Below are 549,097 nucleotides of genomic sequence, written 5' to 3' on the forward strand. Positions count from 1 at the left end.
TTTAATCCTTACAACTACCGCTCCCCTTGGAATTGGTGCTGTTAAGATCTTCATCTTCCAGGTGAGATAAACCGAAGCTTAGAAAGAAGGTGTTTAATTGCTGAAAGTCATGGAGCTGGCAAGTGGCAGAGCAAGGACTCAGATCCCGCCAAATCTGACGCTAGAACTTGCGCTCTTAACCACCAGACTACACCCAGACGTTAGTTAATGCTTCCCAAATTACAGATGGAAAAACTGAAGCTCAGGAGAGGTAGGCACCTTCCCAAGGTCACAGAGTGAAGGCTCCGCTGAACCCCGAGGTGGTGCCCACGTCCGAAGCTAGCATGTTGCTGGAGAGCCCTGCACCACTGAGATGTGTCCCCATTTTACAGGTGTACATTCAGGCTCCAGGAGGAGTGAGCAGCTGGGCTGGCAGTGGGGGTGGCTGCTTGGGACTCAAGTCCCAGCCAGCCTGCCAACCTGGCTCTGCTGCTCAACAGCTGTGTGGGCTTGAGCCCGCTTTGCTGGCCTTTTGTGAGGGTCCATTTATTTCTGCATCTGTAAAATGGGGAGGATGGCCTCTCTGCCTCTACCTTCACCTCCCTCTCCCCCTCCCCCCACAGCCTATTGCCCATGGGATCCTGTCAAACTTTATTCAGACTGTGCCCCTCCTCTGCTCCAAACCTTTCATGGCTCCTTCTCAGAGTAAAAGTGCAAGTCCTCACTATGGCCCACAAAGCCCTGCATGATGTGGTCCCCAGGGGCCCTGTGTGATACTGTTTCCCCTTCATTCAGCTCCAGTGATACAGGCCTTCTGGCTATTCCTCAATTCCACCAACACTCCCCAGGCATGGTGCTGCCTCAGAGCTTTTGCACTGGCTGTTCCTTTCACCAGGAATCTTTCTTCCCCCAGGTTTTGCATGGCTGCCTCCCTCTCACATCATCAGGTCAGATCCAATGTCACCTCCTTCAGGAGGTGTTTCCTAACCATTCTGTAGAAAACATTTCCCCTCATCACTGTCTCTCCCTTTGACTTTGCTTTTTTTTTTTTTTCCTCATAGCACTAGCAGAGGTTTGTTTGTTTGGTGTTTTTTTTTCTACTTGTTTACCTGTTTATCTTCTGTCTCCCCACTAGAACGTAAGCCCCACAAGGGTGAGGATCTTTGTTTTGCTCCATGCTGGCTCCTCTGGGCCTGGCACACAGTAGGCGCTCAATAAGTGTTTGTTGAATCAATAGTAACAAGTCCTTGTATTGTGTGAATTAAATGAGTTAATACATGCAAAGAACTTAGAGCAGTCCTGGCCTCGGGGAAAGACTAAATAAACAAATTATGATTATGATTACTGTTGTTATTTATTGCTCTACAAATGGCCTTCTGATAGCATGCAGGAGAGGAACAAGAGAGAGAAAGTCCAGAACAAGGGAAAGATGCCAGAGAAAGGGAAAAATAGACAGGTAAGAGATGGGAAATGAAGAGACAGAAGGAGAGAGCTGGAGTTGGGCTGAGAGCAGACACAAGTGAGAGCATCCAACTCCCAGCGCATTTGCTCAGCAATGGCAATGGTGAGTCCTTGTAGGCAAGAAGCTTTGAGATTGCCATGGCCACTGCCCATTTCTTTGCAGACAGGGAAACTGAGTTCCAAGGAGGGGAGGACCTTTCCTAGGACATCCTCAGTGATAACACAGCTCACGGGTATGAAGCCTGACTGTGTGCTGGGAACATGACCGTCATCATGTCAATGCCTCCTCATGCCAGTCCTATGAGTTGGCACTGTCATTACCTCACTTCACAGTCCCACAATGTGCCCAGGGTCTTCCACCTACTCCTGATGGCAGATCTGGGCTCAGACTGAAGTAGATCAGGCTCCTGAGTCTGTGCTGTTAACCAAGACAGAGAGGAGAGCACCTGTTACTCTGGCCAGAGTGTCTACCATGGAAGCTTCCTGCCGTGAGGCTAACAGGAGCTGCTGTTTATTGAGTGCCGCCTGTGTGCTTGACATTGTGCCCTTTGTATGTATTTAACTCATTGGATTCTCTCAACAATCCTATGACATTGATACTTTTATTATCTGCATTTGACTGATAGAAAACTGAGGCTCAGATAGATGAAAATCTCACGTGCCCCAGGGAAGAGTATGGCCTGGGACACAACAGAAGTTCAAACAGGAAGGAAGCCTCTGTCATGCACATTCTAACCATTTTCTGTCTTGTAACTGGTGATGTCATCAACACCCTCTGGGATTAAATCTACCTGGCAACTAGTGATGTCATCATTCCAACCGAGGGTCTAAACTGGAGATGTTATTCATTCTGCTCAATCTATAGGGTAACTGATGACATCACCAAAGGATAATATTGAGCTTCCTTTTGCTGAGGGTGTTCTATGAGCTGGATGCCTGTACTAAGCACATTAATAGTTGCTGATATTTACTGAGTGCCTACTGTGTGCCAGGCACAGTTCTAAGCTCTTTATATGTATTAAATCCCATAATCCTCCCAATAACTCTAGGTGGTAGGTACTAGTGTCATACTCATTTTATAGGTGAGGACACTGAGGGAAAACTGCCCAAGACTGCACAACTAGAAAGCATGAGAGCCTGGATTTGAACCCAAGCAGTCTGGCCCCAGAGCTTGGGTTGTGGATCCCTATGTGAAACCACCGGAATGTAGCTGAGACCCAGGAAACCAGGTCAGAAGGAGACACTCTGCTGCCTCAGAGCCCTCCATCTGGCCTCCATCCAAGTCTGCCAGAGAGGGTCCTCAGGATAAAACTTCAAACTCATTCCCTTGGCGGTCAAGGCATCCCCACCATGCATCCATCTCTTCACCCCAGGCACTGGGTTTGTCTCCACTAAATTGTGAGTCCTTGGCTATGAGGGACCAGGTCTGATTCCTCTCTGGGTCCCGAGGGTGCAGGATAAACTGCAGTAGAGAGGGAACTCGGAAAATGGGGATGGATAGAATACTGGGATAAATGTGTATAAGAAGAAAAGGAAATAGGAGTGTGGGAGCTTTCTCAGTTCCCAGCGGGATTCCTGCCAGCTGGAACAGCCCCATTATTCGTAACTCATAACTACCTTGTTATGCAGAATGTTACTAATGGGCAGCACAAGTGTGGGAAAAAACCCAGCAGGGAGCTAAGTTCATGTACAGAAACGAAACGTTGGAGCTGAGACGGGAGGAGACAGGAGAGTCAGGGAGGGGGCTTCTCTATGGAAGAGGGTTAGGGGGATTTTTTAAGTGAGAAAAAAATGGGGGAGCAGTTTCCATGCCTGGCAGGGGTTAAGGAGCCCCAAGTCTTAATAGAGAAAAAGAAAGGGACAAAGAGTGTGCCAAGTTTCTCTGTGGGTCCTGACTGTATTCCTGCCTGGGCAATTCCTCTGTGGCAAAGATGTGATTGGTTCCAGTATTTTATTTTTGGTCCCTGGGCTGTTGTTTTCCTGCATGTGACTGGAACTGGCTTTGAGACAAGAGTAATCTGGCAGCCTTGTGTGGGTCACAGATGAGTGACAGGCTCAGTTATGCGACAACAAATATTTACTGAGTGCCTACTATGTGCCAGGGCTTGTTCCTGACCAGGGGTCTGCACACTTTTTCTGTAAAAGCCAAACAGTAAATATTTTCAGCTTTGAGAGCCAGATGGTCTCTGCTATAACTACTCTACTCGGCAGCAGGGAAGGAAAGCAGCCATAGATAATATGTAAATGAATGGGTGTGGGTTTGTTTCAATAAAACTTTATTTACACAAACAGGAAGTGGGAGGATTTAGCCTGTGGGCTGTAGTTTGCAGACCCCTGTTCCGGAAGCCGAGGAGATGGAGTGAACAAAGATGTAGTCTCATCCCTCAGAGAACTCAGATATTAATCTACTCCTATGTGGCAGGCAGAAGAAAGCTGTTCACATCTAAGTTAGATCTTGTCCCTCCTCTGCTCAGGGTCTACCCCTGGGTCCAGTCTCAAAGTTAAAGCAAAGTCCTCACCAGGTCCCACAGGCCCTATACCAACAGGCCCTCTTTGTCCCCTCTCTACCCACAGCTCCCACCCTCTCCCCCTTGATTACTTTGCTCCAGCCATGCTGGCCTCCTCAATGCTTCTCAAACACACAGGGCTCAGCCCTGCCTCAGGACCTTTGCATATGCCATTCTCTCTCTACTGGAATGCACTTCCCTTAGAAAACCACTTGGCTCCCTCATCTCCTTCCAGTCTTTACTCAAATACCACCTCCTCCATGAGGACTTCTATGAGCAACCTCTCCTTTGGACCCCTGATACCCCTCACCTGTTCTGCATTTTCTTTGACCACAGCACTCAGCATTCTCCAACCTGCCAGTAATTTACTTATTACACTTATTGTTTATTGTCTGAAGCCCCCGACTAGAATGTCAGCTCTGTGTGGGTGGGGATTTTTGTCTGTCTTGTCCCCTGCTGTGTTCCCAGTGCCTACAACAGAGCCTGGCACTCAGGAGATCCTCAACAAATACTTTCTGGGTGGTGGACACAGACACCAAACAAGTGAACACATAATTACAGAGCACAGTGACAAGTCAGGGTAAGTGCTACAAAGAAATAGCAATGGAAAGTAAGAGAGGGAAGGGGTTGGGGATGTTCTTTCAGAAAGGGGGTCAGGGAAGGCTCCCTGAGGAGGTGACGTTTGGATTGGAAAGATCATATGACCGTGGACACTGATGAATAAACACATGAATGGATGGTTGTGTAACTGGTGGAATAAATGAATGAATGAGGGCATAGATGTTTGTTTGAATGGATGGATTAATAAATGAATGCATGGAGGTATACACAATGAATAAATAAGTGGGCAGATGGATGGAAGAATCAATTAATGCATAAATGGTGGAACAGCTGGACAAATGGACGGAAGGACTGACGTCCATGGATGGACGTCATGGATGGATGGATGGATGAATGGATGGATGGATAGATGGATGGATGGATGCCTCCGTACCTTTGCACATGCTGTGCCTTCCACTCATTACTCCTTCTCTCCATCTCTTCACCCCAGGAAACTCCAGGTCAACTTCTCAAGGCCCCCTCTGTGCTGAGTGTGTAGAGGGCTTCCTGGTCTCACTGCATCCTATGCCCCACAAGAGTTTGCTCACTCTCCTGTTGATGCTCTGATCACACTGGATGGGAATAATGTCTGCAGGTACCTTTATAGACCAGCATCCTCCAACTCATTTCCCTAGCCAGATGTACCCCTGGTAATATTTTGGTGTGTGTTCACAAAAAGTTTACTACGTAATTTTATGAGTTTCCTGACCCACAGAAACTATGAAATGATAAATATGTGTTATTTTAAGTCACTAAATTTTTTGTTATGCAGCAATATAAAACTGTCTTGGGTATTAGGCTCAGAGAGGTGAAGCAACTTGCCCCAGATCAAGGGGCAGTTCCTGCTCTGTCACCCAGCGCCTGGGGTCCTTCCAGTATAGCCTCTTCCCCAGGTGAGGGCACTCACCTGTCTATCTCCCCCGCTGAGCTGGGAACTCCTCAAGGACAGGGACCAGGGTCGGTTCCCCTCGGGTTCCTCAGAGCCCGACACAGTGGCCGGTGTCCCTCGGGCCTCCAGAACTATCTGCCCACCTGAACGAAATGCAGGTTGAGAGGGCAGATAAGGCAGGTGTATCATTAACGAATATATAGCAGGCTGTATATGATAATAGCCTGGTGACAGGGTGGAAACCATATATGCCAAGAGTCCCCATCTGGTTTCAACTTGCCTCCTGCCTCCTCGTCTCCCCCTCCTCTGCATTCCAGCCTCCTGGGGGCACACCTGTCCCAGGACCCACCTCTGAGCCCCAGCCTGAGCCCATGCAAGGACCTCTCCTTGGAATGTCCTTCTTTTCCCTTCTTCCATTCCCACTGTGACAGGTGATTCAGGCAATGACCACACCTCACCCACGTGAGCTCACCTTTCCACACCAGACAAGCCTTCCTTTGTCGTGGATCCCTTCAGCATCTGATAAAACCTACAGACTCTTTCTCAGAATAGTTAAGTTGGGTTTATGGAGGTATAATTTATAGACAAATGTACAATCATATCATAGATATACGTATAATTTTCCTAGGAAAATTCATTCTTTCTAGTGTATAGTCTGTGAAGTTTTGACAAATGCTGACAGTGGTGTAACCACCGCCACGATCAAAATACAGGGCAGATCCATCACCCCTGAAATTCCCTTGCCCCTTTTGTAGTTTCTGTTGCCTAGTTCTACAGGCAGCGCTACATTTGATCATATGTCCTAAAAATTTCTCTGTGTCAGTCCATTCATGTCTTTCTCATTCAAAAAAAAAAAGGCAGCACAGAATTCCATAACACAAATGCATCACGGCTTATTTTACACAATCCCCAGTTGATGGGGTTGATGGACATTTACATTGATAGACCTCCTTAGATTGTTTCCAGCGTTTTGCTATTATAAATAAGGAAATGGGAGAATGGTGAATGTTCTCATATATGTCTCCTTATGAATACAGAGCAATTGTTTCTCCCTAGTGGATACTAGTACTAGTACTGGTAGATCATAGGGCACGTGCGTTGTTCCCTAATTTTTTACTACGAAACATTTCAAGCATATAGAAACATTGAAAACAAGTATGCAATGAACACACAGTTAGATCCCACAGTTGTACCATTTTACTGTATGTGCTTTATTACAAATGTATCCCTTTTTCCTTCGCTCTATCTCAGTGGTTCTGAACCAGGAACAAATTGCCCCTGGGGGGACATTTGGCATTGTCTGGAAGCCTTTTTTATTGTCACAACCTGTGTGTGGTGGGGAGAATCTTATTAGCATCCTGCAGCCCACAGGACGGTCCCCCACAACAAAGCATCCTCTGGCCCCAAATGTTAATGACGCTGAAGTTGAGAAACATGGCAGTCTGCCCATTCGCTAAAATAATTTGCAGACATCAGTCCAGTTCATCCTACACACTTCATCACACACATTATCAGCTAGAGTTTGTTATTTCTTCAATGGTTCTTTCTTTGAGGTAAAATGTATATACAGCAAAATGCACAAGTCCTAAGGATACCATTTGATACGTTTTGACAAATATATACCCAACTATGAAAATATAGAGAACGTTTTCATGCCCCAGAAAGTTACCTCATGCTCCTTCCCTGTCAATCCCTGACTCCACCCCGCCCCTCACCCGACCCCAGGCAACTACTGTTCTGATTTTTATCACCATCGATTAAGTTTTATCTGTTCTAGACCTTTTCATAAACAGAAACCTACAGTTGGTAATGTTTTGTGTCTGGTTTCCTTCACTCTGCAAAGTACTTTTGATATTCATCCATGTTGTTGTATGAATCCGTAGTCTCTTCCTTTTTATCACTGTGTGGTGTCCCATTGCATGGACGTACCCATTTGTTGATCCCTTCTCCTGCTGTTGGACACATATTTCCAATTTGGGGTTATTATGAATAAAGCTACTATCAATACAGCTGCATAGCACTGGGAGATCAGCTCAGTGCTTTGTGACCACCTAGAGGGGTGGGATAGGGAGGGTGGGAGGGAGACACAAGAGGGAGGAGATATGGGGATATAGGTATATGTATAGCTGATTCACTTTGTTATAAAGCAGAAACTAACACACCATTGTAAAGCAATTATACTCCAATAAAGATGTTAAAAAAAAGATACCCATGGAAAAAAAAAATAAAATTATTATAGAATTTACCCCCCCCAAAAAAATATTCTTTTACCAGTCTTTTCTGTGGGTACATGTTTTTATTTCTCTAGAGTGGAATTTCTTAGTCACAGAGTGGATGTGGATTTAATGTCTAAGAAAATGCCACATCTTTTCCGGAGGTGGCTGTATTAGCTTCCTATTGCTGCTATAACAAATTGCCACAATCTTAGTAGCTTAAAACAGCACAAATTATATAGTTCTGGAGGTCAGATGTCTGAAATGGGTCTTACAGGTCTAAAATCAAGGTGTCAGCGGAAATGTGTCTCTTCTGGAGGCTCTAATCCATCCCTTAGACTGAGTTTTAGGATCATGCCGTGCAGTATGGTGGCCCACTAGTCACATGAGTCTGTTTAAGTTTAAAAGAATTAAAATTAAATAAGGGGCTTCCCTGGTGGCGCAGTGGTTGCGAATCTGCCTGCCAATGCAGGGCACACGGGTTCGAGCCCTGGTCTGGGAAGATCCCACATGCTGCGGAGCAACTAGGCCCGTGAGCCACAACTACTGAGCCTGCGCGTCTGGAGCCCGTGTTCCGCAACAAGAGAGGCCGCGATAGTGAGAGGCCCGCGCACCGCGATGAAGAGTGGCCCTTGCTTGCCGCAACTAGAGAAAGCCCTCGCACAGAAACAAAGACCCAACACAGCCATAAATAAATAAATATTTTTTTAAAAACAAAAACATATAATATATAAAATCATATTTAAAACAAAATTAAGATTGAAAATTCAGTTCCTTAGTGTCGTTAGCCGTATTGCAAATGCTCAATAGCCACACAAGGCTTGTGGCTACCACGTCAGCAGCACAGATCTGGAACTTTAATTTCCAGCCCTTCTCAAGGCTGCCTTTATTCCTTGGCTCCTGGCCTCATCACTCCGACCTCTGCTTCCATCTTCCTCTCTGACCCTGACCCTCCTGCCTCCCTCTTACTAAGTCCCTTGTGATGACTTTCAGGACCCACCTGGATAATCCAGGATAATCTCCCCAACTCAAGATCCCGAATTTAACCATATCTGCCAAGTTCCTTTTGCCACGTAAGGTAATGTTCACAGGTGCTGGGGATTAGGATGTGGACATCTTTGGGGGATATTACTCTGCCTGCCGTTTACATTTCCGCCATCAGTGAATGAGCATTCTGGTTGCTCCACCTCCTCATCAACATTTAACACTGTCAGTTATTTTAATATCAACCATCATGGCAGATGGGTTGTGTCTCATTACAGTTTCAATTTGTACTCTCCTGATGATGAATGATGTTGACCATTTTTCCATGAGCTTATTGGCCATTTGTATTTTCTCCTTCATGAAGTGTCTGTTCAGATCTTTTGCCCATATTTGAATTGGGTTTTTTTGTCTTTTTCTTTCTGAGTTCCAGGAGGGATGTGTGCTTTTTTATTTGACTGATTCAATTCACCCTCCTGTCATCCACTTAGAAAGTTCCCTATTTGTCCCTCTTTTTTATTCTTCTATCTCTCTTATCTCCCCTCCACTGCCACCTCAGAAGTCCTTGAGGCTTTCTGTGTCTTTGAGGAAAGCAGGGTACATTTTTACACTTCCTGGGGAATAGGTTTAGTTTTAGGACCACTTTGCCCAACATGGTCACCACTAGTCACATAAGTCTGTTTAAGTTTAAACGACTTAAAATTAAGTAAGATTGAAAATTCAGTTCCTCAGTCCTGCTAGCCATATTTCAAATGCTCAATAGTCACATGAGGCTGGTTGCTACCATGTTGGCAGCACAGACATGCAACATTTCCCTTTCGTGGAAAGTTCTAGAAGTATCTACAGGGAAACAACCTGTCTCTTGCAGAAGTGACTGCCTTTCTTAAGATTACACAAATGTGTTATTATGCCAGACAACTGCCTTCCCACTGGGGGTGAAGAGAAGAAGAAATAAAAAAGTGACAAGAATGAGAAAAAAATCCAACCATAATAATCATTGTCTGGCACTTTATAAGCACTCATTACGTTAAAAAAAATACACAATTACCATCTAATGAGTATTTACTGAGTGCCAGGTGCTTTCTTTTTTTTTTTTTTTTTAAGATACATTTTTTATTTTTTTAATTTTTATTTATTTATTTATGGCTGTGTTGGGTCTTCGTTTCTGTGCGAGGGCTTTCTCTAGCTGCGGCAAGCGGGGGCCATTCTTCATTGCGGTGCGCGGGCCTCTCACCATCGCGGCCTCTCTCGTTGCGGAGCACAGGCTCCAGACGCGCAGGCTCAGCAATTATGGCTCACGGGCCCAGCCGCTCCGCGGCACGTGGGATCTTCCCAGACCAGGGCTCGAACCCGTGTCCCCCGCATTGGCGGGCAGATTCTCAACCACTGCACCACCAGGGAAGCCCGCCAGGTGCTTTCTTGACTAAGTTATCTGACATATGTTTATTCCCAGAGACCTAAAGGAGGGGCAAGAGAGAAAGACACTCCAGCCAAGCCCTTTCTTTTCCAAATAGCAGAGGGATTAACTCTTTAAATTCCATACCTCTTGGGGCCAGACATCCTGGAAGGAAGTCTCTCATAAATGTTCTGTGCACTTACCCTAAAACAAGACTCATTATCTTTCCTGCCAAACCTGCTCTAATACCTGTATTTTCTCTCTTGGTAAATGGCTTCTCCATACATCCAGTTGTCTAGGTTAGATAACAGAGGCACCATCATCACTGCCTCTCTCCTCCTTGCACCTCCCCCACAGCTGGGCCCTCTTGCCCCCATCTCTTACCAAGCCTTTCTCTCCATCCCCATGGCTACAGCTTCAGTTCAGGCTCTTACCCTATCCTCCTCCCAGGCCTCCAGGTTTCCCCTCTGGCCTGTCCCCCATGTGGTCCCAGGTCTTTCTACACCCAGAACTCATCCTCTGCTCAGTCCTCCCAGGGCTCCCCAGTGCTTCTAGGACAACATCCCAGCCCTTCAATTTTCATCTCTGCACGAGCACTGCCCCCTTTACCCAGAATTCCCTCCCCCTCTCTCCCTGGTGAACTCCTATTCATCCTTCAACACCTAACTCAAATATCCCCTCTTCCAGGAGAAGAGACATGTGTCTGGAACTGAGAAGGAGGTTAAGTGTCCTAGAGATGCAAGGTTAAGATGTCTGGGTTAGGTGTCCTAGAGATGCAGCACCCTTTAATACTGCATGCCACAGCCCCATAAAACTAACCTGTGCTTTCTTCTCTGTGTAAGCCCAGTGGTTTCCTGCCTCCTTACATTTGCCCAGTCTGCTCCCTCACCTTGAATGCCCAACCTCTCTCTTCCACATATCTGAATTTTACACATCTGTAGTAGTTTGCTAGGGCTGCCTAGAACCAAGTTCTACAAACTGGGTGGCTTAAACAACAGATGTATTGTCCCACAGTTCTGGAATGTAGGAATTCAAAATCAAGGTGTAGTTTGGGTTGGTTCCTTGTGAGTGCTGCAAGAATCTGTCCCAGGCCTCTCTCCTAGCTTCTTGTAGTCTCATGCATTCCTTGCCTTGTAGATGATGTTCACCATGTCTTTACATCATCTGCCCTCTGTATGTGTCTGTCTGTGTCCAAGTTTCCCTTTTTTATAAAGACATCAGTCATATTGGATTAGTGTCCACTCTAATGATCACAACTTAACTTGAGCGTCTGCAAAGATCCTATTTCCAAATAAGATCACATTTACAGGTCCCTGGAGTCAGGACTCCAACATCTTTGGTGGGGCGGGGACATAATTCAACCTGTCAAGACTCAACTGAAATCCAGATTCCTCCTTAAAGTGTTCCCTCATTGCCTAACCCTCACTACTCTATCTCCTAAATCTCCAGAATCTTGTCCTCCAGACTCATTTCATGCAGACTTGTCTAGTTATTTTTGTCTGTATTTTGTAATTGTCCTCTTAGGATGGGAGCTCACCAAGGGCAGCATCAATGCCTTAGACACCCTCTCTGTCCACGCAGTGCATTGATACAAAGAAAGTGCTCGCTCTACGTTTTCAAAATTAATGAATTAATTAATTCAACAAATATTTATTGAGCACCTACTAATGACAATCTCTGTGCTAGTCCATGGTGATGCAGGAGTGGACAAGACAAACAAAAATCCTTACCTTCATGGATTTTACATCCCAGTGGGGAGAGAATAAACAAGGTAAATAAGTCAGATGGTGATGCACACTGTATTTGTTTTCTGGTGTGGCCATTAAAAAAAGGACCACAGTGGGCTTCCCTGGTGGCGCAGTGGTTGAGAATCTGCCTGCCAATGCAGGGGACACGGGTTCGAGACCTGGTCTGGGAAGATCCCATATGCCGCGGAGCAACTAGGCCCGTGAGCCACAACTACTGAGCCTGCGCGTCTGGAGCCTGTGCTCCGCAACAGGAGGGGCCGCGGCGGTGAGAGGCCCGCGCACCGCGATGTAGAGTGGCCCCCGCTTGCCACAGCTAGAGAAAGCCCTCGCACAGAAACGAAGACCCAACACAGCCAAAAATAAATAAATTAATTAATTAAATTAAAAAAAAAAAAAAAAAAAGGACCACAGGGACTTCCCTGGCGGTCCAGTGGTTAAGACTCTGCGCTTCCACTGCAGGGGGCATGAGTTTGATCCCTGGTTGGGGAACTAAGATCCCACATGCCATGTGTGCAGCCAATGAATAAATAAATAAATATTAAAAAATAAATAAAAGTACCACAAACTGGATGGCTTAGAACAATAGAAATTTACTGTCTCAGGACTTCACTGGTAGTCCAGTGAGTAAGACTTTGCAGGGGGCCCAGGTTTGATCCCTGGTCAGGGAACTAGATCCCGCATGCATGCCGCAACTAAGAGTTCACATGCCGCAACTAAGAGTTCACATGCCACAACCAAGACCTGATGCAGCTAAAATAAATTAAATAAATAAATAAATATTTTTTTTAAAAAAGAAGAAATTTACTGTCTCATGGTTCTGGAGGCCAGAAGCCTCAGATCAAATTGGCAGCAGGGCCATGTTCCCTCTGAAACCTGCAGGAAAGAATTCTTCCTTGTCTCTTCCTAGCCTCTGATGGCTGTCAGCAATCTTTGGCACTCCTTGGCTTGCAGTTGCACCCTTCCAATCTCTAATTTTGTCATCACATGGCATTATCCCTGTGCATCTCTGTCTATACATGGTGTTCTCTTTATAAGGACACCGATCACATTGGATTAGGGGTCCACCTTGCTCCAGTATGAGCTCATTTTAACTAATTACATCTGCAATGACCCTATTTCCAAATAAGGTCGCATTCTGACCTACTGGAAGCTAGGACTACAACATACCCTTTTGAGGGGCACACAATTCAACCCCTCACACTAAGGCAAAACACAAACAGAGAAGGGGGACAGGAAGTGGTGGGGTGAGGGGCTGCTCCCTTAGATAGAGTGGTCTGGGAAGGTCTCTCTGTCACTCGAGTCATAGCCTGAAGGAGAGGAGTTGACTGTGTTCTCCTATGAGTAACAAATACAAATTTCACCGCCTGGTGCTTATGACATTTCCCTTGGTATCTTGGAGGTGTTTAATTTGTTTTTTTTCCTGCTCATTTCCTGGTCTGAAACTGGTGAGATTAAGAGGGAGTAGACTCATGGGGGTGTGGTTCTCGTAAGAATCTGAGAATTTTTACACCGTGTCGAATTCACTCTGTCAGCGTTTCTGAGAAGCACCGACAGCTGTGAGCCTGCGAAGCCGTCAGATCTCTATTCCACCGAGAGGTCAGGGGGCCTCTAGTGAGTCCCAGCTGCTGTATCCCAGCCATCGCCCCTGCCAGCTTTATTTACAATAATACGCACACAAAAGGGGGGCTCACCCCATAGGTGTACAGCTCAATGAATTATCACAAAGCGAGCATGTCCAGGAAGCCAGATTAAAAAATCAGGATAGCCTTCCTTGTGCTCCTTCCCCCAAGGGTCACCTTTGTCCTCACTTCTATTGCCATAGATTAGTTCCTCTTGTTCTTTTTCTCTTTTCCTCTCTCTCTCTCTCTCTTTTTTTTCTTTCAGTTCTTCCTGTTCTTGAATTTCATATAAATGGAATTGGACAGTCTGTACCCCTTTCATTTAACATAATGTATCAAGGTTCTATGTTGTGGATTGTTTATTCTCATTGCTGTATGGTGGGTGTTGGCAAACTACAGCCTGGGGGCCAGAGCCAGCTTGTTGACTGTTTGTAAAAATAAAGTTTTATTGGAACACAGTCACTCCCATTCATCTACTGTTGTCAATAGCTGCTTGCATACCACAGTAGCTGTGCCAGAGCCCATATGGCCCAGAAAGCTGAAAATATTTACTATTTGGTCCTCAACAGAAAAAGTTTGTCAGCCCCTGCTGGATGACATTCCATTGTACGAATACAACACTGTCTATTTATTCATCCAACTGTGAATGGGTATTTGTGTAATTTCCAGTTGGGAGTATTACAATAAGGCTGCTAAGAACATTCTAGAACAAGAGTTGTCAAACTTTCTCTGATCTTTTTCTAATTAGATCAGTGATTCTCCACGGGGAGCAATTGTGTCACTCAGGAGACACTTGACAATGTCTGAAGACCATTTTGTTTGTTGTTAAGGTCTGAATGTTTGTGTACCTCCAAAATTCATATGTTGAAATCCTAATTCCCAAGGGATGGTATCAGGAGGTGGGACTTTGGGGCGGTGATTAAGTCATGAAGATGGAGCCTTCACAATCAGGATTAAGGCCCTTCTAAAAGGGACCCCAAGAACCCCCATATCCTTACAACCATGTTTGGATACAAAAAGAAGTCTGTGACCCTCACCCAACCGTGTTGATACTCTGATCTTCAACTTTAAGCCTCCAGAACTGTGATAAATAAATATCTGTTGTTTATAAGCTACCTGTCTATGGCATTTTGTTACAGCAGCCCGAACAGACTAAGACAATTGTCATGACTGGTAAGGAGCGCTGCTGGGTAGACCCCAGGGATGCTGCTACATCCTACAATGCACGGGGCTCCCCCACAACGAAGAATCATTGGCCCCAAATGTCAGTAGTGCAGAGGTGGAGAAACCCCACCCCAGAACCTTACTCTGGAAGTGCGATCCATGGACCGGCCGCATAGCAAACCTGAGAAGCTTGTTAGAAATGTAGACTCTCCAGCCCCATCTCAGACCTTGTAAATCAGAATCTGCCTTTGAACAACCTCCCCCCAGAGGAGTTATATGTTCATTAAAGTTTGAGACCCAGCCTACATAAAGAAGTAGCCAGGGCTTGCATGGTTAACAATGTATGGATAACAATCAACATGAAAGCAACAGCTATAAACCCAGCCTGACACAGGGATATGTATGAAGTCAAAAACCAGGAGATACTTTGCTGTCAGACGTGGGATTTTTTCCAAAATGGCGGTCAACTCTTCTGATGTTCCCAGTAAGTGGAGCAAAATCTCTCAATTTACATGCCAGCCACATCCCTGGAACAGTTGGTATAACTCAAACTGAGCAAGAAGTATTTTGTGTTTATGGGCAAAACAGAGTTAAGTTCCAGGGTCAGATCATTATAAACAGGTTTTCCATCTACCCAAATTCTCTTCCCCTTGGCTGCCAGGACCCAGGAAGCTGATGTTCCCTGACCGAAGCCACACCGCCAGGATTCTAACCCTCCATTCCTATCTTCAAAAGACAAGCACATGTCCTGGTTACTCCATTCCTGCATTTACTCATTCTTTCATGCATTCATTCATCATTCATCCAATAAATATATATACTGGGTATCTATTGTGTGCCAGGTGCTGGGGATACAGCACTGAACAAAACAGAAGTCCCTGTGATCCCAGGTGACCTCAGCCTGCAGTGGCTTGAAGCAGGATTTCGGTTCCCCAGCCAGAGATTGAAGTCAAGCCATGGCAGTGAGAATGCTGAATCCTAGCCACTAGACCACCAGGGACCAGTGGCCAGTGCCAAGGCCCTGGCCCATCAGCTTTGTAGAAATGAATTCCCACAAAGAGACAGAAAGTAGTGAAACAAGTGAATTGTTTATTAGGAGGAAAAAGGGTACGTGTGAATAGACTCACATGGGTGGGCTCAGAGAGGGAGTCGCGCCCTCATGGTAGTTTGAATCACTTATATGGGGCAATTCTTCTAGGTTTCCTTGGTCAATCATCTTGCTTTGCCTGGCTCTGAGTCCGTATTTGGTATATCTCAGGGTCCTCCCCTGCGTGCGCGCACATCTCTTAGCCAAGATGGATTCTAGCAAAGAGGCCTATGGGTAGGTTGACATCACCTACTAAGGGAAGGCGCTCCCTCCCTTTTTGACCTCCGAGGAGCCTTTCTGTGCATGTGTAGTTGGGAAGGTCTCCTTGACCTTGAGAATGAGAAATATGTGGTCTCTTTATCTCTTATCTGCGCAGGGCTCAGCTCCTCTCTCCTGCTATTATCTTCATCTTGGAGTATCTGTCCGCAGGGGACAAACTCCAGCTGCTTAGCCTGCAGCCCGGCCTCACCTGCGTGGTACGCCTTTCCTTATCTCGCCCCTGCCTTTGCCTAGAGCTGCAGCGTCGGAAGATACAGAATGCAAGCATCCATATATGATTTCAAATTTTCTAGTAGCCACACTAAAAAATAAGTAAAAGGAAACAAGTGCCATTCATTTCAATAATATATTTTATTTAACCAGATAGATCCAAAGCATTCCCATTACAACATGTGATCAGTATAACCAATTATAATGAGATATTTGACACATTTCTTTTTTCACGCTAAGTCTTCGAAATCTGGCGTGTTTCTTCACTCACAATCCACCTCAACTCGGACCAGCTGCGTTTCAAGTGCTCAAGAGTGACAGATAGCAGGACTTCCCTGGTGGCGCAGTGGTTGAGAATCCGCCCACCAATGCAGGGGACACGGGTTCGAGCCCTGATCTGGGAAGATCCTGCATGCCGCGGAGCAACTAAGCCCCAGTGCCACAACTATTGAGCCTGCTCTCTAGAGCCCGCGAGCCACAACTACTGAAGCCCTCGAGCCACAACTACTGAAGCCTGCGTGCCTAGAGCCCGTGCTTCACAACAAGAGAAGCCACCGCAATGAGAAGCCCACGCACCGCAATGAAGAGCAGCCCCCGCTCGCTGCAACTAGAAAAAGCCCGCGTGCAGCAACGAAGACCCAACACAGCAAAAAGTAAATAAATAAAAAATAATAAATTAAAAAAAAAAAGAGTGGGAGGTAGCAACTGGCTGCCACATTGGACAATGCAGCTTAAAAGTGGAGTCCTCTTAGGTCTGGACGAAGCTTCCACTCTCTTGGCTGGATTTCCTTCTCTTGGCCAAGGTTATTATCATTCTTTCTCTCCAAATCCGTCTCCTTCTCTCCCCTCACACCATCCCCAACCCATACTTCCTTTGCCAAAGGGCTTACATTTATCCCTTCCTCTCTGAGTCCATGGCTGTCAGTATGCATCCTTGTTATTTTTGTCATTCATACATTTGCTCATTCATTCACTCATCCAACAAATATTTATTGAGCGCCTACTGTGTACCAGGTGCTGGTCTAGATGCTGGGGGTACAACAGGCAGGAAGTTCTTGTCCTCATAGAGCTTCCTTCTTATGTAAAATCCCCTCCGTGCCGAGGGCTTCCATGGAAAAATGCATGATGCTCTGAGAATATATAACAGAGGGATCTGACCTTGTTGGGACCATCCAGAGTGCTTCCCTGAGGAGGTGTCCTCATTGAGCTTTGACTTGAAGAGTGAGTAGGAGTTATTAGGTAGAATGGGAGGGAAAGGTGGTCCAGGCAGAAGGAACAACATAGGCAATGGTCCTGTAACAGGAAGATACAAGGTTCACGCAGAAGACAGAAAGGTCAGTGCAGCTGGAGAGAAGCAAGCAGGATGGGCTGTGAGGTGAGGCTGGAGATGTGGGCACGGCTCAGTGGTGAGGAGTGTGGACTAAATCCTGAGCTCACAGGGAGCCTCCGGACACTTTAAGCAGAGAGGACAGGATGGGATTTTGTATCAGAAGGGTCCCTACAACAAAGAATGGAGAATAGGCTGGCGGGGGCGGGGTAGGGAGAACAGGTAGGGAGCCGTTGATCACTCTGGAGTGACCGAGATGACTTCATTCATTCATTTGTTCACAACAAGACCTCTCCTCTAAACCCCAGACTCACTTACCCACCTATCCCCCTGACATTTCCCCATGGGTGTCAAACAGACATTTCATCCTTGTCCCGAACCGAACTCCTAACCTCTCCCCCTCTGTCTTCGTTCCCTGTTGCTGCTGTAACCGATTCTCACACATTTCGTGGCTTCAAACAACACAAATTAATTTTCTTCCAGTTCTGGAGGCCAGAAGTCTGTCATCAGTCTCACTGGGCCAAAATCAAAGTGTCGACAGGGCTTGTTGGCTGGTTCCTCTGGAGGCTCTGAGGGGAGAATCTGTCTCCTGGCCTTTTCCCAGCTTCTAGAGGCTGCCTGCATACCTTGGCTCATGGCCCATTGCAACCTCTGTTTCCATGGTTACATCTCATACTACTTACTGCCTTTGGTCCTCCTGTGTCCCTCTTATAAGAACGCTTGTGATGATACTGGGCCCATTCAGGTCATCCAGAATCATCTTCCCGCCTCAAGATCCTTCATATAATCACCGCTGCAAAGTCCCTTTTATCATGTAAAGTCACATACTCACAGATTCTGGGGATTAGGCCCTGGCCATCTATGGGGGGGCGTGTCATTATTCAGCCTACCCCACCATCCTTAGACCTGCTGCTCTCTGTCTCCCTGTCTCAGGGGAAGGAAGGTCCATCCTTCCAGGCCAAAACCTTTGGAGTCATCCTGGATTCCTCACTTTCTCTCACATCTCATAACCAACTTTTCAATAGATTCTGTAGCCTGTACCTTCAAATATATGTTCCAGTTCCCACCACTCCCCATTACCCACCTGCCACCACCCTGGTCCAGCCCACCATCACTTCCTGATTTATCTATTGCCTCCTTGCTGGGCTCTCCGCTTCCATCCACAGCCTATTCCCCACCTGGCAGCCGGAAGAATCCTGTTAAAACCTCAGACAGATCTCATCCCTCCTCTGCTCAAAAGTCTCCCAATATGGACTGAATGTCTGTGTCCCTCCAAAACACCTCTGTTGAAGCCCAAAGCCCCCAGTGTGACAGTATTAGGAGGTGGGGTCTTTGGAGATAATTAGGTTTAACTGAGTTCATGAGGCTGGAGCCCCCAGGATGGGATTAGTGTTGTGCCCCTATAAGAAGAGCAAGAGAAACCAGAGCTCGTGTTCTCTCTGCCGTAGGACAGAGGGAGAAGCCACCGTCTGCAAGCCGGGGAGACAGCTTTTACTGGGGAAAGTGTCTGCTGACACCTTGATCTTGGACTTCCCAGCCTCCAGACTGTGAGAAATAAATTCCTGTTGTTGAGCCACCCAGTCTATGGTATTTTTTATGGCGGCCTGAGCAGACTAAGATACCACCCAGCTCCTACCTCACTCAGAGTAAAAGCAAACTTCTCACCATAAGGCTTGTACAACCCACCCCATCTCCCCTCTGACCCTGTCTCGGATCTTCCACTCTTTCCATCACGCACTCAGTTGCTATCACACTGGTTTCTTTACTGTTCATTGGAAATGCCAGGCACGTTCGCACCCCAGGGCCTTTGCACTTGCTGTTCCCGCTGCCCAGAAAGCTTTCCCCTGGGATATCCCCATGACTCACTCCCTCATCTCCATCCAGACTTCACCTTCATCAATGAGGCCTCCCCTGGCAGAACTATGGAAATTATCAACACCCCCCCCCCACACTCTCATTCTCTTTTCCTGCTTTATTTACTTCTCTGTGGTGCATAAGACCATCTAAAAGGTTACATGTTTTAAGTGTTTATTTTATTTATGGTCTGTCTCCCCGTTTAGAACATAAGCTCCAGGGGTTTGTGTCTGTGTTGGTCACTGTTATAGCCTCAGTGTCTAGAAGAGTGCCTGGCATGCTCTGTCTCTATGAATGAATGAATAAATGAATGAATGGATGAATTCAACAAATATTTCTGCTGTGCTCCTAGGACAGGGGTGGAGGCTGGTTCTGGAGACGCACAGAGCTCAGATAAGGCTCCTGCCCTGGGAGTTCAAGGTCTGGGCGTGGGGAGAGCTGGACCCCTAAAGGGAAAGAGAAACCAATATCACAATATTGTCTGATAAAGACTGTGAGGGAAATGAGTTTGGAGGCTGGAGGGGCATACAAAGCCTGTAAAAATAAACAGTTGCCTCTTCTTCAATGCTAATACATGGGTCAACTATGACCCACGGGCCAGCTGTCTGTTATATTAAATAAAGTTTTATTGGAACACAGCCTCGTCCATTCTTTGACGCATCGTGCTTTTGTACAATGATAACAGAGTTGAGTCATTGCAAGAGAGACCATATAGTCTGCAAAGCAAAAAATATTTACTAACTGACCCTTTACAGAAAAAGTTTGCCAACCTCTGCCCTAACGTTAAAAGTTCACATTTTCTGAATATTTATATTTATATATATGGTTCCCCCCCTCATGTTTTGTTATGTAATCTTCACCTCAACCTTTGAGATTATGAATATCCCATTTTATAGACGAGGAAATGGAGGTTCAGAGAGGTGAGATGATTTTCCCAAGCTCACACAGCAAGCGAGGGAGGGGCAGAGCACAGAATACGCTTGATTTTGCACCTTGTGTTTTTCCCTTAGTAACATATTTGAAGAGAATTCTGTCCGTAATTGTGGGAAGCTATCAAATTTGTTTATTTTACAGCCTCCTCCTGGAATCTATCTGAAGTCCCCTCCTGATGAACATTTAGGTTATTTCCCCTCTAATCTGCTAGGATTAGCAGTGCTGAGGTGAATATCCATGTGCTTGGTTCTTCAAGTTCATGTGTGACTGTTACCTGAAGGCTGAACTCCTAGACTGGAGTAGCTGGTCAAAGGGCATATGCCAGGCTGTGACTCGGGCATGGAGTTGAGTCCACTGGGCAGGTGGGGAAGGAGAGAATGGGGAGGGCATTCTGGGCAGAGGGACCTGCCTGGACAAAGTCTGGAGGTGTGAGTCAGACTATCCCCGAGTGCCCACATCTCGTGGGCATAGGTGATATAGACGTGCAAGAGAGGGTGATGCCAGGTGTCTCCAATGAAGGGCTGGGCGCTGTCCTGGGGCCACTGGGGAGTTATGAGAGGGCTGTGAGCAAAGGAGGGGCAGGATTAGCTCTGGGGTCCTGGAGGGAATGGGCTGGTTGGGGAGATTGGAGGCAGGGAGGCCAGGGAGGAAGCTAGGGGAGTGGACAGAGTCTGAGTCTTCCCCAATCAGAATTTCTGAATAGATCAATGGAATACCTCTCCTGCTGCTTTCAGCTTATGTTTATGGGGGTGATACTTGCATCTCGTGGATGGAGTCCAGAGATGTAGCTGAACATCCTACAGTGCACGGACGGCCCCCACAAGATGAATCATACAGCCCCAAATGTCAGTAGTACCTCAGAAATGCTGATATTTATTGATAAACATAACAGTTAATACCATAGAAGTCTCATAGCTCAGGGTTAGGGGTCAGGCCAGGTGACCTGCATTCAAATTCTGGCCCCACCACTTACTCACTGTTTGATTTTGGGCAAGTCTAGCCTGTAAACCTCAGTCTCCTCATCTGTAAACTGGGGGCAATACCTTACCTCCTTTATAGGGATACTGTGAGGGGCAAATGAGTCATTATGTCTTAAATCTTAGCCCAGGGCTTGGCGCAGAGTTGCCAGTGTTGGCTGTGATCTTGATTGAGCACCAGCTGTATACCAGATGCCCTTGGGACACGTGGTAACTCCCTCCAGCTTCACATCAGCCCTGCAAGTGCCATGGTACAGATGAGAAACTGAGGCACAGAGAGGCAAAGGCTCTTGCCCAAGGTCACACAGCAAGTGTGTGGCTCCCCGAACAGAGGTTAAAGGATGGCAGGAAGGAAAGAAAAGAAAAAGTAAGCCAAGAAAAAGGAGAGACACAGGAAGATGGAGATCCAGAGATGGAGGACAGAGACCAGACAAAGGGAAAGACAAAAAGAGAGAAAAACAGAGTGAGGGACAAAGCTTGAAGAACAGGAAGGACTTGGGGAGGGTGTGGGGCGCTCTGGCCCCAGGAGCAGCCTCGGAGCCAAAGTCTGAACAGAAATGTCATAGCCCCCCACCCAGCGTGGGTGACAAGAGTTGAGAGGAAGCTGGCCAGTGGGTGTGACAGTATTTGGAGCCTGGACCTTGTGGGTGTAACAGTGCCCCACCCCGTGGGTGTGAAACTCACTGAACCAGGGCAGAAGTGGCCCCAGAGATGCCCCAGGTGATGGGCCCCAGCTCTGCCTCGGGGCAACACCAAGGCCCAGGCCAGGGTGTGTGTGTGTGTGTGTGTGTGTGAGAGAGAGAGAGAGAGAGACAGTGTGTGCACTATTAATTCAGCAAATAGCACTGCACATTAATTTTAATTTTAATTTTTAAATTGAAGTTCAGTTGATTTATAATGTGTTAATTTCTACTGTACAGCAAAGTAATTCAGTTTTACCTATACATGTATACATTCTTTTTCATATTCTTTTCCACTATGGTTTATCACAGGATGTTGAATAGTGTTCCCTGTGCTATACAGTAGGACCTTGTTGTTTATCCCTTGTGCATATAATGGCTTGCATCTGCTAATCCCAAACTCCCAATCCTTCCCTCCCCCACCCCCTCCTCCTTGCCAACCACAAGTCTGTTCTCTATGTCTGTGAGTCTGTTTCTGTTTCATAGATAAGTTCATTTGTGTAATATTTTAGATTCCACATATAAGTGATATCATACGATATTTGTCTTTCTCTGTCTGACTTACTTCACTTAGTGTGATAATCTCTAGGTCCATCCATGTTGCTGCAAATGGCATCGTTTCATTCTTTTTTATGGCTCAGTTATATCCATATATATATGCCACATCTTCTTTATCCATTCATCTGTTGATGGACATTTAGGTTGTTTCCATGTCTTGGCTACTGTGAACAGTGCTGCTGTGAACATAGGGGTGCATGTATTTTTTTAATTGTACTTTTGTCTGGATATATGCCCAGGAGTGGGATTGCTGGATCATATGGCAACTCTACTTTTAGTGTTTTGATGGACATTATTTATTTATGAAGTTTTTTTATTGTGATATATAACACACATCCAGAAAAGGACATAACACATAATGTCAAAGCAATCCACGTTTGCTGATGGATGACTGGATACACAAAATATGGTCTATCCAACCAATGTAATATTAATCAGCCTTAAAAAGGAAGAAGGGACTTCCCCGGCGGTCCAGTGGTTAAGACTCCACGCTTCCACTGCAGGAGACATGGGTTTGATCCCTGGTAGGGGAACTAAGATACCACATGCTGCTGGGCACAGCCACAAAAGAAAAAAGAAAAACAAGGAAGGAAATTCTGACACACACTACAATGTGGATGAACCTTGAGGACATTAGTGAAATAAGCCAGTCCCAGAAATGCAAGTATTGCATGATTCCACTTATCTTAGATACTTAGAGTAGTTAAATTCATAGAGACAGAAAGTAGAATATTGGATATCAGCGGTTGAGGGGAGGGGGAAAGCGGAGTTAGTGTTTAATGGGTACTGAGTTTCAGTTTTGCAAGATGAAAAAAGTTCTGGAGACAGATGGTGGTGATGACTGCACAACAATGTGAACGTACTAGATGCCGCCACATTGTACACTTAAAAATGGTGAAAATGGTAACCGTTTGTGTTGCATGTATTTTACCACAATTTTTCAAAATGTAAGCAGATCACATCATTTACTTACCCTTACGCTCAGAATAAAGTATATAAATGAGTTTTTAACCATTTTCTAATTGAAGCATAGTTAATTTACAATGTTGTGTTAGTTTCAGGTGTACAGCAAAGTGATTCAGTTATACATAAATATATATATTCTTTTTCAGATTCTTTTCCATTATGGGTTATTACAAGATACTGAATATAGTTCCCTGTGATACACAGCAGGTCCTTGTTGTTTACTTATTAAAATAAAATATATAAATGATTTTGAAGATCATAATTTGCAGCTTCATTGATGACTATAAAATGAATCCCTGTAGTTGCTACCCAGTCAAGAAACATACTCCCACCAGCCCCTCCGTCACAGCCCCACCCTCCTCACTTCTCCATCACTTGCCCGCTTTTCTCATCAGTTTATCATCCAAGCAATCTGCCCGACCCTGTCATTTGCTTTGGCCTGTTTTGAGCTTTCTGTCAGTGGAATCGTAGATCACGTCTTCTTTTGCGTGTGACTTCTTGGGCTTAACGTCATGCGTAAGACATGCATTGGAGCCAGTGTGTGTGTCTGGAGATCATGCATCCCACTGCTGTGCGAAAATCAGCAGATCAATGTGCCAGTGGGTTTGTTTGTTTGTTTGTTTGTTTTAATGATTCAAGGATTAAGTCATACAACCAAAACAGACCGCTCCTGCTGTTCATTGCATTAGCAAAAGCTCAATGTAAAAACACCCCACATTTCTGCAACTGTCAATTTAAAAAATTGTGTTCTAACCGTTGAAAGGTCCAACCGTGTATTCTTGCTACTGGATAAGTGGTACGGAGCTCTGTTAGCAGCAGAAGGGGGTTGACATCACAGATCCAAATGAACATCATTAGGCAGAGCGAAGACAGGAAGCGTGTGTCCACGTGGGTCTTGTGAAGAGGAGGGTCAGTAACAGTCCCAGTACAGAGCTGGTGATCTGGCAACCAGTGATTTTTTTTTTTTTTTTTTTTTACATCTTTCGTTAGATTTATTCCTGGGATTTTTTTTTTTTAAACATCCTTATTGGAGTATAATTGCTTTACAATGGTGTGTTAGTTTCTGCTTTATAACAAAGTGAATCAGTTATACATATAAGACAGTGATGTTAACAAGGTTCATGGTTTAAGAATACGGTATCTAAAATATTTTATAAAGACAATGTCAATGAAAAAATAATAATAAAATTAAAAATTTTCAATTAAAAATATTAAAAAAAATTGTTTTTAAACCGTAAAGCTGCAACACCTGATTTTTACACCTAGTTACTAGAAAACAAAGGGAAGCACTTATTAGTTTTAAATGAAAACAAACAAACAAACATGAAAACAGCAATGCACTTTAATCTATCAATACAAAAAACCACAGTGGGTTTATCTAGTGAGTCTCCTGTTGACGGACATTTGGGTGGTTTCCGGCTTGGGATCCTCACAAAGAGTGGGGACTGTGGGCATTCGTGTCCCCTGGCGGCCGCGTGCACCCATTTCTCGCCGGTACACACAGAGGAGGGGACACGTGGACGGCCAGCTCTTGTAGATCCTGCCAAACAGTTTTCCAAAGAGCTTGTCCCAATTTCTCCTCCCACGGCAGCGCTAGGAAACAGGCCACTGTTTCTGCAGCCACGCGATGTGGACTGGGGAGGGGGCTGGGCACGGACAGTGGATGGTGGGAAACAGCCCCCCTCCCCCATCCCCACCCCAGGCGCTGGCACCGCCTCTTCTAATTCCACCTCGTCCTCCACTGGGCTCAAAGCCAAATCCCTCCAACCGTTTCCCTGGCATTCTTTTCTGCCTGCCTCACGCCAACGCCAAACACGGCCATTAGTGTTGCCCAGCGGGGCTCATGGTCAGGACCCCATCCTGGTTGCCCGGTCCGACTCCTGCTTCTGTCTCTACCTGCGCGACCCAGCGCAAGTGGCTTGACCCTGCTAAGCCTCAGTTTCCACATCTGTCAAATGGTGATTTTTTTTAAAAAAGAGGCATGCCCATTAAATGTGCTAAGTCATGCCTTCATTTGGGCAATACACTATTTTATGTCAATTACTTTACAAGGTTCATGGAGCACAGTAAAACCTCTGAAAATATCTGAGCAGCGGGCACCATTTTCACAATCACAGTGTGCGCATAAAGCGTAAAGTCTTTTCTTTATAATACAGAGTTGTGTTCTAGAGCCTGGACCCTGGAACCGGACTGCCCAGATTCAAAGCCCAGCCCTCCCACTAACTAGCTGTGCCACCTTAGAATAGTTACTTAACCTCTCTGATCCAGTTTCCTATTTATCAATGGGAGTCAAAACAGTACCTGTCTCACTGGAAATGAGTTGATACACGTAAAAAAATAAATGTAAGGTATTGTTCTATGACCTCGTGTGGTTGTCATGAGAATGACTTGAATTAACATATATGAGTAGCTAGGAAGATGTGTGGTACTTAACGCATGCTCAAGGGGAGATCAGATTTTGGTGGCAACCAGCAGCCTCTGCCCCATTTCCTTTGTGCCCCTGAGCCTATAGGACATTTATGGAGCCTCCTGATGGCCAAATGCACACACGACCACTCCACCATACGGCTGCCAGCGGTCGTTTTAGAACATATCCACAAATTCTTTGACCCTCATCCCTTCAAAAGGTGGAGACTGATTCCCCTTCCTTTGAATGTGAGCCAGACTCAATGGCTTGCTTCTAACAGAATATACTAGAAGTAATGGTGTGTGACTTCAGAGGCTAGGTCACAAAAGACATGACTACTTCCTCCTGGCTTTCTCTTGGAATGTTCACTCTGGGGGAAGCCAGATACTATACTGTGGACCTTTGAGAAGCCTGTGGGGAGGCCCACATAGCAAGGACACGAGGCTTTCTGCCAAGAGCCAGGGCCAACTTGCCAGTGAGCCATCTTCGAAGCAGATTCTCCAGCCTCAGTCTTGCCTTCTGATGGATGACTGCAGCCCAAGCTGACGTCATGAGACACTGAGCCAGAACAGTCCAGCTAAGCCACTTCCTAATTCCTGACCCACAGAAACTGTGAGATAACAAATGCTTATTGTTGTTTTTAGGCAGTGTTTTTTTTTGGGGGGGGGCAGTACTTTGTTACAGCAGTAGATGACTATTACACTACCCCACCCTGATGGCATGAGGGAACTTCTCTGACAGGTTTGTCTTCTTTCTGAGCAAGCCCCAGACTTTCAGGATGAGTTTTCTCAGCTCTCAGGTCCCTAAGTTTAAAGAGGGTTTTGAGCTGGTCATTCAAGCTGCTCGCAAATATTCCAACTCTCAATTCTTCTGGGCCCATAAAAGATCATTCTTCCTTACTCTTGTGAAGTGTGATGTGGCCTTGTGACTCAATTTGGCCAACAAGCAGGTGTCATTTGAGGGTGGAAGCATTTAAGAACAACTGTGGGTTCTCCTCTTTTTTCCCCGCCCCAGAGTTCTGACCAGCCAACCGTAATGACACAGCAAAAAAATAAGTTTGTTGTTTTAAGCCACTGAGATATTTGTGCTATTTGTTACAGCAGCATAACCCAGCCCACACTGAATAATACAGCATGCATCTCCCATGTCGTCTCACCTCTGCCAGACTCAGGAGACCCCACATTCACATCCAAATTTTTTATTTTCTCTCTTTCTCGCATCTCTCTCCCCTCCAGCTCAGAGGGCCTCCCTTTTCCCTTACATTTCTAACAACCTCAGGTGCAGAAGATTAAGTAAATAATCTTCAGTTCTTAAAATGTATAAAAAATAGCCAGCAGTTAATAGCACTTGCTATGTACTATGTAAACTCTTTATACATTTTATGTTATTTCATTCTTGTCGGGACGACCCCATAACGTAATGTCAGGACTCCTGTTATCCCATTTTATGGATGAGGCAGCTGAGGCACAGAGAAATTACCTAATTTCACCGAGGGCCCCCAGTAATTAAGAGGCAGAGCTTAATTTTAATTAATTAATTAAAGTGGGCAGTCTGACCCCAGAGGTACACTTAACCACCTGGTTTACACAAAAGCCAGTGTTAGTTTTATTTATTTCTTATTCATTTACTCCATTTTGCCCTCACCATCTGCTTCCTTTTCCTTCCTTTCACTATTTTATCATGTTTATTGTGTTCTTTCGTTTGTAGGTGCTCTTACACATTGTGTATTTTTGTTTGGGACATATGAATTTTACATTTATATCAACAGTACTGGGTTCTTTCTTACTATTTTCACTCAGATGCATTCTTGCTGTGTGCACAGCCTGGTCTGTTGCTTCCCACACACAGACTCCTCCGTCCTGGGCCCCCACCCTCCCCCGCACCTCCTCCTCCCCAGTGATGGACACCAGCTTGCCTTTCACCCTCTCACCCCCGCGCCCCCACTATAAACAGCACTGGGATGAACATCTTTGCCCCTGATGGGCGAGTGTGAGAACTTCTTCAGCCTCTACACCAAAGACAGTGGAATTGCCAGGTTGTGAAATCCGCAGGTAATCAAGTTAACGAAGTTTTACCAAATGGCCCTTTAGCGTGGCTACATCATCAGAGAAACAAAACCGGTTCTGCTTCCAGATTCTTCCTGCCTCCCACCTGGACCTGAGGCTTTGGGGCTTAGAAGCGGAGGAATTTGCAGCCTTTGTTTCCCCACATTTATTTTCGGTCCCATTCTGACAACTCCTTACCTTAGGGCAAATAGCCCCTTGACTCACTGCCTGCCTGCGGCGTGGTAATGGGGGAAGGGGAAAGGACGGGCAAGTTCATATCTCGGTTCGTATCTCAAAGTATGGTCTGCAGCGCATTAGCTATCATTATAAGTGGCTAATTCTGGGAAAGGTAGGCGAGGGCAGCAGGAAGCCAAGAGTGAGATTTCTCAGGTGGGAAAAAGAGAATTTCACTGGGGTGTGAGCACCCCCTTGTGGTCTAATCTCCCCATTACAACTTGAGTGATTCTCCCCATTAACCCCAATTACTTTAATCACACCTAATTCAATTCAAATGATACCTATTAGGCACCATCTATGTGCTAGACCAGCGATGTCCAATTTAAATATAATTCGAGCCCCACATGTGATTTCAAACTTTCTGCTAGCCAAATTAAAAAGGTAAAAAGAAACAGGTGACACTAATTATAATATTTTCTTTAACTCAATAGGCCCAAAAAACTATCACTTCAACGTGCAACCAATATAAAAATTATTGAGATTTTTTTTACCTTTTATTGTACTAAGCCTTCAAAATGTTCTCAGGACAGCCCAGGTCAATGCGGACACTAATTTTTTCACTAAAAACATTTGATCTCTATTTAGATTTTCATAACATTTACAGTAGAAGAGGTAGATCCCATACTTAAGTTGTTCCAAACACGTTTAAAGGGTTCGCAATAACTGAATTGAGGCTCCATTTTTTAAAATCTAAGTTTAAATCTATTACAAATTCCCTCCTAGGGGTTGGGGACATACTGGTGAACAAGATACATGTGGTTCCTCGCCTCAAGGGGTTTATTGGATGATATAGGAGAAAGACAAAAAAAGAATTATAAATTGTAATTAAAGCTACGGCAGAAACTAACAGGATAATTAGAGTTAATGGCAAACCATGACTCCTCAGCTGAAAATGGCTTTTACATCTCTAAAGGGTTGAAAAAAGTCAAAAGAAGAATATTTTTTGACACGTGAAAACTATATGCAATTCGAATTTCAGTGTCTATAAATAAAGTTTTATTGGAACACAGCTGCATCTATTCGTTACCATATTGTCGGTGGCTGCTTTCCTGTTACAGTAGCAAGAGAACTATGGACCACAAAGCCGAAAATATTTACAACCTGGCTCCTTACAGAAAGTGTTTGCTGATCCCTAAAATAGAGAATAAAGAGGCAGGCATGCTTTACAGGGAGGGCGTAATCTGGGAGGACGTCTCAGAGGAGGTGATATTGAAGCAGAGAAGAGTCAGGAGGCATTTACGAAAGTCTGAATATGGTTGAACCGATCAAGCCAGTGTTAAATATCCTGAGTGTGAATTTAACTACTCTAGATACTCTCAATACCTCATATGAGTGGAATCATCCAGTATTTACCTTTTGTGACTGGCTTTATTTCACTTAGCATAATGACCTCAAGGTTCATCCATGTTGTCGCATATGTCAGAATTTCCTTCCTTTTTAAGACTGAATAATATCCCATTGCATGTATATACCATTTTGTTTACCGATTTGTTAATTGATAGGTTGCTTCCACATTTCAGTTTTTGTGAATAATGCTGCTATGAACATGGGTGTACAAAGATCTCTTCCAGTCCCTGCTTTCAGTTCTTTTGGATATATATCCAGAAGTGGAATTGCTTCATCATATAGTAATTCTACTTTTAATTATTTGAGGAATGTCCATATTGTTTTCCATAACGGCAGTACCATTTTACATTTCCACCAACAGTGCACAAGGGTTCCAATTTCTCCACATCTTTGCCAACACATTATTTTCTGTTTTTTAGATAGTAGCCATCTTCATGGGTGTGAGGTGGTAGCTCATTATGGTTTTGACTTGCATTCCGCTAATGCTCAGTGATGTTGAACATCTTTTCACGTACTTATTAGCCATTCTTATACCTTCTTTGGAGAAATATCTATTCAAATCCTTTGCCCAATTTTAATCGAAATTAACAATCTCTATATAGTATATACATAGAGAGAGAGAGATACAGTGGATGCAAGTGTTAATAAGGCATATTCAAGTGTTTATTGTACTGTTCCTGCAACTTTTCTCTAGGTTTGAAGATTTTTCAAAAAAAAAAAAAAAAAATCCAGGGAAAAAACAGTGCGTTTTCCTCTTCTGTGGATTCACTGAATTCCATAAATATTTTTTGAGCACCTAGGACATGTCAGGCATTGGACAAGGGCAGGGAACACAAACCCTGATCTCTGGACACTAGCATACCGGGAACTCATGATATATCACATGGTTTATTTACTTCCCAGCACTTAATAAGGTTTGTCATGATCTTATTTACTAATCTGTTTACTAGGTTTTATATTTCTCTCCCGTGCCCATCCTTCCACTCCTGCTAGAAGGAACCCCATGAGCAGGAACTGTGTCCATCTTATTCAGTCTGTCTCCAGTGCTCCGCTGGAGATAGTGGTTGCTCCATTGACAGTCTTGAACTGTAAACTCCACGTGAGCAGAGACTGTGTCTGTTTGCCTCAGTGCTCCATCAGGCGCCTAGGACAAGGCCCGGTACACAGTAGGTGTTCAGTAAATATTTGTTGAATTAAAGAATGTAAGTTCTGAAAAGAGCAGGGATCTCCTGTTTTTCTCAGCTCTAATCCTAGCTTCTGGAGCAGACCTGGCACATAGTAGGTGCTCAATACACGTAAGTTTAAAGAATGAATGTAAGATCCAAGAAGGCAGGGCAGACCTCTGGTTTTTGAAATTCTCTCCTTAGCGCCCAGCTCCACGCCTGGCACAAAGTAGGTGCTCAGCAAACACGCGCCTGCGCACTCACGCACTCACGCACGGAGTGTTTCTCCCGCGGCCTCCTTGACTCAGCCCCTGCCTGGGGGCGGGGCCGACTGGGTTCTCTGTGAAGTCACAAAGGCCGTGCTATGCTTCTGGCCTTGGCTCTTCTGCTGCTCTTGGACCTGAGCGCCCGCCGAGGCTGGGGCTGCCTGCAGTGTGACCACTCGGTGCGGGAGGCCCTGAGCCAGCTGCGCGTCGCCCTCATCCCCGACCGCTTCCATCAGGAGCAGCTGCAGGCCCGCGCTCAGGCCCTGCTGCTGGGCATGGAGGGGCCTTTCTTCCGGGACTACGCGCTGAACGCCTTTGTGGGGAGAGTGGGTGAGTGCTGGGGAGGAGAGGGTGCCTAGCACGGTGGAGAAAGGGACCAGTGGGGCAGCCCAAGGCTGGGCCGGGAGACCGACGCTTTGGGGACCACGCCCCCAAGAGGGGGAGGGCGGGGCCACTCTCGGAGGGAGATGGAGGGGATCACGTGGCTCTCGCAGGGACCCACTGGAATTTCCTCCCCTCTCGCCCCCAGGGATAGAGCACCTGGACCTTGTGGCATCCTTTATCAAGAATCAAACAAACAACTTAATGGTTAATTCTCTTAGAGGTAGGAGCTAAGAGGGAAAGCCTTTTTCCAGCCCCCTTTCCCTTCCTCCCTTTCCACCGGTTCACCACGCCTTCTCTTGATGTAAAAACAAAAGCAAACACACTGTACAGCCTTTACTGTGTGTCTGACAGAGTTCTAGAAAAGTCTAGGACAGGTCATCAAGGTGGGCGGTATTGTGATCTGCCCTTTACAGAGGGGGAGGCTGAGGCTCAGAGAGGTTAGGCGACATGCCCAAAGTCACACAGCTAGGAGTAACAGAGCTGAGGATTTGAACCTGGGACATCCAGCTTAGACCATTATATTCCTAACCGTCACCCCACGAGGTGTCTCCTGGTTTTGTATTCAGCGGCTCCTGGGACGCCACTCTCACCCCACTTTGAGGGATGGAGCAGGGAGAAGGGCACCACGGAAGAGCCCACCATTTTTTTTTTTAAAAGATATGAAATGTTTGTGTGTGTGTGTGGTTTGTTTAAAGCGAGCCCTGAAAGAGGAATGGGGGTGGGGAGGTGGGTAGATTGCCAGAATACTGGTGTCGGTTGTCCTAGGATAAGGGAACAGAAGGTGATGTATGCTTTTCTTGCCTATGCTTGTCAAATTGCTGTGTATTTCAATTTCCTTTTCTTTTCCCCTCCCTCCCCTTTTTAATAACGAATATGTAGTAGTCATAGAATCAGGAGGAAATAACAATCATTTTAATTACATTAAAAAATTAAATTTTATCCTAATTTTTAGAGTTGCCCTACCATTTAGTGAATATGAAATTTTAAAAAACAATGCATACTAAGGAGTGCAGGGCTTTTGGTGGGGCAGGGAGAGGTAATGAATATTCTAAAATTGTGGCGATGGTTACATAACTCTGGGAATAATCTAAAAGCCATTAAATTGTGTACTTTAAATGGGTGAATTGTATAGTATGTGAGTTATGTCTCAGTAAAGCTGTCCAAAAAAAAAAATCCAAATGTGTATAGTCTCCTTTGACCAGGCCCCTTCCTGGGAACTTTAAACACTGGAAGTTCTGTTCTCAGCTGGCGGACAGGGAGGGAGGTTGTGTTCCCATTCTAGACCTTTGAGAGAGGTGTAGAAATTACAGTGGAGGTCCTGAGGGTAGACTGCCCTGGAATCAAAGCCTGGCTAACCTTCAGCAAGCTATTTAACATCTTTGTGCCTCGGTTTCCTCATCTGTAAAATGGGAATAATAGCACTCACCCCCATAGTCACTGAGAACCATAAAGAGGTTTGTGAATGTGCATTTAGCACACAGTAAGTGCTCAATAAATGTTAGTTATTAAGATGATTATGCTGCATCTTGCGTCTCTGTCTAGAGCAAGGATTGGCAAAATATAGCCTGGGGGCCAAATCTGCAAATAAAGTTTTATTGGAACACAGCCACACCCATTCATGTATGTACTGTCTCTGTTGCTTTTGCTCTCCAAGGCAGAGCTGAGTAGGAACAATGACCATATGGCCCTCGAAGCTGAAAATATTGACTGTCTGGACCTTCACAGAAAAAGCTTAGAGCAGGAGGTCTCAACTCAGGCTGCAGGTTGGAATCCCCTGGGGAACTTTTAAGACAATCCAGGAGCCCAGGCAGCAGCCCATGCCAATTAAATCAGAATATCAGGGGGCGGGGCCTGAACATCAGTAATTTTTAAACTCTCACCTTTTCAAATAAAGTGATTTTTATATTTTGAAAAAATTCAAATGGGTAGAAAAGTGGCAAGAGTAGTACAATAAACACCTATACACCATTCTTAACATTTCACTATATGGTAACCTATTGCCACATTTGCTGTGTGTGTGTGTGTGTGTGTGTGTACCATTTGAGACTTAGTGACACTTCAACCCTCAATTCTTCAGCAGGCAATCTCCTAAAAACAAGGAAAGACATTCTCTTACACAGTGAGTGTACCTAGGAATTTAACATCGATTCCATACTATCCTCTAATATTCAAACCTCATTAAAATGTCCCCAACTGTCTCAATCATGCCCTTCATGGCTAGTTTTCTTTCAATCCTGGATCTGTTCTGGGAGCACGCATTGCATTCAGTTGTCTTTTATGACGATGACACTTTTGAAGAGTCCAGGCCAATGATTTTACCAACTATTATTATATTATTGGGGTTGGTTACATAGGCAAGGAGCACCCAAGTGGCTGATCTCAGTTATTCTGTCTCCAGCCCCACCAGAGGTCAAGCTGCTACCATGTTGGCCCAAGGCCACCACCATGAATCACATTGTTAGCACAGACTATGTGGTGTGACCCAAGGCTTCCAAGTAAAGAAAGACACACTTAACAGGCAGGATATTCCAAGGACTTAGAGGTTACCTCCCAGGAGCTAGGCAAGAACCAAACCTTTTTTTTTTTTTTTTGGAATGTGCAGGATTTGGAAAACTCAGACCTGCTGAGTTAACCCTTTACTGTACAATATAACATGTCAAATGGGAACAAATACTACGGAGGAAAAAAAATAAAGCAGGGACCAGGGGATGGAGAGTGCTGGGAATAGGGGCAGGGCTTGCAGGTTAAAATAGGACAGCCAAGAAGGATGTCACTGAGAGGTCAGCACGTGAGAAAAGATGCGGAGGAGAGGGGGAAGCAGCTGTGAGAGGGTAGACGTCTAGGCTAGAAGGCTGTAGGCAGAAAGAACAGCAAGTGCAATGCCTGAGATGGGAGTGTGATTGGCATATTCACAGAACCTCGAAGAGGCCAGGGAGGCTGGAGTGGAGAGAGAGGGAGAGATGTAGAAGCTGAGGTCCTAGAGGTAAGGGGGAGGGGATGGGTAGGTTGGTACCCATCCACTGGAAGGGACTTATAATGGTAAGGACTTTTGGCTTCTGCTCTGGGTCACATGGGAGGGTTCTGAGCAGAAGTGTGAAGCTAGTGAGATGCCTGAAGTTTTATTGGGATCCCTCTGGCTGTGGAGAACAGATCTAGCAGGGCAGCAGGGAAGGCTGGGGGACCAATGAGAAGGTTGTAACAATGGCCCAGGCAAGAGATGATGATGGCTGGCACCAGGGAGTGGAGGGGGTAAGAAATGTTGGATTCCTGGATCTCTCTTGGCTATTCACGGACAGGATTTACTCATGCATGTGGACAAGTTGCATGTGAGATGTAAGGAAAGAAGAATCAAAGCACCAAGGATTTTGGCTTGAGGAACTAGAAACATGGCACCTCCATCTATGAAGATGGAGAAGACTTCTTCACTTTCTATGAAGATGGAGAAGACTTCACTTTCTATGAACATGGAGAAGACTTCACTTTCTATGAAGATGGAGAAGACTTCACTTTCTGTGAAGATGGAGAAGACTTCACTTTCATAGGACGTGAGTTTGGAGGAGGATATCAAGGTTCAGTCTTGGACTCACTGAGTTTCAGATGCTTATTAGACATCCAAGTGGAGATCCTGAGTGGATAGTTGGATATATGCATCTGGACTTCAGTGAGTGGTCTAGGTTAGTGATGCCAATGCAGGAGGCACCAGTGTGTATAGAACAGTGCTGTCCAGTGGAAATATGTGAGGCACAAATAGTCACATATGTAATTTAAAATTTTCTGGCAGTCACATTTTTAAAAAGGTAAACAGAAGCAGATGAAATTAATTTTAATAGATTTTATTTAACCCAATACCTAAAATATTACCATTTCAACAAGCGGTCAAAATAAAAATTATTGAGACATTGTACAGTTATTTTTTCATACCACGTCTTTGAAATCCAGCATACATTTTATACTAACAGCTGATCTCAATTCAGGCTAGCCCATTTCCAGTGTTCAATTGCCATGTGTGCCTAGTGGCTGCCATATTGGACAGTGCCTTTCTAGGTAATGTACAAAGCCATGAGGCTGGGTGAAATCATGGAGTGAGTGTAGACAGAATAGAAGAAAAGAGGAGAGCAGATCAGGGAAAAGGAGAGGAGAGGTGACCGAGTGTACCCTTCTACCACTTACCAGGTAAGGAAACTGAGGCCAAAGTCTGGTGGTTTAGCCTGGGTCCCTGCAGTGGATCAGAAGGTAGATGTAGGACCTCCCTGCCATAGATTCGCCTAGTGGACCCCGAGGAATAGCCAGTCTTGCTTAGAAAAGGACTTTCCTCATCACTTCTCTTTTTTTATTTTTTTTTATTTTTTGGCTGCACCGCAACCAGGGATTGAACCCATGCCCTCGGCAATGAAAGCGTGGAGTCCTAACCACTGGACCACCAGGGAATTGCCCCTCATCCCTTCTCTTTGAAGCTGCTGGCGGGGTGGGCTTGTTGGGTGCCTCCCACCCCAGGAGGATCCCTTTTTCTCCTCAGATGGGCCTCTGCTGGATGAACTGGTGACTCTTAGGGAGAGGGTGATCAAGGAACTCAAGAAAGTTTTAAGATCATATGAATTAAAAGGTGTGTCATCTCTCTCCACCAAGCCCCCTTCTCCCCTTCCCCATTATCACTTGATCCCCTTCTCCCACCCTTTCTTCTAAACTCCTCTCTCATCCCCCCCTGTGACTCAGCCTTCTCTGCCTCTCCCCAAAATTCCCTTCTCTCCTTTCCCAGACTCTTTCCTCCCTCTCCCGGTCCCTTCCCATTAAATTCTCAAATTGCTGGCCCAACTTAACTCACCTCCACTCTTTTCTCTTGCAGCCTGTGATCCCAAAATTTGCCGTGAGTCCTGGGTTTATTGTCTGTTCTTCCCTTTGCTACCCTCCTACCCCTTTTTACCTTGTCTCCCCCAAATCAAGCCCTGTTGTCACACCTACTCCATCTGGTGGTTCCCCCACCCCAAAGCTATGGCACCAAGGGATATCTGATTTTTGAGGGCTTATGAAAGTGATTTCAAACTGCAAAAAAAGATTTTGGGGGGATGTTAGTCAGGCTAGGATAGGCTATGTTGCAGTGACAAATAACCCCCCACATCTCAGTTGTTTAACAAACGAAAGGTTTATTTCTCTCTTGCCAAAATTCCACTGGGAGTTGAACAGATCTTCCAAGTGGTGACTCCAGGATCCAGGCTGCACCTGTGCGGTGGCTGCTAAGCTAACTTCAGAAGGGAAAGTGAATAGGGAATCCTACAGGGCCTTTTGTAGCTGGCCTGGGAGTGACATACATCGTTCTGTCCACCTTCTATTGGCCAGAACTTGGTCACATGGGTACAACCAACTACAAAGGAGCCTGGGAAATGTAGTCTTCCTGTGTGGCGGGAAGCCAGGGAGACAGATGAGGGAGCAGGCAGCCAGTCTATGCCACAAGGGGCAGCAAAATAGGAATAGAGAAGTGTAAACATTCTGTTGGTAGACATTAAATTTAAAATTAATTTAATGTAATCACATGTCTACCAACAAAATGTTGGGTCAAATGCACAACTGAATTCCACTTTTCAGTGATTATATACAAATTATTTTTAATGTGAATCATCAGTGCATTTTGCTCAGCTAGCTCTGCTGCACATGGACCTCCAAATTCAGGAGGGCCAAGGGACTCCCTCTCCTCTTTCCCCTTCTGCCTTCCTCCCCCTTGCCAGTCCTCTGATATATGCCCTCATCCCACTTCTCCCTTTCCTCTTGTCAAGGCTTGCTAAAAGAAGAAGTCTTGGATTGTTTACATTGCCAGAGGATCAGTCCCAAATGCATCAAAGAAAAGTACTGTTTTGGTAAGCTCCTGGCATGGGGGAAGGCATGGGACAGGTGCATGAGAGGTGAAGACAGCCATATCCCAGTGGATATGACTTTTGAGGTCTCCCACATGCAGCCTTAAACCCTGCCCTTTCCATTTGATTACACAGTGGCCCAGAAGTTGCTCCCACATTCTGAAATTCACTTCCCCCTACTAACTGGAAGACCCCTCTGTAACTTTACAATGCTTCTAAGGCCAGAATGGCAGGTGCTAGGAAAACATTTTATGTTTAGCCAGTGCCATACCAGGGGAGTCTGGAAGGATGTGCTGAATTCACTCATTCATTAAGAGGTTTTAAAAAACATACATCCTTATTGCACAGAGAATAATACAGTGAACCCCTATATATCCATCAAGATTGAATAGTCATGCTGAACATTTTCACATACTGTTCCCTCTCTCTGTCACACTGTTCCTCTCACTCCCTTACTTCAGTAAAGTCTTCAAGTCCCCCTCCTCAGAGAGAACTCCCTGATCATACTTTCTAAAGTATCACTTTCGGGGCTTCCCTGGTGGCGCAGTGGTTGAGAATCTGCCTGCCAATGCAGGGGACACGGGTTCGAGCCCTGGTCTGGGAAGATCCCACATGCCGCGGAGCAACTGGGCCCGTGAGCCACAACTACTGAGCCTGAGCATCTGGAGCCTCTGCTCCGCAACAAGAGAGGCCGCGATAGTGAGAGGCCCGTGCACCGCGATGAAGAGTGGCCCCCACTCGCCGCAACTGGAGAAAGCCCTCACACAGAAACGAAGACCCAACACAGCCAAAAATAAACATAATAAAGTATCACTTTCTTTTTTTTTATTTTTTATAAATTTATTTATTTATTTTTGGCTGCGTTGAGTCTTTGTTGCTGTGTGCGGGCTTTCTCTAGTTATGGCAAGCGGGAGCTACTCTTCATTGTGGTGCACGGGCTTCTCATTGTGGTGGCTTCTCTTGTTGCGGAGCACGGGCTCTAGGCGCGCGGGCTTCAGTAGTTGTGGCACAGGGGCTTTAGTAGTTGTGGCTCACGGGCTCTAGAGCACAGGCTCAGCAGTTGTGGCGCATGGGCTTAGTTGCTCCACAGCATGTGGGATCTTCACAGACCAGGGCTCGAACCTGTGTCCCCTGCATTGGCAGGCGGATTCTTAACCACTGCTGCCACCAGGGAAGCCCTCTAAAGTATCACCTTCTATCAAATTATGTTGACAATGAACATACCTCCACATTTGCTTCACTTTGTTTATTGCCGTCATATTTTAAAAGAAATCAGGCATCACGAGATTTCACCCATAGTGTGTACCTCTAAAAGGAACACTTCCTACATAACCACAATGCCCTTCCCAATGAACCTAACAATTCTTCAGTATCAAATAATTCCAAGTCCCTTTTCCAACTTCCCTAATTTCCCCCAGAATATCTTCACTGCTGATTTCATTCAAACCAGGATTCAATGAGAGGACTTCTCGTATCATTTAAGTGTTAGGTTTTTTTTCACTTTTTTTTAAAATCTAGAGGAATTTCTCTTACCAGTTGTTTTCCCCTATGACATTGACTAGTTGAAAAGGAAGGATTCATCTATTTGCTCTCTGAGGATGATGTTTAACTACAACAAATATTTTGAGCACCTTATAATGCCCCAAACTGAGGATCAGCAGAATGGGAGACAAATGTCTCATAGAGCCCACATTTTAATAGCGTGAAGGGTTAGCCTAGGTTTTCTCAACCTTGGCACTATTGACATTGGGGCTGGATAATTCTTTGTTCTGAGGCTGTCCTATGTGTTATAGGAATTTTAGCAGCCCCCCTGGCCTCTAACCGCTCAGCGCCAGTTAGTACCCTCCAACCAAAGTTATGACAATCATTTCCAGCCTCCAGACGTTTCCAAATGTCCCCTGGGAGGTAAAATTGTCCCCCGCTGAGAACCACTGTTAGATGATAATTACATGAACAAATAAATGGACTAATTCCAGACAGCGATAGTGCTCTAATGAAAACAGAACAGAACAATTTGATAAAAAGTGCCTGGGGGAGGGACGGTGCTACCCTAGAGAGTGCGGGTGGGGGGACCTCTCTGAAGAAGTGATGTTTGAGATCTAAAGGAAGTGAAGGCGTGAGGAACAGTGTGAACGACAAAGGGAACAGCAGGTGCGAAGATCCAACATGGTTGAGTAATAAGAGGGAAGCTAGTGTGGCCAGAGGCGAGTGAATGAAGAGGAGGGTAGTAGGGTGGCCACATAGTGACCAGATCGTGCAGGGCCTGGTGGACCATGGTGAGGACTTGGGCTTTGATTCTAAATGAAACGAGAGCCACTGGAAGGCTCTGAGCGGAAGAGGGACGTGAGCAGCCTTGGGTGTTATCGACGCCCCCTGGTGGCCAGATGGGGAACTGTAGGAGAAGCCGGGAGCCCCTTCCCTTGAAAGGAGTGGTGATGAGAGCTGGACCAGGTCCGCAACCCAGGAGGTGGATCAGATGCTGGTTTTGAAGGTCGAGCCAAGAGGCTTGGCTGACAGAATGAAAGAGTTAGGGGAGGGAGCAAATCGAAGTTGCAGAATGGGACTCCCCAGGCCACCTTCAGGGTCACCAGCTAAGATGCAGCCTGAGATCGTCAGCATTTTGCATCCCCCTCTCACGTTTGTGGGTAGTTACCAAGTCCTCCCCTCCATCCCCGCCGTCCCCGCTCCCATCCCCATCCAATGAGATGCATTTGGCGCTGGGCTCTTCGCTGTCACTGTGCTGTGCTATGTAGACTGCTCCTTCAGGGCAGGGAGGTTTGCCAGCGGAGTTCCCAGCGGTATCCCAAGCACCTAGAAAGGTGCCTGGGACACAGAATTTGAGGAACCGATGAAGGAAAAGTCAGACCCAGGAGAGGGCAGGGGCCAAGTAGAGAGAAGGGAGAGAGAGGCCCGACCCTGGCCGGGCTGCCGAGTGAGCAGGTGGGTGTGGGTACAAGCCCGGGGAAGGGTGATGACTTGGAAGTCGCGCTGGCTCCCACCCCCACTGTCCACTACCCAGTCGACGGGCAGCCCCGCATGGACCTGCAGTACCAGGACAGCGGATCCCCGCGGAATCGGGCCCTGTTCGGCAGCATCATTTCCGTGTGTCTGGCTGTCTTGGCCTTTGGTGTCATCGTGGCTTCGTGAGTCATCCCTGCCCCCTCCTGAGGTCCCCAAATGCCCCCCTGGGCCCCTGAAAAGTAGCATTGCCCTGGGTCCGTCACTGTGTCGTTTGGGAGTCTCCTCCCCAGTCACTTTATGCCTCTCTCTCTGTTTCCCTCTGTCTCTCTTTCTTTCTCCTTTTTTCTTGGTCTCTCCTTCCCTCTTGCCATCTCTTCTCTCTCTCTCTCTCTCTCTCTCTCTCTCTCTCTCTCTCTCTCTCTCATGTCTCTCCGTCCATCTGTCGCTCTCATCTCCTCTTCCCCCCACCCCCTGGGCCACATTATGTCTTTCCTGGGTCCTCATCACTTTTGCCTTCATGGGTCTCTTCCTCCACTGAAAAAACACTAAAAATTATATTTCATGTATGAAGACAGATATAATCCAATCTGGGCTCGTTATTATATATCCATCATCCTCATCATTGTTATATTAATTTATTTTCTCCTGATTTTCAAAGTGTTTATTTATTTACTTATTTTAATTGAAGTATAGTTGATTTACAATGTTGTGTTAGTTTCAGGTGTACAGTACAGTGATTCAGATACACATATATATATATACTTTTTCAGATTCTTTTCATTTATACGTTATTACAAAATATTGAGTATAGTCAAAGTATTTAAAATGAAAACATCTCCAGGGCCCCAAGCACTGAGCCCATGATGCTCCCACGAGGGGAGAAATCACCCCCACCCTCCTTTCTCCATCTTGAGCGCTCCCCCCGCCCCTGTCTGCTTGTCTCTGGTTCCGCCCCCTCTCAGCCCCTCTTCTCTTCTCTCTGCCTCCTCTATCTGCCCCTCACCCTCCTTTCCCAAATGCCTTGGTTTCTTCATATTCAACTGGGGATAATCCCAGTACCTCCCACTTAAGGGTGGTGGTGAGAAGTAAATCAGCCCTTAGCCTAAGGAATCTCCCCTTCTCTCCCCCTCTCAGCCTCTCCCACTGGACTTTCTCCTCCTTTCCTCTGTCCCGGTCCCAATTCTGCCATCTCCCTCTTCCCCTTCCCTGCCCGCCATGTTGAATCTGTGTGTCTCAGTCTCTGTGTCTGTCTCTGAATGTCTCTCCCCATCTCTGGGTCTCTGTTTCTGACTCCCGTCCCTCCCACTCCACAGACTCTGTCCCTATCTGTCAACCCCTCTCTGCTTCTTTAAATCTCTCCCTCTGTGACTCCCCTCTTTCCCCTCCCACCTTCCCACCGTTCCCTCTCCATCTTCTGGTCTTCATTTCTGTCTCTGTCTGTCTTCCCCTCTCCCATCTCTGGATTTCCCTTCCCCATCTTGATTTCTGTTTCTCTCTCCCTCAGCCTCTGTCTCCCGTCTTGATCTCTCTAGAGCAGAACTCTCTCCCTGTTCTCTCCCCACTGTCTCCCTGTGTATTAGTTTCCTCTTGCTGCTGTAGCAAATGACCACAAACTGGGCAGCTCAAGGCAACAGAAATTTATTCTCTCAGAGTTCTGGAGGCCAGAAGTCCAACATCCACGGGTTGGCAGGGTGAGTTCCTTTTGGAGGTTCTGAGAGAGAGTCCATTCCATACCTGTCTCCTACCTTCTGGTGGCGGCTGGCATCCGTGGTATCCCTTGGCTAGTGGCCTCCCTCCAGTCTCTGCCTCCGTCTTCAATGGCTTTGTCCTCAGTATCTGTGTCCCAAACCTCCCTCCCCTTTCTCTTGTAAGGACACCAGTCTTTGAATGTAAGGGCCAGCCTAAAACCAGAATAATCTCATTTTTACCTTAACATAATTATATCTGCAAAGACCCTATTTGCAAGTAAGGTCACATTCACAGGTACTGGGGTTTAGGACTTGGATATATCTTTGGAGTGGGGGGACACAGTTCAACCCAGTACACCTGCTTCTCTCTTTTCCTCATTTCTCTTTCTGTCTTTCTCATCTCTTTGAGTCTCTCTCCCCGTGTCTGTGTCTCTCAGAGTCTCCTGTCTTTTTCCATTCTTTCTGTTTCCACATTTCATACCCTCAGTCCCAGTCCCAACTTTTCTCTCCTCCCTCCGTATGTTCTGATTGGCTGAGAACTCTGGAGATCTTCCCAGAGACCCATGATGTCACTGGCTGAGCCAAATAAAGCCAGTGATTGGAGGGAAGGTTTTGGGTGGTCAGTTGACCTGGAGGGGTCTGAAGTTCTTTTTCTAACCTGCAGGCTTTTTCTCTCTGACCAGGGCTATTACATATAGGCGAAACCGAAAACTCCTGCTTCAGTAGGGCTCTGGTTTTGAGGTTTGTAAGGGGAAAGGAAAAGAAGTTTAATAAAGTCTGTGACAGATTCCTCAGTGTCTGCATCAGTTTCTGGAGGACCCTGCCCCAATTGGTGTCCCGGTCTGGACACCTGACTGGGTGCTCCTCAAGGGGTGGGGCCACGTCTCACTCATCTGTAGATTCCAAATACCCTAATTAAAAAGTAGAAGTCGGGCTTCCCTGGTGGCGCAGTGGTTGAGAATCTGCCTGCCAATGCAGGGAACACGGGTTCGAGCCCTGGTCTGGGAAGATCCCACATGCCGCGGAGCAACTAGGCCCGTGAGCCACAACTACTGAGCCTGCGCGTCTGGAGCCTGTGCTCTGCAACAAGAGAGGCCGCGATAATGAGAGGCCCGCGCACCGCGATGAAGAGTGGCCCCCACTTGCTCCAACTAGAGAAAACCCTCGCACAGAAACGAAGACCCAACACAGCCATAAATAATAAATAAATAAAATTTAAAATAAATAAATAAATAAATAAAAAGTAGAAGTCGCTGACGAGCCAGGAGGTGGGAGGCGGGGGCCGCGCGGCGGTTGCTGCTGCAGTGGGGCAGGTGGCAGTGACTGGCGGCGACCGAGGCGGCAGTGAGCGATTTAACCCAGAGACTGACTTCACTATAGAAACACCCACAGTTGTATCAATGACTGGGGAAAGATAGTGGCAACAGGCAAAGGAAAAACATCTCTGACATACTAAGGACAATGAGTATGCTAAAACCAAGTGGGCTTAAGGCGCCTACCAAGATCCTTAAGCCTGGAAGCACAGCCTTGAAGACACCTTCTCCTGGTAATGCTTTATGTTTCTCCTTAACAGCAAGTTTTTAATCCTATATGAAGACTTCTATTTGAAAAATTTAAAAAGACAATCTTATAAAACTTCATATTCTTGAAAATACTTGAGAAAGTTTCAATTAAAAGACATAGAATTTTAGAGGGGCGGAGTCAAGATGGCATACTAGGAGGACACAGAATTCGCGTCTCCTCACAACTAGGGCACCTACCAGGCACTGGTTGGGGACCACAGACACCTAAGGGGACAGGAGGAGCCCCCAGCAACTGGTTGTTTCAATTATAGTTTTATTTTTCCTAATATATTTTTTATCTTTCTAATTTTATTTTATTTTTTATTCTTTGATATTGTACTGCTCCTTTTTTTCTTTCTTTCTTTTCTTTTTTTTTTTAACTGTGCCACGAAGCTTGCAGGATTGCAAGTTCTTGGTTCCCAGGCCAGAGGTTGGGCCGAGCTCCTGTGGTGGGAGCTCTGAGTCCAAACCTCTGGACTAACAGAGAACCTCAAACCCCAGGGAATATTAATCGGAGTGAGGCCTCCCAGAGATCCTCATCTCAGCACCAAGACCCGGCTCTATCCAACTGCCTGCAAACTCCAGTGCTGTACATCTCAGGCCAAACAACAAGTAAGACAGGAATACAGCAACATCCATCAAAAAAAAAAAATGAAATGACAAAAAAATATGTTACAGACAAAGGAGCAAGGTAAAAACCTACAAGACCAAATAAATGAAGATGAAATAGGCAACCTACCTGAAAAAGAATTCAGAGTAATGATAGCAAAGATGATCCAAAATCTCAGAAACAGAATGGAGAAAATACAAGAAATATTCAACAAGGATCTAGAAGAACTAAAGAGCAAACAAACAATGATGAACAACACAATTACTGAAATTAAAAATACTCTAGAAGGAATCAATAGCAGAATAACTGAGGCAGAAGAACGGATAAGTGAGCTGGAAGATAAAATGGTGGAAATAACTGCCAGGGAGCAGAATAAAGAAAAAAGAAAAGAATTGAGGACAGACTCAGAGACCTCTGGGACAACATTAAACACACCAACATTCGAATTACAGGGGTCCAGAAAAAGAAGAGAAAAAGAAAGGGTCTGAGAATATATTTGAAAAGATTATAGTCAAAAACCTCCCTAACATGGGAAAGGAAATAGTCAATCAAATCCAGGAAGCACAGAGAATACCATACAGGATAAACCCAAAGAGAAACACACCAAGACACATATTAATCAAACTATCAAAAATTAAATACAAAGTGGGGCTTCCCTGGTGGTGCAGTGGTTGAGAATCTGCCTGCCAATGCAGGGGACACGGGTTTGAGCCCTACTCTGGGAAGATCCCACATGCCGCGGAGCAACTAGGCCCGTGAGCCACAACTACTGAGCCTGCATGACTGGAGTCTGTGCTCCGCAATAAGAGAGGCTGTGATAGTGAGAGGCCTGTGCACCGTGATGAAGAGTGGCCCCCGCTTGCCACAACTAGAGAAAGCCCTCGCACAGAAACGAAAACCCAACACAGCCAAAAATAAATAAATAAATAAATAATTAATTAATTAAATACAAAGAAAAAATACTAAAAGCAGCAAGGGAAAAGCAACAAATAACATACAAGGTTATATGTTAACCCCATAAGGTTAACAGCTGGTTTTTCAGCAGAAACTCTGCAAGCCAGAAGGGAGTGGCAGGACATATTTAAAGTGATGATAAGGAAGAACCTACAACCAAGATAACTCTACCTAGCAAGGATCTCATTCATATTCGCTGGAGAAATTAAAACCTTTACAGATAAGCAAAAGTTAAGAGAATTCAGCACCACCAAACCAGCTTTACAACAAATACTAAAGGAACTTCTCTAGGCAGGAAACACAGGAGAAGGAAAAGACCTACAAAAACAAACCAAAAACAATCAAGAAAATGGTAATAGTAACATACATATTGATAATTACCTTAAATGTAAATGGATTAAATGCTCCAACCAAAAGACATAGACTGGCTGAATGGATACGAAAACAAGACCCATATATGTGCTGTCTACAAGAGACCTACTTCAGACCTAGGGACACATACAGACTGAAAGTGAGGTGATAGAAAAAAAAAAAACATTCCATGCAAATGGAAATCTGAAGAAAGCTGGAATAGCAAGTCTCATATCAGACAAAATAGACTTTTAAATAAAGACTATTACAAGAGACAAAGAAGGACACTACATAATGGTGAAGGGATCAATCCAAGAAGAAGATATAACAATTGTAAATATTTATGCACCCAACATAGGAGCGCCTCAATACATAAGGAAATTGACAGTAACACAATAATAGTAGGGGACTTTAACACCCCACTTTCACCAATGGACAGATCATCCAAAATGAAAATAAATAAGGAAACACAAGCTTTAAATGACACATTAAACAAGATGGACTTAATTGATATTTATAAGACATTCCATCCAAAAACAACAGAATACACTTCTCAAGTGCTCATGGAACATTCTCCAGGATAGACCATATCTTGGGTCACAAATCAAGCCTTGGTATATTTAAGAAAACTGAAATCATATCAAGTATCTTTTCTGACCACAAAGCTATGAGACTAGATATCAATTACAGGGAAAAAAACTGTAAAATACAAACACATGGAGGCTAAACATTACCCTACTAAACAACCAAGAGATCACTGAAGAAATCAAAGAGGAAATCAAAAAATACCTAGAAACAAATGACAATGAAAACACGACGACCCAAAGCCTATGGGATGCAGCAAAAGCAGTTCTAAGAGGGAAGTTTATAACAACACAACCCTACCTCAAGAAACAAGAAAAATCTCAAATAAACAACCTAACCTTACACCTAAAACAATTAGAGGAAGAAGAACAAAAAAACCCCAAAGTTAGCAGAAGGAAAGAAATCATAGAGATCAGATCAGAAATAAATGAAAAAGAAATGAAGGAAACAACAGCAAAGATCAATAAAACTAAAAGCTGGTTCTTTGAGAAGATAAACAAAATTGATAAATCATTAGCCAGGCTCATCAAGAAAAAAAGAGAGAAGACAAATCAACAGAATTAGAAATGAAAAAGGAGAAGTAACAACTGACACTGCAGAAATACAAAGGATCATGAGAGATTACTACTAGTAACTATATGCCAATAAAATGGACAATCTGGAAGAAATGGACAAATTCTTAGAAAAGCACAATCTTCCGAGACTGAACCAGGAAGAAATGGAAAATATAAACAGACTAATCACAAGCACTGAAATCGAAACTGTGATTTGAAATCTTCCAACAAACAAAAGCCCAGGACCAGATGGCTTCACAGGTGAATTCTACCAAACATTTAGAGAAGAGCTAACACCTATCCTTCTCAAACTCTTCCAAAATATAGCACAGGGAGGAACACACCCAAACTCATTCTACAAGGCCATCATCACCCTCATACCAAAACCAGACAAAGATGTCACACAAAAAGAAAACTACAGGCCAATATCTCTGATGAACATAGATGCAAAAATCCTCAACAAAATACTAGCAAACAGAATCCAGCAGCACATTAAAAGGATCATACACCATGAGCAAGTGGGGTTTATCCCAGGAATGCAAGGATTCTTCAATATATGCAAATCAATCAATGTGATACACCATATTAACAAACTGAAGGATGAAAATCATATGATAATCTCAATAGATGCAGAAAAAGCTTTTGACAAAATTCAACACCCATTTATGATAAAAACTCTCCAGAAAGTAGGCATAGAGGGAACCCACCTCAACATAATAAAGGCCATATATGACAAACCCACAGCCAACATTGTTCTCAATGGTGAAAAACTGAAACCATTTCCTCTAAGATCAGGAACAAGACAAGGTTGCCCACTTTCACCACTATTACTCAATATAGTTTTGGAAGTTTTAGCCACAGCAATCACAGGAGAAAAAGAAACAAAAGGAATCCAAATCGGAAAAGAAGAAATAAAACTGTTACTGTTTGCAGATGACATGATGCTATACATAGATAATCCTAAAGATGCTACCAGAAAACTACTAGAGCTAATCAATGAATTTGGTAGAGTAGCAGGATACAAAATTCATGCACAGAAATCTCTTGCATTCCTATACACTAATGATGAAAAATCTGAAAGAGAAATTAAGGAAACACTCCCATTTACCACTGCAACAAAAAGAACCAAATACCTAGGAATAAACCTACCTAAGGAGACAGAAGACCTGTATGCAGAAAACTGTAAGACACTGATGAAAGAAATTAAAGATGATACAAACAGATGGAGAGATATACCATGTCCTTGGATTGGAAGAATCAACACTGTGAAAATGACTCTACTACCCAAAGCAATCTATAGATTCAATGCAATCCCTATCAAACTACCAATGGCATTTTTCACAGAACTAGAACAAAAAATTTCACAATTTGTATGGAAACACAAAAGACCCTGAATAGCCAAAGCAATCTTGAGGAAGAAAAACGGAGCTGGAGGAATCAGGCTCCCAGTCTTCAGACTATACTACAAAGCTACAGTAATCAAGACGGTATGGTACTGGCACAAAAACAGAAATATAGATCAATGGAACAGGATAGAAAGCCCAGAGGTAAACCCACGCACATATGGTCACTTTATCTTTGATAAAAGAGGCAAGAGTATACAATGGAGAAAAGACAACTTCTTCAATAAGTGGTGCTGGGAAAACTGGACAGCTACATGTAAAAGAATGAAATTAGAACACTTCCTAACACCACACACAAAAATAAACTCAAAATGGATTAAAGACCTAAATGTAAGGCCAGACACCATCAAACTCTTAGAGGAAAACATAGGCAGAACACTCTATGACATAAATTACAGCAAGATCCTTTTTGACCAACCTCCTAGAGAAATGGAAATAAAAACAAAAATAAACAAATGGGACCTAATGAAACTTAAAAGCTTTTGCACAGCAAACGAAGTAACTGACAAAGGATTAATCTCCAAAATATACAAGCAGCTCATGCAGCACAGTATCAAAAAAAAAAAAAAAACCCAATCCAAAAATGGTCAGAAGACCTAAATAGATATTTCTCCAAATAAGATATACAAACACATGAAAAGATGCTCAACATCACTAATCATTAGAGAAATGCAAATCAAAGCTACAATGAGGTATCACCTCACACCGGTCAGAATGGCCATCATGAAAAAATCTACAAACAGTAAATGCTGGAGAGGGTGTGGAAAAAAGGGAACCCTCTTGCACTGTTGGTGGGAATGTAAATTGATACAGCCACTACGGAGAACAGTATGGAGTTTCCTTAAAAAACTAAAAATAGAACTACCGTATGACCCAGCAATCCCACTACTGGGCATATACCCTGAGAAAACCATAATTCAAAAAGAGTCATGTACCACAATGTTCATTGCAGCACTATTTACAATAGCCAGGACATGGAAGCAACCTAAGTGTCCATCGACAGATGAATGGGTAAAGAAGATGTGGCGCATATATACAATGGAATGTTACTCAGCCATAAAAAGAAATGAAATTGAGTTATTTGTAGTGAGGTGGATGGACCTAGAGACTGTCATACAGAGTGAAGTAAGTCAGAAAGAGAAAAACAAATACCGTATGGTAACACATATATATGGAATCAAAAAAAAAAAGGTTCTAATGAACCTGGGGCAGGACATGAATAAAGACACAGACGTAGAGAATGAACTTGAGGACACGGGAAGGGGGAAGGGTAAGCTGGGACGAAGTGAGAGAGTAACATTGACATATATACACTACCAAATGTAAAATAGATAGCTAGTAGGAAGCAGCTGCATAGCACAGGGAGATCAGCTCGGTGCTTTGCGACCACCTAGAGGGGTGGCATCAGGAGGGTGGGAGGGAGATGCAAGAGGGAGGGGATATGGGAATATACGTATGCATATAGCTGATTCACTTTGTTATACAGCAGAAACTAACACAGCATTATAAAGCAATTATACTCCAATAAAGATGTTTAAAAAAAAAAGTAGAAGTAGACTTCCCTGGTGGCGCAGTGGGTAAGAATCCGCCTGCCAATGCAGGGGACATGGGTTTGATCCCTGGTCTGGGAAGATCCCACATGCTACGGAGCAACTAAGCCTGTGAGCCACAACTACTGAGCCCGCTTGCTGCAACTACTGAAGGCCACATGCCTAGAGAAGGTGCTTGGAAGCAAGAGAAGCCACCACAATGAGTAGCCCGCACACGGCAAGGAAGAGTAGCCCCTGCTCACCACAACTAGAGAAAGCCCGCTCACAGCAACGAAGACCCAACGCAGCCAAAAATAAATAAATAAATTTATTTTTTAAAAAAAGAACATAGAACCTAGACTGGTTGAAACCAGAAGATTGATGATGCTTGAAACTTCACCTTGATGCCAAGCAATCCGAGAATTGTCCACAAGCTGATCACGCCCTGCTCCTTGAACACTATAAAACTCCTCATTACCCCCTCCAGGGTGGGTCACACAGTCTTGAGGGCATTAGCCCCTTGTGGCCCCTTTGCCTGGCAAAGCAATAAAAGCTACTCTTTTCTACTTCACCCAAAACTCTGACTCCGCATTTCTATTCAGCACCGGTGAACGGAGTCCGAGTTTCGGCAACAAGATTTTATTATTTTGATATATTAACAGACGAATTTATAATAACCCAATGCATCCTTGCATTCCTGGCCATCTCCAGCTCCCAGTATAGGGGTCTGTTTCCTTTACCACGCTGCCCCTTAAGAGGTGATGGATGAAACTGAGCCAAACAGGAAGGCGGTTGCCCAGGGAAATTGAATAATTAAGTAACAGAGGCTCGATTCATTCACCATCAGTTTAGGTGGTGTCTTGAAAACTTTTGCTTTGGTAGGAGAAATTTGAGTTAGATGGGCTAACTGGACTATGACGTCGCCTCCTGTGGAGGGCAGTGAAAAACTTTGGCTATAATGGAAATATTCACGGTGCCAGTACAGCCATACAGTTGCCAAATACCATGTTTCGGCCAGCTGCGAAGTAGCTGTTTACAGCACTTTTTCTCCCGCCCCACTTTCTACTCGTGGACTCCATTTCCCAGCATTCCCCTGCCCTCAGAGACCTTAGGCCTAGAGGAGCGTGAGCCGCAGTGGTTTCTGGGAAATGCAGTCCAGCTGCGGAGCGCAGTTTAAAGTACCAGGACTTGAGGTTCCGAGACAGCGACCGCGCAGGCGCTTTCCGGGGCCCGAAGGAGGGCGGGAAGGCCTGGCCGCCGTGCACCACCCGCGGGGGCGCACAGGTGAGTTCCGAACTGGCGGACACGAGAGGTTGCTGTTGGGTGTGGGCTGACCGAGGCAGGCGCGCAGGAGGCGGGCCGAGTCTGCCTGGGTGGGAGGGGAAGGGCGCTGTGGGCGGCTCCCCGCCCCCTCCTGTCACTCGTGAGGCTGCCTCAGAGCCCCAGTGCCCCAGTGCCATCGACTCAGCGCACAGGAATTGGGCACCCGCTGTTTTCCAGGAGTCTAGCCGAGTGCGGATCTGCGGCCATTTCCCAGGAGGGAGAATGTACCTTTTCCTCACTTAGCAGGTGAAGAAGAAACAGGCAAGGGAGATTCCATGGCTTCTTCCAGATCACAATGCCGATGAGTTGTCGACATGGTGTGAACCCAGGGATGTCTGACCCGAAAGCCCTAGCCCCTCTCTCTGGGTCTCATCTCCCCTCTCTAATCTCCCACCACCACCCCAACCCCCATTCTGCCTCTCTCTCCCTGGGTCTCTGCTTCTCTTTCTCTGTGTCTGTCCCCTTCTCTCTGGGCCTCTGCGTGCCCCCAGCCTCCATAAGTCTCTGTGTTTTTTCTAAAAACAGTCATTTTCTTCCAAAACCATTGCACTATGCTCACATCAGGAAATGAACATCCATACAATACTATTGATTAGCTACTCTGCAGGCCTTTTTCAGATTTTGCTAATTGTCCCAATAATGTCCTTAATGGCAAAAGAAAATCCCGTGTCATGCACTGCATTCGTTGTCGTCACTTTAGTCTCCGTTAACCTGGAACAGTTGTTCAGTCTTTCTTTGACCTTCATGATCTTAGCAATTCTGAAGATTGCAGACCACGTACTTTTAGAATGTCCCTCAGTTTGGATATGTTGGTTGTTCCCTTGTGATTAGATTTAGGCTACATGCTTTTGGCAGGAATACCTTAGGAGTGAGATGTGTCCTTAACAGAGCAGGAGCCTGTGATGTCCGCTTGCCCATCACTGGTCACATTGGCCTCAATCACTTGGCTAAGGTGGCATCTGCCAAGTTTCTCCACTTTAAAAAGTTATCCTCTTCGTTTTGTAATTACAGTAGATCCCATTATCCTCGGAGGGTACATTCCAAGACCCCCAGTGGGTGGCTGAAATCTTGGATGGTACTGAACCCTCTATATACTGTTGTTAACCTAAAGAATAAAGCAGCGGGTTATTTTACCAGCAAAATGGGCTTATTCAGGAACAGCAAAGAATTGCAATTCGGGACAAGCAGGCTATAGCAAAAGCCATAGGAAGTCCAACAAACAAGAGAGGAACTTTATCTTATGGAGAAAAAAAACCCAGGAAATTGAGAGGAGTTCTTTTGAATGAAAGTCCATTGGAGAAAAGTGAGAATTCAGAGTGGTGATGGTTTCTCATTGGCCTAGTTGCTGCGGTAGTTGATTTCTTGTAGGGGATGCAATGTACATCTTTTCTGGTTGGGGCCTATAATAGATGGTTCTTTCCTGCTGAAGCTTCTTCCATTAGGGCCTGTGATGGATGTGGAGTGGTGCTGCTTGAGAACTCCCCCTCCTGGCCTCCCAACTCCACTTTTTAAATAATCTAATCTAATTTAATTTAATTTAATTTTTGGCTGCGCCACGCGGCATATGGGATCTTACTTCCCTGAACAGGGATCGAACCCGTGCCCCCTGCATTGGAAGCATGGAGTCTTAACCACTGGACCGCCAGGGAAGTCCCCCAACTCCACTTTAAATGAGGTTCGCCTTTATTAATCTTCACACTGTTTTCTTCTAAACACTCGTACCTACGATAAAATTTCATTTACAAATTAGACACAGTAAGAGATTAACAATAATAACTAATAATAAAATAGAACAATTTTAAGAATATACAGTAATAAAAGTTATGTGAATGTGGACTCTCTCAAAAAATCTCATTGTACAAATTTAATGCCTCTTCTGTAAAGCACTTATGCTTATGCGCTGTGGCTGTAACTTTTGCAGTTTGTTGGGGGTTTTTCGTTTTTTTGTTTTTTTGGCCACGCGGCTTGTGGGACCTTCCCCGACCTGGGATTGGACCCGGGGCCATGGCAGTGAAAGCGCTGAATCCTAACCACTGGACCGCCAGCAAAGTCCTGAATTTCTTTTTCTTTCGTCGCAATTTCACAGACAGACGATGCATTCTTACCATAGATCTTAGCAACCTCAGCATATGATTTTTTTTCTTTTGTTTTTTTAATTTTATTTATTTTTGGCTGTGTTGGGTCTTCGTTGCTGTGCGCAGGCTTTCTCTAGTTGCGGCGAGCGGGGGCTACTCTTCATTGCGGTGCGCGGGCCTCTCACTATGGCGGCCTCTCTTGTTGCAGAGCACAGGCTCCAGACGCGCAGGCTCAGTAGTTGTGGCGCTGGGGCTTAGTTGCTCCGCGGCATGTGGGATCTTCCCGGACCAGGGCTCGAACCCGTGTCCTCTGCATTGGCAGGCGGATTCTTAACCACTGTGCCACCAGGGAAGTCCCGGCAGGCAGATTCTTGACCACTGCGCCACCAGGGAAGTCTGATATTGTTTTCTTTCTTTATTGAGGACTTTTACCTTTTCACTTAAAGGAAGCACTTTACAGCTTCTCTTTGGCATATTCGAATTACCAGCATCGCTACTCTTGCACTTTGGGGCCATTACTAAGTAAAATAAGGGTTACTTGAACACAAGCACTGTGATACCGCGACAGTCCATCGAGACAACTACTGACTATTGGGCAGGATACGCTGGACAAGGGGATGATTCATGCCCCAGGTGGGATAGAGTGGGACGGCGCAAGATTTTATCACGATACTCAGAATGGTGTGTGATTTAAAACTTGTGAATTGTTTCTTTCTGGAACTTTCCATTCAGTGTTTTTGGACCACAGTTGACCTCAGGTAACTGAAACCGTGGAAAGTGAAGCCGCGGATAAGGGGGCGCTACCGTAGTTAGTGACTCATGAGGAGGTGGTTAAGCCTCTGTTCCTCATCAAAATTTCACCCACTGGTTTCAGCCCTCAGGTGGGTGCGTTCCTGTGTAGCTGGGTGTACGTGCAGCTGTTTGCCTGGAGGCACGTGAGGCTCTGAGTCTTTATTTCTGGACTGTGTTAGTTTCCCATTTCTGCTCTAACAAATTACCAGAAACTTAGTGGCTTCAAACAACACAGATGTAGTATTCTCTTACAGTTCTGGAGGCCAGAAGTCTGAACTGGTTTTCACTGGGCAGCAATCAAGGTGTCATCAGAGCCATGCTTCCTTCAGAGGCTCTAGGGGAGAATCCGTTTCCTGGCCTTTTCCAGCTTCTAGAGGCTGCTTGCCTCCCTTGGGTCGTGGCCCCTTCCTTCAGCTTCAAAGCCAGAGGCGTAGTGCCTTGTCTCTCTGACTCTGCTCCTCTTTACTTCTGTCACATGGGCTTCTCCTCCGTGTCAGATCTCCCTCTGCCTCCCTCTTCTAATGACACTTGTCATTGCATTTGGGGTCCACCCAGACAATGCAGGATCATCTTCCCATCTCAGGATGCGTAACTTGAGAGGCAGTGTTCCAGGCTGGGATTACAGTCCTGCCCAAAGACTCAAACCTAGTGTTTTTTATCTACCTTGCAGTGTATGGGGCTTTCCAGAGCCCACAAACACCAATCCCTGCAGGCAGCCTGTGGAAAGCTCACATATTTAACTTGGTTTTTCTAAGAACTTGCTGGGGCTCTGAGCTCACAGCCTGGCTCTGTTACAAATGTTACAAGTGGTTGTGGTCTGCACACAGCCCGCTCTGCTCTGAGTCAGGAGAGGCTGGCTGCATTCAGGAACTCACCACCCCCCCAAAAAAGGAAAAAAAAGATGCTTAACTTAATCACATCAAAAGTTCACCCCAGGGCTTCCCTATGGCGCAGTGGTTAAGAATCCGCCCGCTAATGCAGGGGACACGGGTTGGAACTCTGGTCCGGGAAGATCCCACATGCTGCAGAGCAACTAAGCCCGTGCGCCACAACTACTGAGCCTGTGCTCTAGAGCCTGTGAGTCACACGTACTGAGCCTGCGCGCTTAGAGCCCGTACTCCACAACAAGAGAAGCCACCACAATGAGAAGCCCGCGCATGCAACAAAGAGTAGCCCCCGCTCACCGCAACTAGAGGAAGCCTGCGCGCAGCAAAGAAGACCCAACAGCAGCCAAAAATTTTAAAATTAATTAATTAATTAATTTTTAACAAAAGTTCATCCCAAGGATATCTTTTGGGACTATTATTCAGCCCACCACCTGGTCTATGTCCAGGCCTGTCTCCCTCACAGGCAGGAAGTCCCTCGAGGGCAGGATCACATCTCACTCATCTCTCTGCCCTCAGAACCCCAAATGGAGCCTGTTACTCACATGGGGCACAGAGCCCGTTTGACGAATGAATGGGGGTGACCACAGTCTAAGCACCAACTTCTCTTTGTAAAGGATTCTTCAACTTCATCTCAACAACTGGAATCCTTTAAATGACATCTTAAGCAGGAGTCCAGGATCCTTGGATACTGCTTGGATTTTAGGACAGATAGAAGGAGCTCTGCAAAATGTGGTCCATCCACACAATGGAATATTATTCAGCCATAAAAAGGAATGAGACACTGATTACATGCTGTAGCACGGATGATCCTTGAACACATTGTGCTGAATGAAAGAAGCCAGACACAAAATGTCACATATGGTATGGTTCCATTGATATGAAATGTCCAGAATAGGCAAATCCATTGAGACAGAAAGGTTAGTGGTTATGAGGGGGGCTGGCGTGGGGGAAGGGAGATTCAGGGGTGACTGATTAAGTACAAGGTTTCCTTTTAGGGCGATGATGAAAATGTCCTGCAACTAGATAGCAGTGATGGTTGCACACCGTTGTGACTGTATTAAATGCCACTGAATTGTATATATTCACATGGTTAAAATGGTATATTTTCTGTGTTTTACCACAATTTAAAAATTATAAGACACTACTGTATATAAGATAGATAACCAAGAAGGACCTACTGTATAGTACAGGGAACTCTACTCAATATTCTGTAATGACCTATAAGAGAAAAGAATCTAAAAAAGAATGAATATATGTATATGTGTAACTGATTCACTTTGCTGTACACCTGAAACTGACACAACACTGCAAATCAATTCTACTCCAATAAAATTAAAATTATTAAAAATAAATAAAAATTATAAGAAAAAAAGGGGTTGGCTCTGGAGGCAGACTTCTGGGTTTGAATCTCACTCTGACACTTGATGTCTCTATGACCTTGAGCAATGGCCATGGCCTCCTGTGCTTGGATTTCCTCATCTGGGGATAACTGTAGTTACTTCTCTGAGAGCTGCTGTTTGGGTGCAGTGAGCTGAACCCCTTGATTGCTAGTGGTGATCGCTACAGAATGGGGGCCTCGGGACTTCCCTGGTGGCGCAGTGGTTAAGAATCCCCCTGCCAATGCAGGGGACGTGGGTTCGAGCCCTGGTCCGAGAAGATCCCACGTGCTGCGGAGCAACTAAGCCCGTGCGCCACACCTGCTGAGCCTGCACTCTGGAGCCCGCGAGCCACAACTACTGAGCCTGCGTGCCTCAACTACCGAAGCCCACGCACCTAGAGCCCGTGCTCTGCAACAAGAGAAGCCACCGCAATGAGAAGCCCGCTCACCGCAACGAGGAGTAGCCCCTGCTCGCCCCAACTAGAGAAAAGACCGCGCACAGCAACAAAGACCCAATGCAGCCAAAAATAAATAAAATAAATTTATTAAAAAAAAAAAAAAGAAGGGGGGCCTCAGGCACCCTGCCCTGATCCTTTGCTTTGTCTCTCAGGAGATCAGGGTACCCTCTGTTATGAGGCATCTTTGGCAAAGTGTCTGTCTGTCTAGGCCAGAACTGACCCCCTCTCTGCTCCGTCTTCCTCCTGTAGCTTTGCGGACTTAGGCCTGGTCCTTTCTTCTGGAGGTGCATGCCTGGGACCGAGCAATGGCCATCAGGACCCTGACGGGCAAGGGCCAGGTGAGTCTGGGCTCCCTCTTCCCCAAGATGACTTTTTGGACCCCAGACGGCTTTCCCCGTCTCTGCCTGTGCCCTCAAGATCTTCTGCCCCTCCCAATACTGGGAGAGATGCGGTGATGGGAGTTTCTCTGGGACTGGGAGGTGCGGGGTCTGGGGGCAGGATGCTCTGAGATGGGACATGATGACACGGTCTAAAAATCAATCATCTAACGCTCAGCAGCCTTTTGGTTACCAGGTGAAGTGGGCAGTGGATGGTTTTGCTTCATCCTGAGCCTTATTCTTGGAGTCAGGAGTGGGGGATGGGATCAGAGTTGGAGTCTGGGATGGAGTGCGACTTACGAATAGCTCCGACACACAGTGACTTGGTAGTTTTTTTTTTTTTATGGCCGCGCCGCACAGCATGCAGAACTTCCCCAACTAGGGATTGAACCTGTGCCCCACTGCACTGGAAAAGTGGAGTCTTAACCACTGGACCACCGGGGAAGTCCACTAGTTTTTAAAAAGTGTTTCTCAGGGCTTCATGTACAGGTGTGTAGGTTACGTACTGCACAAGGGTGCCTCATCTCAGTGGCATGATTTGCATCTTCCACCTCCTACATCGGTATATTGATTATAGCAATTTAAACGCAGATGGCAGTCAACTGTCACATGCTAGAAATAATTGGTGTATTATAACAATTTTCTGACAGATGGCAGTAAAGAGTCATGTGAATGCGGGGAGGGGGGCTTGTTCTACTTTCTACCAAGGTGCCTGTGGGCTAACAGCTGCCCTACCTAGACTTTTTACATTCCCATGGGCCGGTTTAATTCAGTCGTCCCAAATCTGCCAAGTCAGAACGTTCCAGCGCAGGGAACAAGTGGTAGGCTCTTGACCCATGACCTGTCCCACCCCAGAGTTCTGGAAAGACGTGCCTGTCCATGATATAAAATTGGCCCTTGCAGGAATCGGTGACCTTCAAAGACGTGGCTGTGGACTTCACCCTGGAGGAGTGGGGCCAGCTGGGGCCTGGCCAGAGAGAGCTGTATCGGGATGTGATGCTGGAGAACTACCAGAACCTTCTCTCGCTGGGTGAGGCCCTGCCCCCTGCCCTCCCAGGAAGAGGCAGGATGCCCCCTTCAGCCCTCATCTCCTCCGTGCCCACTCACTGCTTAACTGTGGGCATTCACAGGGGTCCTCTCTGCTCCTCTCACCAGACCCTCCTGGGCGGCCCCTGTCCATCTCTCTGTCTCTCCGCTGGCTTCTCCCAGAGTTCCAGCACCCCCGAGGGCCCCAAGTCCTCTGCCTGTCCCACAGAATCTTCAGCCTGTGCCCGTGCCCTCTTCTTTTTTTTTTTAAATTTTATTGAAGTATAGTTGATTTACAATGTTGTGTTAATTTCTTTTGTATAGCAAAGTAACTCAGGTATACATACATATATATTCTTTTTCATGTTCTTTTCCATTATGATTTATCACAGGATATAAATATATTATTGAATATATTTCCCTGTGCTATACAGTAGGACCTTGTTTATCCATCCTATATATAATAGTTCGCCTCTGCTAATCCCAAACTCCCAATCCTTCCCTTCCCCACCCCTCCCCCTTGGCAACCACAAGTCTGTTCTCTATGTCTGTGAGTCTGTTTCTGTTTCGTAGATATGTTGATTTGTGTCATATTTTAGATTCCACATATAAGTGATATCATATGGTATTTGTCTTTCTCTTTCTGACTTACTTCGCTTAGTATGAAAAACTCTAGGTCCATCCATGTTGCTGCAGATGGCATTATTTCATTCTTTTTTATGGCCGAGTAGTATTCCATTGTATATATGTACCGCATCTTCTTTATCCATTCATCTATTGATGGACACTTAGGTTGCTTCCACGTCTTGGCTATTGTGAATAGTGCTGCTATGCACATACAGGTGCATCTTTTTTTTTTTAATTTTTATTGGAGTGTAATTGCTTTACAATGTTGTGTTAGTTTCTGCTGTACAGCAAAGTGAATCAGTTATACGTATACATACATCTACTCTTTTTTAGATTTCCTTCCCATTTAGGTCACCACAGAGCACTGGGTAGAGTTCCTTGTGCTAAACAATAGGTTCTCATTAGTTATCTATTTTATACATAGTAGGGTATGCGTGTATCTTTTTGAATTAGAGTTTTCTCTGGATATATGCCCAGGAGAGAAACCACATTGTTTTGAACAAACAGTTCAGGCACAGGGAGCCCCTCTTATCAGTTAGAGAGTTCTGGAACCCTCCTGAAACCCAGGTTCCCAGATGCCAGCAAGGGCAACCTTGCAAGCAGGCCTTGCCAAGGAGAGCAGTCAGCCTGCTGTGTTAAACCCTTTTCTGCACAATCTGCACATGCAGATGAGGTCCCTTCAGTCTGTCCCCTGAGCTTCAATCTGTGCAGCTGGTGGCCTGCAGAATGACTCCCTGGGGAGATCCCGGCCCCCATGTTCCCTGTCCCCACTGAGCTCACCATATCCCCCTGGACCCACTCCTTCTCCGGTTCCCGCATCTCAGGGACAGTTTCCGCCCATCCAGTCACCAGGCCAGTCCTGGGCATGGCCTGTACCCACTCCTTCATACCCTTATGTGACCTGGCCCCTGCCAACCTCCTCAATGTTATCCCCTTCCATTCTCTTCCTCCTCCCACTTCTCCATTTAAGGTGGGAGCGATTTTTCAGCATGTTTGCTCACAGGAATGATCATTAGGGAGTATGTTTGTTTCCTAGGGCGGCTGTACCAAATTATCACAAACCTGGGGGCTCACAACAGCAGAAATGTATTCTCTCACAGTTCAGGAGGCCAGGTGTGCAAAATCAAGGTGCAAGCAGGGCCGGGCTCCTTCTGAAGACTCCTGGGGAGAGTCCTTCCTGGCTTTCTCCAGCGTCTGAAGACTCGCGGCATCCTTGGTGTTCTTTGCCCTGTACCCGCATCACCCCAATCTTTGCCTCCATCTTCACCTGGCCTTTTGCCCTCCAAATGTGTCTGTGTGTCTCTCCTCTTCTTATAAGGACACCAGTCATTGGATTTAGGGCCTACCCGAATCCAGTAGGACCTCATCTTAACCATTTACATCTGCAAAGCCCCTCTTTCCAAATCAGGCCACGTGCTGAGGTTCCTGGGAGCGTGATAGTCCCCCACTGCAGGAAGAGAGGAATTAGTGATCTCAAAGACAGCAGGCCTGAAAAAGTCAAAAGAAACCGATGAGATGAATCTTAGTAATCTATTTTGTTGCACCCAGCCTAGCCAAAATATGATCATTTAGGCACATGTTGACATCATAATCAATCTATGAATTATTAGTGAGATTGTTTCCTTTTTTCTCCATATCAAGTCTTTGAAATGCTATGTGTATTTTTCACTCAACTTGAACACAGAGCTGGAGCCTTAAACAGTGATGTCAGGGCTCAGGTTCTCTCTAGAATGTAGTAGGCACTCAATAAACGAGTCTTGCAGATCTTCTAATCATTAGGTGTCCAATGTATGCATCTCCCCTGCAGACCCAGGGCTTGAGGCCCAGCCCCGAGGCCTCCCTGTGACTGCGGCACCCATGGCCAAGTCTCGCATCTTTTTCAGGGGCAGGGCTTCCTGAGTCCAAACCCGACGTGATCTCCCGTCTGGAGCGGGGGGAAGAGCCTAGGATGGAGAGGAGAGAAGCCCGGCGAGTTACCTGTTCAGGTGGGTGAGGCTGTCCAGCAGGTGCGAGCTGTCTTCCTACCCTCCATCTGTCATGATCAGTTATGGTCGTTCGAGAGTGAGGGAGTGTACCATACAGGCCATCACTGTGGGTACTGGGTTCAAATCCCATCTCCACCGCTTCCTGGCTGTGTGACCTTCAGGCGAGTCATTTAGCTCCTCTGTGCCTCAATTTCCTCATCTGCAAAATGGGGTCAATAATAGCACCTGGGGTTGGGAAGAATAAGTGAGTTAATACATACAGAGGGCACCCAGAACCCCCTGCTCAGAATAGGCTATGATGGGGAGTTCCCTGGCAGACTCTGGGCTTTCACTGCTGTGGGCCCAGGTTCAATCCCTGGTCGGGTAACTAAGATCCCGCAAACCGCGCAACGTGGCCAAAAAAAAAGAAGAGGCTACAATGGTTATCGTTATGATTATTTATTGGAAATCACTTGTGTAAGAGACCCAGAAGTGGGATCTGGCCTGACATGTTGGGGGACAGGAAGAGGCCAGATTTCTGCCCCTACTGGCCCGTGACCTCATCAGAGGAGGGAACTGAGGCATCCTTTTTTCCGTCACTTGTCCATCCTGTTGTGGGGCCAGTACTTACCCCCTCCTACCCCCTCACTCACCATAGCCCATCAGGCTCCAGTCTTGTCCCTCCTGCCCCCTCTCTTTGCCCGTCCCCCCCACCCCGCCCCGCCAACAGCCCTGGCTCAGCCCTCAGCGACCCTCACCTGGACCCTCACCCCAGCCTCCTCCCTGGCCTCCCAGCCTCCAGTCTTCTGGTTCATCTCACACACAGCCCCAGATCCCGTCCCTCCCCTGCTCGTAGCCCTCCTGTGTCTCCCCAGTGCCCCTGAGACAAAGTCCTAGCTGCACACCTGGCACTCAAGGCCCTGCGTGATCCAGCCTACTCTGTCTCTGGCCTCATCTCTCATCACCATCCACCCGTGTTGGTACCCCACGCCCTGACCTCACTCCCTGAAGTGCCTGTTCCTCCCTGAACTTGAATGTGTGTTCCCACCTTTGGGCTTGTGCACATGCTGTTCCCTCTGCCTGGAACACCCTTCCCTGCTTTGTCTGCCTGGCAGACACCTTCTTGATCCTCAAGGCTACAGGTCATCTCTTCCAGGAGGCCTTCCCTGACTTCCAGGCTGAGTGACCTGCCCCTTCTCGGTGCTTTCACGGCTCCTTGCTTGAGCTGCTATTACTGCACTTGTTCCTGTGGCAGTTAAGAGTGTGGGCTCTGGAGCCAGACTCTCTGAGTTCAAATCCCAGCTCTGCCACTGTCAGGCCATGTGACTGTGGGTAAGTGACTTAAGCTCTTGGTGCTTATCTGTAAAGTGGGGACATTGACTGGGGACACTGATAGTACCCACTTCACTGAATTTCTTTTGGGGACTGAATTAGAGAACTCTGGACTCTAAGACTCAAGTGGATTTCCCTGGGTGAACACCTCTCCCATGTGTCTCCGAAGTTCACATCAGTAGAGAAAAGCACATCCAAGTGACCCTTGCAGAGAAAGGCTGACATGGAAGCCCGCACATGATCTCTCTAACCTTCACCTACACACATATTTGTTATATACTTTGCTGTAAGAAATTTTAGCTGTGCGTACAACTTGTTGTTGAGTCATGTAGATCCTTCCAGAAAAATCACCAAACTAGTGGATGGTTGTGGGATCACTCCAAACAGAGACATAACAACTAAATGCTCTGCGGGATTTTGAAAATAATTCTGTTGTCATTGGATTAGGCAATGGTTTCTTAGATATGACATCAAAGGAACAAACAAGAAAAGAAAAAATAAATTGGACATCATCAAAATTTAAAACTTTTGTGCTTCAAAGGACAATATAAAGAAAATGAAAAGGCAACCCACAGAAAGCAAGAAAAATTTTGTAAATTATATGTCTGATAAGGGACTGATCCTTCTTACAACTCAATTATAAAAAGACAAATAATCCAGTTAAAACTGGGCCAAAGATCTCAATAGCCGTTTCTTCAAAGACACACAAATGATCAGTAAGCATATGAAAAGATGCTCAATATCATTAGCACATACCTGCTACATGACCAGCCGTGGTGAAGAACCCAAATCAGGCACCAGACGGGCATCATGAATCTTCCATTTACAGTAAACAATGCTGGGACTTCTCGGGCAGTCCACTGGTTAAGACTCCGTGCTTCCAATGCAAGGGGCACGGGTTCAATCCCTGCGCGGGGAGCTAAGATCACACATGCCATGTGGCCAAGAAAATATTGATTTTTTTTTTTAAAATCCCAGCAAATTATACAGTAAACAATGCTGACAGCCTAGTACATTTTGACCCATGGTCTTGAGCACACCGAAAAAGATCATTAACCAGTAATTATGTAAAATACCAGGAGTTCAATTCTCAGAGCTTAGCTAAGGGTCATTGCCATGGTTACAGAGATAAACAAAAACTGAGTAAAGTGGACCTTTCTGTGTTAACTCTTTCCCTGCACATGTCCACCAACATAGTGTGAGAATGCTTCTACCATGCTCGTTTGCCAACATTGGATATTTTTAATATTTTCCAATGTAAAAAGTGTCAAATGGCATCTGAGAAATTTGACTTTTTAGACTATTACTGATGTTGAGCATCTTTTTCACATGTTTATCAGCCACTTGTTTTTCTTCTGCAAAATGTCTATTCACATTCCTGCTTCACTATTTCATTAGATTGTTTCTCTTTTTTTATCGATTTGTGAAAATGTATTACACATATGGCTAAGAAACCACTGTGCATATAAACTGCTTTGCAACTCATTTATTTGCATGTTTAGAATATACTGAGACCATTCTTCCGTGTCACAACATGAATCTTTCTACCTCATGCCTTTAGAACTAGCAATATAAACTTTGAAATCTTTCTTTTTAACATTACAATGTCAGGGAATTCCCTGGCGGTCCAGTGGTTAGGACCCTGCGCTTCCACTGCAGGGGACACGGGTTCAATCCCTGGTTGGGGAACTAAGATTCCACAAGCCGCGCGGCCAAAAAAAAAAAAAAAAAAAAAAGATTACAATGCCAGATCTAAATAACCAGCTTCTTTTGTCCTGGGACAGATGAAGTTCATATTTTCCATTTCTTTCAGACTTGGAGACAAGCTCTGAAACTACTCAGGAGACACTTCCAAAAAAGAGTATTTCCGAAGAGGTGGCTTCCCCAATGGGAAAGATGGAGGGCATTTTAAGGGCAGTGCTTGGAGACACCAAGCTGGGGGACTCCTGGACATGCAGCCGTCAACTGGAAGACCAGGGAAAGCAGGAGAGGCGTTTGAGGTGGTTGTTTGCTACTCCTGAGGAAAACACCCATGGCGAGCTGAGACACTTCAGGCGGACCTCAGCTTTCGTTGGGAAGCAAAGAGTGCCTGGGGGAGAGGATCCTCAGAAGTGGACCAGGTCAAGAAAGAACCTGAAACACCAAAGGAAACCATTTAACTGCAGGGAGTGTGGGAAAGCCTTCATCTACCATTCGGACTATGTCCTACACCAGAGAATTCACACTGGAGAGAAGCCCTACAAGTGTAACGAGTGCGGGAAAGCATTCAGCAACAGTTCATATTTCATCCAGCACTACATCATCCACACAGGAGAGAAGCCCTATGCCTGCAACGAATGCGGCAAGACCTTTACCCAGAGCTCATCGCTCACCGAGCATCAGAGGATCCACACTGGAGAGAAACCCTACAAATGCAAGGAATGTGGGAAAGCCTTCACCCAGAGCTCCTCCCTCATCAAACACCAGCGATGCCATACCGGGGAGAAACCCTATAAATGCAACCAGTGTGGGAAGTTCTACTCCCAGGTGTCCCACCTCACCCGCCACCAGAAAATCCACACAGGGGAGAAGCCCTACAAATGCAGTGAGTGTGGCAAGGCTTTCTGTCACACCTCCTCCCTGACTCAGCACCAAACAATCCACACTGGTGAGAAACCCTACAAGTGTAACGAGTGTGGGAAAACCTTCAGCCACAGCTCGTCACTGACCCAGCACCAGCGAGTCCACACTGGAGAGAAACCTTACGAGTGCCCCGAGTGTGGCAAAGCCTTTAGCCACAGTTCGTCCCTGACTCAGCATCAGAGAATTCATACTGGTGAGAAGCCCTATGAGTGTCATGAGTGCGGGAAGGCTTACACGCAGATCTCCCACCTCATGAGGCACCAGAGCGTTCACGTGGGGGAGAAACCCTATATATGTAATGAGTGTGGAAAGGCTTTCAGTCATACCTCCTCCTTTACTCAACACCAGACGATCCACACCGGTGAGAAACCCTACAAGTGTAATGAATGCGGGAAAACCTTCAGCCAGAACTCCTCGCTTATGCGCCACCAGAGAATTCACACCGGGGAGAAGCCCTATGAGTGTACAGTTTGCAGGAGAGCCTACACCCAGATTTCCCACCTCATCCAACACCAGAGGACTCACACTGGAGAGAAACCTTATGAGTGCGGTGAGTGTGGGAAAGCCTTCAGCCGGAGCGCCCATCTCATTGAGCATCAGAAGATCCACACGGGTGAGAAACCCTATAAGTGTAAGGAGTGTGGGAAAACATTCAGTCACAACTCATCCCTAACTCAACATCAGAGGATTCACACTGGCGAGAAACCCTACACCTGTAAGGAATGTGGAAAAGCCTTCAATCAAAGTATCCACCTTATTCAGCATCAGAGGATTCATACCGGGGAGAGGCCCTACAAATGTAAGAACTGTGGGAAAACCTATGCCCAGATTTCACACCTCATTCAACACCAGAAAGTTCATATGGGTGGCAAGCGCTATGCGTGTAAAGAATGCGGAGAGGATTTCAGCTGGGGTTCACACCTGGCCGAACATCAGAGACTTCACACTGTGCACGACGGCTACATCCGCGGTAATTTTGAGAAAGCCTTTGCTTGGAACATGCAGCTTAGTGATCATCAGAGAACTCATGCTGACTAGAGAGCCTGAGAATGAAACAAACTGGTGATACTGCTGCTGGGTTCCGTTCAGCCTTCATCAACAGTAGAAGCTTCTTCCCAGAGAGGAGCCGTAACACTATATATTGAGAGAGTTGGTTCCTTTTTTGCCTCCTAGAAGGAAGATGGCACTGTTTATCACCAGCGGAGACAGCTTCTGATCATTTAAAGGGCTCCCCCCTAAAATCTAAGCTTCCCCCCCATCTCTCAACCCTACAATGTCCCTGGATGGTGGTAGGTATGGGGTGGTCTACATAGGATGCAACTTCATCTGGAATCTTTAATAAGGTCTCTCTGAGCTTTTAAAATTTATTCATTATGTGTTAAATTGGAGCCTGGAAATTCAAGAAAAAACAAACACAGCTGGAAAGATTCATCTGTTAGAGTAAAAGTCACAAATATATGTAACTAAAGATAAATGCCAGGTGATTTTAGTTTCCTTTAAAACTTTAAGCTACAAATTTCACTGAAAAATCTGCAGTTGGCTTAAACATGGAATATGTTTCACATATTTCCAGCCATTTTTTATGCCCTATTGTTTCTGTCTTTTCCACTTCCAGGGATTCTGCTTTACAAAGTAATTGCCCTGTTAGACATCATTTTCTGATTTTATTCATGCCCAAAAGGAGGTTTTTATTTCCTCATATTTTTGAAACAGTATTTTCTATTAGAAAAATAATACATACACTTTTTTTTTAAAGAAATTCACGTTCTTTTTTATTTATTTATTTATTTATTTATTTATGACTGTGTTGAGTCTTCGTTTCTGTGCGAGGGCTTTCTCTAGTTGCGGCAAGTGGGGACCACTCTTCATCGCGGTGCGCGGGCCTCTCACCATCGCGGCCTCTCTTGTTGCGGAGCACAGGCTCCAGACGCGCAGGCTCAGTAATTGTGGCTCACGGGCCCACTTGCTCTGTGGCATGTGGGATCTTCCCAGACCAGGGCTCGAACCCGTGTCCCCTGCATTGGCAGGCAGATTCTCAACCACTGCGCCACCAGGGAAGCCCCCATACACTTTTATAACAGGAAAATTTTTTAAGTAGAATAAGATAAGCTTATTGTAAAGGATAATTTGAAAAGTGTAGAGAAGTATGAACTAAAATACCAGTTCCCCATAATCCCACAGCCCAGAGAGACCCACTAGTCATTTTTGGGTGTATGTCTTTCTGGTTTCGTTTCACTCTGTATTCCATATCCATATATTTTAATGCTGAAAATTTTGGATCATAATACAAAAAGCTATATACTGACCTACAACTTGGCCACCCTCAGAAGTCAGGTTGTTTTGATTTTTTTCATCTTTCCTTCTGAATATCATTTTAAAATAAGTGTTACTTTATTTAATTGTAATCAGAAACAATTTTGGCTTCTCTGTTTTGCCCTCATTATACCATGACATTGTCCTTTGTCACCACGTAAACTCCATCCTTATCATTATTAGGGCTAATGATGTTTCACTGGTGGGCATAGAATAATCTACAAATCCATGCCCCCATTTAGACTTTGCTCTAAGCCCCCGATTGACACAGGTTATTCACCAATTTTCCCAATTATGAATCATGTAATAATGAGCATTTCCATGCTAACTTCCTCTCTCCTTTTGGGGGGATTATTTCTCTAAGTCAAATTCCCAGGATGGGAATAACAGAATCAAGACTCTAACCATTTTCTTGGTTCCTGGAACATATTGTTAAATTGCTTTCTAAAGGGGCTGGACCTAATCTACCTGGAACAAGCTGGGAAGTGAGGACTACAGTTCTGTTACATTATAACCAGCACTGAACATCAATCATATAATGTTTTCCCATGTCAAACATATAAAATGGCTAGTGATTTCAGTAACTTACTGTGTGCCAATTTTGTGCTAAGTCCTTGGTACGTGTGAACTCCTTTCATTCTTCAAACAGCCACATATGTTCAGGGCTGTATTATCCCATTTCACAGATGAGGACACCGAGGCGTGCTGATGATGTAGACAAAGCCCCACAGCTATGAGGTCATGGAGCCTGAACTCAAGTTCAAGTAGTCAAGCTCCAGGAGCTATGCACTGAACTTCTATTGGGATTGAACACATTCCACATATAACATTTCCTTCTTAAAATAATGTTTATTATCTTATTATAAAAACCAATACATGCTTTTTATAAAAAATTTACAAGATCCAAGAAATCCAGAAGATTTTACACAAAGTCCAGTGCTACCCAGAGATAACATTTTGGTATACTTCTGCTATTTTTAAAACTTAATCACAGTATTATAACGCTTTAATAAATCTGGGACATAGTTAATATACAGTTTAGCATACTTCTATGTTTACTTAACTTTATATCACAGGCCCCTATCATTAAATATGATTTACTGATATCATTAAATACCCACGTCATTAAATAATCTTTAACAACCTGATGTTTGGGGGCTTTGCATAGTTTGTGTTTAGTAGTAGCCCTTCCCCTGTTGGATATTTTGGTTGCTTCCAGTTTTTGACTTTTATAAACATCCCTTCTGCTGAAGTCTTAGGCTGAGCACCCCACCAGTTCCCAAGTAAAATCCTGCCAGGGAGTCTGTGGGGTCAAAGAGAGAACATTTTAATGACCCCGTGCACGTAGCTAATGGCTTCCTGAAATTTCTGCATCTGATTGGCAGTGGATGGGACTGCATCTCACCAACATCATCACTGGTAGTTACCATGTTTAAAAGTCTTTGCTCAGGTATTTCTTCTTATCTCCTGTGACTTCCTTCATGGTTGACGAAATACTCGTTTATTGTGAATAATTCAAACAACACAAAAATGAAGAACACTATGGCTCTCTATAAATCTTCATTCCAAAGATTCTAGACTCTTTTCAAAGATTCTAGACTGCTTTCTGTTGTTTCTCCCTTTCTGTTGGTATGAAATATATATGTACATAAAATATTATTTATATGGCATAATCACAGACGTGATTTTAAAAGTGACTTTTTTCACTTGATATAATATGAATATTTTCCCATGACAATCCAAAATATATATATAGTACATATTGTACAAAAATATGTACACATGTATATATGTATATATATATATATGTATCATCATTTGCCACTTTTAACAGCTGCATAATAGTTCATGCTAGAGTTTCTTGAATTTACTTAACCAAATTCTATTAATGGGCATTTGGGTTGTTTTATTTTCTTTTCCACCATTGGACATATATTATTTGACACTTGTGCAAATTATCTCCATAAGATGAATTCCTAGAAGTAAGCTTGTGGGATCATAGAATGTCCATGTTTAAAATTTTGATAGTTATTGCTAAATAATCCTCCAAAAAAGGATGACCCAATTTACACAACTCCTGAGAGTTGTTTATCCTAGTGCTTCAGGATGCCTTCAGTGGCAAGTAAGAGAAAACCCCAACTCAACCTCACAAACACTAGGAAGAAGAAATCTACAGGTAAGGCAAGCTCCACCTGCTATACATTAATATTTCCCTACAATTCACTTGAGATTTATAGGGTTTTTATTTCACAATTATCTTCTCAAATAATTATATTTCCTGATCACCTTTTCATTCCTATCTCAGCCCCTTCCCTGTTTACTTCATAGTACTTATCATAATTTCCTACTATAGGTCCCCTATTTACTGCCTGCTCTGACTCCCTGAAGGCAGGTCCTTTGTGTCTGTCACCACTATATCTCCAGCGCCTAGAGCACTGCCTGGAACATGGTAGGTTCTCAGAAAATAGTCACCGACTGATTGACTGATTTATTTGAAAGCTGAGCCATTCCCATCCCCACTTGCACTGTAAGAGAATGTTAGTTTCCCCACTCCCTCAAGATAGTATATCATACAGCTTTAAATTTTGGCCAGATATATAAATAAAGATAGCATTTTTCTTTTTTCTCTTCCTGGCGCTCTCCTACACATCCCTCAAAGCCTTATTCAAGACCCCTCCCCTGAGAAACCTTTCTCACATCAACTCTTTCAGTCCCACCCTACCCAGTTTTTCTCCCTTTTTTGTGCTGTAACACGTTTTTCATTAAGTTTTATAAGCAAAGCACGCTGTTTTGTTGAGCATCCCTACTACTTAGAAACGCCTTTAAAGAGGACCCCTTGGGACTTCCCTGATGGTGCAGTGGTTAAGAATCTGCCTGCCAATGCAGGGGACACGGGTTCGAGCCCTGGTCTGGGAAGATCCCACATGCCGCGGAGCCCGTGCACAACAACTACTGAGCCTGCGCTCTATACCCCGCGAGCCACAACTACTGAGTCCGCGTGCCACAACTACTGCAGCCCACGCGCCTAGAGCCCAAGCTCTGCAACAAGAGAAGCCACCGCAATGAGAAGCCCGCGCACCGCAAGGAAGAGTAGCCTCCACTCGCCGCAACTAGAGAAAGCCTGTGCAGCAACGAAGACCCTATGCAACCAAAAATAAATAAATAAATTTATTTATTTTATAAAATAAATAAAGAGGGCCCCTCGCCTAGCGTCAGTGCTTAGACAGTTGCCATGGAGACAGGCTTCCGGGATTGACGGTTGCCCTGACAACGGACGCGCGGTGGTTAGCTTTCAGAACGCAGCCTGTGATGGGTCGAGAGGAAACAAACTGTGTAACCACCTTCTCCTTCTCCACTCCGCCTACGGAAGATAGAAGCCTTTGACACCGCTGTACCCAAAGCGGAGGCCGCCCCGGAACTCCAGGGTTTCCTCCGCCTTTGCCCTCAGAGGACCGTCGCCCTGAGGAGCCGGAATCCCGCGGGGACCTGGGAAATGTAGTTAGGGAGTCTGCGCAGGCGCAGAGGCATGCATCGCACAGGGGCTGCGCACTGCGCGGCGCCGCCTTTGTGGGGGACTGTCTGTGGGGGACCCACTCGAAGTCCAAGACCCAATTGCCAGGTACTTCAGGATACGAGTGTTCATGACACTCATTGTGTCCTCCCCGTCTTTGGCCAGAAGAGAGGCTCGGAGCGGTCTCGGAGTCTTAGGCCATCTATAGCAGCGGTCCCTAACCCTCTGGCCGGTGGACCCACCAGTCCGTGGCCTGTTAGGAACCGGGTGGCACAACAGGAGGTGAACAGCGAGCGAGCAAAGCTTCATCTGGGGCTCTCATTACCGCCTGAACCATACCCCACAGCCCGCCACAGGTCAGTAGAAAACTTGTCTTCCACGAAACCGGTCGGTCCCTGGTGCCAAAAAGGTTAGGGACCGCTGCTCTAGAGGATAGAGAGGAATGAGAAGCTGGGCGAGGCTGGGGCATGCCGTCAAGGAGCCTGAGGCTGGACGGGGGGCGGGCTTAGAGGCGAGGCGGTTGTAGGGGCGGGGTTATGAGGCGTGGTTATGAGTAGGACTAGAGCGGGAATTGGCTGGAATGGGCGTGGACGGGAGGGCGACCCTGGAGAAGGGGCGGGACCTCAGGTGCGATTGGGCCAATGAAGCTGGAGCAGGCGGAACTCGCTGACTGTCCTGAGAATCCTCCTATCCAATATCCTTCTTGAGTCCACTGGCGAAAGTGAGGCTCAGAGAAGAGTGGAGATTCGTCCAGGCCTGTTCACTGATCTTTCATTCTTGGTTTAGGGACTCATTGGCTGAATTAAATGGTGTTGAACTAGTTCAGTTTCTCAGTTTCAGTTTCTAAGCTAACTTTCTAAGGAAGGTAATTAGTAAATGTTTTGTAATAAGAAATTTATCGTTATTATTGTTTTTTGAGTAATACAAGACTGAAGCATGTGTCACTTTTTGGCTCTCACTCCTTGTCGTAACGGTGTAAATGATCTCTCAGGAGTGGAATGGCCCAAGCCTTGTGACGCCGTGTTTTCCTGGTGAGTTTATCAGGTCTTTCTGTCTCTCTGTAACAGCTGAAATTTATCAAGCACGGAAGTTTTCTGACTCAGTGGAGATCTGCTTTTATGCAGCTTATGGTACAAAGGGAACAACTCTTTTCTATCTTGTTGGGATTTCTTTCACCAGCAGATAGGTAGGCCTACCCATAATTTTCAAAGCCAAGCGACGAAATGCTATTAGACAAAAAAAAAAGTCCTCATGTAATAAAGAGTGACTCCATTATTTTTTTTACTTTTTTTAAAAGATTTTTTTGATGTGGACCATTTATTTTTAAGTCTGTATTGGATTTGTTACAATATTGCTTCTGTTTTATGTTTTGGTTTTTTGGCCACAAGGCACATGGGATCTTAGCTCCTCGACCAGGGATCAAGCCCTCACTCCGTGCATTGGAAGGCAAAGTCTTAAGCACTGGACCGCCAGGGAGGTCCCTTTTTTCTTTCTTTCTTTCTTTTTTTTTTTTTTTTTTTTGTATTTTTTGCCCACACCACGCAGCTTGCGGGATCTTAGCTCCCCGACAAGGGACTGAACCTGGGACCACAGGCAGTGAAAGCACCAAGTCCTAACCACTGGACCGCCAGGGAATTCCCAACTCCATTTTTTTCTATGTTTGCTGAAAGCATTGAGCCTCACCCCTCCCTTTTCCCGTGTCCCACATCTGGGGAAGCAGATTGGAAAGCCTGGCTGTGCCCTCTTTTGGTGCCAGTGGGAAGTTCAAGCCAAATGCAGGAACCCTCACCCTGGCCCCACCCATTAACCACTATACTAACCCCAAGCCGGTCCTTGCTCTCTTTCAAGCCATTTTCGAACCAGCTTGGGAAGCCTGCCTGCTCCCTAAAGAAAGTCACATTGTGTGACTAGTAAGTCGTTTCATACCTTCTTGCTGTGTGTGTGTGTGTGTGCCGACAACACTCTGGATGTTCAAAGCAAATTTGTGGGGGGGGCATCCTGTCTGGCCATAGTTCTTCAGAAGCTCCATACTTGTAACATGGTCCAGGAACAGAGAGCCTAAGATCATTATCAGATGGAGCACAGAAGTGTCATGTCCTGCATCCTCATGGGTTAGAGCTCAGGAAAGCTGAGCTGAATGACAGGTTGGATTATTGCTCACGTGGTGCTCATTTACTTAATGGGTTCCCAGCCCTCTTTGCAGATGCTTGAGCAACCGAGGCTGTTATGTCCCACCTGCTGGCCCCAGCCCTGACCTGACCCTTGTGAATTGGGTTCAGACACAGTTCAGACAGTTGAAAGTTCAAAACGTGGGGCAAGATCTCCCACTTTGGAAGGGCTTCCTGGGGAAGATGACCCCCAGAGGCTGCCTCCAGGGTAACAAGCCTTCAGTGATGGAGGGTGAAGCACATTTCTTCATTCACAGCACAGATAATTAGTATATTCGCAGAGTTGTGAAACCATCACCACAAACAAGTTTAGAACTTTTTTCTTTTTTTTTTAACCACGCCACGCGGCATGCGGGATCTTTAGTTCCCTGACCAGGGATCGAACCCATACCCTCTGCAGTGAAAGCATTGAGTCTTAACCACTGGACCGCCAGGGAAGTCCCAAGTGTAGAACATTTTCATCACCCTAAAAAAGAAATCCCTTAGCCGGCCTCTCTCGATCCTCCCGTTCCCCAGCCCCTGGCAACCACTAATCTACTTCCTGTGTCTTGTGGATTTGCCTATTCCGGACATTTCATTTAAATAGAATCATACAATATGTGGCCTCTTATATCTGATCTTTTTACTTAGCATAATGTTTTCAAGGTTCATTCTTGTTTTAGCATCTATCAGTACTGGATTCCTTTTTATTGCAAAACAGTATTCCATTTTATGGATTATACCACATTTTATTTATCAGTTCATCAGTTGATAGACATTAGTTGTTTCCACTTGGGGGCTATTATAAATGATGGTGATATGAGCAATCATGTACACGTTTTTGTGTGAACATGTGTTTTCTTTTCTCTTGGGAAATACCTAGGAGTATAGTTGCTGGGTCACAGGGTAAGTCTAGGTTTAACCTTTTGAGGAACTGCCAGACTGTTTTCCAAAGTGGCTGCACCATTTTACAAGTCCACCAGCAGGGTATGAAGTTCCAGTTTCTCTACATCCTCACCAATACTTGTCTTTTTGATTATAGCCATCCTAGTGGGTAGTATTTCATTGTGGTTTGGATTGTATTTCCCTAATGACGAATGATGTTGAACAACTTTTCACGTGTTCATTGGCCATTTGTGTATTTTCTTTGAAGAAATCTATATTCAGATCCTTTGCCATTTTTAAGTGGGTTATTTGTCTTAGTATTGAGCCGTAAGTGTTCCTTATATAGCCCAGCTACAGGTGCTATATCAGATATATGCTTTGCAACAATTTGTCCTCATTCTTTGTGTTGTCTTTTCACTTTCTCCATGTTGTCCTTTGAAGCAAAAAAGTTTTTAATTTTGATGAAGTACAATTTATCTTTTTTGTCTTTTTTTGCTTGTGCTTTTGGTGTCATATCTAAGAATCTATTACCTAATTTAAGGTTATTAAAATTTACACCTATGTTTTCTTCTAAGAGTTTTATAGTTTTAGCTCTTACATTTAGATATATCTCTGATCCATTTAATTTTGTCAATTTTTTATTGTGGTTAAATACACATAAAATTTACCATCTTAACTATTTGTAAGTGTACAGTTCAATGGTATTAAATACATTCATCACTTTGTGTGGCCATCACCACCACTCATCCCCACAACTATTTTCAGCTTGTAAAACTGCCCCTTTCGCCAGCTCCTTGCAACCACCATTCCTAGGTACGATTTTCCTAGAATGGTATCTTCTCAACATTAGGCATCCACATCCCACCTCCTTGGTTTATGCAGAGCTGCCCCTTTCCATCCTCCTAAGACGCCACTGCCTGTCCCAGGATTCTCCTATTTATTTTAGTCCATGCCCTTTGAAACTTTCAACCGCGACTGCGACTGAACAATCGGTATCACTTGCCATGAATGGAAGTTTGCTGTAAAAGTAAATGCAACGAAAACTGCTATTTGCACACTTTCAGTGGATAGCATTGCCCACCCAAAGGGCAGAGTTTGGGGTCCTGGGGAGAGGCTAAGTGTTAAAGCTACTTTCTCATTGGGGTGACCAAGAGGGATCAACAGACTCAAAAAGGGAACACTGGTCTCTCGGGTTGGACAGAGTAAGATGCCAGCCCCACCCCATTCCCCACCTCTGCCAACCCACAGTGGACATGTAGCATGACATGAGGGAAATAAACAGCTGCCGAAATCTGACACACAACTGTGTGGCCATAGCATAATCTAGTTCATCCTCATGGATACAATTAAGAGTCCATTGGCAGGATGCTAGGCCTTAGCCGAGTGTTCCCCAACCTCATTCGATGACATACCACTGTCAATTTGTTTTGCTGTAGTTGTGTGCCATGCATTTTCCTTTAAATCAGCTTTAAAACAAAACTTAAATCAATTTATTTTTAAAGAGGACTTCCTACCACTACCATGAGTGGGAAACTGGTATCTCTTGTCAGTAGAGGAAAAAGGGGGAGAGGGGAAGTAAAATAAGTATCAGGAGAGCAAAACAATATTAAATTCTAGCAACAACTCTTGCCTGAGCCTGAGGCCTACTGTGTCTATGTAACTAGAGAGGAATAAACATGCCGTCCACGCTTCCTCCTTGATCAAGTAGGATTGCATGAGAATGGAAAAGTGCCGGTTGATGACGTGCTAAGGACCAACTGAAATTGAGTGTTTCCCTGGTGGTCCTTGCCCCTCCCAGACTTTGGGAAAACAGATTTAACCATCTCATCGTGGGGTGGTTTTCACCATTAGGAGCCCTCCCGTCCTAGAATGTGAGCACTTGGCAGGTAGTGACTGCACATGCCCAGCCTCTGGCCGGGTGTGTGGCACTGAGCTGAGAAAAGCAACCAACGCTTAGAAACTCAAAACTTTAATCAGAGAACCAACACGCAAACATGAGGGCAGGTGTTTCTACACTGGCCCGCAGAACACAGGTCATTAGTTACATAGATCCTCCACCCCCGCCCCCCCCGCCCACACACACAATGGCTGCCAACTTTCTACAAGGCCTCTGACCTCTATCTGTGGTGTCAAAACTCTCAGTTGAACATACTTATCAAGTTGAGTTCCCACCCCTGCCCTGCCCTGCCCCTTAGGTATATATCAGGCCTGTTGCCCAGATACAACAGGTGGGGAGTTGGACGTTTCCGCCATTTGAAAACCAGTACACTCCCCACTGTGGTGTGAACGGTCAGCCAACAAGGTCTCAGTTTCAACGACAAAACCAACCAGCACAACTCAAGGTGCAAGGTTTGAAAATCCTAAGGGCCCAGAGCACAGACTCCTGAAATTTTTTTAGTACCAAAAATATGAAAGAATATTTAAAGTGTCAAGAGTCCAGTGTCTTTGTAAGACTGTGCTTCAGCAAAGAGGTGACTGGGTCACTTAGCAGGTGGGACACAAAAGCTCAGGGCCGAGGAGGTGCCATCAAGAGAGCTGGTGGTGTGGTTCCATGAGGTGAGACTCAGCTGTAGAACAAGCCTGGCCAAGGTGAGCAGTGAACTCTGGGGCTCCAACAGGAAGGACTGTGTCCTCACCGGGCTCGCCAACAATCCTCGGGGGACTTGCTGTGACATGAGAGAATGTGTATTTTAAGACGTCACTTGGCAATGGAAACGAGGCCATCCATTTCCCTTTGATTCTAGAAGCTTCAAGGCAAGGGCAGGGCTTACCGTATTGGTGTTCCCCACCCTGGAGCCTAGGGAAGCGCCTGGTGAGTGGCCAACTTGGACAACTGGTAAAGGAGGAACATTCCAGCAGTCGTTTCTGTACATCACAGTTTTTGCTACCAAGCACATCTTCTGTATAAATGGTGTGAACCGTGTGGAGACAGCAACATCCAATGCAGCTTTCCTAACTGAATCCAGCTGTTTATGGTATTAACTCTCACGATAAATTGGGTCTCATCATTTAACCAACAACTTTAAATGGGAGGAGATTATGGGAAGGGGTGGCATGTGGATATGGGAGGGGGTCCTTTTGAGTGAGAGGTTTGGGAGGTTAGGAGTGGAAAGTTCTTGCCATGCGATGTTAGTTTACGTGTTCTTCTTGGCTTTTTGCGGGTTAAGAAAGTACTAGGACAGGGCTTCCCTGGTGGCACAGTGGCTAAGAATCCGCCTGCTAATGCAAGGGACACGGGTTCGAGCCCTGGTCCAGGAAGATCCCACATGCCGCGGAGCAACTAATCCTGTGCACCACAACTACTGAGCCTGTGCTCTAGAGCCCGCGAGCCACAACTACTGAGCCTGTGTGCCACAACTACTGAAGCCCATGCGCCTAGAGCTGGTGCTCTGCAACAAGAGAAGTCACCGCAATGAGAAGCCTGTGCATCGCAACAAGAAGTAGCCCACACTCGCCGCAACCAGAGAAGAGCCTGTGTGCAGCAACGAAGACCCAACGTAGCCAAATAAATAAATAAATAAAATAATTTTTTAAAAAAAGAAAGAAAGAAAGTACTAGGACAGAGCTGAGAAATGGAGGGAAGAAAAAGGCTAGGCTTTTTTTTTTTTTTTTAAGAGCAAAGTACTGGGTTTTTGGATCCAACGAAGCCAAGGATATTTTGGTGGAAAACTTTAAAAATAAAAGCCATGCACATTATTAGTAATAATGTTAACTGCAGTGAAATAAAGATAGAGGGTTGCTTAGTTTTCTCTTCCTTTTAATGTAAAAGAGTATATTTGTTATATCTGATGCACGTTTGTAGCTCACACTTGGTGAGTACTTACTATGTGCTGGGCACTTAGTTCTAAAGTGCTTTACATCTCTTTATCCTCACAACAGCCCTATGAAGTAGGTAGCTATTATTTTGCCTATCTTACAGATGAGGACACTGAAGCCCTGAAAGGTTTCATGACTTTCCCTAGGTCACTTAGGTGGCAGATGGCAGAGCTGGGATTTAACTCAGCAGACTGGCTCCAGTCTACCTCTGACTTCCAAAGCTCCACAGCTTCTCAATGTTTGTGTTTTCATTGTTTTAATGAAACTCATGCGTGCAAACTTTCTAATCAATCTTTATTAATAAAGAGATTTATTACTCTTGGGGGGGAGGGGCTTACACTGGGATGGTTTCAACTTTAGGCCTCGGATGAACACATTCTCAGATGTCTGGGATCCGCTGCCACCCAGCAGCCATGGGCAGAATTGCTACCTGTTACTTTGGAGTGTGAACTCACTGATGTCGGCTGAGACCTGAGCAGCAGCACAAGGCTTTCTGACAATGTGGACACTGATGTGGTTTCTCCTTGGTGTGAATTCTCTGATGCTGACTGAGATGGGCTCTAAGGCCAAAGGCTTTCCCACACACATCACAAGCATAAGGCTTCTCCCCAGTGTGAGTTCTCTGATGCTGCATCAGATTTGCTTTCTGGGCGAAGGCTTTCCCACATACGGCACACACATAAGGCTTCTCCCCACTGTGAACTCTCTGATGCTTAGAAAGGCATGAGCTCTGGCTGAAGGCTTTCCCACATTCCTGACAAACATAAGGCTTTTCTCCAGTATGAATCCTCCGGTGTCGGATGAGTGCAGCACCCAGGCTGAAGGTTTTCCCACAGTCGCCACATTTGTAGGGTTTCTCACCTGTGTGAACTCTCTGATGCTTAGAAAAGCACGAGCTCTGGCTGAAGGCTTTCCCGCATTCCTGACAAACGTAAGGCTTTTCTCCGGTGTGAACTCTCTGGTGTCGGATGAGTTGAGCGCCCAGGTTGAAGGTTTTCCCACAGTCACCACATTCATAGGGCTTCTCGCCTGTGTGAATTCTCTGATGCTTGGAAAGGCACGAGCTCTGCTGCGATGTTTTCCCACATTCATTTTGCTCAAAGGGCTTCTTTCCTGCCTGAGTTCCCTGATGCTGAACAAGGTGGTTACTGTAGGCAAAGACTTCGTCACACTTGTTAGGTTTAAAGGGCTTCTCTGCAGTTTGGATTAACTGATGTTCTGAGAGACATGCACTTTGGCTGAAGGTCATTCCACATTTGTTACATTGAAAGGGGTGCTCACTCTTATGGGTGGACTGATGTTTGGCAAGGGAGGCACTACGAACGAAGGCCTTTCCACAGTCCCCACATTCATACGGCTTCACTCCAGAGTGGATCCTCTGGTGGCGGATGAGCTGTGAACTTTGGCCAAAGGCCTTCCCACACTGGTTACACTCAAAGGGCTTCACCCTGGCGTGAATCCGCTCGTGCTGAGTCAGGTATTTGCTGCAGCTGAAGGTTTTCTCACATTTGTTACACTTAAAGCGCTTCTCGCTGACCCTTGGAGGCTCTCTCTGCTCTGGGTTCTCATTCAAGATCTTCCCGCTCTTGTCAAGTCCTTGTTTTTCTCTGGTGTGAATGCTCTGGTGGCAAGTTAGGGTCGAGTGGCAAATAAAGCGCTCACCACACTCCTGACATTCGTAGGGGGTTTCCACAGCATGGATTTTCTGGTGCTGAACAAGGTGTTCGTTGTGGCTGAAGGTCTCCTTGCATTCGGCACAGCTGTAGGGCTTTTCTGTGGCGTGAACGGACAGGTGTCGATTTAGGTGGGAGGGCCGGGTGAAACTCTTGATGCATTTGTGGCACTTGTGGGGCCTGTAGCCCGTGTGAACCCTCTGGTGTTCATTAAGGTGAGTGTTCCGGTAAAAGGCTTTCCCACATTTGTTGCATTTGTAAGGCTTCTCGCCCCTGTGAACCCTCTGGTGGGTCTTTAGGGTCAGGATATGGCTGAAGAGTTTCCCACACTCATCGCACTTATAAGGTTTTTCTCCAGTGTGAACAGACTGGTGTTTGACAAGCAAGGAGCTTCGCCTGAAGGCCTTCCCGCACTCCTGACACACAGCGGTCGTTTTTGCAGCATGAATTTTCTGATGTTGGAGGAGGTATTTGTTAAACTTGAAGATCGCCTTGCATCTGGCACATTCATAGCGTTTCCGAGTGTGGGTTTTCTGATGCCGGGTGAGATGAAAGGTTTGGCTGAAACTCTCGCCACATTCATTACATTTGTAGGATTTACCACCTGGGGGGCTTTTGTGACGCTCAACAGGCTGTGAGTCGTGACCTGCTGGACCATCACTGTCTTGACTCTTACATGGTTTTTCTTCACTGTGAATGTTCTGATGCCACAGGAGGTGTGTATTCTGACTAGAAGTCTTCCCGCACTTGTTACCCACATAGGACTTGGAGCCTGTGTGAGTCACTGACTGCACAAAAAGGCAAGAACTCTGGTTGACATCTTTCTCATACTCTTGAAGCACAGTGGGGTCCTCCCTAGTGTGAAGAATCCAGTGCTGGATCAGACGGTAGCTCTGGCTGAAGCTCTGCTCACACTGACTACATTTATATGGTTTCTCCCCTCCCTGGATGTTATCCTGCTGGCTCTGGTCTGAGTAGCACCCAAAGTCATTCCCACTTTCCTGAGACTTAGCTGGTGTCAGGCTCCTTTCAGGAAGATCAAGAGTCACAGAACCTGCTCCTGGGAAAAGGAGGGACTTGGGACCAAGGCCTCTCTTGAGTTTATGGCTCTCGAGTTCATGGCTCTTGCATTCTGTGGGACTTTCCTTGCTGGTAACAATATTGGACTTCAGAAGACTTTCCGGATCTCCGAGCAAACTATCTAACCAGCTCTGGCCTATGCAGGCTTCTTCCAGATGGGAGTTCCAGAGGCCATCCTTGGAAAACATCTCGGTAACCTCCTGGGAGAGTCCTTCTTCCAAGAAGTCCTGTGGCAGAGGAGAGGTCTTGCCCTCAGCAGTGTCTGAAAGAGAGGGCAAGTGCAAATGTCTCCTGTGCCCTGGGGGTTAAAGACGGGAGCTGTATGCTGAGAGCAGACAAAAGGGAGAACAGGTGATGGGTCCTGAGTCAGGCCTATCTGGCAAGGGGATGAAGGAGACGGGGCCAGAGTGGTGATCCAGCTGGAACTGGCATCACAGGAAACAGAGCCCATTTCCAGGAGGATTAAGAGGGAAGGTGGGCAACCTCGAGGGTTCCACAGAGAAGTGGAGGCTCTCAGTGGATATCTCCACCATCACCCCCATCAGCTAAGGCCCACTTCCTAGAGAAGTGCACTCAATGGAAAAGAGGTATAAATGATAACAATGCAATACGATTGTTACCACGTGGTTATCATTGTAACCACATCCAAAGGTGGTTTGCACGTGGTTACACATGCTTGGAACCAGCCTGGATGTTAAGGTGGCAGAAACAGAAATCCACAGTTGTAGGAGGCTGGGCCTACGTGAAAACACCTGTGCGCTCAACAGGAGGCTACAGAAGGTCGATGTTCACAAGCTCACGAGAGGTGAGCGGAGAATAGAGCTCCAGGCTGATGGCTGGGGTGCAGGCTGAGACTGAGCCGTGCAGCCTCCACTCCGTGGCCTCTGGTTCAGGGGTCCTTCTCCTCATGTTAACAGCCTAACAATGAGAAAAGCCTCCAGTACCCCAGGCAGGGCCCTGCCTCTGCTTTTTCCTCCTGGGGATGTCTCAACCAGTGTAACACCTGGGAATCCTCACTGCTTGACTGGATCCCCTGGAGAAACCATGGCCTGGAAGAGGGCAGACCTAAGGCTCTTGGCAGCATTTAGGCCCAGGCTTGAGTTACTAACAGATGGGCCATCTGCTAGGCCCTGTGGACCAGGAAGGAAGGATGGGCCTGAACGAAAGGGGGGTGAAACAGGTAGACAGGGGGTCCACAGTGCTCAAGGGGCACAAGGCAGGAAGGTGGAGAGACCAACTCAGGGAATGTAAGGCCAACCCCTGCTGAGTCTGGAAGGATGTGGAGGGGACAGAGGAAAGGCACCAGGACAACCACGTGCTGAACACAGCGGCAGGCGGAGATAAGGCATGCAGGGTGAGGGTCCTGGACCTAAAGCCAGTGCGAGGCAGAGTGAAGCCCAGAAGCAGGGAATCAAGCTGTCTGGGTAGACAAACTGGGTGGGATGGAGGTCCCAAAGATGGAGGGCCCACAAAGGGCCATGCCCCACGATCCCTCCACCCTCCCGCTCGCTGGGTGCTGGTGGGCCCTCTCTGCCCACTCACCAGGTCCTGTTGACTCTGGGCTTCCTTTTGCCAGGGCTGCCAGCTCTTCCCCATCATCTGGATGGTAGGTCAGGTTGGGTCTGGGGGGATCTGAAGGGAGAGAAGAGCACTGTCACCAACCAGATGACAGCAGCATGGAGGGCCAACTGGCCGCTGAGTGGGAACCTCCCGGCTCTCCTGACTATTCAGCACCTTATCCAGCGCACGGCTCCCAAGGGCCAGATGCAGCCCTGGGTGACTCCAGGGACACCTGCCCTACAGGGTTCCCAGTCCAGTGGAGGAGAGGGACCCGGACAGTCACAATCCAGAGTGATCAGAGCTGTGACAACTGGGCCTGGGAACACAAAGGATCTGTAACAGCTCTTGAGGAATGAGCAGAGTGGCCGGGGAGAGGCAGGTACTTCCTCGGCCATCTGCGATTCGTTCATTCACCCATGGACCACACACGGCCAGAGGCCTCCATGGGCCAGGCCCCGTGATGAAGTGTGTTGGGGTCCCAGAGCTCAATCCCACACTCTGCCCCCTGCAAACTTCCTCAAGGAAGGGAGCGCAGAGTTATAATCCCTGGGGAAATGTGCTACAGTGGGGAGAAAGCCACTGCTAACTTCAAAGATGAGAGGCCATGAGCCCAGCAAGTAGGCTTCATCTTTTAGCTGAAAGAGGGCAAGGAAAGAGATTCTCCCCTACAGCCTCCAGAAGGAACCAGCCGTGCCCACACCTGGATTTCAGCCAAGGCAGACCCACTTCAAACTTCTGACCTCCACGGGGCTTCCCTGGTGGTGCAGTGGTTAAGAATCCGCCTGCCAATGCAGGGGACACAGGTTCGAGCCCTTGTCTGGGAAGATCCCACATGCCACGGAGCAACTAAGCCCATGCACCACAGCTACTGAGCCTGCCCTCTAGAGCCCGCAAGGCACAACTACTGAGCCCGTGCACCACAACTACTGAAGCCCACGCGCCTAGAGCCCGTGCTCTGCAACAAGAGAAACCACTGCAATGAGAAGCCCGCGCACCACAATGAAGAGTAGCCCCGCTCGCTGCAACTAGAGAAAGCCCGTGCTCAGCAATGAAGACCCAACTCAGCCAAAAATAAAATAAATAAAATAAATAAATTAAAAACAACCACAAAAAACAAAAAACTTCTGACCTCCAGAACCATCAGTCAGTGTGTGCTGTTTTCAGCCACGTTTGTGGCATCTGCAAGAGCAGCCCTAGCAAACGATTACACCACTCATATATATACACACACAAACGTGTGCCAGGGAGTCAAGGGAAACACATTTCTACCATGGATTGTAATTTAAAAATTGCAGACACTGAGATTTGACCTCCCACAAGCTGCTTCTGTAGCACATTAAGCAGTTTGGAGAAAATCTGCCCCAATGCAATAAAATTACATGAAATGATAGTTTTCAGTGTGTAATCCTTCTTTTCCTTTCTAAAAATCTTTTGGAATAAATTATTTTTTCTGCTTTTGGAAAAGAAAGAAGCAAGGAACTTGAGAAGGGGAAATGAGCTGATCAGGATGAGGTGACACGGATGAGGAGCAGCAAGGCTCCACCTAATGTCTCAGCCCTGCCGTTCCCTCCCTGTGTGACACTGCTGTTCACAGCCCAGGGAAAACGGTTAGCACTGCAGGCTGCCTGCTCTCATTGGAAAGGCCTGCTCGCAAGGCTGGCCCTTGGCTGGTGTCTGGGAACCTGGATTTCGGGGGTGGAGGGTTCCAGCCTTCCTTAACCAATAAGAGGGGCTCCCTGTGCCCAAACGCCTGCTTCCCTTCGGGGAGTCTAGGATTTGGGTACGTGGCAGGCAGAGGGTGCCTATGCGACCAGCCCCCGGTAAAGAACCTGGGTGCTGGGTCTCTAATGAGCATCCTCGTAGGCATTTCATATGTGTTGGCGCACCTGGTCGCTGGGGGAATTAAGCATGTCCCATGTGACTCCATGGGGCGAGGACTCTGGAAGCTGGCGCCGGCCCCCCTGTACTTGGCCCCCCGAGCCTTCCCCTTTTGCTGGCTGTGCTCGCACCCCTTCTCCGTGGTAAGTCATGGCCGTGAGTAGGACCATGCGCTGAGTCCCAAGAGTCCTCCTAGTCAATCACCAAATGTCGGGGTGCTCCTGGGGACTCCCACAGAGCTGGGAAGGTGACTTCCCCTCTTTGAACCTCGATTTCAGGAGGATCAAGAAAACAGGGAGTCAGACTTCCTTGCAGGGTGACTGGAAGATGGGAGGAGAGCATTGTAAGCGCTTGGCCAGCACGAGACCCAGCGCATGACACAGCGGCTCTTGCTGCTCACTCATCTATTCGGTGAGTCCCCATAGCGGGTACTGGCCGTTCCGGACACGGGGGCTCCACCAGGGAGCAGCACGAGTCCCTGTCCGCAGGAAGCTCCCATCCTGGCAGAGGGAGACAGACCACAAAACGAGCGGTCAGAACATGAAGGAGCAGTGGGCAAGCCAGGCAGGGGAAAAGCAGGGTGTGCTCCTGGGGTTGCAGTTTGTCTTAAAAAAGGGAAGCCCCATGGTGGTGCAGTGGTTAAGAATCTGCCTGCCAAAGTGGGATCCCAATGTCAGCTCCTCCTGGACCAGGGATCGAACCTGGTCCGGGAAGATCCCACGTGCCACGGAGCAACTGAGCCTGTACGCCACAACTACTGAGCCCGCGAGACACAACTACTGAGCCCACGTGCCACAACTACTGAAGCCCACGCACCTAGAGCCCGTGCTCCACAAGAGAAGTCACCACAATGAGAAGCCTGTGCACAGCAACGAAGAGTAGCCCCCACTCGCCACAACTAGAGAAAGCCCGCACACAGCAACAAAGTCCCAACGCAGCCAGAAATAAATAAATTTTTTTTTTTAAGGGAAAAAAAAAAAGGGGGAAGCCCTGAGTCAGGGAGGGGACAGAGGAGAGCAAATGCAAAGATTCCTAAGTGTCAGCTGGAGGAATTCCTCTACCATGATGAAGAGGAAAGGCAGGGGCCGGATCAGGGTTTCTCAACCTGGGCACTACTGCCATTTGGGGTCGGATAATCCCTGCATTCTGGGATATGTGGCAGCACCTCTGGGCTCCACCTACTGGATTCCAGGAGCACACCCACCACTGCCAACTGGTGACAATCAAAAAGGTCGCCAGGCATTGCCAATGTTGCAGAATCGGCCAGCTGAGTACGCTGGTCTGAGGTGCTCAGGAGGCAGGGGCTCATTCCACGGGTGACAAGAGAGCCACGGGTGATCACCGAGCAGGGCAGTGACAGGCCCTTGGGGCTGGGGTGGGCACTCACTCAGCAGGAAGAGGTCCTGGTAGTTGTCCAGTGCCGTGTCCCAGAACAGGTCCCCCTGGTCCAGCCCCAGCTGCTCCCAGTCCTCCAAGGTGAAGTCCATGGCTACGTCCTTGAGGGTCGCAAATTCCTGGAATGCAACACACTGTCAGTGATGACTGCAGGGCTGGGGTCAGGGAGGGGCCAACGGCTCACTCAGCACCCCCAGCCCCCCATGCACCAGGCCTTTGGCAAAAGTCGTCTTGTGAGAACCTTCAGATATAAGAGACTGGGCATCCCCGTATTTTCTAGGCAAGGACAAGGAGTTTTGAAGAGGAGACGTGAGGTTCCCTCAAGGTCACAGAGGTGGGTCTCCCTGATCCTGACATCCATCTACCTTGGCTTTTGGTTTTTTCAGTGTTTGTTCAAGATTTTAAGTTTTCTTTTTTTTATTTTATTTTATTTATTTATTTATTTATTATTTATATATTTTATTTATTTATTGATTTTATTTGGGTCTTCGTTGCTCCACGTGGGCTTTCTCTAGTTGCGGAGAGCAGGGGCTACTCTTCGTTACGGTGCACAGGTTTCTCATTGCAGTGGCTTCTCTTGTTGCAGAGCACGGGCTCTAGGTGCGCAGGCTTCAGTAGTTGTGACACGGGTTCTAGAGCGCAGGCTCAGTAGTTGCAGCGCGTGGGCTTAGTTGCTCTGCAGCACGTGGGATCTCCCTGGACCAGGGCTTGAACCCGTGTCCCCTGCATTGGCAGGCGGATTCTTAACCACTGCGCCACCAGGGAAGCCCAAGATTTTAAGTTTTTTAAATTAAAAAAAAATTTTTTTAAATTATAGTTGATTTACAATGTTGTGTTAATTTCTGCTGTACAACAAAGTGATTCAGTTATACATATACATTCTTTTTCACATTCTTTTCCCTTATGGTTTATCAGAGGATACTGAATATAGCTCCCTGTAGGGCCTTGTTGTTTATCCATTCTATATATAATAGTTTGCATCTGCTAATCCCAAACTCCCAACCCTTCCCTCCCCCACCCCCTCCCACTTGGCAACCACAAGTCTGTTCTGTGTCTGTGAGCCTGTTTCTGTTTCATTTACTCATTCCACAAACACCTGGAGGAACTTCCCTGGTGGCGCAGTGGATAAGACTCTGCACTCCCAGTGCAGGGGGCCCAGGTTCCATCCCTGGTCAGGGAACTAGATCCCACATGCATGCCACAACTAAGGAGCTGGCAAGCAGCAACTAAGAAGCCCATCTACCACAACTCAGACCCAGCGCAAACAAATAAATATTAAAATACAAACAAACAAACAAAAAATATCTTGAGGCTTCCTGTGTGCCAGACCGGTGATGGTCCCTGGGGACCCAGAGATGAGTCCCAATCAGTACCTGTCCCCGTGGAGCGCCAAGTCTGGTGGGGCTGACAGATATGGTCAGGGACACCCCATCCGGGTGGATTTGTGCTACAGCGGAGGCAGCAGGGGTGATATGGGAGACCAGAGCGGGGAGGAGCTGACGCTGCCCAGGGAAGGTGGGGGGAATGAGCTGGGTCTTGAAGGCTGTGGAAGACTCACCAGCCAGAGATGGTGGGCGGGGTATATTCTAGCAGAGGGAGGAGCCTGACCAAAGGCGGGAAGCTGGAAAGTACAGAGTAACATTTTACCACCAGGCCAAGAAGGGAGTACGGCGTGTGTGGGGACACGGAGAAGACAGGGTGGAGGGGGGCAGGACCCAGGTCACGCAGGGATGGGCTCAGAAACCTGGATTTTATCCTATAGGCAATAAGGATTCCTGGAAGGATACTGAGCAGCAGAGCGACAGTGTGAGGGCTTTCCTTTAAGAAGATCGAGTTGGGGGACCTCCCTGGTGGTGCAGTGGTTAAGAATCCACCTGCCAATGCAGGGGATACGGGTTCGAGCCCTGGTCCAGGAAGATCCCACACGCCGCGGAGCAACTAAGCCCGTGCACCACAACTACTGAGCCTGCGCTCTAGAGCCCTTGAGCCACAACTACTGAAGCCTGCGCGCCTAGAGCCCGTGCTCCGCAACAAAGAGAAGCCACCACAATGAGAAGCCCGCGCACCGCATCGAAGAGTAGCCTCCACTCGCTGCAACTAGAGAAAGCCTGCGCACAGCAATGAAGACCCAAGGCAGCCAAAAATAAATAATTAATTGATTTTTTAAAAAAAAGATCGAGTTGGGGACCATGATAAGACAGTGAGCCAGAACAAGGCAGGCCAGCTGTGCAGCCTTTGGGGATGATGGGTTAGGATAGGGAGGGACCCTCGACTCACCTCAGCCATAGCCAGTGGGGGCCCAGCAGCCCAGTCCTCCTTTAAGCTCCCCGTCCTGGGAGAAACTGTCCTTTCCTCCTAGGGCTGACTCTGGCCATGCTGGAGGAGCCCCCAAAACGTCCAGAAGCAGGAGGAGGAGGAGTCAGAACATAAGTCTTCCTGCAGGAATCACAACAATTGTATTTATTGAAACCACCCCAGCCCCACGTTTCTCCTGTGCTTCAGAGCCTGCAAGGCCACTTCACAACCCTTCTTAGCACTCACAGTCAGTAAATACAGCCAGTAAATACCCACTTGGGAGAGGTGGAGATTCAGATCTATCACCGTGGCGGAACCTTCTGTCTTGCTCCCCACTGTGTGCACAGTGCCTGGCACACAGTAGGGATTTTTAAAATATTTGTTGACAGAACACATGTGTCTCTAACTGAACCCCTGGGACGATGCTTCTGATATTTCTGATTATCATCTCTACGACTTGAGTCCAGGTGAGCCTCCAAGACTGTTGCTGTTTCTTCAACCTTTTTTTTTAAACCATGACCCACAGTAACACAGACAATATATACCATGACTACTCATTTGCATACATAACTGAACAAAAGCTTCATGAAACAATACTTCATCTTACAAAGTAGGATGGCCTGGGATGTTTACCATTCTGGTTGCTTTTATTTTACTTCATTACAAAAAATTATGGTCACTGCCCCCCGAGTTATTTTCATGACCCATAGTATGCAAAACACTGTACCACTGGTGCGGCCACTGTGTATTTCCTAAGTAGCATATATCTATGGGGTGTCGAAAGCATTCCATATCATGAATCAGCAACGACACAGGTCCACAATTCTTAAGTCTCTGGGGCCAGGTATGCTTTGAATTCAGAAATTTTCAGATTTTAAAAAGATGATCCAGGGACTTCCCTGGCGGTCCAATGGTTAAGACTTCACCTTCCAATGCAGGGGTTGTGGGTTCGATCCCTGGTTGGGGAGCTAAGATCCCACGTGCCTCATGGCCAAAAAACCAAAACATAAAACGGAAGCAATATGGTAACAAATTCAATAAAAACTTTTAAAAATGGTCCACATAAAAAAAAAAAAACTCTTAAAAAAAAAAAAAAGGTGATCCACCATATATATGGTGTATTTCATTAGAATCCCAATGCAGTGGGGCGGGGGGAGGGCGCTGGCGGGAGCATTTCATAATTGAATACTTTGATATTTCTAGAACAGAGGTATCAATATTCACTCTAGGTAGAATAATTAAAAGTAATAGATCACAGCAGTTCTAGTCAGTTGTGGGCACCAAATCCATGGAAGAAAATGTTTGGTTTTCAGAGCATTCTAGATTTTGTGACTGCAGATAAGGGAATGTGGAAAACCTATAATAAGTGCTAACATTTTACCCAACGAGGATTTCCCTCACGACAGAGGTTAAGCCGTGACTTTTTAAAATTTTTTAATTTTTAAAATCTTTTTAAAACAGATTTTTAAAATTTTATTTTATTGAAGTAAAGTTGATTTACAATGTTGTGTTACTTTCTGGTACACAGCAAAGTGATTCAGTTATTTATATATATGTACATACAGTATATGTGTGTATATATATATATTCTTTTTCATATTCTTTTCTATTATGGTTTACTACAGGATATTGAATGTCGTTCCCTGTGCTACATAGTAGGACCTTGTTGTTTATCCAGTCTATATATAATAGTTCGCATCTGCTAATCCCAAACTCCCAATGTGTCCCTCCCCCAGCCCCCCTCCCCCTTAACAACCACAAGTCTGTTCCCCATGTCCAATCCACAGATGTTTTATCTGGTCTGAGTTGGCATAGAGTGTTTTGACAGAAAATTCTTTTAAGTAATCCCAAACTTAAAAGCTGGGAGATTTCACCTAAAAATTTGATTTCCAGCTTCTGAAAAATCCTAGGATTTGGCCACATGGGGTCTGCATTCCCACGAAGCTAGTTTGTTGGAGGCTGTTTAGAGCTACCCCCGCACCCCGCTTTAGATGGGGTGAGCCCTCCCAGATGCCCCACAGCCCTCACCCAGACCTCTTCTCTCCTTTTCCTTATCTACCTGACGCTCATAGACATCTGAGTTTGAGAACTCTACGTACAGTTTCCAGATCCCGTTCTGTCCACATCTCATACACTCTCAGCCCTGGGAGGGAAGAAACTGGAGCCCTGATGCAAAGCTCAAGGTCACCCAGCCTGTCATAATAACTTGAGACAAATGGGACTGGAAAGCCTTAGGCCCTAAGTCAGGGAGTCTTGCCTCTTCCTGGTGTGGGGCCATGGCCAGATCATTCACCCTTTCTGTGCCTGTTTCTACATGTACAAAATGGGGCAGATACAACTCATCCACAATCTCTTGTCTACAATTCTGAAAACGTAAGGCTCTGAAAACCAGAACTTTATTCAAAAATTGGCAGCCAAACTGAACCCGAATTGCCACAGGCTATGTATACTCTTTATTCCCCTCCAGTGTGAATATTCATGCCTTTTCCGGCAGAAATACTCGATTTCCAAGAATTGCCCCAGATCTCGCTTGGGGGTGTTGCCTAATTATGAAACATGCACCCTATTAACTCTCTAAATTCTGAAAAATTCTGATTCCCGAGATGATCCTGGTGGCTGCGGAGCTGACAAGAGAAAATGCGAGGACAGAGCGGCGCCTGGCACACAGAAAACGCCCAAATAAATGGTAAATATCTTGACTTTCTAAGGAACTCCCATTCATTCATCCCTCAAGATCCGACCCAGCTCTGCCAAAGACTTCAGGCAACTCACCCCCTCCTTCAGCCTCAGTTTGCTCACCCAAGAATAAAATAAAATAGAATCGATCCTCTCAGGGCTGCTGGTGAGAGATGGAAACCACTTCAGCAAGATCCTGGCTCGTAACTCCGAACAAGGACTAAAGACTCCACCTAGATACCCACAGCCCAAGGCGACTCGCCCAGTGCCGAAGTCGCCCCAAAAGCATTCCGTCACCTCTCGTCTTCAGCGATCCCAGCCCCGGCGTCTCCTCACCTCGAGACTGCGGTCAGCCGGGTTAAAAGACTCGACCCCAAACGGGTGGGAGCGGAAGACCCAACTCCTCTGACACGCGCCTCCCCGCAGCCACTTCCGGTGCCGGGAGAATCTCTTCAGAGCTACTCCCCACCCAGGAGCCTCCGCGCCAGCCCCAGGACCCCGTTTCCCAGAGAGCTATGAGGACTCCTTATCTTGTCTTCCCATCTCCACCCGCTTCTTCGTCTTTAGAGGCCCTGCTGAGCACACTGGGAAATAAGAGTAGAAAGAGACTCGGCATCAGGTGGCATCTGGGTATTTAGTTCATCCCTCCTTACGATTGGCTCCACGTTGGCATATGCGCAGTAGAACCAGGAAGCGTTCCACAGAAAGTGGAATGGGGTTGGGCGATGAGGGAATAATCCCTCCCCCAGCCCTGAGTCAGAGGGCTGGTCTGCCGCGAAGGTGCCTGGGAAACGGAGTTCTCAGGCAGGCACAGCCCGCGGGCAGTCCGGAGGTCTGCGTAGGCTGCGCCGGCGCAGTCCTCCCGCGAGGGAGAGGATGCGCGCGCAGCGCCCTCCGCCCAAGCGGAAGTTTTCGCAGAGCAACTGAGAAGGTGAGTCGCAGTTCTGGAGGGTCCGAGAGTCTGGCTGTAAGTATGTGCTTCCGCACTACGCTCACCAAATCTAGAGGTGAGGGGAAGGAGAAGCGGAGCAGGGGGAGGTCTCCTGATACTCTAGCCAGAGTTCGGTCGTGGTGCCTGTGACGTCAGCGCGACTTTTTGTGGGAGGCGGAGCCCCTGGGAGCGGGGGTCGGGGGTCGGGATGAGAGAAGCTTCTGGTCTCCGAAATAACCTGACGGCTCCAAGTGTCCCCAGCTTCTTCGGGCTCTTGGTGACAGGCGTAGCTACGACGGAGACGGGCGGAGCTAATGGGGAGTTCGACAGACGCCCCGCCGTGGTACTACGTCATCCCTGGTTTCCGCGGAGGACGGGGCCGAGGCGAATCCCGTCACCTAGATGATTAGCCCTCCTGCCCTAAGTTAGAGTATAATCTTTAGCTCTTCCAGGAAGGGCACAGTAATTAACACATAGCAGATATTCAGTAAATGTTTGTTGAGTAAATAAAGAAAATGGGTGAATGAATGATAAAGACTGGCCTGAGTGTTGGAGCTTTGGCTTTGAGTCCTGAGCTAGCTATATGACCTTGGACCGGTGACTTCAACACTGAGACGCCCTTCTTTCTTCCATACATATTTATGGAGAGTTTAGTATAGCTCTACTTCCACGTGACGTATTAAACAGTGGCTTGCTTATTTGATTATTAAACTTGCCTTCCCCCACTAGAATGAGCTTTGTCGGGTCAGGAGGCTTGTTTGTTTCCTTTGCTGCTGTATCCCCAGTAGCAGGCACATATTAGGAGTTCAGTGAATAATTATTGAGCGAATGAATGAATGAACAAACTTAGGACATGTTGGCTACATAGCCAATGCTCAATAAACATTAACCATTATCTTTTTAAAAAATAAATATTTATTTATTTATTTGCCTGCGTTGGGTCTTCGTTGCTGCGCTCAGGCTTTCTCTAGTTGTGGCGAGCAGGGGCTACTCTTCTTTGCGGTGCGCGGGCTTCTCATTGGGTGGCTTCTCTTGTTGCGGAGCACGGGCTCTAGGCGCGCGGGCTTCAGTAGTTGTGGCACGTGGGCTCAGTAGTCGTGGCTTGTGGGCTCTAGAGCACAGTCTCAGTAGTTGCAGCACATGGGCTTAGTTGCTCCGTGGCATGTGGGATCTTCCCGGATCAGGGCTCGAACCCACGTCCCCTGCATTGGCAGGCGGATTCTTAACCACTGCGCCACCAGGGAAGTCCCAACCGTTATCTTTTACTTACATGTGCAGCAAACCTGAGTCAGCCTCTCCATCTCTTTTCACTTACAGGACACAGTTAAGATGGAGTTTCCAGCCCAGTGAGTCTGAGGGCCAGACCGTGACCCCATAAAGGTACCATCCCCTGGGGCATATGCCCCTTAAGTCCTATTCCCCACCAACGGCCTGCTCCTGCTCCATTTCCTGTGTGTTACTGCTCGCAGACTTCACTCCCAGGAGAAAGGTTATCAGCGGCGTGGCAGTGGTCCAGGCACTTGCCCATTCCTAGAGGCCATCTTTATCCAACGGCACTTGGCACCTGGGGAAATTCCACTGAAACCGCCTCAAATTTTCAAACTTTTATTTACATAAGTAACCTAGCACAGTCTTAAGTGTATTAGTCAGACTAGGCTAGACCATGCTGCAGTAACAATGACCCCCAAATCTCAGTAGCTTAACCCAGAGAACAGTTTCTCACTCATACAAGATCTGGAGCAACTCTCCAGGGTAGCTGTCCTCTAGACAGTTTTTTTTGTTTGTTTGTTTTGTTTTGTTTATTCTATTTTAGAAAGTTACTACTTGTTAAAAAAAACACCCACCTGAGGAAAAGTTTGGATATAGAAACCAAACAGATCAGGATTTGACTTCTGATTCTGCCTTTTCCTGTTTTCCTGTCCTGCAAGCTATTGAATTTCTTTGCATTTCCTCATATGTAAAATAAAGGTAATAATAAAGAATTGCAGAACTTTTGTACTGATTAGAAATAATATGTGTTAGAAGGTAGACGTTGATGAAGTGCCAGTTACGTAACTAGATCATGAACTGCCAGGTGTGGAGGCTAATGGAGATTCCTATTTGACTGGGGCTATCACAGTTCGCCCAATTATCCCATGGTAATTACTATTAGCACCGCTTATCATTCTCAAATCCTTTGAGTTGGATGATAAATTACATGATGGCCTATTATAAGCCATGCTAAGGACTTTGGACTTTGTGCCAAAACTGGTAGGATGATACTGAGGGTGAATAGTGTGCCCCGGGGTAGTACGGCTTCTGAAATTTTCACCGACCACAGGGAATGTCTGCATATGTAGTTACGTGTGCCTGTTTCAAGAGTAAACAGTGGTACAAACCTAGAAGAAAGAGACTCAAATGGTCTAAGGAAGCACTGAAAGATGAGTCTGGTAATGAAGGGAGACAGGTATGAAGTGAGGCCACCATGGAGCTGAGCTTTGTACAGCTGCCTGCCTCTCTTCTGTTGCTGATTTGTTTGCTTTTTAAATTTCAGTACTGACAAGTATAAAACTGTTTGAATATTCCCAAGAATTCAGATTAAATTGGATTCACTAGCTAATACAGTGTTATTATTAGGGACTGAATCATTCACTCTGAAACCATTATCTGATGCATTTCAGAAATAAACATTTAGTAGATGTGCCACTTTTCCTGTTTTTATTTGCTGGATGAATTTCAAACTTCAAAAGGTCCTACTGCATGTGAAATAGAGGGCAGGATCATCCCTATGCACATAGGCAGACAAGAAAGGGCATCCCCAGGTAAAGATTTATTTCCTCTTTGATTTCTTCAGTGATCTCTTGGTTATTTAGTAACGTATTGTTTAGCCTCCATGTGTTTGTCTTTTTTACGTTTTTTTCCCTGTAATTCATTTCTAATCTCATAGCGTTGTGGTCAGAAAAGTTGCTTGATATGATTTCAATTTTCTTAAATTTACTGAGGCTTGATTTGTGACCCAAGATGTGATCTATCCTGGAGAATGTTCCGTGCACACTTGAGAAGAACGTGTAATCTGCTGTTTTTGGATGGAATGTCCTATATATATCAATTAAATCTACCTGGTCTATTGTGTCATTTAAAGCTTCTGTTTCCTTATTTATTTTCATTTTGGATGATCTGTCCATTGGTGTAAGTGAGGTGTTAAAGTCCCCCACTATTATTGTGTTACTGTCGATTTCCTCTTTTATAGCTGTTAGCAGTTGCCTTATGTATTGAGGTGCTCCTATGTTGGGTGCATATATATTTATAATTGTTATATCTTCTTCTTGGATTGATCCCTGGATCATATGTAGTGTCCTTCCTTGTCTCTTGTAACATTCTTTATTTTAAAGTCTATTTTATCTGATATGAGTATAGCTACTCCAGCTTTCTTTTGATTTCCATTTGCATGGAATATCTTTTTCCATCCCCTCACTTTCAGTCTGTATGTGTCCCTAGGTCTAAAGTGGGTCTCTTGTAGGCAGCATATATATGGGTCTTGTTTTTGTATCCATTCAGCCAGTCTATGTCTTTTGGTTGGGGCATTTAATCCATTCACGTTTAAGGTAATGATCGATATGTATGTTCCTATGACCATTTTCTTAATTGTTTTGGGTTTGTTTTTGTAGGTCCTTTTCTTCTCTTGTGTTTCCCACTTAGAGAAGTTCCTTTAGCATTTGTTGTAGAGCTGGTTTGGTGGTGCTGAATTCTCTTAGCTTTTGCTTGTCTGTAAAGCTTTTGATTTCTCCATCAAATCTAAATGAGATCCTTGCCGGGTAGAGTAATCTTGGTTGTAGGTTCTTCCCTTCATCACTTTAAGTATATCATGCCACTCCCTTCTGGCTTGCAGAGTTTCTGCTGAGAAATCAGCTGTTAACCTTATGGGAGTTCCCTTGTATGTTATTTGTCGTTTTTCCCTTGCTGCTTTCAATAATTTTTCTTTGTCTTTAATTTTTGCCACTTTGATTACTATGTGTCTCGGCGTGTTTCTCCTTGGGTTTATCCTGTATGGGACTCTCTGCGCTTCCTGGACTTGGGTGGCTATTTCCTTTCCCATGTTAGGGGAGTTTTCGACTATAATCTCTTCAAATATTTTCTCTGGTCCTTTCTCTCTCTCTTCTCCTTCTGGGACCCCTCTAATGCGAATGTTGTTGCGTTTAATGTTGTCCCAGAGGTCTCTTAGGCTGTCTTCATTTCTTTTCATTCTTTTTTCTTTAGTCTGTTCTGCAGCAGTGAATTCCACCATTCTGTCTTCCAGGTCACTTATCCGTTCTTCTGCCTCAGTTATTCTGCTATTGATTCCTTCTAGTGTAGTTTTCATTTCAGTTATTGTATTGGTCATCTCTGTTTGTTTGTTCTTTAATTCTTCCAGGTCTTTGTTAATCATTTCTTGCATCTTCTCCATCTTTGCCTCCATTCTTATTCCGAGGTCCTGGATCATCTTCACTATCATTATTCTGAATTCTTTTTCTGGAAGGTTGCCTATCTCCACTTCATTTAGTTGTTTTTCTGGGGTTTTTTCTTGTTCCTTCATCTGGTACATAGCCCTCTGCCTTTTCATCTTCTCTATCTTTCTGTAACTGTGGTTTTTGGTCCACAGGCTGCAGGATTGTAGTTTTTCTTGCTTCTGCTGTCTGCCCTCTGGTGGTTGAGGCTATCTAAGAGGCTTGATGGGAGGCTCTGGTGGTGGGTAGAGCTGACTGTTCTCTAGACAGTTTTGATCTTGTGGCTGTAACATCACACAAGGGTTTCTGGTTTGTCATGGCCTGAAGGGAGAAGTGATGGTGACTCTTCTAACTTAAAAAAATGCTCACCAGTATTTATATCTTTGAAAAGCTAGAGATGTCCGTTTAAGTGTTATTACCAGGAGAGCAAATGATTAAGTCACACGACCGATCAGGATTACAACCTTAGAGGCTAAAGAACACTTGGCGACAGTTTTGAAATCATATGTCTTACACAACTTGTGTAAAATAACAGAAGGGCAGTTTTATGCCACAGCATGGTTTGTGCTCTTCTGCAGGCCAAGGGGAAGAGAACCCTTTTCTCCTCTGGTTGAGATTTCTTTCATGGGCTGTTTGGACGGCCTGTGTGTTTCAAGGGCAAGCACTGGAATTCCATGAGTTAGCACCAAGAGGAAATGGAGAGACCTGAGAGGCTCAGAACTTAGGATGTGGAAAGAGAAAAGGGAGGAATAGAAACATTAACAAATGGAAGATGATAAGTGGGATACAGGGCATGATAGGGTAATAACAACCACTAACATAAAAGGCTTTCTGTGGGCCAGGCCCCTGTTCTTAGCAATTGATAGAAATGTATTGCATTTAGGCCACCAGCCACTCTGTCAGACAGGAATTGTTAAAAGCCCCGTTTTACCATTGGGCAGACTGAAGCATAGAGAGGTTAAGTAACATGCCCAGCAAGGAGCACATCTGGAGTTCAAATCCAGGCAGCCTGGGACCAGAGCCTGTAATTTTAAGGACTCTACTGTTTGCAGTCGCAACAGAAACCAGTCTTTACAGTGAATAAAGGAAAAGGTTTTAATTAGACTGAGCCAGACACAGAAAGATAAATATGGCATGATCTCACATATATGTGGAATCTAAAAAAAAAGTGTCAAACTCATAGTAGCAGTGAGTGGAGTGGTGCTTACCAGAAGCTGTGGGGGAAAAGAGATATTGATCAAAGGGTATAAACTTCCCATTATAAGATGAATAAATTCTGGAGACCTAATGTATAGCATGGCAGCTATAGTAAATAATAACTAATTGTATACTTGAAATTTGCTGAGAGAGTAGATCTCAAGTGTCCTTACCACACACACACACACACACACACACACACACACACACACAAATTGGAACTATAAGAGGTGATGGATATGTTAATTAGTTTGATTGTGGTGATAGTTTCATAATGTATACTGTTAACCAGACTTTCAGAAACGGAGACTGACTGAAATAAAGAGGCATTCATTTGGGGTTTGTTGGGACTGCAGCCCAGGAGGCCCAGATTCAAGAAGTACTTGAGGGCATCCTAGTAAAGAAATACATATATACGTATTACAATTAAAAAAAGAAGAAGAAGAAGAAGCAACTTGAATTGTGTTCCACTGGACTACAAATGAAGGAAGCTTCCAAAGGCAAAAACTGCAAAGCCACAATTAGTTACATTAGTTGTTTATCAAGAATTATAATTAGATGATACAGCCACTATGGAGAACAGCATGGAGGTTCCTTAAAAAACTAAAAACAGAACTACCATACGACCCAGCAATCCCGCTACTGGGCATATACCCTGAGAAAACCATAATTCAAAAGGAGTCATGTACCACAATGTTCATTGCAGCACTATTTACAATAGCCAGGATATGGAAGCAACCTAAGTGTCCATCGACAGTTGAATGGATAAAGAAGATGTGGCACGTATATGCAATGGAATATTACTCGGCCATAAAAAGAAACAAAATTGAGTTATTTGTAGTGAGGTGGATGGACCTAGAGTCTGTCATACAGAGTGAAGTAAGTCAGAAAGAGAAAAATAAATACCGTCTGCTAATGCATATGTATGGAATCTAAAAAAAAAAGGGTTCTGAAGGGGCAGGACAGGAATAAAGATGCAGACGTAGAGAATGAAATTGAGGACACGGGGAGTGGGAAGGGTAAGCTGGGACGAAGAGAGTGGCATGGACATATATATATACACTACCAAATGTAAAATAGACAGGTAGTGGAAAGCAGCCGCATAGCACAGGGATATCAGCTTTGTGATCACCTAGAGGGGTGGGATAAGGAGGGTGGGAGGGAGACGCAAGAGGGAAGAGATACGGGGATATATGTATATGTATAGCTGATTCACTTTGTTATAAAGCAGAAACTAACACACCATTGTAAAGCAATTATACTCCAATAAAGATGTTAAAAAAAAATCAAGCTGGCAAGAAGTAGGGTGTTTGTTAAGCAAGGATTGGTTGGGGTCAGAATGGTTGCATCTTTACAAGGGGGAACAACCCTGAGACACAAGGTTCCAGGTAGCAGATGTTGTTTTAAAAATGGTGGGTGTCCTTGGGTTAGGTCTAGTTCACAGAAAGTTCAAGTTCTCAGTGTTGCAGGGAAGTCCTGAGACCAGATCCTCAATGGCTGCCCAGTTCCATTTTTGTATGTCTGAACTGTGATCACTCCGTTATAATTTTAATTTGTCATATATACATATATGGCAAATTAGAATTATTTATATATATATATACACACACATATATAGACAAGTTGTACACTTTAAACATAGACGGTTGTTAATTGTCAAAGATAAATAAAAGTAAAAAGAAAAGAACTTTGTCTTGCAAGGCAAAATGAAGTCACGAGCACAAGTTTATTTTGACTTCGATTTTGATATCCCAGCTTATAACTGGGACTGTACACTGAATCTTAGAATAAAAAACAAATAAAATAATTTTGCTTTTTTCTTTCGCTATTTAAAATATATTCATTGGAAATGCCTATTGCACTGTCATCCCTGTTGAGCTTCTCTGCTTCATTTATGAACTAGTTTCATCCTGCTCTTATGGGCTAAGTTGTATCCCGCAAAAATTCATATTTTTAGGAAACCCTAACCCTGAGTATCTCAGAATGCGTCTGTATTTGGAGATAGGGCCTTTAAAGAGGTCATTAAAGCGAGGTCTTTAGGGTGGGCCTGCTGTGGTCTGAACGTTTGTGTCCCCCCCCAAAATTCATACGTTGAAATGAAATGCCCAATGTGATGGTATTAGGAGGTGGGGCCTTTGGGAAGTGGGTAGGTCGTAAGGGTGGAGCTCTCATGAATGGGATTAGTGCCCTTATAAAAGAGACCCAGAGAGCTCCCCAGCCCCTTCCTCCATGTGGGGACACAGGGTGAAGTTGTCAGTCTGTAGCCCAGAAGAGGGCCTTTACCAGAACCCAGCCACAGTGGCACCTTGATCTTGGACATCCCGGTCTCCAGAACTGTGAGAAATAAATTTCTGTTGATTGTAAGCCACCCAGTAGTCTGTGATATTTTATTATAGCCACTCAAACAGACTACGATGGGCCCTAATCCAATAAGAAGAGGGGATTAGAACACAGACCGAGGGACAACCGTGTGAGGACACAGTGAGAAGGCAGCCATCTGCAAGTCAAGGAGAGAGGCCTCAGAAGAAGCCAGACTTGCTGACACCTCGATCTCGGACTTCTAGCCTCCAAAGTTGTGAGAAAATAAATTCCTGTTGTTTAAGCCACCTAGTCTGTGGTATTGAGTTGTGGCTGCCCAAGCAAATGAATACACCTGCTGTATCCTCATTTGTTGTAGGTCTATGTGTGATTTTGCCTTTGATTTTTTAAAGTATTAGGAAGTATTCCAGAAATACACAAGGCTTAGAGGATAATGTAGTGAACACCCGTTATCCCTCTAAGTTAGTCAGGATAGGGTAGGATGTGCTGCAGTAACAAGTAAACCCTGAAATCTTAGTGGCTTAATACAACGTTAAGTTTATTTGCCCATCATGAGATTGCGACGTGGACCAGGCAGCCCTGCTTCATCTTGTACCTATGCCATCTGGAGTATGGACCATCTGGGCCATCCCTGCAGAGGACGGGTGGACAGAGGAGGTACTCAGGCTCTTAACTGCCTCAGCCGGGAAGTGACTTCCATTCACACCCTATTGGCCAGAAGTAGCCAAAACTAGTGGCCCCAATCTCACTGCAAAGGATCCTGGGAAGTGAAGGGGAGGATGTGGATATCTGGTGAGCACTAACGGTCTCTACCTTCCCCATAATGTGGTTCAAGAAATGAGCATCACAATTACAGTTGAAGACCCTCAGTGCTTCCGTGATTGGAGCAGTTCTGCAGAACTTTTATTGACCTCGAGGCATTCTCATATCTTTTGTGAGCCCTGCAGTTTCATTCTGCATTTGTTCTGCTTTGTACCTTCCCTGGGCCATTAGGGAGAGACAGGTGGCTAGAGGCTGGACACGGGCCGAGAACTCATTTTATTTTATTTTTTTCCCCTTGGCCACGCCATGCGGCATGTGGGATCTTAGTTCCCTGACCAGGGATCAGACCCGCGCCCTCTGGAGTGGAAGTGCAGAGTCTTAACCTCTGGACCGCCAGAAAGTCCCTGAGAACTCATTTTACAAGTGGCCACTTTCTGGGACTTCCCTGGCGGTCCAGTGGTTAGGATGCTGCACTTCCACTGCATGGGGCACGGGTTCGATCCCTGGCCAGGGAACTAAGATCCCACATGCCGTGTGGTGCAGCCAAAAAAGAAAAAAAAAGAAGTGACCACTTTCCGAGAGACGGTATTCCAGGTATGCTAACTTTTCTTCTTTCTGTAATCTCATCATCGTGGGGAACTCAGGTGACTACTCATCGGCAGTGGATTAAGTTTTTCTTTCAGCTTCCTGTCCCCCCACCCCACTTCTGTTTTCTAGCATGGTCTTCTGTCCAGACTGTGGCAAAGGTGTTGAAGCAACTTTCAAATTCTGCCCCTACTGCGGAAAACCTTTGCCTACAGAGGAGCATGAGGGGTCCCAGACCTTTGTCAAGCCGTCTCTGTCATCCTCCCAAGGTAAGAACCAGGGCTTTATGCTTCTCCCTTTAGGAGGGGTGATGTGTGTGCGTTTGGGAAGGAAGGACAGACACCTTTGCAGTCTGCCTGACCCTGCGTGGATACCGGAGAAGCCCAGAGCTCAGGCTCTCCCTATACAGAGTTTCTTGGCGTTTTATCGGGCTCCTGGCTCTGAAGTTGACAACTCATGCATTTCTGTCTCCAGCTTGGACTCCTCCCCTGAAATCTACGTTCATATATATCAGACTGCCTGCTTGACATCTATTGGATGTCCCTTAAGTGTCTCCGCAAGCCCAGAACTAAGCTCCTGATATGACTGCCACCCCCCACCTGCCCCTTCCATAGACTATCCCATCGAGGTAACAGCAGTTCAGCTTATTCAGTTTCTCAGACCATGGAGTCATCCTCAAGTCCTCTTTCTCTCCCACCCCATGACTGCAGCCCTCCAGCAGATCTCATCAGCTCTCCCTTTAAAAGTCAATGCCGAGGACTTCCCTGATGGCACAGTGGTTAAGAATCCACCTGCCAATGCAGGGGACACAGGTTCGATCCCTGGTCCGGGAAGATCCCACATGCCGCGGAGCAACTAAGCCCGTGTGTCACAACTACTGAGCCTGCGCTCTAGAGCCCACAAGCCACAACTGCTGAGCCCACGTGCCACAACTACTGAAGCCTGTGCGCCTAGAGCCCGTGCACCACAATGAAGGGTAGCCCCCACTCGCCTCAACTAGAGAAAGCCTGTGAGCAGCAACGAAGACCCAATGCAGCCAAAAATAAATAAATAAATAAATTTATTTATTTAAAAAAAACTCAACGCCGAATCGGACCACTTCCTGCCACGCCCTGATCCATCTCACCCTCACCTCACTGATATTGTAGAAGCTTCTTCCATGGTCTCCCTGCTTGCTCTGTTCCCTACAGCTCTCTTCAAGTGGCAGCCTGATGGACCCTGTTAAAACAAAGTCAGACCCTGTCATTCCCCTGCTCACCACCTTCCAGGTAAGCCTGACATGATCAGCTCCCTGTTGTCTTTCAGAGCTCATCTCCTAACCCTGGACCTCTAAGCTGTTGCACTTGCTGTTCTCTCTCTCTGGGTGGTTCTTCCCTCATCTGGTGCATGACCCCCTCTCTCACTTTCTTCAGGTCTTTATGCAATTGTTGCCTGCCCAGAGAGGCCTTCCCTGACACCTCTAATTAAATTGCATCCTCCTACATGTGACAGCCCCTGTCCCCTGCCCCTGCTTTATCTTGCCTTTCGGTACTTGTAAGTATCAACTGTATTAAATGTATTATTTTACTCATTTATATTTTAAATAAATTTATTTATTTTATTTTATTTTTGGCTGTGTTGGGTCTTCACTGCTGCACACGGGCTTTTCTCTGGTTGAGGCGAGCAGGGGCTACTCTTTGTTGCCATGAGCAGGCTTCTCATTGCCGTGGCTTCTCTTGTTGCAGAGCATGGGCTCTAGAGCACAGTCTCAGTAGTTGTGGCACAGGGGCTTAGTTGCTCCGCGGCATGTGGGATCTTCCCGGATCAGGGCTCGAACCCGTGTCCCCTGCATTGGAAGGCAGATTCTTAACCGCTACGCCACCAGGGAAGCCCTACTCATTTATATTGCTCCTCATCTTTAAGCTCTGTAAGGATAGGAGTTTATCGTGGTTTGTAAGCTCTGTTGATTGTGGTTTGTAACCTGCTGTTTGCACAGCATCCAGGACTGTGCCTGACACAGAGTTGGGTGCTGAGAAATCTTATTGATTGGTTGACTGAATGAATGAAATATCAGCAGTAGGTCCCGGCCAATGGAAAGCCCAAGCACAGATCCTACATTGGTAAATCGAAGTGGATTTGCTTATCTGAAGGCCACAGAAGGAAGTTGGCATATGTGGCAGAAAGTTCAGCAACATTCGTTTTATTCATTTGGATTGGTGTTTGGCTGCAAGTAACAGAAAACACTACTACTTAAGAGTTAAAACAATGAATGGGTTTGTTTTTCTTCTAACAAAAAGTCTGGAGGGGACAGTTCAGTGTAGGGATGTGTCCCCATGATGCCACAAGGGACCCAGGCTCCTCCTGTCTTTCTCCTCATCCTTAGTGTATGGTTTGGTTCCCATTTCATTTCATATTGGAGTATAGTTGATTTACAATGTTGTGTTAGTTTCAGGTGTACAGCAAAGTAATTCAGTTATACATATATATATATCCATTCTTTTTCAGATTCTTTTCCCATATAGGTTATTACAGAATATTGAATAGCGTTCCCTGTGCTGTACAGTAGGTCCTTGTTGATTATCTATTTTATATACAGTAGTGTGTGTATGTTAATCCCAAACTCCTAATTTATCCCTCCCCCACACAATTTCCCCTTTGGTAACATAAATTTGTTTTTGAAGACTGTGAGTCTGTTTCTGTTTTGTAAATAAGTTCATTTGTATCATTTTTTTATATAAATTTATTTATTTATTTTTGGCCGCGTTGGGTCTTCGTTGCTGCGCGCAGGCTTTCTCTAGTTGCGGCGAGTGGGGGCTACTCTTCCTGTGGTGTGCGGGCTTCTCATTTGGCTTGTCTGTGGAGCTCGGGCTCTAGGCGCACAGGCTTCCGTAGTTGTGGCACACGGCTCAGTATTGTGGCGCACAGGCTTAGTTGCTCTGTGGCATGTGGGATCTTCCCGGACCAGGGCTCAAACCGTGTCCCATGCATTGGCAGGTGATTCTTAACCGCTGCGCCACCAGGAAGTCCTGTATCATTTTTTTTTTAGATTTCCACATGTCTGTTATCATATGATATTTGTTTTTCTCTGTCTGACTTACTTTATTTAGTATGATAATCTCTAGGTCAATCCATCAGAGCCTGAGTCCTTAACCCCCAGCCTCCCTAATGCCAGCCTTGGGGCCTCATTCATTGTTCATTCACCCAGTCATCAGGCAACAAACATACCTGGACTGCCTATTGTGTACTTAGGTGCTGTGTTTGTCTCCAGGGATGTAGTAACAGGTGAGATGGACCTGGTTTTCTGGTTCTCTCAGAGATTTTGGTGGCTGGTAAGGCAAACAGACATTGAATAAACAATTGTTAGTTGAGTGCATGATAACAGAAGGCAATGGATGGACCCAGAACACACAAGGGAGATGTGTTTCTGGGAGGGTCAGGGAAGGCCTCCCTAGGTGGGTAGTGTTTGAGCCGAGATCTAGGGATGACAAGAGTTAGCCAAGTGAAGACTGGGGGCAAGGTGAGGGGGTTGGAACAGGAATTCCAGGCATCGAGGCATGGTATGGGAAAGAGCCATACCTGTTGGAGAAGTAAAGAAGGACAGCTGTACTGGGGGCAGACACGTGGGGCCTTGTAGACCATGGGTGAGGAGTTTAGTAATCACTGATGTGGTGAGGAGCCGTGGAAGAATTTCCGCCAAATGGGAGACACAGTATGATTTGCATTTTGAAGAGACCTCTCTGAATGCTACGTGCGGAAAGTAGATTGGAGGCATGGAAACCAGTTGGGAGGCCATTCCAGGAGTCCAGAGACCAAGTATGCTGGCTGAGGTAGTGTCAACTGAAAGAAGACTTCTGGTTTTAGTAATACGGCAGACTAGATGATAAGGAAAAGTCCCTTATGGCTCAGCACACCACAAAATGCTGGATAAAATATAAAGAATATCTTTATATTCATAGGGCTGAATGGTAGGAAAGTAAGGTAGTTACATGGAAGTGAGCAACAATAAGAAAACACAGGCACTTCCCTGGTGGTCTAGTGGTTAACAATCCGTCTTGCAATGCAGGGGATGCTGGTTCGATCCCTGGTCAGGGAACTAAGATCCCACATGCCACGGGGCAACTAAGCCCACGCGCCCCAACTACAGAGCCCATGTGCTCTGGAGCCCTTACGCCACAACTAGAGAGAAGCCCACGCGCTGCAACAAAGAGGCTGCGTGCTGCAACGAAAGATCCTGCTTACCACAACTAAGACCCAATGCAGGCCAAAAAATAATTAATTAAAAAGAAAGAAAACACAGACCCACAGGGCTGAGCAAATGCTATAGGTGGTACTGGTCCTGGGCTGTGTGCTGGTCATTGGTGGCCTTGAGCCTGGGTCTTAATGGGGTACAGGAGACAAAGCCCAGGGCCTGAGCAGCACAGGGGTGAGATTGGAAACCTCCTCTAAAATCTGGGACTTTTCAGTGGTAAAAAAAATTGCTCACAGAGAAAATATGTGAGACATTTGTCTGTCTCAGCCTTGATTGTGAGTGAAAAAATGTCCTCTCTGAGAATTCCTAACCAAGAACTCACATCCTTACCAGTTAGGGGCCAGAATTCATACTGATCTGTGTGGCCCCCCAAAAATCCAAGCAGAAAAGTTAGTATAAAGTGATGAGATGTGGCGCCCGCCGCCCCAGCAGAGGCAAAATCTTTTCTAGTGGAACATCCTTAAAGAAGCAGAACTTAGACTTCAAAACGGCCCATCAGCTCCCAACCAATTAACAAAGATACTAGGAAACAAGCCACCGCCGGGAGAAACACAAACTAGAGAATCAGACCTGCAATGACCAGAGACCTTGGAATTAACAGATGAGAATATGTACAAAGCACATTTATTATGTTTACGGAAATAAAAGCAGTAACTGAAGGTACAGTGAAGGAACAAAAGCTAGTTAGAATTGATTAGGCAGGTTTTAAAAGAACCAAATAAAATCTTTGATGATAAAAATAAATATCATCATAGCAATCAGAAACTCACCGGATGGTTTAAACTGCAGACTAGACACAGCTGAAGGAGAACAGTGAACTGGAAGACAGATCTGAAGAAATTACCTAAAGGAGACCACACTGTGATAAAGTGCTGAGGATATAAAGAGAGGCTAAGCCTCTCTTAGGAAAGACTGACTAAAACAAAGGAAGTGTGCTTAGATTATTTAGTAAAACTTGGCTGTGAGGGTCAAAGGAAGAGAGTGTTGAATATGACCTCAGGGTTTCTGGTTTAATGGTTCCTGGAAAGGACTTCTGTAACTCCAGTCTGCATTCGGTCTTCCTTTCTCTAGCTCAAGGAGAAAGACGAACACCAGTTCTGAAATATCTCCAAGAAAGTGAAATGGCCTCAGCTGTACTTCCTCTCCCCCATCATCCCTTCTCTCAGAAGGTAACAGTTCTGAATCTGAAGTTACCTTGAGTCCCTGTGAGGAAAACCCAAAGGTGAGAGTTACGCTCAATATGGGAAGAGGAGGGGTCATCTGACAATGTTTGAGGCACCATGCTGTGCTCAGGCGTCACATACGCCTGCTTGGACCCTCCTCCCAGGATCCTCCCCCACCTTCCAGCCGCAGGCTCCCCGTCCAGCCCATCTCTGCGTGGCCAGAGGTGACCTCACCCCTCCCTGCTCACAGCTCCCTCCCGTCCCCATCGCCCCACTGTCTGGGCTCTTCAGCCTGACCACTGAGACTGTGGTCTGGTTCCTCCTTTAGCTCTCACCACAACCCTGTACACAGAAACTCACTTTTGGAAACACTTTCTAGGGGTTTTCAGCTTCTGGTCTTGGCTAAGTCTGTTCCTTCAGCCAAGGGGCCTCTCTTCTTTCCAGCACTCAGGGTCAGATCTCTAGGAAGCCTTTCCCTGAATGCCATAGGCTGGATCAAGTCCACCTCGTCTCCCTCCAGAGCCTCTTTGTCTGGGCTCCCACAGTGCCAGTGATGTCCTCACTTGAGTTCATGTCTCCTCCAGGCTCCATGTCCCTTCTGCCTCACTTGCTGGACTGAGGGTCCCTCGTGGGACTCATTTGTGTGTGCCCTGTGCAAGCCAGTGAAGCAGGGAGCGTGAGGACCATGTGCCCGTCTCCTTCCCACCAGGTCTTTGGATCTGAGGTCACAGCCCTTCGGTGTCTCCTCTTTCTCCCTGTTTTTCTCTGGGTCCCACGGCCTCTTCCCATCTGTGCCTTGGTGGGTGGCGGGTGGGAGGAGTGAAGCAGGGAATATCTTTTCCTGTGTCCCTCTCTCACCACACCGCCCACATTGTCTTGCCAGTCTAGGAGCCCCTCAAGGGCAGGGCCTCAGTCTAACAAATGTCTGGTCCCTCTTCATGCTCAGCACAAAGCCAGGTCCTGTTTAGGATGTTTTGGGTTGAATGTCTGGAATGGTTTTTTTTTTTCCTCCCTGGCAAACTTCTGCTCGTCCAGTAGGACCCAACTCAAATGTCCCCTCCTCCAGAAGCCTCCCCTGACTTTGCAGGCACAGTCAATCTCTTTCTCATATTCCTCTGCACTGCCCTGTCTCAGACTCAGTTCTGACCAGCTGTGTCCAGGTCAGTTCTCCCCCACCAAATTAGAGGCTCCGAGGGAAGGTCCAGATCCGACTCATGTCTGGGTCCCCAGCTTCAGCACACAGGATCCGTGAAAGGTCCCAGGAAGCTTTTGTTGAATGGACAAATGAATAAATGAACAGTATTATGAGCACCGTCTGATTACCCACCCAACTTTTCTCTCCCGGATGCCGCCTTCTCTTTCTTCTGACCATCCTCCTGCAGGGTGCTGGAGCAGATCCCCAACCTCCCAGAGCAGCCCTCAGACAACCAGGCAGAGCCCTCAGACGCTGAAGCGGAGCCGGATGACCACCTCGCTCAAGGCTTTGCCAGTGGGGACGGTGCTGATAGACAAGAGTGGGCAGCACTGGAAGCTGAGATGCCTCCAGAGCAGGGATGGCCAGGGCATTCTCTATGAAGGTACACTCTGTCCACAGGTGGGCAGGTGCTGGGCTGGGCTGGGCTGGGTCGGGCCATCTTGGAGCCAAGGCAAAGGGGGAGGGAACCACTTTCTGAGAATGGAGATGGAGCCGTATCCCAACTGCAGACCTGCCTCGAGGCAGCTTTCTCTTAGAGCTGGGACTACAAACCTATGCACCTACAGCGGCTGGGAAGGTAGAGTAGATGAGTGCAGGATGCTGGGAGTCAGGCGATTGGGAGTGGTGGGGACTGTGGCCAACCAGAGCACATGTGCCCTGGATAAAGAGGACACTCTTCTCCACTGCCACCTACTGTTGTCACGTGGGAGTGCAGGCCCAGTGTGGCCGGAAGATAAGGACAGTGATGACTGTTCTGTCTGTCCTGCAGAGATAGGATGGACCCTTCCTCCAAATTTGGTTTGAATGTTGAGACCGATGAGGATACGAAAGGTTTACTGCTTGCGTGATTGAGATCGCTGGTGAGGGGAGAAGCTCTGCGAGAACAAGGAAGAGCACCTGGCCCCGGTTTTTACTGTGGTTAAGGGGTGGGGCTGGGGTGAGGGTTCTGCCTGGGCCAGGGCCTCATGTGGTTTGAATCTCTGCCGTCACCAAAAGAGGAAGCTCCAGGCTTTCTTATCAGTGGGACGGGAAGAAGCCAGGCTGGGCTTAAAAGTTAAACAAGACAATAGTTAAACAAGAAATGCAGCAAGACAACTTGTTACAATGAAGGAAAAAATAGCTGCACTGGAAATGTTAGTATTAATCAAACTAGCATTAACTGAGTGCTTACTCCAGGCCAGGCCTTGTTCTCAGCACTTCATGTGGTTTTATGAGTCACCACCATCTGGTTCCAGAGTATTTCTGTCACCCCAAAAGGAAACCCTGTACCTTTACCAGTTACTCTCACCCCTCTCCCCCCAGCCCCTGGCAACCACTACTCTACTCTGTGTCTCTATGGCGTTGCCTGTTCTGGACGTTTCAGGTCACTGGAGCGACACTCTCTCTGGCCTTTCGTGCCTGGCTTCTTCCCCTCAGCACGATGGTTTCAAGGTCCAGCCATGTTGTCACCTTCGTCAGAACTTCCTTGTTTTATGGCTGAATAAGATTCCAGGGTGTGTATATATCACATCTGGTGGATCAGTTTATCAGCTGGTGGATGTTTGGACTATGTCCACTTTGGGCCATGATGAGTAATGCTTCTGTGATCGTGCATGTACAGGTTTTCACGTGGACATATGTTTGCTTTATACTTCTTAACCCGTTTAATTCTCACGACAGCCTCATGACGTCAGCAAGGTCATTATCCCCATTTTCTAGATAAGGAAAACGAAGCCCAGGGGTGTTAATGACTAGACAGAGATGTGGCTCCAGAGAGCTTCCAAGCTTGCAGGAGAAGCCAGAGATCGGGATTTTGAGAGGAAATCTCTGATTTGGAAGCACCGGCCGGCCAGACACGGGTGCAGGCAATTTCGAGCCTCAGGTTGGCCATCCTGCGTTAGAGCCCGGGCAGGAGGGCAGGGCAGCCACATTTGAGACAGACCCAGGCGGGGACTTCCCTGGAGGTCCAGTGGTTAGGACTCTGCACTTCCACTGCAGAGGACCTGGGTTCGATCCCTGGTCAGGGAGGTAAGATCGCACGTGCTGTGCGGTAAGGCCAAAAAAAAAAAAAAAAAGAAACAGGCCCAGGTGGAGTCGTGACTTGGCTCTGGCACACTGAGTGAGCCTGGGTGAGCAGCTCTGCCTTGATGTCCCTGTTGGAAAAGTGAGAGATGGTGTCCTGCCCACCTCCTGGGGCTGTTGGTCCCAAATGGTGAGAAGGGACAGAGGCAGTGAGCTTGGAAAATGGTAGAGGGATCTTCTCAGGCGGAGGTAGGTAGCATTAGTCATGGAGGGACAGAGGGCGAGGGAGGGAGAGAGGAGAGCATAAAGCGACACTAGGGAGCACTCACTCCATGCCAGGCGCTGTTCCGGGGCCCGTTTAATGCTCCCAGCCACGCTAGGAGGGAGGCACTCATGTTACTTCATCTTACAGCTGGAGCACAGAGAGGGGAAGCCACTCGCCCAAGGTCACACAGCCTCAAAAGTGACAGAGCTGGGATTTGAACCTAGGTGTAATTCGTAACCATTACACCACAAGAGAGGGAGGAGGAGGGAATCGGGGTGAGAAGGAATGAGAGGAAGAGAAAGGATAGAGGGGCAGAACCAACAACAAGAAAGGCTGGGGAGAGAGAAGGATAGGGAGAGGCCCAGAGGGCCGGGAAGGAAGAGGGAGAAGAAAGGCAAACAGGGCAGGAGGCATCTGAAGGAAAAAAACCAGCCGTGTCCTCACATCAGAAACCCACAGTGCAAGGTTAGGAAGGAAATGCTCTGGGCCGTGTGTCTTCACCTTTTGTGTCTCGGGTTGTTTGATGAGACCCCTTCCCAGCGTGCCAGCATCATTCACTCTCCCGCAGATACCTGCCCGGTGCGAGGCCCGGGCGCTGGCTCGGGCACAGTGGGGAGGGGCTGCATGTGGATGTGCCTCAGGGCGGCGTTACCCCAGGACGGGTTGCCTTTGGCTTCTGCCAGTTTGCACCAGTCGGGAAGATGTAGTTGAAAACAGTGAGAGTAAAACAGCAGCAACCAGAATGGTGATTTTTATTATAGCAGCTGACACTTCCAGCCCACTCTGGGCCTCCCTCCACTCCCCGCTAAGTTCTTTTTGTCTGTTAACTCACCTGATTCCCATTACAGCCCTGTGAGTTGGCACTCTCTCTTCCTCTGTGAAACACTGAATTATAACGTCACCCTCCCTGGTCTCCCTGGCCCAGTTTGGGAGACCTGTCACCGAGGCAACCATGTAAATTCCTGCAGCTGCGGTGTGCGTGGAGAGTTGTTTCTGAGAAGCAACGGGGATTCAAGTCCAGGCCTTCCCCCCTGTGGATGGAGGTTCGGGGCTTGTATTCATTGCCTGTGGCCACCATCACAAATCACCACAAACTTAATAGCTGAAGACAGCACACATTTATTCTCTTCTAGTTGTGGAGGTCACAAGACTGAAATCAGTCTCACGGGGCTAAAGTTAAGGTATGGGCAAAGGGACTTCCCTGGTGGTCCAGTGGTTAAGACTCCACACTTCCACTGCGGGGGACACGGGTTCGATCCCTGGTGAGGGAACTAAGATCCCACCCACCGCACGGCGCAACCAAAAAAATAAAATTTAAAAAAAAGAGAGAGATGGGTAGGGCTAGTCCTTCCAAGAGGCTCCAGAGGCAAATCCGTTTCCTTGCCTGTTCAGCTCCCAGAGGCCGCCTGCATCCCTCGGCTTGTGGCCCCTTCCTCCATCCTCAAAGCACGTCACCCCAGGCTCTGCTTCCACCATCACATCGCCTTCTCCTCTTCTGTGGTCAAATCTCCCTCTGCCTCCCTCTTTATTAGGACCTTTGTAGGATTACATTAGGTCCCCCTGGATCATCCAAGACAGTCCCCACAGCACAGGACCCTTAATTTAATCACACCTACAAAGACCTGCCATTGGTCCTCTCCACCTGCAGCCCCTTAACACGACGTATTTCTCCCAGCGGCAGCCCTGAGCCTCTCCCTGGTCCTCGGTTTCAGCTGCTCTGGGAGAATGGTTGCCTCCCTTTTCGAGGGGTCCCCCAGGGGTCCTTTAGGGCTTGTTTTAAGTACACAGTTAACTCTCGGCCCCGACACCCTTGGCGTTCATTGTGGGGGCCGTCCTGTGCACAATAGGGTGTTTGGCGCCATCCTCGACCTTTACCCATCCCCTCTCCCAGTCGTGACGACCAAAACTGTCTCCAGACATGGCCAGATGCCCACTGGGGGGGCAGAACCGCCCACGGTTGAGAACCACTGAGTCAGGCCGTCCCAGACGTGCCCTCCAAAGATGGAGAGACCCTGTCAGCTGGTAACTGTCAGGTGGAATCACTGTTCTTTTATTAAGTGCCTTTCAGCTGTGCCCACAACAAAGGTTGGGCCAGAGAAGGGCAGGCCAGACAGAGGCACGGCACAGGCAAAGACTCGGAGGCTGGAAACACGCGCAGGAAGCGTCAGGATCCTGGTGTTGCTGACGGTGGGGCGTGGGATGCCCGGGGTCCCCAGCCGGGTTTGGGGAGGTGGGAAAGCATAGGCAGACCAGTTGAGTTAGGCTTCTGCCTCTGCCGGCAGCTCGGCAGCTCGTTGTCTGATCTTCCTCGAGGGATGTCATGACCTTGCGCCTCAGTTTCCTCACCTGCAAAATGGAGAGTGTAAAAGCACCGACCTCACGGGGTTGTCGTTGAGAGAGTTAAATGAGTAGAACGATGAGCAGGAAAATAGCAAAAGCACCGTATCAACGCTTCCTGTTATTCTGGTTATGATGGCTCCCAGCACAGCATTGTTGCTCCAAGTTCAATGTCGCCTGTCTCTTGGCCATCAGAGGCTCCCACCTGCCTGCCTGCCACACCCCTGTCTGCGTTTGTCACACGCAGGGACTTGCCGCACACGTCTCAGGTCTGCATCAAGCAGGGGTCTCCCAGGTCGCAGGGTCTGGAGCCACGTGTACAGCCCGGCTCTGCTGAGGCCCTCGGCCAAGCCCACTGCCCTTCCTCCTCTGTCGATTCCTCTCTGTAATGGGAATTGCCCAGCTGACTCCCCGGCAGTCGGTGGGAGGGCCAATGAGAAGAGTGGAGGGGAAAAGCCCTTCATAATCTGCAGAGCAGTGCAGGAAAAGCATATTTAAATTGCCAGCTGTTCTGCCTGCCTCTGAGTGTCAGGCATGTGGTTCTTTGGTGCTTTTCCTCGGACCTTGAGGTAACTCTGTGAGGCAGGTACTGTTTTTATGCCTGAGAGGTGCCCCGGCCATTTCCTGCATGCCCCTCAAAGATCCCCCCAAACCCCCTCCCCACAGGTGGGAAGGACGCCTGTCTCCCACAAGATCCATGATCTTTCCACATTTCCCTCCTTTAGGCCAGGCTCAGGTCACCTTTGGCCTTAAATCTGTAAGCCCTGGTTCCTGCCCGGCTCCAGCTGGAGCTTCTTGAAGGCAAGGGTGGCTTCTAGGTAACTTTGTCACCTCCCTGCCCCTGAGCTCCGTGTCTCAGACAACACCAACCTGGATGGTTAGGAAGGGTGGGAAAGAAGAGAGAAAAGGAAGGAAGACGCAGAGAGCCGGCTGGGATGGATGGCGATGGTTCGGTTCATGAGCTCCTGGGAGTGAGCTAGGAGACCTAGGCCAGTGCCGCACTGCCACTTACCAGCTGTGGGCCCTCGGCTGATTATATTTTAAAAGCTGCCACACACTGGGCGCTCCCGGGGCGCCCAGTGTGATGCTGGGCTGTGGTGGGGGCGTCATTGAGCAGCTCATACAAAGGGTGAAGCTGGGGACTTCCCTGGCGGTCCAGTGGTTAGGGCTCCACGCTTTCACTGCCAAGGGCCCAGGGTCAGTCACTGGTCCGGGAACTAAGATCCCACAAGCCACGCAGCATGGCCAAAAACAAAAACGGGTGAAGCTGGCTGTGATTCCTGCTCAGCTGGTACTATTGTTATTCCTACTGACCCCTCTGAATCCTTGCATCCAATCTCAGGGGTGGGCTTCATTAGTCCTACTTTACTGACATGGAGCGGAGGCCCAGAGAGGTTTAGCACCTCACACCAAGTCACGGAGTTGATGGAGGGGCTGGGCTTGAGCCCAGATCTACGTGGCACAAAGCCTCCCGTGTCACTTGGCCTCACTAAGCTTCAGCTTTCTCGTCTCATCCGTCAAGTGGAGCTAACAGGGAACAGTTCTCAGAGCTTTCTGAGATGCTTTTCCCAGGTTATAATCCTCAAATTTGGCTCAAATAAAATTTTCCATTTCTCTCTTAAAAAAAAAAAAAAATGGAGCTAACAACCACAGCCACCGTAATAGTAATAACAATAACACTGTATTAGACCTTCCTCGGGCTGTCCTGAGCATTAGAGGAAACAATGTGTGTAAAGCCCACACTTAGCACGGGGCAGCAGACTTTGCAGGGTTTGTGATTAAGCAGAATGGGGCAAGCATGCAGGGTGTTCATGAGGAAGTGCCCCAGGGATCAGCACCTGCAGAGGGGAGGGGAAGGGAGTGGTGGGGCGGGCGGAGAAACAGAGCCGTGCAGCCCAGGGAGCGCCTCGGCTGGCGCCGTGGGGGCTCTGGAGCTGAAGTGGTCCTTCAGTGTGGTTCTGAGTTAGGCCCACACGGCTGGGCCTTTATATCCCCCTCCATCAGCCTTTGGATATGGGCCTCCCTGGGACTTAAAGCTGAGGGCATCCCTGAGGGTCTGAAGGCTGCTGCAGTGGCCTCCCCGGGTTGCGTGGGGCTAGCGGAACAGGTCCTCCTGCAAGGGGATCTGCGTCCATCACACGGTACTTAGGCATTGTTCGAAGACGGGGATATTGAATAGTATCCCCTGAGCTGAGAAGGAACTTTGAGATCGAAGAAAACGAAGTGGACAGCCCCATAAAAAAGTACAGTTACGAAGTTTATTGTGGGTACCTTACATATGGGTAGGATCCGGCGGACAGCAATCTGGAAGCATTTGCAACTGCACTCTGTGCTGCCAGAAGGGGTACGGGGGGGATTTAAAGGGGCCAGAGCTAAAGATAGAATCTGACTTCTAAGGGAGAACCACGTCTGCGCCAACAGGAACCGGGTTTTTCCTCCCCCTGGGGGGGTCTCATAACCATTATTCCTTGTGGACCGTGAACCATCTGCGTCAGCAAAAGTCATTCTTCCAGTTTTCAGAGGAAGGCTTAAAGTTAATCAGGAACTTATCTGGCTTGGGTGCGTTCCTCATGAGTAGGCTAGAGCTCTGTCACGCAGAAAGGGGAGGGGGTAGGACAGTGGGCCTGAGATGACCCTGACGAGGTGGAGTCAGTGTGGTTCAGCCACACACCCCTATATGCAGACAAATGCATACAGCTGCTGAGTCAGGGGCCCCAGGACCACCCCCGGGCTCAGTGATTCACTGGAGAGACCCACAGGCTTCAGCCTATAGTCATACTCATGTCATAATTTATTACAGCAGAAGGACACAGCACAGTCAGCAAAGGGATAAGGCACATGGGGTAAGTCCGGGGGAAGCAGCGCCAGCTTCCAGAGTCCCCCTCCCCTTGGAGTCACACGGGATGCGTAACAAGGTGTGACATCACACATGAAATGCTCGTTAGAGGGACGCTCATTAGAGACTCAGTGCCCAGGGTTTTTATTGGATGCTGGTCACACAGGCACCCTCTGCCTGGAAGGTACCAAAATTCTACTCTCAGAAGGAAAGCAGGTGTTCAGCATAATAGTTTGGGCACCGGGAGCCCCTTCTATTGGTTAGGAATCCTAGAACCTTCCCAGCTGATTCGCAGACACCAGCCGAGTTTCAGCCTTGCGCGCAGGCCTTTCCGAGGAGAGCAGTCTCAGGGTTGATTACTCTTTGTGCACAGTTGTGTATTAACAGAGAGAGAAAGAAAGAAGCTGTTTGACAATAGGAAGGAGCAGGTCATGAAAGTGGAGAATGCACTTGACACTGTGGGAACCCGTTGACCGCAGCTGCTGCTTGTCACTCTGAGGACAGTGACCCTCACCTGCCCTCTAGGTGATAACCTTGTTCTCATTTCATCTGTCCACAGCTGAGCCCAGCTCCGCCTTTGCCTGCGAGTCAAGTCCCCAGAAACAAAGATTCTCACTGAAACTAGTGAGTGGCCCCCAGGGGGCAGCACTGAGGGGAGGGCCTGGGGCGTTAGCAAATGCACCATTGACCTCCGAGCCCCTCCGTGGGCTGGGCAAGCCAGAGAGCACGGCCGTGGCCCGCAAGGAGCGGTGGGACCTTGGGGGGGGGCGCGTCCCCCTCTGGGCCTTGGGTTCTTCTACATGGGGCCCCTCAGAAACCGCAGTCGGGTCCACCCATGAGCCCTGGCTCTGATGCTTTCTGGCTGTGTGTCTGGGCAAGCGCCGGAAACCTGGGACGGCTGGGTCGGGTGCCCTCCCTTGGCCCTAGATGGAGGCCGTGTGAGTGGTTCGGAGCGAGTGCTCCTGAACCAGGCTCTCAGATGAGTGATAGCACCTGCTTGCTGAGAGCCTGTCCTGCGCCCAGCCCTGGGCTAAGAGTTTCATAATCAAACCTGTGGGGTGGTTACCTCGTTTCCCATTTAACAGATGAGGAGATAAAGGCTCGGTCGCTTGCCCAGGGATGCCCATTATGCAAATTGCTTTGTTCACTGCTGTATTGACAATGCCCAGAACAATACTAGGCACATAATAGGTGCTTTATAGAAAGAATGAATGAAGGGCAGAGCTGAGATTTGAACCCAGTTCTCTTTGACCCTGTGCTCTTAAGAACCCAGCTGTACTAGTTATGTTTAATTAAAATATTTGGTTTGACTGCTTGGAAAAAATGACCCAATGTTAGTTATGGCTTAAACAAGTATATTTTATTGCTTTTCCATGTAACAGCCTGGAGCAGTGGTCCAGGGCTGATATGATGGTTCCATAAGCCAGGGGCTTACTTTCCTTCTCTCTTGTTGCTCCAGGCCCCTCAATCTGTAACGTCCATCTCATGGGCTGAGATGGCTGCTCCACCTCCTACCATCTCATCTGCATTCCAGCCAATTGGAACAAGAAAAGAGGAAGGGGAGAGCCTGCCCTAGCCCTTTACGGGCGTAAACCGGAAGTCGCCCGTATCTCTTCTGCTCACATCCCCATTGGCCAGAACTGGGTCATTTGGGCATTCCTCACTGCAAGGGAGACCGGGAAATGTAGTTTTTAGCTGAAGGGTGTGTGTCCAGGGAAAACTTGTAGATCCTATTGTAAAAGAAAAGGAACCCGGGCAGTGACTCAAAGTCTCTGATATGTGTTCACATGGAGCACCCTAGGGAATTTGGTTCTGATGTGCAGGACGTGGGGAGCCTGAGTTATTGCTGGCATTACCCTGGGGTAATCCATGGCCAGTGATGACCTTGGAGCCCTTGCCTAAGAGATTCCAGTGTGACAGCTTTTCCCCCTCTCCTCCTCCACTAGGATGCCAAGAATGGGCGCTTGTTCATTGAGCAGAACTTCTTCCAGCGGGCCGCCAAGCCTTTGCAAGGTATTCCTCAGGGAAGTGGGCAAGTGGGGGAAGAGTTGGGGGTACCAGCTTGGTCAAAACAACTGGCTTCTCCCTGAAGGTGTGGGAAGGGTGGGGATTAAATTAAAGTCCCATGTTTGCTCCCATCACCCCTCGGGCCTCAGGCTCCAGAGGACAGACAGTGGACAGTGGGCTGAGGCTGGCTTGTCGAACCAGCTCTTGAGCACCAAGTATTAAATTTTCACAAATACTGCAAGCCAGTTATTAAAACAGCCATCGGACTTCCCTGGTGGTCCAGTGGTTAAGACTCCGCGCTCCCAATGCAGGGGGCCTGGGTTCAGTCCCTGATCAGAGAACTAGATCCTGCATGCCACAACTAAAGATCCCACATGCCACAACGAAGATCCTGCGTGCTGCAACTAAGACCCAGCACAGCCAAATAAATAAATATTTTTTAAAAAAATAAAATTGCCCTCCAAGCTTTCAGTCATAGCCATCTTAAATAAATAAATAAATGAATGAATGAATAAAACATAGCCATCATAAATTAATTTTATCAATTTACAGTCAAATTAAGAGCAAGGGTAATAAATACTCAAAGCTCATCCCTTCCTAATTATTTGTCTACATTTTCTATCAGCTAGACTTTTTTTTTTTTTTTTTTGGCCATGCCTCTTGGCGTGTGGGAGCTTAGTTCCCCGACCAGGAATTAAACCCACGCCCCCTGCAGCGGAAGCGCGGAGTCCTAACCACTGGACCGCCAGGGACGTCCCTATTATCTATATTCTTGAGGTTGTTTACATTCACCGTGTCTGTGTGGTGGAAATACCATGTAAGGGCACGCTACTGCCTCTCTTTCCAACTCCGTCTTCCATGATACCACATTGGTAGCTTGAAATTGGCCATACTGGGAAGCATTTACACCACAGAAATCGGCAAACGTGACAAATCAGGGCTATCTTTCCCCAGACAACCAGCTGTTAAACTTTTATCAGCACACCGCTGGATCTGTACCATCCAACTGAGATCCTGGAAGGTGGGCAGACATGTAGTGACACTGTGACCAGTTTAGACACTCCCCGATCTCATTAGCTCTACATGGGAATTCAGAGGTTACGCTGTCGCTCTTACCCCTTCCGCTCACTCCAGATTTGTCAGTGCTTTCTCCCATGTTCACAACCCCTGTCGTCACCCCCCTCGCCGTCACGCACCCACAGAGGCGACGTCACCAACCAGGAGACCCAGTGTGTGGCCTGGGCTTGGGCGCGCTCTGCTTCTGCTCTGAGAACGGGCTGCTGTCCATTGTGGGTGCAGGGCCAGGTGGGCCCTAACCTCTCAGGCCCCTGCCTCCCACAGTGAACAAGTGGAAAAAGCGGTACTCGACCCCCCATCTGGCCATCCCCACCTGCGTCGGTTTTGGCGTTCACCAGGACAAGTACAGGTAAGTCACTTCACTTGCCACTCGCCTCACTGGCCCCTTCCTTTCTCTCCCTGTCACATGCCCAGGCATGGCTGGGACCCTGGAGCCATTGGCTGGATAGTTGCTTCCTTCCTTCCCCCAGCCTTGAGCCAGGCTGGTCCCCCACCAATCTGAACCCTCCATCTCACCCAGGACCGGGATCTGGTAGCCCCCAGCCACACCCCATCCTTGGTGGCCTGTATTCCATCCCCTCCCCTGTCATCTCTCCCACTTGCTGGGACACTCATGTCTTCCAGGTTCTTGGTGTTCCCCATCCTGGGGAGGAGCCTTCAGTCGATCCTGGATGACAACCCGAAGCATGTGATGTCAGTGAGGTCTGTGTTCCAGATGGCCTGCCGGCTGGTAAGCACCTGCGGGTTGCAGGCTCCCGTCCGGAGCATGGCCCCCCGGCTCCTAGTTCATCGGTCTGTTTGCTCATTGACACGTTCAGCCCGCACCTCCCTCTGCTGGGCACTGGGCAAGCACGGTGACCAACACAGCTGAACACCAGGCTGTTAGAACCAGAGTGACAAGTGGGACTTCCCTGGCAGTCCTGTGGTTAAGACTCCGCGCTTCCAGTGCAGGGGGCGCGGGTTCGATCCCTGGTTGGGGAGCTAAGATCCCGCATGCCGTGCAACACGGCAAAAAAAAAAAAAAAAAACAACAGAGTGATAAGTATTGTCATGAGGGATGTTCAGGAGACAGTAGCAGTTGGAGGAAGGGGCCCAGCCTAAATTGAGGGGTTCAGTTGAACTTCCTGGTAGAGGTCATTTCTAAATCAAGAGTGGGAAATAGCAAGGTGCTGGGTAGAGTAGGAGTGGAGATGCATGGGGAGAACATTCCAGGCCAAGGATATAGCTTAGGCAAAGGCTGGTGTGGGAGAGAGAGCACAAGACTTTCGTTCATTCATTCCTTCCTTCATCCATCGTTTCATTAAATATTTATCAGGTCCCTGCTGGGAATCAGACACTGTCCCAGGGGCTGGGAGTACCATGGGGGGCAGCACAATCATGGTTTTTATGTCTAGTGGGAGAGGATGATATTAAGTCACAGTTGCACAAATTGTGAAAAGTGCTTTGACTAGAAGTGACGAAGAATAAGAGGACCCAGTGTAAATTGCTGGAGGGATGGAAGTGGCAAGGGAGTGACACATCAGGTGAGTCCCGAAGGTCATTACGCTCAGTGTCTGCAGCGTGACGTGAGGAGGGGAAAGGTAACAGCTGAGGTTGGTGTGGAGAGCTCAGCAGTGACCAGATCACGCAGGACCTTGAACACCAGCCTGGGGGGCCGAGGGCGCCTCTGTCCCGAGGGCGCCGGGGAGCCATGCGAGAATTGGGAATACGGGAAGGACAGGGTCAGCTCTGGGTGTAGAAAGACCCTGTGGGCCGTGTGGGGACGGGCTGGAGGGGGTAGATGGAGGCTGGGTGAGGTCAGCACAGAGAGGACCAGGCCTGAGGAGGAGCTGGGCTGTGGGGATGGAGAGTTTGAACAAGCAGAACTTGGTGGGCAGTAGAGCCTTGGAGTCGACGGGGGCTTGGGTTGTAATCAAGATGTAAGAATACGTGGGCAGTTCAATATATGAGCTCAATGGAAAAGTCAGAGCTAGAGATCAAAATATAAATTACTTAACTAAATGTATTTCTGCTCCCTAGGGCGAATGAGACAAAACCTCTTTGATGTACATGAGTGCTGGGTTTTCTTTCTTGCAGGGGGTCAATAACTAACCCGCTTCTTCCCCTCCTGAGATCAGCTAAGAGATAGACAGAAGAGGTCAATGGAAAACCAAATATCAGCTTTAATGCTGAATTTTTCAAAGGCTTAATTAGAAGACATGCTTAGGTGTGCTGTCAGGGTGGGCTTCCTGATGCTTCACTTAGGAGTAGTCAGGCTTGAACCACCACCCCACCCCCATCACAAGTAGCACCACGTGACCCCAGGCCCAACAGTGGGGGTTCCCTCCGGAGCTTTGTGTTAGCCTGCTGCTCATGGAGATGCTTGCTTTCTTCCCCCCAGCTGGATGCGCTGAAGTTCCTCCATGAGAATGAGTACGTTCATGGCAATGTGACAGCTGAGAATATCTTTGTGAATCCAGAGGACTTGTGCCAGGTAATAGCCAGGTCCTCCCCCATCCTGGGGGCTCTCTGGGCTCAGGAGCTCACCTGTCTCAAAACCTGCATTTATTTCACAATGCTTACTGCAGACAAAGAATTGCTATCCATCACGTATAAAGAGTTCCTTCAAATAAATAAGAAGAGATAAGTAACTTAGTAGAAAAATAGACAAAGGATAGGAAAAGCAGTTCGTAGAAAAAGAAATCCACAGGTTAGTTAAATGTATGAAAAGATGCTCAACCTCCCTAATAGTCATAGCAATTAAACTTAAAATACGCTATTTTTGCCCTTTGGGTGGACAAAATTAAAAATAATATCTCTTGCTGATAAGGATGTAAGGAACTAGGAATTCTTTATATACTATTGGAAGTATGAAATGGGCAACCTTTTTGGAAGGTAATTTGAACATAGCAGTCAAAATTTAAATGCATATGTTTTTTGATCCACCGGGTCCTCTTTTAGGAACGTATCTTATCCATATATTCGGAGATACATGTACAGAATGTTCCTGACAACATTGATCGTGACAGTAAAATTGGAAAACCTCAAATATATACTCCCAGCAGAGTACTAATTAGTATTTTAAAGTAAATTCTAATTACTCCTGCTAATGACAGAAACCCAATTTAACATGCCTTAAGCAAAAAAGAAAAAGGAAAAAAAAAAGTTTAAAAAGGGCCAAGTGCAATTTATTGCTCCATGGAGTGGAAAAATCTAGGACTTCACTGGCTTCAAGCATGGCTGAATCTAAGAACTCAGGCCCTGTCATTGGGAAGCTGGCTCTTCCATTCCTGGGCTCTTCTTGTGTTTGCATTGCTCATAATCAGGCAAACTGTCTTCCCTATGGTAACAAAATAAATACCAGCAAATGAGGCTCAAATCCCCTCAGTTTAGCAACCCCAGTGGAAATAAATCAGGTGAACCCCACCTCAAACACATGGACTGAGAATTGGAGAGGGGTGATCCCAGAGAAAAATCCTGGAACCATATTAGTCAGAGCTCTCTAAAGAAACAGAACCAATAGAATGTGTATGTGTGTGTGTGTGCGTATATATGTAAGAGAGAGAAAGAGGTTTATTATAAGGAGTTGACTCAGACAATTATGGAAGCTGATCTAGGGACCTAGATGTGCAGTCGCCAAGCTGGAGACCAGGAGAGCTGCTAATGTGGTCTAGTCAGAGCCCAAAGGCCTGAAAGCCAGGAGAGTTGATTGTGTGATTTCCAGTCTGAAAGCTGGCAGGCTCGAGACCCGAGAAGAGCCAATATTTCTGTTCACATCTAAAGGCAGGAAAAGGCTGATGTTCGGCTCAAGTGGTCAGGCAGGAGGCATTCCCTTTCACTCAGCCTGTGTGTTCTGCTCAACTGATCGGATGAGGCCCGTGCACACTAGAGAGGGCGGTCTGTTTTATTCAGTCTCCTGATACCAGTATTCATCTCATCCAGATACACCCTCACAGACACACCCAGAATAACCTTTGGCTACATGTCTGGGTACCCTGGGGCCCAGTCAGGCTGACACATAAAATTAGCCATCACAAACTGTGACCAGCAGAAAAAGATGCAGGTCTCACATGGCCAAAGCCAACAGTTGTCTACTCTCCATTCGACAGAATAAGATGCAGCCATTAGGGACTTCCCTGGTGGCTCAGTGGTTAAGAATCCACCTGCCAATGCAGGGGACACGGGTTTGAGCCCTGGTCCAGGAAGATCCCACATGCCGCAGAGCAACTAAGCCTGTGCGTCACAACTACTGAAGCCCACGCGCCTAGAGCCCATGCTCTGCAACAAGAGAAGCCACTGCAATGAGAAGCCGCTCACTGCAGTGAAGAGTAGCCCCCGCTCGCCGCAACTAGAGAAAGCCCGCGCACAGCAACGAAGACCCAACGCAGCCATAAATAAATTAATTAATTAATTAAATCTTTTTTTAAAATGCAGCCATTAAAAAGCTGATGTGGCTAATTTTGTGTGTCTAGTAGATACGGACTTTTTGTTTTAAACTCAGGTAAGCCTCCTAACAACCCTGCAAGGTGAGGACTATCATTATCTTCATTTTCCAAATGGAGAAATCAAAGCACAGAGAAGTTTCATAATTTAACCAAAGTTTATGGCCACTAAAGGGCCAAGCTGGCATTGGAACCTGGTCTGTCTGGCTCTAGAGTTAATACACTATTAAAGTGCAGTGAGCTGTGTGCCCAGCAGGAGGTAGAGTGTGATCCATGTGTGGAAAACTAGAGCCCCCTCCCCGTCCACATGTGTTTACTGATTATTTAAAGAAAATGATGTGAAATAACACATAAGCATCTATATTAGTGGTTGCTTCTGGACAGTGGGTTTAGGGGGGCTGAGCAGTGATGGGGGACAGTTGGTTTGTGTTCTTTTCACACCTTTCTGTACTGCTCGGCATTATGTTTCAAACTGCACCCACGATTGAAATCTCTGACTCCAGAATCCGAGCTCCTAACCTTCAAACTGTATGGCTTCTCCCCACGTCCACACAGGTGACCCTGGCAGGCTACGGCTTCACCTTCCGCTATTCGCCAGATGGCACACACGTGGCGTACACCGAAGGCAGCAGGAACCCACATGAGGGGGACCTTGAGTTCATTAGCATGGACCTGCACAAGGGATGTGGTAAGAGGCCAGAGAAGGGGTTCAGGACCATGGAGACATGCTTCTCGGACAAGGGCAGCTGTAGGTTTTCACAGCCACGGACAGCAGATGGCCAAACACGGGAGTCAGGCTGAGTGGGGGAGCCACAGTAGGGACTCAGGACCATGGATAGCGCCCCCACACATTAGGGCACTGTGGGGCAGTAGCCCAGCACCAAGGACACTGAGCGGTTGGCTGCAAGGAAGCCCTGCAGGTCCAGAGGTTCACGTTCAGGATCTGTGTAGACTTGGAACATCAGAGTTGCCCAAGAGTCATCTAGGAGGGGCTGTTGAGTAAGCAATTGGCTATCCACGTCTGCAGCACAGGAGTGAGGTCTGGATGGAGACTCAGATGTCAGCAGTATCTCAGGAGTTGTCAGTTGAAGCCCAGGGATGGGAATGAAATTATCCAAGGAAGGTGTATGGGGAGAGAGCACTTTGAGAAGAAGATTCCTGGAGGAGGTCTCGGCCTCTCTTTCCCAAACCCCTTGATATCATGACCATCCATGTGCCTGCCCGCATCCTCCCACTACACTAAGCTCCCCCAGGGAAGCGATGGTACCTGTGCCTCCAGCACCAGAAGGCGAAGGTCTGGCACAGTCAACTCTCCGTGTTTGTTGAATGCTTATATGGAGTGTTGTCTACATCATGTGATTTAGGAAGCATAAGAAAAATCAAACCCTGCTGTCTCCTTTCCCCTCCCCTACTGAGTGAGGCTGAGTTCAGTGCCCATCCTTCTGCGTTCCCTCATGCCCTGTTCTGTCTCCTCTATAACCCAGGTGATCCCACACTATAACTGTCTCTCCACTGGACTGTCAAGGACTGTCAAGGGCTGGGACCCAACCAAACTCTTACCTGTGTTTTAAGAATGTGGGAGGGGGCCTGGCACACAGGGCTCTGAGGACTCATTGAACAAATAGGTGCATGAATGAAAGACAAGTAGATGAGGGAGTGAGCTAGTGAAAGCGAGGATGAAGGGATGGCTGAGGGAGTGAATGAGTAATTGAGAGACGCTTGAGGGACTGAGAGTAGGTGAGTGAAAAGTGAATGAACAGACGAGAGCCTGTATGTTTGGGTGGTTGAGTGTGTGAGCCCGTGCTTGAGTCCATGAGAGAAAGGAAGGGGGGGGGGTGTCAGTGAGCGGAACATCTGGACTGAGCCGCCACCTCCTCCCCTCCCTCCCCAGGGCCCTCCCGCCGCAGTGACCTCCAGACCCTGGGCTACTGTCTGCTGAAGTGGCTCTATGGGACCCTGCCATGGACGAAGTGCCTTCCCAACACCGAGGATATCATGGAGCTGAAACAGAAGTGAGTCTGGGGGTCAGCAGAGCCCAGCACTGGCCCAGCACCCCTGCAGGTGGGGCTGAAGCCGAGAACCCAACAGGGAACAGAAAAGAGGGGGAGGTGGCATCTGGCAGAGTCAAGGCCTCTGCAGTTCTCGGGAATCTGCTCTACCGTCCATTCCAGCAGACAGGAGCGTGGGCTCTGGAGCCACACTGCCTGGGGTCAGACTCCAGCCCCATTGCTGCAGGGTGTTGGGTGGGCAGCTTAACCTCCACAAGCCTCAGTGCCCTCCATCAGGTGGGATCCTATTAGCACCCACCTCAGGGGGCTGTGGAAGGATTCGGGGGAGTCAGGTACACAGCACTCAGCACAGAGCCTGGCCTGTAGAAAATGCTCACAGTGTACAGGACACCATGATTCATTCACTCCCACGGGGACACACGGGCAACCGGAACAATTTGGCCTGGGCCCTGCCTCAGCATCTGGCAACACTGGCCTCTTTTACATGCTTCCCTCACCTCTGCATGTAAAAGCGCCCGGTCCTGCTAGTTCTGTTTTAGACGTTCAGCACCAGGGACGGCGGGGTAAAACCGGAAGAGCTGGGTGGTGTGGTTCAGCACCAAGGACAGGGCACCTCGGTGCTAAGGGAGGTGCTGCTCAGCACCAAGGACAGAGGGCAGCTGGGCGCAGAGGGAAGCGAGCACAGGGGCTTTGGTCTTCAGCACCAAGGACAGAGGGCAGCTGGGCGCAGAGGGAAGCGAGCACAGGGGCTTTGGTCTTCAGCACCAAGGACAGTAGACAGCTAGACACAGGGAAGCTCTGCAGGTCCACATGTTGGGATTCAAGATCTGGTATAGCCTTGGGGCGTGAGAGTTGCCCCAAGAGGAGTCATCCAGGAGGGGCCATCCAGGAGATGGTTGGCTCTCCCATCTGAAGTGCAGGAATGAAGTCCAAACGGAGCCTTAGACCCCAGCAGTGTCTCAGGAATTGTCAGCAGAAGCCCTGGGAGAGGGTGAGAGATTATCCAGGAAAAGTGTGCAGAGTGGGAAGAGGGAAAACTCTCCAGTGAACAGCATTGAGTCTGTCGTACTTTTCAGTTCTCAGTTGTTGGTTCGTGTTGAGCCTCTCTCTCATTTTATTTTGCCCCCTTTATTATCCCCCAACTTCCGATCTCTCAACTGTGGACACACATACTTGCTGAATATATGTCCTACCGATATGCTTGTGTAAATGTACTTGTATCCTTAAACTTGCATGACGGTGGTGGCACTGTGTGTATTTGACTTGCATAAATGGTATTCTGTTCTGAATCTCACCTGTTTCTGGCTTTTTTCACTCAGCACTTTAACCCCATCATTACACGTGCATCAACTTTACTGCTTCTGACTCCTGCTTTCAAATAAGTTTGTATAGACACGTGTATGTCCTTATACAACATATGATGAGTGTATTTAACTTGCATAAATGGTACTGTGCTCTAAATTTCATTCTCTTTCTTTCTTTCACTCAATGCTGTATTTTTTTAACTTTACATTGTTAAAGAAGCTCAGTGCTTCTCCTCAATTAATTTTAGATGTAGCTGTGTCCTTGAAGAATATGTTGTGTTTGAAATATGTTATGTTTGATTTATGCCGATGGAACACACACCCAGATGCCATGCCCCAAATCTCAACCTCCTTCAGGTTTCAGCTTAGTCGTCACTCCCCAGGGAGCCCTTCCCTCGCCCCCACTGCATCAGGTCTCCTGCTTGTTCACGCTCAGAGGAAGGGACGCCCGTCACATTGGCCTGCCCGTAATGACCTGTTCAAGGCTGACCTTTATTGTACACTTTCCTGTGCCGGGCAGTGAGGGCAGTGCTCCCCTGTGTCATCCTCAGAGCAGCTCTGAGCTAAGTGTGCTCATGATCTGAAAGCACAGAGACCTTAGGTAATCAGCCCAGGTCACACAGCTGATTAGAGTTGCTCCCAGGTCATTTGACTCCAGAGGAGGCCCTTTCACCTGGAAGCTAGTATCTCCCAAGTACGGGAGGCGTATCGCACGTGGATTGGTGGTGTTTGGGTGCAGCCGTCCTCCACTCACCAAATACTCGTGGAGCACCTCCCATGCACCAGGCTCTATTCCAGGGCCTGGAGATACAGGAGTAACTAGGACAAACATCCCTGCCCTCAGGGAACTCGCTTTCTAATGGGGGAGATAGACAGTACAGAGATAGTGAAACACACAGCATGGCAGAGGTCAGACGGTGGGGGCCATCGGGTCGGAAGCCTGGGTAGCCATCAGGGGGGCTGTCGGTGTGGGCATGCCTGCTGTTTTACGTTTAAAGGCCAGGGCAGGTCTCATGGCAGTGGTGACAGATGAATCACCTCCAGAAAGGCAGGGAGGCAAGTAGGAGGTCCCACTTCGGTGCTGATATGCCCCGACACCTCTGCTGAAGGACGAAGAGACGACAGAGAAAGAGCAGCTTTCAGCTCCCAGGTTTCCTCTGCATCAGAACCTGCCAGAACATGAGCCCACTTCCCTGCTTTCTTAATTTCTTTCTGCACTTATTGTCTAGTTTTCCAGTAGTTTTCCATTTTTGCATTGAAGCCAGGTGAAAACGAGTCACAGAATTAGCAACACAAGTAGTCGGAGGCCACAGCCCAGCCGCTAAAGCGGTTAAGTGAGGCTGAAGTTTGTGAACTGGTCCTTGAAGCGCTCTGCTGTGTTAGTGAGGAGGCTGAGTTGCTCTTACGAGGAGACCCCGAAAGACTGCGGCTCAAAGGAGGTAGATCTTTACTTCCTTCTCACTAACAGTCCCGAGGTAGGAGACCAAGGGTTGTGGAGCACCTCGGCCCCCCTCATACTGGGTGCGAGCTCTAGTGCCACTGACTCCCGTTGCTTTTAGAGGGCAGGACCGGAAATGACATGTCTCTTGGTCCCGTGGCCACCCCAAGCTGCAGTGGGGGCTGGGAAATGTCTCCAGCCCGTGGCTGCCGACCCCTGGGATTCTGCCATCGCAGGGGAGGAGTGACACGGGGTGCCAGGTAGCGGACTCCTCCGCAGTGCCCCCTTTAGTCGGATTTCTCTGAAGGCAGGGACCGCGTCAGCTCTCTTGTCACTGTGTTGTTCGCAGTACAGCGCTTGGCACGTTGTGGGTGCTCATGAGATAGTTGCAGGATGGATGAACGACTAAGGAAAGAAGGCGTGAACCTTCTTCACACCCAGGCCTGGGCTTCCGCGTGGGCACACGGGTCGGGCAGATGCAGCCCCAGGTTTGGAGGTTCCCAGGCCCGGGAGGAGACACGCAGGCAGGAAGTGGGCGGTGCCTGTGAGGGAGGAGGCAGCCCCGGGGCATTGTGGGAGCAGGGGGGAGGCACGTGACCTGCCTCGGGGCTGCTGGGAGCCCTTACCCAAGAGGCGCCTGACCCGGTCTGCCGAGGAGCTTCCCAGGCAGGCAAAGGGGAGGCAAGATTTCTGGGCAGACAGCGTGTCACATATGTGAACCCTCTGTTCGTTCATTCGTACATTCTGAACCTGCTTCCTGAGGCTCCACTGGGTTGGATCCTCCCTCCCTCTACCTCCTCGAACTCCTAAGAACAGTCTTATCTCCCTTTTCACCTCTCTCCCACCTTCCCCTTCACAGGATTTAATCAAATGTGACTGTGAAATGCTTCACTAAGAGGCTCTGCTCTTGCCAAGTCGGACGCAGAGTAAATAAAATAGGTCTTAGTAATCATTTTCATATCAGTGACTTCAGAATAAGTAAGAGTTCCTTCCAGAACCCCAGATCCCAGTCACGATCACAGAGGGAGGGCGGGGAACATGAAGATGCTCCACAGGGAGCATCAGTGGTGATGTGGGACTCATTCTAGACACCCCCAGCCCAGCCTCTGTCGGTTGACTTGAGGCAGTAACCAAAGGGCCCACAAGGGGGCAGTGTTGCCACATGCACGTTTTCCGGAGCCCTAACCTGTCCTCTCCGAAGTCTTACTGGTGTGCGTGGCTTTTTTCCATTCACTCAGCAAATATGTATTCATTTTTTTGAAAGTTCTAGTTCATGACAATGAATGAATAAAAGAAAGAGGAAGGCAATTTGATTCCCCATGGCTTACTGTTGTGCAAGGCTCCCAGCTGGGAAAGCACAGACTACGGTCTGAGTTGGGTCCCTGCTCTCAAGGCTGCCGCTGAGCGGGGAGGTCCCACGAACACAGTGACAGCCTGTGATGGGAGAATTGCTCACACAATTTACAACGTCCTGAGGCTGGCACAGCTCTTTTCTGCCATCACTCGCTCGCTCAGTCATTTACCACATACATCCTGAGGCTGCTAGGGAGAGACAAGGGTCAGACCCAGCCCTTCTTGTGCACATATGACAGTAGCTGTAGGGGATCCGTGGACCTATGCGCAGGGTGTGCAAACACTCGGCAGGGATCCGTTTCCTGCACCTGCAGGGGTCCAGGGGAAGCTTCCAGGGGACCAGCCCTCAAGCCATGTCCAGAAGGGAGAGCAGGCCACGTACTGGGGGTCAAGGTGGGGAAAGGCTGCCAAAGGCAGAGGAGCAGTATGTACAGAGGCCAGGAGATGTGGCTGGATGTGTGACCTGGTTGGGGGACTAGAAGGAGTTTGGTGTGACTGGAGCATGAGACGGGAGGGAGGAAGTCAGGGAGACAAAGCCACAGGGGCTGGTGGCTTTGGTGCCAGAGGTTTCCCAGCAGGGCACTGGGGAACCACAGGAGGGCTGTGAGCAGGGAGGGGCAGGGTCCACTTGGGCATAGAAAGACTCTCTGGGGCTGTGGGGGGGGAGGTGCATGGAAAGCTGGGGAGGAGGCTGGGGTCCAGGGAGAAAGGGTGAGGCCTGAGTTGGGCTTAGAGTCGTGGACAGAGAGGGGGATGGGGCAGAGAGTGTTGGGGAGCAGGAGGGTGGGGCTTGGGGACTTCTGGGCTGTAGGGGAAGGGAAGGGGAATAAATTTATTTTATTTATTTATTTTTGGCTGCATTGGGTCTTTGTTGCCGCATGCAGGCTTTCTCTAGTTGCGGAGAGCAGGGCTACTCTTTGTTGCGGTGGGCGTGCTTCTCATTGCGGTGGCTTCTCTTGTTGCAGAGCACGGGCTCTAGGCGTGCGGGCTTCAGTAGTTGTGGCACGAGGGCTCAGCTGTCGTGGCTCACGGGCTCTAGAGCGCAGGCTCAATAGTTGTGGCGCACGGGCTTAGTTGCTCCACGGCATGTGTAATCTTCCCGGACCAGGGATCAAACCCGTGTCCCCTGCATTGGCAGGCGGGTTCTTAACCACTGCACCACCAGGAAAGTCCCCAGCATGTTAGTTTCATTATACAGCACAGTGATTCAGTTATATATATATGAATATATATATATGAATATATATGTGAACATATATATATTCTATTTCAGATTCTTTTCCCTTATAGATTATTACAAAATATTGAGTAGAGTTTCCTGTGCTATACAGTAGGTCCTTAACCTCCTCGTTTATCCCTCCCCCCCCCAACTTTCATTTTTCTTGAGTGGTCCAAGAGGGGGTGTGTGTGTATGTGTGTCTGTGTGTCTGTGTATTTATACATGTATATGTATACAAATGTGTGTGGATAGACAGTTGATCCTCATTATTAACAGATTCTGTATTTGTGAATTGACCTCTTCCCTAAAATGTATTTGTAACCCCAAAATCAATACTTTGAATGGCTTTCAAAGTCATTCTCAGACACGCAGAGTGGAGAAAATTTTGAGTTGCCCGATGCACATGATCCTAGCCGAGGTTGAACAAGGCAACACTCTGCCTTCTTGTTTCAGCTCACAAGTGTCCTTCATGTGGTCTGTTTAGTGCCACATTTTCCACACTTTTATGCTTTTTGGGGGGGATTTTGCTGTTTAAAATGGCCCCAAGCATAGTGATGAAGTGCTAAGCGCAAGGAAATACGTGTGTGAGATAAGCCTCCTTCAGGTGTGAACTATAGTGCTGTTGGGCCAGAGATCCATGTGAATGACTCAACATTATATTAAATAAGATGTCTTTAGGCACACAGGTAAAACCAGGTGATGTATTGATCAGTTGGTAAAAATGTTGCAATTGGAAGCTGTGCTTCTGGTAAACTCCTGGCTCAGAATTTGCTCCTTCAGTGTCCAAGGCATAACTACCGTGAATAATGAGAACTAGGGCACATCTACCAGACATCCAGTTTCAGAAGGTTGCTGTCCTTCCCTAAAAGGCCTTTCACATGTACCTCTGCCCTCTCAGGTTTCTTGACAACCCAGAAGGCCTCGTGGGACAGCGCAGTCACTGGATCAATACCTCAGGTATGTCCCAAGAGGAGGGAGCCGGCGGGGGCCATGGAGGGGCCGGGGCTCAGGCCCATCCCAGATGCCTCTCTTTACCACCCCTCTATTTTCCTTCTTTGAGTTTTCCAAATCACACATGTATTTGTGCCCCTTGTAGAAAAACAAAAATCTTCTCCCAAATTTCAGAAGTGTGTCTGAACAGTAATAACAGCAACACACACACACATGCAACCATACACACATAATGTGTGGGTTTTTTTAATGGAATCATATTACGTATATTGGTCTCTGACTTACTTTTTCATTTAAGACGGTGATACCTTAGAGATTTCTGTGTCAATACTTGTAGAATTTTATGGGTATTTTTTAAAATTGTGGTATAATACACTTAACGTCAGTTAAAACTACAGTTCTGACTCATTAGTCAGTCCTGAAATCCGTTTAACGGGTCAAAAACAGGATTTTTTTTTTTTAATTAATTAATTAATTTATTTATTTATGGCTGTGTTGGGTCTTCGTTTCTGTGCGAGGGCTTTCTCTAGTTGTGGCAAGCGGGGGCCACTCTTCATCACGGTGCGCGGGCCTCTCACTATCGCGGCCTCTCTTGTTGCGGAGCACAGGCTCCAGACGCGCAAGCTCAGTAATTGTGGCTCACGGGCCCAGTTGCTCCGCGGCATGTGGGATCTTCCCAGACCAGGGCTCGAACCCGTGTCCCCTGCGTTGGCAGGCAGATTCTCAACCACTGCGCCACCAGGGAAGCCCCCGAAAACAGGATTTTTAAAAATTAAAAAACAGACAAAAAAATATGAATGCCTTACAGAAGTTAAGGAAATGCCATATCTTCAGTGATACATATTTATACTCATATATATGTATGTGAGTAATGGGTTATAATTAGAAATACATCTTATATTTATATTTTATATTATAAAATGTATTTCTAATTATATCTCTATTTCTGTTTTGTTTATAATTTCATTTGTATCTTTTTTTTTTTTAGATTCCACATATAAGCAATATCATATGATATTTGTCTTTCTCTGTCTGGCTTACTTCACTTAGTTTGATAACCCATGTTGCTGCAAATGGCATTATTTCACTCTTTTTTTTGGCTGAGTAATATTCCACTGTATATATATGTATATATATATATGTGTGTGTGTGTGTGTATATGTGTATATATATATATATATATATATATATATATATATATATGCCACGGCTTCTTTATTCATTCATCTGTCAATGGTCATTTACGTTGCTTCCCTGTCTTGCCTACTTCAAATAGTGATGCTATGAATATTGGTGTGTGTGTATGTTTGTGAATTAGAGGTTTCTCCAGATACATGCCCAGAAGTGGGATTGCTGGTTCATATGGTAATTCTATTTTTAGTTTTTTAAGGAACATCCATACTGTTCTCCATAGTGGCTGCACCACTTTACATTCCCACCAACAGTGTAGGAGGGTTCCCTTTTCTCCACACCCTTTCCAGAATTTATTATTTGTAGACTTTTCGCTGATGGCCATTCTGACCGGAGTGAGGCGATACCTCATTGTAGCTTCAATTTGCATTTCTCTAATAATTAGCGATGGTGAGCATCTTTTCATGTAAACCATCATTTTTAAAGCCAATCCCTATTATTGAAGATTGAGGCTGTTTCTGTTTTGTTTGGGGGAGTGGTTTTTTCCAGCGTCCCTGCTATAGGACGTCTACATTGCTCTCTAAACATGAGGCAGAAAGACAGCCGGAAAAGTATAGTTTATCCCCTCCAGCTCTGTAAGGACTCATTTTTAAATTACCTGACATCCCTGGATTCAAATCATGTCTCTGCTGCTCAGGTCACTCTCCCCTCCAGCCTCGGGCTCTTGCTCCGTAAGAATGAGCTCCATTGGGAGTTCCCTGGTGGTCTAGTGGTTAGGATGCCAGGCTTTTACTGCCCAGGGCCCGGCCAGGTTCAATCCCTGGTCGGGGAACTGAGATTACGCAAGCTGCGCCAGCATGGCCAAAAAAACAAAAACAAAAACAAGGAGCCCCCCGGTTAGTTTATTGCAGCTTTGAGATTCTAAGCCAGTCACGGGGAAGCGGAGCCAGTGGCGCCAGTGGGGCTGGTGGGTCCGGGCTTGGGGTGGGCGGGGCCAGAAGGAAGTTCAGCCCCAGGTTTACAGCCTCTCTGAGCCTCCGCTTCCCCACGTGTAAAATGGGGCCAATAATAGCCCTCACCTCCCGAGGTTTGTCCCGAGAATTCAGCGTAGAACTGGGCCCAGGGGTGCTGCCTTAGCTTCTGCTGCAGCCCTAATTAAACGTGCTCAGAGCCAGCCTGAGACAGACATTGCTCAAGTGGGAGCTCTTATGATTATTGGTTTCATAATTGGCACTTTTAAAAAGTGTAATAATGGCATTGTGCTATTTAGGGAAAACAGACAACAAAAAGGCTTTATCTTTCAAAACAGCCTCTATCTTTTAAACTCCGTCCCTGGGGCAGCCAGCCTGGTTTTGTAAGCCAGTGAACTAAGTTTTTGTGGGGGTTTTTTTGGCCGCGTACCCTGACTTGCGGGATCTTCGTTCCCTGACCAGGGATCCAACCCGTGCCCCCTGCAGTGGAATCACGGAGTCACAACCACAGGACTGCAAGGGAATTCCCCTAAGAATTGTTTTACCTTTTTTTTTTTTAATTTATTTATTTATTTATTTATTTTTGGCTGTGTTCGGTCTTCATTTCTGTGCGAGGGCTTTCTCTAGTTGCGGCAAGCGGGGGCCACTCTTCATCGCGGTGCGCGGGCCTCTCACTATCGCAGACTCTCTTGTTGTGGAGCACAGGCTCCAGACGCGCAGGCTCAGTAGTTGTGGCTCACGGGCCTAGTTGCTCTGCGGCATGTGGGATCTTCCCAGACCAGGGCTCGAACCCGTGTCCCCTGCATTGGCAGGCAGATTCTCAACCACTGTGCCACCAGGGAAGCCCTGTTTTACCTTTTGAAATGGCTGGGGAAAAAAGTCAAGAGAAGAACATTTTGTGACACATGAAACCTGTCTGAAGTTGAAGCTGCAGAGTCCATAAATAAAGTAGTCTTGGTGCATAGCTACGCCCATTGGCTTCCTGCCTTCTGTGGGCCTTTTGTGGGAGAACAGCTGAGTTGGGTCCTGGCCACACAGACTCCCGGCGTACAAAGCCAAAACTATTTATTCTCTGGCACTTTACAGTAAAAGCTTGCTGGCTCCCATTTAGAGATACCCACCAAATAGTTAGAGATAAAATCGTATAATCAGCCTGGATTTGCTTTAAAACAACACAGGAGGGGGAAGGGGTAGGGGTTTTGATGAAACAAGATGGGCATGAGTTGACAGCTGATGAGACTGGGTGACGGGTATGCTGCTGTTCATGGTACCGCTCTCCTGTTGCTTATGTTTCACGTTTTCCAAAAAAAAAACCAATTTAAATCTAAGTGGCCGTGGCCATGGCAGTGCCAGGCACAGAGGAAGCACTGAGCAAATGGGCACCATTGTTGAGACCCTCTAGGCAGAGCCCCTCAGGCTCTGGGTTGGGTACCCCTCTCAGGCTCCTCCCGTGTCTTGACCACAGAGACCCTGCGGGAGTACCTGAAGGTGGTGATGGCCCTCAAGTACGAGGAGAAGCCGCCCTACACCGCCCTGAGGAACAATCTGGAAGCCCTGCTGCAGGATCTGCGGGTGTCGGCCTACGACCCCTTGGACCTCCAGGTGGTACCCTAGGTGGGTTCCATTGGGAAGAGTTTGTGAGGCTTAACCCTCTCCCCAGCTCCCACCGCTGTTTCCACCCATGCCATTTGATGTTTATACTCCAGGAGCCAACTTCCCAGTGAGCTGCTGCCTTTTTCCACAGGATTCTTGAACCTTCCAGCCCCCAGGCATCACAAGTAGCAGGAACTCGACTCAAACTGGCTTTAAGGAGAAGGGCAATTGATTGGCCCTTGTCACTAGAACATTCCGAGGGGGAAGCTTTAGGTGTGACTGGATTCGGGGCCTGGAAGTTAGCACCGAGATGTTGGCAGTCTCTGTCTTTCTCTGTCCCTCTTCTCTTCCCTCCATCCCTCTACCCATCCACCTGCAGTCTCTGCTTTCCTTTGGGTCACTCCCCCCAAAACCCCATCTCTCCCCCACCGAAACCCCTGGCTCTGTGTCCAGTGCCTCACCTTGCTCGTGTGTGTGTGTGTGTGTGTGTGTGTGTGTGTGTGTGTGATGACTGTTTGACTACAGTAAGCATACACATACAGGAAGTAGGGGAGCTAACGCCCAGGAAGTAGAAAGGCCACACCGTACAACACGTGGACGAACACATTGACAAAACATTCCACATCTTTATAAAAGGGGCTGTATTGGTCCTTTTGCCTTTTTCGTGGTTGTTCCACTGAGCCCATATGGCCGTTCCTTGGGATAATGGGGAAGGGCAGCTCATACTGTTTGGTTCCTTCCCCCGCAGTCTTGCAGCGCCCCCATGGCGGGGATGAAGGATGCTCTTTATAACGCCAGTGGCTGGGTGTTTGCTTGCTTTGCCAGGCTTTTGTTTTCCAGACAAAACACCTTGAACACCCGTCTGCATACAGGCCTGAGGATGGATTTCTTTTGAAGGAGATAAGCAGATTGCTCCACCTGGGGGCTGTACTCACTCATTTACACTCCCCTTAGCACTGAGTGAGAGCGTACAGGAATCTGTGGAAGGTCAAAATTATAAACTCAGTTCACCTGACGGTTCATTTTGGCGAGGCGGCATGGATGGGTTCTGAGGAGAAGCTTCCCCAAGGCCCTCCCCTGTCCATGGGGTTGTCATTTCTCTCACATGTCTGTCTGGATTCAAAGCTCAGTGTCTGTCCAACTCAGCGGTTCTCAGACAGAGGCAGTGTTCCCCCAGGGGCAATTTGGCAGCGTCTGGAGACATTTCTGGTGGTCACGCCTGGGGAGAGGTGCTGCTGGCACCTCAGGGGTCAAGGCCGGGGACGCTGCTCCCTGTCGTGCGACACACAGGCCGCCCTGCTCTCAGCAGTGCCATGGCCGAGGAAGCAGGCCCACGTGCGTCTAGAGGAGCATCTTTGTGGGTGGCAGCCTGTCTCCCACAGTGGTCTTCTTCCGTTGGCACCTTGACGACAGGTGCTTCTTCAGCCCTGCCACCCTTGCTCACATCCCAGAGCTGAAGACACGAGATAACATGTGTATCCAGCTCTTCACACAGTGCCTGGGTGCAGAGCGCTCCAAAAATGCCAGGTTGTTTGTTTGTTTGTTTGTTCAGTAACCTAGCAGGCTCCCTGCCTTAATCACAGACACCCTCCAAAAGTGAAGGCGTGAAGTCTTTGTGTCCCTCCAACCCCCAGCTGTCCCGAGAGACCTCTGGGTCCTCCCACACCCCTCTCTGACCCCAGCCCTGTCCCTCCAGGCGGTTGCTAAGTCTCTTCTAGCCCTCTCCTCCAGGGCTCTGCCTCTGCCTCTGCCCAGTTCCCCCGAGTGTGGTCACCTGCTGGCGGTGAGCTCCGGGAGGGCCGGGTCACGTCTGTCTCTGCATCTCTGTGTTTCCCACTCACGTCACTGGCCTGGCTCATAAATATTCCGCCCATATTTACCGAGTGGGTGAGTCCAGCCTTCCCGTCAGTGCTGGCCTGTCTTACAGCATCTCCCTGTCCCCCACCCTCCGGTACCATGGAAATTTAAAAGCTAAAGACCGAACGGCCCCTTTCAGGATCATTACAGCTCACTCTCTGGGGACCACTTCCTCAGTGGCAAGTTTGTCCCTTGGTTAGGAACTTAACGAAGAGATGCTCCTTAAGGAGCCCAGGGACTTTGGAGTACCTTGAGGATCATCTTGCCTCTGCCTTGGCCCGAGTGCCCAACCACCCCTCAGATTCTAGGCCAGGCCGAGCGCAGTCCTACCTCAGGACCTTTGCACTTGCCATTCGCATGGTCTGTGACGATTTTCCCCTTCTTTTTTAATTAATTTATTTATTTATTTTTTTATTATTTTTGGCTGCGTTGGGTCTTCGTTGCTATGCACGGGCTTTCTCTAGTTGAGGTGAGCGGGGGCTACTCTTCCTTGCAGTGCGCGGGCTTCTCATTGTGGTGGCTTTTCTTGTTGCGGAGCAGGGGCTCTAGGCGCACGGGCTCAGTAGTTGTGGCTCACGGGCTCAGTAGTTGTGGCTCGCAGGCTCTAGACCACAGGCTCAGTAGTTATGGTGCATGGGCTTAGTTGCTCCGCAGCATGTGGGATCTTCCCAGACCAGGGCTCGAACCCGTGTCCCCTGCGTTGGCACGTGGTTTCCTAACCACTGTGCCACCAGGGAAGTCCCTCCCCTTCGTTTTTGCATGACCGGCTGCTTCTCATCACTGCCTCTCAGATCCCGAGGCCTCCCCTTATCGCCTTCTGGAGGGAACATGTGTTTAATCTGTCGTGTCTCCACGCTTCTCTTCCAGATTGTAAGCCCAGCAAAGCCTTCTTGTTCCTCTTGTTCGTGGTGGTATCTCCTGTCCCTAGAAAGTAGAAAGCCCCTATCACACAGTAGGGCTTAAGGGTGCTCTTTGAATGAATGACACTGACAGCCACTTTTATCGTCTTCCAGAACTTTCAGCCTGCAGTTTGAAATAGAAAAAAAAAGAAGACATGTGATTCAAGGCCTGCTGTAGAATCACAGACAAGCTTCTAGAAAGATCCCTCGAATGTGTATCCTGCCACTTCTTTAGATCATCCGTCTAGATCAGCCTCAGGGAGCCCGTAAGTTAGGCTCAGACACTGTGAACTCCCTCCTTTGACCTTCCCTCCCTTCAGCCGTTGTCTCCCACCAGCCACTGGCGTTTTGGACGGAGAAGACCCCCCAATTCACAGACGGGGGTTGGGCTGGTCCTCTCAGTGAGGACGCTGCCATTGGCACCACTATGCTTTAACAATAAATTGTTTCATTGGAGCTTGGAGGGTTGAGTGTCTGCAAAAGAAGTTCCTTTTGGAAAAATTTAGCTCATGTTTTTTCTCCCACCTACCCATCCCTTCAACCTTTCACCCAGCCATCCACTCTTTCATACATCTATTCACACTTTCAGGCAGACACTCATCCATCCATTCTTTCACTTATCTATCCATCCATCCCTCCATCCATCCCTCCATATACTTGTCTGTCCATCCCTCCATCCATTCACCCTTCGTCCATCCATTCATTTCCTACTCATTCTCCCATCCACTTACCCTTCTTCTCTTCCATACATTGACCCTTCCTTTCATTCGAGAAATACTCAGCAGGCGTTTCTTGAGTACATGCCATGTGACATGCTTCATGCTGCGCAGAGGATCCCGACGAACCACATATACATGCCAAGGTCCTTGAGCTGATGGAGCCTACAGTCGAGCAGGAGGAGACGGTGTTAAAGGAGACGACTTCAGGTGGTGATCGGCACTCTGAAGACAGAGCTCGGGCTGTGATGGAGAGGGAGAGGCCTCGGGACAGGAGGGCACCTTTGGGGAGAGCCTGGACTCAGAGGGACCGGGAGGAAGCTGTAGGATGGTAGTTAGAGGAAAGGAGGGCCTGGGGAGAGATGTCAAAGGCAGGCTGGCCAGCAGCATGTGGCAAATGATTAGACTGGGAGAGGTTAAGAAGGAGGAGGAGATAAACCCGCCTCCCGCATCTGACCTTGGATATCTTAAACCATCCACCCTGCTTTGAGATGGGGAGAATCAGAGGCCGGACGGGGGAGGAAACTGCTCTGAGACGCCCTGATTCTCTCCCTGCTCAGGAGAGGAAAGGAGATTAGCAGACTGATGATCATTTCCTGGCTGAAAGGAAGTGTGTATAATTCTTTCCAGAAGGAGGTATTCCTTAAGGAGAGAGAAAACCCATCAGAAAATCTCCTACTTACAGCCCCTCTGTGTTTATGAGGCCACAAAAGAAGAGGGACGTCAGCCACGCTTCAGGGCCCCAGATCAGGCAAGAGGGATGGTCACAGTCAACACCTGCCCCTCCCGTCATCCTGCCCTCGGTGCCCTTGGCCAGTCCAGCGTCGAGGTCCGGCAGCCCCCTGTCCTCCACCCTCCTCTCTGAGCGAGCAAAGGCAGCGAGACCCAGCGCTGCTGAGACAGTGGGAGAACCCCACGTCCGGGCGGAGCAGCGAGAACGTGGGCAGTTTCCCTCCCTGTCAGTGAGCTGGCTTTAATCTGTCTCCAGAGCCCAGGTTTTGGCAGCTCATTCCCCAGCCTCTGAAAGAGGAGGGTGTGGTCATGGGCATTAGATGAGAATCCCAGGGCCCAGGGGAGTGGAAGTGACTCACGGGCCGCCATGTGGCCGACAGTGGCTGGAACCTGCCCTCTGTCCCCTCCACCCCACCTCTGCCCCAAAGTGAAACCCTGGCTCAATGTTAGTCAGACATTTGTGGTGCTGGGGGTGTGGGTTTTTAAATAATTTTTACTGTAGGGCACCTCTGAGCCTTCAGTAAACTCAAGTTGTTACCGGAAGGGGGACCTCTTCCAGGGCCCGAGAGTGAGGTCTTGTCTAACACTCAGAAATGAATTGTCCAAGGAGACACATTTGCTGACAAAGCAAGAGACTTTATTGGGAAGGGGCACCCTGGCGGAGAGCAGCAGGGTAAGGGAACCCAGGAGAACTGCTCCGCCACGTGGTTCGCAGTCTCAGGGTTTATGGTGATGGGGTTAGTTTCCGGGTTGTTTCTGGCCAAGCGTCTTGCTTGTGCCCATATTTGGTCTGACTCAGGGTCCTTCCTGGTGGTGCACGCATCTCTCAGCCAAGATGGATTCTAGCATGAGGATTTCTGGGAGGTTGGCAGGACATATTACCAACTGGCGTCTCCTCCCTCGTTTTGGCCCCTCCTGAATTCTCCCGCAAGGACCGTGTTGTTTATCAGGACCTCCTGTCGTGAGACAACTCATGCAAGCGGTTATTATCGTGCTTGGCCAAGGCGGGCAGTTTCGGTCAGTGGTTCCCTAACAAGGTGTGGGGTTTCATCTCCAAGAGGGGCCGCCCAGTAGGCAGCTGGGAAGGACAAATCACTTCCCTTCCCTTGTGAAATATTTTTCTTGTGAAAAAGGATTGCTTCTAAGGCTATTGCAAGTAAAATTCCTTCCGGATGAGACCTCAGAAACAATAGCAAATGTTTGCAGAGACTTTCTTATGGATGTTAAACAGAATTCAGCTGAGTGCCTTTTGCAGATCTAATTATCTCTGTTCAGTGATTCCTGAACTAAGCAGCATCCTGTCGAGCAGATAGAACGGATCTTGAAAGACTTTTAGAGGCAGAAGGAAGCAAGAACAAGGAAGTTCTACTAGGCAAAAAAATCAGGTTGGCTATTGCAAACTTGCTCTTCTTCAGGGGACGGCAGGGGTCTGTCAGGCACATGGCTTAACTAATTCTGATCAGACAATTCCTGATTGGTGGTTTAAGATGCCATTTCCGGAAGAGCCGACACTGTCATGGAGTCTCTGTTTGGTGACGTGGGGCGTAGCATAAGCAACTCCATTTTGGGCCTGTTGTCTTATTTTTAACACCCAGTTGGAAGTTAATGGGGAAATTTTTACTGCATTGGTGGAGAGTCTACAAATGCAAATTATGATGGGTGTTTGTGAAAAACGTAAATGATATTTTTTTTAACTGAGTTGCTATTAGTTTATTTATTTTTTAAATTTATTTTATTTATTTATTTTTGGCTGCGTTGGGTCTTCGTTGCTGGGTGGGCTTTCTCTAGTTGCGGCGGCTACTGAGGCCGCGTGCTGCAACTTCTGAAGCCCCCGTGCCTAGAGCCCGTGCTCCACAACAAGAGAAGCCACTGCAATGAGAAGCTCGCGCACCACAACAAAGAGTAGCCCCCGCTCACCACAACTAGTGAAAGCCTGTGCACAGCAACGAAGACCCAGTGCAGCCATAAATAAATAAATAAATAAATAAAATTTATAGAAGAAGATAACAATAATCCATGGGAATTCCCTGGCAGTCCCGTGGTTAGGAATCGGTGCTTTCACTGTTGAGAGTGTGGGTTCAATCCCTGGTCGGGGAACTAAGATCCCACAAGCCACATGGCACATCCAAAATAAAAATAAAAATTAAAAAAATAAAATAATCCATGGGGGGAAGCATATTTTATTGCTTACTTATGATTTCCAGGGTCTGTTTAGCCATAGAATTATGCAAATTAAAAGAACAGAGGGCTTCCCTGGTGGCGAAGCAGTTAAGAATCCGCCTGCCAATGCAGGGGACATGGGTTCAAGCCCTGGCCTGGGAAGATCCCACATGCCGCGGAGCAACTAAGCCCATGCGCCACAACTACTGAGCCTGCACTGTAGAGCCGGTGAGCCACAACTACTGAGCCCGCGTGCTGCAACTACTGAAGCCCAAGCGCCTAGAGCCCATGCTCTGCAACAAGAGAAGCCACCTCAATGAGAAGCCGTCACACCACAATGAAGAGTAGCCCCCGTGGGCTTCCCTGGTGGTGCAGTGGTTGAGAATCTGCCTGCCAATGCAGAGGACACGGGTTCAAGCCCTGGTCTGGGAAGATCCCACATGCCGCGGAGCAACTAGGCCCGTGAGCCACAACTACTGAGCCTGCGCGTCTGGAGCCTGTGCTCCGCAACAAGAGAGGCCGCAATAGTGAGAGGCCCGCGCACCGCGATGAAGAGTGAGAGGCACGCGCACCGCGATGAAGAGTGGCTCCCACTCTCTGCAACTAGAGAAACCCCTCGCACAGAAACGAAGACCCAACACAGCCAAAAATAAATAAATAAAATTTAAAAAAAAAAAAAAAAAAAAAAGAGTAGCCCCCGCTCGCCGCAACTAGAGAAAGCCTGTGCGCAGCAACCAAGACCCAAGACAGCCAAAAATAAATAAATAAATAAAAAGAACAGAAAAGAATGTTAAGTGCTCTGTTGTTTATAAGAACTTGTTGAATGTGTTAAAGAATTGATGGAAAATTTCTTTAAGTGTCAAGGCTATTCTTAAAAGAGACATGACTTAGAACAGGAAAAGAAATTCTTTTTTTTAATTTGAAGTATAGTTGATTTACAATGTTGTGTTAGTTTCAGGTGTACAGCAAAGTAATTCAGTTATGCATATATACATATAGATTCTTTTTCAGATTTTTTTCCCTTATTAGTTATTACAAGATAATGAATATGGTTCCCTGAGCTATGCAGTAGGTCCTTGTTGTTTATCTCTTTTATATATAGTAGTGTGTATCTGTTAATCCCAAACTCCTAATTTATCCCTCCCTGCCTCCTTTCCTCTTTGGTAACCATCTGTTTGTTTTCAATGTCTGTGAGAAGAAATGCTGACTTGAAGTGGATAATTACTGTGGCATTCCCATGATGATATTTTCAAAAAGATTTCATCCCTTGGAGAATGTGATTCTTTTACACAGATGTTACCAAATACTCTGCCAGCATGAGAACACATGGAAGCATCTTGTGTCATGTTGAGGAAGGGGATAAAAAGTGGCAACCATGCTCTTGTTTTGTCGGTGGACACCATTTTTAAAGGTCATTGATCAAGAGATGCAACACGATCCTGAAAAATGGCAAAGCAAAATCTGCTGTGAAAGATGGAATTACATGCTTCAACACCTCCAATTTGAAGAACAGTTCTCAGCATGAAGTTATTAACTTTATGCCAAAAACACATTCCCTATCTTGGCTCATAATGCTATTGTTGGGCGTGTTTCCTCGTGAATGGAAACAATGGAAAAAATTAAATGGACACGCAATGGAAAAAAGAACAAAATCAGTTGGATGTGACCCCCGTAAAAACTATGTTACAATGTAAATGGACGCACACTGGAACTGCAAGGAATTTTTTTTTTTAAGTTTACTTCCTTTTTATTTATTTATTTGTTTGTTTGTTTATTTATTTATTTATTTATGGCTGTGTTGGGTCTTTGTTTCTGTGCGAGGGCTTTCTCTAGTTGTGGCGAGTGGGGGCCACTCTTCATCGCGGTGCGCGGGCCTCTCTCACGGCCTCTCTTGTTGCGGAGCACAGGCTCCAGACGCGCAGGCTCAGTAGTTGTGGCTCACGGGCCCAGTCGCTCCGCGGCATGTGGGATCTTCCCAGACCAGGGCTCGAACCCGTGTCCCCTGCATTGGCAGGCAGATTCTCAACCACTGCGCCACCAGGGAAGCCCTGCAAGGAATTTTATAAGCAGATTCTGCAAAACAAGAAACTTAAGGAGAACCAAAATATCAAGGACACAGAATTCCAGAGGTACCCTTGAATCATTGATTTCAGATAATCAGTGAATGATTTTTTTTTGTCTGAGAAAATACACAAATTGAGTTTCCAGGAAGCAGGCTCAGAGAGAGGCCAGTATGCAATGTGTTGGGAGGAGGAAGTGCCCCAGGGGTGGGTCCCTGTGGAGGGGAGGGGGAGGGGGCTGGTGGGGCAGAGGGATGCGATGCAGCCCAACGACAGCCTCAGCCGAGTCTTTGGGGAGCTCTGGAGCTAGACAGCCCTGCAGAGTGGTCCCCATTTGGGCCAGGATGCCGGACCCTTATCCCAGGTGGGCTGCCCTGGGAAGAGGTTTGACCTTGGGCACAATGCCCTCTGCACATTCACTGGTGTGGGACACTTTACGTCAATTACTGCCTTAACACCCCACGACAACCCTGTGAGTTAGGTTTATTGTGTCCGTTTTCCAGGGGGGGTGACTGAGAAAGAAAATGCTTTGACTCATTCTCATCATTGGTGTTGGGGGTGACATTTGAGCCCAGTTCTGCCCATCACTCCACCAGCGGAACCCCCAGACACTAGTTTCCAACTGGAAAACTATTCTCTGATGTCTCCCTTCCCCGAGAAGCCCTGGGCCCTCCAGCCGGAGGTCTCCAGAGCTGGGGGTCGTCATTTATGGATCTTGATCTCAGCATATTCGGTGGTGCTGGCGGCCTCCTGGTCCTGAGGCTCCCAGGGCCTCAGCGCGTAGAAACTGAGGGAGGCGTAATGGAGCTCCTGTTCCTCCCAAGAGGTGGGGGGCGGCCACCACTGGTGGGGGGAGGTCCAGGGGGCTGCCTGGAGGACACTCACGCTGGTAACCCTGAGTGGAGGGAAAGAAGGGGGTCAGATTAGGATAACAGGGCTGGAAGAGAGCAAGGGGGGTCCACAAGTAAACCTGAAAACTGAACATTCAGTCTTTTGTCTGTTCATTCCAGACATTGGCTGAGGCCCCCATTCATTCATTCATTCATTCATTCATTCAACAAATGCTTGAGAGTAATCATGCCTGGCCCTTGGTAATTAGCTGCCAGTCTCCTAGATTCCTCACAACAATCTACTTGGGAGACACTATTATCCCCATTTATCAGGTGGAGAAATCGAAGCTAAGTAAATATCCCCAAATCACACATTTAGTCATTGGTAAGGCCAAGATTTATGCTAGATCTTTCTGACTCCAGTGCTGCCTTATGGAACAGCTCCCCTGGTGCCAGGTTCTGGATATTCAGTGAGGAACAAAGAAGACACCATTCCTGACCTGCAGCTTGCGGGGAGGGGTGGCGGGGGGTGGGGGAGACGGCGGGGAGCAGGCGTTAAAGCAATAGTCAATTATGTTACTATATAATTGCACATTAAGATGGGACAAAAATGGGATGGATGGTGTGAGGACAGGGATTTGCTCAGACCTGGATGGCCCTTCAGGGACCACTCAGCATTTCAGAGGTTCAGGCCAACACAATCACCCAATTGCATTATGAACCCTAAAATCAAAGGATCTTGTTGTGCCGGAAAGGGTTAACCTTGCCCAAAGAAAATTTGACCCTTTGCCCCAGCACCTGGGAGGGAACCTCTAAGCCCTTGAAATGTCTTGCCTGATTAGAGTGTCTTTGTTCACCTGGGTCTTGGCCCACACTAGGTGGTGTAACAATGTGACAGATGGTGGGGGCCTTGGGTCACACAGTATCGCACCTCTGCAGAGACTGGACACTAAGTTAAGCCATGCGGGCAGTCAGCCATGCCAACGTAACCAACTCCCAATAAAAATGCTGGGTATGGGAGAATTCCTTGGCTGTCCAGTGGTTAGGGCTCCTCACTCCCGCTGCAGGGACACGAGTTTGAAGCCTGGTCGGGGAACTAAGATCACACAAGCTGCTCAGTGTGGCCAAAAAAAAAGAAGAAAAAAAAACAAAACTCTGGATGTGAAGGCTCAGGTGTGCTTCCCTGTCTGGCAATAGCCCATACATGTTATCACACATCGTTGCTGGGAGAATTAAGCACTTTCTGCACAATTCCACTTGAAAGAGGCAACTGGATACTCACGCCTGGTCTCCCCCGGACTCTGCCCCACGTGCCTTTTCCCTTGGCTGATTTTAATCTCTATCTTTGTCCTGTAATATACTATAACCATGAGTATAAAAGCTTTCAGTGAGTTTTGTGAGTCCTTCTGGTGAGTTATTGAAATTGAGCTTGTCTTGGGGACCCCCAAACTTGGTAGTAGACAATAATTATTTTGGGGAGAGCCTTGTGGCATCCTGTCTTGGGGAGGTGAGGTAGGAAGTGGGGGGAAAGTGGGTCAGCGGTCCAGAGAGGAACGAGGAGGTGGGGGTAGGGAAGGCCCAGTTGGAACTGAATACAATCAGTAAGATGGCTGGGTGGTGGTCCTTGGCTCTGAGAGAGGAGACAGAGAGCAGAGGGGAGAGCACTCCCAGGTCACTGGGCTGGGTGACTGTGTTGATAGGGTCCATGAGGAAAAGCCTATGTGGGTCATGATGATCGTCTAAGTCATCGAGAGGCAGTCAGCACTGCCCAGGGGCTGGGTTGATGAGCATCTGTCCCTCTCCTGAGGGTTGGGACAACATAGGAATGAAGGACACATATCTGGGACCACTCTGCTGGCATCCAACCCAACTCCTCAAGTGACTGGCAATGCATGTAGTAAAGAATTAACCTCATCCAAAGAGAGGCGTGGGCTTTACCCAGCTCCTGGGAGGGAATCCTAAGCCCTTGGCATGTGTGTCTCAGTGTCCACATTTCCTTTTTATTTTTTAATAAGAATACCGGTCATATTGGATTAGGCCCACCCTAATGACCTCACCTTAACTTCATCACCTGCAAAGACCCTGTTTCCAAATAAGGTGACATTCACAGGTACTGGGGGTTAGGTCTTGAACATCTTTTTTGGGGGGACACAATTCAACCCATAACAGGCCCCCAATAAAAACGCTGGACCCCAAGGTTTATACTCCACAAATGCCGTCACACATCATCGCTGGGTGTATTGGTCAGCTCTGAGTTGCCATAAGATACCACACACTGGGCAGCTTAAACAACAGAAATGTATCAACACTTTCTCACAGTTCTGGAGGCCAGAAGTCCAAGATCCAGGTGTTAGCTTGGCAAGGGTCTGCTTCCTGGCTGGCAGATAGCTGCCTTCTCACTGTGCCCTCACATGTCAGAGACAGAGAGAGGGAGAGAGAGAGAACTCTGGTGTCTCTGTGTCTCTTCCTATAAGGGCACAAATCCTATTGCATAAGGGTCCCACCCTTATGACCTCATTTAACCTTAATTACCCCCCTTGTTTCTATCTCCAAATACAGTCACATTGAAGGGGTTAGGGCTTCAACATATGAATTGAGGATGGGGGGATTCAGTCCTTAGCACTCAGACAATTAAGCACTGTCCACATGACTCCATTGGGAGAGGCCACTGGAACCTTGTGCCTGGTCTCCCTTGGGCCCTGTCCTATGAACTTTGCAGATTTTATTTTATTCTATTCTATTCTAAATTTTTTCCTTTGGCCGTGCAGCGTGGCTTACGGTATCTTTGTTCCTCCACCAGGGATGGAAGCCAGGGCCCCAGCAGTGAGAGTGCGGATTCCTAACCACTGGACAGCCAGGGAATTCCTTCCTTGGCAAATTGTAATGTGTATCCTTTTGTTGTAACAAATCCTGAGTATAACAGTTTCTCTGAATTCTTTAAGTCCTTCCAATGAATCATCAAACTTCAGGGTGGTCTTGGGCATCCCCAGAACAGTCTGTTTCCCTCCTCCTCCTCAGACTGTGGTGCAGAAAGCCACTGTTTACCTAAGTGGGGGCGACGGTACCCACCTGCCTGGGTCTGCCCATCCTGGGGACCAGCGCTTGCGTTTTCGAGCGCCCTCTGGTGGACCTGCAGTGGTCAGCTCTCAAAGAGCCCAGAACTTGTCTAGGATGGGAAGTTGCTGACCGGGAAATTTGCTGAGTTTATCACAAATACATAAAAAGGAAATGGGATAAATGCAGCCTGAAAAGCACAGAAAATGCACAGAGGAAACCCTCAGTTCCTTTTCATCTACAACCAGTTTCTCACTTTACTTCCCTATCGCTTGTCTCTCAAACAGGAGGCAACATCCCTTTTTTTTTTTTTTAATATTTACTTTTTTTATTTGGCTGCTTGGGGTCTTAGTTGTGGTACACGGATCTTCGATCTTAGTTGTGACATTTTGTTTTGTTTTGTTTTTAATTGAGGCACGCAGGATCTTCAATCTTCCTTGTGACATTTTTGTTTTGTTTTGTTTTGTTTTTAGTTGCAAGATGCAAACTCCTAGTTGAAGCATATGGGATCCAGCTCCCTGATCAGGGATCAAACCAGGGCCCCCTGCACTGGGAGTGCAGAGTCTTAGCCACTGGACCACCATGGAAGTCCCTGGAGGCAACATCACTTTTAACTAAATGGTCCCAGCTGGTACCAAGGTGCCCATCCCTCCTCTTGCACTTGCTACACTGTCGTCTACAGCCCAGCCTGAACCCCACGGAGAGCAGGCCTTGGGGGCAGGGTCTGAGGAGAAGGGAAACCAGGATCTCTGTCTCTGACTCAGTCGCTCTGCCTTGTCTTGGTTTGAGTCAGTTTTCCAGTTTCTACAGAATTGCAAAACAGGCCCCGAAAACTTCCCTTCTTTCAAATCAAGTAGACTATTCATTGCTTTTCCAATAGATGGCCAGAAAGAATGGGGGTGGGGAGGTTAGCCACTGGTAGGATTTCTGGGAGACCCAGGACCACACGGCATGGACACTTAGTGCTGAGGACCAAGGTGTCACCCAAAGTCAGGAACACTATTCTTTCTCTTCCATGGGAGATGTCATTGCCTCTGGGCCTCCTTGGCCTGAAAACTAGGTCCAGTTGCCTGGATATAGCGCTCCACCATTCCCGGGAGAAATAGTAGGGTGGAGAGTTTACCCCAGGACTCACAATGAATAACACCCAAATGTGTGTGTGTCAGCTTGTGTATGTGTGCAAGTGTGTTTGGGGCTCAGAGCAGGCCATCTCAAAATGTGCTTCAATGGCATATTGATTATGTCGCATTATAGTTACTCAAGAAACTGCCAGGACTTCCCTGATGGTGCAGTGGTTAAGAATCTGCCTGCCAATGCAGGGGACACCGGTTCGAGCCCTGTTCCGGGAAAAATGGAGCAACTAAGCCTGTGCACCACAACTACTTAGCCTGTGCTCTAGAGCCCGCGAGCCATAGCTACTGAGCCCGCACACCACAACTACTGAAGCCCATGCACCTAGAGCCCGTGCTCCGCAACAAGAGAAGCCTCTGTAGTGAGAAGCCCGCGCACTGCAACGAAGAGTAGCCCCCCGCTCACCACAACTAGAGAAAGCCTGTGCGCAGCAACAAAGACCCAGCGCAGCCAAAAATAAATAAACAAATAAATAAATAAATACAAACGGCCAACTCAAGAGGACACTGACCCTCCTTTCTGCTTCCCTGAGAGCAGGACATAAATCTCTCACGTGAAAGGTGCCCTCCCCACATCTGGAGGGAGAAGGACACCCTTATCAGCAGACCTAGGGAATTCGAGGCGAGAAGCCTGTGTAAACAAACCTCGTTACTTCTTTAATTTACTACCCCAAGCCTAAATTCTCACTAGATTCTTCACTAATTGGGCACCCAAAGCCTAAGTCTCTTTGTCCTGTCAATTCCTCACAGATTTGTTTCTTTGCCTAAAACGCATAAAACCTGCCCGATTTGGCCACTTCTTAGGTCCCATTCCAGGTGGAGGATTCCAGAAGACAGTGTATGTGATCGGCTGAATAATGGCCCCCAGAGACATCCCCGTCTTAATCCCCGGAACGTGTGAATACGTGTTACCTTGCAGGGCAAAAGGCCTTTGCAGGTGTGATCACATTAAAGGTCTTGGGGTGGAGAGGTTCTCCAGGTGGATCCTCATTGTGATCACAGGTTTATAAGACAAAGGCAGAGGGAGCATGGACCACAGCAGGGGTAAATGATAGATGATGATCAAAGAGATTGTAGTGATGCCGTCGCCAAAACCTGCAAGAAGCAAGAAAGAGATTCACCTCGAGATTCTCCAGAAGGAACCAACCCTGCTGACACCTTGATTTATCTCCTTGAGACTCTGTTTGGACTTTTGGACTCCAGAACCGTAAGAGAATGCATTTGGGTTGTTTTAAGTTGAAACTGAAGCCCTACTCCCTTGAGAGGCTCTAGGGGAGAATCCATCCCCTTGCCTCAAGGCCCCTTCCGCCATCTGCAAAGCCAATGGCACAACATCTCTGTCTGCCTCTGCTTTCATCTGCTTTTCCATCACACAGGCTTCTCTTCTGTGTTCAAATCTCCCTCCACCTCCCTCTTAGGAGAATGCTTGTGGTTACATTTAGGGCCAGTGCAGGGAATCCAGGATAATTGTCCCATCTCAAAATGCTTAATTTAATCACATAGGCTAAGTCATTTCTGCCATAGAAATTAACATTCACAGGTTTCCAAAGATTAGGAACTGGATATCTTTGAGGGCTTTGTTCTTGCACATAAATATTGCATGATTCCCTTTACATGAAGTATTCAGACTGGGCAAAGCCACAGGGACAGAAAGCAGATTAGTGGTTTCCAGGAGCTGAGGGGAGAGTGGTTTTGGGGGTGATTGCTTAACAGGTCCAGGCTTCCTGTTTGGGAGTGGGGGAGGGGATGAAAAAGTTCTGGAATGAGATAGTGGTGACGGTTGCACAACACTGTGAATGTGATAAATGCCACTGAATTATACAGTTTAAGATGGTTAAAATTGTAAATTTCATGTTATGTATGTTTTTATTGAAGTATAGTTGATTTACAATGTTCTGTTAGTTTCAGGTATACAGCAAAGTGATTCAGTTATACATATATATCTATCCTTTATCAGATTCTTTTCCATTATAGGTTACTACAAGATATTGAATATAGTTCCCTGTGCTATACAGTAGGTCCTACTTTATATATAGTAGTGTATATCTGCTAATTACCAATTCCAAATTTATCCCTACCCCGCTTTCCCCTTTGGTAACCATAAATTTGTTTTCCATGTCTGTGAGTCTACTTCTGGTTTGTAAATAAGGTCATTTGTATCATTTTTTTAGATTCTACAAATAAGTGATATCGTATGATATCTTTCTCTGTCTGACTTACTTCACTTAGTATGATAATCTCTAGGTCCATCCATGTTGCTGCAAATGGCATTATTTCATTCTTTTTTATGGATGAGTAATATTCCATTGTGTGTGTGTATATATATATCACATCTTCTTTACCCATTCATCTGTCGATGGACATTTAGGTTGCTTCCCTGTCTTGCTGCTGTAAACAGTGCTGCTATATATTTTGTATTTTTAACACAAATTTTTTAAGTCCTCAGGGCCACTAATACAGAAACAGCACATTTCTGGCTATTGTCAACATAGTAAGTCAAACTAGCTATGAAACAGACTGAGTCATTTACCCCCTAGTGGATTATTTTCCTAGCACTACTGTAATAAAGCACCACAAACTGTGGTGCTTAAAATAACAGAAATGTATTTTCTCACAGTTCTGGAGGCTAGAAGTCCAAAGTCATGGTGTTGGCAGGGCTCTCCTCTCTCTGAAGTCTCTAGGGAAGGACCCTTCCTTGCCTCCTCCAGCTTCTGGTGGCTGCTGGCAATCTCTGGCATCCCTTGGCTTGTGGATGCATCCCTGCCTCTGTCTTCACTTGGCCTTCTCCCTGCATGTCTGTCTCTGTGTTTCTTTTCTTCTTGTAAGGACATCAGTTATATGGGATGAATGACCCACCCTACAGTAATGTGACCTCATCTTAACCAATTACATCTGCAATGACACTATTTCCAAACAAAGTCACATTCTGGGGCTCTGGGAAGAACATAAATGTGGAGGAGACACTATCCAACCCAGTACACTTGGTCAGATGGTCATTGGGAACTCCAAGTGGAACTTGAACATGGTTGAACATTCAGGGCAAGACCACAGAGCCGCATACGTAGGTGATACAGGAATCTTGGGACCTGTTAATGTAACTGGCCTTTGCCTTCTGGCCCTGTTAGATCCCTTCTCCTGAAGGAGGGCTAATGCCACGCCCAACCTTACTTCATAATTCATCACAGTTCAGTACTGAAGAGGCAGTGTAGCTCCATAACACTTATTGACCAGCTCACATTACTTTCTCTTTATGTCTTTACTGCAATCTGGATGTCGTTCATTGTAAGAAAATGATTTATTTACTTGTCTGGCTGTTCCACTGACCCAGAGACAGGGCCCAATGCTAGATTCAGCTGTGACTCCAGTACTAACTGTTGTCTAGTTGGACCCTGGGATCCTTTGGAGTATTTCACTGGCTTTGGCAGCTCCCCCCTCCCCGCCCCCACCAACTATGCCAAGGGAACTGGGTTTACTTCTACCCCAAGCACAATGCCGAGGAAAACCTCTGGGCATGGAATCAAGATCACTGGACTCAACTCAGAGATCTCCCTAGGTGGGGAAATGTGGCTTTGGTGATTCACTCCCCTACTCTGATCCTCAGTTTTCTCTTCTGTAAAGTGGGAATTTTTAGCAATTGGTTTAACAAACACACCAGGCCCTTCAACGTGATTTACAAATATTAACTAATTTAATGCTCAGACAGCTCTATCAAGTAGGTGCTATTAGTCCCATTTTAGAGCAGAGGAAATTGAGGCACAGAGAGGCTAAGCAAGCTGCCCAAGGTCACACAGCCGCCTGGGTTCCACCCCGGGTTGTCCCGCACCAGACTAGGCGGGGAGGCCTTCCTGTACCGGCAGGGTGGTGAATTTGAGGTCTCGCCCGTCCTCCCATACCGGGATGTGAGCTCTGGGAGGTGCACAGAGGCATTTAACAAACATTGTGGAATGAAGAGATGAGTGGATATTTGAGGATGGCCACACCCCTTCGTGACCACCTGCGCCCTCCTGCCGCTCTCTGTTCTGGGAATTCTATTCGTGGTCAGGGCTTCTAGTCCCAGTAAACCGGATCCTCGGGGCGAGAGGGGACCCCAAGGCTTGGGCTGAATCGAGGTTGGAGGTTAACCCCCTCACAGCGTGGCACGGGCGCCACCTGGCGGCGGCGTCCTGCTAAGACAGAGCCGCCGGGAGACCAGGACCCTTTGCTTTGGGCGTGGTGGAATCGGCATCTTTGAAAGGGAGTTGATAGCGGGTGGGCAGTTGTCTGAAAATCAGTATTTGATACTGAGTGCTTCATAACTTTGGCTTCCAAACTTTTCTGACCGTGATTCAAAGTAAGATATGATTTCACATCAACATAGTTTCACCAAATACCACTCTGTGATACATGGTATTTTATATTCTGTTCTATTCATATCTTTAAACACTGGTCAGAATCCTTTAAATTGATATCCAACTCTATAATGGGTGCCCATCTGCACCATTTTTTTCAGCTCACAAAGAAAGATTATGATGGAGAAAGGGTTAGTTCCCAGATCCAACTCTTTCCAAATTCCTCGTGATTTCTCTCCACATTTGTACTACCTCTCAGGTCCAGCATTGCCATGCCTGACTTCAAGATAAGGAACCTAAGCTCAGAGAGGCAAAGACGCCTGTTCAAGGCCACACAGCTTGGATGTGCAGTGCCACCTTCTGCCTCATTTCTGGAGGAGAAAAAGCACTAAGTTCTCCTAATTTCACTGTTATTAAGTCAAGTTTAATTTAGTTCTTTCTCCTTGTTTACTGGTAAGATTGAGCTGCACTGGCCTGTGGTTTTCTTGTCATGTACAATGTAAATTATTGACATTCCAGAGCTCGGGCTTTTTTTTTTTTTTTTTTTCTGGCCTTAAAATTGCAAGTCTTCATAGGTAACAAAACGAATTAGAGATGGAGTTCAAAAGTCTGTGCCTATTCTAGATTGTTCAAACAAACCATCCTTCTTAAATCTGCATAAAGGTGACAGATAGAATATGAAAATCATCTTCTGAGCAACAATTGTCAAGGACCGCCCAAGCCAAAATCCACAGGAATGCCAGAGGGGAGTTAGCACTAAAGATAATTTGTCTTGAGGGCCTTGGCTGCTCCAAGCAAACTTGAACTTGGGCTTTTTTTTTTTTAATTGATTCCTCATTTTATTTATTTATTTATTTATTTATTTATTTTGGCTGTGCTGGGTCTTCGTTTCTGTGCGAGGGCTTTCTCTAGTTGTGGCAAGGGGGGGCCACTCTTCATCGCGGTGCACGGGCCTCTCACTATAGCGGCCTCTCTTGTTGCGGAGCACAGGCTCCAGACGCGCAGGCTCAGTAGTTGTGGCTCACGGGCCTAGTTGCTCTGCGGCATGTGGGATCTTCCCAGACCAGGGCTCGAACCCGTGTCCCCTGCATTAGCAGGCAGATTCTCAACCACTGCGCCACCAGGGAAGCCCCGAACTTGGGCTTTGACATTTGCGTTTACTTCTGCTAGGTAGCAACACCAGTCAGGAATGCTTTAAACTAAGTTCGAGCTCTGAGGGTCCCTGTCCCCCCAACTACGAGTACCCAGGGTGAATATCCACAGTAAGTCTGGGCTGTGGCCACAGCTTCTCAGAGATGTATTTTTCCTACTCTTTTTTTTTTAATCTTGCTGTGCTCAGCACCAAGAGATGAAGGATAATGAAGTAAAAGAGGTCCCCAAGTGGGGCATCTAAAAGATGACCCTTGGGACTTCCCTGGTGGCGCAGTGGTTAAGAATCTGCCTGCCAATGCAGCGGACATCGGTTCGAGCCCTGGTCTGGGAAGATCGCACATGCCGCGGAGCAATTAAGCCCTTGCGCCACAAGGAAGAGTAGCCCCCGCTCGCCGCAACTACAGAAAGCCCGCAAGCACTAACGAAGACTCAACGCAGCCAAAAATAAATAAATAAATAAATAAATAAATAACTTTAAAAAAAAAAATTGGAGGGAGAGCGTGCATGTAAAGTAACTGCTTAAAGGGCATGGGGCTATATTTTGGCATGATGGAAATGTTTTGGAACTAGATAGAGGTGGTGGTTGTGCAACATTGTGTGAACTAAATGTCACTGAATTGTTCACTTTTAAATGGTTAATTACATGTTATGTGAATTTCACCTCAATGAAAAACAATTCAGACTTGGTAAAGAAAGACTTTCTTCGAACGGATTACTGCAAAGCAGAGGAGGGGCTATTGCAATGGGAGAGGCATTATTATAATCAGGAAAACCGCCGTAAGATTTGCAAGCTGCACAAGGGTCAGGCAACAGAGTTTTTCTTTTATAGAGAGGAGTAAACAAGGCTAGAAAGAACGAGATGTGGGGAAGTGGGATGACAAGATAGCTTGCTAGAACAGTAGATCAGAGAGAATGGTTTATCCTGAGGCCACCCTATTCAGAGGTTGTATTAGGGCTCAGGCTAAGGATGGACCAAAATTCTGGAAGGGATGTGGTGGGAGACTTAACTTAGGTTTGGTTAACAAGCATTTTGTGCCGACTGATCCATGGCGGGCAAAACAGCTAATTGTTTATGAGTCCAAAAAATGGAAATTTGGAGGATCTGTGTGTTGCCTTGTCTTAGGTCAACAAGGGGCTCATCCATGGGTCTTATCTAAGTCATATGGGGAAGGGTGCTTCTTTGCAGTAAGCCACTTCTTGGAAAACAAAAGTTGGGGGGGGTGGTGCAGGGCAGGGGATTTCTTCTGTGTTGTCCAGACGCATAAGGCTCAGGTAAATGTCAGCACTGTCACAAATAAATATGCTTTACTGTCGGGTGGAGAAGGGTAAAACCTGCCCCATAGGACAGGTCAGCCCTCAGGTGGAATTTCAGCCCCAATTCACAACACTTGGCTGGCCCAAGTGTCGAGACTCGAATTTAAGTAGAAATAAATACGAACACAGCAGTTCTCATGCTTTTTGGTCTCAGGGACACCTTTGCACTCTTAAATAAATAACAGAGACCCTAAAGAACTTTTGTCTGCATGGGTTATATCTATCAATATTTATAGTCCCACGTGCCAGCACTCAAACCCGGCCAAAATCCAGAGTGGGACTTGAAACCACAGTCTTTTTTTTTTTTTTTTTTTTTTTGGCTGTGTTGGGTCTTCGTTTCTGTGCGAGGGCTTTCTCTAGTTGCGGCGAGCGGGGGCCACTCTTCCTTACGGTGCACGGGCCTCTCACTGTCATGGCTTCTCTTGTTGCGGAGCACAGGCTCCAGACACGCAGGCTCAGTAGTTGTGGCTCACGGGCCCAGTTGCTCCGTGGCATGTGGGATCTTCCCAGACCAGGGCTCGAACCCGTGTCCCCTGCATTGGCAGGCAGATTCTCAACCACTGCGCAACCAGGGAAGCCCCCCACAATCTTTTATTTGAGATCACACACCTGGTCTCAGAGGACTTAATGAAGCTCAGGTTCTTGATGTCTCGTTTCAGAAAAAATTCAGTGAGAGACAAAGTGATAGGTAAGAAGTGGATTTATTTAGAGAGAAACACAGTCCGCAGACAGAGTGTGGACCATCTCAGAAGGCAAGAAGCCCTGAAATATGGGGTGGTTAGTTTTTATGGGCTGGGTAATTTCACAGGCTAATGAGTGGCAGGATTATTCCAAGTATTTTGGGGAAGAGGCGGAGATTTCCAGGAGTTGGGCCACTCCCCACTTTTTGGCCTTTTATGGTCAGCCTCTGAACTGTCATGGCCCTGGTGGGTGTGTCATTTAGCATATGCTAATGTATTACAATGAGCATATAATAAGGCCCAAGGTCCACTGAAAGTCAAATCTTCTGCCATCTTGGACCTGGTTAGTTCTAACCAGTTTTTGTCATGTCCTATGGTTATGTCATCCTTTTAAAGGTTGTGCCCTGTTCCTTTCCTTCCTGTTTCAGTTTTATCAATTAAAATTGCAAAACTTTTAAATCGAGAATACACAAACACATATTCCATTAGCCGTCAGAGTAACGATGTCATACATCACATAACCTCTGGAAAATTCCAGAGAGAGAGAGAGAGAGAGAGAGGGAGAGGGAGAGAGGGAGGCAAATAACACCTTACAGTTACTATGAAAATAGTTTTAACTTTGTAAAATACCTGAAAGTGCCTTGGGGACCCTGAGGTCCCCAGACAGCATTGGGAACTGCTGGCCTAGAAGCCCCTGTATCCCTGTATTCCTGACCCTGGCTGACTCTCCTAGTTCTATCTTAATGACCAGACTCCCTAACATCCATTTTCCCCTTTTCCTTTTGGTAATAGGACCACCTAGGCTCTGGCTGAGAAAATGACCACCCATCTAGACACTACATTTCCCAGGCTCCTTTGCAGGTGGGTGTTCCCACGTGACAAATTTCCAGCCAAAGGAAAGGAGCAGAAAAGATGTGGAAAGCTCCCAGCTCACATCCTTAAAAGGAGGGTCCTTAAAAGGAGGCTGCTTGCTCTCCACTATCTCTTTGCCCTTTCCTGCTTGCCGTAACAAAGTTATAGTGATGATGACTTGGGTTCAACCGTCTTGAAGAGGCTGACACTTTAGGAAAATGGTTCCCAAATTGTGGTCCCCAGACCAACTGTAGCTGCAGCCGTGGCACCCGGGGCTTTGTGAGAGAGGCAGATTCTCAGGCCCCATCCAAGACCTGCTGAATCAGAAACTCTGGGGCATGGGGCCCAGGACTGTGTTTCCATAAACCCTCCAGGGGATTCTGATGCACAATCAAGTTTGAGGACCAGAGCTGGGAGATGTGGAGCAACAAGATAGAAGGAACCTGGGTCCATGGATCACCTCAGCAGGTAGGGCCGACCTACTCCCTGCCCCATCTACCAGTGTGGATATTTACATGAGAAAATCAATCCATCTCACTAAAGCCTCTGTTATGTGGTCTTTGGTAAATCAAGTCAATACCTTAATCGACAGTATATTTGAATACACTCCTTGGTTCTTTTTGAATTAAAAATTTTAGGCGTACACCACACAACCATCAGGAATGGCTACTATTGGTTTGGCCAAAAAGTTCGTTTGGGTTTTTTCCATGATGAACCTTTTGGCCAACTCAATATTAAAAAAAAAAAAAAAAGGAAAAGAATAAGTTGGCAAGGATTGGAGAAACTGGAACCCTTGTGTACTGTTGGTGAGAATGTAAAATGGTGTAGCCACTGTGGAACACAGCTGGGCATTTCCTCAAAAAATTAAAAATAGAATTACCATTTGATTCAACAATTCTACTTCTGGTTGAAACTTGAGGACCTTGAATAGTACCTCATATAAGTGGAATCATACACTATCTTTTGTGACTGGCTTATTTCATTTAGCATAATGTCCTCAAGGTTCATCCATGTTGTAGCATGTGTTAAAATTTCCTTCCTTTTTAAGGCTGAATCATATTCCATTCTTACAGCTAGGAGTACCCATGTAACATAGCTCTAGACAATGAGATGTAAGCAGAAATCTACCAGAGTCAGCTAGGAAAGATCTGACCTCCTGTCTCAAATTTAGATACAATGCCTGGAGCTGCGGCCTCCATCCTGTGACCATGATGTAAAAGCCAAGAGAATCAGAGAGACCTCGGTAACAGCAGCACCCTCCCTCTAGAATTCTGTGGAAAAAACTTACGTGCGCACCACTGATGGGTAGGTCTGCTGTTACTTGCAGCCAAAAGCATTTATAACTAATACACTTGGTCAAGTTATATCACCTCTGTCTCCCCAACCGGAATGTAGGTTCCACAGTGGCAGAAAACATGACTTTGTTCACCACTATGTGACCAGCCCTTCCTCTCCCAGCCAGCGCCCGGCAGGGACCACACAGATGGAATGAGTGTTTGTGGTTATTCATCCAAAACCTAACAATACCTTCCTTTTGGGTGGACTGAAATAATCATGCAAAATGCTTAAAATAGCACTTGGTACACAATAAGCCTTCAAAAAACAGATGTAGGGCTTCCCTGGTGGTGCAGTGGTTGAGAATCTGCCTGCCAATGCAGGGGACACGGGTTCGAGCCCTGGTCTGGGAAGATCCCACATGCCACGGAGCAACTGGGCCCGTGAGCCACAACTACTGAGCCCGCGCGTCTGGAGCCTGTGCTCCGCAACAAGAGAGGCCGCGATGGTGAGAGGCCCGCGCACCGCGATGAAGAGTGGTCCCCGCTTGCCGCAACTAGAGAAAGCCCTCGCACAGAAACGAAGACTCAACACAGTCATAAATAAATAAATAAATAAATAAAAGAACGTGAATTTCTTAAAAAAAAAACCAGATGTAGCTGAATGTCTCCGCCATGGCTACCAGGCCACCTGCCACTTCCTCCCGACCTCCCCGGGAAGCTTTGCTCAGACAGCTGGCTCTTCATCACAGGGACCCCACAACTGTGCTGCAGCCATTCAGCCCCTTTTCGTGTCACCCTTTTTGGTGACAAGGACCACGGGGAGCTCGCACCTTTGGCTATTCTCTCTTTTCCCTGTCTACGTAAGTAACAAATGGAAGCTAAAAGTGGGTCTTGTACCTTTACCACTCAATCAGTCCCATCTTGGCCTTGACCGTGTGTTGGTGTGTGTGCTTGACCGTAAGTATTATGTTATTTCCATTACTATCATTATCGTCTTTGGTCTAAGACTGCCCTCCCCGAGCAACTTCTCCTCTCAAAGACAAGACGCACAGCCAGAGGAAATTCTTCATTTTATTTCCACTCACAACCCCCAGAAAGGATCAGTCCCTGCCCTCCCTCACCTAGATGCAGCCCCTCCCCCAGCACCTTCACAAAACACTGATTTCCTCCCAGAGCTAAAATGAACACCCAGTCACCCATTATGGCCATTCCCCTCACCCGCCCACCTCCCCAGCTGCCCACTTATCCACCTGCTCTGTGAACTCGGCCACCTTTTGGTTCCACCCCCAAATGTAGTTCCCCAAGGTCACTTGGCTTATTTTGCTTGTATTCTACGGACACCTTTCTTAAAGCCCTCCCTGACTTAGTCTCCAGATGGCTTCCCTGTCCTCCTTTGCATAGACGTTCTGCAGAGATTCCTGGCCTCACTTCCCTGCTTGAGAGACCACGTTTCCAAGCTCTCCCCTGCCCCCCCCTATCCCCCATGGGCCTCTGTTCCTCAGCTGTTAGTTGAAGGGTATAGATGTTGACTAAGGCCAAACATTCCATGATTCTGGGGAGGGAGGAGGGGAGCAAATTCAGAATGGACAGGAAAGGAGGCAAGGATAAAAGGGGAGGGGGGGAGGGAGAGGGAGAAGGAGGAGGAAGGGGGGAGGAGCGGGAGGGGGAGGGAGAGGGAGAAGGAGGGGGAAGGCGGGAGGATGGAGAGGGGGAGGGGGAGGTTTGGAAGGCAGCCAGAGGCAGGGGGATGACTGGGGACCTCCCACCTCAGCCCCAGAAACAGAAGTGAGCCACAGCTGAAGACCAGCACCCCCGCTATGGCCTGAAGACCCCGCCCAGCTAGCTGCTCCGGGTCCTCTGGCTTCGAGCCTTGTACACTTCGATGAGCAGATCCTTGACGTACTGGATCTCCCGCTCCACCGACTCAGCCCTCTCCCTCAGCTCCCGGTTCCGGGCCTCCAGCCCCTGGCACTCGCCCTCCAGGGCCTCGCCCTCTGCACGCTTCCTCTGGCGGTACCTCAGAGCTGCTGACTTGTTCTGGTCTCTCTTCTTTTGCTTGCGGTCCCCTCGGGTGGCGGCAGGATTGGGGTAGGGGGTGGGGCGGGAGGGTTGAGGGGGAGGAGGAGGGGGTTGCGGTGGGGGGGACAGGGGCGCCAACCCCGAGTCCCCCTGCGCGGCCTCACTGCCGCAGTAGATGGCCAGCAAGTCGAGGGTGTCCGGGGCAGGGGGCGGGGGGAGGTCAAAGGTGGGCAGGGGGAGGGGGAGGGAGAGGGAGGCTGCCGGTGCTGGCTGTGTCGGGGGTGGGGAGGACGGTGGGAGGAGTGGGGCACCAAGGAAGAAGTCTTCCATTTGCTCCAGCTCCTTCTTGAGGAGGGAGGCCATAGCTTCCAGGTCAGGTGGGGGTGGGGAAGGTGGGGGGAGGGCACCTGAGGGCAAGGGGGGCTCCAGAGGGAGGAGGGCTGTAAAGTCGACCCGCTCGGTCATCCAGTCAGAGAAGCCGTCGCCTGGAGGATTGGAGAGGGACAGAAAGCTCCTTGAGTTCCTAATCCTCCACCCAGCCAGGTCCCACTCACAACTACCTCATTCGTCCCATTCGTTGAGTAAAACCACCAACCAGCCAATCAGTCAACCAACCGATCAACGAATCATCAAACCAGTCAACAGACCAACAGACCAGCCAACTAACCGACCAATTAGCCAAACAATCAATGAACCAGTCAACCAACCAATGACCCAAACAACAAAACAGTCAACCAGCCATTTCTTCAACCATTCCAACATCCTCTTTACTGATTAGCCTGCATCTGTGGTTTCTTGATTTACCCTCTAGTTTACTCGTAAACGGCAAACTAAATCACACATAAACACACCCTGTTTCATCTTTAATTAATTATTGAAAACCCACTATGTACCAAGCATTTGGGATACACTAATGAATAAAACACTTCCTGCCTCAGGAGCTCTGCCTATGCTGTTTCCTCCACCTGAAAAGCTCTTCCCTTTTCATGGCTCATTCCTTACCATTCTTTAGGTCTCAGCCAAAATGTTACTGCCTTGGAGAGGGTTTCCTGGCTCCCCGCTCTAAACGTGTCCTTGTTGTCATTTTTAAGCTCAGCTACTAAGTGTTTCCCACGTATCCCCATGCATCATCATTTAATATGTCTCTTGTCTGTCTCCCCAGTAGAGTGTGAGCTCCAAGAGGGCAGGGATCATGTCAGTCTTGTTTCCAGCTGTATCCCCAGCACCTAAGACAGTGCCTGACATATTATACATGCTCAATAGATACTTACTGAATGAATGAAAAGTGAATGAATGAATTCTTCTCCCCTGCCCCCCACAGCCCAGCTCACCCCACCTCCATTCTTTGCCTGCCCTTACCTGCCAGGGGCTCTCCCCCCCCTGGAAGCCCGCCCTCCAGGGCTCCCCCAAGGACCTCATAGGGGCCCAGGGGGGCAGGGGCCAGGGGGAGTTTCCCATAGTCTACGAGCCAGCCCAGCCCGCTAGCTGGGAGCAGGGTCCTGTCCAGCTCCAGCCCCAGGGTCGCCAGGAGTGACATGGCTGCAGCACGGGCGTTGGGCACGGATGGCAATGGAGAAGGCTGCACCAACAACTGGGAGGAGGCTCTGGAGGTTACTCAGCTGGACGAAGACAGGCACCAAGACACAAGTGGAGTACCTACGAGTGTGACACAAAAGTGAGTGGGTCGGGGCCAGCCTCACCTACTGCCAAAGCCACGGGGAAACCAAGCCATACCCCCAGGGCCCCGGGATTCCTTGTCCTTTCAGAATTCTAAATCTGCCCTTTCTTTCCCCAAATCTGAGCCCCACCCACTCCCAAGGGAATTCTCTTTAGGCCCGACTTACTTTTCTTCAGAATTCCCCAGACCCAATTCTTCCAATACAGAAAACTTATGGTCTCCCAGGGGAATTTCCTTAAGTCCCTCCCACCTACTGCATAATATTCCGTTTCATTTAAAAAAAACCTCAATCCCAGGGGAATTTTCTTGCAGCCACACCTCTTCCTCTAAAATACAACCTTTAGGCCCCACCTCCTCCCTAGAGTCCATCTCAAATCTCTTCCCAGGGGAATTCCCCCCTGTCCCGCCCCTTCATCAATGTCATCCATTCGAATCCCACCCTTCCCTTTGAATTTTGCGGTGATCGCCACTGTCCCTCCAAGTCCCGCCCCCATCCCCTCAGCTAATGGTTTTCTTAGTCCCGCCCCTTCTCACGGTGGGTTACCCGCCCCCCCCCCAGCCCCACCCTCCGTGACGCCTCTTATCCTAGCTCCATCCCCTTAAACGGGTCGTTTCTAAGTCCCGCCTTCTCCCCTGTCAATCTAAACCAGCCCCCCCACCCCCAGCAGGTGCCTGAATGAAACTGAGGGAAGATGAGCAAAGTGGAGGCGGCGGGTGGAGCCTGCAGGCGGAGAACAGCTCCCCACTCTCCACCATCCACACGCGGCTCTCTCGCCGAGGGCTAAAGCGCATGCTCCACCGCCGGAGCGGCCCCATTGCTCCCTCAGGCCTCCGCCCTCCTGGGGGTCAGTGCGCACGTGCGGCTGCTTACTGCCCGCCCTTTGCATAGAAATACTACCGCTGGTGGACAGATGCGCATGAGCAATCGCTCGCAGACTCATTCAGGGCGGGGGGGAACCACCACCCTCTCTGGGAACTAGTGCGCAGGCGCAAACGCACAGGGGCTGTCTTTAAACACCAACATTGTCTGGAAGAACGCACCCTCCCCCCCCATCGGGCCGAGTGCGCATGCTCGATCGCGCGCGAACGGCCCGTCTTCCCTCTTCTGCGCCTGCGCGACCGTGATTCCTCAGTCTCGTCTCCCTACCCCCCAGGTCCGGTCGTGAGGGCCGCGAGCTTCGAAAGGGCGGGAAAGGCCGTTGGAGAGGGAGAGGCGAGCGGTTACTCACTCCATGGCTGCGCAAAGGAGAGGCGGCGGCGGCCTCGGCTGAAGAAAGAAGGCAGGAGCGGAGAGCGCAGGCGCAGTGAGCGGGGAGACTGGCCGGGGGCACAGAGGGGTCGCGGCTACAGAGCCATGGCCGGGGCTACGCGGGCTGAGGTGGCGTCGCGGTAGTGTGAGGAGAGATCATGATCTGAGGATGGGGAATGAGGCGACCCCGGGGACTGGGGACAGATATACCGGGGGTGGCGCAGCACGGCCTGCCCGGATCCTTCCGCGCCCCGCCCCGCGCGGCCTCAACCGTGCGGCGGGCCTCACCGCCCGCCCTCGGGGATCCCGGGATCCGGCCCCCTCCTCCTTCCGACCCCGGGAGTTCGCGCCTCTCCCTTCTCTGACCTGTGGATCTAGCCCCGCTTTCTTCCCGACCTCGGGGGTTCCGACCCTTCTTTCCCTCTGACTCTGGGGTCCGTCCCCATCCTCCCTGTGGTCCGGGGTCCGGTTCTCTGCTCCCTCTGATTTGGTAACTCGGCCCTTCCTCTTCCCTGAGACCCGCACTAGTTTATTTCTCCTTTCCTTTCCCCTGCTTCGCGAATTTCCGGTCAGCCACATGTTGATCTCTTTATCCTTAACTGCCGTCCCACGCTGAGAACAACACTTTTTGTGGCTTAGAATCTGGCGTGAGTCACAGAGCACGCTCCGTTCAAATCAGAGACCGGCGAGGGTGGCCTTGGGCAAATAACTTAAATTCTCTAGCCTCTTAGATAGGGGATTATTTGTAAAGTAAGAAGAATAATCAAGTGTACCTGGTGGGGTCGTTTGTGAGAAATAAGTCCATTCCTGTGAAACCCAGATCCCACCACCTACATGCTCGCTCAGCCTCTTTTATGTTAAGTAGGAGGGAACTCTGGGCCCCAGCGTCAACCGTTCCGAACCCCGTGGCCGGAGCCCCAGACACTTAAACATGCAACACTTGCTAATAGGTCGTTCTTGTGTTTCCTTCACCCCTCCAAGGTGATTTCCAGCCATCCCCGCCCTCTCCCATTCAAATGATGGACGCTCAGCCCCATCTTGGTGCAGGGAGTCTGTCATCGCCCTCAGTCTTATCTTTTCTCCATCCCCTGCCTACCTCTCCTCAGCCCTTATCCTTAGCACTCCTTTCAGGCCCGTTGGTTCATTCTTCTGTCCCTGCCCCTCCCCTAGACTTCCTTTCGAAGGATCCTCTACCTCGGCTGCCCCCCCCCACCCCGCCCGCTGCCACTAGATCAGTCTTCACACTCTGCCAGAAAGAGGGAGATCTGTACTTCCATTGCTTAAAGAGATGGGGCTTCCTAGCCATCCCCTCCCCCTGCACTGGACCCTCCACCAGCCCCAAGTGGATGTGGGTCTTTCCTGTGCAGCAGAAACCCCTCCTTTTCCCACCCTGCATTCATCCACATCAGGACCTTACACCTGGAGTTCAGCTTTTCATCACTTTTGTGGTGCTTATGAGACTGAATCAAGATCCAAAGAAGGTGGGGGACCCTGATCTTGAGCGTTATCTGGGAGTGAAGACGCACAGGTTTTTTTTTTTCCTTCCAAACGCGTGTGCTCTTTTTTACGCATGTCCCAGTTTTATTGAGATATAATTGACATGTAGCACTGTATAAGTTTAAGGTGTGCAACATAATGATTTGACTTACATACCTCGTGAATTTATTACCACAATAAGTTTAGTGAACATCCGTCACCTCCTACAGTTACAACACTAAAGAAATAGAAAAAATACATACGTTTTTCCTTGTGATGAGAACTTTAGGATTTACATTCTTAACAACTTTCATATACAGCATATAGCAGTGTTGATTATATTTATCGTATTGTACATTATATCCCTCGTGCAGGCTGCTGTTGCGTACAGGAAGTCTTCCACGGGATCTGACCGTGTTCCCTTAGGATACTTACTGTCCACTCTGCCAACTCTTGCCCTATAGGGGCTACGTTATTACCAAGGCAGCATAGAGTAGTGGTGAAGAGCACAGTCTCTGGAGCCAAGTTGTTGGGTTCAAACGCTGAGTACACCCCACTTACTAGCTAACTGGCAATTTCCCTTCCCTGTGCCTCGGTTACCATTAACAGTACCAGAATAAAGCATGGAGTTGAGTTAATAGAAACATACTGATATACGTGGCCGTTAATAGTACCTGCTTCTTAGTACTGTTTTGAGGATTAAATGAGTTAATCCAGGTCAAGTGCGCTTAGACTAGTGCTTGGCACACAGTAGGTGCTACATAAGGGGTTTTTATTATTACTGTTACTGAGGTGGGTATGTTTTATCTCCATTGCTAAGCAGTAGTGCTTTTTTTTTTTTTTAGAGGAGAGTTTTCCCTTTCCTTTGGTTTTTTTTTTTTTTTAATTAATTAATTTATTTATTTATGGCTGTGTTGGGTCTTCGTTTCTGTGCGAGGGCTTTCTCTAGTTGTGGCGAGCGGGGGCCACTCTTCATCGCGGTGTGCGGGCCTCTCACTGTTGCGGCCTCTCCCGTTGCAGAGCACAGGCTCCAGATGCGCAGGCTCAGTAGTTGTGGCTCACAGGCCTAGTCGCTTCACGGCATGTGGGATCTTCCCAGACCAGGGCTCGAACCCGTGTCTCCTGCATTAGCAGGCAGATTCTCAACCACTGCGCCACCAGGGAAGCCCAGCAGTAGTGCTTTTAAAGTTCTTTTAAGTAAGAAGTAAGGACCGACTTCCACTCCTCAGCGTAGATATTTGAGCGATAGCAGGTGGGATTAGGGGAGTCTTGGACAGGCCGCTGGCAGTGAGGGGGCACAGTCACTCCCCAGTCTTCTTCGAAAAGACCTTCTAGATTACAACAGGTGGACTAGGTAGAGTATTTTTCTTTAAATAAACTTTTCAGTTTGGAATAATTGTAGATGCACTGAAAGGCTGCAAAGACAGCGCAGAGTCCCCTTGCGCCCCTCGCCCACTCTGTCCCTGGACGCCCTGCATTACGCTCGCACATCTGTCACAGCCCAGGAGCCGACATCAGTACGTTTCTACTACCTAGACGCCGCCTTGTCTTCTGATTTCACCAGTTGTTCCCTAACTCCCGTCCTTTGTTCCAGGATCCCCTCCAGGATGCCGTCTTGTCTTACACTTAGTCGTCGCGTCTCTTTAGCCACCCTTGGTCTGCGAAGGCTTTTTAGACTTTCCTTGTCTCTCATGACCCTGACACTTTTGAAGAGTGCAGGTTGGATATTCTATGGAATGTCCCTCCATTTGGTTTTGTCTCATAGACGGGGATTATGGGGTTTTGAGAGGATGACCAGGTAAGATAATTTTTTAATACCTGGGAATGAACTTAGTGTGGGAATCTTGCTGCCAGTAGATTGCAGTGTTTGCTGACTGAGAAGACCCTGGTCCCCCTGTCCCAGCCCCTTGTGGCTTTTTCTCTCTCCATTTGTTGGGTCCCATAGAGTTGAGTTCTGGTGCCAATTACCCCACCCACGCGGCCTGACTCAGTCCTGCAGAGCTGGTGCCAGCTTGCACACTGAGCTCCCTAGCCCTTCAGGGCATATTCGAATTTATGGGCGGTGGGTCATCAGTGGTGCCTGTGAGCCCAGGTCTTGGCACCCTGAGCCCTCTCCCCACGCCCACCTCTGGACCTATTTGCCCATCCAGGACTCAGATGCCTTGGCCTCCCCCAGCTTCACAAAGTCCTCTGGGGTCCAGCTGCCCCAGGCCCTTCAGCTCCTGAGCTGGGGCTGGGAGCATGGGTGGGGCTGCTGGGGACTCTTTTTCAGTGCGGAGGAGCCAGGCTTGGGGAGTGAGGTGGCAATTGCAGGCAGGTTGCATCACCCTGGCTGTTTGATGGGGAGGGGGAGTGGGGGGATTCTCTGGGGGCCCCCCTGCGCACCTGGCAACGGTTCCTGGTTAGTGGAGCCCTGGATTGGAGAGAGGCCCCAGCACAGCAAGGGAGGGGTTTGGGGAGGGAGAGAGAGAGCAACCTGTGCAGGACCCTGAGAATCAGGCTCGATGCCAAGAACTACCAAGAACAGACTCAGATCACAGAGGCTGACCCGCTCAGCTTGCAGGGGGCAAGGTGTCGTGTGCAGTCACACTGCTGGTTAGAGCCCGGGCCTCCGCCATACAGCTTCCAAGGCCCTGCTGGTCCCAGGGAGAGCCTGTCCGCTCTCAGATGTGTGGGGTCCCTGACCCCCAGCTCAGGATGTAGCCTGCTGGGAGGCCACCAAGCCTGGACCTTCACCTCGGGTCTGCTGCTGCTCACAATTGCCAAATTGTATTGATTGTGACCTGCCCCTCCCCATCCCCTGTCCCAGAGGAGGCCCTCCTCACCTGTCCTATCGCAGAACCTCAAACTGGTCTCCCAGTCAAGATGACAGGCCTGCCATGATGGCAGAGGCACCGAGTTTTCCATCAGATGGACCCAGGTTTCAATCCCAAGCCCATACCACCTAGTTCTGGCCAAGGGTGCACACGAGGCCCTTACTCTGCCTTGGCCTCAGCTGCCTTCTGAAAAGTGGCTCAGATCACTTCTCAACCTTTTGGCTAAGATCAAGTGAAAAGTGGCTCAGATCACTTCTCAACCTTTTGGCTAAGATCAAGTGAAAAGTGGCTCAGATCACTTCTCAACCTTTTGGCTAAGATCAAGTGAAAAGTGGCTCAGAGCCTTGACTCTGGAGCCAGCCTGCTGGGTTCATATTCCCAACGCCACTTATTTGACCCTCGGCAAGTGACATCTTCTCTCTGTGATTTAGTTTCCTCATCCATAAAATGGGGATAAGATGACCCACCTCCTGGGATTATTGTGAGGATTAAATAGGTAAATGTATGTAAAATTCCTAGAACGGAGCCTGCCTAATTATGAGCATTAATTATTTCTCTTTAAGGCTTAGGTGCTGAGGGGATTATATGAAATGATGTAGGTAAAGCCCAGCACTTACTAAGAACTCAAGGTCAACCCATGTTTGTTTCTCTTCGTATTCCTACCCCACTTTGTTCTGCTTTCAGAGCCGCCTCGAAGGCAGATGTCTGTGTATGTGACTGTTTCCCTGAGCACTTAGAGGGTAAGTCAGGACCCTCCTCATTCCCAAGAATCATTCCTCACAGCCCCCAGCCCTGTGCTGTAGCCTCACTAGGCATCAGTTCTTTTTTTTTGGCCGTGCTGTGGGGCATGCAAGGATCTCAATTCCCCGACCAGGGATCAAACCCGTGCCCCCTGCAGTGAAGCACGGAGTCCCAACTGCTGGACCACCAGGGAAGTCCCGCATCAGTTTATTTTTAAATGAGTTGCTCAGGCACAGAGACTGGGGAATTCAATCCTGTGGCCTCTGAGGGGGCACTAGGGCAGGTGTCTGCGTCATGCAGGCCAGGAGGGCAGAGGTTGGGGGTGGGCGTCTTGGCAAACAAGGGCCGGAAGGCCAAGGCCAGTTCAGCTGGGGAAAGGGCAGTGCAGGGGCCAGGCACACAGAACACAGGTCTGCCACGTGGCCCAGCAGCTCAGAGTCCTCCAGAGTCCCTTCCCTCCCCTCGCTCCTGCTACATCTTCCTCAGCAGAGGTAGCCACAGCTCTCAGAGCCTGGCGAGGCCCCATACTGCTGCACCAGCTCCAGCACCCTCGATGGTCATCTTCTGTTTTCATTTCCTGTGGCCACTGTAACAAATTGCTGCAAACTTAGTGGCTTAAAACAACATGCATTTATTCCCTTTCAGTTCTGGAGACCAGAAGTCTAAAAGGGGTCCTTCTCGAGGCTCTAGGGGAGAATCCATTTCCTGGCCTTTTCCAGCTTCGAGAGGCTGCCTGCATTCCTTGGCTCGTGGCCCCTTCCTTGAATCACTTCTACCTCTGCTTCCATCATCATGTCCCCTATCTCCTCCTTTGATACTCTTGCCCTCCCTCTTATAAAGACCCTTGTGATTACGTCAGGGCACACCCCAAAAATCCAGGATAGTGTCTCCATCTCAAGATCCTTAATTTAACCACGTCTGTAAAGTCCCTTTTGCCATATAGGGTAACGTTCACAGATTCTAAGGACTAGGATGTGGACATCTTTGGGAGTGTTGTCCATCCTACCACGCCTCCTCTCTCGGAGCCTCAGTTTCCTCATCTGGGAGCTAAAGGCTAGCGCCAGCCCTGGCATACCCCTCCCTCATGTGCCCACAGGGAGTGGACAGGGTAAACTGAAGGTAATTGACAGCATAGTGTCCTGGAGCTCAGGACACATCACTTACCACCGTGTGGCCTTCAGCAAGGTGCTGTGCCCCCACGTGCTGCACCAGAAGAGCAGGGACAATAGCAGAGGGCAGTGGTGAGGACCAGAGATAACGTGTGAAAAGGCCTAGAACGGTGCCTGGCTCCGCGAGCGAGCTGTCCCCGCAGGCACGGGTGCTGCTCAGGGTCGGCCCATGTGCCCTGCAACGATGCCGGCCTGGCAGCACAGAGCTTCAGGTTTTATAGAAGTGAGAAATCCAGACTCTTCCATGAGATCCAAGTTTTAAAAGGTTGGTGAGTCACTCAGAGAAACCTCAACAAACCATGAGTGTGGATAGGCTGGGGCCGAGGGCCCTCCCTGACCTTTGTGTGCAGTGACTCCCACCCCCCTACTCCCAACCCCACATCTGGCACCCTCTGCTCAGAGCAGAGAACTAAAGGAACTGAGGACTCCTCGGGGCAGGGCCACACACACCCCCGAGCTGCTCCCCCCACCCCCCACCGGACTGACCCAGCTGGAAAGGGTGCCGGCCTCACTTAGACTCTGCCCAGCCTATGTGCAGTTGGGGAGGGCAGTGTTTGTGGGGAGCAGGGAAGGGGGTCTCTAGGGAACCATCCGGGAAGGTTGGGTTCCTGCTGAAGGGGGGCTGGTGTCCTTCATCAGCCATCCATGCCCCCAGGACCACCAGTACATGTAGTCAAACCATTTGGGTTTCTTGCTTGTTGCAGCTGCGGGACCACCCACCTTGGGGGCCCATGGGGCAGCTCAGGAAGGGGGTGTCAGAGAGGACTTCTAGGGGCTGGGCTGGGTTAGGTGACTGGGGAGGGTTCAGGGAAGAGGGGTTTTGCTCTGGATTGGAGGCCGGCAGGGAGCAGGGGCAAGTCTGACCAGCATCCTTTATCAGTGGAGTTGATGCTGTGCTTAGTTAAGAAGCAGCCGTCAGCTCTGAGCCAGGAGAGTGATGTTTGGTCACCTTTGTGCTTTGGACAGTGTGTTTCTGTCTGTGTTGAGACGTGTCAAGATCCATCACAGTCACGGTGGCCTTGCCTGATGTGTTCTGTTAAGTTGTTTATGCCCAGCAGGAGAGTAGCAGGGCCAGCTGTCAGGGCTGCTCTTCCCTTTCTCACAGCAAACCTGCTCCTCGTGCCCAGTGGGGGATGGGAGGTGGAGGGCAGCCGCAGCGCAGCCTGTACCCCTGCCTTGAGGTGGGCCTTGGATGCACCGTACCCCCAGGTTTGCTTGGGCACAAAGGGAAGTTGCAGGGCCTGAATGAACGCGGTTGGCACCCATTGGGATGGCCAGTCATAGGGGGAGCCGAGGGAGCAAGAGAGGGGGTTTGAGGCAGAGGCAGGGAACCACAGCGGGAACACGTCACAGGCCTGAGAGGTCCCCCAGGACTGCCCCACGGGGGGCTTTGAGGGCCAGCAGCCAGCAGGGCCCCAGGCCTCAGAGCTGTTAGGTTTGTTCAGTAGCCCTTTGCCCGTCTTCTCCTGCCCGCCCCCACCCAGAGCAGGAACAGATTCCGGCAGGGGCCGGGGGGGACGCGGGGCAGGAAGGAGCAGCTGAGGCCCCCGCTTCACTCCAAGCCGTCAGGAGCCTAGCCTGCAGTGGGGGAAAGCAGACGGCACCAAATTGGATTTGAGAGTGAAACCTGCACCACTAAACTAGTCTGGAAGGTGACAGAGATGGCCTGGGATGTCATTAGGGAACAGGAAGGGGGTGCTGGACGTGGCACGCGATGGGGGGGCGTAGTGGTGAAGAGGGTCACACTGGAGGGGCTCCTGATGCCCCAGCTTAGCTCTGGGGCCAGACAGCCTCGGTCAGTCCACCCACCTGGGGGACTTTGGGCAGGTTACTGAAGTTCTCTTGACTTCAGTTTGCTCATCTGTAAAATGGGAACGCTGGTAGTTCCTGCCTCTTTGGGTTGTAGTCAGTACAGGTAAAGCACTACAAACAGGGCACGGCACATAATAAATGTCCAGAAGTGTTAGTGCGGTGGTTGATACCCAGGGATAGGTAGGGGCTGTGATTGGTTCTAATCTCAGAGTCAAAGCCACCCTGCCCCCCACCTCTGATGGTTTTCACCTGGTTCCCAGAGAAGCCATCTCCATGGCAACTGCCTCTGCCACAACCTGGACCTTTGCCTCCCTCCCCCACTGACATCACTGCCTCTCCCCTGGGACACTGGTGTTGATTACAAGAGAGAGGCTGGGGAGGGAGCACAGGTGGTGTGGTTCTGTCTACAGAACACGTGTCCACCTGTGGTGCTCTTAAAGTCCCTTGGCCCTGGTGCTTCAGCCCCTCACTCAGTCTTGTATCTGTGGTGTATCTGTGCCAAGCTGCGTTTCCACTGGAGCCCCTTGTTGGCCTCAGCTGACTGGAGCATTTCAACTACAGTCTCCTCCCCAACCCATTCTCAACCAGCTGTACTCATCCCCGCAAGAAAGTGTGATCCTACCTTCAGAAACAGCTCTGCCCAGCCCCTGCCTTCTCAGCCCCTCCCTGGCATCCCATGCTTGGTTGGTTGGTTTAATGGCTTTGTTGAAATACTGCAAAAAAAAAAAGCATAATTCACATCCGTTTATTAAAGTGTAAAATTCAGTGGTTTTTATACATTCAGAGTTGTGTACTCATTACCACAATCTAATTTTAGAGCATATTTATCACTCCAGAAAGAAACCCCGTACCTCTTAGTGGTCGTTCTCCATGCTCCCATCCCTAGGCAACCACTAACCTGCTTTCTCTCTCTGTAGATTTGCCTATTCTGGACATTTCTTATGAATGGAATCATACAATAGGTGGCCCTTTGTGTCTAGTTTTCTAGGTTCATCTGTTTTGTAGCATATGTCGATACTTTATTCCTTTTTAAAGCTGCATAATATTTCATTTTATCCATTCATCAATTGATGGACATTTGGGTTGTTTCTGCTTTTTGGCTGTTACGGAATATGTGTGTACTAGTTTTGTATGGACATATGTTTTCATTTCTCTTGGGAGATACCTAGGAGTAGAATTGCTGGATCATAGGATAACTCTGTGTTTAACCTTTTGAGGAACTGCCGTACTGTTTTCCAAAGTGGCTGCACTATCTTACGTTCCCACTAGCGATGAGGGTTCGAGTTTCTCCACATCCTAACCAACGCTTGATATTGTCCACCTTTTTTGTTATTGTCATCCTAGCGGCACCAGTGAACTGGTATCTCATTGTGGTTTTGATTTGCATTTCCCGACGGCTAACAGTGCTTTTCCCATGCTTATCACCCATTTGTGTATCTTCTTTGGCATCTTGTGGTTTTCACACAGGGCATTTAACACTGTTCTTCAAGGCAGCCCTTGCCCATCTGAGCTTTTGCCTGGAATGACCTATTGATCTAACCCCTTCCCACCCTGACTAACTCCTCCACATCCTTCAAAACAGGCTGAAACATCCCTTCCTTCTCTAGGACAGTGTCCTTGCCCCTCCCCTGGGCTTCCAGTAGGTTCTAACCAAAGCTCTTTCATAGTGTCTACCTGTCGTCCAACAATTTATCTCTTTGTTACCCTCAGTAAGCTCTGAATTATTTAAGGGCAGGAACCTTGTCATATCCTGACTTTGACATTTATGTTGACATTGAGCATGTTACTTAACTCTAAAAGGGAGATGCTAATGGCACCTACCCTGTGGTAGAAGCAGTGAGAAGTAAACCAATTAGTATATGGAAAGCACTTAGAATAGTACCTGGCACAAAGCAACCTGGATCTGTTTATTGGGTTAACAAGCATTTGCTGAGTGCCCCCAGTGACCAGCAACTGTCACAGACATTGGGGTACAGCAGTGGAGATCACGGACCAAAATCCTGCCCTTCATGGAGCCGTCGTTCTAATGGGGAGACAGACAACAAACGAGGTCTGTAAATGGAATATATTGTATTTCAGATGATGCTGGGTCCTAAGGATAGCTGGGGAAGACCTCACTGAGTAGGTGACATTTTAGCAAAGACCTGAAGGAGGTAAGGGAGTGAGCTCTGGGGCCATCAGAGTGTTCCAGAGAGAAAACAGCAAGTGCAAAGACCCTGAGGCAGGAGTGCTTTAGGCGTGTGTGAAGAACAGCAAGAAGGCCTGTGGGGCTGGAGTGGAGTGATGGAGGCAAAGGGTGGTTAGAGATGGGGGCACCTTTTGGCTGTTGGGAATAATGCTGCTGTGAATGTTTGTGCACAGGTTTTTGTTTGACTACCTGTTTTCAATTCTGGTAGCTTTTCCTTCATCACATTTATAACACTGGGTTTTTGAGGACGGGTGGCCATGCCATATTGTCTTTGTTTGCCCAGCCCAAGGCCTGTCCTGTCCTAAGTCTCAGTGGATGTTTGTTGACTGAATGAATGAGGTATATTTGTGAATTACCCAACACATGCTGACATACAGTGGTGCTGAATGGTTGGTGCTTTTATCATTATTATTTTTTTAATGCAGTTCATACATCAGGTTGGCAATACCTTCCTAATTTCAGGTGCTGGCAGGTTGTAGGGAAATGGTTGTCTCAGGCACTGCCAGTTAGAATAAAAGCACATACAGGCAAGTTGGAGGGCAGTTTGGTTGTCCCTAGCAAAACCAGAATGCGGGTACCTGTGGCCAGCAGTTCTTCTGGGATCTGCCCTGGAAAAGTGTCTGTGCCTGTGCCCGAGAAAGCATGAGTGAGCGTGCTTGTTGCAGTATTGTTTATAATAAAGAAAAAATCAGGAGCATTCTAAATGTCCATCAGTAGAGGCACGGATAAATAAAATGTGGTCTAGTCACACTGTGGACTGGTTTACAGCAGCTAGAAGGAGAGGAAAACCTGTTGAAAACGCTACAAATTGTGGAGTGACACATGCAGTATGATCCCCTGTGTAGTAGAGAAAACATATGAATAAAATCATTTCCTCTGGCTATGAATGTACGCACAAGTACGTAGATAAGAGATACACAGCGGCTTTTAACAGGGGTACCTCATGGGTGTGGGGACCAGGATCAAGGATAGTGACCAGGGGATGCTTAGCTTTGTTGGTGGTGGCCAAAACAATATTTTAAAGAGAGGACTGATGTATTGATTGTGTAGTTAAAATTTAAATGTTAAAAATGCAGTTAGGGGGACTTCATTGGTGGTCCAGTGGTAAAGACTCTGCTGCGCTTTCACTGCAGGGGGCACGGGTTCCATCCCTGGTCAGAGAACTAAGATCTCACATGCAGCACGGCCACACACGCACACACACACACACACACACACACACACACACACACACACACACACACACACACACACACACACACACACACACACACACACACAAAATGCGGTTAGGTAGAGGGGGAAAAATATCTTTCAGTACAAGAGAAGGAAACAAAACAGTTCTTGGCAAAAAAGGTAAGGGACCCAGTACCTGAGTAATCCTCAGATCTCGTCCAGTCCTATTATTTTATATTAAGAGTGCTTCTAGAATCTTCCTTAAAAATCTACTCCTCTGGTTGTTTCCTGACTTTTCCACATACGTCTAACCTGATTCGTTTTCCCCATGGGGAAATTTGCTGTTTGTCCCACCACCTGAGCTCCTTCAGGTGCAGGTTTGGGCCTCAGGAGTGAGAAGGAGAATGTAATTGCTCTTTAGCCGTGAGGTGACTTCTTGGGGTAGAGAGAGTATTTTCCAGTGAAAGAAGGAAGAAGAGGGATGACTGAGAACCTCTGAGACCAAGAAGTATTTAGGTACCAGCTGGAGGCAACCCCGAGGAGCAAACAGCCGAGGGGTGCAAGGCAGTTCCCCTGTGAGAGCGTTTCCTCCTCCATCCAATGAGGATGATAAGCCTGCTTAACATGACTTCTAAGGTATAGTCAGTGAAGAAGGAGAGTGCAGAATAGTGCTCCTGGCATATGCAGCCTTTTGTGTACAGCGGGGGAGAGTGCAAACTGCATTTACTTAAACGCATTGAAAATCTCTGGAAAGGGACTTTCCTGGTGGCACAGTGGTTTAGAATCCGCCTGCCAATGCAGGGGACACGGGTTTGAGCCCTGGTCTGGGAAGATCCCACAGGCCGCGGAGCTACTAAGTCCGTGCGCCACAGCTACTAAGCCTGCGCTCCAGAGCCTGCGAGCCACAACTACTGAGCCTGTGCGCCTAGAGCCCTTGCTCTGCAACAAGAGAAGCCACAACAATGAGAAGCCCGCGCACCGCAACGGAGAGTAGCCCCCGCTCACCGCAACTAGAGAAAACCCACGCGCAGCAATGAAGACCCAACACAGCCAAAAATAAATAAATAAATAAATTTATTTATTTATTTATTTATTTTTAAAAAGAAAAAAAGAAAATCTCTGGAAAGAGGCAAAAGAAACTTAAAAGCTTGTCTGCAGGGAAGAAAGATAGCTGTGTGGGGCAGGGGAGGATCACAGAGACCGTGGAAGTCCCTCTTATACCTTTGGAACATAGAACCATGTGAACAAACTATCTCTTCACAAAAAGAATTTAATTTTCATTTTAAAAAATGACCAGTATGTCATTGGGTGGGTTGGGAAATGGAACACATGTGACAGTGTCTCTTGGTCAGTTAGTATGCAGGGACATTTAGGGATCAGTTCATGTGACCAGGACAGGCAGTGAGGCTTTCCACATCCCCTCCCCTCCCCACAGCAGACAGACAGACACACCTCCTGTTTGTCCAGACAGGTCTCTAATGCTTAACATGGGTTCGTTATATTGATACCTGGGAGGGTGAGAAACCTGCAGTGTGCCCATCCACAGGGAGGAACAGGCCCGAGGAAATTAGGGCCGGAACCCCAGGCAGCTTAAGGAGGTGAGAGGGCAGTTGAAAGCTGCATCTGCCTGGTCTCTGTCCCACCCTCGCAGCTGGGGAGCCTTGTGCTGGGGAAGAGAGATGGCCTTTACATGGAGGGGAGCGCTGAGGTTTCCCTGCTGCAGACTGGCTTAGAAAAGCCTCTCTGCCCCTCTCGGGGGCTCCGTTTCCTGTGCCTGGGGTTGGCCGGGCCCACCAGGCAGGGTGGTTGTGTAAGAGCCAGACAGAGTGGCCCAGGTCACCACCGGCCCCCGCCAGGCGACTGCTGGCGTCTTGCCCCACCCCACCTCCCAGCAACCTGGGCAAGTCTTTCAAAACGTAAATCAGATCCTGGAACTTCAGAACTCTCTCGAGGCTTCACACCGTGCTCTGGTCTGGCCACACTGGCCTCCTCGCCGCTCTGGAGCCTGAGACTCTGCCTTGTCTAAGGTCTGGTTGGCAAGCTGCTCGTCGCTGATCAGTTGATTTCCATTCTTGAAGGGCAGGCTCTCTGGGCTCATCCGTTCCCTGAGGTTTAGAGGGGTTTTCTTTGACTCAAGGGAGAGTAGGGGATCCGATTCAAGAGAGATCTAAGAAGCAAGAGTCAGTGTCTCACATGTTGGTGAGACAACCCAGAGGAGATGATGGTGGGGGGCAGGGGACAGGGAGTCCCTGCACTAACACAGCAAAGGTACCGGCCGGGCCGGGCCTTTGAGCCTCAACGGGCATCACATTTCCCCAGGCAGGGCCGCGCCCAGCAGCGCCGGGCTGGGCTGATGACGACCAGGGGCAGCGGTTCCCTCAGTCTCTGATTTCCTGCCTTGTCTCTCCCATGTCTTCTCCCCTCCTCTGGTCTCTCTGAGCCCGTGGCCACACTTCCTCCAAGTCTTAAATAAATAGCTAATTCCAAAGGGAAAATGTAGTTGGTACAGACAGCTCCTGTCCTGCCTGGGCACTGTCTGGGCTCAGCGTTGTTGGCGCCACCAGGTGGCTGTGGGCAGAATGCCAGGAGCGGTTGCTCCCGTCACTTCCCAGAACCGCATTAATTTAACATTTCCTGGGTCCCGAGGATACACCAGACACGGTGCTAAGTGCTTGACACGGATTAGACCATTTCATCTTCACAGAGACTGTATGATTCTGGAGCCGTCATCCCCTTTTTTCAGATGAGGAAACTGAGGCCTGGGGGATGAACTTAGAACTAAGATCCCAGGGCTAGGAGTGGAGGAGCAGGCGCTCGGGCCGACAGGCTGCAGCGCCCACTTGTCGTTGCTGGGCTGTGTCCTGCCGGGCGACTGGCAGAAGAGGATGGGCGAAGTCCTCTGTCCGCAGAGCTCACGGAAGTGCACGGCTGGCCTTCTCATGACCGCTGCAGGCCTGCTGCCCTCCTCCCGGCCCATCAGTGGACTAGACAGACCTGGGCCCCATTAAGGAGCCGTGGCACATGGAGTCCTTTGGCTGGACTCGTTGCTGCCCCCAGTGAAAGAGAGTTTCTGTTATGAAGGAAGGGGGTGGATGTGGGGCAGCTGCCTCTGCCCCGGTGGATGAGCCTCGTGGTGGGAGAGTCACTTCTGAGGTGAGGAGGTGACGGGCTGCGGTGGGGCAGGGAGGGAAGCGGGGTCCCGGCTTTGTGTCCAGTGTGTGGACTGGCTGCCAGTCTGCTTCTGTGACCCGGCCCTCGACCCCACTCCCCCTCAGCCTGCTGCTCCAGCCGTAGCTGTGCAGAAGCTGCCCTGGAGCTGTGTCACTCCCTCGGCTGCTCAGCCGCGTGTCCGCCCAGAGCACCCCACTCCTCCATTAAGACTTAATTCTGACATCTCCCCCTCCCCTGCCCCAGAAGGAGCTCGATTCCCTTCTTGGGACTACTGTTCGCCGCTGTGTGACCTTGAAGAAGTGACTTCACCTCTCTGAGCTTCTTTCCCATCCAGGAAGGGTTCAGTGTGCTGCTTGCTCCCTAGTGCTCCTGGCTGGGTACCGCTTACATAGGTGGCACTCAGTAAATGTAGTTAGTATCAGTTCTCAGGCCGTCGGTCAGTCACAATTATTTATTGGGTGCCTGCTGCATGCCAGGCACTGCTCTACGTGCTGGGGGTACAGCCATAAACAAAACAGAGGGAAATCCTGCCCTGTGGGGCTGACACCGTCACAACCGCAAGCCCTCCTTGCTGCTCCCAGGCCACCCTGGCCCTCCCCTCCGTCATACGTGGCCTGTCGTTGCTGGGTGTCACATCCACGCCCCGAAGAGGTCGCCCCAGTGGCCGGGGATGTCTGGATTTTCAGGATCACAGCTGTTCTTTCCCCACTAGCTCCGCAGCTGCTAGGGTCCCGCGATCGCAACACCCCTGTGTCCTCGGCCCCGACGCACAGAGGCAGGCCTGCCCTGGCCCCGTCGCCCCTCCCTCCTGCCCCTTTCTCAACCCCAACTCCAGGATGTGTTTCCCATCCATTTCTCTTTATTGAGTTCCACCCTGTTCTTTATTTGTCCCCCACCCCTGTATTAGTTTCCTATTGCTGTTGTAACAGGTTACCACGAACTTAGCGGTTTAAGACAACACAAATATTTCCTCTTACAGTTCTGGAGGTCAGAAGTCTGAAATGGGTGCACAGGGCTGTGTTTCTTCTGGACACTGGGGGAGACCCTGGGTGTTGCCTTTTCCAGCTCCTAGAGGCCACCTGCTTTCCTTGGTTCATGGCCCCTTCCTCTGTCTTCAGAGCAGCAATGTAGCAGCTCTCGGAACATTCTTCCATGGTCACGGTCCCTCTGGCTGTCCTCTTCTGCCTCCTGATTCCACTAAGAACCCTCGTGATTACATTGAAAGCCCACGCAGATAATTCAGGATCATTTCCCCATCTCAGGATCCTTAATCACATCTGTGAAGTCCCTTTTTGCCATGTGAGGTCACATATTCACAGGTTCTGGGATTAGGGTGTGGACATGTCTCAGGGCTGTTATTCTGTCCACCACACACAACCCCTCCCCCATACCCTTCTTAATCTTTCTTTTCCTCTTGGTCCAAGGCTGAGGTCCCCCCATATTCATTCCCAAACACCCCTGTTCCTGGTGTCTAAGAAAAGGGGCTGGGGTAGGGAGGGAGGGAAAGGAGAGCCCAGGGCTCAGTAACAGTGCCGCCTGCCTGCCCTCCAGCCACATTGGCCTCCTGCTGTCTTGGTCCCACCCCAGGACTTTGTTCTGGCTCCTCCCTCTGGTCTCAGATGCTCTTCCCTCTGGCCGCCTCTGTTAATCCCCTCACCCCTGCGCCGGGCCCCCTCTTCCCCTTCCCTTGCCCCACTTGGTCTTTTCTCCGTGACACTGATCCTCTTCTAACACGCCATGTAATTTCTCTGTTGTGTCTTGTTTTCCTGTTTGTCTCCCCCGCTGGAATGTAGCTCCACGAGAGCAGAGACTCCTCTGTCTCATCTACAGCCATATTTTCGGGGCCTTGAATAGTGTCTGTACATAGCAGGTGATCAACAATACCTGTTGTATGAACGACTGTTGTACTGCAAAGAATTTGTGTGCTCTCTGTGACTCCCCCCTCGGGGGACGGACCATTTTTCCTCTCTGTGTTGTCGTCACTGTACACAGGGTAGGACTGAGTAAATGCTAGAGTGAATAAAGTAGATGAAGTTCGGGTTTGGAGAGGCAGAAGAACTAAAGGTTAGTGGACATGAGCGAAGGTGGAGGTGATGGCAGAGAACCCTGGTGCTCGAAGCTGGGGGTGAGTTGTGTCTGTAGGTGGGAATCCCAGACGCCCCAGGGCCATGCAGGTGGCCGGATGTGGTTTGGAAAACGAGGGCAAATGCGGGGCTGGTGGCTCTGCCAGTAACACCCTCAGTGACCTCAAGGCAGCCACTTCTCACTCGGGGCCTGGGTCCTACGTGGACCAACTACCCCAGCCGCAGCTGCCCAGTTCCAAGCACCTGGCCCGGGCACACCCTCCCCTCTTCCCAGGAAAAGGCACCACTTCTCCAGTTTTTGTACCTCCCCGCTTGCCCTCAAGCAGCATCAGCTTCTCTTTTAGGAAAGCTCACCCCTTTGGTAAAAGTAGAAAAGCCCTCACAGAGGGCAGAGGGCTTTTTTTCCTTCTCTTTTTTTCACAGCTCACAATAGTGTGTATTTGTTCAGCCATGTTTTATGAGAAACTCCCAAAGTTCTGGTCGTCGGTGGCTTTGTTAACTGGGACAGACCCTGCAGAACTATCACTTTGTCTCATTTTGGTGCAGATATATACATGTCCCAACCTGGGATTCTCTCTTCTCCATCCACAGGGTCCTGGCTCAGGCCTTGGGCTCTTGGCCTAGACCGTCCCCCAGCCTCCTCCCAGCTGCCCCACCTCCAGCCTCTACTGCTCCAGTCCATCCCCCACCATGTTAGTCCCCCCTCCCCCCGCCTTAAAGTCCCTCTGTGGCTCCCTCAGGATAAAGCCTGGCCATTATCGTGACATCGGTGGCTCTGCCAGCTTCTCCCATCACATCACGTGGCACCATACATGAATGTGGTCACGGGTCCCCAAGACCACCCTCAGCTTCTGTGATTTGCTGGAAGGACAGATCACAACTCAGCAAAGCTGTTATAGTTATGGTTTATTACAGCAAAACCAAAACAGGTTAAAATCAGCAAGGGGAAAAGGTATTCGGGGCAGAGTCCGGGAGAGACCAGGTGGAAGCTTCCAGTTGTCTTCTCCCAGGGGAGTCACACAGACAGGGCTAATCCTCCAGCAGCAATGTGAGCACACGTGGGACATTGCCCACCAGAGAAGCCTTGCTGTCCGGGGTGGTTTTAGCTACAGTCACGCAGGCACCTTGTCACCTTCGTTATGCAGTCTCTAGCCCCCTCACGGGGCAAGCTGATGCCGTGTGGCCCAAGGCCCACCTTAGAGAGACTCTGTCAGGCAGGATGGTCCAAGGGCTTGGAGGTTCCCTCCCCAGAGCCGGGCAAGGGCCAGCCCTCTCTTTGGAACGTGCAGGGTTCAGCCCTGCCCTGTGCACGTTCTCCCTCCAGCCCATGCTGACAGCGCACTCAGGCCCCAGAGCCACACCTGCTGGTCAGCCTCTCTCTGCCTCCACCCGGGCCCTCCTCCCTGTCTCCGGGCTGACCCCTCGTCCTTCAGCGCTCAGCTCAGGCATCCGCTCCCACTACCTGTGACCCAGCCTTGCCCCTGCCTGCAGCCCTGGTACTGAAACCGACGTTTGCTGCGTCTCTGGCTGCCTTCAGGGTTTAGGTCATCTTCCTGGGCCTCACTCTCCCCATTCGTCAAGTGGACTTGCTTTCAGGAATAAGTGAGCCGTAACACACAGGGTGGGCTGGATCAGTATGTGTTCACCACTCTCAGTAGGTCCCTGGCATCCGAGGTGTTGGAAACAGATGAGGCGTTTAATAAATAGAGAACCGTCAAACCAGACAAGGCCCCACGGGAGATTGTTTTTCTTGTGGTATAAAAAGCAAAGAGCTTTCTATAAATGCTTTTCTGAAAAATTTTAGCTGCAGCTTATAAATAGCAGAAGCTCTCTCGAGTGAGGTCTTGAGAACTGAGGCACGTGGGTGTAGCAGTTCGGATGCTCCTGGCTGCTGGCAGCAGACCCAGCTCGAGGTGGCTCTGCAGTGAGCCGGGGGGTGTGGGCGTCTCTGAGCAAGAAGGGAACTGGTGCAGGGCCGGGCGCCGGTGGTCCCGGAGGCTTAGGCACTTGCGGTGGCGAGAGTGAGAGGCCTTTCTCGGAAGCCCCCAGAAGAGCTTTGTAAAAAGGCCAAGGTCATGATCCCGCCCCTGGAGAGAGACTGGTGTTGGTGGTCTGATCAGCTTACATTTTGAGTGTATGTCCCAGGAGGTGGTGGGTCGGAGGAAGCCAGTTGAGGTCTGCTGGCTCAGGGCGGGCGGCCCCGGGCGCCTCTCCCCAGAAGCACATGGCTGTGTGGAGGAGACCGAACAAAACCGGGGGTCTGCGGTGGAAGGTGGAGGGGCAGCTACGTAGGCACAGGGAAGAGGAGACAGGACTGGCGGATGCCTTCTCTGGGCCAGGCACGCGGCCCCTCAGTCATGACCTTGTTTATTCTTCAGCGTGTGAGGGGAGTATCCTCATTACAGGTGGGAAAGCTGAGGCACAGAGCGGTTCAGGAGCAACCTGCGCCGGGACCCACAGCTAGTAGTGGCAGGAGCAGAGCTCCAGCCGGGTCTCTTCTTCAGGCTTAGAGACCAGCTTCGTGCCTGAAAGCAGGGAGCCGTCTTGCAGCTGCTTTTAAATGAAAGGAAAAGAAGCACATGAGGGTGTGGGGTGGAAGCTAGGGTGCAGAATAGCGGCCGTGCCCCCAAAGCAGGGCTGCTTGCCCTGTAACCGGGATGGCGGGGGGTGCGCATTTGATGAAGTAGAAGTGCAGAGGGCTTTTCAGTGCAGGGGCGGGGCTCTAGGGCCCACCGTGGGGTGGAATTGCAGGCTACTTCCGTCTGAGCCTCTCCTCCCCAATCTGTGCGCTGGGGCCATCGTCCCGGCCTCCTCGTAGCACAGGTGTGAAGTTGGCTGAGGAGGGGGTACGCAGCACAGTGCTGTCGGGGCCGGGGTCGGCTGCCCCAGAACCATGCTCATTTCGACGCTGGAATGGGTCATGCAGCCTGAGGCCCGCTGAAGAGTGGCAGCTGACCGTGAGTTCGTGTTAAACTTGAGGTCAGCCACAACCTCCAGGTCTTTTTCCTGAGCACTTCACAGCTGGATTCACGCCCACCTCCACCCCCCCCACCCACCCCCGGCCTCCCTTCCTTCCTCACCAGCTTCGCCCCAGAGTGACAGTGCAGTGCGTGCCTGTGCGCAGCGACCGAGGTCATCAACACCATACCCAGCTCCCTCCCGACTCGGCCATGCTTCAGTGTCGTAGGCGCCACTCCCACTTTCCTGATGAGGGAGCTGAGTCTCAGGGAGCCCTAGGGAATCACGGGGTCCCCCTTCGTATCCGTCAGACACTTTCTACTCCCCAACTGTATTCGTGTCCTATGGCTGTTCTCACAAATTATCACAAACTTATTAGCACCTTAAAACAATGCACGTTTATTCTCTGTATTTACGGAGATCAGAGTCCAAAATCATTCTCACTGGGCTGAAATCAAGGAGAGCTGGTTCCTACTGGAGACTCCAGGGGAGATTCTATTTCCTTGCCTTTTCCAGCTTCTAAAGGCCACCTGCATTCCTTGGCTTATGGCACCTTCCTGTATCTCCAAGTTAAAAATGCGTTACTCCAGTCTCTGCTTCCATCTTCAGGTGGTCTCTTCTCTAGTCAAATCTTTCTCTGCCTCCATTTTATAAGGACACTCATGGTGACATTTAGGGCCCACTGTTTAACCCAGGATTATCTCCCCGTTTCAAGATCCTTAATTTAATCACATCAGAAAATTCCTTCTGCCGCATACGGTAGTATATTCCCGGGTTCCAGGGAGTAGGACATGGGTGCCTTTTTGTTATATATTAAATTTTTTTTTTTTTTTTTTTAATTTATGGCTGTGTTGGGTCTTCGTTTCTATGCGAGGGCTTTCTCTAGTTGCGGCAAGCGGGGGCCACTCTTCATCGTGGTGTGAGGGCCTCTCACTATCGTGGCCTCTCTTGTTGCGGAGCACAGGCTCCAGACGCGCAAGCTCAGCAATTGTGGCTCACGGGCCTAGTCGCTCCGCGGCATGTGGGATCTTCCCAGACCAGGGCTTGAACCCGTGTCCGCTGCATTGGCAGGCAGATTCTCAACCACTGCGCCACCAGGGAAGCCCCCTATTATATATAAATTTATTTATTTATTTGTTTTTGGCTGCGTTGGGTCTTCGTTGCAGTGCGCGGGCTTCTCATTGCAGTGGCTTCTCTTGTTGCGGAGCACGGGCTCTAGGTGCGCGAGCTTCAGTAGTTGTGGCACATGGGCTCAGTAGTTGTGGCTCGCGGACTCCATAGCGCAGGCTCAGTAGTTGTGGCGCACGGGCTTAGTTGCTCCGTGGCATGTGGGATCTTCCCAGACCGGGGCTTGAACTCGTGTTCCCTGCATTGGCAGGCGGATTCTTAACCACTGTGCCACCAGGGAAGTCCGACATGGGTGTCTCTAGAGGACCACATCTTTGGTCCTGACCTGGCATGGTGGTATTTACACATGCCGGCTCCCCTGCTTCCTTGAGCCCAGCCTGTGGTGTCCAGCCCCTCCCCACACCCAAGGCACCTTTGGGGCAAGACAAGGTGTGATTGAGCACCAGCCTAGGGGAGGTTTGTTTAATTCAGTCTCCCCATCTGTCCCGCTCAAACTGTGATTCTAGAATCTGGCTACACAAGTTCTCTGGTTCTTCAGAGTATATTTACACCCTGTAATAAGAAGGTCTCTTTCAAAAACCAAGCTTATCAATTATGTGTCTATTATACAGATGGAATGAACATTTGGAAGCTACTGCAAATTAGCAAGGAGACCATCCACCTGTAGTCCCACCAGCCAAAGACAGCCCCCAGTCACATGTCAGTGTATTTCTTTCCAACCCTCTTTGTTCAGAGTAGTTCTGTTTTTCCACAGCTAAGATCACACTGAACTAGTAAATTTGCATTCTGCTTCCCTTTGTTGTCATTTCCTGCATTTCTTGAATATAGTTAGAGGCCGTGTCAGTGGGTATAATGCAGATCTTCCCTTATATTTGATACCTAATTGATCCCCTAGTTCGGTGCAGGGAAACGCCCTGTCATCTGGTGCCCGCGCTGGGTGAGGAGCTTCGTGGATCAGGCCCATGGCCTGGGGTCAACTCCTGGTAGGTCACCACAGCCCTCTGAGCCCAGTTTCCTCATCTTGGACGTGGGGACATAACCCCTGCCGCCAGACAGTAGTGAGAGATCGTGTCCGTGAGCAGCCCGCCTGAGGGTTGGTGCTCAGCGTGCGATCACTCACGCCCACTGACCTTTTCCTCTCTGAGTCACCTTTGACTTTCCAGCTAACAGGTGGCTCTGCTCAGGGCTTTTTCAGTTAGAAATTACGGAACTCAGTCAGCTTAAACTGAACAGGGGCGTGCTGGCTCATGGCGCTTCTGAGGAGGACGGAGTGGGGCAGGTGAGCAGGACTGGACTTCCTGGGGCTCTCGCGCTCTCTCCCCCGCCCTCTCTCCTGTGCGCTCTCTGGTGGCAACTCATCATCTCCCGGTGCTCATCCTCTGTGCCCTGCACCTGCAGGTGGAGGAGGCCCCTCTGTAGCACCTGGAGAGACACCCGGGGGAGATCTCTTGGCCGACTCGCGTCTCCATGTCCCCTTGAACCAGTCTCTGCGGCCGGGGGTGCCAAGCGCTCTGATTGAGCACTCGGGTCTCATGCCCACCCCTGAGTTAGAAGGAGGGCGAGGGACTGCGCCAACATTCCCTCCATCCTCCGAAATGGTGTGGGGTGTGCGCAGAGGGGGCCTTTGGCACCCAAGGCCCTGGCGTGCGGCTCAGCTTCCCGGGGCCCGTCTCTCTGTGAGGTCCAGAAGGGCACGTGGGGTGGCACTGTGCCGAATCAGCCTACCCCCACCCACTTGCAGTCAGCAGGGAGGCCTGCGGAGCAGGTCCCAAAGGTGCTTGTGTGCCTCTAGCCCCGCTCGCCAGAAGCGCCTCGAATCCGACCTCCTCCTCAGGGGCTGAGGTCGGTTCAGGCGCCCGCTCTTCGGCCTTCCCCTCCTTGGCAGCAGGGCTCCCACTGGTGCTGGCTGTGGCCATGAGCGGCCCAAGCACCTCCAGCTCCTAGTGCCTGACCCCCGGGACGGGCTGTGCACCCCGGTCCTTCTTTCCTAGTTCAGCAGGGCCCGGTTAGGCTACACGTTGAGAAGAGGAAGGGTGGCTGTTTAATCAGAATTATCGAGTCCTGCCACCCTGCAGACGGCTCCGTCGTGCCGCCGAGGTTGCCTTTCCAAAACCGCCATCTGATCATGTCACTTCCTCTGCTTTAAAAAATCTCTCCAAGGTTGCAGACACCGGTGGATTTGCTTTGGGAGCCGGAGTAGCTGCTGCCACAAGAGTCTGGAGCCATGAGCGGATTTAATTTTGGAGGCACTGGGGCCCCCACAGGCGGGTTCACCTTTGGCGCTGCAAAGACAGCAACAACCACGCCTGCTACGGGGTTTTCCTTCTCCACGTCTGGCACCGGCGGGTTTAATTTTGGGACTCCCTCCCAGCCAGCCGCGAGCACCCCTTCCACCAGCCTGTTCTCACTCACCACCCAGGCTCCGGCGACACAGACCCCAGGATTCAGTTTTGGAACCACAACTCCTACAGCAGCAGCAACCGGATTTTCCTTAGGGATCAACAGCCCAAAGCTAAACTTGAGCGGCGCGGCTGCCACCCCGGCCACGACGCAGCCCAGCGGCTTTGGGCTCGGCGGCAGCACCCTCACCAATGCCATCTCGAGCGCCGTCACGTCAGCCCAGGGCACGGCGCCCACCGGCTTTGTGTTTGGCTCCACCACCACGTCTGCTGCCCCGTCCACCACACCTGGGGGCTTCTCGTTCACGGGTGGAAGCACGTCCCAGACCGGGGCCTCCGGCTTCAACATTGGCTCCATGGGGAGTTCGGCCCAGCCCACGGCCCTCACCGGGCTGCCCTTCACGCCGGCCACGCCAGCGGCCACTGGGGCAGGGGCCACACAGCCAGCTGCTTCCGCACCCGCCGCCGCTACCACCAGTGCTGGGCCCTCGCTCTTTGCCTCACTGGCAACCGCTCCAACTTCGTCTGCTGCCACCGGGCTCTCCCTTTGTGCCCCAGCCACCACGGCGGGGATGCCCGGAGTGGGGACGTTGGGCTTCAGCCTGAAGGCCCCTGGAGCAGCTTCCACCGCCTCCACGGCGACGACCACCACCGCCACCACTGCCGCCACCGGCTTCTCCTTGAATATAAAACCACTGGCTCCAGCTGGGATCCCTAGCAACACAGCGGCCTCCGGGACCGCCCCAGCCGGCCCCAGTGCAGCCACCGGGGTGTCCGCCAGCCCCGCGATGACCTACGCCCAGCTGGAGAGTCTGATCAACAAGTGGAGCCTGGAGCTGGAGGACCAGGAACGGCACTTCTTACAGCAGGCCACGCAGGTCAACGCCTGGGACCGCACGCTGATCGAGAACGGGGAGAAGATCACCACCCTCCACCGCGAGGTCGAGAAGGTGAAGCTGGACCAGAAGAGGCTGGACCAGGAGCTCGACTTCATCCTGTCTCAGCAGAAGGAGCTGGAGGACTTGCTGAGCCCGCTGGAGGAGTCGGTCAAGGAGCAGAGCGGGACGGTGTACCTGCAGCACGCCGACGAGGAGCGAGAGAAGACCTACAAGCTGGCCGAGAACATCGACGCACAGCTGAAGCGCATGGCCCAGGACCTCAAGGACATCATCGAGCACCTGAACACGTCGGGGGGCCCCGCCGACACCAGCGACCCGCTGCAGCAGATCTGCAAGATCCTCAACGCGCACATGGACTCGCTGCAGTGGATCGACCAGAACTCGGCCCTGCTGCAGAGGAAGGTGGAGGAGGTGACCAAGGTGTGCGAGGGCCGCCGCAAGGAGCAGGAGCGCAGCTTCCGCATCACCTTCGACTGAGCCGGCTGCCCCGAGGGTGCACAGCGGGGCTGGGGACGTGCAGTCTGTCCCGTTGGGGGTTGCAATGAAATACGTGTTTGTTTCTTTCTTTCTTTCAAACAGTCGTGCTGTTGAGAGAACTGTTCTGCAGTTTGACTTTCCACCTTAGCGAATAGAAAGGATTCTCAGCGCTCCGGTCCAGGCAGCAGCCTCGCAGGTGTGGTTTCTGTGTGTATCGCCTGTGTGTCCTAGACTCTCTCCATCTACTACAACCACCCGCCTCCAAGAGCTGGAGAAGCACTGAGCCACCTGAGAACCACCTGTCTCCCAGCCGGGGTGCCACGCGGCCACTCTGTCCAACACACAGTCATAGGTGCAGGGAGAAAAGACTACGGTTGAAGAATCTCCATCCTCAAGGAGCCAGCAGCCTGGTATAAGTGTAACCAGTATAGAGCAGTGACTTGTGAATGGAACGGACAGTGGGACATAGCATTTCAAAGGAGGAAAGATAGGTCAGATGAGGGACTTGAATGAGGTGTTGAGAAAAGAGGTCTCACCTTGCCTGGCTGACACACCTCGTCCTCGTCTCCTTACCTCAGGCTCCACCTCCTCCGGGAAGCCCTCTCAGCCACCCTGAAGCTGGGTCAGGTGGCCGTCCTGCATCCTGCGGGCCCCACACCACACTGAGCTTGCGAGCTCACATCTTTGGTTACACTCGTCACACTGTATTGTGCCGACTGTTTATTTCTCTGCCTCGCCGTTAGGTCGTGAGCCCCTGTGGGCAGGGACTGTTTCTTGTTCCCCTTGTGTCCTCGGCACAATTCCTGTCACACTTGTCAAACAGATGAACAGAGATGAAACCAGCATAAAACATTAGTCCACAGGATGCCTGTTGACGTGGCCGGGGTGCCAGAGGCGGCCGCAGACTTGATTCTGAACCTCCCAAAGCCAAAGCAAACCTAGTCAGGTGCAGTGAGATCCACGGTGTCCAGAAGGCAGAATCCAGCCAGCTGTATCCCAGGTGTCTTTTGTATTTGTCTTTACACTCTGCTGCACTCTCTGAAATACCTACGGCTGTCTTTTGCTTTTCTAAATAAAATAAAGTTTATAGTGGAATAAAAAAGCTGCTGTTAATGTGGATAACTTAGAAGAAGGTTGGGAAAAGAGCAGGTTCCAGATCAAATGGGATGCCAGTTGTCTGAAACTCAGAAGCAAGCACACCTAAATGCACTGCCGAGGCGTGCATACACACATACACATGTTCACAACGTGGGTTCCTCTGGTGCTGATGGCAGGAGAGGAGCAGGTGGGGAAACCCGTTATAGCTGGGTCATATCTTCCAGTACACATAAATATCCAGTCATCTGTCACCATCCCCAAGGCGTGTCAGCAGCAGCATTCCTCTCCCTGTTACCTGGGGCTGGCCGGAGGGTTCTAGTTGTGCTTCAACAGTGGGCAGCAGGTAAAGCTGGGCTGCAGCTTTGTATCGAGTGATTTCCAGATACTGGCCTGACGTTCTCCCTCTGACCCTGGCCCCTGTAGGCGCCAGTGATGCCGAGCGCTCAGGTCTTGCTCCTGGCGCAGGGCATTGGAAGTCTGCCCTCCACCCTCCCTCAGCCTGTGCCACACTAAGCCGTGTTTTGGCTAAGGAGGGCCCAAGGACACTGGACATGTATGGGCCAGTTCCCCAAAGTCATGATCATGAGTCATTTCCTCAGGCCATCTTGGGCTTCTAAGAACCACTGTCCCATCCAAGCAGAAGCCATGGAAGAGGGAGGGGAACGAGCTAGAAGAGGGAGACCCCGGCAACCCCAGTTGCTTCTCTCCAAAGGCTCCAGCCCCTGCGACAGTGGCCCTTTGTGCCATCTGTGAGCCGTGACTTCATCCGGGACCTGTATCTGACTCCCTCACCTGAGGTGAGGAGAGATGGGGAGGCCTTGAGTCCTCTTAGAAAGTAGGAAGTAGTGTTTTACCTACATGTATTCATTCAGCACCCTTCTTTGGAGCACCTGCTACCTACCAGATCCTGATCTAGCATTGGGGTTTCAAAAATGGAACGATAATTCTCTGCACATGAGGTCACTGGCAGGGGCCACACAATCTCGATAAGAAAAAAAAAATTCCTTGAGCTTGCATTTCCAATGCATATACCTATTACTTTGCATATTAAACGTTAGTGGAGCTTAATTGCTTTCTCATAGTTGTATTTTTTAAATAAAAACAAATTGAAGTTCTAATATTTTCCTCCCACACCCCAAGGGATCTCGGGCACCCCACTTTGAAAGACACAAGCGATTATAATAAATCGACACAACATCCGTGCCAGAGTGGGGGCTCCAGTGCTTGGGCACCATTGGGGGAATGGCTTCAGTGGCTTCCTGGGGGAGCCAGAGGCATTCCCAAGATTGCAACAGGGTCAGCAGCTGACTGGGTACCACCCCGCGGATGCTGGCTTCATTGTAATTGCAGTTTCCCTTTCTAGGAAGAAAACAGATGCATTTCCTTGTCAGTCCAGACAAATGGCCTCTCCTTAAGTTCCTCTTCATTAATTAACATGAAGACAAGCGTGGTGACTAAATTCAGAGTCAGAGGCTTTTAAAGGTGAATCTCTCTCTCAGTAAGCTGTTACGGCATTTCTTCTCCCTGTTTAGGGGTAAGAGTGGCAACTGTGGGTTTATGGTTACGGCTCGCTTTTCATCTCCAAGACACCCTCAAACAACTGCCTCCGTTATGGCCCGGCCCTTTCCCCAGGCTGATGCCCCAGCCTCATCTGGCACAGCTGGGCATCAGAGAGTCAGATGTTTGAAACAGCCAGAGATTTCCAGAGGTCGAGCAGCCTTGATCTCCAAAGGGAAGTTGAAACAAATGAGTCTCAAGCAGTGGTGTGCTGGTAGCAGTCGGCCCTCCAGGGTCAGGGAAAGCCCTGACTGATAGCATATGCCCATCCCCATGGTGTAAATTCTCCCACTGTGGCTGATTTCAAGCCACCAAGGTGAAGTCACCAAACACAAATTTGGGAAATTGACACACACTGTGTAGATGCAACTAATTCACCTCGGGAGTATATATGTAATAGTAAAACGTAATCAGATAATTAAGGGATGAATTTTGAGTATTATCTTTGTTTTTAATAAAATTAATTGTAAAGATTTTAATTTTTTAATAATGGCTCGCAAAGCAAAACCAAAAAAGAGATCCGAAAATTAAATGGTCGGCTCTCAAGAATAGGTGTGAGCCAGCTCCAGCACACCACTGCTCCCAAGGTTTTCAGTCAACCTCAAAATTGCCTTGGTGCTTTAAAAGTCTGCCCTCAGACCAGCAGCTCTCTGCAGAACTTCCCAGGAACAAAATCCCTCACCCTCTGAAGTCAGGTCTGCTTGTAGACACCAGCCAACCCCCAGCCAGACCTAACTGTCCTGAGCCACCCCTGGGCCTGTCCCACAGCCCTCACACACCTTGGCACTGGTCACTTCACACTCCAGAGACCCATCTGGGCACTGCCCACACCTCACCTCCAGACACCATCCTGGTTCAACCCCATGACCTGCTGAGATTTCCCCGAGGCAGAGCCCAGGTGTGCTGCTCTGCTAGGCTCAGGCCTAGCCTGGGGCCATGGGGCCACATCAGACCCCACCCCTGGGTTCTAAGAACATAGACCCCCAAATCCACTGAACTGAAAGTGACACTTCCTGACAAAGATACTCAGTATCACTCAGATGCAGTGTGGGCTCTGAATGTTGATTCAAACCAACTGTTAAAAGAAAAAAAAGTTTTGATGGGACTTCCCTGGTGGTCCAGTGGTTGAGACTACGCGCTCCCAGTGCAGGGGACACAGGTTCGATCCCTGGTCGGGGAACTAAGATCCTGCATGCTGCATGGCGTGGCCCAAAGGAAAAAAAAAAACCACGTTTTGAGATAATCAGGGAAGTGTAAGCATTGATTTAATATCATTTTTAAATGTGATAATGGTATTGGAGTTTTATTTTTGAAAAAGCAAATAAGTTCTTTTTTTTTTTTTTTTTTTTTAAGCTGGTGGAAGGTAAGCTTGCCAGCCGTGAGCCATTTTTTTTTTTTTTTTTTAATTTTATTTATTTATTTATTTATTTTTGGCTGTGTTGGGTTGTAGTTTCTGTGCGAGGGCTTTCTCTAGTTGTGGCAAGTGGGGGCCCCTCTTCATCGCGGAGCGCGGGCCTCTCACTATCGTGGCCTCTCTTGTTGCGGAGCACAGGCTCCAGATGCGCAGGCTCAGTAGTTGTGGCTCACGGGCCTAGTTGCTCCACGGCATGTGGGATCCTCCCAGACCAGGGCTCGAACCCGTGTCCCCTGCATTAGCAGGCAGATTCTCAACCACTGTGCCACCAGGAAAGCCCAGTTCTTATCTTTTTTAATTAATTTTTATTGGAGTAGAGTTGATTTACAATGTTGTGTTATTTTCTGCTATACAGCAAAGTGAATCAGTTATACATATACATAAATCCACTCTTTTTTAGATTCTATTCACATATATGTCATTACAGAGTACTGAGTAGAGTTCCCTGTGCCGTACAGTAGGTCCTTATTAGTTATCTATTTTATATATAGCAGTGTATATATGTCAGTCCCAAGCTCCCAATTTATCCCTCCCACCAAGTTCTGTTCTTTTAGCGCAGAGGTTGGCAAACTGACCCCACTTCCCGTTTTTGTAAGTAAAGTTTTATTGGAACACAGCCACACCCATCCATTTACATGCTGTGACTGCTGGGAGGACAGAGTTGAGTAGGCGAGGTGGAGACCACGTGGCCCCAAAAGCCTCAAATGTTTATAGAAAAAGTTTGCCAACTTCTGTCTTACGGAAACATCCTCAGGTATTCACCTACAAAAATGATAATATGTCTGGGGTTTGCTGTAAAATAATCAGTGGGGGAGGGAGAAAGTGTAAATGAAACAAGATAGGCTATGAGGCGATGAATGCACCTGGCTTCATCATCCTAGTCTGTTTTTATATGTGTTTGAAATTTTCCGTAATAAAAAGCTTTCGAGAAGGGGGCATCTGCGCTCCACGGCCTCCCAACTGCTCTGACCCCACACCAGGACCCTGGCATCTCTGGTCTAACAAGGGAATCGGGACAGAGCCAGCACCACTCAGCCCGGTTTCGCACACACCCAACGATGACTTCTGTCCCGGGCTAACCAGAAAGGCCATGGGCGCTGAGAGAGCCCACCAGAGCCAGCCATGCAGTGAGTGCCCCCATCAGAGCCCTGGGATTCTGGAAACTGGGGAAGGAGGGGCAAGGGGGCTCTGAGGGAAGGGGGCCCCTGTCTAGGGGTCAGGCCAGAGATCAGGGCCTCAAGTAGGTCTGTCCTCTGCCCTCTGCACCCCTCCCCATCCAGTTCTGGACCCCCAACTTCTGCCTGGGGCCCTTGGCATGCCCTGGGTAGGCCCTGCCCTCCTCTGAGACTTGGTGAAAGTTTTAATACTGACCACTCAGGGTCTTTGGACTGACTCAGAGGAAAGAATATATATAAGGCACTAGCCCTGTCCGTTGCCCATCTCTGTGGCCACCATCACTAGTAGCTGCCCTGAGGGGCCACAGAGGCCCCCCCGGGGTGGAGGGGGAGCGGGGCCAGGTCTCTGGCTGCTTCGGATGTGACCTAACCCCATTAGAACTGTCATTGTGGTTCTAGAAGCCAGGCAAATAAGGTAGGGTTTTCTCCCTAGAGACAATTTTTACCTGAAAGGGTTGAAAAAGCCCCAGGTCTTTCCCACCATCTGCCCCCACCGTCAGTTCTCGCTGTGTGTCCTATATCTCCTACTCACAAGCTTAGGAAACCTAACCTAATCCAAACCACTCTTTCTCATGACCCTAATTCATACCCTAATACCCTAAATTCAACCCTAACACCAATCTCTGATTTTATCAGGAATGAGTCTGGAAGATCCAGTTATTTCTACCAAAGCAACCCCCAAATTACTCATAATCTCTTGACCCCAAAACAATCTTTGGTGTATGGCCTTCCAGCATTTCTTTTCCTGCCAACTGTACCATGGACCATATCTGGCCACTCTTGGGCGTTCCACCCAACATCAACCAAACCCTAGCCCCGTGCTTCTCAACCGGGGCGAGTCTGCCTCCCCTTCCCCTGGGAATGGTTGGCGATGTCTAGAGACATTGGTAGCTGTTAAGCCTTGAGGGGCAAGTGCTACTGGCATCTGGTGGGTAGAGGCCAGTGATGCTACTCAACATCCTACAATGCACAGGACCTTCCTCACAAAAATGGTCCCAACTGCATAGCACCGAGACGGGGAGCCCCTGCCCGGGCCCCATCCCCGGTCCACGAGCCTGAGCTAACCAAGTGTTAACCATCCTGGAGCCGGGCCGCTGGGATCAAACACAGGTTCTGCCCCTTCTTAGCCGGTGCCTGATCTGGGCCCCAGTTTTCTCCACTGTAAAATGGGGACAGCTCAACCCACCCTGTGAGACTTGTCACTGGAGTCAGTGAAGTAGAACGTGTAGCGTGTCGGGCACGCGGTACTCAGCAGGACCCACCGTCACTTTATCAGCATCAAGGAGACCGAGCAGGCCTTGCCCTCGTAGCCTCCGTGAGTCCTGCTCGCCTCCCCACCTGACTCCTTGCATGGGGTCACTGGGGTAAGGCTGCACGCCTTCCATAGAGTCCAGGGGGTGAACTGGGGGTGTGCCCGGAGCCAGGAGAACTGTGAACAGAGACCTTGTGCAGGAGAGACCAGGGGGTCAACCCAGATGCTCTGCGGACCAACACTCCTTGCCCAGACGTGCCCTGGGAGCCCCTTGGCTCTGCCGCCTCCATCCCTTTCTGCTTCCATGTTCTTGCTGCTCCCTTTCTCTGTGTGGGACGTTGCCATGAGGCCGTAGGGCAGAGGGGCCTCCGGGAAGGGGACGGGGTGGGGGTAGGGACCTGGGATCCGGTGGACTCCCAGCTCTGCTGTGTCCCACTGTGGGACCCGGGGCAAGTGCCTTCCCCGCCGCGGGCCAGGTTCCCCCTCCCTCACAAGGTGTGTAAGGTCCCGACGAGATGGCACGCCAACCCTCCACGTCATTGTGAATGAAGCAGGCGGGGTCTGCGATGGGAAGGCCTGCCAGCTCTGAGGCCTGTGCCAGTCCTGGGGTCCGCCCCTGCCCGGCCCCTGGCCACCTCTGGGCCTCAGATTCCTCCTCTACCCAGGGCAGAGCCCTGAGCACAGGCCACCTCAGAGAGCAGCAAGCCTCTCGCTGCTGGTTTTTGCTGACTCTCGCCCTTGGCTTTCTCTCAGTGTCCAGCTCACTGATTTTGTTCCCTTCTTGGCCACCGCCTCCCCACCCGCATCAGATGTTTTCTGACTCACTGGTATGCACCCCCTCCAACCCCATACCTCCGTCAAACCACATCCCTCTTTCATTTACTGTTTGGATTTTCCCAACTGGTTGCTGCAGAGGACCTGCCGCCCTCTGGCTTTCCTCCTCACCACTCGCCTGGTGCTCTCTCCTCCAACCCCAAGAAAAATCCCCAAGATGCCTCTCCCCACCCCCTTCAAGGGACCCACCATGTGTCCCCTTGGCTAAAGCCCCAAAGCCATGAGCCACGCAGGGTCTCCTTGGAGCCGGGTCACCCTGTTCTCACTGCCTGCCCCTCGCCCCTCAGGAGAAAAGGGCCCACGGACAGCGGGTGGTGATGGCCACAGCCAGGGAGAGAGACAGAAGCACTGGACAGTTTCTCCGAGGTGCCCCCCCCTGCCGCCGAAGCCCTAGCCTGAGCCGAGCGCCACAGGGGTTCTCAGCGCAGGGGGGACGGGCTCCTTGCGCAGGGCTGGGGTTGAGGGGGCCTTCACTGAATCCCTCTAGCACCCGCGCGGCGGCAGCAGCTGGCATTTCCTAAGAAGCAGCTCCTAGTACTGACCCGGCTGCTGTTCCCAGGGCCCCGACCTGGATTCACTGCCTACTCCCGCCAGCACAGGAGCGACCCCCCTTGACAGATGACACCGGAGCCAAAGAGAGGGGAAGGCCTGCTCCAAGTCCCCCGCCGGCAGGTGCCAGACTCAGGACCCAGGCAGGCTGGCCCAGAGCTCGTGCCACCGACCACGAGCTGCGGCCTGCGAGTCCCCTGCTGTGCCCGTTTCACTGAGCTCAGAGCGGCCATGTGGCGGGGGCCGGCGAGGGCCCTCCAGCGCACAGGGACGCCTGACACAGAGAAGGACTCAGAGGCTGTCGCAGGGCACACGCAGCCCCAAGGCCAGAGGCCGCCTCTCCCCCTGCTCTGAGAATGAAAGAGGCAGAGAGGGCAGAGGAGAGGGCAGACACAGGGGCCCTGCGATCAGACCAGGGGGACCAAGGGCTCGGGGCAGGCCAGACTGATTTGCTTCCTCCCGACCCCTTCCCCCTCCGCCGCGCCCCCTCTGGCCTCAACTAGACTCTGAGCATCTGACCCGCCGCCCAGGAAAGGAGTTTCATTTCCCACAGCTCGATTTCCCAAAAGGGAGGGGAGGGCGGGGCTCGGCTCGGTTTAAGGACCAAGAGGGGGGACTCGGCAGACAGGCGGAGGGGACAGAGGAGAGAGGAGGTGCTGCTGCGTGCGGAGGCCGAGGTAGCGAGGAGGCTGCAGAGAGACTGGGCCCCACGGAAATAGACGGGGAGACAGGGCTGAGCAGGGCAGATAAGGGAGACACAGGGAGACCCAGAGGAGGTGAGAGAAAGAGGGGACAGAGAAGAGAGACAGGAGAGGAGAGGAGACAGGCGAGCAGAGACCAGGAGCCGGCTAGCCCGGGATCAGGGGACACACACGTCTAGAGAGACCGGAGCCATAGTGGGGAGGGCTGAGGTGGGCGCGGGGCAGCCCACAGCGGGCCAGGCTGGGGGGGACACAGGCTCCTGTCACAGTGGCCCTGCTTCCCCTCCAACCCAGACACGTCTCCCCCCAGAGAGACATGCACTCCTTGGGTAAGTAAGCAGGGGAGGGGGCAGAACCCGCTTTTCTCTCCCCACATACCCGCTGACCTGCCCGCTGACCCTGTCCTTCTTCCCCCCAGCCTGGCGCCTCCTCGCCCTGGTCCCCTTCCTCCTCAGCCTGGCGGCCTCCCTGGACTGGCAAACTGCCCAGAGCCACGACCCCTTCGAGAAGTGCATGCAGGATCCCGACTATGAGCAGCTGCTCAGAGTCGTGACCTTGGGCCTCAACCGGACCTCGAAGCCCCGGAGGGTGGCTGTGGTTGGTGCGGGCGTGGCTGGGTTGTTGGCCGCAAAGGTGCTCAGCGATGCTGGACACAAGGTGAGAAGTGCTGCTTGCTGTCTACCTTGAGTCTTTCCTGCTGCGGCTGGGAGTCCTGGGTAGAGGGACCTGGCTACGTCCCTGTTGAGGGGTGGGGGTGATGGGAGGCGGAGAGAGGGAGCTATGCTTTCCTTGTGGTCTGGGGAGCGAGGCCTGGAACCCTCTGCTCTAACATGAAACCCAGAGGGAACGTGTGTCTGTGCTGAGGGGGCTTTGACTTTCCCTGCCCCACTCTCATCCTGGAGGAAAGTCCCTTGAAACCTCCTCCAACCTCCTGGGGGGAACGTGTGTTGGTGGAGATGGAAACTCCACACAAGGGGAAGTGCCCCCTGAAGTCTAACCCCTGTCGCTCTCGCTGAAATCCAAGAATGAGTATGGGCCAGGCCAGTGGCTTCAGTACACACGAGAAATCTCCCCACTCCCTGAGCTGGGAAGTCCCTCTGAAATCTGGCCAGCGGCCTTCCTGCTGCAGTCTGGAAATTGTCACATTGTACATGTTCACTATGACTTTCTGTTCTCCCACCAGCCCCTCCCACCTCCCCATAAAAAAAGATCCTTCCTTCATCTTCATCTGTGCTGCTGTGGGGTTGGAAGGTTGGGTGGGTGCCCGGGGCGGGGGCTGCAACAGGGTTGAGATGGGGGGTCAGTGGGAGGAGCTAAAGCATCTGCTTGCTGCCCATCGTCCCTCAGGTCACCATCCTGGAGGCAGACAACAGGATTGGGGGCCGAATCTTCACCTACCGGGACCGGAAGACCGGCTGGACTGGGGAGCTGGGAGCCATGCGCATGCCCAGCTCGCACAGGTGGGGCCTGACCTGGGGGCCAGGCAGGCGCGGGGCCACCCCAGCCCCCACCTCTGAGCCCAGACTCAGCCAGATTCCCAACTCAATCACTGCTCCAGTGCCAGCACGAACCTCAACTCTGACCCCAGACCTGGCGCCCCAGTCAAGTCAGGCCTAGACCCAGCCTCCAGCTCCGTCCTTTTCCTGACACTTCCAGGCCTCCTGGCTCCAGCCCCACCACTGAACCCCTGAAGTGCTCAGGCCACTGCGTCCAGCCCTTCCAGACCCCCAGCTCTATCTTCCCCGACCCTGGTCCTTTCCCCATCCCCAGCTCCCACCCCCATCCAACACAACTCTGTCCCCATTCCTACTTGATCCCCAGTGAAAGCGACCTCCCCCTCCAAAGCCAGTCCTGAAGTGCTGCCGCCCTCAGCCTTCCAGCCTTGTTCCCCTTTCATTCCCATCCCTGGCACTGACGACCCCTAATCTAGCCCGGCTCCAGCCTCATGCCCAGCCCCAAGCCCCGTCCCCAGCTGCCCCACCCGCCCCCTTCCCTTCTCCAAGCCCCACTGGGGAGAGGGGCCCCCACCTCCCCCGCCCGACCCTCACCAGCGGCTCTCACTCCCTCAGGATCCTCCATGAGCTCTGCAAGAGCCTGGGACTCAATCTGACCAAATTCACCCAGTACGACGAGAACACGTGGACGGAGGTGAATGAGGTGAAGCTGCGGAACTACGTGGTGGAGAAGATGCCTGAGAAGCTGGGCTACAAGCTGCATCCCAAGGAGAAGGGCCACTCTCCCGAAGAAATCTACCAGATGGCTCTCAACAGGGTAGGTGCGTCCGCGAGCCCTGCAGCCCTGTCCCCCTGCCCCCGTCCTCCACGCTGTTGTGTCCCATGCCCTTTCCTCCTCCTGGCCTAGCTTTCCTTTTCCCATTCCTTCTGGTCTCCCATCACTGGCTCTTCCATCTTTAGTTTCCCCATAAGCCCTGCTGATCCCCATCTCCCATCCCCTTCTCACTCACACACTGGCCGGGACAACCTCACCTTTCTACACCTTTGGGGTTTTTTGTTGGTTTGTTTTGGGGTTTTTTAGGCTGCGTCATTCGGCACGTGGGATGTGGGATCTTAGTTCCCTGACTAGGGATTGACTCCATGCCCCCTGCATTGGGAGCTCGGAGTCTTAACCACTGGACCGCCAGGGAAGTCCCTCTACACCTTTGGTTTAAACTATGATCTGTGGGCTTATGTTTTCCAAGTCCATCTCCTGAGACCCAGACCTATGTCTGTCTCCCCCTGGCCATCCCCCAGCACCCTCCAGCTCCCACTGAGCTCGGCGGCAGCTTCCCTGAACCTACTCAGATTCCTGGGTTCCCCATCTCACAACAGTGCCATCATCACCACCCCCAGTCACGAAGCGGAACTCCAGGGGCCATCCTCGCTTCCTGCCTTCCCTGTCAGGCCCCAGCTCCATCCGTCCTGCCCTCAACTGTCTCACACTGTTCCTACCTCTCTGTCCCCCCAGCTCCAGCCCCAGCTCAGGCCTGGACCGCTCCCTGCATCCTCACCCTGGCCCACCCTGCTCACAACCCCCTGTGCTCCCTAGCGCCTCAGCCTCAGGTTCAAGCCCTGAGCAGTCTGGTTTCTCCCACTCCTTTAGCCCCATCTTCTCTCCAAGAAATTTTTATTGCCCACCCCAAACTCTCATGGTGGCCCAAACACCTTCGGCTCTGTACTCCTTTGTATGCACTATGCTTGTCCGCCGTCCCACACCCATGCCACTGACCCTGCCTGGAAGGCCTTTTCCTTTTCCCACCCAGGGAACCCTTTTCATCCCTCAAGAACCAGCTTCAGTGTCCCCTCCTCCAGGCAGCCTCCCCTGATGCCCTCAGGGAGGAGCCAGCCTAAGCCTCCTATGGGAGCTCCTAATTGTCCATCTCCTCTTGTGGACAAGGGTGGGCACTTAGTCCAGGCCATTTCTGTGCCCTGCCAGTGCCCAGTTTAAGGAGCCTAGGGAAATGTGAGGGGAAGGGTGAGTGAGTGAGTGAGTGAGTGAAGGGACACCTCCTTCAGGGAGTTCCCCGGCCACAAGAGAGAAGCCAGGTGGACAAAGGAGAGGGCTGAAAACAGAGGGCAGCGAGTCTTCTGGGAGGGGATGAGACTTGAACAAAGCAGTGAAGGATGACCACTTGGATGCCCGGCAGAGATGAGGGCGATGAGCAAGTGCAGGGGCATGGAGGGGGGGGAGACTCAAGGGTGGTCTGGGCACTGGACACTGTGCTGTAGACCTGAAGCTGCCCTAAGAGATGGTGACCGAGGGGCTGGCAGCGGCCTTGAACGGCAGGCTGAGGGCTGGAACTCTGCGGCTCCAGGCACTGGGGAGCCACAGAAGCCTGTGGGCAGGGAAGGTGCCGTGAATAAACCCCCGTGAGCAGTCATGCCCTGTCAGGGCTGATGGGTGGGTGGCAGAAGGGACTCCACTTCCGTCTGCGCCCACAACGATCCAGGCGACAGATAATTACCGTCCATAAGGACACAGCGCTGACTGAGACAAATAATTACCGTCCATAAGGACACAGCGCTGACTGAGACAAATAATTACCATCCATAAGGACACAGCGCTGACTGAGACAAATAATTACTGTCCATAAGGACACAGCGCGTGGAGCGCACAGGCTGGGACAGAGGCAGGCAAAATAACACCCAACCAGGATGAGTGTGACATTGTCTGGGTGGACCGAGCGCCCGGGGAATGAGGGGTAGGAACGACTCAGGAAGACTTCCCAGGGTGGCGATGTAGTTGCAGTGGAGGGCAAGGCTGAGGGCCGAGCGTGGGCAACATCCTGGCAGCTTGAACAAGAGAGGTAAATGGCCGGCCATGGGCAGGAGCAGGAAGAGAAACCAGGTTTGGACCCCGGGTGGGGCCTCCCCGGTCCTGTCCCCACAGCTCAGCGCCATCTGCTTGTCCCGCCACAGGCCATCAAAGATCTCAGGACACTGGGCTGCAGAAAGGCAATGATGAAGTTTGAAAGGCACACGCTCCTGGTGAGTGAGGGCCTCGCTGTCGCTGTCTGAGAAATGACGACAAGGAGGGTGCCCATGGGGCCTTGGGCGGGGAGTCAGAGGGCAGGAAACTGGGACCCCAGGCCTGCCACCTCCTCCCTGCCTGACGGGGCTGGACACGCCCCTCTTTGGGCTTCGTTTTCCCTCATCTGTCACAAGGGCGGGGGGTGGGCGGGGGGGGCGCCATATCGCTGAGGTGCAGGGAACCGCACTAAGCGCGGTCGTGTCACTGAACTAAGTAAGAGGCTCCGCGGGGAGAGGCCCCGTGGGAGGGGGTACGGAGCCGGCAGGTGCAGCCTGCCTGGGCCCTGACCTGGGCCCCGCCGTCCCCCAGGAATACCTCCTCGGGGAGGGGAACCTGAGCCAGCCTGCCGTTCAGCTCCTGGGAGACGTGATGTCCAAGGACGGCTTCTTCTATCTCAGCTTCGCCGAGGCCCTGCGGGCTCACAGCTGCCTCAGCGACCGGCTCCGGTGAGGCAGCGGCTGGACAGACGGAGTGGGCGGGGCTGGCGGGGTGGGCGCGGCCTGGAGAGGTGGGGGCAGGGGCCCAGGGGGCGGAGAGGCGCGCTCGGTCCCGCCACACTCGCCCCCGCATCCTGGGTCCTCCAGGGGAAGAAAGGTACCTGGAGAGTGGCGTGGCCCTGAGGGGACGAGGCGGGGTCCCCGGGTCACACCGCTCTGCTCCCGGTCCTCGGGGGCCATCGGGGACTGACGAGGGCGGGGGTAGATGAAGGGGTGGGATTAGAGGGAGGGAGCGGGGAGTGTCTGGGCAGGGGCGGCTGTGGAGATGCAGGGCCCGAGAGCCCGTCACGCACCCGCCCCGCCGCAGGTACAGCCGCATCGTGGGCGGCTGGGACCTGTTGCCGCGCGCGCTGCTGAGCTCGCTGTCGGGGCCTGTGCTGCTGCACTCGCCCGTCGTGGCGATTAAGCAGGGGACGCACGAGGTGAGCGTGCACATCGAGGCCTCGCGCCGGGCCCGGAATCTGACGTCCCTGACGGCCGACGTGGTGCTGCTGACGGTGAGCGGGCCTGCGGTGCAGCGCATCACCTTCACGCCGCCGCTGACGCGCAAGCGGCAAGAGGCGGTGCGCGCGCTGCACTACATGCCGGCCACCAAGGTGTTCCTGAGCTTCCGCCGGCCCTTCTGGCACGACGAGCACATCGAAGGCGGCCACTCGAACACCGACCGCCCGTCGCGCGTGATATTCTACCCGCCGCCTGGCGAGGGCGCGCTGCTGCTCGCCTCGTACACGTGGTCGGACGCGGCTGCCACGTTCGCTGGCCTGAGCCTGTCCGAAGCCCTGCGCTTGGCGCTCGACGACGTGGCGGCGCTTCACGGGCCCATCGTGTACCGGCTCTGGGACGGCAGCGGCATCGTCAAGCGCTGGGCGGAGGACCCGCACAGCCAGGGCGGCTTCGTGGTGCAGCCCCCGATGCTCTGGCGAACCGACAAGGACGCGGGGCAGGAGCACGATTGGGCGGCCCCCTACGGCTGCATCTACTTCGCTGGAGAGCACACGGCCTACCCGCATGGCTGGGTGGAGACGGCCGTCAAGTCGGCACTGCGGGCCGCGGTCTTGATCAACGGCCGGACCAGCAGCTGGAACGACCCCCGGACCATCAACAGCATGGGGCGTGTGCACGTGGCGCCCGCCCACCACCACCCGTGCAGCCTCGAAAGGGGGCGGGGCACCCACTCTCCAGCCTTACATGCGGTCACCGCTCCGCACACGACCTAAAAGAGGACCCAATATTAAAGTATTTTTGGAAACAGCAGTGTGGTCCCGCCCCCTCCCTGGCTCAGTTGCTTCCCCAGTTTGCAGGGAGCAAAACCATTAGCCCTCTTGGTAGAAGGGGCTGCGCCTGTCCTGGAGCCCCAGAAGCTGTCCTACTTCTTCCTGGGCCGTGGGCTCCGTTTGGGGGAGTAGGAGGTACAAGATGGACACCGCTTTGCGCCACTGGTAAACGTTAATCACAGTGCCCACCACGGCTGTCACGACACAGCGGGATCCTTATGTAAGTAACAAAAAGCCCAGCCGACATTGGGTTAAACACGAGTTTATTTTTCTCATAACAAGAAGCTGGTAGGCAGGGCCCCAGAGGGAACAGCCCCGCAGGCCCTTCCATCTCGGTTATGTCCGGGATGTGCCCCTGCACCCCAGCACCCCATCCTAACTCCTCCAAAAGCCCCAGACTCAGGCAGGTAAGGGAGCCCTGCCTCCACAAACCGCCACCACTCACCCCCAAGGGGCCTCCTCTTAGGCCTCATTGGCCAGATCAGGGTCACAGTGGTCAGACATCGACTCTGCACAGTGGTCAGAGGAGACCACGAGCCACCACCCCCTCTCCATCCAGAGTCAAGCCAACATGGTGGCCTCCCTCCTCCACCTACTCGAGGCCAACTAGATAGGAAAGTGTCAGTTTCAAGAAACCAGCTAAGAGAAGGGAGGCCTGGTGGAGAGCCCCGCCCCTCTTTGCGCCTCCCCTCCCCAGCCTCCGGGAGGGGCGGGGTCGTGGGGGGGGAGCTGGATAAAGTGTCTGGTACTGAGCAGGCCGCCTCGCCCACCACAGTTAAGAGTCCGCACATTCCTCCTCTTCCTCCTCCTCCGGCAGGATCTCCAGGCTGCTGTCAGGCTGCGGGACTGTGTCCGCGGGGGGCGGCGGAGCCGGTGGGGCGCGGGTGGGCGACAGCGGCAGTGGGGAGGCAGGTGGCGAGGGGCTCTGGGGCTCTGCGGGGGGCGCCAGGCCTAGGATCTCCTGCACGTTGTGGGGCAGCTCCTGGAGGGTTGGCGGGTAGGAAGCGAGAAGTCAGAGGTTTGCTGGGGGTTGGGGGGCCATCGGGAGGGGTCAGGGACTCACCGGGCAGGAGGTCAGCTGCCGGTAGAGGGCCTCGGCCCGCGTCAGCACGTCCTCCACGCTCAGCTTCATGGTCAGCTCGTTGACGTGCTGCGGGCGGGGGTGGGTCAGGCCTGCCTGCCTGCAAGCACCCAGCCACCACCGCCCGAGCGCCCACTCTGTGCCTGTGCCGGGATACGACTGAGGGAAGGCAGACCGGGCTGGCCCTCGTGGGGCTCACAGTGGAGCTGGGGGATCAGCAGAGGTCATGTTCTCTCCGGCTGCTTGCCAGGCGCAGTATTCAAGGGAGGAAAAGGGCACCGAGCCCCACCGCCGCGGCCCCGCCCCACATTAATGCACTGGGGCAGGGGCAGGTGGCCCACTCATGCATGGGCCACATGCTCTGTGAGGACACTGCAGGGAGCCAGGGATAAGATGGGGTAGGAGACAGACAGACCCCGTCTCCTGGCCACCGTGCTCACAGCTTAGCCAATCATACTTTCAACAATCCTATTTTGAGTACCTACTACCGAAAGGTACTGTGGCACAGGGGCAAGGCCAGCCTCCATGGAGTTCACACCCAGGTGATGTGTCTTCTCCACACAGGTCAGGATGGGCAGGGGGAGGGAGCGGACTGGGAGGGAGCCAGGGTCTCACCTTGAGGATCTCATTGGACCCGAAGCCTGAAAGCATGAGCGTGTCCCGCTCCATGTCCAGGATGGCGCAGGCCACCAGCAGGTGCAGGCTGGGGCCAGGGAGCCCCGTCCACAGCACCTAGCGGTGCCCAGGGGAGGGGTCACTGCAAAGCCTCTGCCTCAGGTCCCACCCAGGTCTGCCCCACGCCCTGCCCACCTCCCACCAACCTCCCTGCCCCACCCACTGGCAGTACAGCCAATCCATTTCTCCTTCTCAGCCCTCCCACCCAAACTGGCTGGCTCACCTCCCACAGCCGAAGGACATCCGGGAAGGGGAATTCCCTCTTGAACCAGATGAGCAGCCACCGGAAGCAGAAGCAGAGAGAGCCAGAGTCCTGGGAGTCTAGGGGAGGACAGCGGTGGGAGGGGCAGCACTCAGCTGAAAGCAAGCTCAAAATCGACTCCAACCCCGCTCTAATTCACAGGGCGCCCGGTGGTCGGACTGGACTCTAAGAAGTCACCCTGGCTGTAAGAACCCGCACCAGTCCGGGCAAGTGGAGGGGGCGCTTCAGAGCGGGCGCAGGGATGCTCGGCGTCAGCAGGAACCTTTCCCATCCTGCCTTCCAGGCTCCAGATGAAGTGAGCTAGCCCCGTGGTCCCCACCCTCACGTGGAAGGGAGGCAGTAAGACCAGTCCACTCAGGGAAAAAAATCTACTCAACATCCAAAGCTGGGGGAGGTGTGAGGAAACTGGCCCTCGTGTACACTGCTAGCAAAAACGTAAGCTGGTAGAACTTTCTGGGAAAGCAGTGATGGAGACAAATGTTTCAAAAGATGTAAAAATATGTACTGCACTGGATACAATATCACTTCTTGGAATTTAACCTAAAAAAATAATCCACGAATATAGATTCATCATGGTGAAGAACTACAAATAACCTAAAAGTCCAGCAGATCAGGTTAAATCTATTCTTATACATCATTAAGATGGACAGAACACCATGTAGTCGATAAGACTGATGATGTAGGGCTTCCCTGGTGGCTCAGTGGTTGGGAACCTGCCTGCCAATGCAGGGGACACGGGTTCGAGCCCTGGTCCAGGAAGATCCCACATGCTGCGGAGCAACTAAACCCGTGCGCCACAACTACTGAGCCTGCGCTCTAGAGCCCACATGCCACAACTACTGAGCCCACGTGCCACAACTACTGAAGCCCACGCACCTAGAGCCCGTGCTCTGCAACAAGAGAAGCCACCACAATGAGAGGCCCGCGCACCACAATGAAGAGTAGCCCCCGCTCGCCGCAACTAGAGAAAGACCGCGCGCAGCAACGAACACCCAACACAGCCAAAAATAATAAATAAATAAATAAATAAATTAGCTTATCATTATCTGCATTCAAAAAAAATAGTACGAGCAACAGCAACTTTAACTTTCTTTTCTTTACGTGAATTCCCTGCATTTCTTACATTGAACAAGCAATGCAGTCAAATTTTAAAGCCGAAATGCAGCAGTCCCCGCCCCAGGAGCCCAGAGAGCCAGTTTCCAATCCCAGCTCAGGGGTGATTGGAGATAAGAGCTGGTTGGAGATGAGGAGTGTGAGGAGCTGCACCCAGGTCCCTTCATCTGAAAAGTCTGACAGGACACGAAGGAGCCACCTCAGCCGGCAGCAGGGGCGCGTCTGGCAGGGGTAGGGGACCCACATCTGCATTCGCTGAGGTTTTGCTCCAAACCGCAGTCCTGCTTTTACATATCAATTCTGGGTTCTGTGGGGATGTTTCTCTTGTTTGCACTATGTCCAAACATCCTGGACATTGTCTGTGGCCACTCCCAGAGACTCTGCAGCAAGGTCTGTGGTCCCACCATCATCCCCTGCCTACCCGCCGAGACACGTACCCAGGAAGTCGCAGAGTGGAGGGTCCAGCACCCTCAGGAGGAGCAGGAGTTGCCCGAGTTGCCGCTTCATTGTCTCCTGACTCTCCTCAAAGTTCCCATGCTGTGGGAGGGAGGGCCACGTGAGGAGCCAGACCCCAGCTTTTGAGGGGGCCTGTCTCCCACCCCTGCCGAGCCTCACCACGAGCTCCATGAAGCCACAGAAACACCAGAAGGCATCCACCTCGTTCTGAGTGACGTAGAGGATCGGGGAGAGAAGGTCACTCATGCCCTGGACGTAGCCTGGGGGGACATGGGGTCAGGTCCCAGCCGAGGCCTGCAGTGCGCTCCCCCCGCAAGGCCAGCCCCCAGCAACTCCCCCGGGCTGTGCCGCACCGAGGTCAAAGTGGTACATGCAGTAGGTAAGGAGAATGTCGTTCAGCAGGCCCAGCCCCGGGTTCTCGGGGCCCTCGTAGAATTTGTTGGTCCTGTCGGTGCGGCTCACATCTCTCTCTGTGGGGACAGGGGGCAAAGTGCAAAGGCGTGAAAGGTGCGCCCTGTCCCTGCCGGCCGGCCGCCAGCACACCTAGGCAGGTGTGGGTCGTCCAGAGACCATCTCCAACGCTCTCACGTGAAGTGCTGTGCTTCACGCTCACCAGCTCGCCACACCCTCCCAGCAGCTGACAGTTACTAAACCATCAACAGATGGGGAGACTGCGGCCCAGGGAGGCAGAATCACTTGCCAAGATCTCACAGTGAGTAGGTGGTAGATCTGAACCCACGGGGCCTGGCTCCCCTCCCGTGCTCCCCCCATCCCCGACCCCAGGGCCACTCATCCCTGCTCACCCCCGTCTCACTCCCCCTCCATCCCTACAGATGGCCTCGCTCCTGCTCTCAGGGAGACAGGGGGCTCCCTCGGGTCCCTCCCGGCTGTTCCTGGTCTCACCATCCCACCCTTGCCCCCCCACCAACCAATGAGGCTGCGGTATCCGTGCAGCAGTGAGTTCCTCCGTTCCTGCTCTGGGCTCACAGATTTCCACTGCAGCTTCATGCGGAAATACTCGTCCCTGAGGGGAGGGGAGGGGTGAGATGTAGGGACACCCCCCCCCTTCATCCTACAGGGCTCAGCCTAGGTCACCGCCCCTGTGCTTCCCCTTCCCCACATCTCTCATGACACAGAACACCCTATGGGATTTTTTTGTTGTTGTTGTTCAAAGTCTGTCACCCCCATTGGACAGAGAGCACCAGGGGCAGGGACCGGGACACACGGCAGAGGCACAAGATACACCAGGAACGACGAGAGGTGGCCCCATGGGGTTAGGAAGCCCGCTGCAAAGCAGTGACCACTGAAACGGCACGGCGCCCGAATGAAAACGGCATCGGAGGTGGGCTACGGGCCCTACAGGGGCGGGGCCTGGCCCACTGCCTCTGTCCCCGCTGTGCTCAGGTCGACGGCCCGTCTGTGCACGCGTAGCGCGCCGGTGCCGGGCCGCCCACTGGGATATGCTGTTGATCAAAAACCTCCAGTCGACTCAGGAGGCCAGAGGCTGGAGCTCAGCAGGGCAGGAGCCACGGCGTCTCACTCACGTTTTCTTGCGCACGTGGGCCTTGTGCTCCTCGGCTGAGCCCTCCCAGCTCAGGTACCCCAGGAGGAACTTCCAGGCCTCGCGTCGCAGGCTGGGGCTCAGACCCTGGAGGGCAGAGGGCAGCTCAGATGGGCCTCCTCTTGGCTGCCCGCCAACCCTGCCCAGGCCTGCCCGCCCACTCGGCTCCTCACCCCCGAGAAGATGCGAGCTTTCAGCTCAGGGACCTGCTGCAGGCGGCCCTCGGGGCCCACGTGGCGGGCCCACTCCTCCTCTGTGACCGGAGGCGCCCGCTCCACAGCCGGCCTCGGCCCTAGCTCCACCTGCGGGACACAGGACGAGTGAGCCCAGGGCCTCGGCCCAGCAGCGCTCCCCAGCCCCACCGCGGGCCACTCCGAGTCAGCTCAGAGCCCTTCTTAGCTGCACGGACGGACAGAACGTTCGGGGCGGGAAGCATCTCCTTGGGTGGGTCAGTGAAAAAGTCACCCCCCAAGTCAGGAAAGCCCCCCCAGTAATAACAGGCACCAGGTGCACAGGCTACAGGCACCTTCCACCAAGTCACTCATGAAACCCGATGAGGGCGGTGCTGTTATTATCCCCCTCTCACTGGGGAAACAGAGGCCCAGGGAAATGCAGTCCCATGCCCATGGTGACAGCCAAAGAGCAGCAGCATCCACCCTGATACTCACACAGGAAATGACCTCGAACCCAGGCTCGGGTTCGTCATCGGGGCCCGGAGGCAGGTCAGGGGAGGCCCCCTCCTGGTGCGGCTGCAGGGCTCCCCGGAAGAAGTTGGTCACACGGGAGAAGCTGCTGAAGGTGGTGGAGTAGGGGTCCTGGAGGAAGCGCTGGGGACAGGGCCGAGGGGCGGTCACCGTCCACCCTCCCCGCCTGGCCTGCACGGCCCGCCCTTCCCTGCCCACGCCGGCCAGCCCGGCGCCGGGGACTCACAGACACCACGTTGGAGCTGTCCTGGTCAAACAGCTGGAGGTGGTGGAAGGAGCTGGAGAGGGCCGAGGAGTCGTGCGGGAAGACGAGGTAGAGGCGGGAGTCCTGCGGGGAGCTGCGGGCAGGGCGTCTGGGTGACACACGCGCGGCGTGCCCCGCTTTTTTTTTTTTTTCTTCTCAGTGTCCCGACTGCCCTTGGGGAATCCCTCATCTCAGGCCTGAGACCACAGCTGGACCCCAGGGATGGCACAGGGCCCAGGGCTGGTCAACGAGGGCCTTCCACCTCCCTGGCCGGGGTGACTGACTCAGGGACAGGCCAACGAGAAGCAGGCCCAGGGTGCTGCTGGAACGTGGGAAAGAGGCGCTTTCTACCCACCGGGGCCCCCAGAGAGCGACAGCAAACTCAGAAGGAAAAAGGGCAACTCCTTCTGCGTTCTGGGACCCGGGTCCCGCCTGATGTCAAACTGCCCTTCGATTTCACGGTGACACGCGCCTCTCAAGTCTCTTTTTCCCGCCTTTCAATCAGTCTGGGTTGTATTCCTTTCACAGCCGTGAGGGAGTCAGGCTGCAGCCCTAGAGGGGTGGGGCCTGGGACAAGGCTCACCTGGCCAACAGCAGGTAACGGCTGAGGACGCGGAGCAGGGCGCGGGTGCCCCCGCGGTGGAAGTGCAGGGCGGGCAGGGAGCCTCCGGCCTGCGTGACCAGGACGAGGTATGCCCAGCTGAGGCCCGGCTTGGAACGGCGGATGGACTTGAGCTCCCCCAGACTCACGGAGAAGGCCCAGGAGCCCCGGGGGGAGCTGGGCTCTGCACCTAGGGGGACAGCAGCGTCGGGAGCAGGCGGGGGGCGGGGGGCGGGGGCGGGGAGCCAGAGGCGGCTCAGGCATCTCCTCAGAGCCCACTGCGAGCCAGCCCCAGGCCCTCTGGGAAAGGAACCCAGTAAAACTGGAGGGGAGCCTGGGGGACGTGTGCCTGCCCCCAAATCTCCCCAGGCTCCCCACATCTGTCCCCTGCCCCCCCCAACCCTGCCTGTCTCACCTCTGACCCTCTCTTCACTCTAGACCCCTCTCAAGCCACAACAAAAAGGCTGTGGTTTCCTAAACACACCTAGTGCCCCACACCTCTGGCCTTGCCCCCGCTGCTCTCTGCAGGGAGAGAAAACTCTCAAGCAGCCTTCAGAGCTAGGCTGTGGCACCACCTCTTCCTGGAAGACTTCTCTGCCCCCTAGGGGGCTAGATACCTCCTCTGGTGCCCCCAGCACCCTGTGCGACTCCAGGATGGCCCGAATTACCCTGTCACCCTGCAACCGTCACCGCCACAGCCTGGAAAATTCCATGGGCAGGACTTACGTGGAGGTGCCCACAGCCAATCAGGGAGCCCGGCCTGATGAGCAAAGCTGCAAACCCCAGAGACGCCGGCCACGCTGGACCTGGGCTGGGGACCGCCCTGCACCCCTCACCCACTCTCCTGGGACTGGAGGCCAGTGTGGGCTGCCATCTTGACCGTGGGCAGCAAAGCCCATGGAGCCATGACCACTGAGGGTAAGTCGTGTCTCCACCTGCCCCCCCAGGGGCACCAGCTTAGTCTACCTCTCGTGGGCTCTGAGTGGCGGGGCCGTGGCCGCACGGTGCTGATGACGGCCCAGTCGGGTTCATAGCCGGGGTCAAAGGTTGGTTCCTCCTCAGAGGTGCAGGAGTCTCCCCCACTGGTGTCCTTGGGGGAAGACAGGAAAAGAGACTGAGGGACTGTGGATTCAGAGTTTCCAGATCTGAGCCTCGAGGCCACCCTGGGAGATAGCCCCATTGAACAAAGAGGGAAACTGAGGCACAAAGAGGGCACAGCACTTGCTGTCAGGGTCGGTCACCCAGTGCAGCCAGGGAATGTGCCAGGACTTGAAGCCAAGTCTCATGGTGGCTCTAACCAAAGCACCCCCACGTGGAAAGCAGACAGCTAGGCAGGGGTTGGGGTGCTTTGCAGTCAGACTGCCGGAGGTCGCTGTCCTTAAAATAAGTAGGTAGTAGTTACTAGAGTAACGCAAATCAGGACCACAATCAGATACCACTTCACACCCACTAGAATGGCTAGAATAAAAAAAGACAGGCAATAGCAAGTGTTGGTGAGGATGTGGAGAAACTGGAACCTCTTACACTGCTGGTAGGATTGTAAGATGGTGCAGCCACTGTAGAAAACAGTCTGGCAGGTGCTCAAAAAGTTAAACATGGAATTACTATATGACCCAGCAATTCCGCTCCTAGGTATACACCCCAGAGAAATAAACACGAACACCCACACAAAAACCGACACATGAATGTTCACAGCAGCATTATTCATGACTGCCAAGAAGTGGAAACAACCCACTGTCCATCAAACTGATGAATTAACAAAATGGGTAGATCCATACAATAGAATTTTATTCAGCAATAAAAAGGAAGGACGTTCCAATTGATGCTACAATACGGATGAACCTTGAAAGCAACCTAAATAAAAGAAGCCAGTCACAAAGAACCACACAGAGTATGATTCCATTTATATGAAATATCCAGAATAGGCAAATTTATAGAGACAGAAAGTAGATTAGTGGTTGCCAGGAGCTGGAGAAGGGGAGTACAGGTACAGGGTTTCTCTCAGGGATGATAAAATGTTCCGGAATTAAACGGTGGTGATGGTTGCAAACGTGTGTGAATACTAAAAACCACTGAATTATGCACTTTGACAATTTTAAGTTTTCATAAAGCTTGAATTTTTTTGAGTCTGATGGTAAGTGAATTCTATCTGAATAAAAGAAAAAAATAGCTGGCTCGCATTTTGTTATGAAAATAACATGAAGTGCCCAGCATGGGGCCAGCTGGTGGCTGCTTTTATTGACATGAGCTCAGGGGCCTGTTGGGCAGATTCAGGGAAACCATGCAGAGCAGGGCCATGCTGAGGGTCAGAGTGCAGTAAAAGCCGATGATGCTGGCCATGAGCCATGGAGGAGGGCAGGGAGGGGACAAAATGTGTGAGGATTGCAGCAACTGTGAAAGAATTCACAGCTCATGTATCTTCTTCCTCTATGGGAAAGGCTAGAAAGGTAAAAATTTCCCAGGCTCCCCTGAAGTTGCGTTCCAGGCACAAGAGCCTACCAATCGCATGCACTCAGATCTACAAAGTGGCAATTAGATAAGGGCAACTTCCTGCCACTCTGGCTGGTGTTTGGCTGACAAGGAAAAAGGAGGAGTCTTATCTCTGTCTTCATCTTCCTGCACACAGAGCGGTAACTGGGGCAGCAGTGGGGCCGACTAGCAGCTCTGATGGTAGTATTCTCGAATTTGACAACTCTAGTGACAGTCCCATTCCCTACAGCCCTGCCCTCACCGGATGGCAGCTCCCCTGGCAGGTCAGTTCTGCAGCGTCAGTTCTATTCCTCCAGCTTTTGTAAAAATTCTGTAAGCCTCCACGTCTTTGCATTTAACCCCTTGCTGCTTAAAGTAACTGGAGTGTTTTGTGACTCCTGCAATAAAACCCTGCATGATTAGAAAGACTCAAGACTGTGAGTCTACCCAACAGCCATTTCTGCTGGATATTCCAGACTGACAAGCCACTCCCGCAACAGAAGCTGAAATATCCCAATATCCACTTTCCCAGCCTTCCCTGCATTTCTGAGTGGCCTAGGGACCCAACTCTGGCCAGTGGAAGCTGAGGGCATATCTGCAGGGAGTTTGCAGAAGGGAATTCCTGATAAAAAGGCACCTACAGGAGTGAACACCCTATTCAGGTTAGCCTCTATGTGCTGTCAAGGGAGGACATGGTGTTTGGAACTGTGGCAGCCAACCAGGGCCATGAAAGGAAGGCCAAGGAATGGCAGGGACACCTGTCCACAAGCTGCCAAACCAGCCCCTGGCAAAGCCATCTGTGCCCTCCCTGTTTTGTGACATGAAGAATTTGATAACTTTGCCAATGTTTACACAAAATAATGATAATTAGTAGTGTTGTTTGTCAAATATTTGCAGCTCTCCGCCCCTCGGCATACAGTAGGATTACAGCTCATTGAACTCTACTGGCTGAGTGGAGACATGCAACTCGTTCTGGCCAAAGGGCTGGGATATATCACTTCCAAGATGGACTGTTTAACTGCCAGGGAAAGACTTCTAGAGATCTCTTTTCCTCTGCCACAAGGAATGAGACCTTTAAGATGCTGGCTGCTCTAGCAGCATGCTTCCTTGAGTAATCATGATGAGCAGAGCTCTTTTGCCAACCTGAGATGCACAGGTAGAGTGAACAAAAACAGTTAAAAAGGCTGGAGCTCCAGCAGCCCTTCTGGACCAGAAGGCAGCCTTAAGGACAGATGCCACATGTTGAGGATGGATGCCACATGCTGAGGATCACAGAGCAACGTTGGAAGGAAGCTGAGTCATTGATAACATATGAACCTATACTGCTGACTTCTGGGCTTTGTAAAAAGAGAGAAATGAGCTGTTATCTTGTTTAGGTCGCTGGTATTCCTGTTTCTATTACGTACAACCAAATGCAACTCCTAACTCATGAGAAGGTTTCTGGGAAATCTCTTGTTTTTCCTGATAAAAAGGACAGATACGATTGGTACCCTGCTGGCCCCTTTTTCCTGCCTTAAAAGGCAGACGCAATGGCTGCAGCTGAAGTGGTCATTTAAACACCACTAGAGCAAGCACAGTAGGTTCTCAGCAATCCAGGCCCTGATATCACTAACCAAGGACAGCAGCCTCATACCTTTTGGAGTCTTATGAGGTGAAAGAAACAAACTTGTTTGCTCACTGTGTTGTCAGCTCAGTTTTGTGTTCCTTGGAGCTGAATGTATCCTGAATTCATATGTGCCCTTCCCATTGATGCCCATCTCAGTGGGTTTCTGTTATTTGAAAATAAGAGCGCCAAGGAGAACAGCAATATTCTCAAGAAAGGCACTCAGACTGCCTGTGAGGTTGGTGAAAATGCAAAATCCTGGTTGCTGCTGCTTCACCTTCCATAGGGGAGGCTCTGGAATCTCCATTTGAAACCCCAGGGCCCCAGCTGAGGCTTCATCCTTTCTTCCTGGTCCATCACACTGGCCTCCTCCCCGACCTCCCAGCCCCCAATCTCCCTCCATTTGGTCCTTCCATCCATCTCCTACATGACCCCCCAGATGGGGCTTTCCATACCCATACCTTTCCCCTCCCAAGGCTCACCTTGGTCCCCAGAACAGAGTCCAAGCTTCTCAGCCAGGCATTTCAGGCCCAACCATCTTTCCAGCAAAACCCTCTACAGAGATGTCCCACGTTCCGTTGTGCCCTGAAACACCCTTCTTCCTGCTGTCCCTGAAACATATTGTTTTTTTGGCCGTGCTGTGTGGCATGTGGGATCTTAGTTCCCCAACCAGGGATCAAACCCGTGCCCCATGCAGTAGAAGCACAGAGTCTTAACCACTAGACCACCAGGGAAGTCCCCGCTGAAATATATTCTTGCCTGCTTCTCAACTTTAGAGTCCCAGCCCAAATGTCTGCTCCCCAGAAAGAGACGTGCTCTGGAATCAGTATGTTTGGGTTCAAATCCAAGTTCCAGTACTTCCCAGCTTTTCTGACCTCAGGAGAGGATGAGAGGATGAGGCTTCCTCTCATCGTGCCTCAATTTCTCAAAAACAGAATGAGAGGTGAGGGAGGACTTAGGCAGTGTCTGGGTTGGATTCATCTCTGGGTCCCAGCACCATCCAGCACAAGGGCCTGACAAGGAGACATCTGGAAATGAGAAGGGCGAGGTCTTGTACCCGGGGAAAGAAGGAATCTTGGCGAAGTGGATGAGTAGCCTCTGTTGGGTCTTGTTCCCTCTCTGGACATGATGGCAGGACTGCCCAAGAGAAAATGCCACACTCCGTCAAGTCCTTATGGGCTGAGAGCCCGTGGAACCTGAATCCACAGGCTGAGTTGTCCTCTTGCACCCTGGCAGAGCTCTCCCAAGAAGCAAAGGGGGTGAGGAGGCAGGCAGCTACCCCCATGGCCACAAATCTCATAGCGTCTACTTTCTTTCCGTGAATGGGCATCTTCAGCCCCATTTCACAGAGAAAAGGAAAGTGAGGAACAGAGAGAATTTAGGTGCCAACCAGGACCACACATGCTCCTAGGGTTGGTCTGGAATTGTATTCAAGTCCTTCAAATGCTTTCCACTGCCCCGACCTAGAAAAAAGCAAGTGGAGAAAGGGGAAGCAAGAGTAGCCTACCTTCTTGGAGAAGAAGATTTGGGTGGAATCTCCAGCCTCCTCTACAGGAGCCCAGTGCAGGAGGACGTCATTGTCCTGAGTGAAAAAAAGAGGGGTTGGGGGGGGCGGCTTCCCTCCAAACTCCCCAAACCGTATTTCCAAACTTCCTCCCAGTTCTGGACCCTCAGCCTTAGAAAGCCACCTCTCCTTCCTAATGTCTCATTGCTGACCTCCACACTATACTCCTACAGATGTCGCCTCCATCCTGCTCTGGGCCTGCTCGAGCCCTGCTCTCTCCTGGCCTACCTTCTCCACAACACGGATGACGCCGGCGATGAGGGAGTCCGGGTCTTGGTGCTTCTTGGCACTGGTGTGCAGGTACACGCCTCCTTTCTCAAATACCACCTAGGAACGGGACCATTGAGGGGCAGGGCCCAAGCGTGGGAAGACACTCAAGGGGGCGGGGCCCTAAAGAGAGCCAATGGGAGCAGACTCGGGGGAGGAGCTATTCACCAGGGGGCGGGGCCCGGGTACATTTACCTAGGGGATGGGGCCCGGAGTGAAGCCTGTATAGATCCAGGCTTCTCTGGCACTCCGGAGGATGGGGAGGGGAGAAAGGGGGAGTGCATTCCAAACTGGGCGAGGCCCAGGGGGCGGGGCTAAATGATATGGGTCTCCCTAGGGCAGTGGAAGGAAGGGTGACAGCGCGTTTATTAAGGGAATGGTGTGCTTGTTAAGGAGGTGCTGGGCTCCCAGAGTCCCTGCAAGGCCTGAGAAAGAAGCAGACCACCGGAGGGCGGCGTTTCGCATAGACAGAAGCGAAAGAATGCGTCTTCAGTGCTTACCCTGTAACCGGCGCCCTCCATAGCCGCGGCCGAGGCCTCACTGCCCCGGCTCCCTCCTTTTCCGGGTCAGCGTGCTGTCACATCCGGATAGGAGACTCCCCTCAAGCCCAGACAGTGGTGGCGTCCCCATCTGTTCTGGAATAGGAATGGGTGTAACCATTTTTCAGAATGGGGTGGTTAAACTTGAACCACGAGGTTTCAAGTCACGTCACAGACGTTAAAGGTGGAGCGGCCAGTGCGCAGGCACAGTAAAACAGTCCTAAAGGAGAAGTAAACAAGGGGGCGGGTCCAAGAGCTCCACCCCCTCGCTCAAACTGGCTCCGAAAGGCCTACTCCTTTCTCCATATTGTGTACTGGCATCGAAGCCAAAGAGATGCCATTTTGCTCGAGGGCACGGACAAGGCCGGTCAGCTGCGGCCATGTTAATGCGGGGCAGTCCCATCTCTCTGCGGGGCGCGAAAGCAAGGTCCTGGAAGAGAGAAACAGTTAAAGAAAAAGGTGAGAGGAGCTGTACATCCCACGAGGCCCCGAAGGACTCGGGTTAACGGGATGAAGCCGTCAGTATCCTCGGGGACGAAGCGGTCCCAGACGAATTCCTGAGTCACCGGCAAGAGAAAGCGTTCTGAGCCGCCATATTGAAGCTGGGCAAACCGAAGCAAGAAAGGATGCCATGTTGGATCTTTGCCAGCCTTGGTGCTGAGGGGGATAGGCTGGAGAGAGAGCCCGTATATACATTATGGGCAAATGATGCCAGGCTGGTTGCCATGTCATTAACGGGCCCTGCTTTCCACCAGTTCTGTGGAAGAGGTTATTATGGGGGAGGGACGTTAGGTCGCTTGCATTAGTATACTGTGGTCCTGAGTGTGCGTGCGCATTTTCCCCGTATTTATTGGGGAAATGTTTCCGAGCAAGCTGAAGCTTTTCTTTCACCATCTTTCTTATGGGCACCCTGCCGTCGCTATTGCCCCACTGTGATCTGGCGAAGCCCCCGTGGCCGCCATGTTGGTCTCGGGCGGCCGGGATAAGGGAGGCGGAGTGTGCAGATTGGAGGTGGGCCAACCACGCGGAAGTGACGCAAGGCGCCGCCATGTCTTTTGAGGGCGACGACGGTGCCGGGCCGGCCATGCTGGCTACGGGCACGTGAGTGGAGGCGGCGTTGTGAACCGCGGTGTGGGGAGAATTTGGCAGTCCGGAGGAGAGGGGCGCTGGGAGGGCGAGCCGCTCGCGGGAGGGGTATAGCCAGCGTAGATCAGAGGGCAGAAATCGCCCAGTGACCCTACGCTGAGCGCTGGAAAGGTGTCGCCCGCGGGAACCGTCGTGTCTGACCCGAGGCAACGCTTAGACAGCCTTATCCTCCGGTCTCTAGACCCACTAGGATCTTTACTTTGGCCGTGGACCATGTCCACAGGGTCGGGGGGTTACTCGGTGGGGCCTCGGGGCGCCCCTCACCCGTCCAAAGGAGGGACTTCCGGTCCTGGCCCCCACCTGGGCGGGCTTTCCTGTTTTCTTCCTAGAGAAGTGGGTCTTTCCCTGGACCCCCGGGTGAAGCGGGGACTCTGAGCGGTAGAGAAAGACCCCAGACATTAACCTGCCCCCGGCCACTGGGTGCATCCTCGAGTTCCTCCCACCTTGGGGCGGGGGAGGGGTTTACTTTCAGTTTGACAGGTGGTTGGAGGGGACTTCGCTAGCATCCCTCATTCCTTGGGGGGCTTTTCCTCTTTCCTCGTCTCTTCCTGGAGTCACTTTCCTCACTTCATCTCCTCACCTCATCCTAAAAGGCCAGTCACCTTACCTGTCCCTTCCTCCTCCTGTGGAGGACAGGTCTTACCTCCCTCTCTCCCTAATCTTGAACACCTCCATTTGGGGGGAGGGGGGATCTTCCATCTCTAAGCTCCTTGGAAGATACAGGACTTCCTCCGGAAGCTGAAGGGGTGGGAGACTCTCCTGTGGGGTACTTGGCTTGGCTACTCTCCTGTTGGGTAACCGACGCCAGAGAGCTCCCAAGCCTAGGCAGAGAGGTCTGAGTGAATCACCCTTCTCCTCTTTGAGGAGTGTGGGACCCTCATGACCCACTCACTCCCACTTCACTCTTTTCAGCTATTCTAAGCTATAGGAGTTTGATCTGCTCTTAGAGATGTCGTCTAAGAGAGGAGTTGAATCTTGGTGTCCCAAGGGAGTGAGAGCCCCCTGGCCTAGCACTACAAGGCTTTGTGACATTGGACCAGTCATTTCCCTGCCCTGAGCCTCAGTTTCCTCCATCAGATGGGGATGACCCAAGGAGTGGCTGTGAGACCCTGTGCAGCTCCCAGTTCTGTTGGGTTTTGGAGTCAGGCAGACAGCAGTTTCACCCCACTTCTGCCCTTTCTAGCTGTGTGCCTTCTGACCAGTGCCTTAAGCTCTCTGAGCCTCACTTTTCCCATCTGGACTAGGAGATCATAAATCTTTCCTCATAAGGTAGGCAGGATGGCATTTGGGATTAAGAACAGGTTGCCAGATCCAGGTCCCAGCCGTCCATCTCTCTAGCTGAATGACCCCAGGCAAGATATTGAATCTCCCCGGGCCTCCATTTGCAACTGTAAAGTGGGGTGATCATAGCTCCTCCCTCATAGGGCTGGTGGGAGGGTGGAATGAGATTGTTGATGACACACTCGGGTCCCTGCATAGCCTGTGGGAGGTGTGGTATAAACTTGCTTCAGGGTCTGTCAGGACTGGTACTGGTTGTGCCTCACTGCAAGGGCTTTGTACTCAGTGAGCTTCAACTGCCTCATATGTAAGGTAACAGCTCCCACCTTTGTGGGTCAGGTAGGAGGGGAGATGACAGGTACAGAGTTCCTGCACAGAGTAGGTGCTCAGCAAACACTGGCTTCTATGATCTTGAGTCACAAAGGGCCTGCGAATTGAAATCAAACTTCTACAGCCCTGGAGGGCTAGATCACAGCCCTGCTTGAATCCCTCCAGTGACGGGGAGCTTGCTGCCTCTCTGCGGAGGCTCCTCAGCAGCCCAGCAGGCCTAGCTCAACCACTGGTTTACAGGGAGAAGACAGGCACAGAGAAGGCCATTCAGTGGTGCAAGGTCACACAGCAGTCAGGGCAGGAAGCCAGGCCCCTTGTCCCTTGTTCTTCTCACCTTGTAAGGAGATGCATCCAAGCCGATTATCTGCTTAGGGCAGACCTGTCCTGGGGCCACGGATCACTGACCTCGGGTTGCTCATACTCTGATGGAGGAGGCAGCCAGAGGTACAGCTGTCACAAGCTCGTGTGACATGAGCTATAGTGGAGGTAGCCCAGGGCATTGTGGGTCTAGGGAAGGCAACTGATCCATCCTGCGGGTCAGGGAAGACTTCCAGAGGACCTGCCGGACAGTCTTGTAGGAAGTGCAAGAGCTTTGTGGGCAGAGGACAGCCAGCACCCCATTTTCTGCTCAACCCCCGCTCTCTGAGACCTGGCATGTGCTGGGCAAGGCTGGTGTCTCAGAGATGAATCTGACAGGGGACGCCCACACTGGCTGGGGAAATGGATGTGGATCTAGGCAGTGCTCCCAGAGGGATATGTGCTAGAACGGGGGTCACTCAGACATTGTGGGAGCCCACAGGTGGGGAGGGGCCAACCTGAGCTAGGGGTGAGTGCAGGAGTGACAAGTACATGGACGACAAGTGGTCCAGGTAGAGGGGGTCCACCTTGACTGAAGGAGCGTGTAAGGATGTGAGGCCGGGGGCAGGCCCTCCAGTGTCGGGCTAAGGGGCTGTGACCTTGTCCTGGGGATGCGGGGGAGGAGCTGAGGCAGCTCCAGGGGTAGAAGGACCCCCTGGGGGGCTGTGTGCCAGCTGGACTGGAGGCTGGGGCGATGGTCCAGGGCAGCACCGTCCATCAGAAATATGATCTGAGCCACCTGTATAATTTCAAATCTTGTTTGAGGCACATTAAAAAAGTGGAAAGAAAACAGATGAAATTCACTTTCACCCTATATTTTATTTAGCCAGCATAAATAAATGTGATCATTTCAACATTTAATCAACTTCAGATTGCTCATGAGATATCTTACATCCTACCTTTTTGTGCTAAGTCTTGAAAACCCCGTGTGGATTTCACACTCGTGGCACCTCTCACTTTGGATCAGTTACATCTCAAGTGCTCCCTAGTCACATGTAGCTGATGGCTCCCGTATTGGACAGGGCAGGGCCAAGAGGAGAGAGCGGGGCTGTGGGGACGAGGGATGGGGCTGGGGGCTGAGGACAGGGCCTGGAGGGCTGGACGGGGAGGAGCCCTGGGGGAGTAGGGGGCTGGGGGAAAGATGCGGAGCTCTGCTGGGATCAGGTGGAGAGGAGGGATGGGGGTGGAGTCCAGGGGCTGGTGGACACACGGGGCTGGGTGTGGACGGCGAAGTCAGCGAAGCCTCAGCCCACTGTGTCGTGCTCTGCCCCGCAGGGCGCGGATGGCGTCGGGGCGCCCCGAGGAGCTGTGGGAGGCGGTGGTGGGGGCTGCCGAGCGCTTCCGGGCCCGGACGGGCACGGAGCTGGTGCTGCTGACGGCTGCGCCCCCCCCGCCCCCTCGCCCGGGCCCCTGCGCCTATGCAGCCCACGGTCGAGGGGCCCTGGCCGAGGCTGCCCGCCGATGCCTCCACGACATCGCCCTGGCCCACCGGGCTGCCGCCGCCGCCCGGCCCCCCGTGCCCCCGCCAGCACCGCAGCCGCCCAGCCCTGCACGGAGCCCACCCCGGCCTACCCTAGCCAGGGAAGAAGATGAGGAGGACGAGGACGAGCCAACGGAGACAGAGACCTCTGGGGAGCGGCTGGGCGTCAGCGATAATGGAGGTGAGAAGGGCAGGGGCAGGGGCCGGGGTGGTTCTTGGTAAGTTGCCTCCTCAGTGGGTTTTTCTGGAGGGGTACAGCTTGCTTGTCTCTGAGCCCTAATGTTCATGGAAGCTGCAGGCTTGCCTGTGACTCACTCTGTGACCTTGAGCGAATCATTTCTCTTCTCTGAGCTTCAGTTTCCTTCCAACACGTCCGGGGGCCAGCTCTGTGCTGGGAGATGCTGGGCACAGAGAAAGCCAACTTGGGGTCTTTTCTCTAGGGACTCTGGGTCTGGCCAAGGAATTGGAGTCCTGACATGAAGCAGTGCCCTGTGGAGGCCATGGCGGGGGAGGGAGCCTCCTGAGCCGGGTGCATGAGTAGAACAGAACTTGTTTCCAAATCTGGGGTGCCTAATGCCTGTGAGAGCAAAGACAGGAGTTAAAGAGGAGTCAGGGATACAAGCAACAGCTGAAGAAGCAACTAGCTGCATTGGGGGAAACGTGGAGGTTGGATGCTTCCCAGAGACTGCACTGTAACATTAGGGCTTTGAAGAGTGAGTAGGAGTTCTCCGGCAGTGGGTGGGTGGGGGATCCAGTAAGTAGTTACTCATTTGTTACTGCTACTACCAATGGCTGACTTCCTCACTGTTGCTGGAGAAACCCTCATAGAGTTAAGGGCACAGACTCTGGAGCCAGGTGGCCTGGGTTCAAATCCTGGTGACACCACTTATTAGATGTGTGACTAAGGGCAAGTGAGTGAATCTCTCTGTGCCTCCAGGTCCCCATTTGTCAAACAGGGATCATAATCATCTCATATTTCTCTCAGCCTGTATTTTGAGTCAGTTCACCCCAAACAGATCTTACAGATTTCATGTTCGTCCAGCCAGTTGCTTTCACCTGGGGATGTACCACATAGAGAGAAACTGGATTTATTTCTGCCGAAGGCCAGTCAGATAACCAGGGGAAAGGTGTTCGTGGCAGAGGGAATAATTATTCCAGAAGCCCCGAGGCTTGCAAGGGCCTGGCCAGTGCAGGGAACGGGGAGGCGGTGGCAGTGGCTGGAGTCTAGAGCGCATGGAGTCCAGCGGGACTCAACTGGCCTGGGCCTCTAATGCCATCCACAGGACTCTTTGTGATGGACGAGGATACCACGCTCCAGGACCTGCCCCCCTTCTGCGAGTCAGACCCTGAGAGCACGGATGGTGAGTGTCACAGGCTGTCCCCATCCCTGGAGAGGGGGGTGGGGAGCTGGGAGGAAGGCAGGGACAGAGGCTGAAGTCCACCTTCTCTCCCAGATGGCAGCCTGAGCGAGGAGACCCCCGCTGGGCCCCCAGCCTACTCAGTGCCCCCGGCCTCAGCCCTGCCCACACAGCAGTACGCCAAGTCCCTGCCCGTGTCCGTGCCCGTCTGGGCCTTCAAGGAGAAGAGGACAGAAGCTCGGTCATCCGATGAGGAGAACGGGCCGGTGAGGGGCAAATGGGAGGTGGGGAGGAGGATGTCAGGAAGGGCTCAGAGCTGTCTCCTCCAGGAAGCCCTCGGACGTGGATGCCACGTTTCTCAGGATTGATCCTCCCCTCCTACTCATAAGGCTGGCTCTTGGGCTAGAGCCCTGCAGTTTTAACTATCGCAGCCTTGTAATGTGCCCCAGTGCCTTGTAGAGAAAGCAGCCTCTCCTTTCCAGGAACAGCTCCACTTATAGAATACATGGTCTGCACAGGGCACAAGTATTTTAGTATCCCCTCCGGATGGGGAAACTGAGGCTCAGAGGGGTCAGATCACCTTCCACCCCCACCCCACATATTCCTGGCCCCTCCTGGAATTTGTGCCACCTCCCTTGTCCTCTGTTCCTCCCTCCCACACTGTCCTACACATGGAGTTCCTGGGCTGGCCTGGGTGGGTCCTTATCTCCCATCACTAAAGCTCCCTGAAGCAGAGGGGAAACTGAGGCACTGAGAATACACATGACTTCCTGAGACTCAGCCCGTAAGGGGCAGCGCTGGGATTGGAACCTAGCTTACTTTTGGAAAAGAGCTATGGACTTGCAGGGAGGAGGCCTTGCATCCCATGGTTCCTCCTCCCTGTGACACCTCTCAGTGTCCTCATTTACAGACTAGCAGGGCCCATCAGCTGCTGCTGTCCTTGTTTGTCATTGGTGGAAACACAGTTAATTAACTGAACCTTTGAGGCCTGAGTGCTGGGTCCTGGGCTGGCCTCCGAGAGGGCCCGGGTCCAGCTTCTGTTCGTGGCCTCTCCCATTCCGCTGGACGTCAGGCCCAGCTCAGGGTGACAGGGGCCCTAAGGGAGGTAGTACTAGGTGCTGGGGCTGCAGGCAGAATGACAGGACCCCTCCCCAGTGGAGACTGACAGGGAGAGGGCTCCTTTCTCTACGGCGCTGGTGACATGGTCGTTCACCCTTCTTTAGCAATCACTATGCTGATTATCTCAGACCCTGTTATCAGCCCCGTTTTTCGAAGGGGAGACTGAAACCTAGGGAGGTAAAATCCCTGTTGACAGCTAGTGGGTGGCAGAAGCCTGATTAGAACCTGACTGAATCCCGAACCCGGATCCTTAGATGTGAGACCCTCTGGGTGCACACAGCTGTGATGGTCAGCAGACAGGCAGCACTTCCACTATGTGGAAGGACGGCGGTGAGACAGGCCTCTGTGTGTGCACATAGGAGGCCGAGAATGGGGGGAGAGGAGCAGGAAGGCTCTTGGAGGAGGTGGTGTTTTGAGTTGGGTGGCAGAGCCCTAAATGGAGCAGGACAGGGTGAAGGGCCTTCCTGGCCGTAGGCATCGCAGGGGCAAAAGTGCTAGGACGGGACCTGGAGCCCAGGGTGTAGGCTCTGACCCCGTCCGTGTCGCCGTTCCCGCAGCCCTCCTCGCCGGACCTGGACCGTATCGCGGCGAGCATGCGCGCGCTGGTGTTGCGGGAGGCCGAGGACACTCAGGTCTTCGGGGACCTGCCGCGGCCACGGCTCAACACCAGCGACTTCCAGAAGCTGAAGCGGAAATACTGAGGCCCAGGGAGCTTCCCGGCCCGGCGTCCGCCCCACCCCCACACTACACCCCTGCCCCGCCCCCGGGGCCCGCCAATCCGAGTCAGATCCGGGACCGGCCTCCCGGGCCACCAGGATTGACCAGCCCCTGCCAACCCCCGCCGCCCTTCCAGCCCACGACCGCTCCCGCGCGGATGAGCGAGGCCTGTCCAGTTTCCCGATTGGGTCTGTTTTCTCTCTGCCCAGCGACAGATTCTTTCTATCAAGGGATTGTCTCGCTCCCCGATCGGGGCGTGGCTAGTTGGCCAACTCCGTCGTTTTCTGCCTAGCAACAAGGGCTTTGGTCGCACGGCATTGGCTCCATTCCTGAAAGAGCACAGTCAAGCTCCAGGATTGGGTAGTGGCCCTCGACTTCAGCACAGTGAACGGGCAGCTCCTTCACTTGATTGGCTCGAACACTGTAAAGGGCTTGACCAATCTCCCGAGAGAGCCATCACCCTTCCTGAGTTCCCCCACCTGATTGGCTCCACTTCTGGGGGCGTGGCCAACCCTCTTCCTGTGCCCAGGATTGGCCTGTGGCCTTAAATTTACGTTCTTTACACTACTGGGGCTGGGGTCGTCTTTTGCCGAAGTCCAGACAATTGTCCCCTCTGGCTCCCTCAGGGATGGCCCGATCCTGTTCCTGCGTCTGGCACCCTCTCATTGGTTCCATCCCACAACAGCCTGCCAATCAAACCCGTCCTTGCATCCAGGACGTTACCAGCTCCCGCCCCTCTCCCCCCACCCCCACAGGTGCCTTAAAGGGCCCTCGTCCACCCAAGGTGGGGGGCAGGGGGCCTCACTCTCCGGCCCTGGTGTGGGGGAGAGAGTGGAGGGTCGGGATCGGGAGTTGGGAGGGGCGCTCTGAGATTAAAGAGCTTTACCTCTGACAAATGAGTATGAGGTGTGTTGTGGGTATTCATTTAACATTTTCTGGAGCCAAATTAGCAGCGTCTCATTGCTTCTCAGTGCAACGCTGGGAATGGGACTCGTCCCCATTTTACGGACAAGAAAAGAGAGATTCACGGGGTGGGAGGAAGGATTCCATTCCTGTATGATCGTGGAGTCCCAATCTTCAGGGCTTTGAGTGTTGGGATCGGAATAGTTTAATGAGTCAGTCTCCTGAGCTCACATAGTGCCCAGGAAAGCCAGGAACCTCCAGCTGAGGCCGGGAGTTTTCTGACTAACGTAAGACAGCTGGAGGTTAGAGAACAAGTGGCGCCTGGTCCGAAGATGTAAACGCGGAATCCCCATGTCCCATCAGACCACCACCGATGGAATGCTAACAACAGACAAAACGTAGGGCAAACTATCACCTAGACACTTTTATAAGTTATTTACATGTACTAACTCATTTAATCTTCCTAGTAACCCCACAAAGTGGAAACGATTATCCCCACACTGTAGATGAGAAAACTGCAGCATCCAGGGTAGGGTTGCTGTCGGGGCGGGGTTTCTTCGACTGACAATAATCGTAACGAGAATTTCCTCCCGCTATAACTGTCTCCGGCAAAGGGAATGAAAATTAGAGTTCAACGTGGAAAGAGGAAAAAAATGTGTGAACAGGGAATCTACCCCCCCCTACTGGCCTGCGTCTCATACTGCATCAGGAGAGATGAAGGTCAGAGCAGCGGAGGGACCTTAGGGGCACTGTGTCTGGGAAGGGGCGGGGCTTATGGCCAGGCGGAGCCAATGCCCCGCCCACTTTGGTAGGACGAGTCATTTCCGTCCGCGGAGAAACAGAGGCAGCCGCCGGCCGAGTTGCGAGCAGAGCGCCTCCGGCAGGCCCTCCCTGGTCGGAAGCGGCGAGTGAGCCAAGCGGCGGGCAAGGGTGAGTGTGGGGCCGAGGCGAGAGCGCTAGAGTTTCTCAGCCTTTGCCGTGGGAAGTTGGAGTCCGGGGTCCCGGAGGGAAGGAGTGGGGCGTCGTCGCCTGGGAAACGGCGCGAGCCCCAGGCCGGCGAGTGGGTGGGATTTCCGGAGCCTTTAGCGGATGAAGGGAATTCCTGGTGTAGAGGGTGAGAGGAGGCGGGACTTCCTTTAGCAACTGAGGGCTGCCGCTCAAACCTATTAACCTACTTTCCTTTAGGCCGGCTCCCAGGATGGCCAAGGTGGAGGCCCAGGGCCGCCTGTGGCTGGAGAGCCCCCCTGGGGGAGCGCCTCCCATCTTCCTGCCCTTGGGTGGGCAAGCCCTGGTGCTGGGTCGGGGACCCTTGACGCAGGTTACCGACCGGAAGTGCTCCAGAAACCAAGGTGGGCAGGGAGGAGCCTGAGCTGGAGGGGGTGTGGTCCGCTTCAGGAGCGGGAACACAATCAATGGGAAAGATAGTCCAGGAATTGCGTGGTGCAGCCAGTCCTGAAGTTGGTAGGTGGCATGTGGGGAGCACAGGAAGAAAAAGGTTGTGCCTGACCTGGAACTAGCCAGACACCTTGGGCGGGAGCGGATGGAGTCAATCCCGAGACACTTTGTCACTGGGAAGACGACACTCACAGGCCACCGGGAAGGCTTGAATCAGGCCACGACCCTTGTCAAGGAGAGAGACGATCCTATGGAGAAAAGTGCATATTGCTAAGCAGAGATGGGTGGTAGCGGGCCAAGCCCAGAACCTGCATCTTGCCAAGGTCTGCGTTGTCAAGGAGAAGCCAATTCTATACGGAAAAATACCTGCCCTGCCCCTAGGCGAGGACCAGTGACACAGGCAATCGTTAAGGCCTTTATCTGGGTACTGCATGTCAAGGAGTGAGCCAATTCTACTTAGAAATAAACTGCTTCCTCCTGCCGGATGGGTGCTGTAGCCCCATACTGTGGTCTGAAGTTGGCCATGCTCCCCAGTAAGGAGGGAAGCAGTCACACAAGGATTCAAATCCTGACTCCACCCCCTCAATCCTCAGTGGAGCTGGTCGCTGACCCTGAGACTCGGACGGTGGCAGTGAAACAGGTACCAGTTCGTTAGGAAGAGGCCTGGGGGTGGAGTGGCGGTGGGGGGTGTGGAGAATCGCCACCCAGCGGGGAACAGGCCCAATTGGGAAAATCTGATTCTGGGAGGGGAACAGGTGTGCCTGTTTCAATGTGGTAAACATCCATCCCCGTTTAAATTGGGTAAGACTGGATGCTTATAACCTTCCCAGAGCCCTGATTGGTGGTACAAGGTGAAGAGGCGGGACTTAAGGATCTGATTGGCTGGTGGAGAAAGGCGAGTCCTTTCCCGGGTTATTTGATTGGAGGAGGTTGCCGCTGGGGGTGGAGCCAGTTTGAGTCCTCCCTCTCTCTCTACAGCTGGGAGTTAACCCCTCAACTGCCGGGACTCAGGAGCTGAGAACAGGGTTGGAGGGTTCTCTGGGGGTGGGGGACACGCTGTATTTGGTCAATGGCCTCCACCCGCTGACCCTGCGCTGGGAAGAGGCTCGCACGCCAGAATCCCAGCCAGACACTCCACCAGGCACCCCTCCTGTGGCCCCGGAGGAGGAGGAGGAGGAGGAGGAGGAGGATGAACAGCAGAAAAAGCGGATAAGGAAGTCATCCCCTGGCTGGGAGAGCTTCCAGAAGCTGCTAGTGTTCACGGCACCTGGTGTGAAGCCCCGGGGCAAGGTGAGGCCCAAGCTGGGGACTGAGGGAACACAGCCCCTTATATGCAGTTAACACCCAAACAAGACTTAGCTCCTGTTTGGATTTTTATGGCTATTAGCCCTCCAAGGTGAAAAAGGCCAGGGGAAGAGGCTGGGTCGGATATGAAACCCATTTTATTTATTTATTTTAAAGAGGAAGGCTTGCCTTTTTTTTTTTTTTTTAAGTATTTGTTTATTTATTTATTTATGGCTGTGTTGGGTCTTCGTTTCTGTGCGAGGGCTTTCTCTAGTTGCGGCAAGCCGGGGCCACTCTTCATCGCGGTGCGCGGGCCTCTCACTATCGCGGCCTCTCTTGTTGCGGAGCACAGGCTCCAGACGCGCAGGCTCAGTAATTGTGGCTCACGGGCCCAGCTGCTCCGCGGCATGTGGGATCTTCCCAGACCAGGGCTCGAACCCGTGTCCCCTGCATTGGCAGGCAGATTCTCAACCACTGCGCCACCAGGGAAGCCCTGAAACCCATTTTAAAGATTGGAATACTGAGGGGCTCAGGAGGAATAGGAGGTAGTAGAGTGAAGATTTCACTCTCTGAACTCAGTGTCCGAGATGCATCTTTGCTGTGCCTTGTCCTTACATAAGATGTGTAGGCCCGCTGTGACTCAGTTTCTGCATCTGTAAGGGGTGGGTGGTAATAGTCCCCAGCTTGCAGGGTTGATGTGAACCAGCCTGTGAGTGAGGGGGATCAGAGGTGTAACAGTGCTGTTCTTCCTCTTTTGTGGGTAACGCCAGGTGGCCGGTTTTGATCTGGATGGGACCCTCATCACCACACGTTCTGGGAAGGTCTTTCCCACTGGCCCCAGTGACTGGAGGTGATAAGAGACAGGAGGAGGGGGTGGGTGAGGTGCACTCCGGGCTCCATGTCACGTTGCTCTTCCACACCCGCCCTAGGATCTTGTACCGAGAGATTACACAGAAGCTCTGGGAACTGGCCGCCGAAGGTTACAAGGTGTGTGTGCACGTGTGCGCGTGGTGGCGGGTTCACAGGGCAGGTCCGGGCCTGATGAGGAGGGCGCCGGCTGACACCCGTCCGCTTCCCAGCTGGTGATCTTCACCAACCAGATGGGCATTGGGCGCGGGAAGCTGCCAGCGGAGGAGTTCAAGGCCAAGGTGGAGGCTGTGGTGGAGAAGCTGGGGGTCCCCTTTCAGGTATGGCTGTAAGGGAGGCTGAAGGGCTATGTGGAGGGACAGAGACTCTGAGACAGGGGTGGTGGGGGGGACAGGGACCCAGAGAGAGGGGAACAGAGACAGCGAGATGGGACAGAGGGAACAGAGACCCAGGGAGAAGGTATGACATGGTGAGCAAGTTGGAGAGGTGGGGGGAACAGAGACCCTGGGTGAGTGGGGTGTGGGCCCCGGGTGGGGTTATGCTGACAAACCCATTGTAAGTAGCAAGTTCCAGGGCACCGGGCGCTCTTCTTGGATTGGTGAGGGTCAGGGTAGCATCCTTGGGACCCATGTGCCCTTGAAGGACTCTGGGTGCTGGAGGAGGAGCTAAGGATGGTGTCTAACCTCTGCCCCACCCACAGGTCCTGGTGGCCACGCATGCAGGCTTGTACCGGAAGCCGGTGATCGGCATGTGGGACCACCTGCAGGAGCAGGTGAGCTTCGGACTCCCAATGGCTCTCCTTTTCCCTCTGTGGCCCCTTGCTCTCTGCCCTGCCTCCCCACTCTGGGTCTCTGGTGCATGACCTTCCTCTCATCCCCTACCCTGGCCTGGCCTTCTCAGTTTCTTTGCTATCATGTCCTAGTGTTGGTATGTGAGGCCGGTGCTCACAAACTGTGAAAAACAGTGGTGGAGAGAGAAGTCACTCATGGATCCCTTCATTCGTTTGGGTGTGCGTTTGTTCTGAAGTTCAACAGCTTCTTGAGCTGAAAATATTAGTGAACAAGACAAGCCTGCCTGCTGCCAAATCAGGGAGGGTGCAGACTATAAATGCATTGACGGATGTGTAAAATAGCAGAGTGAGGATGAGGCAGGGTGTTGGTTTACCTACGGAGCTCAGCGAAAGCCTCTCTGAGGTGCCCTTGAGTAAAGATATAAAGCTGCTGAGGGAGAGAGCCATGTGTGTATCTGAGGAAGAGTGGTCCAGGTAGGAGTAACGCCAAGAGCAAGGGTCCTGAGGTGGGACCGAGCCTGGTGTGCTCATGGGCAGTGAGGAGGCCCGTGTGGCTGTACCTGAGTGGGTGAGGGGGAAAGTGAGGGGTATGAGGTCAGAGAGCAGGGGTCAGGCTCTCAGGCTTCGTGGGCCACAGCGAGGTGGCCACCGGGAGGATTGGGAGGAGAGCGTCCGGAGCCGCGGTAAGTGGGAACTTGCGCCCTCTGGCGGCCGTTTGGGGAACAGACGGGCGAAAGTGGAAGCCAGGAGACCAGGAAGGAGTGACCAAATATTCCAGAGACGTGCTGGTGGCCAGGATGGCCAGGATCGAGTTGGTGGTGCCGGCAAAGGCGGTGAGAAGTGGCCGGAGGGCGGGGCCGACAGGATTCGCTGATGGATTGGGTGTGGAGCATGAGAGGTTAGAGATAGGCCTCATGTGGGGCACAGACCAAGCTGAGCATCCCGGCAGGACCCGTTAGTGCTCTGGGGGGGATAGATGTGTGAATAGGTTCCTTACTGCCTGTCGTCTATCACCTGTCCCTCCCCAGGCCAACGAGGGCGTGCCCATCTCCATCGGGGACAGCGTCTTTGTGGGAGGTAAGGGCCTGGGGGTGGGGAAATGTGTGGGTCCGCAGGGCTGATGCAGGTGGGCTGGGGACCCCCGTCCCCAAGATTCCTGGTGGAGACGGGTTTGTATCCTCCCATGTGTTCCAGATGCAGCTGGACGCCCAGCCAACTGGGCCCCTGGGCGCAAGAAGAAAGACTTCTCTTGCGCTGACCGCCTGGTGAGGCCCGCTCTATCCAGTCCCTGCCCCCCCGAGCCCAGCCACTACCCAGTCTGACGTGTGCCCTTGCCCCCAGTTTGCCCTCAACCTGGGCCTGCCCTTCGCCACGCCAGAGGAGTTCTTTCTGAAATGGCCCATGGCCCGCTTCGAGCTCCCAGCCTTTGACCCGGTGAGGCCCAAGGGGCGGGCTGGGGGCAGAGTGGGGGGCATGCAGGGATGGGGAGGGGGTCTCGCTCATCATGTCTGCCCCTCCCAGAGGACCGTCTCCTGCTCTGGGCCTCTCTGCCTCCCTGAGTCCAGCTCCCTCTTAAGCTCAGACCCCGAGGTGGTTGTCGCCGTGGGATTTCCTGGGGGTGAGACTCCTGCCCCCCAGAAGCCCCAGCCCTGCTCCGACTTCTCAGGCCCCCACTAATGCTGCGCCCTTCACAGCTGGGAAGTCCACCTTCCTCCAGGAGCATCTCGTGTCGGCCGGATACATCCACGTGAACAGGGTAGGACCTCATCCGCAGCCCCTCCATTGGTCTTGAGTCCCTCCCCTCCGCCCCCCCCCCCCCCCCCCGAGAGCTGTCCTCTAGGTCTCTGCTCCCCCGGCATCTGTCCTTCTTTCCGGCTCTGCCCCCTGCCCCCAGGTCCTCTCTCCAGGTCCCTGCCCCCCTCTCTCTGCCTTTCACCCCTACCCTGGATCCCTAATCCTGTATCTCTGGGTCTTCCTCTCTGGTGCTGTCCCCCTGGGTCTCCTGGCCCCCATCTGTGACCTACTCTTTCTGGGTCCCCCAGGACACTCTGGGCTCGTGGCAGCGCTGTGTGACCATGTGCGAGGCGGCTCTGAAGCAAAGGAAACGGGTCGTGATTGACAACACAAACCCGGACGTCCAGAGCCGGGCCAGGTACTGGGGTCCCAGGGGAGGCCTCTGTAGGGTGGGCCCCGGGCCCTTTGCCAGCTCCCCACTTCCCCGGCCCCCACAGGTACATCAAGTGTGCCCGAGACGCAGGCGTCCCGTGCCGCTGCTTCCTCTTCAGCGCCACCCTGGAGCAGGCACGCCACAACAACCGGGTGAGCCGGCCCCTGCCTCCCCAGCCCCCCCACATGCCCCGTCCCCCCGCCCCGGCCTGGCCAGCCTGACCTCCACCCCCCGCAGTTCCGGGACATGACGGACTCCTCTCACATCCCCGTGACCGACATCGTCATTTACGGCTACAGGTAGGCGCCGCGGGCAGGGAGGGACGCCAGGTCGAGCCTGTACGTTGGGCCTCACCTCCACCCACCACCCTCTGCCGCCAGGAAGCAGCTCGAGGCCCCCACGCTGGCCGAAGGCTTCGCCGCCGTCCTGGAGATCCCGTTCCGGCTCCACGTGGCGCCGCAGCTCGAGCGGCTGTACCGCCAGTTCTCAGAGGGTTGAGCCGAGGCCCACCCCCCGCCTGCTCCCCACCCCACAATAAATGCTCTTTTTCTTCATGCTTGACCAGCATTTTGCTCCCAGCCGGGCTGGGAGCACAGGCCCACCAGCCCGGTCTCCCAGGAAGGCACTGCTGGGAACTTTGCCTCAAGCTAAACACTCAGCCCACCTTGGGGACAACTGCCTCTTGTGGACGGGGGTTTCGGCTTCTCCAGGCTGCGGCTGCTGGCGCTCCAGGTGGGCCCAGGGCATCCTGGCTGGCAGGGCCCGAGTGGAGTTTGCTGCACGCGGCTGCCAGCTGAGAGCAAGCCCAGAGTTTTAGCAAAGACGTGACCCGAGGCCAAGAGTTGTTGGAGCTCAGATTCCGTGAGAAGCGAGGTGCTCTGCACGCTGGACTTGAACCCCGGGGCTATGGCCTGGACCTGCAGCAGCAAAGGGCGCCTGAGAGCCCGGCCAGGCCTGCGGCACGCCACCAACAGCACGGGCCTGGAACCGGCCTAGCACTGCCTTGTGTTTGCTTCCAGCTAAGTGAGGTTTGCGGAACCCACAGGGCAAGGAGGGCAGCCTGGCAATGCCGGGAGTCGGGGGCTGCACCCCAGGAGCAGCCGGCCAGCTGTGCAAAGACCCTGGAAGACACGGCCCAGCAAGCCCCATGCAGACCTGGCAGCTCCGTGAACTGCAGCGTCCCCTCCTGGCTCAGGTGACAGTGATCTCAGAGGTGACCCCTCTCCTGCGAATGGTAGAAATGCACACTCCCAGGCCTCAGCCGTGTCCACACTCAGGGGTGGGCTGGGGACGGCACTTGGGTCTGAGGACAGTTGCTGTTGGGAGGGGCCTGGCCTCTCCCGAGCCAGGGTGTCTGGACAGAGCGCAGTGGCCAAAGGGCTTTTAAAAGATTTTATTGGGGAAACGTACGAGGGTGGGGACTGTCCTTGGAGATATCTCAGGACGCTGTCCTCCATCTCACTGGGCAGGTGCAGCCCCCACGGGCCTCTGCTCAGAAGCATCTGACCTGGGGGCAGGGGGCATAGTGGGAGGGACTGGGCAGGTGAGGCTCCAGGGCCCCGGGGACGAGAAGAGCCTCTCCCTGCCCTCCCTGCCCCTGGCTGGAAACCCCTGCTCCTGTCGCCGCCTGGTGGGGAGCGGGGCTGGCGTTTCCCAGGAGGCCTGGGACCGTGGGGGACGCGCGTGCCTCTCTCTCTCTCTCTGCTCTGGTCTTCTCAAGGCCAGGGTCACACCACTTCCCGAACCCCAGGCAATTCCCAGGGTCCATCCTGTCCTTGGCCCAGCTGCCACTCACCAGTCTCGGCGGGGGCCTCGTCTGTGGCTCCCGGAGAGGCCCAGCCCGGGGGGGTGGCCACTACCCCCCCATCTGTGCGGAAGGAAGCCAGGGAGGAGTCAGCCGTGGGGTGGGGGGCGGGGGGCGAGGGGCGGGGACAGGCTCAGGTAGGCCAAGGCCACGGCCACGGCCGCCTCACCCCTCGCTGCTGCTGCTCCTGCTCCAGGTTCCGCTGTAGGACCTGCTGCTGGTTGGCAATGACGCGCCGGATGCCGTTGACGAAGTTGCTCTGGTCGTGGGGGATGAGGCCGATGAAGATCTTCTTCTCGGAGGAGTACAGGAGCATGAGCACACGCACCTCGCATGAGGCCTTGTAGGAAAAGTGCACGCAGCCCGCCTGGCGGCGCAGAGCGCGGGGTCACGGGCGGGCCCTCGGCGCAGACGCTCCTCCCCATCGAGACACGGGCGGAAACCACGCGGGTCAGCGCCCTGGCAGACGGGCGCCACGGAGCACGCCGGGCCTTCCCAGCCGCCATCCTCAGCCCCGTCACCACTCCCACAGGACACCAGAGGCGCCTGCGCAAGCACCAGCGGGCTCTAGAGCCGAGCCCAGGAGGCTGCTCAACGAGCTCCAGCGAGACGGCGGCCCCCACGCCAGCCAGCCAGCCAGCCAGCCAGCCAGCCAGCCAGCCAGCACCCGGGACGCCCACAGGACCAGCCACGGCCGTGACCGCGACTGCGCACGAGGGCCATGGCGGGGGACAAACACCAGGGGCCAATCTGGCCCCAGGAAGCCGGGCACCAGGGCTCCGTCCACTCTGCGACCCCCAGGGCAGCCGAGGGCGGGGAGGCTGGGCGGTGCTGGCCCACGGCGATGCCGTCACCGCGGCTTGGGACGTGGCTCAGCGTCACAGCGACCGCAGCACCGACAGGCACCAAGCGCTCCCTGACGCCTTTCACAGGATCCTCTCTCTCCAGGGCCCAGGGGTCACCGTCCCCATCTTACAGGTGAGCAAACCCAGACTCGCAGGACTCGCAGGCCCCCAGAGCCAGAAGGGGCTATGCCTGCCCTCGGGCCTCTGTGCCACTGCAGGGGACAGTGGTGACAGGCAGCGAGGAGGAAGCCCCTCACAGCACCCCGAGCTGACAGCATGAGGGGAGCCCGAGTGGGCCGAGGGAGGACCGGCCACGGTCCTCGAGGCCTCAGTTTCCCTGAGGGAATCCCACTTTTAAACTCTTTAACGCAAAAAAAAATACACAACCAGCCCCTCAAACGCACAATGGCACAGCTATGATGACTTCGGCTGACTTAGAAACATTAAGCTAATTCGGGGACAGCTATGACCCGGTACAGCGAACACCCACAAAGCGGACACAGCTGCGCTTCAGAAGCACGAGGCCCGACCTCCGCACTTCACAGATGGAGAGACCGAGGCCCGGAGAGAGGGGAGAACTGGCCAAGGCCCACCAGCAGATGAGCACCGGGGGCTTTCAGAGCTCGCTCAGGCTGGAGGCAGACAAATGGCCCTGCCTGGTGAGGACCTTGGGAGCCTCAGGTTTTCCACCCTGTCCCAGGGGAAGGGAGCAAGAGGAAGGCGGCAGGTAAGAACCTGGCAGCACAGAGTCGGCGCTCGGGGTGATGTCAGCCTCCTCAGCTGAGTAAACCCAGACAGCAGCGGGGAACAGCCCCGGGGGCCCGAACCAGACTTGGTCCAAGTTCCGCCCAGCACTTGCCGGCACAGCCTCCGAGCCTCAGTTTCCCCATCTGTAAAATGGGGTCAGGACCGCCCAGAGCCCCAGGGGAGCCAGTGTCCAGGCACAGAGCAAACACGCTTTCCCACGGCTACCATCACGCCCGGCCAGTTTTGGGGAATCGTCCACTCTTAATCTCATTTCAGTTTTTAAACACCGAGCGGCTCTAGCTCTGTCTGTCCCACCATCAGCCTGGCCCTGGGCCCCGCCAGCCCACTCACAAAGCCGTTGTCCATGATCCGGCACAGGCTCTTCAGCGTCTCCAGGTCCTTGGTGAAGTGGAACTGCACCAGGCGGGAGTTCCGGAAGAGCGGCACCAGGGTGGTCTGCGGGGAGGCCCCGAGGTGGCTCGGCCGGGTGCCAGGGCCACGCCGCCTCTCACGCCCACATGGCAGTAGGCCCCGCCCCGCTGCCCCGCCTACCTCCACTTGCTGGACAGGCAGCCTCCCCCAGGGCCCCAAGGCCGAGGCGAGCCGAGTGCCCCCTTCCCCACTCACCAGCAGCTGCTGCGGGATGAGCTGCATGTACAGCTTCCGCGGCCACTGCTCGGTCCTCCTGCAGGGATGCGGGACGAGGGTCAGGAGGCCAGGCCACACCGAGTGCCGCCCCCGGGCCCTGCCCGACACTCACAGGATCTCCCCTTGGTTCACGTAGATGTGCGACGGCAGCCACCTCTTCGACCGACTGTTAGGCTCAGGCCTGGGCTTTTGGGGAGAAGAAGAGGGGAGACGTCAGGAGTGGGAGGGGCCCCACATCGGCGAGGATGCCCTGGTCCCGAGGTCACCCGGGCCCGCCCAGGGCTCACCTCCTGCCACTCCATGACTCCACTCCATGCCAGGAACTTGTTGTTAACCATCTGGACGGGGCCCGCGACACCACCGGGTCCCACTGCCTGGGGGAGGAGACAGGTGGGCTGGCGCCCCAGCAGTTCCCCAGAGCAGGCTGCCCAGAGCCCTCCATGCCCCCAGTCCGTCCGTCCCAAGCTTATCTACCTGCTGCCCCCGGGGCCCGGCCTGGCCCGGCCTCCTGCCTGGCTTCCGGCCTCCAGTCTGCCCAAAGGCCCAGAGGATTCCCCAGAGCGGGCCCTGCCCCTCACAGACCACCACCCCCCCCATGCCCTGGGCCAAGCCCCCGCCCTCAGCCTGGGGGACATGGCTCACAGGGTCTGCCTCTAAGAACTGGGCAGCTGTATAACTTGCCGCACAAGCTGGGACACTTTCCGGTGAAGGGGACACTGTGAACAGCCGGTGGGGCGTGAGCCAGGATTTGAGGTCACCCTCCTGCCATGAGTGCACCCGCCTGCCCATCTGCCTCCCTGCTCCCCAGGGGCACCCCTCCTGCCGGGAACCACCCTGTCGGACCCCTCAAGCCCCTCGTCCTTTAAAGCCTCAGACACATGCGGCGGCCGGGCCCAAGGGCACACCTGTTTGCGGGTGGTGATGACCTGCCGGATGGCGTTGACGAAGCCGCTCTGGTCGTAGGGGATGAGGCCCATGAAGATCTTCTTCTTGGACGAGTACAGGAGCATGAGCACGCGCACCTCGCAGGGGGAGATGTGGGGGAAGAGCATGCAGCCTGCCTGTGGGCGGGGGGAACGACGGGACAGAAGTCCTCAAGGTTAACACCAGGACCCTAAAGGAGCGGCGTGCAGCCAAAACGCGTCGCTCTGGGAGCCTGTGAACGTGCACCTCGGTGTCCCCCGCACCGTGACTCTGGGGTCAGGGCTGGGGCCCCATGTGCCGGGTGAGGGTCCTGAGAGGGCTCCACCTCCCGCCCACGTGCCCCGAGGTCAGCCCTGTCCTGGGGAGTTTGCTGCTGGGCCCCTCTGACAGAGGCCACCAGGCCCGGGGGTTAAGAGCACAGACGCAGGACCAGACTGCCTGGGCATAAACCTGGCTCTGCTACCTCCTAGCTGTGTGACCTCAGGCAGGTCACCTGTGGACCTCAGTTTCCCCGTGTGTAAAACGGCACAACAACGGCGCACAGAGTAAGTTCCACATAAACGCTCATTACACAAGCTGCTAACTGCCTCCTTGGTGGGACTGCGGGAGAACCTGAGCCTCACACACGTCCCCACCCGGGGTGTCTAGACAGAGGGGCATGCGCGTTCTCAGCCCTGGGGTCCGCTGGCTCAGGGACCCCACCCCTGGCCTTCCTGGACCCATGTGTGGTCGGCTCTCCCAGAGCTACTAGCCGGACCCGGAGCATAACCGGACAGGCCATGGAGGACGCGTGCTGACGTCCACCTTCCCTGCAGCCTGGGAGCCCCAGGCCCTAAGCAGACGGTGCTGAATGAAGGGGTGACCGAGCAGACAAGAGACCCCACACCAGTCACAACCCAGAAGAAAAGGGGATCCGCCCAGGCATCGAACGGTGGCACACAGCGCCCCCCGGAGGCAGCAGCCAGGAGCTGGAGGGGGGTCTGTCCCAAAGGGGACCAGGAAAGGGAGAGGACCCCAGAGCTGAGTCCTCCAGGCAGACGACCTCCTCCCACCTCAACCCAACCCTTTCCCAGCACCTGCCATCCCACAGCCCGAGCCCTGGGGGGTGTGGGCAGCAGCTGAATCCTGGTCCCAGACACGTGGGTGCTGTGGCCCAGACCTGAGAGGCTTGCAGGGACCACGCCCACTGCGTCCTGTGTCTGAATCCCCAACTCTAACAATCTCACCAGCTGCATTTACTGAGCACTCACAACGCCCCCAAATCACCGCCTCGAGTGCTTTACTCACTCCTCCCAGTGGCCCCAGGACCGCAGGTGAGGAAACTGAGTCCCAGCAGGCCATCTCCACTGCTGGCTCCCTCTTTCCCCCTGGCCGCCCCCAAATGCCAAGTCCCTGCCACGTGCTATGGCCCCAACAAGCTCCTGGGTCCCAGGAGGGCTGGCCCAGGCCCCTTCCTTCGCTCCCGTGCCCGGGGGCGGCTCCAGCTTGGCCGGGAGGCGGGCTGGGTTCCTCTGCTCTCCAGGGACGGGGATGCCCCCCAGGAGAGGTCACCCGGACCCTGCCACCTGCCTTGGGTTGTCCCAGCAGAGCTCTGCCTCCCGCCGTACTTGGTCACCACGGTGCTTCCAAGGGGCCCTTCTCGCCCTGTCCCCGCCCGCCCGCCCCCAGCGCCCCCGCCCCACTCACAAAGCCGTTGCCCATGACGCGGCAGAGCCCCTTGAGAGAGTCGCAGTCTCTGTTGGTGAAGTGGAACTGCGCCAGCTGGGAGTTGCGGAACAGGGGGCCCAGGGTGGTCTGGGGGCGACAAGGGGACAGCTGGGTCAGGGCCAGGTGGGTGCTCTGGGGCCAGGGTGGGCAGCAGAGGGTGGGGCCTCACCAGCAGCTGCTGCGGGATCAGCTGCATGATCAGCTTCTGTGGCCACTGGTCGGTCTCCCTGCGGGAAGAAGAGGGTCAGGGGAGCGCCCCCGCCGCCCGCCCGCCCGCCCCCTGCCCACCACTCACAGGTTCTCGCCCTGGTTCACGTAGGCCTGGCAGGGGAGGGCCCGCTTCAGCTTCGCCGTGGAGTCCGAGTAGGGCCTGCGCTTCTGTGGTGGGAGCGGAGGGGTCACTGGACACAGCCCGGGTGCCCAGGCCTGCCCCCCACCTGCAGGGGCAGAAGGGACCCCTGGGGCCAGCCCCCAGCCCCCCGCAGACTCACAAGGGGGCCTGACGCGGACGCTCACCTCCTGCCACTCGAGGACGCCGCTCCAGGCCAGCAGCTTGTTGCTGAGCCGGTGCTCACCTACGGCCAGGCCCCCGAGGGCGAGCCCGGGCGAGGAGGGCCCGATGGGACCCAGGGCCCCGAAGACCCGAGCACCTTGCTGTGGCAGAGGGGGTAGGGAAACTGAGGCTGAGGGGCCCGCTAGGGGAGCTGTCCCCCACATACCCCAGAAGGGACATCCCAACGATGAGACCCCGACCCCCAGCTGCAAAACCCCCAAGGCCATCTCCAAACCCTTTCTCCCAGGGTCGAGACCCTGAGTGGCTGACCCCCCATGTCCTTTTCCTGCTGCCACCCCAGGACCCTTCCCCGCCCCAAGGCTACTTGTCACCTCAACACTGGCCCACGCAGGGTCCCTTCCAGCCTTTGCTCCAGCTGTGCTCGCATCCTAGTGGGCCATTCCCCCCTACCTTCTTCAGGAGATGCTCCCCACTCATCCTCCCGAGCTGATCAATTTTTGATTCCTCTATTGAGACAACTCAGAAGCAGCTCTCTGGGGGTCCAGAGCCTCCCTGAAGCTCCCCCCCTCGACGCACAAGCCAGCCTGGGTTGTATCTGTCTGTCTGGCACACTGGTTTGCCCCATCCCATCCAAGCTCAAAACCCTTCCAAAGCTCCCCCAGGCCCTCAAGAGAAAATCCAGGGACTCCCCTGGTGGTCCCGTGGTAAAGAATCCGCCTTCCAATGCAGGGGACGCGGGTTCGATCCCTGGTCGGCAAACTAAGATCCTACATGCTGCGGGGCAACTAAACCCACGTGCCACAACTACCGCGCTTGCGTGCCTCAAACTACAGAGCCCATGTGCTCTGGAGCCCGCAACTAGAGAAGCCCACGTGCCACAACAAAAGATCCCGCATGCTGCGACTAAGACCCGATGCAGCCGTAAAAATAAATAATTTAATTAATTTAAAAAAAAAAAAAAAGGAGAAAGAAAATCCAGACTCTCCTCTCTGGCTCCCGCCAACCTCCCCAGGCAGTTGCCAGCCTTCCCTAGCACAGCCCAGGCTGCAGCCACATGAGGCTGACCATGGGGAGGCGGGAAGGAACCAGAAGCACACACAGAACAGAACTCTCCAGGGAGGTGGGGACACATTTACAACAGGGAATCTGACAACACCTGGAAGGGTCTCTCAAACACAACGTCTTGAGAGCATCTGCAAACCACCAGAAGTTCCATCAATAAAGCCAAGGAAAGCTACACAATTTACTCACAAGGCACTCCCCAGTTGTCTTTTTTTTAAACCCAAAACATCTCAAAGCAAACAAGGCTTTGAAACAGCCTGACAGCAGGAAACCCTGAAAACCTCCCTAGTAGGTGCTTCCAGGCAGCAGAAATAAATAATAGTTGTTACTTTTCATCTCATTACTAATGAGTATTTTCCAAATTTCCTATAAAGCACACAGGTGTCTTCTACCCCAGAATAATAACAGGCAGGAAAAACTGTATTTTGTAGAAGCTTAAAAAGCAAAAAAAAAAAACCTGAGCAAGCATACTCTCCACCTGGGCAGGAGGTTCTGGGATTCAGGCAATCGTAAGAGATCAGGAAGAAAAGCAGAGAGCATCCTGGTGTAAGAACATGGTTGGAGCGTCTGAGACGGAGAAAGACTGTTGTAGCCCTGGGTGTGCAGGTACCACAGCCAGAGCCCATAACGTCTGAGAAAACCCAGTTAAATCACACACCTGGAGGAGACTTTGGGATCCAGGTGAACTCACTTTAGGGCCCAGTTAATGTGAGCACCAGAGACACCTGTTTAAACTCTGCTTGTGTCTGGAGACCAGGTTGACCACGTTTTAACCTGGGTGTAAAAACCAGCGATGCTTAAGCTCAGGTCTTCCCGAAAGCAGGATGCATGTCAAGGTGGAGGACCATGTTTAAGGGCTAGACCTACGTGCAATCCTAAAGGAAATCTCACATCTGGGCAGGCGTGTATAAAATGCCTCCCACACCTGTTCTGTTGCTCACTGCATAGGAAGCCTATTTAGTACCTGGAAGAAGAATGAAAGCTTTAAGATGTACGTTTAAGGACCCAGGAGGCGCTTCTGAACAAGCAGACATGAACGCTAAGGAACGGAGAAGGCAATGGAGTGAAGGATGATGTTTAAGTTTAGAGAGATGTTCAGAGTCCGGGTACCTGAATACAAGATCCGAGAAAACCTGGTTAAGGCTAGTGTGGAGCTGCCACAGCTCCCCGCCACGCACAATGTTGGGACAGGGTATTTAAGAAGGGAGCTTGAGCGCCAGGTTAGGGTAAAACGCGCATCTGGGCAAGCGTGTCACGGCTTGGCTGTGCGTGAAACGTCGGGATATGTAGATTTACAGCTCTAGAAAAACCTTAAGATTTTTGACAAGTATGTGCATCTTTCAGGTCTCGGGAAGCATGTGTAACTTAGCATACCTGCAAAGCTAGATGTTTATGTTTAAGATCTAGACTTACTTGGCCTACTGCCATCAGTAGGGGCATCCAACATCTGGGCGAGCGTGCAAATAAACCCTGGGCGCACACGCCACGGGCGCCGTGCAGACGCGTGCGGGCCCAGGAAGAACGCCCCCGGGGGCAACACCTGGGCGCGCCAGTGCGCGATGCGGGGCCCTCTCGCCGCCGTCCCCCCAGCCCCCTCCCCCATTTCCAGATTTCCTGCCCGGAAAGAGAGCAACTTTCCAATTGGAAAAACAACAACACACGCCGGCCGCCCGCCCGCCCGCCCCCCACCCCGCGTTTAAATCGGGTCGCGGAGTCAGCAGTAATTTGAGCCCTTCCCGCCCCCGTACCCCACCCCCGCCACCCCATCCCGAATACGAAACAAAGGGGAAAGCCCGGCGCGTACCACCCAGGGGGTTCCACGGGGAAGCCGGCCCCAGGCGGGACCACCCTTCGGGTCACCGGAGAGACCCCCGAGGTGGGAGGCCGCGGACAAAGACGCCAGTCCGGGAAAGGGGCCGGCGGGGGCGGGGCCGTGGAAAGCTCTGGAAAAAGGGCGGGGGGCTCACCATGGGAGGGGCCGAGCGAGCCCGGATCCGCGGCGGCTGCGGGCCCCGGGGGCTGGCCGGCCAGGAGCGCGAGCGGGCGGCGCGCACCATGAGGTGCCGCAGGGGGCGGCCGCGACCCCCGAGGGGGCCCCCAGCGCCGGAGCGGTGCGGGGCACGGCGCGGACGGACCATGGCTGGCGCGGACCGAGCGAGCTGGGGGCTCCACCGACTGAGTGACGCGGGCGCGCGGCTTCGGGGGGAGACAGGCTGGGCTGTACCAAGCGCGGGGGACGCACCGCCGGAGAGGGTCGCCGCGGCCAAACCACTGCAGCGAGCAGGGGAGTGCGGCGCGTACCAACAGCGTCCGCGAGGGGGCGTGGCCGGGGTGTACCAAAATAGGGCTGGGGGAGCCCCGGGAAAAGGGTGTGTGGGGCGGGGAATACGGCAATTGGAAGATACTATGGGCCGCTCGAGCACGGAGGGGAGGAACTGAGAGGACGTGAGAGAAACCACTTCAGGGGGGCGTGGCTGGAAACACCAGACCGAAGGGTCACCGGAGGAGATGAACGTAGAGGGTGATACCAAGTGGGCTGGAGGGTGGCAGGGGAGACCGTGCCCTGAGACCCAGACCTGTGGAGCCGGGAGACTACATCAAGACATGTAAGCAAAAGGAGGAATAACAGGCCTAGGGGCCAGGGAACCTACCTAGAGGTTCGGGAATACGGGTCGTACGAAGCCTAAGGAGAGGACTTCGGCTTTGAAGGCAGTGACGTGGCTAGGTGGGCAGGGGACCACAACTCCCAGCGGCCGCCGCGCGGCCTGGGCGGAGCCAGATACCCCAGGAGACGCCGCCAGTCACAGCTGCGTGCCCATTGGCCCCCGGGACCTAGGCTCCGCCCGCCTCCCTCTGCATCTCCTTGCCATTCGCCTCTCGGGGCCATTCATTGATTCGCGCACTCACTCAACGATTAAAGGACTGTGTATTCACTTACTAGTAGTTGTGTAAGATTTCCTGCTTCAATTTCCTTGTTTCTTAAATGTGGATAATAGCTAACTCTAAAATGGTTATGAGGATCATATGAGTTAATAAAGTATTAGTATCGATATTTGGCACAGTAACGACCTAAATGGTAGTTTTTCTCCTTTTAAAATCATTATTAGTACCATTTCCAGTTCTGTGCTGGGCAACGAGTATACCGTGGTGACCAAACAGACCAGGTCCACTGGAAAAAATAAATAATCGCAGTTTGTGACAAGTGTTATAGAGAAAATGCACAGAAGGGTGGGATGGTGACCATGAGAAGTCAGGAAAGTGACCTTTAGGCAGCCTGCAACTCCACGTAGGCTGGAAGAGTGTGCTAAGATGAGGGAACAGCCAGGGCACAAATCCTGAAAGTGGAAGGAAAACAAGGGGGGCCAGTATGGTTGGAGCAGAGTGAGAGTGGAGGAGAGCTGTGGAAGTGTAGAGTGGCCAGGTGCCACAAGCAGGGTCCTATAGCCTTGGGATGCAATTTGGATTTTAGTCTCACTTTGCTGGGGAACCAGCAAAAGGTTTTTACCAAGGAAGGGACATAGTCTCATTTACATTTTAAACAAATCATTCACAGAATGCATAGAGTCATGCACACAATGTCTCTACAAGTCTACAGAAGAAGCTGGGATCCAGAGTCACCTCTGAGGAGAGAAGGCAGCAGATGGAGTGGGGAAGGTGTCACAGGAGTGGAAAGGAGACTCAGTTTATTCTTTTAGACTATTTGGAATTCTTACCATATACAAATGTTGCCTATTGGAAAATAATTTTTGATATATTAACATCTTTAAGGATCCCTCTGGCTGTGCTGAATATAAGATTGTATGGGATAGTGGAGCAGGAGGGCAGAGAAGAGACTATGGCAATAATCCAGGTGAGAGGCACAGGTGGGCTGGATCGCAGGCAGGGTGGCCGCGGTGGAAGTGGTCACTTTCACAACTTATTTTCAAGCTGGAGCCGAAAGGACTTGTGCAGAGAGTGAATGAAAGAGAGGGGTGAAGAGATGCCAAGGTTTTTGCTTGTACAGAAGTGTCATTTTGTGAAAGGGAAATGACTATGGGAGGAGACAGTGGGAGTGGGGGGGAGATGGAAATATCACTTCTGTTTCTATGTGGTACATTTAAGATGTTGACTAAACAATGTAGATAGGGGAGTCTGGAGATAGAATTTCGGGAGCCTTCAGTGTTGGAATTGATGAGAATGAATGAGAGATCACGCGGAGGTGTGTGTGGACAAAGACTGGACACTCCATCCCTTTAGAGGTCAGATCTATGAGGGGCAACCAGCAAATGAGAGGAGAGACGCGTGAAATTTGAGAAGCCCCAGGCAAGGTCATATTTCTCATCCTTGCTTGCCTGACCCACTAAGCTGCCTGCCCAAGGGTTTCCCAGGGCTGATGGTGCCCCAGCCTGAGCCCCAAATCTGGCCTGGATTGTGGCCAAATAGGGAACCAGTGCTCACTGGACCCAGACTGCAAGTTTGATATCAACAGTTACCTCCAGAGCCCTGACAATGTCAGGACACCCCACCGCTGGCAGCAGGAAGGAGAAAGAATTGTAGGGACAGAAGCCTCCTTCTCTTCCTTAATCTCCCTAAATCCTCAGTTCTCACCATTCTTAGCGGTCCAAGCCATTGTGATCTCTTGCCTGGATAACAGCCTCCTAATTCTTGCCACCTTGACTCTCATTCCGCGAATCAAAACACTCCAATGGCTTCCCAATGCCCTTAGAATTAAATACAAACTCTTTCTCTAAGGCCCTGCATGGTGGGACCCCTACTGCTCTCTCCAGGCTGATCTCTTCTGTGCCCTTTCTGTTCTCCACCTACTTGATGCCTTCCCATCCCTCAGATCCCATCAGGACACATGTGTTGGTATGAATTCCTAGGATTGTCTAAGCATGGAGAAAGGTGTGCCAGGATACACTCCAGCATGAGCAAAATGGCAACACATCAGAATGTGAAATGAAAACATAGGCTGAAATTCCATTAGTAATATTACAGTACAGCTCTCTGAAACCATCTAGCTTACCCAAGTTGCCAGTTTGCAAGCCACTGTTCATTTATCTGTAAAACCTACCCAGCCTAGCTGGCTACTATTATGACAAAGCAATTCTGCTCCCATCTGTTAAGCTGTACACTTCCTGAGGAGTAGCTGTTACCAAACCTGTTTATGCCCGCTATGCTTAAGTTAATAACTTAACCCTATCAGATAAATGAAATATTAATGCAAGAGAGTTGTTTGTATGCAAAGCAGGTTGCCTGCATTGGAAAGAATAAAAGTGAGCTACTTAAAAAAAAAAAAATGCTGCCAAATTAGATGCAAGCAAAGCAACCGTAAATGATTAAACAGAAAAGCTCATAAAAACCTAGGAAGGTCCAGCCTTCAGTTTGCTTGATAAGTGTTTTTAGGTTCTCAAGTCACTTTTTTTAAAAAATAAATTTATTTATTTTTGGCTGCAGTGCATGGGCTTTCTTCGTTGCAGTGCATGCGCTTTCTCTAGTTGCAGCGAGCGGGGGCTACTCTTCGTTGCAGTGCGCAGGCTTCTCATTGTGGTGGCTTCTCTTGTTGCAGAGCTCGGGCTCTAGGCACGCGGGCTCAGTAGCTGTGGTGCACGGGCTTAGTTGCTCCGCGGCATGTAGGTTCTTCCCGGAACAGGGATCGAACCCTTGTCCCCTGCATTGGCAGGCAGATTCTTAACCACTGCACCACCAGGGAAGTCCCTCTCAGGTCACTTTTTAAAAAGAACTGGAAATGATAAATGACTTTGTGGTTTATGGGTGCAGTTTATACAAGCATGTGACGTTGTATGAGAACTGGGAGACTTACACTTAAAGAAAAGGTCTTGGGTACTTCCCTGGTGGCACAGTGGTTAAGAATCCGCCTGCCAATGCAGGGGACACGGGTTCGATCCCTGGTCCGGGAAGATCCCACATGCCGCGGAGCAACTAAGCCCATGTGCGACAACTACTAAAGCCCACGCGCTCTAGGGCCCGTGTGCTGCAACTACTGAGCCTGCGTGCTGCAACTACTGAAGCCCACGCGCCTAGAGCCTGTGCTCCGCAACGAGAAGCCACCGCAATGAGAAGCCCGCACACCTCAACGAAGAGTAGCCCCTACTGGCCGCAACTAGAGAAAGCCCACACACAGCAACGAAGATCCAGTGCAGCGAAAAAACAACAACAACAAGAAGGTCTTGGTTCTACATAGAGGGAAGAGACGAATGTCTTTCTAAAATGTTCTTGATGAAAATAAAACATTTAAAGTGTTTAGATGTTCATTAATGCTATTTGCCCTATTTTTCTAACTCCCCACTGGCCCAGCAATTGAAAGGATTGCACTTCCTGACCCCACTACATTTGAGTGGGGCCATGTAATTAATTCTGGCTAACGAGGTATGGGCGAAAATGACACACGTGAATTCAGTCTGGAGCATTTAATTACTGGGGCCACACCAGAGCACTCTACGCCTTTCCCATGCCACTTGGCGATGTTTACGATCTCTCAGCATAGGCTCCGAGCCGATCCTCCATGTAGCGCGAGTGAGAATATCCGCCCTTTCTATTTTAAGTCGCTGCAGTTTGGGGGTTGTTTGTTATTGCAGCGTAACCTAGCCTATCCTGACATAGAAATGTCCTTTTCAAATAATCCTGTTTAACCAATCTGATTGTTTTTACTGAAAGGGCAAGCTGGGAGTACGAATAGATGCGTATGTGGCATAGACAAGGACATGAAGACAACATGGACAAATAACACTTTATACTACAAAGTGGGAGTAAGGTGATCTCTACCTTGAAGTTTCTCTTTTGTTTTTGCAATTACAAAATAATGTTCTTAAAAAAAAAAAGGGTCTGCCTAATACACACTCTTCAAGCTCTATACATTCTTCCTTAAACTTTCTCATCATGATTTGTAATTCTTTGTGTCTCCCACATTAGACTGGGAGCTTCTTAAGGACAAAGACCATGTCTGGCGTACTCACAGCTATATCCCAAGAACCCAGCACACAGCTCTCTGGGTCTAAGTGTACAACCCCCTAGAACACCCTCCACACCTCTAGAGAGGTTCTGTAATGTGTTCACTCTTCCGTTTCCCCTTCCGGGGCACACCAGGAAACCACCTGTCCCAGCTTTCCCTGCAGTAGGAGGGGAAGATTGAGTTCTCACCCGTGGAAGCGTATGCATGAGCGTCATGACGTCACGAGCGAGCGTCACTTCCGGTCCCAGGCTGGTAAGAGCCAGTGTACGCTCCACGTGCCGTCGCTCTATTGCTCTTTCCAGTGTTGGAGACTAAAGGAGGGTTTGGTTATTGGATGGAAGCAGCAGGACCCCCGAGTCACTGCTGGAGAAGAGCCGCCAGAGGGAACAGCCTGACCCAGGCTATCATGGTGGGGCAGCGCCGGAGGGAGGTAAACCCTCTGTTAAACCAGTGAGATTTAGGGATTTGTTAACATAACATAGTCTGATCTGACCACACACACACACACACACACACACACACACACACACGGCTCTTTAATCCTATTTGTCTACCCACCCCATGTGCTCTGTAGTCTGTAGCCTCCAGGCCTTCGTTTAAACTGTCCCCTCTACCTACTGCGCCCTTCCCTTTGGTTGTACCTATCAAAGGATGACCCACAATAGCATGTACTTTTCATTAAGCATGAAACTGGGAGTTCTCATTTAATTCCCACAAGGACCCTTCAAGGTTGGCTTATGAGAGCCTCAACTTACAGATATGAGAGAACAGGGTCTGCAAGGTGAGCTCCCTGATTTCTTCCAGCCAACTCCAGGAAGGCAGGGACCACACCTTTTCACTGCCACAGCCCTACCCCCTACCAGGCATCCAATAAATATTTCCCAAACAAATGAACTGCAGATTTTCGACCTCCAATACCAACTGGCCCCTGCTTCCCGCTTCGCATCGTATAAAGTTCCCTGATTACCTCCTAGAGTTTGGTTGATCCTCAGCCATACACACCAGGGTGGGTCAGACTGGTTGCTAGAGCTGGTGCCAGCCTGTATCACTTAACTTAAAAACATATCATTCTTGGAGGGACTTCCCTGGCGGTCCAGTGGTTAAGACTCTGCACTTCCACTGCAGGGGGCGCGGCTTCTATCCCTGGTCAGGGAACTAAGATCCTGCAAGCCACGCAGTGCGGCCAAAAAAATAAAATTACAAATAAATAAATAAAAATATATCACTCTTGGAAAAGCAATAATAATAAACATGTCTTAGACACTGCTAAGCACTTCATGTCTGAGCTCACCGAAGACTTACACACCAGGCCATGAGGGTGACAATCTTATTATCCCATTCTACAGAGAGGGAAACCAAGGACCAGTGAGGCAGGAGCCTGTGGTCACAGGCCGAGGAGAGGCAGAGAGAGATCACAAGCCCAGGTTTGTTCTTTTTTTTTTTTTTTTTAAGATTTTTTTGATGTGGACCATTTTAAAAGTCTTCATTGAATTTGTTACAATATTGCTTCTGTTTTATGTTTTGGTTCTTTGGCCGTGAGGCATGTGGGATCTTAGCTCCCCGACCAGGGATCAAACCTGCACTCCCTGCATTGGAAGGCAAAGTCTTAACCACTGGACTGCCAGGGAAGTCCCCCAGGTTCGTTCTTAATCTCAGCAGAAGCCCTTGGACCCTAGTTGGTGGAAAAAATGAGGGGCATTAGGCGTGACCACCTCAACTTTCTGTTGCTCCTGCCCAAGGTCCACCCAGGGCCATCAGCTAGGGGCTGGGACCCTCCCATCCTCGTCACTGCGACCCTCCCGTCCTCGTCACTGCGACACCTCTCACATCTGCCTCTCAGCCACCACCTACCCCCCCAACGTGCACTGTTCCAAACACTCCCAGATTGGAAAAACCCGGACCTCGCCCACCTCTAAGCCCAGAGGCCTTTCTCCTCGCCTTCAGACGCAAGGTGCCTTGAGATGGCCGTGTCCTGCCCAGCCTCTTCCGATACAGTATGATCCACACTGGTGAACTGGCAAGATACGAGTTGGTACAACCACTGATGTGCCAGATATTTTTTGGAGGGAGCAATTTGGCAGTTCTGTTGCAGTTTAAAATGGGCACCCCACTAAAAAATAAATAGAAATAAAATAAAATGGGTACCCCAAAAGATCAGAAACATTCTACATGGCCAACAATAGGGGACTGATTGAGACAGCTGTGGCATTCCATGGGGGAATACCATGCGGCCATAAAAAGAGGGGGACTTGGGGCTTCCCTGGTGGCGCAGTGGTTGAGAATCTGCCTGCTAATGCAGGGGACACGGGTTCGAGCCCTGGTCTGGGAAGATCCCACATGCCACGGAGCGGCTGGGCCCGTGAGCCACAACTACTGAGCCTGAGCGTCTGGAGCCTGTGCTCCGCAACAAGAGAGGCCGCGATAGTAAGAGGCCCGCGCACCGCGATGAAGAGCGGTCCCCGCACCGCGACGAAGAGTGGCCCCCACTTGCCGCAACTAGAGAAAGCCCTCGCACGAACCGAAGACCCAGCACAGCCAAAAATAAATAAATAAAATTAAATAGCCTACTTTAAAAAAAAAAAAAAAAAAAAAAGAGGGGGACTTCCCTGGCGGTCCAGTGGTTGACTCCTCACTTCCAATGCAGTGGGCGTGGGTTCGATCCCTGGTCGGGGAACTAAGATCCCACATGCCGTGGGGCATGGCAAAAAAAAAAAGGGACAGAGAGGGCTTTTTGCCCTGGTATAACCTGCAAGATACTCTGTCAGATGATAAAAGTAATCTACAGAATAAAGCAGACTAAGTTCTAGAGATCTTCTGTAGAACAAAGTGCCCATAATTACTGACACTCTACTGTGCACTTAAATTTAAGAGGATACATCTGTTAAGTGTCCTTACTACCCACCCCCCACAAACACACACAAAACCAAAGAGACACAAGGAAACTTTCAGAGGTGATGGATGCCTACTACCTTAATTGTAGTGATGCTTTCATGAGTGTATACATATATCCAAACTCAATCATACCTCAATAAAGCTGCTTACAAAAATATAAAGCAGGCTGCCACTGGATAGAAGAGCCAGAAAATGAATATATTTCTCTGTTTGCTTCTACCTGCTCGTTCAGATCTCTGAAAGAATACACAAGAAATTGGTTACTGGTCTCCAGAGGGGGCTGCGAGAGACCATGCATTGGGTTGATTTTGGAGCCTCTAAGAGTGTGAACCATAGAAGTTTTTTTATGCAAAAAATAAGTTCAATCTTTAAAAAGGCAAATAAATAGAAATAGAACTGGCATACTCCTCAATTTTGAAATTTTCCAGCTGAGACTGTATCACTCAGGAATCCCTGCACAAATGAGGGGTTAAAGATGTATGTATATGCTGATTCTCTGTGGCATTTTTGATAATAGTGGAAAACTACACAGCTACCCAAAGACAGCCCCCATGACCTCCACCTCCTGGTATTATAATCCTTGTATTATCCTCTCAGCCTCAGCGTGGGCTGGACCTAGCGATAGCTGTAATGAACAGAATACGGCAAAAGTGATAGGCCATCACTTCCACCACTGAGTTACAAAAAGACTGTGGGTTCCATCTTGGGTGCCCTATGAAGAGGCCCACATGGCGAGAAACCAAGGGAGACCTCCAGCCAAGAGCAAGCAAGGAACTGAGGCTCTGTGTCCAGGGACCTGCAAGGAACCAGATCCGGCCAGCAGGCATGTGAGTGATCTTGGAAGTGGGCCTTCCCCCAGTGGAGCCTTCAGATGAGACCACAGCCCCAGCCCACTTGACGGCAACCTTGAGAGACCTTGGGCCAGAGGCACGAGCTAAGCTGGGCCTGGATTCCTGACCCAGAGCAACTGCAGGACAATAAACGCTTATTGTTTTAAGCCACTGAGGGATGGGGTTTGTTACATATCGACAGACAGACAGCTTATGCAGCCGAGATGGTCTGTGGGATTGGAATTTGTCCACTTAATGGACTAGGGAAAGCAACCGTTTAATAACAGGACATAAAGCCTCATGTAACGAATGATGTGGACAAATGGTCATGACTCAAGTGAAAAAAAAGCAAGATAAAGAACATACAGAAACTGACCTCATTTACATAAAACATTTAAGAAACTATAAACGTGTCTACAACCACATGCATGTAAACCCAACACCAAACTGATGTATCTGCCTCTGGGGAGGATGCTGGTTCGCTCAGTGTTTGGGGTGAGAGGGGACAATGAGGTGTGAAAGGGTACTTCACTTTTTATTCTACACACTTCAGTGGTTTTTCACCTTTATGAAACTAGAATCCTGTATATCGCAATACATTTTTAAGGTTAACTTTTTAAAAACCCAAGATGGTGGGAAAATATATATTAGTGAGTATTGTGTACCTTGAAACAAATATACCTTGTTTAGAAGGTGTCGTTTTTCTCACACATTTTCTTTATAGAGGTAGTAGGTGGGCATGCTCTCACCCAAGACAGGTTTCCAACCATTTATGTGTCAGTGTTCCAGCTTTTTTTTTTTTTTTTTCAGTTATGTTCTGCCACTTTTGCCAGATCTGTTCCTGTGGAAGAATTCTCAATTCCCAGTTTTGCTTCCAGCTCTAAATGCATGGTCCAAAAGCAAATTGGTCAGAAATGAAATGTTTCCAACCAGTCACTCATCCAATTACAACCTTCATGGATGCCCTGGTGGTACTGACAAACTGGCATGCATTTTTAGAAGCAGTTTTGCCCTCTAAGAGTGCGTTTTGGCCAGTGATAACAACCATGGCTAATAGCAGCTCTCCTGAGGGGAGGGCTGTGCTCAGCCCGCCAGGTACTCAATCCTACGAGGAAGTCACTACTTGCCACGTGGGGAGACTGAGGCTCACAGAGGCCTGGGGACCTGCCCAAAGCCACACAGCTCATTGGTTCAGAAGCTGGAGTCTCAACACTGAGGTGCTAAGGTCTGCACCATTTCTTCTACACTTCAGCAGCTTTAACAGTACCTCGTGCTCAGGGAAAAATGTTCCAGAAAGATTTGCTCTATTGGCGTTGGCCGGTTCTCGGGGGTACTTTAAAGGCTATTGTCTACACCCCGGCTGTGAAACGTGGAGGTGAGTTCTCCGTGTCTAGACCTCCACTCTCCGGGCCCGCCCGTAACCAAGGGCTTTCTTCTGCCCTCACCCTGTGTATGATATGCACCCGTGATGACACTGTGACAGTCCCTTTGGTTCCTCTAATGGGGCGCTGAGGTCAAGAGGGCCTCATAGGCCCACAACGGCCAAACCAGTGACTGGAAACATTTCTTTGTCTGATCAATTTGTCCCAGATGGACTCGAGCCTGTGTTTCCCTGCAGGGCAACGTCCACCCTGGTGGGAACGGCACGGGCTGCTCCCCGCTAGTCTTCTTCCCTTTTAGCGGCTTTGGACACAGTCGATCACCCTCTCCTCAAAAACTCGGCTTCCAGAACACACGTGCCTGCCTGCTCCTCCTGCCCCCGGCCCCCACCCAACCCTCACGCGTGGGTCCTCCTCTGGCCTCTGTCCTTTGTCCTCGCGTCTTCTTCTTCCAGAGGTCACAAAATGGCGGCCCGGCGGCCTCGTGAGACCCACCAGCGGATTTTGTTTGGTCCTCACAGTGTTTTTTGGTTTTAATTTGAATGCAGTTAGGCGGGGCAAGCAGTCCCCAAGTTCGCCACAGTCCCCATCAATCCTTGTCGTCTTACACCCGTCCGCGTCACACATTTCCATCACCTGCCTGGTCCCTGGAGCCATGTGAGTTTTCAAAAACCCCTGCTACACACGCTGCCTGGGAAACCTCACCCGCTTTTCCCTCCTTCGACCGCCACTGGGATCTCCTGCTCCATCTCTCATCTGCGTCAAAATCGCCGAGGGAGCTTGTTCCAAATGCCGACGCCCAGCCTCCCTCCCGCCCCCGGATGGATCTGCTTCGACAGTTCTAGATGGTTCTAGATGGTTCTAGGGCAGAGATCATAAACTCATAAATGCCGGCAGGAGCCAGGTGGGCCACATAAATGAGTGAACTTGACAGGTATAAGAAAAGTCGACGGCCAGAAATATAATCAAATGGAATCTTTACTGAACTCTGGTGAATGCATGGAACATAATACAAACATGTATGATACTGGAGTTTATATTTCAAATCCAAAATTGAAAAAATACAAATTGAAAAATAGAAATATTTAATTACTAAAATTTTTTTTCTCTGTCATAATTCTTCTGCTCCCTGACTTGAAGCCGGCAGGCGGACATCATCCCTGCCACCCCCAGATGTCAACGTCAGGCCTTGGCTGTCATGGTGGGATGGGTGGTTGAGAATTCAACCTGGACTCCTGAAGCTGGGAGCGATATTGAACTTGATTCAGTTTTGTAACGGAAAACGGCTGTTCACAAGCGTGGCCGCTTCCAAACACGGAGGTTCAGGACAACCACTGGAGAGTGGTGTAGGGCTGTCATCTTCCGACGGAACCCACTTAGGAACCAGCAGCTTACTGCCCTGTAGTTCGTTCAATAACTACTATTTGCGGTCTGCATTCACATGATCGACATTAACCAACAAAGGCAAACTGGACAGTGTTAGTTTGTTTTCATGAAGTCTGGATGCAGAGAGCCCTTGGGGGAATTTGGTCTTTAACCCCGCGAGTTGGGTGAACATGGTCTGGGCCATGTTTTTCGTTTCTGGAAACCAACTGCAGCAACGAAAGGGAGTCAGAATATTCCCTGCCAACGACTTCCCCATTTTTTGCCAGGACTAGGTGAACACAATCATACATTCAAGTAGCTGTTTGTGTACGTCTTTGCGGAGAAAAGAGAGTGTTCAGAAGGGTTGGAACCTCGATCAAAAGTCTCTGACTGACCTTCTCAGGGGAACCAAGGTGTGGCTTCTGCCTCATCTGAAATGAACCAAGTGGATGGACTGCAACGGTTCAGACTGCTTCCACACATCCTGTGACGACCAGGTCACAGAGCTTCTATAAAATACATCGGGTCAAGTTCATCACCAGCCTGCCCATGGTTAAGGTACACGAGTCTGTCACGGACATCGTGTCGTGTGTTCCATTGACTTTCTTAGTAAGGTCAGTGCCTGGTGATTGATGCAACGACCTGACTTGAGTGCTTGGATCAAGGCGTCCCCTGTCGGTCCCCTGTGACACTGATCATTTGATCACCACCACGGTCTGTAGCTGTGCTCAGGCATTTTGACCAGTCTCCATGAAACTGTGCATTTCTCTCAACACACAGAAAACAGGTCACTTCCCAGTATCGGGCCTGCCTTGGCACCGTGTCACAGATTTCTTCGGTCACATCGAGATTCTCCACACCACAAATAAATAAAGCTAACTGGGTGGCAACAGTTCATGAGCAGCGATAGAAAAGGCCACGATTGATTTGACTCGTTCAAGCAACCGGACTTGTCAGTCTTCGGATTTCTCTTCACCTCCCCATGGGATGCAGACGCCTGCTAGACTTAGAGGATGGTCCAGACAGACATGAGTTTCTGTTCAGGAGGCGTCATTTCTGCTCGCTTTTAAACTCGCTGTCGGTAGGCTGGAATGCCCAGGTGACTCTTTTCACATGATTCCGGAACCGTGCGTGGCAGCCGTGCCACTGCTCCCGTCCGCTTCCCAAAACCAGCCCTACTGACACTTGAGGCCCTTTTTCAGTTCATTGAGTATCGCGTCTCGCGTCTGCTCTGTGTACTGGTCGAAGCTCTTACTGTGCTTGGATTCATAGTGACGCCTCAGGTTGTATTCTTTCAACACAGACACGATTTTTTTGCATATTAAGCAGGTAGGCATGCTCTTCACCTCCACAAAGAAATAGGCTCGCTCCCATTTCTCTCGAAACACGTGGCCCTCTCGTTCTCTCTTTCGTTTTGCCACTTTTGGTAGAGACATGGGTACAAGAAAGATTTCACTGTCTCCGAACGCTACCACAGGAACAACAACAGTGCAAGCCCCGTGCCAAAGGCAACAGCCTCCTGCCTCGTGGTGGGGGAGTCAAGAGGGAGTGGTGGGGACTGTGGCGAACCAGAGAGCACACGCCCCATGGAAAGGGGCAGCTCCAGCCCGTTGTTTGCTAGGCAGAAGGGCGGGCCCAGGGGTGCCAGATCTTCTGACTTGTCAAGAGAAGCCAAGACTGCAGATTTTGTGTGTGTGTGTGTGTGTGTGTGTGTGTGTGTGAATCATCCTGATTTTTACAACTAACTTGTTAGGAAAAAAAATGCCACATATGCTAACACAGGGAAGGCCAAACAAAACTCATCTGTAGAGTGGCCCACGGGCCACCAGATTGCAACCTCTCTCCTGGGACGCCGCCCGGGAATCTGATGTTAACCGGCGTCTCAAACAATGCGGATGCTGGTGGTCCAGCCGTGGACCACGCTCTGAGCAACACTGCTCTAGGGTCTGACAACGGACAACTAATTTTCTGCCCCCAGGCCAGAGCACCCCTGTGCTCCAGCCACGTGTCTGTATCCAGCCGTCCCCTGGACGTCTCTCTAAGGACGATCTGAGGCCCTTTGCCTCATTACATCCCAAACCTGTACATCCTCCTTACATTCCTGCCGGGTTTCCCATCACCAGGACGGCTCCACCGTCCACCCTGTCCAAAGCCCTGGAAGGTAGGTCTCTGCCTGGGACCTGGAGCCTGCCCTCTCCACATGAGACCTCATCCATTCTGGTGTCTTCAACCACCAAACATATACTGTCGCTAAGGACACACATCCTGTGCTCCCAACACGGCCTTGGTCACTCGGGTGTCCCTGGACCATCAGCACTCACTACTGGCTCCTTCTCCCAGCTCCCTGCCTCAGGGAGGCCCACTGTCTACCACACACCCAGGCCAGGCCCTGGGCACCACCCTCGACCCCACCCGTACACCCCCAGCTTTCTTCACACAGCACACTAGTCTCTAGCCTCACCCCTCCTGCCCCCCGACTCGGCCCAGCCCCTCCTCTGGCCTCTCCTCTCCCCAGGGAAATTGCCCCGGACCCCTACCTGCCTTCCGTCCTGCCCTGTCGCATCCCACAGCCCAGAGGGGGCCTTCTGAGAGCCAGCCGACCCAGGCCTGGCCCCTGCTCGTGGCCTCCTGCAGCTCTTCTGCATCCCCTGGACAAGCCTCCAGCTGCTTGGCTTGGAATCCGAGCCCCGTCCCCGCCTGGCGCTCGCCCACCTCTCTAGGCCCTCCCTCCCTTATGCTCATGCTCCAGGAGCATGGACTGACTTGCTCCTCTGACCACCCCAAGCTTCCTCCTGCCCCCACACGTTCATTTCTGTGGTCTCCGCACCTAGGCCGCCACCGCCTTCCTTCCCAGCCTCCCTGAGTCCTGCTTCTCACAGACGCTGCCAAGCCCAGCTGGCTCAGAGGCCTCCTCCGGGCCCAGCTGGTACCCTCTCTAGCTCCACGAGCGCACGTGGTCCTGGGAGCCCTGCCTGCTGCCTCCACATCTCCCTGGAGCCAGGCTGCACCCGCTGCCTGACTCGCCGCCAAGCCCTGGCCTCACCAGCCCGGGGCCTCAGGGACGTCTGCTGAAGCGAGAACAAGGACAGAGGTGCCTCCCCCCGTCTCCTCCTGCCCAGTCCTGGGGGATGTCAGTGACGGGAGCCGGGGCGTGTGTTAAAAGGAACTTTATTGGGTGTCGGGGGTTCAGATGAGGTCCATGAGGATGTCGTCCTCCATGACGCTGGGCTGCAGGCCCGGCTGGGGGACCGGGCCCCGGGGACCCCCGCTGAGCAGCATCTGACCTGGGGGGCAGTGGGGAAGGGACTGCATCTCCCAGTAGTCCCTGGGGCCCTGGAGGGCCCTGGGCCTGCTTCCTCCCTCCTCCTCTGGGAGCCCAAGGCACTGAGTGGTCTAGGAAGCCCTGGGGGGACCCACAGAGGCGCCTTCTGACGCCATGGGACCACAGATAGTCCTTTTCCCGTTAAGCCTTTGGGAGCCCATCCCCCAACATACCTCTCTGGCCCTAAGACGTTTCTCAGCAACCCCAGGAAGACACACAGGAAGGGAATGGTGGGGAGAGGTCCTGCCTCCTTGGTCCCCTGGGCTGTATTTCCCAGGAGCCCTTAGAGCCCCAAGAGCCACGGGCGACCCGCTAGTCTTCAATCCCAGAACTTTACTTCCCAGAAGTCACTGGTCTTGGGGCTCCGGTCCCGGGGCTGTTGGGATACTCAGTCCAGGACCTGGCCTCCCCCGAACCCCCTTACCTGGCAGTGGAGCCCTCGGGGGAAGCTGTGCAGTCCAAGACTGGGTCGGCGGCGGTGGGTGCAGGAGCGGGGGCCCCAGCTGGGGCTGCCCCAGGCCCTGGTGCGGTGGGGGCAGCAGTGCAGGGGCCCCTGGTGGCTGGAGGTGGTGGAGGGAGGCCTGAGGCGGGGGCACCCCAGTCTGGGGCTGGGAGAACAAGGAAAGCAGTTCAGAGGCCCCTGGTGGGGAGCCCCCACCTCCCCCAGCCCCTCGGGTAGCTTCTGGTCTTTCTCCCAAGGAATCTTAGCAGAAGCCCACGTAAGACACGTGGGGAGGAGCCAGGCGGGTTGCCAGTCACACCCTTCGATCAAACCAACCTCCCGCCTCCAAGATGAAAGGAATCAAACTGTCAAGGCCCAGGACCGCCAGCTCCCATCTGCCGCCCGCCCCCAAAGCTCACCGGTGGTGGGTTGAGGAGGAGGCTCCGCAGTTGGGGGTTGGCCCCGGGGTTCTGGGGCCGAAGGATGGGTCCGGGAGGGGGCGGGCCAGGGGCCGCTCCAGGAGGGCCTTGCGGGGCGCCCGGGGGCGCCTGGGCAGCACCCTGGGGCTGCGGCTGCCCCGTGGCCGTAGAGGCCCCCACGGTACCCTGTGGCTGGGGCTGCGGCGGGCGGAGCTGGAGCTGACGGGAAGAGACGGGGGTGAGGACAGAGCCCCCAGACACCCTGACCTCTGCGGTGGGGTCAGAATCACAGCCTCCTCCGGGGCCTCCCCCGCCCGGGCCCTGACCCCACTGGCCCTGTCCTCACCAGGTTCTGCGAGGGCCTTGCCTGGTCCTCCAGAATGGGGCCCAGCCCCGGGGGTGCCTGCTGTGCCCCCATCTGTGTGGGGAGAGAGGGAGCAGATCAGTGGCTGGGCGGGGTGTCCCCATGTCGGGGAGGGTCTGCGCCCTGAGAGGGAACCTGTCAGGAGCTGGGGACCTTTTCTGTGGCGGGTGGGCGGGTCTGGGAGGTAAACCTTACGTTCCCAGGTCCCCAAGAGGGGGCTGTGCCTTGGAGATTCAACGAGAACACTAAAAAAGGAGAGAAATGGTGCACGGCAACATGGGGATAGGACTGAATTTGGCAGGAGGAAGCGCCCAGCACTGGCGCCCCAGGAGGGCTCCGCGGGGTCTGCCGCGAGCTCAGGGCCGGGGGGCCGCGGCGCTCACCCCGCGCTGCTGCTCCAGCTTCTGCTGCTGGACTTGCTTGTGGTTGGTGATGACCTGCCGGATGCCGTTGACGAAGCCGCTCTGGTCGTAGGGGATGAGGCCCATGAAGATCTTCTTCTTGGACGAGTACAGGAGCATGAGCACGCGCACCTCGCAGGGGGCCGTGTGCGGGAAGTGCACACAGCCCGCCTGTGGGAGAGCGTCGCAACTGGTCACCCCAGTGACCAGGAGGAGGCCTCCCACCCACCCCCCGCGTTTCAGATGGTTCTAGAGGCCCCACAGGCCAGGAGTGGCAAGCTTTCTGCTCCAAAAGGTTGAGGAGACTCAAGGTTTGGTTTGAGGCTGCTCCAGAGAGCTGGGTGGCCAAAGGAACAGGGCGAGGCTGGGATTCTTGCTGACCACTGGGCAGGAGAGCAGAGAGGAAGTCCCCCCAACTTTGCCACACCGCGGGAGGCTGCCCTCCTCAAAGCCCCACTGGGAGGGCCCACGGCTGAGAGGGAGGGGCTTCAACACAGAGCTGATGCTGGAATCACGTGATCAATGTTGGTGGCGGATACATGACTGACTGGGAATCCAAGAGGCCCTTGGGGGCGCCACACCCTCTCGGCCTCAGTACCTGCAGTGAGAACCTCGGGTAGCAGCACTAACATCCCAAGGGATGTGACTCTGGGACGTGCCGATACACATCAGGCATCCTGCCCATGGCTGGACGCACAGGAAGTACCCGGGAAACATTAGCGAACGTCAGGTGAGGCCGTTAATACGCGGGGTGTTCAGGAGGTGGGCTCTTGGGGGAGGAGGGGCTGATAAGATTGAGGTCCCCGCTGTAGAACCCTGGCCAAGTCAGCCTTGCTTTCTCACGCGAGGAAGACCCTGCTAGTTGCCTACCATCTGCCCTTCTCCCCTGCGTAGAGAACCCCGATTCCGTTTGGGTAGCAACACGTCCGGGTCCCAGTGCACTCATGGGTGCCTGTTCCCCGATGCTCTCCTATGCAGCCAAGGGTGGCCCAGTGGCCTGGGTCTGGCCCAGGACGTGAAGGGAAGCCTGCCTGAGAGTGTGGGAAAGTGCTTTCCTAAAGAAAGGGAAATACACAGCTGATGCCACGCCTCCTTCTTGCCTTCCTACAGCAAGTCAAACAAGAGTCCTCGAGCTTCGAAAGCCATCTTACAACCACGAGAGAGAAGCCAAGAGAACCCCAGAGATCCTGGCCCTGACGTCATGGGGCTACATAACTAACCCCGAGAGCTGCTCACCTCTGGATGTCCTGTTACGTGTCACAAATGAATGCCTGCTTGTACAATGCTCGCTTTGGGGACATCCCTCTCAGAACCCAGCTGCCATGCTGTGAAGAAGCCCAAGCCGCACGGGGCGGCCACATGTGGGCACCCGATGGCCAGGCCCAGCTGAACCCCGCTGACAGCACCATGTGAGTGGGCCATCTTGCACCTCCAGCCCAGGTGAGCTTTCAGATGACCACAGTCTCAGCCGCCACCTGGCAGTAACCCCCACAAGAGTCCCCAAGCAAGACTAGCCCAGCTGAGCCCAGCTGACACACACAGGACTAGGAGAAAGAGTAAGCTGTTGTTTTAAGCCTCCACCCCAATCATCTATCTGTTCTAAAAACTCTGCTGGTTGGGTGTATTGCTATTTGCAGTTGGAGGTATTCCCAACTCTCAGGATCACCTTCTTTGTAGAATTTTCCTGAGGATTCCATGAGGTAATCCACCAAAAGTCCCCTCTCCTAGAAAAGTGCCAGGTCCACAGGATGTACTCATTAACTGGTTCTGCTCTATTTAGAGAGCCTCCCTCAGTGTTATGAGTTGAACTGTATCCTCCAAAAAGACACGCTGAAGTTCCAAACCCCAGCACCTGTCAATGTGACCTTATTTGGAAATAGGGTGTTTGCAGATGTAACAAGTTAGGATGAGATCATTAAAGCAGACCCCAATCCAAATGACTGGTGTCCTCATAAGATGACAGAGACACACACACAGGGAAGAAACACACAGAGGGAAGACAGCCATGTGACAATGGAAACAGAGACTGGAGTTTTGCTGTCTAAAGCCAACCCCGCCGGGGGCTACCAGCTGTAGGAGGCAAGGAAGGGTCTTCCCCTAGAGGCTTCAGAGAGCACGGCCCTGCTGACACCCTGATTTCATTCAGACTTCTCTTTTCCGGAAGTGCGAGAGAATGCATTTCTGTTGTTCTTGGCCCCAGGAAGCCAACCCAGCAAACCCCCGTCAGAGCCAAGGGTTTTAACGTGGAACGGACCTCAATCTGGTGCATGTTGTAATTATAAAAAAAAAAAGCTAAGGCTGAGGAACCCGAGGTCACAAAGGCAGCCCCACCATCAAAAATGGCTCCCTTGGGCCCAGGAGGATGGGGAGTGGCCACCTGCCTGCCCACCCGCCCACCCCACTCACAAAGCCGTTGCCCATGATGCGGTAGAGGCCTTTGAGAGAGTCCAGGTCCTTGTTGGTGAAGTGGAACTGGACCATCCTTGAGTTCCGGAACAAAGGGCCCAGGGTGGTCTGCGGGAGACACTGACGTCAGCCAGCGTGCGAAGCAGGGACGTGAGGAGGGGAGGACAGAGGCGGGAGGGGGTGGGTGGCTGTCCTCTCCCGCCACTCACCAGCAGCTGCTGGGGGATGAGCTGCATGATCAGCTTCTGGGGCCACTGCTCTGTTTTCCTGGGGCAACAACGGGAGGGGCGTCAGGAAGACGCACACCCCAGCTCACCGCCCACCCCACCCCCAGCAGGCACCTACAGGTTCTCGCCGTGATTCACGTAGACCTGACAAGGCAGTGACCGAGTCAGCTTAGTGTTGGCGTCCACGGAGGCAGGTTTGGGCTTCTGAGGAGAAGAAGGGCATGTCACGGTGAGAAAGGTCCCGAGCCTCCATCCCCTTGACCTCTCCTGCCCTACCCTGGGAGCCCCGAAGCTCAGGACCCCCACCCCAGTTTAAGTCCCACGAGCCCTGGGCCCCTCCGCCAGACCATCAATCCCACAATCCTCTAGCCTTCAAATTCCACAAACGCTGGGGCTCCTCCTCTTGCCCCCGAATCCCACAGCCCTCTGTCCCCTAGATGCCACCATCTCCTGGACCTTCCCTGGACCGAGAATCCAAGACCTCTCTTAATCCTGAATTCCGGGCTATAAATCCCACGTGTCCTTGGGACTATCCTCAGGACCACAAGTCCCACGACCCCACGGGGGCCCCGGCCTAACCCTGCACCCCACCAGGCCTGGCCCTATGGATCTCCTCACCTCCTGCCACTCCAGGACCCCACTCCAGGCCAGAAGTTTGTTGGAGACTGACTGCTGCCCGCCGAGGGCCGGGGCCCCAAGCTGGGCCGGAGAAGGGCCACTCACCCCGCCTGGGGCCACGGTGCCCGCCTGACAGAGGGGAGGAAGGAGGGCCATGGGGCAGGCTCAGACCATCTCCTGGGAGGGAGTGTCCTGAGAGAGGGACAAACCAACAAGCAGAACGGGACGGAGGTCCCTTCCTCTGCACCCCCAGGGCCAGAACACCAACCACGGGGCCGTGCCTGGGACCATAAATGCTCTGACCCTGGAGGATTCAAAGACTCTCAAGCCCCTGATGTCCTGCACCCCCAGGACCCCTCGGGCTCCTCAGAACAGTCTTCACCCACCCGGAGCCACAAACCCCATGATTCTGCTCCCGGACCCGCTACTCAGTGTCGCCTCAGCACAAGCTCCATGAGCCCCTGAGGACCCTGAACAACAAGACCCATGTGCCCTTGGGCCCTCCTCAGAAAGGCCAGCTGCTCCTCCCCTGCACTGTGTTAGCAGCCAGAAGGCAGGTACCTACCATGGATGGTGCCCCGGGCTGTGCAGGGGGTGCCAGGCCCGGGCCAGGGGCCACAGTGGAGACCAGGCTGGGCTGGGAAGCAGGAGGTGGCTTGGGGGCGCCAGGGGGCCCTGGGGGCAGCGGGGGGGCCTGGGCCTGGCTGTAGGGGGGACCCACTCCTGGAGCGGCTTGCTGAAGGGGGTTGATGGGCGAGACTGCGGGAGAGACCAAGGGAAGCGGTGGGGGCAGGTGTGTGGAGAGTGGCCCGGCTGCCCACCGGCCCCGCCACACCCCCGCCCGGGACTCACAGCGAGGGCCCAGCCCAGCCTTCTGGTTCTTGGCGGCCTCCACTGCGTTCTGGGCAGCCACCTGGGCTGCACTCAGGTTCCCGGGCACCTGGTGATAGAGGGGAGGGGCTGGTGAGGACCACCCTCCCCAGCTCCAATATCGCAGGAGCTCGTGACTCCCATCACCCCACAGGGACGTGATTCCCCAGCCCTAAAACTTCTACCCTCCAGGTGTCTCAAGGGAGATGCCCATCACCCCCAAGGCCCAACATCCAACTAGGTCTCTCCCAAGGGACCAGGGCTCCCGCAAGGCCCCAGGAGCATGTCCCTTCCCTGGTGATGTTCGCACCTGGTACTGCTGGGGCACAGGGGGCAGAGGCTGCTGGGGGGCTGCTGAGAGCGTGGCCCCCGAGGGTGGTGCTGGAGGCAGGGGCACAGGCTGCTTCGGCTGCAGGGGGCCGGGGGCCGAGCCACCTCCGACTGAGAGCCAAGGATGGACGATAGAGCCCCACGAGAAGGGGATTGAGAGACAGGAAGAAAATCCGAGTCAGAGGGAGCCTGGGAGGACGCCCCTCCCGCGCCCGTCCCCCCAGCAGCACCCGCGCCTCACCTGGCAGCACAAGCCCCCGCACCAGCACCATGTGCCGCGGGTCCTGGCTCACGTCTGCTGGCGGCTGCAGCGGCTCCAGCATGGCCGGGGGAGCCGCCTTCTCGAACAGAAGCCGCAAGGCAGGCAGCTTCCGGGGAGACACGATGGAGAAGTATATTCCTCGCTACCGGAGAGGGGACAAGCAGTCAGGACAAAGCCACCAGGCCAAGCCCTGGCTGTCACACCTGCTTGGCCCTAAAACCAAATCCCATCAGGCTCTGGGACAGGAGACCCCAAGACCTGTATTAGCTGCCCCAGAGAATTCTGGGTTATAGTTCTTCCAACAGGAGCCAGCAGCGCTGGCCACGGAGTCTGTGACGATCCTGGGACCCAGCACGGCAGGCCCCAGCCCTCCCGCCTCAGACCCAGGAGTCCTCACCTCCCCAATCTTCTGCACGAGAGTCTCCGTCGTGCACCCAGAGTATGTGGTGCTCTCGACAGCAGGCAGCAGGTACGGGGGTGAGTTACAGATGAGGAGGCAGACTCGGTGTGTCTGGCCGCTGCCGAGGACAAGGAAAGATGTGGAGCGCGTGGCAACAGGGGCCCTGAGAAAAGACCCAGAGCCAGCACCAGCAGAGGTGCAAGTCCTCCGCCCCACAGGAAGTCAGGAGTCAGGCCCCTATTTCACAGCTGAGAACACTGAGGCCCGGAAGAGGCTCCTGACTCACTCTAAGATACCCGGCAAGCAGGGAAGGCAGAAGCAGACCCAGAGCTGGCTCCCCTTTGATGAGGATGCCGAGACTGGGCACAGGCCAGGTGTCCTCATCAGAACACCGCCTGGACACCGCCTGCTTCCTGGCCCCAAGTGTCCGGCACGCAGAGCCCACCCACCTCCCCACAGAGAGGCTGGGGGTGGAGCCCCAAGACAGGCAAAGCAGGTTACGTGCCAGGTGGACCGAGACCGACGTGGGCACACTCACATCTGCTCCCGCATCTTCTTGAAGTCATCGAACAGCTGCAGGGCTGTGCTGAGGCCTTCTGCGATGAGGCTGCAGCTCTCGCCACCCCCGCCCATGAACCTGCAGGGGGCCAGGCGGTCAGCCCCCGGGGGGCCCTGTGGCTCCCCAGCCCCTGGGCCACCCTGGAAGGGCCCGAACCTGTGCCATCCCTCTTCGTAGACTGTGCACCTTGGGACGGGGACACTGCAGAGTTCCCTGCTATATCCCCAGTGCTGGCATGAGGACAGGGGACATTTGTCATCTCCTGCAAGGCAGTCCCTCTGGCAAGAGGCCCCATCAGAGGACAGAACAGAGAAAGGGCCCAGGACTCTAAGCCCAGGATCCTGTGCTGGGCCCCAGTGCCTGTGCACCTTGCCCTCTCTGGGCCATCCGCCCTGGCCTCACCCCAGCTTCCCAGCCTGGTGCACGGGCCTCCTCTGTCTTCCCACAGTGTTATGGGTTGAATTGGGTCCCCCAAAACAGGTATGCTGAAGTCCTAACCCTCCACCACACCTTAGGATGTGACCTGATTTGGAAACAGAGTCTTTACAGAGGTAAACAGGCTACAGTGAGGTCCTTAGGATGGCCTTAATCCAATATGACCGGTGTCCTTATAAGAAGGGGAACTTGGGACACAGAGACAGACACACTCAGAGGAAAGGCGACGTGGATGTGATGAGACACAGGGAGAATGCCACGTGGAGATCAGAATGACACTGCCACAGGCCAAGGAATGTCTGGGGCGACCAGAAGCTGAAAGAGGCAAGGAAAGAACCCTCCCTTTAAGTTCCAGAGGGAGCACGGCCCTGCCCCCACCCCCCCCGCAATCTCAGACTCCTGGACCCAGAACTGCGAGACAATAACTTTCTGTTGCTGTAAGCCACCTTGTTTCTAGTACTGTTACAGCAGCCCCAGGAAACTACTACACACAGATCTGGGTTTCTCCCCCAGCTGATCTACAGAGGGGTCACCAGTGTCCATCCCCGTGTGGCCTGTGGCAGGCCTCCGTTAGACTGCAGCTGTTGTCACCATGATTCTTCGGGTCACGTGGTCGCAAGGCTGACCCTTTGCCGCAGGGGACATCTGTGCAGACTGGGCCCCGCTCTGCGAGCCCTAACGGCCCTGTTGCTCTGAACCGTGGCCCCTGTGTCTGTGTCAGCACCTGTCTCCCTGACGAGGCAGGGACGGGGTCTGAGACCTCCCTTGTCGCCAGCCTCACCAACCCCACCCCGCCAAGCCTGGCACAAGGGAGGCCTTGGGAACTGTGTGTTACATAAACAAATGGCTTCAAATCCAACCCTGGCCATCAAGGCCAGAATAGAGCCAAGCCCTCAGCTGGGCATCTGGGGCCCTGCCCACCTTCCACTCCATCCTCTCTGGGTGCAAGTCCTCCAGAGCTTCTTGGCTGTCCCTGGACTCCGTGATCAGCCACGCGCCCAGGCCTCTGCCTGTGCTGTCCGCCCCAAGACCACATACCACTGCCCCTTCTGGCGCAGGTGGAAACCCTGCGTACCTAACCAGACACCCAGCCCAGTGTCATCCTCCTCCAGGAAGCCTTCCTCACCTGCCACCTGATCTCAGGGCCCACCCTCAATCACATCACGTGTCCCCCAATACTGCGAATGTCAAGCTTCCTTCCACAGCCCACCTCCCCTCCAGACGGTGCAGCCCTCAGTGAGGGAGACCCAGTGGTCTGAGCCAGCTCTACAAGTACACACAGAGTCCCGGGAAATGCCTGCTGAGTAAGTGAGCCACCGGAGCATGACCCCTCTGTGCCGTACCTGAATTCTTTCCCGGTGTAGACTTCTGCCCTCTGCTCCCACTCTCAGGGTGCTCAGGCCACACCACTGTTCCTCCCCATGACCCACTCCCCAGCCCTCCTCTTCCTCACCATCGAGACTCCGGTTTGCACAGGAATTTTAATGCCACAGAGTTGGGGGAGACCCCGATAAATGAACCAACTCTGGATCCACCCTACTGCCAGCTTCCTGTGCTGGAAGAAATCAAGCCATCTTCATGGCTGGGGCTAAGGAGACAGGGGTGAGGGGGTAGGGGAAGAGACAGGAAGCAACTGCTTCAGGCATTCGGGGTCTCCTTCTAGGGTGATGAAAATGTTCCAGAACTAAATAGAGAAGGTGGCTGCACAACATTTTCAATGTACTAAACGCCACTGAATTGTTCACTTTAAAATGACTGCGAGTTGGACTTCCCTGGTGGCGCAGTGGTTAAGAATACGCCTGCCAATGCAGGGGACATGGGTTCGAGCCCTGGTCCGGGAAGATCCCACATGCCGCGAAGCAACTAAGCCTGTGCACCACAACTACTGAGCCCGCGTGCCACAACTACTGAAGCCCACGTACCTAGAGCCCCTGCTCCGCAACAAGAGAAGCCACCGCAGTGAGAATCCTGCGCACTGCAACGGAGAGTAGCCCCCGCTCGCCGCAACTAGAGAAAGCCCGCACGCAGCAATGAAGACCCAACGCAGCGAAAAATAAATAAATATTAAAAAATAAATAAAATAAAATGACTGTGTGTTATGTGAATTTCACCTCAATTTCTAAAAAATAATTTATGAGGGAAAGTGCGATTGACCACTTTGAGATCCCAAAGCTGGCTTCTTTTCTTATTGAACAGTAAGCATAAGCCACCTTTTGCCAGCTCAGAGAGAGACACATAACAAATATTTTGTCCAAGAAATGAGAAAAACTTAAAAATGGGCAGTGGGAGAGGGAATTCCCTGGCGGTCCAGTGGCTAGGACCCCGCGCTCTCACTGCCGAGGGCTCAGGTTCCATCCCTGGTCGGGGAACTAAGATCCCACAAGCTGTGTGGCGAGGCCAAAAAAAAAAAAATGGGGAATGGGAGAAGGCATGACCAGTTGCAAAATATGTTTTAAATATCATAAAGTTTTAAATAAACCCCTCAAGTAATAAACATAAAGTAAAAATGAAATGACTCCTCATCCTCATGCCTCTGCCCCCAATTGCTCTGCCCGATGTCACAGCACTGAGTCCTCACCACCCACTTTCACGGGCTAACAGGCCCCGGGAGCCCCCCAGAGGGACTGAAGGAACACGAACAGCAGCCAGCTCCAACCAAGGACTTCCTACAGCCAGACCCCCGCCCAGCCCGTCACCCCAGGGAAACGCTGGCTCCAAGAGGGCCAGGACTTTGCCTGCCTCATACCCCCTGACTCCTCGGTGCCTGGAACAATTTGCCCCACAAACATCTGTTGAATGAATGAACGCACAGATGAATGAATGAATGCACAAACGCACTGTCACAACGCCATGGGGAAGACACTTGGGCTATTTTCCTTCTACCCTAGCCTTTCTTTTTTCTTTTGATTATTAATTTATTTATTGGCTGCAATTGGTCTTCATTGCTGCGTGGGGGCTTTCTCTAGTTGTGGCGAGCGGGGGCTACTCTTTGTTGCGGTGCGCAGGCTTCTCGTTGCAGTGGCTTCTCTTGTTGTGGAGCACAGGCTCTAGGCCCGCAGGCTTCAGTAGTTGTGGCACACGGGCTCAGTAGTTGTGGCGCACGGGCTTAGTTGCTCCGTGGCATGTGGGATCTTCCCGGACCAGGGCTTGAACCCGTGTCCCCTGCGTTGGCAGGCGGATTCTTCACCACCGAGCCACCAGGGAAGTCCCTACCCTAGCCTTTCTGATGCTGGGTCACTAGCTGTAGGCGGGAGGGGGAACCGCCCCTCTTGTCAGAAAGGAAAATGTTAACATCAGAAATGAACCTCTCCAAAGCAAGGACGTTTCAAAAATCACACTGCCTGCTTTGTTCCATAAGTGATGGATGTTCCAGGAAAAGATAAGATTTCTCCAAGCGTGAACAAAACTTGCTGACTTTCTTCGTGATCTCTGTTACAGACCGGCCCTGAATGCCACAGAAACTGAATTTAGATGGTTACATAGGACTTGATAAAACAGTGACGACTGTGAATATTAAATAATGGCTTAAAATGTTTATCAGCTGATTGGGAGGATTCCGGTGAGCATACAGCACACAAAGCTTTTTTATTTGGTTATAGGTGCAGTGTATTCTAGGTTGGTTAAAGGGGAGGGTGAATACGGGATGAAAGTATTCCGAAAGCATTTCCCTCTTATCTTCCCAGTGCCCTTGACATTTTTAAGTAAAGGGGTTTAACTGCTTTTCCTGACACCCACCAGAAGGTTTGGTTTCCTGGTGATTATCTTCCCCACAGCTTTCACTCGTTCATTTATTCAGCAAAGGTCTCCTAAGGCCTCTTGGGTCCCAGGCCCCAGCTGGAAGCAAACAGCAGGGGAAACACCCAAGTCCTGGACATTCACAGTCCAGAGGTGTAGAGCTGTGACAGGGAAACACCTGGGGGCAATGGGGGCAGAGGAGAGAGCAACTGGCTGCTTGCCAGAATCAGGGAAAGGACATTTGAGTCGGGTCTTGATGTTTATATAGGAGTTTACCAGGGGGAACCAGAGTATGAAGTGCATTCTGGGCATTCATTCATTTACTCACTTGTTCAACAAAGTTTTCCTTAGGCCTCCTTTGTGCCAGGCCCTGTGCTGGGTGCTAGAGACTTGAGGGACATTAGACTTGGACTTGGGCCTCAAGGAGCCCCCATTCAACATTATTCAAGTCTTACCACAATCTAGTCCAGAGGTTCTTAAATGGGGTGGATTCTGCCCCCAAGGAGATATCTGACAACGTCTGGGGACATTTTTGTTTGTCAGACTGGGGGAGGGAAGTAGCCACTGGCATCTGGGGGGTAGGGGCCAGAGATGCTACTGAACACCTTACAATGCACAGTACGGCCCCCCAATAACAAAGAATCATATGGCCCAAAGGGTCAACAGTGCTGACGTTGAGAAACCCTGCTCTACCCTGACCATGAATTCTAAAGACCATGAGGGGGAAACTTTGCAGTGTTCAACTTTGCAGTGAACGTGCAGCACCCAGTCCAGCGCATACAGCCTGGAACAAAGCAGGTGTTCAACAAACATTTGCTGCAGGGACGTACAAAGAAAACAGCGAACTGGTGTTATTTAATGAACTCTGACCAGACCCTGAGCTGAACACAGTATGAAAATCAGGTCCTGTCATCCTTCCAGGAGTCCTGAGGCATGGACTACCATTATCCATCTGCAATCCAAGAAACCGAAACACGAAACAACGGCAACAGCTTAGGTAGCACTTAATACGTGTCAGGCACTGTTTTAAATAGTCATCAACTCGTTTAATTCACGAAGTATCCCTACAAAGTCACGGTAACCATGTCTCCAATGATCCTCATCTCCTAGTATTCACGCCCCCCTCAAACACTGGACAGGACTGACTTGTGTACTAAACAGAATGTGATATAAGTGATGATGTGTGACTTCCAAGATTTGATCATAAAAAGCTCTGTGGTTTCCTCTTTGCTCTTTCTGTTGGATTGCTCAGGCTGAGGAAAGCCAGCTGTTGGAGGACACTCAAGCAGCCCCATGGAGACACCTTGTGGCTAACATCTGGCAAGGAATCGAGGCCTCTAGCCAATAGCCATAGGGTGAGCCAGCCTGTAAATGGATCCTCCGGTCGCAATCACACTGTTGGATGACTGCAGCCCAAAGTCATGGTGACTGCAATCCCACAAGAGACCCTGAGCTAGAACAACCCATCGAAGCCACCCCTGAATTCCTTACTTACAGAAACCACATGAGATAATAAATGTCTGTTGTCTTAGACCGGTTAAGTTTTTTTTTTTCCTTTGGCCACGCCTCCAGGCATGTGGGATCTTAGTTCCCAACCAGATATCAACCTGTGCCCCCTGCAGGGGCAGTGTGGAGTCCCAACCACTGGACCGCCAGGGAAGTCCCAAGCTGCTAAGTTTTAATCTGTTACCCAATAGTGAATAAGTAACACGATAACTATAAGTACCATTAACCTTCCCGTTTTAGAGACAAATTATATTAGACACAGGGGACAGAGAGTTCTGTTGTGGTGGAGCCGTGCTGTGGCCCCAGTCTGTCTGCACCTGCAAGAGCCTGCAATGTGAACTATCACAATTCACTCCAAAGCACAGAGGCCTAGCTTATCTTGGCCTAGCCCCACCCCTCTTGCACTCAGGCTTCAATGCCTCCATCTGAAAATGGAGAACTAGAGTAGAAATGAGAAGCAACAGGCAGAAAAGGGAGGAATCACACGTGGGTGCTGGAGTTCCACAGGCCTCCTTGACTGGGAAGTTCTTTCTACTTCCGAGCCAGACAGCAACATCAGCTAAGCACACAGAACCGACCACAGAAGTGACTTCGGGATAAAACCACAATCCCCATCACAGCCCTTTTCAGCCAACTAATGTGAGGGGATGGATCCTGCAGCTCAAATCCAAGCCACCATTCCTCCGCGGTCCGTCACAGGGTCCCCCAACCCTTCCCAAAGCCCAGAAAAGAGCTCACTTAATGCCATCGAGCCAGGTGACAAACTCATAGGCGCTGCTGGTGGGAGCGTGACATTGTACGTAGGACTCTGGGGCGCAGTCCACCGTGTTGAACACCACGAGGCTGTACTGGGTCCCCCCATACTGGAAGGGGAGGACAGAGAAATTTTTCATCTGGGACCCCCAGCTCCCTTTTCCCTCAGGGGAGTTGGGGCTCCCAGCTCCCCGTCCCTTAGACCCAGGAGTCCAGACCCCAGCCCCTCCCCCCTCAGACCCAGGAGTCCAGGTCCCCGCCCCCTCCTCTCTCAGACCCAGGAGTCCGGATTCCCAGCTTCCCTCTTCCCTCAAACTCAAGAGTCCCAAGACTCACGTCTCCCCCGAAGTCCGTCTCGGCAGGAGGACCACCATTAAAATACCTGTGAAGGTCGGAGGTGAAAGGTCGGGGTGAGACAAGAGACTGGGGAAAACTAAAGTCGGAGGGCGGGGTTGGAGTCGCGGAAACGGCACTCACTCGATGGCCGGGAGCAGGTAGTGCTTGCGGAGCCCCTCGAAGTAGGGCCCCAGGTTGGCCGTGCCCTCAATTACAAACACCACGTCAGCTACGAGGCCCCCGGCGCGGGCCGGGCCCTCCGACCCGGGGACCATGCCCCGCGCCGCAACCACCGCCGCCGCCGTAGCCACCGCGGGATGAGCGGAAGTGCGCCTGCGCTGCGCGCGCACCCGCGCCGGACGGCCTTGCGTCGCTGTTGACGCTCTAGTGGCCATGTTTGTGCGGGGCACCCAGGGCTGGTGGGTTTATCTCCATCCTCTTTCGCACCCAGTGTGTGCAAGACTCAAAAAGGACCTAGCGAACCCCTTCGGGGGCCTGATGTGGAAGACTGAATTATTGGCAGAACTGTCGAGAGAGAAATATATTGAAAGCGGTGCGCAGCCGCCATTTTTGAGCGGGGCGACCATTCCGACACTAGTTTCAATGGGAGGGTCTGGAGACCTGGTTGCTGTGCAACGCGTACGCCGCCCTTGTTTTCTAAAAGAGAGATTAGGTGTCTAGTTAAGTTCTTTCTGGCTTGGGGGGATGGGGGGGGTGGGTCGTGCGAAGGGTCCAATCACATCATCCGAAACGGGGTTACTAGGCAACGCTTTAAGGTTGCAATCAACTCTGAAGGGAGTGCAGCTGTTTTTCCCACCCCGAAAAGAAACCAAACTCCAACCCAAGTGGAGGTTGCTGAGCAACACTTGCTAGTTGTTTTCTGGGAGAAGAGCCAGAAACTGGCCTAGAACATAAATACGTTCCAGGTGGATTAAAAATGTAAATGTAACAAATGAAAGCATAACACTGTATAATCCTAAAGACTGGAAAAAGAGTTTCTTATCATTACAGCGAAGCCAGAGAGCGTAAAATATTGAACTGTTTGCATAAGACTCCATGAACCAAGTTGAAAACGATACTGTAAACTGGGAAAGTCATTGTAACTACATAAATACATGTTACTAATCAATAAAAACTAAGGAAAATAGAAATACTTTATTTTTTTAATGGGGAAGGAAACTAAGCAGGCTTTTCTCACACGCAAAAAATATTAAAAATAGCAAATATCTGAAAGCCGCTCATCTTCAACAATTAAAAAGTGCTAACAGAGGGTCCAATGACATAGCATTTTACCTTTGTCATGTTAATTAAAGTTGGAAATAATAAGTCCATGAGGGTGGGAGGGTTTGGGTGAAATGAGCCGGCTCAGAGGTGATCTAGTGGGGGTGGAAACCAAAACGACTTGCTGCAATGCAGTTTGTCAATATATTTCAAGGTAAAGAGTGCATTGCTTTGCACTCAGCAGTATCACCATTTTGTCACATGAACTTTATCGATCCCTTTTTTCTTTTTTCTTTGATGAACCCTTTTAAAGCAAATCCCAACATATCATTTTACCTCTACATTCTTGACAGGCGTCTCTAAAAAGGTGGATATTTTTGCACGTAACCACTATGCCATTAACACCCCTAACAAAATTGTGTTATTTCTTGGTATCATTGAACACTTAAATCCATAATCAAATTTTCCCAATTCTCTCAAAATGCCTTTTTACAATTGTTTTATTTGTATCAGGATCCAAACAACGACCAAACACATATTAAGATGGCTTAAATTTCTTTTAATCTAAAGCAGCTCCCTTCTTTTTTATACTAGTGTAATTAAATTTTTAAAAAATTATAAGGAAGATAAAAGTAAGTTGGAGAAAGGCAAAATGATAAATTGGTAAGGAGATTAAAATGGTACCTAAAATTCCCTCCTAACCATAAGGAAACTTTTCTTTAGATAAGCTGAATGCGTGATTGGCTCCATTAACTGATATTTAACCATTTCCATTAATGTATTACAAACGGTAAGTTAAACAATGAGATATTTTAGCCTGGACTTCAGCTTCTGGCATTATGATACATTAGGTGATATGACATTGTTTTTGTGACATTGGTGGTTTCATAAGAGGCAGGGGTAGTCTTCAAGTATCTTCCCTCCCCCACAGAGGAAACAAATTTTAAAAAAGATGCAGTTGGAATCGAACTTCCTGCCCCAGATGGGACTGCACTGGCATTACCAAGAGCCTGAAGGCAGCTGTGATTTGTAAAACTTAAGTTTAGTTCCCCAGCTAAGCAAGAGCCATCCAGGGCAGCTGATCTAGTTCCAGGATAGTAACATTGCTGACAACCTACGGAAGTAGAAGTGAATCCTCCCTAGAGGACTCTGATTAACATCACAAAGACCACCAGCACAGAGGCAAAGATTGAAATTAGAGTCCACAGAAACAACAGTTAACAGATGTAGGTCCCCCACCTCCAGGTACTGGAATTGTCAGGTTCGTAATGAACCACACTATGCAAAATAATAGGAGAAATAAAGGACATTAAGTTATCTCGTGCTGTGTAACAAATTACCCCAAAACTTAGTGGATTGAAACAACAACATTGTTACTTCGCAGTTTCTGTAGATCAGGAATCCAGGCATGGCTTAGCTGGGTCCCCTGCTTCAGAGACTATAATCAAAGTGTCAGCCAGGGCTGTAATCACCTCGAGGCACAACTAGAAAGGATCTGCTCCCATACTCATTCTTGCCATTGTTACCAGGGTTCAGTTCTTCACAGGCTATTGGCCAGAGGTTCCACGTGTCACCCACCAGGGTCCTTGGACTCTTTTTTTTAATAATTTAAAATTTTTTATTTTATTTATTTTATTTTTAGCTGCATTGGGTCTTCATTGCTGTGCGCGGGCTTTCTCTAGTTGCGGCGAGCAGGGGCTACTCTTCATTTCGGTGCGCGGGCTTCTCATTGCAGTGGCTTCTCTTGTTGTGGAGCACAGGCTCTCGGCGTGCGGGCTTCAGTAATTGTAGCACATGGGCTCAGTAGTTGTGGCTCGCGGGTTCTAGAGTGCAGGCTCAGTAGTTGTGGCGCACGGGCTTAGTTGCTCCACGGCATGTGGGATCTTCCCGGACCAGGGCTCGAACCCATGTCCCCTGCGTTGGCAGGCAGATTCTTAACCACTGCGCCACCAGGGAAGCCCCCTTGGACTCTTTAATCAATAAAAATTGATAAGAGGCCAGACAAGAAATTCAGGCAAGCCTTTATTTGGACTCTTGCTGCAGCAGGAGGGAGTGAACACAAGAAAGAGGTGCCCTTGTTTGCTCCGTGACGGGGAGCAAGCCGGTTCCTTAAATGGGGTGAGGGGGGAAACAGTTTTTCGGTAGGCAGTACTTCAGGAAGTAGGAAAATTTTAAATTAACCTGGAAAGATGATCTGAGAGACAAGAAGGAAGAGGGAGAGCAACATGAATCATAAACATTTACGTAATTACAAATAAATATTGCCTGCATAAAATAAGAAATATATTCAACGAGGGCATTAAAAAAGTCAAACTAAAATGCTGACAACACTAGTTGGTTAGTCTGGGAGGGAGTTTAACGGAGTTAAGCTGTTATATTCTCTTTGTATTATTTGAGAGAGGGTTTAAGATCTTTAACTTTTTGCTGAATTAAATATATAAGGTAAAGTTTCAAGGATAACCAATAAAAATAAAAGAGAATTCGTGTATAAATTTGAAACCAGAAGAAAGAGAAAATAATGGACTGAGGAAACAAACAAAAAAAAATCCAGTAAAAGATAAGAATGGAGGAAAAAAGCATTGAAAAGGCAGAACAAGAAATATAAAAATAAAATGATAGAAATAAATCTAAATATATCAGTAGAAAATAAATATAAGTGGACTAAAGAAAAAATTCATAGAACTACAGGGAGAAATTGATATTTTAGTTCATTTGTTATTTATTGCAGCTTATTCCTCTAGTTTAATGTAATTTAATGTGCAGGGTAAATGTCTTAATATTTCCTATCAGCTATTAGAAATCAAATCCAGAGTGCAGACAAAACATGCTTAAAAGAAACAAATGTGGGCTTCCCTGGTGGCACAGTGGTTAAGAATCTGCCTGCCAATGCAGGGGACACAGGTTCCATTCCTGGTCCGGGAGGATCCCACATGCGGAGTAGCTAAGCCCGTGCGCCACAACTACTGAGCCTGAGCTCTAGAGCCTGCAAGCCACAACTACTGAGCCCACGTGCCACAACTACTGAAGACTGCGTGCCTAGAGCCTGTGTTCCGCAACAAGAGAAGGCACAACAATGAGAAGCCCGCGCACCGCAACGAGGAGTAGCCCCCGCTCACCGCAACTAGAGAAAGCCCGCGCACAGCAATGAAGACCCAACACAGCCAAAAATAAATAAATAAATAAATAAATTTATAAAAATAAATAAATAAAAAATAAAAGAAACAAATGTTTTTTAATATTACTATATATTTTGTAAATATATTTGGATAAATGAGGGCAACTGTTCTCACAAAAGAGAAAAGATCTAGAAAACCATAATTCAAAAAGAGTCATGTGCCACAATGTTCATTGCAGCACTATTTACAATAACCAGAACATGGAAGCAACCTAAGTGTCCATCGACAGACGAATGGATAAAGAAGATGTGGCACATTTATACAATGGAATATCACTCAGCCATAAAAAGAAACGAAATTGAGTTATTTGTAGTGAGGTGGATGGACCTAGAGTCTGTCATACAGAGTGAAGTAAGTCAGAAAGAGAAAAACAAATACGGTATGCTAACACATACATATGGAATCTAAATGGTTCTGTTGAACCTAGGGGCAGGACAGGAATAAAGACACAGACGTACAGAATGGATTTGAGGATGCGGGGAGGGGGAAGGGTAAGCTGGGACGAAGTGACAGAGTAACACTGACATATATACACTACCAAATGTAAAATAGATAGCTAATGGGAAGCAGCTGCATAGTACAGGGAGATCAGCTCGGTGCTTTGCGACCACCTAGAGGGGTGGGATAAGGAGGGTGGGAGGGAGACGCAAGAGGGAGGGGATATGGGGATGTAGCTATGCATGTAGCTGATTCACTTCGTTATACAGCAGAAACTAACACAACATTGTAAAGTAATTATACTCCAATAAAGATGTTAAAAAAAAGACAGAGGGCTTCCCTGGTGGCGCAGTGGTTAAGAATCCGCCTGCCAATGCAGGGGACACGGGTTCGAGCCCTGGTCCGGGAAGATCCCACATGCCGCAGAGCAACTAAGCTCGTGCGCCACAGCTACTGAGCCTGTGCTCTAGAGCCCGTGAGCCACAACTACTGAGCCCAAGTGCCACAACTACTGAAGCCCATGCGCCTAGAACCCGTGCTCCACAGCAAGAGAAGCCACCGCAATGAGAAGCCCGCGCACCGCAATGAAGAGTAGCCCCTGCTCGCCGCAACTAGAGAAAGCCCGCACACAGCAATGAAGACCCAACAGCCAAAAATAAATAAATAAAATAAATAAATTAAAAAAAAAAAAAAAAGACAGAGAAAAGATCTAGCTGACTAAATTGATAACTTAATGAAGATTTACTTCATCACTTTAAACACACAGAGGTGAGAACCTAACGCATGTCAGCATAGGATAGGCTAAATCTATTTTGTTACATCCATAATATAGGTTAGAATAGGACATTTTAAAAAGACGAAGTGTATTTATACGGTTTCATGAGAAGAAGAAAGTTTGAAAACAACATTAACACAATAATCATATTTGTGAAAACGTGAATATTCTGTTAAACTGTAAAGCTTTTATTTTAGGGAAAGGATTTTGGGAGGAGTATTTTCACATTCTGCACAATACACTATCATGTATAAATTCATTACAAATATTATTTTCCGATTCTGGAAAATAAAGGATTTCATCTTTCTTTTTCTAACAGCAAAAACAACCAAGCCATTTGTGGGTTACTAGGCAACGCTCGCCGGACCAAACCATCCTCGAGGGTGAGGGGGGAGATTTTGCTCTAAGGAAGTGCTCGGGATTCGTCATGCGGCCATCTTTGAGAGGGGCACAGCTGTTTCCAGCCTTAGAAGGGAACTAGGACTGAATGGTGGTTGCTAGGCAACGCCTAGGCACTGTCGCCATCGTTGAGCGTGGCACAGTGTTTGCCACTACAAAACGGAAAGCCAAGCCAAAGCGGTTGCTAGGCAACACCTCGGCACCGTCGCCATCTTTGAGTGTGGCACGGCTCTTTCTCAATTTAGAATGTGAAACGTACTAGTTTACGTGATGGTTACTAGGCAACGCCTTGGCGCAGTCACTACCTTCAAGTCGGGCTCTTCATTCTCTTAGTTAAATAGAGTCAAACCGCTTCAAGGAGCGACTAGGAAGCTTCGCAAATACAATTAGCCGCCATCTTTGTTAGGGGTATTGTGACTTCCGGCTGGGGCGGAAGAGAGCGTAACGGGGCTTGGGGGAGGTGCTGGAATAAGAGTTGATGGGGGTTTGAGTTGGATGAAGAAGGCGGGAATCCAGTCCTCTTCCAGTCAGCTCCCCATCTCGCCCTCTGTCGGCTTCGGACCGCAGCCTGACTTAGTGTGACTACCGGCATGCTCCAAGGCGGGCATTGACTGTCCCCACGAAGGGACTGGGAAGCGGGGGTTCCAAATGGGGGAGGAGGGGACCGAAGGCACCGTACATCTGCTGTGCCTCGCGGCATCCAGCGGGGTCCCTCTGTTTTGCAGGAGCAGCCGTGGCGGCGCCCCTGCCCGCCAACAGGTGGGGCCCCGGGCGCCTGGATCTCCGAAATAGAAGGGGTTTAGATGCTTGCACTCTGGGTCTTCAAGGGAGTAGGGGCTGGGGAAGTTTCAGAATTAGGTTTGGAGGGTCAAGGGTGCAATTGACCAGTGATCCTGGTTCCCCGAAGAGGAGGGGCCAGGAGATCTAGAGAGAGGAGGGGGTTGGGGACCTGAGTCATTTGTTCCCATAGAGGACGGGATTTGAGGGCTCCTGTCTAAAGTCCCCAATCTTTCCCCAGCTCCCATTCTCTGTCATCGGCTCCCTCAATGGCGTCCACATGTTTGGGCAGAATCTCGAGGTGCAGCTGAGCTCTGCGAAGACGGAGGACACAACCGTGGTGTGGAAGAGCTTCCACGACAGGTCTCCAAGGGTAGCTTGGGGGCAGGGCCAGGGTGATAGCCCCTGTTGAAGACGACCCCGAGGCCATCCAGGTCTCCAACGCCAGCTGTTTACCTGGCTGTGGGATCTTTGACAAGTCAGTTACCCTCTCTGATCCCTGAGTTTCTCTGAATGAAAAGCGGGTTGTGCTCGGGCATGGATGTAGCTGGCATCCAGGATCAAGGGCAGACCCTACTCTCCTCCCTGCCTTGTTTCCTTGGCCTGGACTCATTCTTCCTTCTCACCTTCCTTTCTCACAGCATCACCCTCATTGTTCTGTCATCTGAGGAGGGCACCTCGGAGCTGAGGCTGGAGAGACTACTCCAGATGGTGTTTGGGGCCATGGTGAGACTCCCCAACCCTCTTTTCCAATCCCAGGAATCTGAACTCTCAGCAACCTTCTCCCTCAGGACCCAGAAATCCTGGAGCTCAGTCCCTCCTGCCTTGGACTAAGGAGTCCAGATCCCCAGTTTCCTCCTCCTGCAGACACAGGAGTCTGAGTCCCAGCCCCTCCTGTCTTATGACCAGTTATCCAGGTCCCCTGCTCTCCTATATGGTTGTTCTAGGTTCTTCTTGTGGGACTTGAAGAGCTGACCAATATCCGCAACGTAGAGAGACTGAAGAAGGAGCTGAGGGTGAGGCTGCAGGAAGTGAGGATGGGAAGTTAGGATACCTGGTTACTGATATTTGGGAACTACAGTTCCCAGAAGCCCCTGGGGCAGCCTAACCCAGTGGGTTCAGGGGGCAGCTTGGTTGTATGACACCCCTCAGCAAGGCCCAGTAGGGCCAGTTTTCTGAGGAGGAGGCAGCAGATCTGGGTACCACCTGGGTCCTAGGCATCTTCATTTTCCCTCTGCTAGGCCAGTTACCGCCTCATCGACAGCTTCCTTGGGGACTCAGAGCTCATCGGGGACCTGACCCAGTGTGTGGACTGTGTGGTTCCTCCAGAGGGGTCCCTGCTGCAGGTACTGGGAACGCCTTGTAAACTCTTAAAACTGTCCCTCTGGCCCTGGCTCAGTCCGCATCCTCTTACTCTTGGACCATTGCCTCAACCTCTTCCTATCCTTTTGGCTTCTAGTCCAACACCCCCCCCTCCCTTGACCCCGGAAGGATCTTTCTACACCGAGAGCTGCCCCTGCCCCTCCCCTGGTCACGGCCCTCCCGTGGCTTTCCATCACCCCCAGGACAAGGTCTCAGGCCCTCAGCCTGGTGTTGAGGACCTGAGGAATCTGACGCCCGCCAGCCTGCTCGCCCTAATCTCTACTAACTCCACAGTCCACCCTCTCCCAGCTGCCTCATGAGTCTCACAAATCCCCACAACTTCCCAGCTTCCCTGCCCTGGCACATCCTGTTCCTTCTGCCTCGGGGATCTCTATCTCCCCTTCCTTAAATATTGCTCTGGATTCATCTGGCATGGCTTGCCTCCCAGCATTGTGACTCTCGGCAGGTGACTTGACCTCTCTGAGCTTCAGTAGGTTGTAGATTGCGACTACCTGGCATATAATACAAGGCGATAAACCATAGCTGCTGCTGTTACAAGTATTAGCTTCAGTAGGACGTGTCAGGCTATGAAGCAATCACCCTACCTGTTTAATTTCACACTGTGACTTCGTATGGTACCTGCACGTGAAGGTGAAGGAACTCAGGCCCAGGGAGGGTGAGACACATGAGCATGGCCACCAGGCAAGCTTTGAATTGTATGGCCGTCTCTTCCCACCCCTTACGCACCTGGGAAGTCACTGTCGGCCCTGCTCAGGTCTCCTGACTCGCAGCCGGCCTGCCTCCCTTACCCAGGAAGCCCTCTCTGGGTTCGCGGAGGCTGCGGGCACGGCCTTCGTCAGCCTGGTCGTGTCGGGCCGGGTGGTGGCAGCGACAGAGAGCTGGTGGCGACTGGGGATGCCGGAAGCCGTGCTGCTCCCCTGGCTGGTGGGATCCCTGCCGCCGCAGGCCGCTCGCGACTACCCGGTGTACCTGCCTCACGGGAGTCCCACGGTGAGTGAGTGGATGGGGCGGGCAGGGGGAAGGTGGGGGCGGGGAGGAGCGCGCAAGGGGTGGGACCTGGAGGCTGTCTGGAGGAGGCGGGGCTTGCGATGAGAAGGGGAGGAGCTCCGGCCAGCCCACCCTGCGGGCTGCCTCAGGTGCCGCACCGGCTTCTGACCCTGACGCTCCTGCCGGGCTTGGAGCTGTGTCTGCTCTGCGGGCCGCGCCCTCCCCTCAGCCAGCTGGATGCACAGGTGAATCTGGGCTACGTCCCGCTCTTCCCCTATTTCACCAGCTACCCGCGAGCCCCGGCCCTTCTCTGAGCACCCTGACCCGCGAGTGCGCTCTTTACGCTTGACTCGCCCTTGGCCCCGCCCCCGCCCCTTAGGCCCCGCCCCCTTCGGGCTGTGCTCCTATCACCGTCCCCCCAGCTCGGCCCCTCTTTCCCTCTTACAGCATCCTTCCAGGCCTCGCCCCTTCCACGGTCCCCTCTGCCCTCTGCCCTTGTGGTCTCCTCCCCTGCTCTAGCCAAACCGCCTTCTCTTGGTATCCCCCCGACCTCACCCACCGGCCCCGCCTCTCTCGCTGACCACGCCCCCTGCAGCTTCTGGAGCGCTGGTGGCAGCCACTGCTGGACCCGCTGCGGGCCTGCCTGCCGCTGGGATCCCGAGCGCTGCCCGCGGGCTTCCCCCTGCACACGGACATCCTCGGGTAGGGCTCAGACCGGGGAGTGGGTTGGGGGTCCTCATCCCCTGTTTTCTGGCCGTGACACCTCTTTTCCCACAGGCTGCTGCTCCTCCACCTGGAACTGAAACGTTGCCTCTTCACGGTGGAGCCCTCGGGGGATAAAGGTGACTGAGAGGAGGGCGGGGCCGGGAGGGGCGTGGGCTGGGGAGGGGCTCTCTGTTACCCTGTCCCTCTTCCCCCTTCAGAACCGTCTTCTGAGCAGCGTCGGCGCCTCTTCCGCTCCTTCTACACCCTGGTCACCGCCACGCACTTTGCACCAGGTCAGCGGCGGGCACAGCGCCCCGTTTGCACAGGCTGGGACACTGAGTCCCAGCTCTCACAAGGTGGTGGTGGGGAAACTGGTAGAAGCCAGCTGTGAAGTGGGCGTGGCTGTCTGTGAGGACTGGGCAGTGCACGCTGACAGGAAGGCAAGGGAGGGGCAGGGAGGTCCCAATCTGCAGGTTTCAGGACCTCCTGGCTAATCCTAATAGTTAACACTGAGGCCTCATGTCCTGCCAAGTGCTTTTCTGTGTACTGACTCACTTCATCCTCATAGGTGAGGGCTATCTCCTGTTATGTCATCATTCCCATATTATGGATGAGGAAACAGGCTCAGCTAATAAGCAGCAGAGCCACGATTCAGCCAGGCAAGCCTGGCTCCCACATCCACACACTCCTGCTCTAGTGCTGCAAGTACACGCTTTGCCGATAGTCTTGGGTGGAGGAGGGGTGGTAGATTCCACAGAGCCCAGGTCCGGAAGGAAAAGTTGTCATATACGACCTGTGAGGCCCAGAGAGACAAAGGAAGGGACCTAGAGCGACACTACCACACCAGCAAAGACTCTGATGAATGTAACAAAATGGTAAAAAGCTCCACCTGGAAGGAGCAGATGACTGTCTCTTCCTAGCTATGCGACTCCACCTCCCAACCTGCTTCCCACCTGTAAGTGGGGCAGGGTCCTCAGAAGGGTTACGGGAGGTCTTCCCTGGAGCCAAGCGCCCGGCACCTGGGAAACATCTCCTGCGTGTTTATGATCTGTATTGCTAAGCAGATTACCTAGGGCTGCACACGCAGTGTCCCCAGGAAAGTAGGGGACTGAGGCTGGGTGGGAAGAGGGGGAGAAAGTCCGTGATCTTCTCAGGTCCTGACAGCTGGCTGGAGCTGAAAGGCTCTCCTCTGTCAGGAGTCAAACTTAGGCCCAGGATGGGGGGTGGCTCCCGGAGGTCGGCATCCTAGTTGTCCAGGCCCCACTGGTCACCTCGGCCCTCCCTGTCCTTCCTTCAGAGCCGGGGCAGCCAGAGGAGAAGGCGGAGGAGGTGGTCCATCGGGCCCAGGTACCGAGAGCCTGCTACCTGGTGTTGGGGGCTGAGGAGCCAGGCACAGGATGGCGACTGGTGGCCCTGCAGTTGGGGCCACGGCGGTTGCTGCTGCTGCTGTCTGCTCAGAGCCCCACGCATGGGCTGCGGGGCCTAGCCACCCACACTCTGCATGCCCTCACCCCACTCCTCTGACCGCTGGGCGTGAGCGCCAGAGACAGACAAGGACGTGGGGCTGTTAGCGTCTCTCTGTTTATTCGCTCACAATAATACACAGCCCCTGGACAGGGAGGGGGCAGGAGGGGCTACGACAGGGTGGGGTGGGAGGGGAGGAGGTTCCCACTGCCCTGGCCCCTCTCCCCTCTGTGCTTCGGGGGGGAAAGGGAGGGAGGGGGCTCCCCCTTACCCCCCAGAATGTAAACAGCAGCAGATGAACAAAAATAAAAATACAAAAGGCTGGAGGAAGGTCCTAGGCACCCCTCGACCCCGGGGTCTTCCCTGTCACCAGCGGAGGTCCCCTCGCTGCCCCATCCACCACGGCTGCCTCAGTCCTGGCGGCTGCCCAGTGCCGGCCACATCCCCGGGGGCAGAGTCCAGGGCTCAGAACTGCTGGGCCAGCAGCTCACACAGGTGACGGGAGACGGGCTCCTTGCTGGTGCGCAGGGTCAGCCGGTACATCTGGGGGGACACGGGGACTCAGGGAGGAGGCACAGAGGATGGCGAGCCCGGGGGATACAGGGCAGATAAACGATGAGAGGAGAGAAAAAGGATCAAGGGATCAGAAAGGTGATAGAAGGGACAGGGGAGACAGAGGTAAAGGATGGAAGATAAAAAAGAGGCCACAAAGGGTGGAAGGGATATGGAGAGATGAAAATCAGGGAGGAAAAGGGAGAGGAAGACCAGAGGATGGAGAGACAGGAGGGAGACAGGAGAGGGAGGAGACAGGGACACAGAGCAGAGGCACGTGATTAAAAGAACACAGTGAGGCAGGAGGGGGCCGGGTGCAGAGAATGCACACAAAGCAGGGAGCCTCGCAGACCACCACTCACCTGAGCCTGGGCATTGGGCTCCAGCCGGAGCAGACAGCCCACCTGCAGGGCTTTAGTCTGGATGATTCCAGCCCCCACGAAGTTCTCTGGGTTGGGGTCCACATTGTCCAGGAGAGCAGAGCCAAACCCCAGGAGCTGAGGAGGAAGGGGGGTAGCCGTCAGAGGGTGCCCGATCTCTGTTAACTCCCAGACAGTGGCACACCAGTTCCCCCAAACCCTTTGGAGTGGAAATTGGCCCCACTTTACAGATGGGAAAACAGAGGCTCAGAAGTTGAGCAGCCACTGCTCCCCAAATCCCAGAGCTGGAGAGAGAGGCAGGGCTGGGAAGCTAGCCCCGGTGCCTCTCCTGTCTAGCCTGTCTCTCACCTTGGCCTTAGTGACTTCCGCGTCCATGGGGTGGTTGGCTTTGAAGATTTTCTGCGCCTCCTGTTGGGGGCTGGGGGCCGGGAAAGGTTCAAGTCAGGGATCTGGAAGCCCCAGCCCCGCCCACCCTGAGGGCGGCTTTGGCTCCGCCCCCCCGCGGCTCACAGGCTCAGCTGCTTCCAACGCTGGAAGAAGTCCTGGGCCGCCATCTCCGTCGGCTGGAAGAACTTGTTGATGGTCACCGGGAGCTTCAGGGTGAGGGATTGGGGGGCGCCCCCGTACCTGGCGGGAGAGGAGGGAGGGCTCTGTCAGACCACACCCTCGCCCCGGAATCCCCGCCCACCCGGCAGCGCCCCGCCTCCTGACTCACCGGAAGCGCACGGACAGGAGCGGGGGCGTCAGGAAGTCCCGCAGACACTCGATGTTGAGCACCTGCTGTACCTGCGCCCCACCGTCCACCTGCGAGGCCACTCGCTTGGTCTGCACGGCCAGCTGTGCCCGCTCGTGGTCAAGGAAGCCAGAAACAGGAGCGACCCGTGGTGGGGGTGGTGGTGATGGGGAAGGGACTTGACCATCATCACCTGATGGTTCAGAACTTTCCTGGAACCCCAGCCTGCCGGCCCTTCAGGGACCCGGCGCTGCCGTCCAGGGCTCATCGTACATGGCCTAGCTCCAAAGTCCTTCCTAAGCCAAACCTCTGACCTAGGTGCCTCCTCTAGCCTTCCATAGTGGGCTCAGCCACCTCCATTATGGTACAGGTCACACCGTGGCTCTGAAGGCTGACCTGGGTTTGAATCCCAGCTCTTAGCACCTCGGTGACTATGGGCAAGTCACTTAACCTCTCTTAGCCTCATCCAGCACAAGTGCTCTCATCCAGCACAAGTACTTGTCAGTGTGTGTGGCACAAGGTAGGTTCACCAAAATGGTGGCAGTTAGTGTTGTCACCATCTACCTTTGTGTCAACAACCCATTGGCAAGGACGGGGTCTTATGTCTCTCTCCCCCGGGCCCTGCCCAGCACAGAGCTGAGCCTACAGGAGGCCTCTGGAAATGTTGAATGAACCAAAGAACTGAAAAGGTCATCAGGTTTTGGGGTCTAATCGCTCTAATTTCCAAGTTGTGCAAACTGAGGCCCAGAGAAGGGGGACAGGGGACTGATGACACTGCTCAAGCAGTTCCTTTATGCCAGCCACCCTTCCAGGGTCTTCGAACCAAACTGATCTTCAAAACAAGCCTGTGAAAAGGAGGAGGAGGATCTACACTTCACAGAAGGGATAGCAAGGCTCAGAGAGGCCAAGTGACTGGCCCAGGTCACACAGGAGAAGGCCGTGGTTGGCAACAAGACCCCCAGGCCTGGCTTTCGGGGGCAGGAAGCACTGGGATCATGGGTGTGGAGCCCGATGGAAGACGAGGTCAGGACACGGGAGGGGCCTGACAGGGACCAACTGAGGCCCAGAGCAGCTGTGATTCCAGAAGTAACACCTCCTGCATCCCTATCACCTGTCACTGTCATCTCCTGTCCTGTTAAAGAGGCCCACCCCATCTTACAGATGACACTAAATCTCAGAGGAGTACCATGGGCTCAGGCTTCCAAGTAAGAGGGCCAAACAGGGGTCTGGACCTGGGTCCATCTCCTTCCCAGCTGCCAGGAAGGTGGACCTGGAGGGGCAGGGCTGGAGCCAGGGGGCTGAGCCAGGCCGACAGGATATGAGTCTGGAGGTCTCCAGGGTGGACCACGGTGGGAGAGAAGTTCTGGAACTGCACTGAAGTCTTGTTGCCATAGAAGAGATACATGCGGCCTGTGGAGGGTGAGGAGAGGTAGGGCTCCATCTGAGTTCCTTCCACGCCCTCCCGAAGCCAAGATCTCCCCGAGACTTCACCCCATCGCCCCCTGGACGCACCCAAGTTCTGCCGGAACTCTGACTTGACTCCAATCTGCAGCAGCTGGTTCTCAAACAGGACCCCGTTGTTCCTGCACACGAACCTGGGTGGGGGCGGTGGGAGCTCAAGATGACGGGTGCCCGCCTGGCTCCTGCTCTGTGCTTCCCACTTGTCCCCACTGCCCTCCCCAACCTCACCCACGACTCACTTATTCAGCAGCTCATCGGCTTCTGGGATGGGCGGGCCAATGTCCTCAGGACCTGGGCTGCAGGTGGGAAAGGAGAGAGATGGGAAGGGGCTTGGGGGGCTAGAGGTAAAGGCCCAGAGCTAGTGGTGGGACATTGCAAGCCCTGAAGGAACAGAAGCCCAGAATCCATATACCCAGATTCCCCAAAGAGCCCCAGAATCAGACTGGCAATTGCCTCTAGTGGGAATAGGACCCTGGCAGGTACCGTCAGCACCCCCCTACCCTGTATTAGACGGCCCTGATTTTCACTCCCTTCCAATTCCTTGCAGCTCATCAGGAGAGCTTGATGAGAGCTCCCAGTCCCCTAACCCTCCCTGGGGACACGGGAGTCTGCCCCCCCAACCCCCTGAGGCCACCCCTTACTCAGCAGCTGGAGCTGGGTCAGCCAGCAAAGCCATGGGGCTCTCAGGGGCAGGCGGCTCCAGCTCGCTGGGCCATCCAATCCCAGAGCAGACAAGAGAAGACAGGCGTGGCAGGCAGCCAATCCCAGAGAGGCAGCAAGAGGGCGAAGAGAGAGGGAGGGGGGAGGAGGGAAGGAGAGAAGGAAGAGCAGGCTGAGACATGGTGATGGGAAAGGACAACACAGGGTGGCCAGGGTCAGCCGAGAGTCCAGAGTGGCCCAGAGGGAGGCAGGAGGCCGGGGGAGGCGGCAGCCAGGGCGGACAGAGGCTCAGGGACAGGGAGGGAGGGGGGAGTTGGGAGAGGGCAGATGGAAAGGGGGCAGCCCTGGGCCCAAGGCGGGCGGTACCTGAGGAAGGCCTCCTCGGGGGTGGGTCCCAGGCTAGGCTGGGCGGCCGGGCCATCGGAGAATACGTCCACCAGGAGGTTGCCCGCACCCGAGGGAGCTGGGGGTGCCGCTGGGGGAGGGGCTGCCCGCAGCCCCAGGAGGTCGGCGGAGGGTGAGGGCGTGGACTGCAGGGAATGCAGGCACAGGTGAAAAGAGAGGACGGCGTGGCTGGGCCCAGCCCCCGCAGCCCAGCCCCACGGGACTCACCACGGTGCTGGGGGTGGGCTCCACGCCCCCATTGATGTCATGGCTGCTGGGCTCCCTCCGGCCGTCATCCAGGGCACTGCCGGCCCCCGGCCCTTTCTTGCGTTTCAGCTTGGCCAGGATGGACGACTCGCGCTCGGGGAAGGGTGGCATCTCCTCCAGCACCGTGGCCTGCGGGGTCGGGGTGGGGGGGTTGGGGGGGCAGGAGCAGGTCAGGGACGGGCGTCCCGGGGAGGAGGAGGGGACAGAGGTGCAGAGGAGGGGCGCGTGGGGGCTGGGGCTCTGACCAGAACGTCCGTGCTGGCCACCGAGCTAAGGGTGAGGTACTCGACGGCGCGCTGCTGCAGCTCCACATCGGCGTTGCGCAGCTGGGAGCCGGCCCGCAGGACACCCTGGATGGTGGCCTTGGTCTCCGGGAAGAGGTTGATGAACTTGATGTAGGTGGACAGCAGCAGGGCCCGGGTGGCCACGCTGCACAGGTGGAACTTGGAGTGCAGCAGGGAGAACTGCACCGGGGGGCTGCAGGGGGCGGAGCCGGGGGTGCGCGTCAGCAAGTGGCCAGCTCCACCACCCTCTCCCAGAAGCCCCCACGAGAGGTGCCGCCTCCCTCAGAGGGACCTTTCCCGGGATCGCAGGCGGACCCCAGGGCCCCAGACCCCTCAGGAGTTTGTGTGCGTTCACTGCCTCACCTGGAGCGAGGGTCCCCAGCAATCAGGTTCCCAAACTCCCCAAGGATGTAGCCGCCAACTTTCACCATGTTCTCATGGCAGGCGGGGGCCTGGAGCGCCTGGGGGGCGGGGACAGCGGTGAGTGGCACCATCCTGACTCAGGAGCGCTCAGCATGTGCCAGGCGCAGCGCTGAGCCCTCGACTCCTATTAACTGCAGAAGCCTCGTGACTCTGCTGTGCGTGGGTTTATAGATGGGGAAAGTGAGGCACAGAGCAGTTAAGTGACTGGCCGGAGCTCACACAGGGAGTAAAATGGGGCAGAATGGGCCCTCTTTGCTGGGGCAGAGGGAGTGAGGAACTGCCGGGACCTGGGGACGGGGGGCTACACGCTAGGCACCCCACGCCCTGCTGACCCTCATACATATGAGCCCGTGGAGGCCCCAGGAGGCCAAGGCCCCTCTGAGGAGGAGGAAGCAGCACGGAGGCCCGGGCCGTCTGGCCCACCGCCCCAGCTGTCCTTGCTCTGCCTTGCCCCTCTGTGGGGGTGAGACGGGGGCGCTGACCTCGAAAACGGTCTTGGCAGCGTAGCCCTGGACGTCGTCACGGTTGGTGACAATCTGTAGCACGCGGTACCACACCTCCTCGCTCACGTAGTCGCCCGCGATGCGGATGAGGTTGAGGATGGTGTCCACGTACCAGCTGTAATCCACGGCGTACTTCTCCGCCAGGATGGCCACCTTCAGGACCTGCCAGCCAGGAGGGAGGTCGGGCGTGCGAGTGTGCCCACGGCGGGGAGGCGGGGTGTGGACTCACCCCATCTGGGCTCAGCGCAGCCCGATCTGGAGACCCAGGAGTCTGGGCGTCCTGCCCCTGCCAGGACTCACGATCTCTTCGCGGATGGCGTAGTCGGCCGTCTCCAGGTACCGCAGCATCTCTGACACAATCTGCTTGGCGTTGCTCCGGTCGCACATGGCATAGAGGAGGTCGGCCGCCCGCTGTCGCACGCTGACGTCCCGCTCCGTCTGAGGGAGGAGAGCAGGCAGGGTGTGTTCTAGGCTCCCTCCTGGCATGGCCCGGCCACCCCAGGGCCTCTGACCCCCCGAGCCTCTCTGAGGGAGCAGAGGAGACACAGGCCAGGTCAGTGTGGCCGGGGGCAGGCTCCCAAAGGTCACACCTTGAGGGCGTTGATGACGGTGTCAATGTGGGTCTTGACCGCCTCGTGGGAGAACTCGGAGCTGGCCAGCGTGCACATGCTCTCCAGGGCCAGGTAGCGCAGGTTGGTCTCCCGGTGCTGCAGGAACTGGCCCAGCTGGTTACAGGCCCGGACCAAGAGGTTGGGCTCACTGCCGGCAAAAGAGGAAGAGACCGGGGTGGGGGCAGGGAAGACACCCAGATGACGTGAGGAGATGGAGGACCGGGCCTCAGCTGATCCAGCTCACATCCGCCTCAGGATCCAGCTCTTAACTCCTGCCCTCTGTCCCAGTCATGACCACTCCCGGGGACCCAGACACCTGGGCATCCGGCCCAAATACAGATATTTGGGAATTCTGCCCCTCAAGAGGGGCCCAGTGCCAATCTGGCAGGGCAGCGTTTCACACTTCCATCATCCTCCTAGCTAGAAGTCACATTCCCAGGCCCCCTCCCCTAGGACCCAGGAACCCAGGTCCCCAGCCCCTCCTCCCTCAGACCCAGCATCCGGGCCCCAGGCCCCTCCTCCCTCAGGCCCAGGAGTCAGCCCCTGGCCCCCTCCTCTCTCAGACCCAGGAATCCAGGCCCTCAGCCCTCCTTTCCCAGGCCAGGCTCCCTGCCCCCCAGCAGGCAGGCACCTGTCGTAGTGGATGATGAGACTGATGGTCTCGAAGAGGATGGCATTCTTGGCGTTGGAGTGCTGGACCTTCTTGGACTTGGGCGGCTCCTGGGCCTTGTTGAGCACGGTCTCCAGACACTCCACCAGCCGCCCCTTCACGGCCGCGTCCTCTGGGAAACCAGAGGGCACGCCCTGGGCTGAGCTCTCTGCCGGCCCGGCCCGCGTGCCAGGGGCAGGGGCCACGCCATGGCTCCCACCCTCCAGAGGAAGAGTGCGGGCCCTGCAGCTTCAGGCTGGGGCCTCTACTCCCTCAAGTCCTTCCTGGGTCCCCAGGTGACCAGGGGAGGCTGACAGAGGACATGACTCCAGACCTGAGCTCTCGTCCTGCTCTGTTCTAACTCCGCTGGGCCAGAGGCTCCACCCTTGGGAGCTCCTGTTTCCCCTTCCGCAGCACGCATGCACTTTAGGAGTCTCACAGAGCAAAGAAAGCTGCAGGAACCTTCCCCAGAGACACCCCCAAACCCGGCTCTTCCCAAGGAGGGGTCTGAGTGCCTGAGACAGGTGCCAACTAGGAGCTCACACAAACCCCGGGAACTGCCATTCCCTCACCTGTGAGGCAACTCCAAGTGGACAGAACAACTGTCAAGTGTTCTAGCAAAGAATGTTGTACCCAAATCTATCGGGAAATTCACGAGATAGAGAACCAGCTAAAGGACACAGGCAGCGATCAGCCAAATCCAAAACATGGGACACACCGCAACCCAAAACTCTCCCGTTTCTTCAAAAACTGGGAGTGGGGGTGGGACTATTCCAGATGGAAAAAAAAAAATGACAAAGACGTAATCAGTTAATTTGTGGTCCTAGACTGTATTTTTTAAGCCATAAAAATATGCTATGGACAATTAGGGCAGTTTGCTGCCTGGGTAGCTGATGACCCCAAGGTTATTCTAAATCTTCTTAGGTGTGATAAGAGCATTGTGGTTTTGTAGTGTTCTTGATTGTAAGAAACGTTTGCGGAAATATCTTGGGGTGAGGGGGAGTGTTATGATGTCTGCCACTTTTTTTTTTTTAAATAAATTTATTTATTTTATGCATTTATTTTTGGCTGCGTTGGGTCTTTGTTGCTGCACGCGGGCTTTCTCTAGTTGCAGCAAGCGGGGGCTACTCTTCGTTGCAGTGACAGGCTTCTCATTGTGGTGGATTCTCTTGTTGTGGAGCACGGGCTCTAGGTGCACGGGCTTCAGTAGCTGTGGCATGTGGGCTCAGTAGTGTGGCTCGCGGGCTCTAGAGCGCAGGCTCAGTAGTTGTGGCGCACGGGCTTAGTTGCTCCGCGGCCTGTGGGGTCTTCCCAGACCAGGGCTCGAACCCGTGTCCCCTGCTTTGGCAGGAGGATTCTCAACCACTGCGCCACCAGGGAAGTCCCTGCCACTTACTTTCAAGTAATTCAGCAGCTGGGTGTCCGAGACAGTGAGGGAACAAGGGAGCAAATCCAGCAAAGTGGTAAAGCTCCGCTGAGTCTGGGTCGGGGGGCATCTGGGTGTGGTCATTTTACTGTTGTTCTCCCAAGTTATCCTTATGTCCAAAATTTTTCTTAACCAAAGGTTGCAGTGAAAGCCAGTGTCATGGAATGAAGGGGGAATTCTTCGAGATTAAAAGAGACTTATGGGACTTCCCTGGTGGCACAGTGGCTAGGACTCTGCGCTCCCAATGCAGGGGGCCCGGGTTCGATCCCTGGTCAGGGAACTAGATCCCACACGCATGCCGCAACTAAGAGTTTGCATGCCACACCTAAGGAGCCCACTAGCTGCAACTAAGAAGCCCGCCTGCTGCAACTAAGACCTGGTGCAACTGAATAAAAAAAAACTTACTTGGAAATAAATTGGAGCAGCCCCTCCCTGCCCAGCACTGGGTGGGGGTGGGGTGGGGGAATGGCTGCAGTTCTCACAGGGCAGGGGATCAGAGTTGGTGAGGTGCTTGCCCAGGGCACACCCCAAAATTATGAGGCGGGGCTTCTAGATGCAAGAGGGCTTAGGTTCTAACTATGCCCTTCCTTACAGGATGAGAAAAGAGCCCCAGAGTGGGGACGAGGCTTCCCCAGGGCCTCATGACAAAATTCACCTCTGCCTTTCACCGGCTGGGAGGGGCCTTGGGTGTCACCTACATCATACACTCCATTACAGTGTGTGCGTGCGTGCACGTGCACGCACACACACACACACACACATACGCTCGCACCCAGCTGGCTGTGAAGATTTGGGGCTACACACCAGCTCCCTGGCCCCCAGCAGGTGCTTAGCACCCTGGCTGAATCGAAGGGCACTAGTTTATCAAGCGCCTACTGTGTGCTGAGCACCTCAGCACAGGGTCCCTCAAAACTGCTCTGCGAGGTCAGACAGCCGAGGATACAGAGGCTCAGGGGGAGCCACGGCCCACGTGGTAGAGGGAAAGGGTTTAGAGCATAGATTCGGGAGTCAGGCTCTCCGCTTCCTTTGCTGCCCTGGAAAGGCAATGTCTTCTCTCCAAGCCTCAGTTGCCCGGTGTGTCTATTTCAGGGACGGCTGCCCCTCGCCAGCTCTGCTGGGGGCACCTGGACACCCCGGTGCAGTACCAGCTCACTGCAGTACCCTCCGTCCACGCCGGTGGTCATGACCATGAGCAACGAGGGCAAGAAAACCCCTAGCAGAGCTATGCTAACTCCCACTGCATGGCCTGGAATCGCCCCTTGACCTGCTGGGTGACCTTGGGCAAGGCCCTCCCCTCTCCAAGCCCTGGTTTCCTCATCTGTAACAGATGAGATGACAGCCCCGACATTCCAGGGCTGGAGCATTCCAGGGCTGGAGCGTGAGTCTAGTTTTGCAGGGACCCAGGCCCACAGCAGGGGAGTCAACAAACAAGCAATCTGTCCCATTCTCTGTGCTGAGCCGGGAGGACGCCCTGCTCTCTGCTGCCCACCCTCCCCCAACCCGTCTCCAACAGCCTCATACAGCATTCTCATCCCGGGGCCTCCCAGCGTGGGCCCTGGGCTCAGCGCTGCCCCCACTGCAGCCTCGGAACAGGGGCTAGAGGCACCAGCCCAGCCTCAGAGGACTCCTGACACAGACCCCCAGCACCCGGCCCCCCTGCCCAGCCATGGGGTCGGAGGCCCCCGGACCCCAGCCCGGGTGGGCTCGGCAGTACCTGGCGGCGGGTAGCACTGCAGCAGCCGCAGGAGCTTCACCGAGAGCCAGGGCGCCGGGACGAAGTAGTAGGTGTAGTCCTGGAGGTCGGTGGAGGCCGAGGAGACGATCTGGGGGCAGAGGAGGCGGGTGAGGCATGGGTGGGGGGACGGGGAGGGGTGGCTGTGACGTGACAGTTTTATGGCGCAGAAACCTGAGGCTCAGGGAGGGTGGTGAGGAAGCCTCGGGCACACAGCGAGTGACGGGCTGGATCTGGGACTGGTCGGTTTTTCCACGTAAAGCTGGCGTTGGGTGGGCAGGAACTCTCGGCCAACCCAATCCCCTTCTGTGAAGGCGACTCCAACTCTGCGCCTCACAATGCCCTGGGCTGCCTTCACTAGCACCTGGACCCCACGGCTCCCTGGAGAGTGCTTCCTTGTGGCCCTCCCCCAACACCCGAAGCTACCCAGGGGCAGGAACTGGGTCTGACCCATTCCTGGGTCCCCGGGCCTACTACGAGGTCAGACACGAGAAGGGATCAGGGAAGAGGTGGGGGAATTAGTAAAAGAGCAGGCAACTTTTTTTCCTCACGGCAAACTCCTACGCCACCTTGAAAACCCCTTCTCCAGGAAGCAAGCCCCATCCTGCTCTGAGCCACCTCCATGACAGTAGGTGCCCCGCCCCCGCTGTCACTGTCTGTGTCTCCCCCACCAAGCCTGGCCCATGAGAGAATTCGGATGCGTGGTGAATGAATGAAAATACGAATGAATAAGCTGGTGTGTTGTTCTCTTTGGTTGAGAACACAGGCCTCTCTTGACCTGCTCAGGAAACATTTATATTTATTCCAAGTCTCAACTCAGGCAAGGATCACCTCCACCAGGAAGCCTTCCCGGACTTCTAGGCTGGGTGAAGTGCCTCCTTTGGGGGGCCTGCAATGTCCTTGCTACCTCCACGACTGCACACACTGCCCCTTTTATGATAATCTGTGCCTGAGTTGGCCCTGCTGTACATCCCTCCCCTCAACAGGACAGGGAGCTCCTTGAGGGCAGGCTCGGGTCTGACTCATCCGTGTCCCCAAGTGTCAGCCCGCACAGAGCTGGGCCCACAGGAGGCCTCAAGGCATGTTCCCAGGACAGGGGCGAAGGTGGTGAGAGGAGCAGAAAAGGAGGGAAGGAAAAGCAGGAGAAGCAGGAAGAAGAGAGGGGGGTGAGAGGGAGACAGGAGAGCAACCTCACTTCCTGGGTGCTCATCGTGTGCCCGGCCCTGTGCTCTTTATACAGATTAATTCACAGCAGCTATGCTGTGAGGCAGGCACTGGAATAATCCCCTTTGAACACATGAGGCAAACGAGGCCCAGAGGGGTGAAGCCACTTGCCTAGGGCCACACAGCCAGGAAGTGACGGAGCTGGGATGAACCCAGCTCTGAGCCTGAGTCCTTAACCACTGAGCGAGATGGCCTCTCTGGGACAGTGAGGACCAAAGAGGTGCTCAGGGGACAGGGACACCGCAGCTGGCACTGATACCACACCCACCCGGCTCAGGCGAGACACGGCCAGGGAGATGCATGTCTTGAAGTCATCTGGGTTCTTCTTGCAGAGACAGGTGATGAGGCTGACAGCGGCTGTGACCACGCCCTGTAGGGGCAGACGAGTGGCAGGTTAGGGCCCTCGGGGGAGGGTCAGACTGGGGACAAGTGTCCAGGCTGTGGTTCTGAGAGTAGAGGCGCAGGAGTACTTGGGGCTGGGGTGGCCTGAGGGGTGCGCTTGGGTATGTACAGGTGTCCTGGTGGCTGTTTCACGGCTTGGGGACCATGAGGGACTGGAGCACTGGGGGTAGCGACAGAGGTCAGTGTCTCTGCGCTGGTTGGGCAGGCGATGGGGGAATCTCTGGGTGTCGGAAACAGAGGCTGGGATCTTTCTGAGGGGCTGGGTGAGTGATGGGTGTTGGGGACACTGGACAGGATCCCCGGGCATCCAGGTGGGTGTCAGTGACAGAAGTGGGGGGCCCTGGGCATTCAGGTAAGAATCAGGGCAGAGGAGGGGTCCCCAGGCATCCAGGTGGGAAGCAGGGCAGAGGTGGGGGGCCCCAGGCATCAGCTGGCTGCCAAGGGCGGTGGGTCTTGGGGGCAGTGGTCCAGGGTCCCTGGGCACCAGGCAGGGGTCTCACCATGTGCTGGTCGTTGAGCAGGTGCACCACGCGGGCCGTCCACTCGCCCATGGGCACCAGGTCGGGCGAGGCCTTGTAGAGCCGCAGCAGGCACAGGGCCGCACTCTGCTTCACGCTGTCCATGCTGTCCCTGCCGGGACACAATGTGGGGTGGGAGTGGGGGGTCAGCGTGACCACGGCCCTGCACACCTCCCCCCTCCTCTCTCGCTCCTCCCAGGAAGGGTGTCCAACAAGAGGCGGAAAAAGCCCGGCAGACCCAGGAACCCATCTGGCGCTGCCCTCACTGCCCATCGGGCCTCAGTTTCTTCATCTGCAAAATGGGTTGCATCCCAGTAACCTCATGGGGTCATGGGCAGGGCCGAGCAAAATGTCAAGCGTGGCTCTGCACCTTCATTCAGTTACCGTTCACTTATTGAGCGCCTACTGGGAGCCAGGCACTGCTGTCGGCTCTGTGGACAGAGTGGTGGACAAACTGGTCCAAAGTGTGTCCTCACAGGGACTTCCCTGGTTGTCCAGTGGTTAAGAATCCGCCTTCCAATGCAGGGTATATGGGTTCGATCCCTGCTTGGGGAACTAAGATCCCACGCTGCAACTACTAAGCCCACGTGCTCTGGAACCCATGTGTCACAACTAGAGAGAAGCCCTTGCGCCGCAACGAAGAGTCTGCGCACTGCAACGAAAGATCCCGCATACTGCAACTAAGACTTGATGCCGCCAAAATAAATAAATAAATAAATAAATAAATAATCCACAGAGTATCAGATAAAGTTGTTCTTTCTTTAAAAAAAAAACAAAAACAGTGTGTCCTCACAGAGCTTACATTCTCACCAGGGCAGCCGGCATCCTACAACAGATACTGTCCAGGTTCAGTGCTACAGAGCAAACTAGGGCAGGCACTCTGGGTTTTTGTTTTTGTTTTTTTAACTTTTTATTTTAATTAATTAATTAATTTTTTGGCTGCGTTGGGTCTTCGTTGCTGCGCGCAGGCTTTCTCTAGTTGTGGCGAGCGGGGGCTACTCTTTGTTGCGGTGCACAGGCTTCTCATTGCGGTGGCTTCTTTTCTTGCGGAGCACTGGCTCTAGGTGCGCGGGCTTCGGTAGTTGCAGCACGTGGGCTCAGTAGTTGTGGCTCGAGGGCTCCAGAGCTCAGGCTCAGTAGTTGTGGCGCGCGGGCTTAGTTGCTCCGCAGCATGTGGGATCTTCCCAGACCAGGGCTCGAATCCGTGTCCCTTACATTGGCAGGCGGATTCTTAACCACTGCACCACCAGGGAAGTCCCTGGGGATGCTATTTTGGATGAAGGTCTCACTAACAAGGCGCCAGGTTAACAGAAAACTGAGAGAAAAGACTAAAAATCTGCACAGAATGTTCCCAGCAGAGAGAAGAGGCTGTGGAGGCCTCGAGGCAGGCAGGCCTGTGTGTGGAAGGAGCTTGGAGGAGTCTTGTGTGGCTGGAGACAGGACAGAGCGGGGGCTGAGGGCCAGACCATGCGGGGCCTTGCAGGCCACGGCGAGGACTATGCTTTTACCCAGCAGGAGATGGAGCCGCTGCAGGTGACAAGCAGGGAAGCTATGATACTAAGGCGACAGCGGTAAAAGCTACCACCCAGGGCCCTTCCGATCTGCTCGGCCCTGGTACAGGCACTGGCTCATTCATTTTATCTCCACAACAAACTGAGAAAACAGGTACTACTATGGACCACTGTCCCCAGATCTGACTTATGTTTTTAAAAGGTCCCTCTGCTGCTGTGTGGAGAAGAGACTGTGGGAGGCTGGGGTGGGGGCGGGAGGTGACAGCAATAGTCCAGGCAGGAGATGACAGGAGATGACAGTGCTTCAGACCCCGCTGCAGCCGTGCAGGTGAGAAGTGGCTCTGTTCTGATACATTTTTACTATGAGGTGGTGCGGACAGAAGAGGGGACAAGGTGACCCTCAAGTTTCTGACCTGAGGGACCTGGCAAGTGGTGAGACCATTTGTTGCGTGGGGACCTGGGGCAAGATGGCGGGTGGGGCGCTGAGTGGGACCCAAGTTTGATACCGAACAGATACGAAATTGAAATGCTAACGAGACACCCAGTGGGGCCCTGGACCCATGGGGCTGCGTGGCCTCTGGCAAGTGCCCTTCCCTCTCTGAGCCTCCATAATGTCCTTCATAAAATGGGAACCCTACTCCCCTCTTCAGAGGAGAGGAAGCCTGTCAAACACTGTGGTGGGCTGAATAATGCCCCCCACCCCCGACACGTCCACATCCTAATGTCCAGACCCTGTGAATGTGTTCCCTTACATTCAAAGGGGACTTTGCAGATATGATGAAATCAGGGATCCTGAGATGATCCTGGATTACCCAGGTGAGCCCTAAATGTAATCACAAGGTCCGTAGAAGAGAGAAGGAGGAGGATCAGAGTCAGAGAGATGCAAGGACAGATACAGAGATCAGAGAGAAGATGCTACCCTGCTGATTAAAGATGGAAGGGGCCATGAGCCACGGGATGCAGGCGGCCTCTAGAAGCTGGAAAAGACCTGGAAACAGATTCTCTCCGAGAGCCTCCAGAGGGCACCAGTCCTGCTGACACCTTGATTTCAGCCCAGTGAGCCTCACTGTGGACTTCTGACCTCCAGAACTGTGGGAGAATCAATGTGTGTTTTAAGCCCCTAACTTGTGGTCGTGGGTTACAGTGGCCACAGGAGACTGAACAGGCACTGGGTTAGCACAGAGCCTGGCAGCCAGCAGTGTCCCATCCCAGAGCGCTGAGTTCATGGCCCGGTCAGTACCCAGGTCCCAGCATCACAAAGAGTGTGAAGCGTTAACAGTGTTCTAGAAGGCACTCCCCGGTCTCTGGGGTCAGACACGCCAGCTTGTGGGGAGTGATTTGGGGATAAGGCATTGACCCTCTCTGACTGGCAATTTCCTCCTGGGGAAAATGAGGACCCCCACAGACTGGGGGTGAAGAAGTGAACCTCGGTATCGCGGCCTCAAGCACAGAATGGGTCCTAGGAGTTGTCTCGACCGCCCAGACTGGGCCTTACAGTGACGTTTTCCCAGAAAGGACCCAACAGAAGCACAGGGGAGGGTCCCAGGAAGGGTGGGTGAAACTGCAGGAGTCAAAGGCCAGGTGAAAAGATGTTTTACTGGACGTGCAGGAGAAACCTGAATTGCGTGGACATGGCAGCTCCGTTTTCTCCCGTCAGCTAGGCAGACTCGTGTGTGTCGGCCAGGCTGGGGAGACGGGAGCCCTCGGATGCCGTGGCCACGGGTAGACACGGACACAGGCCGTCAGAAAAGGAGCTGGGCTGCCCCTGGTCAGGTAGCTTCTGTAAGGGATGCAGACCTAGACCAGCAATTCTGCTCCCAGACACCTGCCCTGGGGAAAGGCACACACACGTGCTCAAGGTCATGGCATAGGAAAGATCATATTAAAACCAGAAACCAGCAGAAGGTCTGCCCACAGCGGAGCTCCATGAATGGTGGTCTTTCCACCATCATCATCATAGCTCACACCCCATGAGGCTTGCCTCTGGCCCAGGCTCTAAGAGCTTCTACATATTAACACGTTTAATCCTCAGGACAGCCCTCTGAGGAGGTGGATTCTATTATCGTCTCCGTGACAGGTAAGGAAACATCCAGGAGAATCCCAAATAAAAGAATAAGAGTGGGGACTTCCCTGGTGGTCCAGTGGTTGAGAATCCGTCTTCCAATGCAGGGGACGCGGGTTCGATCCCTGGCCAGGGAACTAGGATCCTACATGCCGTGGGGCAACTGGGCCCATGCAGCAACTGAGCCCGCGCACCACAACTAGAGAGAAACCCGCGTGCTGCAACGAAAGACCCCGCGTGCCGCAACGATGATCCCGCGTGCTGCAACTAAGACCCAATGCAGCCAAATAAATTAAATAAGTAAATAAATATTAAAAAAAAAAAAAAGAATAAGAGCGATTGACCAACTTGGTTAAGTTACACAGAGATTGTGATACTTCGTAGGTAAAGTTGAAAGCTACATAATATAGGGGGGTGTGCCTGGGTGTAAAAGGACAAAACGTACATTGGAATAAGCACCACCAGACTCAGGGCACCGGGAGGAAGTCCAGATGGAGAGATGATATGAGGGACCCGAAGGGGAAATTCAACCGCAGTTGTTTTCTTTCTTTCTTTCTTTTTTTTTTTTTTTGAAACAAGGCGTAATACATTATGACCCAGCAATTTCATGCCCAGGCAGCTCCGCAACAGAACCGAAAACAGAGTTCACACAAATGCGTGCATTATTCATCACAGCCGAAAGGTGGAACCTTGGTGACGAACGGAGAAATAAATTGTGGTCCATCCATACAGTGGAATGTTCTTATTGGCTCATAAAAAAGGAATGAAGCCCTGACACATACTACAACAGGGATGAACCTCAAAAACATTATGCCAAGAGAAAAGCCAGACACAAAGGCCGCATACTGTGTGATTCCATTTATCTGAAATGTCCAGAATAGGCAAATCTTTAGAGACAGAGAGCATATTAGAGATTGCCTGGGGCTGGGGAGAGAAGGTCTGGGGAATGACTGCTGATGGGCACAGGGCTTCTTTTTCGGGTGATGGAAATGTTCTGCAATTAGGTAGTGGGGATGCTTGAACAACACTGCGAATGGCCTAAAGACCACCGAACTGTACACTTCAAAGTGCTTAAAATGGTGAGCTTTATGTTATGTGAATTTTACCTCAAATTAAAAAAAAAAAAAACTACCTAAAAAAACAGTAACCCAGAGTTCCCCTGGTGGCCTAGTGGTTAGGATTCTGGGCTTTCACTGCCGTGGCCCAGGTTCAGTCCCCGGCCGGGGAATATCCACAAGCCACGCGGTGCAGCCCAAACCAGAACAAAACAAAACAAAACAACAAAAACATAAAAACAGTTCCTCTGTGCCCCAGTCACTGTCAAGGTCAAGTTTCCAGTGCTGAGAGCCCAGCCTATAGTCAGACAAGCCCAGCGTGGCCTGTGACTTTGGCAGGGCGGGGCCCCTTGTGTGAAACGGGGACATCACCTGTGCTCATATATGTTTGTCACACTGGCTTCTTTCTCAGCCCTCAGAGGTGCCAAGTTCTCCCCAATCAGGGTGACTGGCCACCTGACTCACCCAAGCCAATGCCAGCTGCCTGTCCTGATCTTAAAGAAACTGTCAGCAGCATTCACCATGGCTGACCACTCCCTCCTCCGTGAAAGTTTCTTCTCCAAGCTCCGCGCCACAGCCCATTCTGCATTTTCCTCCCTCTCCCTGGCCAGACTTCCACACGCTGGATCACCCCAGCCCTCAGCCTTTGGTCTCTTCTCTTCTCTGGTCACATCCTGCCTGAGGGACCTCATCCGGCTGTGGCTTTAATTACCATCCACCCTGCGCTGTCCCATCTGATGGCCTCCAGCGACACAAAGCTACCGAGCACTTGAATGGAGTGAGTCCAGACTGAGATGCCATGTGTGTAAATTACACAGTGGTTTCAAAGACTTAACGCAAAAAATATTGGATAATGTGTATGTTGATGTCAAAATGATTCTGGATGGATCAGGTGAGATTAAAATATTAAAATTAGATGGGGAATTCCCCTGGCAGTCCAGTGGTTAGGACCCTGAGCTTCCACTGCAGGGGGCACAGGTTTGATGCCTGGTGGGGAAACTAAGATCCTGCGTGCCACACGGTGCAACCAAAAATTAAAAAAAAAAAAATGAAATTAGTTTTACTTTTTTTTTTTAAATTAATCAATTCATTTATTTTTGGCTGCACTGGGTCTTCATCGCTGCACGCGGGCTTTTCTCTGGTTGCGTTGAGCGGGGGCTACTCTTTGTTGCGGTGGGCGGGCTTCTCATTGCGGTGGTTTCTCTCGTTGCAGAGCACGGGCTCTAGGCGTGCAGGCTTCAGTAGTTGTGGCGCACAGGCTCTAGAGCACGGGCTCAGTAGTTGTGGTGCACGGGGTTAGCTGCTCTGCAGCATGTGGGATCTTCCCGGACCAGGGCTCGAACCCGTGTCCCCTGCATTGGCAGGTGGATTCTTAACCACTGCACCATCAGGGAAGTCCCTACTTATCTGTTTTTACTTTGTCTACTAGGCATCTCAGATTCAACATGGCCAAACCCAACTCTGGATCCTCCCCCTCCTTCACTTGGTTCTCCCCCACTCCCTCCTTCATCATTCATCCACCTGTTCAACTTCACTCCTCTCTCTCTCTTACACCATATACAATCGGTACTGTGGTCTTTCCTTCCAAAACATACAGCTCTAGTAACTATTTTCTGCAACAACCTTGGTCCCAGCCACCGTCAGCTCTGCCCAGGACGGCAACAGACATCTCAATGGTCTCCCTGCTACCATGCTTGGCGCCCCCGACAGTCTCTAGGCTACTTGAATCTAAGGATCATGTTCTTTCATTGGTTCTGATATATTCTTAGCTATAATCTGTTCAAACACTGCATCTGTTACGATTCTCTCCCTTCTCTTTTTCTAGAACTCTAAACAGTGTTGTTAGATTTTATCTCCCTTGACTCTTAACCTCTCTTTAAAATTTTTCTGTCTCTTTGTTTCTCTGGGCTGCACTCTGATTAATTTCTCCAGTTCTTCTGCCTATTTACAATCCTTGCTTTGGTTCTGTCTACTCTGCTGCTAAACTAGACCACTTAATTTTTTTTTTAATTTAAATGTTGTCCATTTCTTTTTAAACAATGCTTACACTTCATTCCATTTTTAAATTGTTCTCTTTTTTCTTGAAACATATTAAGCATACTCATCTTACATTCTGTATGAAAACTCCAATCCAACTGTTATTTTCCATTTTCTTTCTGCTGGTTCTCCCTCATGGTGCCTTGCGTCTTGTGTTTAGTGATTTTCGACTGTGAGCTACTCATGTAACTTGGAGCTTCATCTGTGGAAATCATTGAGGCCTATGATGAAAGTGGGTTTCTCCCAAAAAGACTTGTTTACTTCTGTCAGGCACTGGGGTACTAGCAGTTTGTGTCACTTAAGCTAAAGTTTGGCTTAAGGTTCTACGGATGACCCAGGAAGGGGAAAATCGGACTGAACACCAGTGTGTGGGCTGTTCCACGCCAAAGTTCAAAAAGGATAATTTTGCTTATAGACCCTAAGGGGATTTATTTCTAGGTCACCCTCACTTTGAAGTGTGGCCTCTGGAGCCCCTGCTTGAACCAGCTTGTCTTCTGTTCCCAGAGGCTACAGGGCCCCAAAACCAATACCTAAGTTCATCCAGGTCAGCAAATGCCCTGAGCAAAATCCAGCTTAGGCACTCTGCTCATCTCCCTGGGTGTCAGGCTCCTCTCGGCTTGTGGCCTGTGTGCCTCCTTATTTTCTTGCTAGCTCATGAATACATTGAAAAATATTTCCTTTCCTCTTTTAACCCACATTGATAACTGGGTTTTGGGGAGACCCTCAGGCAGGAATCTAGCCCACAAGCTGCCAGAAATACAAGTCCTACTTTTTCCCACACCAGGTTGAGTGATCTTTTAAAAATACAGGGGCTTCATAAATAAATAAATAAATAAATAAAAAATAAAGTAGCCAGAAAAAAAAAAAAAAAAAATACAGGGGCTTCCCTGGTGGCACAGTGGTTAAGAACCCACCTGCCAATGCAGGGGACACGGGTTAGAGCCCTGGTCCAGGAAGATCCCACATGCTGCAGAGCAACTATAAGCCCGTGCGCCACAACTACTGAGCCTGCACTTTAGAGCCCGCGAGCCACAACTACTGAGCCCATGTGCCTAGAGCCCATGCTCTGCAACAAGAGAAGCCACAACAATGAGAAGCCCGAGCCCTGCAACGAAGGGTAGTCCCTGCTCGCCGCAACTAGAGAAAGCCCATGTGCAGCAACAAAAACCCAACTCAGCCAAAAATAAAAAATAAATAAATAAATAATAAATAAATAAATAAAATAAAATAAAATAACAAAGCCAAGCATGTCATTTACCTGCTCAAAACACACCTATTGCCTCCCAATTTCAATTAGAATAAATCCATACTCCCCCTATTCTCTCACTTGTTCACCACAGTCAAGCCAGAGACACTATCTCTTGGTTCCTTGAATGTACAAAGCTCACGCCTACCTCAGGGCCTTTGCACTTGCTGCTCCTTTTAGTTGGAGCACTACTCCAACCTTTTTTTTTTAAAACATCTTTATTGGAGTATAATTGCTCTACATTGTTGTGTTAGTTGCTGCTGTATAACAAAGTGAACCAGATATACGTATACATATATCCCTATATCCCCTCCCTCTTGCGTCTCCCTCCCACCCTCCCTATCCCACCCTTCTAGGTGGTCACAAAGCACCGAGCTGATCTCCCTGTGCTATGCGGCTGCTTCCCACTAGCTATCTATTTTACATTTGGTAGTGTATATATGTCAATGTCACTCTCTCACTTCGTCCCAGCTTACCCTTCCCCCTCCCCGTGTCCTCAAGTCCATTCTCTGCGTCTGCGTCTTTATTCCTGTCCCGTCCCTAGGTTCTTCAGACCCATTTTTTTTTTTTTTTTAGATTCCATATATATGTGTTAGCATATGGTATTTGTTTTTCTCTTTCTGACTTACTTCACTCTGTAGGACAGACTCTAAGTCCATCCACCTCACTACAAATAACTCAGTTTCATTTCTTTTTATGGCTGAGTGATATTCCATTGTATATATGTGCCACATGTTCTTTATCCATTCATCTGTCGATGGACACTTAGGTTGCTTCCATATCCTGGCTATTGTAAATAGTGCTGCAGTGAACATTGTGGTACATGACCCTTTTTGAATTATGGTTTTCTGGGCATAGGGTATATGCCCAGTAGTGGGATTGCTGGGTCATATGGTAGTTTTATTTTTAGTTCTTTAAGGAACCGCCATACTGTTCTCCATAGTGGCTGTATCAATTTACATTCCCACCAACAGTGCAAGAGGGTTCCCTTTTCTCCACACCCTCTTCAGCACTTATTGTTTGTAGATTTTTTGGTGATGGCCATTCTGACCGGTATGAGGTGATACCTTCCAACATTTCTGAATGACTGTCTTCTCCTCATCACTCCAGTCTCAAATTACATGTCACCTTTCCTGATGAGTCTGACTTAAGTAGCCTTCCCCACCATCCCTGATGAGACCCTCCCTGATGAGTCTGACTTAAGTAGCCTTCCCCACCATCTCTGCTGCCCCCCACTGCCCTGTTTTGTTTTCTTCAGAGGAATTGTCACTATCCGAACTCAACTCACTTCTTTGCCTATGTGTTTGCTCTTTGGATTCCCCCCGAGGTGTAAGCTCCCCGAGGATGGGCATGACTGTCTCCGCTGCTCCCTCCTGCCTTCCCACGCCCGGAACAGTGCCCAGCCCATTGCAGGTGCTCAAGAAGTGTTTGCTGAAAGATCACACAGGCTGATCCACCACCCTTCACGCCTTTCCCTTTTCCACAGCCAACTCCTCCTCCTCACCCAGGTCTCAGCCTGATCCCACTTCCTCTGAGAAGCCCTCCCTGATCCCCCAGGCTAGGTCAGGCATGTCTACTACGTGCCCTATGGGCTTCTGCACCCCACAGCATGGTTCTGAGAGGAAATATATGTTTCATCCTGAAATTATTCAATCGATGCTTATCCCCCACGCTAGACCGTGAACGCTGGGAGGAGGAAGACCATGTCCATTTCTGGTCATGGCTACGTCCCCAGCAACCAGCATGGCGCCTCGCACATATATGCTCAATAGATGTTTGTTGAATGAATGAATGGAGAAGAGGCAGAAGTTCTGGAGGGCTGTCACCGACATAACTTAAGGTTATCACCTCTTCTTTACTAGATGTTAAAGGTCAATCAGATAGACATCCCACTGGCTTTGTTGGGAAGCTGCCTTACACGGTCGAGTCACTTTGGTGAGATGACGAGAGACAACCATGGGGCTGCCACTGGAATCACGGCGGTGCCAAGCCTGGCTGGGAGACCTTGGGCAGGTGACAGAGCCTCTCTGACCCTCAAACTGGGTTGGGTCTTGTCTACCCCATCCCCCAACCTGGGTCCCCAATGCCTCACCCAGCCACCAAGATGCGAGGGATGTCAGCGGCAAAGGCCTCGCCCATCTCACGGCTGCCCACATTGGCGATGCAGTGCAGGGCCAGGCACATGAAGGTGGGGTTGCGGCTGGCCAGGTCGTTCTTGATGGCGTTGTTGATGAGCCGGATCAGCTCCGAGTTGGAGTTCACCAGCACCGAGATGAACAGGTAACCCTGGGTTGGGGAGGGAGGTGGGGGGCTTGGAGCCTTGTGGCTAACTGGCCCTAGACCCCAACCCTCAATCCTGGAGTCTGCACTTCCGGCCCCTCCTTCCTCAGACCCAGGAGTCCAGACCCCTGGCCCCTCCCCCCTCAGACCCAGGATCCAGACCCCCCGCCCCTCCCCCCTCAGACTCACTATCTGCTTCTCCGTGTACTTGTTGGAGCTCAGCAGGTTCACGGCCTCCATGTGCCCAAAGTCGATGTCATGGCCGAGCAGGAAAATGAAGAGCAGTTTACACACATACTTTTTCTTGCTGTAGCCGTCCAAGGCTTTGTCCCCTGGGGCCAGAGGAAGGAAGAAAGGGGAGGCAAAAATGAGGAAGGATCATACCTACAAGTCCCAGGTATCCCAGCCCCAGCACACAGCCCGCTCCTCCCACAGACCCAGGAGCCTGGGCCCCCAGCATACCCTTGAACTTGGAGCGGATGTTGGCCAGTTCCTTGTTGATTCTCTTAATCTCCGCCTCCTTGCTCTTACCTGGAAGGGAGAAGGCAGGACAGGTCAGGAGGGTCCCAGAGAGTTGAGCTGCCTGCCCTCACTTTCCTGGGCAAGGTCCCTCCCGGCTGGAAGGGCAGAGTCTCCCCAGCCTGGGGCTCCAGGCCCAGGGGGCTGAGGCAAGGCCTGGGCCCTGTCTCTAGCTGGGAGCTTCCGGGAGGTGGGAACCTCGGCTCTTTGGTCCCCACCACCCAGAGGAGAAGCCCAGCACACACTGTGGGGTGCTCCCTGCCTCCCTCCCTCCTCCAGCCCACCCATGGCTCCGGTTACCACTGCACCAGCCCCCAGCTGAAATACGCCCCTGGCAGGAAATATGTACTGAATGAATGAATGAAGAGATCGGCTGCCTTCGAGCTGGCCCCCTGGGCCCTCACGCTGACCACACCCCCAGAGCTCAGTGTCTCCTGAAAACTGCTCAGCCCCCACCTTCCCAATTCTAGCCAGTTGCCAGGCGTTGGGTCCTGAGCTCCCGGCTGCCCACCTCTGCCCCACCCCCACCCCATCCCTGCTCACAACCTGCAGTTCTCGCCATCCACCCGCCTCCAGCCTGGCCCACAGACTCACTTCCTCCCTCTCCCCTACACGTCTGTCTGTGACATCCCTGCGCTTCTGACAAGATCCACCCAGGGAGGACTCGAGAGGGCCTTCCGGGGTCCCACAGGCCAGGTCCCACGCTTCCTCTGTGCTCCCGGATGCCCAGGTGTCCCCATCAGAGCGAGATCCAACTAGATGGTGATCGGGTCTCGGCCGCCCTCACCACTGGCTATGTCCCTCCTCACGCCCCCCAGTTCGAGCCAGACTTCACCATCTCTCCCTTGACAGGCTCCACTGTTCACACAGCTCCTCCAAACAGAAACCTGGGTGTGCTCACCCCGTCACTCAAGCCGTCGCCATGTCCTCTTGGCTCGACCTTCAGAACATGTAACCACACACCTCCACCACGACCCCCTCATCCAGACCCCATGCCCGCCCACCCAGATCACTGTGGCGGCCTCCCTCCTGGCATCCCTGCTTCCCACTGGGGGGATTCCACCCCGTGGCTACCAAGCCCTCTGGCCCTGCCCTGGCCACCCCACCAGTGTCACCCCTCACCATCTTGCTGTGTGTCCCCACCTCGCAGGCCTCCGTCAGTTCCAGGGACAACTCATACTCCTTCCCACCTCCAGGGCCTTTGTACGTGCTGTGCCCTCCACCTGCCCATCTATCCAGTTATCTTCTCATCACTTGGGCCTCAGCTCTTGTCACCTCCTCCAAGAGGCCTTTCTTGGCCAGTTCTCTATTTATTTATTATTATTATTTTTTGGCCGTGCCGCACAGCTTGCGGGATCTTAGTTCCCCAACCAGATATCAAACCAGGGGCCCTGGCAGTGGAAGTGCGGAGTCCTAACCACTGGACTGCCAGGAAATTCCCTCTTGGCCAGTTCTTTAAAGTCAATGCCTTCTTCTTCTGTTTCCATCATTTAAAAAAAATGTCCTGGGACTTACCTGGTGGTCCAGCGGTTAAGACTCCGGGCTCCCAGGCTTCCCTGGTGGCACAGTGGTTAAGAATCCGCCTGCCAATGCAGGGGACATGGGTTCGATCCCTGGTCCAGGAAGATCCCACATGCTGCGGAGCAACTAAGCCCGTGTGCCGCAACTACTGAGCCTGTGCTCTAGAGCCTGCGAGCCACAACTACTGAGCCCGAGTGCCTAGAGCCCGTGCTCCACAACAAGAGAGGCCACTGCCATGAGAAGCTCCCGCTCACCGCAACTAGAGAAAGCCCACGCACAGAAACGAAGACCACAATGCAGCCAAAAATAAAATAAATAAAATAAATTTCTAAAACATAAATTAAAAAAAAAAAAAGAAAAAAAAGACTCCATGCTCCCAATGCAGGGCGCCCGGGTTTGATCCCTGGTAAGGGAACTAGACCCTGCATGCCACAACTAAAGACCCAGTGCAGCCAAATAAATAAATATTAAAAAAAAAAAAAGTCTTCCCTGGCTCATTTCATACCATGTAACTATTTTATTTATCTTTACTGTCAAACCTCAGCTCCCCCTTCAGATTATAAGCATCACAGGGGAACTTGTAGAACGGTGCCCAGCATACAGCAGGTGCTTAATAAATGTCTGGTCACCTGAATGGTGGAGCCTGCTCTGACCCATGGCTGTGTCATCCACATGTGGCCAGGCAACTGGGAGGTTCAAATGAATGAATGAATGAAGGAGAAAGCGAGGGTATGTGCTCTCTTTCTCTTTAGAAATCCTGCCTCACCACCTACTCCCAACTTCCGGGGAAGCTCCCATAAGCCTCACTTCAGCTATCACCTCCTCCAGGAAGCCCCTTCTGATTAGCACCTCCTGATCAGTTCCAAATAGACGCTAGAGCTGCCGTGTCCTGGCAGCCATCAGCCAGGTGGTTCTCAAGCACCTAAAACGTGGCTGTTCCCAACTGAGATGGGCAGTAAGTGGCAAAGACACACGGGATTTAGAAGATTGTGTGTTGAAAAAAAAAAAAGAAATGTAGGGACTTCCCTGGTGGCACAGTGGTTAAGACTTTGTGCTCCCAATGCAGGGGGCCCGGGTTCAATCCCTGGTCAGGGAACTAGATCCCACATGCATGCCACAACTGCGGAGCCTGCCTGCTGCAAATAAGACCCGGCACAACCAAATTAATTAATTTTAAAAAAGAAATGTAAACTATCTCATTACAAAGTTAAAAATATAATTAATTGTTTAAAAATTTTTTAATCAAAAAAATTTTTAAATATTGAATACATGTTGAAATGAGAATATTTAGTTGCCTGCATGCCGCAGCTAAAAAGATCCCATGTGCCACAACTAAGACTTGGGGCAGCCAAAATAAATAAAATAATAAATAAATAAATAAATAAATATTAAAAACAGAATATTGGGGGTGTATCAGATTATACAAATATATTATTAAAATTAATTTGGTCCATTCCGTTCTACTTTCTACTAACAAAAAAGTGGTTCCTGAAGAAGTTAAAAACCACATTTGCGGCTTGCACTCTGGGTAGCGCTGCTCTTGGGCCTTTCCTGGGCTCCCACACTGCCCGGGTCACCTCCCTCAGCGCTGCTGTGCGTGTCTGGGTCTGCTGCTGTCCCCAGACCACACCAGAGCCCCCTGAGGGTAGGGCCAGCGTCTGCCACTTTTCTGGGTAGTAACTCCACTTTCCACAGGCTTACTGAGTGCCTGAGCTCAGGAAAGGCATGAAAATGTGGGGAAAAAAAAAAAGGGTCTGAAGAGGTACAGAGTGACCCACTCCCAGGCCTCAGGGAGGGTGGGAGGTCTCTGGGACCCAGGCGATGAAGGGCCAGTACCTCAGTGATGAGGCTGAATTGGCCTCTGTGGCCCAGAGGCCATCTGATGCGTCATTTATTAATTACACGTTTCCTAAGCCCTGTGGGCCAGGCCTGAGTGGGGCGACGCTGGGCACCCAGGACCCACGCAGATCTGGCACTTTTGATCCTCCCCCAGGGACTCCTGGCTTGGTGGGGCACAGGCAGCGGGGCCCTGTCCCCACACCTGAGCGAGATGGGCGCGATTGGAGGTCACCCAGACACCCCCGGGGGCCTTGCTGGTGGCTGCCAAGAATAGGGGACATTTGAGGAGGACCGTGAAAGATGAGGAGGGTTCAGGAGCAGTTCACCAGCGAGAACTGAGCCAGAACTACGTCACACTGTTGAGGTGTGCCCACCGGAGGGTGGCCAGGGGGTCAGGACAGCGCCTCCCTCTGGGGGCAGGGCAGGGGCAGTGACCAGCATGGCAGCTCCGCAAAACTGGTGCGCATGTTCCGTTCTCCTCCTAACCTGAGGATGACCACACAATTGCTCTAATCAGTTGCCTTAAAGCTATTCTGTAGGGACGAGAAAAAAAAAAAAAAACCAAACAGCTTTTATAAATGGACCATATAGCACACAGCGGCTGCCTAACTTTTACCACAGATAGACGGATATCTGAACGGCAATTAAATTACTGAGCCTAGAGCCCTCTCTGGCCTTCGTTTACCTCTATTAAAAGCTTCAAGAAGCAGGCAAAACTAACTGATGGTGTTGGATGACTGAGCAGTGGGGAGGGGGGTGCCAGGGAGCTAGGGATGTTGTTTCCGCCCCTGTGGGCCAGTTAGGCAGCTGTGTTCAGTCAGGGAAAATTCATCAGATTTTGATGACGAATTCATCAAAATTCATCACTTCTGATCTGTGAGCTTTTTTTATAGATATACTATATATGTATATGTGAATATACAAGTTAATACATTTTTATAGTGAAGTATATCAATGATATAGAAGAGAATATAAAACAGATATGGACAACTTAAAGAATATGCAGGAATTCCCTGGCGGTTCAGTGGTTAGGACTCGGCACTTTGGCTCTGGTTCAATCCCTGGTGGCAGAACTAAGATCCTGCAAGCCGCGCGGTGTGGCCAACAAAAAAAAATTCAAAGATAACATAAGCACATGACAGAGAATATGGAAAAGAAAAATAATGGCCATAGTTCATAAATTTTGGCTAATTGGAAGTGTTCTTCAATACACCTCTTTATAGCTAAATGATAACACATATGTAATTTTTTTTTAGAATAAAGTCCTGGAAATAAAGTTCTTAGAGCAACGAGTATGCCCATTTTCAAATTTTTCTGATATATGAAGGCAAATGGCTCTCCCATAATGAACCAGTTTATATCCCACCATCATGGTATGAGAATCTGTTTCCTAATAAAAGAATTTATGATAGTCGGCTGAGTGAATTATCCAGTAATTTATTTAATTATTATGCTATAGTTGGACGTTTCGCTCACTTAATAAAAAAATATTATTAGTGCCTGCTATGTGTAAAAATTAAAAATAAATTTTTAGGGCTTCCCTGGTGGTGCAGTGGTTAAGAATCCGCCTGCCAGTGCAGGGGACACAGGGTTCGAGTCCTGGTCTGGGAAGAGCCCACATGCTGTGAAGCAATGAAGCCTGCACACCACAACTACTGAGCCTGCACTCTAGAGCCCGTGAGCCACAACTACTTAAGCCCGTGCACCTAAAGCCCGTGCTCCCAAAAATAAACTCCAAATGGATTAAAGACCTAAGTGTAAGGCCAGACACTATCAAACTCTTAGAGGAAAACATAGGCAGAACACTCTATGACATACATCACAGCAAGATTCTTTTTGACCCAGCTCCCAGAGAAATGGAAATAAGAACACAAATAAACAAATGGGACCTAATGAAACTTAAAAGCTTTTGCACAGCAAAGGAAACCATAAACAAGACCAAAAGACAACCATCAGAATGGGAGAAAATATTTGCAAATGAAGCAACTGACAAAGGATTAATCTCCAAGATTTACAAGCAGCTCATGCAGCTCAATAACAAAAAAACGAACGACCCAATCCAAAAATGGGCAGAAGACCTAAATAGACATTTCTCCAAAGAAGATATACAGATGGCCTATAGACACATGAAAGAATGCTCAACATCATTAATCATTAGAGAAATGCAAATCAAAACTACAATGAGATATCATCTCACACCGGTCAGAATGGCCATCATCAAAAAATCTAGAAACAATAAATGCTGGAGAGGGTGTGGAGGAAAGGGAACACTCTTGCACTGTTGGTGGGAATGTAAATTGATACAGCCACTATGGAGAACAGTATGGAGGTTCCTTAAAAAACTACAAATAGAACTACCATACGACCCAGCAATCCCACTACTGGGTATATACCCTGAGAAAACCATAGGTCAAAAAGTGTCATGTACCACAATGTTCATTGCAGCTCTATTTACAATAGCCAGGACCTGGAAGCAACCTAAATGTCCATCGACAGATGAATGGATAAAGAAGATGTGGCACATATATACAATGGAATATTACTCAGCCATAAAAAGAAATGAAATGGAGGTATTTGTAATGAGGTGGATGGAGTTAGAGTCTGTCATACAGAGTGAAGTAAGTCAGAAAGAGAAAAACAAATACAGTATGCTAACACATATATACGGAATCTAAGGAAAAAAAAAAAAGGCCATGAAGAACCTAGTGGCAAGACGGGAATAAAGACACAGACCTACTAGAGAATGGACTTGAGGATATGGGGAGGGGGTGGGGTGAGATGGGACAGGGTAAGAGAGTGTCATGGACATATATACACTACCAAATGTAAAATAGATAGCTAGTGGGAAGCAGCCGCATAGCACAGGGAGATCAGCTCGGTGCTTTGTGACCACCTAGAGGGGGGGGATGGGGAGGGTGGGAGGGAGGGAGATGCAAGAGGGAAGAGTAATGGGAACCTATTGTATATGTATAACTGATTCACTTTGTTATAAAGCAGAAGCTAACACACTATTGTAAGGCAATTATACTTTAATAAAGATGTTTAAAGAAAAAAAAAAAAAAAAAAAAAAAAAAAAATAAAGCCCGTGCTCCGCAACAAGAGAAGCCACCGCAAGGAGAAGCCCGGGCACCGCAAAGGAGAGTAGCCCCCGCTCGCCGCAACTAGAGAAAGCCCGCGCGCGGCAACGAAGACCCAACGCAGCAAGCAAGCAAGCAATCAATCAATCAATCAATCAATCAATCAATCAATTTAAAGTAAGGAATATTCAAAGAATATATGCTTGTGTGTGTATATGTTTTTTCCTTACAATTCCTTTAAATTGTCCACGTCTGTTTGATATTGTCTTCTGTACCACCAATATACTTTGCTACAAAAAAGAATTCACAGAAAGAACAAAGCATCAGGTCTCCAAAAGAGAATGCTCTGTGGCCCTAGAGGAAGTGCATCCCGGCAGAGCACATAACCTCTGCAAATATCTAGAGCCTGGGTGCCCAGAGACAGCACCTGGGTGCTGCTGAGGGTAACGCATGGGAGAAAGGGGCTGAAGGCAGCTGTGACAGAACTGGGCTCATGGAAGAAACTTTCCATCACTCGGCCAGCCTGCGACAGGGGGACCAGCTCCCCGTCACAGGAGGCATGCAAGCATTTCAGGGTGTTTTAAAGAGATTCCTTTATCTTCAAACATTCCCTGGGCCAAGCTCAGGGATGAGTCACACCTGCTCTGCCCTGGGGGTGCTCCTTGATTGGAGGAGAGGCTGACAGGGACAATGGGGAAAACTTTCACAGAGGCAAACACAGTGGGGGCTGGGAGGCTGGAATCAGATGCAGGGAGGAAGGCTTCCTGGTACCCAATTCCCGGGACTTTTTTTTTTTTTGGCCAGCTCCTGGGACTTGTTTTGTTTTTTTTTTCCTTTTTGGCCACGCTGCAGCATGTGGGATCTTAGTTCCGCAACAGCGATCGAACCCATGCCCTCTACAGTGGAAGCATGGAGCCCTAACCACTGGACCGCCAGGGAATTCCCCACTCCTGGGATTTCAGGCTCAAAAGACGAGGCTGAAATGGACCAAGCAGAAATAAGGGGAGGTGTGCTCTGGGCATGAGGACCAGCTTGTGCAAAGGCCTGGGGGCTAGCACAGCAGGCGGGGACAGACCGAGCAAACTCCTGGCTTTTCTGAGGGTGCCGGGGAGCCATGGGAGGGCAGGGGGCCCCATTCTGCCTGCAACTGTTGCTGTGAGGGCTGTGCAGGTGGAAAAGAGGCCACCCCCTTGCTACAGGCCAGGGCAGGTTACTGCTGACCGCTCCAGAGGGACCTTGGGGCTTCTGGGTAGGGGAGATAAGCCTTCCCTAAGCATTTAACCTGGGGCATCGGGGTGGGGCTGTCACTGCCACAAAAGGCAGCCTAACAAACCTGGACTACCATGAAGGGACTGACATGCTTTTATGGCGGTAACCCAGGCACTGGCTGGCACCTCACTGCAAGACCCTTCACTGCCTTCCAGACAACTACTGTTTACAATACAAAGCAACAAAAGTTCCTCTCTACTAGGATGTGCTCTGATGTCTCCCACACAAGTCCCAACAGCCCTGAGTCCTCAAAGAGGGTTCTGGGAGATAATGCTTGTTGACTCTGGACCCCTATAAAGTTCAGAACATGTTGGCCCACGCGGTCCACCACCGGAGCCACTGGCCACATGTGGCCACTGGACATTTGAAAACTGGCTGGTGCTACTGAGGGACTGAATTCCTAATTTTATTTAAGTGTAATAAGTTAAAAATTAAAAACCAATCCTCCACTCAGTCACTGGAAAAGTATGTTTGGAACGACTTGGACCCTTTGTGAATCTTCTTTTTTAACCATAAGTTTTATGAACTCTTAAGACAGAGAAAATATTTCCAAAGAAACTGTAGCCTCCGAGTTGAGAAAGGAACATAAACTGTCTTGTTAATCATTGAAAAAATATCGATTACACATTCAGATAATATTTGGGGCATACTGAGGTAAAGGAAATAAATCATATTAAAGTTAATTTCCCTGGTTTTACTTTTATAATGTGACTACTGGAAAATTTAAATGTACATATGTGGATGGACCTAGAGATTATCATATTAAGTGAAGTAACAAATATCACATGAGAAAGACAAATATCATATGATATCACTTATCTGTGGAATCTAAAAAAAAGATACAAATAAACTGACTTAACAAAACAGAAATAGACTCACGGACACAGAAAATAAACTTACGGTTACCAAAGGGGAAACTGCAGGGGTGGGGGGGAGGGTGGGAGATAAATTTGGAGTTTGCGATTAACATACACACACTACTATACATAAAAGAGATAAACAACAAGGATCTACTGTATAGCACAGGGAACTATACTCAATATCTTGCAATAACCTCGAATGGAAAAGAACCTGAAAAAGGATATATATACACACGTATATGTATTCAATATATATATGTATAACGGAATCACTTTGCTGTATATTTGAAACTAACATAACACGGTAAATTAACTGTACCTCAATTCTAAAAAAACGTACGTATGTGGATCACCGCATGACAACCCTGGGTTGGATGTTATCAAAGTTGTCAACATCTCTGAGAGAAAATATTCTCCTTGAGCAACCAAGTCACACCCTGTCATTCCCCTGCTTGAACGGAGCTGCAAAGACCTCCCTGAGCTCTGTAAGCCCTTGGCTTCTGGCTGGGAATGCCAGCTCCCCAAGGGCAGGGGTGGGTGGCTGCGTTCCGTGTAGCATCCTGACACAGGGTCCAGAGCAGTCCTGACGCAGGGGAGGTGCTGAATGCGACTGTGGACCGAGGTCACAGATGACACACAGGTAGAAAGGGATGGGGCTCAGGCCTGGATCTGTGTGTTGCCAGCATCTGGATGCCACTCATGACCTAAAGCCGGTTCCTTTAAGTGCCCTGGGCAGGGGCGTGGGGGGAGGGGCGCTGTCCCCAACGGCACACTGATGTTGGAGCACCACCAACGTGGGACTCATTCCTTCTCTCTCCACAGCGGCCAGAGGGATTCTGTGAAAACCTGAGTCAAATCCTGTCCCTTCTCTGCACTGAATCTCTCCCTGGCTTCCATCTGGCTCAGTGTAAAAACAAGTCGTCACTGGATCCACTAGTTCCCTCTCTGACCACAACTCCCACCCTCTCCCCGCATTCCTCCTATACCTCAAGCACAGTCCTGCCTCAGGGCCTTTGCACAGGCTGTCTGCGCTGCCAAAAATGTCTTCTCCCAGATTCTGCAGGCCAATTCACCCACCCAATTTTTCTTTGCTCCAATGTCACCTTCTCAGTGAGAGACGCTCCGAGCAGCCTATATAAGAGCGCCTTCCCTACACCCCTACACCCCTTCCCTGCTTTATTTCCTCCCAACACTCACTGCTACCTGTCTGAACACCTGAACACTATATATTTACCTGTATACTGGTCCATCTCCCCCCTAGAGTGTGAGCACCATTGGGAGGGGACTTTTGCTCACTGTTTTAGTCTCATCACCTAGAAAGTGTCTGGCACTCAGTCAGTGCTCAGTAAAGATTGATTTGCCCATTCATTCACTCACTCAATCAGCAAACACCTCCCAAGGACTCTTGTGGGCCAGGCCCTGCAGAAGGTGGAACTGGGGACCCGGGGAGGGATCAGACCAGGGCCTGTGCTCCAGGGGCTCGGGGAGATGCCACAAACAGAATGGGTCACAGTTTGGAGTGGGATGTGCCCTCATGGAGAGCTCGGGGCACTGTGGCAGCCCAGCAACCCCCTTCCCATTCATTCACTCACACTGTCCTCGGGCTTGCGGGGAGGTGGGCCCTAGAGAGGAGGCAACCCCAGCTCCTGCCTTAGGGAGCTCCCAGTCAGATAAGTGTCTGGGAGGCTGACTCCCCTCCAGACAGGACAGGACTACGCCCTCAGGCTGGGCCCAGCCTCACCTCTCCCTTTCTTATCTGCAGAATTTGCCCTTCCTGGCTCTCCTTCTCAAAGCCTGCCTTTCATCTCCTTCTAGTTCCTTCCCCCTGAACTCCACTATGCCCTTCAGATCCTCCAGCAGGATGGCTCCACACTCCTCCCCGTCCTCCACCTGCTCAGCTCTGAGCACGGCCTCATCCATGTCCCTCATCCCTTCTTTTGCCCTCACTCCAGCTTGAAACCCTCTCCGGTGCTCTCAGGACAAACACCAGCCTGGCCTCTGCCCACCTCCCCAATGTCAGATCCCACCCCTCTCTGCACCAGCCACATAGGCCTTAGCACAGAGTCTCGATGGGGCCTCAGGACCTTTGCACTTGCTGTTCCTCTGCCTTCACAGCTCTTCTCCCCTTCCCTTGGCCTGGCTAACCCCTCCCCATTGTCTGGGCAACGCAAGCAGACAGAGCCCCCGTCCTCTCATCATCGTGGCTCTCTCCCTCACTGGACTTAGGACAGCTACAATTTTTTTCCACTTTAAAAAAAACTTGATGCAAACAAGAAAGGAGCCAGGATAGGGCTTTTAAACAAGCAGATCTAATTTTGAAAGTAAATTTCAGGTAATTTTCTGGGGGGCAACAAAACATACCTCCCTGAATGTCTTGTAATATATTTAGATCTGATTTTAGGTTTCTTCCTCAATTTAGGTAAAGAAAATAAAATTAATATATCATCTAACAGTGGCATATATGAAATAGATAAACAACCAGGATTTGCACAGGAAACTGTATTCAACATCCTGTAATAAACCATGATGGAAAAGAATGAGAAAAAAAATATATATATATGTATAACAGAATCACTTTGCTGTACACCTGAAACTAACACAATATTGTAAATCAACTATACTTCAATTTAAAAAAAAAACTGAGATACAATTCACATACCACACAGCTCATCATTTGATAGTACGATTCTGTGGTCTTTAGCAGATCCAGTGTGGTTCAGCTATCACCACCATCTAATTCCAGAACATTCTCATTACCCCCCAAAGAAACCCTGTTCTCATTAGCAGTCACTCCACATTCCACCACCCCCTAGCCCTAGGCAACCACTCAACTACTTTCTGTTTCTCTGGATTTGCCTATTCTGGACATCTCATAGAAATGGAATCCTACAATACGTAGCCTTTTGTGTCTGTCTTCTTTCACTTAAAATGATGTTTTCGAGCTTCATCCGTGTTGTAGCCTCTACGGTACTTCACTCCTTTTTTTTTTTAAATTATTTATTTATTTATTTTTGGCTGTGTTGGGTCGTTGCTGTGCGTGGGCTTTCTCTAGTTGCGGCGAGTGGGGTCTACTCTTTCATTATGGTGTGCAGGCTTCTCATTGCAGTGGCTTCTCTTGTTGCGGAGCACGGGCTCTAGATGCACAGGCTTCAGTAGTTGTGGCACGGGGGCTCAGTAGTTGTGGCTCATGGGCTTAGTTGCTCCACGGCATGTGGGATCTTCCCAGATCAGGGATCGAACCCAAGTCCCCCGCATTGGCAGGCAGATTCTTAACCACTGCACCACCAGGGAAGTCCCTTCATGCCTTTTCAATGGCTGAATACTATTCCATCATATGGGTGTCCACACTGTGTTTCTCCATCCATCCACTGGCAGACATTTGGGTTTGTTTCCGCTCTTTGGCTATCTATTATGAATGCTGCTGTATGAACATCCGTATACAAGTGCTTGGGAGATGGACAGCTGCAATTTTTATGCAGCACCTGTCTCCCTCAGAGGCTGGGAGTTTCATGGGGGTACAGACAAGTCTATCCTATTTACCACTGTTTCCCCAGTGCCCATGATAAGGCTTGAAACATACCAGTCATTCAACCTACACTTGATGAGAAAACCAAGGACAAGGGGAAGCCCTGATTCTCCAGCCCTGGTTCATTTGGCTAAACTACTTCCACTGCCCCCAAGTTGGAGCCTCCCCTCCGTCCTCTGGCTTCCTTCTGGGGTCCTGCAGTGACACCCACTTGTTTTCTCTTTCCTGCCCTGTCCCCATCATCCAATCCCTTTGCAGATCCTTCAAAATCTATCTCCAACCAAACACTTCTCATCGCTTCCTTCTCACCCCAGTCGAGCCAACACCGTCTCTCACTGGGATGCCTGCAAGGGCCCTCTAATTCCTTCCCTGTTTCTGTTCGTACCTCCTTGGTTCTGTTCTCTTCCCAGCAGCCAGAGGAACTATTTTAATACATCAATCAGCTCCTGTCCCTCCTGTGCTCAAAACCTTCCCGCTGCTCTTGCTTCACTCAAAGAAAGGCCAAAGTGCTCCTAGTGGCCCACAAAGCCCTGTCCCCTCTCTGTCCTTATCTCCCACCACTCTCCCTCCCTCCCTCTCTTGGCTCCAGCCACACAAGCCCCCTCGCATTTATCTGAACCCACACCAAGCGTGCTACAACCTCAGGACCTTTGAATGCACCATTCTCCTGCCTGGACCCCTCTTTCCTCCAAAATCCGCAGGGCTCGATCCCTCTCAATCCTGGTCCCTCCCCTCCCCCACTTGCCTGCCTTATTTTTCTTCACAGCACTAGTCATCGTCTGACCCTGCGGTTCTCTGTGTTTACTTGTTAATCTCCCTCCTGGCATGGGTGCTCCCAGGGGCAGGAATTTTTGTTCACTGTTATAGCCCCAGTCTCCGGAACAGCGTCTGGCACACTGGAGTGATCAAAAAGCTTTTGTCAAATGAATAAACAAATGAACGAACCTTCAGAGGCAAGATGTTCTGATCAATGGGAGTCAGCCGACAAGAAAAGGGAGCCTCCAAGAGGTTGAATGACTTGCCAAGGGTCACAAGGTAGGTGTCAGAGGCAATGCCCACCTGCTGCTAACAGCTGGCCCCCACAACCCACAAATCCTCAAAGCTCCACCCCTTTCATAACAGACTTAACCTCTCTCCACCACTTGAGACCCAACAGTTTCCACCCCTCTTGCTCGCTGAGCACCTACTACATGCCAGATCCTTCCATACCTACTAAATTCTAAAATCATCACTGGGCACCCAGCAGAGGCCGCTCCTCAGATCCGGCCAAATAACAAGAACAGCAGTCAGGCTATCTAGTGCCTGGAGCGTGTGAAAGGCCTCACTCACATTCGGTATCATAACAACCCCATCAGGAAGGTGTGATCAGCAGTCCCTCCTGACAGATGAGGAAACTGAGAGGCGAAGTCTCTCATTCAAGGTCACACGGCTAGGGAGTGAGAGCGCTCAGACTCAAACCCAAGTCTGGCTGACCCCAAAGCCCGTGCGGACGCAGCCTGTGAAGCTTTTGGCAGCTCCAAACACCAACACCCGCTCGCAGGAGCTGGGAGCTGACTTGGCGCCAGGCCTCCCACAGTCACGACCATTCTTCCTGCTGGTGATGGCTGCCCCCATGTTGATGTGGTCAGATGGGAGAGCGCTCCAGATTCAGGGCTGTCCTGCTCCCTGACCCATGACCCCTCTCTGGGGCCAGGCTTCCCCCACCCCCCAGCTTTCCAGATCTCTTCCCCACAAATTCCTAAGGCCCCCTGGCCCCTTCTTTGAGATCTGAGCTCTCCCCATTCTGGCACATCCCCCAAGACCCCGCGTTATAATGTCCTCTCCTTTGCAGGCCCCCCAGCTCCCTATTTCAGGTTCTCCCAAGACTCTCCACCTGCAGCGCCTCTCCTCTGTGCTCCTCTCAGTACCCCCTCTAGCCCCTTCTCCACTGCCCTCCATGTCTCCTAAGCAATCCTCCATCCTGGAGCCCCTCTATCCCTCACCAGGGGCCCACTACAGTCCCCCACCTTCCCGTCTCTCCTCCCCAAACCCCTGGGACTTTCTATCATTCTCAAGTCCTCCCTATGAACTAGCTGGGAGCCTCGGTAACCTACCTAGCCCCTTCCCCTCTATGACACCCCCTCACCCAGGCCCTCAAGCCCAGTCCCTTTAGGCTTCCTGTGTTTCACGTCCTCCCAGTCCTCTCTGGCCTCCTCCCACTTTATCTCTCCACAGGGTACCCCCACCCACCCACCCATGCACCCTTTTCCCTTTCTATCTACATCAGGGATTTCTCTAACCCCATCTCTAACACGATCCCCCAACCTTTCTTCCATTCCCAGGGACAACTCTATGCCCCATCCCCGGGACTTTACTAGCCTCCTCTCTCTTAAGACCCTCCCGGACGCCTCTAGCCACTCCGTGTCGTCACCTCAAGAGGCACACTATGACACCCTAAGCCCTCCCATCCCCCCCACCCTAAAGTACCCCCGGGGCCTCTCTATCCTCTCACTCTAAGACCGCAATGGATTTCTATCCCCTGGGCCCCTCTGTAACCCCCGAACCCCTCAATCCCACGCTCCCCCTCGCCCGGTGTCCCCCCGGCCGCGCTCTCACAGTTCCGGATGTCGGAGATGAACACGGCGAGCCCCCGCATCCCATCGCCCTTGGACACGGCCGGCATGATGGCGGTGGTGTCGGCTCCAGGCCTGGCCGGGCAGGGCACAGCACAGCGGGGGCTGGCAGGCGGGGACCGGGAGGGAAGGACCCCAGGCAGCGCCGAGGAGCCGAGCCGGCCAAGAGGGGAGGGCGGGCTGGCGAGCGGGCTGGCAGGCAGGCGGGCTGGCAGGCCGCGGCTCCGCCCCCGGCCCCTCCCCTCCCCTCCGCCATCCTGAGCTCTCAGCCGCCTATTGGCTTGGATTACTGCCGCTCAGACTCGGGCTCATCCCCACTCCCTCTCTCATTGGTCTCTGGACAAAGGCACGCCGCTACGATTGGCCCAGAGCCCGGCTATTTCCGTTCGGGTGGGGGTGGGGGCGTTGCCTGAGAGACGGGCGGAGTTCGGATACGTACAGTGGGACCGCCCCCTCCGCTCGGCCGGCTCCGATACTGATTGGATCCGGTCGCTCTCTTAGAAGGGAGGGATTGACGTGAAGGAAGGAGGGGGAGCGGGCTCGAGCAGGCGGGACTTACGTTGATTGAGGCCCATGGGCGGGTAGACCGCCCCCGCAGGCGTCGCGGATTCGCCGGGCCGGTCCTACTCCCATCCCCGATTGGGCTGTTGTGGGGGCGGGAGGAGGGCGACGATCCGTAGAGAAGGAAGGAGCAGGAGGTTGTCCGTCGGCTGGGCTAGGATAGGCGGAGTGGCGCCTGCAATTCCTTGCTGCAGAGAAGGGGTTGGGAGGGGCAGGAGAGCGTGAGGTATTTACTGCGCAAGCGTCTTTCTGTTCCCCTTTCTCTCTTTCCTTCACCCCCGAATCCTTAAATCTTCTTCCAGGAAGACATCCCTTCCCCCTTCCCCTCCCTTCTCTAGAGGCCAAGATGTTGGGACCTAACTTGTCCGGAGACCAAGTATCCCAGAGCGGAGGACCCAGTAATTCAAGTCTGTTCCCATTAAGCAGAGGTTAAAACTGAGGTCCAAAGAGGACCCGAATGACATGCCCAAGGTCACACAGCTCAGAAGTGGTAGAGCCTGGATGTAAACTATATTTTGGCTTTTAACCACTTTTCAATAAACAATGGCTTTTTTTTTTTCAACCATAATACCATTAAACAGATATCGAATAAAAAATTGGGCTTGGAGCTCCTCCTGAACAAGAAGGGGACCTGGTACTGAATGAAGAACGTTGGTTAAAGGGAAGGAATCGGTGAATCCGCTTTGTTTCGCCCAACCACTACCCCTTGGCGCCCCAGAGACGTTTGGGTGACTGGCTTTGGGGAAGGCAAAGCCTCCGGAACTCCAACGACCAGGGCTAAAAAGAAATTTGGGGCAAAAGGAACGGGGAGAGTCCTTCTGTCACCTCGAGGAACTAAGCCCCACCCGCCAGCCTTTTCCAATGTCAGAAGCCTAGTATTTTTGGAATGAGCCTTGGGGGAGTGTCACGGGTGCTGGGAACATCCACTCTGAATCCTGGGGGTATGGATAACGCCATTAAAAATATATATATTAGTAGTGGGGTTGGTACTAGTCTGCTTTTCAAGGGATGCAAAGAGAGACATCCAGAGTCTGAAGAACAGGAAAATTCTGTCCCTAAGGAAGAGGGAAAAGCGACCCTCTTCCCAGCTTTAACTATCCACCTCCCTCTCACCCACCACCTTCAACCCTTCACCCAGAGCCCACCAGGAGCCAGATAGAGTAAACTCTGGGTTTTTGTTGTGTGGGGTGAAAGATGTCCTGATTCTAAGTCCTGTCATGGGTAGGTGGGGGAACTCAGTCCTCTCCCAACCCCCTCTAGAGCTCATAAATTAGCCAAAAGTTAATTTTTAAGACTGGCTGTAAAGCAAAGGCATTCTGGGCACACATGAGGAGTCAGATTGGGAAGAGCCACCCTAACCTGAAAAACCCCGAGACTGTCCCATCCTGCGTGGGGGGTGGATGTGGCGCCACCCACAGGAGCTCATGGACTCATCCCTGCCCAGTTAGAGCAGCACTTTCCAGAAGATGTACAGTGGGAGCCACAAATACAGTTTTCAGTATACTCCTGCCACGTTAAAAAGAAAAAAAAAGTAAAAAGAAAAGGTGAAATGAATTTTAATAATATATTTCGTTTAACCCCGTATACCCAAATATTATCATTTCAACATAGTTGACATTCTTATCTTCCTAAGTCTTTGAAATCTGGTGTTTATACATATAGCACAGCTCAGCTGAGACATGCCACGTCACAAGCGCTCAGCAGCCACAAGGCCATTATTGGAAAGATAAAATTACAGGACCGGATTTGAGTAAGACCATTCTGGGGTTCAGGGGCTGAGGAGGTGACCCATTGCTAAGTTTTAAGACCAGGTCATGAACAAGTTCATATATGGGGGTACAGATGAGGCTTAGACAAGTCCTTTTTGGTTTCAAGATGGAGCATTGGGACTTACCTGGTGGCTCAGTGGTTAAGAATCCGCCTGCCAATGCAGGGGACACGGGTTCGAGCCCTGGTCCGGGAAGATCCCACATGCCGCGGAGCAACTAAGCCCATGCGCCACAACTACTGAGCCTGTGCTCTAGAACCCACGTGCCAAAACTACTGAGCCCGCGTGCCACAACTACTGAAGCCTGCGCACCTAGAGCCCATGCGCCACAGCGTGGGAAGCCACCGCAGTGAGAAGCCCGCGCAGTGCAATGAAGAGTAGCCCCCACTAGAGAAAGCCCGCACACAGCAACGAAGACCCAACACAGCCAAAAAAATAAAAATAAAAATAAAAATAAAAATCAAATCAAATCTTTAAAAAAAAAAAAAAGATGGAGCATTAAGAGGGAACCCCAGGAGCTCCTCGAATTGCTCAGGGGTTGAACCACAATAGCTTTTAAGATTTTGACCTGAACAAATTAACTCCTGATTTTCTCCAGAAAAACTGGACTCATCCCCAGTCTTCCCATTTTGGCAGCTGGGCCCGCCATCAATCACCCAGGCACTCTTGCCAGGACAGACCCCCTCCTGTCCTTCACCCCAAACCAAAGCCAGAACACACCCCAAAGCCAGTCACCTCCTCCCATCACCACTGCCTCACCTGGTGCAGGCCACCATCACCATCATCTTTTGCCTGGAACCTTGTAGTGACATCCCTGGCCATTCTCCCTGCTTCCATCCTGGCCATTCTCCCTGCTTCCATCCTGGCCACTCAGGGTGCTTTTTGCAACATCAGTCAGCTGTGTCCTTCCGCAGCTTAAATGCACCAGACACACTGGCCTCCTCTTGGCCATTAAGACCCTCCAGACTCATTCCTGCCCCCTGCCCACCTCAGCTTTCCCCATGGCTGGCTCATCCTTCAGGTCTCAATGCAATGTCCCCTCTTAGGAGAGAACTTCTGGATTTAGGGATTTAAAGTGACCTCTCGGGACTTCCCTGACGGTCCAGTGATTAAGATTCTGTGCTTTCACCCCAAGGGGCATGGGTTCAATCCCTGGTCAGGGAACTAAAATCCCACATGCCGTGCATCGTGGCCAATAAATAAAGAAATAAAGAAATAAAGTGACCTATCCGTGTCGTACTTGAACACATTATCCAGTATTAAAAAAAAAAAAATGTGTTACAGCAATCCCACTCCTGGGCATACATCTGGGAAAGACGAAACTCTAATTTGAAAAGATACATGCACCCCAACGTTCATAGCAGCACTATTTACAATAGCCAAGACATGGAAGCAACCTAAATGTCCATCAACAGATGAATGGCTAAGGAAGATGAGGTACATATATACAATGGAATACTGCTCAGCCATGAAAAAGAATGAAATAATGCCATTTGCAGCAACATGGATGGACCTAGAGATTATTACACTAAGTGAAGTAAGTCAGAGAAAGACAAATATAATGTGATATCACTTATATGGGGAATCTAAAAAAATGATACAAAGAACTTACAAAATAGACTCACAGACATAGAAAACAAACTTATGGTTACCAAAGGGGAAGGGGGGAGGGATAAATTGGGAATTTGAAATTAACAGATACACACTACTTTACATAAAATAGATAAACAACAAGGACCTACTATATAGTACAGGGAACTATATTCACTATCTTGTAATAACCTAGAATGGAAAAGAATCTGAAAAAGAATATATATACACATATACATACATATATATATATATATAAAACTGAATTACTTTGCTGTATACCTGAAACATTGTAAATCAACTATACTTCAATTAAAAAAAATTTCAAGGGACTTCCCTGGTGGTCCAGTGGTTTAGACTCTGCACTCCCAATGCAGAGGGCTTGGATTCAAACCCTGGTTGTGGAACTAAGATCCCACATGCCACGCGGCGCAGCCAAAAAATAAAAACAAAAAAAAATTTTTTTAATGTGTTATAGAAATTTTCAAATATACCCCTGCAAAGCAGAAGAGTATAATGCACCCCCATAAACCCAGCTCCAACAGTTATCAACATATGACCTTTATTCTTTCATTTATGATCCCCTGCATTTGACTTCCTTACCCCCCACTGGATTATTTTAAAGCAAGCCCCCCCCCATGATATCATTTCATCCCCATCACCCAGTTTCTTCTCCAACATTTCACAATGAAAATTTCTAAATATTCAGAAAGTTGAAACAACTGTACAGCAAACACCCATATACCCCATCGCCCCAATGCTGGCATTAACATTTTACTCCACTCACTTTATCACAAGTCCATCTGGCCTTCCCTTCCTCCAACCATCATCCATCATGTGTTTTTTTTTTTTAATTTTTAAAAAATTTATTTATTTTATTTGGTTGCGCCGGGTCTCAGTTGCAGCAGGTGGGCTCCTTAGTTGCGGCTCGCCGGCTCCTTAGTTGCAGCACGTGAACTCTTAGTTGCCGCATGCATGCAGGATCTAGTTCCCTGACCAGGGATCGAACCCAAGCCCCCTGCACTGGGAGCGCAGGAGTCTCTTTTTTTTTTTTTTTCAAGTTATCCTAATTTATTTATTTCTTTATTTTAATTTTATTTATTTATTTATGGCTGCGTTGGGTCTTTGTTGCTGCACGCGGGCTTTCTCTAGTTGCGGCAAGCAGGGGCTACTCTTCGTTGCCGTGCACGGGCTTCTCACTGCGGTGGCTTCTCTTGTTGTGGAGCACAGGCTCTAGGCGAGTGGACTCAGTAGTTGTGGCTTGCGGGCTCTAGAGCACAGGCTCAGTAGCTATGGCCCACGGGCTTAGTTGCTCCGCAGTGTGTGGGATCTTCCCGGACCAGGGCTTGAACCCATGTCCCCTGCGTTGGCAGGCAGATTCTTAACCACTGTGCCACCAGGGAAGTCCCAATCCATCATGTATTTTTAATGCATTCAAAGTAAGTTGCAAATAGCACTATTCACAATAGCCAAGATATGGAAACAACCAGGTGGTATATACACACAATGGAATATTATCTGGCCATGAGAAAAGAGGATATTCTGCCATTTTCAGCCACGCGGACAGACCCTGAGCACATTATGCTAAGCTAGATAAACCAGACAGAGAAAGACAAGTACTGTATGATTTCACTTATATGTGGAATCTTAAAAAGTCTAACCTGTAAAAAAAGATTAAAATGGTGGTTACCAGCAGGTAGGGTGTGGGAGATAAGATTGATGTTGTTTAAGGGTACAAACTTGCAACAAATAATAAATAAGCCATAGAGATCTAATACACAGTATAGTGAATACAGATAACAATATTGTACTATAATGATGTGATAATATAGCTACAACGGCAATCATATTATAATATATAAATGTATCAAAGTAAGACACACTTTAAATTTATAAACACTATATGTCTGGGAATTCCCTGGCAGTCCAGTGGTTAGGACTTGGCCCAGGTTCGATCCCTGGTCAGGGAACTAAGATCCCACAAGCCGTGCAGCATAGCAAAAAACAAAACAACAACAACAACAAAAAAGTCAAATTTATTCAATAAAAAAAACAATTAAAAAACAGAATAAAACAAAGTTGCAGATATCAGTACTCATCAACCCTGTTACGGGTTGAATTATGTCCTGCAAAAGATGCTCAAGTCCTAACCTGCAGTAGCTGTGAATTTGGCCTTATTTGGAAATAGGGTCTTTGCAGATGATCAAGTTAAGACATGGTCATTTGTGTGGGCCCTAATCCAATATGTGCAGTTTCTTAAAAGGGGGGAAATTTGGACACAGAGATAAACAGTTCCACAGAGAAGATAGTGTGAAGACACAGGGAGAAGATGGCCATCTACAAACCAAGGAACACCTAAGGATACCAGATACTAGGGGAGAGGCACAGATTCTCCCTCACAGCCTCAGAAGGAACCAACCCTGCTGACGCCTTGACCTTGGACTTCTGGCCTCCAGAACTTCCAGACAATAACTATCTATAGTTTAAGACGCTCAGTCTGCAGGACTTTGTTACAGCAGTCCCGGGGTCTAACACAACTCCAAATATTCAACATGCACATCATGAACTATAGTTCAGTGCTTGTTTAGATTCTTTAATCGGTAGAATTCACACACAGTAAAAGGCTCAAATCCCAGGTGCACAAATCGACAAGCTTTGACAGACGTCCACATGGCCATCACCCAGTTTTGATTCCCTTTATATCACGTTCGGACATCTGGTGTTTTTGGTTTGTTTCTATTGCCCGCCTGTCCCCTTCCAACCCCCCATAGAATGTAAGATCCTCCAGCGCTGGTATTCAATCCCCGTCGTCCCCCAGATCCTGGGAAAGTGACAAATCCAATGTATTACATGATGAATCAAGTCTGAATGGAGGGGCTGGGTGACCCCACAGTGAGTTTCAGGGAAAGGTAATTTGGACCCCTCCCAAGAACCAGTGGGTCCGTCCACTGTAAGTTCTGGACTAGAATGAATTTCACTGTGTTTCTGAAGGGGAGGGACAGATCAGGGTAGAACTAGAATCCTGAACAAGAGTTCACTGAGGCCCCCGGGGGAACGTGCCAAGTCACGTTTCCCCACCCTTGTGCCCCCCCCTTACTGGGGCCCAGTGGTTGGGTCCTTTATGAGGCAGGCTTGTGGGGACAGGGGACCTTGAGGGTCAGTGGTCAGTGTAGGTGGAAAGCCTCAGAGGAAGGAGCCCCTGGGAGCCGGGCCCTCCACAGGCCATGGCAAGCGTGGTGGTGAAGACGATCTGGCAGTCCAAAGAGATCCATGAGGCCGGGGACCCCCCCGCGGGGGTCGAGAGTCGCTCCCAGCTGGTTCCCGAGGCTCCTGGGGGAGTGACCAGCCCAGTCAAAGGGGTCGCGAAGAAAAAGAAGGCCGTGTCCTTCCACGGGTGGGTTTGTAGCACCCTGTCGGGGCGGTTCCACCACCCAGCCCTTGCCTCTGACAGAGCACAAGTCCCCCTGTGGGTGCTGTTGGAAAGGGAGGAAAACAGGCAGCAGGGATGGAGGAGAAAGAAGAAAGCAGGCGGCGAGGTTGAAGTCAGAGAGAGTAGGGAATGTGCAGACAGGGAGGCGCGGTTGGGGGGGCCGTACCCTGCTGGGGTGGCATCTTGACCCTCCTGCCTGTTTCTCCTCCCCAGGGTGGAGCCTCGGATGTCCCATGAGCCAATGCACTGGTGCCTGAACCTCAAACGGTCCTCAGCCTGCACCAATGTGTCCCTGCTCAACCTGGCCGCCATGGAGCCCACCGACTCCTCGGGGACAGACTCAACCGTGGAAGACAGCGGCCTGCTGGCATTGCCCGTGCCCATCCCACCCTGGGCTCCAGATGACCCAGACATCACGGAAATACTGGTGAGAGGGCCCTCGGCCGGGCTGGGGAATACGAGGGTTCTCACCCTGGTGGTAGGCAAATACTGAGGATGGGTTTGGGGGGGTGTCTTCTTGATTTGGAATGAGAAGGTTCTTGTCACCCTTTGAGGCCCTACAGTCAGCCATGAATCTGCTCCATCCAGGGTGAATGCTGCCTGCTGCCTGCGAGTTGGTCTTTTGTTCATTCAGTCACTTCCAAATGTCCTGGGTGAAGCTGGAGTCACAGATAGGAATCAGGCCAGGTCCCTGCCCCAGGAAAGCCCCCAGTCTGGTGGGAGTGACAGATACAGACTGGGGTGACAAATTCCATAATGGAGGTAACACTGGGGATCCAAGAAAAGGGCCCCTCAAACCAGGCTAGGGGTATCAGGGAAAACTTCTGGAGGAGGCAGTGTTGGAACTGGGCTTTGACGGATGAGTAGGAGTTCTCTGAGCAGACCACCTCAGACTGTGGGGAAAAACTGGGAGGTGAACAAGATCTAGGAGAATTTAGAGAATTCCTGACTAGAGCATAGAATGCTACAGCTTGGTCCTTTAACTCTCCCACCAACCTCCACCCCCTGCCAGGCTTCTCCTGGGTCAGACCCTGAACTTGGCTTGACATGGACACTGAGAATTACACTAACAATAATCACGGCCATAATGATACTAATAAGATTCACTAGCGGGAATTCCCTGGCGGTCCAGCGGTTAGGACTCCAAGCTTCCACTGCAGGGGACATGGGTTCAATCCCAGCTCAGGGAACTAAGATCCCGCATGTCACACGGCATGGTCAAAAAAAAAAAAAAAAAAAAAAAAAGATTCACTAGCATATACTGAGCACTTTCTGTGTTCCAGGAGCCTCAGTGTCCTCATCTGTAAAATGGAGATGCATGTGTTTGTTCTTTCAAGAAATATTTCTTGAACACCTACAATGTGCCAGGCACTGCTCTAGGAACAGGAAATATAGCAGCACCCAAGACAGAGTTCTGGAGAGAATTGCACCCATCTCATGAGGTTGTCATGACAATGAAATGAAATTCATTCATGTAAAATGTTTAGCACAATAGTCAGCTGTATGCACAGAATAGTTAGTCATTATTTTTATCCTCATTTCACAGATGAAGATATTGAGGGACTAGAAGGTTAATTAGCATATCCAAAGTCATACGGCTTCTAAGTAGTGGAGCCGGGCTTAGGAGTCAGCACCTGCATTGCGGGGGGCAGTAGAGGTCACTGTGGGAGCCCTGAAGAAGGCCTTGGCCCAGCTGACCATGGTCAAGGAAGGCTTTCTGGAAAAGGCAGCACACAAGCTGGATCTTGAAGATAAGGAAGGCAGAATACAGGGAAGGGTATTCCACCTAGCTGGAACAGCATATGCAAAAGGGCAGGAGTTGAAAAGAGCCTGGGGAACATGTCCTTGTGGCTAGATTGTGGTGTGTGGGAGAGGTGAGGCTGGCGGGTGGTGGGCACAGGACACAGAGGCTGAGAAATGTGGGCATTCTCCATTCTCTTGAGGACCATGGGGAGCCATTGAGGGTTCCTGGGGAGGGGGAGAGGAACAACTCGGCATTTGGGCTCCATATCCATTTACTGAGCATCTACTATGTTCCAGGCACTGTGCTACATCCCTATGGTGGTGGTGGGGTGTCTCATTTTCCCCTCTTAGAGGTTCTGCAAGGAAGATGAAAACAAAAATAAGTGAGGTAGAGAGAGGTGGAGTGACCCCATGCAAGGTTAGAGAGCTTGTAAGAAGCAGGGTCAGGACCAGAAGCTTAGCGAGTGTGATGCTTTCTTTCCCTAGAAGATGCCTCTGGCCCCGGGTGGGAGACGTTTGGAGGGGAGAGACTGGAGGCAGGCAGGCCGGAGAGGAGGTCAGGCGAGGGTCCAGGGTAAGAGGACCAGGTGGAGAGAAGCCAGCAGGCAGAGAGAGAGAGTCCAGGTGGGATGGATGGCCTGGGAGGCATCCCCTCCCACCAGAACACTTTCCTCCCCTTCTCTTCCAGCATCGCTCAGGCAGCACTTGCAGAGGTCCGCCTCCCACTGGAGCTATTTCTGAGTCACATCCTCCAGAGGATTGTGATGCCTGAGAAAGAGCCCTGGGCGGCCAAGATCAAGGTCTGATGCAGCTGCGGCTCACTGTGGGGCTGCAGGGGAGAATCAGCCTCTATGGGGCTTCTCCATAAAATGGAAAAAGTGCTGTCAGTCAACACCTTAGGGTATAGGCAGGAACCGTGAGGAGGTGGTCGGGAAGAACACAGGCTGACACACAGCATCTGAGCTGCATCGGGAGAGAAAGCTGGAGATGGGCAGAGAGGAGGGGGAGGAAACCCAGAGAGAAAGGAGGACAGAGACCCAGAGAGAGGAGGACGGGGACCTGGGGAGGGGGACAGAGACAGAAAACCAGAGATAGAGGAGGGGGCCAGAGACCCAGAGAAGGAAGGAACGGACACCAGAGAGAGAGGTGGGACAGAGAACTAGAGAGGAAAGGAAGAGAACACGGGAGCGATGGAGACCTTGGGTGAGAGAGTGATAATTCCCAGACTGGATGGAGGGTCAGCAGAAGAATGGTGAAGCAGACAGCTTTGGCTCCTGGCTTTTTTTTTTTTTTTTTTTGCCGCGCTGTGCAGCTTGTGGGATTTTAGTTCCCTGACCAGGAATCGAACCCAGGCCCCTGGCAGTGAGAGCATGGAGTCCTAACCACGGGACCACCAGGGAATTCCCTGGCTCCTGTCTTAAGCTCTGACATCTTTATGAGGCCAAAGGATGTAACTGAGGAGGTAGTATTGCTTTGGGGGAAGGTCAGTGCCTCCATGTGGAAATGGCCAGAGCAGGTGTTCTGAGCCCTGCTTGGAACTTGTCCTGCTGTCTACAGATTTCCCTGAGGCTGCTGTAGGGTCTTGGTGCTAAGCCCTTTCCTGGTAGGTCCTGTCGTGTTGTCTTTATGTTTAACGATGCTGACACTAATCACTGCGCTTGGCTTATGGATCCTATCATCTTCTTGACCTTTCCTCACCACCATCCGAGCAAGGTATCCTCATTCCCATTTGACAAGAAGGGAAACCGAGGCAGGCTGGGAGTGGGGAATTGGATTGCCCAGTTGCATGGCATGTGGACGGCCAAGGAGACGTTTATCCCCAGGTTTGGCTCCCCACCACCACCGTGCCATTCGCTTTTTTAGCCAAGGCTAGCAGCCTCTGCCTTCACCATTCCCGAAATCTGCTCTCAGTGAAGCTAAAACTCACCTCCAGTGACCCCAGCTGCACTTTCTCTTTTCCCAAGTATTGACCAAGGGCCTTTCTGGATTAGCCTGTGTTCCTCCCAACAGCAGCCCTGTGAAGGTCGTTATTAGTCCCTCCCCATTTTACAGGTAGGGAAACAGAGGCTTAGAGAGGTGAAGTCCCCTCCCTGAGGTCATACAGCTAGTAAGTGGAAGAACTGAGTTGACTCCAGAACCCGCTCCCCTAGTTTCCCAGAGCAGCTACCCATGGGAAATCCAAGACCGTTGGGTCTTCAGTTTAAAAATATCACAGCTATTGCTGTGAAACAAATGATTCCCAACCTTAAAACAACAAACCTGGAGTGGCTTAATTGGGTGGTTCTGGCTTAGGGTCTCTCATGAGGTTGTAGTCAAGATTTTGGCAGGGGCTGCAGTCATCTGAAGGCTTGACTGGAGCTAGAGGTTGGGCTTCCAAGATGGCACATTCACATGGCTCTTGGTTGGAGGCCTCAGTTCCTTGCCACACGGGCCTCTCCATAGGTAGCTGTTTAGAACATGGCAACTATCATTCTCCAGAGTAAGAGTGAGCAAGAAGGAAGACATGGTTCCTCTTATGAACTCATTTCTTAAGTCACATACCATCACTTCTGCCTTATTCTATTTACTAGGTATGAGTCACTAAGTCCAGCTGACACTCAAGTGACGGGAATAAGGCTCCACATTTTAAAAGAGCCTCAAAAAATTTGTGGGCATATTTTAAACCACCATGGTTTTGTGTGGGTTTTATTGCTTTTTAATTTTTTTTTTTTTTGTAGGTGCCCTTCACCAGGATGAGGAAGTTCCCTTGTGCTTCTAGTTTGTTGAGTGTTTTTATCATGAAAGGGCATTGGATTTTGTCAAATGCTATTTCTCTATTCATTGACATGATTGTATTTTTCCCCCCGATATTTTACTAATATGGAATGTTACATGGGTTAATTTTCACGTTGAACCAATTTTGCATTCCTGGGATAAATCCTACTTGGCATGGTGTATAATCCTTTTTATATGCTGCTGGACTTGGTTTGCTAGTATTTTGTTGAAAATTTTGTGGCTGCTTTCAGAAGGAATATTGATCTGTAGTTTTATTATCTGGTGATGTCTTTGGTTTTGGTATCAGGGTAACATTGGCCTCATAGAATGAGTTAGTTCCCTCCTCTTCTGTTTTGTTTGTTTTTTGTTTTTTTGGTGAAGGGTTTGAGATGAATTGGCAACAACTCTTTTTTAAATGATTGGTAGAATTCACCAGTGAAGCCATCTGGGCTTTTTTTGTTGGAAGTTTTAAAATTACTAACTCAACCTCTTTACTTATTACAGGTCTATTCAGATGTCCTAGCTCTTCTTGAGTTAGTGTTTGCTAGGAATTTTTCCATTTCATCTAGGTTATCAAGTTTGATGACATACAATTGTTCATAGTGTTCCCTTGTAATCTTTCTCTTTCCGTAAGATTGGTAGTATGTCTCCTCTTTCCTTCCTGATTTAGCAATTTGAGTCTTCTTCCTCTTTCTCATGGTCAGCCTAGCTTAAAATTTGTCAATTTTGTTGACCTTTTCAAAAACCCAACTTCTGGTTTTGTTGATTTTTCTCTACTGTTTTCTATTCTCTATTTCATTTTTTTCACTCTAATCTTTATTATTTCCTTCATTCTGCTAGCTTTGGGTTAAGTTGTCTCTTCTTTTCTAGTTTCTTAAGGTGGAAGATTAGGTTACTGATTTTAAGTTCTTTTTTGATGTAGGTGTTTACAGCTCTAAATTTCCCTCAAAGTATTGCCTCTGCTGCATCCCACAAGTTTTGGTATGTTGTGTTTTCATTTTCCCTCATTCCTAAGTATAATTTCTCTTGTGATTTCTTCTTCTACCCATTGGCTGTCTATGAGTGTGTTGTTTAATTTCCATATATTTGTGAGTTTCTCAAATTTCTTTCTGCTATTGATTCCTGATTTCATTCTACTGAGGTCATTGAGGTCAGAAAACATACTTTGTTTTCAAATTCTTTTAAATTTATTGAGACTTGCTTTGTGACTTAATATATGGTCTGTTCTCGACTATATGAACAATGTTTAATTTCACTTGAGAAGAATGTGTATTCTCTTGTTGGGTGGAATGTTCTGTAGATGCCTGTTAGGTCTGGTTGGTTTATAGTGTTGTCCAAGTCTTCTATCTCCTTCTTGATCTACTCTCTAGTTGTTCAATCCATTCTTGAAAGTGAGGTATTGTAGTCTCCAACCATTACTGTTAAATCGTCAATTTCTCCCTTCAATTCTGTCAGTGTCTTTTTTTTCTTTTTGGCCATGCCATGGGGCTTGCAGATCTTAGTTCCCTGACCAGGGATTGAACCTGGGACCTCAGCAGTGAAAGCGTGGAGTCCTAACCACTGGACTGCCAGGGAATTCCCAATTCTATCAGTTTTTGATTCATGTGCTTTGAAACTCTATTAGGTACCTATATATTTATGATTGTTACAATCCCCTCAATGACTTGACTCATAGTTTTGGCCAGTTTGGAGGGGTGGAATTTGGGGGTTTCTGACTCCACCATTTTGCTGATGTCACCTTAATACAGTATTTCTTATCACACTTGTTCTCCAGAGCAGTTATGCAAGAAATGTGAAGTTGTTCCCATTTTACAATGAAGGAAGCTTGTTCTCTCTTTTCTCTTTGTGTATTAGTTCAGCAGCTGTGAAAGAAACCAAAATATCTGGTTGAAGCAGGATAGTTTGTTGCTCCCATAAATGTCTCAAGTACAGCAGGTCTCTTCAAATGCAGTAGGTCAGAGGCTCCAGTGTTCTGGGGGCTCAGCTATTAAGTCACAAGTTTGGCTGCTGTAACAAAAAGGCACAAAGTAGCATAAACAAGACGGAAAATGTTCTCTTGGTCACGTGTATAAAAGTATTCATAAGTGGTTGGAATTGAGTATGGCGGCGTCACAGGGTTGAGGATTCAGTCTTCTTTTATATTGTCCTCCATCTCATGGTCCAAGATGGCTGCTCTGGCTTTAGCCATCAACATTGTAGGGAGAGAGAAAGGGAGGTGTGCTCCCTACTTTCCTTTATTAAAAGGCATGACTTGGAAATTGCCTACATCATTTCCACTCATATTCCATTGGCCAGAACTTAGTCACATGGCCACACCTGGCTGTAAGGGCACCTGGGAATTGTAGTCTTTGGCTGAGCAGTGATGTACCAGGCTAACTCTTCTATAAATGTGGAAATGGGAGGGTGGAGATCCTGTCACATGCATCCCTCCTGAGCCAGTTTGTTTTGACAGGAGTCACAAAGCATTTTATGGTGACATAAGGTAGCAATGAACAGAGGCCATATGGCATCATGGTTTGAAACAAAGGCTCTGAGCATAAATTCTGACAAGGCCACCTCCTGTCTCATGTACCCAGGAGTACAAGGGACATCACCTCTCGGGGCCTCATTTGCCTCACTTGCAAAATGGGGCAAATAACCTCAAGAGGTGTGGTTGTGAAGAATAAAAAGGAAAATGTGGGTAAGGGCTTGGCTTGGTGCATAGTGAGTGCTTATATCTGGAAAGTGGGTTATCTTTAGAATTCTCCACTGCCTGGAGAGAAAGACAAGGCATGTGTTTCAACAGTTTATCTTATTTATTTATGTCTGTGGACCCCAAAGGCATTTATCTCAGGTTAAGACCATCCTCCTTCTCCCACATGTCTGAGCTTCCCACCCCCCACTCCCTCCTGGATCCTACTTATTTTTCTTGCCATCCGCTAAGCAGAAAACAAGGCTGCCCCCTGGTTTTTCTTGTTTTTTTGGTTTTTAATTTATTTATTTTTATTTTTGGCTGTGTTGGGTCTTCGTTTCTGTGCGAGGGCTTTCTCTAGTTGCGGCGAGCAGGGGCCACTCTTCATCGCGGTGCGCGGGCCTCTCACTGTCGCGGCCTCTTTTGTTGCGGAGCACAAGCTCCAGACGCGCAGGCTCAGTAGTTGTGGCTCACGGGCCCAGTTGCTCCGCAGCATGTGGGATCTTCCCAGACCAGGGCTCGAACCTGTGTCCCCTGCATTAGCAGGCAGATTCTCAACCACTGCGCCACCAGGGAAGCCCCTGCCCCCTAGTTTTATACCAAGAATCAAAGAGGCGCAGCCCTGGCCCCAAATTCCACAGCTATTCCAGGGCAGAATCAAGGTGTAAACCTAGTTCTAGACTTTCTCTTGGGGTTGGGGTTTGCTACCATGCACCCACTGACCCACCTGTCTCCCGTTCTTCCCCAGAGTTGGGTTAACAGTGGATTGGTCCACGCCAAAGATTCCATCACCAGCTTGAAGGAAAAGACCACCCGGGTTAACCAGCACGTGCAGACGCTGCAGGTCGTGAGGACCACCCGCCCCCTCCCGCAACATCTCCTCTTCCTCCAGGGTCACATTGCCCTCTTAGAGCTAACCTCCAACTCAATGCACCCATAGCCCAGTTGGGGAGACTTAGGCTCAGGAGGGAAAGGAAGCTTCCCGCCTCTCCTCCCCACGGGGTGTCTCCTTGAGGCCCCGGCTAACCCCTCCTCCCTTCCATGCTCCAGAGTGAGTGTTCTGTGCTGAGTGAGAACCTAGAGAGAAGGCGGCAAGAGGCGGAAGAACTAGAAGGGTACTGTAGTCAACTCAAGGTGAGCTGCTGTGGGGCAGGAGCGGGGCGGGAGTAGGAAGCGGAAGTAGGAAGAGGGTGAGAGGAAGTGGGGAGGAATGGAGTGGTGGACAGGAGAGAGGTGGGGTGAAGTGGAAAAGGAGCATGGGAGAGGTCCGAGGAAGAACCATTTCTTTAGCCAAGGGAACCGAGCCGGGAAAGGGCAGACCAATAACCAGAAGGCAGACCTTGCGGAAGGAGGGGGCGTGCCTTAAACGCGGGGGGTGGAAGCTGTATGGAAAATAGCGAGGGTAACGGCTGGGAGGCGGAACTGGAATGGGAAGTCAGGGCCCCCGTCCTGGTGTCCTGACCCAGGAGAACTGCTGGAAGGTGACCCGGTCGGTGGAAGATGCTGAAATAAAAACCAACGTCCTGAAGCAGAACTCTGCCCTGCTGGAGGTAAGGGGGAGGGGTCTAAGGGCTTGAGGAAGGTACTCAAGTAACCGAGGTACTTGAGGTAGACTTCAGGTGGGACTTCCCGCCCTGCCACCACCACCACCACACTGCCCCTTCATGTTCATGGTCATACTTTTCCATGCACAGTCATATTCAAGTCCCGGAGAGAGAGATTCGTATCGGACTTGGAGTGGGAATGCCTGTCCTGCCCACATACCCACTCATTTCCCACCAAAATGTTGGAAAAGCTTCAGCTGTTCTTCCTAAACAGGAGGGACTGGAATTGGATACCTTCGAGGATTAGAGTGAGGGTGGAGGGCTAGATGGAGACACAGAGGCAGGCATTCAGTCCAAGGTGAGTTGGACTCCAGCTGGGCTTCGAATGGGGCATCCCTCCCTAGTAACAGCAAGCGGGAGTCCATTAAGACTTCAGGTGGGACTTCCCGATATCCCGTCCCCACATCCATTCACTTTCTAGCCTCAGGAATTTACTGGGCGGATTTGGTGGTGGAGGGGGTGGTAGTGGTGGGAGGCAAGGGGCCGGACGCAGTAACCCTGCTCTCCTTCCCCACCCAGGAGAAGCTGCGCTACCTCCAGATGCAGGATGAGACGCCCAGGAGGCAGGAGGCTGAGCTGCAGGAGCTGGAGCAGAAACTGGAGGCTGGCCTCTCCCGCCACGGCCTGGGCCTCGCCACCCAGCCCCCAGGCTGCTCCAGCCCGCCGGGGAGCCCCGACGAACCCCCGCGACGGCGAGGCGTGGCCCCAGGCGGCTGGGGAATGGGGCCCCGGGCAGGGGAGGGCCCCGTCGTGAGCGAGCAGGAGTTGCAGAAGGTCTCTGCCGCCCTTGATGAGCTGAGGTGAGTGGGATCCTGGGATGGGCCCAGGGGGTGGAGCCTCGAAGAGGAGTGTTCTGGGGGCGGTGACCCGGAAGGGCAGGACTTCGAAGAACCGAGTTTTGAATATAGGGCAGGTGGCAGGGAGGTCCGCGTCGGGTGAAAATGAGGTGGGCGGGTTTTGGGACGTGGCAGGTCTTTGGAGGCTCCAACTCCCTGGCGCGAGCGGTATCTTGAGGAGGCAGTGTCTGGAGGAGCTGATGTGGGGCTGGGAGGCAGGCCGAGAGAAGGCCAGGATACCTGATAAGGGGATAGAGGCAGGGTTCTGGAGGACATGAGAGGATCCCAATAAATGAACAGGACAGGAGAATTCGGGGACAGGGTGGGTCCGGAGCCACGGGCGTGGTCTTGGCGGGGCGCGGCGGACGGGGGCGTGTCCAAACCTAGCCCTGACGCGTTCCTTACCTCTACGCCTACAGGAGGGAGGTGTCCTCCCTGACCGCCCGGTGGCATCAGGAGGAGGGGGCCGTGCAGGAGGCCCTACGGCTGCTCGGGGGCCTGGGCGGCAGGCTCGACGGCTTCCTGGGCCAGTGGGAGCGGGCGCAGCGCGAGCAGGCTCAGGCCGCGCGGGGCCTGCAAGAGCTGCGGGGCCGGACGGACGAGCTGTACACCATGTAAGGGCCCAGATGCGCGCACGGGGCGGGGACGTGGGAGGGCGGAGCCTTGAGGGAAAGGGGTGGGCCAATCAGCTGGAGCCAATCGGGTGGGAGCGCATATACTGACAGGTGGAAGCCCCAATTAGAGAGTAGGGAGGGGCGTGTTATACCTAAGAAGGACTGAGGGGCGGAGCCACTTAGAGAAGAGGTGAGTTCCACACCTTAAAAGCAAGGGACGGAGCCAAGTAGGAACAGGGGAAACCAGTTAGAGAACAGGGAGGTGCGTTCCCGACAATAAAACGCAAAAGGAGGTACCAATCAGAGCAGAGGGGGCAAGGCAGAGCGGGGTATTGCAAACTGGATGGAGACAGAGGTGCTGGGCTAATTTTGGGTGGAGCCTTGCTGGGACTACAGGTTTCCCTGCCATCCAAAAGTAGAGCAGTTCCTGTGAAACCTTCTGTAAGCCAAAATAGCATAAAGCGAAGAAGCAATTACCTTAGAATACATCTTGCTAACAGATGCACAAAATAAATTGAGATAAAGCACAGGTGCCCATAGACAACACAATTCAAAGCTATGGTGGCTTGGTGCTGAGATACTGAGTGTAGTTCTCAGAGAAGGGGCTTGGTGGCGCCACTCTCGCTGCTTGGAGTGTGTCCTGCTTCGGTAACAGCTTGCTACAAAACAAATGCTTTGCGCTTTTTTTCATAAAAGGGAAAATCCTCTTCGGACTTCTTTTGGTTAGTGAAAACAGGTACTAATGTAGGCCTTTGGTAAAAATGAAGTGGGGTAAAGCGAACTTTCAAAAACCGGAGGATGCCTGTATACTGTTGGAGAGGCGACCTCACTGTACTGCTTACTCTCACACCGCAGGGTGGAGCGGTCAGCAGTGTCTGTGGCTTCACTGAGGAGCGAACTGGAGGCGCTGGGCCCAGTGAAACCGATTCTGGAGGAGCTTGGGCGGCAATTTCAGAGCTCTCGTAGAGGGTCTGACCTCTCTATGAACCTGGATCGGGCTCCCCAAGGCTCCTGTGCCCGCTGTGCCAGGTAAGGGGGCAGCGCCTGGCTCCAGGTGCATTCTGCATCGTATTGAGGACCAAGCATTGAAGGAGATGAGACTTTAGCAAGAGTGGAGAGGGAAATTCATTGTGGGAGACAGGGCATCCCCACGTATTGTAGGATGGGCCAGTCTCGCGGCATTATGGGAGTCACATTTCTTCCCTCCCCACAAGGTGAAGTCAGTGTCTTGTGGAACGCAAGAAAGACTTGTTATGTTTCGAGCATCTTGGATTTCCAGTGCACTGTGGGAAGGCTGGGCAGTGGTACTGGGTGGGAGGCAGGTTTTCTCAGTGCATCGTAGGAAAATGAGACCTTGGGGTGTTGGAAGCCGACAGATACCATGCTTGATCTGTATTGGGAAGGGTGCAGGGCACTTCCAATACAACATGGGATCGGTTTTAACTAGTGCATTGTGGGAAATGTGAGTTTCTGATGAACCGAGGACCGTGTGGTGGAAATCCCCAGGCACTGTGGTAACTCCCCACGCTGTGGAAACCAGAGCATACCGGATGAACTATAGTTTGGCCCCAGTGCATGGTGGGAAGGTTGCCTGGGTGCATAGTGGAAACGGGACCTGGGTGGAGGCTGGGCAGATGGGCATGGTGTATCCTGGGAATGGAGTTGGTCCGAGGCCTCTTTCACCTGGTGACTACCCCTCCCCCAGCCAGGGACAGCAGTTGTCCACGGAGTCCTTGCAGCAGCTGCTGGAGCGAGCGCTGACCCCGCTAGTGGACGAGGTGAAGCAGAGGGGCCTGGCTCCTGCCTGCCCCAGCTGCCAGAGGCTGCACAAGAAGATTCTGGTACCAAGGACCATGGGCCACCATGCCCCACTTTTTGGTCAGGGCAGGGCGGGGGAGCCCCAGGCACAAGGATACTGCTGGTGTGTGGCAGGATGGGAAGGATGAGCTGTGGGCAGCAGGTGTTGGGGGAACACTTGGCTCTAATACGTCGGGACAGGGTGAGAGGGGAGCTGTTTGGTGTTTAGTGAGTCATAGGTCAATCATTAGGGAAGCTTGGGTGATGGATATGGGCCCAAAGCATGAAGGGACATGGATCTGGTGCACTGTGGGACAGAGGAGACAAACACCAGTCTATAGCGTCATGGAATATAAGCCTGATTTTCAATGAGCCTTAAGAGAGGCAGTGCATTATATGGGATCACCGAGATCAGACAGTGGACCCAGCGAGTAGCAGGTCACAGTAAGCTAATGCATTATGGGAAATGGAACCGCAGCTCTTCGTGAGGCATTGCACACAGACTCAGGCCCAATAACTGATGGAACTTGAGGCTGGTGTATATTCTGAAACATAGAGATCTAGTATATTATGGGATATTGGCTTAATGTATGATGGGATATGAGTTGTAGTGGGTGAAACAGACAAATGAGGCAGTAACGGACAGTCATGTGGCAGACCTAGAGGACTAAGACATGATAGGACATGGGGGCTGGTACATTGTGGGATATAGGGAACCAGAGCACTGAGGACTATTATTGTGACCGAGAGGCTGGCCTAATAGATAGGATGTGGGGGTCACATCCCATAATGTGAATTATGGGATGTAGATGATCACCATGTGATGGGATACCGGGGCCCAGACATCAAATGCATGATGGCTCATGGGCATTAGGGGACAATGTGATAGATGCTGATTTAGTGCTTACAGGGACAAAGAAGGCCAGTGCAATAGGGGACAGACAGTGGGACAGACACAAGTCTAGTGCACAATGGGACTTGGGAGGCCCAGTGCACCGTGGGATGCTGGGGTCAGCCTCAGGCTCAAGGTATGATGGGATACTCTGGGGGAGGAATGCGGGCCCTAGGGGACCCTGCCCCTTGCCCTCCGCGATCCAGATCCCCCTCCACTCCCAGCCCGGTCCAGCAAGCCCAGCAGCACCTACACTCCTCTCCCCAGGAGCTGGAGCGCCAGGCCTTGGCCAAACATGTCAGGGCAGAGGCCCTGAGCTCCACCCTTCGGCTGGCCCAAGACGAAGCCTTGCGGGCCAAGAACCTGCTGCTGACGGACAAGATGAAGCCGGAGTGAGGAAGGAGGCTGAGGGCATGGGAGGAGGGTGAGGTCTTGGGGAAAGGGCTTGAGTTACCCCCGGCTTCCACACCAGCCCCGAGGCATCGGGCCTCCCGAGCACTAACTGCCCACCCTCTCGTTACAGGGAGAAGGTGGCCGCTCTGGACTATCTACACTTGAAGATGTGCTCCCTCCACGATCAACTCAGCAACCTACCACTTGAGGGGTCCACGGGGACAATGGGGGGAGGGGGTGGTGGGGGAACTCCCCCAAAACGTGGGGGCCCAACCCCTGAGCAATAAATGGCCCCTCATGCTGGAATGAATTCCATCTCCTTTTTGGCACCAAAAGAGGGCTAGTAAAATTGCACACACACCGTGCACCAGCCTCTGTGCTCACTATGACTTGATCCTCAGCCAACAGGGTGTCGATGGTGGTACAGTTCTTTAATTTCTTGGGGGTTTTTTTTGTTTTTTAATATTTATTTATTTGTTTACTTTTTTTATTTGGCTGCACCGGATCTTAATTGCTGCTCACAGGATCTTTTAGTTGTGGCATGTGGGATCTTCGTTGTGGCATGCGGGATCTAGTTCCCTGACCAGGGATCGAACCCAGGCCCCCTGCATTGGGAGCTCAGAGTCTTAACCACTGGACCACCAGGGAAGTCCAGTACAGTTCTTTGAAAAGGAGGCAGAGGGTAGAAATAAGGTTCTGTGGTGCAGTTTGAGCCTGTCAAGCCAACATTTTTTAGGATGACTTTTACTAGATAATGATATTGTCTACCACTGTGTAAAAAAAGTACCCTCCCCTCCAAAAAACTTAGCTGCTTATAACATATTATCTCACATAATTCCTGAGGGTCAGGAATCTGGGAGTGGCGTAGCTAGATGGTACTGGCTCAGGGTCCTCATGAGTTTGCAGTCAGGATGTCAGCTGGGGCTGCTGTCACCTGAAGACTTGCCTGGGGCTGGATGTTACACTTCCAAGATGGCGCATTCACATGGCTTTTGGCTGGAGGCCTCAGTTTCTCATGGCAGCTAACTTCCCCCAGGGCAAGCAGTCTAAGAACAAGCAGGAAGCTAAGGTGCCTTTAATGACCTAGTCTTTGAAGTTGCATACCATCATTTTCTCTTTTTATATTGACTAGAACTGAGTCACTAAGTCCAGATCATACTCACATGGTGTGTCAAAGAATTTGCAGACATATTTTGAAGAGAATGTCAATTTGTGGAGATATTTTAAACCACCACACTAATACTATTTTTTTTTTTTTTTTTTACTAATACTATTTTTAAATGTACAGTTGAAATATAATATAAACAGAAAAGTTCACAAGTTAAAAGTGAACAGCTTGGACTTCCCTGGTGGCGCAGTGGTTAAGAATCTGCCTGCCAATGCAGGGGACACGGGTTCAAGCCCTGGTCGGGGAAGATCCCACATGCCACGGAGCAACTAAGCCCGTGCACCACAACTACTGAGCCTGTGCTCTAGAGCCCACAAGCCACAACTACTGAGCCCGTGTGCCACAACTACTGAAGCCCGCGGGCCTAGAGCCTGTGCTCCGCAACAAGAGAAGCCACCGCAATGAGAAGCCTGTGCGCAGCAACAAAGACCAAATGCAGCCAAAAATAAATTTTTTTAAAAAGCCAGTCGTTTAAAAAAAAGTGAACAGCTCAATGAATTATCATGAAATGGACGTGTTTGTGTAACCACCACCGAGATTTAGAAACTACACCTGACCAGCATTCCCTGAATCTCAATCACTACCCTTTCCTTCTACCCCAAAGGTAACCCCTATTCTTCTAACACCATTGCAATAAGGTAAGAAAAGAGAGACTATAGGATAGGAAAGGAAGAAAACTATCATTATTCTGAGATGGCATAACTGTACATATAATCATAGAGAATCCAATAGAATCTATAAATTTCTAAAAATCAGTGAGCTTAGCAAGGAAGCTGAATAAAAGGTGACATAAAAAAATTATCTCTGTATGCCAGTGATGAAAGTTTAGAAAATGAAAAACTTTCAAAGGTGCTAGTTCTAAGTAGCATAAAACTAAAAAATGTCTAGGAATCCAACAAAAGATAAGTTATGATCTCTACATCAAACTTTAAAATATTATTGCGAGAAGTTAAAGACCTTAACAATGGGGAGTTATACCATATTCATGGTTTATAAGATATCATTATAAAGATGTTACTTCTCTCCAATTGATTTGTAGATTCGAAGATAGCAGATACGAGATTTATTAATGTGGTTTTGTTTGTACCAACATGACAATGGGAACTGTGGGATCTAAAATCTCTCAGAGGATGAATAATTATTCTCATTTTATATAGTGCTGTGGACTCTATGTGTCCCTCAAAATTCATATGTTCAAGCCCTAATCCCCAATGTGGTGGTATTTAGAGATGGGGCCGTTGGGAGGTAATCAGATGAGGTCATGAGGGTGGAGCCTCATGATGGGATTAGTGCCTTTTTAAGAAGAGACAATCTCTCTCCCTACCATATGAGGATACAGCAAGAAGGCAGCCACCTGCAAACAAGGAAGCAAGCTTTTCACCAGGCACTAAATCTGCCAGCTTTTCACCAGGCACTAAATCTGCCAGCTTTTCACCAGGCACTAAATCTGCCAGCTTTTCACCAGGCACTAAATCTGCCAGCACTTTGCCCTGGGATTTCCCAGCCTCCAGAACTGTGAGAAATAAATTGTTTAAACTACCCAGTCTCTGGAATTTTGTTATAGCAGCCTGAACTGAGGAAGCTACAGAGGAGGAACTAGGTCCAGAGAGGATAAATTATTTACACAAGGATACATAGTTAGTGGGTGAAAGAACCAGAATTACAACACATTTTATATTCCTCCTAGAGACAATGTATTCTAGGGATAACTGTAATCCCATTTACCCCCTACATAGATATCATTTCTTTGAAGTTCAAGCAGATGAACACCTAATCCCAGAATCCCATTTTGGGGATCTGTTTCCTGAGGTCACTCTTGGCACCAAGAACCACAGCAGTCAAGACTCAACTGAGGGACTTCCCTGGCAGTCCAGTGGTTAAGACTCCATGCTTCCACTGCAGGGGGCACAGGTTAGATCCCTGGTCGTGGAACTAAGATCCTGCAATCCACATGGCGCAGCCAAAAAATAGAAAATTTTAAAAATTAAAAAAAAGGTGGGCTTCCCTGGTGGCGCAGTGGTTGAGAATCTGCCTGCTAATGCAGGGGACACGGGTTCGAGCCCTGGTCTGGGAAGATCCCACATGCCACGGAGCAGCTAGGCCCGTGAGCCACAACTACTGAGCCTGCGCGTCTGGAGCCTGTGCTCCGCAACAAGAGAGGCCACGATAGTGAGAGGCCCGCGCACCACGATGAAGAGTGGCCCCCGCTTGCCGCAACTAGAGAAAGCCCTCGCACAGAAACGAAGACCCAACACAGCCAAAAATAAACAAATAAATAAATAAATAAATATTTTTTAAAAAAAGGTAAACACGGTAAAAGACTCAACTGAATATCACTATCCTTGTGGCCATTTTTAGTGCCCTAAAGGTTAATTGCAGTAGCTACTTGATCCCCCAAGTCACTTATTTCAGTTGGAACCTCATCACAGTCAACACGGATGCTAATATATGATTTACCATGATGCCACCGCAGAGTATGGATTACTAGCATCCCATTTTTTGGCAAGGAGCTCATCACTACGTTCAAATCCTAAAAAACAACTAAACCACCTCCAAACCCCATCTTTTGACAATTTGCTTCTTCTTGCCAATATTGAGGTCAGTCAAGATATATTCAGGAGACAGAAGTCACACCAGTTATTTTCACAGAGATGATTTCATATAAAGAAATGTTACTTAGGTATGAAGTGTTGGTAACCAGGTAACTGAAAAGGCAAAAAGAGAGCCCTATGCTATCATGGTCATAGTAACTATGGGAAGCAGCTAACACCACTGGTGCAGGAAAAACAAAGGATATAGGTTAGAATTATGAAAACTAGGGCTTCCCTGGTGGCGCAGCGGTTGAGAATCTGCCTGCTAATGCAGGGGACACGGGTTCGAGCCCTGGTCTGGGAAGATCCCACATGCCGCAGAGCAACTAGGCCCGTGAGCCACAACTACTGAGCCTGCGCGTCTGGAGCCTGTGCTCCGCAACAAGAGAGGCCGCGATAGTGAGAGGCCCGCGCACCGCGATGAAGAGTGGCCCCGCTTGCCGCAACTAGAGAAAGCCCTCGCACAGAAGCGAAGACCCAACACAGCCAAAAATAAATAAATAAATTAATTAATTTAAAAAAAAAAAGAATTATGAAAACTAAACACTTGGATGAGAGGCTCACTGAAGATGGAACTCAGACCACGAGGAGGAGGGGATTGTTCAGATGGTGCAGGTGTATCTGACCTCAGAGGACCACCAGGGACTAGGACCTTCCTTGGAAGCACCCTGAAATGGTGCTGGCATCTGTGAGGGTGTGCAAGATTTGGAAAAACTGCAAACTAGATTTAGCAGCTGCTACAGGAAGGAACTGCCTCAGCTGGGGTAAAGAAGCTGTGCTGGGTGATGCTGATGAGAACAAGAAACTGACAGGAAATAAGCAGAGAGCAAACGGGAAAAGCCCAGTCCCATTGCTTCCTCCAGGCTTCTTCAGTCCCTTTGGCGCCCCCTGTTGGCAGAGTCGAACACAGCCAGTCGGCAAAGAAGAAGTGCGGTTTGCAGAGTCCCAGAGTCCCAGATTCACAAGGGAGTGAATTTGAAACCAAGAGATAATAGCTTAATAACTGTGCCCACATAACTGTAGTGTGTGCCAAGGACCAGCGGCTATGAGTAATCCAATTCCGTACCCCTGAGGCCCAAATATATCTTTTAAAGCATGCTTGAATACCTGAGAGTAATTATTTTCCTGGATAGCTAGTCTGAATGTTGTGCTGATGCTAATTCTATCCAAGTTCCATTGTGGTTTTAATGCAAATTCAATCAAAATCCCAATGAGATTATTTTTTAAAGAATTTGATCCAATTATTCTAAAGGTCTTCTGAAGAAATAAGATGAGAGAAGCAAAGTTTTTTTTTTCTACAGAAGAGTAATAAGATGGGTCTAAAGCCAATATATTAAAATATAAGGTAACGCTAATCATGTGGTTCTGAAGGAAGATTAAAAGGATGATAAAATGGACTTCCCTGGTGGCGCAGTGGTTAAGGCTCCGCCTGCCAAGGCGGGGGACACGGGTTCAAGCCTTGGTCAGGAAGATCCCACATGTTGCAGAGCAACTAAGCCCGTGTGCCGCAACTACTGAGCCTGCGCTCTAGAGCTCATGAGCCACAACTGCTGAAGCCCGTGCACCTAAAGCCTGTGCACCACAACAAGAGAAGCCACCACAATGAGAAGCCTGTGCACCACAGCAAAGAGTAGCCTCCGCTCGCCGCAACTAGAGAAAGCCCACGTGTAGCAATGAAGACCCAATGTGGCCAAAAATAAAAAATATAAGTATAGAAATTTATTTAAAAAGATTTAAAAAGATAAATATTAAAGTTTCATATACAATAATATCTGAAAAATGTTATTGTAAAGCAACCAAGAATAGTGAAATTATTCAAAATATTATTGGGGGGGGGGTGAAAGTTTTTTTCCTACCCTGACATCAAATAGTTTTTCCACACTAACTAATTCTCTGATTCTCCAACACCAGCTAGGTGTCTAGCAACTCAATTCAATTCTGACACTAACCCTCCAGAGTTAGCCCGAACCCCGCAGGTTAAGACCTCAGATGCTGGCTGCAAATGGGGTGCCCAGTCTTCCCCCACTGCTGCCCAGCCAACTACAAATTCAGGAGTTCCCATGATCCATGCCTCCCAGGTTCAATAATTTGCTAGAAGAACTCACAAAATTCAGGAAAGCACTTCAGTTACTATTACTGGCTTATTATAAAGAATACAACCCAGGAAGGGCCAAAGGGGAAAGACGCATAGATAGGGCGAAGCATGGGGGAAGAGATGCAGAGCTTCCGTGCCCCCTCTGGGCATGCCACCCTCCCAGCACCTCCATATGTTCACCAACTGAGAAGCTCAACAATTCAGGGGTTTTATGAAGGTTCCATTACCTAGACATGATTGAGTCAATCACTGGCCATTGGTGATTGAACTCAATCTCCAGTCCCTCTCCCATCCCCAAGAGGCCAGAAGGTGGGGCTGACGATCCCAACACTCTAATCACTGCTTGGTCTTTTTGGAGACCAGGCCCCCTCCTGAAGCTACCTAGAGGCCCCTCAGCCAAGAGCCATCTCACCAGCATACCAAAAACACTTTTATCACTCCGAAACATTCCAAGGTATATTGTCTTTTAGGAATTTTTAGGACCTCTGTGGCAATGAAGGGGCAAAATACACCACTTTGGCATAAGGATTATGTTGAACTGGAGGCAAATGAGAATCAACAGATGCGGAAAGAAGCCTTCTCAGAGCTACTCTTATCTGACTAAAAGCAGAAATTTCTGAGAAATGGAGACTTTCATAAATCCCCTCTCCCAGGGCAGTTTTTAAAAATTAATTAATTAATTTTTTGGCTGCGTTGGGTCTTTGTTGCGGTGCGCGGGCTTTCTCTAGTTGCAGCAAGCGGGGGCTACTCTTCGTTGCGGTTTGCGGGCTTCTCATTGCGGTGGCTTCTCTTGTTGAGGAGCATGGGCTCTAGGCACGCAGGCTTCAGTAATTGTGGCTCGTGGGCTCTAGAGCACAGGCCCAGTAGTTGTGGCGCTTGGGCTTAGTTGCTCCGCGGCATGTGGGATCTTCCCGGACCAGGGCTTGAACCCGTGTCCCCTGCATTGGCAGATGGATTTTTAACCACTGCACCACCAGGGAAGTCCCCCCAGGGCAGTTTTATGACCATGAAGAAGATGGAAAGTTGACACCAAGATGGGTCTTATCTTCCATTAGTTTTGCCCATATATATATCCTAGTCACTTTCCCACAACTTATCACCCCTAGTCTAAAATATTTTCTTTTGTCACATAGCATCTCCACAATTTATTGTTCTTTGTTAAAAAGGTATATAAGCTCTCAGTCCTATCCACTTCTTTGGGTCTTCACTTTTCTATGAAGGCCTCCATATGCATACTTAATATTAAAACTTTTTCCCTGTTACTCTCTCTTTATCAGTCTAATTTGCAGGGCCCCATGTACTGAACATAAGAGGGTAGAGGAAAAAAAGGTGTTGTGTTTTTTTCCCTCTCCTACACCAGGCATTAATGACAAAGACCAAATACTTTTTATCAACCACAGTGTTATCGCTTAAAATATATAAAATTTAGATCCTTTTCTGATATATTACTGTAAAATAAATTCCAAATATATCTTAGGAAAAATAGAAGAAAATTGAAATGAACTTATTTGAGTAAGCCCTCTTGGGGTAGATCTGTGAAACTCATCAAACTTTTCCCCTGAAAAGTGTTATTCCATGTTATAAATTGAATTGTGTCCCCCCAAAAATATATTTTGGTGTCCTAACCCCTACTCCCGTATCTCAGAATGTGACTGAATGGGAAGACAGAGTCTTTACAAAGGTAATCAAGTTAAAATCAGGTAGGGACTTCCCTGGTGGTGCAGTGGTTAAGAATCTGCCTGCCAGTGCAGGGGACACGGGTTCGATCCCTGGTCTGGGAAGATCCCACATGCCGCTGAGCAGCTAAGCCGGTGCACCACAACTACTGAGCCTGCGCTCTAGAGCCTGCAAGCCACAACTACTGAGCCCACGTGCCACAACTACTGAAGCCCGCGCGCCTAGAGCCCGTGCTCCACAACAAGAGAAGCCATTGCAAGGAGAAGCCTGCAAACCGCAACGAAGAGTAGCCCCTGCTTGCTGCAACTAGAGAAAGCTCGCGTGCAGCAATGAAGGCCCAACGCAGCCAAAAATAAATAAATAAAAATTTTTTTAAAAGTGAGGTAATGAGAATGGGCCCTAATCCATTATGACTGGTGTCCTTATAATAAAAGGGGAAGTTTGGACAAAGACACACAGGGAGAACGCCATGTGGACATAAAGGCATAGATTGGGGTGATGTTTCTACAAATCAGGGAACACCAAAAGTTGCCAGACAGCCACCAGAAGCTAGGAGAGAGGCCTGGAACAGAGTCACCCTCACAGCCCCCAGAAAGAACCAACCTTGCCTTTACCCTGATCTTGGACTTCTGGCCTCCAGAACTGTGAGATGATCAAGGCCTATTGTTTAAGCCACCCAGTGTGTAGTATTTTGCTACGAAAGCCCCAGGAAACTAATATACTCCCCTGCCTCTGGCAGTAAGCCCTCGTGGCAACGTTTACAAGTTAGTCAAAATTTAAGGGAAGGTAACAGAAGCTACCCTAGTCCTTTTAAGCAGAATAGATTGAATACAAGGAAATAAAGACAGAAACTGTCAGGAAGGGTTGTAGGAGAGGACCCTGGGCTACATCTCTGGGAAAGTCTCTCAGAACAGCACTGCCAAAGCACCCTTACAAGGTAGCTATTATCTCCTACAATCGTGAAAGCAGGAACTAGGGAGCTCCCACACCCCAGCCCACAGCATGTGGCTGCAGGAGCATAATAACACAGACATAACTGCTGGGGTAGTCAGTTTCATTAGAGGCTCAGTGAGCCATAAATCCTAGTGTTCATACTCTCTGTAGGTCCCTCCCTTTCAGTCTGGCCTAGTGACGTGCTTTAACCAGAAGAATACAGTGGAAATGATGCTAGGATGGTTCCAGACCTAAGCTTAAGAAGGCCTGGCTCCTCCATTTTTGTACCCTGGGGAACCTTGGGCTGCCATAGAACAAGTCAGGCTGCCCTGTTGGAGAGAAGCTTGTGAAATAGACCCCATGGAGAGAGAGAGTCCTGCCATCCCATTTCCCAGCTGACACTTCAGCTTGATGCAGTGACCAATGCCCAACGACCACAGCAAGGCCAGTGAGTCCAACTCAATCCAGGCATGAGCAAATGCAATGGCTGGCTTTGAAAACTGTGGCAAAAGACATGGAAACAACTTAAATGTCCATCGACAGATGAATGGATAAAGAAGATGTGGCATATATATATACAATGGAATACTACTCAGCCATAAAAAAGGATGAAATGCCATTTGCAGCAACACGGATGGACCTAGAGATTATCATACTAAGTGAAGTAAGCCAGAAAGAGAAAGACAAATACCATATGATATCACTTACATGTGGAATCTAAAATACAACACAAATCAACACGACTGTGAAACAAAACCAGACTCACAGATACAGAGAACAGACTTGTGGTTACCAAGGGGGCGGGTAGCGGAGGGAAGGATTGGGCGTTTGGGATTAGCAGATGAAAACTATTATATATAGTATGGATAAACAACAAGGCCCTGCTGTACAGCACAGGGACCTATATTCAATATCCTGTGACAAACCAAAATGGAAAAGAATATGAAAAAGAATATATATATATGGGGACTTCCCTGGTGGTGTAGTGGTTAAGAATCCACCTGCCAATGCAGGGGACACGGGTTTGATCCCTGGTCTGGGAAGATCTCACATGCCGCGGAGCAACTAAGCCCATGCGCCACAACTACTGAGCCTGCACTCTAGAGCCCGCGTGCCTCAACTACTGAGCCAATGCACCACAACTACTGAAGCCCAAGCGCTCTAGGGCCCGTGCTCCGCAACAAGAGAAGCCACCGCAATGGGAAGCCTGCGCACCGCAATGAAGAGTAGTCCCCGCTTGCTGCAACTAGAGAAAGCCCGCGTGCAGCAACAAAGACCCAACACAGACAAAAATGAATACAATTAAAAAAATAGAAGTAAACTGACATGCTGATATTCAGCCAGTAGACCATGGTAAGGAAAAAAAAAAAAAGAATGTATATATGTATAACTGAGTCACTTTGATACAGAGCAGAAATTAACATAAATCAATGATACTTCAAATAAATAAATTGTGGCAAAATACGCATAATATAAAATTTACAGTTTTAACCTTTTTTTTTTCTTTTTAATTTGTCTGCGTTGGGTCTTCATTGCTGTGCGCGGACTTTCTCTAGTTGTGGCGAGCGGGGTCTACTCTTCGTTGCGGTGTGAGGGCTTCTCCTTGCGAGGGCTTCTCTTTGTTGCAGAGCGCAGGCTATAGGCGCGCAAGCTTCAGTAGTTGTGGCGCACGGGCTTAGTTGCTCGGCAGCATGTGGGATCTTCCCAGACCAGGGATCGAACCCCTGTACCCTGCATTGGCAGGCGGATTCTTAACCACTGCGCCACCAGGGAAGTGCCTGCCCCCTGTTTTCTTTTACGACTTTAATAAGAGTGCGCTCTGCGGCCCCCCGATCTGTCTCTTGCTTCAACAGTGTTTGAATTCAACAGACCCAGGGACGCCCCTTTGCTCCAGCCTCCCACCAGCCTCCAACCTTTTTTCCAGTCGCAACCTTCGAATCAGCCACTCAGCTATCCTCGCTCAATGGGACCAGCCAGCACCACTTTTCGGGCTTAACTCCTTATTACCAATCAACCATGAGCTCCCAGATCGTCAGAATTATTCCACCGAGGTGGAGGCCGCCGTCAACCGCCTGGTCAACATGCATCTGCGGGCCTCCTACACCTACCTCTCTCTGGTGTGGGTCCCCAGGACGCCCCCAGCCCAAGTTCCCCTCAGCTGCGCACCTCCGGCCCTCTGCGCACGCGCTGGCCTTCTTTGTCCTGTTGGATAGTCAGAAGGCGGAGTCCGCATGCCTGGCCCCGCCTCCTGCTAACCGTTATTCCCGCCATCTCTTCCCGCAGGGCTTCTCTTTCCACCGGGAGGATTTGACTCTGGAGGGCGTGGGTCACTTTTTCTGCGAATTGGCCGAAGAGAAGCTCGAGGGCGCCTAGCGTCTCTTGAAAATGCAAAACCAGCATGGCGGCTGCGCCCTCTTCCAGGACGTGCAGAAGCTGTCCCAAGATGAGTAGGGTAAAACCCAGGACCTGGTGGTAGGGTAAAACCCAGGACGCTGTGGAAGCCGCTGTGTTCACGGAGAAGAACCTGAACCAGGCCCTTGTGGATCTGCATGTCCTGGGTTCTGCCCATGCAGACCCCCATCTCTGCGACTTCCTGGAGCCACTTCCTAGATGAGCAGGTGAAATTCATCCAGAAGATGGGCGATCACCTGCTCGACCTCCGCAAGCTGGCTGGTCCCCAGGCTAGGCTGGGCGAGCATTTCTTTGAAAGGCTCACCCTCAAGCACGACTAGGAGCCTGCAGAGCCCAGCAGACTTTGAGGAGACCCCCTGATGTCAGGGCTTCTGCCTGAAGCCCCTCTCTGCAGCCAGTAGGCAGCTTGTTAACCACCCTGGAGCCCTCTCCCCAGCCATGGACCATATGGAAACAATAAAGCTTTTTGCAGAAAAAAAAAAAAAAAAGAGTTTTATAGTTCTAGCTCTTACATTTAGGTCTTTAATATTGAGTCCATTTTTGTATATGGTGTCAGATAAGGCTCCAACTTTGTTCTTTTGCACATGGATATCCAGTTTTCCTAACACCATTTGTTGAAAAGACTGTCCTTTCCCCCACTGAACGGTCTTGGCAACGTTTCATACCAGGGTTTATTTCTGGGCTCTCTATTCTATTCCATTGTTCCATATGTCTGCCTTTATGCCACTACCACACTGTTTCGATTACTGTAGATTTATAATAACTTTTGGAATCTGGAAGTGTGAGATCTCAAACTTTGTTCCTCTTTTTCAAGATTGTTTTGGCTATTCAGTGTCCCTTGAGATTCCATATGAATTTTAGGTTGGATTTTTTTCTATTTTGATAAAAAAAATCACTGGATTTTGACAGGAATTGCATCAAGTCTGTAGATCGCTTTGGATAGTACGGACATCTTAACATTATTGTCCTCCAAGCCAAGTTTACGAGATGTTAACAAATTTTAATTACACGTGTGGCTCACAGTACTGGCTTAAACGTTCCTCAGAACACCACATTAGTTCACCCTATCAATAATATCACGTTAATCAGACTGGATAAACAAGAAGCAGGAAGTGCACTGGAGGTATTGATAAGACACATGCTGCCCAGGGGACGGGAAATAAACTTTACAAAGTTTCAGGGACCTATCACATCAGTGAAGGTTTTAGGAGCCCGGCCATCTGAGGAGTGGGCAGTACCTACTGGAAAGGGAAGGACAAATACTGCATCTTACCACTAAGAAAGAAGCCCACGCTCTTCATCCTACAGGCTCAGGCATCTTCAGGTTCTGGAGGAAGCATATTCTACACTGGGAAATACTGCTCTGATCCATTTTTTGGGTGACACGGAAGACTTCTAGCTTTGAGTGACTCCCAGGCCAGGAAAAGACCTGCAGTACGTACAAGCTGCAATGCAAGCAGCACTGCCGATTGGGTCATGGGGCCCAGAAATATCTGTAGATTGGCAAAGATGTCACACACAGTTTCTGCCAAGGATTCTGCCGACAGAGAAAGCACAGTGTCGACCCCAGGGTTGTGAAGCAAGGCCATGCACCGTGTTCCAGAGGAACTCCTGGTGTGCTACTGAGCCGATAGAGATGGAGGATCAGAACACAGGCTATCACATGCCATGCAGCCAGCGTGGCCCATCGTGAGTTTATTCTGTTGGAACCCCCAAGTATTTCAGGGTGGGCGGATCCAACAGTGATCCGTCGGGAGGTGGATCCTAGATCAGGCATTAGCAGGACCAGAAGACACAAATAAGCTGCATAAGCAGGTGGGTCAGACCCCCGTGACATTCACCGCCCCCCCCCCCCCGCTTATGATTGCCCCCGCTTATGACTATATTGGACAGGCTGGAGTGGGGAGGTGTTCCTTATAATCAGCAGACAAAGGAGGGAAAAAGCTGAGCAGTATTTTCACTCATTTAATTCTTTTTTTTTTAAAGCTCAATAACCTTGAATTTAACTTTTTTTTGGGCCCCCCCCCGCCCAGCACAGCATGTGGGATCTTAGTTCCCCAACCAGGGATTGAACCCGTGCTCCCTGCAGTGGAAGTGCGGCGTCTTAACCACTGGACCGCCAGGAAGCCCCCTCATTTAACTCTTTGTCATGGAATTTTTAGGCATCTACAAAAGTAGGACAATCTCTAACGAACATTGTAAATCAACTATACGTCAATTTTTTAAAATGACAAAAAAAAAGTAAGATAATATGATGAACCATCCCCATCCCAATGACCTTTCCCCTAGTTTCACTACTTATCAACTCGTGGCCAGTCTGGTTTCATCTATGCCCCTGTGGTACGCAGAACAATGGTTCCCCCAAAGATGCCCACCTCCTAGTCCCTGGACCCTGTGCATGTGTTATGCTACATGGCAAAGGGGAATTAGGTCGCAGATGGAATTAAGGTTGCTAATCAGTTGGTTTTAAGATTAGGAGCTAATCCTGGATTATCTGGGTGGGCTCAGTCTAACTACAAGGGTCCTAAGGACCACAAGGGTCCTTAGAAGAAAGATGATGGCAGGAGTCAGTCACAGGAGGTATGACTAGAGGAGAAAGCACAGAGGGATGCAGCAATGCTAGTTGTGAAGATGGAAGATGGGGTCATAACCTAGGAATGTGGGCAGCCTCTAGAAGTAATAAGAATCCTGGGGGATTCATTTAGGAGATGTCAACCTTTAAGTTTAGGGTGGACAGGGACTTCCCTGGTGGTCTAGTGGTTGAGACTCTGTGCTTCCAATGCAAGGGGCGCAGGTTCGATCCCTGGTCGGGGAACTAAGCACCCACATGCCCTGCAGCCTGGCCAAGAAAATATTAAAAAAAAAAAAGAAAAAAGTTTAGGGTGGGCAGTTGGTGTTGCACCTGAGCTCATGAGAGCTCGTGGGGTTGTCTGACTGGGATGGGCCTTGAATGGTTGGGTTTGGTGTGACTGGGGCTGGGAAGGCAGTAAACTGGGCAGGTGTTGGGGGTTATAGCTGATGTGGTGATTGTAACCGGGAATTCGTGGTGGGGCCCGGAGATGGATGGGAACTTTTCTCCTCCTCCACCCTGACCCTCACCTCTCCCATCCCTGCCCAGCTCGAGAGCACGGCGGACACCACATCCCCAGCGCACACATTTTTATTAGACCAGATGTGGGATTCCCAAACCCAAACAGGCTGCTTCTGTCCTGCACCAGCCCAGCCATAGAGACCTTCCCCCTAGTTCCTGGGGAGACCAGCTCCCCTCTGGAAGGTGTCAAAAGTTAGTGGCTGTCGTGGGTGCCCTGGAGCCCCTGGTATGGCAAGGGAGAGAGTCACGGCTGTGCTCCGAGCCCTTCTCCGCTAACCCTCTGCACTTAAGACGCTGCCCCTCCTGGAAAAGGGCGGCCACGTCCAACAATGCATCCTCGATGTGCTGCCCCAGCCGGTGGGAGTCCTGGAAGGAGAGATGTGTCACGTCCAGGAGAAGCTGGGAGAGGAGCTCCCAGGGGCTGAGAAACAAGAGGGCTGGGGTCCCTGCTCCTGGGTCTGAGGGATGAGGGGTTTGGGTATTAGGACTCCTGGATCATGGGATGGTCGGGAGCTGGGAGTCTGCACTCCTAGGCTGTAGGAGAGCAGGGAGGTGGGAGTCCTGAGGGAGGAAGGGGCGGGGGTGGGTTAGTCTCACCGTTCTTGTGCTTGATTTTTTGCTGGAGATGTGGAAGGTGATCACATCATCCCCCATGAAGATGTAGGAAACACCATAACCATGGTCATCAGCCTTGACAGGGACAGAGTGAGGGCAACAACATAGCCCCCGGTCCCCCTCCCCACCCCCACTAGGTAGGAGTGCGGACGCCCAGCCCCCTCCTCCCTCCCTCAGGGCCCAGTTCCACTCACAGGCCCGAATCCACCACCAGAGGAAACATAGTCGGGGTAACTGTGGACGTCGAACAGGTGGATTTGCTGAACAGGAATCTGGCTGGTGGCCAGCTGCCACTGCTCCGAGTGAACCTGAGGGACAGAAGTCGGTCACGTGTGCAATAAAGACAAACTGACCCACAGGTCCGCGCCGCCTTGGCTGAACTGCCTATTTCCCTTAAATCTGTGCCGTTCTGCCCCTCCGCTTCCTGACGTCCCCCCTCTGCTCTTCTCCCTTTTGACCACACCCCTCTTTCCTTCTCCCAGAACCCGCCCTCTCTCCTTGTCCCCCCTCCCCCAACCACGCCCCTCTCCCTTTCAACCCCTGACCCCGCCCCTCTCCTCTCTGACCACGCCCCTCGCATTTCTTTCCATAACCACGCCCCTCTTTCCTGGCCCCTTTGCCCTCTCCGCTCTCTCCCGTTTTCTTTCCCGGGTCTCCCTAACTCTCTCCTCTGCTGATACCTCCATTTTCCAACATCACCCTCCTTGCCCGGAAGTGCCTCCCTTCTCCAGTGGTTTGCCACTTCCCTCTTTAACCCTTTCCCTGCATCCCAACCTGGTCCAGGAAGGGAGACTGCAGGTGGAGGAACTGGGACACGATGTAGAGAGCAAAGAGGTGGCGGTCGACCCCCTGTCCACTCATCGCTGCCTTCAGCAGGGCTTGGTGCTTGTCCACCGCCAAGCGGAACAGGGCGAGGCACTGTGGGTCCTGGGGTCCCCGGGGAGGTCACAGGTCATGGAAAGACAGGAAGTGGGCTTACTGCTGAGGCCTGTCACACCCCTGGCCTCAACCCAGCTTGCAACATCCCTGCAAGGCAGAGATATCAACTCTATTTTGCAGAAGGGAAACAGGCACAGAGAGGGGAAGTCACTTGCCCAGGGTCACACAGCAAGGCAGAATCAGGTGGATTCCCAGAGCTGTCTGACTCTAGGGCCCAAACTCCTTCCATTGAACCACAATACTTCGTAAGTTGGGGGGAGAGGCAACAGAGGTGCCTGGGGGGTTCTGAGCAGAGAGGTTATATAGGAAACATGAAGAATGGTACAAATGAAAGGCACAAGGTCACACAGAGGTTACATAAAGAGACCTACATTGTGGAACCAGGGCTCCCTCTTGGGTGCTCCCCCAGTGCCCTCTGTGTGACCCCCATTAAAGCATGTATCACACTGTGCTGAACTACCTCTGTCTCCCCCCATCAGTGAGCTCCTTGAGGTCAGAGACCGGGCTTGGTTCCTCCCCTGTCCCATCACGGAGCTTGGACCTGAGAAGGTGCTCCTTAAAAGTTTGTATATGTATGAATGAGTATGTGGAAATGACTGAAGCCTCAAACGAGGCCCACACCCACTGTCTTCTCTTTGTCCTCCATGGCTCTCACAAAGTTGCAGGCCTCCCTCGTGCAAGAACGCACCGTCTCTGTCCGCCCTTCCAGGAACAAGCGAGTCATGGTCGACTCATAAGTCAGGCAGAATTGACCCCTGTCCTGGGGACAAGGAGGAGAGGAGCCTGTCAGCTAGGTTCAGGAAGTCTTCACGGACTTGACCCACCTCTGTCTGGACCTCCAGCTCCTCCTACCCATGGACATGCGATTGGGAGAGAGAAATCAAGATGGTGGACCCACCATGGCAATAACCAAGAAGTCATTAAAGGGGTCAATGCGGCGGGTCTTGGGGGCCCAGGTGAACTGAGGTCCTGAGAGGGGGTGGGGGTCGGGAACCCAACTGACCCGAAAGTAGGCCAGCTGCAAGGCCATCTGGATGAAGCTGTCTGAAGAGAGGTGGCAGCGTTTGATGAAGCTCTTGCCGAAGTGGGAGAAGGGGAAGACGTGGCAGTCGATGTTTCCAGACAAGGTCTTGGCTCCCCTCAGGGCTAGAGAGATGGATAGATGGATCTGCCAGAGAAGGAGGAGGGGGGAATGGCCAGGGGTTACAGAAAGGGGTAGGTTAGAGCTGGGCATGGGGCTGGAAGTGATGGGAATGGAGTGAGGTTGGGGTGGAATATGGAAAAGGGGACAAAGAAGGGAATGGAGCTGAAGGGCTAGGTTAAAGATGGAGCTGGGGCTGGCAGTGAAGGTCGGGATAGGATTGGGGTTGGGGATAGGGATAGGATGGGGAATGGGGTTGAAAATGAGGACTGAATTGGAGCTGGGGATGGGGTTGGGATTGGGTATAGGATGGGATATGAGTTGGGGTTGGGTATGGGATGGGGTTAGGGTTGAGGATGGGGTTAGGGTTGGGTATGGGATGGGGTTAGGGTTGAGGATGGGGTTAGGGTTGGAGATGGAATTGAATTTAAGAATAGCGATGGAGCTGGGGATGGAGATGAGTTTGGGGTGGAGATGAAGTTGGGTTTGAGTGGGGATAGAACTAAGTTGACGCTGGGGATGGAGATGGGATTGGGGTTGAGCGTGGGGTTGGGTGGTGGGAAGAGGGTTAGTGTGGGGTGGGTTTGCATTTGGGGATAGGGTTAGACTGAAGATAGGGTTGGGGTCTGAGGTTGGGGCTTTTTGGGGGATGGGGTGTGGGTTTGGTGTTGGGTTAGGGATAGGGTTGATATTTCGGTTGAGATTGTGGTGGGGATGAGGTTAGAGTCAAAGCCAGGAATTTGGGGACTTGGAAGAGAGGCCTAGAAACCAGGCCTAACCTTGTCTGGAAGGTCCCAGTGCAGCCGCTGGGGCTGGGGCAGTGAGGGGTCAGGGTGTCCCTTGCAGTGACCGTCTGCCGAGTAGCCCAGCTGAAAGCATTCTGTGGCCAGAGTGAACTGTGTACAAATGGAAGCTGTCAGAGTCCCTTCCTTCCTCTGGACCAAGGGACATCTAACCAGGGACCTCTTAAGTCCCTTCTTAAGGGGGTCAGGGACAATCCTTGAGAAACAGAAACCTCTGATGGTCACAGGTGGGTTCTTGGGGTCATACTCATTGAGAGCAAGGCTAATACTAATACTCGGTGCTTACTGCCCTTGTACTTCTGACAGGTGGATAAAGAGCCACCAATGGCTGCCCCAGCCCTCCCAAGACAACCCCCGCCATGATCCTAGGAGAGGAGAGAGAAAGCTGGGCATAGCATGGGCTTCTAGGGGTCAGCATTCCTTCTGACTGAGTGGTACCCATGCCCTGCTGGTGGTTAAATGTTTTAAATCAGTCCTGATGGAGCACCTACTACGGGCCAGCCTCCCACTTAATTTCTCCCTAGAAAGAAGGGATTAAGATCCCCATTTTGACATTAGAACTAAATGAGAAGAAGAACCTCTCACTTTATGCCTTAGAGTTTCCACTTCTCTTTATCTTACTCTATGTGACATCTCTTTGTTCAAAGTCAATATGCAGAGATGGCAGATGACAGGCAGTGTCTTGAGGGTCTGAGGTTAAATTGAATTGAGAGTGTCATTTACCAATATAATCAAAGGCAAATTCCCATTTTATAAACAATAAACAGGCACAGAAGACTCAGTGCTTACCTGGGGCTGCTCTCAAGATCTGGAAGCAACCTCCCTTCCCCTCATACATGCCTGATCCGCACCCTGGATCCCAGCTAACCCCTCATGCAACACCACGGAAGACTGGGAAACTGGTGGGGTGCAGACACCACCCCTTATGATTTAGGTACTAAGTGAAATAGAGAAAAGAGAGATGCTAAGGTTCTCAGGACTGGAGGGGAGCTTAAAGATGAAAGAAAATCCAAGCTTTTCACCTGATGAAGCAGAAACTGAGGCTCAGAGGAGGGGAGTAACTTGCTGAAGGTCACACAGGAAACCAGAGCTGGGAGATAGGTCTGACTCAGTGTGAGTATGATATGGTTGGAAGGCCTCACTCACACTCTGGTCTCAGAGCATTCTGGATTCTTATTCTCACTCTGCAACTTCTGATTCTGTGACTCTGGGCAAATCACTTCCCTTCTCTGAGCCCCAAATGCCCATTCGTCAAAGAAAGGTCATAGGGAATTCCCTGGTGGCCCAGTGGTTAGGACTCAGCGCTTTCACTGCTGAGGCCTGGGTTCGATCCCTGACTGGGGAACTCAGATCCCACAAGCCGTGTGGCACGGCCGAAAAAAAAAAAGAGAGAGAGAGAAAGAAAGGTCATAATCCCAGACAACCTTTTTTGCTGCAGGGCGACCCCGGTCTGGTCTCTGCCTCTCTCTGAGCCTCCGTTTTCCCTCTGACCTTAAGGCGCTGGAGAGGAAGGTCTTTGGAAATGGGGGGGGGGGTTAGGCCCCCAGGGTGGGGCCGGCCAGCTGCCATACCTCCCACATGTGTCCTGAGATGGGGCAGTCAGCCCACGAGTGCTCCACGCTGAGGCCCAGCTTCCCGTTGGAGAAGACGATTAAGGAGAAGGATTTGTCAAACCAGCTGCGGGGGGAGAGTTCAGAGTATTCACCAAAGAGGCCAGAAGGGACGTCGGGGGGCTCTCTGTGGGAACTCAGGGGGTTTCCGTGGGGAGATCTAGGAATCGGGGCTGGGGTCCTGGTATGGGGAGCTCTAAGAAGGTGGAGGTACTGATGGTCTCTGAGATGTGTCTCAGGTTTGGAGAGTTCAGGGCTTTTGAAAGAATGTGATAAAAAAGGTTCAGGGTTTACGGGTGCTGAGAGCTTAGGCGGACTCTCCCAGGAGCCTCAGAAATCAGAGTGGTGCCTGGTGGGCACCAAGGAAGTTGTCTGAGGATCTCTACGTAGGCGGGGTCCCAGGTGCGAGGTCCTGGCTTTGGGGTGCCTGCATTAAGGTCTGAGGATTCCATGGTTTGCAGTTCTGAGTCTGAGGTCCCCAGGCTTGGGGTCTAGCTGCAGGTCTCTGGGTCTAGGGGTCCCAGGTTTGGCATTTGTTAATCCTCAGATCTGGGGTCACTGGGTCTGCGATTCTGAGTCTGGAGTCCCAGGTCTAGAGTTTCTCAAGGTCTGAGGGTCCAGGTCAGGGGTTTGGTGGTCCTTAGATCTGCAGTTCTGGATCTGGGGGTCCCAGGTCTAGCAGTTATCTGCTTCAGAGGTCCCTAGGTCTCAATGCATTGGGTCTGGGGTCACATGTGGGGTGGGGTCCAAATCCCCAGGCTGACTCACCGGTCATGGCCCCTGCCGGCCAGCAGGGCGTGGGCGTAGGCGTCTAAGGAAGCTGCAGGGTCCTCCCTGGTGAGCCCCGCGGGCTCAGAGTCGAGTGATACAAAGAAAGCAGCCCCTTCGACGGCCTCCAGGGCCTCCTGGGCCTGGGTCTTCAGGGACCTCCGCACCTGGGCCCACATGTCCCTGTCGGGGGAGTGCCTGAGTTCCGGCTGACTCTCTACCATGCCCAGCCTCCACCCGGCCTGCAACCTCAAGACGCTGGCTGGGCCTCCGGGCCCCCAGATCTGTGACCCTCACCTCGGAGCAGCGGTCAAGGCCGCCAGATGCTCCTCGTGGGGGCAGGCAGGAGAGGGGTCGTCCAGGATTCGCTGGAACTGCTGCTCCAGGGCCCGCGGGGAAAGCAGGCCACTCTGGGAGTGGGTCCCCACGCGGAAGAATCGGCCCCGGTGGAAGACGGCCACATGTCTGCTGTCACGAAGGTGGCGGATGTGGTCTAGGGGTGATATATTATAAGAATAACGTGCTCTGTGATGACCTAGATGGGTGGGATAGGGGGCGGGGGTCCAAGAGGAAGGGGATATATGTATACATATAGCTGATTCACTTTATCGTACAGCAGAAACTAACACAACATTGTAAAGCAGTTATACTCCAAAAAAAATAATAATAATGACCTTTATTAGGCACTTACCAAGTGGCTTACACTGTCCGACACACTCCTTTAATCCTCACCACCCTAGGTACCCTTATTATCCCATTTTAGAGAAGAGGAAACTGAAGCTCAGAGAGGGTAATAACTTGCCCAAGGTCACACAGCTTGGGAGTTACAGAGCTGGTATTTGAACCCAGGCAGGCTGGCTCCAGAGAGCGTGCTCTTAGCCACTACACTGTTCTGCCTCTATCAGTGAGGAGGGGAGAGGAGGCTCACCTTTGTGGACCCCGGGAATTCGCGTGGTGTTGAATATCTTCTCATACTGGGCAGAGCACAAGGGCCGCATTCCCATCAGCAAAGTCTGCAGGAGGTCATGGGTCCATGAACTGCTTCCCAGGACCCACGTGGCCTCATGGTCTCAGGACCACAGCCTCTGTCCCCAGCCCGCGGGCGCAGCCCTCTTACCGGCAGGATCTCCTGGCGGTTCAGGCGGTGGCGGTACAGGAGGAGGGCGTGGACCGCGTTCCCCGCACGGGCAGCCTGCACGGGAGTGGGCGTGACATACAGGAAGTCCTGTGGGCAGGTCCAGGGGATAGCAAAACGCCTGAGGTCAGGTTTGCCTCTGATGGGGGCACTGACCCCAAACACAGGTCTTGATCCCAACAGAGGCAGGATGGTGAAATCCAGATTGTGATTGAGGTCACTGACCCTAAACCCCACATTCTACCCAGACACCCCAACCCTAGACCCCAGGAACTATGAACCCCATCCCCGGCCTGGTTCCTAACCTCCTTCTCCCCTTCTCACCATCATATAGTAGTTGCTATTCACCATCAGTGAGTTCCGGGAGCGCAGGTACACAAATTCTTCCCACCAGTCGCTGACCTAGGAGTGGGGCAGAGAGACACACAGCTGCGGTGGCTGGGGTCAAGGTACGGGGGGGCGAGTGGGGGAGGGGAGCCCCCCAAGACTTTGCTATGGCAAACAGGGAGGGTGGAGCTCCATGAAAGGGGCATCAAGATCAATAACTAGCAATAACCTAGAAGTCCATCGATGGGGGATCAGTTAGCTAAACCATGTAACCCTCAAGTTACGGAATACTTCACAGCTGTTAAAAATAAGTTACATCTGGGCTTCCCTGGCGGCGCAGTGGTTAAGAATCCGCCTGCCAATGCAGGGAACACGGGTTCGAGCCCTGGTCCGGGAAGATCCCACATGCCGTGGAGCAACTAACCCCGTGCTCCACAACCTCTGAGCCCGCGTGCCACAGCTACTGAAACACACGCGCCTAGAGCCCGTGCTCTGTAACGAGAGAAGCCACCTCAATGAGAAGCCCGCGCGCCGCAACGAAGAGTAGCCCCCGCTCGCTGCAACTAGAGAAAGCCCGCGTGCAGCAATGAAGTCCCAACGCAGTCAAAAATAAATGAATGAATTAATTTTTTTAAAAAGTTACATCTATATTACTGACAGAGAATGAGTACCAAGACAGGCTGCAGAGTGAAAAAGGCTAGGCACACAACAAGATATATGAAACGATCCCATTTTATTTAAAAAAATACTACTAAGACCCAACCTGTCCACCAAGTGGATGAATAGACAACCAGAATGTGGTCTATCCATACGATGGAATGTTAATATAAAAAGGAATGAAGTTCTAAGTCTTCGGGGCTACAGCATAGATGAACCCTGAAAACATTATGCTAAGTGGAATGACTCAGACACAAAAGGACAAATTCCATTCCTATGAAAAATCTAAAATAAGCCAATTCAGAGAGACAAAGTAGAACAGAGGTTACCTGGGGCTTTGGGGAAGTGAGAATAGGGATATTTTGCTTAGTGGACACAGAGTTTCTGTTTGGGATGATGAAAAAGTTCTAGAGAGAGATAGTAGTGATGGTTACACAACACTGTGACTGTACTTAGTACCACTGAATTGTACACTGAAAAATGGTTACAGTGACAAATTTTATATTATGTATGTTTTAATCGCAATTAAAATTATATATATTTATGTTTTATATATAATATTAAATATTAATGTGTTATATGATATATAACATATTACTAAATACTTTAAAATTATATATTATAAATAAAAATTATATACTTAAATATATATATATATCTCTCTCCCTGGGTATAAATATATGTATATATACACTCAGAAAAGACTCTGACCAAAGTATTTCTCACAGGCGATGGTGGGAGAAACAAGAATTAAAGGGAGGTAGTCAGAGAGGACTTGAATGTTTTCTAGATGTTTTTCTTTCTTCTATGTCATAGAATCGCATAGAGTCTATGAAGACATACATGTTTGCTTGCGTCTTAAAGTTGATGGCATCCTACACTTCCTTACACTTAGACTAGGCAGGATGTAGTTGTCATTCCCTGGGAATGTGCAACATCTTCTGGAAAAATCCATAAGTTTCCAGCAAACGGTAGAAAAGTTCTATATCTTGACCTAGCCAGGGGTTATCTGGTTATATGCATACATAAAACTTCATTAAGCTGTACATGTAAGATTTGTGTATTTTACAATACTATATGTATAATATTGTGGAATTCCCTGGCTGTCCAGTGGTTAGGACTCTGCACTTCCACTGCAGGGGGCATGGGTTCAATCCCTGGTCGGGAACTAAGATCCTGCATGCCCCTGTGGCCTGGCCAAAAAAAAAAAAAAATTGTAACATTATATGCATATCATGTACCATTTTTTTCAAAGAAAAGCCTCACCAGCATCAAAGCTTGCTAAAGTCTATGACTCAGAAGAAAATCCTAGAGATAATTGTGGAGCAAGATTTTAACTTCCAGGAACCCAACTGTTGGGATGGGAGGTGGGGGGGGGGAGGGGCGTTGGGGAGGTGGCGATGAATCAGAAAATCTCCAAAGCAAAGCAAAAATTAATCTGGTTTTAATAAAGGCCACTTTAGTGCTCTGCACCAATGGCTTTAGGTACATTATAGGATCTTTCAGGAAATGCTGCATTGTCAAGGTTCTTGACAACACAGAGGATGAAGCTGTGAGGAAAGTAGGAAGATATGAACAAGTCTGAATCAAAAAGCAATTGAGAAGAGATGGATTCTGAGCGTGAAAGTCTTAGGGATGCCTAGGCCAATTTATTACAATTTACATTTCCGTTTTCCTGAGCTTGCTTGGGAGTGATAGTTGATACAAATCTATGTCTAAGTAAGTCTGAGCTGTTTTAACGTATACAGTTGATTCTCATTACTCGCGGTCGTTATGTCCTATAAAGTGGCAGTGAACGCTGATTAGCGAACACTGAGCCATTGTTCCAAGGGGAAATCAGGGTCAGGTTCCTTCCAGCCCTGTTCCATCTCAGCTTGGAACGTGTGCATCGCGCAAGCCAAAATTTTTGCCATCCTGCGCATGTCCGTGAATGACTATGAAAGTGCCATGAATACTGATTTGGGGTTACAAATACATTTTAGCAAGTCGGCAAATCTGCAAATACAGAATGCATGAATAATGAGGATCGACCTATATAATAAGTAATAAGAAAGCACTGTGTTAGACTAGTTCTTTTCCCTTAGTTGTCCATAGATAATGGTGTATGTTATAACTGGCAGTGCCTTAGAGGTACAATGAAATATATCAATGAAATATATATAATATGGTGTGTACATACATTATTTATATATAATAAACAACACATATTTATATAATTTATATATTATATAATTGCTATATTATTTATATGTGTGTATATATATATTTTTTAAGAGCAGAATCTGGTCCAAGAGCATGAAGGGAAAAAAAACCAAACCTTAAAACTAAGGCTTATTGGGCTTTCCTGGTTGCACAGTTGTTAAGAATCCGCCTGCCAAAGGAGGGGACATGGGTTCGAGCCCTGGTCCGGGAAGATCCCACATGCCGCAGAGCAACTAAGACCGTGCGCCACAACTACTGAGCCTGCGTTCTAGAGCCTGCGAGCCACAACTACTGAGCCTGCATGACACAACTACTGAAGCCTGTGAGCCTAGAGCCCGTGCTCCGCAACAGGAGAAGCCACCGCAGTGAGAAGCCCGCGCACCTCAACGAAGAGTAGCCCCTGCTGGCTGCAACTAGAGAAAGCCGTGCACAGCAACAAAGAACCAAAGCAGCCAAAAATAAATAAATTTATGAAAAAAAAACCCCACTAAGGCTTGCATAAAAAAGAATGAAATATTGCCATTTGCACAACATGGATGGACTTAGAGATTATCATACTAAGTGAAGTAAGTCAAAGAAAGACAAATATTATATGGTATCACTTATATGTGAAATCTAAAAAAGTGATCCATCTGTCTCTTCTTCCAACCTCCACCTCATCACATGCTGCCTGACAGATATTTGTGGCTTCCTACGGAATGGGAGGCCTGGAAGCCGCTTACAGGGTGACTCGCTTACTGGTTCTATGCCTCGGTTTCCCAAGGATCTCAACTCAGAGTGCGTTCTAGGGCTCTAGCTCCTGAAATCATAGTAGAAGCCCGTTTGGCGTCTTTGCCCAGACAGCGGAGAGGAAACAAGAACTGGGGGCGGGGCTTAGAGACTCGGCAGGTCAGAGGAGGGGCTGAAACGTTGGAAGGGGCCCGGAATTCTGATTTAAATATTGGCGGGTTGGGGGCGGAGCTCTGGATGTGGGCGGGCCCTGGAGGCGGAGCTTAGATTATTGAAGAGCCGGGCTCAGAATGCGGGAGCATGGGGGGACGGGGCTCAAAATGTTGGCACAGGATGGACGGGTTCCAGAATATGGGAGAGGAGGGAGGAGCTCAGAATATTGAAGCCATCTGGAGCTGGGTTTAAACTATTGGAGCGTGGGGGTGGGGCTCAGAATGTTCTCACGTCTGGAGTGAAGCGCCAATCTCCGCTGGGCCTGGGGGTTGTGGGCGGGGCGTGGGGCGGGGCGAAACACTCGCAGGGTTAGGAGGGCCAGCTCAGAACCTTTGCCTACAGGATGCGGTACTCACGTAATTGGACGCCCACCAGGACTTGAGCTGAAGGTACCACTGCAGCAGTGACGCCTGCAGCCTCAGGAATTCCCGGGCTAGGGCCGCGGTCCAGTCGAAGTCCTCGTCGGAGAGGACGGGTCGGACAGACTCCAGATACTGAGGGGCAAGGAGGGGAAGACGGCAGGTCGCACCCCACTGCTCAGCAGCCTCCCGCCCCATCCCCGGGGACCTGGCCCACCTTGCGCACGGTGTCCTGCACGGAGGGCACAGGCTGACGCGGCAGGGAGCGTTGGTAACTGAAGAGCATTGGGTGGCGGCCGGAGAAGATGCGAACCAGGGCCTGGCGGAAAATTAGTGGTTCATTAAACTCCTCACTGCAGCCCGGCAGCCAGGTGTTGGGGGTAGCGGGGTGGCAACCCACAGAGAGAATGGGGCAGAGAGAGTTTGAGCAGGGCTCTGCCCCTCCCATACCAGCCAGGTCTTGGTGCGTGAGGACATGGCTCCGTGGGGTTGGAGGAGCCAGCCGTGGTAGGACAGAAGTAGCCTCAGGGCCACATGAAGCGTGAAGATCAGAGCTCCCCACAGACACGAAGCAAACAGCGCGGCCGCCAGGACCCCCCGAAGCCTGTGATGCTGTCCACCCCTGGGGTGGGGGGATAGAGAAAAAGAGTATAAGCCTGGGTCTCCTGGCCTCAGAACACCCCTCCCCTCCAGCCCCACCCAGCGCCTGCGGTTCCTAACACTCTCTGACTCTGTTTTTTTAGCTGTTGGAGGAATATCCTGTAGCATTAGAGTTGGTCAGAAAAAGTCCAGTTTCCTCATTTGTGAAGTGCTAGGTGTGATTTTCTCTCGGTACGCCCACCGTCTCCTCCCAGGACTGCGGAGACACCAAGTTTCTAAAATCACTTCCCATGGAAACTGGCAGGTGCTTAATAAATAAGAGCTGGTATTTCTATTGAAATATACCAGATCAAATTACACTGTAAGGCAGTGGTTCTCAATGTGTGGCCCTTGGACCAGCAGCATCAGGACCACCTGGGAGCTTGTTAGAAATGCAGCTTTCTGGGCCCCATAATCTCCATCTCTTGGCATTCAGGCTAGCAATCAGTGGTGTAACAAGCCTTCCAGGTGACTTCAATACAAACTCAAGTTCAGGAAATGCTGGTCTAAAGATACAGTAAATCAACATGTTTGCAAAGTTGCAATCAGACAGGCTGTGAGCAAATCCCACCTGGAGGACTCGGGGCGAGTCACTTCCCCTCTGTGGGTAAATCTAGCCTTCCTAGAAATGTCTACGTCTGATCCTGGATCTGCCCTTTGAGGCCGTCTGCACAAAGTTTGAATCGTCTTCCCCAGGAGGACTAATCCAAGAGTTAGAACCTGCCACATCACCCACATCTGGTTTCCAAACCTTCCCCAACAACTATAATAATTCAACCACTCCCATTTAATAACCTCCTAGTACTGTACTGAATATTCCACATGCATGATTTTGTTTAATTCCTCCAACCACCCTAAGAAGCAATTACTATTATCCCCACATTACAGGTGAAGACCCTGACACCAAGAATGGTGAGGTCTCTTGCCCAAGACTACACAACTGTAGATTAGCAGAGTTCATACTTCCATTAGTATATATAACCATAACTGGATATTGTCTAGTTTGCCACCATCCCCTTTAGCAAGAAGCAGCCAGGGTGGAAAATGTACAGAGACAAGAGAGGAAATCACCTCCTTTTACTTGAGTCTGTACCTTTATTTATCTGACCCCAAGTAAGTCTCAAGGGTTACTTTTCTTTAACCGGCATACATGCTGATAGAGAAACTTACTGGGTGGAGGGAAAGGGATTAGGAGGTTACTGGGCTGAAGTGGGAGACCTCACCAGTCTGGCAGCAACTCTTTGATTTTCTCCATCAGTCCTAAGGAAGGATCCAGCTGGAGGAACCAGGCAAGCTGGATTGCACTGAAGAGGAACAGCCAGCTGAGGGGGCTAGCAGGGAACACACCTGTGAGAAAATCGTTCTGCGGAGAGGAAAGGGCACCTATTCAATCAATTATCCCATCTGCTCAGCACCATTCTTAGATGTTGATTCAGCACTGAGCTGGGTGCACCAGACGCCGTGGGGAACAGACACATCTGGGTCTTGCCCCCAGGGAGGTAAGACGAGAATGAAGTGAGTACTAATGGCGATAGGATAGGGCAGGTTGCTCAGCCTGAAGGAGTCAGGGAGGGCTCCCCGGAGGAGAGGTTACTCCCAGGCAGGACCCCGAAGGTGAAACTGTCAAAAAAGCAAACTGGTATCCCATATACAGCAGTGTCCAGAGCTCAGGAGCTGGCCATGGGATGACTGAGGAATGAATGAAAGTGTTGGGTAACTAATCAGACTCCCAGGGAAGCATGCTAGAGTTGACTAACATTTCTTTTTAATTTTTATTTATTTATTTATTTATTTTTGGCTGCCTTGGGTCTTTGTTGCTGCCTGCGGGCTTTCTCTAGTTGCGGCGAGTGGGGGCTACTCTTCGTTGTGGTGTGCGGGCTTCTCATTGTGGTGGCTTCTCTTGCTGAGAAGCACGGGCTCTAGGCGCGCAGGCTTCAGTAGTTGTGGCACATGGGCTCAGTAGTTGTGGCTCGCGGGCTTAGTTGCTCCATGGCATGTGGGATCTTCCTGGGCCAGGGCTCGAACCCGTGTCCCCTGCATTGGCAGGCGGATCCTTAACCACTGAGTCACCAGGGAAGCCCCAAGAGTTGACTAACATTTAATGAGCACTTACTACATGCCAGGTGCCATTTGCAAGGCTTAACTCTTTAATTAACTCACAACAACCCCGTGAAGTAGGTACTAAGATGTTCTCTTTTTACAAAAGAAAACACGTAGGTTCAAAGTCACACAGAGAGCATGGTTAAGCCGGGATAAGAGCTACTGTTGGTTTTGGTATCACCACCAGGGCTCAAGAAACCACTCCCTCTCCTCTTCCCACATTTTAATGACCAAGAAGGCCTCGGAGATCATGGTTTAGACCTTGGGCTCTGGAGTCCCCACCCTCTGGGTTCAGATCTCTGCTCTGTCACTACCTAGTTGAGTGACCGCAAGCAAGTGACTTTACCTCTCTGTCTCAGTTTCCTCATCTGTAGAATGGGAACAATCCCAGTACTTGGCTCATAGGGCTGTCACAAGGGCTGGATGAGGAAATATTCCACAAATGCTTACTGCAATCCAACAGCAGTGACAAGACAGAAAGATTCCTGCTCTCATGGGGGATAGAGACAATACCTACATAAGTAAAGGCTTTAGTGAAGTGGGTCAGATGACGAGAGGCGCTATGGAGAAAAATAAAGCAGAGGGCTCGGGGTGGGGGGAGCAGAATGGTAAATTGCATAGCTCATAGCCAGGCACACTGTAGGTGCTCAATAATTATTATGACAATCCTCTCTGTTGCTAATCTACTCACTGGAGATGTAGTTACTTGACAGTCTCCCTTTGGCTTGGCAGGAAAAGGTTACTGGCAAATGTGGTTATTTTTCTTTTTAAAAGAAATTTTCAGTTCTTCTATCTAGGGCTCTGTATTGCAATAGAAGAGGGGCATCCTAATAACAGGAAATGTCTCCATAGCACTTCCCAAGTACAAGGAGCATTATTAAATTATTTCGTTCCCCTGTCACTCAGTAAGATAGAAATTATTATTATCTTCATCACATAGGTGAGGAAACAGAGGAGATAGGAAGTTTGAAGAACTCGTCAAAGGCTACATGGCCAGGAAGTGGTGGAGGTAGGATTTGAACCCAGGTTCCCTGGCTCCAGGGTCCACTGTCAATCACTTAAACCATCCGGGATGCCTTGTGACCCTAATGCACCAGGATGAACCACAAGGCACCGAACTCTGAAGTCTGCCGTATCTCAGAATTTCATATTCATTTGGAAATGATTTCAGATGACAAATCTCCTGCCAATGAACCACCCACTAAGTGCCGGATGCCACGCCACATGCTTGGCCCAAGTGACCCACTGCACATAATTCACAACAGCTCTCTTGGCATAGATATTGAGATCACATTCTAGAAAAGCACCCCAGGGTAGTGGGGCCTCAGCATGGACTCCAGAGCCAGACTGCTAATTCTAGCTCTGCCTCTACTTCTGCATCTTAGCAGCTGTGTGACCTGGGAAAAGTGAAAGCACCTCTCTGGGCTTCTCTTTCCCCATCTGTAAAACGGCACTAATGATAGGCTTACCTTAGAAGACCCTAATGGGACCTCCCTGGCAGTCCAGAGGTTAAGACTCCACGCTTCCACTGCAGGGAGCGTGGGTTCGATCCCTGGTTGGGGAACTAAGACCCCACAAGCCGCGCAGCACGGCCAAAAACAAAAAGTCTTAATGAGGACCAGAGGAGCAACAGAGTCAAAGGGCTTGGTTGGTACAGAACCTGAGACACATTACTACCTAGTTTGATTTTAGAAATGAGAAAGCAGAAGCTCAGAGAAGTGACTAACATGCTGGAGGCTACACAGCACCTGCGTGGCACGTAAGACAAGAATCGTGATGCTGGAGCGGTCACTTCTGTGAGCCAGGCCTTCTGCTAAGACAACTAATGCTTACAACAATCCCTTGAGGCAGGGACTGTCAAGGTTCCCATTTTTTACGTGAAGAAAGTAAGGTTTAGGGCTTCCCTGGTGGCGCAGTGGTTAAGAATCTGCCTGCCAATGCAGGGGGCACGGGTTCGAGCCCTGGTCCGGGAAGATCCCACATGCCGCAGAGCAACTAAGACCGTGCGCCACAACTACTGAGCCTGCGTGCCACAACTACTGAAGCCTGCATGCCTAGAGCCTGTGCTCCGCAACAAGAGAAGCCACCACAATAAGCCCACGCACTGCAACGAAGAGTAGCTCCCGCTCGCTGCAACTAGAGAAAGCCCGCACGCAGCAACAAAGACCCAACGCAACCAAAAATAAATAAATAAAATAAATTAATTAAAAAAAAAAAAGAAAGTATGGTTTGGCAATCAGTCTATGGAATTACAGCTCTGGCATTGCTGAGGGCACAGCCCCCATCTTGGGACCAAGTTCCAAGAGCTACGGCTTCAGGGTGGTTCCTGGGGTCCCAGATTGGAGAGGAAGGATGTGAGAGCTCCACGTGACCATCAGGGAGAGAGGCAGCTATGCGATAGAAAGGCAAGAGTTGTCATTATTACAATTATCAATTAATACTAATATGAGGTTCTGGTGGGGGCCATGGCAACAGGTGACATGAGTCAGAAAAGAGCTTCAGAGGTGACTCAAATACAGGGGTGACAGTCAAAATATTCAACACAGCAACACCAGTCCAAATCCATCTATAAGCATAGAAATCAGAACAGTGGTTGCCTTGCAGTGAGGGTGAGGTAGAGAGTGCTGGCTGGAAAGGAGCTCGAAGGAACATCCTAGAATGATGGCAGTGCTGTCTTGATGGGGAGTTGGTTACACAGGTATTATACCGGTTACAAAGATATTACAAAATTCAAGGACTGTACACTTAAAACAAATCTGTGCATTTTTCTGTATATAATTAGATCTTAGTTTAAGTGTCTATTTATATGTATATATATAAATGTGTGTATTTAACCACAGGTTAACATTTTAACTGCTGGGTTGGCCTGAGGAGCAGGGGGCTCCAGGGGCAGGGTCTCTCTGGGGCTTTGGGTTAGTGGCTATTTACTCACTGGAGCAGATACATCTCTATTTTAATAACCATTTTAACAACCAATATGGCCATAGAAGTGTGATCCACCCTGCTCAAATGTCTCAGCTTCCAGAGATCCTCCTGGGCTGCCCCCTGGTTTTATTATAACACCTCCAGGCTCCCTCTTCCCTGCCTGCTTTATCTTCCTGCATAGCATGACACCACCTAAAATACTCTATGGTTTGCTTATTTATCTTCTTTATTGCCTTCTCCTCCAGCTTGATCAAGAGCTCCATGAGGGCAGATCTGTCCGTCTTGCTCCCTGCTGTGTCCCCAGTGCTCCAAACAGTGCCAGGCCCTTAACAAATGCTCCACAGATATTTGGTAAATGACAAACAATATTATAATCTAAAGCTAACCCTTACTCAGCACTTGCCATGGGCCAAGCACTTGGCTCAGGGCTTACATGTAAGAATTCTTTTAATCCTCGAAACTGTCCTGTGAGGGAGGTGCTACCATCACTCCTGTTTCACATGTGGGGAACCTGAGTCTCAGAGCAACGTGCCTGCCCAAGGCCACACAGCTAGTCAGTGGCAGAGCCAGGATTCAAACTCAGTCCTGGCAGACCCCACAGGTGTTCAAGACCTGTGTTCACAGAAAGACGGTGTGACCAGCAGGGAGGCTCCACACGTAGATGGTGCCAGAGTTCTAGAACCGGGGAGTCTGGGGCTGACGTGGGCTCTGGGTAGATGTTGGCATTCTAGGGCATTCTAGGGCAAGGGCAAGGAGCAGGAGCTTGGCTTTTCCAGAGCTGGGGCAGCAGGGTTTGTGGTGATGGGTAACTAGAGGATACAGACAGTGGAGGTTCACATCTCAGAGCCGTAGGGAGGGTGCGCCACATACTGGAGAGGGTACTGGAGGTTCACAGCAGGGGCAAGGAGGGGCCTCTCAGACCCAGTGGGTAAGGACTATGGGAAAGGGGGGCCTCAGGATTGGGGTGTGGGCTACCCAAGATGTTGATCAGGCCATGGGGTTCTGGAACGGGAAGCACCTCGTTTAGAGCTAGAGATGAAAGGGAACGGTAAGGGGACTGAGTTCTAGAAATTGGGGTGGAAGTTGTGTTTGTGGGTGTGGGGAGAGTGGGAAGGGCTTCCAGGAAGTGGCTACAAGAGGTGAATGGCAGTTCCCAGTAGGTGAGGTTGAGAATCCCGGAAGTGAGCCATAGAGAACCCGGAAATGGCTTTAAGGGGTCCTGAAGTAGACACCAAAATTCCCAGAAGGGGTGACAGGATCCCAGAAGTGGGACCACCAGGATGCCGGAAGGGAGCCTTAGGCATCCCGGAAGCAGGTAACTGGATTCCTGGAAGGAAACCAAGCCGCAGCCCTCCTCACCCAGAAACGGGACAGATGCCTTTTCCAAGAGCGCAGTCCGGAGAGGTAGATCTCCTGCAACATCGGGGCACTGAGCTCCACTTCTCCCGCGTCCGAAGTCAGCGGGGGTCGGAAGCCCACGGCCTGGTGCGCTTCAGCCATGTCACGCTACAGCCCTGGGAGGAGGACAGAGGGTCATTCTCCAGACCCCCCAGCCCCTTCTCCGCAAACCCAGGAATACAGGACGCCAGCTCACCCTTCCCTAACCACCTGAGGGGTCTTGAGGGTCCTGGCCGAAGACTCCGGTATTGGGGGGACTTCAATTGGGGACCTCTGTGAACGCACAGAAAGGCAGGAGGGATAATTTGCGTTAACCCCTTTTGCGGCTATTCTGAGAACATGGTGCGGGGACAGTGCGCCCCCCCCAAGGGCCTTTCAAGATTCGGGGGTCGGGGCGGGAAACCGGTCCAGGGTGAGTTGCGGGATCTCGGGAAAAACATTAGTCCCAAACCCATTTGAAATGAACACCTGCCAGACGTTGGCATTGTCCACTCCATTTCCGCTTCCCATTCCAAGGCTGGGGCTGGGGGGTGGGAGTGAGGGGGGAGTTGGGTGGGGGTTCTCTATAAATTCATACGCTCTGGGGTAGCCCAGCGTCCCCTCCCCCCGCCCCCGGGCTGAAGGGGATGGGGGGGAAGCACCCTACTGCGCATGCCTCGCGGGCAGGGATGCTGAGGCTGAGAGCAGAGGCGAGCGTCGAGGACAAGTGATGGAGAGGCCCGCACTCCCAACCCAAGACACAATCCTCCAGCCCCCGCAGGAGCTCGGGCCCCTCCAGTCCGGCACTTACCACGCTGAGTCAGGGGTCCGCCGATTGGATCCTGGAGACCAAGCCCGAGTACACCCCCCCGACCTCCGATTTAGAGCGCCGGACTCAAGCCTCCCGCTTGCATATGTCCAATCCCAGTGACTGTGAGTCCAAGACTTGGTCGATGGGCCTCCGGAGCACCTGTCCGCCTCCGACTATCCAACATCCAGGAACCCGGATTTCTGTCTCACGGGTGCCTCGCAGGGTATTCAAGTCCTAGGTTTTATCCCCGCCCCCTTCCAATCTCCGCGCTCAGTTCCCGCCCCCTTCGAATCCCAGCGTCCAATCCCCTCCCTCCGTTCGATCCCCAGCCCACAGACTCCTACCCGCCTGATTCTCCACCATTGGGCCTCCCCCGTTCTACGCAGCACCTCTCCTCCGAACCCCAGTTTCTTCGGCTCCCCAGTCCACTCTTTGTCTCTTTTCTTTCTCTTTGAGGAAGGAAGCTCAGCTTGGAGCTCACAGCCCACGCGCGTAGGAGCCAGAGTGAATCTCAGCCCTACCACCTAGGGGAGGGAGGAGGACTGCTTTGGGGTCAGGTCGGCCCACCAAAACCACCCACGGAAGATGCAGCTGCAGGGATTAAGTTGGCGTGGAGGTGCTACAGCAGATTGGATTCAAGTTAGTCAGAGGGACTTCCGTGAGGGGAAAAGTGCGTGGGTAAAGGGGAGGGGCTCAGGGACCGGGCTCAGATTGGGTGGCCAGAACGGGCACAGACAAGCAGAGACTGAAACATGGAACTCTCGTTTTATTCAGCTCTGGACGTTAATATTCTTTGTCCATGCTGGGTCCGGTGTGCACGTGGTCCAGCCCAGTCGCAGCCTGGGGAGAGCCCAGGAGGTGGAGTTAGGGGAAAAGAAATTTGGGGTCACGGCCCCGATACACAGATGGGTAGACTGAAGCCAGGGGACGAGCAGAGATGTGCCCAACATCACCCAGCGAGCTGGGCACTGAGCTGGCCTCCTTGCCGCAGGCTGGGGTCCTGAAGACGCAGCAAGAGTCTGGCCGCGCGCCGCCGGCGGCGCCCATAGCTGTGGGGATCCTGAGGCTTGCGGCCCGCCTTCCCTGAGAGCTCCTTGGTGGAGGCAGAGCGGAGCCAGTATATAATCTCTGGCAGGCGGTGCGTCTGGCACGTGCCCAGTGAACAGAGGTGCCCGCGCAGCTGGGAGACCTGGTGCCGGGGCCGCCTGGGGATGGAGCGTGGGAGAAGAGCGGGTTCAAACAATCCACTCGAGAAATGGAGCCCCGTGGGCGACCCAGAACTCCGAGATTGGCGGGCGCGTTTCCTGATCAACTTCCCATTCCACCGAAGCGGAAAACCGCCTAGAGAGGTCGCACGCCCCTCGCGTCTCCCTCCGGCTCTGTCCCCGCTGCCACCGGCGTTTCTCACCTGCCCGCGGAGTCCGGGTACCCCAGGGTAGAAGAGGCGAGGAGCAACAGCAGGAGGATGTGGGCGGTCATCGTGGGGGTGGGGCGGGCGGGGTCCGAGAAGCCGGTGGGGGAAGCTGCTCCTCTGGGCTGCGGCCCCGCCCCCTTCCCGGGCCTGGAAAATGCCCTCTGAGAGACTGCTTTAGTGCGAGGAATCCGGGCGTCCCCACTTCTCAGGCCGAGAAAACAGAGGCCAAGAGCCACACCATGCCAGAAAGGCAGGATTAGGATCCGGACGCCCACCTCCCGCACCGCGGCCACGGAGCCCTCACGGGTCCCGCCGAGGTGCTATCTACGCCCCTGGGAGGCCTCGGGAGACGCGACCCCTTTAAGGCGGAGGGAGGAGGGGCGGGGCAGCTGACACCTGCAAGTGACGTCGCAGCTTCGGGCTTCCAGGAAAGGGGTGGGGGCGGGGAAGCGCTAGGCTACTTAGATGCGAACTCGCCCTCATCTCTGTCAGGGACCCGACTAGCGTTAAGTCTCAGGGGACAGGCGACTTCCAGAGAGGGGGCTGGGCAATGTGGGACATTGGCAATTGGGACAGGTGGCAAAGACAGCCACCTTAAGTTGTAGAGAGAGTCTGGGCCCTAACACCCTCCTGGTAGAAGAGGAATAGGTGTAGTCGGGTGTGGGTTGCGGGCAGGCCTAGCGCTCTAGCTGTACTGAAGCAGGTGTAGGAGGGCCATGGAAAGAAAAGCCTGGGATTCTGTCTCCGGTGATCCAGATCGTATGGACAGAGACCTGGGGGACCAGCAACTCTTGGGAAAGGAAGGGCAGGCACGTGTAGACACCATGTCGGCAGCAGAGGCTGAACAGACAGCCCCTGGGGAGTTGTGAAGCAGGCTAGTGGGGCCTCAGTGTGCATCTCCGTAAAGTGGGGCAGAGGGTGGGAACCCCCCGAGCTCCAAGCCAGGCTGGGGGAGGAAGCAGGCACCCAACCCCACAAAGAACTCTATCCCCGGACTTCCCTGGTGGTGCAGAGGTTAAGAATCCGCCTGCCAATGCAGGGGACACAGGTTTGAGCCCTGGTCCCCTGGTCTGGGAAGATCCCACATGCTGTGGAGCAACTAACCCCGTGCACAACTACTGAGCCTGCGCTCTAGAGCCCGCGAGCCACAACTACTGAAGCCCGCGTGCCTAGAGCCCGTGCTTCGCAACGAGAAGCCACCGCAATGAGAAGCCCGCGCACCACAGCGAAGAGTAGCCCCCGTTTGCCGCAACTAGAGAAAGCCCGCACGCAGCAACTAAGACCCAACGCAGCCAAAAATAAATAAATAAAAATTAAAAAAAAAGAACTCTATCCCCCTCCAACACCCCCCCCCGACTCAGTTTCCCCAGCTGGAGAGGGCAGGGCAGTAGTCTCTGCCAGTCAGCCCTGGTTTGGCCTTGGAGGGTCCTGGACAGGAAAAAACAGCCAGAGAGGAACAATGTGTGTGATGGGGGAAGGCGGGAGAGAGCTTTCTGAGGAACTTAAGGGCCCAGCTGTGCCGGGAACCCACACTCCAGCCCTCCCCCAGCCCAGCAGGGCAGCTGGGAGCAGGAGTCTGGCCCAGTGGGGACAAGAGGGACCAGGGCCTCAGGAGGCCTGAGAGAGAGGGAGGTGGGGGGCACAGACCCCGAGAGCCAGTGGAGAAGGCCCTGCGAGTGACCTGAGGGCAGAGGTGGGACAAAGACTTGAGAGCAGGGCTGTGGAACCCCAGAGACGGCGGGGGTGGGGTGGAGGTGTAGTAAGACCCAGAGACACAGAAGTGGTGACAGAAACCGGCAGCCACCAGCAGGCGCTGTCCCCACGCTCTGGGTGCCTGGCATCTCAGCACCTGTGGACGGAACCCCAACCCCACTTCGCCCCCAGGAAGCTGAGCCGTCCCAGCTGAGGATTTATTGGCGTAAATGCAACCATATAAAAACATAAGTTATGAAAAACACAGTCACGATGTGCCCGCCCCCCTCCCCGCCCCTGGCCCAGGCCCCGGAAACCCCCTTCTGTGGGAGGGAGGGAGAGGAAGGGGGAGCCCCGAAACTGCCTAAGAACGCTGCAGCCCCTGGGCCCTTGCAGGGCCGGCCCGGCCGGGGTGGGAGAAGCCGGATGCTGCCTCAGCGCATCCGGTAGTCGGTGGAACAGGACAGCTCACACAGCTGGCCTTTGAAGTCCAGGTCAATGGTGAAGTCCAGGTCACGCTGTGGGGAGAGTGCGGGCGTGAGGGGGAACCCGGGACAGGGCAGGCCGAGACAGAGGGCAGCGGGGGTGCGGTAGGGAGCGGTGGCCACCCCAGCCCACCTGAGGTGCCGTGGGCCCCCCGGCTGTCTACACACCCTCCCCAGAGACCCCACATTGCCGGTCCCACTCCCAGCATCTGTCTTGAACCCCGCCTGACTCCCCATGAGAAGCTCCACGTGACATCCTCAAACCCACCTGGAACCCAGCCACGCCCCCGCCTTGGGTGGGGTGGCAGAGCTCAGCTGCTGTCTCTTGCATCATGATTTCCCCCATCAAAACCATCCCCATCAGCAAGTTATTTTCTCCTTCTTTTACAAGAAGCAAACTTCCTCCTCTCAAAAAGCTCTGTGGTCCTACCCCACCGTCCCCACTTCCTCTCCTCCAAGGCTTCCTGGATGCCAACCCTCCTGTGCCCGCCACCCCCAGCACGCTGGAAAAACTGGGGCAAAGTCACCAATGACCTCAATGACTTCCGCCCTCAGTCCTCACTGCACTTCACCCCTGGCTCCCAGCTTCCTCCTCCCTCTCTGGGTCTCTTTCAGTTTCTAGTTTGGGTTTTCTCCACCTCTGCACTACCGACATCTAGGGCTGGACCACTCCTCGCTGTGGGGGGATTCTTACCTTGTGCGCTGCAGATAGAGCAGCTCCCCCGCCTCTACCCACTAGATGCCACCAGTACCCCTTCTTCAGCTGTGACACCCAAAATGTCTCCAGACAATGACATGGGTGGGTGGGGCAAAATCATCCCTGGTTGAGAATAGCTGCTTAAACCGGTTCTCATCTCCCTGACTTAGAAAGCGGGCGCACCCACACTGGCCGCGCAGAAGCTCCTGACTTTGCCCCAGACCTGCTTCCCCACCGTGTCTCAGGCCGATGGCAGCTCCGTCCTGCCAGGTACTCAGGAGAAAAAAGCAGGGGAAGAAACGGCCCTCCTTCCCTTCCCTCACCCCCATACCTGGGCGAGGATATCCTGTCAGGTCTCCCTCTGGCCCCGCCCCCACCTGCTCCAATAACTGCCGGCCCCTTTCCCAGGTGGACACAGAAGTCACCGCCTGCTGGCATTTACCACATGACTGTCCTGTGTCTACAACATGAGTGCCAGGACGGCAGGGGTTCAGCCTGATCACCGCTGGGGCCCCGCGGCCCCCTGGTTTCTAGTAGGTGCTCAATAAAACTGTGGTCCATAGACAGACCTGGGGGGCCCCCAGACAGATGAGGCCAGAGCAGAGTGTAGCCAGGCCGGCTGGCAGGCTTGGGGCTGAGGGGTGCTGGGGCCCCAGAACAGGGAGAGGTGCCCCTGAGTCCACCCCCCAGCAAGAGCCTCACGTTGTTCTTGGCATTGGGCCGCATGCCAATGGTGCCAAAGATCTCCTCTCCTGTCTTCACCGTCAGGTAGTCCTCCATGTAGAACACCGTCTGCTTCCAGTGCGTGTATGGGGACTCAGGGCCTGGCGGGGGAGGCGGGGGAGGCGGGGGAGGCGGGTCAGCCGGGCCCACCCGCCTCCGAACCTTCCCAGCCCGCACCTTCCCTCTGCCTGGACACCCCACCAGCCAGTGACTACCAGCTAAGCGGTGACTGTGGCCCCTTCACCCTTATCAAGCCTGGGAGGGGCTGTTTCACGGGTAGGGAAACGGAGGCACCGCACGCTCAGGTTGGCTGGCAGAGCCGGCGTCAGAACCCGGGTCCTCGGTGTCCCCGTGGCTCCCTCTGGCCACTCTTGTCACGTGCCCCACGGTCCCTGGGCCCCCGCCGCCCCAGGGCCCCGCCTCACTGGTGGAGAAACCGGTCCTCTTGTGGCAGCGGGTGAACTCGATGTTGAAGTAGGCCACCAGCGCATGCACGTAGTCATTCCGCTTCACTTGCAGGCAGAAGGGGGAGGTGAAGGTCAGGTCTTCCACCTTGACCGTGTAGATGTCCACCTCCTGCGGGATGAGCCTCGTGAGCCCCACTCCCCGACCTTTGGCCCAGCGGGGAAACCTGGGGGGGCCCTGCTGGAACCCTTGTTCCCTGCTCTCCCAACTCCAGCCCCAAATCTGACAGTTCGACCTCCTACAACAACTACTGTTCCTTAGAGAATCGACCGTTTTCCCCTCTCCACTGCCTGTACCCTGCCCATGGCCACCATCCCCCCCTCTGATGCGGCAGCACCTTAACAGGGTTCCATGGCTCCCGCCCTCTCCCCCCACATCCCTTACTCCACGTTATCAGCCAGTGCGACAATTTAAGAACAGATCATGTCACATCCCTGCTTAAAATCCTTTGACTGCTCCCCGGTGCACAAAACAAAACCGGGGCTCCCGACTCAGGCCGTGGAGGCTCGTCCAGTCAGGGCGCCTGCCCTGCCATCTACCTCTACAAACTCCCTCCTCCACCCAGTTTTGCCCGCCATGAGCATCCCAGCAAGACTTGATACTGTGGGTCGGGAGGGGGACCTCAAAAAATGATGGCAGCTGGTAGTCTTTATCAGGGATCCATGTGCGTATAAACTCACTCGTGGCGCTGGGCTTTCTGCATTTGGTGGCCCTGCCTGGGGTCTTAGCTGCCTGCCTCGGGCGGACGTGCCCTCCGGGAGGTGTGCCTTGGGAGCAGGGCCAGCCCACGTCACTGCCTTGTTCTGGAACCCGAGGGCCATGCCTGGCTCACAAAGCTCTTTAAATGAAGCGGCTTCTCCAGGCGTCTAGCGCCACCTCCAGCAGATCCGTCAGGCTCCCAAGACCTCAGGCAAGCAAGCACTCTGTGCACTGAGGTCCCACGCACTGGCCCTTCTTGGGTTGACCCTGCGGGACACCCAGCCACCCGCCCCCCTCACCTTTATCAGGCAGGCGTTGGTGACCAGCTGCTTGGGGTCCACCACATCCACCAGGGGCTCCTTGATGGCCACGTCTTTGATGCAAGACATGTCAAAGCCGTACACGTTCTCCCACCCTGGGGAGGAGGGGAGGGGTGAGCCGTGGGGGCGCCCGGCCCCGAGCCTGCCCCACCCCTCGGGCCCCTCGGGCCCCGAGCTCACAGTGGATCTTATAGTCTTTGTACTGCCGGTCCTCGATAGCCGTCACATACAGCGTGGCTCGGTCCGGGAAGATGAGGCCATCAGGTGCCTGCAGAGGGCAAAGGGGCAGGGCAAGGGCATGAGGGACGGGGGGCCTTGGCAACGCTGCCCCATTTTGTCTCCTTGCCCGTTTTGTCTCTTTATCCACCACCCCTGCCCCCGGCCTGGTCTGAGCTACCAACATTTCCCACGTGGATTCCTGAAGCAGCCCCCTCACTGGTCCCCAGCCTCGGCCCTCGGTTTACTCCCCGGATGGCTGCCTGATGGCTCCCAGGAGCATCTACGTCAGACCCTGTCCTTCAGAGGTCCTGAGGGATCCTCAGAACCACCCCCCCTGCCCCCACTCCCCTGAGGAGTAAAGCAAAATCTCTCAGGGGTCCACGAGGCCCTGCGAGATCTGCATAGGCCCCTCCTCCCCTCACCTCCAACTTCACCTCCCAGCGCTCCTCCAGATCCTCATTCCACTACAACTTCGCCGCTGCTCAACACACAGCAAGCGCACTCCTGCCCCAGAACCTATGCGCTGGCTGAGACCCTCTGCCCAGTGTGCCTTTCCCCTCAGATCCCATGCAGCTCCTTCCCATCCTCTGTTCAGGGCTCAGTCACCTCCCATGGGAGGCCTGCTCTGACTTGAGCACCTGGGACCACAGCCCCCCAGTCCCTCCCTATCCCTATGCCCTGCTATCGTTCTCTTCCCAGCACTAACTCTCCTGACACTGTACCATCTCCCTGTCCCTGTCTAGCTTCCAGTACTGGCTCCCCTCCGTCTTGGCTGTGGGCCTCCTAACATCTGTGTAGAAGATGTATTCAATCCCCTGTATTCACTGCCACTGTGGGAAATACCTAGCATGGCTTTCCTTTTCTGCCTGGATCCTGACATACGCTCAACAAACAGCTGAAGGGCCCTGGCCTGCATCAGCTGCTCCCACCCCACCGGGGGCCTCACCAGCCACTTGTCCCGGGCGTAGAGCACGGTGTTGAGCATCGACTCGTAGAAGAGACAGTAGCCCATCCACTCGCTGATGATGATGTCCACCTTCTCCACCGGAAGCTCCACCTCCTCCACCTTCCCCTTGATGATGGTCACCACTGTGGGGCAGACAAGGGCACATGCCACCAGCCCAGAGGAGGCCCATCTGCTTGCCTCCCTTGGGGGGGATGGGGGGTGGTCCAGGGCCTGGGGACCCCACTGGGACAGCCCTTGTCTTCTCAAGGAAGGGCTGGGGGTTGTATTGGGGCATCTACAAAGAACTCTGCGAGCTGAAGCCACACCCTGTTAACTTAGTTTTAAAATTCATTCATCATGGGGTATTTTTGAGGCAGGAGCAAAAACTTTACGTGGATTAGGTATTAGGTGATGTTAAGATTTTGCCACTAACAGTCAGGCCTGGGGCCCGGTGCAGAGAGCCCTTCGTCCTGGGACATGAGGCCCGGTCAGAAAGGTGGCTGACCCCTCGCCCGTCACGCACTGCACATTCGTGGGGAAGCTGCTAAACCATTCGTAGACGACCTGCTTCTGGGTCAGGGTTTCATACGCAGCAGAGAAGCTCCCTCGCTGCAGTCTATTAAAAGTCAGCCCTCGACGCGAGGGTTTTGCTTTGTTTTGTTTTTCAAAAAAAGAAAAATTAAAAAAAAAAAAAAATTTTCCCACTAACAGTCATGGTCTTTTTTTTTTTTTTTTTTGGCTGCACTCTGCAGCTTGTGAGATCTTAGTTCCCCAACCATGGATCGAACCCCGGCCCCAGCAGTGAAAGCGCCACGTCCTAACCACTGGACCGCCAGGTCACATTTTGTGTGGGGGGGGTGGTTTAATTTACTTATTTTATTTATTTATTTTTGGCTATGCTGGGTCTTCATTGCTGCGCATGGGCTTTCTCTAGTTGAGGTGAGGGGGCTACTCTTTGTTGTGGTGCACGGGCTTCTCATTGTGGTGGCTACCCCTGTTGCGGAGAACAGGCTCCAGGTGCACGGGCTTCAGCAGTTGTAGCTCACGGGCTCTAGAGTGCAGGCTCGGTAGTTATGGCACATGGGCTTAGTTGCTCCGTGGCATGTGGGATCTTCCCGGACCAGGGCTCAAACCCGTGTCCCCTGCATTGGCAGGCGGATTCTCAACCACTGTGCCACCAGGGAAGCCCAGGTCATGCTTTTAAAATGGCCTTATCTACTAGAGACACACACAGCAGTACTCATACAGTAGGAATTTGCTCCAGAAGGAGATATTTAAAGCTGAGTGATGGGTACTTGGGGATGCGTTATATTAGTCTCTTTTAATAAAATCCCTTCAGCTTCTAGAATGCCAAGAGCCCTCACATCTGGAAAACCCACCATCTTCCCATGTTCTCTGCCCCTCAAACCTTGCAGGTGGGAAGGACAATTTGGCAGTATCTGCCCAACTTCCATTTTTGACCCACACGATCCTACTTTTATGAACTGACCTCACAGATACACTAGTTCGTATATGAGATGACAACGATGTTACGCGTGGGGGAATGAAAACCTCGGAAGCTTAAATGCTCATCACCAGGGACTTGGTTAAGAAAGTTGGTGTATGTGTAGACAGATGATGGCAGCCATCAAAAAGCAAGATCCTCTCAACATTGTGAAAAGTGTTAAACCACACAATAAGCAGGTGAAAAAAGCAAAGGGCAGAAGACTTGTATCAATATGTATGAAATGCTATCTGTGTCAAAAACCGGCACGTGAACGTAGAAACACACACACACGTATATTTGCTCATAGATACGGACTTCTCTGGAAGGGACCATTGGCTGCACTCAGAGAAGCGCGGCTGAGAGGCAGGTAGGAGACTTCTTACTACAGGCCCTCAGATGCCAACCACGTGACTCTAACACTCACTGAAAAAACTAAAGACTGCTTCTTGCCCCGCTCCCCCTCCCCCCCTTTTTTAAAGACTGAGGCACTGAGCTTGCGACTTCTGCACTCAGATTCTAAGATGACTTGTCAGGTGGTAGGTTCTGAGAAGGCTGGATTCTTGGGCTGTCGGCAGCCCAGAGTCCACGGAGGAGGAACGCCTGAATCTGAGTTCAGTGGCCCCCATCCCCTTGCTGAGGGCCCCGGGGAAGCTGGGATCACCCGCTCCCTCCCCACAAACCCGTTCTCTTCCTGGGCTCACCGTGGTCTAACTTGTTGGCTTTGACGATCTTCACCGCATAATCAGAGATACTGGAACACTCGATCTGGGGGCCCAGGAAGAAGGGAGGGTGAGAGCCCCCCCAGTCCCACCCTCAGTCCCCATCCCCCTCCACCCAATCCCTGAGCCCCAAGGGGCCCCCTTTCCGTCCCCAGGCCCAGGCCCGCCCGCTGCCTAGGACACTCACCCCGATGACCTTGCGGGCCCCGGCCTTGGCAGCGAACATGCAGAGGATCCCTGTGCCCGAGCCCACGTCCAGCACCACCTTGTCTTTAAAAAGGTGCCGGTTGTGAAACATGGAGTTTCGATACGTGAGGGTGCGGACCTCATCTTTCAGCATTTCCTGGAGGGGGTGGGTACAAAGATATCATGAGGGGGCCTGCATCCCCAGCTGGAAAACAGGGTGCCCTGGCCTCCAACACACTGACCGTTTCGAGAGCTAGAGCTCAGACCTCAAACTTGCTTTAGTCCCCTTGGAACAAGTCATTTCCCTTCCACACGCCTCAGTTTCCCTATTTGTAAAATCGGATTGGGTGGACTAAACTCCCATATCAGCCAGGTTCTACCATTGCCACCTAAGCCCCTGTGAGCCTTGGCTTTAAAAAGTCCTCAGCAAGTTAATGCCACTGAACCGCATACTTGCAAATGATAAATTTTGTTATGTATATTTTATAACAATTAAAAAAAGAAAAATCTTCACAATTCCATCCCAGCTGCTTTCTGGGACCTCAGCCTCCATCGCCTGCAAAAGGGTCGAGAAGCCTTCGGCACACTGGGCACGAGCAGCTGGGGGACAATCCCGCCGCCGGTCACTAGAGGGCGGCAGAGACCGGCAGGCCCTGACCTCTAGCTGAAGTCTCAGGCACACATGCGCGCTCCAACCCCAGCCTCCCAAGAGGGGCCCGGCAGAGAGCCAGGCTAACCTCTGTCTCCAAGGCAACGAATGGCTGGGAGAGGCGACCCTGGAGTGAGCCTCGCATGCGCAGAGGGGAGGCCCGCTGCCAGGGAAGGCAGTGTGCATGCGTTGGAAATTAAGTTCCAGCCCTCCTAAACATTAACCCCCTTGAAGACTCAGCAGCTTTAAGAGCCGTCTGTCCGTACTCACCTCGTGGATGCCAAAGTGAGCATAGGAGTCAAAGTAGTAATCTTTGGACGTCATGTCCTCAGCGTTGGGCTTCTCGCTGCTTTCTGCCTGGGCACAGGAGACCTGGGAGCGGGCGGATGGGAGCAGGGGTCAAACCTGGGGGCTCCCCACAGACTCTTAAGTCTCCAGGTCCCTACTTCTCCCTGGAGTATAGAACCACCCTCCCAAACCGTACCATGGCAACCCTACAGCCCCCGCCTGCCATCTTGCCTCTCCCAGGAACCCCCAAACCTAACACCCCATTTTCCTCTTCCAGGACCCCCCCCAGAGCACCATCCAGGAGAGCACCCCTGATACCTCAGCCACGCCTACCATCTCTCCAGTCTCTCTGCCCCCGTCTCTAGCTCAGCCCACAGCTGGGGAGGGGAGGAGAGGGGAAGGCAGAACGGGGGCAGACATAGGGAAGGACAAAGGGGGGCTGGAAATGGAGTTAAGGAAGTAGCCACAGTGTTGGGGGAGGCCAGATAGGGGCCACAAACCTGGAGGGAGTTTGTACTAAGTGTTTCCGGGGCACAGGGTGAACTGGTTTGAAGCAGGAGGGATCATAGTTAAGACCATTAGAAGGGGCCTGATGTGTGACAAGATATGTATATGTGGGGAAGGGTCTCACAAAAGGATATTTACTTCTTCAAGAGGCGGCTGGAGGCTCATCCCATTAGCCAAGGTGGCTACAAAATTCTAGGAGAGAGTAACAGGGAGAAAGGATTAGCTACTGGGAGTGACTAGGGGAGGGCCAGGCCAGGGGACCCGGGCTCTTGGGGGAGAATGAGGTGTTTCCTACAATTTTGCTTTTTTTTGAGGGGAGTGGTGGTAGAGGGAACAAATAAAGAGGCAAGGCTGTTTTTAAAAGGGTGCAGGGCGGGTGGGTGGGAGTAGAGGGGGAAGGGGGGTTCTATCCCAGCTGTGGCTGGAGAGATGGTGGCCTGCACCCACACTGCCCCTCTTTGGCCAGGCACCTGATGACACACACCTCCCCCATCCAGGCCAGAGGAACTGGCACCCGCTGGGCACACAGGCACTGCCAGCTGTCACTCCCCCTCATCACCTAATCCCCCCAGATTAGGTGACACTTCCTGACACAAACCCCCATCCTGGGGTGCCATGAGTAGCTGGGGGAGGGTGGCTGGCAGGGGGTACCCACTGGGCACCTGCCACCTCTGCAAACCAGTCTCTCGTCTGAGAGGATTCCAGAAAGGAGGTGTGGCACACAGACGCCCCCACCAGAGCTGGCACCCCAGCCGCTAGCTCCTGCCTTGGACTCAGGGAGTCCCAAACAAAACCAGTGAGAGCCAACCTTCTCGATTATCACCCTCTGCCCAGGAGGGAGGAGGCCAGACCCTGGATCCTCAAGCCCACCTACCCTCCATTCAAACAACTATCCCAGGCCCTGAAACCCCCCCGGTGTGGGGCGAAGTCCTGGGGCAACCTCTGGGGAAGATATTTCCTCCACCCACACAGGCCCTGGTCCAGGAGAGAGCCGAGGGGGATAGGAGTCATTGAAGTGACCCCTAGGGGCTGCCCCCCAAGGTATGCATCTTGGGAGCCGACCTCCCATTCCAGAGACTGTTACAAGGTAAGGGGTGAGAGTAGGAAGACCCCATCAGATTACAGCTTTTCCCGATGTAACCACCCTCTAGGCTCCAAGAAGCGTGAAATCACAGACATGACCCCCTGGGCTCCAAGCCCCACCTCTATCCTCCCAAGCCAGTGAATGACGCGGATTAAGAAGGGCTGCTGGTGAGAGGATTTCCCACTGGGGCGCATTTCTCAACACCGCCGATACCACCGCCAAACAAGCCCCCAGAGCGCTTGAAACACAGCACCGGAACCAGCCCCACATGGCTGCACGAGAACCAAACCTCACGGGGCACCATTTCAGGCAACCAGGCTCAGGACCCTCAAACAGGGCCTCAGGAAGGGGGAGGTCAACTCCCACCCTCACAAATGCCCCAGGGAGAGAACGGGCTGCAGAAGCGGGTAAAGTTCGCTGCGTCCATTCCCTCACATCCCTTTCCCAGTACAGATTCTCCCTCCCCTCGCCCGGGAGGGCTTCGACGGGGAGGTGGGCTTTGGGACACGCCCCATGAAAAAGATGTCCCTCCCACACACCCAGAAATGGCCACAAGGGGGTGCACAGCGCCTAAGCCGGAAGGATCTCCTTCAGCTAGATGCCCCCCCACCAACCAGAGGGAGGTCACAGGGGCATGCCCCATCCCCCTAGCTCCCAAAGCGGGGAGAATCCAGGGACAGGAAACAGGAGGTGTGAGGGGGGCCCGGAGGGAACCAATCCTTCGTCTTCCTACAATCCCAACGCAAGAGTGCACGAAACCTGGACGGATGCCTAAACAGATGCCCTGGTCCCGGGAAGGGATTTGTTGAGAGTCGAGATACACTGCCCCTCCCAAGAGACTCTTTACTTCGCGGAGGTCCCCAAGTAAGTCCCATCCCGAGGTGCCTGTCACGATCCCCGGGGAGGAGGGCAGGGGGTCTCAGGAGGGTCGGAGCCTCCTCTCCGCCCCCCCGGGGCGCCCCTCCCCCGGCCGGGGGCGGGGCCTTTGTCCCGCACGTGGAACCCGCCGGGCCAGCGGGCAAGGCACACCACCTCCCCACCCACCGCGCCGCGGCCACGTGGGGGCCAGGCCGGAAGCGCCCCCAGCCCTCCTCCACGTGGAAGGGGGCAGGAGACCCTCGGAGCGCCGTGCTGCCTCAGGCCCCCGAAAGCTAGGGAACCCGCACTTCAAACGGTATCTCCAGATCCGCTGAATGCGGCGCCCCCTCCGTACGGCTGGGGGCCTTCAGCCCCAATCCGGCGACTCAGAGCCCCTTCCCCAAGACGGAGGCATAAAATACCGACCTCCAAGCCGCCCCCCGCCCCCTGCCCCCGACGGCGCTCCAGGCGCTCACCTCCATGATGCAGTTCGCGGCCTCGGCTGCCGCCATCTTCACCCGCGCCTACTCCTCCTCCGGCCGCCGAGACCCCCCCCTTCTCCGCACTCCCCCGGGACCGCCTTATACCGGAGGGTCCAAGGCCCGCCTACCGCGACCCCGCCAGGAGATCTCATTGGCAATGGAGGCGACCCGTCTGGGAATACCGTTTAGCAATTGGGTGAAGAAGACGCCCATCAAAGTCGAGGGGCCCGCCCAGTCTGGCGTGCCGAACCCCGCCCCCATAAGTCGACCGGGATGGGAAAGACTGCCCGTCTGTCGCAAGAAGTGCGACTGATGATTGGGCAAAATCTACCGGGAGTTCCCGCCCCTACTCCCCAAGACCGCCTCAAAGCTTCCCGGCAGACCCTGCGCTAAGCGGACATCTTGAAATAGAGCTGTCTATCACCAAAATGACCCGCCTCTTCATAGCTGCTATTGGTTTATCAAATCTGTGACGTCACGAGGCCTTTGGCCAGCCTCCGCCAAGCGGCCGGCCTCAAGGAGAACATGGCGATTGGCCCACGAGAAAAGAAGGCAGGGCTTTAGGCTCCAGCGATTGGCTCAAACGAACTGTCACTCATCGTCCATTCGGTGGCTTCTCACAGTCTGTGGGAAATCCAGGAGGAACAAGGGAGCTCGTGCCCATTTTCCTGAGGGAAAACTGAAGCAATGAGAGGCCCAAAGAGAGGGAGGTCATGTCCGGGGTCCCGAAGCAAGTCAGGAATAGGACTCAGGTGTCGAGGCATTGAACCCCTAACCCTCTACTTAATTGTTCCAAGTTTTTTAAACCCAGTGACTCCATTCAAGTCACTTGGCCTTTGCCAAACCCCACCCCTGCCGGGAACACCCACCCCCTTCGTCTGGCCAACTCCTATACGTCAGTCAGGGCACAGCTTAGTCGCCACCTCCTCCAGGAAGCTTTCCTGGACCTGCAGAAAAAGTTACTAGTTGAATGAAGATAAATGCAACTTGTGGAATGTATCCGTCACCCAGAAAGTTCCTTCACGACTCTTTCTAGTCAACATCTCCCCCACCCAACCCCAGAAGCAATCACTTTCTGTTTTGTGTCACTATAGTGCAGCTTTTCCGTTTCTAAAATTTCGTATAAATGGAATTATACAGTATGTGCTCTTTTGTGTCTGTCCCTCAGCAGAATGTTTTTGAGATTCGTTCATGTCGCATATAATGGTTGTCCAATCCTTTTTACTGCTGAGGAGTATTCCATTGTATGGATGGATCACATTTTCCTGTTGATGGACATCTGGGTGGTTTTCATAGGGCTGGTATGAATAAAGTGGCTATGAACGATCATGTCCAGGTCCTTCTGTGGACGTACACTTTCACTTCCCTTGGGTAAACCTAGGAGCACATGGCTGGGTCATAGGCTAGGTGTATGGGTTTTTTGTTTTGTTTTGTTTTTGTTTGTTTGGTTTTTTGGCCGCGCCATGCAGCATGCAGGATCTTACTTCCCCGACCATGGATCGAACCCGTGCCCCCCGCAGTGGAGGCACCGAGTCTTAACCACTGGACCGCCAGGGAAGTCCCCTAGGTGTATGTTTGTAAGAAACTGCCCAAAAGTTTCCCATGGTGTTCTACCATTTTGCATTCCCATCAGTGATGCAAGAGAGTTCTAGGTGCTCCACATCCCCTCCAGCACGTCATAAAATCAGTCTATAATTTTAATCACTCTTGTAGGTATGAAGAGATTATCTCCTGGTTGTGACTTGCATTGCCCTGACGGCCAGTGTTGTTCAGCATCGTTTCATGTGCTTATCGGCCATTTGTGTATTTTCTTTTGTCAAGTGTCTGCTCAAGCCTTTTGTGTATTTTTACAAACGGTGTTGTTTTCTTATTCACGAATCATAAACGTTCTTTATAGATTCTGGATACAGCTCTCTGTCAGGTATATCTACTTTTTTTTTTTTCCTTAATTTATTTATCTTATTTTTGGCTGCTTTGGGTCGTTGCTACAGCGCGCGGGCTTTCTTTTTAGTTGTGGCGAGCGGGGGCCACTCTTCACTGCGGTGCGCGGGCCTCTCACTGCGGTGGACTCCTGTTGCGGAGCACTGCCTCCAGGCACGTGGACTCAGCAGTTGTGGCACAGGGGCTTAGTTGCTCCGCGGAACGTGGGATCTTCCCGGACCAGGGCTCGAACCTGTGTGCCCTGCCTTGGCAGCCGGATTCCCAACCACTGTGCCACCAGGGAAGCCCGGTATATCTACTTTAAATTTTTCTCCCAGTCGGTCACCTATCTTTTCATTTTCTTAACGTTGCCTTTGAAAAGCAGAGAGTTTTTCATTTTGATGAATTCCAATTAATCGGTTATCTGAACCCACGTCTTGACCCCTACATTGTATGTTGCATGGATCTTTTTTTTTTTTTTTTTTCCTTTTCTATTTCTCCAAATGTTTCAGCAGGGTGTTTGTTTCTTTTTACCTTTTTTTTTTTCTGATTTCCAAGCATTTTAACCCAATCAATTACTTTTGCTTTGTGTTGCTATGAAGAACGAAAAATTGTAACAAACTCTCTACAACACTAGGAAATAACCTAACGTCATTGGGTATAGAGTACAGAGGAGAAGTCTGAGCTGGAGGCAAAACTGGGGGAGTCGTCAGAGTCAAATTCTGCATTTTCCAAGATGGCAGCCACATGGGACAACTGAGCAATGGACCGTGGCAAGTCTCAACTGAGATTTGCTATGGCTGTAAAACACACACCAGATTCTGAAGACTTCACGTAAAAAAAGAATCTATAATATATCATTAATAGTTTTTATATTGATTACATGTTGAAATGATTCTATTTTGGATAAATGGGGTAAATAAAAATTATTGTTAAAATTAATTTAACTGTTACTTTTTACTCTGCTTTAATGGGGCTACTAGTGTATTCTAAATAGCACATGTGGTTCATATTATATTTCTATTGGCCAGTGCTGCACTAGGTCACGGAATGGACAAGAGCACCGGGGAGTTGGTGTGATTAGAAGTGTGGTTAGAGGGACTCCCCTGGCAGTCCAGGGGTAAAGAATCCGCCTTCCAATGCAGGGGATGCGGGTTCGATCCCTGGTTGGGGAACTAAGATCCCACATGCTGCGGGGCAACTAAGCCCGCGCGCCTCAACTAGAGAGCCCACGTGCCGCAAAACTACAGAGCCCACGCGCTCTGGAGCCCGCGTGCCACACCTAGAGAGAGAAAACACACACGCTGCAACTAGAGAGAAGCCCGCGCACCACAATGAAGATCCCGCATGCCACAACTAAGACCCAACGCAGCCAAAAATTTAAAAAATAAAATAAAAAAAAAAAGAAGTGTGGCTAGAAGACCTGAGTCAAACTGGAGAGTCAAGTGTCCACGAGCTGCGATGGTAGAAACTTACATCTCTCGCTAAACTGGAACTCGGTCCTTCCTTCAACTGAGAATTTGGGCAACACATCAAAATAGGATTAGCTCCTGTGCCTGGTTCCGCAATATAAATCACAGAGGTTTGCTCCTGTGGTGAGCAGGATTCTAAGATGGCCCCCATGATCTCTGCCCCCTGGTGTTACATACCAAGGAGTAGGTTGTGTTATATGACAAAGGAGATGGATGTCACTCCCTTGATTAGGTGACCTTACATGGCAGGGGTGAAGGGAGTTCGCGGATGACATTAAGGCTTCAAATTGGTTAATTCTTTTAATTAATTAATTAATTAATTAATTAATTAATTAAGCTGTGCCGGGTTTTAGTTGCAGCATTCGGGATCTAGTTCCCTGACCAGGGATCGAACCTGAGGCCCCTGCATTGGGAGAGCAGAGTCTTAACCGCTGGACCGCCCGGGAAGTCCCTCAAATTGGTTAATTTTAAATTCATCAAAAGGGAGATTTTCCTGGGTGGGCCTGACTTAATCAGGTGAGGCCACACTGATTGTCCTGCTAAAACCACGTGCACTGGGAAGAAGCCCCCGAGCCTCAGATGAGATTGAAGCTGAAACCTTGATAGCAGCATAGTCATATCCTGAGCCAAGCAGCCCGCTAAGCTGCACCTGCGCCCCTGACCCACAGAAACTGAGATTAGTGTGTTATTATAAGCCACTAAATGTATATGCCTTGTTACGGTAATAACTAATCTGCCTCCAAATGTCATTCCTGTTCTATTTAGAAATCATGGTTATGAGACCCACCCTAGGTGTTTTTAATAAATGTGTTAATGAGGAGGCATGCCTATTATTATTTTTTAAATTTATTTTAAATTTATTTTTGGCTGCGTTGGGTCTTCATTGCGGTGTGTGGCCTTCTCATTGCAGTGGTTTCTCTTGTTGCGGAGCACGGGCTCTAGGCACACAGGCTTCAGTAGTTGTGGCACACGGGCTCAGTAGTTGTGGCTCGCAGGCTCTAGAGCGCAGGCTCAGTAGTTGTGGCGCATGGGCTTAGCTGCTCCGCGGCATGTGGGATCTTCCCAGACAAGGGCCCGATCCCGTGTCCCCTGCATTGGCAGGCGGATTCTTAACCACGGCACCACCAAGCCTGGCATGCCTATTATTAGGCCACTAATTTTTATATTAATCTTGAAAGCTTTGGGACTTCCCTGGTGGTGCAGTGGTTAAGAGGCCGCGCTCCCAATGCAGGGGCCTGGCTTTGATCCCTGGTCAGGGAAAGAGATCCCAGATGCATGCCGCAACTAAGAGTTCGCATGCTACAACTAACGGGCCTGCATGGGGCAACTAAGGAGCCCGCCTGCCGCAACTACAGACCCGGCGCAACCAAATAAAATAAATAAATATTTTTAAAAAAATCTTGAAAGCTTTATTTCCACATACACTCGATTCTTATTATTTGTGCTAGTTACGTCCTATAAAGTCGCTGTGAACACTGAACTGGCAAACACCGAGCCATTGATCCTGGGGGAAGACACAGGGTCAGGCTCCCACGAGCATCTTGTCACAACACTTTTGACAACTCATCAACATATAATCAGGTTTTCTGTGTGTTTTCTGTATAAAGACACGTTATTTAATATAGAGTTGGTCCATTCACAGTGATCTCACAGCCAACAGCAGTGTAACAAAAATTATCTACAACGAAGCTTGTCTAATAGAGGCACATCGCAGCCTTTGTGCACTTAGGAACGCTAGCCAGCACTCCAGCGCTATGCTTGGGGCCCTTTCAAACACCGAAATCACCACAAAAAAGCACAGAAATGTGAAAAATGTGCCACTAAATAGACTGCAGAAAGGACGCTTGTATACAGTGTGAGAGCTGAAACAAGAAGGCGCGTTGCCTCACCTGATCTGAGCTGAAAGGTGCCCACAGGGCGAGTCAGATCCTTTGCTGCTCTGAACACAAGCACGCCTGCCAACAACTGCGAAAGCACGTGAGTATTAGTTTGTGGACTACAAATAAATGTTCGCGAGTAGGTGAATTCGAAAAATACAGAATCCGCGAATACTGAGGCTCGACTGTAATTGGCTTCCTTTGTGATCCTGTGCGTTTCATTTTAGGCATTTACAAACATAATTCGGTGAAGGGGGTGACAGCCCTAAAAAGGTGACAAATTTCTGGCGGACAGGCAGATGAGGAGAAACCAGCAAAAAGGCTCAGAAGGAGCTGTGTGAAGAGAAAAATGAGAAGAGGGTGGTGTTCTGGATGTCTTGTGAAGAAAGATCATAGCTTTCTTCTGGAAATAGCTAGAAAGACTCCAGGACTATCAACACAGGATTAGGTGGAATAAATAAATCATGCAATAAGGGAAAAATATAATTAGCTGGAATCATATTTACAGGTATCCTCAAATATGCTGTATATTTAGGTGACAGGTGCTTGTAGGTACCCCAAATAAATATTTCTGGAATGAATGAATTGGTTCTTTCCTCAATTTATAAACCAGAGAGGTCTCCGAACCGAATCTCCTCTACTTAGAACTTTAGTTCTTGAGTGAAAGGACAAATCATTAAATACTTTAAAAAGTTTTTAATGTCAAAACATTTTAAACTTTTTTTTTTTTTTGGCAAAAACAGAGAGGGTGGGCACCACCCCACAGCCCTGAGTGGAATAGGAAGCCTTGGAAAAAGAGTGCAGGGACATGAGGTCCAATCTTGTAGCAGCTTCTGAGGAAAAGCTCAGTCCAGGGGTAAGTTCAAGTCCACAGGTGAAACTGCCAGGATGCCCCCCTGGAAGGGAAAAGTGGCAGAGCCCCATGAGCAGAGAGGCGTCCTCCACTCACAGCAGCACCCACACCAGCCCAGTGAGAGCAGAGGCGGGGAAGGCAAGGAACCAGAGAGGGGGAGGGGAAAGAGACCCAGAGAGAGGTGGACAGGGATGAGGGATGGAGACCCCAAGAAAGGCGCAGAGACTCGGGGTGGATGGGAACAGAGTCCTAGAAGGGGCGGGGGGAGACAGAGCCCCAGCGGGGGTGGACAGAGACTCAAAGAAGGGGAACAAACAGAGTCCTGGAGCTTTAATGATAAAGAGCCCTGGCTTTGTGTTAAAGCCCTAATTCCAATCCCCCACCCTGCATAAGTGACTTTCCCTCAGTCTCCATAAAACTAGGATAATAATCGAATCCCATAAGGTTGTTGTGGGGTTTCAATGGGATCATTCCACTAAAGTCCTTGGCTGAGTACCTGGCCAAGCTTACCCGTTATCATTCCTTAACAAATAAAATGATTTTACAAATAAACCAGCTTCTGCTCTGAGCTACAGACACTAATATCGACTGTCCTGTCATCATCTTGCTTTGAGGTCTCAGGGGTCTCTCTCCCTTAACTGGACCACCTCCGATCACCTCTGCCTCTTCCCCAAACCTGCTCCCCACCTTCCCCTCCACTCTGCTCTTCCTGGTCCCAGAGGACATCAGATGTAGCCCTGCAGCTGCTCAGGCCAGCATCTTTGGCATCATCCTTGACTCCTGTCTCCCATCCACTCCATGAGCAAAATCTGTCAGGTCTACCTCCAAATTAAATCCAGAATTCTCTACTACCCCGACCCTGGTCTGATCCACCCTCACCTTCTCCCTGGACCAGCCCACTCACCCCCTTGGGTCTTTGCCCTCTACAGTATTTGCCCCCTACAGTATTCTCCACACGGCCGCCAGAGGGCACCTGTGACCACCCAAGACAGCTCACATCCGTCTACTCTGAGCCCTCCTAGGACTCCTGGCTCACTGAGTCAAAGTGCAAGTTCTTACCTTGACCACAAGGCCTAAAGCCTTGCACGATCTGGCCGCCCCTCCTGCTTTCATCTCCCACCCTCTCCCCCTCACTAACCCTGCTCCAGCCCTATTGGCTGTCTCTCTGCTCCTCAAACGCACCTAGCCAGCTCCTGCCAGTCTATGAAGCAATGCTTACATTCTGAGAGCCTGGCAGTGATGAGGCAGGTGAGATGGTGCCCACTGAGCGGCGTGAGATTGGTATTCAGAGAGACGGGGACAGTTGCCTAGGTCACACAGCCATTACACAGGAGCTTAATCCAGCTCTGAGCCCAGCACTGGATTTAAAGCGGTGAGCAAGCAAGGTAAGGTGGGACGGTGTGGAGGTGGCTGCGATTTTAAATGGGGATCAGGGAAGGGCTCGCTGAGAGTGATACCTGAGCAGAGGGGCAGAGGAAGCAAGGCAGGGAGACACCAGGCAAAGGGCATTCCCGCAGGCAGTGCTGCACAGGCAGACAGTCACCAGATAATCACATAAATGTCAAGTACTTACAAGGATGATCCCATTTTAATCCTCACAATAACCCTTTGAGGTAGGTATACAATTCTCCTCCCTTTACGGATGAAGAAACTTGTTTCTAGCTCATAACTGTTAGTGTATACCAGAGTGGTTTAAGTTGGGCATAGCATCTGCACTGATCACTACAGTGCCTCGTGTACATTAGGTGCTCAATAAACACGAAACGGATGAATGGTGGAGCTGGGAGAACACCCGTGATGTCTGAAAGGCAGCCTAAGAGCCTCCCCGCCCACCTCCCCACCCACCCCCAATACACACACATACAATTACAATTACAGTTAGGTAAAGGGAAGCCCAGAGAGGCTTTAGCGGCTCACCCAGCCCCCGTGGGCCTGGATCCAGGGCGCAAAGCTGTGCACGTGCTCTACGCTGAGACCGGCCAGGGTGCCCCCCAGCCTGGCCACGCGCCGGCTCAGCTCCATGGCCAGGGCTAGGCGGGCCAGAGGCTCCGGGGAAGGCGGTGGGGGCCCGGGGCACGGCAGCGAGGGGCGTGCTTGGCTTGGGCGAGGGTTGCCCTCCCGGCTAGAGAAGAGCTCCACTAGGCGGCTGAAGGAACCGGCGGAGAGGCGGGCCAGCTTGCGCCGCAGGGCGGGGTCTGAGGCCAGCTGTGGGGCGGGGAGGGGAAGAGGCAGGGTCTGCCTCAGTCACACCCTCGTAGCCAGCCAATGGGAGGCTGGGAGGCGTGGCTTCAAGCAAGCTCTAGATACAACTGACGCCCTAAGCCACGCCCCTATCCAGCACATCTGCCAATCACAAACGAGACTATATGATCTCGGCCAAACTACTCACAGCAAGATGGCCTAGAACCGGAGAAGCCAAGCCACGCCCCTGCCAAGGCCTCGACAGCCAATCAGGACCAAGCCCTGTATTAGCTGTGTTCTAGCATGCTAACATTCTAGCCACGCCCCTGTGGGCTTCCCCGAAGGCCAGGCCAGTGACTACGGCAACCTTGCCTTCTACCAGACAATGAATATTATAAGGCCATACACTTTGCCCAAGCTCCTGACCCAACCTGATTCCAGGACAGAGTCACAAGCCACACTCCCTCCAGCAGTCCATTTCCCCCATGATCTAAGCAACGTCCCTATATAGTCAATCAGGGCTTCAGATTTTAGACAGCTGTCTTCAAGCTACCCCCTCCTCCCTTTCCCATCACCATACATTCCCTTACTGCCTCACCTCGTCCAATCTCCTTCCTAGAACAGTTTCTGGTGGCCACACCCCTCTGCCTTCAGGCCACGCCCCTTTGACGATCAAAGAACGTCACTAATTTAAGGTATTGCCCTGGCTTACCTGTCACTCACCCCTTCACTGAAGCCTTGTCCCACCTTCTCCCCACCTGACCATCCAATGAGAATGCAAATCCAGCTTCAAGTCCCAGTGCAGAACCATGCCGCAACTCCTATCCTAGCTAAGGGATGGAACAGACCGCCCATCACCTTCTGGTTGATGACTTCCGCCTCTTCCTCCAGCAAGGCCACCAGCTTTCGCAGCAGGGCTTCCTTCTCTGTGGGTGCGTGACCCTGTAATTCTGGGGGGCAGAAGAGAATTTGGCTGGGGGCAGAACCGTGGCGACCCTTCTACCCTCATCCTTCTCCAGGGCCCTTCTGCACCTCACCTGGGCTAGGTGGGGATTTCAGTTGCTCTTGGACCAGCTGTTCCAGCCGCTGGGCCACCAGGGCATAGAAATCTGGAGTAGCTGGGCCTGGGATGAAAAGAGCCAATGATGGGCCTTCAGGACATAAGGAACTTAGGGATTCTCTCCTCCCAACCACCTTGCCAGGTAGCAATGATTTCCATTTCAGAATGGGATAAATTGAGGCCCAGTGAGCAAACTTGGTAAAAGACCCTTTTACTTTTCCCCAAATTGGACTTCGAATGTTTGAGCCGAACTGGACCTTGAAGATTATTCCATCTAAGGAAGGCAAACACATGGCACTCCAGCTACTACCAATCTATCCCTTGCCCATTTCAGGCAACAACTCATCACAGAACTCTTCTCCCCAGCTGTGAAATCCTCTCCAAGCGAGCACTCCCAGGAGCCATTGCTAGTCTATCCAGTATCACATATGAGAAGAAACCTACTGGTCACTCTTGATCAAGTCCAGTATCCACCGCTCCCCCCATTCCTACTTTGCTACTGGAGAAAAGGATTCATGTAACCAAAACAGCCAGGGAATTGTGACTGGAAATCAGGTTTCCTGCCTCCCTAATGGGGGCACTGGTGGTTACAAAAGTCTTAGGGGCAAGGAAGCATGTGTGGAAAGAGAGAGATAACAAATAGAAAGGCACCAAAACGAAGTGAGGGAGTGGCATGGACATATATACACTACCAAATGTAAAATAGCTAGCTAGTGGGAAGCAGCCGCATAGCTCAGGGAGATCAGCTCGGTGCTTTGTGTCCACCTAGAGGGGTGGGATAGGGAGGGTGGGAGGGAGACGCAAGAGGGAGGGGATATAGGGATATATGTATACATATAGCTGATTCACTTTGTTATACAGCAGCAACACAACATTGTAAAGCAATTATATTCCAATAAAGATGTTAAAAAAAAAAAGAAAAGAAAAGAAAGAAAGAAAGGCACCAAAAGCCCTCCTGAAGCCTGCTCACAGAATTGACAGTTAGTAAACCAACTGGGGGTCGGGGGTGAGGGTAGGTGCTGGAGATCCCCCACAGCTACCCCCTTAGCTGAGTGATCTTGAACTAGTTCCTTATCCTCTCTATGCTTTAAGAATCAAAGCTGCCAGTTCTTGGGTGATCGAGGGAAATCTCTTACCAGGCTCTGAACCATAGCATGGCCGGAGGGGCAGGGAGCAAGGCCGAGGGGACTCAGGGGGAACTGCTCCTCGCCCCAGGGAGCAGGGAAGACATCTTCGAAGGCGGCTCAGGAAGTCTGTTGGCTCCTCTTGGGCAGGGCTCCTGGGGAAGGGGACCTCAGAGAGTGATCCCAAAGGCCCTTTGCAAGCAGTACCTTTGTCCTCCCACTGAGGGCCTTTTCCTGCAACCCCCAGGACAAGGAGTGGAGCCAGATATAAAGAGGGGGGGAAAGGAGACAGACTGAGTCCAGGAGCAGGAGTTGGAGAGGGGCCCACCCCAAATGCCGTTCCCGGAGGGAAGAGGGCAACTCCTCTTACCTGGGTGGGGTCGGAATGGGAGACCCCGCAGCCTCACCCCGCCTTAGGAAGGCAGCTAGGACCCTCAGCGTGTCCTCTCGGAGCCCCAGCTCTTCCGAGCCTGCCATGGGGGCACCTGTGAGAGAGGGAGCTGGAGGATGGACTCCAGGGTTCAGCGGGAAGTAGAGGCTGGGGGCCCAAATTCCTAGTCCCCGAATGAGGAGGGGACCAGGACTTGTGAGTCCCCAAAGAGGAAAGGGGCTGAGGGTCTGCATTCCCAGGTCCTTTACGGGAGTTGGGGGTCTGGGGGCCCAGACGCTTAAGTCTCCAGATGGAGAAGAGGGATGAGGAGGAAGACACCTTGATCCTGGGAGAGGAGAAGGCTGGGGATCCGGATTCTTGGGTCTAAGGGAGGAGGGGCTGGGGGCCTGGACTCCTGAGTTTTCGGAGAAGGGGGCTGGGGGTGTGAACTCTTGAGTCTAAGAGAGAAGGGGGCGGGGGCCTCAGACTTCTGAGTCCCAGAGGGAGAAGGAGGCTTGGGGACTTCTTGATTCTGAAGGTATATGCCAAGCTGCTCACGTCCGTAGAGGGTCGAGAACTACCAATCCCAGCAGGCTTCATAGCAAACATTCCCCTCCGTCCGTTACTGGTTCGCCGCGCAGCCTGCTGGGAGGTGTAGTTCCACTCTCTGAGGCTAGAATTTGGGGGACCCAGGACACTCGGATGTCGGAGAAGCGGGACTGAGTTGCCCCCTCCTGGATCCCGGCTCCCTCTTCTTCCCTCCTCACCTAGCCCTCGCTAACGTCCCGCTCACCTGGTCCCGGGCCCCGCCGCCGCCACCTCCTCCACTGAACTTGTATAAACTTTCTTTTCTTAGTTGAACTTTCCCGCGCCTGCGCCCTGGGCCAGGTTGGTGACGGCCCAAACGTAGAGGGGCGGAGCGTTGGGCCCCGCCTAATTTGCATGTGACGTTCCCAGCATGCCCGCGGTCGGAAGGCCTAAAAAGAGCATGGGGTTGGGGGGCGGCGCACCCGCTTATCGAGCAGCCTCTTTGGTTTTGGAGTCACCCAAACGACGGTGAAGTCGTTTTTATTTCAGGAAATCGATAGAAAAGGAAGCCCCACCTCTAAAGCTCAGCTGACAGGAAGTGGGGTGTGCAGCTGAGAGTTCGAGAGGTACGAAACCCCAAAGACAGGCGTGGCCGGGGCACTTGGCGCGCCCGACCCGCCACATAGGAAACATAGGTAACTGGCGAGTAGGTGGCGTTCAGAAGTGAGGAATCGGAGAAAGGATGGGTTTACCCTGCCAGTGGAGAAGGGGGGTTGTGTAGTCTGGGGGAAAGTGAAGCAATGACTGGCGCCGAGATCGGCCGTAAAAAAAGCAAACGTAGAAAAACTAGTGGAGAGGAGGGGAGAGGAGGCGTCTACACTGGGGGATCTAGGGGAGAGATCGACGGGACTCTGAGAATGGGAGGCGGTCCACTCTAGAAAGTGGGGACGTGCCCTGGAGGAGGGAAGCTGTCTGTCTGGGAGGGATTGTGGATGGTCTACGGTGGGAATGGGTGAGGGGATCATCGGGACGGGGGGAACTGTGGAAGGGGGTCTACCTTGGGGTAACTGCGGCAGGTAGCGGTCTACAGGTCACTAGCGTCTGCATTGCAATAACTAGAGGGAGGGCTCTACCTTGGAAGTGGGAGTACCTGCCTTGGGTGATGTGGGGGGAAGGAGGGGCTTTCAGTGGAAGAGGGAAGGTCTACACGGGCGCAATTGAGGGAGGTAGAGGTATCTACACAGAAGAAGCTGGGGAAAGGAGGGGGGTGTAAAATGGGCTTGGGAGGGAGTTCTCGCTGAATTAGAAAGCCTCGCTGGAGGATGGGAGAAGGTCTCCTGTTGGTACCCCAGGAAGATATAGGTGAGAGACCTGCGCCGTGGCCCGTGAGGGAGGTCTGGGTGCGGAACCCCCGGACGGGGTGGCCCTGGGAGGCCGCCTGTACCTAGGACCTGTTCTCTGCGCGCAGGCCGGACCATGGGAACACAAAAGCCTCGTATCCTGCCCTGGCTGGTATCTCAGCTGGACCAGGGGCAGCTGGAGGGCGTGGCCTGGCTGGATGAGAGCCGCACGCGCTTCCGCATCCCTTGGAAGCACGGCTTGCGGCAGGATGCCCAGCTGGAGGACTTCGGCATTTTCCAGGTGCGGGCGCGCCGGGCGGGCTGGACTCCGAGGGGGCGGGGTGGACTCCGAGGGGCGGGGCCGAGAAGGCGGGATTAGCAAGCCTGGAGAGGCCCGCTCTTATTCTGACAGACTGAGATGGGTGGAGTTAGAACGGGAAGGGGTGAAGTTAGTAGGATCCACGGACTGGTGTCGGAGAGCAGGCAGGATCAGAGCTGCCAGATTCCGGTAATAGAATCGGGAAAGTGAAGGAAATGCATCCTGGGGAGTTCGGGGCCCCCGGAGTGGGGCTCTTGGTTGTAGAATTTCTGGGGGCCGGTCTTGGACTATTAGAGGCGAGACTTGGCCCTGAAACTGAGGTTTCTTACCACCAAATTAGGATACACCAGTGGTGGTAAGCCGAGTTAGAGTGCGAGGGGGCGGGGTTACTACAGAGGGTGTCCTGGGGCAGGTTGGTGGCAGAGTTAGACACCCATTAGGACCTGGAAGGCTGGCTTAGAAAGCAGAGGTGTTTGAAGGGTGGTGGTAGGGGGATTCGGGGCGCAGAGAATCTGAGAGTTTGGGGATGGAACCTTGCCAAGTTAGAACGTGTCGGGGGGAGGACGATGTTAGGACAAGAGGAGACAGGGTTGGGACCCCTGGGGCAAGGTCTAAGTCATCCTCTCCACTATCTTGGTATCACTGGTCCCCTAGGCCTGGGCTGAGGCCAGCGGTGCCTACACTCCTGGGAAGGATAAGCCCGACCTGCCCACCTGGAAGAGGAACTTCCGGTCCGCCCTGAACCGGAAGGAAGCGTTGCGTTTAGCAGAGGACCACAGCAAGGACCCCCACGACCCGCACAAGATCTATGAGTTTGTGACCTCAGGTGTGCTGGAAGTGAGGCTTCACTTAGAGGGATGGGATTTCGAGTGTCCCCGGCACCCCCACTCCACTCCCCACCTTTCTCCACAGGAGTTGGGGACTTATCTGAGCCAGACACCTCTCTAGACACCAATGGCAGATACAGTACCTCTGATATCCAGGTAAGAATGCGCCCCGACCATCCTGCTCTCAGTCTCTGCCCCATCCCCTCTCTGCGTCCTCATGGGCCTATTCAGGCCTCATCTTCTTCCCCTGGACCATCACCCCAGGCTCCATTCTCTCCCTTGCAGTCTGTCCCCAACCTGACTCAGTGCTGACCCTGTCCCCCGACCCCCTGCCCACAGCCCTCCGTGGCTTCCCAGCATCCTCAGGAGAAAATTCAGAGCTTTCAGCAGGCATTCAAGGCCCTAATCCACCTTTCCAGGATTTAATAGCTTTCCTCCCTGTGCAGGGTTCTCTCAGCGTTTTGGGAACTCAGAACCTCTCTATCCTTGATCTTGCCGATGTCTGTGCCAGGGCAAGTCCCCTCTGAAATTCTTCCCAGCCCTCTCTGCCCAGGTCTTGCTTGCAGAGAGCCAGATCCTTGGGTGGAATTAGCTGCTCCCCTCGGGCCACTGTAGTGCCCGGCATACATCAAAGCTGTACATATTTTACTGTCTGTGCCCCAGGTTAGAAGCCCCTTGAGGGCAAAGCTCAGGTCTGTCTCCTCTCTGGGTCCCCACATCGCTGAGCACAAAGCTTGGTCCATGGGAAGTCTCCAGAAAAGGCTGTGGAAATACCTGGATCCTTTTTTTTTTTCCCTCTCCAGGAAGACATTCTGGAGAAGTTACTGAGTGACATGGACTTGGCCCCAGATGGAGGGCCCTCAAGTCTGACCATGGCCCCTGAGAACCCCCCTCAGCTCTTGCTGAGCCCCAACTTAGATGTCCCTGCTCCTTGCCCAAAGCCGGGACCCCCTGAAAACCCACTGAAGCAGCTGTTGGTGAGCGAGGAAGGTGAGCGCCAGCTGCGGGGTGGGAGGGGTCAGGGCTGGGCCGCAAGCCCCCTGACGTTCCCTCATCCTCTCTCCCCCTTCACATTGCTGTTGCTGCTCAGACTGGGAGTTCGAGGTGACCGTCTTCTACCGGGGCTGCCAAGTCTTCCAGCAGACTGTCTTCTGCCCGGGGGGCCTGCGGCTGGTGGGATCAGAAGCAGGGGACAGGACACTGCCTGGACAGCCGATAAGACTGCCAGACCCCGCGGCGTCCCTGACAGACAGGGGCGTGACAGGCTACGTGCAGCGGGTGCTGAGCTGCCTGGGCGGGGGACTAGCTCTGTGGAGGGCCGGGCAGTGGCTCTGCGCCCAGAGGCTGGGGCACTGCCATGTGTACTGGGCCGTGGGCGAGGAACTCCTCCCCAACAGTGGTCACAGGCCTGATGGTGAGGTGCCCAAGGACAGGGAAGGAGGCGTGTTCAACATGGGGCCCTTCATAGCAGGTGAGTGAGGCGGGGCCTCAGCTCTGCTGTGGAAACGGCAGGCAACGGTGGTTAAAAACTCTGGGGTCAGGAGGTTTGGGATCGAATTCAGACCCTGCTGCTCTGCTTGTGGTTGAACCTGTGGGTAGAAGGACTGGACTGCCCTGAACCTGTGGAGTCTGAGGACTGTCTCCTCTCTCTCACCTGCCCGGAGCTGGCAGGAGGCACAGGGCCCAGCGTACAGAAGGTGCTTCGGGGAATTAGCTGCCATAGTCGTTATCATTTATTACAATTATGGTGGAAAGACAGATGCAGGAGAAAGAAATCCTTTAGGGCTTTGCTCTCCAAACAGACCTTTCTGCAATGATGCAAATGCTCTGTATTTCCACTGCCCAATATGGTATCCACTAGCTACGTGTGGCTATTGAGTACTTAGGTGAGGTGAGTGCAAATGAGGAAGTGAGTTTTTTAAGTTTTATTTGATTTTAATTAGATACAATTAAAACTTAAATAGCCACGGTGGCTAATGGCTACATATTGGACAGCATGGCCTTGAAGGGTTAAAGCGCAGTAACCACCAACCACCTTATACTCCAGCATCACTGAGCATCCTTGGGGGAGTGGACTCCCCTCCTGGGCCTGTTTCCCCATCCAAGTGCTGAGGCTCCGGGCGGTGTGCGGGGAGGCCTACCTTCCAGCCCAGCCCTGATGGCAGGGAGGAGGAACATTTCAGCTTGTGCCAGAACAGGAGGGACTTCCCCCAAATCAACAGCCCCCCTGGTCATGGTGGCAGAGACATGTTGAGCTTTAGATCAGGGAAGAAGATGAGGATGTTACTGAGGTTTTCGGGGAGCAGGGAGGGGCAGGTAGAGGGTCTTCTTCCCATCCCTGACTAGGTTCCTGGGCCCCCAGATCTGATTGCCTTCATCGAAGGAAGCAGACGCTCACCACGCTACACCCTCTGGTTCTGCGTGGGGCAGTCATGGCCCCAGGACCAACCATGGATCAAGAGGCTCGTGATGGTCAAGGTACTGCAGCCCCAGGCTCCTGGAGCTGAGGGGTAGATCCTAAAAGGGAGGAGGTTGCTTCTGGGAACTACAATTCCCACAGTCCCCTCGGAGAAACTACAACTTCTAAGAGTCTCTGCAAGTACCAGTTCCTCCTCAGGAGCTTCTGGTGTCCCTCCCACGGCCTCACCCCCAAAGCCTACTTTGCGTTCTCCCAACCATGTGCAAGTTGGTGGACTGCAAGTCCTAGCAGGCTGGGTGCGGTACTACAGCTCCCAGGAGTCCTTCTCATCACAAGCTGCTCGGCTCTAGCTTCCAGGAACCCCTCAGCAGCCTCAGCCCTAAGACCCATTTCTGGCCTCCCTTGGTGGTGAATATGGGGAAAACTGTAACGCCCAGCAGCCCTGGGCCTAACGGTTCATCCTGGGTTACAGTGGGGGCTGTCGGGAATTGTAGTCTACTCAACCCATCCCCGACAGTAGATGGTGCTGGCTGTTTCCCCTGACTGTTTCTCCCCCACCTCCCTCAGGTTGTCCCCATGTGCCTCAGAGCCCTGCTAGACATGGCGCGGGTAGGGGGTGCCTCCTCCCTGGAGAACACTGTGGACCTTCACATTTCCAACAGCCACCCACTCTCCCTCACCTCGGACCAGTACAAGGCCTACCTCCAGGACCTGGTCGAGGACATGGACTTCTAGGTCACCGGGGAGGCCTGAGCCCTCAGCTTCCACCTCAACCAATAAACTGGTTCCGGCCATGGTCATCACTTGTCTGTCTGGTGTTCACTGTCCCTGGGCCAGCCCTGACCCACGTTGGGGGTTATTCCTTCTTAAGACCCGTTTATCCATCTGTGCAAGCCACTCATATCCTAGGTGCTCACTGCATAAAGGCCAGGCACCGTGCAGGGGGCAGCTGACACTCCTTACCTCTTCCCTGTGGCCTGGTGAGTAGGTGACAGTCACCCCCACTTTATAGACCAAGACACTGAGGCTTAGAGAGGAGCAAAGTTCACAAAGTAGGAAAATACAAGACAGGTCAGAATCCAGGTCTGACTCTAAGGTTGCCACTCTTTGAGGGCGGCCTTGGGGCTCAATCTGGAACCCCCATCTTGCCTATAAACAGTTCAGGCCGACATCCAGTAAGCACAGAGCCTTTCGCCTGACTGTCCTGCCTGTCAGGGGCCTTGGGTCCCCTCCCAACTCCTGCTAGGTGACCTCAGGCAAGTCCTTCTCCTTTCCAGGCCCTGGGCTCCCCTCCGTGTGGGCCTACGAGGGCCAGGTGTAACGGAGTTCTGAGCCCACCCCCAACCGCAGCCCACCCTCCCCCCGCGGCCTGGCTGCACCCAGCTCTCCTCACCGCGCCTGGGTTCTGGGCAACGGGGCTGACGGAGGCCAGCGCAGCCCTGATTCACTGTGTGGCCCTCGCTGCTCTGTGCCTTAGTTTCCCTCTCCATCTCGGGGGAGCCAATTAGATCACCCCAGCCGCATAGGACTGATAAAAAGAGAATCCAACTGAATGGAGGACAAAGATCCTGTTTCTGGGGCAATTCCAAGGTTAGACAAATAGCACCTAGAGGCCCTGAGCTGGGCAGACACTGGTCAGGTGGGGCAGGGACCTCTCCCTCCCATCACCACCACTCTTTTATCAGTAGCAACGGCTTCCTATGTGCCAGGTCCGGTTCTAAGTGCTTCACCCGCCTGCGTCTTTCTTAATCCTCACAACACCCACTTTATAGACGAAGAAACAGGCCCAGTGAGAGGAATGCACTTTTCCCAAGTCACACCGTCTACTTCCCTGCTAACCACCCTCACACTTGGGCCAAGGCTCCTCCCCAACCCTTTCCCAAACTGGACTCTGAAAAGAAAGGGCTAAAAGTCATGGGGCTCAGGGGTAACATTTCATGAAATCTTTAATGAAATTGGGGTAGGGGCACGAACAGAGGGGAGGGGCGATGGGCACAGGCTTGGGGCGAGGGAGACGGCAGTGGGGCTGGGCAGGGGGCTCTCCTCTTTCCCGCAGCAACCCTCCCCCAATCATCCCACTGACAGGGGAGGGACGTAGGGAGGCAGAGCCATAAATACGTCCAGAATTCCAGAGAGGCAGCGAAGGAAGAAAGGGGCGGCTGGGGATCTCAGAGAGGGGGCAGGGGCAGGCCCGGGCCGCCCTTATCAGGGGGTCCCGGCTCCTTGGGCGGCCGTGGGGGCCCCGGGGGGTCCCCCGGCTTGCGGCCGTGCTTGCGGAAGTAGCGGTAGCGTTGGACGTAGGCGCGCACCAGGTTGCTCACCTTCACTGGGTTGATCTCCCCACTTTTGCTGTGGCAGATCTGCGGGGCAAGGGGCAGCTGCAGTCACCGCCAGCCCCCAGGGTCCCCTGCACCTGGACTGCTGAGCGCAGCTGGGGACTGGGATGGGAACCCCTCCGCCAAGATCCAGGCCAACGTCCCTACTTGTCCCCCTGATGCCAGCAGAACAGGCCCAGGTGGGCTTGAGGCAATCCTGTCACCCTCTCGCCTTCTGGAGTGACCCACTGCCCCTCTGTCTCCCCATCTCTGTACGCCTGTCTGCTCACGTCCATCACTCCGTCTCATCCTCTCCCCACCTCTGCGCATCCTGCCCCCTCTGGGCCCCACCTTGTGGACGGCCTTCCTCAGGATGTCCTTGTACTCCTCCTTGGTGATGTCCTTCTTCTGATAATACGGCTTGATGGCCAGCTTCACCTCCTCTACTGCCCGCTCCTGCGTGTGCAGCTTCTTCAGATACTGGCGGGGGTGGCAACAGTGGGAAGAAGGGACAGCAAAGGCCAGTTAAGTTCCTGCAGAACCCCTACCTCCACTCACCTGCCCACCAGCTCAGACTCCTTGACCATCCAGCTACTCCCAGAGGTGGAAATCCTGCTTCGGGTCTGCCCTGTTCTCCCCTTGCTGCAGTCGCCCCAGACCCCAGGCCAGGCCTGGGCCTCTCAATGTCACTAGTATCTCCTCCAGGCTGGACCCTGGGCTGTCCCAGGCGTCCATGACCAGGACCCATGTGTCCCCTGCCCTTACAGTCTGGTAGGGAGACAGACCTGAGCCAGGCGGCTGTTCCCTACCATCCCAGAGAAGATGAGGGCAGGTAAACTGAGGCCTGGGAAGGGCAGGACACCCCAGACTTCAGGGCCAACATCTCCCATGAAACAAGAATGCCAACTGTCAGGTGAGCTACTGAGCTGCTGCGGGAGCCACGGACACCCCGGGGGGACTCCTCAGGCCTCCCTAGCCCCACAGGAGTGGGTTTCTAAATATGCGGCCAAGAGAAAGGGGTTGTGGCCTGCACCCGTCTCGTATGTGGCCAGAGAGGACAATGGCAGGGAACAGACAGGGCAGCCTCACTGGCGGAAGAGGGACCTGCTGCTCGTCCCAGGGCCTGTACTGTCCCTGTCCCGCAGCCCATGGCACAGGCCATGGACAAGTACACATCAAAGCTGTGGCCCCACCTCCGTTTATACGGGGCTTATAACACGGGGGTTTGTGCTGCTTTCCTTCTGGCGCTGTATGTAGGGTGCGAAAAGGGTGAGCAGCGCCATCATCTGGTGACAGGGCCATAGCGACCAGCATCCAGACGCAACCAAAAGGTACACGGCCCCCCAGGCCCAGGAGGAGGAGCCAGATGTAGTGGGGGGAGGGGGGACCTGTTTGCCCTGCACCCGTTCTTCCTCCCTCCGTCCAGGAACAGATGCTTGATTTTTTGTTTGTAAACCACCCCGAGCCCCCCTTACACAGAAAGATAGGGGTGAGAGAGAGAGATATAGATGACCAAAGGGTAGACTGTAGTAGGTAAATGTATAAATATGCGTGTGTTTATATCCATATCTATTTCTCTCTTTTTCTCCCTACCTGCATCTCATCTCTACACGAAATTCTTTAAAAACCTGTCTAGCACCCCTTTCCCAATCATCTAATCAAGTGAAAGTTTAGTTCCTTATAATTTAATGATTTCAGCTTTATCTAAGTCCTCATCTGCTGGCATCAGTCTCTGGCATTCTCCTCGGGCCCCTGCATCTCAGTATCTGCCTGCATTCTCTGCAAAACTGTCACCACCAACCCACCTCTCCCAAGCCCAGTTCACCTTGTCTGTGTCACCACGTCCCTCGGAGCTGCTGCTGCCCTCTCTCTTGTCAGACGCTGCAGCCAGCCCAGTGGGCGTGGGAGGGGTAGAGCCACAGCCCCCCAGGGGGAGGCTGCCAGGGAGCAGGTAGCTGGAGGGGCCAGGGGGCAGACCCAGAGAGGTGGGCACAGGAGCTGACGTCACCCCCAGACTTGAGGGGGGCTTCCTGTGGCTGAGGATCTGGGGGAAAAGGTTGGAGGATAAGCAAAGGGAGGTGGCAGGGAGGACGGAACATGTACCCCTATTCCCACCCTGATTTCCCAACAGTCCCAGAGGCCAACAGGCTCCTCTTCCGGCAGACACCTTGCCCCAAAGCCTGCTGGGAGCTGAAGTTCCTCTCCTAACCCGGAGCAGGGGACAAGAGAAGGGGCTGAGGGGACTCTTCCCCAAGGAAGCCCACCTGGTTGGTGGCCTGGATCAGCTCCTGGGCCTTTGCTCGGCTTGCCAGATTGGCTTCTTCCATCTTGAAGAGAAGTGCAGTCACTGCAGTAGGTGGAGAGTGGATGACAAGGACTGGAAGTTGACGCACGAAGAGAGGGTGACCCTCACCCAGCCACGTGCCACCTCCCACCCCGGGCCCCCAGACAGGCTATAAGGTCTCAGGCTCATAACTGGGAAAGGGGGCCTCAGCCACCAAGAGAACCAGCCCACACCCTGTATGTTCTTAGGACTTAAGGTGTGTGTGGGTGGGCATGTGGCCAGGGTCACACAGTGACGAGTTGGTCCCGAGCCCCCGTAGCCTCCCTCCCCACCTCTGCAGTCTAGCAAAGGCTCCTGCCATTCCTTAAGGGACACTGCTCCCTGCTCCCCCATTCCGGTCCCTCCACCAAGCCTACCCCAGTCTACCTCTAGGTGGACCCCAGGACACACCCCACTCCTCCAGTCTCTGCTGGACTGGCTGCCCGCTGCTCCCATCTGCCCAGCGCTCTCCCAGTGCACCCAAACATCGTGGAGCCTTCTGGACAGACCCTGACTGGCCCTCACCCACCCGAGACCCTCCGGGTCCTGGTCACTACACCCACCCCTTCCAAGGTATCTCCACTGCCTCCAAGTTTGTCCCCACATGACCTCCTCCCCGATCCTGTCTCTCCACCCTCATCTGCCCCGGCCCCCCCCAGGGGACACTCACAGGCCAGGACACCGCTGGTAGTGCAGTCTACACCAGCGGGCAGGCTCCAGGGCATGGGTGGGGGCAGTGTGGGCAGCTGGGAGACACGGGCGGCTGGCCCATCCTCCGCCCCCGAGTCACCAGCCGTGGACCCCGCACTAGGGGCGGTGCTGGGAGCGGCAGCGGCCGTGCTGGTGGCCGTGCTGGTGGCCGGCTGCTGCTGCTGCTCCTCCTCCTCCTCCTCCTCTTCCTCTTCCTCCTCCTCTGCCCCACCTCGGACTCCAGCCTCCTCAGTGGCCTCTTCTGGCAGGAAGGAGACCTCGGGTGTCTTGCAGCTGCTATCCACAGTCTGTGAGTCGGGCGTGAGAGCAGGGGGTGGAGGGGCCGCCTTGGGGGGCGGGGTGCTAGGGGCCTTCGATGCCCGCTCTTCCCCGGACCAGGAAGTCTCCTCGGCCCCTTTGGCTCCCGCCGCCTGGCTGCAGCTATCCGCCTTGGACTTCTTCAGTGTCACAGGGCCACTGCTGCCTCCGCTGCTGCCCCCACCGCTACGGATCTTTTTCCTGGTCTTGGATGGCTTGGTCTTTCCCTTGGTCCCCTTGGCTTTCTTGGCCCCAGCCTTGGCCTTGACCTTGGTCTTTTTGGGCTTGGTGCTGCCCTGAGCTGCTTTGGCCACCTCAGCAGGGGCCCGCTCATCCGGCTTGAGGAAGGGGGAGCGGCTCTCTCGGTCTCGGCTGAACTTGACTCCGATGGAGCCCAGGCCAGCAGACGTGGCCTCCTTGGCTGGTGTGGTGCTGCTGACACCCTCTCGGATCAGCACGGCCACCTTGGACTGTAGCTTCACCTTCCGGGAGGATGAGGACGACGACGAAGACGAGGAGCCTGAGCCGCTGCTGACAGGTGGCTTCGGCGGGGGCCCTGAGGAGGGCGCCAACTCCTTGGGGGGCCGGGCCTTCTTGGATGACCTGTCCCTGTCCCTCTCTCTGTCCCTGTCCCGGTCCCGATCCCCCCCGTCCAGTGCCTTCCGCCGCGATCCCTTCTCCCGGGAGGAAGAGGAGGAGGAGGCAGCCCCAGAGCGGCGCCGGTCCTTCTCACTGCTCTTGCCTCCCCGCTCCTCGGCGCTCAGTCCCTCGGAGTCGTATAGGACCTCGCGCTTGGGCGATGAGGCCGGAGCCGGTGAGGGGCCGCGGGGGTCAGGCTTGTCCAGCCGGCCCACGGTGATGGTCCGCTTGATGGCAAAGAGATCGTGGTCCGTGAGGTCCTGGATGGAGGGCGGCACGGCCCCCCGGCGGCGGCTGTCGCGCTCTCCGCCCAAGGAGGTGGAGCCGGAGGGCGGCTGGGCCGGGGCAGGGCCCTTCTCACTGTCCCCAGACCGCTTCTCGCCCCGGGACCGCGACCGCTTCTTCTTCTTCTTGCTGCCGCCGCCATCCCGGTGCTTGCCGCGGTGCCGCTCGCGCCTGGAAGACGACGACGAGGAGGTGGCCGGGGGCGGGGAGTTCGAGCGCCGCCGCCGCCTCCTTTTCTCCCGGGACCGGGACCTGCGGCTGCCCCCGCGGCGCCGGTCGGTGCTCCGCGAGCGGCGGCGGGCGGAGCGGGACCGCGAGCGGCGGCGGGCGGACGACGAGGCGTGGGAACCCGGCTTGCGGTCCCGGGAGCGGTGCTTCTTGGAGTCCCAGGGGGAGGCCGGGGCCGGCGGGGCGGGCTGCGCGCCGGAGGAGGACGAGGCGGCCTCCTTGGCCTCGCCGCCGCTCCTCTTGCGCTCCCGCCTCGACTTCTTGCGGGTGGGCGGGCCAGTGGGGGCAGCGGAGGCGGGGGCGGCGGCCGGGGAGGGCGAGCGCTGCCGGTAGCGCTCGCGCCGCTGGGTCAGGATCTTGCGGCGCAGGTCCAGGCCGCCCCAGCGCGCGTCTGCGGTGGGCGGGGCGGGGGCCGGCTCCCCCAGGTCCACCTGCAGGGCGCCCTCGCCGTCGGACTCCGCGTGCAGAGACAAAAAGTCGTCCCCCTCGGGGGCCCGGGGGGCGGGCGGCGGGGGCGGGGGCTGGGCCGCAGGGGGGGCCGGGGCCGCCGGAGGGGGTCGTGCGGCCCGGCCGCCGGCCCGGAAGAGGGAGAGCGCCATCCTGGGCTCCTCCTCAGGCTGGACAATCTCGCCCTCCTCAATCTCTGAGTCGCCCGGTGGCAGCAGAGGGGGCGGGAGGGCGGCGCCACCGGCCGTCACCACCTCCACGGAGACCTTGCCTTCCCGACAGGCCTCCGCCTCGGTCCCCACTACAAAGACGCGCCGGCGGGTGGCTCCGTCGGCCCGGGTGGAGTCGGCCTGGGGCGGTGTGCCAGGGGCTGGAGTCGGCTGCAGGGGCTGGGGGTCCGGGCCCGGGCTCTCGTCACCTGGGAAGTCCTGGCTCAGGCTGTTGTCGTCGTAGATGCCCGCCAGGGTCTCTGAGATGCGGCTGATGCTCTGGGACAGGCCTTCCTCCTCCTCTTCTTCCTCCTCCTCCTCCTCCTCCTCTTCCTCCTCCTCCTCCTCCTCCTCAGGTGAGGGGGTCCCCGCCGATGAGCTGGGGTTGGAGCCAGTGGGCTCGAAGGGGTCGTACTTCTGCTCTGGAGCAGGCGGTGGGGAATAGGCCTCGTCGGTGGGGTGGAAGGGGTCATAGATATCAAACCGGGGTGCAGGAGGGGCCGGGGGGGCCGGGGGTGGTGGAGGGGGAGGCGGGGAAGGGGAGGATGATGAGGGGGAAGGGGAAGGCGAAGAGGAGGCAGAGGAGGGGGCAGGGGGCGGAGCAGGGCCCCCGTCTCCAGTGCCCAAGGTGAGGAGGTGGCGGGCACAGGTGGGTCGAGAAGAGTGAGACTGTGGAGAAACTGCAAAGGAAGAGTGGAGACAGGGTGGCGGTCAGGTGCCTGTCCCGGTGCAGCAGAGGGGCCCGCAGGCAGGTCAGCACCCCATCTGCTGGTCCCCCTCGCTCAGCACTCGCCACACCAGCAGGCACTGCTTCCAGTGCTTCACGTGTGTCAACACATAAGATGCTCCTCACAACAGTACCTACGCTGCACGCTGTAGGTACTGCGACCCGGGGTCCCAGGAGGAAACTGCAGCACAGAGAGCTGTGGCATCTTCCTCTAGAGCACAGTCAGCAGGGGGGAGTCAGGATGCAAACTCGGTCAGTGTGGCCCCCGAGCCCGCACTCTCATATCCGGAGACGTAAGCTGGCCTGCGGCCCAAGACCACCCTGACCAATGACAGCAGTGACGTTCCCGCAGGAGGCACAGGCTGGGATGGGAGAGCTAGGGTTCCAACCTAGGACCACCTGCAGGGGTCAAGCCCTGGCCTGCTGAGCCAGCTGCCTCTTGAGGGAATCTATCCCTTTGTACAGAAGGCCTAACGTGAGGCTGCGAAGGTGAAACTCCCTCTCCAGAGTCAGAAAGTGGCAGAGCTGGCGAGCCCTGACAGCCCGAGTCCTCACCGTGCCCCCGTCACTCTGTGATGAGCCCCATCCCAGGGGCGACATCTGCTTGGGACTCAGACATCACTGACCGGGCCAGGCATCGTGCTGTCCTCCGTTATTTTGTCCGCCCTCCCGAGACCTTGCTTTCGAAGCACTCCACGGTCTCAGCACCACAAGTCACACATGTGGAGACAACTGATCGAGGCTGCCCCCGGGGCGGGTGATGGGGCCAGGATTCAGACACACACATCAGAGTCCAGAGGCCACTCTCTCAACAACATGTAACTGCCAGGATCCTGCCCCAGCAAGGACATGGTCACATGAACAGTGCCAGGGAAGCCCGGGGCTAAGAAGGCAGCACCAGAGCCACCTCCCCACCCGGATCCCAGGCTCCAGCCCTCTCCCGCAATATGCCCGAGGGCAAGCAACTCAACTGCTGTCTGCCTTGGTTTCCTCAACTATAAAATGGGAGTTTGCTCATTCATTCAACACATTTTTTCTGATCATCAGTCTGAGAGACGGGGTTTGGGGTATAGAATAGAACTGCAAACAAGAGACAAAAATCCCTGCCTTCAAGGACTGGATGAGCAAGAACTCTGACTACCCGGGCTGTTACTACCACCACCTGAGGCAAAAACCAAGTCTGCAGATTGCAGCGGTCTGCAAACTCGAGGCATCCGCTTCTTTATAAATAGTTTTTTTTAAAGGACTACGGGTGAATTTTTCTTGCATTCTTAATATTTTCCAAACGAAGACCAAAAAACACTTGGAATAAGAAAACAAAACATAGGGACTTCCCTGGTGGTCCAGTGGGTAAGACTCCGTGCTCCCAATGCAGGGGGCCCGGGTTTGATCCCTGGTCGGGGAACTATATCCCGCATGCATGCCGCAACTAAGAGTCCTCATGCTGCAACTAAAAAAGAAAAAAAGATCCCGCACGCCACAACTAAGACCTGGCACAGCAAAAATTAATAAATAAATATTTAAAAACAACAACAACAACAAAAACCCAAAACATAACCCCGGAGTCCTGCTGAAAACAGCTATTAGGTTCCAGACACAGTACGGATATCACTTAAAGTCCAAGGGCCAAATCCCACACACCACCTGTTTTTGTAAATAACGTTTGATTGGAACCCTGTCCCGCCCACTTGTTTACTTATCCCCTGTGGCTTCTGATTTTAAAAGAAATGAAGAGGGAGTTCCTTGGTGGCCTAGTCATTAGGATTCTGGGCTTTCACTGCTGAGGCCCCGTTCAGTCCCTGGTTGGGGAACTGAGATCCCACAAGCCATGCGGTGCAGCCAAAAAAATAATAGTAATAAAAAATAAATAAATAAAATTTTAAAAAATAATAAAAGAAATGAAAATACTTTTGTGGGCCCCTAAGAGTATGGTGGGCCCCAGGCACCATGTCCCGAGCCTAAAGGATAAGTAAGTCACCCCAGATCTGTGAGAAAAAAGAAAGGACAAGGATGGGACTTCCCTGTTGGTGCAGTGGTTAAGAATCCTCCTGCCAATGCAGGGGACACAGGTTCGAGCCCTGGTCTGGGAAGATCCCACATGCCATGGAGCAACTAAGCCCGTGCACCACAACTACTGAGCCTGCGCTCTAGAGCCCGTGAGCCACAATTACTGAAGCCCACACGCCTAGAGCCGGTGCTCTGCCAACAGGAGAAGCCACCATTGCAGTGAAGAGTGGCCCCCTGCTCGCCACAGCTAGAGAAAGCCCGCGTGCAGCAGCGAAGACCCAACACAGCCAAAAATAAATAAAGTTAAATCTTAAAAAAAAAAAAAAAGGACAAGGAAAACGTGAACTGGTTCAGAGGGTGTGCAAGCCTCTGACAGAACAGTTGCTCGTAGCTGACCTTCTGCTACGCCTTCCTCTCCCCTCACCCCTCCCCAGATATGTATGTCCACGCAGAAGGGAAGTCCAAACCCAGGGTTCTCATCAGGGTCCCGGGGGACCAGCAGCAGCATCACTGGGGAGTTAGTCAGAAATGCAAATGCCTGGGCCCTACCAACTCCAGGCCTGCTGCATCAGAAACCCCGGGGGTGGGCCTAGTGACCTGTGGATTAACAAGTCCTCTGTGATGATTGTGATGCCCTTTCGAGTTTGAGACCCTCTGCTCTACACTGCTCAGGGGCTTACCACCGTGTGCGGGGCTGGGGAGCAGACTCTCCCTCCGGCAGGTGCACATCGCAGAAGTCAAAAACTTGCACTTTACACACAGAAGGCCCCGGGCTCAGGGCCACCACTAAGCAACTGGCTGTGCCACCTCGAGCAAGAGACTTCCCTCTTTCAGACTCTTCTCTTCCTGGAGGCGGAGACACTGAGAGTCCCCCGTCCTGGGGAGACGAATTCCTAACGCAGTTACACTGATATTCAGAAGCCCCGGACGCACACTAACTGCTCCCACATGGTAGCTCTCACGTCAGTTTTAACTTTAATTACATCTGCACATGCATGTAGCCTTTACTGAAGTCTAACAGGAGAAAGACGTGAAAGTACAGATTTTGTCTAAATGACGTACTCAGCACCGCTACTACTACCAACAGCAGCTAACGCTCACGCGACGCCGAGGCTGACTGCCTGCCAACTCAGCCCTGGCCCCACATACCCGTTTTGCCCGTCCTCCAGGCCCTGACACGGGGCAGCAGGCTGGGTACGGGAAGAGGGACTGGATCCCTGTCCCCAATTCGGACCTCGGCCACCAGCTCCAGCATGTCCTCGCTTCTGCAAGACAGGGGGTGAGTGAGCCTCAGAGGTGCGTCCAACTCCCACGCCGGGGGCCTCTCCCACTCCAGCTGCCCAGATACTCACTCGCCAGGCCGCAGGTCCAGGCGGCTGGGAACCCAGGTATCTGGGGGATCCAGGATGCTCACCAGCCCCGCGAGGAGGCCATCGGCAGCCACGTCCAACACCTGGAATAGGCCAGGAGGGGCTCCACCCTGTCCCTGCTCGTGTGAGGACCCACACAGGCCCTAAGCTCTCAGTAACCCAAACATCTGAGACCCTATGAGAACACGAGGATCCAACTGACTCCTCAACCGGACTGCCTCCAGGACCCAAGGGACCAGGCCTCAGAGCCTCCGACACTGCCCCCGATCAGCACCCCAGACCCAGGAGCCTGGGTCCCAACCCCATTTCCCCATTTCAGGGATCCAGGCCCCACTGACCTTCCTCCCCCAGCCCCAGAAGTCCAGGTCCCTAGTCCCCTCTTCTTACTCACAGAAGCCGTGTCAGTCCCCCCTGATTCCTGGGAACGGGGCTCTGAACGTGGGCTCCGACAGCGCCTCCACCGAAGGCCATGACACCGAGAACCATCTGGAGAGAGATTTGCATGGGGGATTGGAGACAGGGGACTAGACGCAGAGACCTCGCTGGGCAGAGGAAAAAGAGCCGGCCTAGCTCTTGACAAGGGAACCAAGCTCCTGCCTACTCTCCCGGCCTCCATCCAACCGCTTCCCAACCTGGGTCCCAGAAGGACTTCCCAACCCCCTTTTGAGGCACCAACTCTCTCACCCATTTGTCCTCCCAGCCACCCTCAGGATGAAGTCCAGACAAGTCAGCTTGGCCTTTGAGCCTTGCTGTGACCCAGTCCCCACGGAGCGATCCTGCTTCCCTTCCCACCAACATCCTCTGCCCGCCAGCCCCAAAGACCCACAACTCGGTCCAGCAACGTGGTCCCTGTGCTGCGTGCCTGCTGGTGCCGCCCCCGCCTATCAGGCTTTCCTCTTCACCAGACAATGCTCGTACAGCCTTAGAGACACAGGTCCCCTGTCACCTCCTCGCTGAACCCTTCCTGGACCCCATCTCCCTCCACACCAGCTTAGCTGGGCCTCCTGCCCTCTCACGGTGCCTCGGGCTACCTCTGTGCTGGGACTGTGTCTCCCCTCTGCCAGACTGTGAGCCCTTCCAAGATGGCCACGGAGTCCAACCCATCTTGGGCTCCCTGTGCCAGCACAAGGGTGGCACCCAGGAGGCCTCGGGAAAGCGTATATGAATGAGATTAGGAGAAGGAATGCAGAGATGGGGCAGGGGGCTGGGAAGAACCAGAAGCTGTCATACCTTTATCATTTGGCAGGTCCCCCTGCAGGGAACTTCCCACAGCCTGCTGAATGGCCCGCTGAAGGAAAGGTGAGGGTGAAGGGGGTGGAAAGAAAGAGCAGTCAGGGGATGCATGCAGAAGGTCACAAGCTCTGCTGCTGGGAGACAGCCGTTCCAGACACCCCTGCAACCAGACTCAAACCCTACACACAGGCCAAGAGTCCCGGCCCCCCAACCCCTCCTTCCCCAAGGGTCCAGGAGTCAGGGCCCTGGAATCTGGACTCCCGGCCCCTCCCTCCCTCGGCCCCAGGCGTCTGGCTGCCTCACCAAGATAAAAGCAGAAGGAGAAAGCGAAGGGTCTCTGTCTGGCGGACCGTCACCCCGATCCTCGCCTGACTCCTCTGTCTTCCCTCGAGACTCATCTTCTTCCTCCATGGTCACCTGGTGGTGGAGGTGGGGGGAGAGTCTGGAGTAGAGGCTGATGGGCAGGGCACGGTGGTGCCAGGTGGCAGAAGGAGAGGACGGACATGAAGACCTCAGGGGCCTCCAACACTGTATCCCCTTCAGCATCCCTCCTCTCCTCCACCGCATCCCAGGCCCGGGCAAGTACCAGGCCCAGTGCAGACACTAGAGGGACTGGAGCAACTCTCTTCCCTTGTCTGAATTTCAGTTGCCTCCTCTGCCAAAGGGAGGCCCTCCCGGCCTATTTCCACACACCCCTCCCCAGTTCCCGCACCTTCCTGCACAACCAAACTTTAAGACCTCACGGGAGCCCACCTTCACGGGAGCCAAGACTCTTTTCTGTTGAGTTGTCATTTCAAACACCGCATCAAGAAGTCTCATAAACCCACCCTTCCCAAACCGAGATACGTGCCAGTGTGCTGGGTGCGCCTCAAACACCACGCCACTTCCTAAAGCATCGATTCTCCTAAATGGTGAGGGACCCGACAAAATGTATTTACACACAGAAGATGGAACTATAATAGAATGAGCTACAAAACCAGTACACCACTTTGAAAACGAAAACACGAACTTCAGGAATGCTGTCCACCAGACGCCGCAGGGAACACCCTCGATCACCTGTCTGCCCCTTGTGTGGAAGCGCGGCTCAAGGCTTCGCCATGTCACAGAAATTCTCAGGTTATACAGAAGGTGAAAAATCACTCTTCAGACTGATGGGGGTCTTGATTAGGGCTTCAGAAAATACGAAGATCTCAGCTGTAGGCTTCCCTGCAACTGTCAAATCTCCTACTCTGAAGACAATAAATATCTGGTCCCACAGTTCCTAGAAAGCTTCAAAACCCCTAACCCTCAACTCCGTGTGCTTAGCTCTAAGTGGGCCCAATAGGAGTATCTAAGTCAGAGAAAGGCTGTGAGAATTGAAAGGAGACCGACTCCTGACACAGAGTTAACAGCCCAAGCCGGCTATACAGAGTAACAATAATTATCATCGACCTTTAACGCCCAGGTTTCCCTTACTTCGATCTCCCCTACACCCTCGGTTGCATACCTGCCAAAAAAAAAAAAAAGAAAATCTCGGTCCTGGTCTCCCTCGTACCAGATTTTCAGAAAGCTCTCCCATGCTGCCTCCTGGCTCTCTAAGAGCCTGCAGTTCCTTCCCAAACTCCCATAGACAACTCTCACCCTGATAAGCCCCTCTGGACAGTTCCCAGCCCTGGGGCTGCTCTCCGGCACCTGGGCACCTGGGTGGGGGTGGGGGGAGCACACGCTATGTAGAACAGCGTCTGTCACATAAGAGAAGCTTAATCAAGATGTGCTGACTACAGACCCACAGAGCCCCAAACTCTCTGTAGGATGAACATCCTCCCTTGCCCATTCACACATGCCCCAGGCTTTGCAGACACACCCCTGGCTCCTTAGGTCTTTTAGACCTGAGAAGCCTCTGCAGACGCTGCTAGGTCCCTCTAGATCAGTTTCCCAAACTATAGACTTGATAGTTCAGTGCTTCACAAATAGCTTGTTATCAAAGCAAATCGAACACAGTAGAAGATTCTTCACAATACATCACAAGTAAATGGAAATACTAATTAATGGGACTTGGGTATGAAATTCATATGACGGTGTACACTGGGTCTCAATGAAAAAATGTATTTCTCACTGTAGATCAAGGTCAAAAGAGTTTGAAAAGCACAGCACTAGATGAGTCTAGCCGATCCTATAGACTTTCCCAGACCAAGGAGGACTGATTCTAACTCTCTCTGTAGCCCCAGGGCCACGCAGAATTTTTCAACATTGTGCATTTGAATTACTTTCTAAGGGCAAGTACAATACAGCTGGGCAAATTTTCCAATACTCTTCATTGTCTTATCTCCACGCAATTATATGGCCCCCCCCCCCAAGGCATTCGAATTTGCAGTCACACTCAAAGCCACCTAGATGGTTCCAGGTCCTTCTAAGTGCCCCCAGCCTCCTGTCACCCAGATTAGGCACTCCCCAGACAGCTGGAGACCCATCCAGGCCTCTCAGAACATCTCAGTATTTGCCTCTCTCCCTTCGTGGGTACATCCCGCTCCTCTGGGTAGCTATAAAGGACTTCCTAGCCCTGGAACAGTTCTTCCAGGCCCAGCTATATGGCCCCAGACCCCTGTAGGTGAGCCGCATCCTCAGGTCAGCCCATGTAGACACTTCCCAGCCCTAACAGACATACCCTAGGCGCTATAGTTGGCTCTGCAGATACTCCCCAGCTCTTGCAGATTTCCTTCACCCCGGGACATATCTCAAGATCTCAAGATGGCCCCAGAACCCTCTAAACAGACCCTAGCCTCCGGTCAGCTCATAAAGACGATCAACAGTGCCTACAAAAATGACCCAAGCCAGCTATATGATGGAAAGCAGGCTTAGTCTCAGTCCAGGCCCTGTGGACGCCCCCAATCCTCTCGGGGACGCCCCGTAGATGCCCCCCGGCACCACAGACGCGTCCCGGGGCCTTCAGAAGGCCCCCCGCTCGGCGCCAGGCGCCGCCGCCGCTACCAGGCCCGAGGCCGCCCCGCTAAGCCCTCCAGGCCCTGTGGCGTGCCGGGAGGACCCCGGGACAACTAGCGACCCGACTCCGCCCCGCCCACCCCGATAGGCCCGAGCCCCGCGGCCCGGACCGCCGCCGCCATCTTACCCCGCCGCTCGGGCTGCGGCTCCGGCCCCGGCGCGGGGCGGGGCGGGCTGGGGCGGGGCTCGCGAGCAGAGGGAGGAGAGGGGTGGAGCTAAAACACCGCCGAGCTTGCCGGGACTTCAAGTACCGAGCACGGTGCCGTGAAGGCTGGTGGGAAGGCTCCGGACTCAGTTTCCCAGCAGCCAATAGGACACATAGGCCGGGTGCGCGCGACGCACACCGGGAGGCGTAGTCCGCGCGTCGCCTCCGCCGCGCGGGGACAGCAAGCGGGGTGAGGGGTGAAGTGGGCGGGGTTGCGGTAGGCCGCGATTAGGCTCCAAAGTACCCAGCACGCGCGCGGAAAGAGCGGCGGAAAAGGAAGTGACGGAAAGAGCGGTCAGCGTGACAGATGCGAGGGAGTTGTAGTTCCGCGGAGTGGGCCGTAGGAAAAAAAAAAACAACAGGACAGACTGGGAGTTGCCCCGCCCACATTCTAGGGATCCCACAATCCCGATACCAATTTCTCTCTAAATTTAGAACCAAGGACCCCGGCCGTACAGCTTCCTCCTCATTTAGGACAGAAAAGTCCAAATTCCGATTCCTCTCACTCAGAACACAGGAGTCCGGACTCACATTTCCCTCCTCCCTGGGACTCACAAGCCGAGCCCTCCTTCCTGTTAAATCCAGGAGTCGGGCCCTCAAGCCATCCTCAGACCATTCCTGGTCTCAAACAACTACCTTACACTAACCCGAGTGTTCGGGTTCCCCACCCTAACTCCCTCGGATCCAGAATTTTGGGTCCCCAGCCCCTCCAACCTCTGGATCCAAGAGTCTGGGCCCTCAGCTTCCCTCCTTTACCGAACCTAGTAGTAAGGACCCCCAGGTCCCCTCCTTCTGGGGTCCCACGAGTCCAAGTCTCCAGCCCTATTCTCCCCTAGGTACTCCTAGGAGTCTGGGCTCTCAGCTTCCTCCTCCTTCAAGACCCAGAAATCCTGACCCTAGACCCTTCATAATCCAGGCATCCCGGCTTGGGCGAACTGGCTCATGGATTAGGAATGCAGTGATCTCACGGCCCCTCCCTGCCCAGTTACCCGCTGTCCCCCCTCCAGGGCCCCATCTTCCCTCCCAGTCTGTCTTCCGCTTGGCTGGGACAGCGGGAACCGGAAGCCTGGGTCCCTTAGCGGGCGGAGCCTCCAGCATCCAGCCCAGACGCCCGGGTAGGGAGCTTGGCTAGGATCCCAGGACGTAGGTTGAGCTTGCCCTCAGGACTTGCTCCTTTCTCGGAGCGCGCCTATATACGGCCGCGCGCGAGTCCGCGAGCTCCGCCTACTGGAACAAGGCCTCGGAGAAGGTGCCCTGAGAAACTGCATCACAGGGCTCGTCATTTGCATAGCCCCACCCCGAGCTATCTTCCCGACCCATCCGCCGAGAGAATGAGAGCTTATTAGCATATCCCCGCCCCCGACGGCCGGCCAGCCGAGAGCGCGTGGCGCCGCTCGGGGTGAGCCCAGTTCTCTTATTAGCGTGTCCCCGCCCCATTTGGAATTCCCCTTCTCAGCGAACGCCTTTCCCCTACCCTTATTATCATAGCTCCTCCTTTTCCCTGGCCTTGCCTCCTTCTTAAGTGTCCCGAGATACTAGCCCTTCTTGCTGGAGTTCATGATTATGCAGTAGCCTTATTAGCGTGGCCCGCCCCTAGGCCCCGCCCGGTTCCCCCCCAGGCGGTAGCGGCGGCAGCGGCAGCGGTGGCGACATGAGCAGCGGGGCGGCGTCCGGGACAGGGCGGGGGCGGCCCCGGGGCGGGGGGCCGGGGCCCGGGGACCCCCCACCCAGCGAGACACACAAGCTGGTGGTCGTGGGCGGCGGCGGCGTGGGCAAGAGCGCGCTGACCATCCAGTTCATCCAGGTAGTGGGCCCTCACCCCGGGGGGGTGCCCCCGGGACCCAGAACTGAGCCCTTTGCGGGATCCCTGAGACCCCGGTTTCCCCTCGATCCATCACTGATACCCTCCTGTGAGGCCTTCTAATCTTAAAAAAGTCCCCCTCAGATGTGACCCTGAGCCCCTCAGGGCCTCCACCCACTACATGAGGGACATTCCTCCTGTACTTGTATCTTGAGACCCACCTCCCCTACCCCCAGTACCCAAGACCCCGCTTCCCTACTGACCTGACCGTGGGTGCCTCCTGGGAGCACCCTAAATCCAGAAGAGTCACCCCATCCAGACCCTAAGCACTCTCATGGGCCCCCACCCCCCTAGGTGCCGCCTCCCCCCAACCTTGAGCACCATCTCCCCCAGATCGCAGACCCAAACTTCCCCTCTGAGCCACCCAGAACCTAACTGAGAGAATGCCTGTGCCCGATGCCCTTGAGATTCCCCCAGTCTGGATGCTTAGCCCCTTCAGGGACCTCCCCCAGAAACTGGAAATTATGCCCAGGCTTTGCCCCTGAGGCCCATCTAGGACCACCCAGTCCTGAGAGAGGCACCCTCAGACCTGAGAGATTTCAAAAAGATCCTGCCCCTTGGCCATTCCAGAGAACTCTAAGACCCCAAGTTCTGGGGATCCCCTATCCCACCAGACCCAGACCCCCACCCTTCCCCAAGGAAAACGCACCACTCCTCCATCTTGAGTTTTCCTCCACTCCGATTCCCCTAGCCCCTCTCTGAAACTCTGGCTAGCCCCCAAATCATCTCCATGGAGTAAGTCCCCAGATTCTTGACACCCCTAGAAAGACCTGCTCCTTGGGAGTTTCTCTGATATCTTAAATGCATCTCAGGGTCTTTAAGATTCTCTGGACTCTATAAGTCTATGACAAACCTCCCAAATGCTCCCGAGCCCCCAGTTTTCACCCCTGAGCTTCTCCTGATGTACTTTGCAGATACACCCCTAATCCCCCCAGGGCCAGGTCCCTACACCCTCCCTCACCAAGCACCCCCCCTAACAGGCAGGTTGCAGCCTGCAGACCCCCAGCTGCCAAGTCACCACTTCCCTCCTGAGAATCCACCCCTGCCCAGGAAACTTCCACCCCATTCCCCAGGGAAATCCCCCCACCTCAGAGAAACCCTAGAAAGGTGTCCGCTACTGAGATGCTACCGCAGAGGCCCCCCGCTCAAGAGACCCCAGCCAGCACCTGCAAGGGAGCCCCTGTCTGTGTAGAGAAAGGCCCCTTGCACCCAGGGGCAGACCCAAAGCTGGCCCAAAGCCTGGCTGGAGGCGGGCGGGACCCGGGCAGGAAGGGAGGGGCCCGGCCTGCGGGCGGGGCAGCTTCTCCGCAGCCGTATTGGAACCGGGACCTTCCCCTGGGAGGAGACACTGGAAGCTGCCCGAAGAGGAGGAGGAGGAGGGGGAGGAGGAGAAGGAGGAGGAGGAAGAAAAAGAAAAAAAAGAGGGAAGAGAAAGAGGAGGAGGAGGGAGAGCTATAGACAGGCAGATATTCTGGGCAACAGTGGCTCTCAATAACTGAGCACCTACTATGCCCAGGGGATATATTAAATACTGAACAGGGATTTTCCCTGAATCTCACGAACAGTGGATTAAGACTAGTGCTATTTTTATCCTCATTTTCCAAATGAGAAAACTGAGGTTCCGAGAGGGGAAGTGATTCGTTCGATGCCACATAGCCAGGATTGTAATCGTGATGTGGGAAATGTACTTTATACCAGAAAAACAGGACCAGGAGACAGAGAGAGGAGCCTGGGGAGGGCCATGGGAAGGGACAGAGACCCAGAGAGAGGGAGACAGACTCAAAAGAGGGGAAGAGACCCAGAAGGAGGGGGGCCGAGAAAGTCGGGGCTCAGAGGCAGGGCTACATCACCTCTGCTGGGACACTGCAGTAAAGGTGTCCTCTTCCCACCCCACCAGTCCTACTTCGTGTCTGACTACGACCCCACTATTGAAGACTCCTACACGAAGATCTGCATGGTGGATGGCGTCCCAGCCCGCCTAGACAGTGAGGGCGGCAGGGGAGATGGTGGGAGGGGGAGTGGCAGGGCTGAAGGCTTGGGGGGAGGGGGGTGGCTGGAGGGAGCCTCGTCCCCACAGAGGCCCCTCTCCCCTCCCTGCAGTCCTGGACACCGCCGGCCAGGAGGAGTTCGGTGCTATGCGGGAGCAGTACATGCGCGCCGGCCACGGCTTCCTGCTGGTGTTTGCCATTAACGACCGGCAGAGGTGAGAGTGATGGGGGGGTGGGGAGCAGGGGGGGCGCTGGGGGTGAGCAGCTGTCTGGACCTCTGGCTTCATCCGCAGTTTCAACGAGGTGGGCAAGCTCTTCACGCAGATCCTCCGAGTCAAGGACCGAGATGACTTCCCCATCGTGTTGGTCGGGAACAAGGCAGATCTGGAGACACAGCGCCAGGTCTGGGACACCCACCCCCCCCCCACCCCACCCCCCGGCCGCCGCCGACTGGACCCCATCTCAGTCTGGGAGGCTCCTTCTGGTGCACCTCCTCAGACTTCTCATGTCAGGATCCTCCTCTGGCTCCCTTGGTCCGTTGTCACACCCCCACTAGACGTGTTGCCCCACCTTGGACCTTCTGAGTCCACAGCGTTGCACACAGGTGTTCTCAGGAGAGGTGGCTGGATGGAAAAAAGGGCACCTCCCCCAGGGTCAACCAGCCCCAGTGTTCTGTCCTGTCCCCTCCTCTTGTTCCTACCCATGGCTCCCCAGCACCCCAGCTCTTCCACCTGGCCCTTGATGCCCTCCGTGATCTTGTCCTTTCCTTTCTCTGTTCTCACCATTTCCCTATACACACAGACTGTGTGATTTCCACACAGAACTCGTCTTTTTGATTAAGCCTTTGGGGATTTCCACCCTTTGGGACTTTGCTTGGGCCTCTGCTGGGAACACCCTGACTTTTCTGTTTCTCTGACAACTCGGTTGCAGAAGAAGGTCTCTGGAGCCTTCCCTGACTCCTTACTTAGATGGCACCCAGCTAACCCCCTGGGCATCTCCGCCAGGACCTTCCTGGACTTTTTCCTCTTCTCTTGGGCCCTCACAGTATGTAACCCCAGTTAGAGCACACAGTGTGTCTTTCTGCCTCCCCCAGCTGGGACCAGCCTTTTGGGCGGCACCAGGCGGCATGTGGGATCTTAGTTCCCCGACCAGGGATGGAACCCGGGCCCCCTGCATTGGGAGCGAAGAGCCTTAACCACTGGACCACCAGGGAAGTCCCTGGGACCAGCCTTGAATGCAGGGACCTGACTCCTCCATGTCCCACGCCCCAGGTTCCCCGATCCGAAGCCTCCACCTTCAGCGCCTCCCACCACGTGGCCTACTTTGAGGCCTCGGCCAAACTGCGCCTCAATGTGGACGAGGCCTTCGAGCAGCTGGTGCGGGCTGTCCGGTGAGCAGTGCCCCCTTGCCGTCGTCCTCCACCACCCTGCTCCCTGCGGCCCAAACTCACCAGCCTCTTCCTGCAGGAAGTACCAGGAACAAGAGCTCCCGCCCTGCCCGCCCAGCGCCCCCAGGAAGAAGGACGGGGGTTGCCCCTGCGTCCTCCTGTAGGGACGGGAGAGGAGCAACCGGCACGAGCTCTCGGGACCAGCTGCCCTCGCCGAGCTTCTTTCCCCATCTGGGTCTCCCAGGAACACTACACTCCCACCCGTGATTCCTGGCCTCCTCCAGGGGCCATCACCACTGTGTGCCTTCTGCCACCGCCTCCTTCCCCCACCTGAGCCCCAGGGTGAGGGCTCCCGGGCGTCCGGGTCACTGCTGTATATAACTCCCCTCCCCCAGAGAAATAAAACGTCACTGCCAATGTCAGGAGGTGCTTTTTAAAAAGGGAAAAGGGCAGGGGAGGTGGGTGAACTCAGGCTGCGCAGACACGCTAAAGCCTCGCTCCACGGAGAACCATACACCGAGAACCACTGGATCTAGGACCCTTTGCTTGGGGGAGGGACAGGGGATATACAGAACTAGCCGAGCCAGGCCTCTGGACCCCCACTTCCACTCCAACAGCACGATTGCACCCTTTTCTGTTTCCCCAGTGCCCAGTACTAGCAAAGTACTAACAAAGTACTAACGTTTGAAAAAAACATTCCCCCCCACCACCTCCGGAAAGCTCTAGAACTGCACCTTTCAGTCTGGCAGCCGGAAGCTACATGTGGCTATTTAAATTTAACTTAAATAAAATTTTAAAACTCAGTTCCTGAATCACACTAGCCACATTTCAAGAGCTCAGTATTCACATGTGGCTCAGCAGCTACCCGAACGGGCAGGGCAAATACACAAAATTCTCCTTATTGCAGAAAGGTCTATGGGACAGTGGTGTTCTAGGAGGTTCCAGGATCTTGGAGAGAGGCAGCAACTGCTACAAACCCTGCCCACCTGCTTCCCACCTCCAATGTATATTGAGAAAGGCGTTTTGGCTGCAGGAGGGAGAAGGGACAGGTGGGCTGAATGGTGTCCAAGCAGCCGACTGGCAAGTTCTGTTCTAGAAAGTTCTCGGGCTGACATCTGAGTCTAAACCCTGAATTCAACTGGAGGCCGGTGTGGACGCACCCCATTTGAGCCTCTCTCCTGGGGGGGCCTGAAGTGTGGGGCATCTTAAGGCCACCGCATATAAGGTGACAACACACTTCAATTTGAGAATCAGGACCCCCAATTCTGTACTCTAGTTGCTAACCTGGAAGGCTGGAGCCGGAACTGGAGACCACCACTCCCCTATCTCCCAGGCCCGTCTGACAGGTCATCTTTGAACTCCAACACCTACTCAACACACCAGGCCAGAAATATCAACCAAGATTTCCCCGTGCCCTGGAACTTTGGCCTCCACCTTATAACTGTCACCAGTCAATGATCTGCTCCCCGACCCCTACATCTGCTCAGTCTCAACAGAATCTCCGGGCCTCAATCCCAAAATATTCCCTTCACACCCACCCCAGAACCCGCTTCCTGGTTCTAGGGTAGATAACGACCCTGCGTGGCCCCAGCAGCAGGCTGCCTGGGTTCAAATCTGGCGCTGCCCCCTCCCATCTGAGTGCCTTTGGGCGAGTGCTTCTCAGTCTTCTCATCTGTAAAGAGGGGCTGACCACAGAGCCACTTCCCAGAGCCAGAGGCCTGTAGGAGCCCAATCTGCAACTAGAGAATGAAAGCAGCGCCTGGGACGTACTAAGTGCCCAGGAGCAATGACGGAGGCCCCACTGTTCTCCTGCCCCAGAACCATGAATGTCCCTCTGTATTCCAGATTAGAACAATGATTAGCTAAATATCCCTTTCCGGGTTTCATTATCACAGAATCCTTGGCCTGGGTTCAACCTTCCGCCCTGGGAATAAGCGTGGCTCAGATACATTGTGCTGCGCGCTCACCCTCCACCCACCGCCCCCAGAACCTCTGTTCAGTGGGGGCCCTCCCCTGTGGGACGGGGATGTTTTTTTATCAGTTCCCAGGTTAAGATCTGACCTCTCCACCTAAGCCCCAGCCAGGGGAGAGGAGCTCTCAACAGGAACCAGCGAGTCCCAGGCCAACTTCTCTCTCCCCAGGGTCCCACCGCTGACATGCCACAAGCAGGCCTGAGTCTTTTCTGCATTGTCTAATGGGGCTAAGTTCCTGGCCGGGACACCCCGTTTCTCAGAGGACCTAGAGGCACTCTGAGGAGGTGACGAACGCTACCGCTTGCCCCTAAAAAAGGCACACATACAAAACCCACATGACAGCTGGCAGGCCATTTTTGGAAGGTTTGCAGTCACCACCATGCCAAAGCTCATCAGACAACAGCGAAGAGGCTGGGATGGCCCCGTTGGCATCTCCCTAGGTTATGTGTGTGCCTGTGAGTCTCTGGTTCCTGCCCTCCCCTGAGCCTGGCAGTGCTTGTCAAAATTCCAAGTCTCTTGGGATCTTAATGTCCCTCTCTTTCTCCATCTTTGTCATCCTCAGCCTCTACCCCCTCTTGCCATCTCTTGGACCTCCACCAAGCCCCCAGGGTCTCCTGCTATGGGTAACAGCAGCTAAGCGTTGAACAGCGCTTCAAACGAATTGTTTTCCTTTGTCTTGACAAAAGCCCATTTTACAGATGACAAAGCTGACGATGGAAGCTGTTATCCAACTTGTCTGGTCAGTGCCGGAGCTGAGATTCAAATTTGGTAAACTGAATTCCAAAGGCCAACCACAAGGTTATTCTGTCCCCAAAGGGATGATATTGTCCCCACAAGTCACTTTCTGAGCACATCATCCAATTTCTGACCTGGATCTCTAACCTGGGACAATCCTGGAACCTTTGGCCCCAGTATAACATCCCAGTCCAGAGACTTGAACATGCCACTCCCTCTCAGAGGATGCATTCCTGATGTGCTCCAGGCCAGAGTTCAAGGACGTTAATGACCCATCTTTACTCTAGAAAGTAAATGGCCCATCATTCACTCTCTTGCGGTCCTCAAATGCTACTTCACTCCTCTGTTCTGTAAAACCAGGGCTCTAGAATTGATAACATTGGTTATGGTCTAGCCAATACCCAAGGTTCTAGAACAGGGGTTCTTCCTCAAGTTTCACCCAGAAGAGAATCAATCTAGAACGCTGATGATCCACCCCCCCCCCTTTTTTTTTTAATATTTATTTGGTTGCACTGGGTCTTAGTTGCGGCAGGTGGGCTCCTTAGTTGCAACTCGCCGGCTCCTTAGTTGTGGCATGCAAACTCTCAGTTGCGGCATGCATGTGGGATCTAGTTGCCTGACCAGGGATCGAACCTGAGCCCCCTGCATTGGGAGTGTGGAGTCTTAACCACTGCACCACCAGGGAAGTCCCTGATGATCCTCCCTTAAATCTCACGTTTGGTCTTTACCTACTGACCAGCCATCTTCAGTGCCAACTCCAGAGTTCAAGAATACCAATGGTCTATCTTTGAGGATGTGTCCAGGCTCTAGAACAATGGCTTACTCACTACCTTATAGGCTGGGTTCTAGTAGACCGCCAGTTGACCTCCACACTTTTTTTTGTGACTGCGCTGTGCAGCTTGAGGATCTTAGTTTCCCAACCAGGGATTGAACCCAGGCCAAGCACCGAGTCCTAACCACTGGACCACCAGATAATTCCCAACCTCCAAATTTTTAACACCCTTATTCTAGAACATTGTTCCTCAAACTTGAACGTATGGTAGAATCCTCCCAGGATTTTATTAAAAAATGGGTTCTGACTCAATAGAGCTGAGAAACAGCCCATGAGTCTACATCTCCACAAGCTCTTCAAGGACTCTAAGAAGGCATGAGAAGACAGAAATCCACATTCAACTCTGCAGGCCGACCTCTAAAATGCCAGTCCACTCGTGACCTGGTAGTTTCAGGGTTTGAGAACAGAGACCCACCCTCAAGCCTATCTCAGGGAGCCAAGAGAAAGCTGGTTAACTCCCAACACCCATCACTGCCTGTACTGGTTTAAAAATACACCCCCAAATTCATATTCTTTTCCCTTCACAAAGTAGACCTTGATTCCCCTCCTTGAGTGGATGCTGGGCTTAATGACCCTCCTCTAATGAAGAGTGTGGCAGAAGCAATGGTGTACAATGGCCGAGATTAGGACATCAAGATTGAGTGGCTTCCTCCTTGCTCTCTCCCCTCACTCACTCACTCTGGGGGAAGCAGCTGCCATGTCTGGAAGACTCTCAAGCCACCGCCACCCTATGGCACGGTCCACATGGCAAGAAACTGAGGCCTCCAGCCAACAGCCACACAAGTGAGCCACCTTAAAAGTAGATAAGTAGATCCTTCAACCCCAGTCAAACCCATGATGACTGCACCCTCACCACTGACCTCAGGCCAGTACCACCCAGCTAACCTGCTCCCAAATTCCTGATCCTCAGAAACCCTATGATGATAAATGTTTGTTGTTTTCAAGTTATTAAGTTTTGGGGTGGGCTGATTTGTTACACAGCAAGACATAATGGATACAATGACCCCAGCCCAACCATGTCCCAGGGCTCCAGAAAAGCCACGTGCCAGATCCAGACCTTCTGCCCCTGCCACCCCCTGGCCCCCCAACATGCCGCAGGACAGAGGCACTCCAGCCAGCCGATAAAGTGTTTGCCGTCGGGTTTTCGTTTGGCTGGTTGTGTGTACACAGTGTATACAAGTTGAGTTGTACAGAAGCCCAAGAAAGAGCATGAGACAAAGGCTGGTGGGGAGATGGGAGCAGAGGGGTTAGAGAGAGGGAGGAGGGGAGAAGAGACCGATAAAAAATAGAACCACATCCAGATGACAATGGGATGGGGGCGGGGGGAGGGGGCAGACACAGACAAATCGCAGTAGAAAAGGAGTGGGAGGGGCAAAGAGAGGGGACCCTTCTCCCCCCTCCACCTCCCCAGCCCCCCGCCCTAGGTATGTACAATAAATAAGATTAAAAATAATTAACAAGATGTGTTTTCCCCCTCCCACCCGACACCAAATGCCCTGGGGAGGGAATGGCCTTTAGCAAAGATCTTGGCCTGTGAGGGGGGGATTGGGGGGAAGGGGTCCCCCAGCTCTCCGAAGCCGCCCCGCCCCCCCTCAACCATACATAGACTTTTCCTATACATTATGTACAAGGTGGAGGGGGCTGGGGCTATGCCATGGAGGGGGGATTGGGGCAAGGTGGGGGAGGGAAACCGTTACTAAATAGACATTTATACATATATATAAATAATTTCTCTGTACACCGGACAGCGGGAGGAATGGGAGGGAGTGGAGAGGGCTTGGGACATGGGGGGAGTCGAACTTTGAACCCTGCCCTGTGGGGGCAGCATGGACACACCCTGACCAATGCCCCCCCCCCCCACCCCACCCCAGCGATGGGGCCCAGGGGTTAGCTCCTGAGGGCACAGTTCTGTCCCAATTCTCGGTTTATGGAGGAGGTGGCCCCCCCAAGCCAGGGTGGGGTCACCCGCAGCGGCTGTGGGCCTGTGCTTGGGCCAGCAGGTCGCTGAAGGAGTCAAAGAGCTGTTCCAGCCATGGCTGGTTCCGCATGCACTGCTGGACCACCTCCTCTTGGCCCAGGTCCTCAGCGCCGCCCTCGATGGCCAGGGTCTGCAGGGGGGTTAAACATGGAGCTGGGGTGGGAGGAGGCTGGGGGCCTAGGGATCAGTGTCCCAGGGAGAGGGGGGCTGGGAGCCTGCGATGGCTTGAATCCCAGGGTGACCCGTGCGGGGCGTGGGTGGGCTCACCTGGTCCCGGCAGCGCAGGAAGGTGTGGTACTTATAGTGGTGGAGTGAGTGGTAGAGCGTGTAGTATCCCGACTTGTCCAGCTCAACCTTGAACTCCTGGGCAGGTGGAGCGGAGAAGCCTCAGCCACCCCGCTCAGCGCCGGGCGGCCCCTACCCCACGCCCCGCCCCCGGCCCCGCCCCTCCCGGGCTCCGCCGCACCTGGGCTCTGACCACGCTCCTCTTGAGCTTGCTGAGCGTCTTGCGGTTGTAGGGTTCCCCGGCCGGCCGCAGACGCACGGCCCCCTCCTCAGGGGAACCCTCCCCACTCTGCTCCACTTGCAGCTGGGGGAACGTGTGCAGGGCGTCCTGCGGGAATCCGAGGGGTCAGGGGGACCTCCCTGGACCCGCACACCCCAGACCCACCCCCCAGTTCTCAGATCCTGAGTGATCAGATGCCTCAGTTTCCCCCAGGAAACTGCAGATCAGGAAAGACACTTGGGAGTGTCGGTTTCCTCAAAGGACAGTGGAAGCCTAGGTCTGTCTGGTGACCCTTATAATGTCAGGATTCTCCGAGACACCTAACATCCTGCCCAGGATTCTAGAGCCACCATCACATCCTACAAAAATTCTAAGAGTCAGCCTGAAATCCAGAATCCCTAGAGCCAGGCTAATGTCCATCCCAGAATTATATCAGACTCATATTCCACCCCATAATGCTCAGACCTATCCTAATGTTCTACAGTGGAATTCATTTTTTTTGGTGGGGGGGGGTGGCGCACGACGCGGCTTGTGGGATCCTAGTTCGCCGACCAGGGATCGAACCCACGCCCTCGGCATTGAAAGTGTGGAGTCCTAACCACTGGACCACCAGGGAATTCCCATTACAGTGGAATTCCTAACTCCAGCGTAATATCCTACCCCCCTTCTCAAAGCCAGATGAACAGTCAATCCCAAGGTTCTCAGAGACATCCTAACATCCCATGAAGAGTTCCAGAACCAGATTAACGTTTTACCCCATGTTTTCATAGTCAGACTAACATCCCAGCAAGAATTTTCAGAGCTGGCCTAAAATCCATTCCAGAATTCTGAGCCATCCTAACATTTTACCCCCCGGTTCTCAGCACCACATTAACATCCCCATCAGAATTCTCAAAACCAAATTAATGTTCTCTCCCAGAATTCTCGGAGCCACCGTGATATCCCATCCCAGAAGGGAAATTACATAGATGACTTCGGATTTGAGCCTGAGATTCGAAGAGCCTGAATTACGTCGACAGAGAAGCCATCAGAATCCACTCAACGGGGACTTCCCTGGTGGCGCAGTGGTTAAGAATCCACCTGCCAATGCAGGGGACACGGGTTTGAGCCCTGGTCCGGAAAGATCCCACATGCCGCAGAGCAACTAAGCCTGTGCACCACAACTACTGAGCCTGCACTCTAGAGCCCGCAAGCCACAACTACCGAGCCCACGCGCCACAACTACTGAAGCCCGTGCACCTAGAGCCCGTGCTCTGCAACAAGAGAAGCCACCGCAGTGAGAAGCCCGCGCGCCACAACGAAGAGTAGCCCCAGCTCACAGCAACTAGAGAAAGCCTGCGTGCAGCAACGAAGACCCAACACAGCCAAAAATAAATAAATAAAATGAATAAATTTATTAAAAAAGAAAAACCTCTATTCTAAAAAAAAAAATCCACTCAACGCTCTGCCCCAGAGCGAGCCCTGGGTCCAGGCCCTAGTCCACCTTTTGTCCCCAAACTTGTACTCCACAACCACGCTCTGCTGGGCCTGCCTAGCAGCCCATCCCAGACCTTGCCAATGACCCCACCACGCCATCCCAGCTCACCTCCATCTGTGCTTGCAGGACTGCTGGGAACCCAGAGACTCCCTCCAGACAGCCCGGCCTCCACTATTCTCCTGGCCAAGCCCGACCCTTCCAACGATCGCCCCTCCAGGGCCTGATGCTCTGGGGACCAGCGCAGTGGCTGACATGCACGTGTCTCCTCTGTGCCTGAGCTCTGGGCCCCAGACGCCGCAGGCCAAGCCCCCCCAAGCACCTGCAGGGCTGGGCTCAGCGACAGCCGCTTTAGGACTTTCTTCTTGTGCTCATTCAGGAGGCCATCAATCTTCCGCATGGGCGGGAGGTACAGCTCGTCTGAAAGGCAAGACGGGGTGTCAGAAGAGATGCAGCCCCACGATGTATGGGAGGCAAAGGAGGGGTAGGGGGCTCTGGGCCCCCAGGCCTCTGCTCACCATGTGTGTCCTCCAGGGCTTGAATCATATCCGGGTCGAGTGCCGTGCTCACCAGCATCTCCACGTAGCTCCGGTACATCTCCCGCATCGCGCGGGTCTTCAGCAGACGCCCGGGTACTGCCCGCTCTGGGGGAAAAAAGGGAGACATGGCCCATCATTCCAACTTCCTCCAAGGCCGCCTGTGTGGCAGACAGTATTCTAAGCCCCAGGGACCAGGAGAGAAATTCCTACCCTCAGTGAGGTACACGTCCACTGGGGAAGACTCTCCAACACCAGGACAATATACTCTAACGGTGAATCATAGGTACCGTAATGAGCTCAGCCTGGCAAGTCAGGGAAGGCTATTAAAAGTCACACACACGCTGAGCCTTGAGTGATAGGAAAGAGTATTCCAGGCCGGTGACCATTGTGTTTGACTAGTTCAGTGTAGCTTCAGTAAAGTCTAAAGAAGCAGCAGAGTTGGTTTCCAAACCAGTGAATCAAGTCCAAGAGATCAGAGTTGGTTTCCAAACCAGTGAATCAAGTCCGAGAGGTGAGTTGGTTTCCAAACCAGTGAATCAGGTCTGAGAGATCAGGTCACAAAAGGCAAGACTGAGGAAGGAGATGGCAGCTGAGACTGCACAAGTCAGGGCAGGCCAGACCACGTGGGGCCTCTGAGATGAGGTAGAAAGGGGAGGGCCTTTTTTAGGGAGGGGTACTAGGGAGCCATGGGAGAGCTATGACCAGGGACGGGCGAAGGTAAGTGGAGAGAGACCACGCCAAGGCCAGGGGATGGATTGGAGGGATGAGACCAGAGGCCAGGGCAATGGACCAGATGAGAAAGGATGAGGCTGGCCCAGGGCTGGAGGATCAGGATACAGAGATTGAGGGGCAGGAGGGCCAGCATCTGAGCTAGGGCTGTGGGAAAGAGAAGAGGGGATGGGGGAAGTCAGGGCCGGAGGGGTAGGGCTGGGGGCTTCCCTGCAGCAGAGATGAGGGAGGTGCCTGGAGGGTCTGGCCTGGTGACTTGGTTGCCAGTGGGGCTGTGTCTGAGATAGAGAAACTAGGACCAGCTCGGTGGGGTCTGGAAGGAAGGGGTTGCTGGGGGGTAGGCCTGGAAGGTGGAAGGGAGAAGAAATGAGTCTGAGGCTCACGGAAGTTGTGGGAGCTTGCCAAGTGAGAGATACGGAACGCCAAGCAATGAGGCCAAGGACGGGACTCTTTTTTTTTTTTTTTTGGTCTGTGCCGCATGGCTTGGGGGATCTTAGTACCCTGACCAGGGATCAAACCCAGGCCCTGGCAGTGAAAGCGCTGAGCTCTAACTACTGGACCACCAGGGAATTCTCCAAGGACGGGACTGGAGGGACAGCCACCAGAAACTCAAGAAAGAGCATCAGGGAGAAAAGAGAAGCAGGAGGACCACGTGTGGCGAGACCCCAAAACATCCCTTAGGAAAAGGCACGAGAAATGTCCACTTGATTTACCCACATGGACGGTCCTTGCTGACAGCTGTTTCAAGAGGCCAGAGTGACCATTTAGCCATGGGAGTCAGACCCCATCAAGCCTCTGCCTGAACCCTCCTAAGGCTCCTGTCTCACTCTTGATAAAATCCTGCCAGTGGGTCCACAAAGCCCCAGGACCCTTGTCTCTCCAAGATGTGGTCCTGTTCCTTCTTTGCCCTCACTTCCTCCAGCTGCTGGCCTCTTTCCTGATCCTCAGACACACCCAGTCCATAATGTTCTCTCTCCCAAAGTCACACCACCCCAACCCTGTTGCATTCGGATCTCTGCTCCAATGTCACTTCCAGAAGCCTTCTGCAACTCCCCCTTCCCCCCAAAATATCACCCAGGATCCCGCCTGGATCCTCTTTACCGGATTTATTTTTCTCTACTGCCTTTAATCCGACCCAGCCTTACACTGATGATTTTTCACATTATTTTGTGTTCTATTACATAACATATTTATCTGATCGACTCCCCCGCTGAGACTGTAAGCTCCCACGAGGATACATGTTTTTGTCTTTCCTGTTTACTGCTGGAACCCTCAGTTCATGGCATAGTATGTGCTCAATTAACACCTGCAGAAAGGGGCTGAGGGAGCCAGATGAGAGTGGACTAAAGGAAGGGGAAGAGGGAACATCACTGCAGCCTCTTTCTAGAACTTTCATTGTGCATCTAAGAAAAGAGAGACATCAGCTTCTAGCACATGGAGGATCACCAGTCTTGGACCAGCAGGAGAGCTGGTTCTGAGACCTCCTGGTCTGGGCAGAACCTTCAGGGCATCCAGATGTTGAGTCAGGCTCATCCTGCCCAGGAGGGGCTCCTGGTCAAATGGGGTGAACAGAGAGAGACCCAGGCCCAGAGAAAGATACTGCCCCTTGGTGGGGGAATTGCTTCCCTAAGAGTGCAGAGTTTAGTTTCTCCCATTTCATAGGCTCAGAAAATTCTGGGCTGTCCACATATGTTCATAGCAGCATCAGCCAAAAAAGTGGAGACAACCCAAATGTCCATCAAGCTAGTCCATGGATAAACAAAATGTGGCATACCCAAGCAATGGAATAGTATTCAGCCATAAAAAGGAATGAAGTACTGCAAACAACTATATATAATAATTAAGTAAGCTACAAGAATATATTTTACAGCACAGGAAACATAGCCAATATTTTATAAGAACTTTAAATGGAGTATAATCTATAAATATATTGAATCACTATGTTGTACACCTGAAACTAATATAATAATGTAAATCAACTATACTTCAATTAGAAAAAAAAAAGAATGAAGTACTGATACACACCACAACATGGATGAACCTCAAAAACATTATGCTAAGCAAAGATGCCAGTTCCAAAGGACTGCACACTGTACGTATGATATCCCTTACATGAAATGTCCACAATAGTCAAATCTATAGAAATAGTAAATTACTGGTTGCTTAGGGATGAGGGTGGGGAGAAAGGGGAGTGATGGCCAAAGGAAGCAGGGTTTCCTTTTGGGGTGATGAAAATGTTCTAAACTTGACTGCCAGGTAGATGCACAACTCTGACTATACTAAAAGCCAGAGAATTATGGGTTTTAATTAGGTGAGCTACATGGTATGTGAATTAGATCTATAAACTTGTTTAAGAAAAAAGAAAAAGAACCTGCAAATCTGGGCCTTTTGTAAAGCTCCTCCCTTGCCAGCACCTTGCCCTGACTCAGCTTTAACTGCTTCCACCTGGCCAGACTGAGTCAACTGCCCAGTTAAAAGACTACATTTCCCAGGCTCCCTTGCAGTTAGCTGTGGCCAGGTGACTAGTTCTGGCCAATGGGATAAGAGAAGATAGGATGTGGGCCATTCCCAGATCTGGCACTTAATCAGAACTTCCCAACTTCACCAGGGTTTTCATGAAAAGATAATTCCAACTCTCTCATTTGACTAGCCTCTGTTACAACAGCTATCCCTGCACTACACCTGAAAGAGTATGTGACCTTGAGCAAGTCATGTCACCTCCCAGGGCCTCAGATTTCTCATCTTTAAAATGAGGATAAAAAATAAACAAATAAAATAAAAAACAAAAAACCCCGAAAAATATAATAAAAAATAAAATGAGGATAATTTTACAGCATCTACCTCACAGGGTTTATGTAAAGATAAAATAAGCCAATGTGTAACATGCTTAAAGTGATGCCTGGCACTTAGTAAGCACTCAACAAAAGTCAGCTGTTATATTTATTTTACATATGTGTACATATATTTTTGTTGTTGTTATTGTCATCATAAACCAGACATCATTCTAAGCAATGGAGCGCCCACCTGGTGCCCACTACAGGTGATTACCCTCCTATGTGCTTTTCTGTGAATACCCATTTTTACTTTATTATTAACCCATTTTACAGGTGAGGTCACTGAGGTGCAAAGAGGTGTTGCCCCTTTCCTGGAGTCACCCAGGGAGTCACAGGGAACACCACTATGTCTGGGTCCCCATGATAGATGCTGGTCCCCAATCCTCCTCAGCCCTCAGAAACTGCCTATTCTGAGACAAAACAGCGCAGTGTTCAAGAACAGAGCCCGACGCTCCACTGGCTGCATTCCAACTCAGGTGGGATGTCACATCCCAGTTGTGCTGCACTCTCTTGGTGTCTTAGTCTCACCTGTATTTGAGGATAATATTGGTATCTACTTCCTAGGACCACAGTGAAAAACTCAAACAAGTTAACATCTATGAAGAACTTACAAGACAGCCTGTCACGTGGTTAGGTGCCATATAGCTGTTAGCTACTGCTATTATTTTTAACTTACTTGTTACTACTGTGACTGTTTGCTGATGCTACCTGGAGCCCTCTGGATAGCCCCCACCCATGCCTCCTTCTGAAAGCCAGAGTTGCCTCCCTACCACCAGCCCTACGGCTGCCGATGGCCTTACCATCCTCACTGGGCGCCCCGGGGGATGACTCTGAGTCCGAGGAGCTGCCTGGTGGGCCCCCGCCCACCGAGGTGTTGCCTGCCGCCTCCTTCAGCCACTTCTTCCTCTTCTTGGGGGGCGGCTCAGCCTTCACCTTGGTGGGCCGGGACTTGGGCAGCCGGGAGGTGGCGGGCTGTCCCGTGGTGAGGCTCCGATCTGGCCGAATCTGCCGGCCGCCCGTGCCCCGCTCACCCCGCAGCGGCCGTTCCCCACGCGTTGCCCTCTCTTTCTCCTTCTCTTTCTCCTTCTCCATGGGTCGAGGCAGGGATGGCTTCTCAGGGGCAGGGGGCTCAGGCACGGCCGTCTCGGGCGTCTGCTCTGGGGGCTTCTCGGATGTCGTCTTATCAGGGGTCTCGGGCTTAGGAGGTGGTGCCAGGGCCTTGGGGGGAGGTGCGGAGCTGCCCCCGGCAGATGCGGGGCCCTTGGCCTGCCCAGAGCGTCTGGAAGGGGACATAGATGGGACTGCAGTCAGCACCCCCTGAAACCCAAATTCTCCTCCTTGGGGTACCCCCGCCCCCGCCGCCTAGCCCACAGCTCTAAGCACAGAATTTTGCTGAGCTGGTCTCTGTCCCCCTCTCTCTGGGGGCCCCACTCTCTGGGTCTCTGCACCCCCTCCCCGACTCTGTTTCTAAGCATTGTGTACTTTAAAATGGTTTTTATGTTATGTAAATTTCCTTGTATGATTCACCCCATGCCTGTTGGCCCTGCCCACCACCTGACCCCCGGCCCCCATGGTACCTGACAGGCACTGGGGGCCGGTGCCAGGGTTTCCGAGCACAGACCCTCACGTAATCCTTCTTGTTGACGTTTTCCAGAAACTTGACGTAAAGGCGCTGGTACCGGTTTTTGGCGTCCCCAAAATACCCCAAATACTACGGAGGAAAAGAAGCACATGAGGAACTCCTTCCTCCGCCCCAGCTAGGCAGCCCAACACCCAAGACTCCCAACCCCTGCCCTGGCCCACCACGGCAGGCACCCGGAGCCTGCCGGGAGGTGGAGACCCCCCATCTGGACACATCTTGGACCCAAGGTGAATCAGAATCGTGTGAGGGGGACAGCGGCTTCCACACACCCCACCCAGGGCCCCTCAAGCCCTCGCTCCCCTCTGCAGGCTCACATTACTGGTGGCACAAAACTGCCGCTGCCCGTCCTTGATCTCCGGAGTGAATTTCTGCAGCAGTGCCTTCTGGACTCGCCAGATGGGTGGAGGCTCGCGCCCGGTCTGCAACGCCAGCTGAGGAGGGGCACAGGAAGGCCGGCAGGGTCAACCCCCATTCCTGCCCTTCCCAACCCCAATTCCTGGCCCTCTGTCCTCCCTCTACACCCGCTTAGAGAAAGGGCATCATCATTAACAAGCATCAGCAGACTTCCAGCTGACAGGTATCTTCTGGCTGTCTGAGGTTCTTAGACTTGGGGATGCAAAGCTTCCCCAACTTACCATGGGGTTCCGTCCCAATAAACCCATCGTAAGTTGAACATATCCTAAATCGAAAGTGCATTGAATACCCCTAAGGACATCATAGCTTAGCCCAGCCTACCTTAAACGTGCTCAGAACACTTACATTAGCCAGCAGTTGGGCAAAGTCATCTAAAACAAAGCCTATCTTATAATAAAGTATGGAGCATCTCATGTAATTTATTGAATACTGTACTTAAAGTCAAAAACAGAATGGTTGTCTGGGGACAGGAGGGTTGGAGGTGTATCAGTTGTTTACCCTTGCGATTAACTGCATGGCTGACCAGGAGCTGGTGGCTTGCTGCTCACTGCCAGTGCCCAGCATCACAAGAGAGTATCGTAGCGCATATCACTAGCCCAGGAAAAGAACAAAACTCAAAATTCAAATGCGTCTTGCTTTTGCACCATGATAAAGTTTAAAAATCCTAAACTGAACCATCAGGGAACCGTCTATACTCTCAATCAGGCCATTCATGCTGTTGTTGTTGTTTTGTTTTTGTTTTTGTTTTTAAATTTTACTGCAGTATAGTTGATTTACAATGTTGTGTTAATTTCTGCTGTATAGCAAAATGACTCAGTTATACATATATATATTCTTTTTCATATTTTTTTCCAGTGTTGTTTATCACAGGATATTGACTATAGTTCCCTGTGCTATATAATATAGTATAGTATAGTATACAGTATAGACCTGTTGTTTATCCATCCTGTATATACTAATTTGCATCTGCTAATCCCAAACTCCCAATCCTTCCCTCCCCAGCCCCTCCTCGCCCTTGGCGACCACAAGTCTGTTCTCTATGTCTGTGAGTCTGTTTCTGTTTCGTGGATATGTTCACTTGTGTCGTATTTTAGATTCCACATATAAGTGATATCATATGGCATTTATCTTCCTCTTTCTGACTTACTTCACTTAGTATGATAATCTCTAGGTCCATCCATGTTGCCGCAAATAGGCCATTCATTCTGGGCTACAAGGTTTTAGTTATTACAGCTATACAGTGTGATGGTACAAGCCATCCGCATGACTCAAAGAAATGACAAAATCTGAGCACTCATCCACCCACCATCTTCTAGATACAGTGTTGGGCGTCACAGTTTGGTGGTGAACGAGATCGACAAAGCCTTTCTTGGGGTCTTCATTACAGAGGTAATAAGACAGACAAGCAAATAAACAGAACAGGGTGAGGTTGTGGCTTGTGCTAAGAATAAACAGGTGATGGGTTACCTGAGACCATTTATTTCATCAGCCTGTCCACAACAGGGCAGGACAGTGACACAAAGGCTCCCCGATCTCCACTCCCCCCAGCACACTCAGACCCCCATCCCCACCCCAAGGCTTGTGTGCCCCAGCTGGGCACTGGGAACCAAAGGATGTCAGACCCAGCATCTGATCTCAGGGAGTAAGGGGACTAGCAAGGGACCAGACACGGGCACAAAAAAATAACAGCACAAGTAATAAATGTGCTAACAGCAGGTGCCCCAGAAGCCTAGAAGAAGGACTCTGGACTCAATCTGAATCCAAGAATGCTTCCTCAAAGAAGTGATACCTAAATGAGTCCTGGAAGGACTGTATCGTACGTGGGGGGGTTGGGTGATGACCAGGGACTGCCAGGTAAAGTGTGTGACAGCTGTGGCTCTAGAAAAAAAGCAACTGACAGGCACAGATAAGTAAATAATAAGAACATAGTGGGAAATATGCACTGAGCTTTGTGATAACCCAGAGATGAATGAGGGACAAGCCCTTGCATTTAAAGAATCCATAGTTGGGACTTCCCTGGTGGTCCAGTGGTTAAGAATCTGCCTTCCAGTGCAGGGGATGCAGGTTCGATTCCTGGTAGAGGAATTAAGATCCCACATGCCGCGGGGCAACTAAGCCCGCATGCCACAACCACTGAGCCCGCACGCCACAACTAGAGAGGAGCCTGTGCGCCGTAACGAAAGATCCTGCATGCCGCAACTAAGACCCGACACAGCCAAGAGTAAATAAATAAATAAATATTTTTAAAAAGTAAATAAGTAAAATAAAGAATCCATAGTCAAGTGAAAAACAGGATTCAGATAACTCCAACTGACTGATCATGGCTGCCCTGAGCACTAGGCTCAGCAGGAGCAAGCTCTGGGATTAATTAGTGATGTCTGCCACTGGCAGCAGCTGCAGCACTGGAACCTGAGTGCCAAGTACTTGCTATCTATTCTTGGTTTTTGGTCAAATGCTTTTTCATATCCTGCAGATCACCCAGGGGAACAGAAAGAAGGAGTTAGAATAACCAGATGAAAATGAGGTCCAGAAAGGTTCTTGGCTGAAATTCCATTGGACAAGAGTGAGGCAGGATGAGACAGGGATATGGGCATGTCAATCCCAAGTGCCTTCCTCCAGGATACCATGGTTCTCAATCCTCCCTCCGGGCTCCTCAGGGAGCCAGGTCAGAGGCCCAAGGATTGAAAAGTCCGTTTCAAATCCTTTTCAAGGACTGAAAAGCTCATTTACATCCTGCCCTGCTCCAAAACCTTCCAGAGCCCCCAATGCAGATTCCACAACCTGGCATAGAGACTTTGCCTCAGTCTCCTTTCCTTTCTCCTACCCCTGCCCAGCAGGTCATCCAGCCCCTCAAAGCTCAGCAGACAAGCCCCAGACTTTCTGACCTCCAGGTTTCTGCACATGCAGGGCTCCCCACTAGGGGTGTCTTTTTCCCTCTCACTGTGGATATAATGTTCCCTGTTCCAGTTCTCAGAAGTTTCTGAAAAATCCATCAGAGCACCCCCTCCCCCAGCCAGGGGAGGGAACCCCCTCCTCTGTCTCTTCCCACTGCCGATCTTCCTCCTCTAAGGATTCAGCTGTTTCTCTAGCTGGACGTGGGGCCCTTGACTCACCACATCCCAATTGGGCTTGGCTTCTTTCCCCAAACCGCTCTTCCTCCCAGGATCCCCACTATCCCCCAGCCATCAGGCCATGGCATCATCATCCTTGCCTGCTCCCCAACCAGGGTCACTTAGTCCCAAAGCCACGTCTTGCCTGCCTCTCCTCATGTCAATCATGTCACTGACCACACCCACTTGCACCTGGTGGGAAGTTGCCCCACCCATAACACCCATTCAGTGGAAGCCACAGCTGATTGGAGGAAACCTGACAAGGGGTGGCCAATCAACAGGCATAACACGAACCCCATCCTGACCCAAAATGCTGTGCTGGGCCAATCAGATTCTCTTCTGGGAATCTGAACTGTGACAAGCTGAGACAAGGGCAGTAAGGAGCAGGATGTGAGTAAGTAAGCTAGAAGCACCCAGCCTGGTGTTAAGGAGAAGGCTGCAGGATCAGACACAGGGGAGTCAGTGTAACAGAACTAAGGCAGTGGACAGACTGTCATCAGGATTGCACACTTCCCCAGCCACCTCCCTGCTGGCCAGGGCCCTCGAAGCTGCCAGACAACCCAGCGCAGACTCTCAAGCAGGCACCCACTGATCTCACCACAGGATGATCTGGACCCTGCCCACCTTCCCAGCCTCGGCACTCGCTGTCAGTCACTCAACCCCTTGCATCTCTCCCTACCCATCACATAAACATGCCTCACCACAGGGCTTTTGCACAGACTGTTCTCTCTGCGTGACCCGCTCTCCCCATACTTTTCTCCATCCAACAAACTTATATGCTCAGAATTTACATCCTGATAAACCCTCAACATCTCCAAGGACTGGGAGTTAATATTATCACTCCCATTTTACAGGTGGGGAGGCTGAAGCAGAGAGGGGGCTAACCCTACACTGTCCAATTCAGCAGCCCCTCCCCATATGTGCCTCTTGAGCATTTAAAACGCAGCTCATTTGCATCAACATGTTCTATGAGTGTAAAATACACACTGGATTTCAAAGACTCGGTAAGCAAGAGAGAACATAAAACATCTCATTAACTTTCCCTATATTGACCACATGTTAAAATGACATTTTAGACATGTTGAGTTAAAGAAAATACATCCTTACAACTAACCTCACTCATCTTTTAACTTTTCAAAAGTGTGGATGCAAGAACGTTTAAAATGCTGTACATGGCTCATACGATATTTCTATCGGGCTGCCACTGTTCTAGAACAAACTATGACCCGTGGCCCATTTTTATAGAACTATGAGCTAAGAATGGTTTCTACATTTCTAAAGGAGTGTGAAAAAGAAAAACAAAACAAAAAACAAAAACCCAAGAATACATGATAGAGACCGTACGTAGCTTGCAAAGCCTAAAATATTTACCATCTGGCCCTTTACAAAAAAAAAAAGTCTGCCAAACTCTACACTAGAGATCTGCCCAAGATCACTGAATAATAGAAACAAAGTTTATAGGGCACTTTCGGCATGCCACCCACAGTCAGAGTACTGGACAAGCCGTAAAGCCTGAGTGCTCACATTGTATGAAGGGGGTACTAACAGCATCAGCCCCCATTTTACAGATGAGGAAACTGAGGCTCAGGAAGGGTCAACATTAGTCCAGCTCGGAAGTGGCAGAGATTCAAGCCAATCAGATTAACGCCAAAGCTGGGCCCTTAATGACCATGCTGCCAGCCTGCCCTGACTTCTGACACACGAAGGAGTCCTCATCTGCCTGAGTGGCTCAATCCTGGGGCTGTGAGTCCCCCATCAGAACACATACTCGTGTTGTATTTTAAGCATCTGAGTCCTTGCCCGGCCCCCTCCCCTGCCCCATGCCAGCTGGGAGGTGGTATCAGATGGCCCTGGCTCTAATCCCGGCTTGGCACCCACCAGCCAAATGATTCCCTCTCCCTGAACGTGAACTTCCTCATCCGTAAACTGGGGACGGTCAGGGTCCCCAACCCAGAGCCCTGTTCATTTGGCCCAGTGCTGGGCGCCTAGGAGCACTATCAATGTTTGGTAGAATATACACAGAGAGTGGTTGACTCTGGTGCTGAGAGCGTGGGCTCCCAGGGCCAGTAGAACTGGGTGTGGGTCCCAAGCTGTGAAAGCCTGGAAAGCCCACTTTAATCCTCTGAGCCTCAGTTTCCTTCCCTGTAAAAGGGGGATAGTAATCCCTATAAAGAAAGGAGATTACAAAGATAAAACTTACAGGTGGTGGCGAAGCTTTGCACAACAAAGTGAATATACTTAATGCCACTGAACTGTACACTTAAAAATAGTTAAATTGATAAAACTTCGTGATATGTATCAGTTACCACGATTAAACTAAATTCCGAATGTGATGTGCCCCAAATCCTATCCCCTGAGAGCTGGTAGCCGTTCCTGTCACTGCTGTTCGTTTGACACCTCCCTCGCCTGTCCCAGACTGATGGCCAAAGAGCCTCAGAAGTCTTTAAGTTAAAATGAAATAATGTACACAGGGCACTAGCAGAGTGAGTACAACTATGAGGGAGATGGGAGGACTGGCCAGGGAGGGATACTGAGACTCAAGGCATTGGGATTGTTCTGGTAGCTGGCTGAGGAGTGGAGAAGTAAGCCTTCACTCTACCATCCTGCTTTGACAACTTACATATCTCTTGTGAATGTTCTCTTGTATCATATATCATACTGAGAAGATGACAAAGTAACAATGAAAAGATACAGTCTGGGATTGGTGAGCTGGGGTGGACAGAGTAGAATGTGGCAGGGTGGAAACAAGCAGAACCAACCAGGAGGTGATAACGGTGGAAGCTGAGTGATGGATACACACAGCCCCGTTGCTGTATTTGCTCTACTTTTCCCACAATAAAGTAGATTGAAAGGACTTCTCGGGTGGTCCAGTTGTTAAGACTCCGTGCTCCCAATGCAGGGGGCCCAGGTTCGATCCCTGGTCAGGGAACTAGATCCCACATGCCACAACTAAGAGCCCACATGCCGCAACTAAAAAAAAGATCCCGCATGCCACAACGAAGATCCTGCGTGCCGCAACTAAGACCTGGTGCAGCCAAATAATAAATAAATAAATAAATAAATAAATATTTTTTAAAAAAATAGATTGAAAATAACATAGGAAAAAGCACACTAAGTTCCTCTCCCAAAACACACTTAATAATGAAGTATAATAGGGAATTTCCTGGCGGTCCAGTGGTTAGGACTAGGCACTCTCGCTGCCATGGTCCTGGGTTCAATCCCTGGTTGGAGAACTAAGATCCCACGAGCTGCGAGCTTCGGCCAAAAAACAAAAGTATAATAATATGCACTATCCTTATAATGAATTCACCCTACAATTTCTCCATCTGTAACTCAGAAGAAACAACATCCAAGATGAAATTAAACACATTAGGGCTTCCCTGGTGGCACATTGGTTAAGAATCTGCCTGCCAACGCAGGGGACACGGGTTCGAGCCCTGGTCCAGGAAGATCCCACATGCCGCGGAGCAACTAAGCCCGTGCGCCACAACTGTTGAGCCTGTGCTCTAGAGCCTGTGCTCCGCAACAAGAGAAGCCACCGCAATGAGAAGCCCGCGCGCCGCAACGAAGAGCAGCCCCCGCTCGCCACAACCAGAGAAAGCCCGCGCGCAGCAGCAAAGACCCAATGCAGCCAAAAATAAATAAAATAAACTAAAAAATGGTCCACATCAAAAAAAAAAAAAAGAAAAAAATCTTTAAAAAAAGAAAGAAATTAAACGTGTTAACATACGTCCAAGACCAAACATGGTTCCTGCCCCATAGTTGCTACCCAGTCAGTGACAGTAACATGAAGAATGGCCGTAGCCCTTGGGGTCACCATCAAGGTGATAATGGCTTGCTGACCTACCGAGTACTCGCTCTACCTCATGCTCTGTGAGAAACACTACACAGGCATCTGATGTCACCTACCCTTGTCAAGCACTTATATTAACCCTCTGATCCAACTACCTGTCCAACGAACAAAGTACAGCAAAGGTCACTACACTTTTTCCATAACAGGACAGACAAGAAATATTTTTGGCTTTGTGGATCAGCTAAGCTCTGTTGCAACTACCCCACTCTGCTAGTGGACGGGGAAAGCAGCCATAGCTAATATGTAAATGAGTGGGTGGGGCTATGTGCCAATAAAACTTTATTTATAAGAACAGGCAGGGGGCTGGATTTGGGGGGGCAGGGGGGGCATAGTGTGCCCACCCCTGTGTAGAATAACAGGAAGTAGTAAATGCGCTGGTGTACAAAAAGTGTTTGTTTTTTTTCAGCCACACTGCATGGCATGAAGGATCTTAGTTCCCTGACCAGGGATCGAACCCGTGTCCCCTGCAGTGGCAGCTAGGGAAGTCCCAACATAAAGTATTTAAGATGTGGCCTGACACACAAGCATTCCCAAACCACTGGCTGTTACATCTGCACGTTGTATGTGTGCCTTTTTATAGGTATGTCACGTCAATACCTCAGCTTTCCACCTACAAGGCACAAGTTGCCTTTAAAGCATCCCTTGGCTTGTGTTAGAAGCTCCCTAAGATCAGGCCCTCCTCGTCAGCTTTGTCCCTTAGTATAACCCTAGCACCCACAGCAAAAATATCTGCAATAAATGCTAACAATGGGTTTACCTTATTTATCGGTGACACACACACACACCCAAATAACATCTCAGAAGCGTGCAAGTCCTCTGCAGGGGTCCAGCTGGCCTCCTCTATCAGCCCCATGACTGTCAACTCAGGAGGATCAGATGGGCTGCCTCAGCCATCACTGTACCTGCAGCCCCCAGCACCGGGCCTGTCATCCAACAGGCGCTCGATAAACGCTCCAGTGACCAAAGCGTTGGGCCCGGTTGTTCGACACGGCAGGAGACTCACCTTGAGGGAAGGGATGTCCTCGGCGCGGATGACGAACTCGTCGCGCTCCCGGAAGATGCCCTCCCCGCCGCTCTCGCCAGCCTCCTCGTCCGTTTCCCCGCACACGGCCGCGGTCTCCTGCTTCTTGGCCAGGTGCAGGGGCCGGGCGTCCGGCGGCTCGGGGTCGTCGGGGGACGGGGCGGCAGGCTCCTCCGGAGGGGGGACAGGGGCGGCGGTGGGCAGGGGCGGCGGGGCGGGTGGCGAGGGCAGGGCCGGTGGGACTGGCACGGGCGGTGGGGGCGGCGAGCTGGGCGTGGGGGCCACCAGAGGGGGCGGCGAGGGCAGGGCCGGCGGCGGGGGCGTCGGGGCGGGGGGCGGCGAGGGCGGGGGCTTCTCCTCCAGCAGTGGGGGCTCTGGGGGCGAGACGGGCATCAGGGCTGGAGCCCCGCTCAACCCCAGCCCGCCAGACCTGTTATCTGCCACCAGTGAAAGGCCTCCCAGCCTATTCTGGGGGGTCTCAACACAGCCCTCTTCCCGCCCTGCATCCCAACATCCCTCCTGACCAAACTGAGCTCTTCACCTAGCATCCATCTCTGCCCTCAATCCCCCTCCATCTCCACTTTTTATTCCTCTTCTGCTGACCTTCCTCTTCCTGCAAAGCTCCTGTCTGACCCCTCCCTGACCTTCAATACCCACCCCTGTCCCCAGACACCTACCAGAAGCCCAGGACCCTTTAACTTCTCTCTCCAAGGTCCTAATAAACTTTCCTACCCAGACATGCCGCTCTGGTCCTCCCCATCTTTCCCCAGCCTCCAAAGACCCCCTTTGTGTCTTAGTGCAGTTCTGTGCCCCAGTACCATTGCTCAGTGTCCCCACCACAATGGCCAGGAGCCCTCTCTGGTCCCATCAACACCCCCCTCCGCCCCCCAGTCTAGTCCCTACAAAGCTCCTGGCCCTGCCCTAACTCCTAGTCCCCAAATACCATTCACCATCCCAGCACCTCTTCTCTTGTCCCTGAATGTCCCTCCCTGTGCCAACAGCCCCTCTGCCCCTTATTGCCACTCAGCTCCCCAGTCACCACTGTGCCACACCTGACTCCCTCCCTGAGACCCCTTCCCAGCCCCAGTGGCTACTCTGAGCCCCTGAAACTCTCTCCCAACCACAATGTCCATTTTAGTCCTGAAACGTCTCTTTGTTGCTTTGGAGCCCCAGTCTGACGCTTACCTTCCATTCCTCAATGTTCCTCCCAATTCCTCAACCACTCCTTCTGTGCTTCTACCTCCTCTTTTCCTGCTCAGAGGTCTCAAACTCCTCCACCCAAGCTCTCCCCTTTCCTTTCCTCAGCCTGCTCTCCACTCTCGGGATCGGCAATACCCTCTCCTTCCCGCTAACTCCCTGTGAGATTCTGTAACATTCCTCCTCTAACGCCTCGAGATCTTCTGACTCCCCCGACTGCTTTTGCTCCATCCCTGGGTCCTTCCAAGCTATGAGCCTTCCTGACCCTTCCAAGGCTCCCTCTCCCCCCGATGCTCTCTGCCCTTACGGCAGATCCAGGCACTCCCCGTTACGGCAGATCCAGGCACTCCCCGTTACGGCAGATCCAGGGACTCTGCTTAGCACCCTCGTGTTTCTCATCTCTTCCCTGATGCTTCCCTTCGGCCTCTCACTGTCTCACTCCCCACTGCCCATCTTTCTACCACCTTTCAGAAGACTTCATTCCTTAAGACTCCTGTGAGCTCCCAAGCCGCCTCATTAACTGCTCCAAATGCCTTTCTCCAAACGCCACCTTTCTTCCCCCAATGCCTCTGTTCCCCCCCATCAAAGCCCCTCAAATTTTGTCCAACCCCCCTCTCAGGACAGAACACCATCCAGACTTGACTGTACCCCAAGACTTTTCCGATGGCCCCCCATGAGATCTGACTAGTTATTGTTGATACGTTTCTCTTTAAACAACCCTCCCAAGTCTCTCTCTGCCCCCCAGACCCTTTTCTTTCCTTTATTACACATCCCTAACTCCTAGAGCCTTTCTCAGGTCCCATGTCCCCCATCAGTTTTAAAAGCTCTCTCCGTCCCTGTCACCCACCTGCCCCCATCACTTATAGCCTGCCCTGTCCCCCAGTGTTCTCCACTGCCCACCTTGGGGCCCCTGCTAGTCCCCTTAGCACCTGTGGGCGGATTAGAAAAAGATGCCCCTTTCTCAAAAGGCTTGCCCTCAAGTAGGAGGTTACCCTCGTAAACAGGCAAATCTCTATCAATCATCTGTACTGTGAACAGGGCCTGATCTACACAACCAGACCTGGTGACCTGAATGTCGGGAAACCCCTGCCCCGCCCCCAAACCATCTTCCCAGAGCTCACCAGGCGTGCCACTGCCGCTGGCACTGGGGAGCCCCGGGAGAGGGGGTGGCCCGGGGACTGCAGCCTCAGTAGCCAAGGGGGGCCCGTCCGCGGTGGAGGTGTCCTTAGGCCCGGCCAGCGGCGGGTCGTCGAGGGCGGAGATGGCCGAGGAGATGCTCTCCTGCAGGTCCCGGTTCTTGGCGACAGAGTCTTCCTCGTCCGACGAGAAGGAGGGCAGGGTCTCGAGGTTCCGTTTCAGCTCCTCGTCCAGCCGCTTGCAGGGCGAAGGGCAGCCGAGCCCCAACCCCTCGCTCTCGGCGGCCTCCAGAGCACCCCCCAGCCCGAAGGCGCCGGCGGGTGGGGGCTGTGGCACGGCAGGCGCGGCGGGGGGCTGGGGAGGCAGGCCCCGGGCCGGCACGGAGGGCGGCACGCTCTTGGGGGGGCTGAGCGGGGGTGTCAGGCCGGCCTGGTAGAGCGGTGGATGGCGCTTGCCTGACTTGAGAAAGTCCAGGAACGAGGCCATGAAGCCGGACTTCATCTCGGGCTGCTTCTCCTCCACCTCCTTGATCTTGGCCTCGATCTTCTCCCGAGTGAGGCTGGAGTCCAGGCTGTTGTGGTCAGCTCCTGACACGGCATCGCCCGATGACGCTCCCAGACCCTCGCCGGCCTTGGGCACAGACAGCTTGATCTAGATATGGGGGCAGTGGGGAGTCAGGGCCCACAAGCCCAGGGCCCCAAGCCCCCTCCTCCCTCAGACCCAGGGGTCTGGGGCCCCAGACCTCTCCCCAGTTAAGACCCTAAAGTGCAAATTCTCAGAGTGTCAGCCTGTAGAATCCTAGAATTCATGCCTGCGGACCCCTCTACTCAGATTCCAGAATGACAGGACTGGGGTCCCTCTCTCATTACTCACGGACCCTCCTCCCACAAGACCCAGGAATCTAGGACCCCTGATCAATAGTCCTGCAGGATCTCGAACCTAAGAATACAAGCGCTAACCCCCCGCCTCCCTCTAGACACAAGTTTCAATTCTCAGACCTCTACAACATTGGAACCCTGGAATTCCAGCCCTCAGGATTCATTTCCTCGTGGGTGTTAGGAAGATAAACCACATCCCCTACCATGCCCAAGAACCTCAAATGTGGTCCCAACCCTCAGGCATCGGGGTTTCACTCCCCCTCACCTTCAGTGGTTTCAGGGGCTCCAGCCGAGTGCCCCCGGCCTCCTCGGCCTTCCTGCCTCGGCCCCGGCCCCGGCCCCGGGGTTTCTTGGCCCCATCAGTAGGTGTGGAGGCCAAGGCTGGCCCAGCAGTGGTGGGGACCTCCAGTGGGCGAATTCGGGGTCTCCCCCGGGGCCGGGGCGGCCCATCACGCTTGGCCTTGGTGGGCTTGCGGCCACGGCGCCGGGGGCCATCGGGGCCAGGGTTGGGTGGACAGAAGTCAATGTCGCCCAGCGGTGAGAGAGCCGGACGGGAGCGGCAGCTGGACACCAGGTCAGGCAGGCGCCGGGGGTTGAGGCGGATGTCGGCGGGCACGTCGGCCTTGTCCTCGTCGGCCTCGAACTCGTACTCCTGGGCGTACAGCTTCTTGGGCGTCTGGAAAGGCGGGTCACGGCGCCGCAGCAGGTGGAAGGAGGACGTCTTAAGCAGCTTCTTTGGCTTGGTAGAGCAGAAGATGGGCGAGGTCAGGCCTCCCTTGGGCTCCGAGGCAGGGGGTGGCGGCGGGGGCGGGGGAGGCGGGGGCGGGGGGGCCGCCTGGTGGGGCCCACTCTGGATCAGGCCCAGAGGCTCGGCGTTGACGGTGGAGGGCAGCTCAGGCGGCTTGCTGGGGTCCAGGCCCAGGCCCGGAGTCTCGGGACCGGCTCCAGACGCCCGACTAGGGCAGTAGGGCCCATAGGGATCATAGGCAGGGGGGCCCGGAGGCGGCCCAGGCCCCGCCTTGGGATCGCCCTCGTCCTCGGGCGGCCCAGCCTTTCCATAGTCATCTGCGGGGCCGCCGCCAAACATCTCCTCCATGGTGGGGAAGAAGCTGCGCTCCTCGTCTTGCAGCAGGGAGTCAGGGAAGCAGATGGAGGTGAGTGGCACAAAGCGGGGGGCCTTGGTGCCTTGTGGGCTAGGGCTGCGGTAGGCCCCCGAGGGGTCCTTGCCCTCGGTGTTAGGTGGGCCCACGCCAGTGTCACCAGGCCCAGGTGGCAGCGGCTCCAGGGCCCCGAGCAATTCTTGCATGGTGCCGGGTGGCTCCAGGCTCTCCTCGGGTCGCAGGCGGGGGCTGGGGGCGCCCGGCTCCAGGCCATGGCCGCGGAGGTGGGCCTCCAGCTGGAGGGGCATGGGTGGTGGAGGTGGCGGGGGCGGGGGGGGAGGCTGGGGTGCCCCATCACGGGCGGCCGGCTCAAGGAGATGGACGCCAACTTTGGGAGCACTGGAAGAGGGGCTGGGAGCATGGCTGAGGACCGAGGGGAGCAGCTGGGGGGGAGGGGGAGGCAGCACCAGTGGGAGGTCAGGGCCCCCGGCCTCTAGGAGGAGGCCGTGGGGGGCAGGCTGGGCAGACTGGGCCGTGGGAGTTGGGGGTGGAGGGCTCTTTTGGAGGAAGGCCCCCAGCTCCTTGGCACCTGCGCCATAGTGGACAACTGAGGTGGCCAGCCCCTCGGGGGTCTCGCCACCCCGTTCTGGCCCTTTCTTCTTCTCCTTCAGCCTCCCCAGGCCCAGCTCCAGGGCCGCCGTGGCACCCTCGTCAAGGCTGGCGCTGGTACGGATGACGCTCTGCAGATGGTACCTCTGCGGGTCTTCCTTGGCCAGCTCGTAGGGTGTGCCCGGGGGACCCCCAGCCCCGCCACTCCCAAGTCCCTTGGAGGCATCCGCCGCCCCATCTTCGCCCACCAGGCCATCTGCCCCTGAGGTCCTCGGGGGGCTGGGTGCCTGCAGGAGGTGCTGGATGAGGAATTCTTCATCCTCGGTGCGCTCAGCAGGAGGCCCGCCGGGGCCCGCCAGCAGCTCTGAGCCGTCCCCCTTGCCCTTGTAGCCACCTGCTCCAGCGGCATAGCTGCCGGCTCCTGGGGGTGCCAGGAATGGGGCTGACGCCAGGACAGAGCTCAGGTATTTGCCAGGAGCTCCTGGAGAGCCGACTCCAGGCGGGCGGCCAGGGGCCGGAGGCGACTGCAGCGGGCGGATGATGTGAGAAGGGCTGGCCTCTCCGCCGCCCCCCAGGGAGCTGGGCCCCCAACCACCTCCATGGCCCGAGAGTGCTGGGGAATGGCCAGTACTGTAGCTGAGCGAGGGGCTGGCTGTGGGCAGCCCCTGGGAGTGGGCAGCTGGCCCTGGGTACGGCTCACCCTGCACCCCATATAGCTGCCCCTGCAGCTGGTCTGGGGAATAACTCTGACATGTGGCTAGGCCAGGAGGCGGGGGACCACTAGGGGGCTGCTGGGGCCCCCCTGAGTAGCTAGGGCCTTTGCTCAAGTCCTGCGCTTGACCCCCTCCAAACCCTTGCCCATAGGCCTGGGGTCCTAGAAGCCCTTGGGGCTGACCAGGGGAATAGGCCTGGCCTCCCGCCCCCCCAGCCCCAGAGGCCTTGCCAGTGGCGTAGGCTGCTGCTGGCCCACCCAGGCTCTGGCATTTGGGCGTGGCAGTCGAACGGGGTGGTGGGGGCCTGTTGGCACCGCCCGCAGCTGCCCCATAACCACCTTTGCCCGTCTTGTAACCAGGCGACTGAATGATGGGGCGGTAACCTCCACCGCCACCCGCCGCCCCACCTCCTCCAGCTGCCTCGGGGCCCGCAGCCCGGCCAGATGCCCCGGCCGTGGCTCCACTGGGCCCAGCCTTGCTAGGCTCGCCACCGCCCGGGGAGGGCTCCCCACCACCCAGGGGGCTGCAGGCCAAGTTGGCCCGGTGGCCCATGGAGGCGTAGCTCCCTCCGCAGCTCAGGTAGTGCTGGAGGGCATGGGCTGGTGGCGGGGGGGGCTGGGCACTGGCTGGCCGCTGGTAGTGCTTGATGACGGTGTCCTGGCGGGGCAGGGCCCGCTCGGGTGGCGGCGGGCCGGGGGCAGCACCCGAGAAGTTGTAGAGCTGGGGAGAGGATTGCTCGGCGGCAGCGGCAGCAGCAGCGGAAGAGGAAGCCAGCAGGTTGAACTGAGTTGGGAGGTGGCGGGGAGGTGGGGGTGGATCTGGGGGGCCCGGGCGGTAAGGAGGGGTTTGGGCTGGGCCAAGACCAGCGGGCCCCAGGACACCACCCCCCGCCAGGCGCTCAAAGCCTAGCGAGGAGGGCACCGTGGGTGCCTGCGAGGGCTTCAGGTGCAGCACGTCATGAGGAGACAAGAGCCCATTAGCTGGGGGACTAAATGGGGGGTCCTGGAGGCTGAGGGAAGAGGGTACTGGGAAGGGGCGGCTGCCAAAGGAAGCCGGGTGCTGATAGGCCGACAGGGCAGAGGAAGATGGAAAGGTGCTGGAACCCGGCAGGGCGCCTGAGATGAAGAGCTCCGTGGGGCCTGGCGTGTGCATGGCTGGGGATGAGGGAGGAGACCACAGGTCAGAGTTGACCACAAGCCAGCCCCACCCTGGCCCTCCTGGACTGGCAATGGCCTTACCTGTTTGCCAGGAAGGACTGCGGAATTGGGAGAGGAGAGAAGAGGCAGAGGGACCAGGCTGGGGGCCCCGGGACTCCAGGGCCGAGATGAGGTTCATGACGGAGGCGTCGGGCCCTGCTGAGCCTGCGTGATGGAGGCCGGTGTCGAAGAGTCCAGAGAGGCCTGGTGAGGGTCGGGGGGGGGGGGGTAGAGTCAGCTAGGTGGGGGACAGGGCAAGGTTGAAAAGGAAAAGGAGCAGGCCAAAGGCAACTTGGGTCAGGAAAAGAGGTTGGAGAGAAGGGGTAGATTCAAAGAAGAGAAAGGAGGCAGAGACAAGTTAAGGAAACAATAAGCAGGATGGGGTACGATGCAATCATAAGGGCAGGGAGCCCAGAAGGAGAAAAGTAGACAAAGGAGTAGAAAAATCCATACATGAAAAAAATGGGAGCAAAACACAGAGCATCCTTATGGTCCAAGGGAGGCCAAAGGATTAGGCAATTCTAGCAAGGAAGGGGCAGGGATGGGATGACCGGAGCCACTGAGAAGAACCAGAGAACAAGTCAAAACGGGTTGAGTCAAAGTGAGAGGATCCAGATTTAAAAAAAAAAAAAGAGAGAGAGGAATAAAGGGAAGGAGCCAACCAAGAGGGTCAAGGGTCAAACTGGACAACAGCCTCGTTGCTGATCCATTTAGGAAGGAGAGCGGCAGGATCAAAGGAAGGGAACCAATCCGAGGCACTAGAGGCAGGGCCACAGGAAAAGAATAAGGCAGTGGGCAAATCTAAGGAAGAAAGGGGAGGTCCAAAGAATCGGAGCCAATCAGGAAGAAAGGGAATCAGGAAGAAAGAATTCCGAGAACCAAGAGGATGAGCAGACCCAGAGGGAAGGGATTGGGGTGGGCTGGAGAGGCGGAAAAGCCTGGAAGAGAAGGTGGGATTTGGGGGCTGAGACGACGGGACCAATTGGAACAAAAGAGGCGGGGCCAGAAACAGGGGCAGACGAATCCGGCGTGAAATTAAGCAGCCTCAGAACAACCAATCAGAGGAGAAGTAGCAAGAGGCGGACCAGAAAGGAGGGCAGAGCCAATTAGGAAGGTTGTAACTTTCAGCAGCCAATCATCTGCTCTGGAGGGAGGGCCAGGCGGGGCGGGACAGGGGCCGTACCTGCCGGGTGGTGGTTGGTGGCATAGCTTTGCAGTGGGTGGGGGGCCGCGTAGGCCTGGCGGTGTAAGATGTCCGTCTCGGGGTGCGAGGTCCTGGAGCTGCCATAGACCAAGCTGGGAGGAAGAAGGAAATGTTAGGGTATCCTCCGAAGCTACGCTCGGAGAAGGGAACTCAGCAAATCCCCTGGGGAGTTTGGGAGACTCTTCCAGCTGACTGGGGGTTACCCTAAGGAACCTTGGGCCCTAAAGGAAAGAAGACAAGGGAATCCGAGTGCCCAACTAAAGAGCTATAGAAATGGTCCCCACTCGAGCCCCAGTGAATACAGCCCAGATAGCCTCACATTTACAAACACAGACATGCACAGGGAGGACACAGAGAGGGTGAAGAACCAGAGAAAGTGCCTTAAGTTGAAAATGTGGACCTGCTTCCACAGCCCCCACCCCGCAGGTGACACAAGGCCCTGGGGCCAATCCCTGAGGGACGCCCCCTCTTCTTCAGACACATGGGAACACAGAGGCCCTGAACCTCACGGGATGGTGCAAACCGAGTCGGGAGCAGGAGGCAGATTGTTCCCCAAAGGGCAAGGATGGGAGGTGGGCAGAGGATAGGACTCCTGCAAAGTACCAGGCACAAGTGTGAACATGAACACCGTCCATCCCCCCGGGTTGAGGTTCAAATGCATGGGCGCATACAAAGCCAGGTATGTGTGCAAACCAGTATCCAACTCACTTGCGTGGAAAGATACAGAGCGAGGAGTCCCACATGGAGAATACTAACACACGTGGGGTCATGCCCAGCCAAGCTGGGAAACCCAGGTGTATAGGGGGAGGGGGATTCGGGGGCAGGTGAAGAGTGAGGGTGTGACACAAACAGCAGGAAAGGGGCAGATTCGCAGGTGAAAAGGCTGCCAGCTACATACGCACTGGGCCCACTCTCACACACACAACCACACACCCGGGAAATAGCCTAATCTTCCTGTGCAACGGCCCCAAACCATGGCCCAGACTCAAGAGGTCAAACACTTCACTCCTCGCCATCAACTAGGATTCTGTCTTTGGGGGTGGGGGAGCTCAAGGGGGCGTGTCTCAGATGCCAGGACCCCCACCTTGCACACACAGAACCCCAGCTTAGGAAGGGGGCGGGGCCCCGTGCCCACTCAGGGCGCGGAATTTCTGGGGGGGCCCCCCGAGTAGCGCGGCCTCGCGCAGTCCCGTAACAATAGGACCTGAGGGGGGGCCGCGCCCCCCAGGTCTGCGTTCTAATTCTCTTTTCCTTCCCACCTTTGCAAGAGCAGAACCTAGGGCGCGAGGGGGAGGGGTCAGCAAACCGGGAATCCAAGGATGGGGGGAAATCCAGGCCTTGCTTCGCCAGTCCCTCCCACCTTCCCAAGGCCTTTCCCTCTGAAATTGTTTTGCACCCCCATTTTTCCGCGGCATCTCTCCCTTTGCATGCCGGAGCTGGCTTTGGCGGAGTTTGCAATTTGCAAACTGGGGCGGCGGCGTTGCAAACCGAGGAAGGCCGCTCCCTTGCAAGCCGGAGGGGAGTTTGCGATGCACGCGTAGCCGGGCGGGCCCGGCCGGGCTGGGTCCCCACCTCTTGGCCCCTTCCTCCAGGCCACCCCCGGCTCCTTACCTAGCTTTCGCTGACCTCTCGTAACTCCATCCCGCCCCGGCGCCGAGCGGGTCCCCGAAGCCGGCGCTGGGGTAGTTCCTGTCCATGAATTGGCCGCGGTGGAAATTGGGGGGAGGGGGAGGGAGGGAGGGAAGGGGGCGCGCGCGCGCTCTCCTCCGCCGCCGCTCCCTCCGCTGTTGCTTTTTTTTCCCTTCCCTCTCTCCCTCTCTCTCTCTCTCTCTTTTTCTTTGCAGCCGCCGAAGGCCCGGGAAGGCCCCGGGCGGGGGAGGGAGGGGACAGGGGCGGAGGGGCGGAGGGCGGAGGGGCGGAGGGGCGGAGGGGCGGGCAAGGGAGGGGGTGCAGCCGACGAGCCAACGAGGGGGGAAGGGGGGTTCCCCCTGGAGGGAAAGAGGGGGGAGGAGGGACCCCGCTGTCTCCGCCTTTGCCCCGGCGCTTGCAGGAGACAAGGGGGGGCGCGCGCTCCGGAGGGGGCGTCCCGGGCGGCCCCGGGGTGGGTGCGGGCGCTGGGTGCTCGCTCTATCGCCGCCGCCGCCGCCGCCTCCTCCTCTTCTGCGCTCACGGTGCAGCCATCTTTGCACAAGGCGGCTGGGGGAGGGGGAGGGGAAGGGGGGGCGGGCGGCGGGGTGTCTGGCTGCGCTCCGCTTCCTCCCACAATCCCGTGCAAATGCAAAAAAAAAAAGAGAGAGAGAGAGAGGCAGACAGAGCATTAGCAGGGCCTGAGGGTGTAGGGCGCAGCGTTTGTACAGAAAGCCAGCTCCGCCGTGCGCAGACGCGCCCGGGTACGCGGTTCAGTTTATTTGTTGGGTTTTTTTTTGCATCATTTCACTCTTTTGGGTCTCTTTTCCAAAGGGTTTTTATTTAAGGAAAGAGCTCAATTCCAGTCCCCCAGGTGCAGTGTGTGCCTGCCCCCAACCAAGCACGCTTGCAAATATGCCCCCCACCCCTTCCCTGGATTGCAGAGTGCCCCCGTGCGCGCACGGGGAGCACACGAAAACACGCGTGAACACAGGCGGGGCTCTGCCTGTCCGTGGCCCGTGACACTGAGGGCGATGGCCGTGTCACACTTGCTCACACGCGAGTCTGCGAGGCACTGCGCGCCTGAGTCGGAGTTTCCACGCACGCCTATCCCGGGGGCGGGGCTGGTGGGTACCCCCACCATTAGGAGAGCGTGGGGGCCTGCGAGGCGCCGGGACGCGGGAACACGTTGCCCGGGAACTTGCGTGTATCCGTACGCGGCGGAAACACGTGTGTTAGGGTAGGCCTCAGGCCGGACGATCCCTACTGCCATCACCCCTCCAAGCTCAGCTCCGGAGTTCAAGAGGCCTGGGGGTTTCCGGAATCCGGTGTGAATCTGGGGCACGGTGCGGAGAACCCCGGCTCCGAAACAGCTCTTCAGCGCGGCCTCCTGAGGCTGCAAGGGGAGGGGCACAGTGGGGAGTCAAAGGCCCGGCTGTTTTTGCCCCCTCAACCAAGACCACTCCGACCCAACCTGGGCGTCTCAGCCTATCCTCTGGGTACAAGACCCACCCCCCCTATAATACTACACACACACACACACACACACACACACACACACACACACACGCACACCCCTATAATACTACACACGCACACACACACGCACACCCCTATAATACTACACACACACGCACACACACATGCACACACACACGCCTAGGCCACGCCCCCGCTCTCCAAGACACACACACACGGCTGGGCCACGCCCCCGCCCTCCAAGCCTCGCCCCGGATAATAAGCTCAAAATTCCAAATCCCGCCCCTAAGCCCGCGCCCCTCCTCCGGCAGTGCCCTCCCCTCTGTGCCCCGCCCCCAGGCAGAAGCCCAGCCCCATACCTGGCGTAGGGAGGCGGTGGTGCGTCGTGCACCCCAGGGGCCAACAGCGCCTGCTCGTAGGTGGGGAGGCCCGGGGGTGGGGGTGGAGGTAGAGGCAGGGGCGTCGGCGGGCTCAGAGAGCTCAGGGGGCTGATGAGCTCGGCCCTGGGGACAGAAGGTGCACTGTTAGCAGGATAGAGAGCCTTGGGAGAAGGAGGAAAGATGTAGGGAGACAGAGACACTGAGGGTGGTGGGGAGACAGAGGTGGAAGGGAGGTGGACCAAGGAAAAAGAGGGTCACCGTCAACCTGACTCTACACACAGAAAAGCACCTCGAAGTGACAGGCAGATGCACAGGGACAGGCAGCCACAGAAATCAACAACTGCTGAGACAGACTCGTTCACAGACACACGTGCTCCAGATACAAGCAGAGAGTCGTGGAGAAAGAGGCAGCCCTGCAGAGGCAGGCAGACACACACAAGAAACAGACAGACACAACAGAGATACACTCAGCCACAAATTTCCCAGATCCACTCTTAACAATAAACTCTTCCTAGAAACCTTTAGACCCACTATACTTCAAGACTAATGCTCAAGCCCTCTCTTCGACCCTGCCACTGAGAGAGACACACCTAGACAACTGACACAGGCACACACAAACACAGCTACACCTTGTCACCACGGAAACTGACATCCCACAGACACCCACAGACCACAGGCTGCAGCCTCACCAGATACAATACCCACAGAATGATAATCACACATAAAACTGGTACTGCAAAGACAGCCAGGCAGCAAATATTGAGTTCCTACTTTGTGCCAGGTGCTGTGGATATAGTCAGAGAGATGCCACAACTGGACACAGACTCTCACAGACTCACTCTCCACATGACGGTCTCCTCAGATCTTTCAGCAGCGCCCAACCGCCCCCAATCTGGCCCATCTCCTTAGGTTGACCCTTCCTCCCTTCCCTGCTCTCCAGCCCCTCCTCCCCAAAGCCCCCTTACTCTTGAGGACAGGGCTGCTGGCCTCGGTCCTGACGGCAATGCAGATACCAAAAGGCTCCCAGGCTGGCCAGGACCATGAGCAGGATGCCCACTGTCAGTCCCACAGCCATGCTTGCTACGTCCACTCGTCCACGTCCTATGGGGGGGAGGAGGGCACAGCGTTAGGGGCTGTCACCCTCTCCAACATCCAGATACCTTCCCCTGAGGTAGGGGAAACCTTTCCACATTTCCCCTGAGGGAAGACGACTGGCCAAGAAGGCAGAGCTGGGGCCACTTCCTAGCTGTGTGAACTCAGGCAACTCACCTCACTCATTTCTGTGAGCCTCCATTTCCTGCTCTGTAAAATGGGAATAATAACCCCTCCTTGATAGGTTGCAAAAATGGGAATAATAATAGGTTGCAAAAATGGGAATAATAACCCCTCCCTGATAGGTTGCAAAAATGGGAATAATAACCCCTCCCTGATAGGTTGCAAAAATGCAATGAATTAAATGCAGAAACCTGGGATAACCTCATCTGAGACTAGAAAATAGGGCAATTGTCTCTCTAAGAGGAGAGAGAACCCTCCTAAGATTGCAGTTGACATGCTTACTTAGGGTAGGGAGTTCAGACAGCCAACTCTCTGAACCCCCATACTGAGCATTGCCAGATTTAGCAAATAATAATGAGCATACCCAGTTAAGTGTGAATTTTACATAAACAGTGGATTTTTGTTTTTTAGCCACCGCAGACAGCATGCAGGATCTTAGTTCCCCGACCAGGGATCGAACCCGTCCATGCCCCCTACAGTGAAAGCACGGAGTCCTAACCACTGGACTGCCAGGGAATTCTAATTTTTTAGTATAAGTATGTCCCATGAAATATATGAGATATACTTATACTAAAAAATTATTCCTGTGTATTTGAAATTCACATTTAACTGGGCTGGGGGAGAGCTGTCCTGTATTTTATCTGGCAACCCCGTCCCCTCTGGAATGCAATACCTTTTACCAACCAGGCTAAAGAGGGGCAAGGCCTTACCAGAAGGCTAGGAACAATTTATCTATCAAGGAGGAATGTAGGGACATCCCCTCAAAAACAGATTGCTGGGGTTTAGAACTCATGTGGACCCTTGGCTAAGGTGAAGCGCCTTTAGCAATCAAGGCTTCATGTCTGAGGAAAAGGGGGGTGGGGCACAGGGAGGACCCTGGCTTTGTGAGGCCTTGCTAGGTCTTGCTGCTGGGGAAACTTCCTTTAGCACTGGGTAGGGGGGACTTTCCTCAAACAGTAAACCTCAGGCTTTTAGCCCTCTTAGCAAAAAGCTGCACTAAGAAGGCGGGGGGGTGGGGGGTGGGTAGCAGCCTTCCTGATTCAGACATGTTTCAGGTGGACTCGAGAAGCCAACAGGCCTTGATAGGCCTGTAGCAAAGCAGTTACCTCCCCTAGCAACCAATGTGAGGACTTCAGCCCAGACTTAGGGCCTGTTGCTAAGGTGGAACCACCCCTAGCAACCAGGCCACTCAGGGGTGAGATGCCCGGTGCCTGGAGGGGGGTCCTCCTGTGGGCAGGAGGCCTTGGGTCCTGAGCTTGGCTAGGTGTGGTTGCTAGGAAGAAGGCCTCCTTAGCAACCAGGCTGAAGCCAGGATGGGGTTGTGGGGGAGGGGAAGCCAACCAGGTAGTGAGTGCTGCTGTCTTCCTTGGTCCAGCCTGGCCAGGCTTTGTTGCTAAGGAGCAGCCCCCTCTTAGCAACAAGGCTGCAGCCACGATGGGGCCTCAGAACTCAGAGGAGGGGTTGGGGCTGGGCTGATCGGGCAGGTGAGGACAGACAGGTTTCCACCAATTGGCCTAGCCCAGACCCGTTGCTAGGGAGCGACCCCCCTAGCAACCAAGCTGCAGAAGGGGCTGGGGCTCTGGACTCCAAAGAGGGGCTCAGGTGGGCCAGGGCCTCTGAGCCTGAGGCCTCAGGGCTGTAACCTCTCCTTCCAACTGTCCTCCTTCCTGGGGACATGGGACCTACCCCGAGTAAGGTGTGGTGGGTTCCTCGGGCAAGGGCTCTAGTCTCAGAGGAGGGGATTTCTTTACCAACCCCCTCCAGGAACTCAGGAGCATGGAACATGGAGGGGGTGAGATTGGGCTGGGGGATGTTTGTTCAGCCTCCACAGAAAGGAGCTGCCTTAGTTGCACAGAATGAGAGGGCTCCCCCGACTCACCTCCTTTGCCATTGTAGATGTAGTTCTCCCAAAAGCGCTCCTTGAATGGGCAGGAGGAGAGAAGGCAGAAAGGCATCAACTGGGAGATTCTACACCCCCAAACCAGCCCGCCCTGATGATCTCTGAGGCACGAGGGCAGAGGGAGCTGAGGGGCAGGACACCCCCGCCCCAGGTCCTGGAGAAGACAAAGGGACTTCGGGGACCCCAGGCCCTCACCGTCAGAGTATTGTCCTCAAAGTACTCCCGTGCCTCTTCCCAGGAACACCTCTCCTCTTGACACTCCCGTTCCAGGTTCCCTGGCGTGAACAGCTCCAGGTCCCAGTGGTTGGCTCGTGGAATCCGCCTACGGCTGCCCAGGAAGCTCTGGGCCTCTGGGGAGTCCAGGAAGACTTCTGGACCCAAAAGACATAAGGGACAGAAAAATGGAGGGTTCCTAGTATGGGGGACATGAAGGAGCCAGAACTTAAGGGGATGAAGAGCTATGGGGTCCCGGGGGAGGAGGCAACTGCAGGCAGGGTTTTTCCTGGGCCAGAGGAAGGTGGATGTTTGTGCCTGGACTCCGGCTCTTCCCGCAAACGCTCACCTTGGTCTTGCTCCCCACTGGGTGAGGTGTCCAGGCAGGTGGTCAATCCCAGGTACAGCAGCAGCACAGAGGGGTGGCTCCTCATATTTTGTGGACACTAGGAACCAGGTGTGGTTAGATGAGAAGTGCCTCAGCTCCTGGAGAATGAGGCCAGGTCTCCCCACCCGGACTCTGTGGTCCAGGAATTATAATAATAGCAGATACTTACGTGGCCTGTATCCTGGACCAGGCACTGTTCAAGGTCATTTACCTTTATCAACTCAGTTTCATTTTCACCACAGTGCTATTATTATCTCCATTTGATACAGGAGGAAACTGAGGCACAGAGAAGTAAAAGAACTTGCCCAAGTTCATACAGTTTGCAAGATTCAGAGGCAGGATTTCAGCAAAGGCAGTGTCCCTCCAGAAACCAGAGCCAGGAGTTTATCTTTTTTTCTGCTGTGTCTGCAGCCCCCAGCATGGGTTTTGGCACAAAGTAAGAGCTCATAAACATGTCCATTGATAGGGATTCCTTCTTCCTGGTAATTTCCATGTATATCCACCTCTCTGTGCCCATTGCCACATTCAGCCACAGAATCAAAGATTATAGAAGAGGTAAAACCAGAGGCCTGTATCCTGGGGTCCAGGAGTTGGGGGAGGGGGCAGCGGTCCTGGACTCTTGGGTTTGGGGGCCCCAACTTCTGGGTCCCAGAAGAGCAGGGAGCCAGGTAGCCAGGGTCCCCAAGCCAAGCTCTGCCTCCAGGGACATTCACTTACCTGCCTAGACTTGTGAGCACTGTCCCCTCCTCCTTAATCAGGGCCTCCTCGGCCAGCTGCAGCCAGCCGTGAAGGGGGACAGGGGAGAAGGGAGGGGAGAGGAAGGAGGGGGTACCTTGCTCACTATAGTCGGCACAATCCTGGTTTCTGGCCAGAGGGGCGGGGTTTGCGATTACCTGCCCTGGGCGGGACTCAGGTAAGGGACAAAGTATTTAAAGGGACCTTATGATTAAGGGTCTGAGGTCCAGAGCCCCATAGCGAGGCCAGGGTCTCCGACACCGTGGGGCACTTAGGGAGTTGGATAGGCGCCCCCTCCCCGCCTATCCAATTTCCCCCCAGAGAGCTCGCCAGACAGAGCTAGGGAAATAAACAGCTAGGTCTCCAGATATCTAGGTATCTAGAAACTGGCGGGAAACTTGTGCCTTGGTCCCTGGGGGTAGGTGGGTATGCCGTAGTAAATTCCTGCTTCCTGAGAACGGCTCTGACTTCCGATTTCTCAACTGCTCCATTTATAAAGTGGGGACAGAGGAGTTGTCCCTTCTCTATTGTCTCTTATTTTGCATCAGAAAAGTGGATGATATGCTTTGGTAAGCGGGCTTTTCAATCTCTGGGCGAAGTGATTAGTCCTTAAACACAGGCTTGGGGAGAAGCAAAGCCTAGCTACAAGCAGGAAATCGTCCGCGCAGGGAAACGCCTAGTATATGCTAAGCACGCCCCCTATTCACGCCAGTTTCACTGACCGGAACCTTCGACTTGCCACTTACGTTTCCGGAGGGAGGAAGAGAAGAAGGGAGCACTTACCAAGCCAGAAGAGATACCTCCGCAAATAGGGGCAGATCTACTTCCGGTCTCTTCCGCCGGGAGGAAGTGAGCGGAGCGGAGAGGGAAAACAGCGCTCCTTTCCGGTGTAGGGGTACAGTTGAAGTAGTTACCGACGAGGGAGGAGTCGTTCGTGAGGTGAGTTCCAGGCGGTGGAAGGATAGTGTTAGTGAGATCGCCTTCCGGTGGGCAAGAGTCTTGGGCTCCTGAGGGAGACTAGGACAGGATTTTGAATTCCCGACTTCCTGTGGCAATCCTTAATAGAGCACTCTAGGCGCCCCAAGTTTGAAGCCGGACTGCAGGTCCCAGAAATCCCTGGAGGTAGCCAAACCTTCAGCCGGCAGTTCTCAGGAGAGTTTTGGTTCCACTGCAGACGGATGGGCCGGGGATCCCAGGGGAAAGAGGAGACTGGGACTCCTAGGGGTCTAATGAGTGAGAGTTGAGGAAGAAGCACCCCTTACCTGGCCTCCGTTTCCCAGACTGTGATGGGGAGGGCGGAGAAGGATTGTGCAGTCGCCTGCCGCCGCCTCCCTGCACCTTTTTGACGGCCGCTTCCCTCTCGGAGTAGCTGTAGGGTAACGTTTTCCTCTGTGGAGCTTTGGGGTCAGGCAGTCCTGGGTTCACATCCTGATGGTGTTGCTGATTCGGTGTGAACTCGGGTCTTGATGGGTCCTTAAAGGACCCTTGATGGGTCCTTTCACTTTAATATTTTATTATGTTTTATTATGAAAATGTTCCAACTTATATAAAAGTGAGAGAATAATAGAAGAATCCCTATCGCCCAGAGTTACCAGTTATTAATATTTTTTGACATATTGGCTGGGTATTTTTTAAAATTAAATATATAAGGCAAATCCTATCCATCGTGAGATTTCACCCGTAAATACCTCAGGATACATGTGTAAAAAACAGGGACATTTTAACAACATTGTAAATTAACTATACTTCAACTTTTTAAAAAATTTTTAATTTTTAAAAAGCACACACGCACACAAAAAACCAGGGACATTTTCTTCCATGACCACAATACTATTACACTTACAAAAGCAACCCTAATATTACCTATTACTTGGTCCATAATCAAATTCTGCTTCTGAAAAAATGCCTTTAAAAAAAAGAAGTTTCACTTTTTTGAATCAGAATCCATTCAAGTCATTGTTATGTCTCTGAAGTTGCTCTTAATTTCAAACAGTCTCCCCTCCACCCCACCCTGGTTTTTTTTTGGCAATTGATTCATTGAAGAAACTGGGTCAGTTATTCCGTTATCATCCCACCATCTGAACTTGTCTCTTTGCTTCTTTGAAATGGTGATGGCCTTTCACTTACTCCTCCATTATTCCCGCCGCACCCCCTCTCCCCAACTGCCACACCCTCTCTCTATGGATTAACCTAATCCGGACTTTTCACATAAATGGAATCTTCTTCCTGTCTGGTTTCTTTCACTTAGCATAATGTTGTCAAGTTTCATCCATTTTGTAGCATGTATCAGTACTTCTTTTTAAAGCTGAATAATATTCCTTTGTATGAGATACACCATATTTTGTTTAGCCACGCGTCAGTCAATGGACATTTGTGTTGTTTCCACTTTTTGGCTATTGTGAATATGCTGCTTGCACTTGTGTACAAGTTTTAGCGTGGACATAGTTTTCATTTCTTTTGGCGGTGGAATTGCTGAATCAAATGGTAACTCTGTGTTTAGCCTTCTGAGGAACTGCCAGACTTTTCCAAAGTGGCTGCTTCATTTTGCATTCCCACCCTCAGGGTCTGAGGGTTTCAATTTCTCCACACTTGTTATGATCCGACTTTTTTTTTTTTTGGCCATGCCGAGTGGCATGCGGGATCTTCCCCGACCGGGGATCGAACCTGTGTCCCCTGCAGTGGATGAGCGGAGTCTTAACCACCGGACCGCCAGGGAAGTCCATGATCTGACTTTTTTTTTTTTTTTAGCTTTTTAAATTTTTATTTATTTATTTATTTTAGCTTTGGCTGTGTTGGGTCTTCGTTTCTGTGCGAGGGCTTTCTCTAGTTGCGGCGAGCGGGGCCACTCTTCATCGCGGTGCGCGGGCCTCTCACTGTCGCGGGCTCTCTTGTTGCGGAGCACAAGCTCCAGACGCGCAGGCTCAGTAGTTGTGGCTCACGGGCTTAGTTGCTCCGCGGCATGTGGGATCTTCCCAGACCAGGGCCCGAACCCGTGTCCCTGCATTGGCAGGCAGATTCTCAACCACTGCGCCACCAGGGAAGCCCATGATCTGACTTTTTGACTGTAGTCATCCTGTGGGTATGAAGTGGTATCTCACTGCTGTTTCTTGTTTTTGTTTTTTTTAAGATTTTTTCAATGGGGACCCTTTTTAAAGTCTTTATTGAATTTGTTACAGTATTGCTTCTGTTTTATGTTTTGTTTTTTTGGCCACGAGGCATGAGGCATGTGGGATGTTCGCTCCTGGACCAGGGATCGAACCCGCACCCCTTGCATTGGAAGGCGAAGTCTTAATCACTGGACCACCAGGGAAGTCCCTCACTGCTGTTTTGACTGCATTTCCTTCATGATTAATGATGTGGAACATTTTTTTTCATGTGCTTATTGGCCATTTATATATCCTCTTTGGAGAAATGTCTGTTTCGATCCTTTGCCCGTTTTTAAATTGGGTTATTTGTCTTTTTATTATTGGGTTGTAAACTTCTTATATATTCTAGATACAATTCCTTTGTCAGACAGGTGATTGGCAACCACCACCTGTTTTGGTACAGCTTGCAAACTAAGAATGGTTTTTAACATTTTTCAATAATTGGAAAAGACCGTAACCAACAAGGACCCACTGTATCTCACAGAGAACTATACTCAATATTTTGTAATACCCTATAAGGGAAAAGAATCTGAAAAAGAATATATATATCTCAATCACTTTGCTGTACACCTGAAACTAACACAATCCTGTAAATCAACTATACTTCAATTTTTTTAAAATTGGAAAAAAATCAAAAAAGAAGAATAGTATTTTGTGATATGTAATTCAGATACCAGTGTCCATAAAAGAAGTTGTGACAGGGGCCATGTGGCCCACAAAGGTGAAAATCTTTACTCTCTAGCCTTTTCTGGCGGATCCCTGCTATAGCCTCTGGCTTCCTAGAATCAGGAAATTAAATTGAAAGGCTTGATTAATTTAGCTTCAGGCATCTTGGCATGGCTGCTTCAGAGCTGCTAGCTTCACGCCTGGCTGTCCCACTTTTAGGGATGGTGAGATTGATCAGGGGCTTCAGGTAGTGTTTACAGACTTAACGTTTGTCCCCAACCCCACTCGAAATCTTATATCTCCAATATGACTATTTGGAGATAGGACCTTTCCCTAAGTAATTAGGGTTTAATGAGGTCATAAGAGTGGGGTCCTACTCCATGAGGTTGGTGTCCTTAGAAGAGCAGGAGATGCCAGAGGGCAAGCACTCTCTCCGCCCTGTGAGGACACAGCCAGAAGGTGGCCAGCCATCTGCAAACCAGGAGGAGAGGCCTCACCAAAACCCAACCATGGTGCCACCCTGATCTCAGACTTCTGGCCTCCAGAACTGTGAGAAAATAATTGTCTGTTGTGTCAGCCACCCAGTCTATGGCATTTTGTTTTGGCAGTCCTAGCTGACTAATACAGGTAGGAACAGCACAAACATGCCATTGTAAAGCTATGTTTTTCTCCTTTCTACTAGTGAGTATTAACACCCTGCGGATGTCCAGTTGCCATCAGGTGCCTTAGTGAATCAGTTATGTCATCAGGGGTTGCAAAATGGTGGCTTTCCAATTCTTTCATTCCTCCCACATTTCTTTATCCAAGCTGTTTTTCACCTGAGCCACGTCCAAGGATCAGTAGAAGGGAGTGACGTGATCTAAGCTCCCTTTTGAAAAGCTCACCAGCGCTCCTCTGTCAAGGAACAGACTGAGGAAGAGACCAGTTAATCCCTCCGGGCCTCTGTTTTCTCACCTCTAAAATGGGGAGAACCTACCTCAGAGGTTATCCCGAGGACCGAATGCGTTCAGACTTATGAAGCACTTTGCCCAGGGCCTGGTGCATAAGTGTTGGAAGGATGTGATGGTCATTTCTGTTCCTGCAGTGCTTTTGTATTGATTGGATGGATGATTCATTCATTGATTACACACTTCCCCTGGCCCTAGGGTTGGAAGTGGTTAACTGATCCTATCTGACATCTCTGTGCCCCCCCAGGTGCCAGGCAGTGCCAGGACCCATCCTGGAGTCCAACCCAGGCCCCGCCTCTAGGGGCTTCTAGTCTGGGGGGAGAAATTCTGAGGGGTGGCAGCTATAATGGACGGAAATCAGGGCATTGTCAGAGCACCAGGAATGCCTAACCCAGGCTACCCAGAAGAGGCGACTCCTGATGGAGCCTGGGAGGAGGACGGGGACGGGATTTCCAGGCGGGAGGTCCAGGCCTACAGGAGCTGCCCCGTTCCACGCTGAGAGTGAGCACAGTGCCCGAGGCTGCCTGCAGCCAGACAGCGGCAGGGGCGGTGAAGGGCACAGACTCCCATGCCTGGGTCAGACCCCGGCTGCATGACCTTGCGCACCTTCTCCCTGCCTCTGTCGCCTTGTTTGTAGCAACCGTTTGGGTTGTGGCATCCGGTGGAGTTAATATGTATCAAATACTTAGAACAGGGCCAGGTTCACCAAACCTCTTAAATAAATACCAGTCATTATTAATAGAAAATCTCAGACCCTCGCTTTTGCTCTTGGGGAGCTCCCTCTTTCCTGCTTCCAACACGTCCTGTTTGTGTCTGTGATTTCCTTGAGTGTAATCGGCCCTTTGGGTTCCTTTAACACAGGTCTCCGCCCCCCCGGGACGGCCTGCAGCATTCATGTGACCCACGCTATTCAAGGGAGGGGGCTCGTAGCATCCTTTAGTTCTCAGAGGGTTCTCTCATCCCAAGAGATTCAGGATTCAAACGAATCAACTGCAGAAAAAGACGGTCGGGAGAGAATAAGGGAGATTTGAATACAAGCTGAATAGTAAAGGATGTTAAGGGATTATTAATGCATTAATGGTATTGTGGTCATGTTTTTTAAACACAGTAGCCACGAGTCCCCAGAGGCTGTGGGGCACTTTGATATGTGGCTGGTGCCCCCGAGGGACTGTGTTTTTTTAATCATTTCATTTTGATTAGTTTAAATTCAAGCACCGATACTGGATTCAATCCCTGGAAAACTTTTAAGTGCGTTTGGCACAAGCAGGGCGTGTGAATGTACATTTGCTCCTGTAAATTTTATGAACCCGAAATATAGGACAAGTTTCTCTAATGAAACTTCCGTGTCTGAATTGAGATGTGTTGAGAGAGTGGACTAGATTCTGGATTTTGAAGACTTTGTAGGAGAACGGGAATGAGTTGGCCTTTATTCTTGGATTGTGACCTCCCCGGGAGCTCTGCAGCTGTCACACGGTTAAGGGGGCGGCTCCAGAGCCCGGCTGCCTGGGTTCGAGTCTGGCTCTGTTGCCACTTACCAGCTGGGGGACTCCATGGGCCTGTTTTCTCCTCTGTAAAATGGGAAGGAGGATATATAACAGCTGATGTTACTTTGGATGTGGCCTCTCTGAAAAGCTAGTGATGTGAGATGGTAGTAGTTCTGTTTTCTCTTTTGAGGTTTTCCTCACTGAGGAGACAATAAAGCTGCTGACCCCTGGTCAACCCTGGTCAGCGGTTCTCAAACTTTTTGGTCTCAGGACCTTAAAAATCATCAAGGACTCCAAAAAGCTTTTGTTTGTGGGAGTTCTGTCTAGCAGGATTTGCCGTATCAGGGGAATCCCCCCGGCAGTCCAGTGGTTAGGACTCGGCACTTTCACTGCTGAGGGCCTGGGTTCGATCCCTGGTCAGGAAAGTAAGATCCTGCAAGCCTCGCTGCATGGCCGAAAGAAAAAAAGATTTGCCATATCAGAAAGGGAAACAGACATGAAACTGTCTTTATTGAGATATAATCCACATGACACAAAACTCACCGATTTAAAGTATACAATTCGTGGTTTTCCGTATAATCACTGTTTTTGCAACCATCACCATTTTCTGATTTCAGGGCATTTTCATCACTGCAGGAAGAAACCCCACACCCCTTAGCAGCCACTGCATGCCCCGCCCCGCCCGGTCCCCCCTTCTCCCAGCCTGTGGCAACCACCAATCTGCTTTCTGTCTCTATGGATCTGCCCATTCTGGACCTTTCACATAAACGGAATCAACAACACGTGGCCTTCTGTACCTGGCTCTGTTCACTCCACATGATATAACAGACATTTTTTTTTTTTTTTAATTTATTTATTTATATATATTTTTTATTTTTGGCTGTGTTGGGTCTTCGTTTCTGTGCGAGGGCTTTCTCCAGTTGCGGTGAGCGGGGGCCACTCTTCATCGCGGTGCGCGGGCCTCTCACGGTCGCGGCCTCTCCCGTTGCGGAGCACAGGCTCCAGACGCGCAGGCTCAGTATTTGTGGCTCACGGGCTTAGTCGCTCCGCGGCATGTGGGATCTTCCCAGACCAGGGCTTGAACCCGTGTCCCCTGCATTGGCAGGCAGATTCCCAACCACTGCGCCACCAGGGAAGCCCCATAACAGACATTTTTAAAACCCAAGGATGTACAAGCACAAGTCACACAGCCTCTGGAAAACCCCACTGGACACTCGAGAGAAGGAGAGGAACAAAGGCAAACACATTTGTTTTATTTATTTATTTTTAGAGAGCTCTTTTTATATTTATTTATTTATTTATTTGGCTGCACTGGGTCTTAGTTGCAGCACGTGGGATCTTCGTTGCGGCATGCAGGATCTTTAGTTGGAGCATGCGAACTCTTAGTTGCGGCATGTGTGTGGGATCTAGTTCCCTGACCAGGGATCGAACCCACGCCCCCTGCATTGAGAGCACAGAGTCTTAGCCACTGGACCACCAGGGAAGTCCCAAACATGATTTAGTATTACAGAAATAGTTTCGTGGACTCCCTGAAACTATCTTAGGGACCCCTGGGGTCCCTGGACCTTCGTTTGAGAACCACTGCCCTAGGCAAATGGCTTCACTTCTGTGCCTGAGTTTGCCTCTCTCCAAAGTGGAGATGGGGATGGCACGGACCTCAGAGGGTGGCTGAGGTTGGACGACTGAGAGTTGGCCTGGGGGTCAGGGGTCAAGCAGTGTCCCTTGGGATTATTCCCATGACCGCCTGGCGAAGTAAAGAGATGCTCCATCTATAGCGGTTCCTCTCTCTCTCAGAGGGAAAATGTCCCGGTCCACAAAGCCAAAGAACTTGGCTACAAGACAAGCAGCCCAGTGCCAAATACCGCAGAGGGTCAAGGCAGTTGACAACTAAGAATAGAGTGGGGAATTTGTCCCTGAGGAGGTGAACTCGACCTTCATGAGTGCCAGTGGGGAGGGGGGGAGCTGGGGCGGAAGCCAGGGGGCCAGGGTGGAGGAGGGGGATGGCAGGTGAGGTGGCAGCAGATGCTGGGCTTGCTCCAAAGCTGGGGGTGAGGGGAAGCTGGAGGAGGGGCGGTGGGTGGAGTTGGGGTGTTTCACCAGGGTTACCTTCTGCAAGCAGCACCGTGGCCGCAGCTGGGGTGATAGAAATGTTCCGCATCTCGATTTGGGGGGGGTAGTTACGAGGGTGTATGCAATTGTCAAAACCTATCAAGCTGCATCCTTAAGGTCTGTGCATCTATTCTATGTAAATATACCTACAAAACAAAAAAATGGGTTTCTGGGAGGAAGACGCCAGTAGGGGGAGTGCGAGATCTGTAGCTCAAGGAGAGGTTTGTGTTTGAGTTTGAAAGTGAAAGGCAAGTTTCTGAAAGCATCCCGAATTGGAAAATAAAGATGAAGTTGCTTTTTTACATTTTGGGATCTCCTGGTTGTGCCTCCCTCCCCCACCTTCTGGATCCTCCTTGCAGCCACAGAGCCAGAGAGAATATTTCCTGAACATTCCATATGCCATGCTCTGAGTATGACCTCATTTAGTCCACACAGCAATCCAGTCGTGTCAACTAGATCCCATGGTTCTCCCCACTTCTTACCAAAGGACTCAGAGAGTCAATTACAAGTCCAGAGTCACAGCCAGTAGGGGGCCAACCTTGGACTCAAGCCCAGGCAGGTCTTATTTCTTTGATCCATATAAGCCCCTCCTTCTTGTTTCATTTATTCTTATTTATCCCCTAGTCAGTCCCCTCCCCTACACGGGCAGTCATTCTTAGATGCATCATCTTTTGTTTGCAGGTGTTTAAAATGTATCATTTTGTGCATGTGCAGATTGTTTTATTTCTTACTTTTTTCACCCAGCATTGTGTTTTTAAGATCCACCCACAGGAATTCCCTGTTGGTCTGGTGGTTAGGACTCCGCGCTTTCACTGCCGAGGGCGAGGGTTCAATCCCTGGTTGGGAAGCTAAGACTCCACAAGCTGCGTGCCACTGCCAAAAGAAAAAAAGTCACCCACGGTGCTCTGTACACACCTAGTCAGTTGCATCTCACTGCTGGGTGGTCTCCTTGAGGGGCAGTCACTATCCATTCCGCGAGGGCGGGATATTCAGTTGCCTTTGACTCCCCTCCAGTATAAATAACACCACTGTGAACATCCTCATACATGCTCCCTAGTGGGTGTCGCCTTTGGGGCGCATAACACCCAAGTGCAGAATCGCCTGCACTCACTTTGCTGAAGTACCACCAGCCTGTGTTCCCCCAGCATCACCAGAGGGGATTCCTATCACCCACCCTCACCCTATCCAGCTCCTATCTTATCCAGCTCTCAAAGTTTCGCCCACCAGCCTAGTGATAGATTTAAAATGATGTCTCACTGTGGTTTTCCTGTGAGGAGAATTTGAGGCATCTCTCCATCTACCTGTTAGTCTTTGAGCTTCTTCTGTAAATCGCCTCTTCATATCCTCTGCTCATTTTCCTATTGGGGTAGCTGGGTTTTTCTTGTTGATTTGCCAGAGTTCCGCGTACAGTCAGTTCTGTTCTAACACTTGTTTTGAAAACTCGAGATTTATTCCAGTGCGATTGACACATTAGGGAACAATTTGAGCATAAGGCATGTTGCACCTAAAGGAACCCAGGTGCGCTTGGTTGAAATGAGCGTGTAGGCATACACAGAGCACACGCTCAACGCATCCAGAACATCTACTGGGCGCTTCATTTCCCCACTTGTGTTACGAGCCCCACTGATCACATCTGGTGCTAGAACTTTCCATCAGATAACCCTCCTTCCACCACCTCACAGTAACTCACAACGTGTACCCCTTTGGACACCACTTCCACAAGCAAACTTCAGGTCTTTTTCAGGGTTAATTGCCATATTTTTTTTTTGGAGGTATAGGCATTTCTTAACCATTTAACGTGTGCAAAACTCTCTTCCCCTGCCCCACTCCCAGCTTTCCCATCAGATCAGATCGGGGGCCAGAAAGGTCCAGTCCTCTCTGCCTGGGCTCCCTCTGGTCACACAGCCCTGCAGCTGCCCCTTCCTTACCCCCCGGGATGACGCGCCACGGCAAGAACTGCACGGCGGGGGCCGTCTACACCTACCATGAGAAGAAGAAGGACACAGGTACTGGGGTTGGGAGGGGGGACAAATGGACCCTGAAGTCCCCATGTTACTTTGCTCCTCTGGTTGTGCTTTCTGGGCATGTGTCTTTCCCCTGACCATGTAAGTAACAGCCACGTGACTGATGGTCATGACCGGAAACGTAACAGCCCACGTGAGCCAGCGACCTTCTCCCTGCCTTGTCGTGGGCACTGCGTTAAGTGCCTTCCATGCTAAGCCTCCCGAACACCCACTGAGGGAGGAATCACTGTTGTCAGGCCATATTCCAGAGGCGGAAACTGAGGCCCAGAGAGGTACAGACGCTTGAGCTTGGTCACAGAGCCAGAAGGCCCGAGGAGAGCCAGTTACGAGCCTCTTCCCCGAGCTGCCTCAGGGACAGGGCCTGTCTGTCACTCATCCTCTGGGGATGAACGCCTTCCTGTGGGTTGTGCAGCCTTGTCCCCAACGCAGACGCACAGCCCAAGCTCTTGACTGCCTGTTCTGAGTCCCCTCACCTCGGAGTCCTCTCTGTGCCTTTCTCTCCGGGTTTGGAGAAGGGCACATCTCCTGCCTGTTCTCTGAGTCCCCCCACCTCGGAGTCCTCTCTGTGCCGTTCTCTCTGGGTTTGGAGAAGGGCACATCTCCTGCCTCTCCATCCCTCTACCTCTCTCCGTCCCCAGCGGCCTCAGGCTACGGCACCCAGAACATTCGACTGAGCCGGGATGCCGTCAAGGACTTCGATTGCTGCTGCCTCTCTCTGCAGCCCTGCCACGACCCTGTTGTTACGTAAGCTGGGAACGCGGGTGGGCGGGTCAGGGTGGCGAGGGCAAGGGAACCGCCAGAAGGGGGCTGCACAGCCAGGGCGCCCTGGCAAGCCACCTACCCTCCCGCAGCCTCAGTGTTCTCCTCTGAGACATGGGCATGATCCTAGTACGCTTCATGGGGTGTGGAAAAGAATACATTCACAATAGAGGGTAGGGCTCCTGGAAAGTTGCTAGCCCATAATAACAGCTCACGTGTGGAGTGCTTACTGTTACCTGCCTCTTAGCGTCTGGCAAAGGCTTCAGTGAGATAATGGGTAGAAGATACTTAGTCCACTGACTAAATATGTGCTCAACTACTGGTCCATTTTGTAGACATCGCGATGAGAGTAGATCGTGGTTCAGGGTCCCCGAGGCCACCGGGAGGCTCAATGGTTCACTAGAAGAACCCATAGAACTCAGCAAAGCAGTTATCCTCAAATGACAGTTTGTGACAGCAAAAGGTTACAGATTAAAACCAGCAACGGGGGTGGTTTCCCAGGCAGTCCAGTGGTTAAGACTCCGAGCTTCCAGTGCAGGGGGCGTGGGTTTGATCCCTGGTCGGGGAACTAAGATCCCACATGCCGGGCTTCCCTGGTGGTGCAGTGGTTAAGAATCCGCCTGCCAATACAGGGGACACGGGCTTGATCCCCAGTCCGGGAAGATCCCACATACCACAGAGCAACTAAACCCATGCACCACAACTACTGAGCCTGTGCTCTAGAGCCCGTGAGCCACAACTACTGAAGCCCACGCACCTAGAGCCCATGCTCCACAACAAGAGAAGCCACTGCAATGAGAAGCCCGCCCACCGCAACGAAGAGTAGCCCCTGCTCGCCGCAACTAGAGAAAGCCCGTACGCAGCAACAAAGACCCAACGCAGCCAAAAATAAATAAATAAAATAATATAAAAGATTCCACATGCCGCGTGGCACGGCCAAAAAAAATTTTTTAAATAAATAAAATCAGTGGGAAAAGACAGATGGGGCAGAGTCCCAGAGAGACCAGGCACAAGCTTCCTTTGTCTCTCTCAGTAGAGTCGCAGGAAAGCGCTTAATTTTCACAGCAGCAGTTACTACCCACCAGGAAGCTCGCTCCAGCCTTGGTGTCCAGGGTTTTTACTGGAGGTTAGTCACCTAGGCCTGGCTGACCTTGGTCTTCAGCCCCTCCAGAGGTCCAGCTCACACCACATGGTCCCAGCCTCCCAGGCAAACAGAGACACTCTTAACAGGCAGGACATTCCAAGCCCTAGAGGTGCCCTCCCAGGAGCCAGTCCTTTGGCTGGAATGTGCAGGGTTTGGACAGCCCAGGCCTGCTGAGCTAACCCTTTACGGCGCGAGATTTTGCCTATGCATCAGAGAACGTTATAAAGCCAGGAGAGTTAAAACAGTGCGGTCACCTCAGAGAGCTAAGCCGAGCCCTGAGTGAGCAGCTGCCTATAAGACGCTTAGTGGTTGCCCTGGGCAGGGAGCTGATGTTCGGCAGGTGACTGTTAACCTCTGGCCATGTGGCCTGGGCCAGGCCCTGTTTTCTCATCCCTTCCTCTCTTTGCAGCCCCGATGGCTACCTGTATGAGCGGGAGGCAATCCTAGAGTACATTTTGCACCAGAAGAAGGAGATCGCCCGGCAGATGAAGGTGGTGGGGCTGGGAGAAGGGGGTGCAGGCGTGGGTAGGCGGTTTCGATGCTGGGCCTCCCGTCTAAATTCCTCCCCGCCCAGGCCTCTGCCTGTGCTGTTCCCGCTGCTGGGCACACCATCCCCTCCCACTTCTGGTTAAATTCTTCTCGTTCTCCAGATTTCAGCCCAGGTGTTGCCTCCTCTGGCCTCTTGCTAGTCCAGGGCCCTGAGAGCCTGCCCCTGTCACCTCTTCTTTGGCACTTGTCACAGTTGTGACTCTACCTGTGGCTGTCTGATACAGGACCCAGGGGCAGGGAGCAGGGCTCTCACCCACCCCAAGGCCCTAGGTTCTCGGGACATACTTGGTAAATGAGTGGATGCCAGCTCATCTCCTTGGGCCTCAGTTTTATTGTCTCTAAAATGGGCTGACAGGGCCAAACTAGAGGGCACTGCAGGGCATGTGGGAAATGCTCACAGATAAGAAATTTTTAGGCATTTTCTTGGAGCCAGGCCCACCTTCCATGGCTGAGCTCATTTTGTGGCTAGGAGGGACCCAGTCTCCCTCCTTGTTCTGCCGGCTTTTCCGGAGCTCAGGAAGCACTGGGGGCCAGATTCTTGTTGAGCTTTTGGTCTGTAGTGCGTGGCTTCCCCTGTGCCCAGGTCCTCCACCCGGCCTGGTGGCCCCCTCATCGTGGAGCCCACATCGGAAGCCTTCCCGAGCATCAGTCAGCGTCAGCGTTCCCTCCTTGCTCACTGGGTGGCCGGAGCAGTGTCTCCTCTTGCCCTCACGCTGCCTGAGCCTTCATGGCTCCATAAACCTTCTCTGCTCCCTACTATCCTGGAACTCGGGCCCTTGAGGGCAGGGACAGAGTCTACACTGCATGGACTGTATAATAGATAAGTGATAAGATATACTGTATAATTAATATCATATGGCCCAAAATTACATTTATTGAGCACTTACTATGTGCCAGGCCAGGTGCTAAGTGTTTTAAAAAATCATCGTGTGTAACCCTCCCAGTGAGCCTCCGAGGTAGGTCACCATTGTCAGCCTGTTTTACGGATGAAGAAACTGAGGCCAGGAGAAGGTCACAGTGCTTACTGGAGGCCACAGAGCTAATCAGTGACAAAGGCAGGGTTTGAGCTCTGGCGGTCTGCCTTCAGCCAAGCTGTTGACCACCGAGTCCCAAACCAGCTAAACTGGAAATGGCTTAACCGTCCTACAGTTGGTGAAGGGACAAGCAAAGGCAGCAGAGGCACACGATGGGTAACTGTGCAGCCGATTAAAGATTCACACCCAGGCAGTCACCAGCCTCTAGCAAACAGAGCCTCTGCCAGGAACCTCCCCTGTATGGGTTCCAGTTCACCCACCTTTAAATTCAAAGAGGCACCCCAGCCCCCACCTAGGGTGCCCCAAACTCACAAGCCGCAGGAGGATGCCTAGCTCGCTTCTGCCTGGCTGCCCGCAGGCCTACGAGAAGCAGCGGGGCGTCCGGCGCGAGGAGCAGCAGGAGCTGCGGCGGGCGGCCGCGCAGGACCAGGTGCGGGGCTTCCTGGAGAAGGAGGCGGCCATCGTGAGCCGGCCCCTCAACCCCTTCACGCCCACGGCCGCCTCCGGGAACTGCCCCGGTGAGAGAGAAGTGCACATGCGAGGGGGTGGGGGTCCCGCGGGGCCGGGTGCCTCCCTGGGTGCGGCGTCCGAACCCCTCTCCCCGCCCCCGCAGATGATGCCCGACCCGGGTCCAGCGCGGGCCCCACAGGCAAGGACAAGGACAAAGCGCTGCCCAGCTTCTGGATCCCGTCGCTGACCCCCGAGGCCAAGGCCACCAAGCTGGAGAAGCCGGTGAGCCGCCTACCCCAGCAAGCGCCCGTGTGTGCCCACTTTGCCAGAGAGAGCCAGGGTCCTGAGGGCCCTCTCCCCTCCCTCACAGGGACCCCCATCCTCCCTCCACCTGGCTCTAGCCCCGCCTGTTGACTCGGCACCCCTCCTGCTCCCCAGTCGCGCATCGTGACCTGCCCCATGTCCGGGAAGCCGCTGCGCATGTCCGACCTGACGCCCGTGCGCTTCACGCCGCTCGACAGCTCCGTGGACCGCGTGGGGCTCATCACGCGCAGCGAGCGCTACGTGTGCGCCGTGACCCGCGACAGCCTGAGCAACGCCACGCCATGCGCCGTCCTGCGGCCCTCGTGAGTCACCTGGGGGACAGCCTGGGGACCTGCGGGACGGGGCGGGCTTGGGGTGCGGCTTTCTCTTTGGGGCGGGGCCTCTGATCGTTGTACCCCACCGTCACCCTCACTGCAGTGGGGCCGTGGTCACCGTGGAGTGCGTGGAGAAGCTGATTCGCAAGGACATGGTGGACCCCGTGACCGGAGAGAAGCTCACGGACCGCGACATCATCGTGCTGCAGCGGGTGAGTGGCACCCCTCCTCCCTGTCCCCTCGCCTTCCGGTAACCCCGACCTGCTTCCAGAGGGCCCACCCCCTTACCGAGGCCCCGCCCCACCAAGGGGGCGGGGCCCAACCGCACCTCGCGGGCTAGGGAACCCCGACGGCACCCCAGCTCCCCGACGCCTCTCTTCCTCCTCCTCCTTCTCTAGGGCGGCACGGGCTTCGCGGGCTCTGGAGTGAAGCTGCAGGCCGAGAAGTCCCGGCCGGTGATGCAGGCCTGAGCGCACGGGAAACCAAATAAATGGGCTTGTTGGACGCGACAGGCCGTGTGGCGCCTTCATTCACCGCGCCGGAGCCCGGTGACGGTGTGCGCTCAGGAATGACTGCACTTTGAAAGCGTGGGCTAAGAATATTTGATGTGTTCTCACGTTAAGAGTAATATCTGAATCGTATGCAAACGCACAGCTTTAAATGGGTTGAGTGGCCAGAAGCTGGAGTCTGGGCTGCGACCACAGGAGGGCGCCACTTTAACGGACTATAGAAATCCCCGCACTTTCTTTTGAGTTAAGCCAAATTTGAAGCCCAGGAGGCGACCCGGAACGCGTCTCCCGTTGTAAAGTTTGATAAGACACGCAAAGGAAATGAAGTGCTGTGTGTGACTGAGAAAGCGAACAGCCGGCATCCTGTCTAGAGAAGGCAGTCAGGAACACTCCCTCCCCCACCACCTGGAGGCTGGAGGGTGAAGAGGAAGAAGAAACCACAAGTGCAGAGTCCCGGAGGCAGCAAAGTACTTGGCAGGTGTGAAGAGAGGGAGGAGTTCAGAGCAACCAGGCTTAGTGGACCTGCCCAGAGTTCAGACTTGACTAGGAGGGCAGGGGTGGCCTTTAAAGCTATGTTTTTAATAACCATTGAATCACAAAAGCAGACCCTGTGCAGTGTGGAGAACCAGAGCATACAGTCAAGCAAAGATTGCAAAAATAAAGACTTAAAAGTCCTGACTGTCTGAGCGATACCCAGGTCCTGTCCTTCCAGGTCTTTCTCGCACGAGTTTTTTCAACAAAGTGAGATTTCCATGCAAATACTTTTCTGTTCATTGAACAGTCTCTACCTTTTCATTTTGGTGAAAGGTCTTCTCATCTAATGCCCAGGCGAGATTCAGAGTGTCCTTGAGTGCTGGGCAAGCCCCTGTCTGGTACAGGACCAGTTGGTGTGTCCGGCTGCAGGGAAAGGTGTTAGCACGAGGGTGGGTCATCCTTGCACCCTGGGGAGCCCCGGAAACCCAGCAGTTCCTCAGACGCTTCTAGACCCTTCCCTTGGTCCCTAAGAGCCCTCATGCCCCACTCTTGGGCTCCCAGTCCCTCGTTTTGGGAGAAGAATGCATGTACCCATTTTGCAGAACAGCCCACTGAGGCTGAGAAGATAACGTGCTCAAAGTCACACTGCTCAAGGCCATAGCTGAGCCCAGGTTCACCCAGAGGTCAGCCACCTCCAGATATCTGCACCCCTCCTCATTCAGTCCTGCCCTCCTCCACATCCTTTGCACCCTTCCTCCCCTAGGTTTCCCACACTGCCACCCACAGACCTCTCCACCTTGGCAAGCTCCCACCCCATCGCTTTACCCAGAATGATAGAGATCGTCCCTCCTTCTCTAAACACCCCCAATCCCTGTCCTCTTAAGAGCTCTCAACCACCCCGAGTCTTTTCTCTCAGTCCTCCCCACCCAAGGATCCTGTTTATGTGTAGTGCAGACCACGCCCCACCCCAAATAAAGATGTAAAGGTGCAAGATTGGAAATTCTGGATTTCCACAAGGAGCCTAAATCCCACTCTTTAGTTCACAGGCCCTTTGAGACACTCTGCGGGGAGGGGTGGGGTGTGAGTCAAGGTCCTCACTCTAAGCCATAGGTTTCCTTTAAGATTTCAAAGGTAACAAGGAGAGGAAGCAAGAGTCAGATCACAGCTGAAGCTGTGGCAGAAGGGCGGGATGGGAAGTGGAGACAAATTTTGTGTTTTCTCAGCAGAGGTTCCTTAGACACTGGTCTAGAGTTCAAAGCAAAGGGGCTTCCCTGGTGGCGCAGTGGTTAAGAATCCGCCTGCCAACGCAGGGGACACAGGTGCGAGCCCTGGTCCGGGAAGATTCCCACATGCCGCGGAGCAACGAAGCCCGTGCACTGCAACTACTGAGCCTGCGCTCTAGAGCCCATGAGCCACAACTACCGGGCCCGCGCGCCACAACTACTAAAGCCTGCATGCCTAGAGCCTGTGCTCCTCAACAAGAGAAGCCACCGCAATGAGAAGCCCGCGCACCGCAACGAAGAGTAGCCCCCGCTCGCCGCAACTAGAGAAAGCCCGTGCGCGGCAACGAAAACCCAACGCAGCCAAAAATAAATAAATTTATTTAAAAAAAAGAATCAGAAGATCTGACATCGTCAAGAGACCCCCCCCCACCCGACTGCTTCTCCCAGGCTGGCTCTCAGAAGCCGGTGGATTTCATCACTAATCTGGAGGTGTCAGGGGTCACCAGTGGGAGAACTAAAAGCAGAAACAGTTACAAAGTTCCCAAAGTTCTCAGTAAGCACGTGGAGGAACTAGAATTTTCTTTACTACGCCGGAAGGCATGGAAACTGGGGAAACGATTTGGCCACATGTAGTAAAACTAAAGAATGGTGACTGCATGACCTGGCAATCTTACTCTGACCTCTGCAACCAACACACATACAAACAGCCTCAACAAAACGCAAACTAGAATGTTCACAGCAGCTCTGTCATAGCCGCTTACTGGAAATGACCCAAGTTTATCAACAGCAGAATGCATGACCTGTGGGCCATTCCCAGTGGAGTGCTATACAGCAACGAAAAGGACCACTCTGCGAAACACCTATGAGTGCACACAACGTGCTTTTACTTCTCTAAATAAATAGGCGAAAGTATGCCCTTTGAAATCGGGGTAGTAGTTATCCTTGGGGAGGTGATGTCTGGGTCCTCCCGGGGGCTGATAGTGTTCTCTTTCTTCATCTTGAGTACTAGTTACAGGTGTGTGCATGCAGTCTGAAAATTCATGTTGCTGAACACTTATGTTGTACACTTTTCTATTCATATGTTATTCTCCCATAAAAATGTCCTTAAATTCACTGCAATAACAAAGAGATGTCCTTGGCAGTTTGGCAGTGTCTACCGAATTCATAAATTCCATTTCTAGGAATTTATCTGCAGTTAAATTCATGGAAAATTACGGATGTGCTAGTGCCTTCTGTGCCGCATCCTTTGGAAGAGAAAAGACTAGAAACAACTTAAATGTTCAGTGGAGAACTGGTTAAATAATCTATCCAGGGACTTCCCTGGTGGCGCAGTGGTTAAGAATCCGCCTGCCAATGCAGGGGATACAGGTTCGAGCCCTGGTCCGGGAAGATCCCACATGCCACAGGGCAACTAAGCCCGTGCGCCACAACTACTGAGCCTGTGCTCTAGAGCCCGCGAGCCACAACTACTGAGCCTGCCTGCCACAACTACTGAAGCCCACACGCCTAGAGCCCGTGCTCCGCAGCAAGAGAAAACCCCGCTCACCGCAACTAGAGAAAGCCTGTGCACAGCAACGAAGACCCAAAGCAGCCAAAAATAAAATATATATATATATATAAAAATAAAATAAATTTATAAATAAATAAATAAATAAATAAATAATCTATCCAGGAGAATATCACTCAGCTGTAAGACTGTGAGAGAGAGAGAGAGAGAGAAAGCAGGGGGAACGGGGGAGAGAAAGGAAATGAAGACTTTCTTTGTGGACTGAGTTGAAATAGTCTTCAAAATGTATTCTTAATTACCTTAATGAAAAAATAAATAATTTTTAATTTATTTATTTTATTTATTCCTTTTTTATTTTTATTTTTGGCTGCGATGGGTCTTCATTGCTGCGCGCTGGCTTTCTCTAGTTGAGGCAAGCGGGGGCTACTCTTCACTGCAGTGTGCGGGCTTCTCATTGCCGTGGCTTCTCTTGTTGCAGAGCGCGGGCTCTAGGCTCGCAGGCTTCAGTAGTTGTGGCACGCAGGCTCAGTAGTTGTGGCTCGCGGGCTCTAGAGCGCAGGCTCAGTAGTTGTGGTGCACGGGCTTAGTTGCTCCGCGGCATGTGGGATCTTCCCAGACCAGGGCTCGAACCCGTGTCGCCTGAATTGGCAGGCGGATTCTTAACCACTGCGCCACTGGGGAAGCCCATAAATAATTTTTAAAATTTACAATTGGAGGATTCTGACTTAAAAAAAAAAAGGCAGTAAGAGAAACAAGAATGGTAAAAATATTATTTATCTGCTGTCATTTCCATTAAAAGTAAAACAAGTTGTGCTTTTTTTTGCTTAATTCTGTGTAAATTCTCCCTGAGAAAAACACTGGCTGCCAGAAGAGGCGACCTTAGTGGAAGGAAGACTTTGGTTTTAGTATCATCATATGTATTTAGAATTTTGTATCCCACGAGTATATTGCCAAAATTTAAAAATAAAATGTGCAAAAGATTAAAAAAAATAAAAACCTGGGGAGAGGCACTAAGAGTGTCCAGGTGCTGGGCAGCTTTTTATCATAAGTTTTTCCATAAAAGTAATTTGTTGCTATGTATGCATATTATTTTGATTTAAAAAAAAAAATGTTTTCAAACATGCAGCCCCCAGAGAGCTACAAAATTTCCCTACTCCTTCCTAAACCAATTCTACACAGTCCGCCACTAGGGGGCAGTATGTCATCATGTTTCTAATTAAAAGCTTTTGAGTCACACTTGGATTAAAATTCCAACCCTCCCACAGATACCAATTATAAACTCCGGATAAAACAAAACAGTTACTGTCAAGGTCTTATCCCAAGTTAAATTAGTCTCTTGACATATTTTAGCAATGCTTTTTAATGTATGATTCATTTTCTCGGTTTTTCCTGTTGATTGTGGTCTCCAGGAGGAATGTACTTTCCAATTAATTTGCAGTGCTTTAGATACCTGTTTGGTTACACTGGAGACAAAAGCAGGTCCATTGTCACTTTGAAGGGTGTAAGACAATCTAAATCGGGGAATAATATCCTTAAGGAGAGCTTTCACCACTTCAGAGGCTTTTTCTGTCCAGGTGGGATATGCTTCCACCCATTCTGAATGTGTCCACAAACACCAGCAGGTATCTGAAATTTCCTGCAGCTTGAGGCATTTGAGTAAAGTCTATTTGCTGATCTTCGGTAAGGCAGGTTCCTTTGTGTTAAGTCCCCCTCACTCCTTTTCTTTTCTTCCTGTACGACAGATGTTCCCTTGGGTTTTTATTACCATAAAGTGACAACTGTCTGACTTTTCCCACCCTGATGTAGTAGCACAAATGCTTGCACCTAGAGGATTTCATCATTCTTCCCTGTTTCTCCACAGAATAACTACAGAGCCATTCAAAGGCAACCATAAAACCATAAATAGCGATGAAGCATCTCTAACCATTAAAAGGATGCCTATTGGCCTTGGCATCCACCAACCAGGCTGAATTCTGGGATGGGCCTCTCAGTGATTTTAAGAACCAAGTGGAACCTTTCTCTTCTCCCTGGGAATGTCCCACTTTTGGACAAGAACAGACAGGTGTTTGTGTGTGTGTGTGTCTGTGTTCCTTTCCTTCATTTGACATCAATCTGTAAATGAAAAAATGGTACCAAAACAAAATGAAATGAAAAACCCCTAACAACAAACAAAAACCTAAATAAACCCTCGAGTTTGGTCACGGGACTTTACATATCAAAAGAGCCATCAACTCAACCCTCACGCAATGCGACTCCCTGGAGAGCTGTTGGATCCAGACCAACAACACAGGAGACTGCAGGCAACGGAATTAACACCACAGCAAGGGTGACGTTACATGGGGCACAGGATCCCAAGATAACCCTCCCTAGCCCTCTTGTGGAGATCCTAACAGGTATTGTGGCCACACATTGTTACCATGAAATATCATCTTCCTCTCAGTCATGGATTAATAGCTGTTATCAGATCACCTACCCAAAATACACCCCAGAGGACTTTCTTTAGGGATAGTAGAAACATTCCCCAATTTTTAAAGACAGAAATACAAGACAAAACAAAAACAGCGCACACAAATGCCAGCATCCAAAGAAACAAACGATCCCGTTCACAAATCAGGGGAAAAGTCCAGCTGTTATTGCCTCTCTCCAACAGGGTACCCCCACTCAAATACAAAACAAACTGGCTTATTCCGGAGAAAAAAGCCCCAAGTGGAGGAAAAAGTTTCCGGCTGTACACACCAGAACTACTCACCCTGCTGTATGGAGCCTGTGGGCTCCCACAGGTCGATTTCTTGCTCCCAATGCCAAGCGATGGGTCAGCTGTTGCCGCTTTGGGGAATTTTGAAGGGAAGATCCTCAGGACAAGTGCCGGCAGCTGCTAGGGCCTTACCCGAAAATTCCCCAACCAGGGCTGGTTGGCCATGAGCAGCAAGGCTCCTGGCCGGCTTTGCAAAAATTGGTACTACTTGCCCCACGTCAGGCCAGTAAATCCAGAGATGAGTCATTGGGGCAAAGAATAGTGACTTCATTCACAAAGCCAGCATACTGAGAAGATGGTGGGCTAGCATCTCAAAAGAACCATCTTCCCCGAGTTAGAATTCAGGCTCCTTTTATACTAAAAGGGGAGAGAGAAAGTCCTGGTTCCGGGTCAGACTCCGGGTGTTAATTTCTTCCTTCCCTCAGCCATTCACAGGTGGGCCTGGTCAGGAGGTTTCCCTTGAGCTAAACAAAGGTATTTTAGCTTAATGCTCATTACCTGGGAGGCAGGGTTCCCCGAGATGGGTCATTATGTATGATTTAAGCTTATAGGCAAAATCCCTTTAGTGATTAACTTGTAATAGGATACAAAAGTTCTTCCCTATTACAAAATGAGTGGAAAGTAGAGAGTTCCCAGTTTTCCCTACTATTAACATCTTGCACTAGTGTGGCACTTTGTTATAATTGGTAAATCAGTATTGATACATCATTATTAGCTAAAGTATATAGACATATTATGGTTCACTTTTTTTTTTTCTTTGAAGTTCTGTTGACTTACAATGTTGTGCTGGTTTCCGGTGTACAGCAAAGTGATTCAGCTATATATATATTCTTTTTCAGATTCTTTTCCATTATAGGTCATTATAAGATATTGACTATAGTTCCCTGTGCTATACAGTAGGTCCTTGTTGTTTACCTATTTTATATATAGTACTGTGTATCTGCTAATCCCAAACTCCTAATTTATCCCTCCCCCCACTTTCCCTTTTGGTAACCGTAAGTTTGTTTTCTGTGTCTGTGGGTCTGTTTCTGTTTTGTAAATAAGTTCATTTGTATCATTTTTTAGATTTCACATATAAGTGAGATAGTATAATATTTGTCTTTGTCTGGCTTAGATCACTTAGTATGATAATCTCTGGGTCCATCCATGTTGCTGCAAATGGCAATTTCATTCTTTTTTATGACTGGGTAGTATTTCATTATATATATGTACCACATCTTCTTTAGCCATTCATCTGTCGATGGACATTTAGGTTGTTTCCATGTCTTGGCTATTGTAAATAGTGCTGTAATGAACATTGGGGTGCATGTATCTTTTCGAATTAGTTTTCTCCTGTTATATGCCCAGGAGTGGGATTGCTGGATCATATGGTAGTTCTATTTTTAGTTTTTTGAGGAAACTCCATACTGTTTTCCATAGTGGTTGCACCAATTTACATTCCCACCAACTGTGTAGGAAGGCTCCCCTCTCTCCTCCACACCCTCTCCAGCATTTATTATTTGTGGACTTTTTAATGATGGCCATTCTGACTGGTAGTGTGAGGTGGTACCTCATCGTGGTTTTGATTTGCATTTCTCCAATAATTAGTGACGCTGAGCATCTTTTCATGTGCCTGTTGGCCACTGGATGTCTTCTTTGGAGAAATGTCTATTCAGGTCTTCTGCCCTCTAGTTTTATTTTTTGTTTCCAGGGACGACCTCAAACCCTGCCCAACCCCCAGAGCTCCCTCTTCAAATGCCTTGTCCCCTCCTTCAGCCCACAGCCCCCCAACTCCCAGCACGTTCCTCTCCCAGCCACAGCCCCCAAGGCCCCTGTTACCCCCTCAGAGAGACACACAGATGGGGCCCCAGCACTAGATTTTACTGCTTCCCTGGCAGAGAGGAGGCATCCTTTGGGCAAGTGCTGGGGGCGAGTTCGGGGCACCTGGGGGAGTGTTTCTCGTCTCTGTGGTGTGAGGCTCAGATTCGGATCTGGGGGTTAGTGGAGGCTCTTAGAGGCTGAGCTTGGCGTAGGGGGCCTTGGTCTGGGCGGGGAGACTCTGCCAGTGAGAAGTGGGTGGTCCCTCACTTTGGGTCTGTGAGCCCCTGGGGGGATCTGGGAGGGTCTGTGATGTCTCAGGGAGAGAAGTTGACCTGGTGGGTCTGTGAGAGCCCAGGAGCAGGGGGACACCGGAGGCTGTGTCCGCATCCTGCAGGGCTGGACAGGGGGCCCTGGCCACTGGGGCCCCTCTGCGGGTCAGCCCATGGGGCGACAAGGCTGCAGTGGGCACGCTGGGGCTCAGAGCTCATCATGGTGACGCGTCAGGTCCTCGCCGTAGTTGGTGGCCTGGCTGCCCACGAACATGTTCCAGTTGCCCAGGATCTCAGCCTTGCTCAGACGCCCGTCCTGAGGGGGGGGGGGGTCAGAGGTCAGCGGGACGCCACAGGGGCCCTGCCTGGGAGACTCCTCCCTGGAGCCAAGTATGGCTCCCATGGTCTCTGTTCCCCTCTCTCTGGGTCCCCCTCTCCCTGGGTCTCTGTTCCTGCTTTTCTCCCTCCCCACCTCGATCTCTCTGTCCCTCTTTCTTTCTCCAGCCAAATAGGGACCCCAGAGCCCCAGGCGCACGTTTTGGTCATTTCCGCCCCCCGGGCCAGCGTCACCCCCTGCGCCCCTGCACCTGGTCCGTGTCACTCTCGTGCAGCAAGTGGTTGGCCTCCACCAGCGGCTGGTCCTGGGCAGGGGGCAGCACCCAGTGGCCCACCTCACTCCCATCCAGCTGCCCGTCCTTGTTCAGATCTCGGAAGTCCCGGAACTGTTCCCGCTCCGTCCGCACCCAGGCTGGCTCCTCCTCCCCGGCCTCTGCCGAGTACAGATCCGCTGGGGTTGGGGGTGAGAGGGGGCGACATCAGGGGCAGTTCCCGGGGCCTCCCAGCCTGGCTCTGACACTCCTGGACCCCGGAACCTCGGACCACCCACTTCACTTTCCTTCACCTCAGTTTCCTCTTCTGTTAAATGGAATTGATAACAAACCCGACTTGCAGGTGATCATTATGCTGCACGTGAAACTGACTTCATTGATTGGTCATTTGATTGATTGAATCATCCATCCATTTGATTGATACACGCATGAAACAGAGTGTGCCCTGTGTGGTGCAGTGCCTGGCACATAGTAGGCACCCATATGAAGGAGCAATGAGTGAAGGTTTTTATAGGAGATCCTCTAAAGCTACACTTTGATCAGCTCACCACACCCAGAACATCCCTAGAGATTCCAGGAGCCTCTCATTTGTTGCAATCATTTGTAAATGTTTGAAAAGCTCTTCACCCCAAGGACCCACAGATACATTTGGAAGACATTACAACCTGACAAGTCTTTTTATACCAGACACAAAGCCACCATAATTAGGACAGAATGCCTTCCTCTACTCCGGGGCCAGGCCAGGGAGCTGTCACAGGGAGGGATGTCCTCATAGATGGAACAGGTGCCAGGCACACAATTACCCACTTAGCCTTCAGGCTTCCTTTTTTTTTTTTTAAATGGTCTTACATCTTTTTTTTTTTTTTTTTTGCCATGCCGTGCGTCTTGCGAGATCTTAGTTCCCTGACCAGGAACTGAACCTGTGGCCATGGCAGTGAAAGCGCCGAGTCCTAACCACTGGACTGCCAGGGAAGTCCCTGGAGTTCTTTCTAACCAAAAAGGGAGAGAGAGACTTCTATCTTCCTCAAAGACAGAAAAAAATAAATGATGCTTAAATTAAAATGTCTTGCCTATGGGCTTGTTCCATAAAAGCATTCTATAAAGCAATGTTTTCAAACTTTAAAGACTTTCATGTTTAATAGCCTTCCCTTCAACCAAATTCTCTGTACCCCTGAGGACAGGGACAGAGGCAGGACCAATGGGGAATTGGGGGGTGTCTTCGGGGCTCCCCGACATCCTGAATAACAGGAGATGCAGCATTTGCTGTGTAAATGCAGGCTCAAGACAATTTCCCTGACATCCTATCCCAACCAAACACAGCCCCTGAGCCCTGATTTTGTAGAAACTCCACACTCTCCCAGGAATGGACCTGCTCTGTGATATTCTCTGCTCTATCCTCGACCACCAACATGCAGTAGGTGCTTGATAAATGCTTTTGCGGTCTGGAAAACAGAAGGGACTCAATAAATGTTTCCTGAGCCTGGCACACAATAGGTGTTTGATAAAGATTTGCTGGGTCCCGCAAATATATGTGCTCAGTAAATGTTCCTTAGGCCTGGCCCACAGTGGATACTCAGTAAATGTTGGGTGGATGGATGGACCCAGGCAGCAACCCTGCCCCACTTGAGAGAGCCTTCGCTCTAATGGCTGATATATATCAGCTGCCACCCATGCTCGGGAGAGGACAGGCCTCCTTGGGGAGGGAATCAGGTCCCACTCACCGATGTACTCGTCCACTTGCACATAGCCGTCTTTGTTCTTGTCCAGATCCTCCAGGGTTTCCTGGGGAGAAAGAGGCATCAGGGCTGAGAAAATGCAGAAACAAAGGAAAACAGTCAAACAGGACAAAATATTATTAGTTTAGTCATTAAGCGTAGTCAAGGACCCTTTAGTTCCTCTTCAAGGGCTATAGATAATATTCTGAGCCATGTCCTTTGAGCTGTCTTATAGGTACTGAAACCCCACCGGGTGGAAGAAGTTAACTACACCTGGCATGGGCAGGGGGTACAGGAGAAATCTCTAGACTTTCCACTCAATTTTGCTGTGAACCTAAAATGGCTCTAGAAATTAAAGTCAAATGGAAAAAAAAAGAGAGAAGAGAAAAAAAATCCTGCCACTCTAAAATAGAGACAGAGTTGGCAAAAAAAAAAAAAAAAAAAAAAAAAAAAAAATATATATATATATATATATAAAGTAATAGAAGATGGGGGGCCAGCAGGAATGGCCTCAGAGTGGACACTCCATGTCTGGGGTTGGGATTTTCCTGGGGTTCAGCCAGGATGGGGGCTATCTAAGGCACTGCTGGGGGATGTGGTTTTCTGAAGGCAGGCTGGGTGCCTGGACCCCAAATGTGAGCACAGAAAGGGGGAGGCCAGATCAGGAGAGATTAGATACTGTGGGGTTGGAGGGTGGGCACTGGAGCCCCGAAGGTAAGTGCTGGGAGGCTAGTCCTGGCATCAGAAGCCTGGGTCCTGGGAGGGAGGTGGGAAGCAGCGTTCCTCAGGCCCCCACTCACAGCAATCACGATGTCCCGCATGTGAGGGAACTCCTCAGGATGCAAAAAGGCCGTAAGCTCTTCCCGAGTGGCCATTGAGTCCCCATCCTGGTCAGCCATCCGGAAACGCCGCTCGTCCCGTGTCAGCATCTTCTTGTAGGTCTCTGCATCCTCCACGTCGTGAAATTCTTCACCTGGGGAAGGAGGGATCTTGGTGGGATGTGCTTTAAGACAAAGGGGTGTGGGACTTCCCTGGTGGTCCAGTGTTTAAGGCTCCACCTTCCAATGCAGGGGACTCGGGTTCAATCCCTGGTCCAGGAACTGAGGTTCCACATGAAGCAGGGTGTGGCAAAAATTTTTAAAAAAAGAAAAAAAAAATGACAAAGGGATCTAACTCTGGGGAGTCAGGGCAGGGAGACCTCCACCGAATTAATAATAATTAATAGTAGCTACCTTGTAGTGAGAGCTTATTATGTGCTAAGCTCTTTATCTACAAAATTGCAATTAATTCTCACAAAAAGCAAGCAAAATGAGTTATTTTGTAGTAGTTGTTGTTGTTGAGGTTTTTTTGGCCGCACCAAGCGGCTTGTGGGATCTTAGTTCCCCGACCAGGAATTGAACCCGCACGGTTGGCAGTGAAAGCACAAAGCCCTAACCACTGGACCGCCAGGGAATTCCCAGTTTTTTCATTTATTCTTACTTTATGAAGGAGAAAACTGACTGTCAGAGAGAGGAAATAACTTGCCCAAGGTCATGCAGCCAGGAAGGATGGACTTTGAGTTGATACTGGCCCATTGGGCCCCGAAGTCGTGCTCTGGTGCAGTATACTGACTCAGCTTGCTGGACACAGAGGAGGGGAAGGACATTTTCAACAAAGGGAACAGTACGTGCAGAGTAGAGGTTTGAAGAGCACGGTGAGTTCAGGGAAACTGCAGAAGATCCATTTAGCTGGGGCAGAAAATGCAGAAAAACGGTGGTGGATGGTTGGGTGAGACTGGGCTGAGGCGCTAAGACTCTCTCCTGGGGACCCTGGGGAGCCATGGGGGGCTGTGAGCAGGGGAAGGTCAAGGTCAGCTGTGAGTGTGGAAAGATCCCTCCGGGTGTATGTGAGGGACAGGCTGGAGGGGGAGGCTGGGTTGAGGGTCCAGGAGGGAGTGGAGAAGAGCCGTGGGGGGCCGAGGACTGGGGCATGGGGATGGAAGGGAGGGAATCCAGAGGCAGAGGAAGAATAAATGGCTTGGGGTTCTCAGGATGAGAGGTCAGAGATCAAAGGTCAGGCCGATAGGGCTTGGGAGGTAGATGTCCCCGGTCAAGGATCTGAAGTTCCTCAGTGGATGTCAGAATGAGAAACCAGAGATAAGGGGTTGGGGGTTTCAGGGTGATGGGGTTCTAGAAGTGGGTAGACCCTGGTCAAGGGTCGGAGGTCAAAGGTCAGGGATCTGGTTAACGGGCTTAAAGTTCTCAGGATGAAGGTGTCAAAAAAGGTCCGGGTCATGGTGTGTGTGGGGAGCAGGGGTCGGGTCGCGTACCCGGCTCGTAGTGGCCGTAGGTGGCGTTGCGCAGCTCCTCCCAACCCACACGCCCGTCACGGTCTGTGTCGTACGTGTTCCAGGCCGCGCTCACTGAGTCCCGTATGTGCCGCTGCTGCGTGTGTGCGATCCACGCGCGGAGCTCGGCCAGCGACACCCAGCCGTCCCCGTCCCCGGCGCGGTCCATGCGGTCCACGATGCGCCTGCGAACCAGGGCGGGGCACACGTCAGTCTCGGGCCCCGCCCACCCCCGAGTCCCGCCTTCTTCCAGGAACTCGAGACACAACCCCACATAGGGCTGAAAATGTCACTGAGTCGCCAGCAAATTGGGGGGAGGCGCCTGTCAATCCCGGTACCACGCCCTCCTCAGGGCTCTGCCCCCTCAATCCAGGGTCCGCTCCCAGAAGCGATAACGCCCTTTCCGAGACGCGGCGGGCCTGTGGCTGGCGCTGCGGTCCACGACACGCCCGCCTGGGGATAGGACCTATGACAATCCAGGGTCCCACTCTCCACTCTGGCCTGCACGTGCTCCACCTCTAGCTTGAACGAGCTGGGGAGGGGGGCAGGGGGCAGGGAGTCACACCGTGCCCCTCGCCCGCAGATTCCCTGTCCCAAGACTCACTCTGAACTCCGATTGCCACGGCTACATACTCTCCGGACCTCTGGCCGTCTCAGGCCCCGCCCCCTTCCCCTGGCTCTGCCAGTCTTCAGAACCTCTAGCCCCTCTAGCCCCGGCCCCTGCTCGGCCCCCTCCCTGGCTGCGAGCGTCAATTTCAGGCCCGTATCCCTGCAGCCCCGAGGTATGCTGCGACTCGCCCCTTTCCTCTAGTTTTTCCCAGACGTTATCAGGCTTTGCCCTGTGACCATCAGCCCCAACACTGCAGGCTCGGCCTCCACCCACTCCTCCTCGTGCTCCAGCCTGATCCTGTACACCTCCATGTCACATGTCAAGCCCTTTTAGGCCCCCACCTCATGCCCCTTCTCTCGGGCCACGCCTCTCGGCTCCCAGGTCCCATCCCTCTCCCCTGGCAATGCCCCGTCATTGGTCTGTGTTCTCGCCCAACCGCTAACAGAGCCCACATGGAGCCCTTCGTCCTGTCACCGTCCCGAAGCCCCCGCAAACCAGTCCCCAGAATTGAATTTGAGATGGCCCTGCCCAGGTCGCTGATCCCTTCCTCCCGCGCTAGGCTGTCTCTGCTCTGTTTAGTAGGGGTCCGGCTACCCTGAGGTTCCAGCTGTGGTTAAGAGTTTGGGCTCTAGAGCCAGACATTTAGGTTCAAATCCTGCCACCTCTTCTTGTTGGCTGTGTGACCGTGGGCAAGTCGCTTACCCTGTCTGTGCCTTAGTTTCCCCCTCTGTAAAATGGGGATAAATAACAGAACATACCTCACAGCGTGTGGGGATTAAACGACTTAAGTCTCGTAAAGCACTTTGAACGGCGCCAGGCACTGTAGTAAGTGCTATGTCAAATGTGTAAGTCTATCACTGCCTTTCCTCCCCCATCCTTCCTACACCCAACCCCATCCATGCACAATATCCCAGCCAGCAGACCTGGCTACCACCGCTATCTCCACCCTGAATCTGGTGACCCTAGTCTCTTTTCTCCCACCTGGAAGACTGCAGTCACTTCCTCACTGGGCTCCCTGCTTCTTGCTTCCTATAGTCTGTTCCCTGCGTGGCAACCAGAGGGATCCTGTTAAAGCCCAGGTCAGCTCACATCCTCCCTCTGCTCAGAGCCATCCCATAACCCTTATCTCACTCAGAGAAAAGCTTAAAACTTCACTGTGGCCCCAAAGGCCCTGCACAACCTGACCCCTTTGTTCTCTCTGCAACTACCTTCTACTCTCTCCCTCCGCTCACTGGGTTCCAGTCACATAGGTCTCACTGTTCTTCAGACACATCAGGCACATCAGGCCCGATCCTGCTTCAGGGCCTTTGCACGTACAGTTCCCTCTGCCTGGAATGCTATTTCCCCATACACCCACGTGTCTCATATATTACCCTCTCACCGAGGCCTCCCCTGACCTCCCTCTTTAAAATTACAACCCTGAATCCTCCTCCCCCTCCATCTCTCTCCTACCCCAGACGGGCTTGGCTTTCCTCTGGGGTGAGTTGGTCGAATTCCTTGGCCACTTCTCGTCCCAGAAAAGCCTCATGATCATATTGGAAGTCCCCGTGAGCGTCATCATGAAGGGCCTCGCTCAGGGGGGCCGCGTGGTGCACCCTCCCCTGGCCATGAGGGCCGGCGTCAGGGGATGGCTTTCCCTGGGCTCCGCGCCTGAGCAGCAACAGCAGCAGCAGAAGTGACGGTCGCCACATCATCAGTCCCTGAGGAGTGGTGGAGGCTAGGAGTCAGGGGTCACAGAGAACAGGACAGAGACGGGACAGGAGGATGGGGATGGGGGAGCCTAGGGCAGGACAGAGAGTTGGTAGCTGGCTGCAAAGTTTGGGGCTCAAGAAAGGACAGGAAGGGGAGAAGGGAGGCGGGGTTCTCTGAGGTTAAGCCAGCTGTGGGGACCGAATCCTCTGAGGAAGTCCCAGAGGCGTACCAGAGCCGCAAGTGGGGAGGATTCAAGCGGGAGACGTGGCGCAATTCCCAAGCATAGTTCAGGGCGGGGTCGTGGCCAGAAAGAAATCATGCAGGCCCCCGGGCATCGCTTTCAGCTTGGTCCCCAATCCTCCACCCAAGTGGACCCGAACCGTCCTCGCTGGGCAGGGCAGCCGCCCCCGCCTCCCTTTACCCGGTCAAGCAGCTTCACTTCGTTCTCTAAATTCCACTCTGAGTTCTCCAAAAAGATGCCTAATTTGGCTGCTCTCCAGCCAGGCCCCGCCTCCCGCAGCGCAGAGGCCCCGCCCTCCTACCAATGAGCGCTCTTGAGGGCCTCATGGGGCGGGGCCGATGAGAGCTCGGCGGGCCAAGGGCGCCCCTCGCCACGTCCACAAAGGAAAGCGCAGCCCCTTGAGGTTCGGCCCGTCCCTTCCCAGGGCAGGCGGGGTGGGCAACACCGGAGTGACACGGCCGGGGGAACTACAACTCCCGGCAGGCGTCGGGGCGCCGTGCCCGACCACCTGCAGTTGTTCTAGCTCCAAAGCCTCACGGGAGGTGTATTTTTATCTCTTTCCCTTTGTCCGCAAGTTTTAGGAAGGAAGGGAACCAAGAAGCCTGAGGAGGCTTTCCTTTCCCTCAAGGAGGGACTAACTCTTCCGCTCCACCAAGGAGTCAGGTCAGACTCCAGCCAAGAATTCCTCAAAATGCCGGGCACAAACATCCAGTAAATATTTGTGAAATTTATTAATTAAAAATATATGACTTGGTATATAAAATTGGTAGATTCCACCATGGCAACAAGTTAGCCTCAGGAGAGATTTGAAGTCCAAGGCTTACACCATTTATTCCCCCCACAATTCCCTAAAAAGTTGAAACGATGAGAACACAATGATTCGGGCCCAAACCCATGTTATATGTGGAGGTGGAAGGGAGCCATATATATCAGGAAGGGAAACTGAGGCAGGCCACAGGAGGAGAAATCCAGAGGGAGAACATCGGGCTCCTTCTGGAGGCTCAGAAATACGAGGATTCCAGGAGGTCTCACAGCATGAAAAGGACCTGACTACATTAGCTGGTAGCAGCCAGGATGGGGGACGATCGGCAGTCGCTGGGAATGCATTTATATCCTAAGATTCAGCTTCCTTGGACAGGCCAGGAGTGGGTAGGAGGGCCCCTACGTCGTCCCCACGGAAAGAGATCCAAGGGGCTGAGGAAAGAGGGAAGGGGGAGAATCTTTGAAATCCTCTGGGTCTCTGACTTCCCCTCCCCCACGTGTGTGTGTGTGTGTGTGTGTGTGTGTGTGTGTGTGTGTGTGTGTGTGTGTGTGTGTGTGTGTGTCTTTCTCAGTCTCTGTCCTACCCTGTGGGTTTCTATACGCTCTGAGTCTCTGTTTCACCCCTCCAGTTTTCTGTCCCCACCACTCTCTGGGTCTCTGTCCCTCTCTGTCTAGACCTCTGTCCCCCCAGGAATGTGTCTCCCTCTTTTTTGGCATCTCTGTCCCTCTCTCTGAGGCACTTCCCTCTTCCTGTCCCACACCTGGCAGCCCCTTCCTCATCCTCCTCCACAGAAGAGCTCCTCCTGCAGCCACTGTCATGAGCAGTAAGAAGCCGATGACGATTCCAACCACTGGCACCGAGGACTTGGCTGGTGATTCTGCAGCCAGAGAATGTTGTGATATATTTAATGGACCCTCCAGCACATCTGAGTCAGGACGGGGGACTGGGGGTTCTCAGTCCCTCCCAAGCTCAGAGATTCCAGCACCAAGTCTTGGGGGAGTGGAAAGGCCACTCACATGGTGCTCTAGGTCTAGAAAGCCCCCAGGTTGTAGGTAAGAACCAGCCATAGCAAGAGGGGTCTCAGTCACTCTGGTCAAGAGACCTGTAGCAGCAGGGTGGGTGGTGTTCCAGACTGGAGAGGAGGGGTGGGCACAGAGCAGCGGAACATCAGACCCATAGAGGGCTGGCAGCAGCAGGACGGAAGGTGGTCAGTCTTAGGGAGGACTTTCCATAGTGGTTAACGGGTGGCCCGACTCAATGAGGCCAGCAGCAGCAGGATGAAAGGCACTCAGACTTGGGGAGGCAAGCAACACAGGACAAAAGGCTGTCAGGCTTTGGAAGAAGTGGCAGTGGTGGGGCAGAGAGCAGTCAGATTCAAGGAGAACGGGCAGCAGTGGAAGGTGGTCAGACTCAGGAAGGACTGCTGCAGTAGAGGGAGAAAAGGCAACCAGAAGCAGGCAGCGCATCTTTGCCCAGCGGGACCTCACCCAGCTCCACAGTGAGGGGCTGGGCCAGCCCTGCGTGCTGCACCACGCAGCGGTAGTGGTGCTCGTCGCCACTCTTGACTGTTAGCGATGACCAGGCGTGGAAGGAGCCGTCACCGTTGGGGCCAATGTCACCCTCACCAGAGCCAGCTGCCATCCCATTCCGTACGAATCGCAGCTGCAGCTCGGGTGGGTAGAAGGAGAAGGCACTGCAGGTGAGCACAGAAAAGCCAGGGCTGCCCGGTCGGGCCTTCAGGCGCATGGAGGGTGGCTCTGCAGACAAAGAGGCGGACAGGCCTAAGCCCCAGGCCCATGAACCCCCAAGGCCAGGCCCATGAACCCCCAAGGCCAGGCCCAGGGTTGGAGAGGGACATAGAGAGGACTCCATTCCTTCCACTCTACCCAGCAGGCCCCACCACGTGCCCTGTGACTTCCTGAGCCTAGAGAATATAATGGTAAAGGGGGAAGGGCCTTCCCAGGGGTACAGAGACCCAACCTGTCTGCCACGAGGGTATCCATCTCTCACCCAGTCCTTCCTACCATGACACATACTGTGCCTCTACCGTGTGATGTGCCAGGCACTCTTCTAGGCACTGGGGATACAGCAGTGAACAAGACAGACAAAAGTCCCTGTACTCATGGAGCTTGTGTTCTAATGAGGGGAGAGAGACGAATATTTGTGTACATGTAAATAAAAGGGAAAGGGTTTATGAAAGTGTGATGAGGGAAAATAAGACAGACCCAACAGTCATTCAAAAGATAGTAAGAGAGGGACTTCCCTGGTGGCGCAGTGGTTAAGAACCCACCTGCCAATGCAGGAGACATGGGTTTGATCCCTGGTCCGGGAAGATCCCGCATGCCACGGAGCAACTAAGCCCATGTGCCACAACTACTGAGCCTGCATTCTAGAGCCCGCGAGCCACAACTACTGAGCCTGCCCGCTCTTGGGACCGTGTGCCTCAACTACTGAGCCCGCGTGTTGCAACTACTGAAGCCCGCGCACCTAGAGCCCGTGCTCTGCAACAAGAGAAGCCACCGCAATGAGAAGCCCACGCACCACAACGAAGAGTAGCCCCAGCTCACCGCAACTAGAGAAAGCCCGCGCACAGCAACGAAGACCCAACACAGCCAAAAATAAAAACAAATAAATAAATAAATTTTTTTAAACAAAAAATTTGAAAGAAAAAAAACTCTTAGCAAACTAGGAGTTGGAGGAAACTTTCTTAATTCGTCAAAGGGCATCAACAAAAAAATCTATAACTAACATAATACCTAATAGTAAAACGCTGAATGCTTTCCCTATGAGTTTGAGACTACAAGATGTTCATTATCACCACTCTATTCAACATTGTACTGGGGATCCTAAGATAAGAAAAAGAAATAAAAGTTACTAAAACTAGAAAAGAAAATAAGTAAAACATGTCAAGCATGACATGATCTGAAAGAATCTAGGAAAAATTAATAGCAGTAAGTGAATTCAGCAAAGTTTCTGAATACAAGGAAAATATATAAAACTCAATAGTATTTCTATAAATCAATAGTATTTCTGTAAACTAACTACAAACTATAAGAAAATGAAATTTTTAGAATTACCATTTACAGAAGCATCAAAAAATGTCTAATACTTAGGGAAAAAAAATCTAACCAAAGGGGTGTAAGACCTCTACACTGAAAACTACAAAATATTACTGAGAGAAATTAAAGGATATCTAAACAAGTACAGGGATATACTGTATTCATGGATTCGAAAACTTAATATTGTTAAGACGTCAATTCTCCCCAAACTAATCTATAGATACAATTCAATCACTATGGAAATCCCAACAGAATTTTTGGCAGAAATTGACAAGCAGAAATATATAGAGAGATGCAAATGACACAGAATAACCAAGGCAATAAAACTGAAGAACTTAATTGCTAGATATCAAAACTTTTTATAAAGCTACATTAATCAAGAGAGTGAGGTACTGGCTGAATTTCAGTCCAATAGATCAGTGGACTAGAAGAGAGACTAAACAAAAAAAAAAAAGAAAGAAAAGAAGAGAGGGACTTCCTTTGCCGTCCAGCACGGGTTTGATACCTGGTTGGGGAAATAGGATCCCACAGGCACGGCCAAAAAAAAAAAATTAATTAATTGAGGGGACTTCCCTGGTGGTCCAGTGGTTAAGACTCCATGCTCCCAATGCAGGGGGCCCGGGTTTGATCCCTGGTCAGGGAACTAGGTCCCGCATGCCGCAACTAAAGATCCCACGTGCCACAACTAAGACCCAGCACAGCCAAATAAATAAATAATTTTTAAAAAAAAAAGTTAAAAAATTAACTGAGCCATGTACTTTAGGTAACTAAGTCACACCTCAATAAAAAACAAAACAAAACAAAAAAAGAAATATGCTATAATGAATGAATGGACAAAACAGTGGCATGAGAGATAATAATGGGGGTGGGATGGCACACCTTAGCCAGGGTGGTCAGGGAGGGCCCTGCTGAAGAGCTGACATCCAAGGTCAAACCTCAAGCATGAGAAGGACCCAGTCATGGTTGGATCCCAAGGAAGAGAATCAAAAGCAGAGGGAACAGCAGGTGCAAAGGCCCTGAGGAAGGAAAGAACCTGACATATTGGAGGAAAGGGAGAAGGCCACTGTCGTTGGGGGCATTGTGAAATTACAGTGGTGGAAGGCAGCCAGACCATGAGGAGCTTGCAGGCCTTGGAGCGGAGTCTGGATTTTAGTCTAAGACTAGTGGGGATCTACGGGACAGTTTTAAGCACTGGTGTGATGGGAGTTCATTTATGTTTTTAAAACATTCTTCTGACTGCTAGGTGGAGGACTGTCTATATTGAGGGCCGAGATGGAAGTAGGAATTGCACTGTGGGGGAGGCTGAGGACAAAAGAGCTCTAACTGCAGCCCTTAAATTCCCCAGCCGTGTGTGTAATTATAGCTCAGAGTGACATATGCTATGTGGAACAGAGGTCACACAAGATCTTGTGAGCGTCCAAAAGAGGCAAGTGAAAGCCTCATGGGCCAGAGTGGAACCTGACACCGGTGGCATCTGACACCAGTGCAACTGGCAAAGGTGAAGAACTGGGAGGCCTGGTGTGAGCTTAAGGGGCTCTGGGTGATGCCGTCTGGCTGAGTGGAGCAGATGGAGAAATGTGAGGCTGAGGAGAGAGACAGAGGCCATGCCACGTGGGGTCTCAATGCCCGGCTGAGGGGCCTGAGCTGTGTCCCGAGGGCTCTAGGAGCCACAGGAGGGCCGCGTGCAGGAGAGGGGCAGGGGCAGCTTGGGATGGACAAAGACCCTCTGGGACATGACTGCAGGAAAGCGGGGTAGACTGGAAGCCTGGAGGCTGGGGAGGAGAGGCTGGGGAAGAGGATGAGGCCTCGGGGCGGGGCAGGGCTGTGGGGAGGAAGGGGTCCGTGGGCGTCAGGACTCCCAGCGGGGTCGCTCACCCTTCCACTCCAGATTGCCTCGGCCCCTCTCCAGATGCCCCAGCAGCCGGTGGGGGCAGGAGTAGAGCAGGAAGGTCTTCTCCTTGTTGACTGCCTCAGGCTGCTGCGTCCACTTGATACCGATGGTCTGGGACTCAGGCCAGTCCCCATCCCAGGTGCCCATCTTGGGGTCAAATATCATGAACTCCTCGCCATTCAGGGCAAACTTGGCCACAGGCACCGAGACATTGTCAGGGCCCAACTCGCAGCCCAACAGGCCCTGCAGGGTGTAGGGACCTGGGATGCCCAAACACAGATGAGCAGGGCCCAGGAGCAGGGGCCTTGGTCCCCTCCTCCCTCAGACCCAGGATCCAGGCCCCCAGCCCCTCCTCCCTCAGACCCAGGATCCAGGCCCCCAGCCCCTCCTCCCTCAGACCCAGGATCCAGGCCCCAGCACCATCCATCCTCAGACTCAGGAGTTCCAGTCTCACCTCCTTCCCCTAAAACTTGGAGAGCTTCGAGGAAGAGCTTCTCCTTGTTCCTCAGGTCTGTGGTCTCTTTCTCCCAATACCAGGACACCTGGCTTTCCCAGACCCAAGCGCCGTAGGGCTCAGCCTCAGCCCGCAGATTATTGTAGCTCAGGTACTGCTGTGGACCCAGCCAGCCCGATACCCAGAAGGCAGGAGTCCCCGAGGCAGGGGCGGACACGGCGGTGAAGTGGTACAGGAGGGAGCGATGGCTCTCTGCCGGAGACACAGGTGAAGAGAGCAGATGGGCCGGGGTACCTAGATGGGAGCAGGACAGACACCCCGAGAGAGAAAAGACCCCACCGCAGATAGAGGGGCCGGAACCTGAGAGGGGGGCCAGACCCAGAGAGAGGGACAGAGACCCCGTAAGAAGGGGACAGGTGTTTCCCAGACACACCGCCAGAGGGAGGAGATCGTGAGAAACGAAGTGAAATGAGGCAAAGAAGGAAATGCCCGGCTCGAGTGGGACCTCGGATTTCGCTTCCTTTGCTCTTTTCCCGGCGGGCGGCACCTCCCTCGTCCGCGGCAGCCCCGGCGCCTCCCGGAGCCCCCTCACCTGCACTCAACGTCCCAGGCAGGAGGACGAGCAGCAGACCGAGCCCCCAGGGCTGAGGCCGGCGGACCCGCATCCTGAATGGGAGACCTGGGGCGGGAGGGGGCGCGTGACTCCTCCGGACCCCCACCCCGCCCCGCCCTCCCTCCCTGCCCCAGCTCCCGCTCGGCTCCCCTCGGCCACCCCGCGCGCCTGCGACTGCGGGTGGAGGGGTTCGATCCCGGAGGATGACAACAAGGCCCTCCTCCTCGATGAACTTTCACCCCTTACTTGGCTCCGAGCTGGTTAATTAGTTACAGAGCCTGGATAGGCTGAGATTCCTTGCTTGGAGTTCGGCCCCGCCTCCTCCTCCTCCTCACTCAGACCCGCGGGTCCCGGCCCCCCCCACCCTCCGCGCCCCTCCTCCCTCAAACCCCAAAGTCCAGATCCCCGGCTCCCTCCTCCCTGAGACCCTGGAGTCCGGGCGCCCGGCCCTCTCCACCCTCGGTCTTGGGCCCCAGCTCTGCTCACGGCAGCCACGATCCCTTCCCTCCTGCGGCCCCAGCTGGCTCCCGTGACTAGAGACCCCAGTTCCTCTCTCACATCCTGTCCGGAGACGGCTCCTCGACTCCAGGAATATCCAACCCCGCCCCCCAGCTGCAGGGCACACCCCGGGCCCTGGGCCCAGCCTGTCTGAGTGTTGGTCTCTGCCTCTCTCTAGAAACTTTTGTCTTTTTTTTTTTTTTCCTCTCTGTTGCTCCCTTATTTTCTTATCTTGAGGGTGTCAGCCACCCAGCAAATTCATGACAAAGTTGGGAATCAACATTATCGGAGTCCCAAACTGGGAGGTCTGTGTGCGTCCCCTTCTTACGTCGTTGTCTGTCCCCACCACCCCCAACGCCCGTCACTAGCTCCTGCTGTGATAAAAGTCCTCCAGATACTTCCACACTTCCTCCTTCCAAACCCTCCCCCAAGGGCCCCTTAAAGTGCGCCTGCAGTTCTTTAGTATCTTCTGATATGACCTTAATAACGCACACACCCAGTATACTGTGTCAAGCTTCGGGGCACCCTCCAACCACCCACCGGCAGCCCACACTCCTGCTATAATGCTCCCATTCATTTGTTTTACTGTGGTAAAGTGCACAAAACAAAGGAGTTACTATTGGTTACATTTAGTGCATTCACAATGTTGTGCAACCATCACCACTATCCAGTTCCAGAACTTTTTCATCACCCCAAAGGGGACCCCAGAGACGTTGAGGGGCCCCTGCTCCCCTCAGCCCCTGGCAACCACGAATTTACTTTCTCTCTCTATGGATTTTGCCTATTCTGGACGTTTCAGATTAATGGAATCCTATAATATTGTGGCATTTTGTGTCTGGCTTCTTTCATTTAGCATACTGTTTTTGTTTGTTTGTTTGTTTTTGGTCACGCTGCACGGCTTGTGGAAGATCTCAGTGAAAGCACGGAGCCCTAACCACTGGACAGCCAGTGAATTCCCCAGCATATTGTTTTCAAGATTCATCCATATGGTAGCCTGTATCAGGACTTCGTTCCTTCTTATGGGTGGATAGTATTCTTTTTTTTTTTAATTTAATTTAATTTATTTTTTATACAGCAGGTTATTAGTTATCTATTATATATATATTAGTGTATATATGTCAATCCCAATCTCCCAATTCATCAGGTGGATAGTATTCTATTGTAGGGACTGACCGCATTTCATTTATTCATTCATCAACTGATGGGCATTTAGGTTGTTTCCACTTTTTGGCTATTGTGAATAATGCTGCTGTGAACATTTGTGTACAAGTTTTTTGTTTTGTTTTGTTTTTGCATAGCTGTATTCAATTCTTTTGGGTATATACCCAGGAGTGGACTTGCTAGGTCATATGATGTATTAGTCAGGGTTTTCTGGAGGAACAGAATCAACAGGATATATATATATATAGAAAGAGACTTGGTATAAGGAATTGGCGCACGTGATTGTGGAGACTTGGTGAGTTCAAAATCTGATGGGGATGGCCGGCAGGCTGGGGACTCTGGAAAGAGTTACATTTCAAGTCTAAAGGCAGGCATTCTGGAAAACCAAGAAGAGTTCATCTTGCAGATGAAATCCAAAGGCAGTCTGCTCTCAGAGTTCCCCTTTGCTTGGCGGGTGGGGGAGGTGAGTTTTCCACCTTCAACTGATTGGATGAGGCCCACCCACATTTTGAAGGGTAGTCGGCTTTACTCAGAGTCCGCTGATTTCTGTGTAAATCTCATCCCCAAGCACCCTCACAGAAACATCCAGAGTAACGTTGGACCAAACATTCGGGCACTGTGGCCCAGCCAAGTTGACACATGTGTTTAACAATGACAGATGGTAAATCTATGTTCAGCTAAGTGAGGGACCTCTGTTCATTTTCATTACTCTCCCTGGGTCCTGCTAGAATATCCACTAAGATCCATCCTGATGCCGCCCGGAAGGATCCCACTTTCATGTCCCATGAGTCCTAAAATACCTTGGGGAATTTGCCATGCCCAGCCGTCCCCTCTACGTCCCTTGGGATCCAGCTATGTCTCCGGAGCACCATTCCAGCCCCTGTGCTCTCATTTTAAAGGCCCTCAGGACCCTACTCTGATGTTCCTTGGACCCTGGTAAAAAGTGGTCAGTGTCTGTGACAATGTCCCCCAGGACCCTGGTATACTTTTCCTTGAAGCTTAAAAACCATCACACTGGGGTCCCACTTATGTCCTACCTTAAGATGCCCCAGGGACTTCCCTGGCGGTCCAGTGGTCAAGACTCTGCGCTTCCAATGCAGGGGGCGCGGGTTTGATCCCTGTTCGGGTAACTAGTATCCCACATGCTGCGGGGCATGGCCAAAAAAAACCCCAAAACCCAAAACAAACGAACAAAAAAAGATGCTCCAGAACTCATCTAAATGCTCTCTGAGCCCTAATGTGATGTTCCTCTAGCCCCACTCTGAGGCCTGTTGGCCCATTAATGGCCTCACGATCCCACAGCTATGCCAGCACTCTGCTCCACTGCCCATCACACCCTGCACACCTCTGCTGTAATAACTAGTTTTGTTTTGTTTTGTTTTGTTTAGCTTTGTGATTTGATTTTTAACTTTTATTTTATTTATTTATTTATATTTATTTAGGCTGCACTGGGTCTTGGTTGAGGCAGGTGGGATCTAGTTCCTCGACCAGGGATCGAACCCTGGCCCCCTGCATTGGGAGCGCCGAGTCTTACCCACTGGACCACCAGGGAAGTCCCTAGCTTTTTATTTTATATTGAAGTATAGTTGATTAACAATGTTGTGGTAGTTTCAGGTGTACAGCAAAATGATTCAGTTATACATATACGTGTCTATTCTTTTTCAAATTCTTTTCCCATTTAAGTTGTTACATAATATTGAGCAGAGTTCCCTGTGTTATACAGTAGGTCCTTGTTGGTTATCCATTTTACTTATTTTTTTTTATTTATTTATTTATTTATTTATTTATTTATTTATTTATTTATTTATTTATGGCTGCTTTGGTTCTTTGTTGCTGTACGCAGGCTTTCTCTAGTTGCTTCGAGTGGGAGCTACTCTTACTCGTGGTGCGCGGGCTTCTCACTTCAGTGGCTTCTCTTGTTACGGAGCATGGGCTCTAGGTGCACGGGCTTCAGTAGTTGTGGCACATGGGCTTAGTTGCTCCGCGGCATGTGGGATCTTCCTGGACCAGGGATTGAACCCGTGTCTCCTGCATTGGCAGGCAGATTCTTAACCACTTCGCCACCAGGGAAGTCCCTGGTTATCCATTTTAAATAAAGCAGTGTGTACATTTCAATCCCACACTCCCTAACTGTCCCTTCCCCCCTGGTAACCTAAGTCTGTGAGTCTGTTTCTGTTTTGTAAATAAGTTCACTTGCATCATTTCTCTTTAGATTCTGCCTGTAAGAGATATCATACCATATTTCTCTTTCTCTGTCTCACTTACTTCACTCAGTATGACAATCTCTAGGTCCATCCATGTTGCTGCATTTGGCATTATTTCATTCTTTTTAATGGCTGTGTAATATTCCATTGTATATAGGTACCACATTTTCTTTAACCATTCCTCTGTTGATGGACATAACTAGTTTTAACGCTGGTGTCCCTGGAGTTCTCCTGGACCATCACCAGAGGCCACTACCATGCCCCTGGGTCTCTGAAAATCTCAGGTTCCCACCCCCAAGCTCCTTGGGTCCCAGACAGTATCCTGAGACCCAGTGACGGAGCCTTCAGGAGGCTACACCAACATCCCACGGAGCTGGCCATGCCATCCCTGAATCCTGCTCAATCAGTCCTGAGCCCTCGCAGAACAACTACTGTGACCCACCCTGGAATTGCCACAAAGTGCCCTCAGCCCCAAGCTCACTCCCCGCTGCCGAGCCTGAGTGAATCCTTCAGGTTCTGTCGGAAAGCTAAGCGGGGCTCCCCAGGCCCACTCCTGGGTTCTCTCTATTACTGTCTCTCACCAGGCCCTGCCCTATCCAGAACCTCCCCATGAAAGACAGATAGACAGACAGACACAGAGAGATGGATAGATAGGTAGGTAGGTAAGTAGGTAGATAGATGATAGATAGAAAAATAGGCAGGTAAGTTGGTAGGCAGGCAGTCAGGCAGACAGACAGACCGACGGACAGATGGATGATAGAAAAATAGAGACAGACGGACAAAACAGATGGACAAATAGGTAGGTAGGTAGACAGATAGACAGACAGATAGAAAAATAGAAACAGGGACTTCCCTGGTGGCACAGTGGTTAAGAATCCGCCTGCCAAGCTTCCCTGGTGGTGCAGTGGTTGAGAATCTGCCTGCTAATGCGGGGGACATGGGTTCGAGCCCTGGTCTGGGAAGATCCCACATGCTGCGGAGCGGCTAGGCCCGTGAGCCACAACAACTGAGCCTGCGCGTCTGGAGCCTGTGCTCCACAACAAGAGAGGCCGCGATGGTGAGAGGCCCACACACCGCGATGAAGAGTGGCCCCCACTTGCCACAACTAGAGAAAGCCCTCGCGCAGAAGCGAGGACCCAACACAGCCAGAAATAAATAAATTAATTAATTAATTAAAAAAAAAAAAAGAATCCGCCTGCCAATGCAGGGGACACGGGTTCCATCCCTGGTCTGGGAAGATCCCACATGCCATGGAGCAACTAAGCCCGTGGGCCACAACTACTGAGCCCACGTGCCACAACTACTGAAGCCCGCACACATAGAGCCTGTGCTCCGCAACAAGAGAAGCCACCGCACTGAGAAGCCTGTGCACCTCAACGAAGAGTAGCCCCCCTCTCCGCAACTAGAGAAAGTCCACGCACAGCAACAAAGACCCAATGCAGCCAAAAAAAAAAAAAAAGAAAAATAGAAACAATTAGACAGACTCTCTAGGACATTCTATAACATCCCTACCAGGCAAGAAACTTTCCGCATTTCCCAGGAACTTGCTGCCGTGGCCCCTCATACAGCTAGATTGCTGCTCCCTCATCCTGAGACCCCACTAAAAAAGGACCCTCAGGGAATTCCCTGGCGGTCCACTGGTTAGGACTCTGCACTTTCACTGCCGTGGGCCCGGGGTGGATCTCTGGTTGAGGAATCCCGCAAGCTGCCTGGTGCGACCTAAAAATAAAAAAATAGGACTTCCCTGGTGGCGCAGTGGTTAAGAATCCGCCTGCCGATGCAGGTGACACAGGTTCGAGCCCTGGTCCGGGAAGATCCTACATGCCGTGGAGCAACTAAGCCTGTGCGCCACAGCTACTGAGCCTGCTCTATAGAGCCCGCAAGCCATAACTACTGAGCCCGTGCTCTGCAACAAGAGAAGCCACCACAGTGAGAGGAGCCCCCGCTCACCACAACTAGAGAAAGCCTGTGCGCAGCAACGAAGACCCAACGCAGCCAAAAGTAAATAAATAAATAAATAAAATTTAAAATAAATAAATAAAATAAAAATTTAAAAATAGTTTAAGAAAAAAAAAAGGGCCCTCAGGTCCTGCTACACGCTGTGTGTATCCCCTTTTGATAACCTGAGTCCTACTCTAATGGTTCACACAGCCCGTAGGATTCTCCTCTATTGCCTAGGACCCTAAAATAATGCCACCAGAGCCCTGATGACAAGCCCTTGGGTTCCTGCCACTATGCTCCCAGGACCCAAGTACATTGCCCCTCGGGGCCTTCCCAGTGGTCCCAGGTCCATCTATAATGCTCACATCCCTCTGCAGCTCCTGCTTTACCTGTCCCTGGGTAGCTCCTCTAGGTGTCCTCAGTCCTACTACAATGTCCCATTGGTGTCACTTCAACACTTCTCAGGACCCCTAATCTACCCGTCCTGCCAAAAAGTCCTTTGGTTCCTGTTAACATGTCCCCAGGATCCTGCAGTACTCCCCCTGCGTGCTCAGAAGTTTCCCTGGATCCTGCTAAAATATGTCCAGTCTTCCCTCATGTGGCCTTGAGGGTCACCAAAATGAACTTGGGGTGTCCTCTCTAAGCCCTAGGGGCCCTGCCAGGACCCTATTAGAATGCCTCTAGCCTTACCATGAAGTGTGTTTTTTGGGGCCACGCTGCGCGGCACGCCAGATCTTAGTTCCCCGACCAGGGATTGAACCCATGCCCCCTGCAGTGGAAGCTTGGAGTCCTAACCACTGGACCGCCAGGGAATTCCCACCAGGAAGTCTTTAGGGTCCTGCTAAAACATACCAAGGGCCTGCTATTCTGTGTTCTATGGAGCTCTGGGAAAATTCCCACAGGCTTTTATCCATGCGCCCTGGGATCCTGCATCAGCGGCCGTCCACAATGGGTCTAGAATGCTGTATTAGTGTCCTGTGGCTGCTGTAACCAATCACCACAGACTTAGTGGCTTAAAATAACACAAACATATTCTTACAGTTCTGGAGGTCAGACATCTAAAATGGGTCCGCAAGACTATTCCTTCTGGAGGCTCCAGGGAAGAATCCATTTCTTTGCCTTTTCCAGCTGCTAGAGGCTGCCTGCATTCCTTGGCTTATGGCTCCTTCCTCTATTTTCAAAGCCAGCACCTTCTCTCCTCTCTGACTTCGGTGTTCCTCCTTACATCTCTCTGACTCTGATCCTCCGCCTCCCTCTTATAAGGACCCTTGTGATGACATTGGTCCCACCTGGATAATCCAAGATCATCTCCGCATCCTGAATTTAATCACATCTGCAAAGTCCCTTTTATTATACAAGGTCACATAATCACAGGTTTTGGAGGATTAGGGCACAGACCTCTTTGAGGGATCGTTATCCAGCCGACCACGGTCAACGTCATGGAAGGTGCCCTCCCGTGACCCTGCTGTAAAGTCCCCATTCTGATCTTCTCTCCCTCTTGTTAGAATGGCCTCAGGGTTTAGCCAAGAGGCCTCTCAGAGGTCGGCCTGAACATTCCCCATAATGTCCCTCTTTCCTGCTACAAAAGAAAAAGCCCTCAAGGTCCCTTAATACCCACTGGGAATCCCTGCTAAGTATCCTGGGGTCCTGCTATGTCTTCAGGGACCATTTACAGCATCTATTGGCTGTCTCCTGTCTTATCCCCAGGGTCCTATGCTCTAATGATCCCTGCCTATGCCCCCCCCTTTTTCTTTTGGGGGGTGTGGCACGCAGCGTGCAGCTTGAAGGATCTTAGTTCCCTGACCAGGGGTTGAACCTGGGCCACGGCAGTGAAAGCGCCGAGTCCTAACCACTGGACCACCAGGGAAGTCCCTCTGCCTATGCCCTTTAAATCCCCTGGGGGCCTACTATCATGTCCTCAGGGGCCCATCACAAAGCAATAGAAAGCCCCAGCAGGACAATTACTAATGTGCAGGGCCCAATGCTAAATGAAAACGTGGGGCCCTTTGTTCCAACTTCAAAACGAACCAAGTGCGGGTCCCTTCGGAACAACTGCTTGGACAGCGTGGAGCACTCACCCATGAAGCCGCCTTGGTCCCTGGGGACTGCCCCTGGCAGCTCCGAGCTTTCTCCCTGAATCACCACCTTAACATCCGCCCCTCCTCTCTGCACCTGCACTGTAGTGCCCCCTACTGACCCCAGGAAGCAATCACACCTGAGTTCAAAACCAAATCCTGCCTCTTCCAGGTGGGCCTCTCTGAGCCTCGGTTTCTTTATCTGTGAAATGGGATAATAATCATACCTACTTCGGTAGAGAAGCTTTAATGACTCAAAGGTTTGGCACAAGGCACATAGTAGAGCATAGTAATAAACTGTTCCCCATACTGCCCCCCCACCTCAGGATGCTGTTAAGGTCCCCAGGGGTGCACTAGATGGTAGGCTCGCAGACACCAGGCCCTGGATCTGTCTTGCTCACTCTTGCATCTCCAGGGGCCAGCACAGGAAACATTAGCAGAATGAATGAAGCCAATAATGAATGACCCTGGGCTGGCTTAATATGTCCCTAAAACTTTTCTAGAACGGCCTTGGTATCCTGTTAGAATGTTCTAGCAGAATCTATACTCACCCCTGAAACAATCCGTGGGTTTGGGAGCTGGGACTTCCTATAATGTGAGACCCCAGGGTTTTCCCATGATGGGCTCAGGGCAGTGTTAAAATATAGCAGGAGGGCTGCTCAAACATACGCACCTGCTCTGATCCCCTTTCCCTAGACTCCACTCACAGACCTCAGGGCCCGTTAAATGAATCCTGGTGCCCGCTCCACACATAATACCCACGCGCCGGCTCTCATATAACCTGGGTATCGCAACCACCAACAGAACCTGCTACAAGACCCTGAGGCCCCACTATAATCCATTATTACTACATCCTGCTGTAATACCGCAGGGGGCTGCAATGACGCTCGCCAGTCTGGCTACAGTAGAACATTCCTGTGGTCTGCTGTGACAGATGTGAGGCCATGATACATTATGATGTAACCAATATCTGCCCTGTTTTCATGTAACAGGCCTGACACCCGCTGTCATCATAAGCCAGGACCCTGCTATGAAACTGTGCTTGGAGCTAATTTCCCTGCAAAATGGCCACTGGGGCCTCCTATAAGAGGCATGCGATAGAATATTCCAGAAGCATGCTAAAATAATCTCAAGATCCCATGACAAACCACTAGGATTTGCTATAGTAGACCCAGGGTTCCACAACCATTTAATACCTCTGGGGCCACCTGCCAAAGACTCTTGTCTTTGGGCCTGCCCAAGGGGACTCAGGGCCTGCTACACTAAAACATCACTGGGCTTTGTTCTAACAACAGGCTCAGGAATGCGACATAATCAGTTCCCTAAGAAGTATCACTTACTGGAACTAGTTCTACCGCCAACAACACAGGTGAGCATATTTCATCCTCCCAATGGGGCAGGGAGGCAAGATTTTACAGATTAGGAAACTGAAGCTCTGTGGTTCCCGGGGGAGTCACGCCCAAGGTCCCAAGGTCACGCAGCTAATGACAGCAGGGCTAGAATCTGGAACAGAGCCTGCAGGCTTAATGCTTACATTTGGAGGTTTCTGAGCATGTTCACTGCTTCCGGTTACTCCATGCCTTGAGACCTAGTGTAAACAGATAGGTTAGGGGGTCCCCGGAGAAAAAGAACCAGGAATGGCTTTCTTGACATAAGAGAAGCCATTTTGGCTTAAGCCGTTTTGTGATCTAAGCCTGGCTGCAGTGCTTGCCCTTGAACAGGTCTCAGTAATCCTTGATCTTAAGGGAAGTTAGGGAACAAAGGGAAAAGGAAAAGCAGTCAAGAAACAATAGTTCAACAATAAAATAGAGTCCTAATTCCTCCTCAAGGGATGTACAGAACAATCTGATACAGTTTTTGAGCTCTTCAGGAACTAAGGCCCCCAGCCAGGTGAAGGACAGAAAAATGTTGACCCTCCTGACTTCAATCAACTAAAGCTTGGACTCTGGCGACCTTTGCCCCAATTCTGTGCTGAATTCTCTGCTCCAGCCCCCTCATGAATATGCATGTCCCCTTAGCTTAAAACTTCCCCAGTTTTGCTGTTGGGGAGACACTGCTTTGGGAAAGATCCCCGGTGTTCTCCTTACTTGCTGCAGGTAATAAATCCTTTGTTCTCCTGATGTTTGGCTTGGTTGTGTCTTTTGGCTCGACACCCACCCAGAGGTGAACCCAGTTTTCGGGTAACACTAGGGGTCAAGCCTGGCCTGTGAGAATGTGAGGATTTAACTTTAAATGGACTCACTCAGGGAATTCCCTGGCGGTCCAGTGGCTAGGACTCCGTGCTCTCACTGTCAAGGGCCTGGGTTTGATCCCTGGTCAAGGAATGGTGCAGCCAAAAATACACAAACAAATAAATAAATTCACTCAACTAAACATGTTTGGAGCACCTACAATTTGTTCCAGGCGCTGAGGCTGCAGAGATTCCGTGTCTTCTTGGGAGTTTGTATTCCAGGGGTCAACAGGTAAACAAATAAACGTGCAATATCTTACAGGATTTGTACAACAAATATGCCATAAACGCGTTTTCCTGTCTATGTAAGACATTCAAGCAGGGAAGGGAGATTGGGAGGGTTGGAGGTTCTCCCAAGTGGAAAGAGGTCGGTGAGAATTAGAGATTAAGGGATGAGGGAGGGAGCCAGGTGGAAGCCTGGGGTTAGAGGTTCCGAGGGGCAGAGGGCACAGAGCCAGTGCAAAGGCTCAGAGGGAGCAAGTCAGGGGTGCAGGCAGTGAGGATGGGGGCAGGCAGGTAGGCAGAGGGGAAGCTCTGAGGCTGTGACCTGGGCCTAGGAGTCGAATCTCTAGCTGTCACAGGTCTCTAAGAAAGGCAGGTAAAGCCCTCTCCCACTCATCAGGCCAGAGAACTGGTTCAGCCCTGGGAGCCTTCTCCTTGGAGCTTGTGAGCTGACCCACGAGGAGGCCTGTCGGGTGTGCCCCCAGGCACACGGGCTGCACCCGACACTAGGTAGCCTGAGATGGGGTGCGGAGGAGACGCCCAGGAACCCACCGCGCAGGGAGGAAGCAGGGGAGCCGGGCTGTTGTTTTTGTAAACACAGCGGCCCCACCCCAAACGGAAACACCTGTGGGTGGGGGCTCCTTGAGTGGCCTCAGATCCCCCGCTGGGTCTCTGCTCCCGCCCCCCGGGTCCCAGTCCCCCTCCTCAGGGTCTCCATCCCTCCAGCACTGGGTGGGGCAGGCGTGCAGGCTGAACCTCAGGGCGGTGCCCCCCTCTGACCCGTCCCTGCCCCTTCCTGCCCTCTTTGACGCGGCCCCGCTTCCTCTGGCAGGAACCCCCGCCCTCGCTGGGCCTGGGTAAAAAGGAGCCCCTGGGCCGGTCCACAGGCCAAGTCCTGGGAGGCAGCAGCGGCGGCTCCTCTCTCCTCACGGCCCTGTCTCCCAACCCTTGTACCAGTGTGTGCCTCAGTCCCTGGTACAGGCATGGGGGGCAGGGACCTGGGGACCCCAGCAGCACCAGGCCCCGAGGGGTGAAGGCAGCGGGGCGACTCCGGCACCTCCCTTCTGTCTGTGCCTCCGTCTCTGCCCGGCTGTGGCTCTGGTGAGGGTCTCTGCTTCAGATCCCGAAGTCCCTGGGTCTCTCTCTGTGGTGTTTCTCATTCCGTCCGCACCTGCCACCCACCCCACGCGTGCCTCTTTGTCTTGTTCTCCAGGCCCATCTCTGTCTCTGGAATCTGAGTCTGTCCCTGGGCTGTGGTCTCCGTCCCTGTTCGGTGTTCAGCTGAGGGCTCTGTCTCAAATCTCTCTCCTGATCTCTGTATCTGACACTCAAGTTCCCTCTTCCTTTCCCCATTTTTCTCTGCTTCTAACAGAAAGCCCTCCTGCCATTACCAACTGTTAAGCTCTCTCCATCTCCCAGGTTTTTTCCCTGACAGTCAAGGTCACCATGTCCGGCCCTGTCAGAAATCTCTTCCCCTTCATTTGCCTGGCTCTGTCCCCTTTCTCCCCATCTCCAATTTCTCTCCTCACCCAAGGCCACCCCACTTGGTCTGTCCCAGATCAGTCCCACCTCTACGGACTTCCTAGCCATTTCTGAGCAGCCTGCAGCCCCCCCCGCACTGCTGGCTGTCCTTACTAAGCGACTTAACTTCAAGGCCAATTTCCTTACTTGCATTCTTAGGCAAAGAAAGTGTCCATCATCTGACACGTGGAGCTCAGCTACTCCTTGGGACCCCAGGCAGAGAACTTGCCCCCTCAGATGAGTTTGCTCATCTGCAAATGGGCATGGTGCCCACTTAGGAGGCGACGGTGCAGCATGCAGGGGGAAGGTGGGTGCCTTGCTTCCCTGCCCCACTCCTTCCGTCAGGGTACACAGTCCCAGGTTGAAGTCAAGACCCTCATAGTTCCGAACCACGCAGCTGCGTACTCCTCAAGCCCACCCAACACGTGCCGACCCCCAGCAAAGCCCAGAGGGCCACTACTTCTTCCTTACCCTCCCCTCGGAGGCCAGAAAGGGCCCAGAGTCTAGAGAACCCAGGAACCTCCACCCTCACTCACTTCCTCCCCAGAGACTTGCAGGGGGAGCTCAACACCAAGTAGAAGGCATTGTGTACTCCGACACCAAAAGCTGACGAGGACCAAAAGACCAGAGAGGGGCAGCTTCGTGGTACAGGTTGTCTTCACCCAGAGACGAAAGGGCAGGAGGCAGGACTTGGTCCCCATCCTTACGCCCCCAGAGGATGAAAAACAGCCCCCTCTTTCACATCAACCCCACTTAATTCCCAGGGACACCCCCTCCCTCGGATAAGGGCATGGATACGGAACCTGGCCCGTGACTGGGGAAATAACTTTTATTTTGTTTGGGGCAGTGGGCAGGGGTCTGGTCTCAGAACTTCTGGAACTGCTTCTTGGTGCCGGCAGCCTTGGTGACCTTGAGCACGTTGAAGCGCACCGTCTTGCTCAGGGGCCGGCACTCGCCCACTGTGACAATGTCACCAATCTGGACGTCCCTGTGGGGGTGAGCAGCGCCACATCAGAGGGACTCTGCCCCAAGCAGGCCCTAATGGCACCTTTCTCACTGTCTCCAGGCGGAGGCCTGTCACCTCTGGCTCCTCCAAACCCCAACCAAGCTGCTATTTCCAGTTCCATCTGCACTGCATGCCGCCCTGTCGTTATTTATTGAGCGCTAACTATGAAAGGCGCCAAACTCAATACCATGCAGAGGATGCTCCGACCCTTCCAGGACAGAAGACCTCCAACTAGCATCTCCATTTTGCAGAGAACAGGAGGCTCCCAAAGATGGTGATACAGGGTCCCCTCACAAACCGTCCCCACCCCCAACAGGTGACTACCTTCACCCGGCAGCCAGGGCGTCCTGTTAACGGCCAAGGCACGCCCCAAGTCACCCAGGCTCTTGTGCAGCCCACCCCCTCCTCTCTGCCTGGGAGGGCGGCTCACCGGGGCTACCTGGGGCCACCGTGCTCACCTGAAGCAGGGGGAAAGGTGCACAGACATGTTCTTGTGGCGCTTCTCGAAGCGGTTGTACTTTCGGATGTAGTGCAGGTAGTCTCGGCGGATGACAATGGTCCTCTGCATCTTCATTTTGGTCACCACACCTGCGGGAGAAGGGGCAGATCCCGGGTCAGGCCCCATAGGGAAGGGAGCCATGGGCAGCCCAGGGCATGCTGGGAATCAGGGGCCGCTGAGCAGGGTTCCCAAGAAGCCCTGCTCCTGGCATCAGCTGTGCCAACTGCTTTCTCAGCAGTGCCCGGGGTGGGCATCTGAAGACCATCGTGAAAATAACAAACATCATCTGCCAGTGCCCCCCATAACCAGGAGTCTGCCAACCCCTTCCTCACCCAGGACCCTGGAGTCTCAGTGTCCCCAGCCCCTCCTCCCTCAGACCCGGGAATTTGAACCCAAGCCCCCAGAGGTCCTCACTTACCAGACAGGATTCGCCCTCGGATGGAGACATTACCAGTAAAAGGACATTTCTTGTCAATGTAGGTGCCTTCGATGGCCTGAAGGAATAAGGAGGATTAGCAAGCCCTGAATGGTAGTTCCTGAAAAGAACAAGGGGTGTGGCCTCCCTGTAGACACAAAAACTACAACTCCCAGCAGCCCCAGTAACAGCCACTCAGATGTGGATAGGGCAACTCAGTTTGGGCACACGTGCAGGGAAACAGGGATCTCCTTCTTTCTTCTGAGGATCCCCATACCTCCTTCGGTGTCTTGAAGCCCAGACCAATGTTCTTGTAGTATCGCGGGAGCTTCTCCTTGCCAGTTTCTCCAAGCAGGACCCTCTTCTTATTTTGGAAGATAGTCGGTTGCTTTTGGTACGCACGCTCAGTCTACAGGGATGAGATGAAAGCTGGTAAGTTTGCAGCAGGCAGCAACCTGGTCTGGAAAGCTTCACAAACCCCCCAGATCCCATCCTCTGCAGTATTTAACTCCCCAAACGCTGCACTCACCCAAATTTACCTCTAACCCAGACTCAACTGTAAACCCGGGGTTACGTCGGTATTTACGGTCTAAAGCACCTTCCACCGCCTGCACAATTCACCCCTTAAAACCCAGATACAGAATCATCCCTCTAACACCCTGGACACCCTTCAGCAAGAATTATTCTCCAAGACACAAAGATACCCACCCAGGAGTCACTCCTTATTAATTACATATGGCTCCAAAATTAAATACCAAAACGATGGGTTCCCTGGAGTAGCCCTTAGGACTCAGTTCTCACAGGATTAACCCTACAGCCTAAGGCCTCCAGAAAAACACTCTGTAAACCTTGGGTTTTAAAAAGATAACTCCTAAAAAGCTTGAGCCTTAATTACACCCTAAATGCGGAGCTCCTAAGATTTAGGAGGCGCCAATCGAGATTAACGCCAGGACACGCGCCCTCTGCCCGAATTTCCCTGGGAAATCGAGGACGCCCAGAATTAACCCCCAAACTGGGGCGCAGAGTCCCGCTCTCCAGGACACGCCCCTGAAGCCCGGGCCCCGCTAGGTCTGCGTCAGTCCCGAGCCCGAACCTGAATGTCAGCCATCTTCCCGGCCGCCTGAAAAAAGGAAAGCCGCGGCGGCGTCCGGGTTTCCTTATCGATTGCACAGAAACTAGAGAGGAAGTGACGAAAGAGGGGCAGGGTAACACGGTTTGAGGCGGAGCCTTGGCGAGACTCTGATTGACGGACTGCCCTACCCAAGTACGCGATTCGGAGACCGCACGGACCCTGCCATGACGTTAATGGCAGAGGGGCGGGAAGAGACAGACACTGTCTCGCGAGACTCTTAGGCCATCATTGCGCGCCAGCGCGCTAGGTCACGTTGGGAAAGAGTGGCCAGCCTTGTTATCGCGAGAGTTGTCGGGGGCGGTCTTGTTTCTGCGGTGAATGGGACCACGTGGGGTTTGGGGACAGCGTGGCTGTGTCCACGCAGGGCTTAAACGGGTTGTGGCGGCGGCCATCTTTTTGCAGGACTGGAGACCGGAAAGTCTTAGGAGCATGCATGCTCTGCGGTGCCGCCATCTTTGTGAGGGGCGGGCACTACCCATGAGTTTGGTGCAGTTTAATGAAGGTTGTTTTCCTCTATGGGCCATTTCATCCCCAAAGGTTTCGTGAAAAAATAAAATTAAAAAAAAAAAAAAAAAAAAGGCGTTCTTCTGATTGTCTGTAACAGCGCTGTCCAATAGTAGTTTCCGCTGTGATGGAAATGTTCTGTATCTGCGCTGTCCAACACAGTGGCCACTGGCACTGGAAGTGGGGTGCGTGCGACTGAGGACCTGAATTTTTAACTTTTTTTCTTTTTTTTTTTTAGGTAAGAAGTGGATTTATTTAGAGAGAAACATACTCCACAGACAGAGTGTGGGCCATCCCAGAAGGTGAGAAAGGCCCTAACTTTAATTTTATTCGATTTATATATAAATGGCCACATGGGGCTAGTATCTACTGCGTTGGTCAGTGCACGTCTATAACTGAATACTAATTTATTGTTTTATAAATTCTTGTAAAGCAAAATCTAACAGCAATTGCCATGTGCCTGGCATTGTGCTAACACTCTAAGTATGGTTCGGTTACTATTCCCATTTTGCAGATGGGGAAACTGAGGCATTAGTTGCTCCAGGTTTCACAGAAAATGAGAGGCAGAGGTGGGAATTGAACCTGGGCAGTCTTGCTCCAGCGTTCTTAATCACCAACCTTTAAAGAAGGAAGCTTTGAGTCCTTTTTACAGTCACTTCACACTTAATGAGCACCTATTTGGTACCTGGCCCCCTTCTGGGCAGTGGTGGCAACAACCCGACCAACCCTGACAGCTGTCCACGCTCTAACTGACTTGCACCTTGTTGGGAGATTTCAAACTCCAGACCTTGGCACGGATAGGTGTCTTATGCCTCTTTCCTTAGTTAAGTCTTGGTCTAAAATTTACCAGTGCTCTAACTCCACAGAGTGTGGTTCTCTCTAAATAAATCCACTTCTTACCTATCACAATAAATAAATAAATAAATAAATAAATAAAACCCATGGGGAATATACAGAATATTCAGTGACTTCATGTTAGGACAAGTGTGCAACCATCTGAAAAAAAAATAAAGTTGGATCTCTACCACCTACTGTATGCCAAAGTAAATTTCTGATGTGTAAATGTAAAATTTAGGTGGGTTTGGGGAATGAAACCATAAATGTACTAGAAGAAAACATGAGTTTTGTTTTGTTTTGTTTTTTTCACTTATGAGTCTAGTAAAGACTTTTTTTTTTTTTTTTTGGCTGCACCGTGCAGCTTGTGTCATCTTAGTTCCCATGGCAGTGGAAGCGCAGAGTCCTAACCACTGGACAACCAGGGAATTCCCCAGTAAAGACTTTTTTAAGCATTGCATTTAGAACATAAAATCTGTGCTCCCAACAAACTTCTACACAGGTCACAAAATGTTATTCTTTTGATCTTTTTCCAATTTTTAAAAAAATTGAAGTATAGTTGATTTACAATGTTGTGTTAGCTTCAGGTGTACAGCAAAGTGATTCAGTTATACATATATATGTGTATATATTCTTTTTCAGATTCCTTTCCATTATGTTATTACAAGATATTGAGTATAGTTTGCCTGTGCTATACTGTAGGACCTTGTCATTTACCTATTTTATGTAGTGTGAATATGTTAATTCCAAACTCCCCCTGCCCCGTCCCCTTTCATGCTTTCTTATTTATCCTTTGTTTCCTCTTCCCCACTAAAATGAGGGCAGGAATTTTCGTTGCCTTTGTTCTCCAGGGCTTCTGGTGACTGTCACATAGTAGGTGCTCAGTTTGTCCTTGTTGAATAACTGACCAAAGGAATGGAGGAGAATTAGATACACCAAAATGTCCACTTACAGGCAGATGGGTAAATCCTGGCATAGCTTGATCATGGACTACTCTGCAAGCACGTAATAAACATGAGGTAAGTCAACCAATCTGGAAATGAAAACACTGCCAGACATGTTTCATTTTTTAATCTTTAAATTTCCGATGACTTCTGAATAGGGATTTCACGCACATGGTACAGAATTCTAAAAGTACAAAGTAAGTTGTGAAAGATGAATCTTTCCCTCACTCTTCTCCCCGGACACGCGCACCCCGTTTCCCTCTGCAGAAGCAACTGCTGTCATCCTGTTATCATCTGCCAATGTGTCTTTCAAACTAGTCTACCCTCTGTTGAATTTGTATGTGGACAAAGCAAAGTGCAGAACAAGAGGCACAGCATGATCCATTTATTCAAATGTTTATGGACAATCTATAGGACGACTGCATTTTTTTACATATATATTTCTTTTTCATATTCTTTTCCATTATGGTTTATCACAGGATATTGAAAACAGTTCCCTGTGCTATACAGTAGGTCCTTGTTGTTTAATGCATTTTTTAAAGCTTATTACATGATATAGTTGTGGCTTATCTTTTTAGGTATTATAGACTACATTGTCCAATAACACAGCCATTAGTTACATGTGGTTATTTAAATTTAAATTGAATAACATTTAAAATTCAATTTTTCACTCATTCTATTCATATTGCAAATGCTCAGTAATCACATGTGGCTAGTGGCTTGCATATTGAACAGCAAAGATTTAGTATATTTTTTATCAACATAAAAAAATGCTCTTATAGACAGAGAAGGCTGGTTGCATATATATGTATATATAATATATATGATGTCTTTTAAGTTGTAATAACTTCAGAAATATAAATGCTACAAACTTACAAAAAATCATTTGAAGTTTAATTATTCAAATTTCTTTTACACTTGATAGCTTTGTGAATTTTGAACGATACATTTTTTAAAATTTATTTTATGGAAGTATAGTTGATTTACAATGTTGTTAATTTCTGCTGTACAGCAAAGTGATTCAGTTATACATATATATACATTTTCATATTCTTTTCCATTATGGTTTATCACAGGATATTGAATATAGTTCCCTGTGCTACACAGTAGGACCTTGTTTTCCCAACCTATATATAATAGTTGGCATCTGCTAATCCCAAACTCCCAATCTATCCCTCCCCCCAAGCCCCGCATGGCAACCACGTTTGCTCTCCATGTCTGTGAGTCTGTTTCTGTTTCATAAGTTCATCTGTGTCATATTTTAGATTCCACATATAGGTGATGAATGATACATTTTTAATTATCATTGTTTCAGTCCTTCTGGGGTAGCATTGAGGAGGGACTTTTCATTTTAGAACCTGCTATGTCTTCCCCCCAGTGACCTTGTAGTAGCTTTATAATTTATTTTTTGAAGAAAAAGTAAGTTTTGGAGTATTTGAATGACTTAGAAAGGATTTATGATATTTAGTTAAAAAAAAAAAAAAAAAAGCAGGTCCTGGAGTTGCTGTCTACAATGTGTGCTAAAATAAACTATGTACAAAAGTTACATATAAAAGTCTGCATAAAAGTTTCTAACTTAGAAAAAAGCCTGGAAGGAAATGCATGATATTGCCCTGGTGGTTTACATCTCCAGGTGGTGAGATTAGGTATGATTTCCTGTCTCGTGTCTCAAATGCTCAATATTTTGCAAATTGCTGAGCAGCTGGTGAGATTTTGATAAGGGAAGAGTAAAGAAAAGAAATACTGCTTCACTCTGAAGGGGTGAGGCCAAATCGGAGATGTTTAGGTCCTTAGCTTCTAGATATTTTTGATCACAACCCACAGAAGGAAATACATTTTGCATTGTGACCAAACACACACACCTTTCTCTCACCCTCCTCTGCCTTCTTCTCTCTCTTTTCTAATTTTTAAGTCTTTTAACTCTCTCCTTTCCTTTCTGTAATACACTGATTTTTTTCCTTTTCATTTCTATTCAATTTCGTTATCACCACTATTATTTAAAATATTTATTTATTTATTTGGGTCTGCCGGGTCTTAGTTGTGACATGCAGGATCTTTCTTTTTTTAGTTGCAGCATGCGCAATCTAGTTCCCTGACCAGGGATCGAACCTGGCCCCCTGCATTGGGAGCGTGAAGTCTTAACCGCTGGACCACCAGGGAAGCCCCTCAATTTCATTATCATTTTAAGGCTGCTTACAACCCACCACATCGATTTTTTTGAACTGCAGTGTAAACAGCCTTGCTGCCCAATAATAAACTTCAGCCAACTCTAGTTGTTACCACTTGAGGGCGTATTTCCCTGTCTCTGCCAGATTTCAGACATTTACTAGCATTTCACAACAGAAATCCAAAAGCTCGGAGACCTGGAGACCCTCCCCCTCCCCAGTGAGCACAGAAATGTCTATTAAAACAAGTCGTATCCCTGCACCCCACCCACAGACCAGGGTCTCCAAGGTTGCTATAGCCCAGGAGATGAGGCTGACCTGGAGGGTCCTTTGGTTGTGGGCAGTTGGGCAAGATGGAACTGGAGCTTTGGAAATGTTCATTCTGTTGGCCCAGAGGTTCTGATTCCCTGTACTTGTCCCACAGGAATGATTAAGGTTATGCCTGGAGATTTCGTTTGCATTCTCTCTGAGGAATGATGAGCATCTTCTCATGTATTTATTGGCATTTGTGTATCTTCTTTGGTGAAACGTGTTTTCAAGTTTTGGCCAAAGTTTTATTTGGTTATCTCTCGTTACTGAGTTTTGAAGAGTTTTTCTCTGTATTTGGCATTCAAGTCCTGCACGAGATACGCAAATAACTTCTCCCAGTCTGACCTGTCTTCATCTTTTTTTTTTTTTTGTCTTCATCTTTTTAATGGTGGGTGTCTTTACAAGTGGCAAGTTTTACATTTTTAAGCCAAATATAAGGGATTGTGGTTTCCAGGGGATTATATTGTGCTTTTACATGCAGTCCTGTTAAACTTAAGACTTAAACTCTGGTTTTCAGTTGCTTCTGTTGGCAGCTCTGCTGGTAAGCGGGAGCCCCAGGAGAGGTAGGGAACCACCCACTTGCAAAATGATTCTTAGAGAAAATTTAAGCCACTGTGGTGTCTTAGACATTTTGGAGATTAAGCAAGAGAGAATGGCACAGTGCCCCAAGTTATGATCGGCCCCGTGAACCAACTAGCAAGTACTGCCCACCAGTCCCAAGGGCAGCACGAATCTAGCTTTCTTCCCAGTACAGATGTGCGTACCTGGGTCATACCTGACCCCTCTGCGTGTCATCCTGGCTGACACCGCTGACTGCACATAACCCTCATCAGTAAGATGGGGATGGGGGCCCACCTGGGTCAAGTATTGAGAGGTGACCAAGGGTGATTATCCAGGGCTGGGTACCCTAATGTTTACCCTTTCAGGGACTCACCCTGACAGATCTAACAAGCCTAGTTTTAATCTTACAAAGCACCAAGAGCTTTCAAATCCCACTTTCTCTAATGCCTAACCACCGTTTACGAAATGTTTTTTCTTGTCCATTTCTTCACATTAAGCTTGGCCCAGCATGGCAGACTGGAAGAGACCACATGCCCCACAGTGAGGAACCGGTTTGGTTTTAGAGAATGGTGGCAACTCCATACTTTGCAGCTGAATTAGGGAAGACAACTTTATGCAAACTGGGCAACACCAGGCTCTACAGGTCGTAAATACCAATCCCATAGGCATCTCAAATTCCTTGGCATGTCAATCTCTACAAAGGTCAACTCCTCCACGAAAGGCAGTTTCTAATCCATCATCTGCAGAAAGAGCACAGCCAGTTTTATTCTTCAAAGCCTCCCATCAGCCGAGGGCCTTGCTCCCCTGGGCCTGCCTCTATGGCAGACACACACTGCAAAGACGCCAAATTTCTTTAAAAATAATTTATTAGTTTTGGATCACAAAATATAGGGAAGACACAAGGGCAATGCCTGTGACCCCTTGGGCCGTACTTCCCTTCCATAAACACCTTTTAGAACCCCAGACTCGTGCTGCCCAAGCATTCTCTCACATCCTAACAGCTGCAGAGTATAGTACCTGACCATGTGGGAAGCTTAGACTCCCTGTAGGCGACGTGAGTGGCCCTTCCACTTAGGTCTTCCAGCTCACTTTTGCCAGTATTGCAACAGCACGGGTTGTTCGAACTGTCCATGTCCTAAAACTCTCATGAATGAATAGGTCACAGGCAAATTCTGCCTGCACAGCCCTTACAACTGTCTACGCTTTTAAAAAGGCCTTTCTTAAACAGCAGTGGCTAAGGCCCCTTTGCTATACCCAGTCTTCTAAGCCCCAGGCTGCCTGTGGCACCTGGACGGCAGCCCCTGGGGGTCCCCCACATCCTAGGGTGGCGATGGAGGAAGGGCAGGCCAGGCCAAGCATGAAGAAGAAACGGTCAATTTTATTGGGCTCAGACTAAGAATCCATGGGTCTTGAGGACCTCTGTGAATCGGTCGATTTTCTTCTCTATGTTCTTTTCGGCCTGCTTCCGTAGCCTCTGTGGGGTCAAGGTGACAGGTGGTGGTTAGTGGCTGCTCCCTAGGACTGCCCTTATCCCAGGGGGCCACCCACACCGGGCCTTAGGCAGAGCCTTCCGAGGGCATAACAAAGACCCAAGTCAAGAGTAATCAGCTCCCAGACCCTGCCCCAGAAAGCGTGGTGCCCCTCCAGCCTCAGCCCCGCCCTCACCATGAGCTGCTTCTTTTTCCGGTAGTGGATCTTGGCCTTCTCCTTTCTCTTCTCCTCCAGTGTAGCCGTTACTGCCTGGTACTTCCAGCCAACCTCATGAGCCAGGCGCCCTAGGTAGGCAAACTGCGGGGGAGAGGGAGAAACGAAGCTGTAAGGAAACGAGGCCAGGGTGACTAGGGGAGGGGCGCTGACATCCCGTCCTAGAGGGTCCCAGTCCAGCCGTACAACTTTGCAGCAAGCCTGCGCTCAAGAGACACAGCCACCCCTGGCAGGGCTCTCTGCTCCTCCTGGCATCAGCTGAGCCATTGGCATTATCGGCACTGCCCACAGTGGCATCCGCAGACCATCGTGAGAAAAAGCCATCATCTGCCAGTCTTAGGGCCCTAGGTGCGCCCCCCAGGAAGCCTGGGACCCCAAGGCATCGCTCAGCAGACCCCGGAACTCACCTTCCGCGTAGGCTTCAGACGCACAACCTTGAGGGCGGCAGGAACCACCATCCGCTTTTTCTGTTAGAGAAGGAGAGGGACTTAGAGACCTGGAGTGAGGGACAGACAGGGAAGAAGGCTGGCTGGGGCAGGCGTCTCAGCCAGTGCTGTTTTCACGAGGATCAAACAATGTAGGTAACTGCAGAACATCACGGACGCCAGACACAAAGATGCCGCTGAGGGAGATGGGTCTTGCTCACCTTGTCATAGGGTGGCGGGATCCCATCAAACACCTTGAGGCGGTCCAGAGCGGCCTGGCCTCGCTTGGTCTTGTGGGGCAGCATGCCTGTGGGCAGAGGACAACAGGCCTGCTCAGTGGGGCATGTGAGGACCCCGCTGCCCCACCTGGGCGGGCAGGCGGGCAGGCAGGCGGCCTCAGATGGTAGTGCATGTGGAGTCATCTCATGGTTGGGAAACTCGAACACGAGTGGGAAAAGTCTTCATCACCGGCCACCCGCCCCATCAGCCCGTGGTCCTCAGGCCCAGCTCACCTCGCACTGTCCGCCAGAAGATGCGGCTGGGGGCTCGGAAGTGGTAGGGGCCACGGGAGGGGTTGGTGTTCATCCGCTTGCGGAGGAATGCCAGGTACTTCACTGGGAAGAGGGGAGTGTGTGTGAGGCCTCAAGAGTCCTCAGGCAGATGGTAACTCCTTCCAACGCAGCACACAACCTTACTTCCGAGGGCGTGTTCGGGAACTCAGACTAACACCTCCCACCACTGGTGGGACTGCTTAGGAGCCCGTGAAAGCGTGAGCCCTACAGAGGTCCACCCTCTCCAGCCCTCCTCCCAGGCCCTCACTCACACTTGTTTCTATAGAAATTGCCAGAAATGTTGATGCCCTCACAGCGCACAACCACCACCTTTCGACCTAGAGGGAATGGAAAATGAGACAATCAAGGAGGTCAAAAGTTAGGAAGCAGGCCCAGTTACTGCTAAGGACCCAGAAAGGAGGCTCCTTCCGTCTCAAACTGGCCACAGTGCACAAGGAAGGCACGGAGTCTCCTGCCCCGTGTCACAGAGCAGCAATCGGCGAAGCTGGACTCATGCTTAAGTTCAATTTGTTAGTCTAACAGAGCCCAGAGCCCCCAACCTGGGAGGGGAGGAGGCTGGCAGGTCTCAGAGCGGTGCATGGGGTTGATCTCATGGTCGTTAGACTCAAACGAAAGATGGTGATTTTTGCTCATCACTGACCTTGAGGCTCGTGTCCGGGGGAGCTACGGGCAGGGGGCAGACTTACCCAGAAGCACCTGCTTAGCCACGATGGCTGCCAGGCGGCCCAGGAGATGGCCTCGGCCATCGAGAACCAGGACCTGTTGGAAACAGGTTGAGAGGGCTCAGAGGCACCCACAGCTTTGACTCCCCACCTCCAACAATCATTCCTCCCTACTTGTTCATTTCACCTACCTCCCAGGGTACCTGTTAACCAAGTACGAGACCCAGAAACTAGGACCTAAGGCTCACTTTACAGACAAGGCCAAGAGAGCAAGTGACTGACTCAGAATTTCAGTAAGTGGAATAAGATACCAAAGGACTCCCCTCACATCTCTGCTGCTTGAAGGGCAAGAATCTTTATGCCCAGATTATGCTTGACAGTCAGCAAATGAGCTACAATCTGAACCCAGACTGGCAATACTGATCCTCCAGGCAGAAGAACCTGTGATCTGGATACAAGCTGCAGAATCTCGACAGAATCTGGTTCTGTCCTGGTCTCAGATACTTTTCTAGCATGAAGGTTCAGAGCGGATGAAGCTAGGAAGGGTAGTCTAAAGCCCTGGCTGGCTCTGGTATTGACTAGATTTGCATCCTCCGGCGAACTGCTCAAACGCCAATCCTCAACTTCTTGTCAAGTGCACAAGTCCCAAGTCTTTACCAAGGGCTTGCTATACATGTTATGATTTTTGGAAGCCGGTGCAAAAGGCCACAAAATCTAAAACCAGACTTCCTGACAACATAACTTGGGTCAAAACCCTCCAAATCTCCAATATCTGTTTCAGGAACACTATGATAAATTAACTGAATTACACAAAATACAAGGCAAACGGTACCAAGCGCCGTAAATGCAGGGACACGGTTTCGGAGAACTCTACCACTTGCCTGGCCCCAAACGTGGTTTTCCTTCCTGAACCACAGACCCATCACAGGCACACCCCTTCCAGAGGCATCCTTTCCTTTATATCGAATAGGTTACACAAGAAGACTGGGCAAAGTCAGAATTAAGTTTCTGCTGCCGTCCTTGAGGGCCTCCAGGTCGTTAAGGACAAACGATATCCCAGGGCTGTGAACATTTCATCACAATCCTGTTTCCAGCACCAGCAGACCTTTAGACTTCCTCGACCCCCAAGAGGAAGGAAAATAACAATTCGTGCCTGCATGCCCTGTAGGCAGGAGCTCTCTCGACCCACTGCAAAAATTTCGCGCTAAAATACCCACAGCTGCAAGGGAACCCTGATGCGCACTCCCACGAGGCCGAAACAACCCGCGCCTTGGGCAGGGCGGAAATACCCTCCATCTTGGCCAAACCTCGGCTTCTCTTCGTCCCCTGGCCGCGCAGCTGCCTTCCGCGTGCTTCCCCACCGCTGAGGACACACTGGCCCAATTCGGCCAAGGCCCGGCCAAAATCAAGGTAAATCAGGCCTAGTTTTAAAATAACTTTTCTTGTGCTGGAAGCCCCGATCACTGCCCCCTGGGCGAAAAATGATGCCGCATTCTAGCCAGCCGAGAGCGTAAAAACCGTTTTATATTTCCGTTTTGGGTTCCTCTTACCCCGAAAGCTTTCTGTTTTGCTCAGTTGTCGATCTTAAGTTCCACAGTACACTTACGAGAGGAAAGAGGTCCAACCCCGGTCCGGTCTCGACCCCACCCGGCCCCACACCGCTCCGGCCCGCGCAGAGGCTGTACCTGTCCCTCCGCCATCTTCGGCAGCCGCCTGGGAAAGAAGGAACCTTAACCGCAGGGTTTCTTATCCCTTGAAACAGGGGCGGAGGAAGTGACGCAACACGGGCGCTTTCCGTCTTTTCATTGGCCAGAGTGCCTTGCGCGTGCGCAGAAAGGCCCACTGGAAGGCGGGTCATCTTTTGACTGTCCAATCAGTATCGTTTCTATCGAACCTAGGCGGCCATGGCTGTGCCGGGCGAGATCACGTGGGGTAGGAGGGGGCTCTGCGGGGGCGGGGCTGTTCAGCCTCTATTGCCGTATTTAGGAGGGGCTGGTAATCCTCGCGCGAGTTGCTCGCTGTGTTTGCGGTGGGGCGGGGGCGAGAAGGCTGGAGGAGAAGCGCTCTTAACCCCTAAAGCGATATCACGTGTAGGCCCACAGCAGGCAACGAGGCTTGCCCTTTAGCGCTCAGTCTAGGCTTAGAGATCTGGATTTCGGTGCCTGTCCGGCTTCCTTGTGATCTGGCTAAATCCCTGGCCGTGTATGGGCCTCAGTGTCCTCACCTGTCAAAAAGGTGGAGATAGTCTTCCCTATGAGATCTAACGTATGAAGGAATGACTTCTAGATGCCTGAGTGTTCCCCAAAGGAGCTTCTCACTTTCTGGACAAAGCCTTTGCTTTGGCGGTGCCCCTTGACTGGGATGCCCTCCCCTCCACCCCCACCTTCTAAAATCTGGCTTGAGTCCTTCTCTCTAGAGAGCCTCCCTGTTATCTCAGGCTGGCTCAGGTACATCCTCGGGGCTCCCACAGTGCCTATGCTACCTCCATTAGAGCGTGTGTCATCCTGTACTGGGGCTCTCTGGGGCCCCTGTCTTCTCACCCATGGACCAGGAACCCTGAGAGGGTGGGGCTGGTTCTCACTCACATCTGGGTCCCAGCCTTGCCCTGCACTGGCCCTGGGGCCCAGGAGGCCTCAGAAAATAGGTATTGAATGAAACACTGCATTAACTGAAAAACCAAGACCCAAACCCAAACTGCCCCATCCACTCACCCTGTCCCATCCACAGACAGGCCTGGCCAGAGCTGGTAGAAAAGGATGATTTATATACAATTTCCTGGGGACAAGGGCTTTGTACAGAGGGGGGAGGGTGAGGCCGGGGCCGCTGCTGGGTGCTGGCGTTGCCTCCATCCTGGGGAGACAGTGACAGGAGCAATGTGGCCAAGGAAAGGACCAGTTTCTAGCTGACTTCCTCCAAGTTCCGACTCTGTGTCCTCGGGCAGGTGACTCCTCTCTCTGGGCCTCAGTGTCCTCCTCTGTAAAATGGGATGATAGATGACTCACTGGGCTGTTTGAGGCTCCGTGGACAGAGGAGAGGAAAGCACCAAGCTCAGGGCTTGGCACAGTCTCAATGCCAAAACCAACTCCATTCACCCTGAATGCTCACTATGTGTTTGGGCATCGCTGGCCGAGAGAAGTAACTCTCTGCAACCATGAGAGATCTGCGCTCTCCAGGACAGCTGTGATACCAGCCACATGTGAATACTGGGCACTGTAAATGTGGCCAGCAAAACTGAGAAACTGAGTTTTTCATTTTACCTAATTTAAACTTAAATAGTGTGGTTTTTGGGAGAGTGGGAAAACAGGGTGTGAACAGGGACAAGGGTAGGAGGAAAACTTCTCAATTGAAAATTGTATCTCGGGGATGTCCCTGGTGGCGCAGTGGTTAGAAGTCCGCCTACCAATGCAGGGGACACGGATTCAAGCCCTGATCCGGGAAGATCCCATATGCCGCAGAGCTATTAAGCTCGTGCACCACAAGTACTGAGCCTGCGCTCTAGAGCCTGTGCTCTGCAATGAGAAGTCCTCGCACCACAACAAAGAGTAGCCCCCGCTCACCACAACTAGAGAAAGCCCGTGCATAGCAACGAAGACCCAATGCAGCCAAAAAAAAAAAAAAAAGTACTCCCCAAAACAAATGCTGACATGAAAGATCATTTAATTTAGAAATTGTTCCGTGATCCAGTTACTGGAAAACTTCTGTAGGTTTCAAAGAACTTGAGTATACGAATCTACTTATGCAGCTGTAAATTTCATGGAATCTAAATACTGATCAAATATTTCTGATAAAAATTTCGCATATGCATTGCGATGTGCTGTGAGTGTAGCATACACACTACGTTCTGAAGACTTGTTATGAAAAAAAGAATGTAAAAATATCTCACCGATAATTTTTTAAAGTATTGATTACATGTTGAGATGACAACATTTTGGATACACAGGGTGAAATAAAATATATTCTTTTTTTTGGCCACACCACTGGGCTTACGGGATCTTAGTTCCCCGACCAAGAATCAAACCCGTGACCCCTGCAGTGGAAGCACAGAGTCCTAACCACTGGACCACCAGGGGATTCCCTAAAATATATTCTTTATACTAACCTGCTTATTTTTACTTTAAAAAAAGATTCAGCTACTAGAAAATTTAAAATCACATGTGTGGCTTATATTCTATTTCATTGGACAGCATTGCTCAAAGGGTTTTTCGTGGTCACTTCCCTTAACCTCTCAACAACTCTATGGTAGAAGGATTATTATTAGAGTCTTTTGTACAGATAAGGAAACTGAGGCAGAAGAGTGAAAGGCACAGAAGCCGGAATCAGAAGGCCCAGAGTCAAATCTTGGCTCTGTCACTCATGAGCTGTGTGACTTTTGGCAAATGATTTACCTCTCTGGGCCTTGGTTTCCGCCTCTGTGAAATGGGGATAATAATGGCACCAGCTTCTCAATTAAGTGAGTTAATTTGTAGAAAGCTCCAGCACAAGACCTGAGACACTGAGGCACTCTACGTGTAAGCCATTGATGCCAGATGTTTCTTGTTAGATCCCTCTGAGCACATTGGGAACCTGGGCCCTCCACTCCTTCCTCCCTCGGGGAACCACCCACCTTCTGCCCCCAGACTGGTTCCCAAGTTTGCCTCTGGGGCTTCCTCTTCCTGCTGCCCTAGGTGAGAAGTCTCAGCTCCCTTACCTCGACTTTGAGGCCTAGATGTTGCTGTGCCATTTTCAATCCCCCACCCACCCACCCCAGGCTGGGCGAAGTTGCTAGAACACCCTGACCTTTTTCACACCAGGAGGGCTTTGCAGAGGCGGTCCCCTCTGCCTGCTCCAGGAGGCCGCTCTCTCCTGGCTTGCAGACTCCTGTATCCAAATACCTCCCCGGAGGTTGGGGTGGGTGGTGTCCTCATGTCCGCAGGTCCCCACTGAGCTCACTGTCTTTCCCAAATCTCCCTCCTCCCCCCAGGTTCCCCACTGGGCCAGACCCAGCGTCCTCGGCTTGCGCCACCTCCCCTTCCTCCTTCCTCCCACCCCCCACCAAGCCTGTCAGTCTCCAGCCCCATCCCTCCTGATGATCCCTGACCCCTGACTCTGCCCGTCCCCTCCTCTCCGTCCCCGTGGTCCGGCCCTGGCTCAGGCCTGGTCCTCTCTCCCTGGACCCTCGCCCAGCAGCCTCCACTTTGGCCTCCAGTCTGCTGTCTGTTCCAGTCTGTCCCCCTCCATGGCCCCAGAAGGGTCTTCTTGCATCCGGACTGACCCACACCTTCCCTGCTCAAGGCCCCCCTCCACACAGGCCACCCACACCAACACCAAATCCAGGGTCCTCAGCTTGATGAGGAGTCAGTGCTCCAGGCAGGGCACGTATGGCCCCCAAAGGATCAGCTGACTCCGGCCATGCCCTCTGCCCACCCCACTGGCTCACCCGCTCCCCAGGGTAAGGCATCCTCTGTCTCTTCCTTCGCCAGTGCAGGCACCAGGCAGCGGCCAGCAGCAGGAGGGCCACGGGCAGCAGCAGCAGCAGCAAGAGGAGCAGAAGAGGGGCCTGCGGGGCCGGCAGGGATGTGGCCCCCAAGGCCCCGGGACTCCTTGGGGGCAGCAGGGTGGAGGAGTCTGCCAGGAGAGAGGAGGCTGGGTGACTGAGAAGAAGGGCCAGGCCAGGGAAGGAAAAAAAAGGCCTGCCTGGTCCTGCTGTGTGACCTTGGGTGGGCTGCTCACTTCTCTGGGCCTCAGTCACCTCATCCATAAAATGGGGATAATTATTGTGTCGACTTCATAAGGTTGTCACAAAGATTAAATGCGTGAATATACCGAAAGTGCTTAGAACAGTGTCTAGCACGTAGTAAGGTTGAATTTTATTTATTTTTTAAAGCCACTAATAACTTTTTATTTCAAATATATCATTTTTCTTTTTTTTTTCTTTTTGCCCGCACGGCATGTGGGATCTTAGTTCCCCGACCAGGGATCGAACCCAGGCCCCTGCCAGTGGAAGTGTGGAAGTCCTAACCAGTGGACCTCCAGGGAATTCCCTACATTTTATTTTTTATAAAGGGACAAATGTGTGTCTAGTGCTTATGTATCAATTTGCATATTTGTCTTCTTCCCCCAATAGTCTATGAGCTACATGAGGGTGACAGGAGCCTTATTGCCAGAACCTACTACTTAGTGCTGATGAAATAATAGTTTAATTTACATAAAGTAAATATCTGAGTGGATGAATGGACATAATAGAACAATGAAAGATACAATGTGTGAAGCTATGATGGCTCACAAGGCCCCACTTGATCTGGCCCCCTTTGTTCCTTCTGAACCCTCACCCCCCACCTTCTCCCCTTTGCTTACTTGGCCTCAGCCACTGGGGCCTCCTCATGATTCCTTAAACGGGTAGGCAGGTTTCTGCCTCAGGGCCTTTGCACTGGCTGTTCCCTTGTCAACTTTCAGTGACTTTCCAGTCAGCCACCTCAGCCCATGATTCCATCACCCTGTTTTAATTTGCCTGCATGGGGCTCGTTACACTCAGATATTTTCCTGATTAATTATATGTTTACATGTTTATTATCTGTCTCCTTTATTAGCAGGTCAGCCTCCCATGGACATGGACTTGATCTTGTTTTGTGCTGTGTCTCCAATGCCAGGCACCAGGGAGATGGTTAATAAAGGTTGGTTGAATGAATGATTAGTGATACATGTAAATACAAATGACAACGTTAAATGTAAATGACTAGGACTTCTCTGGTGGCGCAGTGGTTAAGAATCCGCCTGCCAATGCAGGGGACATGGCTTCGATCCCTGGTCCGGGAAGATCCCACATGCCGCGGAGCAACTAAGCCCATGCACCACAACTACTGAGCCTGCGCTCTAGAGCCCGAGAGCCACAACTACTGAGCCCGCGCACCACGGCTACTGAAACCCACGCACCTAGAGCCTGTGCTCCGCAACAGGAGAAGCCACCGCAATGAGAAGCCCGCGCACCACAATGAAGAGTAGCCCCCGCTCACCGCAACTAGAGAAAGCCCGCGCCAGCAACGAAGACCCAACGTGGCCAAAAATAAATAAACAAACAAACAAACAAATAATTTATATATCTATAAATGACTAAACGATTGGAAATGCAGGAAGAAATTGAGAAGAATATAATTAGAGTGGGAGGTTTTCTTATGTCCCCCCACCCCCACCCCCCGCACGGCTTGCGGGATCTGACCAGGGATGGAACCTGTGCCCCCTGCAGTGGAAGCATGGAGTCCTAACCACTGGACCGCCAGGCAAGTTCCTAGAGCGGGAGGTTTTTAACCATCCCTCTCAGAACTTGACAGATCTTGTAGACAAATATAACGAAGTCAGAAAGTCTCTGAATAATACCAAGATAAGGTTGATAGAATATATACACACTGATTCAATCCTGATCATACCAAAAAAAAAAAAAAAAAAAAAAATCTATTATTTTCCTAAGACCTTGTTCAGTTACAAAACTGATTATATACTTGGCCATAAAGGAAAACTTAATAAATTGAACAAGTTAAGTTTTCACAGGGCGTGGTCTCTCGTCATATTCCAATAAAGTTATTTCACTTTGAAACTTTTTTTTTTTTGGCCGCACCACGTGGCTTGCAGGATCTTAGTTCCCTGACCAGGGACTGAACCTGTGCCCTTGGCGGCAAAAGCTCAGAGTCCTAACCACGGGACCTCTAGGGAATTCCCCACTTTGAAACTTTAGGGCTGGTCCATCCAATATGGCGGCCACTTGCCTCATGTGGCGACTAAATATGTGACCTGCGGCCAATCTGAACTGAGATGTGCTGTCCGTGTAAAATACACACCAATTCTTAAAGACTTAGTAGGGAAAAAAGGATGTGAAATACCTCATTAAGTAATTTTTAAAAATATTGATTATGTGTTGAAATGATATCTTGGGTTAAAATATATTGGATTAAATAAAAAATATTGAGTTGGTAAAATTTGTGGTTTAGGGACTTCCCTGGCGGTCCAGCGGTTAGGACAGTGAGCTCTCACTGCCGAGGGCCCTGGTTCGATCCCTGATCAGGGAACTAAAATCCCACAAGTTGTGGGGCGTGGCCCCCCAAAAAACTTGTGATTTAAATATTATTTTAAAAACTATAAAATTATGAGAATTAAATTCAAGGGACTTCCCTGGTGGTCCAGTGGTTAAGACTCCGCTAAATAAATAAATAAATTCAATAACATCACAGAATTCCCGGGCGGTCCAGTGGTTAGGACTACACGCTTCCACTGCAGGTGGCACGGGTTTGATCTCTGGTTGGGGAACAAAGATCCTGCAAGCCATGCAGCACAGCCAAAAAAAAAAATAATAATAATAATAAATTCAATAACATCGTTATAGAGAACAGATTACTGGTTGACAGGGGTTAGGATGGGAGTTTTAGGATGAGATCTAGTTGCAGAAACTCACATGTGGTTACACAAAGCTACATGTGTGATAAAATTACATAGACACACATATATACACACACACACACTCTCTCTTTTAGGGGTTGAATGTGTCCCTCAAAATTCATATGATGAAATCCTAGCCCACAGTACCTCAGAATGTGCCCTTATTTGGAGATCAGGTCTGCAAAGAGGTGATCAAGTTAAAATGAGGTTGTTAATGGTGGGCCCTAATCCAATATGACTGGTATCCTTATAAGAAGGGGAAATCTAGACACAGAGATATGCATAGGGGGAGAGTGCCATGTGAACATGAAAATGGCCATCTATAAGCCAAGGAGAGAGACCTGAAACAGATCCTTCCCTCACAGCCCTCAGAAGAAGCTAGTCCTACTGACACCTCAATTTCCCAACTGTAAGAAGATAAACTTCTGCTGCTTCAATAACCTAGTTGGTGGTACTTTGTTACAGCAGCTGTAACAAACTAATACTCACACACATGCATGCATGCATATATAACTGGTAAACTCTGAATAAACTCTGTGGATTGTACCCATGTCAATTTCTTGGTTTTGACATAGTGCTATAATTAATGTTACCAAGCAAAAGGTACCACTGGGGAGGCTGGGTGAAGGGTGTGCAGGACCTCCCTGTACAGATTCTATGCCCCTTTCCTTTGAATCTGTAATTATCCCAACATAAAAAAGTTTAAAAAATAAATCCACCAATAACATGCTAAAAAATAACAAACATTAAGAATCCTGAAAAATAAATGAATTAACCTTTTTTCTTTTTAACTTTTTTTAAACACAGCTACAACAAAATTTACACTCAAACGTGTGACTCTATTTCTATGGTATAGAGCTACCTCAGAGAAACAGGCAGGGATGGTTATTCCCTTCTCAGAGATGGGTAAACTGAGGCCCAGAGGGGGATGACAGGCCCAAAGTCACACAGCCCAAAGGAGCACGGTGGGGTCTGGGGAGCCCTGAGTGGAAGGGGTGAGGGCCTAGTGAAGGTGGGAGAGGAGGGGGTGGGGCGGTGGGCTATGGGGCGCTGGGCACCTTTACCCGGCTGACACTGCAGCTCCAGGCACCTGGAGAAATTCCGGCGGGTGATCCAGGGCTTCAAGGCCACCAGCTGCTGGGAAGTGTCCTGCAGGAGGTGGGAGATGTTGGCCTGGACGAAGCGAAGACAGCTGGGGAGGGGCTGGGGGCAGGGGAGGGAGACGTCACCACGGCATCACCCCCAGCGTCACCTCAGGTCAAGGGCAAGGCCTGGATCTCACAGAGGGTTTGGAGCCTTGCTCCCCCAGGTTGCTAGGGGGAAGCCTCCTTAGCAATGTCTAGCAATGCGGTCCAGTCAGACCTGGATCAGGAGGGAGTTTACATCCCCTCCTTCTCCGGGTTGCTAGGGGTGAGAACCCCTTAGCAACATCCTTCAACAGGGCCTGAGAAACAAACTTAGAATTGGTGCGTTGGGCTCAGACCCCTGGCCATCCTCCAGTACTTAGAGAATTGTCACTTCCCAGCACTGAGGGCCCCCAGCAGGACTGGACTTCCAGCTCCACCTCCCTCAGGCTGCTCAGGTCAAAGGAAATCTCCAGTAAGGCCTAGCAGACCTTTGCTTCCAATCCCTAGGAAAGCATCACGCTCCCCTCACTTGTTCCCCAAGTTCAGGGCTGACCTGGAAGGCACATGAGGTGACGAAGTGTATCTCGGTGTTGACAGCCTCCAGCAGTTTCCCCATCTGGGACCCAGCCACGGTCTTGAGCCGTCCCATCCAGCGCTGGGCCAGGACCAGACGCCAGAAAGCCCCACAGAGCTCGTCCTGGGGAGAGACCACCCAGGCTCTGGGTCCCGTGGGCGGAGGGGGCAGGGCGCTTAACTGGTGGGGCTGGGGGCCGGGACTCCAGGGTCCCGGGGGAGGAGGGGGCCGGGTCAGCACACTAGCCTGGCTCCCTGAGGGGTGGTGAATCTTGAATCTCTCCTTCCCACCTCCATCCCGGGCCCCTCCCATCTGTGACTCACGTCCTGCAGGTTGGAGGCAACAGTGACTGGGTAATCTTGAAGCAGGTAGTCGGACTGCGGGAGAAAACAGGGTCAGGCCTGGCTGCAGACAGGAGGAAAGAGAGCTATGGGGACCCGGGGGCGGGGGGACAGGGACCCAGAGAGAAGGTGGCAGGGACCCAGGGTGGGGAGATGGGGACCCAGAGAGAGGGGTACAGAGACCCGGAGGGGGCGGGGACCCAGAGAGAGGGGGACAGGGACCTAGGGAGAAGGGGGCGGGGACCCAGGGTGGGGAGATGGGGACCCAGAGAGAGGGGTACAGAGACCCGGGCGGGGTGGGTACCCAGAGATAGGGGGACAGAGACCCGGAGGGGGCGGGGACCCAGAGAGAGGGGGACAGGGACCTAGGGAGAAGGGGACGGGGACCCAGAGTGGGGAGACGGAGCCACAGAGACCTAGACAGGGGGAACTCAAACCCAGAGACAGAACCTCGGCCTCGGATTTGGAGCAGGGACGCTCACCAGCTTGCCGATGGTGCTGGTGAAGGTGGAGGAGATGGGGCTGTGGGGGAAGGAGCAGTCCGGGGTCCCGCGGAGGCCGGGGCTCAGCAGCAGCAAGAGCAGCAGGGAGGTCTGCGGGCGGCGCGGAGTGAGGGCCCCACTGGCTCCACGCCCGCCCCCCTCCCTCGTCGAGGCTGCCCCCTCCAGCCCCCTTTTCTCTCTTCCCTCTTTCTCCTTTCCAGCTCTTCCACTTCTCGGCTCCTCCTCCTCTTGGCTCCTGTGTGCCCACCTCTGACCATCTTTCCTGTATCTCTTTCTGCCTCTGGTCGGGTGCTGACCAGGTTTCACCCTCCTCTGCCCCATCTGTTTCGCCCCCCATCTCCCTACCTCGACCCATCTCTCTCCACTTCTGCTCACTTCTGCCCAGGATTTTCTCATCTCTGTCCATTCCTCTGCCCCTCCATGCTCATCTCTCCTGTTTCTCCCTCAGTCTGGGTCCCATCTTTCCCACTTGTACCCACCTCCCTGTTTCTTCCCCCGACCCTTACCCATCTCCCCCAACCCCTGTCCATCTCCCCCACCCCTGTCCATCTCCCCGCAACTCTGTCCATCTCCTCCCAACTCTGTCCATCTCCCCCACCCCGTCCATCTCCCCCCAACTCTGTCCCTGTCCCCTCTCAGCTCTGCCCATCTGGACACCACTCTTCCTTTGCCCCACCTTAACCCCCAGGGATACGCACAGTTGGGCTCCAGGCTGGCGCCAGCACTATCATTTCGGCCCGGGGCCCCTCATGCCTGTGGCCGGATCTTGGAAGGCACAGAAGAGCGAGTCTCGGACCCCCGCACCCCAGCCCCTTCCTTGCCCGCCCCTCCCGCCCCTCCACCTCCCCGCCCCTCCGCCCCTCCCTCGGTCCTTTGATGTGGCTAAGTTTCCGCCTCCTACTCTATAGAGCTTCCTGCGTGAAGCACGGTTATGGTGAAAACTCCTCATCTCCCCTTCTAAGAACCCCGACGTCCGGTGCCCGCAACCCTCCCCAGGCCAGGGACCCAGGAACCCGACCCCCACGCCTCTCCGCTCAGCCCCAAGAGGGGGATCCCGGCCCCGCCCTTCGGGGACCAGGAGCCCATTTCTCCTCACGCACCAGGCTTGCCCCAGCTGGGTGTGGAAGGGGCCACGCCGGGTGACAGCCGGAGATCGAAAGTGAAAGGAAATATTGGGGGGAGATAGTGAGCTGGGCGGGTGGGGATCGGGGTGGTGCAAGGGGCGCCACCTGGTGGTGACAGTGGCAGCTGACGCCCCAAAGGGCGCCTCAGTGGGACTCCCGCTCAAGCGGGCTGAGGTTGGGTTGTTCCCTGGGTGGGGGGGGTGGGGGGACACAGTGAATGGAGAGCTGCGGTTCCAACGTGGATCTGTCTCTAGCTAGAGCTAATCACACAGGGCCAGGAGGAGGTCACCCCGAGCCCTTCATCTTTGCCTTGAAACCTCAGCCCCAGCCCCCAACCCCGGTCACCTTCCACATCGAGGTAAGTGACAGCTCCATCCTTTCAGGTGTTCAGGCCCAAAGGCATGGAGGGAACTTGTGACTCTGTTTGCCTCTCACTGTCCACTGACAGTCCAGTCCATCAGCAAAGTTGTTGGCTGACCATCAAAATGTATCCAGAATCCGACCACCTCTCATCACCCCCACTGCCGCCACCATCACACGCCTGAATATCACTGTTCCCTACTCACCTCATCAGCTTCCCTGCCTCAGCCCTCACCTGCCACAGCCTGTTCTCCATATGCAGCCAGAGGGAGCCTGTGAAGACCTAAGTCCCCTCACGTCCCTCCTCTGCTCCAACGCCACCGCCCACCCCCGTACCTGCCACAAAAGTCCAAGTCCTCACTGTGGCCTAAACAGACCTGCAGGATCTGGCCCTGTCCCCTGTCTCCTCTCTTCTCCCTCCTCGCTCAAATCCAGCCAAGCTGGCCTAAGGCAGGCACGCTCCTGGCCCAGGGCCTTTGCACTGGCTGTTCTCTCAGCCTGGAATGCCCTTCCCCCAGATACCCACATGGCTCAACCTGATCTCATTCAGGTCTTTGCTCAAATACACAAGGCAAAGCCTTCCCCAACCGCCCTTTTTCAAGTTGCACCGCCCCCCCCCAGCACTCCCACTCATCCCTGCTTTGCTCTCTCCCTCGTCACTCATGACCTTCTGACACACCATTGCCGTTTACTTTTCTTCTTTGTTGTCAGTTGTCCCTATGAGGACGTCAGCTCTGGGAGGACCACGGTGAGTATCCGCTTACCCTGCTGGATCTCCAGTACCAAGAACTGTGCCTGGCTCACGGCAAGTGCTCGATCAATATTTGTTAAATGAATGACCAAGTGGATCCTGGCCCTTCGGCATTGTTGTGGTATATCGGAGAATGCATCTGGTGTCCGGCTGTTTCCTGGGAGACAACCTCTAAGTCCTTGGAACTTCCAGGTAAATGATAGGCTTGTCTTTGTTATTCATGGATGGGGGCGCTCCCTGACCACACCTGAGTTTACACTAATGAGGGACTCAGGATGGGGCTGGTCAGGACCAGAAAAACCAGTCATGTGATTAGAGGGTTGGGGCTTGGAGGCACAGGAAGAAGCCTAACTTACCGACCTCTCAACTCCAACCTCGAGGGAAGGGGAGGGAGGCTAGAAATTGAGTTCAATTTCCGTCTCCAACTTCACATGGCTTTTTCCTCTTCTGTCTTCTCCTCTTTTGTCTCTTATAAGGGAACTTGTATTTAGATGTAGGGTCTACTTGGATAACGCAGGATATCTCGAGATCCTTGACTTAATTACATCTGCAAAGACTCTTTCCAAATAAGGTCACATTCATAGGTTCCGGGGTTAGGACATTATCTTTTGGGGGCTACCACTGAAACCACTAGTTCCCCCAAAGCTGTTTTTCTCACCTCTGGAAACAGCATGTGCAGAGGCCGCACTGGCTGTTTCCTCTGCCAGGGATGCTCTCCCCCCACCACTTTTCTAACCTAATTAGATCTTCATTGTCCTTCAAGACCCAATGCAATCACTAATCACCAGGGAAATGCAAATCAGAACCACAGTGAGGTATCACCTCACACACCTGTTAGGATGGCTATTATCAAAAAGACAGATGAGTGTTCGAGAGGGTGAGGAGGAATGTAAACTGGTACAGCCACTATGGAAAAAGGTGTGAAGATCCCTAACAAAATAACAAATAGAGGCAATTCCCTGGTGGTCCAGTGGTTAGGACTCCACGCTTTCACTGCCTTCAGTGCCGAGGGCGTGGGTTCAATCCCTGGTCTGGGAACTAAGAACCCGCAAGCCACGCAGCACGGCCAAAAATAAAAGAACAACAAAAAAAGTGTCCATTGGCTAATGGATAAAGAAGATGTGTGTATATACACACAATGGAATATTATTCGGCCACAAAAAGAAGGAAAACCTGCCATTAACCTGGAGGACATTATGCTAAGTGAAATTAGTCAAAGACTAATACTGTATGGTGTCACATATGGGGAATCTAAAAAAGTCAAATTAATAGACCCAGAGAGTAAAATGTTGGCTGCCAGCAGCTGGGAGGTCAGGGAAACAGAGAGTTGTTGGTCAGAAAAGACAAACTTTTAGTTATGGGTAAGTTCTGAGGATCTAATGCACGGCATGGTGACTCCATTTAACAAGACTGTATGGTATACTTGGAAGCGGCTGAGAGTGGATTTTTTTAATTAATTAATTAATTAATTAATTAATTAATTTTTGGCTGTGTTGGCTCTTCGTTGCTGCGTGAGGGCTTTCTCTAGCCGTGGCGAGTGAGAGTTACTCTTCGTTGCGGTGCGCGGGCTTCTCACTGCTGTGGCTTCTCTTGTTGCGGAGCACGGGATCTAGGCACGCGGGCTCAGTAGTTGTGACGCGCGGGCTTAGTCGCTCCGCGGCATGTGGGATCTTCCCGGACCAGGGCTCGAACCCGTGTCCCCTGCATTGGCGGGCGGAGTCTTAACCACTGCGCCACCAGGGAAGTCCCGTGAGAGTGGATCTTCAGTATTCTCACCACGAATAAAAAAGGTAATTATGTGAGGTGACGGCTGTGTTAATTAACGTGATTGTGGTGATCATTTCACAGTGCATATGTATGTTAAATTATCATGTTGCACACCTTAAGAAGTCACATTGTAAAACTGAAATATATACAATTTTTAACTGTCAATCATACCCCAATAAGGCTGGGGGAAAAAAAACTCAGTGAAGGGGCACCTGCCTTGGGAAGATTCCTGCCATCTCTCTCGCCTTCACCTCATACACAGACACACACACACACACTCAAGTTGGGAAAGGTGTCTTCTTCAGGCCCCCAGAGTGCCCTGAGCTTCTACCACTGCTATAGTACTGTACCTGTCACCTTAGGTTACATCAGTGTCTTTCAGCCAGAGCTGAGCCTACCTCTCCTCTGCTCACAGATCCTCTATGGCTCCCTAGTGCCCTTGGGACAAATTCCCAACCCCTGCTGACACCTTAATTTTAGCTCAGTGAGACCCATTTCAGACTTCTGACCTCCAAAGTTGTAAGATGATATGTTTGCATTGTTTTATTTAAGCCACTAACTTTGTGGTCATTGTCACAGCACTGACAAGAAATGAATATACCTCTCATCCACTGCATGAGCTCACAAGGCTAAGTTCTGTCTTGTTCATGGCCATCCCCAGCACCTACAACAGTGCCCCACTCACAGCAGGCACTCAAACCGATTTTTGTTGACCAACTGGATGGCTGCCTTAACTAGGAGCTCCTGCCCCTAAGCCAGAGAAGATTGGACCCGAAGTGGACATCTACCCCAGTCTGGCCAGATTTCTTCTCCTGTGGATGTGGCACTAAGTGTCCTCTGTGGTCTGGGCTGGGGGTATAGAGACCTCCTGTAGTTGGCTTTGGCTGGTTAAAGCAACAGGACTAATAGGAAGGTCACTGAGGCAGCCCATGGAATCTGGGGGAAAGTTATGAAACCCCAGAGGAACTAGAGCCTTCCAGGGACTTTCCTCCAAGACGTTCCTATGTCTTTCCTGTCCAAACGTCCAGATCCTGGGAGAGGTTATCTATTCTGCCCAGCTTTAGTCAAATACTGACAGGAGGTTGTCTGCTCTCATTTGCCCCAGGACAAAATCAACCTCTAATTAACAGCATGTTTTGTGTAACCATCACAGAATCTACCCAATGAGGTTGGAACTATTAGCCCCAATTTATAGATGAGGAAACCGAGGCTTAGAGTGGTTAAGAAGCTTTCCTAACGTCACATGGCTAGAAGGATCTGGAATGAAGCAGACAGGCAGATACAGGACTCAAGAGATCACGTGACCCACGGAGCCGGGACCTGAATACAGCTCCTGCTTGCACTCGGGTTCTGAGGACCTGGGGTTCCCGGCTGTGTATCTCGCCCTATTTTCCATATCTCTGTAGCTTTCCAGAAAATTTCCTTTTATCCTAAGCTAGTGTGTGTGGGTTCCCTGCATCAAAAAGAATTCTCAAACAGTGGTATGCTGGAGTGGCTCGTGGGAACTGTTAAAAGTTCAGGAATTGTCAGCCGGTTGTTCAATCATCTGGAGCTTGAAATTGACACGGTAGGAGCACCATGGAATTGGCTAAAGTTACTTACCATGGATTTTATTTTATCCCAGAGAGCTACTGTATTTTATTTTCACCAGCACACCACAGATTCTGAGGCAATGCAGAGACAGAGAAAACCAGGGAGCAGGAGCCATTGGATGGAAAAGACCAGAAGAGACAAGAGTCGCTGAGGCCCGGTCCAAAGTTTCTTAGAGTCCCTTGTATCTATTTCACAGACACTGTGTTGTCCTGGCGCCAGCCCATGGGGCTGCTGAGTCTCAGAACTGAAATGGCCTCAATAGCCCAGAAGTTGCTATTTCCTCCCTTCCTCCCCTCAGAAACACAGCCAAGATTGGTCAGAGTTTATTGGAACCATAATAAGAGGAAAATTCCAGACGTCTGGCATCGGTTGGGGTCCATCTGTCCTCTGTCCAAGATGGAGTGGGTGACACTTGGGCAATCAGTCCCCCATGGGCAGCCACAGGGCCTTGGTCCGTGCTGCCCGCAGCCCCAGCTCTGGGCCTGCCCCCTCGGCGTCCTGATCCCAGGCCCGCGGGCAGCCTCTGTTCACCCACACTGGCTTGAGGTTTCCTGCTGAGGCCCATTCCACAAACTGGGAGCCCTGGCGTGGGGAGATGGGTGGGGGGTGGGGGGGTGGTCAGCATTTCCATTGGCTTGGTTGCTAAGCAGCTGCTTCCTTGGCAACAAGGACTATTATTGAGGAGGGGCCTAAAGGCTTGCCTAGGCTCTGTGGCTAGAATGTTCAGCTCCTAGAAAGCAAACCTTCCAGATGCTGAGGGAAACAAGGTTGACCTTTACGGCTATGGAACTTCTTCCCCTTTAACAGCCCACACTCAAAGGAATGGGGCCTGAAGTTATTGTTGACAAGGAGTTCCCATCTGTTACCATCAGGAGGTTTAAGAGGGGGGACTGCAGGCTTCTGACACTGTTGCTAGGGTGTGGTCCTTAGCAATGGGTTGTCCAATGAGATTAGGCCTTTGGGCTAGGCAGGATCTCAGGCCCTTGTTGCTAAGGAGATCCTCTTCCTTAGCAACCAGGGCTCTAAAGGGGCAGGATCTCAGAACGTGGTTGCCGAGGAGTTTCTCCCCCTTAGCAATGGGTGTTCTAAGGGGGTGCAGCCATGTCCCCAGAAAAGGAAGAGTTTGTTGGTGAAGTTTAAGACACTGGAGATGGCAAAACAAAAGGTACCTGGGCAGATCCGAAATACCACAGGGCCTGGATGTCCTGGTGCAAGGCCAAGCAGCGGGTCAGGTGGTCCCGGTCTCCTGTCACCACATTCACCAGGCCCCCTGGCAACAAGGTGGCCATATCCTAGGGGATGGGATAGTGGGTCATCCAGGGTTGGGAGGGAGTCAGAGACCCCCAGGGCTGTCGGGGAGGGTAAGGAATGAGCATCTGGGGAGTGGCCATGGGGGTCCTGGAAGGAATGGGACTGGGGTCATGACTGGTGAAGGCTCACAGTCTGGAGAGAACCATCACTGGGTCTATGAGGAGTGAAGGTTTTGTGCCAGGATGCAGGTTACCATGGTTACCAAGGGGGTGGGGTGAGAGCTGAGCTCCTGCAGGTCTTGGGGCATCTTTCATCCATCTGCTGCTCCACAGGCTGCTGGGAGCAGCAGCAGGCAGGCAGGCGACTGTACCTGGCAGACCTCCAAGGCAGGGATGGGACAGGCCCCGCTGGGCACCAAGACCACAGTGTTGCCGTGGGCCAGAGCAGGGGCCAGCAGAGACACGAAGGCAAGCAGGGGCCACTCTTCCGGGCACACAATAGCCAACACGCCCAGAGGTTCCTGCAGCCGAAGCACGGGGCCTTTCAGCTCTGCTACCTGCAGGGACAGGCAGGAGGTCAAGGGCGGGGCAGGAGAGCCTGACTGCCCTCCTTTGGTTTCCTCTATCACCCGCCCTTTTTCTCCTCTCATCCCCAACTTTGCTTCTCCGTAACAACTCCAATCATAATGATAAAACCAGGTGATATTTCAGAGCATAGACTCTGGAGCCAGACGCTGGGTTCACATCAGCTGTGTGACCTTGGGTGGGTTACTTAACCTCTCTGGGCCTCAGTTTCCCACCTTTAAAATGAGGATAATAATAGTGCTTACCTCAGAGATTTGCTGTTAAGATAGAATGAGTTAATATGTGTAGAGGTCTCGAAATCTAGCCTATAGGTTTGTGTGTGTGTGTGTTTTTCTTTAAATTAATTATTTATTTTTGGCTGCACTGGGTCTTTTTTGTTGCGGGCGGGCCTTCTCTATTGCAGAGAGCGGGGGCTACTCTTCGTTGCGGTGCATGGGCTTCTCCCTGCGGTGGCTTCTCTTGTTGTGGAGCACGGGCTCTAGGCACGCGGGCTTCAGTAGCTGTGGCTTGCAGGCTCTAGAGCACAGGCTCAGTAGTTGTGGCACACGGGCTTAGCTGCTCCGTGGCATGTGGGATCTTCCCAGACTAGGGCTCGAACCCGTGTCCCCTGCGTTGGCAGGCGGATTCTTAACCACTGCGCCACCAGGGAAGCCCTGTGTGTGTGTTTTAAAGCTTTATTGAATATAACTGACTATCACTAAACTGCACACACTTTAAAGTGTACAATTTGATAAGTTCTGATATATGGATACACCCGTGAAACCAATCACAACAATCAAGATAATGAACTTCACTCCCCCAAATTTCCTTGTGCCCCTTGGTAATCCTTCCCTCCCTGCCTCTACTTGAACCCTCTGTGCTCAGATAACCAGTGATCTGTTTTCTCTCTATAAATTAGTATTTTCTAGAATTTTCTAGACATAGAATCGTATACAGTCTGTACTCTTTTATCTGGCTGCTTTCACTCAGCATAACCATTTTGAGATTCATCCATGATGTAACTTGTTCCCTCCTGATTGCTGAGTAGGAGTCCGATGTATGGGTGGGCCATATTTTGTTTATCTATTAACCTATTGAGGGACATTTGGATTGCTTTTTTGGCTACCATGAATAATGCTGCTATAAACATTTGTGCAGGGACTTCCCTGGTGGTCCAGTGGTTAAGACTCCATGCTCCCACTGCAGGAGGCGTGGGTTTGATCCCTGGTCAGGGAACTAAGATCCTGCATCCTGCAAGCTGCACAGCAAGGCCAAAAAACAAAACAAAACAAAACAAATTTGTGCGTAAGTCTTTGTATGGATATATGTGCTCATTTCTCTTGGGCTAAAACCTAGAAGTTAAATTTATTTAGATAAATACCTAGGACTCATGGTGGGTCATACGTTAAGAGTATATCTAGGGAGTTCCCTGGTGGCCTAGTGGTTGGATTCCGGGCTTTCACTGCTGTGGCCTAGGTTCAATCCCTGCTTGGGGAACTGAGATCCTGCAAGCCATGTAGTGCGGCCAAAAAAAAAAAAAGAGTATATTTAACTTTTTAAGAAACTGCCGAACTGTTTTCCAAAGTGGTTGTCCCACTGATGGCCCCACCAGCAGGGTGCGAGAGTTCCAGTTCCTCCACATCCTCACCAACACTTGGTAAGGTCAGTCTTTTGAATTTCAGCCATTCAATAGGTGCCTAATGATATCTCATGATGATTTTTGTTGTTGGCTGCGCTGGGTCTTCGTTGCTGCGCGCGGGCTTTCTCTAGTTGCAGAGAGCGGGGGCTACTCTTCATTGTGGTGCGAGGGCTTCTCATTGCGGTGGCTTCTCTTGTTGCAGAGCATGGGCTCTAGGTGCGTGGGCTTCAGTAGTTGTGGTTTGCGGGCTCTAGAGTGTGGGCTCAGTAGTTGTGGCGCACAGGCTTAGTTGCTCCTTGGCATGTGGGATCTTCCTGGACCAGGGATCGAACCTGTGTCCCCTGCATTGGCAGACGGATTCTTAACCACTGCGCCACTAGGGAAGTCCCTCATGGTGGTTTCGCTTGCATTTCTCCAATGACTAATGATGCGGAGCATTCTTCCATGTGCTTATTGGCCATCCATAAGCAAACATTTTCTGAGCCCTTGGCTACACGTCAGACATTAAATGCTCGGCTCACTTAGTTTTCATAACAACTTCTCAAGGTTGGTACCACTGTATAAGTGTATAATTGTATATCATTTATGGAGGAAGCCCAGGTCAAATGACTAGCTATCTTTCCATTATCTTTCTATTATCTCTATCCCTGAGTGTGCCCATGCCATTGCTTGAGTCACTGAATCCTCACGCTTTCTTCACTGGACCCACCATACGTTTCAGACCAACCTAGTATCTATATTTAGCTGCATATTATATATATAAACAAAACAAAAATCACACCAAACAATACTCTGTGCAATGCACTCTATATTTTCTATCCTGTTCTCTTTTGTTAAAAAAAGAAACAAGAACAAAAACACCAAAGCAGGGCTATGACCCCACTAAATTGGTTTTATGGCTCAGTAATGGGTCACTAACAACAAGTTGAAACACTACTCTATGAGGTGGGCTGGATACCCATTATACAGAGGATGAAATCAAGGCGTAGAGAGGTGAGGCCACTTGGGCCTGGACCCCTAGTCTGGCTCATTCTGGAGCCCCTCTGACGCCACTCCAGACTGCCTGCCCTGTCTGCCGGCCCACAGACCCCTCTCACCTGCAGGGTGCAGCCTGGGGCCTGGACGCGGGCCCCCCATGCCCGAAGCCGCCTCACGCTCAGCTCCACCTCCGCCTTGGCGACCTTGAGCTCCACTCCATGCCTCTCCAGCCTCGAGACCAGGGTGGACTCTCGGCGTTGCAGTGCGGCCGCCAGGGCCCACAGTAGGGCTGCTCGGGCCCCTGGCGACTTGCCCACCCAGCTGTGGGTGGACAGGGCACATTGGGGGTTGGTTTCCTCATCCTGGCTCTTTCCAGGTGCCCCACCTCTGTCCACAGCTCCTACCCTGGGGGTCCAGGCCCCGTAGCCCATCTGCCCGGGGAGGAGAGTGAGGGGCCAGACCCACATCCCGTCAGCCCTGGGAGCTCAGACTCTGTAGCCCACAGTCCTTGGGGTCCAGACCCCATGTCCCATCAGCATCAGCCCGGTCCTGGGGTTTCGGGCTCCCCTCTCCGACACCCCACGACCCCTGCGCTGTCTCACGTGACGCCCCGCTTCCTTACCCAGGGGCAGCCTGGTGCGCAGCCTCCACGGCGCCTCGGATATCCTTGGCTCCGCCCTCAGCCACGTAGCCATGGAGATCGCCCTGCGAATCCCGGATGGGCCTGGAGCTCCGGGCCCCAGGAGCCTGGAAACGGCCTCCCACAAAGAGCCCATAGGGGGGTGCTGGGCTGGAGCAGGGTGAGGTGTGAGGGTGGGTGCTGGGGCAGGGACTGCTCAGACCCCATCCCCACCCCACTGGATGGACCACTCGAGCTCCCATGAGCCTCTGCGGGACCCCACATTCCTGGCCCCGCGTCTCTGGGAGAGCACAGACCTTCCACACGCCAGGAATTCTGAGAGCTGTAGTCCCTAGAACAGCTCACCTAAGGCCTGTTTCAGGCCCAGCTGGTAGGGTGGAGGGAACAGCAAGGCCAAAGGTGTCATAGTTCAGATTCTCCGACAGGTAGGGCAGCCGGGTAGGGGTCCCTGAGGGCCGCAAATACTCGTACAGACCCTGAGAGAGGGACAGTGTCAAGAGGACGTGAGAAAGGCACAAGGTGGATGAAGGGGTGGTGATGGGCAGGGAGGGGTGCACTCACATCTGGCCCCCCGTGCCAGGAAGACCCACTCTCCTTGCAGCCACCTGTTGGCACTGCAGGGTCTCTGAGGCCGTGGGCATTGATCCAGACCGTGCCCATCTGGAGCCTGTGGGGAGGAGTGGACATCAGAGAGAAATGCACAAACTTGAGGCGGGGAGGCGTAGTCAGAGAGGCGGGGAGAGACCCAGAGAGAGGGGAAGACATCGAGACTGAAGCTGGGGCCATCCCAGCAGGGCCCCCTGTGTGCCCAGTGGGTGTGAACTGACCCGTAGGCCAGCTCCAGGGCCTGCCCCAGTCTCTCGCTCCACACGCTGGCACTGCCTCCTCGGGGCGTCCAGTTGGCCATGGCCAGCGCCTCCTTAGCAGTGCGGAAAGGGGAGGCCACGACCAGAGGCCACGGCACCTGGAAGGGGTGACAAGGGAGCTCAGGCGGCCTGGCCAGCCCCTCCCTCCAACACCCCACCCACTAGGAGTCCAGCCTACAGCAGTCAGCAACCCCCAGACCCGGTCCAAATGGTCACCCCGGGGGCCTCTGTGTTGTGCCGCCCATGTCCAGCTGAGGATGGGTGGATGGCCTAGGGTCTCTGAGACCCTGAGGGGCTTACCTCTGCCTGGGTACATGGAGAGGCTGGAGGGAGGTCAGAGACCAAGGATGGGGGAAAGAATGGGCTGTCTGGAGGCATACTGCCAGCCTGGAAGACCTAGGGAGACAGAGAAATACATCTGCAAGTTCACTCCAGTCCTCTCCTCCCCAGGGATCCAGGAGTCTGGACCCCAGACCCCTCCTCCCTCAGACCCGGGAGTCAGACCCCAGCCCCTCCTTCCTCACACCCCGGAGTCCAGGCCCCCAGACCCATCCCTCCACAGACCCAGGAGTCAGATCTTGAGGTCCCTCCTCCCCCGGCACCCCAGAGTCTGCGCCCAGGCTCACCTGTGCACCCTGGCTCTGGGCCTCGCGCACATAGCGCTGGGCCAGGTCGCGTGCAGCAGCCCCCCGGGCCCCCATGTCCACGGCTCCGTCTAGCCCTTGGCCACCGCGAAGCCGCCCCATCCGCGCCTGGAGCCGCCTCATTGTCTCATCCCACACAGACTCCTGGATGAGGAGTCTGAGTCCCCCCTGTTAGGAAAAGGGGGGGTTAGGGTGGGCAAACTTGGAGCCTACGTGGGTGGGTCACATCCCCACAGAGGGCCAAGCCTGGGGGACATATGTGTACAGACCAGAGGAGGGTCAGGGAGAAGTGGCCGAGGACCAGGAGACTCCCTGAGGCCCCAAACTTCAGGGAGGATGTGGAGTTACAGAAAGCTCGTGACGCAGAGTGAAGAGAGACGCTAGAAAACTAGGACATGGACACTCAGAAAAATGAAGAGTCCTAAAGAACAACAGACACAGAGCCCCCGAGCCTGGAAGCCCAGGAGAGCCGGGAACATGGAGATTCAGAAACTCGAGAGGATGAGGAGTCCTTCACATGCGACGGTCTACAGATAAGAGTTTGGAGACACAAAGAACTGAAAATTAAAACAAATGAAGGGACTTCTCTTGTGGTCCAGTGGTTAAGACTCCGCGCTCCCCATGCAGGGGGCCCGGGTTCCATCCCTGGTCAGGGATCTAGATCCCACATGCATGCCGCAACTAAGAGTTCACATGCCACAACTAAAAGATCCCGCGTGCCACAACGAAGATCCCACACGCGGCAACGAAGATCCTGCATGCCGCAACTAAGACCCAGCGCAGCCAAATAAATTAATTTAAAAAATAAATAAATAAAATGAATGAAGCCATGGAGCCCCAGGGTCTGGAGACAGACGTGCCCAGCCCCCAGGTCTCACCGGGCTGCGGTCAGACCAGGCTGCATCCACGACGCCCTCCACGGCCGAGTCCACATCCGCCGTCTCCATCAGTAGCAGCAGCGACTCAGCCCCCAGTGCCAGGCCCAGCTCGGGACCCTGGCCCGCGAGGGCCCGCCGTAGGGCACGGCCATCCTATGGGATCCACGCAGGGGTCAGCGGCGGGGAGGAGCATTCCAGCCCCCCAGCTGTGTCCAGACACCCTCCCACCCCTGAAGATACCTCGATGGCGCCACAGAAGGCCACCTTCTGGACTCCAGGCTGTGAGGCCAGGACAGGCCCCAGGGAGGCAGGGCCGCTGATCACATTGAGGATTCCTGGGAACTGGCCTAGCTCCCCCGCCAGCTGGGCCACAAGGAGGGGCGTCGGAGAGGCTGGCGGCACGAGGACCACCACAGTGCAGCCTGGGGAAGGCAGGCAGCTCAAGGACCCTGGAGTCCAGACCCCCAGCCCCCTTCTCCCTCAGACCCCGGAGTCCCAACCCCCAGCCAATCATTTACCCACAGCCAGGGCAGGGCAAATCCTCCACATCATCTCAAGGAAGCAGAATGTGGGTGGCAAGATGAGACCAATCACTCCTGCAAGAACAAATGAGACTGGCGCAGGCGCTGCTGGATGGTGAGGGAGGAGGGGGCTGGGGGCTGGGACTCCTGCTTCTCACCCAGGGGCTCCCAGCCTGCCAGCGCCTCCTCCTGGGTGTGTGCCTGGACTGCATGGTGCTGGAGCAGCTGCTGGGCCAGAGGGACATCCCTGTCTCGAACTTCTCGAATGGCCCGTCCAGTAACCAGGGACTCCAGGGTCCACAGCAGCCGCTGGTGCTTCTGGATCATCTTGGCCAGCCTGTGGAGCAAGCAGGTGGGATGGTCATTGTTTTCTTTTTTCCTTTTCCTTGGCCGCCCACACGGCTTGAGGGATCTTAGTTCCCCGACCAGGGATCAAACCTGTGCCCCCTGCAGTGGAAGCGCAGAGTCCTAACCACTGGACCGCCAGGGAAGTCCTGGGATGGTCATTTCCCACTGCCCCTTGGCCTGATAGAGTCCTGGAACACGCCCTGTGTATACCTGAAGTACAATCCCCAGGAACCCCTGGGGCATCTTTGGTGGAGGGCACCAAAGATGTATGGGAAATGTAGTCTGGTAAACACTCAAAACCTCAGGGTGCTGTGTAAAGATCTTGGCCACCTGTAACCCCCAAACGTGCTAGGAAATGAAAGCTTAGCCTTTAAGTTCAATTGTTCTTTGGGAAATGGAATCTTTGTCTCTGACTTCCCCAAGAATGTGCTGGAAAACAGTTTCAGGAGCTTCACCAGCCCCAGTGAGCTGTTGAGAAATGGCGCCCGGATGAGTCCCAAGGGTATGCTGGGAAACAGGCTTTGTCATTTCTAGTCCCAGCGAACAGTGAGAAATGGAAGTTTTAGCTGCTAAAGGCTCAAAGGCATGCTGGGAATATGAGTCTTAGCAGCCAGTTAATTCAGGGGGATATTGGGAAATATAGAGTCTTTGTTCTCAAATCCTTCTCCGTCTCCTGGGGTCCACACCTCAAGTGCATCACCTGGTCAGATGCTGGGCCCGAAAGGCTCCAGGTTGTGTGCTCCAGTTCTCCAACGAGGTCCTGGCAGCCTCCACGGCTCCCGCCACATCCTCCGTCTGTGCCTGGAGGCAACTGGCCAAGTTCTCTCCTGGGGAGATGAATGGGGGGAACCCAGTTGGGAGGTGGGGGGAACCCGTGTCAGAACTGGAGGGGGCTGACATTTCTGGAGCCCAGAAGCACCCCAAGGCGGTAAAGCTGGTCCCCCTACCCCACACAGGGTCTCAGTTTTACCATCTGACAAATGGGGATAAATCTATATAGGTCTTTGCTCTGACTGCCTCCCACAGGCAAGGAAGGGATTTTAGGAGACAGTGACTTCAAAAGTGTTCACAGGGACCTGGAACCATAATTAGGAGGACTGTTATCAAGAGGGGCCAGAAATCTCAGACTTCTTCTCCCATCAGCTGCTCCCTGCCCTCAGGGCCCTGAGCAGAGAGAATGGTATATTGTTGGTGGGTACACCTGGGGCCACAGACACCTCTTTCCCATGACTGGGGGACACCGCATACCTGTGATGGGATCCTGGCAAGGCACTGAACTCCTGTGTTCAGGCTTTAACCACCGTCCGTTAACATAGTGACCCAAGTGCCGGTCCTGGGTGTCCAGCCAGGCCTGGGGGAGGTGGAGAGAGTTCGGAAAGGGGTCTGAGAGGCAGCTGGGGGAGCTTGATCCCTACCCAGAGTCCTCTGGGAAGAGAATACCCACCCCCTTTGCCCCATCAGTTATTTTCCCGTGTAGGAGGAAAATACACATAAACATAAAAAATACGTAACATGAAATTCACCATTTTAAAGTGTAAATTCAGGGCATTTTGTATCAATACATTCACAGTGTTGTGCAACCATCTCCACTATCTACTTCCAGAACATCGGGAATTCCCTGGCGGTCCAGTGGTTAGGACTCCACGCTTCCACTGCTGGAGGCCCAGGTTCGATCCCTGGTCGTGGAACTAAGATCCCACGTGGCGAGCAGCGCAGCAAAAGAAAAAAATCCAGAACATTTCCATCACCCCAAAAGGAAACTCCATACCCATTAAGAGCTCACCCTCCCTTCTCCCCTGCCCCCAAGTCCTGGCGACCACTAATCTGCTCTCTGTCTCTATGGATTGGCCTATTCTGGACATTTCATATATGAATGGAATCCCACAATATGTGACTTTCTGTGTCTAGCTTCTGTCACTCAGCTTGGTGTTTTCGAGATTCATCCGCACTGTAGCATGGATCAGAATTTCATTTCTCTTTATGGCTGTATGGTATTCCATTGTCTGGAGAGACATTTTCTTTACCCATTCATCAGCTGATGGGCATTTAGGTTGTTTCTGCCTTCTGGCTATTGTGAATAGTGTTGCTGTGAATGTTCACGTACAAGTCTTTCTTTGAATACGTCTTTACTTCTTCTGGGCATATATCTCAGAGTGGAGCCGCTGGGTCATATAGCAATGCTCTGAGTAATTCATGGAGGAACCACCAAACTGTTTTCCACAGCAGCTGCATCATTTTACATTCTCACCAGCAACGTATGAGGGATGTCCTATTGACTTTTACATACGGAGAATGTGAACAAAGGATTAATAAAACTTGTTCTTCTCCGTGGAGAAATGACCTTCTTGAATAGAAATGACTTTCTATTTCCCTGGAAATCTGATACAATTCAGTTATATTTCTAGACAATATTGACCCCCGACTGGTCCACTGCACCTGGACTGGGAAAACTGGGAATATACCATAAATATCCAGTGGGAAGCCAGAACTTTGGGGCTTCCTGGAGTGCTCTGCATTCTTGTGATAGGCATGTTCCTTGCCAGGACCCTTGCAATGCCCATGAGACTGTATCACGTGGTATCAGGTTCTCTTTGGGAGGTGGGGCTTTTAAGCCAGGTGACTCCCATACCTTCCCACGTGTGATGGTGTTCCCTCCCACCTCTGCTGTCATCACTCGGGAACGATGTGACCCCTACTGAAGACACAGGCCTGATGCTGCCTTGCCAGGTGCAGTTTACTTGGTTGTGAAGTGCCTAACTGAGCCCAAGGTAGGGAGTCCCTGGAGCCTGGGGCCACATGGCCTGGGTTTGAATCGTGGCTCTGAAACTTCCTTGTTGTGCAGTCTTAGCCTGGGTCTTAAAATACCCTGGTCTCAGCTAACCCATCTGGAAGATGGAGATAATCACAGTCTCTCCCTATTTCACAGGACAGTGATGAGAATTAAATGGATCCATATGTGTCATAGGCTCAGAACAGCACTTACTTAAGACTTCCTATTAATTTTATTGCATTTCATTCTGTCTGTTTCCTGTTTCTTTCTCTGTCTTCCCTAAATCCTTTCTAAATCCAAGACATCCTTTCCACTTTTTCCTTCTGCAAACTGGTTTTTGTTGTTGTTGTTTTTGGCCGCTGGCTTGCGGGATCTTAGTTCCCCGATCAGGGATTGAACCCGGGCCCCCTGCAGTGAAAGCGAGGAGTCCTAACCACTGGACCGCCAGGGAATTCACCAGACTGTTTTCTCTTAGCATCCCCGATGCCTTAGTCTCC

General features: G+C 51.8%; 30 protein-coding genes, 1 long non-coding RNA gene, 6 other non-coding genes and 1 pseudogene across 88 annotated transcripts in view; 12 read left to right on the plus strand and 26 right to left on the minus strand.

Moving 5' to 3' along the window:
* The first annotated feature begins 30,952 nt into the window (after positions 1–30,952).
* Positions 30,953–65,706, plus strand: IZUMO2 (IZUMO family member 2). 2 transcript variants are annotated; one of them, XM_036833400.1, is made up of 7 exons: positions 30,953–31,223; positions 31,423–31,497; positions 35,794–35,880; positions 36,121–36,141; positions 37,046–37,126; positions 40,143–40,266; positions 42,456–42,562. In XM_036833400.1, exons 1-7 carry the CDS (start codon positions 30,992–30,994, stop codon positions 42,496–42,498), a joined length of 663 nt encoding a protein of 220 aa, XP_036689295.1. In that variant the 5' UTR covers positions 30,953–30,991; the 3' UTR covers positions 42,499–42,562. The 2 variants fall into 2 exon arrangements, with proteins under 2 accessions (XP_036689295.1, XP_036689294.1); XM_036833399.1 differs by lacking the exons at positions 40,143–40,266; positions 42,456–42,562 and adding exons at positions 60,147–60,248; positions 63,373–65,706 and having other exon boundaries at positions 30,967–31,223.
* A 10,922-nt stretch (positions 65,707–76,628) lies between these two features.
* ZNF473 (zinc finger protein 473) lies at positions 76,629–90,046 on the minus strand. Of its 6 annotated transcripts, none has more exons than XM_036832464.1 (5): positions 89,708–90,046; positions 86,717–86,875; positions 84,432–84,558; positions 81,149–81,238; positions 76,629–79,868 (listed from the first exon to the last, which is right to left on the minus strand). In XM_036832464.1, the coding sequence occupies exons 2-5, from the start codon at positions 86,723–86,725 to the stop codon at positions 77,305–77,307; spliced, it is 2,790 nt and encodes a 929-aa protein (XP_036688359.1). In that variant the 5' UTR covers positions 86,726–86,875; positions 89,708–90,046; the 3' UTR covers positions 76,629–77,304. The 6 variants fall into 6 exon arrangements, with proteins under 6 accessions (XP_036688359.1, XP_036688356.1, XP_036688358.1 ...); XM_036832461.1 differs by having other exon boundaries at positions 89,534–90,046; XM_036832463.1 differs by having other exon boundaries at positions 89,507–90,046.
* A 3,074-nt stretch (positions 90,047–93,120) lies between these two features.
* Positions 93,121–136,383, plus strand: VRK3 (VRK serine/threonine kinase 3). Its single transcript, XM_036832467.1, is given in 15 exon segments — positions 93,121–93,142; positions 99,800–99,936; positions 104,966–105,102; positions 105,105–105,117; positions 106,441–106,635; positions 114,252–114,316; positions 115,639–115,705; positions 117,041–117,125; positions 117,401–117,506; positions 119,157–119,249; positions 121,753–121,885; positions 123,089–123,209; positions 129,419–129,477; positions 133,039–133,187; positions 136,037–136,383. Coding segments are annotated over 13 exon segments (1,359 nt in total). The 5' UTR covers positions 93,121–93,142; position 99,800; the 3' UTR covers positions 136,037–136,383.
* Positions 136,384–157,573: 21,190 nt separating this feature from the next.
* ATF5 (activating transcription factor 5) lies at positions 157,574–162,554 on the minus strand. The gene is made up of 3 exons (XM_036832725.1): positions 161,134–162,554; positions 159,586–159,882; positions 157,574–158,711 (listed from the first exon to the last, which is right to left on the minus strand). The coding sequence occupies exons 2-3, from the start codon at positions 159,761–159,763 to the stop codon at positions 158,047–158,049; spliced, it is 843 nt and encodes a 280-aa protein (XP_036688620.1). The 5' UTR covers positions 159,764–159,882; positions 161,134–162,554; the 3' UTR covers positions 157,574–158,046.
* On the plus strand, positions 161,003–186,762 carry NUP62 (nucleoporin 62). 3 transcript variants are annotated; one of them, XM_036832723.1, is made up of 3 exons: positions 161,003–161,208; positions 166,130–166,185; positions 184,033–186,762. In XM_036832723.1, the coding sequence occupies exon 3, from the start codon at positions 184,097–184,099 to the stop codon at positions 185,645–185,647; it is 1,551 nt and encodes a 516-aa protein (XP_036688618.1). In that variant the 5' UTR covers positions 161,003–161,208; positions 166,130–166,185; positions 184,033–184,096; the 3' UTR covers positions 185,648–186,762. The 3 variants fall into 3 exon arrangements, with proteins under 3 accessions (XP_036688618.1, XP_036688617.1, XP_036688619.1); XM_036832722.1 differs by lacking the exon at positions 166,130–166,185 and having other exon boundaries at positions 161,004–161,208; XM_036832724.1 differs by lacking the exons at positions 161,003–161,208; positions 166,130–166,185 and adding an exon at positions 182,024–182,035.
* A 3,607-nt stretch (positions 186,763–190,369) lies between these two features.
* IL4I1 (interleukin 4 induced 1) lies at positions 190,370–200,468 on the plus strand. Its single transcript, XM_036834055.1, has 7 exons — positions 190,370–190,843; positions 194,646–194,884; positions 195,575–195,687; positions 196,297–196,498; positions 198,643–198,711; positions 199,064–199,200; positions 199,559–200,468. The coding sequence occupies exons 1-7, from the start codon at positions 190,570–190,572 to the stop codon at positions 200,466–200,468; spliced, it is 1,944 nt and encodes a 647-aa protein (XP_036689950.1). The 5' UTR covers positions 190,370–190,569.
* Positions 200,469–200,767: 299 nt separating this feature from the next.
* Positions 200,768–213,767, minus strand: TBC1D17 (TBC1 domain family member 17). 2 transcript variants are annotated; one of them, XM_036833344.1, is made up of 17 exons: positions 213,626–213,766; positions 213,087–213,185; positions 212,802–212,876; positions 208,189–208,312; positions 207,205–207,412; positions 206,604–206,715; positions 206,342–206,500; positions 205,847–205,975; positions 205,657–205,760; positions 205,042–205,136; positions 204,466–204,582; positions 204,272–204,372; positions 204,094–204,193; positions 202,505–202,602; positions 202,222–202,338; positions 201,589–201,675; positions 200,768–201,507 (listed from the first exon to the last, which is right to left on the minus strand). In XM_036833344.1, the coding sequence occupies exons 1-17, from the start codon at positions 213,644–213,646 to the stop codon at positions 201,301–201,303; spliced, it is 1,953 nt and encodes a 650-aa protein (XP_036689239.1). In that variant the 5' UTR covers positions 213,647–213,766; the 3' UTR covers positions 200,768–201,300. The 2 variants fall into 2 exon arrangements, with proteins under 2 accessions (XP_036689239.1, XP_036689238.1); XM_036833343.1 differs by having other exon boundaries at positions 200,778–201,507; positions 206,604–206,730; positions 213,626–213,767.
* A 262-nt stretch (positions 213,768–214,029) lies between these two features.
* On the plus strand, positions 214,030–222,348 carry AKT1S1 (AKT1 substrate 1). Of its 2 annotated transcripts, none has more exons than XM_036833346.1 (5): positions 214,030–214,123; positions 218,051–218,436; positions 219,539–219,616; positions 219,710–219,879; positions 221,290–222,348. In XM_036833346.1, the coding sequence occupies exons 2-5, from the start codon at positions 218,058–218,060 to the stop codon at positions 221,431–221,433; spliced, it is 771 nt and encodes a 256-aa protein (XP_036689241.1). In that variant the 5' UTR covers positions 214,030–214,123; positions 218,051–218,057; the 3' UTR covers positions 221,434–222,348. The 2 variants fall into 2 exon arrangements, with proteins under 2 accessions (XP_036689241.1, XP_036689240.1); XM_036833345.1 differs by lacking the exon at positions 214,030–214,123 and adding an exon at positions 214,708–214,765.
* Positions 222,349–223,164: 816 nt separating this feature from the next.
* Positions 223,165–230,079, plus strand: LOC118885958 (polynucleotide kinase 3'-phosphatase). 2 transcript variants are annotated; one of them, XM_036835204.1, is made up of 17 exons: positions 223,165–223,282; positions 223,538–223,701; positions 224,341–224,387; positions 224,726–225,037; positions 225,802–225,881; positions 225,961–226,018; positions 226,111–226,218; positions 226,599–226,670; positions 227,717–227,765; positions 227,883–227,953; positions 228,030–228,122; positions 228,210–228,306; positions 228,383–228,444; positions 228,731–228,840; positions 228,920–229,007; positions 229,093–229,154; positions 229,236–229,411. In XM_036835204.1, exons 2-17 carry the CDS (start codon positions 223,551–223,553, stop codon positions 229,351–229,353), a joined length of 1,578 nt encoding a protein of 525 aa, XP_036691099.1. In that variant the 5' UTR covers positions 223,165–223,282; positions 223,538–223,550; the 3' UTR covers positions 229,354–229,411. The 2 variants fall into 2 exon arrangements, with proteins under 2 accessions (XP_036691099.1, XP_036691098.1); XM_036835203.1 differs by lacking the exon at positions 229,093–229,154 and having other exon boundaries at positions 229,155–230,079.
* A 154-nt stretch (positions 230,080–230,233) lies between these two features.
* On the minus strand, positions 230,234–239,422 carry PTOV1 (PTOV1 extended AT-hook containing adaptor protein). Of its 4 annotated transcripts, none has more exons than XM_036832712.1 (13): positions 239,074–239,419; positions 236,047–236,184; positions 235,826–235,908; positions 235,700–235,757; positions 235,510–235,617; positions 233,805–233,960; positions 233,187–233,273; positions 233,012–233,085; positions 232,879–232,936; positions 232,603–232,707; positions 230,829–230,951; positions 230,651–230,722; positions 230,234–230,362 (listed from the first exon to the last, which is right to left on the minus strand). In XM_036832712.1, the coding sequence occupies exons 1-12, from the start codon at positions 239,242–239,244 to the stop codon at positions 230,711–230,713; spliced, it is 1,173 nt and encodes a 390-aa protein (XP_036688607.1). In that variant the 5' UTR covers positions 239,245–239,419; the 3' UTR covers positions 230,234–230,362; positions 230,651–230,710. The 4 variants fall into 4 exon arrangements, with proteins under 4 accessions (XP_036688607.1, XP_036688608.1, XP_036688606.1 ...); XM_036832711.1 differs by having other exon boundaries at positions 230,236–230,362; positions 230,829–231,026; positions 239,074–239,415; XM_036832713.1 differs by lacking the exon at positions 233,187–233,273 and having other exon boundaries at positions 230,829–231,026; positions 239,074–239,418.
* Positions 239,423–250,125: 10,703 nt separating this feature from the next.
* Positions 250,126–268,235, minus strand: MED25 (mediator complex subunit 25). 4 transcript variants are annotated; one of them, XM_036832705.1, is made up of 18 exons: positions 268,051–268,235; positions 267,910–267,955; positions 267,559–267,683; positions 261,124–261,222; positions 260,583–260,703; positions 260,165–260,327; positions 259,904–260,034; positions 259,576–259,663; positions 259,289–259,482; positions 258,724–258,852; positions 258,224–258,309; positions 258,088–258,145; positions 257,879–257,986; positions 255,455–255,643; positions 255,054–255,125; positions 254,708–254,926; positions 254,271–254,454; positions 250,127–251,944 (listed from the first exon to the last, which is right to left on the minus strand). In XM_036832705.1, the coding sequence occupies exons 1-18, from the start codon at positions 268,182–268,184 to the stop codon at positions 251,700–251,702; spliced, it is 2,391 nt and encodes a 796-aa protein (XP_036688600.1). In that variant the 5' UTR covers positions 268,185–268,235; the 3' UTR covers positions 250,127–251,699. The 4 variants fall into 4 exon arrangements, with proteins under 4 accessions (XP_036688601.1, XP_036688605.1, XP_036688600.1 ...); XM_036832707.1 differs by lacking the exon at positions 250,127–251,944 and adding an exon at positions 253,676–253,808; XM_036832706.1 differs by lacking the exon at positions 261,124–261,222 and having other exon boundaries at positions 250,126–251,944.
* Positions 268,236–274,254: 6,019 nt separating this feature from the next.
* Positions 274,255–279,342, plus strand: FUZ (fuzzy planar cell polarity protein). Of its 2 annotated transcripts, XM_036833822.1 has the most exons (12): positions 274,255–274,496; positions 274,644–274,677; positions 274,937–275,058; positions 275,337–275,421; positions 275,643–275,711; positions 275,937–276,041; positions 276,871–277,068; positions 277,215–277,310; positions 277,661–277,767; positions 277,843–277,907; positions 277,989–278,063; positions 279,068–279,342. In XM_036833822.1, the coding sequence occupies exons 1-12, from the start codon at positions 274,414–274,416 to the stop codon at positions 279,292–279,294; spliced, it is 1,266 nt and encodes a 421-aa protein (XP_036689717.1). In that variant the 5' UTR covers positions 274,255–274,413; the 3' UTR covers positions 279,295–279,342. The 2 variants fall into 2 exon arrangements, with proteins under 2 accessions (XP_036689717.1, XP_036689718.1); XM_036833823.1 differs by lacking the exon at positions 274,644–274,677 and having other exon boundaries at positions 274,445–274,496.
* Positions 279,336–317,063, minus strand: AP2A1 (adaptor related protein complex 2 subunit alpha 1). 2 transcript variants are annotated; one of them, XM_036833819.1, is made up of 24 exons: positions 316,841–317,063; positions 302,097–302,165; positions 301,824–301,966; positions 301,447–301,640; positions 291,426–291,555; positions 290,792–290,893; positions 289,282–289,390; positions 286,124–286,274; positions 285,472–285,640; positions 285,182–285,319; positions 284,861–285,043; positions 284,319–284,416; positions 283,917–284,148; positions 283,633–283,800; positions 283,387–283,550; positions 283,002–283,067; positions 282,600–282,656; positions 282,412–282,494; positions 282,220–282,309; positions 280,882–281,005; positions 280,677–280,793; positions 280,515–280,584; positions 280,149–280,283; positions 279,336–279,777 (listed from the first exon to the last, which is right to left on the minus strand). In XM_036833819.1, exons 1-24 carry the CDS (start codon positions 316,905–316,907, stop codon positions 279,700–279,702), a joined length of 2,937 nt encoding a protein of 978 aa, XP_036689714.1. In that variant the 5' UTR covers positions 316,908–317,063; the 3' UTR covers positions 279,336–279,699. The 2 variants fall into 2 exon arrangements, with proteins under 2 accessions (XP_036689714.1, XP_036689716.1); XM_036833821.1 differs by lacking the exon at positions 283,002–283,067.
* A 6,137-nt stretch (positions 317,064–323,200) lies between these two features.
* TSKS (testis specific serine kinase substrate) lies at positions 323,201–337,797 on the plus strand. Its single transcript, XM_036833268.1, has 11 exons — positions 323,201–324,170; positions 324,420–324,633; positions 332,123–332,218; positions 332,425–332,508; positions 332,841–332,924; positions 333,498–333,778; positions 334,234–334,428; positions 335,284–335,457; positions 336,134–336,269; positions 337,385–337,509; positions 337,641–337,797. Exons 1-11 carry the CDS (start codon positions 324,001–324,003, stop codon positions 337,795–337,797), a joined length of 1,716 nt encoding a protein of 571 aa, XP_036689163.1. The 5' UTR covers positions 323,201–324,000.
* Positions 331,871–334,333, minus strand: LOC118885011. Its single transcript, XR_005017422.1, has 3 exons — positions 334,220–334,333; positions 332,102–332,169; positions 331,871–331,908 (listed from the first exon to the last, which is right to left on the minus strand). It is a non-coding gene; the product is annotated as an uncharacterized LOC118885011 (long non-coding RNA).
* A 4,145-nt stretch (positions 337,798–341,942) lies between the features above and the next one.
* Positions 341,943–348,727, plus strand: LOC118885414 (annotated as a pseudogene).
* A 2,803-nt stretch (positions 348,728–351,530) lies between these two features.
* Positions 351,531–371,056, minus strand: CPT1C (carnitine palmitoyltransferase 1C). 3 transcript variants are annotated; one of them, XM_036833232.1, is made up of 19 exons: positions 370,828–371,056; positions 369,999–370,153; positions 364,838–364,977; positions 363,426–363,597; positions 363,193–363,294; positions 362,973–363,110; positions 358,813–358,890; positions 358,471–358,578; positions 358,282–358,366; positions 357,651–357,846; positions 357,354–357,536; positions 356,547–356,652; positions 354,952–355,068; positions 354,035–354,199; positions 353,657–353,791; positions 352,867–353,019; positions 352,287–352,400; positions 352,075–352,167; positions 351,531–351,843 (listed from the first exon to the last, which is right to left on the minus strand). In XM_036833232.1, exons 2-19 carry the CDS (start codon positions 370,137–370,139, stop codon positions 351,664–351,666), a joined length of 2,406 nt encoding a protein of 801 aa, XP_036689127.1. In that variant the 5' UTR covers positions 370,140–370,153; positions 370,828–371,056; the 3' UTR covers positions 351,531–351,663. The 3 variants fall into 3 exon arrangements, with proteins under 3 accessions (XP_036689127.1, XP_036689128.1, XP_036689129.1); XM_036833233.1 differs by having other exon boundaries at positions 358,837–358,890; positions 370,828–371,035; XM_036833234.1 differs by having other exon boundaries at positions 358,471–358,545; positions 370,828–371,035.
* A 524-nt stretch (positions 371,057–371,580) lies between these two features.
* ADM5 (adrenomedullin 5 (putative)) lies at positions 371,581–373,351 on the minus strand. The gene is made up of 2 exons (XM_036833267.1): positions 372,236–373,351; positions 371,581–372,032 (listed from the first exon to the last, which is right to left on the minus strand). The coding sequence occupies exons 1-2, from the start codon at positions 372,304–372,306 to the stop codon at positions 371,777–371,779; spliced, it is 327 nt and encodes a 108-aa protein (XP_036689162.1). The 5' UTR covers positions 372,307–373,351; the 3' UTR covers positions 371,581–371,776.
* A 355-nt stretch (positions 373,352–373,706) lies between these two features.
* On the minus strand, positions 373,707–384,887 carry PRMT1 (protein arginine methyltransferase 1). 3 transcript variants are annotated; one of them, XM_036833238.1, is made up of 11 exons: positions 384,741–384,836; positions 382,461–382,514; positions 381,798–381,899; positions 380,880–381,035; positions 380,675–380,738; positions 378,488–378,630; positions 377,503–377,590; positions 377,302–377,417; positions 376,264–376,414; positions 375,818–375,939; positions 374,141–374,451 (listed from the first exon to the last, which is right to left on the minus strand). In XM_036833238.1, exons 1-11 carry the CDS (start codon positions 384,774–384,776, stop codon positions 374,368–374,370), a joined length of 1,116 nt encoding a protein of 371 aa, XP_036689133.1. In that variant the 5' UTR covers positions 384,777–384,836; the 3' UTR covers positions 374,141–374,367. The 3 variants fall into 3 exon arrangements, with proteins under 3 accessions (XP_036689136.1, XP_036689135.1, XP_036689133.1); XM_036833241.1 differs by lacking the exons at positions 382,461–382,514; positions 384,741–384,836 and adding an exon at positions 382,134–382,250 and having other exon boundaries at positions 373,707–374,451; XM_036833240.1 differs by lacking the exon at positions 382,461–382,514 and having other exon boundaries at positions 374,140–374,451; positions 384,741–384,887.
* Positions 384,888–390,698: 5,811 nt separating this feature from the next.
* BCL2L12 (BCL2 like 12) lies at positions 390,699–396,569 on the minus strand. Of its 6 annotated transcripts, none has more exons than XM_036833254.1 (8): positions 396,397–396,503; positions 396,162–396,248; positions 395,604–395,718; positions 395,246–395,388; positions 394,087–394,173; positions 393,908–393,999; positions 392,786–393,073; positions 390,745–390,911 (listed from the first exon to the last, which is right to left on the minus strand). In XM_036833254.1, the coding sequence occupies exons 3-8, from the start codon at positions 395,708–395,710 to the stop codon at positions 390,861–390,863; spliced, it is 768 nt and encodes a 255-aa protein (XP_036689149.1). In that variant the 5' UTR covers positions 395,711–395,718; positions 396,162–396,248; positions 396,397–396,503; the 3' UTR covers positions 390,745–390,860. The 6 variants fall into 6 exon arrangements, with proteins under 6 accessions (XP_036689147.1, XP_036689149.1, XP_036689150.1 ...); XM_036833255.1 differs by having other exon boundaries at positions 396,162–396,245; positions 396,397–396,414; XM_036833252.1 differs by lacking the exon at positions 396,162–396,248 and having other exon boundaries at positions 390,699–390,911; positions 396,397–396,525.
* Positions 396,569–401,839, plus strand: IRF3 (interferon regulatory factor 3). Of its 3 annotated transcripts, none has more exons than XM_036833236.1 (8): positions 396,569–396,826; positions 397,600–397,772; positions 398,445–398,616; positions 398,703–398,773; positions 399,421–399,607; positions 399,708–400,088; positions 400,980–401,095; positions 401,604–401,839. In XM_036833236.1, the coding sequence occupies exons 2-8, from the start codon at positions 397,608–397,610 to the stop codon at positions 401,769–401,771; spliced, it is 1,260 nt and encodes a 419-aa protein (XP_036689131.1). In that variant the 5' UTR covers positions 396,569–396,826; positions 397,600–397,607; the 3' UTR covers positions 401,772–401,839. The 3 variants fall into 3 exon arrangements, with proteins under 3 accessions (XP_036689131.1, XP_036689132.1, XP_036689130.1); XM_036833237.1 differs by having other exon boundaries at positions 396,569–396,757; XM_036833235.1 differs by lacking the exon at positions 396,569–396,826 and adding an exon at positions 397,207–397,493.
* A 1,125-nt stretch (positions 401,840–402,964) lies between these two features.
* On the minus strand, positions 402,965–417,006 carry SCAF1 (SR-related CTD associated factor 1). Of its 5 annotated transcripts, none has more exons than XM_036833228.1 (11): positions 416,934–417,006; positions 414,131–414,244; positions 413,825–413,882; positions 412,986–413,080; positions 412,577–412,710; positions 412,374–412,489; positions 406,345–409,170; positions 405,616–405,698; positions 405,177–405,395; positions 403,703–403,831; positions 402,965–403,396 (listed from the first exon to the last, which is right to left on the minus strand). In XM_036833228.1, exons 2-11 carry the CDS (start codon positions 414,236–414,238, stop codon positions 403,205–403,207), a joined length of 3,960 nt encoding a protein of 1,319 aa, XP_036689123.1. In that variant the 5' UTR covers positions 414,239–414,244; positions 416,934–417,006; the 3' UTR covers positions 402,965–403,204. The 5 variants fall into 5 exon arrangements, with proteins under 5 accessions (XP_036689123.1, XP_036689125.1, XP_036689122.1 ...); XM_036833230.1 differs by lacking the exon at positions 416,934–417,006 and adding an exon at positions 416,472–416,863; XM_036833227.1 differs by lacking the exon at positions 416,934–417,006 and having other exon boundaries at positions 412,577–412,677; positions 414,131–414,524.
* Positions 417,007–418,647: 1,641 nt separating this feature from the next.
* Positions 418,648–422,664, plus strand: RRAS (RAS related). Its single transcript, XM_036833259.1, has 6 exons — positions 418,648–418,815; positions 420,770–420,857; positions 420,973–421,075; positions 421,154–421,262; positions 422,132–422,250; positions 422,327–422,664. Exons 1-6 carry the CDS (start codon positions 418,663–418,665, stop codon positions 422,409–422,411), a joined length of 657 nt encoding a protein of 218 aa, XP_036689154.1. The 5' UTR covers positions 418,648–418,662; the 3' UTR covers positions 422,412–422,664.
* A 4,245-nt stretch (positions 422,665–426,909) lies between these two features.
* On the minus strand, positions 426,910–454,276 carry PRR12 (proline rich 12). Of its 3 annotated transcripts, XM_036833223.1 has the most exons (14): positions 453,532–454,276; positions 451,900–452,012; positions 450,759–450,920; positions 447,364–450,674; positions 446,205–446,871; positions 443,869–444,260; positions 435,803–435,919; positions 435,424–435,557; positions 434,647–435,125; positions 430,263–430,388; positions 430,067–430,164; positions 428,232–428,378; positions 428,033–428,128; positions 426,910–427,895 (listed from the first exon to the last, which is right to left on the minus strand). In XM_036833223.1, the coding sequence occupies exons 1-14, from the start codon at positions 454,236–454,238 to the stop codon at positions 427,749–427,751; spliced, it is 6,696 nt and encodes a 2,231-aa protein (XP_036689118.1). In that variant the 5' UTR covers positions 454,239–454,276; the 3' UTR covers positions 426,910–427,748. The 3 variants fall into 3 exon arrangements, with proteins under 3 accessions (XP_036689118.1, XP_036689119.1, XP_036689120.1); XM_036833224.1 differs by lacking the exons at positions 451,900–452,012; positions 453,532–454,276 and having other exon boundaries at positions 447,364–450,240; positions 450,759–450,894; XM_036833225.1 differs by lacking the exons at positions 451,900–452,012; positions 453,532–454,276 and having other exon boundaries at positions 447,364–450,303; positions 450,759–450,890.
* Positions 454,277–454,368: 92 nt separating this feature from the next.
* Positions 454,369–460,739, minus strand: PRRG2 (proline rich and Gla domain 2). Of its 3 annotated transcripts, none has more exons than XM_036833263.1 (7): positions 459,899–460,073; positions 459,143–459,239; positions 458,776–458,951; positions 458,560–458,599; positions 456,371–456,506; positions 455,385–455,528; positions 454,369–454,942 (listed from the first exon to the last, which is right to left on the minus strand). In XM_036833263.1, exons 2-7 carry the CDS (start codon positions 459,225–459,227, stop codon positions 454,924–454,926), a joined length of 600 nt encoding a protein of 199 aa, XP_036689158.1. In that variant the 5' UTR covers positions 459,228–459,239; positions 459,899–460,073; the 3' UTR covers positions 454,369–454,923. The 3 variants fall into 3 exon arrangements, with proteins under 3 accessions (XP_036689158.1, XP_036689160.1, XP_036689159.1); XM_036833265.1 differs by lacking the exon at positions 459,899–460,073 and adding an exon at positions 460,700–460,739 and having other exon boundaries at positions 454,810–454,942; XM_036833264.1 differs by having other exon boundaries at positions 454,810–454,942; positions 459,351–460,073.
* Positions 460,736–476,067, plus strand: LOC118885003 (nitric oxide synthase interacting protein). Its single transcript, XM_036833257.1, has 9 exons — positions 460,736–460,855; positions 470,102–470,274; positions 470,931–471,036; positions 472,605–472,686; positions 474,137–474,296; positions 474,392–474,510; positions 474,667–474,854; positions 474,970–475,078; positions 475,265–476,067. The coding sequence occupies exons 2-9, from the start codon at positions 470,205–470,207 to the stop codon at positions 475,334–475,336; spliced, it is 906 nt and encodes a 301-aa protein (XP_036689152.1). The 5' UTR covers positions 460,736–460,855; positions 470,102–470,204; the 3' UTR covers positions 475,337–476,067.
* A 7,106-nt stretch (positions 476,068–483,173) lies between these two features.
* On the minus strand, positions 483,174–490,860 carry RCN3 (reticulocalbin 3). Of its 4 annotated transcripts, none has more exons than XM_036833249.1 (7): positions 490,776–490,860; positions 490,115–490,362; positions 488,035–488,237; positions 486,527–486,699; positions 485,733–485,793; positions 483,991–484,190; positions 483,174–483,719 (listed from the first exon to the last, which is right to left on the minus strand). In XM_036833249.1, exons 2-7 carry the CDS (start codon positions 490,354–490,356, stop codon positions 483,612–483,614), a joined length of 987 nt encoding a protein of 328 aa, XP_036689144.1. In that variant the 5' UTR covers positions 490,357–490,362; positions 490,776–490,860; the 3' UTR covers positions 483,174–483,611. The 4 variants fall into 4 exon arrangements, with proteins under 4 accessions (XP_036689144.1, XP_036689145.1, XP_036689142.1 ...); XM_036833250.1 differs by having other exon boundaries at positions 483,991–484,172; positions 490,776–490,852; XM_036833247.1 differs by having other exon boundaries at positions 490,584–490,824.
* Positions 490,861–491,302: 442 nt separating this feature from the next.
* Positions 491,303–497,961, minus strand: FCGRT (Fc fragment of IgG receptor and transporter). 4 transcript variants are annotated; one of them, XM_036833243.1, is made up of 7 exons: positions 497,862–497,961; positions 497,355–497,441; positions 496,763–497,014; positions 496,293–496,568; positions 492,846–493,115; positions 492,119–492,235; positions 491,303–491,789 (listed from the first exon to the last, which is right to left on the minus strand). In XM_036833243.1, exons 2-7 carry the CDS (start codon positions 497,425–497,427, stop codon positions 491,710–491,712), a joined length of 1,068 nt encoding a protein of 355 aa, XP_036689138.1. In that variant the 5' UTR covers positions 497,428–497,441; positions 497,862–497,961; the 3' UTR covers positions 491,303–491,709. The 4 variants fall into 4 exon arrangements, with proteins under 4 accessions (XP_036689138.1, XP_036689137.1, XP_036689141.1 ...); XM_036833242.1 differs by having other exon boundaries at positions 496,763–497,056; positions 497,862–497,951; XM_036833246.1 differs by lacking the exons at positions 492,119–492,235; positions 497,862–497,961 and having other exon boundaries at positions 497,355–497,518.
* A 7,013-nt stretch (positions 497,962–504,974) lies between these two features.
* TRNAE-UUC lies at positions 504,975–505,046 on the minus strand. The gene has a single exon. It is a non-coding gene; the product is annotated as a tRNA-Glu (tRNA).
* A 4,992-nt stretch (positions 505,047–510,038) lies between these two features.
* Positions 510,039–512,525, minus strand: RPS11 (ribosomal protein S11). Its single transcript, XM_036833266.1, has 5 exons — positions 512,241–512,525; positions 511,425–511,556; positions 511,151–511,226; positions 510,692–510,821; positions 510,039–510,215 (listed from the first exon to the last, which is right to left on the minus strand). Exons 1-5 carry the CDS (start codon positions 512,253–512,255, stop codon positions 510,092–510,094), a joined length of 477 nt encoding a protein of 158 aa, XP_036689161.1. The 5' UTR covers positions 512,256–512,525; the 3' UTR covers positions 510,039–510,091.
* LOC118886018 lies at positions 510,934–511,023 on the minus strand. The gene has a single exon (XR_005017648.1). It is a non-coding gene; the product is annotated as a small nucleolar RNA SNORD35 (small nucleolar RNA).
* Positions 512,526–518,954: 6,429 nt separating the features above from the next.
* RPL13A (ribosomal protein L13a) lies at positions 518,955–522,726 on the minus strand. 3 transcript variants are annotated; one of them, XM_036833260.1, is made up of 8 exons: positions 522,645–522,726; positions 520,984–521,056; positions 520,549–520,614; positions 520,238–520,339; positions 519,947–520,032; positions 519,708–519,767; positions 519,262–519,384; positions 518,955–519,070 (listed from the first exon to the last, which is right to left on the minus strand). In XM_036833260.1, exons 1-8 carry the CDS (start codon positions 522,657–522,659, stop codon positions 518,984–518,986), a joined length of 612 nt encoding a protein of 203 aa, XP_036689155.1. In that variant the 5' UTR covers positions 522,660–522,726; the 3' UTR covers positions 518,955–518,983. The 3 variants fall into 3 exon arrangements, with proteins under 3 accessions (XP_036689155.1, XP_036689157.1, XP_036689156.1); XM_036833262.1 differs by lacking the exon at positions 522,645–522,726 and adding an exon at positions 522,510–522,528; XM_036833261.1 differs by lacking the exon at positions 520,549–520,614.
* Positions 519,546–519,632, minus strand: LOC118886017. The gene has a single exon (XR_005017647.1). It is a non-coding gene; the product is annotated as a small nucleolar RNA SNORD35 (small nucleolar RNA).
* LOC118886013 lies at positions 519,837–519,907 on the minus strand. Its single transcript, XR_005017644.1, has one exon. It is a non-coding gene; the product is annotated as a small nucleolar RNA SNORD34 (small nucleolar RNA).
* LOC118886011 lies at positions 520,116–520,200 on the minus strand. Its single transcript, XR_005017642.1, has one exon. It is a non-coding gene; the product is annotated as a small nucleolar RNA Z195/SNORD33/SNORD32 family (small nucleolar RNA).
* LOC118886012 lies at positions 520,857–520,940 on the minus strand. Its single transcript, XR_005017643.1, has one exon. It is a non-coding gene; the product is annotated as a small nucleolar RNA Z195/SNORD33/SNORD32 family (small nucleolar RNA).
* Positions 522,727–523,703: 977 nt separating the features above from the next.
* Positions 523,704–533,069, minus strand: FLT3LG (fms related receptor tyrosine kinase 3 ligand). 6 transcript variants are annotated; one of them, XM_036833274.1, is made up of 8 exons: positions 533,008–533,069; positions 532,606–532,672; positions 531,887–531,997; positions 531,387–531,440; positions 531,043–531,186; positions 530,427–530,511; positions 526,376–526,563; positions 523,704–523,933 (listed from the first exon to the last, which is right to left on the minus strand). In XM_036833274.1, exons 2-8 carry the CDS (start codon positions 532,636–532,638, stop codon positions 523,721–523,723), a joined length of 828 nt encoding a protein of 275 aa, XP_036689169.1. In that variant the 5' UTR covers positions 532,639–532,672; positions 533,008–533,069; the 3' UTR covers positions 523,704–523,720. The 6 variants fall into 6 exon arrangements, with proteins under 6 accessions (XP_036689169.1, XP_036689167.1, XP_036689168.1 ...); XM_036833272.1 differs by having other exon boundaries at positions 530,427–530,565; XM_036833273.1 differs by having other exon boundaries at positions 523,710–523,933; positions 530,421–530,511.
* A 4,740-nt stretch (positions 533,070–537,809) lies between these two features.
* The window catches only part of ALDH16A1 (aldehyde dehydrogenase 16 family member A1), a 14,004-nt gene continuing 2,716 nt past the window's right edge, over positions 537,810–549,097 (minus strand). The window contains exons 2-17 of the mRNA XM_036834338.1: positions 547,079–547,181; positions 546,531–546,657; positions 545,641–545,819; positions 545,480–545,557; positions 545,202–545,383; positions 544,962–545,114; positions 544,066–544,251; positions 543,740–543,835; positions 543,401–543,537; positions 543,135–543,240; positions 542,919–543,049; positions 542,556–542,723; positions 542,053–542,254; positions 539,124–539,309; positions 538,672–538,794; positions 537,810–538,084 (exon numbers count right to left, since the gene is read on the minus strand). Of these exons, the coding sequence (XP_036690233.1) occupies positions 537,923–538,084; positions 538,672–538,794; positions 539,124–539,309; positions 542,053–542,254; positions 542,556–542,723; positions 542,919–543,049; positions 543,135–543,240; positions 543,401–543,537; positions 543,740–543,835; positions 544,066–544,251; positions 544,962–545,114; positions 545,202–545,383; positions 545,480–545,557; positions 545,641–545,819; positions 546,531–546,657; positions 547,079–547,181 (2,319 nt within the window). The 3' untranslated portion in view covers positions 537,810–537,922. The remainder of the gene's footprint in view (positions 538,085–538,671; positions 538,795–539,123; positions 539,310–542,052; positions 542,255–542,555; positions 542,724–542,918; positions 543,050–543,134; positions 543,241–543,400; positions 543,538–543,739; positions 543,836–544,065; positions 544,252–544,961; positions 545,115–545,201; positions 545,384–545,479; positions 545,558–545,640; positions 545,820–546,530; positions 546,658–547,078; positions 547,182–549,097) is intronic.

The sequence above is a fragment of the Balaenoptera musculus genome, chromosome 19 (assembly GCF_009873245.2).
Source record: "Balaenoptera musculus isolate JJ_BM4_2016_0621 chromosome 19, mBalMus1.pri.v3, whole genome shotgun sequence".
NCBI lineage: Eukaryota > Metazoa > Chordata > Mammalia > Artiodactyla > Balaenopteridae > Balaenoptera > Balaenoptera musculus.

Coding starts and splice junctions, on each gene's coding strand:
- LOC118885003 (XM_036833257.1), top strand. CDS start 470,205: ATGACGCGCCACGGCAAGAACTGCACGGCGGGGGCCGTCTACACCTAC. Junction 471,037..472,604: donor TGCCACGACCCTGTTGTTAC/GTAAGCTGGGAA, acceptor CTCTCTTTGCAG/CCCCGATGGCTACCTGTATG. Junction 474,511..474,666: donor CCACCAAGCTGGAGAAGCCG/GTGAGCCGCCTA, acceptor CCTGCTCCCCAG/TCGCGCATCGTGACCTGCCC.
- LOC118885958 (XM_036835203.1), top strand. CDS start 223,551: ATGGCCAAGGTGGAGGCCCAGGGCCGCCTGTGGCTGGAGAGCCCCCCT. Junction 228,445..228,730: donor GATACATCCACGTGAACAGG/GTAGGACCTCAT, acceptor TGGGTCCCCCAG/GACACTCTGGGCTCGTGGCA. Junction 229,008..229,154: donor AGGCACGCCACAACAACCGG/GTGAGCCGGCCC, acceptor TTACGGCTACAG/GTAGGCGCCGCGGGCAGGGA.
- CPT1C (XM_036833232.1), bottom strand. CDS start 370,139: ATGGCTGAAGCGCACCAGGCCGTGGGCTTCCGACCCCCGCTGACTTCG. Junction 356,653..357,353: donor GCCGGCAGGGGCCATGACCG/GTGAGTCAGCCT, acceptor CTCCCCCCGCAG/CTGGTTTGACAAATCCTTCT. Junction 353,020..353,656: donor TGGAGGACAAAGAGAAGACA/GTGGGTGTGGGC, acceptor CGGGGACCCCAG/GACCCACAGTGCCTCGCCCT.
- IZUMO2 (XM_036833399.1), top strand. CDS start 30,992: ATGCTTCTGGCCTTGGCTCTTCTGCTGCTCTTGGACCTGAGCGCCCGC. Junction 31,498..35,793: donor AATGGTTAATTCTCTTAGAG/GTAGGAGCTAAG, acceptor TTTTCTCCTCAG/ATGGGCCTCTGCTGGATGAA. Junction 37,127..60,146: donor CAAAGAAAAGTACTGTTTTG/GTAAGCTCCTGG, acceptor CATCTTTTTCAG/GGGCAGGGCTTCCTGAGTCC.
- NUP62 (XM_036832723.1), top strand. CDS start 184,097: ATGAGCGGATTTAATTTTGGAGGCACTGGGGCCCCCACAGGCGGGTTC.
- FUZ (XM_036833822.1), top strand. CDS start 274,414: ATGAAGAAGGCGGGAATCCAGTCCTCTTCCAGTCAGCTCCCCATCTCG. Junction 275,059..275,336: donor TGGAAGAGCTTCCACGACAG/GTCTCCAAGGGT, acceptor CCTTTCTCACAG/CATCACCCTCATTGTTCTGT. Junction 278,064..279,067: donor CGCCACGCACTTTGCACCAG/GTCAGCGGCGGG, acceptor TCCTTCCTTCAG/AGCCGGGGCAGCCAGAGGAG.
- TBC1D17 (XM_036833343.1), bottom strand. CDS start 213,646: ATGGAGGGCGCCGGTTACAGG. Junction 212,877..213,086: donor TCATCCGTGTTGTGGAGAAG/GTAGGCCAGGAG, acceptor TTTTTCACTCAG/GACAATGACGTCCTCCTGCA. Junction 202,603..204,093: donor TCCACTCTGCGACTTCCTGG/GTACGTGTCTCG, acceptor GTCCTCCCCTAG/ACTCCCAGGACTCTGGCTCT.
- MED25 (XM_036832705.1), bottom strand. CDS start 268,184: ATGGTCCCCGGGTCGGAGGGCCCGGCCCGCGCCGGGGGCCTCGTAGCT. Junction 258,146..258,223: donor GTGAATCACGGCGAGAACCT/GTAGGTGCCTGC, acceptor TTGTTGCCCCAG/GAAAACAGAGCAGTGGCCCC. Junction 255,644..257,878: donor GCATCATGGGCAACGGCTTT/GTGAGTGGGGTG, acceptor GCTCTCCCACAG/GCGGGCTGTGTGCACTTCCC.
- SCAF1 (XM_036833226.1), bottom strand. CDS start 414,394: ATGCGGTGGAGGAGAGGAGGGATGCTGAAGGGGATACAGTGTTGGAGG. Junction 412,711..412,985: donor GGGGGACTGACACGGCTTCT/GTGAGTAAGAAG, acceptor TCACACGAGCAG/GGACAGGGTGGAGCCCCTCC. Junction 403,832..405,176: donor GACGTGGTGACACAGACAAG/GTGAACTGGGCT, acceptor CACCCCCGCCAG/TATCTGAAGAAGCTGCACAC.
- AP2A1 (XM_036833819.1), bottom strand. CDS start 316,907: ATGCCGGCCGTGTCCAAGGGCGATGGGATGCGGGGGCTCGCCGTGTTC. Junction 283,068..283,386: donor CCCGAGGAGGCCTTCCTCAG/GTACCGCCCGCC, acceptor TGGATGGCCCAG/CGAGCTGGAGCCGCCTGCCC. Junction 282,310..282,411: donor AGAGTTCCGGCAGAACTTGG/GTGCGTCCAGGG, acceptor CACCCTCCACAG/GCCGCATGTATCTCTTCTAT.
- AKT1S1 (XM_036833345.1), top strand. CDS start 214,713: ATGTCTTTTGAGGGCGACGACGGTGCCGGGCCGGCCATGCTGGCTACG. Junction 214,766..218,050: donor GCCATGCTGGCTACGGGCAC/GTGAGTGGAGGC, acceptor TCTGCCCCGCAG/GGCGCGGATGGCGTCGGGGC. Junction 218,437..219,538: donor GGGCGTCAGCGATAATGGAG/GTGAGAAGGGCA, acceptor TGCCATCCACAG/GACTCTTTGTGATGGACGAG.
- RPL13A (XM_036833260.1), bottom strand. Junction 520,340..520,548: donor CAATTTCTATAGAAACAAGT/GTGAGTGAGGGC, acceptor CCCTCTTCCCAG/TGAAGTACCTGGCATTCCTC. Junction 519,768..519,946: donor TCCCGCCACCCTATGACAAG/GTGAGCAAGACC, acceptor CTTCTCTAACAG/AAAAAGCGGATGGTGGTTCC.
- FLT3LG (XM_036833269.1), bottom strand. CDS start 532,638: ATGATAGTGCTGGCGCCAGCCTGGAGCCCAACT. Junction 531,998..532,605: donor CGCCAGCCTGGAGCCCAACT/GTGCGTATCCCT, acceptor CGCCGCCCGCAG/ACCTCCCTGCTGCTCTTGCT. Junction 526,564..530,420: donor GCAGTGTCAGCCGGGTAAAG/GTGCCCAGCGCC, acceptor CTCTCCTGGCAG/ACTCCTCCACCCTGCTGCCC.
- PTOV1 (XM_036832711.1), bottom strand. CDS start 239,244: ATGGTCCGTCCGCGCCGTGCCCCGCACCGCTCCGGCGCTGGGGGCCCC. Junction 233,961..235,509: donor GCGTCATGGGCAACGGCTTT/GTGAGTGGGGCG, acceptor CCCCGCCCACAG/GCAGGCTGCATGCTCTTCCC. Junction 233,274..233,804: donor TCATCACCACCCGCAAACAG/GTGTGCCCTTGG, acceptor CTCCTCCCCCAG/GCAGTGGGACCCGGTGGTGT.
- RCN3 (XM_036833247.1), bottom strand. CDS start 490,673: ATGATTTCTTTCTGGCCACGACCCCGCCCTGAACTATGCTTGGGAATT. Junction 486,700..488,034: donor CTACGGCCACTACGAGCCGG/GTACGCGACCCG, acceptor CTCCTTCCCCAG/GTGAAGAATTTCACGACGTG. Junction 483,720..483,990: donor ACGAGAGTGACACGGACCAG/GTGCAGGGGCGC, acceptor CCCCCCCCTCAG/GACGGGCGTCTGAGCAAGGC.
- ATF5 (XM_036832725.1), bottom strand. CDS start 159,763: ATGTCACTCCTGGCGACCCTGGGGCTGGAGCTGGACAGGACCCTGCTC. Junction 158,712..159,585: donor GGGGGGAGAGCCCCTGGCAG/GTAAGGGCAGGC, acceptor CCAATCCTCCAG/GCGACGGCTTCTCTGACTGG.
- ADM5 (XM_036833267.1), bottom strand. CDS start 372,306: ATGACCGCCCACATCCTCCTGCTGTTGCTCCTCGCCTCTTCTACCCTG. Junction 372,033..372,235: donor TACCCGGACTCCGCGGGCAG/GTGAGAAACGCC, acceptor CTCCATCCCCAG/GCGGCCCCGGCACCAGGTCT.
- IL4I1 (XM_036834055.1), top strand. CDS start 190,570: ATGAATGCACCTGGCTTCATCATCCTAGTCTGTTTTTATATGTGTTTG. Junction 190,844..194,645: donor CCACCAGAGCCAGCCATGCA/GTGAGTGCCCCC, acceptor TCTTCCCCCCAG/CCTGGCGCCTCCTCGCCCTG. Junction 196,499..198,642: donor ACCAGATGGCTCTCAACAGG/GTAGGTGCGTCC, acceptor GTCCCGCCACAG/GCCATCAAAGATCTCAGGAC.
- PRR12 (XM_036833223.1), bottom strand. CDS start 454,238: ATGCTCTGTCTGCCTCTCTCTCTCTCTCTTTTTTTTTTTGCATTTGCA. Junction 452,013..453,531: donor GAGAGGTCAGCGAAAGCTAG/GTAAGGAGCCGG, acceptor TCTTCCTCCCAG/CTTGGTCTATGGCAGCTCCA. Junction 446,872..447,363: donor AGCCCCTGAAACCACTGAAG/GTGAGGGGGAGT, acceptor CCCCATATCTAG/ATCAAGCTGTCTGTGCCCAA.
- TSKS (XM_036833268.1), top strand. CDS start 324,001: ATGGCAAGCGTGGTGGTGAAGACGATCTGGCAGTCCAAAGAGATCCAT. Junction 332,509..332,840: donor GGTACTGTAGTCAACTCAAG/GTGAGCTGCTGT, acceptor GTCCTGACCCAG/GAGAACTGCTGGAAGGTGAC. Junction 336,270..337,384: donor GGCTGCACAAGAAGATTCTG/GTACCAAGGACC, acceptor TCCTCTCCCCAG/GAGCTGGAGCGCCAGGCCTT.
- RPS11 (XM_036833266.1), bottom strand. Junction 511,227..511,424: donor GCTTCAAGACACCGAAGGAG/GTATGGGGATCC, acceptor TTATTCCTTCAG/GCCATCGAAGGCACCTACAT. Junction 510,822..511,150: donor CCGAGGGCGAATCCTGTCTG/GTAAGTGAGGAC, acceptor CTTCTCCCGCAG/GTGTGGTGACCAAAATGAAG.
- PRRG2 (XM_036833263.1), bottom strand. CDS start 459,227: ATGAGGAGCCACCCCTCTGTGCTGCTGCTGTACCTGGGATTGACCACC. Junction 458,600..458,775: donor TTGAGGACAATACTCTGACG/GTGAGGGCCTGG, acceptor TGCCCATTCAAG/GAGCGCTTTTGGGAGAACTA. Junction 456,507..458,559: donor CATCTACAATGGCAAAGGAG/GTGAGTCGGGGG, acceptor TCCCCCCCATAG/GACGTGGACGAGTGGACGTA.
- RRAS (XM_036833259.1), top strand. CDS start 418,663: ATGAGCAGCGGGGCGGCGTCCGGGACAGGGCGGGGGCGGCCCCGGGGC. Junction 420,858..420,972: donor CGTCCCAGCCCGCCTAGACA/GTGAGGGCGGCA, acceptor CCCTCCCTGCAG/TCCTGGACACCGCCGGCCAG. Junction 421,263..422,131: donor ATCTGGAGACACAGCGCCAG/GTCTGGGACACC, acceptor CCCACGCCCCAG/GTTCCCCGATCCGAAGCCTC.
- BCL2L12 (XM_036833253.1), bottom strand. CDS start 396,547: ATGCAAATTAGGCGGGGCCCAACGCTCCGCCCCTCTACGTTTGGGCCG. Junction 395,389..395,603: donor CCCATTCCGACCCCACCCAG/GTAAGAGGAGTT, acceptor CCCCTTCCCCAG/GAGCCCTGCCCAAGAGGAGC. Junction 394,000..394,086: donor GAAATCCCCACCTAGCCCAG/GTGAGGTGCAGA, acceptor TCTGCCCCCCAG/AATTACAGGGTCACGCACCC.
- IRF3 (XM_036833235.1), top strand. CDS start 397,454: ATGGGAGAAGGTCTCCTGTTGGTACCCCAGGAAGATATAG. Junction 398,617..398,702: donor CTATGAGTTTGTGACCTCAG/GTGTGCTGGAAG, acceptor CTTTCTCCACAG/GAGTTGGGGACTTATCTGAG. Junction 400,089..400,979: donor CATGGGGCCCTTCATAGCAG/GTGAGTGAGGCG, acceptor CTGGGCCCCCAG/ATCTGATTGCCTTCATCGAA.
- ZNF473 (XM_036832464.1), bottom strand. Junction 81,239..84,431: donor CCAGGACCTCTTCCTGCTGA/GTGAGTGCCCAC, acceptor CTCTCCCTTCAG/ATCCCCCCAGACCCAACCTG. Junction 79,869..81,148: donor CCCAGAGTCAACAGGACCTG/GTGAGTGGGCAG, acceptor CCTCTCTTTCAG/ACACTGCTGAGGGCAAGACC.
- FCGRT (XM_036833242.1), bottom strand. CDS start 497,427: ATGCGGGTCCGCCGGCCTCAGCCCTGGGGGCTCGGTCTGCTGCTCGTC. Junction 492,236..492,845: donor GCCCCTCACTGTGGAGCTGG/GTGAGGTCCCGC, acceptor CTCTGGCTGCAG/AATCACCAGCCAAGTCCTCG. Junction 491,790..492,118: donor GATGAGGAAGGGGCTGCCAG/GTGTGGGACAGG, acceptor CTCTTTCCTCAG/CCCCTTGGATCTCTTTCCGT.
- PRMT1 (XM_036833238.1), bottom strand. CDS start 384,776: ATGGCGGCAGCCGAGGCCGCGAACTGCATCATGGAG. Junction 377,591..378,487: donor ACGCCCGGGACAAGTGGCTG/GTGAGGCCCCCG, acceptor TGCCCTCTGCAG/GCACCTGATGGCCTCATCTT. Junction 377,418..377,502: donor CAAAGACTATAAGATCCACT/GTGAGCTCGGGG, acceptor CCTCCTCCCCAG/GGTGGGAGAACGTGTACGGC.